This window comes from Patella vulgata, chromosome 9 (genome assembly GCF_932274485.2).
Source record: "Patella vulgata chromosome 9, xgPatVulg1.2, whole genome shotgun sequence".
Lineage (NCBI taxonomy): Eukaryota > Metazoa > Mollusca > Gastropoda > Patellidae > Patella > Patella vulgata.
Genome location: NC_065887.2, coordinates 8454558 through 9004682, shown reverse-complemented (window position 1 = coordinate 9004682; position 550125 = coordinate 8454558). Strand labels below are relative to the sequence as shown.

General features: G+C 37.6%; 3 protein-coding genes and 1 long non-coding RNA gene across 14 annotated transcripts; 3 read left to right on the top strand and 1 right to left on the bottom strand.

Annotated features, from left to right (window-relative positions):
* Positions 1-114034: 114034 nt before the first annotated feature.
* Positions 114035-499928, top strand: LOC126831685 (dipeptidyl peptidase 4). Of its 11 annotated transcripts, none has more exons than XM_050562328.2 (23): positions 114035-114725; positions 477650-477764; positions 478376-478471; positions 479666-479763; positions 480701-480775; positions 482053-482105; positions 482761-482839; positions 484198-484318; positions 485527-485687; positions 486512-486606; positions 487219-487339; positions 488151-488189; positions 488547-488654; positions 489350-489483; positions 490968-491128; positions 491812-491910; positions 492339-492414; positions 493016-493210; positions 493743-493797; positions 494262-494361; positions 494659-494796; positions 495098-495171; positions 495452-499928. In XM_050562328.2, the coding sequence occupies exons 1-23, from the start codon at positions 114420-114422 to the stop codon at positions 495605-495607; spliced, it is 2655 nt and encodes an 884-aa protein (XP_050418285.1). In that variant the 5' UTR covers positions 114035-114419; the 3' UTR covers positions 495608-499928. The 11 variants fall into 11 exon arrangements, with proteins under 11 accessions (XP_050418285.1, XP_050418286.1, XP_050418291.1 ...); XM_050562329.2 differs by lacking the exon at positions 114035-114725 and adding an exon at positions 147939-148198; XM_050562334.2 differs by lacking the exon at positions 114035-114725 and adding an exon at positions 201821-202101.
* Positions 499929-515261: 15333 nt separating this feature from the next.
* LOC126831692 (uncharacterized) lies at positions 515262-521736 on the top strand. The gene is made up of 2 exons (XM_056103245.1): positions 515262-515896; positions 521727-521736. Exons 1-2 carry the CDS (start codon positions 515262-515264, stop codon positions 521734-521736), a joined length of 645 nt encoding a protein of 214 aa, XP_055959220.1.
* A 4361-nt stretch (positions 521737-526097) lies between these two features.
* On the bottom strand, positions 526098-528491 carry LOC126831709 (uncharacterized). Its single transcript, XR_007684270.2, has 4 exons — positions 528294-528491; positions 527622-527684; positions 526965-527028; positions 526098-526451 (listed from the first exon to the last, which is right to left on the bottom strand). It is a non-coding gene; the product is annotated as an uncharacterized LOC126831709 (long non-coding RNA).
* An 8621-nt stretch (positions 528492-537112) lies between these two features.
* LOC126831696 (uncharacterized) lies at positions 537113-541119 on the top strand. Its single transcript, XM_050562357.2, has 2 exons — positions 537113-540124; positions 540931-541119. Exon 1 carries the CDS (start codon positions 537113-537115, stop codon positions 538310-538312), a length of 1200 nt encoding a protein of 399 aa, XP_050418314.1. The 3' UTR covers positions 538313-540124; positions 540931-541119.
* Positions 541120-550125: the final 9006 nt, after the last annotated feature.

The window sequence follows — 550125 nt, the reverse complement described above, 5'->3', positions numbered from 1 at the left end:
TACTTTCAAGTAATCATACTAAAAAGTGAACAATTTGTCGAAATATTTTATGACTTGACAACTGTTTCTATTTTGGAAACATTGGTTTCTACTGTTGGCATTTGCTACGAGTAGACGGTGGATCGGGAGTATTGAAAATATTATAGCTGTGGGGATTTCTAGAAATTTAGATGTTGCAAAGATTAGCAGCCTTCGAGTTTAACTTTAAATCTATGAATACTCTAAGTGTGAAGTCAGTGGGACCCTGGAGGGCGCCCTCTGATAATTGTGTACACGTCATAGGACGGCAGTTAGAATTTAAGGTAAGATATGTTTATTTTGTGACCGAACAATGTGCATTTTATGCCCGAACACACCTTTTAAAATCCACATTTTAAATACACACAAAGAAAAGGTTCACTATAACAACGTGCATACACATAAATTAATCTCACAGCATAGCAGACCCATCTTAAAAACAAATCCAATATTTATTTATGTACAAAGGAGGGATTAAGACTTAATCTTTTTCACGTCTGTAGATTTCCCCAAGACCACAAGATGTAAACAGGGTTAGGGCACGTGATTGTTGCCGAGGTTTGTGGGTTAGTTTTAAGAATTTGGGAGAGAGGTCAAGTCTCCAAATAAGCACTGACCTAGGATGATGTAAATTTGGTTGATCGTGACATTTCCTAATTTTATTAAAAAATACATGCAATACAGGTGTGTGTATGTGAAATGGATCGAAGCGAGGGATTAACTAAAGAGACCAAAAACGTAACTGATACTCTTATTAAAGATGCATTATGTAAAAATTAGATAAAGAGCTAGCCGTTCTTGCTGTAATAGTTAAACCAAATAGATAATGAAGAGGGAATATGTAGAAAATTTCAGCCAAATTACTTCATTCTGAGCCGAGTTATTGCCCTTAGAAGAACAGTGTAGCTTGGGTTGTCATTGCTACCGTTGTTACGACAATAAACAAAGTCTCGATTATTCAATTAAATCATTAACTAAGAATCAAAAGCATCCAATCGTCTAGAGCGTTGATTACGGGCTTGGCATGAGAATTGATGTATAATTAACAATACATAGAACATTTGAGGCCAAACAAAAATCTGCCTTAGGCAGATTTAGCTCTTACATAATGCATCTTTAACGCCGTGGGCCTATTAACAATCTAGAAGCAAACGGGATCAACACACACTAGTTCACAATAACCCATGAAGCAGCAGCATCCATCGTATACAGCGACAAAATACAACATATCACAACACATAAACAGCAAAAACAACAAATAGCAGAGCGACAGCAGCGTCACGCAAATAGCATAATGACAGCAGTATCACACATATAGCATTTTCCTTCATATATGTAAATAATATCATGTATTGGACAGAATAGCGACAGAAGCATCGATCACACAAACAGCATAGCGATAGCATAGCGACAGAAGCATCAGACCAACAGCATAGCGACAGAAGCGTCACACAAACAGTATAGCGACAAAAGCATCCCACAAACAAGTAACAACATAGCGATAGAAGCGTCACACAAACAGCATAGCGACAGAAGCATCAGACCAACAGTATAGCGACAGAAGCGTCACACAAACAGTATAGCGACAAAAGCATCGCACAAACAGCATAGGGGCAGAAGCGTTAAACTAACAGCAAGATATAACAGAACCACAACACACCACAGCACAGCACAATTAGCGCAGCAGCAGCAACAAGAAAGCAGCAACACAATAATAGCCACACTACACAAAAACCTAGTACATTAGCAGCAACTTACAGCACAACAATCTCACACCGACAACAGCATGCAGTCACTATACAGAACACAACCGTTTGCAGCCATTGTACAGAACACAACCGTGTGCAACCACTGTACAGACCACGACAACAGCATATACAGCTACTGTACAGAACACAACCGTGTGCAACCACTGTACAGAACACAACAACAGTATGCAATCTCTGCACAGAAAAAACCAACCACTTCATCGCCTCAACACATTATTGAAGCTGTAGTCCGGTAAATTTGGGGTTAGACCCGAAAGAAATTGCAACAGAATTAATTTCACTGAGATCCATTTCAGTATAGTCCCCAAAAATGTTCCAAAATGTTGAGGGCGTGACAGCTTGTCCGAATCTGAACTAATAAATTTATTCTTATATAAATAAAATCAAAGTGTGAATGTGTGCGTGTGTGTGTGTGTGTGGGGGGGGGGGGTCTTTTCGCCCACCACGCTCCGTCGCCGCGCACCACCCCTCACATATGTGGTATCAAATTACCCAGCATGACCACGTGAATGTTTTAGGCCATCGAATTTGGGCCCCCCGGACGTGTGATAAATAATGATAATTCATCACAATCTATTATCATTTTAGGCGATCGCATTTTCTAAAATCGTCATTTGGAAACTTCTAGAAACAATGTAAATTTCTGGAAACAGGGTTTAGAAATCATCGGAAGGTTCTGGAGAGATTTAGAAAAAAAGTTGGAAAGTTCGGGATAATTTTGGAAAATTTGAGAATGCTTCAGAAAGTTCTAAAAATTTCCCAAAACTACATAAGCTGGATCTGCAGGACGGAGTGCCTGGCAAGGACAGCTGTCTAGTCGTTCGGATGGGACGAAAAACCGAGGTCCCGTGTACAAATTGGCGTGCACATAAAAGATCCCTTGGCAGTTGGAATTCGAGATAAGAGTAGGCCGTAGCGTCGCTGCCCGGGCAAAATTTCCCTTATAGCACACTGTATGGCGTATGCCCGTCTTCTTTAGCCCAGTTTAGGAGAGAGAGAGAGAAATGGGGTTTAACGTCCACTCGACACAAACTAGATCATTTCGGGACTAACATGTTTTGATTTTATTTACATAATTCGCTTGCGCGTAGGGGTCTTTAGCAGTGGGAGGAAACCGGAGCCCCGGAGAAAACCCACGAGGTTGGACAGGCGACCCTACTACTTGCCACGTACAACCGGGGATTCGAAACCACGCCAGTCGACTCAATGACAGACTTTATGATACAGCGCGCGCACGCTAACCATTCAGCCATCCAACCCCCCGCCCAGTTTAGGAGCAGAACAGTAGGACGTTAAACCCCATTTCATTTCATTTCACATAAGCCGGATCAGACCAGTCCAAGGGCAGAACTTTCTAACTTTCTTAGCACTTCGTACAGCACTAAACGTTTGGTACAGCACTAAACGTTTGTCGTAAGTTTCTATTTACCCACGTGGTCTATGGTATCGATGTATTGACACCTCGTGCTGTTGTTCTTATTGTGCTGTTTTGAGGGGAATTATCTCTTGTAATACAAGTTAAGGATTATTGTTGTGGATTAAAACCACGTCGAATTATACCGATTCATCCTGTCAGATTTGTATATATTATTAAATTGGTTGTTGTGTAAATTTGTCGGATCGAAGTATTGGATGAATCTTGAATCTCTAAACTGCAACCGATAATCGGATTTGGGCAGCTGAATTTGGGCCCCTGACTCGCTATCAGTGAATGAATTAAACATGCTTGACATAATATGATCTCCATTAGAATAAATATACACTGTACCACAATTTGAACAACAGATAACCAACACAAGTGTGGACTACGCGTACAATGACTACAGACAGGGGACATCCAATCACAGAGTGAAATTATAATAAGCTTTTATAAATTTGAAATTATCGCTGTTAACGTTGTTGTTCTTACCTAATTTGAATAAGCAGTTTATTTCCACATATTTAAAATGTTCTCCTTTCTAAGCACTAGGCTCTCTACGGGGGGGGGGGGGGGGGCATGCAACACAGGGACATAACCAAACCTCTACCTGTACATTATATATAATAATAAGTCGTATACAATTAAATCGAAAGGTGAATTAAATCTAGAACAGGGGAGATAAATCGTCTATTCGTGTCACTGCACAGTCCAACAGAAAGAGAAACCATGCACGCGAGTTACAACGACGTAGGTTAGATTTTAATGTGAACAAGGACCATAACTCGTATTGCCTTGATCATGGAAGCCAATAAGCTTTTATACGCCCACATTTTCATCCGATTTTAAAAACCGTACCAATATATCACCGTTACACCGTAATGGCGGTTGAGTTCTAGTTTCGTGAAAATCGGACCAAAACTGCCGCACAGAATGGCCACCCCTGGTACGCAAATAGTGTAAAAGTAGAGGTCACAATTATTATCCGATTTAAAAAAGTGCGAATTTCGTGAAAATCGGACCAAAACTGCCGGACTAAGAGGCCGATCCTTGGAACGATAAATAGTGAAAAAATATGGTATATCAAGGTTGTGGACCCTCTAGGGATCACAATTTTGATCCGATGTTGATGAAACTTGAAATATATGTTTATAACCCACAGATCTTGACTCAGATATTCGCGCATATCGGATCGTAACTTCCTGAATTATGGCCCATGTTTGTACGAAAAATCGCGTTTTTTTTAGCTTGTTCTCTATCCATCTCTTGTAAAATGTGGTCGTATCTTGCCTGGCAGCCGCTGGTTGAGCAATTTAAAAAAAAAATCCCAAATGGTTATATCCTCAAAAATTGTTGATGAATGAAGTTTTTAGGGAAGCCTTATATAATATTAAAATAACTCACAAATATTGTTTGCTTGTTTGATTATTTTTAGCATGAACCACTTTGCAGTCTGTTGTACCAAAATTCCACATTTGTTGAACAAAGATAATATATGAAAGGAAATGTAAAAATATTTTCAAAACATGACAGGGATATCCTTTATGTTTATACATAGAAATATATACTCTTGGTTTATATGTATAAACTAGCAGGATACCCGGCTTCGCTCGGGGGTCATAACTCCGAAACCGGAAGTGGTAGACTAACGCCACCTGGCCTATGTTTCGCCCCGGTCCGAGCTACCCCTATACCCCAAATTTCAGACTCGGGGCAGACCTAGTGTAGCCGCCAACCCCGAACAGACAGACAGACAGACAAACGACAGTCACAAATATATATATATATATATATATATATATATATATATATATATAGATGATCAGCCGACCGAAGTGATGTGAATTTTTGAAAATAGTAATTACATTTTTAACCTTCAGACCAGTGTCGGATTTACCCGGGACCTCAAGATATAGGGGGGTCTCGGACCTATGTGTTAAATATTTTTTTCAAAAAATTGCACAACCTTTTCTTACAGGCACAATATTCTTAAAGACCCGTCATCATGATTGACTTTGCTCAAACACACTTTCATTTTCCTCTAGTCGTGAGGAAGGGGTCACATAAGCAGATTAGCCTATGGCATCATCTCTCCATCTGAATCCACACGAAGCTATAATCGCAGTTATAGAGAGACAGAAATGGTGCTTAACGTAAACTCGACACAAACCGGGTCATTTCGGGACTAACATATGGTTAATTTTATTTCAATAATTCGTCTGTGCGTAGGGTTCTTTAGCAGTGAGAGGAAACCTGAGAACCCGGAGAAACCCCACAAGTTGGACAGGCCATCGTACTCCTTGTTACGTACAACCGGGGAATGACAGTCCTTATACCGGGGAATCGAAACCACGCCAGTTGACGCAATGACAGTCTTTATGATACAACGCGCAACCGCTAACCATTCGGCCACATCAACCCGCTAAAATCTCACTTATAATCGTGGGAACGTGTAATGTTATGCGAACCCTAAAGGCGAAAAAGTAAATAAAAAATATTGCAAGTTAATACAAACTTTACAAATAATGATTATGTCGCCTGTTAAAGATGCATTTATTCAAGAGTTTGGCCTCAAATGTTATAAAAATTATTCATTAGACATTTATTTACATTCCAAGTCCATAATCAACTCTCTGGAACTTCGGGAGATTTCGATTTGCAACAGATTTAAATACGATTTGCAGGTAATGATTTAATTTAAAAACGGGTAAACGTGACAACGGTAGCAATGACAATCGAATCTACAAACTACGATAACTCCGCTCAGAATATCTTGACAATCGAGACTACATTGTTCTGCAAACTACGATAACTCCGCTCAGAATGTCTTGACAATCGAGACTACATTGTTCTGCAAACTACGATAACTCCGCTCAGAATGATGTAATTTCATTAAAATTGTCAACATCAATGTTGATTTAAATCGACAAATAATTCGTGTTTTCAATGTCGAAGACTTTGGATGATATTGTGTTAGAGCTACTTTATATTACTACTTTGTCGTCCACATACATTCCTGGTGAATGTACTATAAGGGGCTTATAATCTTGCCCTGAAACAGAACTGAATTACATTTGAATTAAATTTTCAAATTATCATTTTACATTATCTATTTTCGAACTATTATAGAAAGAATGGCTAGCTTTATCTAAATTTTACATAATGTATCTTTAAGATATCACATTATTTTATCGTGAAGGTCACTCGTTCGATCGAACAGACTGGCATTGGACAACGTAAGGTTGGAATGAAAAATCTACGTCCCGTGCACGTAAAAGAACCCTTGATAGTGGGAATTCGATATATATGTAGGCCATGCCGCTGCTGCCCGGGCAAAATTGCCCTCATTGCTCACTGTATGGATTTCAACGTCTTCATTAGCCTAGTCGGATCAGAACAGTAGGAAGTCAAACCTCATTCCATTTTCTTGCATTAAATAAAGAATATAGTTTACTTGACAAATGGACAACAATGGAATTTATAAGAATGTTTAATAATTTTGTTTCAATCCCGAATAACAAAACAAGTTCTGTCTCGTTATTCAAAATTCGAAATCGATTTAACCTCACATTGCCAACGGTAGATTGTTTATTGTATTGTTGTTGGCATTTGAATATAAAGAGGGAGCGAGAGAAATGGGGTTTAACGTCCACTCGACACAAACTAGGTCATTTTGGGACTAAAATATGGTTCAATTTAATTTCAATAATTCGCTTGCGTGTAGGGGTCTTTAGCAGTGAGAGGAAACCGGAGGACCGGGAGAAAACCCACTAGGTTGGACAGGCGACCCTACTCCTTGTCACGTACAATAGAAACCTCGCCAGTTGACTCAATGACAGACCGTATGGTGCCACCCAACCCCTTGGATATAAAGAGCAATACATAAGAAAGTGTTCAATATCTTTAAATTGATGACTAAATTTACAGGTAGGGTTGTCAGAAATATGAGCCTACCGGTTAAAGATACATTATGGGAAATTAAATAAAGAGCTGGCAGTTCTCGCTATAATAGTTAAAAACCGAGAATTTAGCGATTGAATTTTAGGCCTAGCCTCGATCATCATTACTAAAGTCGGTACGATAAAAAACATAGTCTCGATTATCCACTTTTTGATTTAACCACCCGTGAGCGTTGAGTAGCAGATCGGATTCTAATCCAGTAAATTTCACAGGCTAGCGATGATTATGTTCTGGATGAATTAATTAATGTCTAATTAATAATTTAGACAGCATTTCAGGCCTAAAGAAAGGTCTGCAATAGGCAGATTTAGCGCTTGCATAATGTATGTTTAAGAATTAAGAGTGTTAAACTCAATAAAGTTAGAGGTCGATTAAACATTATTTGATTGACGTAAACATAAGGACAACATGCCTGCAGCAATATAATATAATAGTCAAATAGTATTATCATTATATCTAATATTTATATATTTCTTATTTATATAACAACAATTTTTCCTAGAAACTTTCCTTCAAACGAGACAATAATCACCTTGGGATGTTGCTTTTTATGATAACAATGTTTCACTACCATTCTCCCGTCAAAAGGCAAAACCTAGTAATTCACTTTTTGATCAAACTTGAGTTAGGACCAAATTTGTAGTTACTAGGGTATGTGCTTCCTGTTGTTGTACTAGATATTCCAATCTTTTGATTTTGTAAGCAGTTACACCCATGCCACAACCTAGCAACTTCCTTCATTTGCCTAGTATACCACAGCAAAACCTAGTAACTCAATAGTCAAACCAGTGGATGAGCTGGGGTTTAATTTTCATTCATTACGTTTTCCTTTGTTTTCTCAAAATAGGAAAAAAGTGAGTTACTAGGTTTTGCCTTTTGACGGGAGGTTCTGGTGTACGACCTACAGACGCTAGAAAACGAATAAATAACAGTACGAACAGTGGAATGTCTAGACCCACCGATAAACTTAAGGGACAATATTGGTGCCAGTCATTATCATAATAATAATTTTATTTTCAATGCATGTTAGGCCAAAGACCCATAGTACACTCAATATATGTTAGTTCATGAATATTCATATTGTTAATCGACAATTTTAACATCTATTAATAAATACAATTCATTTTCAATATACATGTACAGTCCATTAGATATATTTGTACAGTTTCATTTTTCAGTTGATCAGACATACTTTCAATATACAATGTTATAAGTAATTATGATTATTCACATTGTACTCTGTGATTGTCCTTTATGTTTAGATTTTGATTTTATGTAATTGTCTCTTTTCAAGAATGCATGATATACAAATTTGCATATATTATTCATTACATCATCACATTTACTTTGTAAATAGTTGAAGGTTGATTCTCTATAATCAAAGTATGTGTTCACTTTATACAAAACTCTTAAATCGGTTTAATTTTCACAAATTCTCAGAAAGTGTAATTCGTCCTCGACCAGTTTTTCATTTAGTTAGACAGCAAAATTGACAATATCTCTCATAGCTATTTACACTGTTCGCTCGACCTTTCAATTGTCCCCCAACAACGGCATAGCCCGCTGCTGACATACCGAGTGAAGCTCAATTACCTATATTCTATTACAGGCTTAAAAGGGGAATTTGGGGTGCTGGATTAACTTAAATAAAAGTGTTTCCAACAACAGTGTATGGTTTCTCTTTAAGTTGGACAGTGCAATCACATGGATAGACGATTTATCCCCCCCTGTTATGGATTTAATTCACCTTTTCGTTTTTAGTGTATACGATAAATTATTACATTTAATGTACAGGGTAAGTGACGTGTAGAGGTTTGGTTGTGTCCGGGGGAGGGAGAGAGACAAAATGGGGTTAACGTCCACTCGACTTAAACTAGGTCATTTCAGGACTAACATATGGTTCAATTTTATTTCAACAATTCGCTTTCGCTTGAGGGGTCTTTAGCAGTGGGAGAAAACCCACGTGGTTGGACAGGCGACCCTACTTCTTGTCACGTACAACCTGGAAATCGAACCCACGACAGTTGACTCAACGACAGACTTTATGTTACAACACACGCGCGCTAACCATTCGGCCATCCAATCCTCTGTATTGTCCGGGACCAAATCATATGTCGTATGCCCCCAAGACTCACATATAGAGCCTAGTGCTTAGTGTAGCACCGTGTTTTTTTTGTCAGACGTGGAAAGCGGCCCACGTACTAATACCGGTCGCCACATCCTACGTATGACCCATGCATCTTTTCTTACTACATATCTAAGTAGCCTTGTGATCGTGTAGTATTTTCACTTGTAACATGGACGGGAAATCTTCCTTTGTTCTTTTCGTTGAATAATCAGATTGTTTTCCCTCTAGTAGATTGGGCGAAGCTTAACCTTGCAATAACTAGACATGTTCAATTTTATTGCACCCTTTTGCTGGTTTACCCTAGTGTTAGTAGAAATCATATAGAGAAGTGGGGTGGGTTTTCTGTGCAATAACAACAAGCATGTTGAGCAGGTGTCAATGTTACAAGTCATTTATAGCTTTTTTCATTCGTTAACAGGTTGTGTATTTACTTCTTACTGTTTTCCCAGTTAGTTAAGACGTTTGTCTTAAAAGGAATAACAATGCCACAGTTCGTTTTTACATTTTATATATCATAGCCGGATACATAGATACAAGCTTTATACAATAACAGTAAACTCATTCTCTCAAACCCCATCCAGCCGGACTCGTTGGGGCGAGTCTGCTGACAAAAATTGCTACATCTTTTCTCTTCCGGAATCAAGCTGCTGTCTGGCGAATTCTAACAAATATGGTAGTTTTGTAGCTTTGAGTTTTGGACCTTCTATAGAGATTGGTTACTCAAGCCAAATGGTGCAATAGGTAAATTTCCAATCACGTGTTAAACATGTTTCCCAAATTATAACTCTTTTTTATATTCTAATCTGTTATTCATTTGCTCATTCTGATCTAAGTGCATATATGTGAATCTAATAATTTGCCAAAAATATTAATTAATTCAATGCTACTAAGGTAAAGAGCAAAAAGTCTTACATTATAGAAAGGAGGACATTTTAAATATGTCGAATTAAACTTTTTTTTTCAAATTAAAGTTACAATTTCATATTTTTAAGTTATATTTTTAAAATGTATTAAAAAAAAGCCCTAAAATAGATGGCATCTCTAAACAGTCCTACCTTGTTAAGGAATAATCCTATTAATCCTATAATTCACTATTGCCAGTTGAGAAATTGGCAAAAATATCATTTCATCGTTTGAAGATAGCTATTCCATGGTGGGGAATAGGAAAACAAGGGAGGTAATTGTGTTATTATTTCCGGTGTGAAGATGCTTAAGTGTGAGAAAGATAACCTATGATCGTATAATAGTGAGTTGACAACCTATTGAGCAAAAGACATAGAAATAATTATGTTTTGACTTTCTTAGAAAGCATGAAATTGTAACTTTAAGTAAAGACAAAGATAACAGCTATAATTAAAATGTGGGCGTATAACAAAACAACCGTTTAGATTTTGCGTGTACATTGGTCAGGCAAATATCTGCCATCTTGGATTTTACCGCTATAAGGGACCAGTTAACAACACGGGATATATCTTCAAATGAATGAATGGCCCCAAAAACATTAATTTACACGTTCATATTACATGTAAAGGGTCTTATACCAAACGTTTAAGATTTTCTTGTACATTGATTGTCGGTAATTTTTGATTTTACCTATTTTTAAAGTAGCTAAGTCTCTAAATCAATATCATCCAAAATCTTCAACTTTGAAAACACGATTTATTTGTCAAATTAAATCAACATTCATGTTGTGATCTTACCGGAAAAAGATGGGGTTTTGATATCCAGTATTTAAGACAAAATAAACATTTTACCATTGGTACACGAATCGTGTACCATAATGCGCTTCAGCCCCAGTTGTATCAAGAGACTCGAGGGACGAGGCTAGACACATTGCACCAAATCAAACGTCGTATGTAGACAGGAATAACCAGACACTAGAAATTTGCACTCGCTTGAGACTGCTGGCTTATTTCGCCGAACATAACTGTTTGAAATTGGAGTAAAAACGGAAACCATTGAATGTAAATCAGTTTATATACATTCATACTACATTATTATATGCGTTGCGACCCACTTTTGTCAATTTCTAGGTCCCAAATGTTAGCGATTTAGCTCCTTTAACGCTTAAAGGGACCGTTTAACACTACTAAATATATCCTCAAATGACAGAATGATCCAAAAACATTAATTTATATGTTCATAATACATTTAAAGGGTCTTAACCAACAGTTTAGGATTTTTTGTACAATGATTGCGCAAATGTCGAAGCGCAAAATTTGGTAAACTTTGGGGATTTTATAAAGTACACCCAAGTAAACACAAAAAATGTATAAAAAACGTATTCTTGCAATTTTTGGTGGGTAAAATTGACTGGACTAGTGATAGAATGGGCTAAATGGGACATAGAAGCTAGGTAAATTCATGATATATGCACCACGAATGCTACCTTATTAATTATATACACACTAAACCAGTTGATTGATATGGTTCTACATATTAAACCAGTTTAAAGGCTCAATACCACTCTTGTTGTAACTGAATAATATGTCCCAATCTTTATTCTGGTCAACAAATTGTACTATTTTACAATATTCCAATTAATTGATGATACAAATTTCATCTTAACACACCTAATTTAAAAAATTGGGAAAATTCAGCTAAATGATTTGAAAAGCCTAACGTAAACTTTTTCAAATGTGACTTGGATTTAAAAATATTTTCGAACCCTCTGGACAAGTAAAATAGGATGTAATGGAAAATTTACACAACAGGTAGGACACTTAAACGTCTAATACTTAGAATAAGGCTATTGTTTATTTTCTGGAGCTGTCAAGCCAGCAAGAGTGTTATTGTCCCTTTCACGATGGGTCCACATACCAAACCAGTTGAACGATGGGCCCACAAATCAAAACAGTTGATGGGTGGGTTCACATATCAAACGGGTCGATCAATGGGTTTACATATATCAAACGAGTCGATCGATGGGTCCACATATCAAACCAGTTAATTGATGGGTCCAGATATCAAACGAGTCGATCATTGGGTTTACATATTATATAAGTTTATCGGTGGGCTTACAATGGCCCGTATTATTTTTGTTATTTATTCGTTTTGCAGCGTCTGTAGGTCGTACACCAGAACAATGGTAGTGAAACATTGTTATCACTTTACATGGGTTCAGTACTTTATATTTTAAAATATTCTTGAAAGTCCACACAAGCACATTATCGATCCCCATAGCTGACGAACGATGGTTCAATTCGTTCCATGCTGCTGGGGGTAATTTACCTTGGGGTACGAAGATGTATGTATCGTGGGAACCTTGGTATCCTTTATCAGTACATTGGTTTTTGGGTCTCATATCACACTTCCGTTCCAGACGGCCTTGTCGGGTTAAAGCATACATCAAACTATTAGAAACCATGACATCTTTAGTAATTAAATCCAAACCATGTCCCATATAAATATCGGCATGATTGACCATCACAAGTCGTCCGCTTAGATTAGAAAAAACGAATTCGTAAGTGGTGCTTGATAATGTTGAGTCAGTTACTTTATGGAATAATAGCTTGTTTTGGTTGGTTGTTACATGTGTTTGAATATATCTGATGATCTGTGGTTGGTCGTACAGAAAGTGTACATTAGAAACGTATGGATGAGTTAAAGTTATTTCTAAACATTTAATATATTCAGCTAAGCGCTCTTCCATCTTTTCCCGTGGATATTTAGAGTAACTTGAAGAATTCATTATGACCGGATCTGTTAACAGAGGAAACGTTATAACAACGTCCAGCGACGTAAGAACGTTCCCTCCCACTGTACTGATGGCTAATGTTTGAAACTTGGATATTGCTTGTGAAAAAGGTTGTAGGTGAAAATAAAGGCAACAAAACACTAGAACTGTTATGAATAGAAGAACGGACCGATTAGAATTTACCTTAAAAAAAAAGAACATTGTATTAGAAATATATCTTCTTTCATCGAGCTCTTATGTTATGTATCTTACATATAATATATTTTACCCGATGTTCAGCTTACGTTTCAAATACTGTACTCGCATGAAAATTACATATTACAGCATATCTGAAAAGAATCGTGGACTGTGGTCCAATTTAGTAGGTATTCCTTAAAGAAATCGGATCTCTAACACATTTACAAGTTTCTTTGTATTCACGTGTTTCATTACAGTCGACAAAATAATGTAATGTGAACGACGAGTACAGGGTCATTCGTGCCTTGGGACAAGCCGGGTTTAAAATCTTTGAAATATATATGGTCTCTAGGGTCATTTGGCGCATATCTGTTTTTTTAATACAACACTGGCGCGCTCACCATCATTGTAACGTTATACAGACCCGAACTTGCGCCCCGATTACCCGCCGTGGTCCGGAAACTCTGACGGTTACCAGACCTTCGAACAGAACGAAAACGCTCAGTGGTCTTTGTAAATCTGAGAAGAGTGAATGGTGGAAACTGAGCCATCGGTGTGATCATCGATCACATTAGTATTTTGTTTGATAAGTTTTGTATTGTTGAGATATTCTCTCCTCCACCTAAAACACGACGATAACATGGCAGAACATCGTCAGGTACAGTGAAGGCTCGTTTGCCTTTGGATCGACTTTGGATGTTTGTTTAGACTGTTAATGAAACAATGCGAGAAAATAACACTTACCTTGTAAGACATACTTGTTCAATATGCGACAGAAAGACCCGTATTGATATTCTGTTGATATAAATACAGTCAATTAGATTTTATATAATCCTTTAGTGGCATTTAGCAATTGGAAACATAACAAAACTATACAGTTATATGGGACAACAATCACTGGTTTATTATACACAAGCACGACGTTTCGATAAGTATAATTAACCAGTGATTGTTGTCCCATATAACTGTTTAAAATACAGATGTGACGTCACCCTTTGATGTTGGCGTACCATTATTTCAAATAATCGTACGGGCAACTTGCCAATAGTACTTTATTCAAACCAGTGAGATATTGGACTAATGTGGCGTAAAAGCTCGTGCTGAGTGTCAGTATTTTAAGATGTTTAATGGTCTCGAGCTTACGACATTGCGTAATATATTGTAAAAACATTCGGGCCTACGGCCCTCATGTTGTTACAATATATTACTTAATGTCTCGCTCTCGACCATTAAACAATACATAGTTTTGTTAGATTTTATATCCCGTTACGCTTCGGTGGTATCTCCAATATTCCGTATGTAACCTTTGGCAAATCTTACATATCCACATGGGTTGTAGGTCACAATAGCCAAAACTCTTAAGGCCATGTTTGAAAGAATCAAATCCAATTGTATATTTTCATCCTAGTCTTATTTGAAATACACCTAGGGCGTGGTTTCTATGGTATACGAATGACGTATGAAATACCAAGATGAACAACACCAGGTATATACTGAATATAGATACGGAAGGTCAGATTCAGACAACTAGGTATCACTCCCTCAAGTTATGTTATTTACAAACAAAGGAGAAATACATGGGAAAAGCATTCAAGAATAAATGAAAAGTAACGGGTTTTAACGTCCTACTTGCCAGCACCGACTGGGCTTATGAACAATGTCATACGCCATTCAGTGTGCTATGAGGGAGAGAATTGGGGTTTAACGTCCACTCGACACAAACTAGGTCATTTCGGTCCTCCGGTTTCCTCCCACTGCTAAAGACCCTACGCGGAAGCGAATTATTGAAATTAAATTAAACCATATGTTAGTCCCGAAATGACCTAGTTTGTGTCGAGTGGACGTTAAACCCCATTTCTCTCCCTCTCTCTCCCTCATAGCACACTGAATGGCGTATGACATTGTTCATAAGCCCAGTCGGTGCTGCCAAGTAGAAATTAAAACCCGTTACTTTTCATTTTGATATATGTAAACCCATTGATCGACCCGTTTGATCTGTGAACCCACCCATCAACTGGTTTGATTTGTGGGCCCATCGTTCAACTGGTTTGGTATGTGGACCCATCGTGAAAGGGACAATAACACTCTTGCTGGCTTGACCGCTCCAGAAAATAAATAATAGCCTTATTCTAAGTATTAGACGTTTAAGTGTCCTACCTGTTGTGTAAATTTTCCATTACATCCTATTTTACTTGTCCAGAGGGTTCGAAAATATTTTTAAATCCAAGTCACATTTGAAAAAGTTTACGTTAGGCTTTTCAAATCATTTAGCTGAATTTTCCCAATTTTTTAAATTAGGTGTGTTAAGATGAAATTTGTATCATCAATTAATTGGAATATTGTAAAATAGTACAATTTGTTGACCAGAATAAAGATTGGGACATATTATTCAGTTACAACAAGAGTGGTATTGAGCCTTTAAACTGGTTTAATATGTAGAACCATATCAATCAACTGGTTTAGTGTGTATATAATTAATAAGGTAGCATTCGTGGTGCATATATCATGAATTTACCTAGCTTCTATGTCCCATTCAGCCCATTCTATCACTAGTCCAGTCAATTTTACCCACCAAAAATTGCAAGAATACGTTTTTTATACATTTTTTGTGTTTACTTGGGTGTACTTTATAAAATCCCCAAAGTTTACCAAATTTTGCGCTTCGACATTTGCGCAATCATTGTACAAAAAATCCTAAACTGTTGGTTAAGACCCTTTAAATGTATTATGAACATATAAATTAATGTTTTTGGCTCATTCTGTCATTTGAGGATATATTTAGTAGTGTTAAACGGTCCCTTTAAGCGTTAAAGGAGCTAAATCGCTAACATTTGGGACCTAGAAATTGACAAAAGTGGGTCGCAACGCATATAATAATGTAGTATGAATGTATATAAACTGATTTACATTCAATGGTTTCCGTTTTTACTCCAATTTCAAATCAGTTATGTTCGGAGAAATAAGCCAGCAGTCTCAAGCGAGTGCAAATTTCTAGTGTCTGGTTATTCCTGTCTACATACGACGTTTGATTTGGTGCAATGTGTCTAGCCTCGTCCCTCGAGTCTCTTGATACAACTGGGACTGAAGCGCATTATGGTACACGATTCGTGTACCAATGGTAAAATGTTTATTTTGTCTTAAATACTGGATATCAAAACCCCATCTTTTTCCGGTAAGATCACAACATGAATGTTGATTTAATTTGACAAATAAATCGTGTTTTCAAAGTTGAAGATTTTGGATCATATTGAGTTAGAGACTTAGCTACTTTAAAAATAGGTAAAATCAAAAATTACCGACAATCAATGTACAAGAAAATCTTAAACGTTTGGTATAAGACCCTTTACATGTAATATGAACGTGTAAATTAATGTTTTTGGGGCCATTCATTCATTTGAAGATATATCCCGTGTTGTTAACTGGTCCCTTATAGCGGTAAAATCCAAGATGGCAGATATTTGCCTGACCAATGTACACGCAAAATCTAAACGGTTGTTTTGTTATACGCCCACATTTTAATTATAGCTGTTATCTTTGTCTTTACTTAAAGTTACAATTTCATACTTTCTAAGAAAGTCAAAACATAATTATTTCTATGTCTTTTGCTCAATAGGTTGTCAACTCACTATTATACGATCATAGGTTATCTTTCTCACACTTAAGCATCTTCACACCGGAAATAATAACACAATTACCTCCCTTGTTTTCCTATTCCCCACCATGGAATAGCTATCTTCAAACGATGAAAATGATATTTTTGCCAATTTCTCAACTGGCAATAGTGAATTATAGGATTAATAGGATTATTCCTTAACAAGGTAGGACTGTTTAGAGATGCCATCTATTTTAGGGCTTTATTTTAATACATTTTAAAAATATAACTTAAAAATATGAAATTGTAACTTTAATTTGAAAAAAAAAGTTTAATTCGACATATTTAAAATGTCTTCCTTTCTATAATGTAAGACTTTTATAGAATTTTTGCTCTTTACCTTAGTAGCATTGAATTAATTAATATTTTTGGCAAATTATTAGATTCACATATATGCACTTAGATCAGAATGAGCAAATGAATAACAGATTAGAATATAAAAAAGAGTTATAATTTGGGAAACATGTTTAACACGTGATTGGAAATTTACCTATTGCACCATTTGGCTTGAGTAACCAATCTCTATAGAAGGTCCAAAACTCAAAGCTACAAAACTACCATATTTGTTAGAATTCGCCAGACAGCAGCTTGATTCCGGAAGAGAAAAGATGTAGCAATTTTTGTCAGCAGACTCGCCCCAACGAGTCCGGCTGGATGGGGTTTGAGAGAATGAGTTTACTGTTATTGTATAAAGCTTGTATCTATGTATCCGGCTATGATATATAAAATGTAAAAACGAACTGTGGCATTGTTATTCCTTTTAAGACAAACGTCTTAACTAACTGGGAAAACAGTAAGAAGTAAATACACAACCTGTTAACGAATGAAAAAAGCTATAAATGACTTGTAACATTGACACCTGCTCAACATGCTTGTTGTTATTGCACAGAAAACCCACCCCACTTCTCTATATGATTTCTACTAACACTAGGGTAAACCAGCAAAAGGGTGCAATAAAATTGAACATGTCTAGTTATTGCAAGGTTAAGCTCCGCCCAATCTACTAGAGGGAAAACAATCTGATTATTCAACGAAAAGAACAAAGGAAGATTTCCCGTCCATGTTACAAGTGAAAATACTACACGATCACAAGGCTACTTAGATATGTAGTAAGAAAAGATGCATGGGTCATACGTAGGATGTGGCGACCGGTATTAGTACGTGGGCCGCTTTCCACGTCTGACAAAAAAACATGGTGCTACACTAAGCACTAGGCTCTATATGTGAGTCTTGGGGGCATACGACATATGATTTGGTCCCGGACAATACAGGGGATTGGATGGCCGAATGGTTAGCGCGCGTGTGTTGTAACATAAAGTCTGTCGTTGAGTCAACTGTCGTGGGTTCGATTTCCAGGTTGTACGTGACAAGAAGTAGGGTCGCCTGTCCAACCACGTGGGTTTTCTCCCACTGCTAAAGACCCCTAAAGCGAAAGCGAATTGTTGAAATAAAATTGAACCATATGTTAGTCCTGAAATGACCTAGTTTAAGTCGAGTGGACGTTAACCCCATTTTGTCTCTCTCCCTCCCCCGGACACAACCAAACCTCTACACGTCACTTACCCTGTACATTAAATGTAATAATTTATCGTATACACTAAAAACGAAAGGTGAATTAAATCCATAACAGGGGGGGATAAATCGTCTATCCATGTGATTGCACTGTCCAACTTAAAGAGAAACCATACACTGTTGTTGGAAACACTTTTATTTAAGTTAATCCAGCACCCCAAATTCCCCTTTTAAGCCTGTAATAGAAGATAGATAATTGAGCTTCACTCGGTATGTCAGCAGCGGGCTATGCCGTTGTTGGGGGACAATTGAAATTGGAAAAAAAATATTAGTAGTTCTCGATAGAAAAATCAAATACTTATTCTATAACTTGTCCAAGAAAACGGTCGATAAATATTATAGAATAATGTCAAACTAGGAAAAATAAGAAATGCAATGCATTCTAATAACTTAATAAAATGTATTTTTAAAAAAAAAACCTATGGGCTGATGGGTATGAATAATTCATATAGAGCCATCAAGGATCCCTGATTGTGTTAGTCACACCAAATTCATATCACAATATTATTATAGTCCCGTGCTCTATTACATACTTTCAATATACAATGTTATAAGTAATTATGATTATTCACATTGTACTCTGTGATTGTCCTTTATGTTTAGATTTTGATTTTATGTAATTGTCTCTTTTCAAGAATGCATGATATACAAATTTGCATATATTATTCATTACATCATCACATTTACTTTGTAAATAGTTTAAGGTTGATTCTCTATAATCAAAGTATGTGTTCACTTTATACAAAACTCTTAAATCGGTTTAATTTTCACAAATTCTCAGAAAGTGTAATTCGTCCTCGACCACAGTTTTGCATTTAGTTAGACAGCAAAATTGACAATATCTCTCATAGCTATTTACACTGTTCGCTCGACCTTTCTCTATCTCTAAATTATGACTACTTAATCTGAGTCGACTGTAAGCGACTCTATACAATTTATTTTCAACACATGACAGGTATTTCTCTGGTTCTAACAGAGATTTTATCTCACAATAGAATTTAAGTTTACTACAGCTTTCTATGTTTTCATGCCATTTCTGGGTACTACAATCTTTCACTCTTTGTTTGAATGTATACATAAAATTGTTTGAATTTCCTACTTGTTGACAGAACCAAACATATTGCAAGCCATAGATATCCTACCAGCATTATGTAATTTTAGTAACATTTCATAACATCTTTTTGGGTATCTTTCATCACCCATTTCTAATATTTTTAGCCAATACTTAAAGCACTTAGAGTTATATATGACATATAGCGGTGATATGTGATAGAGCTGGTTAAACACATTCCAAATATAATTTTAACACAGAGATCATTGCTACGATAGCTGAGTAATACAGGTTTCCTGAATCGGAAGTGACGAACGCCAAAGGAAACACGAGTCATCCCTCTATATAACTGACTGATGTGACGAGAGTTAACAGATACACGGCCAATTTCTGCTCACTAATAATTCCTTCGAAGACCAAAGGTTGTTATATGGGACCGTAAGAGGATACCTGACAATTCAATAAAATAATTGAATGTCATTAGATAAGAGAACACGAGAAAAATTGAAATAGTCCGTACATTCCATAGTTTATAGTCATTCTATAACTTATAAAAACCTGGTAATGCACGGACTTTTTCTGTTTTTCTTTCGTGTTCTCTTATCTAGTGGCAGTCATTTCTTTTTATGAATTGTCAGATATCCTCGCACAGTCTCACACAACTTTTGGTCTTTAAAGGAATTATTTATGGGCAGAAATTCGCCTATGTACCTGTTATCACCCGTCACTTCAGTCAGTTATATAGAGGGATGACTCTCTCTCTCTCTCCCCTCTCCCTTATACATTATCATTGATTATCATATACAATAACCCTACTAAAGTTTACTTGGTAATGTGTGTCGCCATTAATAAACCCATAACCACACCTATTAATTTAGAAACTCTCACAATTTAAATTCCGTTACCTACAACCCCATAGAATGCTATCGCTTGTTTAGATCTCGGTTACTGTGCATACGAACCCGTATGGTAGTTGTCGGGCAACGTAGCTAGCCGATGGAAGGTAGACGTCAACCAAAGGTAGCTGCCCGGGCACAGTTTCCCTCATAGCACACTGAATGGCGTATGACATTGTTCATAAGCCCAGTCGGTGCTGGCAAGTAGGACGTTAAAACCCGTTACTTTTCATTTATTCTTGAATGCTTTTCCCATGTATTTCTCCTTTGTTTCTAAATAACATAACTTGAGGGAGTGATACCTAGTTGTCTGAATCTGACCTTCCGTATCTATATTCAGTATATACCTTGTATTGTTCATCTTGGTACTTCTGTGATAGAATACATAACTCTTATTTATTAAAAAGATATTTTAATACTGGATGAATGTGAACTTCATTTCATTTTGTCATTTGTTTCTTCGTCAGTTTCATTAGGTGACTTTAATAACACTTAAAAATCAAATATCCCCTACTTTTTTTGAATAGTATATAAAATCTGCCAAAGGCTATATGCAGAATATTGGAGATTTTGTTTTTAAGCTATCACCGAAGCGTAACGGGATATAAAATCTAATTGACTGTATTTATATCAGCAGAATATCAATACGGCTCTTTCTGTCGCATATTGAACAAGTATGTCTCACAGGGTAAGTGTTATTTTCTCGCATTGTTTCATTAACAGTCTAAACAAACATCCAAAGTCGATCCAAAGGCAAACGAACCTTCAATGTACCTGACGATGTTCTTTTGATGCTTTAGGTGGTATCGGGAATACGTCAACTATACAAAACTTTTGAAACAGAATACCAAGGTGATTGATGATCATAATAATAGCTCAGTTTCCCCCATACAATCTTCTCAGATTTTTTATCCAGAGGCACGTCCGCTGATAGTAGGCATCTTGATGAAAGACGATAATTATATCTCTAATACAATGTTCTTTTTTTAGGCAAATTCTGTTCGGTTCGTTCTTCTATTCATAACAGTTCTAGTGGTCTGTTGCCTTCATTTTCACCTACAACCTTGTTCGCAAACAATATCCAAGTTTCAAACATTAGCCATCAGTACAGTGGGAGGGAACGTTCTCATGTCGCTGGACGTTGTTATAACGTTACCTCTGTTAACAGATCCGGTCATAATGAATTCTTCAAGTTACTCTAAATATCCACGGGAAAAGATGGAAGAGCGCTTAGCTGAATATATAACATGTTTAGAAAGAACTTTAAGTCATCCATACGTTTCTAATGTACACTTTCTGTACGACCAGCCACAGATCATCAGATATATTCAAACTCATGTAACAACCAACCAAAACAAGCTATTATTCCATAAAGTAACTGACTCAACATTATCAAGCACCACTTACGAATTCGTTTTTTCTAATCTAAGCGGACGACTTGTAATGGTCAATCAAGCCGATGTTTATCCGGGACATGGTTTGGATTTAATTATTAAAGAGGTCATGGTTTCTAATAAGTTGATGTATGCTTTAACCCGACACGGTCGTGTGGAAAGGAAATGTGATATGAGACCAAGAACCACCTGTAGTGATGAAGGATACCAAGGTTCCCACGATACATACATCTTCGTACCACAGGGGAAATTACCCTCAGCAGCGTGGAACTCTTTGAACCATCTCTCTTTTGTTCCTGGAATCGATAATGTGCTTATATGGACTTTCAAGAATATTTTAAAATATAAAGTACTGAACCCATGTAAAGTGATAACAATGTTTCACTACCATTGTTCTGGTGTACGACCTACAGACGCTGCAAAACGAGTAAATAACAAACATAACACCGGACTGTCTAGACCCACCGATAAACTTAAATAATATTATAGTTTACAATTTGTTGAATCCGATTCAGTCAATTACTTAAAGTAGCTAAGTCTCTAACTCAGTATCATCCAAAGTCTTCGACATTGAAAACATGAATTATGTGTCAATTTAAATCAACATTGATGTTGTGATGATCTTACCGGGAAAAGATGGGCTTCTGATATCCAATGTTTAAGACAAAATAAACATGTTACTATTGGTGAACGAATCGTGTACCATAATGCGTTTCAGCGCCATGTGTAACAAGGGACTCGAAGAACGAGCCTAGACATATTTCACAATCATGTCAAACGGTGACCGCTTATTCTTATCTCGAGATAAATAATATCAGTATTGACTGTGATAACCAGACGCTAGAGATTGTCATTCGATTGAGATTTCACCGAACATAACTGATTTGAAATTAAGAGTAAAAACGAAACGATTGAATGTAAATCAGTTTATATACATTCATAAAACATTATTATATGAGTTAATAATAATAATAATAATATCGTCATTTATAAAGCGCGCTAATAGTGAAGAAAACAGTTTCTATATTTTTATATTCACTGATTATTTACAGATCAGGGTTTTGAAATAAGAATGTTTTGAGTTGAGATTTAAAATGGCCCACAGGCGGTAATTGTTTCATTGATTGGGGTAGTCTATTTCATAGAAAAGGACCAGCATAAGAAAAAAGCACGTTTTCTAAGTTTTAAGTTAATGTCTGGAGATTTTAGAAAATGTTTTTTCTGAGAACGGAGATTTCTGCTGGTAGTATAGGGTTCTACAAGACTTTTTATATAAGTAGGGGTTGGCCGTTTGACGCTTTGAACACGAAGAGGAGTAACTTGAACTTAATTCTTTGCTGAATTGGGAGCCAATGTTTTCTAGTTTTAGTGAGGAGTCGTGCTGCTGAATTTTGGACATGTTGTAGTTTGTTAATTTAATAGTCTGGTAAGCCGTATAGTAAACCACTGTGGTAATAGTTTAGTTGAGATGATTGCGTGAACGAGTTTATATTTATTTTCATAATTGAGATAGCGTTTGATCTTTCCAATTATATGTATATGATAGAAGGCAGTGGAGCAAATACTTTGTATGTGATCTCTAAACGATATGTTCGAGTCTGATATAGCACCAATATTTCGAGCTTTATGGGTACATGAAATTATATCTTTATCAAAATTAACTAATGTTTGATCAATTTTTCGGAGTTTTTGCTTGGTTCCAGTTACTAACAGGTCTGTTTTATATGGAATTAATTTCAAGAAATGTTCTGTCATCCACGCAAGAATTTCTGTGAGACAAAGTTCTATATTTTGTATCGTAGAATATTTAGAGTCTGTGTCAAATTCAATATAAAGTTGAGTGTCGTCTGTAAACAAATGAATATTTAGCCCATAGCCTTCAGCAATCTTAGTGATAGGCTTTGTGAAGATAATAAAAAGTACAGGTCCGAGTACAGAACCTTGCGGTACCCCACAAAGCATTGTATTATAGTCGGATGTTGAATCTCTAATTCTGACAGATTGGGTGCGATTGGTTAGATATGAATTAAACCAGTTACAGACAGAAACACGCAAGCCAATTTCACACCAAATGCGAACCATTTGTTTCAATTTCTAGATCCCAAAATATTAGCGATTTAGCTCCTTTAAAGCGTCGTTCGTGTTCTTGTCTACATTTTATATCAGATAAATTAAACAATGAAATGGGGTTTAACGTTCTACTTTTCTGCTCCTACCTTGCTAAACCATATTCGTATCTGGAAAGCATGCGCAATACATACTATCGGCGTAGACTGGAATAACCTGATGCTAGATATTGCGATTCGATTGAGACTTTTGTTGTATTTCGCCGAACATATCTGATTTAAAATTACAGTAAAAACGGAAACGATCGAATGTAAATCAGTTTATATACATTCATATTACATTATTATTTGTTTTGCGACCCATTTCTAGGTCCCAAATATTAGAGATGTAGTTCCTTTAAAACCAACAATAATATTGTCCTTACATAGTCTGATGATTTAATTGAAGAAACGAATCCAAACTAATCAATATTGTGGTGCTATGCTAAAAGATCCCCTCAGATAAAATTCAAACAGATTTGTACCTAGGTATGGTTTAACGTTATTAGATATCGCATATTGGTCAATTATTGTTAATTATTGACTGATTGATTCTTGTTATGTGGGAATTCTGTTCAACTTTAATACATATTTAATACATTACCATTGATTTTCATATACAATAACCCTACTAAAGTTTACTTAATAATGTGTGTCGCCATTAATAAACCCATAACCACACCTATTAATTAAGAAACTCTCACAATTTAAACTCCGTTACCTACAACCCCATAGAATGCTATCGCTTGTTTAGATCTCGGTTACTTTGCATACGAACCCGTATGGTAGTTGTCGGGTAACGTAGCTATTGGATGGCTGAATGGTTAGCACGTGCGCGCTGTATCATAAAGCCTGTCATTGAGTCAACTGGCGTGGTTTCGAATCTCCGGTTGTTCGTGACAAGGAGCAGGATCGCCTGTCCAACCTCGTGGGTTTTCTCCGGGTCCTCCGGTTTCCTCCCACTGCTAAAGACCCTACGCGCAAGCGAATTATTGAAATAAAATTAAACCATATGTTAGTCCCGAAATGACCTAGTTTGTGTCGAGTGGACGTTAAACCCCATTTCTCTCCCTCTCTCTCCCTCATAGCACACTGAATGGCGTATGACATTGTTCATAAGCCCAGTCGGTGCTGCCAAGTAGAAATTAAAACCCGTTACTTTTCATTTATTCTTGAATGCTTTTCGCATGTATTTCTCCTTTGTTTGTAAATAACCTAACCTGAGGGAGTGATACCTAGTTGTCTGAATCTGACCTTCCGTATCTATATTCAGTATATACCTGGTATTGTTCATCTTGGTACTTCATACGTCATTCGTATACCATAGAAACCACGCCCTAGGTGTATTTCAAATAAGACTAGAATGAAAATATACAATGGATTTGATTCTTTCAAACATGGCCTTAAGAGTTTTGGCTATTGTGACCTACAACCCATGTGGATATGTAAGATTTGCCAAAGGTTACATACGGAATATTGGAGATACCACCGAAGCGTAACGGGATATAAAATCTAACTGACTGTATTTATATCAACAGAATATCAATACGGGTCTTTCTGTCGCATATTGAACAAATATGTCTTACAAGGTAAGTGTTATTTTCTCGCATTGTTTCATTAACAGTCTAAACAAACATCCAAAGTCGATCCAAAGGCAAACGAGCCTTCACTGTACCTGACGATGTTCTGCCATGTTATCGTCGTGTTTTAGGTGGAGGAGAGAATATCTCGACAATACAAAACTTATCAAACAAAATACTAATGTGATCGATGATCACACCGATAGCTCAGTTTCCACCATACACTCTTCTCAGATTTACAAAGACTCCTGAGCGTTTTCGTTCTGTTCGAAGGTCTTGTAACCGTCAGAGTTTCCGGACCACGGCGGGTAATCGGGGCGCAAGTTCGGGTCTGTATAACGTTACAATGATGGTGAGCGCGCTAGTGTTGTATTAAAAAAACAGCTTCTTTGATTTAGCAGGGTGAACCCCAGTTAACCAAGATATGCGCCAAATGACCCTACAGTGGGAGGGAACGTTCTCATGTCGCTGGACGTTGTTATAACGTTTCCTCTGTTAACAGATACGGTCATAATGAATTCTTCAAGTTACTCTAAATATCCACGGGAAAAGATGGAAGAGCGCTTAGCTGAATATATTAAATGTTTAGAAATAACTTTAACTCATCCATACGTTTCTAATGTACACTTTCTGTACGACCAACCACAGATCATCAGATATATTCAAACACATGTAACAACCAACCAAAACAAGCTATTATTCCATAAAGTAACTGACTCAACATTATCATGCACCACTTACGAATTCGTTTTTTCTAATCTAAGCGGACGACTTGTGATGGTCAATCATGCCGATATTTATATGGGACATGGTTTGGATTTAATTACTAAAGATGTCATGGTTTCTAATAGTTTGATGTATGCTTTAACCCGACAAGGCCGTCTGGAACGGAAGTGTGATATGAGACCCAATAACCAATGTACTGATAAAGGATACCAAGGTTCCCACGATACATACATCTTCGTACCCCAAGGTAAATTACCCCCAGCAGCATGGAACGAATTGAACCATCGTTCGTCAGCTATGGGGATCGATAATGTGCTTGTGTGGACTTTCAAGAATATTTTAAAATATAAAGTACTGAACCCATGTAAAGTGATAACAATGTTTCACTACCATTGTTCTGGTGTACGAACTACAGACGCTGCAAAACGAATAAATAACAAAAATAATACGGGCCATTGTAAGCCCACCGATAAACTTATATAATATTTAAACCCAATGATCGACTCGTTTGATATCTGGACCCATCAATTAACTGGTTTGATATGTGGACCCATCGATCGACTCGTTTGATATATGTAAACCCATTGATCGACCCGTTTGATATGTGAACCCACCCATCAACTGTTTTGATTTGTGGGCCCATCGTTCAACTGGTTTGGTATGTGGACCCATCGTGAAAGGGACAATAACACTCTTGCTGGCTTGACAGCTCCAGAAAATAAATAATAGCCTTATTCTAAGTATTAGACGTTTAAGTGTCCTACCTGTTGTGTAAATTTTCCATTACATCCTATTTTACTTGTCCAGAGGGTTCGAAAATATTTTTAAATCCAAGTCACATTTGAAAAAGTTTACGTTAGGCTTTTCAAATCATTTAGCTGAATTTTCCCAATTTTTTAAATTAGGTGTGTTAAGATGAAATTTGTATCATCAATTAATTGGAATATTGTAAAATAGTACAATTTGTTGACCAGAATAAAGATTGGGACATATTATTCAGTTACAACAAGAGTGGTATTGAGCCTTTAAACTGGTTTAATATGTAGAACCATATCAATCAACTGGTTTAGTGTGTGTATAATTAATAAGGTAGCATTCGTGGTGCATATATCATGAATTTACCTAGCTTCTATGTCCCATTTAGCCCATTCTATCACTAGTCCAGTCAATTTTACCCACCAAAAATTGCAAGAATACGTTTTTTATACATTTTTTGTGTTTACTTGGGTGTACTTTATAAAATCCCCAAAGTTTACCAAATTTTGCGCTTCGACATTTGCGCAATCATTGTACAAAAAATCCTAAACTCTTGGTTAAGACCCTTTAAATGTATTATGAACATATAAATTAATGTTTTTGGATCATTCTGTCATTTGAGGATATATTTAGTAGTGTTAAACGGTCCCTTTAAGCGTTAAAGGAGCTAAATCGCTAACATTTGGGACCTAGAAATTGACAAAAGTGGGTCGCAACGCATATAATAATGTAGAATGAATGTATATAAACTGATTTACATTCAATGGTTTCCGTTTTTACTCCAATTTCAAATCAGTTATGTTCGGCGAAATAAGCCAGCAGTCTCAAGCGAGTGCAAATTTCTAGTGTCTGGTTATTCCTGTCTACATACGACGTTTGATTTGGTGCAATGTGTCTAGCCTCGTCCCTCGAGTCTCCTGATACAACTGGGGCTGAAGCGCATTATGGTACACGATTCGTGTACCAATGGTAAAATGTTTATTTTGTCTTAAATACTGGATATCAAAACCCCATCTTTTTCCGGTAAGATCACAACATGAATGTTGATTTAATTTGACAAATAAATCGTGTTTTCAAAGTTGAAGATTTTGGATGATATTGAGTTAGAGACTTAGCTACTTTAAAAATAGGTAAAATCAAAAATTACCGACAATCAATGTACAAGAAAATCTTAAACGTTTGGTATAAGACTCTTTACATGTAATATGAACGTGTAAATTAATGTTTTTGGGGCCATTCATTCATTTGAAGATATATCCCGTGTTTTTAACTGGTCCCTTATAGCGGTAAAATCCAAGATGGCAGATATTTGCCTGACCAATGTACACGCAAAATCTAAACGGTTGTTTTGTTATACGCCCACATTTTAATTATAGCTGTTATCTTTGTCTTTACTTAAAGTTACAATTTCATACTTTCTAAGAAAGTCAAAACATAATTATTTCTATGTCTTTTGCTCAATAGGTTGTCAACTCACTATTATACGATCATAGGTTATCTTTCTCACACTTAAGCATCTTCACACCGGAAATAATAACACAATTACCTCCTTGTTTTCCTATTCCCCACCATGGAATAGCTATCTTCAAACGATGAAAATGATATTTTTGCCAATTTCTCAACTGGCAATAGTGAATTATAGGATTAATAGGATTATTCCTTAACAAGGTAGGGCTGTTTAGAGATGCCATCTATTTTAGGGCTTTATTTTAATACATTTTAAAAATATAACTTAAAAATATGAAATTGTAATTTTAATTTGAAAAAAAAAGTTTAATTCGACATATTTAAAATGTCATCCTTTCTATAATGTAAGACTTTTATAGAATTTTTGCTCTTTACCTTAGTAGCATTGAATTAATTAATATTTTTGGCAAATTATTAGATTCACATATATGCACTTAGATCAGAATGAGCAAATGAATAACAGATTAGAATATAAAAAAGAGTTATAATTTGGGAAACATGTTTAACACGTGATTGGAAATTTACCTATTGCACCATTTGGCTTGAGTAACCAATCTCTATAGAAGGTCCAAAACTCAAAGCTACAAAACTACCATATTTGTTAGAATTCGCCAGACAGCAGCTTGATTCCGGAAGAGAAAAGATGTAGCAATTTTTGTCAGCAGACTCGCCCCAACGAGTCCGGCTGGATGGGGTTTGAGAGAATGAGTTTACTGTTATTGTATAAAGCTTGTATCTATGTATCCGGCTATGATATATAAAATGTAAAAACGAACTGTGGCATTGTTATTCCTTTTAAGACAAACGTCTTAACTAACTGGGAAAACAGTAAGAAGTAAATACACAACCTGTTAACGAATGAAAAAAGCTATAAATGACTTGTAACATTGACACCTGCTCAACATGTTTGTTGTTATTGCACAGAAAACCCACCCCACTTCTCTATATGATTTCTACTAACACTAGGGTAAACCAGCAAAAGGGTGCAATAAAATTGAACATGTCTAGTTATTGCAAGGTTAAGCTCCGCCCAATCTACTAGAGGGAAAACAATCTGATTATTCAACGAAAAGAACAAAGGAAGATTTCCCGTCCATGTTACAAGTGAAAATACTACACGATCACAAGGCTACTTAGATATGTAGTAAGAAAAGATGCATGGGTCATACGTAGGATGTGGCGACCGGTATTAGTACGTGGGCCGCTTTCCACGTCTGACAAAAAAAACATGGTGCTACACTAAGCACTAGGCTCTATATGTGAGTCTTGGGGGCATACGACATATGATTTGGTCCCGGACAATACAGGGGATTGGATGGCCGAATGGTTAGCGCGCGTGTGTTGTAACATAAAGTCTGTCGTTGAGTCAACTGTCGTGGGTTCGATTTCCAGGTTGTACGTGACAAGAAGTAGGGTCGCCTGTCCAACCACGTGGGTTTTCTCCCACTGCTAAAGACCCCTAAAGCGAAAGCGAATTGTTGAAATAAAATTGAACCATATGTTAGTCCTGAAATGACCTAGTTTAAGTCGAGTGGACGTTAACCCCATTTTGTCTCTCTCCCTCCCCCGGACACAACCAAACCTCTACACGTCACTTACCCTGTACATTAAATGTAATAATTTATCGTATACACTAAAAACGAAAGGTGAATTAAATCCATAACAGGGGGGGATAAATCGTCTATCCATGTGATTGCACTGTCCAACTTAAAGAGAAACCATACACTGTTGTTGGAAACACTTTTATTTAAGTTAATCCAGCACCCCAAATTCCCCTTTTAAGCCTGTAATAGAAGATAGATAATTGAGCTTCACTCGGTATGTCAGCAGCGGGCTATGCCGTTGTTGGGGGACAATTGAAATTGGAAAAAAAATATTAGTAGTTCTCGATAGAAAAATCAAATACTTATTCTATAACTTGTCCAAGAAAACGGTCGATAAATATTATAGAATAATGTCAAACTAGGAAAAATAAGAAATGCAATGCATTCTAATAACTTAATAAAATGTATTTTTAAAAAAAAAACCTATGGGCTGATGGGTATGAATAATTCATATAGAGCTATCAAGGATCCCTGATTGTGTTAGTCACACCAAATTCATATCACAATATTATTATAGTCCCGTGCTCTATTACAACAATGCATTTTATTCGCAAGTAGAAATCATACTGTACTTCAAACGATGCAGATCGATCTGTTCTGGGTTTATACCGTGCATCGTTACGTAATCATTAAGACTTTTTTCAATATATCGTTACAATATTTTGTTTGTAAATAATAACGATTTTGTCAGTAAATCGTTACGATGTTTTGTTCAGTATATCGTTTCGATAGTTTTGTCAGAAAATCAGTATATCTTTACAATATTTTGTCAATATATCATCACATTATTTTGTCAGTAAATAGTTACGACTTTGTCAGTAAATAGTTACGACTTTGTCAGTAACTAGTTACGACTTTGTCAGTAAATATTTACGACTTTGTCGTAGTTACGACTTTGTCAGTAACTAGTTACTAATTTGTCAGTAACTAGTTACGACTTTGTCAGTAAATAGTTACGATTTTGTTAGTATATCGTAGATTTTTTTGTTAACAAATCGACACAATCGTAACGATATTTTGTGAGGAAATCCTTTGACTGTTAATTAGTTGATAATAATGTCCGCTGATCTGTAAATCTCTCGTTAATAGTGAAGTGGTATACTGTTGAACAATTTGATAGGATTGCTAATTAGTTGATAAAACATCAGAGTAGTTCTAAGTATGTGTCGTTATACGTCGAGGGTTCGATCGCTGTGCTGGCCGAGACTGTTCCTCGGGATTTCGCAGCCAGATTCCCGATTGTCAGCGCACGGACGGGTGGCATGGCAAGGAAAATCGTCTTGTCTTTCGGATGGGATGAACATCCAAGGTCCCGTGTGCTTGTTGGTGTGCATACTTGACACTTAATATCCGTCCTGTATGTCCGACTCGTTATCATTATCCGTGTTGTTGGGACAGAACGGTGGAAAGTCAAAATTCATTTCCATTATCATTTCAGTGATAACAGCCTGATGTTTCTATTCGAGAACTGTAAAAAGTCCGTACTGTAAAACCAGAGAGAGAGAGAGAGAGAGAGAGAGAGAAATGGGGTTTAACGTCCACTCGACACAAACTAGGTCATTTCGGGACTAACATATGGTTCAATTTTATTTTAATAATTCGCTTGCGCGTAGGGGTCTTTAGCAGTGGGAGAAAACCCACGAGGTTGGACAGGCGACCATACTCCTTGTCACGTACAACCGGGGAATCGAAACCACGCTAGTTGACTCAATGACAGTCCTTATGATACAGCGCGCTCGCGCTAACCATTCGGCCATCCATCCCCCTTGTAAAACCAGAGAGATGCAAGGCTGTAAAGGACTTAATAGATGTAATGGTTCAATGGTTCTATGCGTCCTAATTCCATTCCCACGAAACTAATTTTAGGTAGAAAATGATTAAAAACGTCCAAACCTCCCGGGAAAAATGTTCGCCGCGTTTAAAACTAATTCATTTACTTTCCCAAAAATAACCAATAAAAACCAGAACAGAATTATCCTGGGTTTTGACCCGAAACAAAAGTTTATTTTGACCTGCACTGGAAGACGACGAATGTCTGTCTGTAACGAGCTGTCGAGATGTCGGCACCAATTCTTTTAATTTGGCTAAATGTAGGAATGTGTTTTAGTTTTAGTGTGCTGGATTGACATGATTCTGGATCGAGATACTTCCAGATTCAAGTAGATGGGTGGCGGGGGGGGGGGGTTCTAACGCATGCGCCTTAGATCATAAGTTCTATCAATGAGGCAGGTGCCGTAGTTTCAATCAGTAAATTTGCCTACCCAACCTGAAGGGGTTTGTCGAGGTTCTCCGTCCCCCCCCCCCAGTGCTAATGAACCCTGCGCGCAATCCAATTATGGAAATAAACATGTAGCATATGGTATTCCTAACATGAACTATCATGTGTAGAGTGGATGTTGACCCCCCACCCCCACCCCCCACCCACCCCCTCCTCTCTCTCTCTAACTGATTTAGTAATTGATTTACATACCTTTTTCTTAATCTAAAATATATATTTTTATTTTGGAAAGCGAAAGTAATTGTTGCCCCGCCTTTTCATTAATTCGCACTCAATGTCTTGTGACGCATCGTGTTTGGCCGCCATTTTTCATGGGGTTGGCCATTTTCTAATAAAATCCAACCAAACAAATCCTTTGAGAATTCAAGGACTAATAATTTAAAGAAAATCTAGGAAGAAAATCAGGCCAAAAAGCACCGGCCATTTGTACCACGAAAGGCGATGTACTTATTTGGCAAAAAATAAAGATAAAATAAATTATCTGTAACTTTATTATATAAAGTGTTTTGGTGAATGATTAAACCATGCTATTTCAAGTCCTGCTATTGACTTTTAAAATTGAATTTTCCAAGGTTTCTTATAATTCATGATTCGGGATTGACGATTTCCATATAAATTATATCCAAACAATCCCTTGGGGGTAAACAGATGCATATGAACAGTTAAAGCGATTGGAGATATGAAAAAAATAAGCAGTCCAAAAACTTATAAAAAAAAGAAATAACTCTTTAAAATATGACATCTAAAAAACAACAACTTTTCCTTGTACCCCAGTTGGTGAAAAGTGTTTTAGCAGCACCAAAGGCAGGACAAAGTTACTATATCTAGAGCGGGGTTGGGTGACCGAATGGTTAGCACGCGCGCGCTGTATCATACGGTCTATCATTGAGTCAACTGGCGGGGTTTCGATTCCCGGGTTGTACGTGACAAGGAGTGGGGTCGCCTGTCCAACCTCGTGGGTTTTCTCCGGGTCCTCCGGTTTCCTCCCACTGCTAAAGACCCCTACGCGCAAGCGAATGATTGAAATAAAATTGAACCATGTGTTAGTCCCGAAATAACCTAGTTTGTGTCGAGTGGACGTTAAACCCACATTATCTCTCTCTACTATATCTAGAACACCTGATACCGTTTATCTGGGGTTGTAACTAAAGATTTTTTATCGAGCAGTAATGTCCAGGGAAAGGTTAGAACAAGCCACAATATTGTATTGTAGTAGAATGGTGATAACATTGAGTCTTTGGTGTAACTGATGAAGAACGGTAGATGGTGACTTCTCCCCCACCTGTCATACATATACAATATTGATAATACATCTATATTAGGAACGTGCAGTTAGAATGACAAACGACACACTATAAATAACCTTGAAGCAACTTCAGCCCCCCCCCCATGGTCACATACATTACCGAATTCGTCCGTTAGAGATAAGAGAGGGCGTTGTTTAGTAGCTCAAATATTACCATCGACCAGCTTTCGCTATAGTCCGAATATTACCATCGGTCGGCTACCGCTATAGTCCGAATATTACCATCGGCCAGCTACCGTTAAAGCCAGAATATTATCGTCAGCTGCCTACCATTTTCCCCGACTGTTACTATCGACCAGCTACCGTTGTGTGACGGCTACCATCGGCCAGGTATCGTTATCTGACGGCTACCATCGGCAAGCTGCTCTTCTCTGACGACTACCATCGGTCTGTTACCGTTGCCTGACGAATACCATCTGTCAGCTGTCGTTGTCTGATCGGTCAGCTTCCGTTGCCTGGCGACTATACATCGGTCAGTTACCATTGCCTGACGAATACCATCTGTCAGCTACCGTTGCCTGGCGACTACCACCGGCCATCTACCAAGGCCTAACGATTACCATTGGTCAGTTACCTTGCCTTGACGACTACCACCCGTCAGTAACCTTTGCCTGATCGTTCAGCTTCGGTTAATTCACGACTACCATCGGTCATCTTTCGTTATCTGACGTATGCCATTCGGTCAGCTACAGCTATAACACGGGTTGACTCAGGATTACCATCGGCCAGCTTTCGTTATCTGACGTATGCCATTCGGTCAGCTACAAAACGAGTTCGTATGCGAAGTAACCGAGATCTGAACAAGCCATAGCATTCTATATATGGAGTTGTAGGTATAAGTTTAAATTGTTAGAGTTTATAAATTAACAGGTATGGTAAGATTTATTACTAACTACAAGGGTATTGTATATGAAAATCAATGATAATGTATTAAATATGTATTTTAACTGAACAGAACTCTCACATAACAAGAATCAATCAGTCAATAATTAACGGTAATTGACCAATATCCGATATCTAATCAAGTTAAACCAAGTTACTGGTACAAATATGTTTATTGTTAGCCCTAGGTCTTTTAGCACAACACCACAATATTGATTCGTTTGGATTTGTTTCTTCAATAGAAACATCAGACTACGCGAAGGCAATATTATTGTTGGTTCTAACAAGTCATTTTGCAATTAAGATTTCCTTTTTTATCATTTTTTTTTTCGTTTTTTCATACTCCCTTTTACTATTTGTTCTGTTCATGAAAAAAATAAACTGTTTTTGATCTTACTTACTTTAAGCACGCGTCCTTAATGCCCAATTTGAAAAGTCACTTCCCATTATTAGTCTGAATTCTTTCCATGATGTTTTCTTTGCTTTTCACGAAAACAAATACATAATTGCTTTGGAATTATCATCTGTTTTCAAATGATCAATTAGACCTACATCAAATTCATTCAATTAATTTTTGTAGAGAAATAATCTATAAAGATTAGGTTTTGTTGATATGTACACAAGTAATTTAAACTGTCATGGTCTAATTTAACTGGTCTGAATCAATCACCAACAAGAGCGTTTACGAATTATTTTTTATATATTTTGACTAATTCAGGGGTAGTAAATTTGATAGAAAACAGCTTCTGTCCACTTTGAAGGGCCATTCTCGTTATTAGTCTCGATGTTTTCTTTGCTTTTCACGAAAACTCAAAATGCGTTATAGGTATATCAGTATTTAACAGGGACATTTCTAACTATTCCTTTAAGATGATCAAACAGGTTATCAATCGATATCGATGTCTTAGGTTGTGTTTCTCTCCTCTCCTGATGAGTATACAACTATAGAAACGTTTAGGGGACAGATTGCAAAATACGAATCATGCAGTAATGCCACTGTCCGCGCAAAAATTTCCCCCATAGCACACTGTTGTTCGTGTGCCCGTTTTCATTTGCCCAGTCGCTGCAGAAAAGTAAGACTTTAAACCCCATTTCCTTTCATTTCTGCAAATTTATTCCAGGTCATAGTGGATTTGATTCATAGATTTATTGGTCTACCAGTCGGAGCAGAGCAGTACGACGTTAAACTCCATTTCATTTCTAAGGTGTACCTTCGTATTACGATCATAATATAAATATTGTCTCCGAATCTGCAATTCTCTGCTTGTATACGGTTGCTTATGCTCACTTTTCATATAATAAATACATATATACAAAACTTGTTTGTCTTTTTATGTAAAGCAACTAACATGCCCATCGTTGATCTTGTACGATGTTTTAAATGGCTATATTATTATTGAATCAACCATATTATCTTTTCTGATCTAAAAAGATCAGAGGATCATTACAGGAGCGTGGCGACCGCTGATTTGACACGAGGGAACAGACCCCGCGAGGTTACCTAAGCACAATATATTTATCTTTTGGGGGTCAGGGCAATAGTCACCCTCTATTAAATAAAATCACGAAACCCAATGATTCACGGGGGTTGCGTGGTCGTGGTTATTATTGACTCAACTGGCGTGGTGTTGATCCAACACGTGTAGGTGACAAGGAGTGCGTTTGCCTAACTAATTTAAAAATGTCGTGCTTGAGTTGGGTTAATCGTTATTACTGGGGTGGTATATTATGAACAAACGATTAAATTGTTTCCTTGTTGTGTCATAAATATGGTAAAATCACTGAAAAGGGGAAAGCCCCGCAGAACGACAGTGGGGGTGGGGGGGGGGGGAAAGCTAATTCTAGATCGATCGACCATTAGTGAGTATGGACGCGATCCCAGTAGTAGACGATCAAGTTCTTCCAGTCTGATTTCTCCTTGTGAGTGGTGAAAGACATGTCAATTATCCTCATGCCTGACAGTGTGTTATACCAACCCCTCTCATCACGCCGTGTAATCGCTGTTTTGAAATCAAATTTAAAGCTGAGCTGGCAGAACGAGATAACAGGATGATCGCGACTAAATGGGATTCGAACTTCATCATGTAACTGTAATTAGACCATAACAGTGCGATGCACTTTATACGAAACGAACTGAACAAAATGTTTTTTTCTCCGTTTTTCTAACCCTGTCAATGTTGCCAATTCAGACCCTTTTATCTTGAGAAAGAACAGATTCGATATAATTCTAGTCGTCGTGACTATATGACTATAGACCTGCGTTCCGTAGCAGACATATTGTAATTTGCAAATTTCAGCCCGTCAAAACATTGGAGATCACTATTTTTACGTGAATTGTAATAAGTTATTTTCTATAATGGAAACATCTTGGATAAATCCACTTTAAGTTGAGTTTACATATAACGCCAGTCTGTAGGCTAGGCGTAAGTGCTGGCGATGACTCTTGAGTATGACACTGGCCCTGTGACCATGAGATCCTAAGTTTAATCCAGGGGCCTGTTTCACGAAATTTTAACTAAGATAAAATCCAAATTTTAGTAATTTGATTGGATAATATTAGGCTGATTGTAGTGCTTAGCCAATCAAAATTGAAATATCTACTATAATTTGGATTTTATCTTAGTTAAAATTTCGTGAAACAGGACCCAGGATTAGAAATTTCCTCAGCGTTAACCGGCTCGGTTTTCGGATGATGGGCGACGGGCATAGCATGATAAGAAAAATCAAGGTACCCGGTGTACTCGCTGTACAAGAACCCGTAACATTTCCAATTCAATGAAAGCTAGGAGCCACGGTGGCTAGATGGGTAAGGCGCTGGCTCGCTAGCCTGGATGTCGGGTGTTCCATCCCTGCATTGGCCGAGAAAGTTCATCAGTGATGCAGGGCGGAGGGCGGATGAGACGAAAAACCGAGGTCCCGTGTAAACATTGGAATGCACGTAAAAGATCCCTTGGCAGTTGGAATTCGATATAAGAGTAGGCGATAGTGCCGCTGCCCGGGCAAAATATCCCTCATAGCACACTGTATGGCGTATGCCTGTCTTCATTAGCCCAGTATAGGAGCAGAACAGTAGGACGTTAAACCCCATTTCATTTCATTTCATTTCATTTCAATGAAAACTGTCCGGGCAAAATATCCCCCATGGTACACTGCATACTAAATGTAGATCGTATTTGATATTTTACTCTTTCAAGTTAAAAGTAACTAGTACCCTTACATTAAATTGATCAAAATCTCAGATCTGAATCTTTATTATCTTGAGTTGTTCTTATATCTATTGTACAAGCCATTATGTGGGCTAGCTTCCACATAAAAACACTATAACCGGAGGGTTTTTATAAAAAATTAGACTGGATATACGGGTCAGTGACGCAGGCGCGAAAACGTATTAGAGCATTTTATCCAGTCTATAACAAATTCAGATCGCCATGTACCCTTACATTACAAGATACCAAGCTATTGGTTGATCGGTAATCTCCGAGGTAATGCGATCTCGATACTACGATGTATGATTTAGCAATAACCTTAAAATAAAGAGAGCCAGATAAAACAGTAATGTTATAGATCAGTGGTCCAAGATTAAAGAGTGATATTAGTGCTCCAGGTCAATGAGTAATAATGTTATTGTCTCAGATGAATGAGAACGGATGGTAGTGTCCCAGATTAATGGGTAATGATATCGGTGCCCCAGATGAATGGGGAATGACACCAACGTCCCAGATTTATGAGTAATGATAGCAGTGCCCCAGATGAATGAGTAATGACCCCAGTACCCCAGATATATGAGTAATGATAAAAGTGCCCCAGATATATGAGTAATGATATCAGTGCCCCAGATGAATGAGTAATGACACAAGTACCCCAGATAATGATGTTATTGGCCAATATGAATGAGTAATGCTATGAACGGACAAGATGAACGATTATTTATATCAATACCCCAGAAATAGTAATTATATTATGTATAGTATACGATATGAATGAGTAATAATGTTAGTGCCCCATACGAATTGAGTAATGATACTCCCAGGTGGATAGGTAAGGGTGTTATAGTGGCCCATATGAATTAGTAATATCAGTGGGGGGATCACGTGGCTAAGTGGGTAAGACGCTAGCTCGCTAGCCTGGAGGTCGGGTGTTCGATCCGTGCATTGGCCGAGATTTTCCGGCGTGGTTTCCCCTTGTCAGTGATGCAGGACGGAGGGCCTGACAAGGAAAGCTGTCTAGTCGTTCGGATGGGACAAAAAACCGAGGTCCCGTGTACACATTGGCGTGCACGTAAAAGATCCCTTGGCAGTTGGAATTTGATATAAGAGTAGGCCGTAGTGCCGCTGTCCGGGCAAAATTTCCCTCATAGCACACTGTATGGCGTATGCCCGTCTTCATTAGCCCAGGTAAGGAGCAGAACAGTAGGACGTTAAACTCCATTTCATTTCATTTCAGTAATATCAGTGCCCAGATGAATGACTATTGCTATCAGTGCCCCAGGTGAATGAGCAATGATGTTAGTGGCCCACATGAATGAGTGATGATCATGGGGCGTACTTAAATATTTTGTTTGGGGGGGGAGGGGGCAAAAATGCGACTGATTAATGCACATGTCCCTAATATGTGTGACGCAGTCAGGGACCGAGCACCACAGATGATAGTTTTCTAGGGGCCAGTAGCTGATCTGGAAGCTGGAAATAGGGGTTGTGGTTACAAATCTAGGGCGCCATCCACAATCACACCCGACAATGAATGTCAACAAAATACTGGCTATAACACTGGCTCTCTTTATTTTAAGGTTATTGCTAAATCTTACATCGTAGCATCGAGATCGTATTGCCTATATAGTTGTTCGCCGATCGTTATCTCGTCGGAAAGCAGCCTAATTCAAGTTGACATAACAATTTATGTCATTATATGATGATTGGTATTGATTTTGTTATTAAATTTATGTGAACCTTAGGGGCAATAGCTATAACACTGAGCAACCTGAGAAAATTTTGAAAAATTGAATCAACATCTTGACATTTGAGGTCATTGCTAGGCGCCAATTCTTGTGAACAAGAGAACCAGAAATAGGAGTCAACGGGACAGAATCTCGAAATCTGCCCCTGTCGATTCTGTCTGTTTTGCAAGAGTTGTCAGAACATTTGTACAGCCTGACGCCCCACGCACTAGTGGTACTACTAACTGGGCAGTTCACTATAACCGTGAATATGATAGTGCTGACGCAGTATAAGACCACAGAGTGAAATAATGATGTCATGATGGAATCTAGCGGGGGCAGCGCGAAAAAATTTCTGATATGTAACTGACCTTTTAATTTTGGGGGACCTGGGCCTGACAAGTTTTAGTCAATGTCATGACAAATGGGATCAAATTCTCCTTAACGAGAGGATAAGAAATGGGACAGAATCTTGAGGCCCGTCAATCAATTTCGCCTGTTTTGTGAGAGTAGAAATAACAATTACTCTATAGTCTGTCACCCCACTCACTATAGGTACTGGGCGATTCAGTGTAACTGTGAATATGATCGTGATGAGATTGTATAAGACAGAGGGGTTGAAGAATAATGACATGATAGATTTAAGCGCCGTAGGCGCGAAAAAAAATTAGATTATGTAACTGAGCTTTTAATTTTTTGGCACTGGGCCTGAAACTGACTTATTTTGAGACGTAAGAAATTTAGGTGCACGTATATTAAGTATTTGAGATTTTTTCCTTCTATTCTGGCATTGTTTGTTTACCTTATTAATTCATTTCGTCAGTCGCCGATGCATAATTTCGAGACCGACTGCAGTGACTGCACTTATTTAGAAACCGACTATTTTCTCCCTTTTCTTAGACCAACTCACAACAGAATAAGGGTAAAAAACGTTTTTTTTTTTTCAAACATGATAAGTTGACAAGGTTATTTTATACTAAAGTTTTGGGTGAGTAGCGTGACGTATGAAATTTAAGTGCACGGAAACACGCAAATACATAAACCTTGGAATTTTTCCTTCTATTTTGGCATTGTTTGCTTACCTCATTAATTCAGTGAGCACTTATTTTGCAACCGACTGCATTTATTTTGCGACCGACTGCATTTATTTTGCGACCGACTATTTATTTCGCTAGGGACCCCCCCCCCACACACACACACACATTTACGTCCCTGGTGATGATATCAACGCCCCAGGTGAATGAGTAATGATATCAGTACCCCAGAAATAGTAATTATATTCTGGCTAGTACACGGTATCTGTCACTACTTATAGCTACCCGTCGACGCGGGACATTGGCGATAAAAAAAAATCAGATATTATGCTTATTGATATATTTCAGAAAACAAGAAGTGCGTTGTTCGCGACGGGAATTCCAGCATTTAACGTGTCTGAATGTGTGGTACACACAAGGCCAATCTGAAACATTATGCTTTGTAGTAACATGTGTTAGACGGGAAACACAATGTCGATAAAAATCAGCCTATGGCTATATACGATAAGAATTATCAGTGAAGCGAGAAGTGTTCGAGTTTTATAACTCTGAGGTGACAATAATAAACACGGAAAAACTGTGGTATATAATTTAACCCGAACATGGTTAGCGTTGTGTTTAAACTAACTAAATGTGTGGTAGTCTTATTGATACCATAATAAAGTCAGTTAAGACCATTTTGAATATAGGGAGGCAGAGAGAAATGAGATTTAACGTCCACGCGACACAAACCAAGTCAGTCGGGAACCCGGGGAAAACACATTGTGTGTGATAGAATACATAACTCTTATTTATTAAAAAGATATTTTAATACTGGATAACAGGTACAATTCTACATATGAACGTCATTTGGTTGGGTATAGTAACGTCTATCTATAGCTGCTCCCCCTAGGCCTCACAGGACCTCTCTCCCGGTCTCTCTACCCATTCCTAATGATGTTAGTTAGTTGTATTTTACGTCCGCTTCCACCGAGGTGATATCGCAGACAATCCCCATTCCTAATTCTCAACTAGGCTTTTTATAATTGTGGAGCAATATCTGTCGCGTCAGCAAGGGCACGCCATAGTTAATAGCATTGGTAATCAGAACAATGAAAACTAAATATTAAGAGTCACACATCTTAGCTCAAGACAAAATGTGTCGATCATGTTAAACCTAAATCTTATATAATATAGACACTCCGAGTATACAAGTTTGTACAACCCATTACATCTTACATAATATTATGTCAACACCCCACACCTGATGCAGATTAAATTTTACAATTAATCTGCCACATGTCCAAAATGAGTTACAAATGAAAAATATAAATTAAAATATGAATTCAAAATACAATATTAAATTTAAGATCCCGAATGATATTGTATTACATGTGTTAGGCAGGCGACCATAATCCTTGTCGCGTACAAGTGTGGTATCTAAACCACGCCACGCCACTTGACTCAATGACAATGGAGACGCACCGCGTAGCCGAACAGTAAGGGAAATGGCGTCTTGAACAGATTGTCGCGGTTTAGAATTCCTGCGTGGGCCGCGGGAAATTCTGGGATGGTTCAGTTAGTTTATAAACTGTGTTATATAATTTCAGGAGGACTGTACCATACATAAACAAAATCCATGAGACAAAATGGCGGACAATATACACAGACATACGATATTGATTTTCTCACTCTCGCTGTAAAACCACGGAATACCAAGTCACATTGTACAACCACTAAACCCCCATTACATTCACGTTGTAAAACCACCGGACACTCAGTTACACTGTAAAACCACTGGACACCCAGTGTCACTGTAAAATAATTGAACACACATTTGTACTGTAACACCACTGGACAACCAGTTACACTGTAAAACCATCAAATATCCATTTACACCCAGTTACACTGTAAAACCACTGGACACCCAGTTACACTGCAAAACCACTAAATACCCATTTACACTGTAACACCACTGGACAACCAGTTACACTGCAAAACCACTAAATACCCATTTACACTGTAACACCACTGGACAACCAGTTACACTGTAAAACCATTAAATATCCATTTACACTGTAAAACCACTAGACACCTAGTTGCACTGTTAACCAATAAGCACCCAGTTACACTGTAAAACCACTGGACACCCAGTTACAATGGAAAACCAATAAGTACCAAGTTACCACTGAAAAACCACTGTTAACCACTAAGCACCCAGTTAAAGCTATTGGTGGTTAGCTGTACGAACTTGGTGTCATTATATCTACAAATGGTTGGATCGACGTTGTTGTCTCAGCACTTTCGGCTACACAAGTTTTGGTCGTAGAGGTGTCAGCCACGCTGGTTGATATCACAGATGTGTCGACAACAAAGGTTAATACCACATAGGTGTCGAACACCGGGCTTAATAACATATGGGTTAAGATCACGGTTGTTTCGACCAGACCCGGTAATAACACAGAGGTTACGACCACAGGGGTTATGGTCAAAGGTGTTTCGATCACAGGGCCATAGAGGTTAATAATAATAAGTACATTTGCATCGCGAAAATTCAACAAAGAGTCGTGCTCATTGGGCTACACGAATAAAAAGACCGCGGATGTTAATACCACCGGGTTTCAGGTCACAGATGTTTGAGGCTCCGCGGTTATGGCCACTTGGGTTAATACCACCGGTGTTTCGGCCACCGACGTTTAATCGGCGACAGGGTTTCAGGTTCACTGGGTACAGGTGCCAGCTGACGATAATAGAATACATCTTGTCAGGGTTAAACACTTCTGTGGGCTAAGCGTCGGTAGCCAAAATGTCCAAAATTCATGGAAATGGTAACCATATCGTGCATGTACGAAACGCTTTTTATTATATGATTCGAGTTTGTCGTGGGCTTTGTCAGAAGTTGGAAGGTATTGATCATTTATCTAAAACGATACAAAAATAATAAAGCAAAATGTTTCTCCAGGGTATGACTACCGTCAAATACAAAAAAAATCAATTCTATTTCCGAGACTTTCATCAATACAGAAATTATCTTTTAGAAAACAGACTTTCCATTATATATGACAGGTTTATTTAGAGTAGGATGTACTGCTGTTTATTGTACTTAATAGTATACATCATTATCTCATTAACTAATTAATAGGATAAACAATATACATAATACACAATCAATATTATATATACAAAATATTACTATACATACATATGTATTGTATACCCAAAATCTGTACGCTGTCATATATTACTTACATGGGTTATATAAACTAAAATATATAGTCTAGATTTTATATATTATGTATTGATTACCAGTTTTATATCAAATGAAATATCTTTACTCTTCTTTGATTTAATTGTATTTGATTGTTATTTTTGTTGCATAGTCTGTATATATTTGTCTACTTTATTCACATATCTGTATCATTTGCTTGATAAAGGCAACATTATCCTCGTTGAAATGTCGCTTAGTATTAAACTCAGTAACTGTGTATCCATAAAATGAAATGAAATGGGGTTTAACGTCCTACTGTTCTGCTCCGAACTGGGCTAATGAAGATGGGCATACGCCATACAGTGTGCTATGAGGGCAATTTTGCCCGGACAGCGGCACTACGGCCTACTCTTATATCGAATTCCAACTGTCAAGGGATCTTTTACAAATACTCCTTGTATTTTAAATGCTTTGATTAGCCGCATTTTAAAGCCGAGAAACGTTTTTATTGTTGTTTTCTTGACAAGGACTTAATTACAATAGCACATCTATTGTATAATTAATTCAGAGGGGATGGGGTATTAAAATGTATACGATCAGGAAATATGCAGCGTTAAACTAGACGGCGATTTGTTGAATTTATTCAAAAGTAATTCAGGTCTGTTTCAGGGCGATAATTTACGTGCTTTATTATTCTCACATCATATTAATGATATCGAAAACGATCTGTACTCTGATAATGTTCCATACATTCACCGCGAATGTATGCGGATGACAAGCCTGTATTTTTTTTAGAAACGCCCGAGGGTTTACAGCAGTTATTATTGTTGGAGTTATTTATCACATATTAACTTTATGACATCAAGTGGCAAACTACAACCTTTACCTAACGACATTCTTGATCAACAGACGACCGCCGCCAGAACTAGTTGCATTTTTACAGATTGTTTCCTTGTATTCAGTACTTAGTTTTCTCTGTTTTGTAGAAATCAGGACTTTTGCCCTAATAGTTAATACACTTGAGTTTCTTTTCACACGCTTACAATGTTTTAGTTCCCGATTTTTGACTACTTCATACATTATAATATTTAAATACTGGACTAATGAGATCTGGAAATGTTGTTTACGGGACGATGATGAGTACCGTTATGTAGTATAATAAGTGCAAGTGGACCTCACTACGCGCAAACCTGCGAATAAGAAATGAAAATGAAATGAAATGGGGCTTAACGTCCGACTGGACTAAAGAAGACGGGCATACGCTATACAGTGTGCTACGTGGGAAATTCTGCCCGGACAGCGGCTCTAAGGCCGAATCTTATATCGCGTTCTAACTGCCAAGGGATCTGTTATGTGCACGCCAATGGCGTACACGGGACTTCGGTGCCTCGACCCATTCGAACGACTAGACAGCTGTCTTTGTCAGGACGTCCGTCCTGCACCACTGACAAGGGAAAACCACCGTACCCCCCCCCCCCTGCGAATAAGATATTCATGTTAAGCATATCATACATATTATATAACTGATCCAAGTGTTGTTTCTATATTACCTTAGTCTCGAAATGACCTACTTTGTGTCGAGTAGACCTTAAACTCCCTCTCTCTCTCTCTCTCTCTCTCTCTTTCTCTCTCTCAACGTTTAATTTAACAGTACTCAAAATGACTGTTAAAAGGCCCCTCCTCCCGCACCCCCTCTATCTCTCTCTCTCTAAACGTTTAATTTAACGAAGATGTGGCTGACATTGCCTAATCCGCTGTATATCGTAGCCATCCGATGTTCTAGAGAGTTGGTTATGGGCATGTCGTGTGAATGTATGACTGAATGATACATTATATAAACGAAACTTATTAATATCAACATATTTATTCTACTCCTGTGGAATTGCATCGTCTCAAGAGCGGTTTAACCATCATTTATACATAAACGGGACCTAGATTGTCACTCAATCGGACGGTAAAATTAGCTTCACACAAAAACATATTGCTTTCGATAAAGCCTCATATTGATCCCTCATGTTAAAGAATCCTAAATATCGGTTGAATCAAATATAAGTTCAGACAAAGTAGACATGAAATAGGACACATTACATTTCGATGAGCAATTGTTGATGGTGGATGAGATGAAAATATGTCGACAGGTTAGAAAACTCAGCGAGAAGAGCTTGTAGACATTTACAGGCCACAAGGTCAGGACTATTATATAACAGTAAATATAGTAAATAGTTTAGGCCAGGGCTGTCCATTGACACGAAACTTCATTGTATGATGGTATGGACAATCCACTTAATCTGATTAAAATACAGATCTATATACTCGAAGATCTGACCGGTTGTAGTGGGAGGTCGCGTTAGGGGTCATACGAACGGCTTTTGACCATATTACGTCAGACATTTGATTAACCAACCAGTGTTGATGTTTCAAGTGTGTATTTGGAAATATAGCTTTTGCCTTGCTTTGTCTGTGTAGGATAAAGCACGAGACAGGGGTTTTGCTGGGGGAAAAAAAGATTAAGGAAAATAACCCGAGAAAAAGAAAACCGAGGTCGACATGCCGAGGTTTTTCTGTCGAGTTTTTTTTTCTCTAAGTCTTTCTTCCCCAGCATAACCGAAGTCGAGGACTTTATTTTGTCTATAAACCGTCTATGTTTACATGTACGTAAAATGAGAATATCCCAGAATTCCAGTAAGAAAAACCATATATCATGTTTTCTTATGAAAAAAAACCTATCCTGGAAGAATAACCCGTTACAGGTTTAAAGAAAAACTTTAAGAAGAATAACCCCAAATTCCCCTGTATATATCTAAAGCCGCCCCCGACTTTCAGACCGTAAGTTTTTTCGGGCATAGAATATACCCCATGTGACCGCAACCTCTGTTACCTTAACTTCTGTGACCGTTAATAACCAAAACCTACGTGATCGAAACATATTATGTGGCCTTACCCCATATGGCCGCAACCTCTTGGCCCGAAACATATGTAACCTTAACCTCACGTGGCCGTAATCACTGCTGCCGAAACATCTGTGACTTTAAACCCCTGTGGCCTAAAAGTCGGTGGCCGTAACCTCTTTCCCCGAAACATCTATGACCTCCACTCCTAAGATCTTAATCCCTATCATTATTCATATTTTATTAGCTATATGAACTCACCAGATGAGAATATGCGTTTGGTGTCCCAGAGAGAGTAGGTACACCGTACACAGCACACGCCTTATCCTGTCCAGTGCACCAGCAATTCACAGTTACAAGTGAAAGTGGTATATGGTGGTCGGGAATGGGTAATCGTACTCATCTCAACTTTCATCGCCTGCGGCCTAATCTCCACGTTCAATTAATTAAACAGTGTTACGTTCTTTGAGTAAAGAAAACCCCAAAACAAACATTTACGGATGTTTCCATTATAGAAATTCCATGTAGAAATAGTGAAGTTATAAAATCTCCATTTTGATTTAACTATGGCGAAATTTTCTTCCAAATTACAATCGTCTGCTACGGAAGGCTGCCCTCTAGTCACTTGACTTGACCTATTATATAGTCCACAAATTGTTGACTTTGGGTTCCGAATTGTATTCAAATTGTGACTAGCATCCGCCACATCATGTTAAGAAATGGCGTAGTTTAAAATTGGTTACAACATGTCTGGTATTTTTTACAGCTGTCCATTTAAAGACGCCATATTGATTAAAGTGGGCGTATATATATATATGTATTTTTTACATTGTATATAGCAAACAAACTACATTCTTTTAAAACACAATCAAACGACGACTTTCTTTTAGAATTATATCGATTTTGTTGTTTCTCAAGATAAAATGGTCTGCATGAATTGGCCACTTTGACAAATTTAGAAAAACTGAGAAAAAACTGGGTTTTTTTTTGTTTCTTATTAAGTGACTTGAGCAATTACAGTTACACGGTATATCAAATTAGTCTCGATAATCCAGCTATCTCGTTCTTCCAGTGACGGTCTGGAATCGCTCAGGTTTAAATTTGATTTCAAAACAACGACGAGATGAGAGGCTTGTCTGCAGACATGAATTGAGATGTCGCACTGTTTCTCTTGGTTTAATTGGCCGAGAAAGTTCATTGGGATTTTCCGACGTGGTTTCGCGTTGTCAGTGGTGCAGAACCGAGGACCTAACAAGGACAGCTGTCTAGTCCTTCGGAGGTCCCGTGTATACATTGGAATGCACTTAAAAGATCCCTTGGCAGTTGGAATTCGATATAAGAGTAGACGATAGTGCCCGGCAAAATTTCCCTCATAGTACACTGTATGGCGTATGCCCGTCTTCATTAGCCCAGTATAGGAACAGAACAGTAGGACGTTAAACCCCATTTCATTTCATTTCATTTGTAATGAAGTGGGGCATACGCCATACGGTGCCTAGGAGGCCAGTTTATATCAAACCGTGGCGATTCCGCTTATTCGTTATCGAAGTCCATCCGCCAAGAGTTCTTTCACGTCCACGCCAACGACTACACGTGTGCGAACCTGCTAGATATCTACCTTTCCTTTCACCACTCAGAGTGTGCAAGTAGACTGGAAAACCTCGCATGTGTAGATATACGTAATTAAGGGGTTTAACGTCCACTCGATACAAACTAGGTCATTTCGGGACTTACATGTGGTTCAATTTTATTTCCATAATTCGCTTGCGCGTAGGGGTCTTTAGCAGTGGAGGGGAAACCGGAGGACCCGGAGAAAACCCACGAGGTTGGACAGGCGACCCTACTCCTTGTCACGTACAACCGGGGATTCGAAACCACGCCAGTTGACTCAATGACGGGCCTTATGATACAGCGCACATTCGGCCATTCGGATATTAGTTCTCATTTGTATAAAACAGAGAATAACTTATACTGAATACAAGGAAGCTATAGCAACAAATATAGACGACTGGTTCTAACGGCGGTCGTCTACTGAATAACATTACGTAAAGGTGGTAGTCTGCCAATTGACTTTAAAACGCCAATAGCGCTAACATTAATAAGGGCGATAATCGAGACAAAAAAACGCTAAAATGGTTAAACTTAACAACTTAGAAACAAATAGGTATTATTTAAGTATATCATGTTACGCATATTATGATAAGCTAGCTAAGTCCTTGTAAGAAATGTCAAACTGGGTATGTTGACGAAATGGATACCCAGACATCTATAAACGGTTTTGACTAAAAAATATCCGCCCGCCTCTGTAACAGAATGTGACACAATCATTTTAAATTAAATATCTCAATTTTCTGGCGAGAATCCAGATAAAACTAAAACGAAGACTACAGAAGACAACACGATAGAATTCTTCAGTTTTATTTATATTCACAGTTCAGTGTATAGAGGATTTTAACCCCACGGTACGAGGAAAAACGATCAATTCGATTTATCCGTTTGAAAAGAAAGTTTATAAATAACCTAACTTGTTTTCAAAATCAAAGAAAGTCAGATTCAAATTCAATTTAATATTTTGATATCGGATTCCGTGATCGATAAAATGTTATTTAAAAACCAAGAATACACATTTGTTAAAATGTCGGGATGTGAAACTTGTTGTTGTGCCACAGAGAGAGAGAGAGAGGGAGAGAGAGAGAGAGAGAGAGAGAGAGAGAAATGGGGTTTAACGTACACTCGACGTGATTTCGGGACTAACACATGGTTCAATTTTTATTTTTCTATAATTCGCATGCTCGTAGGGGTTTTTAACAGTGGGAGGAAACCGGAGGACCCGGTAAAAATCACGAGGTTGGACAGGCGACCCTACTCCTTGTCACGTACAACCAGGGATGCGAAACCACGCCAGTTGACTCAATGACAGACCTTATGATACAACACGCACGTGCTAACCATTCGGCCATCCAACCCCCTTATGCCACACAGCGATATATTTATTGGGTAATGTCTACCTAAAGCGGCATTAGGTAAGATTAGATAAAGAGCTGACAGTTCTCGCTCTAATAGTTTTAAAAAATAATGAAAACAGAATATGCTGAAAATTTGAGTCAATTTACTTCACTCTGAGCCAAGCTCTCGGTGATACAATTTTTGTCTAGCCTCGATTGTCATTACTACCGTTGCTACGATAATAAACAAAGTCTCCATTATCCATTTTTACGGTTAATTCATCAACCACAAAACATATTTAAATCTACTAAATATCGGAGCCATCCGATGGCATCGGGAGTTGATTATGGCCTTGGCAAATTAATTAATAATGTATATAACATTTCAGGTCTAAAGAAAGACCTGCAATAACAAACATATTTGTTTCTGGATTATTTGCCCTTCTTCACCTTGGTCTAAAGACTTTCGATGCATCATGTATGGAAAATCGAGATTACGTTCATTATAGTTGCAGTGGTGCTGGAAAATCGAGATTATTGTGCTAATTATTGTCAAAACCTCAGCTCAGAATAAAGGAATATATTAATTTTTCATTATCGATTTTGAGAGAGAGAGAGAGAGAGAGAGAGAGAAACATATGGTTTAATTTTATTTCAATAATTCGCTTGTGCGTAGGGGTCTTTAGCAGTGGGAGGAAACCGGAACACCCGGAGAAAACCCACGAGGTTGGACAGGCGACCCAACTCGTTGTCACGTACAACCGGGGATTCGAAACCATGCCAGTTGACTCAATGACAGGCTTTATGATACAGCGCGCACTTGCTAACCATTCGGCCATCCAACCCCCCTTCTGCCTTTGTTACCCAGCGTATGCATTACCTATACTTATAAGGCCATCCCGTCCATTCATCATTGTACATGTGATATAGTATACATCTGATCAAGACTGTACTCTGATAATGTTCCATACATTCACCGCGAATGTATGCGGATGACAAGCCTGTATTTTTTTTAGAAACGCCCGAGGGTTTACAGCAGTTATTATTGTTGGAGTTATTTATCACATATTAACTTTATGACATCAAGTGGCAAACTACAACCTTTACCTAACGACATTCTTGATCAACAGACGACCGCCGTCAGAACTAGTTGCATTTTTTACAGATTGTTTCCTTGTATTCAGTACTTAGTTTTCTCTGTTTTGTAGAAATCAGGACTTTTGCCCTAACAGTTAATACACTTGAGTTTCTTTTCACACGCTTACAATGTTTTTGTTCCCGATTTTTGACTACTTCATACATTATAATATTTAAATACTGGACTAATGAGATCTGAAATTGTTCTTTACGGGACGATGATGAGTACCGTTATGTAGTATAATAAGTGCAAGTGGACCTCACTACGCGCAAACCTGCGAATAAGAAATGAAAATGAAATGAAATGGGGTTTAACGTCCGACTGGACTAAAGAAGACGGGCATACGCTATACAGTGTGCTACGTGGGAAATTCTGCCCGGACAGCGGCTCTAAGGCCGAATCTTATATCGCGTTCTAACTGCCAAGGGATCTGTTATGTGCACGCCAATGGCGTACACGGGACTTCGGTGCCTTGACCCATTCGAACGACTAGACAGCTGTCTTTGTCAGGTCGTCCGTCCTGCACCACTGACAAGGGAAAACCACCGTACCCCCCCCCCCCCCGCCTGTGAATAAGATATTCATGTTAAGCATATCATACATATTATATAACTGATCCAAGTGTTGTTTCTATATTACCTTAGTCTCGAAATGACCTACTTTGTGTCGAGTAGACCTTAAACTCTCTCTCTCTCTCTCTCTCTCTCTCTCAACGTTTAATTTAACAGTACTCAAAATGACTGTTAAAATGCCCCTCCTCCCGCACCCCCCCTCTCTCTCTCTCTCTCTCTCTCTAAACGTTTAATTTAACAGTACTCAAAATGACTGTTAAAAGGCCCCTCCTCCCGCACCCCCCTCTCTCTCTCTCTCTCTCTCTCTCTAAACGTTTAATTTAACGAAGATGTGGCTGACATTGCCTAATCCGCTGTATATCGTAGCCATCCGATGTTCTAGAGAGTTGGTTATGGGCATGTCGTGTGAATGTATGACTGAATGATACATTATATAAACGAAACTTATTAATATCAACATATGTATTCTACTCCTGTGGACTTGCATCGTCTCAAGAGCGGTTTAACCATCATTTATACATAAACGGGACCTAGATTGTCACTCAATCGGACGGTAAAATTAGCTTTACACAAAAACATATTGCTTTCGATAAAGCCTCATATTGATCCCTCATGTTAAAGAATCCTAAATATCGGTTGAATCAAATATAAGTTCAGACAAAGTAGACATGAAATAGGACACATTACATTTCGATGAGCAATTGTTGATGGTGGATGAGATGAAAATATGTCGACAGGTTAGAAAACTCAGCGAGAAGAGCTTGTAGACATTTATAGGCCACAAGGTCAGGACTATTATATAACAGTAAATATAGTAAATAGTTTAGGCCAGGGCTGTCCATTGACACGAAACTTCATTGTATGATGGTATGGACACTCCACTTAATCTGATTAAAATACAGATCTATATACTCGAAGATCTGACCGGTTGTAGTGGGAGGTCGCGTAAGGGGGTCATACGAACGGCTTTTGACCATATTACGTCAGACATTTGATTAACCAACCAGCGTTGATGTTTCAAGTGTGTATTTGGAAATATAACTTTTGCCTTGCTTTGTCTGTGCGAGCGTGCTTCTTTTGTGTTAGCTTGACGTATTTTAAGATTTCTTATGTTGGGGGGTGCGTAGCTCTAATACGTCGAAGCACACAGCGCTCTCACAATAATTGTTATTCAAGAAGCTTTAATCTATAAGAAACATAAGTACTAATTATTTGACGTCGTTCTGGGTTTATTAACGAATGAACATAAATAACACAAACAAAGATATATGAAATCATAATTAAAACATCATTTACAAATTATCTAGTAATGAATAGTTGAATATATAAAGTAAGCATATATTATGTGATCAAGTGCAATTGTAAGCTATTTCACATTATCATATTATGCATAAAAGAAACATACATTTATCAATAGCAAATATAAAGTATTATCATATTATGTGAATAAGTATAGTAAACTATTACACATTATAATATTAGGAATAACATAAACATATATACTAAATGAATTATTAGGCGACACAATTATAAACTAACTCACCTATAAGAAACATAAGTACTAATTATTTGACGTCGATCTGGGTTTATTAACGAATGAACATAATTGTTCGTATTTCGTCTCTTATATTTATACCCAGTCGCTATCGCCAACTTAATATCTTAATAATAATTACACTAGAATTATTTGAACATATACATGATAAGGGTTAACCATATAATACAAAATGTGATATAAATTAACATATTTACATTACTGAGACGTAACTCAAATATAGGTACATACTAAATCAATGACTAGGATGCATGTTAAGTAATATTAAATTATTTTAAGATTGTTGTGTAGAAAAGGTAATTAGATAAGACAGTGCGTCCAGATTAGAACGATCAGGGTTCGGAGTAAAGATTAACTTATCCACTTTAAAGCAATTAATCAATTAAGATAAGTAAATACATGTATATCAAAATATGTACTATAACAACACCCCGTCGCCCCGAAAAACGCTTTTCTCCGTAAAAGCAAACAATAATTCACACACAGTAGGTGTTTAAAATGATTATATACTAATTCAATTAATGAAATAAACTTACAAAATATATCAAGACTAAGCATAACACTAAGTAATGGGCAATTTAAATATTGCAGGCAACAATTAACAACCCATTAGTTTTAAAATATAAAATACTGAACTTAATAGGTACATATAAATGAAACATTAATGCAACACTTCATATAATCCATGGTGAGACACTAAAATATTAGTAGCAAATGGTTGTGACAGTATTGTGCGAATACGTCGTGCCGAAAAAAGAGTCAGTTGAATCGAACTTGGGATATTTAGCGATTGACCGGTGAACTTATTAGCAATTTTGAAATTTGTCCAAGTTATATGAAGTGAAGGTCTAATCATGTTTTGTACATACAATTCAGTAATGGTCTCTGGTAGCATAAAATTCCAATAGGAAGGACATAATGACAGGGACATAACAGGGACAATTTCACACAATGAACCTGTTGTTAATTATAATAACAATATAGTACGAGAAATGGAACTATCTAGCACTTATACACATGGCTGTGTAGAGGAGAGACCAATCATATCCTATTAACAATTTCAAACATCGTATTTCCCTAATATGTGAAAGTTAACTTTTAGTGAAATATTTCTTCTTTCTTTGTCGTCTTAAGCCATTTGGTTTGTAATTATTATCGAAATTTGTGCGGTGGATTTCGTCAATATTTTCTTCTGGTTCCCAAGTTTTAGATTTGTCATCCCATAGTATTTGGTATTGAACTTTATCACTATACTTTCGTTTTCTTAGAATTCTAATGAAGTTATATGCCCTGTCTGTCTCTACGGTATGTTCTTTATCTGTCCTTTCCGTTTGATATTCGTCATTGGCTACGGGTAGTGGTCCATCAACTTGAGATTCCTCAGCTGTCGAATTGTCAGCATTGTCCACTTGATTTGGTATTACTGTATCATCTGGTTCTTCGATAGGTAGTCGAATGTTGTACGATTTTAGACGGTTATGGTTGACTAAGGATTTATGCTTGACTTGAGTTTCGCTATCGGATAATTGGTAGGTGTGGTTCGGACCCATTCCTATGATGGTATATGGTCCTTTATATTTGATAGTTAATTTGGAAGCCTTACCCTTTGGAACAGCGGGGTTGTATAAAAGTAACATATCGCCAATTGCGAATTTCGGTTCTTTAGCAGTTTTATCGTACCGTTCCTTAGAAGATTGCTGACTTTTCTCTATATTTACCTTGGCGATCTCTTTCGTGACTTTAAGATTATCCAAGAGATTGGTGATGTAAGACTTTGCGTCTGCGTTCAGAGATTCCTTTGGAATTAAAGTTATATCTATTGGTAAGGTCATTTCTCTTCCAAACAGGAGATAATGAGGCGTGTAACCCGAAGACTGACAAGGAGAGCTTCTTAATGCCATCATTACAAAAGGTATATAAGTATCCCAATTATTCTGTTCATCACTGGTATATGCTCGTAAAATCTGTGCGATATCTTTGTTCTTTCTTTCGCAAACACCATTTGTTTGTGGGTGATATGCTGAAGTAAGGTAATGTTTGATATCGTAAAGCTCACAAATAGCATCTACAAGTTTAGAAGTAAATTGTCTTCCCCTGTCAGTTACTAACTTTACAGGAGCACCATACCTTGAAAATACTTCCTTGACGAGAAAATTTGCAACTTCTGTAGCATCTTGTGACTTCATGGCAAATGCTTCCGTCCACCTGGTGAAGGAATCCACGGCAAGTAGTACATATTTATTTCCTGACTGCGTCACAGGTAATGGACCTAAAATGTCTACATGTAGACGTTGAAATGTTCCCTCGATTGGCATAGGAACCATCGGAGCGACTGCATTATGCTGTACTTTACATCTCTGACAGACATCACATGATTTGATATAGTCTTCGATATCTTGGTACATACCTGGCCAATAATATTTCTGCATGAGTGATTGTCTGGTAGCATCCCTTCCAAGATGACAACCACCTATTTTAGAGTCATGGTATGCGTACATCAAATTCTGTCGATCCGGAATAGGTACTGCTATTTGTTTAATTATTCGCGGTCTATTTATCTTTGCGCCACGATGCTTTGGATGATGAAAGTGATATAGCGTATTATTAACTATGTCATATTCTCCTGCTCGTCCCGTAAGACCATTGATTTGCGATTGGTTATAATTTTCAGGTATCTCCTTCTTCTCCTTGTACTCAATGATTGCTTTAAAATCAGGACATTCTCGTTGTCGTTTACTTATTTCAGAGATTTCAGTAGTATCGTCCCTATGAATCGGTGCTACTAATGGCATTTGATTCGTGTAAGTAAATTCGATTTCAAGATACTCACTTGATTGTTCTGTTTGGTCATTCTTAGTAGAGTCATCCGTATTAGTTGTGGCAGTTAGACAGGGAAATTCTTCTGTATCTTCTAAATTCGGTACAGGAGGGTATTCTCTTCTTGAAAGTGCATCGGCGTTTTGATTACAAGAGCCAGGGCGGTAGAATATTTCGTAATCATAGTTTTGAAGAAACATGGCCCATCTTGCTAGTCTTCCGGTTCCAGTATGTTTTGCGGATTGAAGATAAATTAACGCTTTGTGATCTGTGTATACTTTAAATTTACTAGTAGCCAGGTAAACATGAAAGGTTTTTATGCCTTGAACAACTCCTAATAATTCCTTATCTGTAACAGAAAACTTTCTTTCGTTTGGACTTAAAGATCTTCCTCCATATGCTATGACTCTTTCACGTTTTGCGTCATCTAGCTGCGATAGTACGTATCCTATACTTTCACCACTTGCATCAGTTGATAGCAGGAATTGTTTTGAAAAATTCGGATAACAGAGGATAGGTGCTGTAATAAGGGCTTTCTTTAATTGTTGAAACGCTATCTCGCACTCTTCTGTCCAAATGAAGGGAGTATCTTTTTGTAAAAGTTTGGTAATTGGTGTTATAATCTTAGAATAATTCTTAACAAACTTACGGTAGTAGTTCGCTAATCCGAGGAACTGTCTAACTTTCTGCTGGGAAGTTGGTTTTGGGAAAGACTCTACTGCTTCTATTTTGGCTGGATCGACTTCGATTCCCTCTTTAGTGAAAATATGACCCAAGTAGTGTACTCTCTTAGCAGCAAATTTGCATTTAATTGGTTTCAAGGTTAGTCCAGCTTCCCGGAGTTTGTCAAACACAGCTGTCAGATGTTTTAAGTGTTCCTCAAAATTACGTGAATATATAATTATATCGTCAATATAAACAAGTACATACTTCCAATTCATCTGGCGGAGAGCTGTCGAGAGAGTGGATTGAAATGCCATAGGCGAGTTTTTCAATCCGAATGGAAGCCTATTGAACTCAAACACTCCATCCTGGGTTATGAAAGCTGATTTGTGTTTAGTTTCTGGATCTAGCGGTATTTGCCAAAAACCACTTGCGCAATCTAACACAGAAAAAAGTTGAGCTTCAGCCTGTCCTACCGAATCAATAACATCTTCGAATCTAGGTATAGGATAGTAAATAGGTTTAGTGATTTTATTCAACTTACGATAGTCGACAGCAAATCTGTAAGTTCCATCCTTCTTCTTTACCATCACGACAGGGGATCTCCAATCAGAATTACTGGGTTGAATAATATTACCCTACAACATCTGTTGTATCTGTTTGGTACACTCCTGTCTAATTGGTACAGATTGCCTATAGAATGGCATCCTCACAGGTGGGTTATCTCCCGTTTCTATCCTATGTTTGTGAAGATGGGTTTTTCCTAGTTCTGTAAAATCCTTTGCGAAAACGTCTCTTTGACACTTCAAAAACTGTTGTAGTTTATATTTCTGATCATCCGTAAGATCGGAATCACTAAGATCAAATGCGACATCAGATGGTATTGAATCAGTGTCGCTATTTGAACACAGATTAACAGATGGGTTGTTATTAACATTCGGATTATCACTGAATGTACGCACTGAATTAACGTCAATATTGAACGCAGTTCCTAATAAATAATTTTTATGTATATACAAAGGTTCATTGGTATGGTTAATTACCAACATGACAGTCTTATTACCATTTAGTTTGACGAGGCATTTGGCTCCTAACATACGATCTGATTTACGTATAATTGGCTCGACCAGATAAATACCGTCTTTCTTAACGCGCGATATCTTAATTGGTATATCACACTCTTGATTAGGTAATATCTTACAAGGCTTTAACGATCTAGCAAAACCACAATTATAATCAATTAAAGAAACCTGTACTAATCCATCCTTAAGCGAAACAGTTTTATTTGAAAAATCTAATGTAGCTTCATTTTCTTCAATAAAATCGAGACCTAATATAATTGATTGGTGCAAATGTTGGAAAACATGAAATTTTTGTTTGAATACAACGTGCCCTATTCTAACTGGAAGAATAATAGTTCCTAAGACAGGGTGGGTCTCACCTCCTACACCAATAATATTTTGAAATTCTTTAGCACTTAAATTTTCTTTGGAAATACCCGCCTTTTCAATAAACTTTAATGTCGCACATGATATACTTGCTCCTGAGTCTAAAAGTGATTTAGTTTTTGTGCCGTTAATACTCACTAAAATTGTATTCTTATCCATTGGAGCAATTAATTGTACTACTTTATCTTCAGTATGCCTGACCTTACCAGACGTAAGAACAGGCGCCTTATCCTATTGCGAAGACAATCGTGAATTAAAACATGATTCAGTACGATGACCTGTTTTGAAACAATTTTGACATACAAAATGAAAATAAGGACAACTAGATTTAGGTTGACAAATTTTAAAATTACCACAGCCATAACAGGATACATTTGTTTTCCATCTTTGAGATCCATTTTGCCTTGGTTGCTGAAACTGTTGTCTTTGAATACGTTGTCCACCATTTCGTTTCTCTTGCCAAGATCCACCATTATGTTGTCTACCATTCGGTTGCCAATTTCTACCATTATGCCGTCTATCGCTTTGCTGCCAAGATCGGTCATTCTGCTGTCTATCGTTATATTGCCACGATCCACCATTCTGTTGACTTGGTACACCGGTCGGTTGATAGTATCCGTCATATTGTTGATACCAATCAGCACGGCGATTGTCAGAAAACATATCTCCTGAATAAGGTTGGAATTGTTGCGAATTTGATCTATTCGGATGGTTGATACCTTGTTGATCGGTATGCTGTTTTAAAGCTGCAACCAGCATTTCTTGCATATCTTGCGTATCAACCATGCGAACACTTGGAGTTAAACACATCTGTTGTTCTGTTGTTTTAGCAATTTGTCGAACTTCAGCTAATGTCTTAGGGTCTTTATTACGTACCCAAGGTTGTAAGGACGCATTTAGGCCTTTTAATACATACGAAACTAAAATGTTTTCTTGTATTTGATGTCCACTAATGTTACACTGCACTCGGTCGATGTATTCATCCACTGTTTCTGATGGTAACTGTTTCACATCCAAAAGCGAAGTGTCAAATATTTTGGACACAGAAAAACGATCAGATAATGATTTTAAATACGGTTCGATCGATTCAACCGTGAAATCTATGTCTATAGTGTCAAAATATTTCTTTGCGGTACCTTCTAACAAACTGCCTAAAGTAAATAATTGGTGACATATCTGTAAATTACTTACTGTAATGTATGCCCTAAAACGCTTGAGCCATACTTCTATATTTTGTCCAGGGGCACCACTAAATTTTTCTGTGTAAGTTGGTTTACTCACCGACATATCGCTGGTTTCTACACTAAAATTATTTCCAGAGGTATTTCGAGTTTCGGTATTTTCTCTAACACTGGATATTTCTATATTGTCTGCTTCTTTTGCTGTTTCTGTACCTGAAGTACTAGATTCGTTGTTTCTTTCTCCTCTCGTATACCTAAGATCGTATGGAAATATACTTGGTACAGCTCCAGTACTTTTATCTTGTCGGTTGTTCATATCACACAGGATCTTCCGGACTCCACCACTTGCGAGCGTGCTTCTTTTGTGTTAGCTTGACGTATTTTAAGATTTCTTATGTTGGGGGGTGCGTAGCTCTAATACGTCGAAGCACACAGCGCTCTCACAATAATTGTTATTCAAGAAGCTTTAATCTATAAGAAACATAAGTACTAATTATTTGACGTCGTTCTGGGTTTATTAACGAATGAACATAAATAACACAAATAAAGATATATGAAATCATAATTAAAACATCATTTACAAATTATCTAGTAATGAATAGTTGAATATATAAAGTAAGCATATATTATGTGATCAAGTGCAATTGTAAGCTATTTCACATTATCATATTATGCATAAAAGAAACATACATTTATCAATAGCAAATATAAAGTATTATCATATTATGTGAATAAGTATAGTAAACTATTACACATTATAATATTAGGAATAACATAAACATATATACTAAATGAATTATTAGGCGACACAATTATAAACTAACTCACCTATAAGAAACATAAGTACTAATTATTTGACGTCGATCTGGGTTTATTAACGAATGAACATAATTGTTCGTATTTCGTCTCTTATATTTATACCCAGTCGCTATCGCCAACTTAATATCTTAATAATAATTACACTAGAATTATTTGAACATATACATGATAAGGGTTAACCATATAATACAAAATGTGATATAAATTAACATATTTACATTACTGAGACGTAACTCAAATATAGGTACATACTAAATCAATGACTAGGATGCATGTTAAGTAATATTAAATTATTTTAAGATTGTTGTGTAGAAAAGGTAATTAGATAAGACAGTGCGTCCAGATTAGAACGATCAGGGTTCGGAGTAAAGATTAACTTATCCACTTTAAAGCAATTAATCAATTAAGATAAGTAAATACATGTATATCAAAATATGTACTATAACATCTGTATAGGATAAAGCACGAGACAGGGGTTTTGTTAGGGGAAAAAAAGATTAAGGAAAATAACCCGAGAAAAAGAAAACCGAGGCCGACATGCCGAGGTTTTTCTGTCGAGTTTTTTTTCTCTAAGTCTTTCTTCCCCAGCATAACCGAAGTCGAGGACTTTATTTTGTCTATAAACCGTCTATGTTTACATGTACGTAAAATGAGAATATCCCAGAATTCCAGTAAGAAAAACCATATATCATGTTTTCTTATGAAAAAAAAACCTATCCTGGAAGAATAACCCGTTACAGGTTTAAAGAAAAACTTTAAGAAGAATAACCCCAAATACCCCTGTATATATCTAAAGCCGTCCCCGACTTTCAGACCGTAAGTTTTTTCGGGCATAGAATATACCCCATGTGACCGCAACCTCTGTTACCTTAACTTCTGTGACCGTTAATAACCAAAACCTACGTGATCGAAACATATTATGTGGCCTTACCCCATATGGCCGCAACCTCTTGGCCCGAAACATATGTAACCTTAACCCCACGCGGCCGTAATCACTGCTGCCGAAACATCTGTGACTTTAAACCCCTGTGGCCTAAAAGTCGGTGGCCGTAACCTCTTTGCCCGAAACATCTATGACCTCCACTCCTAAGATCTTAATCCCTATCATTATTCATATTTTATTAGCTATATGAACTCACCAGATGAGAATATGCGTTTGGTGTCCTAGAGAGAGTAGGCATACCGTACACCGTACACAGCACACGCCTTATCCTGTCCAGTGCACCAGCAATTCACAGTTACAAGTGAAAGTGGTATATGGTGGTCGGGAATGGGTAATCGTACTCATCTCAACTTACATCGCCTGCGGCCTAATCTCCACGTTCAATTAATTAAACAGTGTTACGTTCTTTGAGTAAAGAAAACCCCAAAACAAACATTTACGGATGTTTCCATTATAGAAATTCCATGTAGAAATAGTGAAGTTATAAAATCTCCATTTTGATTTAACTATGGCGAAATTTTCTTCCAAATTACAATCGTCTGCTACGGAAGGCTGCCCTCTAGTCACTTGACTTGACCTATTATATAGTCCACAAATTGTTGACTTTGGGTTCCGAATTGTATTCAAATTGTGACTAGCATCCGCCACATCATGTTAAGAAATGGCGTAGTTTAAAATTGGTTACAACATGTCTGGTATTTTTTACAGCTGTCCATTTAAAGACGCCATATTGATTAAAGTGGGCGTATATATATATATATGTATTTTTTACATTGTATATAGCAAACAAACTACATTCTTTTAAAACACAATCAAACGACGACTTTCTTTTAGAATTATATCGATTTTGTTGTTTCTCAAGATAAAATGGTCTGCATGAATTGGCCACTTTGACAAATTTAGAAAAACGGAGAAAAAACTGTTGTTTTTTTTTTGTTTCTTATTAAGTGACTTGAGCAATTACAGTTACACGGTATATTAAATTAGTCTCGATAATCCAGCTATCTCGTTCTTCCAGTGACGGTCTGGAATCGCTCAGGTTTAAATTTGATTTCAAAACAACGGCGTGATGAGAGGCTTGTCTGCAGACATGAATTGAGATGTCGCACTGTTTCTCTTGGTTTAATTGGCCGAGACAGTTCATTGGGATTTTCCGACGTGGTTTCGCCTTGTCAGTGATGCATAACCGAGGACCTGACAAGGACAGCTGTCTAGTCCTTCGGATGAGACGAAAAAACCGAGGTCCCGTGTATAGATTGGAATGCACTTAAAAGATCCCTTGGCAGTTGGAATTCGATATAAGAGTAGACGATAGTGCCCGGCAAAATTTCCCTCATAGCACACTGTATGGCGTATGCCGGTCTTCATTAGCCCAGTATAGGAACAGAACAGTAGGACGTTAAACCCCATTTCATTTCATTTCATTTGTAATGAAGTGGGGCATACGCCATACGGTGCCTAGGAGGCCAGTTTATATCAAACCGTGGCGATTCCGCTTATTCGTTATCGAAGTCCATCCGCCAAGAGTTCTTTCACGTCCACGCCAACGACTACACGTGCGAACCTGCTAGATATCTACCTTTCCTTTCACCACTCAGAGTGTGCAAGTAGACTGGAAAACCGCGTATGTGTAGATATACGTACTTATGGGTTACAATAATAACAATATGCGTGGGTACAAAAAGCCTTATTAATCAGCAGCATCTACTAATCCAGGCTGCAGAAACATAGGACATTAAACTCCCATTTCATTTCATTTCAACCACCAGGTAAAGATACCGTTGATATTTGGATTAGTGTTCATTATTACATGATACAGTGAATATTTAGTTTAGCAATCGATTTATCTACATTTCCACGTGGCTCAAGGGAGCTATTCTTTGGCACCTGGGGAGACCGAATGGTTAGCGAGTGCGCACTGCATCATAAGGTCTGTCATTGAGTCAACTAATGTGGTTTTGATTCCCCGCTAGTACGTGACAGGGAGTAGGGTCGCCTGTCCATACTCGTGGGGTTTTTCCGGGTCATCTGGTTTTCTCCCACTGCTAAAGACACCCACGCGCAAGCGAATTATTGAAATAAAATTGAGCAGTATGTTAGTCCCGAAATGACCTAGTTTGTGTCGAGTGGACGTTCAACCCCATTTTTCTCTATCTCTTTGGCACATAGAAATGGACACAAATGGGTCGCACGCATATGATAATAATGTAATCAGAATGTATATAAACTGATTTACATTTAATCGTTTTTGTCTTTACTGTAATTTCTGATCAGTTATGTTCTGCGAAGAGTTCAAACTGAATGACAGTCTTTTGCGTCTAGTTATTCCAGTCTACACCGGTAGTATTCTCCAGTGGGGTATATTTAGCCTAGTTCATTGAGTAGGTTCATTACAAATAGCGCTCGAAAGCATTCTTACACGCAATTCGTGTGCCAATTTTAAAATCTTCATTTTGTCTTGAATATTGGACATTAGAAGCCCATCTTTCCACGGTAAGATAACAACATAAATGTTAGTTTAAATTGACCAATAAATCGTGTTTGCATTGTTGAAGACTGTGGATGATATCGAGTTAGTGACTTGCCTCCTTTAAGCTGTGATACATTAGATATTATACACATAAGGATCCAAGTCGTTAATAGTAAATGTCGGGGGAATGCAACCACAGACAATTACACAAGACAAACTTACGGACATGACACAATATTCATTTTACAACCCCATCTTCATTAGCCCAGGTTAGGAGCAGAACAGTAGGACGTTAAACCCCATTTCATTTCATTTCATTTCACCTCAAACAACCATCGCACATACCATGTGAATGGAGCCGGGGGCTAGTCATGCGCGGCCAATGCGTTGTACAGCACCGGACCGGAAGAGACGCAGGTTTCACTCAAAATGAAAAAAATAAATAATAAAATAATAACAATAGTGGCAAAAATTTAAGGGAAAATGGAATATTTTCCAAACGTTTTATCTTAAAGGCGTGATTTATGATCGGCTATGTGCTACAAGAAGGAAAAAAACTTTATAAATAATCATGTAGAATCTAAACATTATCAAATGTATTAATTACAAAGTTAGGAGAGGGGGGGAGAGAGAAGAGAGAGAGAGAGAGAGAGAGAGGAGGGGTTTAACGTCCACTCGTTACAAACTAGGTCATTTCGGGACTTACATGTGGTTCAATTTTATTTCCATAAATCGCTTGCGCGTAGGGGTCTTTAGCAGTGGAGGGGAAACCGGAGGACCCGGAGAAAACCCACGAGGTTGGACAGGCGACCCTACTCCTTGCCACGTACAACCGGGGATTCGAAACCACGCCAGTTGACTCAATGACGGGCCTTATGATACAGCGCGCACATGCTAACCATTCGGCCATTCGGATATAAGTTCTTATTTGTATAAAACAGAGAATAACTTATACTGAATACAAGGAAGCTATAGCAACAAATATACACGACTGGTTCTGACGGCGGTCGTCTACTGAATAACATTACGTAAAGGTGGTAGTCTGCCAATTGACTTTAAAACGCCAATAGCGCTAACATTAATAGGGGGGATAATCGAGACAAAAAAACGCTAAAATGGTTAAATTTAACAACTTAGAAACAAATAGGTATTATTTAAGTATATCATGTAAGAAAGTCCTTGTAAGAAATGTCAAACTGGGTATGTTGACTAAATGGATACCCAGACATCTATAAACGGTTTTCACTAAAAAATATCCGCCCGCCTCTGTAACAGAATGTGACACAATCATTTTAAATTAAATATCTCAATTTTCTGGCGAGAATCCAGCTAAAAATAAAACGAAGACTACAGAAGACAACACGATAGAATTCTTCAGTTTTATTTATATTCACAGTTCAGTGTATAGAGGATTTTAACCCCACGGTACGAGGAAAAACGATCAATTCGATTTATCCGTTTGAAAAGAAAGTTTATAAATAACCTAACTTGTTTTCAAAATCAAAGAAAGTCAGATTCAAATTCAATTTAATATTTTGACATCGGATTCCGTGATCGATAAAATGTTATTTAAAAACCAAGAATACACATTTGTTAAAATGTCGGGATGTGAAACTTGTTGTTGTGCCACAGAGAGAGAGAGAGAGAGATAGAGAGAGAGAGAGAGAGAAATGGGGTTTAACGTACACTCGACGTGATTTCGGGACTAACACATGGTTCAATTTTTATTTTCTATATTTCGCATGCTCGTAGGGGTTTTTAACAGTGGGAGGAAACCGGAGGACCCGGAAAAACTCACGAGGTTGGACAGGCGACCCTACTCCTTGTCACGTACAACCGGGGATGCGAAACCACGCCAGTTGACTCAATGACAGACCTTATGATACAACACGCACGTGCTAACCATTCGGCCATCCAACCCCCTTATGCCACACAGCGATATATTTATTGGGTAATGTCTACCTAAAGCGGCATTAGGTAAGATTAGATAAAGAGCTGACAGTTCTCGCTATAATAGTTTTAAAAAATAATGAAAACAGAATATGCTGAAAATTTGAGTCAAATTACTTCACTCTGAGCCAAGCTCTCGGTGATACAATTTTTGTCTAGCCTCGATTGCCATTACAACTGTTGCTACGATAATAAACAAAGTCTCCATTATCCATTTTTACGGTTAATTCATCAACCACAAAACGTATTTAAATCTACTAAATATCGGAGCCATCCGATGGCATCGGGAGTTGATTATGGCCTTGGCAAACTAATTAATAATGTATATAACATTTCAGGTCTAAAGAAAGACCTGCAATAACAAACATATTTGTTTCTGGATTATTTGCCCTTCTTCACCTTGGTCTAAAGACTTTCGATGCATCATGTATGGAAAATCGAGATTACGTTCATTATAGTTGCAGTAGTGCTGGAAAATCGAGATTATTGTGCTAATTATTGTCAAAACCTCAGCTCAGAATAAAGAAATATATTAATTTTTCATTATCGATTTTAAGAGAGAGAGAGAGACAAACATATGGTTTAATTTTATTTCAATAATTCGCTTGTGCGTAGGGGTCTTTAGCAGTGGGAGGAAACCGGAACACCCGGAGAAAACCCACGAGGTTGGACAGGCGACCCAACTCGTTGTCACGTACAACCGGGGATTCGAAACCATGCCAGTTGACTCAATGACAGGCTTTATGATACAGCATGCACGTGCTATCCATTCGGCCATCCAACCCCCCTTCTGCCTTTGTTACCCAGCGTATGCATTACCTATACTTATGAGGCCACCCTGTCCATTCATCATTGTACATGTGATATAGTATACATCTGATCAAGACTACCATGTGTCCAGATCATGTTTGCACGGCAATAGTCCGGGAGCAGGTCGACAAATCTGGACATGCAGTCCATCTAATGTGTTGATTAATTATATTTCTTTAATATCAGTAGATTCAGACTCCGGATGATGCCCTCTGAAAGCTTTATGGAAATTTAAATATTCAAGATGGCCGCAACTCCTAAACAGGTGTTTAATAGATATAGGTTTTCAGATATATAAAAGATAAAAGTGTGTTTCGATCAAACGGTATTCCAATATGACCTCTATATTAATAATGGCGAATACGTTTGGCGTGAATTTTCGACGTTAGTCATGTGAGGGCGTAATACGTCAAAATCTAGGATTTAGTGGTCGCCGAATTCGTATCTGAACAGCGAATATGGTGCTCAAATTCGACATTTAAGTAAGGCATATACAGTTACACCAGTGGTTTGCGTGATGGTTTGCACTCGACTGGTTATCATGAGATATGGCCTATAAAAATACAAGTCGAATTTGATAACCATACTGACACTATTAAAATAGTTAAAGGACAATATTGGTGTTAGTCATTATAAAATATGCGATAGAGCTCGTTAAATACATCCCAAATATAATTTTAACACAGAGATCATTGCTACGGGAGACATGTAACAAGCACGTGAAGAAACGGGAAGTGACGTCAAACATGACAAACATAAGTTGTCCTTCTATATAACTGACTGAAGTAACGAGCGGTAACAGACAAACGATCGAATTTCATTTCACTGATAATTCCGTTGGAGATGAAAAGTTGTTATATGAGACGATGAGAGGATATCTGACAATTTGGAATGCATTTAACCACTTCTATCACATATGTAATAATGACTGACACCAATATTGTCCTTTAAGTTTAGGAGACTATGGAAGAAAATAGTAATGTTAAAGTCCATGCATCCATGACAGATTGAACACAGCCAATTCTTCACGGCCAAACACAATCAACCATCGGATCAATTCTAACATACTCGAAATAGTGATAATATACATAAAGATAGCAAGATATTTTAACCCTTTTAAGATTTAAAACTATATTTACACAATGCACTATTTTTTATTTTCATAATCGAAACTGAAAATACCAATACACCACAAGAAATATGTCTATACATATGGCGACCTTTGTTTATTGTAAACATAATATTGAACTATTTTATATGTTTGCAGAGAATTTATATAGGCCTTTGCCTGTTGTTCAATCCAATTCAGTTTCTTGAACAAAATATCGTTTAAAGGTACATTACCGGGTACCAACTGGGTGATTTGATGATATATTTGGACTAAAAATATATTCAAACTAATTTATCATAATTTTGCTTCAAATCCTTCTCAAAACCTTGCAATTGTCGGGGAATACCCTGGCTATAAAAGATCGATCAAAAGAGGTCATGTTTGTGTCACGTGACACAACGGGTGCGATGTCGGAGGAGAATTCATTGCATACAAAAGACGATGTTGCCTTTATCGCTGACTATATATTACAAATATCGAAGCCTAATTAAATTCTCGGATTATCCACTGCCCGCGTCTTTTTCCGTGATTTTTGTCACAGAAAGTGTTGTACGTCTAACCTTTCATAAAGTTTATCAACATGTACATCAAGCGCCCAATCTCCGCGTGCAACCTTCGACTTCACGCGTGCAGACACTCCTAATCGTCGGGCTGTCGATTAGGGAAACCCGTACATTTTTGTCCTGTATGCGCTCCATGAGTGTTTTTCAGGGAATCCAGTATTTTTCTAGTAAGATTGGATATTTTTACTTTCCATATATACCAAAATTGCCATACTTTTATTGGAAATAACCACCCGATAAATACTTTTCTGGGAACGTAGCTTTAAACTAAATTGGATTGTCTTGTTTTCCGGGTGCCTAATTTGTGATATATGGAAATTGATTCTAATTTCAGTTTGCTCAATACATTTGTCAAAACAGCCATTGCACATTATTAGATATACCACATATTCTTTGAATGGCATCTAGTAATTGGAACATAATCCAATACCACCTATTTATGGATATAAATTTATTTCACTGCGACGTTTCAACAAGATTTCACACGTCGTTACCAAGCATATAAAACAAATAAATAAAATGAGAAGAATATGGTTGTACAAAAGCAAAGGGGGACCCTCCAATGGGATGCAAAATCAGAAAGCATGAGCAACTGTCCCGAGCCGTTAGATAAATGTTGTATCTTAAATGATCTGAATTAAATCACCCTCAATTAAATATGAGCACAAATGGCATCGCCAGTTTCCACACTTGGTTACTGAAGGTTTTGAAATATCCCAATCGTCGAATAATATATATAACTAGCGGATCCTGGAAGCGGTGATAGAACGGCAACTTGCTCGTGTTACTCCCCGGTCACTAGGGCTGTGTAGCCGCCAATGAACAGACAGACAGACACACAACAATTAAAACTATTAGTATAAATAATATATATATTTATTAATAAACCTTCAGCAAAATACAAAGATTGGAGAATACTGCCATTTCCTTTTAATTTATCAAGAAACTCAATTTCCCTCTTGCTTTTCAACTGATAGCGTAATTACGCGTTAAAATAAATCAGTGGCATTGAGGCATTTACAGGATATTTTATATTGTTTTGTTCTGGCGTTGATCTATTAAAATTACGAATCGGGCAACAAAATCCTAATGTAACGACAGAGACAAAGCCGTATATAAAGTTGCGACAACTGTGAAACCCGAAATTTTTATGGCGTCATAGTTGGGGCCCAAAATGGCGCCTGTAAATGAGTTGTCGTAACTTTCCCTATACAGGGCTTTGAACAGAAAGGGAGAGTGAGCGGGGGTAGGGGTGTAACGTTGCCGGGTTAAAGGCAAAGTAAAGTGACACCATCTTGCACACTAGTCTCGACACCAAACAGGGCTGAACATATTTTTTTCCGACACAGAATAGTGAACCTTGGATATAAAGTCCAAAATAAACAATATTACTCCCAATACACTATTTCACTGTCAACGCCCCTTTAAATCGTACACCCGCGTGTTATCACTTTTTTTGCCCAATCGCAGTTACACCTACAGATAAAACGATAAAGTTGGGACAGCTATTAACTCTCTATTGGTACTATGATCTATGTAGTACAGTTGTCGAGTCTTGGATTTTCGAGTTGCTTTCCTGTTTCCATGTAGTGTGATATTTCCACTTCCTTGCTACCACGCGGTTGGGGTCCGTCATTTTATTTTTCAATCTTGAAATGACCCTTCATACCCTTAGACGGGTAATGCGAATAATCGTCAAATTGTATCGAAACATTGAATCGATATGTGAAGGTTCCGTTTATATCATCATACATACAATTATGTCGTATACCGTTGTATGAATGTAAACATTGTTTTCGTCTCCGAATGCTAATATCAATGAGGGAAGTGTTCATTTTGAATTTAAACAACTGCGGAATTAGATTAATTCCTATCAAAATACAAATGAGGTGTCATTTATTGGATTTGATAATATTAAAAATAAATCATGTACGAACTCATTGATTCGAGCAACACTTCCGGAAGAATGTAAACCGACGCATAAAGGTAGAAAAGGATGCAGTAAATACTTTTTGACTTATTACTATCACAATTATCGATACAGCGGGTGGTAAATCGTAAATATTATTAACTATTGCGCTTCATTTGCAAGAACCCCCACATCTTTTAATATCAACATTATTTATATGGACCGGTCAAAATCCAAGCTATCATGGCTACCGTTGTCAAGTGTTGGTTAACTGTTAGCAAAGAGGATTGTTTCTAAATTTTAGATAGATTATTATTCATTTATGTTAGAATAATAATCATTTTGGGGGTTTGATATATGTTACCTAGATATAAAATAAAACCAAATACGAACAATCCAAACCATTAGACAAAATTCGAAGTCCTAAAAAAAGCAGTTTCAAGGAAGGAAATTGTAATGCAGTATTTATTATATCCCATACAGACCCGAAACATTTATTCCAAATGATGTTTATGATGGTACTCCATACAAAAAGTCTGAAAGTAGTCCTTTGAGAAAAATGGAGGATATTTGAAAAAAATTTGATTATATGAACATGGTGTGCTAAAACAAAGATAGTTTTCAAAATTTGAAGTCTTGATTGTTGTAGTGTATATATTAAGGTATCCATGGGAGACTTTATGATTTCCCATTTTAAGTAGTTTACCCTGCAACTGCGCAGTGCTGAATGCTTATTTACTTCATATTTTCCATTATTTTTGATATTCATTCATTTTTGATTGTTCAATATCATCTCAAGCATATTTAGATACCAACATAAAAATGAAATAAAATGAAATAAAATGGGGTTTAACGTCCTACTGTTCTGCTCCTAAACGCCATACAGTGTGCTATGAGGGAAATTTTTCCCGGGCAGCGGCGCTACGGCCTACTCTTTTATCGAATTCCAACTGCCAGGGGATATTTTACGTGCACGCCAATGTGTACACGGGACCTCGGTTTTTCGTCCCATTCGAACGACTAGACAGCTGTCCTTGTCAGGCCCTCCGTCCTGCATCACTGACAAGGGGAAATCACGCCGGAAAATCTGGATGAACTTTCTCGGCCAATGCAGGGTTCGAACACCCGACCTCCAGGCTAGCGAGCCAGCGTCTTACCCACTTAGCCACGTGATCCCCAGATACCAACATAAAGGCACTAAAGGTGTTGTGAATGTTGTTTTTGCCCCCCCCCCCCATTTCAGGTGCTGTGACAATTTTTGTCACTTTAACTTGCCCTTAACAAACATAATATTATTATGGCACATTCAAACTTCATTCAAGTCGGGACAACTGACCTAGTCTGTGATTGCTCTTGTTTTTTGTTTTTTTTAAGTCATGAGTACTGATTGTGGATTCTGGATCCGTATTCCGCACATTGACGAGCTGTCTGTATTTGTTAAATAATTGTTGTATTTGAATTTCAGCCAGTAATTGGATGTCTGTCACATGCCGAGCAAGTTAAAATCATGTCTATTGATTTCACAGAATAACTATAACATTGTCTCATGCAAGAAGTAACTCGTCGGAAATGATGGATTTTCGCAGTAATAAAACCGTAAAAATTCATCCTAGGTGAATTTCATGTCCCGAGAATAAAATGCAAGCCGCAGACACATGAACATTTTTCTACGCCCACATTTCATTATGGTCGTGTTATATCCTTTTGCAGAACATCTTTATGTTCGAAATCATTTATACCATCTACGATTAAGGAATGGAACCGACTTTCTGACTTTATAAAATCATCGCCCTCTATCAGTATATTTAAAAGTAAATTGCAACAAGTTGACAAATAAGCGCCATCATACTTTAGTTCAGGAAAAAGAAAAAATCAGATTATACATTGTCGACTTCGCTTTTCCTGTAGTGACTTAAATGGTCATAATTTCTTAAGGCACATCTCAGACAGCCCTGTGTTCGCTTGCGGTCATGATTTTGAAGATGCCGAACATTACCTTTTAACCTGTCCTCTACATTCCGATGCACGTAAACATTCAATTTTTACCTTACCACAAAACGTGATTTCAATACAGACATTATTAAAAGGCACTAACGATATTATTATTTCAAGTATTATCTTTAAACAAGTCCATAGATTTCTAGACATCTCCGGAAGGCTTAATTAAAAACTTTTATCAAATAGCTAAAAATATGAATATGGCAAACCTGAAATTGTAAATATGTACATAGCCCTTTTTTGTTCATTTTATTCTTATACTATTTAGATTGATTTTATTATAACATGGTTATATAGTCTTTTTGTATATATTTTCTGTCATATAGGAGAGAAGTAATATAGGCCTAGTCTGTTCCTTAATCCTTTTCTGTGAATAAAATATTGTTTATACAAAAAATATCCAGTGGCGGATTACCCATGGCGCAATGACACACCCGCACCAGCGTTTCCCAAGGCTTAGAGGTCTCTTACACAAATTGCTCTCATAGCACACTGTATGGCGTATGCCGTCTTCATTAGCCCAGTCGGAGCAGAACAGTAGGACTTTAAACCCCATTTCATTTCATGTAACAAATTAAATGTATTTATTTCATAACTGTTAATTTTATTTTATTTATATTTTGTATTTGCGCTCGTATAATATTTCATCATTGAAACGAATTAAATGAACAATGCGTTCCAGGGACTGATTTGTTATTGTTGAACACCGAAGGCAACTTTCAAGGAATGAGATATCAATGATTCCTTTATTAGTGCAAGTAAATGCAGAATTAATCTGAATGAAGTTTAATGAACAACGATTTTTTATTTGTTATGTATTTCTAACCAAGGAACATTCAGTGATTTCAGATATGGCTTTCCTATATTCAATCTAAATTGTGTATCCAAATAAAACAATAATCAATAATATCCGCGACCATTCGTTCCAGAGTTAACCCCCACCCATTCCCTATTTTATTTGAAAACCTTGTTAGTTCGATAGAGATTTTCTTCAAATTTGGTGTGAAACCTTTAGGTCATTAGATGACGAACCCTATCGATATTAAGCACTCCACGATTGTCGGTTCAGGAGTTACCCACCATGTCCCGTAACCCTTGTTAACTCAATAGAGGCTTTTTTTAATGGATTTGATTTTAATGTGGTGTGATGCATTGAGGTACTGAAAGGACGAACACTGCTAACGTGATGAAGTCTACAGTTTCTAATGGATGTTCTTTATCGAATTTCATTTGATGCATTGAGGGTCAGGAGAGGACGTCCCCTGTCGATATCGTTGCAGGCGTTTTCCTTGGAAGTGTCGGGGGGGGGGGGGGTAACGTCCACTCGACACAAACTAGGTCATTTCGGGAATAACATATGGTTCAATTTTATTTTAATAATCGCTTACGCGTAGAGGTCGTTAGCAGTGGGAGGAAACCGGAGGACCTGGAGAAAACCCACGAGGTTGGACGGGCGTTTGACTCAACGATGGTTTCAAGCACACGCGTTAAACAACTAGACCACGTGGTGATACGCGATGAATCCGATCCCGTGAATTCACAAACTGGGCTAAAGACGACGGGCATATGCCATTGAATGCACCTACCCTTTGTTGAATTCCAATTGTTAAGGGTTCTATTACGTGTACGTCAATGTGTACACGGGTCCTCGGTTTTTACGTAACTAAACTGAACACTCTCTGCCATGTCCCATGAGGTTGGACAGGCGACCCCACACCTAAGAGAGAGAGAGAGAGAGAGAGAGAGAGTGGGTGTTGTCTTAAATTTTGATAGGGAGCTACTTGGATGCAGGTTAAGATACTCAGGGTGACACAACACAAGGCAATGAGTAAACTACCGTCTCCAAGTCTGTGTAACTGGCACCCTGTATACACTCCGATAAGCAATCAATCATATCTGTTTCACTATCCGTCTCTACATATCAACTAAACGGAAATATAAAAACAGTATCACCCATTAGTTGGGATATAATATAGACTACATGATAATAAATTCAGTATAAGACGATATATTAATTATCACTAATAATCGATATGACGAAATATTGCTCATTAATTTGATAATATGAATGATACATAATATGTCTTAATGCAAGTGGGAGACGCCCAATCCTCCAGCTTATTCAAGTCTGGTTGTAGTTTTAATGCGGTTACACACGTAAAGGTCGTCGTATCTCTACCGTAAAACTTTATGGTTTTCTTGTAAATCATTAGAACTGGTCCCACTAATTATAATTACTTTCGTATTGGACTCCTGTCACAGTAGCGGATGGTTCTGATAACCGAATAACCGAGGTCCCGAGTATACATTAGCGTGCACGTTAAAGATCCCTTGGCAGTTGGAAATCGATAAGTGCAGGTCGTAGCGCAGCTGTCCGGGAAATATTTCCCTCATAGCACAATGTATGAAGTACCCCGGATTCATTTACCCAGTCGGAACAGAAAAGACGTTCTCTACACCAACCGCGTTAATAAAGATGGACATGCGCAATGTAGTGTGCTGTGGGGGAAATTTGTTTCCGAGAGAGGTCGTGTATACATTGGCTGGCATTTGGAACTCGAAGAAACGTAGGTGAAACGCCATTGTCAGAGCCAAATACTAGCACCTCGTTTTGTACACGTAACCATAGAAATATATTAATTTATAAATGACAGTAGGTGATGTTTTGATGGGGGGTGGGAGAGGCTGAATGGTCTCAGTTATGCGCTTTATATCCTAAGGTGTGTCATTGGGTCATGTGGTGTGATTTCAATTCCAAGCTTGTACGTAGGAATATATAGTAGACTAAATAACCTCGTGCGTTTTTTATGGGTCTTCCGAGTTCCTCCCACTACTAAAGACCCCTACGCGGAAACGAAATAATAAAATATAATTGAACAATATTATGTTAGTCCCCGAATGACATAGTTTTGTGTTGAGTGAACAGTAAGTCCCATTTCTCTATCTGTTGCGACATAGGAGGGGGGGGGGGGGTAGCTGAATGGTTAGCACGTGCGCGCTGTATCATATAGTCTGTCATGGAGTCAACTGGCGTGGGTTCGAATCCCCGGTTGTACGTAACAAGGAGTAGGGTCGCCTGTCCAACCTCGTGGGTATTCTCCGGGTCCTCCGGTTTGCTCCCACTGCTAAAGACCCCTACGCGCAGGCGAATTATGGAAATAAAATTGAACCACATGTTAGTCCCGAAATGACCTAGTTTGTTTTGAGTGAACAGTAAATACCATTTCTCTGTCTATTGCGACATTAAACCGCTGACAGGCGTAATATATAGGTAAGAGTAGAGTACCGTTGTCAAGTCTTTCTGTATTCACTATCTTATAAAAAGTGTTAAGTTATCACCACCATTCCACACTGTATCAAACGATGCTGAGACATGGGAAGTAGAGGATAGAGTTTTATGTTTTGAAACACAAACGGTGTCTTGAGATAGAATCACCAATTATCACACACATCCTGTCTTTACGACTTGCTCTTTCTTTGATATCGTTAAATAATTCTCATCGGACGATAAACATTGTTTTCCTTTATGTTGGATTGAGCAATACATAGTCTACGAGTTGGTTCAAGGTCCATGTCGTCGTTCCAGGGAGCGAAACACATGATGTTAAACATACATTATACAAGAGCTAAATCTGCATATTGCAGGTCTTTCTTTAGGCCTGACATGTTATAAAAAACTATTAATCAGAAATTAATTAACTTATCCAGGCCATAATCAACTCTCGATGGCATCTGATGGGCACAGATTTTAATCCGATCTGCGATTCAACGGCTGTTCATGATTAACCGTAAAAGTGGATAATCGAGACTTTGTTTATTATCGTAATAACGGTAACCGAGGATACAGTGAGCTCCTTATCTAATCTTCCCTAATGCACCTTTAAAGTGTGTATTGCCTTCTAGCACACCGGATACCATTTTTCGTTAAAGAGAGAGAGAGAGGGGGGGAGGGGGCTTTTTAACAGTCATTTCGGGTACCCAGTCTGAGCAGAACAGTATGAAGTTAAACCCAATTTCATTTAATTTCATTTCGAGTACAATGTCATTGTAATAATTCTGAACCAACCGGGAAAATGAAGGCGGGCTTAGATCATGTAGTAAGTGAAAGACATGATTGACATACGTCACAAGTTTTTTCTTCTTTTTTTGCAGGGGGGGGGGGGGTGTTATTTGATGCATTCTTCCGCCGATTTGTACATAATTATGGATCATGCACGTTGGAAGGAAGACATCTTGGTTATTACTTCCATCCACTCTAATTATTCTTTCAGGGTTTTAAACGCAACTTAGTTATTATGTGAAATCTAATAAATCGCAGCTACGTCCGGTGTTCGAGGGGAAATAAGCGCACAAGTTACTACTTAATGCCAATTAGACGCCAGGAGCTATGTAACCTATGTGTATATGCTTTGTGTCATGAACGTCTAGCATAACTTTTTTTTTATAGGATCCTGCTAGTAATGGCTGATACAAATAATATAATGTAGCTATGATTCACTGGGAATAGTGTGGACGAAACGGAGGGAATAGCGACTCCGTCCTCCCCATCCCCCAATAACCCGCTCCCTACAATTTTTGTTAAAAGTGAAATATTCCATTAATTCTTCCAAAAGTGAAAAACAAAACAATTAAACTCTGATTGTGATACCGTTAGACAATTTCTGTCAGGGATTCTGTTTGGAACAGTGTACTCGTGATTTTCAAGCCTGGCTTCCCATTGTCAGTGGTGCATGACGTAAGATCTGACAGGCAAGGAACAGTGCGTCGCGTCTTTGGGATAGTACAGACCACCGAGAACCCGTGTACACACATAAAAGAACGTATGAGATTAGGAATTTGAAAATGCCGACAATATACTCCTCGAAACGTCAGTACTTGCTTAAAAATGCTGGGAGAAGATTCCCTCAAAACGTCGGCTAGCCTGGAGGTCGGGTGTTCGATCCCTGCATTGGCCGAGAAAGTTCATCCAGATTTTCCGGCGTGGTTTCCTCTTGTCAGTGATGCAGGACGGAGGGCCTGACAAGGACAGCTGTCTAGTCGTTCGGATGGGACGAAAAACCGAAGTCTCGTGTACACATTCGCGTGCACGTAAAAGATCCCTTGGCAGTTGGAATTCGATATAAGAGTAGGGCGTAGCACCGCTGCCCGGGCAAAATTTCCCTCATAGCACACTGTATGGTGTATGCCCGTCTTCATTAGCCCAGGTTAGGAGCAGAACAGTAGGACGTTAAACCACATTTCATTTCATTTCTCAAAACGTCACCAGAATAACTTAGTAATTGTTCTTCCATAAGTATGTGTTATTGTTTATTGCTCTATCCAGTTACTAAAGGAAATGAAATGAAATGGGGTTTAGTGTCCTACTGTTCTGCTCTGACTGGACTAATGAAGACGTCATACGACATGCAGTGTGCAGTCAGGGAAATTTTGCCCGGACAGCGGCACTACAGCATACTCTTATATCGAATTCTATTTGTCAAGGGATCTTTTACGTACACGCCAATGTGCACATGGGACCTCGGTGTTTTGTACCATCAGCACGACAAGACAACTGTCCTTGTCAGGTCCACCGCCCTGCACCACTGACAAGTGGACACCACGCTGGAAAATCCTGATGAACTTTTTCGGCCAATAGCGGAATGGAACCCGAGACGCCCAGTCTAGCGAGCCAGCGGTTTACCCACTGAGCCACCGTTGCTCCAGTGACTATAGGATCATGATTAGTACATTAATGGTATTCAGAACAAGTTTAGAAATTCGATGAAATCCATGAATTGTTTAAGGGATTACATGAAATCCCTGACCACATCTGTGGGACGGGGCACACACGGTAGTAACCAATTTGGACCTAAACATTTTCATTACTTTTAAAGGAGCTAAATCGCCATTCTTCGGCACGTAGGAATGGACACAAATGGGTCGCAACGCATACAATAATGTAATATGAATGTTTAATAACTGATTTACATTCAATCGTTTCTTTTTTTTACCGCAATTTCTAATCGGTTATGTTCGGCGAAATACGCGAAGAGTGCAAATTGAATGGCCGTCTTTGAAGTCTAGTTATTCCAGTCTATACTGGTAGTATTCTCCAGTGGTGTATGTTTAGCCTCGTTTATCGAGTAGCTTCATTACAAATGGCGATCGAAAGCATTCTGGCACGCGATTCGTGTGCCAATTTTAAAATTTTCATTTTGTCTTAAATATTGGATATCAAAAGCCCATTTTTTCACGGTAAGATAACAAAACCAATGTTGGTTTAAATTGACCAATAATTCATGTTTGCAATGTCGAAGACTGTGTATGATATTGAGTTAGCGACTTGCCTCCGTTAATATGATTAGGCAGCCGCGAAAATGCCAAATATATTTTAAAAAAAGAATTTCAGACGTGATTTTCACCTTTTCAGTAGTGACTGACCTCCCGTGTACGCTTTGGTGTACATGTAAAAGAACCCATCACTGTTGGAATTCTAAAGAGTAGCTTGTAGCGTCGCTGTCCGGGCACAACGTCCCACGTAGTGCACTAAATGGCGTACACCATCTTCATTAGCTCGGTATTAAACACCCTTTCATTTCAGTTCAGTTTTATAATGCAATCTGCATTGTCCGAGAAAGTTCATCCAGATTTTCCGGCGTGGTCCCCCCTTGTCAGTGATGCAGGATTGAGGGCCTGACATGAACAGCTGTCTAGTTGTTCGGATGGGACGAAAAACCGATGTCCCGTGTACACATTGGCGTGCACGTAAAATATCCCTTGACAACTGGAATTTGATATAAGAGTAGACCGTAGTGCCGCTGTCCGGGCAATATTTCCCTCATAGCAAATTGTATGGTGTATGTCCGTCTCCATTAGCCCAGTTCGGAACAGACCAGTGGGACGTTAAACCCCATTTCATTTCATTTCTAATATAATCTCTAATCCTATACCACCGTGTATAAAATAACATGTTCACAAATCACGTACAGAGTTAATACCATTACCTTATAACACCCACCACCCCGGTTAGTTCCAGCTAAACATCGTTAAATAGTCGTAGGCGTTATAATCCTTCGCCTAAATCTAATCCAGCAGCCCACGATTTGACAAATCGTAAGCATAATACATTTATAAGGTAAAGGCGGCTAGCTGATCGATCTGTACAGTGTTTTGGGTTTTCTTACCGGTTCCATGCTATATATAACCACGTGATGATTTCACGGTGATATATTTTTATTCAATGTTGATACACAGCTTCTGTCTAATCATCAGTTATTGGACAAACACTTCATGCTTATTATTAACATGAATGATGATTAAATATTTTCATGCCGTGTGTGTGTTGGATACGTTACTAACCTACAGATGAACAGAATGAGTAGATTTATTTCAAGGGGATTTTAAGGTGAGGCGAATGTCGATACCGATTTATGCTCTCATGTGTAAACTTTACGAGGATACTGGATTAAAGTCATTGAATCTTCCATATCCTACCTCGTACACGAAACCCATCACTGCTCGTGGTTAACTGGGGTGTAAATCTGTACTCGGACTCCGATGCTGTTTGTGGTTAAATTTGTCTGGAATTAAATACAGTGGTTATATAGGTTTTTTTAAATAAACATATTCGGACTTGTGTGATCAGATATGTTATGTCCCCAACTTGTAGCGTAGAGCGTACATTAATATAAGCACGTGAAGCGTAGAGTGTACATTAATTCAAGGAGTATTTATCTTCAATCGACAGATGTGGCATTAAGTGTATGAACACATCTTGAAGACTTTCCGGTATCGAAAATAGTGTCGATATATGATGGACCAATTGGTCCAAGTGGTTTATTTATCCACTGGGATATAAGTGTGTTGGATTTAAACTTTTCATTGGAACATGAAATACGTTAACTGCAGCAGTTCTAGGATATTCTGAAAGCTGCATCATTACGTGTCTATGTCTCAACGTTAATTGGATTAATTATTTATTAATTAACTTACAGGTAAACGTGATACTAGCTATAGGTAAGCATTGGTGTAGAATATATATTATTTAAACAACAAATAGGCCATATTATTACCTTTTGGTAAATTGAAATGGGACAGTTGTCCGGACTTTAGGTCTAAAAATTAAGGCCAGCTGCAGATTTGGTAAAGGTCACAAGATGTAACCCCACCCCTAGACCTAGTTCTAACCCTACCGCACAAATCTCGTCAACAATCACGTTCCCTAACCCTATTTACGACCTTCACAAAATCAGCAGTTGATTGTAATATTTTGATCTGACCTTGCCCGGACAGTGGAATTTCCGCCTCCTCGGGACCTGGACTATGTGTCTTGCCACCCCCCCCCCCCCTACATCACCGAGAAGGGGAGACAACGCTTAATAATCTAAGGTGACATTCTCGGCATACACCGGGATCGAACCAGGGAATTTCTGATAGTGAGCCAGCGTCCCAGTGGGAACCTAGCATTATGCAGCAACCTGGCTAAAGCTAGGTTCCTACTATCACGATACGTGCTACGATTGAAATCGTGGTTTTAATCGTGGTTTTAAAGGCTTTAACATATATTGAGGTCAGTCGTAGAAATCGTGTTGATCGATCGAAACGTATCCGAACGTATCTGCACGTAGCGGACGACTCAATCGGAACAATCCTATCGTAACGCATCGCAAGACAGTGGGAACCTAAGATAATGAAGACGGACAACGGCGCTAGGCCAGCTCTTATTTCGATTTCCAACTGTCATGAGATCTTTAAGATCCTGCCAAACGGGGCTAAAAGTATTTCATTGTCTAGTTCTCACTCTTGCACCATTGACAATACGAACCCAGACAGGAAAATACCGAATTCACTTTTAATGTCATCATCTGAAATGTTATATCATACGACCTCGCTGAATGTCCACATTATTATACCTTTTACCCCGACCCCACCCCCTCGTGGTTTTCGCCGTCTTCTTTTAACTACCACTAAGTCCCAGTACTTATTCAAATACAGTATTTCCACGAGTATTTGGGACACCTTTGAGTTCCCATTACTATCAAATTTTGGTTGTACTTTTGTTGTAATAATGAAATCTGGATGGTTAATGTGTTGTGGATATTTCAAAGGTTACTATTGGTAAAGAGAACGAATTTGTATAAACAATAATTTATTCAATATATGTGGGCTGATGTACGTATCGAAATATTAATCATAATTTAGTTTGCAGAATATTGTCTTGCGAGAAATTGTTTTAGTATCATTTGGTAATGAAGCGTTTCGAACAATAAGTTTTTAATGAGTCGATCAGTAATAGGGAATTTGCGTGGCCGAATGGTTAACGTGTGCGCGTTGAATTATAAGGTCTGTCATTGAGTCAAGTGGCGTGGTTTCGATTCCCCGCTTGTACGTGACAAGGAGTACGGTCGCCTGTCCAAACTCGTGGGTTTTCTCCCGGTCCTCCGGTTCCCTCCCACTGCTACAGATATCCAAGGCGCAAGCGAATTAATGAAATAAACTGAACCATGTGTTAGTCCCGCAATGACCTAGTTTGTGTCGAGTGGCCGTTACCCGCCCCCCCCCCCCTCTCTCTGGGCTCTATCTGTGGGCCTTAATTATTTTAATATAGATAAATGTATCAACAGATCATCACATCAAACTTAATTAAGTCGACTAGTCATTTTAAAGATAAATTGTTCTTATAATCATCATCATCATCACAATCATGATATTCGTCATTATCGTCCATCAGCATTGGCATCATCGTCCATTATACATCACCAATTTACTGAATTTACGTCATCTATGAGGACGAAGAAGCGAATTATTTTCTATAAAGAAGCGCTTTCATTGATCAAAAAAAAAAAATTGTAGATTTCATTACTTTTTCAATATTGATTTGTTTCGTTGGATGCCGATCTGTCATCGTTCAAAATTTTATTTTTGGAATGCAATATTTGACAACAAGGGTGTTTTCTCTCGTCTGTTTTGTGACATCGCTAAATTGATTCACTGTTTATTTCCAACACAATCTCTAGTACGGGTGAAGCCATCTTGTCTTGTAATATAAACAGTCGTAACACCCTGGTCTGTAACATTTGACAGTTATGTCAATAACGTCCTAATAAAGTAGACAAATTTTAATAACCACGACATTTACCAGACAACAGCTCTCAAGCCTGCGTCTTTCCACGGTTTTTCACTCGGATCATTTGGGTTTTATTTATCAAAAAAAAAAGCACATTACAATAAATATCGATTCTAAAGAGCAACCAAATTCAGCATTAGCGTTGACTATCCACTGTGTCATTGAGCGTATGGGTATGTTAAATGTAAGGTTAGACGCGACCAAAGATGGCCAGTATGTTTTAAACAGTGTCGCTGTGACATTGGAATCAGACCTATAGATTTAAACCCACATTCTGTATCTGGTATTGACGCGTGATTAAACTCTATTTTATTTTCATCCAATGCAAGGTTTCTATCTCCAGGGAACAGCGACGATAGAGGACGATATTAGGCAGCCATTTGCTTTATTTTACGACACCCGTCATGAGTTATATAATGACTTTATGTTGGCTTAATTGACAACTAAATGTCCGTCTATAAGAGGAATGGGGCAATTTATAACCTAGCCAGTGTCAGATCCAGGAGGGGGACTCTAGGGATCGGGACGTACATAAATATTTGTATTTAAAAAAAAATAACATATTATTAAATGGCATTCCCTATACTGCAATAAAGTTTGGTTGTAGTTGATCAAACTGAATTATATATTCGAGTCTAATTATGCGCCACAAATCACCATCGACCCCCACCCCACCCCCGATCACATATCCTCCTTCAGTCAACGATTGTATTTTGCAAGCATTACAATAAATCAGTAGTCCTGGACTAATATTATAGTACCGGACCTAGGTTCAAGTTCTTTAGAAAATCGCGTGCAAAATTTATATTATGCTAGATGACTGGATAGGGGTGCGGGGGGTGGGTCCAGCAAAACGTCGAAATTTCGAGTTTAATTCGAGTTTTGCGTACAACGATTAACTTTCGTGCAGAAGACGACCAACCTCAGATATCATCAAAACACTGCTCAAGAAGCCCCCCCCCCCCCGCCCCCACCCTTCCCCACCCTTCCTTCATCCCTTAAGAACGACCTCTTTACCCCCCCCCCACTCCCTCAGATAGGAGTTAATTCAACTTCTACGTACAACATTAATTTTTGCGTTATATTAAGGCTCACTATTGGTCCACTAGAACATAGCATTAAATCAATTGAACTCCCGCGTACAACATTGTTTCCTTAAAAGCTGGGAGTTGATTTAAATGATGACCCTGAAAGCTCATGTCGTCCATTCTGTTTCACGGAATACAATCTGTATGGATTAACATGGATTGACATTTCTCCCGTCAAAAGGCAAAACCCAGTAACTCACTTTTTTTTTATCAAAATTGAGTTAGTACCAAATTTGTAGTTACTAGGGTATGTGCTTCCTGTTGTTGTACTAGATATTCCAATCTTTGGATTTTGTAAGCAGTTACACCCATGACACAACCTAGCAACTTCCTTCATTTGCCTAGTATACCACAGCAAAACCTAGTAACTTAATAGTCAAATCAATGGATGAGCTGGGGTTTGTTTTCTCAAAATGAGAAAAGGGTGAGTTACTAGGTTTTGCCTTTTGACGGGAGATTTTTGGTCTAATTTGTTCCTTCAGCTCCCGCAGTTTGTATTTTTTATGGGTCTACCGTCTTATTTTTCTGCACGAAAAGTGCTCACAATTAGAAGCCACGACGGATAAGTGAATAGGACGCTGACTCGCTAACCTCGAGGTCGTGGGTTCGCTCGTTGTGTTGGCCAAGAAAGTTCATCGGGATTTTCCAGCGTGGTTTCCGGCGATCCTGTAATTGGCGTGCATGTACTGATATCTTGCATGTGACATATTTTACTAAATACGGCTTGACATTTCTTAGAGCGTTCACATTGTTGACAGATTTTGTTGAAGCTCATTATAATATCCGCACTTCACATTGCTTTTTTTGGGAGATCAGACGGAAATCGGGATTTAAACGACTTCTATGGGAGATCAGACGAAAATCAGGAATTAAACGACTCACGACTTCCCTGTGGCAATTCCAGATTAAAAGAGACCTTTATAAAAAAAAACAGATTACGATTTATTTCAAGCGTTTCCAGATCACCGAAACAATAATATAGGATAATTCATATTATCAAATAACTGTGATTGCTTATTTAACTCCCAAATCATGTTAGACTTTGGCCAATATCTGAACACAATAATATGATCTAATAGTTGTTTTTGTAAAATGATTATGGCGTGATTACAGAAGTGGAATCAAATATTGTTCTTTATCGACTAACTGACAGAAACACTTGTACCATCATCAAAACTTCCTCCATATTTTATTGAAACTAGACTTTATCTGGTAGATAATTATATCTGAGAATTATGTTTTATACAAGTATGTATATATATAGTAGAGTTTGTTGGACACACCACATTGCAATGGTAGATATGTTACCTAACAACATAGGGGAGGGGGAAGTGGTCTGGTGCGTACGCTTTAGATCATTAGGGTCTGTCATTGAGTCAAGTCAAGTAAAAACATTAATTGTAATCCACAGATAGCGGGGGTGGGGGTGGGGCTATGGCGGGGAGGTGGGGGTGGCTAGTGGTTTCACGTGTGCGCGTGAAATCACAAAGTCCGTCATTGGGTCAAGTGGTGTGGTTTCGATTCCCTGCTTGAACGTGTCAGGAATTTATGATGACGATTATGTTATTAATATTTTTCATGTTAGGGAAGGTTTTGTGCAGTATTCTGAATTAGTAATAACGATTATATTATTTTAGGGAAGACTGTATTCTTCTCAATTTGGGATGACTATTACCATATATGAACATTTTTTTTTATGTTGGGGAAAACTGCAGTTTTCTGAATTTTATGTTAGGCAAGTGATATGCAGTATTCCATGAGTAATTTGAAATTTTTAGAAAAATGCAAATCAGACATCGTTTAAGAAATATCACAGTTAAAAAATAAAACAGATGCGGTAGTATGTTAGAATTTTTACAAACAGACCGGGTAGCATGTTAAAATGATACATATTTTATTAACAGATGGGGTTGTATGTTAAAAATGACACATATTGTATAAACAGACGGGGTGGTATGTTAAAAACGACACGTGTTTTACAAACAGACGGGGTGGTATGTTAAAAATCGCATATATTTTATTAATAGACCGGGTAGTATGTTAAAAATGAAACATATTTTATATACAGACGCGGTATTATTTAAACATGAAACATAATATTTTATAAACAGACGGTACAGTATGTTAAAAATGAAATGTATACGGGACAGTATGTTAAAAATGAAACTTATTTTATACGGAGTAGTTTGTTAAAAGAAGAATGTAAATTTCATAAAAAGATGATGGATAAAACACGCGACATAAAACACCATATAAAAATTCATTTGGTGATTATTTAAATTTGATTTGAAGATCGTTATTTCAAATATTGGCAGCCGCGGTGGCCCAGAGAGTAATACTTTTGCTCGCTAACCTGGATGTTCCGTGTTCGATCCCGTCGTTAGACGATTAAATTCATTAGGATTTTCCGGCGTGGTTCCCCCATGTCAATGGTGCTGGACAGAGGGCCTGCCAAGAGACAATAGTATATATTTCATTTACACCTAATTGTCCATCTTCTTTCAATTTATCAAAATTGCAACTTGAGAACTGTATTAATGAAATTAGAAAATTAGAAAATGGATGTCAAAGAACTTTCTAAAATTGAATGATGATAAAACCGAATATTTGTTATTAGGCTCAAGGCATGAATTAAGCAAATCCGCACAAGATAACCCCCCTGTTGTAATTGGTAATTGTGATATATTTTCATCTTATTCTGCTCGTAATATTGGCGCTATCTTTGATAGTTTTATGCTTATGGGAGCTCAAGTAAATAATATTTGTAAATTGTGCTATTTTAATATTAGAAATATAGGTAAAATACGTAAATGTGTAACTGTAGAGGCCACTAAGTCACTTGTTAATTCTCTGGTCACTTCTCGATTAGATAACTTTAATTCACTTTTAGTTGGTTTACCTTTAAAGCTTATAGATAAATTACAAAAAGTACAGAATACTGCGGCTAGACTTGTTACTTTAACTAAGAAATGTGACCACATAATTCCTGTTTTATATAATTTACACTGGTTACCTGTTAAATATCGAATTGATTTTAAGATTTTATTACTTACTTTTAAATGTTTAAATAATTTAGCTCCTGTTTACCTCTCAGATCTTTTATAACTTTATACACCTGGCCGAACATTACGTACATCAGATAAACTACTTTTAAAGCCCAAAACTGTTCAACTAGTCTCTTATGGTCAGCGCTCTTTTAGTTATCAAGCACCTGTTTTATGGAATAATCTACCATTTAGTTTAAGATGTTGTACATCTCTATATTCTTTTAAAAAACAACTTAAAACACATTTATTTAATCAGGCTTTTAACTGACTCTGTATACAATCGTTAACATGCCCATAATCTTGTTGTTTATGTGTGATTTACATTGTCACTTTGTAAAGTGCCTCTGAACATGTTATATGAAAGGGTGCACTATAAATATGCTGTAATAATAATAATAATAATAATAATAATATAGTCATTCGAATGGGACTGGGGTCCGTGTACACATTGACGTGCCAGTTGCCGCGACAGCACACTGTATGGTGTATCCCCGTCTACATTAGTTGGTGCAGAACAGGACGTTAAACCCCATTGCAATATAGTACGCTTGTACTTGTTCTGATCGACCTAAATGCAAGTACACCGTAATATCTAAATGTGCAATATTTTAGATCTCGGCCAGTGCTTCTTTGAAATCTCATAAAACACTGCTGGAATCTGTTATCAGGCCAGAAATGAAATTAATATCGAGGATAGATTGTCTAACTACATCAAATGTTATCTATAGTAGTATGATTGGTCTGCTGTGTTGTAAAGTGATTTGATTAGGTTAACCATTGTGTAGAGGTGTAAAACGAAGAGTATCCAATTAAAAACGACTAGACATATGAAATGATATCAAATAGGGTTTAACGTCCTACTGTTCTGCTCCGACTGGGCGCATCGGCCAACTTTTATATCGAATTCCAACTGCCAAGGGATTTTTTTACACGGGACCTCGTTTTTTTGTCCCGTCCTAACCACTAGACAGATACCCTTGCCAGGCCCTCTGTCCTGCACTACTGCCAAGGGGGAACCACGCCGGAAAATACCGATGAACTTTCTCGGCCAACACCGGGAGCGAACCCGCGACCTCCAGACTAGCGAGCCACCGTACTAAATATATGCATAGTCAATACAAATCAGTAAATGAAGCATACAACTGATTATCTTTATAGCAATTCGAGGTTGAACGTCCACTCAACACAAACTTGGTCATTTCGGGACTAACATATGGTTGAATTTTATTTCAATAATTCGCTTGCGTGTAAGGGTCTTTAGCAGTGGGAGGAAACCGGAAGACCCGGAGAAAAGCCACGAGGTTGGACAGGCGTTTGACTCAATGACAGACCTCATGGTTTCAAGCACACGCGTTAAACAACTAGACCACGTGATGATACAATCCGATCCCGTGAATTCATAAATTGGGCTAAAGACAACGACCATATGCCATTGAACGCCTACTTATTGTTGAATTCCAATTGTTAAGGGTTCTATTACGTGTACGTCAATGTGTACACGGGATCTACTGAACACCCTCCACTCTGTCCCACTGACAAGGCAAAATCCCGAACCTCCTGGTTATTAGGCATGTTCCTTACCCACGAGCCACCGTGGCTTCCACAATTACCCCAACTGTTGCCCAGGTCAACGAATAGAATCATATTAAACGAACAAAATTATTTTTGACCCAAACTAAAGAGATTTAGTCATTTTAATGACGCAAATTTTGAACGCCTTTTTCAAATTCTGACTAAGGATTACCTAAACGCACCAGGTTGTTTAGTGTACTTTTTAAAAAAAAAGATGTCTGCGTATTAAGTCTACTCTACAGGAAGAATCGATACCGCTTCTTTTGTGGTTGAGAAGCGGGGGTTGGATGGCCGAATGGTTAGCATGTGCGTTGTATATCATAAGGTCTGTCATTGAGTCAACTGGCGTGGTTTTGTTCCCCGGTTGTACGTGACAATGTGTAGGGTCGTCTGTCCAACTGCGTTTGTTTTCTCCGGGTCCTCCGGTTTCCTCCCACTGCTAAAAACCCCTACGCGCAAGCTAATTATTGAAATAAAAACTTCAACCATATGTTAGTCCCGAAATGACCTAGTTTGTGTCGAGTGAACGTTAAACTCTCTCTCTCTCTCTCTTTCTCTCTCTCTCTTTCTCTCTCTCTCTCTCGCTCTCTGTGATTGAGAAGTTTTTGTTTTTCCTTGTACTAATTACAATTAGTTTTATAACTGAATTATATCTAAGTATCTCCGCTACTCGTGATAGTAGAACATATGGGTTTTTTTTCTAGATTGCAATCTGGGAATAATTTGATTTACTCAATGGTTGAAGATGATTCAACTAATAAAAGTGTTTTATTTTGCCACTGATAAAAAAAACCCTCCAGACAGATTTAACACTTACCCGAACACAAAAAAAACATCAATTGTATTACATTAGATGGAGAATGATTACATTATTTTAGTTCAAGGATAATCGGGAGGGGGGGGGGCGGTGTGAGGATCGACGAGAGGGGATTTTATTACGTATTGCGTTAGAAGGAGAATGTTGGGGCTGTGGGGTGAGGCGTTGGGAGAATCGACGAGCAGGAATTTTATTATGCATTACGTTAGATGGAGAATGTTTACTTTATTGAGCATCAGGGGCTATGGGGTGAGGCATTGGGAGAAGCGAGGCGAGGGGGATTTTATTACGCATTGCGTTAGATGGGAAATGTTTACTTTATTAAGAGAGAGAGAGAGAGAGAGAGAGCGAGAGAGAGAGAGAGAGAGAGAAGTGGGGTTTCACGTCCACTCGAAACAAACTAGGTCATTTCGGGACTAAGACATGGATCAATTTTATTTCAATAATTCATTTGCGCGTAGGGGTCTGTAGCAGTGGGAGGAAACCCACGACGTTGGATTACGAGGAGGGAGGGGGGTATTAAGTATTGTGTTAGATGGAGAATGTTTACTTTATTAAACATCGGGTGCTGTGGGTGAGGCGTTGGGATTTTATTACATATTGCGTTACTTAGATGGTGAAAGATTACATCATCTCGGACTCGGGAGAAGGAGGGGAGGCGTTGGGGAATCGAAGAGGGGGGGGGGGGGGGGTGTGGCTTTATTACGCATTGGGTGACGCGTTGGGAGAATCGAGAAGCGGGGGATTTTATTACGCATTTGCGTTAATTAGATGGGGAACGATTTCGTTAGTCAAGACCCGGGACAAGGAGGGAAGGCGTTGTTGGAGATTTATAACGTCAGATAGAAAACTGACATGACTATTACATTATTCTTGTCCAGTGTAGAGATATCATTGAGTCAACTGGCGTGGTTTCGAATCCCCGGTTGTACGTGACAAGGAGTAGGGTCGCCTGTCCAACCTCGTGGGTTTTCTCCGGGTCCCCCGGTTTCCTCCCACTGAAAAAGATCCCTACGCGCAAGCGAATTATTGAAATAAAATTGAACCATATGTTAGTCCCGAAATGATCTAGTTTGTGTCGAGTGGACGTTAAACCCCATTTCTCTCTCTCTCTCTCCAGTGTAAAGAGACGAGGCGTGGGGAGAGTCGTGGATGGACAACAGATATGCCAATTACATTATTCTTTCTCGGGGACAATGGAGGAGGCGTTGGGAGAGCCTCGGAGCGGTTTCGAAATGACCTAGATTATGTTGTGTGGATGTTAAACACCAGTGGACAGGGCTCATACTGGACTTCAATTTTTTTCCGTCCAAATGGATGATAATGTTTATATAAAACAATGTTCATATTTTTTTTCCGCCAACTGGAATATTTTATCTGCCAAAAATGTGTGATAAAAAAGACATCTAACAGGATTATTATAAAACAATTACCGATATATACAATACCATATACAACAACTTTAAAAATCTCTCTTTACATATTAGAGTAGCACAATTTGGATTTAATTAGATCAGATTTTATTTTTGGTGACTTTGGTTGATTAATTTATAGTATTCCGCCTCGTGATTGACACTCAATAATGGTTTATCCAGGATAAATACGAATAGAATTTAAAAAAGACATTTCCGCCAGTTCTCAAAAATAATCGCCAGTACCGCAAAATATTATCGCCAAAATCAAATTTTAATCGCCGCTTTCATATCTTTATCGCAAATTGCGACTTTGGCGACCGACAGTGTGAGCCCTGCCAGTGGCTACCCAATAATGAAATGAAATGGAATGGGGTTGAACGTCTTACTGTTTTGCTCCGAACTGGGCTAATGAAGACGGGCATACGCCATACAGTGTGCTATTAGGGAAATGTTGCCCGGACAGCGGCACTACGGCCTACTCTTATATCGAATTTCAACTGTCCAGGGATCTTGACAGTACGCCAAGGTGTACACGGGACCTCGAATTTTCGTCCCATCAGAACGACTAGACAGCTGTCCTTGTCATTCCCTCCATTCTGCATCACTGACGAGGGGAAACCACGCCGGATAATCTCGATGAACTTTCTCGGCAGGGATCGAACACCCGACCTCCAGACTAGCGAACCAGCGTCTTACCCACATAGCCACCGTGGCTCCTAAATCGTTAGCCCTTTTCGTGTAGAAAAATAAGACGGTACACCCAATTTCATTTCATTTACTAAATGATGAGTGTATAGTTTGATTTTAGAATGTATCCAGTAGGCTCCGATAACGAAGTTTATACAGATATTATGTTAGTCCATAACGATCATAACGCATTGGAGGTTAAACATTTTTATTTTATTTAAACAAATAAGTATTCTATTACGGCCTCTATTTGTGTGTTTGGAAATAATAAAACAGGTTTTAACGTCCTACTATTCTGCACCAGCCGTGAGATAATGAAGACGGACATTCTTGTCATCAAATTCACACTGTCGAAGGTTTTTTTTACGTGCACGCCAATTTTTTCCCCAGACCTCGGTTTGTTCAGGTCCATGCTAGACATTTCACCCCGCACCACTTATAAGAGGAAACCATGCTGGAAAATCCTGGGGAACCTTAGCGGTCAACACCGGTGCCGATCCCCGGATCTCATTGGCTACTCAATTAGCTGGTCTTTCGTCATCATATGTTTCTGGTCATGAAATCCGTTCTCAACGGGAACACCTTCTTATAATTCCAAAATATAAACTCGAATCATCTGAATACAGCCAACAGCTTACTCACTGCTGTATCATAAAGTCTGTCATTGAGTCAACTGGCGTGGTTTCCAATCCCCGTTTGTACGTGACAAGGAGTAGGGTCGCCTGTCCAACCTCGTGAGTTTTCTCCGGGTCCTCCGGTTTCCTCCAACTGCTATGCGTAAGCGAATTATTGAAAATTATAATTCCAAAATATAAACTCGAATCATCTGAATACATTGTGTCTGTTCTCTGGAAGTTATTATCCCTGAACATTAAACTGTCATACTGGCTAGAAACGATCAAAACTAATTTAAAAACGCATCTATTTACGACCTATTATGGCACCTACGAGCCTAGAACTGTGCGCAGTATACATGTACATATTATTATTATTATCTCCTTGTTAGTGGTTCCGTGTGTGGGATAAACTAGGGAGACCATGAACAGATGTGTTACGATGTATCATGAGGTCTGTCATTAAGTCAACTGGCGTGGTTTCCAATCCCCGTTTGTACGTGACAAGGAGTAGGGTCGCCTGTCCAACCTCGTGGGTTTTCTCCGGGTCCTCCGGTTTCCTCCAACTGCTAAAGACCCCTATGCGTAAGCGAATTATTGAAATAAAATTGAATCACCCAAAAATATCTAACACAAAATTATATCAATAAGATGTTTTACAAATGACGAGAATCAATATTTACAAGATCATTTTGGAATATACATGTATTAATAATTGCTACTAGCAACAGCTAGCTAAATCGTTCATGTAAAACTGCTCTAAATTTACATTCAAGCTCCACAAAGTTACTCGTTTATGGAAACAGAGCGGATTAACCGAACCAGACAAAACCGTGAACAATCCATTTAATTCGATTTGATGTGAAAATTTACACCAAGTTTCTGTCAGGCTTTGAACATGTTTCGGGATTTAGACAGACATAACCGGCGGATTTTTTTGACCCGAACCACGGAAATATCAAAGCATCTTGTAGCAGAAGTCAGGGCGGGTAGGATGGCGCTGACGTGGTTTTAAGTGCAGAGAGACTCATTTAATAAGTGTTCCAATCTGTGGTCTCTACAATTAGAAACTATTAATTTCCCCCATCTTCGCAATCCAGGTGCTGAAGTTTCAGTGGTTCGTGATAAAACATAAGAGAAAGAAACAGCGGTAAATAGGGACAAGAGAGAGAGAGAGAGGGAGAGAGAGAGAGAGAGAGAGAGAGAGAGAGAGATTACCCAAGAACACCGAACAAGACCCCTTAACTCTAACTTTCAATATTTAGAACCACAAAATAGTGCGGGAAATAGCTTTACTATCGACCTTGGAGAGAGAGAGAGAAATGGAGTTTAACGTCCACTCGACACAAATAGGTCATTTCGGGACTAACATATGGTTTAATTCTATTTCAATAATTCGCTTGCGCGTAGCGGACTTTAGCAGTGGGAGGAAAACGGAGGACCCCGAGAAAACCCACGAGGTTGGAGAGGCGACCCTACTCCTTGTCACGTACAACCGAAATAGGGACAAGTTAGTGAATAGTTTGTGTATTAAAATAACCTGGAAGAGGGGGGGGGGGGGTGTCTCACCACAAACAAAAAGACAGTTTAAGCCAAAAATGGAACAAAAAATTAGTAAACGACTTTCGTTTAATATAAAGACATGATCATTTAATCGTTTTGAATTTTTCCATTGTCAGTGGTGCAAAACGGAGGATCTGACAAGGAATGGTTAGCGCGTGCCCGCTGTATCATAAGGTCTGTTATTGAGTCAACTGGTGTGGGTTCGATTCCTCGTTCGGATCTGGCAGGAAAAACCGAGGTCCCTTGTAGACATTGACGCACACGTAAAAGAACCATTTTGAAATCAGAAAAGTTGGACGTTAAACCCCATTTCATTTCAGATTAAACCGATTCAAAAATGTCCAGACCCAAAGAAAACATAAAAACTTAGAAATCAAGAGACGTACATGTATACGGCTTTTATCTCCCCGAAATTTCCTATATAAATATTAATAAGGCGTGATGCACATGGAGCAGGACATGGAGCATGCTCTTTGTACAACACCATCTGGCAGTTCTCATTTCAGGAGTTGTTACAACTAATCAAATTATGTTTCAATTTTGTGTCACGCGAAGTAATAATGGATTTAAAACAGCTACACTTGAAACTGACAATTGGTGATAGATTTACAGGATTATGTTGCATGATGGTGTAATTTTTCTATATTTCTGACATAACATCTGGGAGTATATCTGTTAGAACTAATCTGGGTGATTATTAGTGTTGCTGTCACCTCAAGTCAGAACATCACGCACAGTTTATAATCAAATAAAAATTGATTGATTCTACTCAGTTGTCTCCGTCTCCGGGGATTTCATACAATCTGCTTAATACCTGGATTTGTCCGTAAATCTCCGTAAACTTAATTCTGGCAATTTATTGGCCAATCAAATAGCTCCCTGGTGTTTCGAAAGAGCTAAAAAAAAGGTAGCGTGTTTGCTTTGCCATATTTTTCTTGGTAAACCGAGATTGGGCACCAACGTTTCTTGTTATGATGCTGGCGCATAACAAATATTGTGCACGCTGACATATTCTAGTACCGATTATCACTTATACACGTTTATGATCATACAGCTTGCTGACTCTAGATTTGATTGTTTCGAGGAATATGATTGATTGCCGAAAAGTTGGTAAGCCAATCGTAAACAGACACAAGTCAGAGAGCGGGAGAAGGAGAGATGGAGAGGGTTTAACGTCCACACGCCACAAACTAGGTCATTTTGGGACTAACACATGGTTCAATTTTATTTCAACAATACGCTTTGCGCATGGGGGCCTTAAGCAGTGGGAGGAAACCGGAGGACCCGGAGAAAACCCACGAGGTTGGACAGGCGCCCTACTTCTTATCACGTTCAAGTAGGGAACCGAAACCACGCCACCTGACTTAATGACAGACCTTGTGATGTCACACGCACCCGTTAAATCACTAGACCCCATCCCCTTGGTAGGAAAGAGAGAGAGAGAGGGGGGTGGGGGGCTTAATGTCCACTCGACCACGCCACTTGACTCAATGACACGCCCTATAGCCCTATAGGGGTCTTTGGCATTTGGGGGAAACCGGGGAACCGGAAGAAACCTAGAGTTTGGTACAATTTTATTTCAATAATTCGTTTGTGCGTAGGGGTCTTTAGCGGTTGGTGGAAACTGGTGAGCCCGGAGAAAACCCACGAGGTAGGGCAGGCGACCCTACTCCGTGTCACGTAAACGCGGGGAATCAAATCCACTCTACCTGACTCAATGACAGACCTAATGATACAACGGCCACCGAACCCCCGGTGCAAAGTAAGACGCTGTGCGTTTAATATATAAAATGGGTAGTATCAAAATAGCCCAAGTAAGGTGTTGCTACTATCCCGTCAATTCCATTTATAACATTCTTCATCTACTACATGCTTCATTTTAATCTTCAAATGACCCCAGGTAGAGTGTTGCTACAATCCCTGCAATCCCTTCAGTTGCATTTATAACATTCTTCATCTAATAACCCTTTAATTTAATCTTCAAATGAAATCTATTCGGGTCCATTGTTTTCTGCGATCTGGAAGGCTTTATAATCATTCTTTATGTTTTAATTCAAAAGATAAACGACTTTAGCTCGATCTATCGCTACTATACACTGTACTGTCGTTTTCACTGCCAATCTATCGGTGTAGTTAATTCAATATTTAAGCTATCATTGTGGTTTGTAAAGAAAACTCGTGTCGTGGCCTTACAGATAATGTTTTGCTTGTGTGTGAAATTGTTTTATCTAATGCATTATACAAGCGTTATTATATAATACCATGTTTGCATAACACCAGATACTACGATGATGCCATTAATGAAATAAAATAAGAGAGAGAGAGAGAAATGGGGTTTAACGTCCACTCGACACAAACTAGGTCATTTCGGGACTAACACATGGTTTAATTTTATTTCAATAATTCGCTTGCGCGCAGGGGTCTTTAGCTGTGGGAGGAAACCGGAGGACCCGGAGAAAACCCACGAGGTTGGACAGGCGACCCTACTCCTTGTCACGTACAACCGGGGAATCGAAACCCCGCCAATTGACTCAATGACAGACCGTATGATACAGCGCACGCGTGCTAACCATTCGGCCATCCAACCCCTCCGAAATAAAATAAGGGTTTAACGTACTACTTTGCAGGATCAACCGGGAAGCTTGAATTAAAATTAAGAGTAGGTCGTAACGCTTGGTGGTTGGACCAACTTCTCTTATTCTACTCTGCATGGCGCATGAATATCTTCATTAATACTAGAGGTGTGATGGGTCAGATTTAAATATTAAGACCACCTGCAGATTTCGTCAAGGTCAAGGTTAGGCACGTGGTTGTTGCCGAGGATTGTGGGTCAGGGTTAGGCCTGGGTCTTGGGTTAAGATCAGGGTTAACGCTAGCCCTGTTTACATGTCGTGACCTTGACGAAATCTGAGCGAAGGGTGGCCTTAATATTTAGACCTAACCGGATGTGATACCATGGTATCGGCAAGTCATTGTTTCTAAACAAAACCATGTGCTGTCCGTACTTTGCTGTGGCTAAATACAATAAACAAACTACAAACAACTGTCTCGTACGTTGCTTTGTACGTTACAACCGACATAAATTATTAATTTGTAACAAAACTATTTATTTGTACTTCCGATTTAGTATGGTTGAAACTATACCAATTTTAGTTAATGAATAAAATATCAAACCAAACCGGCAACCATAATGCCTTGAACACCCTCTCCCTTTAATTGTTTCTTAAGCTCATCTATAATGTTTTATGACAGATAAATGTCTTATCTGCAGTCAATATAAATGTATAAAATGATGTATTAATATAGGTTTATAAACATAGATATCTTATATCAATAACAGCTACATGATTCTCTAACTAACAATAATACACAGTAATTAATCATTATCGATATAAATTTTCATCCATGATATTGAATGTTATTGAATGATATTGAAAGGTATTGAATGCTATATTGAATGATTTTAAATGTTTTGAATGATATTGAATGTTATTGAATGATTTTAAATGTTTTGAATGATATTGAATGTTATTGAAAGGTATTAAATGTTATTGCATGATAATGATTGTTTTTGAGTGATATTTTATGTTATTGAATGTTAATGTATGATATTGAATGTTATTAAAAGGTATTAATGTATTTGGGTGATATTGAATATTATTGAATGCTAATGCATGCTTTTAAAGTTTAATGATTGTTAATGAATTGAATGATATTGAATGTTAGTCCTTTAATTAAATTGTGATAATTATACCCGATAGTTTACTGTTGGATTCTTGCAAAAAGACCAGATGAGCCTCTTGCTGTTTGCTTAGGCATTTCAGAACAGAGTATAGGTGTCAGATGGTCTATAGTAAGCATGCCACTTTGTATTGCTAAATGTATAGCGAAATGTACCTGAGTTATATTTACCGAATACGCCTGTTCAATCTCGTGGGTTTTTCCGGGTCCTCCGGTTTGCTCTCACTGCTAACGACCCCCCCCCCCCCCTACGCGCAAAGCGAATTATTGAAATAAAATTGAACCATATGTTAGTCCCGAAATAACCTAGTTTGTGTCGAGTGGACGTTAAACCCCCCCCCCCCTCTCTCTCTCTCTCTCTCTATATATATATATATATATATATATATTTACCGAATATATACACTGCAGAAGAGTAGGACATTAAGCCCCTTTTTATTTCATTTATAACTACGTTTTATGTGACTGATTGAGTTAAGCTTGTTAATATTGTGCATAATCTATTAACATTTAAGCATTAGTCGGCACACTTATGAATGACTCGATAATTTGTACGTCTTCCACACCAATGACCGTAGGATCGACTCGCGACAGGAGCCATAGCTGTTGCAATAGGAAAGGTAAAAAAGAAAATTCTAACAACTAAAATGTTTCGAACATTTAACCATTATTGACTGCTAGGTATATTTAACTTTTCTGTCTATAACTAAGGAATGTGTATGTAGTCACCTGTCCATAGGGGTGGGGGGTGTCGCGAAGGGTATTTTGTTTCTCCTACGTTCACCGAAATAACGTCGAACAATCAAACGTTCGAAGTATAGCTGTCGTGCTGGCCTCACTCCACTCAAATCCACCTAAATCAGCAGTAAATTGTCTCTCGTGCCTTCTGATTTTATAAACGTCTTGGGTAATCCCCAAACTTGACGTTTTCTCCACCCCGACCCCTAACCCCCCACCCCCAGTTCAAATTGGTTTAAAGAGATTTTTATTCATGAAAATTGATCATTTTGAAAATATAAGTTCAAATTACTGGACACACTCCTTGTATGTGTGTGAAATTACTATGTTTAACGTCCGCTACAATTAAAAGATATAGAATAACAAACGTACCAATCACCATGCATTTGAAATAACACGGGTAGTTAGTTTTGGTAGGCAAATGAAATGAGATTTAACGTCCTACTGTTCTGCAAAAACCCATATGCCATGCAGTGTGTAACGAGGGACATTTTGCGCTGTTAGATCTAAATATTAAAGCCATCTGCAGATCTCGTCATGGTCACTAGAAGTAAACAGGGCTAGCCCTAATCCACAATCCTCGGCAACAATCACGTGCCCTAACCTTGTTTACATCTCGTGACCTTGACGAAATTTGCAGGTGGCGTTAATATTTAGATCTGACCGGACATTGACGCTACTGCCCAACCTTCACCGAATCGGAACTCCACTACTGACAATGGGACGGCACGCTGGAAATTCTGAAGTCGAACCCGAGATCTCCTGGGTAGTGAGATAGGTCCAACAGTGTCCACGCCCCGGCCTCAGACACCTTAGTATCTCAGCCACCCCCACCCCGACCCCTCCAGCACTTCACTAACCGAGTTACCGTGGTTCCAATGATGATAACACGGGTGGTTATTGTTGCAAGATTTGGGATACATATACACGTAGTTCCTTTAAAAATTGTTCGAGTGGCAACTAATATGACTGTTTTAAAGTGTTCAATCCCATTCCAAGTTTATTGGCGTATAAATGGTCCTGATGGAGAGAGAGAGAGAGAGAGAGAGAGAGATAGATTGACTTTATGATCTGTAAGACACCCAACCTCCCAAATATCATGAGATAAATCGTCTTATTGCTGTTAAATCGATGAATCCGCTTTTAGGCGTATATTAACTTGTTTAGCAACCTTATTTTATACAAAATTAATATCATTTCAGTTTCGTGACATATGATGGATGAATTGAACAACATAATATAATAATTGTGCTATAAGTACTATCTTCATGGAAATTTCAAAAGACAATTTTTCTGATGGGTTTACTTTAGTTGTAAACCGCGGTTATAATGATGGGTTTTCAGCAGTATTAATTCTTTCTGAGAACACGAATATTTGTGATTATGGCTTACTTCACAGAAACATGAAAAGTTATCTGTGCAATGCTAGTGAGGGGGGAGATATCGCTGGGGTAAATTCATTTACATGCACCTTTAATGCCAACCAAAATACCCATGGCAATTTCTATTAGGGAATGAGGAAATAGGTAGATCCGTGAAATTTTGCATGCACCTTAAATGCCAACCAAAACTCTCATGGCAATTTCTATTCGGTAATGAGGAAATAACTGGATCCGTGAAATTTTGGCCGGACAAGGGGGATTGGATGATCGAATGGTAGCATGCGTGTTGTATCCTAAAGTCTGTCACTGAGTCAACTGGCGTGGTTTCGATTCGCCGGTTGTACGTGACAAGGTGTAAGGTCGCCTGTCTAAGCTCGTAGGTCTTCTCTGGGTCTTCCGGTTTCCTCCCACTCCTAAAGACCCTACACGCAAGCGAATTATTGAAATAAAATTGAAGTATGTGTTAGTCCCGAAATGGCCTAGTTTCAATTTATTTCAATAATTCGCTTGCGCGTAGGGTCTTTAGCAGTGGGAGGAAACCGAAGGATCCAACGAAAACCCCTCTCTCTCGCTCTCTCTCTCTTTCTCTCTCTCTCTCTCCGAGACCAACATGTACATGAGACCTCGGCTTTGTCCTATTCTAACGTATACACGCGGTTCCTATCCGGGAACCCACGCCCAAGGAACCCACGGTTAATGAGACATAGTATTACTCGCTGAGTCATCGTGGCTCCCATGGGCTCCCGTGTTATATACGAAGCAAGTGCAAATCACCTGGGTACACTGTTAGAAATAAATGTTAATTTACCGTAAGAATGTGGTAAAATATTTACGTAGTTGTATGTTATTTTACAAATGTATGTTTTATTACACCAAACAGGAGTGATAGTACAAATAGTCGTAAAAAAACATATTATACAGGTGATTTTACCGTGAAATAATTTATTTTTACATACGTAACGTCAAAATACAGTAATGTTCAGTGTATTCAAACTATAGGAAGATGTACCGTAGCCCAAATTGGTTGTCGTAAAATGTTGAAGTCACATAAATGTTTTATTCAATAGTAATGAAAGCAAACCTTGAAATATTTTTGTTAACATTTCTCAACACACAACCAATTAACAGTGACCGTTGAAGTCCACAACCAAATAGCAAATGATGTTACGACAACCACCAGGTAAACTGTCAGAAATGTATGTAAAATTACAGTAGTACAAGGGTTTTTTGTACCTCAATTATCGGTATATTTTACAACATACTACTTTTACCAAGTCTAATGTATTTTTACCGAGTTTCAAGTATGTTTATCGAGTTTCATATCTTTTTGACAATAAGTGGCGATCGAATCAAAGACATATTCAAAATCCTGTAAAAATACATATAATGTAATAAAATTGAACTGAAAGTAACGCAGCAAGCGTGTTACTTTACAGATTTTACGTTTGTTCACATTATTATGTAATTTACTTTTAGGTAAGAAATATAAGGTAAAATTACAGCAGTTAAAGAATTTGTTTTTACCTTAAAATATTGAACGGAAAATAACATAGCCAGCATAGCTCATTCAAAATGCAAAACCAACCACGTGCAGTTTGGATCCGTTACCATCATGCAGAATATAAACTATTGCTTCTAGTATATAAGTGCTTAAATAACCTTGCTCCCCAGTACTTGATAGATTTACTTAAACCCAATTCCAACCGATATTCGACACGATTTTCCAACAGTCAGTCACTATACGTTCCACCCACAAAAAGAAAAACATTTGCGGACAGGGTTTTCAGTGTTGCCGATCCATGGCTATGGAATGATCTTCCCGACAGCTTAAAAAACTCTAACTCTCAGGATAGTTTTAAGAAATCACTTAAAACGTATCTTTTCTAAAGGACCTTCAAGAATTAATTAATTATTAATATACTATATTGTATATTCTTGTACTGTACAAGTTGTTCATACTAAATTATTTATTTTAATTGTACAGTGCCATTGAATGCATGTATTGCAGTAATGAGCGCTATATTAAATGTAATAAACTTAAACTTAAACTTATGTCATTTTACAGACTTAAGTTTATTCACGTTATTTTGTAAATTTACTTATTCGGTAAATTTACTTATTCGGTAAATTTACTATCTCTTATTGTATTTTAGTATTCCATAGAAACGAAACATTCCTAATAATTATCTTCTTATGGTATTCATTTCAATTTATTAACCATAATATGGACAATCACATCTTGTAAATTTAGTATATTGCATGTCATGTATATCTAGTTTCCATTATTTATAAGATCTATAAAGTGTATTGATATTTAGCGTACGTTAATCAGTTTGTAATTATTTTCTTAAATGCATAAAAAAAAAAATGTTTTGATTTTCTGGCCGTAGGTTGTATTATCTCGGTTTCAAGTTCACTTGAAGACGGTAAATTAAACCGATTGGCCAGTGTTAGTTGGGCCGGACTGTCTGTAAAGCAGGATTATAATGCCTGCAAATAGATAGTACCGCGAGCTTACATCTGAAAGCCTGGAACCATGCTCTCGTCTACCAAACAGGATTATCGATATTCAATATATATCGAAGTGATATTAATACGAAATAATTTACACCGGGGCTATTGCTCGAATCTTGCATGTAAAATTACCAATATTAGTATTTTTAACAAAAGTGTGAATTAACAGTGTGATGTATTTTTACAAGAAATGTAAATTAACATTGTGATGTAGTTTTACAAGAAATGTAAATTAACAGATATGTCCTTCTACAGTAAATTGTTAAATAACTAATGGTGTAATTTTACCTATGATTTAGGGGCAACTTTTGCTGCCCGTAATTTTAGGGTAAAATAACCAAAATATTTTTAACAGTGTAGCTGGTACTTGATGTCATATTGGTGTATCTGCTGGTGCACCAACCCTAGTGGGTTAGGTCATTGTTGTTTTCGTGGTTTAAAGCATTGTGCATGTCGTGGTGAATCTGGGGTTCGTCTACCAGACTGCTTCTCCATTTTTCTTCCTTTTGCACTACCAGAGAAGAATGCTTGACACTATACCGAGTAATGGTTTACACAGAAAAGAAATGTGATTTAAAGTCCTTAAACAGTGATTGTATTCTATAGAATTGTATTATGTTTATTTCAGTTACTATTTATTGAGTGGAAGTTACGACGGATTGTATTCCTCTTTTGGTGCCTTCGCATTAGGAAGATGTGGTCCGGGGGAGGAGAAACCTCATTCTGCACACAGAGAACACTCTTCTTCATTCTTCGGGAAGAGATCTCTGCCATACTGTTTTGTAATGCATTTCTACTCCGTTTCACATATGTCCAAGGGCGGATTGGGCCATCGGACCGAAGGGCCGGTCGGACAAGAAACTGAAAAAAATAATTTTGTCCAATTCGTCTAAAAAAACTTTTTTCTACTGAACATTATATGGGGGGGGGGGGGGTATTGGACCGGCCATGGAGCGATGATGATCATGTTGTATGTGACCGGTGGCTTTAACGGACCGCCACGCCATCACTGGAGTCTGGAATGGGCTGGTATAATAGACTTTCTGGGCCGGATGTGCTGGGTGTGGGCCGGAATTCGGAATCCTGCATAATATGACGATATGATGATTTCACAGGTTGATGGTTGTAAATTAATTGCAGGTCGGGGTTTTGGCCTAAATTAATCGATTTATGAGATATACTATTTGACAGAGATTCTAATCAGATATGCTACCAAATCGCATATTTGGGGTTCATTTTTCAAAATTTTCCCGGCGGAAAGCCCCCGGACCCCCCGTCCAGGCTCCGCGGTCAGTAAACAGGGGCCGCTCCGACACGGGAGCCCGGGCCGGTTTCCGGCCCCAATCCGCCCCTGAATATGTCATACACACAAAAGACTAAATAATCTTTTTTCAATTGTATTAAATGGATGCAGAATAAATACTCAACAATATTATCGGAGTATACTTAGTGTTTTCGACTAAAATCGTCGATTTAGGACATAAAATGTCGATCAACTAACTTAGTGTGTAATCTCAAGGGAGCTAACTGTAGTAGACAGCCATTCCAAGTTTAGTATGGAGAAGCCCAAGGGTTGGGACAGGCGATCCTACTCCTTGTCACGTACAATAAGGGAATCGAAACCACGCCACTTGAATCGATGACAGACCTTATATTAAACCCGAAAATTCGGTGTGTAAGATAACATTTCATTTCTAAACCTAATAACACAAACTGAGTTCAGATTATCTGTTGTTTTTATGTCATGGGGGGTTTGCTTTAAACCCACTCGACTAAACTGTAATCAGATAAATTCGACCCGTGGTTCATGATTTTAAAACAGACAGACTTTTAACCTCTCAACTAGATTTACGATGAGCAATTGTCTATATGGAATAGAATGGAATGCATATATGTTTAGGTAATCTCCCCTGAGACGGTACTGTATTCAATAATGTTCGCAGACATCTTTAGACGTGGTAAAAGCTTTCGTTCAATAAAGAATTAAGATGAGTCTCAAATCAACGATTGTTATTCGGGAACAAAGCTGGGGGGTTGATTTGTCTGAAGTTTCGTTGGGTTTATGCTGGGTGTGTGTTTGTTTTAGGGGGTTGGGGTTGTGGGTGTGGTTGGGTGGTCTTATACGTACCTTTTGAATCATAATGTCTGTCATTGAGTCAGGTGGCCTGGTTCCGGGCCTACATTTGTACGTGACATCCTCGTGGCTGATATTATATAGTTATTCATCTCTCAAACCGGCTTTCCGAAATGTATAGTTTATTGCAATACAAACCGCACTGATATGCCGCGGCAACTTATCAAACATCAATATGCATTATTATGGCCCGTTTCCTTCAAAATAATGTGTTCGGGATATCCCTTAAAATTAGGGGGGGGGGGGTGTCACGGTGGCTAAGTGGGTAAGTCGCTGGTTCGCTAGCCTGGAGATCGGGTGTTGGATTCCTGCATTGGCCGAGAAAGTTCATCCAGATTTTCCGGCGTGGTTCCCACCTTGTCAATGATGCAGGCTTGACAAGGACAGCTGTCTAGTCGTTCGGATGGGACGAAATACCGGGGTCCCGTGTACACATTGGCGTGGACGTAAAAGATCCCTTGGCAGTTGGAAATCGATATAAGAGTATGCCGTAGTGTCGCTGTCCGGTTGTACGTGACAAGGAGTAGGGTCGCCTGTCCAACCTCGTGGGTTTTCTCCGGATTCTCCGGTTTCCCCCCACTGCTAAAGACCCCTATGCGCAAGCGAATTATTGAAATAAAATTAAACCATATGTTAGTCCCGAAAAGACCTAGTTGTGTCGAGTGGACGTTAAACCCCATTTCACTCTCTCTCTCACTCTCTCTCTCTCGCCACTACATAGTAAATGTAGCGATGGTCACAGTCGCTTTATGAATGAGGTTCTTTTACGTACACGCAAACGTGTGCCAGGTACCCTAGCCGATCTTCCTACCGGAAAAATAGGGCGTGTTCCTTAGCCATGCCCCCGTCCTGTTCTAATGACAAAGGGGAAACCACACTGCAATCCCAAGAATCGAGCCAGGGACCTCGTCAAGAAGTCAGTCATACTCCTTGATTAAACTGTGTGTCCATGAAATAAATATTATACATTATGATAAATATGTAAATAATCCTTTAATGTTTGTGGCAGTTTGCTGATTTCTAAGCTTTTATTAAACTCTAGTTCATTAAACTGCTTTATGTTTGAAAAGCAACCATATATGGTGATCGATATTTAAAGGTTGTGGTTCCAGTTATTATGTGATTGATTTATAAAAGACCTGCATGCACCAGACGTATTTTATTGCCGTAAAATTGGCATCAATTATGAGAAGTAGAATATGATAGAAATAAATTGGTGGCAATTTTCAATATTAAAAGTTATTTGGTGCAGTTGATATTCCCTCTATGATATTTAACATGCTTAGTCGTTGGAGATAAACATCCAATCATGAATATTTGAATAAAACGGTTTGGTTTTAAACTGAAATCACTTGGTCAAATATATATATAGCGATAACGTAATGCATGTGTGGTTTCATCATCATCATCATCATCCTCATCATCAAAACTATCAACGTTTAAAGGCTGGTATTATCTAATAATTATTTTAATAATTACCATCGTTGTCCTAATCATTGTAGTTGAATGAAGTGTACCTGTCATCATCATCATCATCACTTTCATCAACTTCTTCTTCTTCGTCATGTTCGCCATCATGTGGTAGTAGTAGTTTAATGAAGTGTGCCTGCCGTCGTCATCATCATCATCGCCATCACCATCATCTTCTTCATCATGTGGAAGTAGTAGTTTAATGTAGTATACCATCGTCGTCATAATCTTCGTGGTCATAGTAGTTTGATGGAGTGTGCCTGTCATCATCATCATCATCATCGTCATCATCATCATCATCATCTTCTATTCTTCTTCTTCTTCTTCTTCGTCTTTTTCGCCATCATGTGGTAGTAGTAGTTTAATGAAGTGTACCTGCCATCATCATCATCATCATCATCATCTTCTTCTTCTTCTTCTTCTTCTTCTTCTTCTTCTTCTTCTTCTTCTTCTTCTTCTCCATCATCATCATCATCATCATTTGGTAGTAGTGTTTTGATAATACAGCAGTGATCGCCCTTATCATTGTTATTAACACAAGGTACAATTTTATAGATACACAATTACTAAGTTTAACACTAAGCGACGTTTCGACGAGGGAACTCTCGTCTTTATCAAACAAATAGTTGTGCTGGTGTGCTTCTGCTCGAAGCGCCGCTCTTTAAAAATAGACTAAGGCCCGCTTTCAATGTACGTGTTTCCGTTTTCAGCGATATTTCTGTACTTATGAAATACAAAAAATTACGAAACGCGTCATGGTAAGTGAGTCTAAGGCTGCGGCAATTCTGGTATAATCGACATGAAACTGAGCATGCTTCTTCTTTGGGCAATTGCGCATCAAAGAATTTAGGTTTTTAAAATGTCGTCACAATTCCAAAAGGACTGTAATGACATCATAGTCGGTTCCTGGCTCATATAGTACGGTCATACTGGTTTCTTCTGTCATCAAACGCTATTGAAGAGATCACAATGGGGATACAACTCTTGTTGGTCTTTGAAGAGACGGAGCCACCGCGTCTCAGTGAGTAAGACGCTGGGTCGCTTACGAAGTGTCTCGGGTTCGATTCCGATGTTGGCCGAGGTGCAGGACGGATGGCCTGGCAAGTATAGTGTCTAGTCGTTCGGTTCGGACACAAACAGAGGTCCCGTTAAACATTGACGTGCACATAAAAGCACCCTTGACAACCGAAATTCGAAATAAGAGTAAGCCGTAGCGCCGCTGCCCGGGAAAAAAGTGCCCTACTGACACAATACATGGTGTACGTCTGTCTTCATCAGCCCAGTCGGTGCCGAACAGTAGGACGTCATAGCCCATTTCATTCATTCACACATTCCCAATGAATTGTCGGTAAATCAAATGGAACCACAGCGGCATAGTGCTTAAGTTGCTGGATCCATGACTCGAAGGACCCTAATAATTTACCGGTGTGGTTCCCCTTGTCAGTGGTTTAGGGAGGAGGGCAATGTACACATTGGCGTGCACGTAAAAGACCCCTTTACGCTTGGAATTCGAAAGATGTGGAAGTCGTAGCGCCGCTGCCTGGGCCAAATTTCCATCACAATATAGCACAGTGCATTATGCACACACGGCTCGTTGCTTGGTGTATTTAATCATTTAAAAAGTTTAAAACAATTTCCTTAAATAAAGACTATGAATAATTTATAAGACAATTTGACAAAATCAAATAATTAAGTCGGAAAAATATTTCATATATAAATATGATTTGTAGCGTAAATATAGACAGGATATGTGAGAAAGGAATTCCAGGGGGCGTTACTTGTCCTCCGCACGCGTTACATGTAAATACGGTGCCATGCACAGGTGTGATTCGTGTTTTGATATTCAATTTATTGCGGATATTTTAAAATCTGAATTCTACATCTCAACGGCGAAGTTTTCGATTTAGTACACAAGTTGTGGTACCATGATACTTGACGGAATTCACATGGTTACGGATGTTAGAATTGTACGAATCTTCGAGTCGCTGAGCCAAAGCAGATTCCCCGACTTTCAAGAACTTTTAGGCATTCTGGTGCCGAAGAAATGGAAAGGCTTCATGTTACGATATTTATACGGAGCGATGTACGTCAAGACCTAATCAATTTAAGTGTGTGTGTGTGTACCTACATGTATGGATATGTGTGATGTGATTGGTCTTTGATAATTAAGAGTGACAGGTTATTTACTGAAACGACAGGTATGAAGAAAAGCTACCTTGCGACAGATAGCTTTTTTTTTTAAACATTTCGAGGCCTGATGCATAGCGTATACCTATCTTCATTAGCCCAGTGGGAAGTTAACCCCAATTCATTTCATTTCATTTTGGTACCTGTCTATACATCCTGACATGGGACAACGTATAGTCGTTCGTATGCCGTCTTCATTAGCCCAGAAGGAGCAAAACAGTAGGACGTTAAACCTCATTCCATTTCATTTCTTTATATCCATATATTTATAGTGAGTTATACATGTAGGTGTATCTATATATTATGTCACCGTGTTTTCTACGCTATATTAGTATTTGCATATTACACAAATTGTGTCTGGTAAAGTCATTAAATATTATAGCCACCATAATCTTTCTACTTGTATTGACCTTGTTTGATGGAATGATCATTAGGTAGTAGATAACAACAGCTTTCCAGATTGTTATTCCAATAAAAATCATAAGGGTGGGGCCCGCAGGTTTTATGTCGAATAACAACCGTAGAAATAGGATGGTATCTGCCTTACACACCAACACAAACTATAAAGATTATTAACAGTTTACTCTGGTGTGCGTGAAATGCAAAGCGACGTGCAGGTGTGTAAATGCATATATCATGTATATTGAATAATGGTCATTTCATACATGTGTTGTGGATATTTTGATTCTGTGTGCTAATATGGAATGTTTTTTTCTGTGATTATTGTTTGTGGATTGTGAGCTGGATATAGATTCAGTTTTGTATAAACAGTATGTATGATTATTCAATATTTTCTCAACCAACACCGAGAAACAGGTTAGGCATATAAAATTATCCAGCACAAAAGTTTCGTTTGTCTGGTAAAAATTCAAAATCTCTTAAATAAAATCGGGTTTACAGTTTCTTCTGCATCAATGGAACTAATAAAGACACCATGTAGTGTGTTACGGGGGACATTTTGCAAGGACAGAGGCGATTCCGCCTAAGGAACCCTTGACAGTTGAAATTAGATGATGGGTATCGAAACGCCGCCGTCCGGGGGAAAAAAGTACTCGCATTACGTGTTGCATGGTGTACACCCCGCCGTCTTTAACCCCATAGATACAGAACAGAGAATGTAAAACCAAATTATATTTCATTTGTACATCACACCTGCACATGTCCGGGCAAATAGTATACTCTCATTACATGCTGCATGGCGTATGCCCCACCATCATTAGCCCCTTTGTTACAGAACTGTAGGAGGTAAAACCGAATTCCATTTCATTTCTACCTCGTACATCCAGCAATAGGATCTAATCCACTGAAATCTGTAATGAAAGTTATAGATATCTCGGTGTAGTTTTTCTTTCCCTTATATACGAAGGAAATTATATGAACGACTGGAATTACAGATTACAGTTATGGGGTTTATTGGATATTCCACACTTTTATTCATGTATGAAAGTATAATATATGAACGGCTGGAATTACAGTTTGCAGTATATCATTCGTATTTAGTTTAACGTCATCATTTAGATACTGGTTGATAGGCCTACTTAACGTAGTGTTAATTCTCAAATCAGCGATGTGTCTGTATCACAATACATAGGTTGTTCAATATTGTCAGCAGGAAGGATGGCAGTAAGTATTAGTTTAGTGCATGTAATGAGATTGTGCAATCTTTTTACAACAGTAGGCACGTGTGATAAACGATATGAGAGAGAGAGAGAGATAGAGGCAGGGAGAGAGAGAGAGAGAGAGAGAGATAGATTAAAGTCCACTCAGCCCAGACGGAACTTACGTACATACTTACGAGAGATCGGGCTTAACGTCCAGTAGACAAGTGTGATAAACGATACGTGTATACTTATTTCAGGGGATATTTAATGTGCTACTAATGATATACACGGGACGTCGTTTATCGTCCAATCCAAATGACTAGACACTTTTCTTTGCCAGACAGGGCCTGGCGAGGAAAGCTGTCTAGCCGTTCGGATAGGACAAAAACCGAGGTCCCGTGTACACACTGGCGTGCACATAAAATATCCCTTGGCAGTTGGAATTTAATTTAAGAGTAGGCCGTAGTGCCGCTATCCGTGCAAAATTTCCCTCATAGCACAATGTGTGGCGTATGCCCGTCTTCATTAGCCCAGTTGGATCATAAAAGTAGGACGTTAACCCACATTTCGTTTATTCACCGTGGATTATGTGTAATTATGTAATTAGATCTGTATATGATACAGAAACATATGCTTTCAAATAACCGTAACATAAGTTGGTTTTATATTCATACATAATAAACATAGGAGTGGAAATTTATTGACCAGACAAGTTGTACATACGATATATGTATAATCAAAAGTATTAAATTGGCCGATTCCAGCGTCTATAAGGTGGGTGTTGTTTTCACAGCAGTTGGAAGCTATATAATGTTATTGGCTATACTTACAATTATGTAATCTTTCAATCTGATTAAAGCACAGATCTTATTTCGTTTCGTTTTTTTATATTTCCAAATTTCGCTTTACTTGTCTATACTACACTAGGATCTGGAAGAGTTGTTATCATTGACGTGTTGGCTTGTGGTGCACAGAACCGTGGGTAATCCACTAGAAACATCAATGCGGATTAGTTAATCAAATGCTTGACGTCATAGTTCAAAAGCCGCTCGTCTGACCTCTGACGCGACCTCCCAAAACAACTGGTCAGATCTTCATTTAATGTAGGCCATTGAAAGTATAAAAAACGAAACGAAATATAGATCTGTATTATAATCAGATTGGTAATCTTTATATTGTCATTAGTATATAATGTCTTGGTTTCCTTGACCGTGAAAACACAGTATTAGTGATCTTAATGCTGTTATCAGAATCATTTTTTTTTTACTAGGATGAGCCCCTCCCCCAACCCACCGGGAGTTGACCCCCGAATCAGTTAACGACCGACGTAGATTAATTTGCATGTTTCTTGTTAATAATAATTTCGCTGATTTCTCGGATATTGATTACATAGGATTAGACAGTTTGGCCCGTCTGCTTATTTGAACGATTACGGACGACGTCATGACAAAACTCACTGTTTGCCTTTATTTGGACAATAATTAGAATACATTAATATCTGACACACACACCCACCCTCCACTCCCGCCCATTAAGATGTATTCGAAATTTTAAAATGGTATTTGGGGGGGGGGGGTCATTTCAGAATAAAGGCAGGTTGCCCGTCCCACCTCGCTTTCAAACAAAAAACTTTAACGCGATAGACCCTGGTTTTTAACGGGTTGTTTTCAAATTTGGGGTCATGGGGTGACGAACCCTAACGATATTCAGAACGACCTTCCGCGTGAGCACGAACGACGCAATATATAAACGGATTATTTTCTAATTTGGTGTGAAGCATTGGGGTGATGAGATGACGAACCCTAGCGTATTCAGCATCCCGCGACCTTCCGATTCCGAGTTACGCCCCCTTTTTCCAAATACATTGTTAAACTTTGTTAACATGATAGCGATTTGAGGACGAATGCTGTAGAAAATGTGTCCCGAAAAGTTTGTGATCAGCATCAAAATTTTTCAATTCACAGCTATTAATAAATTCAGACTGACGAGGTATGTTAAATCATTCGAAACAAGTCAGGTTGTTATTATTTGAACGTATCTGAATTCTTTTCAAATGTAAATGTATCAGAGCTCCATGTAACCCTGGCAATTAACGAATTTTTAGTTAATCCTTATAAGACATATAGAAATAGATTATATTAAAATTAACACACTTATATGGATATACTACTTCTGAATTTTATTAACATGCTACGTTTCGATACACATACAGATATCGTTATCAATCATTATTTGCTTGATAACGACTTGATAACAATACATGTATGTGTATTGAAACGTAGCACGTTAATAAAATTCAGAAGTAGTATATCCATATAAATGTGTTAATTTCACTTCTTAGTTATTTCGAAATCCACATAGCCAACGCATTTGTTATCAACACGCATTATTTAATGGTGCTAAACGTCTTTGATCTAAGTCGTGATTCAGTGCTTAGGGCATTGGCTCACCAACAAGGGTGTCAGGAGGTCCATCCCAGTGTTGTCAAAGAAATTTCCTCGAGACTTTCCAGCGTGGGTTCTCCGTAATTGTTGTTACTATGTGATAATCAGCGTGTACCAGTGCACTAATAAACTACCCAAAGAATGCGTGGGCTTGTACAGAAATGATAGCAGAATCACTATTACTTTTATCTGTCACAACGATAACAGTGTGAAATCGTTAGAAACCAGCGTAAAATGCAAATGACCATAGATTAATTGTAAAATAAATAATATGAATACATTTTAGGTCAGATTTTCAAAGCAAAAATACAAGCATTTTTGATAGTGTATGCTTCGTAACTCAATAAATGTTCAATTTCAATAAATCATTTTTAAAAAAAATCCCGTTGTGATGGATGACGGAACGTTCGTCGTTCTCTGTGCCAATTCTTTACAAAATTTGTGTGACCTGCATGTGGCGGTTTTGTTCTTGGTGTTTTGAATGCATCCATCGTCTCCCTTGCATAATGACATTGGTTTCCTCGTTCTGATTTCGTTCATTTGGTGTTTTGTTTATTTTTAGCATTCTATTGTCCTTAACTCCTTTAAATATATTGAAACAAAATCAAATATAGATGGTAATTCTAAAATTTCAGGACTACCCTTAATTCATTGCTATTCTAAAGTCAATTGCCAAACAGTAGCGAAATCGATACGAAGGAATTTATAGTCGTTTTTAAAACAGGAGACGATGGATTAAATTATCGTTAGTGAATAACATAACGTTTCTGTTAAAATTCCAGCACTGTTTTTTACTTTGAGGAGGAGTTATTGTATTGTGTTCAACACGTTCTGCTTACACGAATAACAATTGTGTTTTGTGAGTGTTTATTAGTGAAAGCAGGTAGAAAACACATCAACAAGTTGGCAAAGATTTACATAACAAACATCGAACAGATGCAAATAACTGAAGTTACTAATTGGCTGAAAGGAAGAGCATAACAATATGCTATTATGTGAAATGCATACTTTTTATTTCTATTTTCATCCAAGGCACTGAAAATAAATTTCACCAGAATATATGTAAATATTAAGTGAACCTTTTGGACGGTTAAATTATGGTATAAGAAGAATTTTATGAAGACGGCCGGGATAAATTACACATAGAGAAATTAATAATTTCTGTTTATAGTGACACTTGTATATTCCATTCCGGTTTGCAACGGTTACAGACAACATTACAGAGGTGTTTAGCGATTACCAATTTGTTCAATTTTGTTATAAATTTTACACAGATGTAACACATGCGAGGATATGATGATGCTCTTCCAGTTAACAACCTTGTCATCTTAAGACGAGCACCATAACACGTTGATATAATTTGTGACTATTCGTTAATCTTCGATCAAGACGAATTGTGAAACGGAATGTGACGATTTGACGGAAAGACTAGAAACACGTTAATCTTAACTAATACTCGCATGTAGTGTGTGACACCCAGTGAAATACTTTGTGTTTTTTAACAATTCTCCTGAATCGAAATAAAGTAGAACAGGTTCCAATTAAATGCCGAAAAAAACCGAACTGAATATCTGACAAGTTTATTTTGGGTCTGTTTTGTTGAGAAATTCCGCTCCTATATCTACACGTATTTCAAACATTCGAGACTGACTAATGTGATAAAATGTTATGCCAAGTTCCAGAATGGATTAAACTGCAAACACTACATTAAGAGAATTTATTACACAAGGGTACTTACTAGTTTGAATGACAATTGTGATTGCATTTTGAAATAAAGAGTGGTCGTTTTATGTGATTACGTTAATATAATCTAATTTGATTACGTTTTGAGTTAAAGTGTAGTCTGTGATTGCAACTACATCAATATAATCTAATGTGATTATATTTTGAGTTAAAGTGTAACAGGTAATTATAAACTTCTATATGTGATTACATTGTTATAAATTTAATTAATGCTACTGCATTTAAAGTGATTACACAGTGAAACAACTAAACCGGCAACAGATCCACGTAATTACCAAGTGGGTATATATTAAAGTGGGTGTGTGATGCTATTGTGCGACGTGATAAATCAACGAGTTATGCATCTACTTGTTGGCATCATACTAATGTCTTAATGTATAACCTGAGGATATTATATAAGGAGTAACCCATTCCCGCCAATTATGTTTAGGTTCAATTGCGAGGATAATAATATATAGAGTTTTTTTTAATGTTATTCGCTATGAGATATAACCAACGATTGTTGTTTGTTGTGATTTCACTAAAATAAATGTACGAAATTATAAACACAATAAAACAACAACCTTGTCGATTTATCAAGTAAATAAATATAGCGTATATGATTGATCTGTGATACAAATGGATAGCCGTTATATTATATATAGTCCATTCCATTGATTACATTGTGATACAAATCTACTGTCGGGTGAATTGTTGGATAATAATAATATACTCATTCCGCTGATTACAACTGTGTTACCAATGTACTGAAAAAATTTTCAACTAATGTCAAGATACTTTTTGTGAATTGAGGGATTACATTGTGATATATGTATATGTATAAACATTTTGGAGATATAATCTGCGTTAACCTGTATAGGTTAGGTTCTGATATACACCAATTGGGGCAACAAATGTGTGTAAAACCCGTGTGTTTACATTGTGCTACAAATCGATAAGCACACTGTGACAACAACTCCACTGATTACGTTGTGATACAAACCGATAACCATTAAAATACAACGCCTGATTTCATTGTGAAAAACTGATTACGTTGTGATACAAACTGATAACCATTAAAATATAACGCCAGATTTCATTGTGAAAAACTGATTACGCTACGATAAAAATCGATATCCATTAATATACTACGCCTGATTTTTTTTGTGAAAAATTGGTTACATTGTGATACAAATCTTTAACCATTAAAATACTACGCCTGATTTCATTGTGAAAAACTGATTACGTTGTGATACAAATCGATAACGATTGTAATTTGTCTGATTTCATTGTGAGAAATTGATTACATTGTGATACAAATCGATAACGATTGTAGATGTCTGATTTCATGGTGAAGAACTCTACTGATTACGTTTACAATCCAGATCGGTAGATAAAACGGCCAAATCTTTATCGAATGATCAAATTGTGATATAGATCTGAAGTAGATATACATTGTACATATATAGAAATATCTCGATTGATTGAGAGAGAAATATACATCGATTATATATTGCGAATATCGGGCTATTTGTGTAAATTATATCAATTCTAGTGCTTACAGTTCAAATAAACATAGCATAAACTTGGTTATATCAACTTATTTTTTTGTTACAACAATCACGTGTGTATTTGTCGTTAGTGATTACAATATGATAATAATCATTATACATTTGGCTGTATGTTCTAATTAATGAATAGCTGGTACATCTACTAATATATGGATATAATATAGCCATCTGATGATATCAATTAAATAACAGGACAAAAAGGACTGTTGAATTATCTGTTTTCAGAATCAAATCTTAACCAGAAGATTATTTATACTGGAAAAAAACTTTAAAAAAATGTGATTTGTTTAAAAATAGCAAAAGAACTACACAGATTATAAATGAAAGTGCAAAGCTGAAGATAATATATAATTGACAAATAATGTGAACATTTGGTAATTCCTAGAAGCAAGTAATTGGATTTTTAACTCTTTATTCATCACTCGACTTTCCTGAGTATGTGAGGCTCTTTAGCAAATGGTTGAATTGGGTGCCTTTGTTAGGTTGTGAAGAAAAACAATATATTTTTTAAAAATATATAATCAATCAAAATTCATCTCAAACATTTTCTAAAACGGTTTCCAAATTTGAAAACTCGCAATTTTCCACATAAATGGACTAATCGAATCCATGCGTTTAGTGAATTGACACTCGATTGGATGATTGAAAAGCACGGTTTTGAAACCAGCGATTGTCCATGGACATCCAATGAATTGGGATTTTATAATTTGCATGCTGATACGACAATTAACGACTTTAACTTGAGTAATAGCAGTGCTGATTGGTCTAGTGTTGCACTTACAAATTCCAGCCATCAATCGGATTGGCCGTCCAATGAATTGGGATTTTATAATCCTGAATCTGATAGGACAATGAATGCAGGCGGTGCTGTGGGTGGAGGAGGTGGAGCGGTCGGGGGAGGAAAATGGCGGATTCCAGATGACGAAGTTCTGCAAATAGACTCGGTAAGATGATTAATTTTTAAATAGATTTAAATGTAGATTTATTTTCTTCACCCGGACATCCCACTAAATTTCTATCAAATTGTCATACTGATCTTCATAACAACTGTCATGACAATACCAAACAATTATGCATGCAATACCTACTGTTACACACACTCAGCGATAAACACCCCAATAACAATGATAAACATCACAATTACAATGATAAACATCACAATTACAATGATAAACATATAGATTGAAATGATAAATATATATATTACAACGATAATAATCATAATTACAATGATAATGCTTTCAATGACTATGATAGACATCAAAATTACAATGATAATCATCTCAATTACAATGATAATCATATCAGTTACAGTGATAATCATATCAATTACAAACTGAAATTGTAATAGTTACCATTACAATGATAAACATCTTAATTACAGTGATAAATATCTCGATTACAATGCTAAACATCTCCATTACAATGATAAACACCCCAATTATAATGATAGACTTCTCAATTATAATGATAAACATCCTAATTATAATGATAAACATCTCGATTACAATGATAAACATCCTAATTATAATGATAGACTTCTCAATTACAATGATAAACATACCAATTATAATGATATACTTCTCGATTACAATGATAAACATCTCAATTATAATGTTAAACGCCTCGATTACAATGATAAACATCACAATTAGGTGGTAAACATCTCAATTACACTGGTACACGTCTCAGTAACAATGGTAAACATCTCAATTAGAATGATAAACATCTTCATTACAATGGTAAACATTTCATTTACAATAGTTAATAAATGACCAAAGTAGGTAGAATATACATATGATTTATATGGTATATTTATTATTTATAAATGACAAGCACGTAGAAGAGAAATATGACATAACATGGTTTCCACATAAAACAAATAGGCAGTGTAACATTGACATATAACATAATAACATAGAGATTGTAACATTGACATATAAAATAGTTTGTAACATAATAACACAGACACTATAACATTGACATATAACATAATAACAAAGACACAGTGACATTGACAAATAATACAGTTTATAACATAATAACACAGACATTATAACATTGGCATGTAAAATAGTTTGTAACATAATAACAGAGACACTGTGACATTGACATAAAAATTGACATATAACACAATACCACAGACACTGTGACATTGACATATAATATAATAGCAAAGGTAGTGTAACAGTTTCATTGCCTTCATCTTTAAAACCTACAGAAGACTGAAACATATGCAGTTAACTGAAATAATAAGCTCTGAATAAAAAAGGAAATTAACTGAATAAAAAGGTCTCCTGTATTGGCTGAGATAACAACAATCACATTGACCTGACAACGTGAACTATTTGAAATGATCAACTTATTGCATTTTATTAAATCACTGACTCGAATGAATATAATATCTTTCTTCTTTTTTCGAAAACGGGATATTGCGAAATTCTGTATCATAACTCGATTTTTTATCACTTTATTCACAACACCAAGCAGAAATATCTTCCGGTTGAATACTCCTGTTGATGCCCACTAGAGTTATCTTCCTGGCGTGCTCTTCCAAATAACTATTATATTATATAACAAGAAAGAACCATAAACAACGTGTTTATCTGATCAAGTGGGTAGAGGATATGATTGAAACTGTCTTTCTTCAGTAATACAAGACTCTATTTGTATAGCATTGTCGTAGTTTAAAACACATAAAATCACCCACAACAACTTTTATTATGCATGCCGATCGGCTGCGTGGTATAATGCGCGCGCGCTGTGGACATTTTATCCCAGTCTTATTAATAGCACTCTAACATTTTGTAATGTTTTACCCCATCTTGGTCTAAAGACGTTTCTTTATGGGATCCGTCAACCGGTGTATCGAATGCGATTAGTAGGCGCCAGAGCCTTTTATCAATCTATGTCCTTAATAGAAAGAAACACACAACTGCCATGTTTCGACGACGTAATATTATTCCAACATTGATAGCTCACGTCAGCCATTTTGCCAGTGGCCCACTGCATGTAATATCCGGCAATATCCCTTTAAACATGTTTGACGACGTACTATTGTTCGAACATTGACAGCTCACAACGTCAGCCATTTCGTCAGTGGCCCACTGCATGTAATATCCGGCAATATCCCTTTAAACAGTCAAATTAAACACTAATAGTCGATACACTCGAGATCTTACCGGAAGTCACGCAGCTTAATGTGCGATACTTTAACGTGTTCACTTCCTGTTGGAGAGTTGAATGTCATTGTATTTATTTTTTCCAGTACGACTTCCATTAGTAGCTTTTAATTTTTATGTTCTTTTATTTTATTTTTTGTTTTCCATTAAGTGTCATGTCAAGCAATTCAATGTATTAAGAAATAGTGTATCTTATAGAGCTGTCAAAGCATTAGTTAGAGATGTATTTCACCTCTATCAATATATTTAGATAATATATCTTGATCGTAAAGATATTCAGACTGCAGGAGACCAGATGTGTGGTGACCAGTGATTGGCATGAGTAACAAGATCTCGTCCGGGCTCCAAAAACAATATTTATATGTGTGTGCGGGGGAGGGGGGACTCCCAGTGCCGCCGAGTGATATTGGGTTGTGTTGGATATTGCTAGATTCGATTTATAGAATATCAGACCCACGGTATATGTTTAACACTGGTTGAGCATTATGGTTGTGATTATAATGTTGAAAACCGCATTGAAACCACGGGATTGTTTGCAATTTGCGAGGGGGCGCAAATACTGAAAACCATGACGCAAAGCTCACCATTGCGCCCCTCTCACTTAGCCCCTGTAGGAGACAGGGAAATATAATTTGTCGTTAAACACATATACATTACGATATAATTAAAGTGATGTCCAAACTACGGTTAGGTAAGCGATGGCGCTACCGTGCAACAAGAGATAACTGCTCACACCACAAAAGCAACTACCCAAATAATGGTTTACGCTTAATTATTTTCAACATGTACCATGTTTTCATCTTTTCTCTCGAAAAGAGGGAGGGTTGGGTGGCCGAATGGTTAGAACGTTTGCGCTGTATCATAAGGTCTGCCATTGAGTCAACTGGCGTGGTTTCGATTCCCCGGTTGTACTTGACAAGGAGTAGGGTCGCCTGTCCAACCTCGTGGGTTTTCACCGGGGTCCATCGGTTTCCTCCCACTGCTAAAGACCCCTACGCGCAAGCGCATTATTGAAATTAAATTGAACCATGTGTTAGTCATGAAATGACCTAGTTTGTGTCGAGTGGACGTTAACCCCCCTCTCTCTTTCTCTCTCTCTCTCTCTCTCTCTCTCTCTCTCAATTATCTTATTTAGTTTATTTTGGGCCTTTCTATGTAGTTTGAGTCTATAATTAGATTTCTAAAGGTCGTTACACATCTAATATTTGGTTCGAAAAGATGACCTAAGTATACTCCAAGAAGGGTGTCTTGAAACACAAGAAGGGGAACATGGCTGATATTCTGATAGTGATCTGCATCTCGTGGATGATCCGGAGAAACCCCACGACTTTTGATAGGCGATCCTACTCCTTGTCACATGCAAATTTGGTATCTCAAAACCACACCCCTTGACTTATTGCTAGACTCATGTGTTCAACCATGCCCCCCCCCCCCACACACACACACGAGATTTAACATAAAGGCAACATATCCGATCTTCTGTTCGTGTTTATAATTTACATAACGTAGATTTATATCACGTATGACCGTTGACCTTCACCCCACCTCCACCAGACCACATTCAGTTTTTATTTATTGCCATACATCATTCAAGTTCTCAAAGGAAATTGCTTTAAGTCTACACGGTGAATAAATTGCCGGCGAATTTAAGAGATTTAGGAAATTATTTCCAGTAATCAACGAGAAATTCATTTTCTGGATATCTATAAAAAGACCATCGCGTGAGCCAATCAGAATGCCACCAGCACGCTGTAGGCCATAACGGAAGCAGGTCTTCTTTCATATTTGCGTGTTAGGTTTGATCTAAGCTGAATTATTGAAACAGCCTTCTAACTTCTTAACGACCATACATGATAAATTCAATAATTATTCTTAGATGCAGCATGATGACAAGAGTTGAGAAATGGATATCGTTCAACTCAAGATAAAGTGACATGCATCAAGCAATTAATGAACCGCGCTCACCACCTCAATTTATCTGAGAGTGTACCGAAGTCGGGGGCGTATTGGTTAATGATTTTCAATAAAAGGGGTTAGGTTTTTGGAGTGATTGGTTGGTTGGGTTCAAGAATGGTTTTTTATAACCTTCACCAATGATAAACGAGACCGCGTCTGATAAGCACACTTGACTAACGAAATAATTTCGCGGATACATCAAATTATCAGACGCAATACCCATAAACTCCAACAAACTTTGGGTGTAAATTACCATTTGACAGCGGGAATACGAATGTAAGACTGTTGCAGCTGTCTAACTGTTACTGTAGCCTCTTTCATTTTCCAAGTTAAGCTCTCGTCGTTATGCCAACATCTTCCTAAAATTTAATAGGCAAACACCACATCACCTCCAATCTGTACGAGGAGAAAGTCACGTTTCATGGAACCTTTTTTTACTAACAAAAATTGCGAGTTCATTCGTGTGGGATATGAATTCATTCCTTAGTGACTATTTCTGATCGCTACTCTTTAATCTGAGATTAATTTCCCGCCTTTTCAGTAGCTAAAGCTGTTTTATAATTTGTTCTAATGCCTACACGTGGTATATTACGTGGTATGAATTGAGATATTATGTAATAGATTAGTGGTTATTGGTTTGTATTGAATCAGGTACTAGTGGAACCAACACATCTATACAATATGTCACGTACACCAAAAACGCTGAAGTAGAAGCCGATTGTTAAACATTTATATTCCCTAATTCACTTAATGGACACGATTGACAATACTAATTATTATATGGTTGGAAATGAAATGAAATGAAATGAAATGGGGTTTAACGTCCTACTGTTCTGCTCCTAAACTGGGCTAATGAAGACGCCATACAGCGTGCTATCAGGGAAATTTTGCCCGGGCAGCGGCTCTACGGCCTACTCTTATATCGAATTCCAACTGCCAAGGGATCTTTTACGTACACGCCAATATGTACACGGGACCTCGGTTTTTCGTCCCACCCGAACGACTAGACAGCTGTCCTTGTCAGGCCCTCCGTCTTGCATCACTGACAAGGGGAAACCACGCCGGAAAGTCTGGATGAACTTTCTCGGCCAATGCAGGGATCGAACACCCGACCTCCAGGTATATGGTTGGAGGGAGAGACAGAGAGAGAGAGAGAGAGAGAGAGAGAGAGAAATGAAATGGGGTTTAACGTCCACTCGAAACAAACTAGGTCATTTTGGGACTAACACATGGTTTAGCTTTATTTAATTAATTCGCTTGTGCGTAGGAGTCTTTAGCAGTGAGAGGAAACTATGTCATTTTGGGACTAACACATGGTTCAGTTTTATTATTTCGCTTTCGCGTAGGGGTCTTTAGCAGTGGGAGAAAACCGGAGGACCCGTTGAATACCCACGAGTTTGGACAGGGGACCCTACTCCTTGTCACGTACAACCGGAGAAAAGAAACCACGCCAGTTGACTCAATGAGATACCTTATGATACAGCGCACGTGCTAAACATTCGGCCACCCAACCCCCCTTATTTGGTTGGTAATAAAATACTAATCTGTTTGGATGAAATCATTATTTTGGACCACCGACCACGGTAAATATTAATGTTGAGAAGTCCTTGTACAATCTATTGATGACCCCCCCCCCCTTTGTCTTTGATGCAGGACGGGGGGGGGGGCTGACAAGGACAGCTGTCTAGTCGTTCGGGTGGGACGAAAAACCGAGGTCCCGTGTGAACATTGGCGTGCATGTAAGTAAAAGATCCCGTCTTCATTAGCCCAGTTCGAGGCAGAACATTAGGACGTTAAACCCCATTTCATTTCATTTCACAATCTATTGAGTAGTCATAGTAGATACATTACCCAGGTACAATCTGGTGATAAATACTAGTAGAAAAATAACCTGTTGAGTATACTAGTGGAAATATTATCCACGTACAACTCTGCTGTGCATTAACAAAAAAAAAACCAACGCCCCACGAGCTTCTTTGTCGCCCCTTAAGTTTCCCGACTCTACTATTTAGCAATTTACGAAAGTAAAGTATACCAACTATGTCCCGAAATTACATAATTGTTAGGCTATATGTGGACATCAATGTCCAATTTCTTTGTCATTAGTAAGCACATAGGATGCGCACACTCTCCCGTGTGAACGAGACTCAAAATTGTAGAAATGTGGGGACCTTTTACCAGAATTAGCCATCTAACGCATCAAAGCGCCAAAAGGCTAATTATAATTTTTCTATTTTAAATTTAGCAATATATAAGAATTTATAAAAACGATTAAAGCAAATTTAAAATAAGTTAGATACCATTTTGGCCTCGACGTTACTCGATCAAATTAAATTTTTCTTCCATACTTCATTTTTTTATAACAGGGAAAAATATGTAGGGGGTAAATCAATATAACGTAATGGAACTTCCGCTAGGGTTGTTCGATTTGAATAATTTGTCTGTGTTTTATTTTATTCGACACTGTCTAAATAATCTGTTTTTGTCTTTTAGTCTGAAATATTGTGCCTTTAACCCGCGATGGAATCGAACGCATAAATTAATGAATAGGAGAAAGCTTGAGATGAAGAACAACTGTATGGAAGACCAGAAGAGGTTTTTCACCTTGGTTAATTTGTCGGTGCATTGAATTCCTATTGAGTTGCTGTGTTGGGTTTTCATATGTTTCAGCAGATTGCCTCGTTAGTTTAATCTAATCTACACCATGCAGCCAGGAACGGGGGAGTTCAGCTCTAATTGAAATGAATTGAGTGTATATGGTAGAATGAATAATGCACAAATTACATGCAACTGCAGTTGACTTTTAATCAATTGTACGATGGCGTTAGTTGTTGTCCAATTGCTCTGTTTTCCGCCATGTTGAATTCTTTTTATTATAGACATTAGTATCATAAAAATAGAACTCGGGCTAGACATATTTGTCTAGGAGAATAAAATAATTCAATTTTTGTTTCATTTCGAAGTACAATGGCGGTAAGGCGGAATCTTACATTTAGATGTCCAACTGATCTGTTTTCCACTATGTTGAACCCTTTTTGTTATAGAAATTAGTATAATAAAAATAGAACTCAGGCTACACATAAAGTTGTCTAGGAGAATAAAGTTATTAAATTTTTATTTCGAAGTGCAGTAGGGGTAAGGGGGACCTTACGTTTACTGCTAGCTATTAAAATGTGGCTTAGGATGGCGCTGGCTTACTAAATTAGACATGTCATCTTTTTATTATCTCGGTGTTGGCCGAGAAAGTTTGTCGAGATTTTTGCAGCCTAATATCCCCTGTCCAGTGGTGCAGGAAGCAGAACCTGGAACCGAAAGGGCATCTGGTTGTTCGCGACGGACAGTTTGAACCGAATGAAGGGAAGGTGGACATGACGCTGTCCTGGAAAAATATCCCTGATAATAAACTGCATGACGTATTTAATTAATCCGGTTGGTGTAAATGAGCTTGTATTTTTATTTCTATGTACAACGGGAGGATTTCGCCTGTATTGCGTCTGCTTGGAACGATCCGGTGAGTCGCGCTGGCTCGCTAACCTGGAGGTCGCCTTTTTGATCCAGATGTTGTCCGAGAAAGTTCATAGTGATTTTCCGGCGTGTCAGTGGTGTAGGACAGAGGGCCTCGCAGGGGACAACGCACAGTGGTTCCGTGTCAGTGGTGCAGGACAGAGGGCCTCGCAAGGGACATCGCATAGTCGTTCCGATGGAACCAAAAACGGGGTCCCTTGTACACATTGGCGTATACGTAAAATAACCCTTGACAGTTGAAATTCGATATAAGAGTAGACCGTAGTGCCGTTGTCCGTGCACATGTTCGTTCGTGTCACACCGCAGTCGGAGCAGAACAGTTTAAAAAAAAAAAACATTTCATTTCATCTTTGAAAAGATCCATGTAACTCTACGGTTGATGCTGCGGGAATTACTAACTATTAAAATGAAATATATAATGCTTATACGTATGTTAGTTTGTGCATCACCCACTACAACACTTGGGGAGCCACCTTGGCGAAGTGGGTAAGACGCTGGCTCGCTATTCTGGAGGTCGCGTGTTCGACCCTTGCATTGGCCGAGAAAGTTTATCGGGGTTTTCCGGCGTGGTTTCCCCTTGTCAGTGGTGCAGAACGGAGGGCCTGACAAGAAAAGTTGTCTAGTCGTTAGGATGGAACGAGACACTGAGGACCCCTGTATACATTGGCATGCACGTAAAAGATCCCTTGTCAGTTGGAATTCGATATAAGAGTAGGCCGTAGGTACCGTGCCCGGGCAAAATTCCCCTTTTAGCGCACTTTATGGCGTATGCCCGTCTTCATTAGCCTAGTTGGAGCAGAACAGTAGGACGTTAAATCCCATTTCATTTCTTTTCATTTCTCTAATACCGTATACAATAACGTATAACATACCCGCACGTATAAAACGCCCTCAGAATTCAGGAAAAATAGATAAACCCGTATATATAACACGCAGGTAAATTTAACCGTACAGATTCACGCACTGTGTAGGCTTATACGGACGACAATATTTAAGACCCAAGTTCTATAAATTAGCATTTTTACATCTGAGATATTAAACACTATTCATGTTTATCCCCTTCCATGAATTAAAGGGAGATAACCACTACATTCATCGCGGTTACCAAGTTCAATAGATATCCTTGTAGAGGTACCGCCGTGAAGTTATTCAATTAATCTATACAAAACATTCAGTGGTGCTATTTATTTTGTATTTGAGTCAGTATTTAATGAAAAATGAAATCTAGTTGAATATAAGAAGTGGGAACATATACCATAGTGATTTAGGAAGGGGATTGGGTGGCCGAATGGTTAACGCGTGCGCTTTGTATGAGAAGGTCTGTCAATGAGTCAAGTGGCGTGGTTTCGATTCTCCTCTTGTAAGTGATAAGGGGTGGTGTCGCCTGTCTATCCTCTTGGATTTTCAACGGGTCCTCCTGCAGTGGTGGCGCCAGGGGGGCGCCTTCTGTTTGCCCCCCCCCCCCCAATAATTTAAAAAAATTGTGATACGTTTCGGTAATCAATACCTTCTACGGTGAATAAATCCCACATCCCCAGTCAGTCATAAACTTACATGTTATAGAGCATTTCCGACAGTCTATTTTTCAAAATTTTCTTGGCGAGGTCCCCTATGGACTCCTCGCTACTTTGGCGCTCGTAAGGGGAATTCGTTGAGGTTCGCAAGTCCGTTCGTTTGACATTTTGTTCTCTAGTCGGATAAACTAGTGATCAGGCGACGGACGCTATCTGGTTAGATCTATTTATTTCGGCGATCGGTGCCTGACAGAATACTGTAAGACAGCATTTCCGGCAGTCTATTTTTCAAAATTTTCTCGGGGAGGACTCCCTACTTTGACGCTCTTGAGTGGGCTTCGTCGTGATTCGCAAGTCCGTTCGTTTGACACTTTACCTCACCGATCAGTGCCTGAAATACTGCCAGGCTGCATTTCCAGCAACCTGTTTTTCAAAATTTTCTGGGGGAGGCCCCCTACCCCTAGTTGAAGCTCGTGCCTTTGCCCCCTTAACCTTGGACTTTGCCCCAGACTTTAGAAAGTGATAAAAAAGGTTAGATGAAAAAGAAAAAACAGACTATGGCATCAAAAATGTTAAAGACAAAATAAAACGAAACATTTTCTAAGTCGTGGCTGATTAGTCATTCAAAGTCTTTGAATACTTCCCGCATATGAAGGAAATAAATGAAATGAAATGAAATGAAATGGGGTTCAACGTCCCACTCATCTGCTCAGATTGGGCTAATGAGGGAAATTTTGGAATCCGAAGCGTATGCCCAGTGGTACTAGTCGTTTGGAAGTCTTGTGTATATAAAACTCAAAATAACTGTAGACCGTCGTAATTATCGGCAATCTAAGCACGGAACAAGTTACAGTAGAGTATTTTCCTTCTGCATTCGATAAAATCCTTCAAAATCACTAGAGCTTATGCATACTCGTAAATTAAGTGTTACTATGTATGTCACTGATGGCTCAGTAGTTTGGTCTCATATTTTACATACAATCTAAACTGAACAGTGTACAAATAGCACTCGGAAAAAACCCACGAGGATGGACAGGCGATCCTACTCCTTGTCACGTACAAATGGGGAATTGCATCCAAGGCACTTGACTCATTGACAAACCTTATGATGCAACGCGCACCCCCTAACCACTTGACCATCCAACCCCAGCAGACAGAGAGAGAGAGGGAGAGAGAGAGAGAGAGATGGGTTTAACATCCACTCGACACAAACTAGGTCATTTCGGGACTAGCATATGGTTAAAATTTATTTCAATAATTCGCGTGTGAAATGCAATGGGGTTTAACGTCCTACTCTTCTGCTCCGACTGGCTAATGAAAACGAGCATACGCCATATGATGGAATATTTTGTCCGGGCAGCGGCATTATGTTCTACTCTTATATCGAATTCCAACTGCCATGGGATCTTTTACTTGCATGCCAATGTATACACGCGTCCTCGGTTTTGCGTACCATCCGAGCAACTACACAGCTGTCCACCACGCCCGAAAGTCTCGATGTAGAGAGAGAGAAGGGGGAGTAAATAATGAAGCCACGCCGGAAAATCTCGATGTAGAGAGGGGGGGGCACATAGTAGAGCGGGCGGGCATAATGAAACCACGCCGGAAAATCTCGATGTAGAGAAGGGGGGGGGGCACATAGTAGAGCGGGCGGGCATAATGAAGCCACGCCGGAAAATCTCGATGTAGAGAGGGGGGGGGGGCACATAGTAGAGCGGGCGGGCATAATGAAACCACGCCGGAAAATCAAGATGTAGAGAGAGGGGGGAGGGGGACATAATGAAACCACGCCGGAAAATCCCGATGTAGAGAGAGGGGGGGGGGGAGACATAATGAAACCACGCCGGAAAATCCCGATGTAGAGAGGGGTGGGGGGACATAATGAAACCACCCCGGAAAATCCCGATGTAGAGAGGGGTGGGGGACATAATGAAACCACGCCGGAAAATCCCGATGTAGACAGGGGGTTGGGGTGACATAATGAAACCACGCCGGAAAATCCCGATGTAGAGAGGGGTGGGGGTGACATAATGAAACCACGCCGGAAAATCAAGATGTAGAGAGGGGGGGGGACATAATGAAACCACGCCGGAAAATCAAGATGTAGAGAGAGGGGGGGGGAGACATGATGAAACCACGCCGGAAAATCCCGATGTAGAGGGGGGGGGGGAGACATAATGAAACCACGCCGGAAAATCCCGATGTAGAGAGAGGGGGGGAGGGGGACATAATGAAACCACGCCGGAAAATCAAGATGTAGAGAGGTGTGGGGGGACATAATGAAACCACGCCGGAAAATCAAGATGTAGAGAGGTGTGGTGGGACATAATGAAACCACGCCGGAAAATCAAGATGTAGAGAGGTGTGGGGGGACATAATGAAACCACGCCGGAAAATCAAGATGTAGAGAGGTGTGGGGGGGGGGACATAATGAAACCACGCCGGAAAATCCGGATGTAGAGAGGGGGGGGGGGAGGCGGGGTACATAATGATAAGTTAAGATAAGATAAGATAAGATTTTATTGTATCATTTCATCCAGCAAGGACAGCATACATAGTTTAAACAAAACTTGATTATACAATTATAACATAACATCTGGGCTGATCATTTATGGATGTACAATGTGATATAATAACTCTTTTAGCATCAAAGATGGTCAATATAATGAAAATATGTATAGAGCTATAACGAAAAGTATCTAGACTAGCCTGGAAAGTAAACAAACTATTTCTACCGTAAGTATTAGTATAATAAACGTATTATATTAACAGGTAACTCTGATGCTCTTTCTTGGAGGCAATTTCGTTTGGGGGATTTAAAACATTAATCATATTGCAGGAGATGTTCGGATTGCTTTTGAAAATTGGCGTAAATCCAAGCCCGAAAATCACATGTAGAGAGGGGCTGGGGGCATATAATGAAAGCACGCCAGGACATCCGGATGTAGCGAGGGGGTGGGTGGCACATAATGAAAGCTAGCCAGAAAATCCCGATATAGAGAGAGATAGAGAGAGGGGGAAGGGGGCATATAATATAACATTCCAGGACTAGCGTATGATAGATTTTTATTTCAATAATTCGCTTGTGCGTATTGGTCTTTAGATACACCCTAGTCCTCGTCATGTACAAGCTTGGTATATATATGGCACCACACTTCGATTATTGTCGATAGTTCGTTGCCATTCATTTACAGTTTCTTTAGACGTCAGTTTAATACAAAGACAGGAAATGAATAAAATATAGCTCATCATCGATCTTGATGTCAATAGATACACAGCAACATAGCATTGTAATAGCAGCATGGGAATTGGCGGTTCAATGACAAAGTAGTTTTAAGAAGCGTAAACTGTCTAGAACACAACAGCTCCCACTAGTCTAAAAACAAGAAGCATGTGCGAGAGAGAGAGAGAGAAATGGGGTTTAACGTCCACTCGACACAAACTAGGTCATTTCGGGACTAATACATCGTTCAATTTTGTTTCAATAATTCGCTTGCACGTAGGGGTCTTTAGCAGTGGGAGGAAACCGGGGGACCCGGGGAAAACCCACGAGGATGGACAAGCGACCCTACGCCTTGTCACATACACCCGGGGATTCGAAACCACGCCATTTGACTCGATGACAGACCATATGATACAGCATGTACGTGCTAATCATTCGGCTAGCGATATGGAACTAGATATACAGAAGACAGACATTTTATCTGCGATTTTGTTATGGCGCCCATAGCATTTGATTTCAGTTAGGGACCCACTGGGACTGGCCAACAAAACATTTCGGCTTTGATGTTGGTGTTAACCGGGATTGTTGCTCGAAATTTTTCAGGGTGGTCTTCCCTTGAGACTCAGTGAGTTTGTACTGGCTCATTGACCAAGAGGGAGCCACGGTGGGTAGGTGCGTAAGACACTGGCTCGCTAGTCTGGAGGTTGCGGGCTTCATTCCGGTGTTGTCCGAGAAAGTTCATCGGAATTTTCCGACATGGTTTCCGCTTGTCAGTGGTGCAGGACGGAGGGCCTGGCAAGGGCGGCTGTCTAGTCCTTCGGATGTTAGGACAAACCGAGGTCCCGTGTACATATTGGCGTGTACGTAAAAGATCCCTTGGCAGTTGGAATTCGATGTAAGAGTAGGCCGTAACGCTGCATAAGCCCAGTCGGAGCAGAACCATAGGACGTTAAACCCCATTTCATTTCATTTCATTTCACTAACCAGGAGGACTTATTGTTCGGGATTTTCCCAGGCCGGTTTCCTCCCCTTGACAGAAATTTACAAATTTGGGATCGAAAACAAAACACGCCAGACCTTATGATATAAAGCGCGCGTGTTAGATCCCCCCTCCCCGTCTCATTCGTGTCCAGCAGAGAAGACTCTGACGAATCCACATTTTGTGGTTTCCCAAGATAACTGTGACTGAATTTTTCCGTTGCTTCAATCAGTTCTGTTGTTGATATAGAATGTTCTGAACAAGATCATTTATTTAAAGAGAGAGAGAGAGAGAGAGAGAGAGAGAGAGAGAGAGATGGGGTTTAACGTCCACTCGACACAAACTAGGTCATTTCGGGACTAGCATATGGTTTAATTTTATTTCAATAATTCGCTTGCGCATAGGGGTCTTTAGCAGTGGGAGGAAACCGGAGGACCCGGAGAAAACCCACGAGGTTGGACAGGCGACCCTACTCATTTATTTAAAGGACCGCAACTGTTTATTTTTATTATTATACTCCACCGATTTTAAATACTTAGTGCTGTTTATTTATGTTTTCTGTTTTGCTCAGTATGTTTCGGTCTGCTGTGTATTGTATGATAGTAAGGTGCAAGTGGGCTAACCAAGGTCCGCTCTTGGAGTTGGTCGTGCTAATTCCTCAGGATTTTCCGATGTGGTTTGCCCTTATCAGTGGTGCAGGACGGTGGTACTGGCATAGAACAGCGTCTAGTTGTTCGGGTGGGGGCGAAAACCCGACGTCCCGCGAACATGTTGGCTTACAGGTAAAAGTACTCTCGAATCGGTGTTACCTAAAGCACCGATGTTTGGGCACAATTTACCTCATAGGCACGAGCCGGTGTAGCCTCTACCCTTCTTCATTATCCCAGTTGGTGCAGAAAAGAAAAACAGCTATTACATGTCATACCATCTCTACCATTTTACTTGTCAAACGATGTCGAGGTTTAGACTTCTTACTTAACTAGTCGCCTGTCCAACCTCGTGGGTTTTCTCCGGGTCCTCCGCCACTCCTAAAGACCCCTACGCACAAGCAAATTATTGAAATAAAATTGAACCATATGTTAGTTCCGAAATGACCTAGTTTGTGTCGAGTGAACGCTAAACCCCACTTCTCTCTCTCTATTTTGTAACTAAAAATAAAAGTAAAGGTAGCGAACCAAACCGCCGTAAACCGACATATAAAATTGTTAAAGGTATGAATGCAGGTAATGAATATTTGATTAGAACATTTCTTTTCTCTTAGCAAACATTATCGCTTGACTGACTCTCAAACTACATTCATATACATTGTGTATACCCAGGAATTATTAAACAGCAAATAGACCTCAACGGAAACGTGAATAGATGACGTGGAGTGTTACAGGAGATCTTTGTTAACAAAGAATAGATCTAATTTCATTGCACCGGAAGAAGAATACCACAGTCGTTATATTAGGGTTTTTATAATTGACGAATTTAGAAGCAGTGGAAGAAGAATGCAATTTTGTAAAGAATTTGTAGAAGAATGATAAATTGAGTGACTCTGTGTATGTTTAACGTTTGATACCATGGTTCAATAGTCTAATTTAAACGCCGCGGAAGAAGAATACAATTTTGTAAAGAATTTGAAAAAGAATGTTAAAAGGAATAACTCCGTGTATGTTTAACATTTGGTACCATAGTTCAGTAGTCTAAACGAATGTAGGTGCTTTTGTCATTAAAGAATTTAAACGCAGCGGAAGAAGAATACAATTTTGTAAAGAATTTAGAAGCATGTTGAAATCCATGGCTCGATAGCCTAAAGGAATGTAAATACAAGTCAACCGTACCGTGTTCCAGACAACAATACAGTCATATGGATTACAAAATACCGATTTAGTTCTGGGTAAATTTACATTGTGTCGTTGTTAAGGGTGAATAGATTGGTAGATATGAATATACGTATTGGTTATTACAACACAAATTGTAATCAATATATATAGGCCTGTTCATACCTTAACTAAACCTGTTATTAATATTTGTGGCATCAACGATTCTCCGATTATATATCGTGTTTTCCCACAGCTGGTGTTGGTGATCTACTCATTATTCATGTTTTATTTTGAGTGAATACATATATTATTTGAAATGCACGCATAGGGAAATATTCACATGGCTTGTTTATAAAATGAAATTACGGTTAATTTATGTGTTTGTGTGACAACAGTATCGCTAGTGTTTTTGTAAAAAAAAAGAAAGAGAAAACCTGTCGTTGGTTGGTGATATAACTAACTATATGTTATTTGAAATCCATACATACATATCATGTTGGAGCGAATATTTACATATTCGCAGGGATTATACTTTGAAACGTGGGTAATTCACTGAAATGTGACGTGATCTATTTGTAATGGGAATCGTATATCTTGTCTAAAAAAGTTAACATATCTTCATACAAAAATCATAATTCTGTGACAGGGATTAATAGTATAATAATTATTCAACATGAGGAGTGAAGAGGACACATTTATAAAAGATGATGAAAAGGTTTGTATAACATGAAATCAAAGATGGTCACATCAGAATCATTTAATCCGTTTCTACAGATATGTTTTTAAACACTTGACAATTACAATAGAACATTTCAATACGAGTAAGTTCGTACCCACAGATCACTAATGATTTCCCCATTGACTTTAATGTTAATTCTCGTCTCTTAGACTGACTTTTTCCCAAATTTTCGCCTTCTATCACCGATGGAGCAACATGTGGCAACCTTTTGCTCAAAAGCATGTATGAGGTTCACCATGGACAATTTGAGATACACAAACTGGAAGTAAAGATAAAAAAAACATGCATTTCAACCAAACTCTCAGCTCTCGCATCCTTCTCCCTCAAAACCAAAAAGTCAGCAAAAATCGCCATGCAAAAGGGAGTAAAAGGGAAAGGGGGTGGGCGGAGACTTCAATTAACCTTCGGCGTAGGAATAATTGGTGAGCTGTGTCCATTTAGCTGTTGTATTGATACGTAACATAGAGATACAGCATCATAAACACAGAAACAAGATACAGTTTTACTGGTGCAAGACATAACATCAATACAGTATCCCTTGGGTAACACACAGCATAAATACATCATTAGTACAAGACATAACATCAATACAGCGAGAGAGAGAGGTGGGGTTTAACGTCCACTCGACACAAGCTAGGTCATTTCGGGACTAACACGTGGTCAATTTTATTTCAATAATTTGCTTGCGCGTAGGGATCTTTAGCAGTGGGAGGAAACCGGATAGGCGACCCTACTTCTTGTCACGTACAACCGGGGAATCGATACCACGCCAGTTGACTCAATGACAGATCTTATGATACAGCGCGCACGTGGTAACCATTCTGCCATCCAATCAGCAACAGCTATACAACAGGGTAATACTGAAACCAAACACAGAACGTCAATACAGTATTGTTAGTGTAACACATAACATCAATACAGCATCACTAGTGTAACACATAACCCTTGAACATCATCACTAGTGTAACACATAACATCAATACAGCATCACTAGTGTAACACAAAACCCTTGAACATCATCACTAATGTAACACATGATATCAATACAATTATAACACATAACCCCTGAACATCATCACTAGAGTAACAAATGGTATCAATACAGCATCACCAGTGTAAAACATAATCCCTGAACAACATCACTAGAGTAACACGTGACATCAATACAGCATCACAAGTGTAACACATAACTCTGAACATCATCAATGAAATCAATACAGCAGTGTAACACATAACACCAATACCACATGACTAGTGTACAACGTTAGTATAATACTCCAGCATAAGTACAACAAACAACACTAAAATAACACAAAAGCATCAATATACCACAACAACATTAGTATAACATAACAAACTTAGTATAAAACAACATCATTAATATAAAACAACATCATTAATATAACACAACAGGGGGGTTGGATGGCCGAATGGTTAGTACGCGCGCGATGTATCATACGGTCTGTCATTGAGTCAACTGGCGGGGTTTCGATTCCCCGGTTGTACGTGACAAGGAGTAGGGTTGCCTGTCCAACCTCGTGGGTTTTCTCCGGGTCCTCCGGTTTCCTCCCACAGCTAAAGACCCCTACGCGCAAGCGAATTATGGGAATAAAATTGAACCATATGTTAGTCCCGAAATGACCTAGTTTGTGTCGAGTGGACGTTAAACCCCATCTCTCTCTCTCTATAACACAACAGCATTTTATAACACAGAAGTATTAGCATAACACAGCATCGTTAGTATAACACACGAACATTCGTATAAAACAACAGCATTGGTATAACACAATAGCTTTAGTATATCACAACAGCATCAGCAGAGGAGCACAACAACAGTACTATAACCCAGCATCATTAGAAAAACACATCTGTATTAGTATAATACAGCAGCAGAAGTATAAAACAACAGCATTATTATAACACAACATCAGGAGTATAACACAACATCATAATTATAACACAACATCAGAAGTATAACACAACATACAACATCAGAAGTATAATACAACATCAGAAGTATAACAAAACACCATCAATATAAGCAATAGCATTAATAGCATTAATATACAGTAGAATCTGTATTAAGCAGCCATTTAAGGGAATTTTCATGACGGGCCGCTTAACAGGAGTGACCTCTCAATAAAATCTGAGTGTTTGTTAGTGCTGACATCAAGTAAATTTTATGCTTGGATGCATTAGGAGCAAACATCAATACTTACATCGGTAACACAACTGCATTATAGCGTGGTTGGGAAACTGTAATATAACATGTTAGCGGGAATTAAGTGTGTGTGTGTGGGGGGGGGGGGTCTTAATTTTTTATGATCTATTGGTTCAGTACTAACACTATGGAGTTACCCATCTGTACCCCTTGGGGAAACTTTTTGGCGGCATTTTGAATTTTTGCCTCGACCAATCACGTTCGAGAGCACTACTTCCCAAATAACGTGTGAATATTGACATCTTAACCCCACAAGTATGTTGTCTACCCATAGGAAATCGATACCACAGATTTCAAAAATCCCTTCAATTTTAGACTAAGACGTCACTATGACGAAAAATTCAAAATGGCGTCCAAGGTGGCTGCCATTACATATAAATGACCATAACACCCTTACTATTCATGTTCAGGGAACAAGTTCGGTGTCTATACCTAGGTTTGAGGGGTAAAGCAGTCCTTTACAACCACCCGCTAGATGAAAAACGCATGACGTCATTGCGAAATCCCAGATGGCCACCACCAAACTATAAAAAACTGTCACAATGAGCATCCTAGAACGTTGATTTTAGTGTATATACAAATCCCATTAATTTTGCGTTATGACGTCACTCGATTAGTTGAGTGAAGTCATGTGTGCATTTGTATGTCCCCTCAATTTGGGAGTAAAAAAAAGATCGGTGGTAACTAAGTCATGGGAAGGAAGGGTAAAATTCAAAATGGCGTCAAAGATGGCCACCATTCGTTATACATGACCATAACGCCCTGTGTGATACAAAGACTAGATCTGACATCATTAGTATGGCCTAAAACACGAATCGGTATTAGAAATTTCACAAATTTTAGATCGACCATTCTGGTAGACGAGACAAAAATTGGACGAATGTGGATTACTAGCATGGAATTTATCACTAGCTACTTCTATAATTGTTGGGTAGAGGTCCACGAGGTGGCGAATATTTTTTACCATTTTAGTAAAAAAAAACTGTTTCCTTTTGAAAAGATTCAAAAAGTACTTAACCGAATGCTGTTGTTTATTTATTATTTTAATTTATGGTTGTTTTCTTTATATTTCAGGTAAGTTGAATTTATTATGATTGTCATCTGTTACCTGAGATTAGACAGGTAAATATGCTGATTATATTACACTCTCAAGCAACTCCCCACCTCATTATATACCCGAGATTAGAGAGGTATATATACTGAAAATATTGCATTCCCCCCTCCACCTCATATACCTGAGATTAGACAGGTAAATATACTGAATATATTACACTCTCAGACCCCCGCCCCCGCCCCCCTGCCCCACCATATCATTCTATACCTGAGATTAGAGAGGTGAATATACTGAATATATTACTTTGTCACATCCCCCACCTTATTATATACCTGAGATTAAACAGGTAAATATAGTGAATATATTACACTCCCAAGACGCGCCCACCCCACCTGAGATTAGACAGGGATAGGTTATATTACACTCTCCACCCCCATTCCCCACACGAAGACACACCCACACATCTTATACCCGAGATTAAGACTGATTATACTACCCCCATCCCCAGCCACACTCACTGTCACCCAACAGACAGATATTATATTTCCCATGCCCATCACTTACAACTAACACAGTCCCTGAAACTACAGATTGAATAACCCGTCTCGATCCAAACCACATTCTGCCAAATCCAGATATTTTCAAGTATCATAGTATACCATATTTAAATCACATTTCCTTTTACGGAAAATGCAAAACACATCGATTTGAAAGATCGAAAAAGTAACAGGATTTTTAATCCGTGTATTATTATATATTTTACATTGTTTAAATGCTGATGTGTAATTAAACATTGAGTGCAATACCACACAAAAGATGTGCTCGTTACATGTATACTCTTCAAAAAGAAGTAGGGGATATTGAAATCCAAATACCAATGCAAGTTGTGATATGATAAATAGTCATGGACACTTGACATGCTTTGAGAGTATGTTCACAGATGAAGAACTTGTCGCCCAAACTGCACCACTGAGCTGCACATGCGACACGCAATAGCGCCATACACGTGGGAGGGATTCATTGTCAAATTTGACACTTCAAGGAAGGAATGATGATAACTGCTGCGTGCTGGTTTATCCTACCCATGTTTGCTTTCCTATCGGTTCTTGCATCAGATTTAGTGTTTAGTGTATCTTTGCTTTAGTGTGTTATGTTTAATTTGATTGGGAGGCGTGTTCGTCAACGTCAACCGACAACACTGCAAGAATTGCCCCCAATCGTGATTGGACGGTTGATTAGGAGCATGCCACGACGAATTGCTGAATGTTTTAGGATTGGTGGAGCAATTACTCAAAAATGTCCATTTTCACTATTGACGGTGTATCTCTTTGCGAGTGAAATGGGGCCGTCAGATAAGCCGCCCATATGAACTGTTTATGTTCATGTGTAGGCAATTTGCCTGTTATTAACATACGCTAGTTACCTCTAATAAAAACAGCAGTGCATTTCCGCAGTTTTGTATTGTTTCTGAATATTCCCTACTTTTTTTTAAGAGTATAATTCATAAAAAGAGTTATCTCCCTTCCCTCATATTTTAGTGAGACGATATAATTTAATGACGTTCTATTTAACATATTGATTTTATTTAATAGTCAGGTTATGTTATTACTTTTATCTTAACAAGATAATTCTTGAACCACCATCTTATCTAAGGGAAACTGTAACAAAAATAACTGAAATGTATGGAATCGCGTTCCCCATTTGAACCAAATTTCTTAGTAATTTTGAGACCGACGGAAGCATTAGTTTACCGAGTGCGCAGTTGGACACAGCTCACCAAATATTCCTACGCCGTCACGAAACAAGGATCAAAGATATTTTTAGTCTTTCTCTCCCTTTTCCGTTTCCCCCTTTTGCATGACGATTTCTGGTGACTTTTTGGTGTAGAATCGAAGAAAAGAGTTTGAATTTTTTCCAGGTTTTGGTGAAAATTCATGATTTTAAGGCGGAAGGATACGAGAGTTGAGAGGTTAGTTAGGTTGAAATGTAGGGCGGAAAATTGCATGTTTAATGGTCTTTACTTCCAGTTTGTTTATCTCAAGTTTTCCATGATGAACCTCATACGTGCTTTTGAGCAAGCGATTGCCACATGTTTGCACTATCTGTGGCAGAAAGCGCTGTACTCAACGAAAATTTTGGAGAGAGTCGGTCTAAGAGACGAGAATTAACATTAAAGTCATTGGAGAAATCATTAGTGATCTCGGGACAGTGTCTGCCAAGGCTTCTTGGAATTCAGTCTCTTTTACGGGTTTTCGATTCCGGTGTGGCTTGCCCTTGTCAGTGGTGCAGGACGGATGGCCTGGCAAGGACAGATGTCAAGTCGTTCAGATGGGACGAAAAACCGAGGCTCCCGTGTACACATTGACGTGCACGTAAAAGATCCCTTGACAGTTGGAATTCGATATAAGAGTAGGCCGTAGTGCCGCTGTCCGGGCAAAATTTCCCTTTATAGCACACTGTATGGCGTATGCCCGACTTCATTAGCCCAGCTCGGAGAATAACAGTAGGACGTTAAACTCCATTTAATTTCATATTTACACGGTCAGTATCAGTAACCATATGTACAGATAAATTTGAAAACAAAGCACGCTTCACATTATTGTTGACATCCATATTGACTCGGTAAGGTGTTAGTTCAGGGGAGCCACGGTGGCTCAGTGGATAGGACGTTGGTTCGCTAACACGGAGGTCCTGTGTTCGATCATTGCGTTGGCTGAGAAAGTTCATCGGAATATACCGGCGTGGTTCCCCTTGTTTGTGATGTAGGGTGGAGGGCCTGGCAAGGGACAACTTATAGTCGTTCGGATGGGACGAAAAACCGAGGCCGGTGTACACATTGGCGTGCACGTAAAAGAACCCTTTACGGTTGGAATTCGAAATAAGAGTAGCCGTAGTGCCGTTGCCCGGTCATAATTTCCCTCATAGCACACTACATGGGGTGCTGGACAACAGTCACATGGTTGGGAATATTTGGAAATCGACGACGGTCTGTTAATTCGGACGATTTTTTTTTTGGTAGTGAATGTTGACTGTTAAAATAATTCTCAATGTGAAAGAGCTGTAAGTTAGATGTAAAATATAAAAGATAGTACAGAATAACTACACGACGTAAAATATATTTTAACATCGGTATTAATAATTAATCCAGCCTAATACATGACAGTTTTTAAATTATCCTTTTAGGATTTTCTCCTGTTATGACTGACAAAATGATTGGTCTTTTTAATAATCACGCAACATTATCAGTGTTTCATACACCTGACTGAACATCACGTTGTTAATAATTGATAATCTGCACTAAATATTGCCCACGGTTCTTTAATAAAAAAAAGAATGGCAGTTGATTTTCATGAAAGAAAAGATCACAGTTTAGTCCGATGTTCGGTGGAGCCACAGTGGTTCAGTGAGTAAGACTTTGGGTCGCTTAGCAGGTGGTCCCGGTTTTGATCCTAGTGTTGCTCGAGAAGGTTCCTGGAGATTTTCTTTCTTTACCATATTACCTACCCAAAGGACTGCACTTTGCGTTTTACAGTCCGGATTTGGTCGAAATTTGGCCTTTTCTCTTGACTGTATAACGCTGAGATAGGTCCAACCAAGATTGCTAAATGCACGCCGTTGCTAACGAAAATACCTTTGGTATGCTCGCGGCCTGTCATTAATTCCACCGAATATCTGATCACTAGCTGCTTCTTCCATTTTATTGGAAATTCAGCGATTCGCTTCGTGTAGTCTTGAAAAAGCACATGGCCTGCAAATAACCACAGCCATGTCCGTATTAGGAAATGTCTGATCTTCATTACTTCATATAATCACATTGCTCCACACAACCCAAAATAGGGGGTTGGATGGCTGAATGGTTAGCGTGCGCGCGCTGTATCATAAAGTCTGTCATTGAGCCGACCTCGTGGGTTTTCTCCGGGTCCTCCAGTTTCCTCCGGTTTCCTCTCACTGCTAAAGACCCCTACGCGCAAGCGAATTATTGAAATAAAATTAAACCATATGTTAGTCCCGAAATGACCTAGTTTGTGTCGAGTGGACGTTAAACCCCATCTCTCTCTCTCTCTCTCTTTAATCCCATGGGATCTTGCTCCTCATACAAAATCAGTGCTCACCGCGCCCCTGCCCATTACTAAGTTAAATAATATCTTCACTCTTGTCTAGGATATTGGATATTGAACAATACCAAACTCCATCTTTATGCTAGGTATAGTCCATGTGACAGACCTGGGATTTTGGAACATCATTACCAATTTGATGAATAAATTCAACCATGATATGGAATGTGGCTCACAATGTTCACAAGAAAATGCTTCTTCTGGTGCTATATGATACTTGTTGTTGAATGAATCATAAATTTTTCAAATCAACAGATTATTCTGGAAAAAAGCAACCTTTTGGCATTTTTATTTTCCCAGGTTTTCATGATTTATTTTATAAGTTTACTACCAAATCCTGTTCAGAGTAATTTTAGCCAAATTATGTTTGTGGTCTTCTTAAGTTATTCAATTAGCATAAACAAATACGCCCAGTGGTCCTCCCTATACAGCTGCGGTGGCCGCAAACTCAACAAAAGTCGTAAGTAGACTGTCAAATTTAAAATGTTGAACGTCGGCGAGGCAGGGCACAAACTTAGTGAACTTTTAGCTAGTGTGTCACAATCGAAACGATATTTGGGGACGGGTTGTTTCTATGTCAAAATTTGTCCCTAAAGACAATTTTGAGATTATGTCACTTTTGTGACGTCATTTTCGGTTGGGGTTCTGTCCGATGTCCAAAATGACCGCAAGGGAGCTAAAGATGATCCGAACAATTATAGGCCAATCTCAATTCTCCCCACAATTTCAAAGATATTCGAAAGGCACTTGAGCACTCAAATTCAAACTTATTTGGAAACCTTCAATGTTCTTTATGCTTACCAATCTGGATTTAGATCAAATCATTCATGTGCTACTGCACCGATCCGAATGACAGATAATTGGCTTGATGCTATCGATAATGGTGCGATGAGTGGTATAGTGTATCTTGATTTTAGCAAAGCATTTGATCTCATTGATCATAAGCTTATTATTGAAAAACTACATCTTTATCGATTTGGAAATAATTCACAAATTTTGATTGAATCATATCTTGACTCACGGAAGCAAAAAGTATGTTTAGGATCAATTACCTCCTCAATTACTACAGTCAAATGCGGGGTTCCACAAGGGTCGATCCTGGGTCCTTTCCTATTCCTTATTTTTATAAATGATCTCCCACTCAATATTGAATCAAGTCAGATAGATTTGTGTGCTGATGACAGTACCCGGCATTGTTCACACAAAGATATTTAATCCATCGCCAATAATCTCCAAAATTATCTCTATTTGGTTGCTAAATGGTGTGAAAACAATGGGATGGTAATCAATCCTTCGAAAACAAAATCAATGCCGATTTCATCAAAACACAAAAGAAATCAGAAAAACCTAACTTTATCACTCCATGGTGAGAAAATTGAGACGGTTACTACCGCAAAATTACTTGGAATTCAAATTGACCAAGACCTTAATTGGGAAGCACAGATAGCAGATATGTCTAACAAAACTTGCATCAAAAAAAATATTTCTCCTAAATAAGATAAAAGATCATTTACCTTACGAGACAGGAATTTTGTTTTATAACAGTTATATACTACCAATATTTGATTATTGCTCTATTATTTGGGGAAATGCTACCAAAAGTAGAATAGGCATTCTTTTAAAATTACAAAAGAGGGCAGCAAGAACTATTCTTGATGCACCGATTGAAACTCCGTCCACCTCTTTATTTACTAAACTCGGTTGGCTTACCCTTACACAGAGGATTCTTTACAGTAAAATTGTCTTAGCATTCAAAATTATTACATTTAATACTCCACTTTATCTAAATTTCTATTTTATTGAAAAATCTCTTGTTTCCAAAACGGATATCTTGCTCCGTTCACAGACCAGTAAATCTCTTTTTCTTCAAAATTGCAAAACGGAATCCATGAAACGTACTTTTCATTATTCTGCATGTCTTTTATGGAACAATCTGCCTTTTGATATAAAGATGTATAAAAATGTTGAAAATTTTAAGATTAAACTGAAAAGTCATTTATTTTGCACACTGAAGGAACCATAATATTCAACTGACGACATACTTATTATTTTTAACTTGCAACAGCATTCTATTTTATTTTGTGTGTAATTATAGTGTTCTTCCTATTTTCTACTTGTATAATGTATATGTTTTGAAGTTTGGGAGTGACTTATCAAACTCCCCACTTTAAAATGCTATTGCATTTCTAATGATTTTAAATTTATCCTGATATTACATGTATATATGTCTTTGTAGCTTAGGAGGGACCTATGGAAGATTAGTTTTTTTGCAAACTAAATACGTTGCCTCAATAAATAAAGTTTTTATTATTATTATTATTATTATAGTATCATGCAAGGTAGGGCTTGTGATATATCATGTATAGGGTTTTCGCAGCCACTGAATTTAAAATTGAATTATTTATTGGAATTTTCGATGAAACGGAAAGGTTTGTTCCGCACAGGTATTAGCTTAGAAGGGACAAATACAATTTGTAGAACCAGATATTTGATGTTAGTGAACCCATTTTTTCTAGGACACCTGTTTCACACAAAATCTTATTTTCTATCCAGACGAACCTTCAGTATAATAATCTATATGCATACAAAGTTTATGAAAATACACATACAAGCAGCATTTAATATGGTCTACCACCTGTAGGACACTCCCTTCAACTTACAAATAAATTGTTTATTGGAATTTTCGATTAAACGTAAACTTTCTGTAAAATGTAAAATACTCGACTAATATAGCAGTTGTAACATGTTTAACATCATATCTTTCCACGCGAATTAACAATAAATTGTTCATTCGATAAAACGGAAACATTTTTTATACTTGTAAAATAAATACCTATTGTGTATATGATACGTTGAAGTCTACCATGTAATACGGAAATTTGCAACACGTTTATAAGCACCATATCTTTCTACATGAACTAACAATAAATTGTCCATTGGATAAAAAGGAGACATTTTTTTATACATATAACTGTAAAATAATATATGAATTATCGTTTTAACATCATATCTTTTGCCTCCCTTTTCAGGGATGGACACTCAAAAGGAGTATGGTAGTTTCGGGGGTCCCTAAACTAGTCAATGTTCTCGCGTAGTTATGAATTTATGTCGTTTTTGATGAATTATTAAGATATATGCATAAGCTAAAAACACCAGGATATACTCTAGAAAGTACCATTTAAATTACAGTCAGTTTTTTCAAAAGAAATTTCGAGCCTGGTTGTAGAGAACCCCGTCGTTCACCTCACGGAGCAAAGATAAGCCTGTCCTATCCTAGGTATCATATGTGTAATTTTATGTCAACTTCACAATTGTCAGTATAAATATAACATTTACTTGACAATTTTCATCTGGCCTTAAAACATTTTAATTGGATTTGTGTTCCTGGTGTTATAAGCTTTCCAAATATGTATAGTTTGTTTAATAGGGAGGACCTTGTAGCGGAACTGTGTTTCTAAGCAAGCTAAAAATTTTGGTTGCAGGCCTACTAGACTATACGACAAAAGTTGCCGGCATAGAGGCGTTAATGTAAAAACGGACCACATTACCATTTCTGAACGAATAAGAGATCTTAAATTCTTAACAACTGGATATATCATAAATAATTCTCAATACGGCTTAAAATGGTGCAAAGGCATAGTAGATGAAATTAAAATGACTCACTATTTTGGTGAAATGTCTTGTGATCTGTGAGATACAAAATAATCAATTCCATATTATGCCCCATTGTATTGTTTATGGGGTGTGGGTCGCATAGGATGTGTCATTTTTAGCAGTATCACTAACATCATTTTCAGCATTATTTTTGAGTTTTTATTCATGTTCAGTGACTCTGAAAACCTTATAAAAGAGACATTATAAGCTATATAAAACAGTCATTCATGTTATGGAAATTCTGACCGCCATTTTGAATTTTCCCCATCTTGGATTTTTAAAACTCTTTGTTTAGATTAAACAAACATTGTGCAAGAGCTAAATCTGCCTATTGCAGGTCTTTCTTTAGGCCTGAAATGTTTTCTAAATTATTATTTAGACATTAATTAACTGACCCAGGCCATAATCAACTCTCGATGGCATCGGATTTCTCCGATATTAAATAAATTAGAACGTATCAGTCATATTTTGATTTAATCTAAAAATGGAGGAGCGAGACTTAGCTTCGAGCAACCAGTACAGTGGTTGAAATTATTGCACGTGTCTTGTCAAACCTTCAAAGGTTAATATCTTCGCTCGCAATAGAGTAATTTGAATGAAATTGTCAAATTATTCATTTTACATTATCTATTTTCGAACTATTGTAGCAAGAATGGCTAGCTCTTTATCTAAATCTTACGTAATGAATATTTAATTGTAAGCTCATTGGATAGTACATGTCATATCAAACAATGAAATGACTATTATCTGACATATTGGCCATTTTAGGAAATTTTGTCGCCATTTTGAATTTCCGCCATCTTGGATCTGGGACACTCATATTTGAGATTATTTTTTATGATCAATGTTTCTGATATCTATTCAATCACTTAAGTTGACCAAACAGATAATTTGGCTTATATGGGTCTGAACACGATTTGTTAGTAAACATACGAACAGACATGAAAAAAAAAATCGAAAATGTTGCTTTTTTCAGATTAATCTTTTATTTGAAAACTGATAGTATTGATTAAACAACATATATCATATACCAGCAGATGCAGAATTATATTATGAACATTTTGAGATATATTACATATCCATATAGGTGAAACTGTTGAGGAGTTATGAAGGCTTCCCCGACTCGCACTATTTCAAATAAGAAAAAAAACGGCGGCCATTTTTTTTAAAGATGGCCGCCAAACTGACATTTGGCAAAGTGACCCGGAAGTCCATCAACCAATTTTGGACACTTTAGACCTAAAGCTAACTGTAAATCATAGTTAAACCAATTCATCAAATTGGTAATGAATATCTGCCTGTCACATGGACTAGTATGGGTGAGGTACGTTGTTGATGTGCGGTCCAACAGGTGCGCTTTAGATCATAAGATATGTCATTGAGTAAAATGGTGTGGTTTCGATCCCAAGCTTGTACGTCACTAGGGATATGTTTGCCTGCCCAACGTCATTAATTTTCTTCGGGTATTCCGGTTTCCCCCACTGCTAAAGACTCCCACTTGCATGCAAATTATTGAAATAATACTGTACCATTTGTTCGTGCCGAAATTACCTACTCTCTCTCTCTCTCTCTCTCTCTCTCTCTCTTTCCAAACTCCAATAAAAAAGTAAAAACCAGGTTGTTTAACAATGTCTGTTAATGCTGCAGATTTGTACCATTTGTTGTATGAATGATGATATAGTAATTGTGTACTGGTGACACGCCAATGTAATCATCTATAGATGCAGTATAGTTTAGTCAAGAGTTGGTTCCCGTAGTGTACTGTGTACCTTTGTAGTAGTTTTATTATCACCTGAAAATGTGTTAATGGCAACTCATGTGGAACAATCGACAATTACAAATTCTTCTATGGAATTCAGAGATTATCGGAAGTGTCTTTTGTAGTATTTAATATATTGTGGAAATGTGCTCGGCTTAAACACATTGTGGATAATCCATGGTCATAGGAATTTGTGTGCCCACGTAGGTGTTCATTTGTTTTCATGTTTTCAATTTCTGAGAATAATGGATGGTTTGTAATCGTTCTTTTTTTCAATTTCTGAGAATAATGGATAATTTGTAATCGTGAATCGTATTAAGAATGAATTTTTAAATACGCTGCTTAATCGTTTAAATTGATTACATAAATTAAAGCACCAGTAGGTATATACAATGTAAACAATGTAATATGTCTTTAATCATAACAATTATTGTTGAATATGCATAATTAAAATTGAAAAATTCGCACGCTTGCAATATTCTTTAATAATTCCCGGTATTTTGCAAATTAGTAGCTATAACTAATTTAAGAATTAGAGTTTTAAAACATTGTGTTTGAGAAATGTGGAAGTTTGTAAGGTTCAACAAGTTTGTAGAGAACCAAACTATTGTTTGTTTTAACTCCATGCAAAGATCGGGCATGGTTTGTTTTTTCTGAAATGAAATGAAATGGGGTTTAACGTCCTACTGTTCTGCTCCTATGCTGGGCTAATGAAGACGGTCATACGCCATACAGTGTGCTTTGAGGGAAATTTTGCCCGGGCAGCGGCACTATCGCCTACTCTTATATCGAATTCCAACGGCCAAGGGATATTTTACCTGCATTCCAATGTGTACACGGGTCCTCGGTTTTTCGTCCCATCCGAACGACTAGACAGGGATCGAACACCCGACCTCCAGGCTAGCGAGCCAGCGTCTCACCCACTTAGCCACGTGATCCCCTGGTTTGTTTTTTTGTTTTTCTAAATTAATAACAACATTACTACTTTGCCAAACACTGGACGTGACTTTTTTTTTTAATTAATAATAATATTATACTACTTTACCAAAGGCTGGACGTAGCTGGCGTTTTTATGCATCAATAATAATATTACCACTTTACCAAAGACTGGGTCTGGCTGTTTTTTTTAAAATCAATAATAATATTACCGCTTTACCAAAGACTAGGCGTGGCTGGGTTTTTTTAAAATCAATAATAATATTACCACTTTACCAAAGACTGGGCGTGGCTGTTTTTTTTAAATCAATAATAATATTACTACATAGTTATTAATAACAGTATTGATACTCTGATTTTAATAAAATACAAACAATCTTGCTACTTTAAAAGAGACTGAGTGTGGCTGATTTTTTTTATACTGTACATTATTATTGCTCATGGACGTGGTGATTTTTCAGTAATTAATAACAATAATATTAACAAAGAATGGACGTGGTTTTTTGTTTGGTTTTTTTTCTGTTGTTTTTTTTTTTTTTTTTTTTTAATTAATAACAATAAAAATTCTTTAAGTGAGTGACATTTGATCGGTGTAGGTGTGTGTTTATTTCTGACCCTGAATGTGGAAATCTAAACCATTAAATAATGGCTTTATGACATCGATCAGAAATATCCACGGTATGCCCAAAATCCATTGCTAATTGAATTATGTGATATTTACCAAACGTTGGTGTGGAACATTTTTATAATAGCTGAACATTTGTATCAGATATAAATCTAATTTAATCAGAATCTAAATACAAAGACCACATTTTGTAATGTAACATTTGGAGTTTTAGTTCAATAGTAATTAGTTATTGCTGAATTATCATTGAGACGGACAGCATTAAGACGGCCGATTAAAATTGCGTTAATATAAATAACATGTACGATCCCGGGATAAAAGTAGTGTTTATGCTGCCATTAGAAAATATAAAACAACAATGGACGATTAACGAGTTAATAAATAGATACGTGACGTAAACAAACTACCGCGTGGCGCCATGATTAAACAATATGGCTACATTTAGAAATTATAACAGTTCGGTACTTCAGTACTTGCAACTTTCTCGAATAATACCGATTTGTCTATCTCTCGATAGCGTAAGATTCCAAAAGTTTGTACATACCCCATGTCAGTGCAGCTGCGTGGGGGTTGTGACAAAGAACGGCGCCTAGTCATGTGTGTGTGTGTGTGTGTGTGTGAGAGAGAGAGAGAGTGTGTCTGTGTGTGTAACGTCTACTCGACACAAACTAGGTCATTTCGGGACTAACAATTGGTTCAATTTTATTTCAATGATTTGCTTGCTCGTAGGGGTCTTTAGCAGTGGGAGGAAACATGAGAACGCGGAGAAAACCAACGGGGTTGGACCGGCGACCCTCCTCCTTGTCACGTACAAACGAGGAATCGAAACAACGCCAATGGACCCAATGACAGACCTTATGATGCAAAGCGCACGCGTTAACCATTCGGCCACACAACTATCTCTTGTTTGCTGTTAAACAAGCGACTTTAGTTTTATGTTTTTCCATCACTCGTTATTGGCAAAGGTTTAACAAGATATACTATACAATTATTTGCCAGCGAAAGATAAGATACCTTAACAATAAGTATATGGGCATGTCAATCTAACCTTGTTGAGAATAATGTCTGTGATTCCTGCTAAAAGTATCAGGAATATTTGCTGTAGTCAGAAACTGTTTATGCACGTGTTGAGTACAACATATCTAAATGAATGGATCGTATTTAAAAAGATAATTAATGAGACATATACCGATTATGAAATGTGTTGTAAGTGAGGTAATAGCAATAACATGCACAAAGTACATTTGAAGTTTTTCTTGGGTACACGATATACGGCGTTATAAGCCTGTTGAATCTTGGGGGTTGGGTGGCCAAATGGTTAGCACGTGCGCTTTGAATCGCTATGGCTGTTATTGAGTCAAATGGCGTGGTTTCGATTCCACTCTTGTTAACTTTGTGACAAAGAGTAGGGTCGCCTGTTCGGCCTCTTGGATTTTCTTCCACTGCTAAAGACCCCTACTCACAAGCGAATTATTGAATTAAATTGAACCATAATTTGTTAGTCCGGAAATCTTCTAGTTTTTGTCAAGTGAACGTATCGTCGGTGGGGAGTCTTAAGGTCGCATCTGGCATATTTTACGAAATTCACTTTTTTACTTCTCCAGAATGTAAATTTTCTTACGTATCTTTTCATCTAGTTGTCGTATTTCTACGCCAATAAAAGAATTTTTATATATATTGTTCCAAAATGTCGTATATGTTGTCTTTACATAAAAATGTCAATATTGAGAGCGGAAATGTCGTCTTTCCTTGATACAACCTTTTGACTCTCCACCGACGTAATACTAGATGAAGTATTTGTTTTCTTGTCGCTTATTACTAAGTCACAGCCACAAATATTGCCCAACACCCTATTCACTTACTTTACTTTGTCGAAAAGTTTCAACTTAAAATATACCCAAACTGTCTATTTACTACATCGGAAAATTTCAACTTAAATTGTAACCGAATCGTCTATTAACCGTATCGGAAAATTTCAACTTAAAAAATAACCGAATTGTTTATTTACGTTATTGGAGAGCTTCAACTTAAAATATAACCAAATCGTCTATTTACTTTATCGGAAAATTTTAACTTAAATTATAACCGAATTGTCTATTTACGTTTGATTTAACTAAAGGGTTGCAGTTCGAGGGGTGAATCTATTTAATAAAATATCTTCCACGCGTGTGTATTCTAAATTAACAGCAAATCAGATGCCATGAGCGAGGTCAAACTTTGAAGAATACATGCGTAATCTCGCTGGATTCAGATGCCTACTCGTCTACTCGCCCTCTAGACAAAACGAAACGCAATCAATCTGATTGAAATACAGATCTATATTTCGTTTCGTTTTTTTATATTTTCGATGGCCTACACTACATGAAGATCTGACCAGTTGTGCTGGGAGGTTGCGTCGGGGGTTTACCCACAGTTCCGTGCAGAGCACGCCAAGAACTCGCAGTAACAGACCGTTTTATTGGCTAATTCCTCACATCAACTAGAACACCTGTTATATAACAACTCTTCCAGATTCTAGTGTTGTGAAGACAAGTAAAACGACATTTTGAACTATAAAAACGAAACGAAATAAGATCTGTGTTTTAATCAGATTGAAACGCAATAGAAATTTAACCTTATCATAATATTATTATATTAAATCGAAATAAACAAGAAATCAACAGTTTATGCCCAATAAAGACGTCATACTGAACAGTATTTGGACTATTTTTGAAATAAGATTCAACTTCCACAATATTGTAGTTCTCACAGGATTCGAAATCCGCCAAAATACCCACTAGGGACAGACATTGAAATAATTAAGCGCGGGAAATAGTAAGAATAAATCATTCTGTTGGTGCATCAAAGCTATGAATAACCTGTTGTTTGTTGAATTGTCACTCAGGGTATTGGACGGTGATTTTGTAGTTTTCCTAAAGGAACATTTGAATTCGAACCGCTGATATTGGTATCGAACTGACGGAGACAAAGTCTAAAATGAACTAAATTCGGTGACTTGCAGCTAAGAATGAATACCTTGTATGTTCCAAACTCCATGTTTGATAAATGTATATTAGCGACCATGGCTTATGTGAAAGTTCGTCGATGGCGTGAACCGGAAGATCCAGCCCGTAAACTCAACATACAGGTAGGGACATGTTTTCTTTCTTAAAATGCAGCCCTGGTAAAAGGTTACTCTTACAGATTTTTTGAACCTGAATGAAATCAGCTTCAAGCATTAACGCTTGTTCGGTTAAAACGTCTTTTTATTGCTTGAAAGGGTTATTTCCAACCCAGGGACGGACTGGGGGTAAGAATCCTATGGGTATGGTCCCTTTAATGGAACCCCGCTCATGGGATTACGGGATGCGGGAGAAAAGTTTTGAAACACTAAGTGTAAATGATGCTTTCTGTAATATATCCTGGGCACAGCCCCCCAACCCCAACTATTTGAGAACATAATTTCTTTATTCTCCCCCCCCCCTCCGAGCCTACCATACTAACAGACTCCTTCCCAGTACATCGATATTTCAGGCCTCTCCGAGATTCGAGAGAGAGAGTGAGAGAGAGTGAGAGAGAGAGATGGCGTTTAACGTCCACTCGACACAAACTGGATCATTCCGGGACTAACATATCGTTTAGTTTTATTTCAATAATTCCCTTGCGCGTAGGGGTCTTTATCGGGGGGGGGGGGGGCGGACTACCCAGAGAAAACCCACGAGGTTTATCGTCGCAAGCCAGGAAAACGCATCTAGTCGTTAGGATGGTAAGAAAACCAACGATCGCGTGTACACTTTACAGATGAAATCGAGGAGAATAGCCGTACTCATTTTAATTAAAATTAGCAAGTGGGTGCAAAACAAGTAGAGCGTTAAACTTTATTTCTGTCCTATTCACATGAAATGAATTGGGGTTCAACGTCCAACTGTTCTGCTCCGACTGGGCTAATGAAGATAGGCATACGCCATACAGTGTGCTATGAGGGCAATTCTCCCAGTCAGCGGCGCTACGGTCTATTTTCTTATATCGAATTCCAACTGTCATGGGATCTTTTACGCGCACGCAAATGTTTACACGGAACCTGAATTTTTTGTCCGATCCGAACGACTATACGTGCCAGTTGCCAGGCCCTATACCCTGCACCACTGAATAGGGGGAACCACGCCAGAAATTCCCGATGAACTTTCTCGGTCAAAGCAGGAATCGAAGACAGAACCCACAGGTTACGCAGTTAAAATCTTACTCATTGAGTCATCATGGCTCCCCTTCATTGCTACTGATAACAGGCCTGCTGTGTTGTTTAAATATACATTTTGTAAGATTCGGATAAAGAGCTAGCCATTCTTGCTATAATAGTTCGAAAATAGATAATGTAAAATGAATACTTTGAAAATTTCATTCAAGCGAAGATATTAGCCCTTGAAGGTTTGACAAAACGTGTGCAATAATTTCAACCACCGTGCTGGTTGTTCGAAGCTAAGTCTCGCTCCTCCATTTTTAGCTTAAATCAAAATATGGCCGAACTGATCTAATCTATTTAATATCGGAGAAATCCGATGCCATCGAGGGTTGATTATTGCCTGGATAAGTTAATTAATGTATAATTAATAATTTAGATAACATTTCAGGACTAAAGAAAGACCTGCAATAGGCAGATTTAGCTCTTGCATAATATATGTTTAAATACAGTTTTAACCTTTTGGTACTTGGTACAAATTTACATGTAAATATTGGCCACCGCAGTTCCTTGATTAAAGTAAGAGGCTGTTCCTTAGATTGCTATCACACCGCCCAAGGAACACAATGTATGTTAATGCTTTCCACGTTATAGGGCAATTTACTTGTTCTTGTAGCAGCAACAGCTGTGTATGTGACAGGGTGATCTAAGGAGCCTTAGTCAGGGTCATTTGGGGCAGTCTACATGGGTTAAATAGTCTTGCATAATGTATGTTTAATGGTAGAAAGCTAACATGTCTGTTATTTTAATCTTTGACTGTTTTATATTGAATTATTCCAACTTATTGTTTTTGTCTTCCGTTTTCTTTTATTGAATTCTTCTACATAAACGTTAGTAAATATGGACTCCTAGATGCTAAGTAGTGGCATCCGGTTTTCTAGAAACAGTTAGTATATCAAATGAGATGGGGATTCACGTCCTACTGTTCTGCTCCTATCCTGAGCTAATAAAGACGGGCATCATACAGTGTGCTATGAGGGGAATTCCAACTGCCAGGGGATCTTTTACATGCACGCCAATGTATACATCCGAACGACTTGTCAGGCCCTCCATCTTGCACCACTGACAAGGTGAAACCACGTCGGAAATTCCAGATAAACTTTCTCGGCCTATGCTAGGATTGAAAATGCGACCTCCACCGTAGCTTCGGTTAGCATATCGTTCCCCGTACCAGGCTATAAGAAGCGGGAGACTTTTGAGTAGGAGAAAACCTTGGACCAAAAGGCCACAGCCAAAGAGGTATCAGTTGTTCTCGAATGAGTATTTTCTAATTTAAACATTTCTTATTGATCATAAAATATCAAAGGGGTGGGAGACAAGTGAGAGAGAGAAATGAGATTTAACGTCCACTCGACACAAACTAGGTAGTTTCGGGACTAACATATGGTTTAATTTTATTTCAGTAATTCGCTTGCGCGTAGGGGTCTTGAGCAGTGGGAGGATACCGGAGGACCCGGAGAAAACCCACGAGGTTGGAGGGAGACAAGTGAAGCAACTTTACAACCTTTTGATAACTGAAGCATGATGAAGTCAAGATTACATAGGTCATTTAAACTGGGTAGAAAACAATTTAGGTGACGAAATTTTCTAACTGAAAGAGTCACTATCCATATCTAACCCCCGGGGTCTCCAAAGCGGCATTTTGGAGCTTACTACATCCTCAACCGGTCTGTGCGTCGGGTTGGAGGGTTGGTCACTGGGTCAAGCGGTCTGTGCGTCGGGTTGGAGGGTTGGTCACTGGGTCAAGTGGCGTGGTTTCGATTCCTCTCTCTCTCTCTCTCTCTCTCTCTCTCTCTGGGGGATCACGTGGTTAAGCGGGTAAGACGCTAGCTCGCTAGCCTGGAGGTCGGGTGTTCGATCCCTGCATTGGCCGAGAAAGTTCATCCAGATTTTCCGGCGTGGTTCTCCCTTGTCAGTGATGCAGAACGTAGGGGCTGACACGGAAAGCTGTCTAGTCGTTCGGATGGGACGAAAAACCGAGGTCCCGTGTACACATTGGCGTGCACGTAAAAGATCCCTTGGCAGTTGGAATTCGATATAAGAGTAGGCCGTAGTGCCGCTGTCCAGGCAAAATTTCCCTCATAGCACACTGTATGGCGTATGCCCGTCTTCATTAGCCCAGGTTAGGAGCAAAACAGTAGGAAGATAAACTGTATTTCATTTCATTTCTCTCTCTCTCTCTCTCTTTCTGAATGTTCAAAGCCCGCATCAGTTGTTCGCTGTAAATAAAGATTAGAACAGGGGGAATAACTCCAACAGAATTAAAGTAACGATCTTCTTGTGTCATTGAGACACGACTATTATATGGATTGTTCCTTGAAATCTCAACTCTACAATCAAATGAAATGAAATGGAGTTTAACGTTCTACTGTTCTTCTCCAACTGGAGACAGGCAAACACCTACTCTTATTTCGAATTCAAATTTTCAAATGTTCTTTTCTGTGCACGCCTATGTGAAAACGGAACCTCAATGTTCCGTCCCATCCGAACGACTGGTCGCTGTTCCTTGCCAGGCCCTCCGTTCTGGACCACTGACAAGGGGAAACCACCCCGAATAAATCCGAGGGCCTTTCTCATCAATCACCCGAGGCCTCCTGGTTAGCGAACCAGCGTCTTACTCCCAGAACCACCACGGCCCCCAACTCGACAGTTAAACACCGGAGTCATGCTTTCAAATGTACGGATTGATGGAACAGAATGGATTTTGGTGAAAAGCAGATCGTACGTTTGGTTGTTACTGGCAAGTGGTGTACGGCATTTAGTTAAAGACTTCTTGTATCATTGGGGGGGGGGGGCGAATGGTTAGCACGTGTGCTCTGTATCATAAGGCCTGTCATTGAGTGGTTTCGATTCCCACTGCCGACGACCCCTACGCGCAAGTGACTTATTGAAATAAAATTGAACCATATGTTAGTCCCGAAATCACCTAGTTTGTATCAAACCCAACCCAACGCCTTACCCAGTGAGCCACCATCGCGCCGCAAAAACAGTGTAAGAATATGGTCGATACTAGTCGACCGTTGCAATGTCAAAAACGAATGCCACCGATATTTATAACGACTTTTGATAGAATAAGTAAGGTAAATGGCCGCCACCCAGCCAATATTCTGTCTTCTCTAAACAAACAAAGTTTCAGGTAGGAGAACAATGTTCCGTGTAACCTACTGGGATTTTTTTCAGAAAACATCAGAATCATAATTATATACCTACATTCTATACATTAAGCATTCAGTTTTTGTGGTACTAATTGGGACGGATTCCCGGGGGAGGGGCTTAAGTTCTTAACATAGCGAGTTAACAGTTCTTTACTTTAATCCTTCCGTCGTCAATACCCCCTTTGATAATAAACATTCATGAATAATAAAAATTCGCGCCATTTTTGTAACGTGGCGGGCAATCCCTGGTGACTCTAATGGTCGTGTTTCGTGTTAGTAAATTCGAAAAGAAAAGCAAGGATAGCCAGAGTAGCTTCCCTTGAGAGAACACGCGTAAATAATAAGAATAATTCAATAAGACTGGATGAACGTACAATTGATTTTAAATATATGATACAATAGTCTTGATATACTGCTCCGTGTTATAACATAACATTAATAATGTATCGTCAGAAATTTAAAGGCTAGAATAATTACGTTGAAATCCACTTGGGATCCATTGGTATTTTCTGTGACCTCCACCGTACATTGGGTATCATACCCACAGAGATGTACACACCATGTACGGTCAGTCACAATCTGATTAAAACACAGATCCTATTTCGTTTCGTTTTTTTTTATAGTTCTAAATTTCGTTTTACTTGTCTTTACTACACTAGGATCTGGAAGAGTTGTTATATAACCCGCGTTCTGGATGATGTGAGGGATTAGCCAATGAAACGGTTTGTTACGGCGGATTTTTGGCGTGAGCTGCACGGAACTGTGGGTAATCCACTAGAAACATCAACGCTGATTGGTTAATCAAATATCTGACGTCATAGGTAACAACACCGCTCGCATGACGCCCGACGCGAACTTCCATTCCAACCGGGCAAAATTTCCCTCACATCACACAGTATAGCGTATACCCTTCGTCATTAGCCCAGTATAGGAGCAGAGCAATGGGACGTTAAACCGCATTTCATTTCTTTTATATCGAGCTTGTCACGTAAAAACTATATCGTTACAACACAATAGACTATAAAGAACTATTTGCACGTGCAAGCCGTATTGATGTTTACACAATAATTCCTAGTAAATTATTGAAACCTTTAAGTATTCGTGACATCTTTGATGTATATATCTGACAAACATAACAAACAATACAACAAAACAAAACACACAACAATAGTCTTGTTGCACTATTGTTAAAGTACAACTCAAATGGAATCGCTTTTCATAACTGGACTCTTTGTCTTTTGACGAAGCAAATTATTATTGCTTTATTTGAAATACGTACATGTAAACAAAGAGAGAAAAGATAAAATAACACGTGGATGATAGAAAGGGAACAAAGAAAAAATACAAAAAAGTATGGAACGGAATTCACAACGTAATAAGACAAAATAGTATGTGGATGTTAGCAGGGGAACATACAAAAACTATGGAATGGAATTCACGGTCTAATAGGATAATATGTTATAGTACATTGACATCACCAGGGGAACATAGCAACATAACAAAAGTATATTCACGACATAATTGTTAACTCTGAAAACAATGTAATGCTTGTGCTAATATGTTTACTTCAATCAAATGCATGTAATGTCTGACTTACATATAGTAAATTGATTGTTTACCCCGCATGTATAAATGCTAATTTATAGGACTTGGGTCTTAAATATTGTAGTTTGAATTTGTATTTTGTTCCATTTCTGAACATATTGCCGTCCATATAAGCCTACCAGGGATCGAACACCTGACGCCCAGGCTAGCGAGCCAGCGTCTTACCCACTTAGCCACGCGATCCCCGTTTGGCTACGGCACAACATTTCAGAAACTAGACGTAGCAAAAAATACGGTAAAATAACAAGGATGTTATACGCACCTTTTCCGTATGAAAGCTCTTCGATACGTCCTGCCGTATCCGTGTGCCGTATCACGTGTGAGAAATACACGCAAAATCAATACGGATACGCGATAAGGACCAGGAATTTACGCTTGCCCAAAGTCTCTATTAATTTTAACCTATTGTCGTACAAACTTCATTGAGCCCCATGGCACCATGATAATTCTTAAGAGGGTGCGTGTGATACGTGGGGGAGGGGGCGAATTATACGTTGGTGTGCATGGTATTAATTTTACTCTACTGTCGTACAAACTTGTTTGAGTCCCCTGGTACCATGATGATAGAATATCACCTGAAATCACCTGTCTTTAGATTCTGGTATAATATAATAATGTAATATAATCACCAATAACCAAATATTTATTTAACAGTGTATTGATGTATGATATATGATATTTGTTATAATTATCGATTTGATGTCGGACATGTTTATTGGTTTCACTCATTAATTTACTTGGTGACCCATGTGGAACCCAATAGCTTTGTGAAATGGACACAAAATAGGTCATTTCGGGACTTACATATGGTTCAATTTTATTTCAATAATTTGCTTGCGCGTAGGGGTCTTTAGCAGTGGGAGGAAACCGGGGCCCCTGAGAAACCCCACGAAGTTAAACAGGCGACCCTACTCCTTGTCACGTACAACAGGGGTATCGAAACCACGCCAGGTGACTCAATGACAGGCCTTATGATACAACACGCACGTTCTAACCATTCGGCCATCCAACCCCCACACAGAATAGGTCATTTCGGCACTTAACATATACGATTGCACGTAAATCTATCGACCGAAACCACTAACGTCATTAGAGACTTTTGGCAATCGGAATTTTTACCATCCGTATCACGTATCCGTATATCGTATACGTGATACATTACGTCAATGTAGTTTTAGAGTTTTGGCAGATTTTCGCGTCGCGTAAGTTTGCATATAGCTGAGCTGAACTTAATTCTATTACAGCATGATGGCAGATATCTACCAAGATCACCATCAGTACTAGTCAAGTACCTAGCCTACAATTTCCCGGAGGGGGTGAAGTCACTCGACAGTCGCTGAGCTATTCAAAAAACAAATTAATGTCGAATCTTATTAAAAAAAATCTTCGACTTCAACTCGACAGCAATTTTTGGTTTCACTAATGCACCATTTCAGAAAGTTTATACCCCTTTACCATAGAACAAAATCATTTACAAAGTTCCACCTCCCTGAATTTAGCAAGTAGATCAACCAGCATGCAGACAGACAGACAGACAGGAAAAGTATGAAAATTCCGAGAAAAACCATCAAAAATATATGATTAAATTCCAGTCTTTATCATTGTTAAAATCACATCAAATATACACCTTCGTGTTCTATGATACATATTGGTTCATAAAAACGCTACGATACAACATTTCAGCATCTACAAGTAGCACAAAAGACGGTAAAAAGACGACGATGTTATACGGACCTTTTCCGTATAAAAGCTGTTCGATACGTGCTGCCGTATCCGTGTGCCGTATCACGTATGAGAAATACACACACATTGATGACGTCACACACCAAATCCATACGGATACGCGACACGGACCAGGAATTTACTCTTGCCAAAAGTCTCTATTTAATTCAATAGCCGGCCTTATGATCTAAAGCGTACACATTAAACCACTCGACGACCCAGCTACCCTTCTACATGAGAGTACAGAAAGTTAGATATTCGAGTGATGGAAATCGATCATAAAACATTGTGAAATTACGACGAAACACGAGTTTGTTATTTATAGAAATGACTAGAATGCAATACGCTAGAGAAGTCAGTAATACGAAAAGAGCAAGCGTAACAATAATCTGATTAATGAATGTATATCTATGGCCATCACACGAACACTCATTAATTCACAAGAACTGAATTGGACTCTATTCGATGATTATGTCAATAGAAATCGGGCATCCAAGACGAAATCTAAACCATCGTTTGCTTTGTTGATAGAATTAGGGTTGTTCAAGTCAGGGAGATTGGACTGATAGAAGCGTGATGAACACACGAACACTCCATATTTGGCAGCGTGCATTCGGCCTACTATGAATTTTAAACACGAACATGATGTTCTTGACGATATAATATGAAATGAAACGAGATAGGGTTTAGCGTCCTATTTGTCTGCATTGGCGGGCAATGTGTTATAGATCACAATACTGTTTCCGCCTCATTTGTTTTCGAATTCCAACTGCCAAGGATTCTTTTACGCACACAATTATATGAGCTTTGCCTTGTCAGATCCTCCGCCCCGCACGACTGACAAGGAAAAAGCAGTCCCCGATTTCCCAAAACATTCTCAGACTTAAGTTAAGAATTTACTCAAAATTGTTGGCTTTATGTTAATTAAATTATAGCCCTTTATGAAACTTTTGTTGTTTTAATGTTTCAAATACATCAATAAGAAACTATTGGCACATTTTGTGTGTTTCTGGATCAGTGATTGAAAGTTAATTCTTAACTCAAGTCTGGGAATGCTTTGTGAAACCGGGGCCAGGCTAGTAATTCCGAAGACAAATAATTGGAAAGGGCGCTGCGTGGGCCCAATTCTCCCTCTAGCTTATTATGCACTGTCAAACATAATTTTTAACTGAAGTCTGAGAATGCTTTGTGAAACCGGGTCAAGGCTAGTAATCAGAAAGGGCGCTGCGTGGGCCCAATTCTCTCTCTAGCTTATAGAAATTAAAATAACCACATGTTAGTCTCAACATGAACGTTATACCCATACCATTATCTTTTTGAAATTAAAAACAAGTTTGTCTCAGCACAAAATACAATAATGTTTTAGTGCTCACCAACAAAAGTATTATGATAAATTATCTCATCATGCAGCTGTCATGAAAAGAAACATTTTTGTCATTTTTTTTTATCAATGCGCAATGGCTGCCAATTCTAGTTTAGCTAACTAGATTCCAAACTTCTGATGTTTTGGCTTTCGTTCTCTAATGAGGTGAACAAGTGCTAACCGCATGTCTATTATATATATCGAATAGACATCGTCCCTCATTTCAACATTTGTCTGTAATTGATATTTCGTTTCTGATCCAGAACCCTGGTTCAATTTTATAGATCTCTATATGGAATGGGTAAACGTTTTTGAACTTTTTTCCTTTGGTCCCGTACACCAGTTCACTTGGATGTCAGATAGAAAAACACGTTCAGATGCCACTGACACTCCATTCTTATTGATAAAATATATTTAAGGAACTTCATGTTGTATATAAATATTTACCCGCTATATACAATTCCCTATATAGCAGTTTGAATTCTTGTAGAGTGTTTATTCATTTCCTGGTCATACAGCTTTATATATCCTTAGTACAAATGTTAGAAAACATTAGAAAGTGTCCCTGCATTCGATAGAAATCAATCCTATGAAGTGTGCAAAATTCAATATTATTAGATAACTTGAAAGGCTTTTGAAGAATTTGAGACGATTTTATAGACAGGAGAAGAAACGCAAGAGATAATTATATCGGGGCTAGATCAATCTGTTAGTCGGAAGGATGGAGGTTACCACGTAAACAAGTTCCAAACCTCGTGAGAAGTCTAACCATATTCGTTTTATTTTGCTACAATTGAAAGACCCGTAATATTAATTTTAATTGGAATTTAGTAATTTGTTGGTTTTTATTTGAAGAACATTTCGTATTATGTATAAAGCACTTTATCACCCAATAATACATTCTACAGTAGATATCGCTTGCGTGATAAATTTCATAATCTACTGCGATTTCCCCTTAGGAGATATGGCTTTACATGAATTTGATTGGTCAATTAAAAAGGAACTACTTTTTTTTTTATTTAAAAAAACCCAAAAAAATTCATTTTTTATTAAAAGTATCTTTCTTTTTATTAAAAAGGAACTATTTTGACTTTGATGGAACTCTGGGTCAATATAAAGGACTTTGCAATGGTTGAATTGCTGTCAAAGATGATGTATCACCTCGCCGTAATGTAATCAGGTTTAGTAAAAGTGAAATCGTTAGCAAAGAATTATATTTTTTTATTTGTGCATGTAATAAAGGATTGGGTGATAAATACAATATCCTACTCGTCATTTTTGATATCAAAAAATATCAACGCTCGTCGATAATGTAAAAAACAAACTGGGAGTAGGAGATTTTCTATTTAAAGACGAATTAAAACACGAATTATAATTCAGTATTGGTCAATTTCTATTAATATTACTGTTGTGATATTATCGTAAAAATATGCGATCAGTGAACATTTTAAAATTAGTTTACAGCGTCGTTTCTCTGTACTCTCGAGCGTCATTTGAAATGATGCGCCTTGATGAAAGAGGCAACATGTCACTCCGTAATGAAAATGCAGACCTTGGTGTGCACGTAAAGGAACCCTTCTGGCATAATTTACCTCATAGCACACTGCATTACGCATGCCCCGTCTTCATTAGCCCGGTCGGTGCACAAGCATAAAGCGTTCACCCCATTTTGTTTCATTTGCATTTCAGAAGAATCGATGACATTTAAGTTTAAAGAATTATAAATCATTCGATGTGTTCGGGCTTCCTACATTTCTGGGGTGTATATTTAAAAAGAACCGTCCATCAAGCTGTCATTAATTCCGGGTAATTATAGCACTAGAGGTTATGATTGACGTTAGGCCGTCGTTTCCATGCTTTAGGATCTTGCCGATCGATTGGAGCCGATTCTTGACGACATTCTTGGGTTATTACTATAGGATATAAATAAACCTCTACAGAAAATGTCATATATTCTGATATTAGCTATTACTAATGCAGAGTGTCGTGTACTAGACAGCCTATACTTAATCCTTCTAGAAGACTTGGTACGATTTGGCATTTCAGAAATACTCATAGATAACAAATACCAGTTGTACTTTATCTTCCGTTAGCTTTTAGTATTAAATGGTATCGTGCACGAGAAAGTCTATACTTAATCTTTCTAGAACACTTGATACCATTTCTCATTTGAGAAGAAATTCGCATAGGTAACAAATACCTGTTGTTGTTGTTTTGCATGGGTTATACTGCACCGGTACTGGTGCCGGGTGTCGTGCATGGTGGTAAGATATGCTGACTCTTTCTGGAACACCTATTACAACTTCTCATTTGTGGAGGTCATATATCTAATACATGTTTATTGCGCTGCCTGTAAATGTGATGCAAACTCTTCCAGGCGAACATTCCTTACCGCATCACGCATCAAATATTTAACAATTTGTTTAAATGTTGTGGTTCCTACCAGTGTAACCACGCCAATTAACCCAATGTCAGACCATTTGACCACCAAACCCCCTACTCTGTTGAAGGATAATGGCCTAATTTCCTGTAGCTATCAACTTTATTCACATCCCAACATAAATCAAAAGGCAATGTCTAATACTTGGAAATAATCCACAAATAACTCATGGTGTGGACAGATCGCGATAAAAAGAATTGTCCAATTCACCAGCACCAGAACCGTTTGATAACCAAGAGGTGATTGGATCTGACATCAATCGTTGCAACGGGGTTGTGACATTTATAACTAGATAACTGGTCAATAGGGTATTAACCATCTCGATCGACCAGTGATACATGACAGATGCATCATTACAGATAAGCATGGCCATGGCCGTCACGGGTTGAAGTTGTAATGAAACGAGTACAATTATCACCTTAACAACTTTGATGGTCCTACGATAACAGCAAGGTTTAGTACAATTACCTCGATAGATTACTACTGTAGTGCTGATTTCTGGAGTTTATAGCTTATTCCAACACTTAAGTGTCCATGTCGATTCTACCTGAATTGGAGGGATCCTATGCTAGGTTTCCACTATCACGATTCGCGAAACGATTGAAATCGTGGTTTTAATCGTACAGTAATCGAGATGATCCTTTCAGATCTTATCATGTATTGAGGTCAGTCGTAGCAATCGTGTTGATCGTATCGAAACGTATCCGCATATAGCAGCTCAAGGACACAATAAGGACAACCTTGTCGTAAAGAATCTCACGACAGTGGGAACCTAGCATAGGGCATCTGGACCTAAAGCAGACAAGCGTGTTGAGCAGACCTTTGGGACCCGTTGCTAGTCCAAACAAAATATGAATATACTACCTTGGTATAACTTTTTTTTTAAATATTCTTTTTGAAATAAAAACGCCAATGAACTTTGTTTTCTATTTATTTAACTTGATCAAAGGCGTTCTTCCTGGTTCTATTATCATTTGTATTATACTGATGTGTTGTGCTCTTATAATATCGCGACTTTTTAATTCTTACACCACCCCTAAAACAATGACACACGGCACTGCCCATAGCTAAGTTACGGGAACGTCGTCGGATTTAGATTGAAAACACAAAGGCTATTGGTTTTAAGGTAACATCTGGACATGGATCAAAATAAAATGAAATGGGGTTTATCGTCCTACTTGTCTTGCAAGGAACAGCGCAGTGTCTAATCGTTCATATATGTACGCAAAACCGAGGTACCCCGTACACATTGGCGGATATTTTACATGTATGCCACTGTGTACACGGAACCTCGGTTTTTCTTCCGATTCGAACGACTAGATGTTGGTCGTTGTCAACTTGCCATCCCAATCCGGCCCGCACCCCAAAACCCGCCCGCCACCTAGACCAACTTTATTCATTGGCCCACTTGATTAGCTTCTAGGATCTTCTCAAACTATAGGCTTTTTTGTGAACCGATCAGATTAGACCGATTAGCTATTATACGCATTTGTGAACCAAGTTGATTATGCTAATCGTTACATTTGTGAGACGATTTAACTCAACTGATTAGGCAAATCGACCTAATCGTCCCAGGAGGTGTTTAGGCGATTAGATTTGACGTTTTCAAAATGGCGGAATGTTCGACATCGTAAGTAATTTTTAATGCTTATTGTTGTTTTTCTCCATAAAAAATTTTTTTTTTAAACGCATTTGATGTGTTTAAAGTAGCTAAGTCTCTAACTCAATATCATCCAAAATCTTCAACATTGAAAACACGATTTATTTGTCAAATTATATCAACATTCATGTTGTGATCTTAACGGGAAAAGATGGGCTTTTGATATCCAATATTTAAGACAAAATAAACATTTTACCATTGGTACACGAATCGTGTACCATAATGCGCTTCAGCCCTAGTTGTATCAAGAGACTCGAGGGACGAGGCTAGACACATTGCACCAAATCAAACGGCGTATGTAAACTGGAATAACCAGACGCTAGAAATTTGCACTCGCTTGAGACTGCTGGCTTATTTCGCCGAACATAACGGATTTGAAATTGGAGTAAAAACGGAAACCATTGAATGTAAATAAGTTTATATACATTCATATTACAGTATTATATGCATTGCGACCCACTTTTGTCAATTTCTAGGTCCCAAATGTTAGCGATTTAGCTCCTTTAATGTTAACTTTATAGTCCACAAGAATGTTAGATCACCTCTGGCTCTAAGCAATTTTAGGCCCTCTGGGTGCCAGCAGTGTCACTGTAATCTGTAGGTAACTTGGACTACACGTGAAACACACGCCCCCCTCGTCATGTTAGCAGAGACAATTTTTTTTCTGACCTGTGTCCGTGGTGGCAGCCATCTTACCAAATCGTAATTATCAAATTTCACATTTGTGGACCATAGCTAATCAAATCGAAATCATACCAAATCGTACTAGCAAATCAAAACCTAATCTAATCGACTCACAAAAACGCCTCGTAATTAATATCTAGGAATAGTAACCAATCCCTGAAGGTCGAATGTACTGAGTAAACCGCGAGTGGAGTTTGACTTTCATCTATTGACGCGAAAGATATGTTTAAATTTCTTGTATAGCTGCATCCGATTTTTCAGCTTTTTAAGTAGTCAGAAATATCGAACACGGGAATTGTGTGATTGTACAATGTCGATGGTAAAATAAACGTCTATCAGATATGACTTCAAACCACTTGCGGTTACTTCATCAAGTAGCATTACGCCTTCCACTATCTATTTGACCCGCAGCTAATTGGGATGTTAACAGCCTTTTAAAAGATTTCTGGCCACCAATAGGAATTATATTTTTGTGTAGAATGTCTATCAATGACTATTGATTTGTGCCTCGAGTGTAGTTACTTGTTGAATATAAATTGATTAAGTATGTGAAGTGGTGATTATTGTCCTATAAAATGTTGTTGATCACGATATACGATGTAGAACTAGATCACGTGTACTGGATAGTGTAAAGCTTACGTCATTTAATGATTGTCATCCCGCGGAGTGTCCTGGAGAAGAGTTAGGGGAAAGGGGGTGGATGTAGGACTAGAACTCGTGATCTGGATAGCGTAAACTAGTCGCTTTATCGTATTATGACTGACGTGATGCGTCATAGCCGGGACATAATGCTGGGTCGGGGGGGGGGGGGATATCTCGCGTAGGTAGGGAAGATGGGATTGTGCCGTAGGAAGTTTCATCGAAGATGGGGAAGAGAGGGAGAGTGTCGTAGGATATCTCGTCGTAGGTAGGGAAGATGGGCTGGTGTCGTAGGAAGTTTCATCGAAGCTGGGGAAGATAGGGAGAGGGTCGTAGGATATCTCGTCGTAGGTAGGGAAGATGGGATTGTGTCGAAGGAAGTTTCTTCGAAGTTGGGGGAGAGGGTCATAGGATATCTCGTCGTAGGTCGGGAAGATGTTTATCGAAGCTGGGGAAGAGACGGAGAGGGTCGTAGGATATCTCGTCGTGGGTAGGGAAGATGGGATGGTGTCGTAGGAAGTTTCATCGAAGCTGGGGAAGATAGGGAGAGGGTCGTAGGATATCTCGTCGTAGGTAGGGAAGATGGGCTGGTGTCGTAGGAAGTTTCATCGAAGCTGGGGAAGATAGGGAGAGGGTCGTAGGATATCTCGTAGGTAGGGAAGATGGGATTGTGTCGTAGGATATCTAGTCGTAGGTAGGGAAGATGGGGTGGTGTTGTAGCTGCCGAAGAGGAGGGATGGATATATTCGTAGAATGTTTAGTCGTAGCTGGGGAAGAGTATAATGTTTCGTCGGAAAATCAGCATGACCACCGAAATAAGATCATTCATTTGGACCAGGAGAACAACAACTTCCTGTAAAATTGATAACCTTGTGGTATTCCGTAAAATCCATAAGGTAGTCAAATGATTCATGTTCATTGATAATCAACTTAGGGGTTTATGTTGTCAAATTATTGCGTAAAGATAACCCAGAGGCACTCACACTCTATATCATACAAAACTTAGGCTGTCTATTTACAGTTAGCTCCGCTTTAGAACAGCCACTAAGCTAGTTGACCGACATTTTAAGTCCTAAATCGACGATTTTAGTTGAAAACACTGAGTATACATCGAAAATTTTGTTAAGTATTTATTCTGCTTCCATTTAATAAAACTGGAAAGGTTTATTTAGTCTTTGTGTGTATGACAGATGTGAAGCTGGGTATAACCGCGTTACAAAACAGTATACTAACTTTTATATATGGCGGCCATTTAGAGCAGAGATCTATTCTCGAAGTATGAAGTAGATGGATCTTTGTGCGCAGAATGATTCATTTTAGATCCACCAGATTACAGGAGAAATTGATATTCCCATTGATATCATTGCGCGAATGGGCGGGGAGGGGGGGGGGGCTTTAACAGTAGTGGAGACTGTAGTACCCCGGCGAAATATAAGAAACCACGCCCATTGACTCAACATTTGAACCCTCGACCATTCAACTCCCCAGACTTGGGATGAACTACCCTCTATATTCGTCATATTGAGTCCGGGAAAAAGTAGTCTTATATATATAACATAAATTTTGTTCAACTGGAATATCTCTCTTAAAAAAAAACATGTAGCAGTTTTATATTCTAGCGAATAGGAGTAAAACAGTAGGACGTAAAACCCCATTTTATTTCATTTATATTCCAGCGAAATATCTCTCAATTTTCAATCCAGATCAAGACAGTTCTGTGATTTTGAATAAATGTGAGTGTAATGAGTCTAGATAAAGCGTGATTGCTCTTTGACCAATGTATTTCTATCCAATCGTTTCCTATTGATGCTAGAAGAATCTATCTTTCGTCTATCAAATTGGTCCCGATTTGATTACCTTAACAAGGGTTGTAGAAGGCAAGACACGGGGGCTTTAAAAGCTTGCAGTGAATTTAATTAATTTACTTACATTCTTCTAGACTTATTATTGGTCTAAAACCCTCTCGACTTTTAACACGTAAATCTCTTTAAGTTAAGAAATAAGCCGATAAAGTACGTTTAGTAATAAAATCTAAAAACCGACGAATCGATCGAATTCAAACAGCGTCTATTCTTGCTAAGATGTGTTTTATACGGTTAACGTGGGGCTGGCGAGGCCAAGGAAACTATTTTTAACTCCAGTAAAGAATTACTCAAATTAAGAATTACTCAAATTAAGAATTACTCATAAATTAAGAATTACTCAGATTAAGAGTTACCCATAATACGTTTTACTCAAACTACGTAGAGATTAAAACTTTACAAAACGTTTTGATCCTGAGCCAAGGAGTTTTAAGAGCTGATATTAAGGCACTTTTGATTCCATGGTTTTAAGTTCCGTGACCGCCACCGTATCACGGATGTCATGCATAACCACGCGTAGGGATATACATCAAAGCATGATGGTTGGTCGAAAGTTGTGAAGCGGTTTCAGACTTTATATAACCTTGGTGGTTGTTTGAGACTTGTTCGCCATTATTGTCAATTACAGAAGTAAGAAAATAGATTGATACGTCTGCTTTTTCATAATAAAATATCGGTATATTATTTATCTTTATCCAGCAGACGAATCAATATTGGCAACGTTTGTGAATTTTGTTTCCCGCTTAGTGAACATTAAAAGATATTAAGGACTTAGGTGACCTGAATAAGATCACCTTAACACTATAGTCTCGAACGCTCCGGGTATATTTCGAGTGGTCTAACGCGTGCGGGTTAGACCATGAGGTCAAGGGTGTGGTTTCGATCTCACCCGTGTGCGTGTCTGCCCATCCTCATGGGTTTCACCCGAAATGACCTAGTTTGTGTCAAGCTGCCCCATCTCGCTTTCCCTCATCCGCTCTCTCTCCCTCTCCCTCTTATCGTTATGATGACCGAGTCTATCAATAGTTATCCAGACTCCCTAGTGAGTATTAATAAGAACGTTGTTAATTATGACTGGACAACCATGTCTACAGGGTATGAGTTTTAATAACTGAGATGATTTCTCAGCGGCCATCTTGTTCAATTAATACCGGGCCTGCACGCAATAGGTATATTTCCGTTTGTATTATTTGTTGAATTCTTCTCTATTTTTCTTTGATTTAAAATTTAAAAAAATTGGCAAAATTTTATACATGGCCAAATATTGGTATAGGTCAATAGTTTAAACATACAAAGTGCTCGTACTAGCAGAATCCTACTTGGAGCCGCTGTAGAACAGTGAGTAAGTCGTTGGCCAGGTGGTTTAACGTCCACTCGACACAAACTAAGTCATTTTGGGACTAAGACATGGTTCAATTTTATTTCAATAATTCGCTTGCGCGTAGGGGACTTTAGCATTGGAAGGAAATCGGAGGACCCAGAGAAAATCCACGAGGTTGAACAGGCGACCCTACCCCTTTTCACGTAAAACCGTGGAATCGAAACCACGCCAATTGATTCAATGACAGACTTTATAATACGATGCGCACGCGCAAACCATTCGGACATCGCCCTCCCCCAGCCCGGTTGGTTCAGGAAAGTAGGACGGTATGTCCCATTCTCAGCTATCATTTAACAGTAACTTGAACTGCTTGGTGGCTGAAATTCCCGAATTCACTGCACATAATATCACAAAACAACAACTTTCATCTAAAGGGTAAGACGCGCGCTAGCCTGGTAGTCGTGTGTGCGATCCCTGCATTGGCCGAGAAAGTTCATCCAGATTTTCCGGCGTGGTTACCCCTTGTCAGTGATGCAGGACGGAGGGCCTGACAAGGATAGCTGTCTAGTCATTCGGTTGGGAAGAGAAGTGGAGGTCCCGTGTACACATTGGCGTGCACGTAAACGATCCCTTGACAGTTGGAATTCGATATAAGAGTAGGTCGTAGTGCCGTTGTCCGGTCAAAATTGCACTCATAGCACACTGTATAGCGTATGCCCGTCTTCATTAGCCCAGTTCAGAGTAGAACAGTAGAACGTTAAACCCCATTTCATTTCATTTCATTTAAAATTAAAGATGCATTGTGTAAAATTTGCATAAAGGTAGGTCGTTCTTTTAATAATAGTTCAAAATTAAATAATGAATAATGAATGTATTGGAAAATTTAGCCAAATGAGCGAAGTTATTAATGTTTGTAATTAGCCTAAATTGCCCCCCCCCCCCCCACAATTTCCGATGACCTGATTTTCAGTTCGTCAATAGGCCGTCGCCGTGAGTGCTGCTATATGACAATTTAAAGGAGATTTGGCGGGTATTGTCAAATCCACTCAATATCTAAGCCATTCGATAGTCAAAGAAGTTGATTATGTTCTTGTCATGTGAATAAATGTAACAATAAAAATTTATTATATAACATTTAAAGCTAAATAGGCAGATTTAGCTCTTACATAATGCATCTTTAAGCTACATTGATTTTATATTCAATTTAATTTGCTTCTCGACCTTACAAGTCAGATCCTAGTTCTATCATTGTCAATTATGGAGTCTAAAATATTGTTTTACTCCACTTCATCGTTCACAGCTAACTTGATAAATAATGCAGTTGTAATCCATTACCTGTTATATTTTTAAGTTTATTGATACATTACTATTAAGAGGGAAGAGGATGTAATACGATTACCACTTGTATGTTAGATGACACCAGGTCATATTTTACTTTACTTCTAGGACGTCTCGTCCTGGCTCATTCGTTCGATACTTTAACATGTGTTACCCGCAGTCTGGCTTACGACACTGAAATAAAATGGAGTTTGACGTCAACCGGGCCAATGAAGAAAGGCATACGTCATGCAGTGGGGTATGTCGGATATATGGCCCGGGCAGCGGCGTTACGGAACATTATTCTTCGAATTCAAATTGCCATGCAAATGAGTACAGGGGACCGCGGTTCGGCGTTCCCGAATGACTAACCACTTTTCCTTGCCAGACCGGGTGGGGGGGGGAGAAAGAAAGAGACAGAGAAAGAGAGAGACACACACACACACAAAGAGATTAATGTCCTCTCGACACAAACTAGGTCAGTTCGGGACTAACATATGGTCCACTCGACACAAACTAGGTCAGTTCGGGACTAACACATGGTTCATTTTTATTTCAATAATACGCTTGTGCGTAGGGGTTTTTAGCAGTGGGAGGAAACCGGGGGACCTGGAGAAAACCCACGAGGTTGGACAGGCGACCCAACTCCTTGTCACGTACAAGCGGTAAATCGAAACCACGCCAGTTGACTCAATGACAAACCTTATGATACAGCGCACACGTGCTAACCATTCGGCCATCCAACAACCCTGCATGGCATATATCCGCCGCCATTAACCTGTTTGGTGTAGAAAAGTAGGACGTTAAACCCTATTTCATTTCATTACATTTATTTACAGCTAACATTATATGTCTATACACCCCATTCTAACCGACACGAGCGACCAATGAATTAACACGATGGTCATCGCCAATAGAATAAAAGATATCGATGTTTACCGGATGTTAATTATGGTGTCGGGTATCGAATGATTCATTGTCCATATTCAATTATACGATCTCTAAGTCTAATTAAAGGCATCGTTGATTTCATTACAGAAAACAGGTCAATACTATACTAGTACATAACGGGAATATTTACAGGTTGATGGTTGAACATGTACATATCGTTGTATATAAGGACACGGTTACAAATAATATAGGGGGTTGGATGGCTTAGTGGTTAGCACGTGCGCGCTGTATCATTAAGCCTGTCATTGAGTCAACTGATGTGGTTTCGAATCCCCGGTTGTACGTGACAAGAGTATGGTCGCCTGTCCAACCTCGTGGGTTTTCTCCGGGTCCTCCGGTTTCCTCCCACTGCTAAAGACTCCTATACGCCCAAGCGAATTATGGAAATAAAATCGAACCATATGAAGGTCCCGACATGACCTCCTCTCTCTCTCTCTCTCTCTCGCTCTCTGAATTGCTAATTAAGGTAACTTTTAAAAATTATGGCACCTACAGAAGTTATATTTGATTTATCCGTACCTCTTGATTTTCTAGGGAATCTTGCACTGCTAAAGACCCCTACGCGCAAGCGAATTATGGAAATAAAATTGAACCATATGTTAGTTCCGAAATGACTTAGTTTGTGTCGAGTGGACGTTAAACCCCATTTCTCTCTCCCTCTCTCTTACAAATAATATCGAATAGTCGCGTTTACTAGACTTATAATTACATACTCATATAATCAACTATCGCTGTCATTCCTAAACTGTTCAATGTTTTGATCTGAAACTCTACAAGTCCATTTCCATATATGCGTTTTCGTGAAGTCGGTCGAATTGCAAATGTAATGGGGTCGTTTCCATGTATCCGGCAAACGTAAATATTTTGACCTTTGACTTGCATTTATTCCCGAGATCCGCTGAAAACTACGACCTCTTTCTTTCAGTTCCTGCATTTAATTACAAAGCCCCTGGTTCACCAATATTAGCTTATCAGTGTTTCTTTGGGTTCCTGCATGATATGTAAGAAAATAAACAATCTGGGGCCTGTTTCACGAAATTTTAACTAAGATAAAATCGAAATTTTAGTAATTTGATTGGATAATATTAGACTGATTGTAGTGCTTAGCCAATCAAAATTGAAGTATCTACTAAAATTTGGATTTTATCTTTAGCTAAAATTTCGTGAAACAGGACCCAGATCCCTGATAGACCTTAAATTAAATTAAAAATTATTTTAAATCATTGCTACAATCTGACGCGATATTTTTTATCCAGAATCTGGTTCCATGACTTTCTAATCTTTTTTGTTCTTGTTCGTGAAACCACCTCTTAAAAAAAAGGCTTCGCCAACTGGAGTACGATTGTCAAGAAACTTGCTGTTCTTGCTCTTTGAACAATTGCGCACCGATGACGTCTCGAATCGGAGACCCCCTGGTGGTTGTACTTGTTTAATCGTATAAGTTCATGTCACGTGACCATTACTGGTTGACCTATTTGTTATTTACCTGTTTGTTTTAATCATAGGAACAATGCACGATCATTCTATTCTTGATCGAAATCTTGGTTTGCATCGTGTAGTAATTGCGGTGATCCTATCAGGTCTTATATATTTAGGTCAGTCGTAGCAATTGTGTTGATCTCAGCTTTTTAACTCAATTAAGGTGAGGGGGGGTTGGGGGGGGGGGGTTGTTTTGGTCTTTTTTGTAGCGCCGTTCTCAGGTCAAAATTTCCCTCATAGCAAAATGTATGGCGCTTGTTCCTCATCATTAGCCCAGTGGAAAAGAACAGTTTATGTTTGCTCTTTCTAGAACATCTGATGTCTTTAGATTGAATAGCTAACGAATTTGTGTTGTCACCACCTAATCTGAAATTAAGGATATGGCTCTGGGTGTATGCCCGCTCAGAGGTCTATGATAGTCTAGCCGTGCCATTACGATTCTAGATGCTCACACACTGAGATTCGGGGTAGTCTAGCTATGGGTTTAAGATTCTAGATATTCTAGCTGTGGGTTTAAGATTCTAGATGTTCTAGCTGTGAGTTTAAGATTCTAGATATTCTAGCTGTGAGTTTAAGATTCTAGATATTCTAGCTGTGGGTTTAAGATTCTAGATGTTCTAGCTGTGAGTTTAAGATTCTAGATATTCTAGCTGTGAGTTTAAGATTCTAGATATTCTAGCTGTGTGTTTAAGATTCTAGATATTCTAGCTGTGAGTTTAAGATTCTAGATATTCTAGCCATGGGTTTAAAATTCTAGATATTCTAGCTGTGAGTTTAATGTCACACACTGAGATTCGGAATATTCTAGCTGTGAGTTTAATATTCTAGATATTCTAGCTGTGGGTTTAAGATTCTAGATATTCTAGCTGTGGCTTTAATGTCACACGCCGAGATTCGGGACATTCTAGCATTAGGTATACTGTCACACGCTGAGATTCGGTGCATTCTAGCTGTGGGTTTAAGATTCTATATCTTCTGGCTATGAGTTTAATCTCACACACTGAGATTGTGGACATTCTAGCATTAGGTATACTGTCACATGCTGAGATTCGGGGCATTCTAGCTGTGGGTTCAAGATTCTAGATCTTCTGGCTATGGGTTTAATGTCACACGCCAAGTTTCGGGACATTCTAGCTTTGGGTTTATATATGATGTCACGCGCTGAGATCCGGGATATTCTAGCTGTGGGTTTAAGATTCTAGATGTTCTGTCTGTGGGTATAATGTCCCACGCCGAGATTCGGGACATTCTAGCCGTGGGTTGATTGCAAGGCGCTGCGATTCGGATCATTCTGGGCTTGATGTCAATTTAACACAGCAGAAAGATAAAGAATCCTTACCAACAATTTTAAAATAATTGTTTTGTTTATATTACCATAACGTGTAAGTTTCACACCAGACCAATTTATAAACCCTATAATTATTTAAAACAGTGTACTCCAGACATTTTGGATAATCTCAGTATAAATCAAAATGATGTTTATCAAATTTTTATCAAATTATGACACAGGACTCAATAAACTCTGTATCTGTTCTTCTTGAATAAAGTAATTTAATACATTTTGGAAATTATATGAAATTGGGCTGAACGTCTCACTTTTCTGCACTAATAAAGACGGTCGTATGCCATGCGGAGAGCTATGGGTGAATGTTTGCCCGACCAGCCGAACTTCAGCATTATTTTTATCTGTTCATCTTGAATAAGGTAATTTTTAATACATTTTGGAAATTATATGAAAATGGGCTGAACGTCTCACTTTTCTGCACTAATAAAGACGGTCGTATGCCATGCGGATAGCTATGGGTGAATGTTTGCCCGACCAGCAGAATTTCAGCATTATTTTATCTATTTCCTACTGACCATCTTGTAACTGACTCTGTATACAACTATTACCATGTCCATAATCTTGTTGTTTTTGGGGGGTTATTTTATGATTATATTGTCACTCGATAAAGTGCCTCTTAACACGTTATATGAAAGGGCGCACTATAAATATGCTGTAATAATAATAATAACAATCCAGCGTGTACACCGATGGGCTTCGAAATGTCGTCCCATACAAATGACTAGAGTCGTTTGCTTACAAGGGGACACTAGGCTGGGGAATCAAGTGAGCTGAACTGAAGATTACTTCTACCCGAAATGACGACGGGCTCTAGGAAATGTTGGTCGTACAGTAGCATTTCCGCTTACTCTTCCACCTATGTATTATACACTTAATGGATAATCTATTCCTTTAACTTTTGTAGGGTGTTGGCTGGTCAAATGGTTAACGCGTGCGCGTTGCATCATAAGGTCTGTCATTGAGTCAAGTGGCGTGGTTTCGATTCCCCGCTTGTACGCGTCAAGAAATAGGGTCGACTGTCCATCTTTGTGGGGGGGGGGGGGTCTTCTCACGGATCTCCCGTTTCCTTGCACTGCTAAAGACCCCTACACGCAAGCGAATTAACGAAATAAAAAATTGAACCATATATTTATCCCGAAACGATGTAGTTTACGTCGAGTAGACGTTAACCCCCACCCCTCTCTCTCTCCCACCCTCTCTCTCTCTCTCTCTCTCCCACCCTCTGTCTGTCTCTCTCTCTTTAACTTTTGTAATATTTGGTATCATCTGAAATGGCGTCGTGTAAACAGTGATATGTGAAACACCCTATGCCACTTTTGCTAGTTCACTCACTTGTGTAATATTTGTATAAATTGAAGAACTTGTTATTGATTGAGTCTCGGAAGTGAAACTATCCAGAACCGTTTGTCTGGTTAGTCACAGGACTTAATAGTTTGTATTATAAACGGACAAAACGAACACTGTCAGACGACTAACGTCACGAGAACAAGCAATTCGGCAAACCTCAGCAGATTCCACTACGCTATATCTAGCCTCGGTTTTATGACGAAGTCCGCCATTGAAACTACTCTCAACTTGCCCAGGACGACGCCTTTGATGAATGTTTTATCATACAAATATTTCAAAGCCTGAAACTTTTTTTCTTTCAAGTTTATCCAATTTTCTTCAAACAAGGATAACTTTGCACTGAAAAAATTCTACCCACGCTTCGAACGACGCAATTTTGATAACTTCTTTTTAAAAGCGGCAAGTTTTCCTAATAAGTAAACCGGTGCCGCATCGTAGTTGTATAGGCGTAGGTACATATCACTTACCGTCATACAGCCGAGGCTAGATGTAGAGTAACGGAATCTGCCGAGGTGTGCCGAGTGGAGAACAAGCTACAAATGGTGTAGGTTTATAAATACTGTAATTACGCCAGAATACAGATTTATTAAAAAATACAACATAATCTAATAAAACTGAATCATAACTCTCTTTGGATATGTCATTTGGTTGGCATCGGGCCGAAAATGGCAAAATTGGCAAAAAATGCCCAAGTCGCTCAAACTAATACTCTTAATGTGGGTCAATAGGTTGCCTTCTAATTCTATACCGGGTAGATTAAGGAACGCAATATTTATCTTCTCGAAATCCCCAATTCCCGCGGTGCATGTTGAAGCAACAGTACAGTTCTAAACGGAACGTGTTGACGTTGTAGATGAATTATTTCAAAAGTTAGATGGATCGAATACATTACCATTGTTATAGCTGTTGTTTAGTTCACACAATTCTTCAATTATTCAAATCTGAATAGTTTTTAAGGCTTATCGAACTGAATTTAAAACTAATTCACTCTTACTTGTTTTATATATGTGTAAAATGAATTACTTGTTATTCATCTATCGTGAGATTTGGGTTAGGATTAGGGTTACCTACCATTAATCTTAACTGGTGTGGTATCTAATATGACGTGTGGAAATTTCCAATATCCCCAACGGGTATTAAAATCACCGAATTTTCTATTTTGTGTTGTTTAGCACCATTTCGAAAAAACCCATGTAGCATGTTTACTTGATTAGTACAAATTCTCACAAACCATTGTAGCATATTCTAATATTAAAATTATAATCTCGAGTAATTAATATCTAGAATAAAGATCATTGAGAAATCATGACTACCACTCCGTGAGACGAGCAGACACAGCTAATTAAAGTGACAGGTAATTCGGAGATACCTTAAGGAGACGGTAATCATCAATTATTTATATTGTTCCGGATTTTATTTTCACATGAGGTAACTCGATCTATGTTTGTTGGTATTCTCTAGATTTAAATTAATTAATAATCATGGAATCCCTGAAGGTCTTAAATCGATTTCGCGTGGTTTCATAGTTTGTCCTTAGAATGTCCAGTTGATCCGTTTTGTGTATCGGAATAGTGTTAGGTTTAAATCTCGCTTATACAATACGTCTATTCTTTTTTTATAATTATTGCTATGGTGCAGCTTGAAGGCGGGTTGGACGAGGATTTGCCCGTAGAAACGACATTTCCGCCTTTTCTTCTCCAGATTCCAAATACGTTTATTAACCATGGGGGTGGGGGACCAAACGGTTGATGCGTGCACATTGCATCATAAGGTCTGTCATTGAGTCAAGTGGCGTGGTTTCGATTCCGCACTTGTACGTGACAAGGAGTAGGGTCGCCTTCCACCCCCGTGGGTTTTCTACAGGTCCTCCGGTGTCCTCCCACTGCTAAAGACTCCTATACGCCCAAGCGAATTATTAAAATAAAATCGAACCATATGAAGATCCCGACATGACCTCCTCTCTCTCTCTCTCTCTCTCTCTCTCTCTCTCTCTTTCTCTGACTTGCTAATTAAGGTAACTTTTAAAAATTATGGCACCTACAGAAGTTATATTTGATTTATCCGTATCTCTTGATTTTCTAGGGAATCCTGTTGAATAAAAACATAGATTAAAAAAGAAACTGTAATATGCCTGAGAAATTGATTTATACACGCGAATCCTGTCAAACTGTCGAATCTATGTTTTTATTTCACGGTATTGTTGTTTGATGTTTTGTTTTATTTCTCTAAGGACAACGTTAAATTGATAATATGTCTTCCAGCTTAAATCAGAAACACATATTATTAGTATCAAGGAGACAATCGTACAGTCACGCTAGATTCCTTTACTCCTGGACCCGACTGTCTATTAGCTCCATATCCCTCTAATAATCAGTTATTTAAACATACATTATGAAGTTTAAACATACATTATGCAAGAGCAAAATCTGTTTATTACAAGTCTTTCTTTAGGCCTGAAATGTTATCTAAATTATCAATTAGACGTTAATTAACTTATCCAGACCATAATAAACTCTCGATGTCAAGGCTAGCCTTCGATGTTGGTTGGATTAGATTCCTATATGCCGCTAACGGCTATTGATAATTAAATCAGAAAAAGTGGATAATCGAGACTATGCTGTTTATATTAATGATTTTAGTAATGATGACCGAGACTATTCAAAAATTTCACCCGCTTCTTTCTCGGCTCATAGTGGATCAATTTGACTGAAATTTTCAGCAAATTACTTTTACACTATCTAGTTTTTAACTATTATAGCGAGAACAGCCATCTCTTTATCTTATCTCCCATAATGTACCTTTAATGATTGCTAAAAGTATATACTCTGCAATATTCCCCGCAATTTGTTTGTTTTTGAGGGTTTTTTTTTATACAAAATCGACAAACCGCATACCATTGAGAGTTGGATGTGCTACAAGTCTTTACTTGTTACCTTGCAGGCTCTCTTTTTTTAAACGCTCATATTTCGGTCCGTCCGTCAACAAATGGTAATAGAGAGGTTTCAATTTTGATGTGAAGCATAATAATGGTTATGGGAGGACGAACTCTAGCGATATTCAACGCTCGTACCTTGGTTATGCCCCGTTTTCCGCAAACCTTATGAACACGATAAAGACTATAGTATTGGTGTGAAGCATTGTGATCTTATAGTTTTGTATTATGATGTTTTTCTTCTATTCTCAAAATGTCATTGTTGCTTAGCTAGTTGTAGATATTTCACTAAGGAAGTTTTAACACCCCAAAAAATATGTGCGATTGTGATGGATATTTCCTCCAGATCAGACGACAGCTCCCGACGGCTTTCTTAGTACTTCTTAAGCCATGTTCCCACTATCCCGATTCGCGCTATGACTGCAATCGTGATTTTAATTGTGGAGTAATCGTGGTGATCTTATCAGGTCTTATCGTACATTGACGCCCGTCGTACCAATCGCGGTGATCGTATCGAAACGTATCCGAACGTATCTGTGCGTACCAGATCGTGGACTCAATAGGGACATTCATATATCGGAAACATAGCACGACATAACAACTAAGTAGTTATTACTTATTAAACCTAAATGCGCTCCACTCATCCATCAGATGTATTGTGCAAGAGACCGGGTATTCGTGTGTTTTCTAGACCATCTGATGCCACTTCTTATTTATTTGAGAAGTTCGCTGTACCGGTTTGTATTTGATGTGATAAGTTTGTTTCTCGAACAATTGTTGGCCTTTATTTTTTTAGACAGAAATGGGTCTTGTCATGGAATATATCTTGGTAATTTGGGTATAAATCCGTATTCCGTCATTTGGTCAATCAGGTGGATTGACGCACGTTCGTCTAGTAAACGGATTAATGCGTCAAATGAATATGTTGTCCTTCATTTCGTCAATGAAGCGGATTAATTCGTAGTGCGTCATATTGTCAAGTAAATGGATTTTAACCCCAACACCTTGTACTTTATTTCGTCAGGCAAGCGTTTAAATACGTAGTCCATCTTTCTGTCAAGCAGGCGGATTATTACACTGTAACCCACATATCAGTTAATGTAGTGTATTTAGCACGGATTTCTTTCACATTCGTTTAATATCAAATCTGTGTTTAAAAGTGATCGATAAATTTTATAACACTTGTAAATTGGACACCCATTGTCAAAATTAAACAGTCAGCTTTAAACTGGACACAAGTACAAATTAGATGATTTGGGGTGATTTGAAATGATTTTTACACATTTTTAAACAAAGATTTGTTATTATACGAATGTGAAAGAAATTGGTGCTCGATACACAAGATTAAATGATCCACGTTGCATTACTTCACCACTTTATATAAAATAATGTAGAATATTCACAACCATTAAACTACAAAACCCCATTATACCATGCAGCTTTTCTGAATCCATTTAAATTTATGAGATGTGAAGGATAAAACTAATAATACTGACCTTGATATTCAGCCAGAACAACATGTCTAATAGAAAAATTGATATAAATAATTCATTTTACTTGTAAACTAAATAGAATCTACTCTGAATTACGTTAATGTCCTTATTAGTACAACGGCCATGTTTTTATTGCTGAAATGATGACCCGGATTGTACAACCGGTTGCGTGTAGATGGTTGATGACTCCCGACACACATTCCTTGGATTTATGCCTTCCAAGACTCGAGTATAGGGCCTACTACTGGTAATTTGAGAAACAATGAAATGAAATGGGGTTTAACGTCCTACTGTTCTGCTCTGACTGGGCTAACGAAGACGGACATACGCCATACAGTGTGCCACAAGAAACAGTATAGGGCCTAGTACTGGTAATTTGAGAAACAATGAAATGAAATGTGGGTTTAACGTCCTACTGTTCTGGTCCGAACTGGGCATACGCCATACAGTCTGCAACGAGGAACTTTTTGCCCGGACAGCGGTACTACGGCCTACTCTTATATCGAATTCCAACTTCAAAGGATCCTTTACGTACACGCCAATATCTACGCACACAGGACCTCGGTTTTTCGTCCCATACGAACTACAAGAAGCTGTCCTTGTCAGGCCCCCAGCCCCGTTCCGCACCACTGACAAGAGGAAACTTTCGCTACCAACACTGGGAGCGAACCCTCGACCTTCAGGCTAGCGAGCCAGCTTCTTACTCACTGAGCCACAGATGAAATAAAATTTAAATACACCAGCTTTTACAATAGAGTCTACGGCGGTAATTTTAAATTTTAAGAACATGGTATTGATTTTGATTTCACTGTATGTCCCCCCCCCCCCCCCGCCAACCCCCAAATCGATGCCTGCGGTAATAATATGTAAGTCATCGCACGTCGCTCAGACGTAAGTAAGAATACAGAGAAAGAGAGAGAAATGCGATTAAACGTCAACTCGACACAATCTGGTAGGTCATTTCGGGACTAACATGTGGTTCAATTTTATTTCAATAATTCGCTTGCGCGTAGAGGTCTTTAGCAGTGGGAGGAAACCGGAGGACCCGGAGAAAACCCACGCGGTTGGACAGGCGACCCTACTCCTTGTCACGTACAACTGGGGAAGTAAACATAACAAACATAAAAATTCTCCGCTTATTGTGCTCGTCGCAGAGTATACTTTCACGGATACCATTATTCTTTTCTCGAAAAATGTTAATAAATAAGTTCACCCCACAGCTATGATTCTGCACCACACCATATTGTCTACTTATTAAATTATTAAATTAAGTCTACTTTTGAGGAATCTCTGAAGAATTATATGGAATTGAGCAGATGGCTGTAAATAACCTTGAGATAATCAAATATTCACTGATTAGGTTATTAATTACTTCGTCGTCTCGATCAACTAGTTTCTGGTCGGCCCCTAGAGACCAGTATATTCATTGATAGATAATATCGTATCCACTCAGCTTATTATTTTCTGGCAGGGGGTTAAGTGCCCGAATGGTTAACGCGTGCGCGTTATATCAAAAGGCCTGCAATTGAGTTTAGTGTCATGGTTTTGCCTGTCGAACCTCGTGGGTTTTCTCCGGGTCCTCTGATTTCCTCTCACATATAGTGACCCTTTCGCGCAATCGAATTATTGAAATAAAATTGAACGATATGATTCCCGAAATGACATAGTTTGTGTCGAGTGGACGTTAAACCCCATCTCTCTCAGGGATCGAACACGGGACCTCCAAGTTAGGAAGCTAAAGTTTTACTCACTGAGCGACCGTGGCTACCAACGTACTTTGTCAAAAAAAAAACCCGTACTCATCGACACATTCTATATGGTATTTGTTACGACAACGTGATAACCAATAATTGTTTATTAATATTGAACATGATGGTATGATACGGTATGTTCCTCTGCACCGAGATAACTTAACTGTGTATAAATAGTTTTTTTATTATTAATATTGTACATGATGGTATATGTGTTACGGTATTACCCTTTGCACCGAGATAACTCGTAACTGTGTATAAAATTTTTTTTTTTTTAATTATTAATATTGTACATAATGGTATGTTACGGTATGACCCTCTGCACCGAGATAACTCGTAACTGTGTATAAATATTTTTTTTTATTATTAATATTGTACATGATGGTATATGTGTTACAGTATGGCCCTTTACACCGTGATAACTCGTAACTGTGTATAAATAGTTTTTTTTATTATTAATATTGTACATGATGGTATATGTGTTACAGTATGACCCTTTACACCGTGATAACTCGTAACTGTGTATAAATAGTTTTTTTTATTATTAATATTGTACATGATGGTATATGTGTTACAGTATGACCCTTTACACCGAGATTACTATGTATAAATAGTATTTTATCTGATTAATAACTAGAGATAAAAAGATAGATTTATGCCGAATTAATAACGTGTGTACTGGCACTACGCCTACAACATTACATACTAACGTGGTTATTATTAGTATATTATCACTATATCAATACGGTAACTAGTTGACGACCGCGGTGGCTCAATGTGTAGGATGTTGGGTAGCTAACAAGGAGGAGGTCTCGGATTCGTTCCCTTTGTTGGTCGAGAAAGTTGTTCGGAATTTGCCGGTGTGGTTCCCCCGTGTCAGTGGCAATGACAGTGTCTAGTCGTTCGGATGGGACGAAAATCCGAGCTCCGTGTACATTTGGAGTGTACGTAAAGGAACCCTTGACAGTTAGAATTCGATATAAGAGAAGACTGTAGCGCCATTGTCCGGACAAAACGTCCATCATAGCATAATGTATGTTATTAGCCCATCTTCATTAGCAGAGCAGAAAAGTAGAATGTTAAACACCATTTCATCCCATGTGTTACAGTAATAACTTGTTATAACTGGAACACATAACCTACAGAATAGACTTGATAAGTAGCTAACAGAATTGTCTATTAATTCTGATATAAACCAATGTGACACTTGTTTCATTTACTTTGTACCATTGTCACTCACGGGAGAATGAAGACTGTGGGAGAGGGCGGGTGGGGGATTTAAAGGAAAACTACTCTATAGAGATTATGCGCTAAAAGACATGTGCATGTTATTATGCACAGAGGTTAGTTCCAGGGATCCTAATCCTGAACGGGTTAGTAGAGAGATAAATCTAATATAGGCGAGCTTCGGTGTCCCTAATCCCGACCGGGTTTCAACACTCTAGTTAGTGGAAAGATGCAACTAATAAAGGTGAGCTTTAGGGCCCCTAATCTCGACCGGGCTCCAACTTTCTAGTTAGTGGAGGGATGAAACTAATAAAGGTGAGCTTCAATGTCCCTAATCCTGATGGGGTTCCAACATTCTAGTTGTCGGGAGATCTTGCCGGAATCTCTATAGAATCGTGTCCTGGGTTATTGCTCGATATTATCATTATATCAAAACATTGGGATTGTGTAATGAAATAAAATTATATTTAATGGGGATTGTCGTTCTATGTTTCTGCTCCATCACCGCTAAAGAAAACGGACATACGCCATGCAGTGGGCTATGAGGTAAAATTTTTCCCGGAGAGCGGCGCTGTTGTTTATTTCGAATTCCAAAGCGTTCACGGACTTCGGGTTTTCGTAACATCGGAACGACTAGACCTCAAGATTATCGCCCCAGCTATATTCTAGCCGAACCACATCTGATTCTTGTGGATTATAAACGACAATATAGAAATGATAACTCGACACACTGTCAATGAAATAAATTTATAACGAATAAAATCATAGGAACTGGATGGCTTTGTTAGAATTTCTACATGACATGGATCGCATATAATTCATTAAACGTAATGTACAGACTTGATACTGGCAATGTCATCCTGTTAAAGTAAAATGCGAGACGTTGGAACGTTTCTAGTAAAGTAATACGCAGTCTAGACGACGTGGGGGTTTTATATTAAATATAAATGTCTTAATACGGTGGATCTGTTTCTCTCAAGTCTCAGATAACCCTCTTACAGACCAAATAAACTGGCCAAATATAACTCGATGCCACGACTGTCATTTACACTACGGGTTGGCCGGTAGACAAGAAAGCAATCCACAGATAAATAGCTAGATATGTTACAGTAATGAGAGAGAGAGAGAGAGAGAGAGAGAGAGACTATTTTTAAAATTGTCAATAATAAAGCCCCTGTATATTTAAACGAATTTGTATCGGTGAAACGCCCACTTGTATCAACGTTTACACAAGCGCCGTCTCTAGTTTACCCTCCAAGAAAATCTAAAAACAAAATTTATGGTGATGGAATATTTGGTCAATATGCAACTCTCTACCTCCTGAAATATGTTCTGAAACTAATATTGATGTTTTTAAATCCACAATTAAAACAATCCTTTTTAAACGACATTTTGTTCTTTCATGAATGCACTAATCTATTCTTTATGTTACATTTAATTTTTAAATATCTTTTAAACGTACAATGAAATTTTCATCCATATATTAATTTGTGTTTTTAAAATTTTACGGTTCATTGAATTTAATTTTTAAATTTTTTAAATGTGCAATGTAATTGTTTTTTAATGGAATTTTTTTGTTTTAGTAATTATTTTATTTCTATTATTATTATTTTTATTGTAAAGCGCGTTGAGATTTTATGCCATTTTTATGCTGTTATGTAATGCGCTATATAAGAATAAACTATTATTATTATTATTAGAGAGAGAGAAGTATAACGATTTATCATTTTAACTTGTATATTCTCAATTGTGTGCTTGTTATTAGAGCCCGGAAGAAAATAATTAATGTTTTCTACACACCGTGGAAATGTGAAATGAAATGGGGTTTGAGTTCTTAATGTTCTGCATCAACTGGGCTAATAACAGCGGTATTACGGCAAACGCTTGTTTCGATTTCCGACTACCACTTCATGACCGCGAATTTTCCTCCTATCCGAACGAATAGACGCTGTATCGTGCCAGGATATCTGAATCAGATTGCGGAAAAGGCTTTAGCCATTTAAAATTCTTTTCCATAAATATGTGACCACAACCTCTCTGACCGATACCCCAATCTACCATTTGTAAATCCGCTTCCAACCCAATATTCCTCACAACCCACTTCCAGAAATTGAATTAGACGATGAGACGCGTTGTCGTCTATTTGTTAGATAATGCGATCGATTTCTGGCAGATAGAAAGTTTTTTTAAGGCTTTACATTTCTTGGGAGTTGTTATGCTTTGATTAAAAATGTTTGTTTAAAAAATAGTACAAATGATTCGAGCACTAGATATAGGACCGTGATCAGTCTGGCGTTTTTGAATAATTTTATTTTATCAACCCACGTGAAGACATTCTTGGTATTTTATTTTAAAACAAGAAAACCATTGCAAAAGCTTTCAAAATATTTGTAAAGCGATTTTAGTTCCAGACACGGTGTTCCCAACTGGAATGAGCATAGTATTGCAATGAGCTGAATAGTTAAATTGAACGAGATAGCGTTCATTTACGGGAGCGATTTAAATATAGTTATCCCCGACCGAAAATTACAATCAACAAGAAATGAACAATTTTAGGTTTATTTGTTAAAATAGGAGATGGCTGTTCCCGTTCCTGGGAGTGGTTCCATACACTTGATGTCTTCTTGTTGTTCTCGTTCTTGGGTGTGGTTCCACCCCCATCGGTATCTTCTTGTCGCTCTCGTTTTTGGGAGTGGTTCCATCCCTCTCGGAATATTCTTGTTCTTGGGAGTGGTTCCATCCCCCTCGGTATCTTCTTGTCGCTCTCGTTCTTGGGGGTAGTTCCACCCCCACCCCCCTCGGTATCGTCTTGTTGTTTTCGTTCTTGGGAGTTGTTCCACCTCCCTCGGAATCGTCTTGTTCTTGGGAGTGGTTCCATCCCCCTCGGTATCTTCTTGTCGCTCTCGTTCTTGGGGGTAGTTCCCCCCCCCCCTCGGTATCGTCTTGTTGTTTTCGTTCTTGGGAGTTGTTCCACCTCCCTCGGAATCGTCTTGTTCTTGGGAGTGGTTCCATCCCCCTCGGTATCTTCTTGTCGCTCTCGTTCTTGGGGGTAGTTCCCCCCCCCCCTCGGTATCGTCTTGTTGTTTTCGTTCTTGGGAGTTGTTTCACCCCCCTCGGAATCGTCTTGTTCTTGGGAGTGGTTCCATCCCCCTCGGTATCTTCTTGGGAGTGGTTCCACCCCCTCGGTATCTTCTTGTTGGTAGTGGTTCCACCCCTCGGTATCTTCTTGTTGCTCTCGTTCTAGGGAGTGGTTCCATACACTTCGGTATCTTCTTCTTGTTGTCCACGTTCTTGGGAGCGGTGCTTTTTTAAAACGAGCGATCTGAAGCTCGGCATGCTTTTTATTTGGGACATCATGGTCGGTTCCCTACCCATATTGTACGGTCGTACTTGCTGTATATAAGCAGTGTTGCTGGTTGTATTTCTTCGCAGTTTTATTAAATGATATAATGTTCCTAACACCAGAAAGTTCGCCATGAAACTTGGCATAGTCCGTCGTTGGACATCTGTGTATAGGTTTATTTATATCAGAAAAAATCTCACAGTTGTATATAAGTGATGAACTGTAACTTAATGTCCGTGTATTTTTCAGGTATTTATTCTGGCTTTATTTATACATTTATTCACATGACAAGCCATAAATCAACTCTCTAGACAATCGTATGGCCGACATTTCAAATGGATTGAAACACGCTCGCTATTTATTAATTTGATTTGAAATGGTTAATCGAGATTTAATCTCGATTGCCAAGTGCCGTTGCTACGATAATGAACAATCTGCTATATCTTGTCATAACTTCCAATATATAAGGGGCGGGGGGGGGGCTGAATGGTCTCAGGGGTGCGCATTAGATCATACGGTCTGCCAATGAGTCAAGGTGTAGGGTGGCCCATCCAACCACATGGCGTGTAGTGCACGGAACCGTGGGTAATCCACTAGAAACATCAATGCTGATTGGTTAATCAAATGTCTGACGTCATAGGGCCAAAAGCCGCTCTTTTGACCTCTGACACAACCTCCCACTACAACTTGTCAGATCTTAATGTAGTTTTGGCCATCGAAAGTATAAAAAAACGAAACGAAATATAATCTGTATTTTAACCAGATTGCGCAGACGACCCTACTCCTTGAATTGTCACCTACAATTTAAGTTGGGACCCCGCTTGACAACCCTTATGATCTAAACTAAAACGTACTTGTTAGATAACCCAACCCTCTCCTCCTCCCGCATTTAGCAATAAGGCCAATAAAGACAAGAACAGCGGCCACCTGCTAACACACCTATTTAACAATAAAGTCAATAGAGACAAGAACAGACACCATCTAACACACCCATTTAACAATAAAGTCAATTGATACACAAACAGCGGCCATCTAGTAACACACCCATTTAACAATAAGGTCAACAGAGACAAGAACAACCACTATCTAACACACCGATTTAACAATAAAGTGAATTGAGACAAGAACAGCGACCACCTAACACACTTATTTCACAATAAAGAAAAGAGCATTGGTCGGTATTAATAACTCAACTGTTACTCTAATTCCGTTATTAATGGACTACTAGTCATGGTTGTCGCTAACTGTTATCATCTCTTTTAGAGCACACTAATTGTGGTCTTGCTGTTTTTCTCATGCTTTACCTTTATAGATAATGTTATGACGTCAACATCTCCAAGGTAAAGCAGCTTTTATCTTTTATTATATAAGAAGAATATATTAATGAAAGCGAATCTCGTGATGATTATTAATAACATGTGGAGTCAGTTTATAATATTATCATGTTTTTTTATCAATATAGGCATACTGTATTCACTAGGGAGCCATTATAATATATATTTAACGCCATATTCAACCAATATTCAAGGCCGTATATCCTCTGTTACCACCATGGATGTTGCGGTGGGTCGGTGGCCATTGTGCTGGTTCACGGACCATGTGGTCCCAGGTTTCTCTTCGCTTGTGGTGTTGGACGGAGGAATTATATACAAGGCCCGTATATCCTCTGTTACCACCAGGCATGTTGCGGTGGCTCGGTGGGCATGGTGATGGTTCACGAACCATGTGGTCCCAGGTTTCTCTTTTTCTCTTTTCTTGTGGTGTAGGACGGAGGACCTGAAAAGGAGCAGTTTCTAGTTGTTCGAACGGGACGAACAACTCGTATTCACACCGGTGTGCACGTAAAAGAACCCCTGACAGTTGGAATTCGGTTAAGAGTGGGTCGTAGCGCAGATATCGGTTATAATTTCTCCGATAGCACATTGCATGACGCATGACCGTTTTTAATAGCACGCTTTTAGATCATAAGGTCTGTCACTAAGTTAAGGGGCGTGGTTTCGATTCCCAGCCTGTACGTGACAAGTGGTAGGGTCACCTGTCTAACTTAATGGGTTTTCTTCGGGTCCTCCGATTGACACCCACTGGTAAAGATCCCTGCGCACAAGCGAATCATTGGACTATGATTTAACCCTGAGTTTCTCCCGAAATGACCTCCTCCCCATCTCTCTCTCTCTCTCTCTCTACCTCTCTCTACCTCTCTCAGGATACAGCAGGGACGTGGGATGTTAACCGACATTTTATTTCATTCCTTTGTATATACCACGATTAATGGATGTAACTGATCATTGAAATGTTCTCCATAACACATAGTTCACGCACACGATTATTATACTTTTTGTCTCCAGGGACTCCATAAATCAACAGAAAATTTTTAAACTTCTGACCTGGGTACATTTATAATGAACTAAATATAGATCTATATTGTTTTTGGTTACGTGCCACAGAACATCTAAAACTACAATACAGTAATCATTAATGATATTTTCATGTTAACACTACATTTGTTTTACTTGCAAAAATGCGATATTATAGATAATATTCTATCTTGCACGGCGTTTTGTGCTGCTTGCTTGTGTTGTGTATTTTCATTCTGTGATGCTATAAACATATGTCGTCGAATGGCCGCTCGCGTTTTATCTTCGCCTCTCCTTTTCTTCTCGTCTTGTGGACAGTTCGTTCGCAACCGGACGGGACCAGGGTCAGCCGTTTTGTTTTTATTCCGTGGTGCTATTACCATATACGGGGATTAATCGCCACTTGCGTGCTCATCTTCTGTTCTGGAGAGATCGTTGGTCACCGGGTGCAACCGTTCATGACAGGAACCAGCTGCTAACCACAGTGTTGTTCAAGAAGTTATCTAACTTGGGTCTATTTTATTATTGTAAGCTATAACGTTAGCCATGCACTGTACATGATATGCTTACTATTCAGCCCAGTGGACGCTTACGGCGAACCTTGCGGATCCATTCACTAGATTTGTTATATTATGTTGCTTACCATGCCTGTTCGCTGTGTCTTGTCCACCGGTTTGTCTAGTGGGGAGGGGGCCAAATAGTTAGTGCGTGCACGTTGCATCATCAGGTCTGTCAAACGAGTTATTGAATTAAAATTGAACCATATGCGAGTCCCGAAATGACTTAGTTTGTGTCCAGTGGGCGTTACCCTCCCCCTCCCCCTCTCCCTCTCTCTCCATCTCTCGTCTCTGTGTTTATGTTTGCATCTCCTACACTTACTATTAGAATTCAAACCCTGTCCGCGTTCTATTCTTTTCTGGTCATTTCAATTGGGCGAAGCTCACTGTAAACTACGAGGATGTTCTAAACCATGTTCTTGTATTCGTTCGTTCGCTTGCAGGGCTTTATGTCTACTTCCACCGTAGATGATATCGCAGACATTGAGATGGACTGTCCTTTCGGACCCATGGTGGTATATTTCGTTATCATATAAACGACAGCCCAAAATTGATCGACAATTTCATGAAAGATTGATTTATAATCTATAGGTTCTCATTCATTTTATAAAAGAACGACAGAGAACCTCTTTGCCATAACCAGGTTGTCATTTTGATATGACCACAAATAAATAGATCTACTTAAAAAGGCAATATCACTTTCTCATGAAAATATATCTATTTATTTTATGATCAGTAGTGGAATACCGCGTTTTATTAGTGAAATAAAAGTGTTATTCCACTGGCTAAAGTAGTCCATGCTGTTTTTACCTAAAATAATTGTAAAATCATAAAATAAATAGAACATTTGTCGTTTTGTCGTGAATAACATATTTTATGCATGAGTGAAAATATAAACGTTTTCTTGCTTAGAGATGAAATAAAATATGTTATTCACTCTAAAACGACAAATATCCTCTATATAATTTGATTCAATTTCCTCTTAATACTCCCACATAAACTGGAAACTTTCGGGACTGAATCATTTTCATATAATGCAGCAACTTTATAGAACTGATATGAAATGAAATGAAATTGGTTTTAACGCCCTACTGTTCTGCTCCTATACTGGCATGGGCTAATATTAGTAATATTATTTAGTATGTTTAGATGTTGCGTCATTAGGTGAGAGTTAGATGTGTGGTCGGTGTTAAGAACACGTCCCTACGTGACGTGAATTATTTCGTAATAAGAATTTCCATATTATTATTTTTTCTATTCCAAAACATATCTAAATATCGAAATCGAAGGCCTAACCTACTTTAAATAAAGTATTTTTAAAAAGCGTTTACCAATCTTCAGTACCACGCGCAGATTCAACATCAAGAATCTATATCTCAATGGTGGATTGACGTCTCAAATTTTTCACAAAGTGAAGAACTCAAACGCGTTAATAATCCTTACAGCTGACAGTATATTTGATTATTTAAGATGAATTGACAATTCACCATGCTTTATATTCTCTGCAGCCACGTAAAGATTCCTTAAAAGGAGAACAGTAATAGTTCGAATGATACTTAGATTGCAAATAAAGAGCGACTCTTTGGATCTTTTTATACCACATATTTTCTAAATAAGGGACCCACGGTGGCCCAGTGAGTAAGACGCTGACACTTTTTCCGTCGATCCAGGTGTTGACCGATAAAGTTCATGGTGATTTTCCGGTGTGGTTTCCCCTTGTCAGTGGTGCAGGACGGGTGGGCACGACAAGGAACTAACGTCTAGTGATTGATGGGGACGACAAATCGTGATCACTTGTACATGTCGGGTGCACGTAAGAGAACCATTGGCAGTCGTAATTCGAAATTGGAGTAGGACGTATTACCGGTGTCAAAGCATGACATGGCTCGTGCTCATCTTTCGTTAGCTCGCAAGGTGCTGAACAGAAGGAAGTTAAACCCCATGTCATTTGAAATTGGAAGCGTACATTCTTTTTATACGCCCACATTTTCATGTGGACGTATTATGCCGTCGCCCCTGTCCGTCCGTCCGTCCACAATTGTTTGTGGACACTCTACAGGTCACAATTCTTATCCGATTTTGACGAAACTTGAAATATAGGTTTATCTCCAAAAGATCTCGGCTGCTTTCGATATTGGCATGTATCGGATCGAAACTTCATGGATTATGGCCCCTGTTTGTACGAAAAATCACGTTTTTAGCTTGTGGACACTATAGAGGTCACAATTTTTATCCGATTTTTTGAAACTTGAAATGTAAGTTGATAACTCAAAGATCTCGTTTCCTTTCGATATTCGCGCATATCGGACAGTAACTTCCTGAATTATGGCCCCTGATTGTACGAAAAATCACGTTTTTAGCTTGTGGACCCTATAGAGGTCATAATTTTTATCCGATTTAAAAAACCGTATTAATATATCACCGTTACACCCTAAGGATGGCTGAGTTCGAATTTCGTGAAAATCGGCCCAAAATTGACAGACAAAATGGCCGCCGTTCGTTCTCAAATAGCGTAAAAATATGGTATATCAAGGTTGTGGACCCTATAGAGGTCACAATTTTTATCCGATTTTGTTGAAACTTGAAATGTAAGTTTATAACCCAAAGATCTCGGTTTCTTTCGATATTCGCGCATATTGGATCGTAATTTCTTCCTGAATTATGGTCCCTGATTGTACGAAAAATCGTGTTTTTCAGCTTGTGGACCCTATAGAGGTAATAATTTTTATCCGATTTAAAAAAACGTATTATTATATCACCGTTACACCCTAAGGACGGCTGAGTTCGAATTTCGTGAAAATCGGCCCAAAATTGACAGACAAAATGGCCGCCGTTCGTTCTCAAATAGCATAAAAATATGGTATATCAAGGTTGTGGACCCTATAGAGGTCACAATTTTTATCCGATTTTGTTGAAACTTGAAATGTAAGTTTATAACCAAAGGATCTCGGTTCTGTCCGTTCGATATTTGCGCATATCGGACCGTAACTTCCTGAATTATGGCCCCTGATTGTACGAAAAATCGCGTTTTTAGCTTGTGGACTCTATAGAGGTCATAATTTTTATCTGATTTAAAAAAATGTATTATTATATCACCGTTACACCCTAAGGGCGAATGAGTTCGAATTTCATGAAAATCGGCCCAAAATTGACAGACAAAATGGCCGCCATTCGTTCTCAAATAGCGTAAAAATATGGTATATCAAGGTTGTGGACCCTATAGAGGTCAAAATTTTTATCCGATTTTGTTGAAACTTTAAATGTAAGTTTATACCTCAAAGATCTCGGTTCCTTTCGATATTCGCCCATATCGGACCGTAACTTCCTGAATTATGGCCCCTGATTGTACGACAAATCGTGTTTTTAGCTTGTGGACCCATTAGAGGTCATAATTTTTATCTGATTTAAAAAAACGTATTATTATATTACCGTTCCACCCTAACGACAGTTGAGTTTGAATTTTGTGAAAATCGCCCCAAAATTGAAAGACAAAATGGCCGCCGTTCGTTCTCAATTAGCGTAAAAATATGGTATATCAAGGTTGTGGACCCTATAGAGGTCACAATTTTTATCTGATTTTGTTGAAACTTGAAATGTAAGTTTATAATCCAAAGGTCTCGGTTCCTTTCGATATTCGTGCATATCGGACCGTAACTTCCTGAATTTGTACGAAAAATCACTTTCTTTTTAGCTTGTTCTCTATCCATCTCTCGAAAATGTGGGCGTATCCTGCCTGGCAGCCGCTGGTTTCATTTGAAATCGGAAGCGTACATTCATTTTTCATTTGAAATTGGATGCGTACATTCATTTTCATTTGAAATTGGAAGCGTACATTCATTTTTCATTTGAAATCGGAAGCGTACATTCATTTTTCATTTGAAATTGGAGGCGCACATTCTTTTTTCTGTGAATATGAGGATTGTGAAGAGATTGAAATGTTTATAAACAGAGAGAGAATTAAACATCCTAGGAGATTTGTATTCATCTGTTCAACAGCAAAAAGGAGTTTCTACATCTGTACTATAGGGACATTGATGAATATCATTTACTTTTCAGTATGTCCCTGGAGATTTCACACAAAATGCATCGTTTACTAAGTTTCGGCAATTAATGTCTTCGGTGAGATCTACCAGACCTAAAAAAAACATTTTCTTCTCCTGTATTGTTCGACATTTTCCATTGCAGAACAGATCGGTTAAAGAGCCGGTTTCCATAGCAAAATGTATTTAAAAAAGAAAATGACAAACAAATATGTCATCAATTGTTGAAAAACTTTAGTGTTTCTCACCCTCTCCCCCCACCCCCACCCCACTACTCTCATGTTATTCTTATGGCAATCAGATACACTATCGATCCTAAAGAGCAATCAATTTCAATATCCATAAATACAAAATATGGCAAGCCCCCTACAATAACAACCCGGAACTTCAGATTAATGACATTGTCGGTGCCATGATTGTGACATTATATCGAAGGCGGTCGATCGATGCTCAATTGAGAAAGAACATTCATGCCAAGTTTCCGACGTGGTTTGCCTGACAAGGGTAGCTGCCTGGTCTTTCGGATGGGATGAAAACCAGAGGTTTGCACGTAAAATCCCTTGACAGTTGGAATTCGATATTAGAGTAGGTCATAGCGCCGCTGTCAGGGCAAAATATCCCACATTGCATTCTGTATTTCGTATGTCAGTCATTAGTCCAGCCGGAGCATACCAGTAGGACGTTAAACCCCATTTCATTTCATTTCATTTTCATGCCAAGTTTCATGCCAGTCGTAAACGAATTGGCGGACCCTTGGGCATTTTGTGATGAGCGCCTCTCCACCCCTTCCCCACAACTAGAACAACAACAACAAGAACAAAAAACAATATGGAACCAGTTCCTGCGCCTAAAGATATCGAAGAAAGTAAACAATTCACTACTGGCATTTCATCCGTAAAACTAAGATATTTGCGGTTAATTTTAAATACGATGTAGAATCAAGAAATTGTGATATTTATGGATATAAAGGATTTGACGACATTTTAAATAATCTTTTAGAATAATCTCATCTGGCATTAAGTGGATTCCACAAATAAAAAGAATTTTCTATTCTTCTAGTAGAAGTGTTTGGGTAATCGTATCATGACAATTTATAGCTAAAGTTAAAGCATTGCGCATTTTCAAGCTCTTGAGATCTGGGGGTAATATTTTAAAAGCTTTTCTTTAGAGCTCAGCCCGCCATATTGGCTTATAGTTATTTATTGTGCTGACGACTCTTAGGCGAGATAAATTCATATCTAGGAACACATCTATTATTGTTTATTCTATTTTCATTTTAGTTTTAAAGGTCTTGTCCAGTTCTTTGCATCATTCTTTGCATTATTTATAACATGCTAAAATGTTCTATTTTCGCTAAGTGGGTAAGACGCTGGCTCGCTTGCCTGGAGGTCGGGTGTTCGATCCCTGCATTGGCCGAGAAAGTTCATCCCGATCTTCCGGCGTGGTTTCCCCTTGTCAGTGATGCAGGACGGAGGGCCTGACAAGGACAGCTGTCTAGTCCTTCGGATGAGACGAAAAACCGAGATCCCGTGTATACATTGGAATGCACGTGAAAGATCCCTTGGCAGTTGGAATTCAATATAAGAGTAGGCGATAGTGCCGCTGCTCGGGCAAAATTTCCCTCATAGCACACTGTATGGCGTATGCCCGTCTACATTAGCCCAGTATAGGAGCAGAACAGTAGGACGTTAAACCCCATTTCATTTCATTTCATTTCTATTTTCGCGATGTTTATGGTTGGTCGAATAAGGCCCGATGTGAGTTTGTCTGTAAGATATCTTTATATTTATACTACAGTAAGATCTAATAACATCTTTATATTTACACTACAGTAACAATATCTTTATATTAACACTACAGTAACAATATCTTTATATTAACACTACAGTTAGATCTAACAACAACAAAAAAAAAAAAAAGATCTAACAACATCTATTTATATTTTGAAATCTAATAACATATTGATATATAGACTACAGGGCGGTCTAACAATATCTTAAAGTAGTATACAGGGCGGCGTTACAACATTTTTAAGAAGTTTATGTCCAGCTAACCTCACATAACTTCTCATATAGCCTACGACAAATCGTTTGCAATAATAATTTTAGCCAAGTAGTTAGAACAACACTATATTATATCTATGCCCGAAACCTAACGAAATAAAGAAGATTTGCACTACGCCCCCCCCCCCCCCCGCACCCCACATAATGGGTAGCTAAAGCAAAATTGACCAGAGTTTATAAATGAAGGCAGCGGTGGAATACGTAGTAAGAAAGATGTATAAAACGAAATAAATAATACATGTTATTATTATATTCTACCTATTTGACCGTCTTAGATGATGTCAATGTCTCTATCTAAAGTAGGACTAAGTGGTACTAGTGTTTTAACATGTAAACTAGTGTATACGTGATACTCGTATGAGTATGTATTATTATCGCATCAATTAACGTCAGCCCAATGAATAGACAACTTGTATAGTATGAGCTACGCCTGCTACTAACTATAGTAGGATGATGAAGTGGACGCCATTGATCCTATTACTCTAGTGTTTAGAATCACTGACTTAACGAGTCAATATGGCATGTGTCAGTTTCTAACTGTTTTGGAACCAGGGGCCTGTTTCACGAAATTTTAACTAAAGATAAAATCCAAATTTTAGTAGATACTTCAATTTTGATTGGCTAAGCTCTAAAATCAATCTAATATTATCCAATCAAATTCCTAAACTTTGGATTTTATCTTAATTAAAATTTCGTGAAACAGGGCCCAGGGTTGTCCAGTATCGTCTAGCTACCGTGGCCTACAGTATCTAGCTACCCTGCCCTGCATTGTCTAGTTACCTTGCAGTCTAGCATTGTCTAGTTACCTTGCCCTACAGTATCTGCATTGTCTAGTTACCATGTCCTGCATTGTTTAGTTACCATTCAGTCCTGGATTGCCCAGTTACCATACCCTACGTTGTCTAGTTACCATGCCCTATATTGTCTAGTTACCTTGCCCTCATTGTCTAGTTACCATGTCCTGTATTGTCTAGTGACCATGCCCTGCATTGTCCATTTACCATGTCCAGCATTGTCTAGTTATTTTTTCAAATTGTTGTGGAAGAAATCGCCAACAAGAGGTATTGCTGGACATAATAGATTGCTCGAAGTCCGCATTCTTTCTTATAGCGATGGTTAGACATAGAATATTGGTTCAAGGAATCGAAATGATTAATTGAGTCGGGAACATAGTGTAACCGATGAAGACAGCCTTCTCTAACAGCTGCATTATGAAGTTTAGAATTCCCATCTCTAACCATGCATGTTTATTTAGAAAATTATGTAAGGAAATTTCGTCAGACCTACCTTTACCTTATTTCCGAATACAATGTGTGTGAATAGCTTTATTTAACATACACGCCGACCTTACGTGATATCGCAGACAATGTCATGGATGGTCAATAATTATATAAACGCTGATACAGCAAAACATAAAGTCATTTAGTCATCTCGGGTAGTTTCCTCGGTTCAAAGGTCGTTTCGTTGGTTGAATCTGTTTATGACTTTTCGGCAAGTGTGGAATTGCTGTTATCTATAAAAGTGAAAGTTTGTTTGTTTATTTGTTATGTCTATAAGAAACCAAACCTTTTTTTATTCCTTATAGAAACAAAACTCTTTTTCTTTATTCCTTATATGAAACCATCAAACGTTTTTTTTTTATTATTTTGTTCCTTATAAGAAAGTAAGCGTTTACTATTTGTTCTTTTGGTGAAATTGACAGTTAATGATTATTTGTGTTATTGCGGACGTTTCACTTCTTTTTTCTTCTTCTTCTTCTTCTTCTTCTTCTATTTAACGTTTACTTCCACAGATGGCGATATCGAAGACAGGCCTAATTTTATTATGCTTAGCGCACACGCTGTGTGTGTGTGGGGGGGGGGGGTCCTTCTGGATGAAACCGGAGTATCCGGAGTAATCCAATGCCACGAATTCGCCCAATTTACGACACAGGCTCACACCAGGGATCAAATCCAAGACTCCAAGCCAGAGGTGGCTAGTCAGCTAGAGCCCGAAGCGCGACACTCGAGACCACCTAGCCATCCCAACGCCAGATGTTTTCCTCGAGCAACATAGGTTTATATAAGTATTGAACCGATCTCTTATCATATTCCCAACTTGCAACAACAAGTTTTGAGTCCAGATGTTATCAATTGGGTTGTTATCTATGTACATATGTTATTGTTTAATATCATATCTATAATATACAGACAATATGTATATAATTAACGTATAGAAGAATGCACGTGTTTCTGTGTGTATATATATATATATATCTCCCTGTCATGTGTAGTTAATGTAAGTAGAAACCGTTATAAATAGATTTAGATCACATCCGAATATTCTTTAACAAATCTTCTATTATTATTCTAGTTAATTATAAACCCATAATTATAAACTCTTTGATCTTTGGGGTGTATTCTATGCCCGAAATAACTTGCGGTCTGAAAGTCAAGGGTGGCTTTGGATATATGCAGTGGAATTTGGGGTTATTCTTCTGAAAGTTTTTCTTTAAACCTGTAACGGGTTATTCTTCTAGGGTAGGTTCTTTTTCCATAAGAAAACATAATAAAAGGGTTTTCTTACGGGAATTCTTGAATATTCTTATTTTGAGTACATGTAAACTTAGACGGTTTATAAGCCAGATAAAGTCCTTGACTTCGGTTATGCTGGGGGAAAAAAGACTTCAGAAACAAACCCTTGACAGAAAAACCTCGGCCTGTCGAGTTATTTTCTTCAGCCTTTCTTTCCCAGCATGGCCTGTCTCGTGATTTATCCTACACAGAGTACCCTCACGTAGTCCCTTGTTTTCATTACACTCGCCTTATATCGGAATGAATTCATTACTCTGTAAACAAAACATTTGCCAAGAAATAAAAATATTTGCCAATATTAATTTTTGTTAATTAGCGCGGGTCGTTAGTGCACGAGGTAACATTTTGGATATTACAATCAGAGTCGATATTTTAGATGTTCAGATACCGAGGTTAAAATTTATATAAATAACAAAATGAATTCTATTTGATTACAATACGTGATAATTAGTTATCCATATGAGTTAATTAGCAGAATAATGTTTTTAATAGACCCTTTATCACCTAGTAACACATTCCACGGGTGATATTTAGCGATATCTACAGTTTTCAACTCGCGTTTTAAAAGTCATCAGGGTTCTCATTTTTTATTTATTTGCTTTTAGTTTTAGCGTAACAGATCGTGTTATACACGTATATTATACATGCAATGTATGATTTATATCCGTCGCTTTGAGGAGGTTTGAGTTGTCTAAAGCGTGGTCATAAAGTCTGTCATTGAGTCAAGTGGTGTGATTTCGATCCCAGACTCTTACAACGTGACAAGGATGGTTTTCACCCGGTGACCCAGACAACAGATGGATAGACTGTCCTACTAGTACCCAGACAACTGTTGTGTAGACTGTCCTACCAGTAACCAGACCACAGCAGGGTAAACTGTCCTGTCGTTACCCAGACAACAGCTGGGTAGACTACCCTACCTGTACCCAGACAAAAGCTGGGTAGACTGTTATACCGTTCCCAAAACCACAGCTGGGTAAACTGTCCTACCGGTTCCTAGACTGCAGCTGCGTAAGTAGACTGTCTTACACGTATCTAGACCACAGCTGGGTAGACTGTCCTATCGGTACCCGGATCATACTGGGTAGACAGTAATACTGGTACCCAAATCATAGCTGGGTACACATCAGCCCTACCGGTACCCAAATCACAGCTGGGTAGAGTGTCCTATTATATCTGGGTAGAGAGTCCTATCACAGCTGGGTAGACCGAATAGAGAAAAAGTGTGTTACCGAAACACATACGAATTCAAAACGCAGCTAGAGTTCTGAACGAACCTGCTAATCGCTGTGCCATTTATCGATCGTGTTATTTACCATTAATATTAAAATTTAGTTTATAGCGTATTGATCAAAGTGTTTATCTTAGATATATATATTTATGCAACTATTCAAGCATAACTTATTGATCAATAATACAGCTATTGTAATGTATATATCACGCACGTGAGCTTTAAAGAAACCAAATCGATCCTGTATTGTTTGATATATATCAACTTTTTAAAAGAAGTCACAAAATGAAATGTGGAGCTGGAAATTCTCATGTATTTATATACAATTACATGATATGGAATTTGACGCCCTACTTTTTTGCTACATGACGGTGGACAGTGTACTGTAAGGGAAATTTCGCCTGGTCAGCGGCGCTACGGTCTACTCTTTTTTCAAACTGTTAAGGGTTCTTTAACGTGCTCGCCGATGGGTACACGGGATCTCGGTTTTTCTTCCCATCTGAATGGATATAGGCTGGCTCTTGTATACACATAACAGAGAGAAAAATTCCAAAATAGTTTTTCACCCGGGGATCAAAGCAATATGGGATTCATTATTTCGAGATGGAAGAAAGGTGGGGGAGGATGCCCGAGAAGGCCGACGATACAGGGAAAGAGATCTTATTCCCTTTCGTATAGATTCGTAATGATTTTAGCATAGCTCAGCATCGTTTGAATACGGTATTTTGAAATTTCACGAACACTGTAAATAAAACGAAATGGGGTTTAACATCGTACTATTCTACCCCAACTGGGCTGTCCAGCCAGGATTCACCTTGTCATTAGTGGAGGACGGAGTTTATGACAAGGAATGGTATCTAGTCGGTCGGATGAGACGAAAAAGCAAGGTTCACCAGTTTACTCATCGGTGTGCACGTAAAAGAACCTCTGAAAGATAGAATTAATGGAGGAACACACAGCTGTTCGGGCGAATATCCTCTCATGGCGAATATCCGGTTGCAGCAGAAAAGGACGTTAAACCAGTTCAAATTTATTTCATGTTCTGTAAAAGCTATATGATATTATGGGGAGGGGGGCGAATGGTTAGGGTGTGCCCGTTGTATCATAAGCTCTGTCATTGAGTTAAGCGGCACGGTTTCGATTCCTTGGTTGTTCGTGACAAGTAGTTGGGTCGCCCGTCCAACTTCGTGGGTTTTTTTCCGGGTCCTCGTGGTTTCCTCCCACTGCTAAAGACCCCTATGCGCAACCCCCCCTCTCTCTCTCTCTCTCTCTCTCTCTCTCTCTCTCTCTCTCTCTATCCCTCTCTCTCAGTCTATCATTTATATATATTATAATATTTATCAGGTATTGTGCTTTGTGAATAATGTAGTTGGTGGTTTTTTTCTATGTCATCTTGTTATGAAACAAATTATATCAATAATTGTTTTCTCGGGTTTTTATCAGATAAGAATTATTCTCTTTGGTTTATCTTTATGGCTGGTTCGTCAACGCTATCATTTGTAAAGACTATTGTGTCAACTTGCATGATATGCATTAGAGTGTGAAGAATAAAATAAATAAGTTATAATAAATTAATAGGGTCGAAGTCTAGGTCAATGTTTGTAAGAGTTATAAATAAATAATTAAAATACGTATTTAATTATCCAGATAATTTTGTGTTATTTCATTAGCAATGTCGTGCGCGTGCACTTTAGGTCATAAGTTCGTCGGTCACTGAATCATGTGACTTGATTTCGATCCTAAGCTTGTACGTGACAAGGAGCAGGTCAAACACGTGAACTTTATCCGGGTCTTCCAGGTTCCTTCCACTGTTAAAGGACAATATTGGTGTCAGTCATTATCACATAGAACTGGTTAAACATGTTCCAAATCTAAATTCAACACAGTGATCATTGCTACGATAGATGAGTTATGAAGATTTCAAGAAACGGAAGTCACGAACGCAAAAGGAAAACATGAGTTATCCTTGTATATATCTGACTGAAGAGACGATTGATAACAGATACACGGTCGAATTTATGCTCAATAGTAATTCCTTCGATGACCAAAAGTTTTTACTAGAGGCTGTGAGGGATATTGAATGTCACTCGAAATAGTAAACGAATTGTTGAAATGACTTCCCGATATGTTAGTCCCGAAATGACATAGGTTATGTAGATATGACGTTAAGCCTCTCTCCCTCCCTCTATCCCTCCCTCTCTCCCTCGCTCATTTTCTCTCCCGCAATAAAATTCTACCCCATATATTAGCAATGAAATGACCTAGTTTGAGTGTAGAGCGGACATTAAGCCTCCCTCTCTCTCTCTCTCTCTCTCTCTCACTCTCTTACATACACAAACACGCACACACACACACACACCAGAATCCACCATTCACCACTATACACAATATATATAAGAGACTTTTAAATTATTTATTGATTTTAAGCTTTCAACTTGCGTGTAATATATCTCTAACGAGGATCTAATATGTGATGGGTGTAGTCAACATGTCATTAATATATAAAAAAAAACATGTCGGATCGTACTTCGTTGCAGGTTGATAGGCCTATATATAATGCTGATGATATAAGAAAATAACAATTGCCATAATATACATGTATGGTTATCATCAATATCTTGCCTAGGTTGCTTTGAGACTAACATGGTTACTTTTTTATCTGGTTAATGTGAGGGGAGGATAATTTTGCCTGGGCAGTAGCATTTTCCGTCTTTGAATTCTACATGTATAATGTTAATTTACGTGCACGGAGCGCTAGTAATGCATCTCGTCTGAATAGCTCGAAGCACTTTCTCGGGATATACTGACGTGGCTTCCCCTCATCAGGGGGGTTTGGATGGCTGAATGGTTAGCGTGCGCGCGATGTATCATAAAGCCTGTCATTGAGTCGACTGGCGTGGTTTCGAATCCCCGGTTGTACGTGACAAGGAGTAGGGTCGCCTGTCCAACCTCGTGGGTTTTCTCCAGGTCATCCGGTTTCCTCCCACTGCTAAAGACCCCTATGCGCCAGCGAATTATTGAAATAAAATTAAACCGAAATGACCTAGTTTGTGTCGAGTAGACGTTAAACCCCATTTCCCTCTCTCTCTCCCCTCATCAGTGTTGTAGAACCGAGGGTCTGGTGAGGAATTTCCAATTCAGCCCAGCAGTTGCCACTGTCACAAATCAGCCCAGCCACCCTAGGCGCCCCCTCAGTCAAGTCAGCCAGCGGACCACACCTTCGTCAAGTCAGACCCCAGCTTGAACATTCTCGCTGATTTTTACCGAACTACGAAAGGTAGTCTTAAGGTAGCTAAGTCTCTAACTCAATATCATCCAAGTGTAATAACTATTTCTCTTACCACGATCACATTTTATTGATCGAGACTATAAAGCCACTTGTAGCTTTATCCTCACACCTACTCGTGAAACATTGTCACACATTTAAAATACCTTTAAACTCTAGAGGGATCAAATCATTGAAGTCTAAGAATTAAAAAAAAAAATACCATAGCACTTAAAATGAAGATGGATTAAAGATACTTTATGGGAGATTACATAAAGAGTAGTCAGTTCTCACTATAATAGTTAAAAACTAGGTAATGTAAAGGGAATTTGCTGAAAATTTCAGTCAAATTGGTCCTCTCTAAAGCGAGAATTTAGCTATGGAATTTTCGGCAAAGCCTCGATCTTCATTACTAAAGGCGGTACGATAAAAACACAGTCTCGATTATTCATTTTATGATCAAATCATGAATGAAAGTTGAGCAGCAAATCGGATGACACCGAGAGTTGATTATGGTCTGTACAAGTTCATTAATATCTAATTAATAATTAGACCTAGCTCTAAATTAGATTTAGCTCTCCTGCTTAATGTATGTTTCAATAAGATTTAAATAATGAGTTGACAGTTCTCGCTATAACTAGATAATTAAAAGGGAATATTCTGAAAATTGCAGTCGAATTACTTCATTCTGAGCGACGTTAGGGCTGTTTGGAGAATAGCGGAGTCTCGATTGCCATTGCTACCGTTGTTACAATAGTAAACAAAGTCTCGATTATCCATTTTTTAAATTAAACTATTAACCACCAATCATGTTTAAATAAGTTGAAAATCTCGAACACCCGATGGCATCGAGAGTTGATTATGGCCTTGTCAAGTTAATAAATGTCTAATTAATAATTTACAAAACCCTTAATTCCTAAAGAAATACCAACAATAGGCAGATTTAGCTCTTGCATAATGTATCTTTAATATGACTGTTGATTTCATAGCGAGCTGGATTTGTTTATATTGGCGACATTGTAGTTTCGACCAGTGTTATGCTTTCTCACCAGATATTATCGATTCCTGTTAGTAACTGTTGAACCGTGTCCAATAATATATGTTTGTCTATGATTGTTTGAAATACTGGGGGTACATTATATATTATATGGGTAAGTGAATCAACGCGTGGTTCATTCCACTGATGATACTGGTGGTTATCACGATTAGTTAGAGAACTTGTGTTAACAGTGTGACAGTTAGTGTGATATATATATATATGTATAGATATAGCACAGCTTGTAATAACTAGGGGTACGGTAGATATATATTGTTTTCCGATAGAGTTTAGAACTGAACGATTTATCATTTGAAAAAATCTAGCATAGAAAGTTACAGTTATATATTTTATGTGTTCTTTAAGAATGGATCCTGTCTTATTCAGATAAATTTAGACATTAAAATATAAAACGTGGAATGTTTATAGCTAAAATTGGTTATTTGTTTATTGTGTTCATTTATAATTAAACGTTTTTGTTTAAATAACATTAAGTGTAGTGAACGTGGACTATTTACCCTGGATATTTTGTTAAATTTAGACACAGAATATTGGACTCGCTATTGTTGAGTGCGTACCAATTAAATAATTTTATTTTCAACACACGCTAGAATTGATTTTATTCAGCGTGTTCGTTGAGCAATAATTTAATAAGTTAAATATTTCAATAACATTGGACGCATAAAACGTGAAATATGTACAGGTGTGTCTTGTGTTCTTGGTGATTAGTGTAGTTAGTATCTAGCGTATATTGCTTGTCACAATTTCAACCCAATCTTATGCTGATCAGTGTATATAATTCGGAATAACCTTAACCACAGCGTTTAGGCATGTGACATGCGGCTAGTTAGTCTTTTATAACCATAGGTGCAGTTAACGTAGAATCCCTGTGGCTAGAACTAAACACGTTGCGTTCGTATCTTCTCCCGAGCACGTGGAGGTCTAAAATTGGATTTTGTCTCATTCTCTTACTGTCGTTGTGAATTGAAGATATAGTTTTTAGAAGATGGTGTAGACCTATTCCGTTTAGTGCTCAACGACACACACTGAGGGAATAACTAAACTCTGTGATATCATAGATATATAACACACGTTCGTATATCTTCTCTACCGTTAGAATTGAATATTTGGATCGTGTATTTGTTAATAAGGATTTAGATGTTCTTGAATCATATATACATCAGTTCTTATAGGGATTCCATGGTGCCTTTACTATCAGGAATCATAAAAATTGGATTGACTTGTGACGTGTTTGACTTCCTATAGCAAGTCAAGTCAAATTTTATGTTTTATTTAGAAGTTTTGGAATCAAGAAATCAGCTTCGTTTCTTTCTGGAATTGTTTTTGCATACTTAACGTAATTACATTGTGTTATTTTTTTTACTATCGTCATCGTGTTTAAAAATATCCTGGCTTATTGTGTCAGTCTCGTTTTATATACTGCTTAACTCCAGTATCTGGAATTCTGTATTCCATCCTTTGCTTGTCATTCTGTTATTTCATATCTCATGTTGATGATCGGTGTCTAATTCCCTGTCTCCTATATACTCATATACACAGTGTATATTTCTGTTTATGTTCAATTCATAATATTAAAGTACCGTTAATGCTCTTCTATATTTATTTTGCATATTTCGGAATTGATATTGCTTGTGGTTTTCTGTTTCATAATTCCATTTTTAATTTCTGACATTTAATAATTGGGTGGCTGGTGTACCTCATCAATCTTAGTGGAATTCTGTGATCTGGATAATTGGATATCTGTTAATTGCGTGGAGGAATTCTCATATTCGTCTAATTTGTGAGACGGAAATTTTGAATTCTGTGATTTTTGTGTAAAATATTTTAACTTGGATATTTCTGGAATTTTATGAATGTGCCTATAGAATATAAAGAATTCTAAGTTTTATAAATTAAGAATTCTATATAGAGATTGTATTTCATTACGGAAGTGCCTTGGTCGGATTAAAAATAATTCAAAATGAATTCAGGCGCGACATCTGTGAATATTAAAACTTCTGGTGGCGATGGAAAAAGGAAACATGCCGTAGATTTAGAGGTAGGTATATAACTTTCTTCAATTTTTTCTTTTCGGAATCATGGATCATCTTATTGATACCAAAACTCGCCACTGAAAAGCTTGCATAATTAACAATATGACAAAACATTTACTATGAGATATGGGAAGTAGAAAAAAAAGGCTTAAATGCACGAGATATTTTCTTATTGGTAAAACTATCAGATCAGATAAAACGATGCCATATTGTGTGATAAACACTCAGATTACGGTTGGCTCTAATTGATAAAGCCAACTTCAAGTTTGGTCAAAGGTCACTCACACCCACCCCCATCCCAATTATGATGGGTGATAGCGACGTTGACGAAAATTGAGCTGGCCTTAACAAATATATTTATTAAACGAAACGATACAGTGAGGTCTTCGTTAACGGGCCATTATCAAAATGGATGCAGACCACCATTAATCCCCCCACCCCACCCCACCCCATTGACTTAAATGTTAATTCTGGTCTCTTTACCGCGACTCCATCTCTTTTCCCAAATTTTCGTTCGGCTAAAAGTTCTCCACCTCACACTGAGCAACAACTGACCATGAACTTGCTCCAAAGTTTGTATGAGGTTGACTACTGAAATTTTGAGGTGCACAAACTGGAAGTAACATACCATAAACATACTTAGGTTAATGTGAGGTATAGTTATACCGCTTGCCATACATGGTATAACGGGCCAACTGAGAAATATATAACCAATAAGTTGTTCCTTTCCGTATAATGTTTCAGATAATAAATAGATCATATTTACAATAATCACAGTACTTACTATAATTAAATAGACATCTGCTTTTAGTTATAAGAACGAAACACACTTGAGAGACGACAAATTTGTACGTTTCTGGGATAAAAATCCACGTAGTATTTCACTAATTTGTCACTTCCGAATATAAATCGCGATGAGAGAGAGTGAGAGAGTGAAAGAGAGTGAGAGAGAGAGAGGGGGGTTTAACGGTCCACTTGGCACAAACTAGCTATGGTTCAATTTTATTTCAAGAATTCGCTAGCGCGTAGGGATCTTTAGCAGTGGGAGGAAATCGGAGGACTCGGAGAAAGCCCACCAGGCTGGACAGGCGACCCTACACCTTGTCACGTACTAATAAGGAATCGAAACCACGCCGCTTGGCTCAATGACAGACCTTCTTATCCAACGCACGCGTTAACCATCCGGCCACTCACACCACCCCATCCCAATTTTGACGGGTGATAATGATGTGAGAGAGAGAGGTTTAACGTCCACTCGACACAGACTAGGTCATTTCGGGACTAACATATGGTTTAATTTTATTTCAATAATTTGCTTGCGCGTAGGGGTCTTTAGCAGTGGAGAAAATCGGAGAAAACCCAGGAGGTTGGACAGGCGACCCTTTTCCTTGTCACGTACAACCGGGGATTCGAAACCACGACAGTTGACTCAATGACAGGCCTTATGATACAGCGCGCACGTGCTAACCATTCAGCCATCCAGCCCCCGATAATAATGTATAACTGTTATTACTAATAGTCTCTTAAAAAATATAGCCTCGCTAACCCGGGGATTCCGGTTCGATTCCTATGTTGGACGAGTAAGTTCCTCAGGATTTTCCAACGTGGGTCCCTCATTTGTCAGTTGTGCAGGACAGAATGCCTGGCAAGGGGACAACGTATAGTCATTCGGTTGGACGAAAAACCGAGGTCCCGGGTACACGTTACCTTGCACGTACAATTACGTCATTCGTCACGCGAATGGAATGAAATAGGGTTTAACGTCTTACTGTTTTTCACAAACCAGGCTAATGAAAACTGAAATACCCTATGCGGGTGCTATGGCGGAATTCTGCCCGGGTAGAGGCACTACGGCCTAGTCTTATTGCCATATCAAACATATGTTCTGGTACACACGGGGTCCAGTTGAATTGCATTTGTCATTGCACTCAGGGCCCCTGTCTTGCGCCAAGAAGAACCATCGAATCAGATGAACATCGTGTGAATGACCCTTTAGTCTAGTATTAATAGACTGTCAGAGTTTCAAATGGCTGAGTTTCAAATTGATATAAAATATGCCGTGTGACCGCTAGGTTACCCATAGATAATCATGTTGTTGTAGAAACCGAATAAAGGATCAATTGACATTGACTGTAATATATCGATAAGATTCGTGTCCATTTTACTAACCTCATCTCAATATAGTGGACGTGTCTTACTGCATGACATTACAGCTTAATCTTTTAACATTCCTTCACTTCACTCGTGTTATTTATAACTCTGGTTTGTCCCTGAAACATTAAAGATACATTCTGTGAAATAAAGATAAAGAGCTGACCATTCTTGCTATAATAGCTCAAAATAGATAACGTAAAATGAAAAAATTGAAAATTTTATTCAAATTACTTCATTCTGAGCCAAGTTATCACTGTTTATAGTTTTGGAAAGATATATATGTGCATATGGTAAAAAGGGCACTGGTATATTCGAGACTTAGCCTCCCTTTGCCACTTTAATTTTTAAATAGCGTTCTAATCTAGTAAAAATCTCGAATATCCGATGCCATCAAGAGTTGATTAAGGTTTGGATCAGTTAATTAATTTCTAATTAATAATTTAGATAACATTTGGGGCCTAAAGAAAGACCTACAATAGGCAGATGTAGCTCTTGTATAATGTATGTTTAAGCCTTGAAGCTTATGAATTAAATTGTGTTTCGTGGCAGCTATATTTCTCGTGGCATCAGGGCTCACACTGGCTTTCAATTTTTTTTCCCGCCAAAATGGATAATAATGTTTATATAAAAAAAATTGTTCATATTTTTTTTTCGCCAACTGGAATATTGTATCTGCCAAAATGTATGATAAAAAGACAACATGTGACAATTTTATTTCCCAAGTAGGCCTATTATAAAATAATTACCGGTACATACAATATACAACAAATATATGTCTTCACATAACACATTAGCACAGATTTGAGATGATTTTAGTTTTGGTGACTTTTGCCATTTCGCACACCGTATTGCACAATATATTTTCAGTATTTACACGTCAAATCTCATCCCATTTCTATAAATTTATGTATTAGGCGTATAATAGATCTATTGTTATTTTTAGGTACCGTAACGGTATCAAAATCTGAATCCCTGATAAAAATTTCAATTTCATTTATAAGAGATCCTTTACAATCAAGCTAGTCGTTCACTTTAGAGCATTATGGCGGATGTGATGAAACAAATGGTGGACCCTGTTTTCACTCGCGAATCCTCGCCACGGTGGCATAGTATGTTGACCCGTTCTATCCCTTTGACTAACTGTTAATGTCAACTGGACCTGACTGGAAACAATTTCTAAATTACAATATCCTTGAGAAGAAATCTGCCATAAGTGTACCCCGCTGTACCTTCGTGGTTTTTTTTTTCTCCAGGTCCAACGATTTCCGGTTTCCTCTTACTACTAAAGAGCACTATGCTCAAGCCAAAAATTGAAATATTATAATTGTCCGAAAATCTCTCTCTCTCTCTCTCTCTCTCTCGCTCTCTCTCTCTCCCGGTATTTGCGTGGGGACTTTATTACAAGGTTGAATGATGGTCTGAATGATATTAATGTACCAAGGTTCATTGTTATTCATTGGACTGGTAAAACTTCCTCTAGAGTATTCCTTATCTTATAGCTATATACACGGCTGTATACCATATACTCATAGTTAAAGAGACCCGAGTTGTTTGGAGATATTCGTCGATCCATGAACTGTTTTCTTTTGTGTTGAATGAACGAATGAATGAATGAATGAATGGGGTTTAACGTCCTACATTTCTGCACGAATTGGGTAAACGTCATACAGTGTAGTATGAGGGGCATTGTGCCTGGGTAGCAATTGAATTCCAACTGTCAGGGGTTCAGTCCTGCACCGCTGGGAAACCACGCTTGAAAATCCCGGGGAACTTTCTCGACTAACGTCGCGAGCTAACCCCATACGTCCTGGGATAAGCCAGCCCATTATTCATTTCTATTAGACTCGACTGGAGTCTCACATAATGCAAATGATGTCAGTTGAAATAGCGCCTAGACAAAGGTGATATTTCACAGAAATATGTGTTTGTAGAAGGGGGAGGTGGCTGTAGTACGGGTGATAATGTATGGTAATTTAAAAACCTATATTTTTAACTTTTATTCTAGCGTGTATTTGGGGTTTCACACTGCTAGTGACATCGGTTAAAAGGGCACCGGCGAAACCCGCCAAAACTGTGTCACATTTTCGTTTCTAGTTTCTGATTAGTACGCCCCGTGTTTACACTTCCGTTATTCAACTCTGATATTAATTTTTGTTACAATGCTGCTTGTTCAGATAATTCTAACAACAATTGTAAGAAGTCTACAATGGAAATGCTATGGAATGAGTTTTAACGTTACACTTTCTGTTCCTACCAGGTTAATGAAGGCGGATTTTCCAATACAGATGCTCAACTCATTTTGACCTGGAGCGCTGATCTCAGAAGGGAGACGTCATATATTATGAACGACATTTGCTTGAATTCGTCTGATATAAGCGGCGCTACAAAGCTTGAATTCGTCTGATATAAGCGGCGTTACAAAGGTTGGAATCGTGACAAGAATTCTCTCTCATTGATTAATAGTAGAGAGTCGGTTTATAAACCGGTTACACCGCTAAAAGATTGTTACATAATCTTCTCCATAATGGATGAAAATCACGTGGGGGGGTATTAATCTAAGGAGTAACCTGGCCATTTCCAGCTGATTCGATATGTCACGGCGGAAAGTGCATCTTAAAGTCATAGTCGTAGTTCTGACTGGAAAATTAAAAGAAAGAAATGGGGTTAAACGTCCACTCGACACAAACTAGGTCATTTCGGGACTGACTAACATATGGTACAATTTTAATTCAAAATTTTCTTCCGCGTAGGGGGTCTTTGGCAATTTGATTAAAATACAGATCTACATTTGATTTCATTTTTTTATACTGTAGATGGCCTTCACAACATGAAGATCTGATAAGTTGTAGTGGGAGGTCGTGTCAGGTCATACGAGCGGGTTATGAACTATTGATGTCAGACATGTGTTTAACAAAGAGGGTATTTTAAAATACAACTTTTGCTCTATCTTCGCTGTGAATATCTACCCACAGATCCGTGCACCTCACGCCAAAAACTCGCCGCAACAGACAATGTCATTGGCTAATCCCAAACATCAACCAGAACGTGGGTAATGTAACAACTCTTCCAGATCCTATTGTAGTAATGGCAAGTAAAACGAAATTGTGAACAATAAAAATCGAAACGAAATTGGATCTGTGTCGTAATCAGATTGGGGCCTTTAGCAATAGGACCCTACTCCTCGTCACATTCCAGTGTGGGATGATGGAAACAGCGTCACTTAACTCAATTCCAGACTTTATGATATAAAGCTCACAAGATTGACCATTCTTCCTCCAACCACCTCCTGGAAAATATAATGTATCATAATTTGGTCGATACCAAATAGGTATTCTAATTACAAAAACTTTGATTTATGAAACAGGTGTATATTATGTTAATCTAAGCTCCCAGAAAATATATGTACAATACGTCAATCTACGATCCCAGAGAATACATGTACAATACGGCAATCTGAGCTCCTGTAATTATGAGAATGTAAGTTCATAGAAAATACATGTACGCTATGTAAACCTATCTACAGAATACATGTACATTATGTCAATCTAAGCTCCTAGCAAATACATCTACAATACGTCAATCTACGCTCCTGTAATTATGTGAATGTATGTTCATAGAAAATACATGTACGCTATGTAAACCTAAGCTCCTACAAAATGCATTATATCAATCAAAGTCCCCTAGCAAATATATACTATTCAAAAAAGTAGGGGATATTTGATTTTTAAGTGTTATTAAAGTCACCTAATGAAACTGACGAAGAAACAAATGATAAAATGAAATGAAGTTCACATTCATCGATTTATTCCAAATGATCGTTAGACTAAGTAAGGCACAGACTGACCATTATAAGGGTAAAATGATACCCGGGGTCAAACAGCAAAGTTACCACAGCATCACAACCAAGTCAGTAACGGGTAAATCCTCCTCTGTTTGCCAAACAAGCATTGATCCGACGTGGCATACTCCTAATGAGACGTCTAAGGTCATTTTGGTCCAGATTGTCCCATTCCTGTTGCAACGCAGCAGCAAGTTCTTGGACATTGGCAGGACGTTGTTGACGTTGACGTAACCGCTGTCCAAGCATGTCCCAGACATGCTCGATGGGGGAGAGGTCGGGACTCAGTGCTGGCCAAGGTAATGTGGTGATGTTCTGTTGTTGGAGGTAACCTGTAACGATCCTGGCCCTGTGACATCTTGCGTTGTCATCCTGGAAGATGAAACGGCGGCCATGACGTCGTGCGAACGGCACAACATGGACTGCCAAGATGTTGTCCCGGTAGTACTGGCCTGTAACACGCCCTGCAACAACATGTAAAGCCGTTCTTCCAGCAACAGTGATGCCTCCCCACACCATAACAGAATCACCCCCAAATCGATCATGTCTGATGACGTTAACGTCTTGGAAGCGCTCGTTTCGACGACGCCACACCCTTCTACGTCTGTCCAAAAAATCAACAGTGAACCTTGACTCATCTGAAAACATCACATTGCTCCAGCGTCGATTATCCGAGTGTTGACGATCCCTACACCAACGACGTCTTGCCTGAATGTGATGATCTCTCAAACAAGGGATCACGCGAGGACGTCGGGCGCGAAGGTGACCCCTATGCAGTCGATTCCGAATCGTCTGGCCACTCACTCTCACACCAGTGTCTGTTTGAAGACGAGCGCTGATCTGATTTGCTGTGATGACACGATTTCTCAAGGCCAAGGTACGGATAAATCGATCCTGGGCTTGAGTTGTCACCCTTGGTCGACCTGAGCGTGGTCTGTCCTGTACAGATTGTGTATCACGGTATCTGGACCATAGCCTGCTTATGACAGACTGAGAAACATTCATCGTCCGCGCCACAACCGCCTGTGTTGTGCCGATCTGTAGCATGCCAAGGGCACGTAACCTTTCATTTTGGGTAAGCCGACGCATATTAAAATTTGTTTTCTGGTCACTAAAACAATTAAACTGATGTTTCCACCCTGGAATTCAATGCCACAATGACTGTAACATTCAAAGTCAGAGTCGTGCAAATCTTGGGTTGGACCCCCATGATGATCCCAAGCATCACCTGCATTCCATGCGGTAGCTATTGGTGCGTTTGGGCGTCACATGTAACTGGAAATGTTTCTTCTGTTAGGTTCTATAGTGACTTTTTTCGTAGTCATTTGCATATTTTAGTATTATGCCCCCAAAATCAAATATCCCCTACTTTTTTTGAATAAGTACAATACGTCAATCGAGCCTACTGGCCTGTGTAAAGCTACGCTGCTAGAGAATACAAGTACACATGCCAATCTCAGTTTTCTGAAACCGTCTTCACTTAAAGTACATGTGACCCAGGTCACAAGGATGTGTTAATTTTAAGTCACTGTTGGTGAATAACTTGTCAAGTTCTTGTTTCCTAGGGAAACTAGATATTGATTTAGAAAAAGTCTGTTCTTGGCAATCTTCTTCTAAACTGTTCCTTGAATGAGAAATCTAATAAGGAAATTTTGTGACACAAAACGCTCCATGGGGAACTGATGTGTTATGGAAGTAAAGTTTATCGACAGATCTGAATAACTGTTTTAGTACACCAAGTAGCAACCTTCTCTCTAAGGGCAAGGTCCCACTGGGCATTTTTTGGCCTCGGCGATTTACTGCCGATGAAAATTGGTGAGCCTCGGGAGGCGTCGGGAAGGAAGGCATGGGCTACTGAAGACGTGGCGTTATATAAAGAGCACACAAAGGACATTAATGTGCAGGGTGTGGGGTAACCATTTAAATGTGAAGCCGAATCGTTGTCATATTAATGTGAAAGTGAGGGGTAACCATTTAAATATGGAGCCGAATCGTTGTCATATTAATGTGAAAGTGGGGGGGGGGGGGTAACCAGTATGGAGCCGAATCGTAGTCATATTAATGTGCAAGTGAGGGGTAACTATTTAAGTATGGAACCGAAACGTTGTCATATTAATGTGCAAGTGAGGGGTAACCATTTAAATACGGAGCCGTATCGTTGTCATATTAATGTGCAAGTAAGGGTTAACCATTTAAGAACTAACTCTTTATACATGTAGTACATTTCAGAATTCCAGTAAAAAGACATTTTGTTTGGCTATACAAAACCGGTCGCATAACCCGTTTTGATTTTCCAGTACAATTTAATTTGGTTATGCAAGAATTGAAATAATTTCAAATTCACATTTGTACGAATATCTTATTACTTTTTATACATGGGTCGAATTTGCATTCCAAATTAGAGGGAACATACTAAAGCACAAAATACCACAGTACCAAAAATATGTGTTGACTGTGAACGCATCAATTGAGAATTCTCCGATGTTCATGTGGTGAATAGAACGGAGATATCATTTATCTTTTTGTTACGGGTTTGAAAACAAAACAATCCGTCTGGACAGTCTGATGGGGTTGGATGGCCGAATGGTTAGCACGTGCGCGCTGTATCATAGGGTCTGCCATTGAGTCAACTGGCGTGGTTTCGATTCCCCGGTTGTACGCGACAAAGAGTAGGGTCGCCTGTCCAACCTCGTGGGTTTTCACTGCTAAAGATCCCTACGCGCAAGCGAATTATTGAAATAAAATTGAGCCATTTTACCGAACAATTTGTATTAACTAACAAATAGCAGGAAGAGAGAAACTAACATATGGTACAATTTTATTTCAATAATTCGCTTGCTCGTAGGGGTCTTTTAGCAGTGGGAGGAAACCGTGGGACCCGGGACTAAACACACAAGATTGGGCAGGCGACTCTACTCCTTGGCATCTACAGGCTCGAGATCGAAACCACGACAATTAGCTAACAGGTTTTTAGTGATATTTACTACAAGGGTAATTCGTATTGACAACATTATATGATGATCCTCATGGTTATTTAAATGCTTTTAATATAAATTCTAAACAATAATAAAAATTCCACTTTGAATAAAATGAATACGTGATTGTAATTCAGGATTCTAACCGTTTACTGATTCAATATTCTGATTTTAAATTGTCGCCAAACTGTCGTCTTTTTCTTTTTTTAAAGTGAATTAAATACAACTTTACTGCTGTGAAAATGAATTGTGTAGGAAATGTATTTTGTTAATATAATTTTCAATAATTGTAGAGTGGAATAAATGTTCAAGGTAGAAAAAATAACCCAAAAAACCGACGCAAGACCAAAAGAAACGATAGCTTCGTATGCAAGATTTCTGAAAGGTCACGACCGCAACTTTTTGGACTACTTAAGTTGATATTATCGAGTGTACCTCTAAAATAGCATTATTTTGATCTATTAAATCAACGTTATTGGGCTTTCGAGAAAATAGAAGTCAATGCTTTACTTTTTTGAAAGAATCTTTTGACACAATTGGTACGTGTTACGTGATGGTCGAATGGTGGAGCGCGTGTGCGTTGTATGATAAGGTCTGTCATTGAGTCAACTGGCGTGGTTTCGATTCCACGGTTGTGCGTGACGAGGAGGAGGGTCGCCTGTCCACCATCGTGGGTTTCTCCCGGTCCTCCGGTTACCTCCCACTGCTAAAGACAAAGGCGAGCAAGCGAATTATTGAAATAAAATTGAATCATATGTTAGTCCCGAAATGACCTAGTTTGTGTAGAGTGGACGTTAAGATCGCTCTCTCTCTCTCTCTCTCTCTCTCTCTCTCTCTCTCTCTCTCTCCATTGTTGATAAGCGCACAAATACCAGCGAACCATCGACACTGACTACATAGTGAAACACACAAACAACACATGAACATCACAGACATGATACATAATCATGGATTTATCCAGATGTTATTTAATGGTAGATGTAGAGATATATAATGAATTCTAGTGTAAAGAGAATAAATGAATATGGACGGTATATTGTAAATTGACCAGCGAGATAGTAAGATATAATTATAAGATAAAACTAGAACCAGGAATACATGAATATATAAAACAATTAATGCAGCTTTAGATCGATAAATAACAGTCTCTTGTTTACAATTACTCTCATAAAGATGTTGGTTCATCTGGATTTTTCAGCGCGGTTTTCCCTTGCCAGTGGTGCAGGGCGGGGAGTCTGGCATGGACAGCTGTCTGGTCGTTCTGATGGGACGAAAAATCGAGCACTTGAGAGATCCCTTGGCAGTTGGAATTCGATATAAGAGTCTGGGCCAAATTGCCCTCGTGGCACACTGTACGGCGTATTGCTCGTCTTGATTAGCCCAGTCGGAGTAGAACAGTAGGACCTTAAACCCCATTTCATTTCAATTTATTTCATAAAAATATTGCCCAGTTTTCAATATGTGACGAATACTTGTCTGACTGACTTTGACCAATTGGCTATTTTACTCTTTTTTTCATTAAAGTTATATCATTTTTTTTAAGTTGTCAGGAGTGAGTGGTCAGATAACCTATGTTTGACACTTGAATATAGTCTTAGAAATGCAATGATGCTTCTCATTTGGCGAATCCACTTGCAGTCCGTTGTAATTTGTAATTGGCCATTGATGGTCGATTTTATTCTGGAAAACAAACTCAACGGATTAATATGGCCCCATTGTACAAAGATGTCTGATCCTATTTGGCATAATGAAAGCCAGAGAGAGAGAGAGAGAGAGAGAGAGAGAGAGAGAGAGAGGGGGGGAACTAGGTCATTTCAATAATTCGCTTGCGCGTAGGGGTCTTTAGCAGTGGGAGGAAACCGGAGGACCCAGAGAAAACCCATGAGGTTGGAGAGGCGACCCTACTCCTTGTCACGTACAACCCGGGAATCGAAACCACGCCGGTTGAATTAATGACAGACCTTATGATACAGCGCGCACGCGCGAACCATTCGGCTATTCAACCACCCTTATTCTGGAAAACAAAGTCAATGGATTATACAAAAAACTTTGATCCCATTTGACATAATGTAAGCGCTTCAACATGATGTCCTTCCTATTATATCTAAGAACATTAGGTGCCATAGCCATTATTTATTAAAATGTTTCATACCTTTTCAACCGGCAAATGAATGACAATAAACTGGAGTTTAATATCTTACTTTTGTGTAACTACTTGAGATAATGGAAATGGGTATAAGCCAATGAATGGCATGTTACCCGGACAGCGATGCTACCCGTGACCTCGGTTTTGTCGATCCATCCGAATGATTAGACACTTTACCTTGCCACGAAACCAGATTGGAAATATCCGACAGACGAGTCTGTTTCCATTCCCAATTAGACACCACAGTGGTTATGGATAGGGGTAGGGAATTCTCACCCACAATTCACGATGGATAAAAGTTCCGCATGGAAAATGAACCACGCAACTTGACTCAGTGACAGACCTTATGATCTAAAGCGCATATGTTCGACCGCTCGACCACACACACCCTAAAAATAAAAAAAAGGTGAATGATTATAGAAGACCTAGAAAACGAGTGCCGGGTATTACGAGTATCGATAATTGAATCGCTCATTAGCAAGTCATCTAGTCTTGACACTAGTAACTCACTGATTGGTTTCAAGTGTTGTCCATCAAATGTGAGTTACTCGAGCGTAATTATAAATAATAGACAAGGCAATTTAACATGCTTAATAAATGGTACATAAATATTAGATAAGTGGATCTTAAACATCTAAAACATTAACCATTCCGCTACTAATTTCCGAAACTTGGCCCACAACCAGTACTATCAGTGGCTCTTAATCTGTCTAATACGTGAACCTGTATTTCCTGATTCTTGGACCACGGTTAAATTATAACTCAACAATATTTCTCAAACGTGATCCAGCGATTCCTGATACCAGGCATACGGTTACATCACAACCAGTACTATCAGTGACTCTTAATCTTTCTGAAACTTGAACCAGACAGCTACAGCTATTAATTCCTGATACTTGGCTCAAGATTACAATACAACCAGTACAGGTTAATAACATAAAATTTTCATGATATAACTAAATATTTGTCGAGGACGTAAGTGTTTTTATCCTTTTAAAATCTCAAAAAAGCTATTTCGACATCTTGCTGATTTCATCCTACTACCATTATATATTTTTAGTCGAGAATGGGAAAATCTATTGGCTTTAAATCAACACCAACGATTATAATAATTCCCCGCACATGGAAATCTTAAAACCAGCTTTCCGTTTCATCTTCAGCCTACATGTAGCTCACAACCCGCCGCAAGTGTTTTGACATCCACGGGTCGTAGCGTTTGGTAGCTCGCAGACCAGCCGCAAGAAACCGGTTAAAATTTATTGTGTGCAGGAATAAAAATCTATACGGCCAGTTTGCGATCTTCCACGGTGCCGAACACACAAAAGTGACGCATAAGATGTACGCAGTGAAAATAGAGACTTTTGGCAAGCGTAAATTTCTGGTCCGTATCGCGTATCCGTATGGATTTTGCGTGTGACGTCATCAATGTGTGTGTATTTCTCATACGTGATACGGCACACGGATACGGCAGCACGTATCGAACAGCTTTCACACGGAAAAGGGCCGTATAACATTGTCGTGTCCTTTTACCGTCTTTTTTGCTTCTTTTAGACGCTGAAATGTTGTTCGAGTGGACGTTAAACCCCATTTCTCCCTCTCTCTCTCTGAAATGTTGTATCATGGCGTTTTTATGAATCTTTGTGTATTCTAGAACACGAACGTGTATATTTGATGTGATTTTAACCATGATGGTTGATCTACGTGCTAAATTTAGGGAGGCGGGACCTTGGAAATCTGTAAATGATTTTATTCTGTGGTATGGGGGTATAAACTTTCTGAAATGATACCTTAGTGAAACCAAAAATTGCAATCGAGTCGAAGTCGAAGATTTTTAATAAGATTTGACATTAAATTTTTTTAATAGCTCAGCGACTAGTACTGATGGTGATCTTGGTAGATATCTGCCATCATGCTGTAATAGAACTAAGCTCAGCTGATCGACGTACACGTACGCGACGCGAAAATCTGCCAAAACTCTAAAACTACATTGACGCAACGTATCACGTGATGATACGGATACGCGATACGGATGGGAAAAATTCCACTTGCCAAAAGTCTCTAATTTCTCCCGTAGTAGCACGTATGGCGGTTTGTGGGCTAGTGAGCTAGGCTTTAACAGAACAACTATAATTCCGTTCGTTGTCTCTGCCACTCATATGTTGTGTTCTAATGTTGATCCCTGGCACGGTAGCTAAGTGGGCAAGATCCTGGCTAGCTAGCCTAGAGGTCGCGGGTTCGCTCCCGGTATCGACCCAGAAAATTGACCTGGATCTTCCGGATTTGGATCTTCCGGCGTGGTTTTTGCTTGTCAGTGGTGCAGAATGGATGGCCTAACAAGGACAGCTGTCTAGTCACTCGGATTGAACGAAAAACCCGAGGTCCTGTGTACAGATTGCACGTAAATGATCCCCTGGTTTTTGGAATTCAAAAAAGAGTAGACCACAGCGCCGCTGTCCGGACAAAATTTCCCTCATAGCACACTGCATGGCGCATGCCCGTCTTCATTATCCCAGTCGGAGCAGAACAGTAGGACGTTAAACCCAATTTCATTTCATGTCTTATCTTGATATATCAAACCCCTGTACATCCTCGTGGGTTTTCGCCGGGTCCTCCGGTTTCCTCCCACTGCTAAAGACCCCTACGCGCAAGCGAATTATTGACATAAAGTTGAAGCATGTGTTAGTCTCGAAATGACCTAGCTTGTGTCGAGTGGACGTCAAACCCCATTTCTCTTTCTATATATATATCAAACTTATAGATTGGGTAACATAATGGCACCCTATGATCAGACTCTTTTAGAAATGATTCTGGACAGATACCTCTTACTCTTTCTGAACCGTATTCTGTCTGCTTATTGATCAGATTATATTCCCTCCATGATTTCACTTGGAATATGATACATTTATATAAACATATGATATACCCGAGTTTACAACATTAAAATAATTCATCAATTCTTTGGATCTAAGAAATACGGGCTTCATGTTATAACATGCTGTATATGTATACGTTGTACGTGAGTGGGTTAATGTTTTGCATGCTCTACCGGTATTTGGCCAATAAGGCGATGTACAGTACAAACAAGTCACTATTAAGTTTTAAAGAACTAGTAATGTGATTTACGTACCATACATCATGTCAAAATAAGTCCATAAATGCACAAATGTCCAAAGAAAACAAATGGGGTTTAACGTTCCAATTTTTGGCCCCGACTGGGGTAATAAAGACGGGTTTGTGCATTACAGTGTGCTATGAAGGAAATTTTGCCCGGACAGCGGCGGTACGACCTACTATTATTTCGAATTCCAGCTGTCTGGGGTATCGGTTTTTCGTCCAACCGAACTAGTAGAGACTGCTCTTGCCAGGCACACTGTCCTGCACTACTGTCAGCGGCGCCCTGTTAAGTTTCGTGTCGGTCATACTCGAATTGATGGGATCTTAGCTCTTTTAAGAGAGAGAGAGGGAGAGAGAGAGAAAGAAGACAGATCCTGATTAACTCTCTTGGTCAACATCGATATCAAACTCGAGACCAACTTGCTAGAGAGAGAGAAATGGGGTTTAACGTCCACTCGACACAAACTTGGTCTTTTCGGGTTTAACATATGGTTCAATTTTTGTTTCAATAATTCGCTAGCACGCAGGGGTCTTTAGCAGTGGGAGAAAACCGGGGGATACCCACGAGGTAGGACAGGCGACCCCACTCCTTGTCATGTACAAGTGGGGAATCGAAACCACGCCGCTTGACTCAATGACAGAGCTTGAGATTCACGCGCGCGCTTTAAGCCACTAAACCACGCAACCCCTCAGGTCCTTTTATATGTGAACAAGAAATATATATAATCAGTTCAAAAAGCATCGTGTTCCTCAATATACTGTCGGAATAATAAAGGCGAAACGATGTTTAAAGTGTCGCATATATACAACCAATCTATCCGACTACCGAAAGCCGTTTCAGTTGATTGCTTGGTGTTTAGTCAATAGTCTCTTAAAGTCTTGGTTGAGCTTCTGTAGGGTGCCAGTATATATATATAGATAATATTAACCCTGCTGGAGATCGTTAAGTATCATTTGACCCTGTATGATGGTATGCCATTGCATTGCATTATAATACACGCCATCTTTTTATGATATTGTATGTATAATCCACATTAGTTAATTAAACCATTTTATAATAATGGGAATAATATAATATATATACATTCGTTAATTCTCATGAGGACCAATATTCCTGGCTTTCTGTGCAACACCACAATTACGGAAACAGTCATTTTCTCAAGGGAGATAATTCAAATTACAGCACGATGAAACTAAAGTAATTAAGTTTTACAATGAAACAAAAAATGATAAAACTTTATGCGTGTATAAGGATTATGTTCAATACGTAGCCATTAAACTTGTACCAACATATCTATAAAAAAAACATTTACTTATTAAAAGCACCGATCTCCATCTTATCTTGGGGTTCACGTGGCTAGCCTGTAGGTGGGGTGTTCGACCCCTGCATTGGCCGAGAAGGTTAATCCAGATTTTCCGGTGTGGTTTCCCCTTGTCAGTGATGCAGGACGGAGGTCCTGACAAGGACAGCTGGCTAGTCGTTCGGATGGGACAGAAAAAACCCGAGGTCCCGTGTACATATTGGCGTGCACGTAAAAGATCCCTTGGCAGTTGGAATTCGATATAAGAGTAGGCCGTAGCGCCGCTGCCCGGGCAAAATTTCCCTCATAGCACACTGTATGGCGTATGCCCGTCTTCATTAGCTCAGTTTAGGAGCAGAACAGTAGGACGTTAAACCCCATTTCATTTCATTTCATTTCCATCTTATCTTTCACGGTTTAATTGGCTGTAACTTGAATTGAGTTTGACAATTTAATATTTAATACTGAACAGTAGATAATTCCCTGGCTTGGATTCATTCAGATTAGAAAGAGAACCCTAATAAGAATTTCAGACGTTACGAAATTATCATTTAATCATATCGAACCGTCCTTGGGCGACGGTAACGGGTATGCAGGGTCGCATCCAATAAAAGGGTTGTTTGAAATTATCGCTGCCCTTCTTTGCAAATAAAGCTTATTCCATCGGGTTTTACATATTTAAAATATCTTTCTTTCTGACATTTCTCAGACCTAGGCCCTATACTCGAGTCTTCGGGGCATACAATCAAAGAAATGGTCCCGGGAATCACCAAACCGCTGCACTGATTCCCGGACTCATTTAGATACGACAGTCTTTATTCTCTGTCAAAACAGAAGGACGATTATTTTGTATTTATTCTGATTTTAAACAGTATTTACAAAAAAAATTATAAAATATAATGATATGATGCAAAATAAATTAAGCTGAATTAAACAAAACTTCCAGCACTACTTTTCTCCGATCCTCCGGTTTCCTCCCACTGCTAAAGACCCCTACGCGCAAGCGAATTATTGAAATAAAATTGAACCATATGTTAGTCCCGAAATGACCTAGTTTGTGTGTCTCTTAATGTCCACTCGACACAAACTTGGTCATTTTGTGACTAACATACGGTTCAATTTTAATACAATATTCTGTTTGCGGTGTGGGTAGGGGTCTTTAGCAGTCAAATCTCTCTCTCTCTCTCTCTATCTATCTCTCTCTCTCTCTCAAGCAGTACTTTATAACACTTGATATAATTAATATCATAGTCCACACAGTTAACTCATCAGTGAAATGACAAACAAAAAATCGATCTGATAAAACAGACTATACAGATGAAAACTTTGAGTAATGTCCCTAAAGGGACACTATATAGTTTGGAGTCTGAACTGTAATTAATGCCAATATAATCGCAGTGTAGATGGTATTGATGTTAGTATATTAGAGTGTGCACCAAGGGGGATATAACATGTAAACTAAGGGATTATTGTAATAAGTAAGAGAATTATATACAGATATATAAATAGTGGCCATTGTTATATGTTGCAAAGACGTTAAGTTTGGATATAATATTATATACGTCGATGGCATTGATGTTGATATATTAGAGTAGGCTTCAAGGGAGATATAGAGTGTGAACTAGGGGATTATTGTAATGCATACGAGTGTAATAATAATAATAATAATAATAATAAAAACTTTATTTAATGAGGCAACTTATTTAGTTTGCAAAAAACAAAAAAAAAACTAATCTTCCATAAGTCCCTCCTAAGCTACAAAGACATATATACTGTACATGTAATATCAGGATAAATTCAAAATTATTTGAATTGCAATAGCATTTTAAAGTGGGAAATTTGGGAAGTCACTCCTAAACTACAAAACATATACGTTATACAAGTAGAATATATAGGAATAACACTATAATTACACACAAAATAAGATAGAATGCAGTTGCAAGTTAAAAATAATAAGTATGTCATCAGTTGAATATTATGGTTTCTTCAGTGCTCAGTATAAATGAATTTTCAGTTTAATCTTAAAATTTTCAACGTTTTTACACATCTTTATATCAAAGGGTCATTGTTATAGGTTGTAACAGTTTTATGCTTTGATCTATTAGATATATCTTATATTTATCTCATCTAAAGCTTCATATTACTCTGAAATTCCAGAGAGTCAGAGGAATGCAATAGGCTTTGAAGACCTAATTTCCTGTACAAAAAGTGCTAATGAATGCAACCTAATGAAGGCGCACATACGTCATGTAGTGAGCTTTGAGCGACACTTTATTCCCGTCCTACTTCAGTTTCAATTTCTATGGGAAGGTACAAACAACCGAGGTTTGGTGTATACATACCATGCAAGCACGTTTATAATGGAAATAGTTCATATTACTGTTACCTAATTTACAATAATCTTAATTGTATCCAGTCCATACCAAATTACGCCTGGGTTCATAGGATACTGAAAATAAAAGTAGGGTTAAGAATGTAAATATAAGGTTTAAAGGTAACCACATAATTTATATACCTTATAGGAAAGAATATTAAATCATTCTCCGTTTGCATGAGTGACTTGATAGTCGCGGCGATTACTTGACACTGTAACTTCGGCGGCAAGTATAGACATGATTATCTAGGCACTTACACGGCGTGGAATTTAGGGATCTATTGACAATCATACATGGAAATCAAGAATTTGCATTTCTTTAATGAAATATATCTGGAACTTGGCCACGTTAAGGAACCGTGGTGGCTCAGTGAGTAAGACTTTGGCTCCCGGTGTTGGTCTAGAGTGTTCATCAGATTTTCCGGTGTGGTTCAACCTTGACAGTGCTGCAGGACAGTGGGCCTGATAGGGCACATCATACAATAGTTCGGATGGGACGAAAACGAAAAAACGAGTTCCCGTGTAAACAATTGGCGTGAAGGTAAAGATCCCTTTTCAGATGAAATTCGATATAAGAGTAGGCCATAGCGCTGCTGTCCGGGCCAAATTTTCCTCATAGCACACAGTATGGCGTATGTCTTCATTATCCCAATCGGAGCAGAACAGTAGGACGTTAAACCTCATTTCATTTCATTTTATAATGTAGTGTTACAATAGATCCGAGCCATTCCGAGGATGTATTAATGTTCGGGGGGGGGGGGGGTGCGGGGGCGGATGGCCGAATGGTTAGCACGTGCGCGCTGTATCATGAGGTCTGTCATTGAGTCAACTGGCGTGGTTTCGAATCCCCGGTTGTACGTGACAAGGAGTAGGAATGGGGGGGATGGCCGAATGGTTAGCACGTGCGCGCGTTGTATCATAAGCTCTGTCATTGAGTAAACTAACGCGGTTTCGATTCACCGGAGGTATGTGAAAAGTATTAGGGTCGCCTGTCCAACATCGTGGATTTTCTCCGGGTCCTCCGGTTACCTCCCACTGCTAAAGACCCCTACGCGCAAGCGAATTATTGAAATAAAATTAAACCATATGTTAGTCCCGAAATGACCTAGTTTGTGTCGAGTGGGCGTTAAACCACATTTTTCTCTCTCTGTATTCATGTTCTATGAGAGTATTGAGACTGGATGTTATCAGGTAAGCACTGGATAAACAGGACAGTAACAGTCGGCATTAATAACACAGTAATGAACAGGCTTTAGAGATTTGATGAGGATTATCTAAGATTTCTCTTATACAGTTATACTCTTTATAATGGTGTTAATACTTCCGGGGGGATCACTCTATTTATAAATATTATTACTGTCTCAAAGATACGTAGGATGTTTTGCCTGAAGTGTAATACTAAAAATGTATTTTGAAACAGAACACCGTTATGCGAATTTAAAAGCAAAACGTGACATACAAGATGGAGAGACTTGTTTCTTCCTCTCGCTGGCGGGTTGGGTGGTCCAATGGTTTAACACTTGCGCTTGAAATCATAAGGTATGTTACTGGTGTCGATTCCCCGCTTCTACGTGACAAGGTTTAGGATCGCCTGTCCACCCTCGTGGGTTTTCTCCGGGTCGTCCCGTTTCCTCCCGCTGCTAAAGACCCCTACGCGCAGCAAGCGAGTTCTTGAAATAAAACTGAACCATATGTTAGTCCCGAAATGACCTAGTTTGTGTCAAGTGGACCTTAAACCCCATTTCTCTCTCTCTTTGAATGGCTCAGAACAGGTCAAATACCCAGCATGTTTTATTTTTAAAGTTGCAAAAACTCTTACTCTCTAAAGTGTGCTTACATTTGAAAACGATTGTGTTTAAATATGTTTGAACATAGACACGGAACTTTGTCAACATAATGGTGATGTTTACTGTCAGTTTACTGATACAATGAAGTTATTATCATATCATTGTCTGCTACAGACTGGCAATGTCAACAGTTAGATCAGTGGTTCTCAACCCTTTTTTCGCCAACGGTACACCTTAGAACACATGAAAAAAATAGCGGCACAACTGGCTAAATAAATATGAAAAATATTTGAATTTTGCAAAATAAAAACATGGCAAGTCATAGACGGCATAACAACCGTAGACACAGACTAGTCATTGGCACATAAAGTGACTCAAACTAAATAAAGAAAAACACTCGAATAAGTGAAATATGGGAGTTTTTACATGATTGCATTATGATGTCGTTCTTGGCCATGTGCTGTGACTGGCCTTGCTTAAAGCTACAATTTCATATTTTCTAAGAAATTCAAAACATAATTATTTCTATGTATTTTGCTCAATAGGTTATCAACTCACTATTATACGATTATAGGTTATCTTTCTCACACTTAAAAATCTTCACACCGGAAATAATAACACAATTACCTCCCTTGTTTTCCTATTCCCCACCATGGAATAGCTATTTTCAAACGTTTGAATTTGAAGTTGAAAATGATATTTTTACCAATTTCTCTACTGGCAATAGTGAATTATAGGATTAATAGGATTATTCTTTAACAAGGTAGGACTGTTTATAGATACCATCTATTTTAGGGCTTTATTTTAATACATTTTAAAAATATAACCTAAAAATATGAAATTGTAACTTTAACAATATGCTGGCCCCTCCCCCCCTCTCTCTCTCTCTCTCTCTCTCTGTCTCTCTCTCTCGCATTGCACAGCATGCAAATGACATGTTAGTCTCTCAAGATGATCCATCGGTTTCTATTCTTTCAGTGTCAATCGGCTTTTTGTATAAATATAATGAAGTGTTTATAAACTGGTGTATATACCGGGGAGTAATTCGGCAATTTCCGGATATAACCGACAGGCCATCAATAACATGGCTTACACTTTAAATACTAATCGGATTTATGGTCTAAATATAGACCGGAGAAACTCGTATCCAGGGTAAAATAACAAATTACAGGCCAGGAGTTGATTGGGTTTACAAAGTAGCCCCATGTAAAGGACTTGGCTGAGCGAATCAGTAATTTCCTTCATGTCAACAACATAATCGTCAGACTTGCTGATTTCATATCAATAATTTCTGAATAGCTTTTTCTTCTTTTCATCAAAATGGTTCTATCCATGGAAGCTACATAATATTATAACAAAGCACCGAATTCCCGATAACATGAACAAGGCTCATAACTAACCAGCGCAACGATATCGAGTAACCCGCCCAATTCCAATAGCAGGAAATGGGCTCATAACTATCCATCGGAGCGGTATGGAGTAAACCGCCCAATTCCGACAACATGAAAAAGGCTAATCGAACTAAGTTTTCTACATAGCTATGGATTGAATATTTAGCTGATCGATTTCACGAAACGAAACACTGAATTGGTTTATATATATAGACTTGGGAATTTTGTTTATGGAGTTAATGATTTTTTTTATTTTAATTAACGAGTTAATGACTTCTCCATTTAATTAACGAGTTAATGAATTCTGATTTGCATTAACGCAGTGATTCTCAACTAATATGACGCAAGATCTTCCTAAGTGTGCCGCGAAATTTTAAACGGCACACTAAGAAAATGCGAAAAACCACGTGATCCCAATTGACTATTCACTGGTGTCTACTGATCAGCTCACAGCTGTGTTTTTTCTTTATTTAGTTTGAGTCATTGTATGTGTCTGTAACTAGTCTCTGCCATGTTTTTATTTTGAAAATTTAAAATATTTTTCATATATATATATTTAGCCAGGTTTGCTGCTATTTTTTCATGTGTTCCAAGGTGTGCTGTTGGCCAAAAAAAGTTTGAGAACCACTGAATTAACGATTTAATGAATATTAAATTTAATTTACGAGTTAAGGGTCACAATATTGATAGATATCGTTAGGTGATGGGCAGACATTTCGGCCAGTACATGTCACATAGGAACCGTATGTTGTCTTCGGCTGTTCCCATCATATGGAATTGTTTACAGTTCTTTAAACGGAATTCAAAAACAGAATACTAGCTTGAAATTCCATCCTCGTTATAATAAAACGAGTATAAGTTATCATATCATTATTAACATATAATTTTGAAAAATAACTTTAAATTTCCTAAAAGTACAAGATGTAGAAAAGTTACAAGAAGGTGTACACAAACATATGTCCTCGCTTTAAATATATGAAATGAAATGAAATGAAATGAAATGGGGTTTAACGTCCTACTGTTCTGCTCCTAAACTTGGCTAATGAAGACGGGCATACGTCATACATTGTGCCATGAGGGCAATTTTGCTCGGGCAGCGTCGCTACGGACTACTCTTATATCAAATTCCAACTACCAAGGGATTTTTTACGTGCACACTAATGTGTACACTGACCTCGGTTTTTTGTCCCATCCGCATTAATTATAATGGGCAGCAGTGACTCAATTGGAAAGATACTGGCTTCCTAACCATGAGGTCTCGGCTTTGCTCCTGGTGTTGGGTTTAACGTCCACTCGACACAAACTAGGTCTTTTCGGGACAAACATATTGTTCAATTTTTTTCTATAATTCTCTTGCGCGTAGGGGTCTTTTGCAGTGGGAGGAAACCGAAGGACCGGGAGAAAATCCATGAGGTTGGACAGGCGACCCTACTCCTTGTCGCGTACAACCGGGGAATCGAAACCACGCCACTGGACTCAAAGACAGACTGTATAATACAACGCGCACGCGTTAACCATTCGGCCACCCAACCCCGGATAACTAGTCCATGTTTTACTAATTATTTGGGGGGGGGGGGTTGGATGGCCGAATGGTTAACGCGTGCGCGTTGTATTATACAGTCTGCCTTTGAGTCAACTGGCGGAGTTTCGATTCCCCGGTTGTACGTGACAAGGAGTAGGGTCGCCTGTCCAACCTCGTGGGTTTTCTCCGGGTCCTCCGGTTTCCTCCCACTGCTAAAGACCCCTACGCGCAAGCGAATTATTGAAATAAAATTGAACCAAGTGTTAGTCCCGAAATGACCTAGTTTGTGTCGAGTGGACGTTAAACCCCATTTCTCTCTCTCTCTCTCTCTCTCTCTCTCTCTCTCTCTCTCACACACTAATTATTTGAGTAGATTTATATGTGAATATATTGATAGATTTATATATGAATCTAATGTAGAATTCGTTTACCTAAACTAATTGTTTCGTGTAAAGTGAGAGAACAACATTAATTGAACAAATAGACTTATTTTATTATATGACACACGTGCATGTGTTTGTTCAATTAAACTATATTATAGTAGCGTGTGTAGATGTAATTAATAACGGGTCGATAAAACCAGGATGTTAAATGAACGGATATACAACTAAACTATATACTTGCATTCCTTTTAAATATATCTCTGTTGTTCTCAATAATTTGTTCGTCTGTTTTATTTCAAACTTAATAATTATCTAGCAGAATATTTGTATCGGAGACGGTCCTGCACATATGACGTCATATGCAGATTGTGCGTTAGGTTTAAGAATTTGGGGGAGAGGTTAAGTCTCCACATAAGCACTGACCTAGGATGATGAAAAATTAGTTCGTGATATTTCCTAGTTTTATTAAAAATACATAAAATACATTAGATTTATATACAAAGGCGATTTCACTGGGTTTTGTTGGTGTTGGTGGCGCTGATGGTCTTCCTTGGGTGGTGCTTCTGGTATTCTGTTATTTTTGTTTCTAAAGAAAAAAGAAAATAAATTTGAGGCTCTCGGGGGAGAGCCACATTAGTGTGTTTCCTACTACGGATTGGATTTTCTAAAAAAAATCGTGTTTGTTCCACATCACCGTGTTAGGGCTAGGGATTCTTATATCTAGTTGATTTTATTTACTAACGGTTAGGGATAGGATTTGATATATGGTTTGTTTTGGGTTAGGGTGGAGACTGGTCTTATTTAATCTAATTTACTGTGCACTAGGATGTCGTTCAGATTTTTATTTTTAGAATATGCAATTACATGTATAAGTTTCTGTGTGAATATTTTCGGGCGATTTTCTTGGAGATCAGTATAGTGCTTTCTGATGATTTTGGATGCACTTGCTGCTGTTGCGCTAAATGGAACTACAAAAGGGGCTGTAGTTTTAAAGTCGCTCTTGGTCCAGGGTTAGCCCTGTTTACATCTCGAGACTTTGACGAAATCTGCAGGTCCTAACCCAATTTCTTAAACCTAACCCGCAATCCACATATGACGTCATATGTGCTAAAATGTGCAGGACCGTCTCCGATCTAGGTTTTCCCATTTGTATCTGGATGTATATGGACATCAATCCAAAAACGCTTTCATTAATCTGATTGAAATTTAAATACTATTTCGTTTCGTTTTTATGCGCCAACGGGTACTTTTACCATATATAGTCGTAGCCCCTTTGTCGTAATGGATAAGCCAATCAAATGGCCCCTTTAGTCACCCCTTAAATGTGCGCAATGAATTCTGAAAGGAAATGTTTAGGGCAAAAATTCTCCCCATAGCACAATGTACGGTGTATGTCTGTCTTTATTAGCCCCGTCATAGCAGAACAGTAGGACGTTAAAACGCATTTCGTTTCATTTCCATCAATGTGTTGGCCGAGAAACTTCCTCGGATTTTAGAGAGTATAGTTTCCCATTGGTAGTGTTGCAGGGTGTGAGGTCTGCCAAGGATTAGCGTTTAGTCGTTCTCATGAAACGAAAACCCTAAGCCGGCTGAGACTCTCTCATAGAACACTGTATGGCCCATGCTCGTGCCCGATGGCCCGGTTGGTGCAGAACAGTAGGACGTTAAACCATAATTGCTTTCATGTCTTGACATTTAAATCTGTGGGCGATAGGACTTGGGCTAGACCTGGTACAGGTGACTTGAGAGCTGGTGGAGTATTAATACCCCTACCTTATGCCCAGTACTAATTTGTGTTGATAAGACTTGAGCTAGAGTAGGCACAGATGGCTTGAAAACTGGTGGAATATTTATGCCACTGCCAATTGTTTTAAGAGTCCCCAGTATTAATTTGTGTTGATAGGATTTGGGCTAGAGCTGACACGGATGAGTTGTGTGTGTGAAGTAGCTTTATTTAACGTCCGCTTCCGCCGAGGTGATATCGCAGAAAAATGATTTGTAGCTGGTGGAGTATTTATACCTCTACCATATGTTTTACGTGTCCAGTACTAATTTGTGTTGATAGGAAATGAGCTAGACCTGGCACAGGTGACTTGGAAACTTATGGAGTATTTATGCCCCTACCATATGTTTTAAGTGTCCAATATTAATTTGTGTTGAAGTCTGTTACCTACCGTTTATTTATTTGTTTATTTTCTGCCTGATTTAATTACAAAGTCCCGTATTACTTCCGGTTGTTGCCATGTCGGCTCTTCTGTGTGTGGTGATATCAAACTGGTAACAATGAAAACATCCAATTCTTGTAAAGGCTAAAATATTTATTGTGTTAATCAGATTCGCTTGTCTGAGGGTTTTTTATGGCTTGACGTGTTTTATGTAATGGATTCGTTGTGACTACTGAATTTTCACTACATTTGTATTTTAATTAAATATATTTCGATTACAGTCTCCATTTCTTTACTTTCTTAATTCATCTTTTAAACAACATCCCGGTCTGTAGAAAGATTTCATCCTTTATTATTTAAATGCCAAGGTTACGTTCATAGAGGTGTTATTAAGTTAGAACCTACCAAACGACATTTTCTGCGTATTTTCGTTCTCTCATTATCACGCCATAGTCACAGAGGATTAAATATATTAGATAGACGAAGACCTATAATTAGGAAAACTAAGTTTCGCAAGAAAGCTAGAAATGAGGTTAACTAAAAAAGGATAGAACAATGGCATCAAAGGTTGATATATTGCAAGAGGATTGGTCCAAAATTAATATCGGGTATTAATATCGCGATTTTACAAAGGTCAACCTCATTCCACGAGATTATAGGATCCATTTTCTGTTGATGTTGACTATTGTGTGACCGGCTGGTGTTTTCTATTATCCGGTCGGTTGATGTCTTCTATTGTCCGTTCATCTATTGGGAATATTAGATTATAATTACTATTTTATGGGGTAATTCCGTCTCGATTCCTCGGATATGTGTGACAAGAAGTAGGGTCGCCTGTCCAATCTCGTGGGTTCTCGTGGTCCTCTGGTTTCCTACCACTGCTAAAGACCCCTACCGGCACGTGAATTATTGAAATAAAAATTGAACATTATGTTAGTCCCGAAACAACCTAGTTTGTGTCGAGTGGACGTTAAACCCCCACCCCCCCTCTCTCTATACACCCGTGTTTTAAAACAAAATAGCCTCCAATTAAATACGTATTCTAGAATATGTCTCTTTGGTTATCTATTCGTAATATGTATATCGCAAGCATCGATCATCCAATGTGTTGCATTGCTCTCTCTCTCTCTCTCTCTCTCTCTCTCTCTAAAGTAGTATAACTCCGAAACCAGAAGCGTAGTACAACGCCACCGAGCCCATGTTACTCCGCGGCCCGAGCTTCCCCAATACACCAAATTTCAGCCTCGGGACAACCCTAGTGTAGCCCCCAACCCTGAACAGACACACAAACGACAGCCAGAAATATTAGTACAGAATGAACGCATGCCGAATAATTTGAATTGTTCTTGAACAGCGCCTATAGTTTATCTCTCTGGAACGTCACTTCCTATAAACAAAGTTTGCTTTGATTGACAACTAATTTAAGAGTTTTCAAGGTTATTTTTGAAACGCCACTTCCTATAAACAAAGGTAGTTTTGGTTGCCAAACTTATTCTTGAGAATTGTTCAGTTTTGTTAGATTCAACAAGTTTGTACATATGAAATTAGATAGGGTTTTACGTCCTATTTTTCTACATCGCCTGCCATGAACGTGGTTTGCTTGTATAAATCAACAAAACTATTATTGTGTCAAGTACCGTGTAGCTTTTATTTTTTTTTTTAGATTTCATTTGCGTATACTAACGATAATACCTGAGAGTTCCAGGAACTCCATTGATGACACGGTACGTGTAGGTAAATATCGTATAATCACGCGCCATTCACACCCTAGCGTTAGTCTTTCATTTACAAATGGAATCCACGCTAGAAACTCTGCAATCACACAGAAATATTTATCATGGAAACTATGTCCAGAAAGACATGTTTCCTAATTCTTGTGTCAATATGTTCATTCATTCTATTTCAGTTCTGTATGATCCTTGACGTATCTTTAAATCTCGTGTTTGGCACGAGCCATAGGCTTTTACTTCATTCTATTTGTTTGCCGCCAGATGAGACTCGCAGACAGACGGTCTAATCGTCTAAATTGGCGGGAAAATAATTGTTGGCGGGAATAGGTGTAGACGCGATCAATAGGAAAGTGGTTGCAAATATACAGTTGTAGAAATGATAGCCTCGATCAATAAGTTGTCAATATAATTACAAGAAAATGTAACACGTAAATTGATTGGTCGATCAATGAGTTTAAAATGATTGACACGAATTGAACAAATTAGATTATAACATACTGAACAATATTCGCTGATTGTTAAAAGGTCAAATAGTAGTGAAGGGGTCAGGGAATACGTTGTTTTGACCTGTTGTCGGGACAGAATGTGGATTATGTTAACTGAGCTTTCGTTTACGTCTAACATCGATTTATTAAGTATGTTTCTTGTTCATAAGCTTCGGGTATATAAACTATGCCTATTATACTGTAGAGGTTACTGACCCCAGGGGTTTTTTTTTGGTGTGGGATTTTCACACAATAGCAGTTAAGCAATGCCAGTCACAGCGCATGGCCAAGAACGACGTCATAAGGGAATCATGTAAAAGCTCCCATATTTCACTTATTCGAGAAACAGAAAATTGGCGATGAAATGCACTAATTTATGTTTTTCTTAAATTTTAAATAGTTTTTCTCTAAAGCCTTTAAAATATGTAGCCCTAACTGAATAGGCATAAACAAAGACAAAAACACATTTGTAAAAATCGTTTGTACTGGCAAATTTCAGTTCAACAACTGAGCCCAACAAAGGTCGCAGATGTATTAGGTTGTTGTTCTAGTCCACGTGTGAGATAAGGCTTGACATTATAAGCATTAGGTATACCCGGAACGACTGGACGACTTTCCTTACCGGACACTACGCCCTTCACAAAGGAGCAACCAGTAAGATCGGGAATTTTATTAGATAGACATAAATCGTAAAGCATTCTTTTTCGTTGGACTTCGATTTTCGATATGTCACAATTCCAAAATGGCTCCGATGACGTCATGGTATTTCCCTGTTTCATATGGTCATCGGCAACATTCACGTGCCCTAGCCCTGTTTATATCTCATGGTCTTAATATTTAGATCTGACCCGTTTCATATAGCACTCTCGTGTTTTAAGACAAAATAGCCTCCAACAAAATACTTTTTCTAGAATATATGTTTCTTTGGGTATCTCTTCGTAATATTTATATCCCGAGCATCGATCATTCAGTTAGTATCGGTTACATAAAATTGCCTCCAATAAAATACGTATTCGAGAATAAATGTTTCTTTGGGTATCTATTCATAATATTTATATCCCGAGCATCGATCATTCAGTTAATATCGGTTACATAAAATAGCCTCCAATAAAATACGCATTCTAGAATAAATGTTTCTTTGGGTATCTATTCGTAATATTTATATCCCGAGCATCGATCATTCAGTTAATATCGGTTACATAAAATAGCCTCCAATAAAATACGTATTCTAGAATATATGTTTTTTGGTGTGTCTATTCCTAATATTTATATCCCGAGCATCGATCATTCAGTTAGTATCGGTTACATTAATGGTGTTGGCTTCTGATCGCGGCTTCCACGGGGCATCTTAGTCGTTAACGAAATGTGTTTTATTCGCCATTTGTACAATTATAACGACTATCAAGCTATAAACCTATTTAATAAGGACACCATCATGGATACTTACCATAGCCTTTCGACTCTTTCTCGAATATAAACCTAATTAAACTTACCCATTACTCTACTCTCACGTGGATATTCTACTCAAAATGGGTCACCATTAATGTCTTCAGAAACAGATATTAAATTTTCTTGAAGAAAAGAACGATGCGCTTTGTAAAGCCCCTTTTTTTTTATTTGTGTGTGTGAGTTTTATTTTACTTTGGAATATCATTTACAACTTGTTTACTTTACGAAAGTTGGTTGTGAGACTGAACTCTGACGTAGTGATTGTGGTACGGTGCAGCCCATAAACGGAAAACTTACGAAGGGTTGCTATTAAAGAAACGTGTAAGACTACCAGTCCGGCAGTTATTACTCAACTTGTGCATGTTGCAGCTTATCAAAGGAAAACGTATGAGGGCCGACGGGTTGTTATTAAAGAAACGGGTACGACTCCTAGTCAGACTATATTGAAAACAATTACTGTTGAATATCCTACTGAGTGACGTTTTCTCTAGGATGCTCTGCCTTTTATAGAGCAAGTGCTACAATACACAATATGACGTGACATTATATATGTGAACAAACCTGTTTGATATAGACTAGAAAATAAAACACCGCTTATAAAATAAACAGTCAATATATTCCATAGAATTGTGCCCTGTGTTTTTCCAGTTCAATTACTCATTGCCATTAAGTGTGGTTTAATGGTCAGGGGCGAGATATTAAGTAAAATACTGAAACAACACGAGGGACGTTAGTCCCGAGCAGTTGTTTCAATATTTATATATTTGGGAGATAAACATTTCCTGTGTCGCATTTAGAGGGGGTTTATTGTGCAATAGACATGCGTTAGGGTCGCGGGTTCTAATGTAAAATCTCAGGACATGTCTATTGCACAATAACACCCCTCTAAATGCAAACAAGAAGTGTTTATCGACATGGTATCATGCTATTTTAGGATTTTAAAAGAAATTACTAAAACAGAGGGGTGTTATTGCCCAATAGACAGTGTCTAATTGACCAATCAAAACGCCAGATTCACCTTTAAGCGTGTTACAATATGCAATGTCTTAAGCTCGTGCTTTCCAATGAAATATGCCAAGCGGGTCCACAATTTCAACGAGTATAAATAATGTACGCTTGGCACATGGCCCGTACCATTATTTGAAATAATGTCACGCCAACATCAAAGGATGACGTCACATCTGTAGTTTTAAACCAATTTAATGATTTTGTTGTCTTTCTTTTAGGTAAGTGGTAGTTTACAGTCCAAATCGTAAGTTAATCTACTTTCAATTTTTCTTCCAAAATTCTAATATTTCACAATAAAAATAAAGCCATCTTCAATAAGCTGTTTACATCACGCGAAATGACACTGGCGGGATTGTCTTCATATACCGAGGACAATCAAGACAACAGCACACAGCAGGGCTCTTAAAACAGGTTCGTCCGTTTGGCACACTTTTTGGGACGCCGTAACCCTACTTCTAATTGATCTAGAATTGTATATTAGTTGAATGCCTCGACAGGGTCGATGATAAGTATTTTCTGCTTTATAGGCTAAGCGAGGATTAGCATTTCAATTGATCGATGGGTTGAATGATCATGGCGTATGAGAGTCTTGCGCATGAAGCATAAGCCGCCTGAATGTCGTTATTAACTGACGTGTTTGACACAACGGTTGTAGAAACAATAATCAGATTATGAATCTCATCTGGATTTCAAGAATTGGAGAATAAAACTGATTGAAGATGGCTTTATGGACGGACTATTTATCTTTCATGTACAATGATGCCCAAACATATATTGGAATTATTCCACGGCCACGGCATATTCACATAACACAGCCAATTAACACAGGGATAAACGACAAATGAAACGAACTTTTTTGTTGGGGGGGGGGGGGGAGATCGAAGTACGTTGTACAATATTACATACCCAAACATATACTAGAATTATTCCACAATCACGGCATATTCAAATAACACAACAATTAACACAGGGCTACACGACAATTTTTTTTGGAAGGGGGGGGGGGGCGGGATCGAAGTACGTTGTACAGTATTACATATACATATATACATACATATACATGTAATATACACAATGTTCGGCAATATGGTCAAGAACCCGTAAATTACAATACCAAGGCACACTACCCCAAACCCACTCCAAAACACACAACCACCCAACACTAAGAAAGATATTGTGGGAAAAATAACAAAATCACCTCACCCACACCCCAAGGAGTACGTAATTACTACATGTAAATATACAAGAAAGGGGGTCACTTCTCCTACTTGTATATCTGCAAGAAAGGGGTCACATCTACAAGAAACGGAAATAGGTTATATATACAGCTTGTTTATACACAAGAAAGGGGGCACATCTACTGCTTGTATATCTACAAGACGGGGGTGGGGGTAACATCTACTGTTTGTACATTGTATATATACAAGAAACGGAAAGGGGTCACATATACCAACACATATTCTTTTGAGCATCCAAATGCAAACACGTCAAGCGAAAATCTATTAATGGAGTTAACATCACAAATATAAATCCATATCTATTATATTCGAATTATTAACTTGACATTGTTAGATATTTTAATATCTAACAATGTCAAGTTACTTTAAAAAGTTGGAAAAATCAACAAATCACTTCTATGACCAATATATCATACACGCGAATTCTATCTTATAATAATATATTAATAAGTCTATATACATGTTAGCGCACACAGTTCACCTGTTGGGTCGTTAGACCAATATTAGATATGACAAGGGTCTATCAGGGAGCAAATAGGGCAACACTTCGTAATGGTTGAAAGTGTGATTCCTTGCGTTTATCCGTAAAACAAACTAATCTCGAGTCAAACTCACAAAACCGGTAACTGTTAATTAAAGGTATCGTTAATAAAAGCAAATCATTATGGCCCTTTTAAATCATCAACCTAAAACAAAGGTAAGTATGCCTATTATCTTTCTATTTTTTGTAAACTCGGGAGATTCAGAGGTTTTTGCATCTTTTTTTACCTATAGATAGATTCTCTCTACCTTTACACCTTTAACTCGATTCATAAAATATAAACATAAACAATCGTGTTTAGAATACGACGACTTATGGACAAATTCTACACACCGTGACTTCATACAATAATGTAAAGTGATATCAGGTGTTCGTATAAAATCATTTACTCATCACGAAGAATACTGATAAGATACGGAGTATTACGAGAAGTTGGTGTAGACGGAATTTACTAAATTACAATTCCTATTATATTAATTATTTTAATACTAAATTACCCTTACTATTAATATTAATATTAATACTAAATCACTATTACTGTTACTACTAAATTATTGTTACTATTAATACTAAATTACTGTTACTATTAATACTAAATTACAATTCCTATTATATTAATATTAATACTAAATTACCCTTACTATTAATATTAATACTAAATCACTATTACTGTTACTACTAAATTATTGTTACTATTAATACTAAATTACAATTCCTATTATATTAATATTAATACTAAATTACCCTTACTATTAATATTAATACTAAATCACTATTACTGTTACTACTAAATTATTGTTACTATTAATACTAAATTACAATTCCTATTATATTAATATTAATACTAAATTACCCTTACTATTAATATTAATACTAAATCACTATTACTGTTACTACTAAATTATTGTTACTATTAATACTAAATTATTGTTACTATTAATACTAAATTACCCTTACTATTAATATTAATACTAAATCACTATTACTGTTACTACTAAATTATTGTTACTATTAATACTAAATTACTGTTACTATTAATACTAAATTACTGTTGTGATTTAGATAACATTTCAGGCCTAAAGAAAGACCTGTAATAAGCTCTTGCATAATGTATGTTTAATAATGCTAAATTTCTTTTGATACTAAATTGAACATATTTTCCGGGAACCCGGTTGACGGAAAGCAAACAGTAATACAAGTAGAAATAGTGGTCGGAAACGTAGCAATGAAGAGAAAATATTGCGTGGTGAAATCAAACCATGAAATTGAAATAAGAAGTGCTGAAATTTATTGATATTGTATCTTGTGTTGTAATACATTTTACAACAAGTTTGTAAAACCAATTCTTATCCCATACGATCTAATCAAAACAACTATCCTATTTCCTTTCGCTGTTTTTTATAGTTCAAATTTCTCTTGCACAATAAAGGTCAGTAGAACGCTAGATCGGAGACGGTCTTGCACATATGACGTCCTGTGCGGATTGTGCGTTATGGTAAGGGTAGAGACTGGTCCAGGGTTAGGATAAGGGTTAGCGCTAGCCCTGTCTACATCTCGAGACCTTGATGAAAACTGCAGGTCCTAACCTTTACCCTAACCCACAATCCACATATGGCATCATATGTGCTAGAATATACAGGACCGTCTCCAATCTAGCGTTCTCTTAAAGGTCATGGGTATTACAAAAACACGCGAAACGAAACTCAGATTCCCTTTTTAATGATATCAATTTGTATATAGTGTCATTCTTTTAACATCACCGCTCGATTCCTTCCATTTAAGAAAAACTTATTTGACATTTGATTTCTACAACTAATTTATTCTAATGATTTTCACAAAACATTGCTTTAATATCGATTTTTATTCCATTTTGCAAATCAAATTACGTTTTCTTTTTTCAAATCATTTTGTTTTTTCGCGATACCATAAATTTGAGTCGCCATATTGATTAGCAACAATTGTGGTATTTTCTACTATACTGATGTCCAAAAGAAAGTATACACACTAAAAGTATGACTAAGTTTTGTTTAGATTAAAAATATTTGATAAAGTATTACTGAGTTTGTCTCTTGCGTCCAAACTCAACATTTCTAAGCAAAATAAAAATGTGAAACAAATTGACATTCTACCCAAATACCGTATACCATGGAAAAACGACTTTGGTTGATGCAGCACAAAATGCACAGTGTATACTTTCTTTTGGACATTAGTACATTAATAATGAGATTATTACTGCAGCTATTATTGTGAATGGTAACTTTGTGACGTACTTCAGTTTTTTGTATGTCTAATTATTCAAATTTCCGCGCTACACTGCATATTTTGTTTACAACCAATGAAATAAGATTGTACCATATGTTAGTCCCAAAATATCCTAGATGTCCTGAACAGACAGACAAACGACACTCAGGAATATTAGTCCAGATTGAATGTATGCCGAATAATTTAGAACTTGAATTGTTCTCGAATATAGTTAATCTCTCTGGAACGTCACTCCCTATAAACAAAGCGTCGAGTGGACGCTAAGTCCCCCCCCCCTCTCTCTCTCTCTATCTCTCTCTCAACTTTTGTAATATTTATAACATATGAGTTAGCGTCGTGTAGACAGTGATATGTGCAACACCCTGTCACTTTAGGTAGTTCACTCATACAGTAGGAAATCTCTCTCTCTCTCTCTCTCTCTCAATGTCGCTACGTACATAACTCAATCCGGATGTAGGGCACCGACTTGAATATCAGGATTTACCGGCACTAAACAGATTAAAAGTCATAAATCCTAATTCTAGAAATAAATGGAACTAAACTCAAACCTAACTTTCTGTTATTAAAACGATTGTTTTTATCGTCCGCTTTTTTATGGAATTACTTCTGCATCTATTGGTTGTTAGAACAATGTTCGTCTGGAATAAATGTTATCTCTAGTTTTTTTTATATGGCCTTTTATTTCTTTACTATCAGTCGGTTCGTGATGAATTTTGTTCTTGAAAACAAATGAAAGAAATTCGAACAGAAATGTTGCACTTCTGCATTGATTTTTCCCGCTATATATGCTGACGATGTCAATATGTTCCGTGAGATATCATCCGTCAGTCTAAAGGAATTTCATTTCTCTAAGTGACGTACAAAAAATGGAGATTGGTAAAGCGGTTCTGTTTCTTATATAGCTAGTCGTATTTCAACAAATATTCACTTAGACATGTCTGCCATAATAACCACTATGGGATTTTTCTTATGCTTTGGGGGTTGATTTAAAATTTTGAGGTTAAAGAAATTGCTATCCTGATTCAATAAATCTTATTAATTTTAATGGGGTTAGAAAAGTTGTCAATGGCGAACTATTGTTATTCTTGCTATCGAGAACTCTAGTATACATAGAAAGATTCCGTTTGACAAATTTCCAGTAGACATTTTGTTTATCCAAATATTTACACCAGTGCCTCTCCATCCGTTACTACAAATTCTCGAAATGTCCATCTAAGTCAGTGATTCTCAACCAGTGTGCCGCGAAACCTTCTTAAGTGTGACACGGAATTTTGAACAGTACACTAAGAAAATGGGTAAAATAACGTAACCCCAGTTGAGTATTCACTCGTGTCTACTGTGTTTTTCTTTATTTAGTTTGAGTCACGTTATGTGCCAATGACTAGTCTGTGTTTACGGTTGTATGCCGTCTATGACTTGCCATGTTTGTATTTTGCAAAATTCAAATATTTTTCATATATATATTTAGCCAGGTGTGCCGCTATTTTTTCATGTGTTCCAAGGTGTGCCGTTGGCAAAAAAAAAGGTTGAGAACCACTGATCTAACTGTTGACATGGCCAGTCTGTAGCAGACAATGGTATGATAATAACTTCATCGTATCAGTAAACTGACAGTAAACATCACCATTATGTTGGCACCGTTCAGTGAATATTTAAACACAACCTTTTTCAAATGTAAGCACACTTTAGAGAGTAAGAGTTTTTGCAACTTTAAAAATAAAAACATGCTGGGTATTTGACCTGTTCCTAAGAAATATGTTCTGAGCCATTCAAAGAAAGAGAGAGAGAGGGGGGGGGGGAGGGAGAGATGGGGTTTAACGTCCACTCGACACAAACTAACTAACACATGGTTTAATTTTATTTCAATAATTCGCTTGCGCGTAGGGGTCTTTAGCAGTGAAAGGAAACCGGAGTACCCGGAGAAAACCCACGAAGTTGGAAAGGCGACCCTACTCCTTGTCACGTACAACCGGGTAATCGAAACCACGCCAGTTGACTGCCATTCAAAGTCGTTGCTTCCGTCAGTAAATCTTACTAAAGAATAAATGACAAGGGATTATATCTGAAGTAAATCGAGCCCGTCCAGAGTGGACAAGGAACTTTTCTGGAACTGGGTTGAGTTGTTTCTCGAATTTAAATCATTTGATATAACTAACAGCCACCAACTCGTAAATGTTCTATGAATGAAATGTGGTAATTGTGACATAATCAAATAACACACTATTCATGGAGAACAATTGTATTACTCTCCACGTTTTAACAAGATTTCACAAGCATATAAACATAAATAAATAGATAAAACATATGGTGATATGCTTCGCCAATATTGCTGGAGTAGCTGATGTTTACAGATAAACCATCGTTGATATAATTCACGAAGAAAATATTTCATACAAATTCGATAATCCTGCCGTGTATTTTAATATAAATTTGAATTTAGTAATGTACTTTATGACATGACAGTCATTATAACCTATGTGATAATCTGTCACCAAACAGATTATTATTAAAGGAAATGGAAGCAATGGAGGTTGACAACTTGTTAATATACACTGTATAATGTAATAATTACTTTATATAGCGCCGACAATTCAACTCAGTGAGCTGCTCTCGGGCGCTTTATATAAGTACAACTTTATAAAAAAAATTACAACAATGAACAAAACACAATTATTTAATTCGAGACTAACATAGGATTGTTTTGATATTCTATGTGCAATGCTATAGTATTAGGGGGGTTGGATGGCTGAATGGTTAGCGTGCGCGCGCTGTATCATAAAGTCTGTCATTGAGTCGACTGGTGTGGTGTCGAGTCCCCGGTTGTACGTGACAAGGAGTAGGGTCGCCTGTCTAACCTCGTGGGTTTTCTCCGGGTCCTCCCACTGCTAAAGACCCCTATGCGCAAGCGAATTATTGAAATAAAATTATACCATATGTTAGTCCCGAAATGACCTAGTTTGTGTCGAGTGAACGTTAAACCCCATTTCTCTCTCTCTCTCTCGCTATAGTATTATATTGTACATCTTCAATGCTATAGTATTATATTGTATATTTTCAATGCTATAATATTGAATTGTAAATGTTCAATGCTATAGTATTAAATTGTATATTTTCGATATAAGCCAGCAGGGAATCTTTATTGTGAAAAAAGAGACCTTTGTTTTGTCCCAGCCGAACAACTAGACACCTATGCTTGTCAAACCCTTCATCCTGGACAACTAGAAAGGTGAAGACAGATCCCGATTAACTCTCTCGGCCAACATCGATATGAAACTCGAGACCTCCTTGCTAGTTTTTATGTATGCATATACAACATAAATTGTTATTAATGGGGGATTTCTACATCACGTGTAATAGATCTGTACATTGTATGAAATCTATTACCAATAATTTGTATCGAATGAATAAATAAAAATTATCGATCCTTTGTTGTTAACGATTGACTGATTCTATTGACGGACTGCATTATCCACCCTATACAGTATTCAATATATCAGTCGGTTATTATTTCTATCAAATACGAGAGATTCTATAAAAAAAAAATTGTTTGATTTGCTTTTAATTGAATTACTTAATAAAATATATTTCCAGTTAAGAGAAACTCAATAACGTAGTTATTTTTAGCTAAGAATCAAACGATATACACTTTATATTTAATGGTGTGGTGATAAAAACATATCTCTTGTTAAAACAAACATAAAAATAAATTTACGACCTCCCAATGACGTGTACAGAGGGGAGAAGGGAAGCCAGTGGCTCCCTTTCTTCAGGTCACAATTTTTATCCAATTTTGACGAAACTTGAAATATAGGTTTATATCCAATCGATTCCTATCGATATTGGCATGTATCGGAGTGTAACTTCATGGATTATGGCCCCTGATTGTATGAAACATCACGTGTATAGCTTGGTCAGTCTAGAGGAGACACGTACGTAACTAACGTACGAAAATTAATTGGTGGCTAGCTTTTTTTTCGCACGTATACAGTGAATGGCCATTTTGCTCAGTAATCCCAGCCAGAATTTGGCTATTTTCTAAATTTGCGTTAAAGTTTAAAATATTTATTTTAGAACTGAAACACATTAACTATTAGTCAATCCCAACGCTAAAAACATCAACAGAATTGATTGTGTATATCTGAAATAGACCCGACCGACGCACAAAATAGTGCAATATGGCGGCCTCTATGAACAACCCTCGCAGACGCTGTCATTGAAGACAACGTCAATTCTATGAGTTGTAGATGTTATTTTTGTTAAAAAATCATTGGAAGAAGAGAGAACATGTTGGGACTGTACGAATTATATAGTCTTTATGGGTGCAACGGACACAATGCTGAAGATAAACCTATTGTTTACAATGTTGACCTCATGACCCATTGACGCCAATGTCATGACCTGTGATGTGTAGATCACGTGATATGGATATCATGGCTACTGACTGTGTCTGAGATACTTCTCCGCAGGTAGCGTGTCTCAGATGTTCAGAATGGAGGAGACAATGTTTATCCGATATTGATGAAACTTGAAATGTATGTTTATAACCCAATAAAAAGTTTTTTTCGTCGAGGGGTTCGTCCGGGTCATCACCAAACTTCTACACGCCATAGCTATCACTGATACTTTACACCAACCGGGCAAAGGCATAAAGGGATCAAGGCCACGAAAGATTTCCCCTTAATATATTTAATTCCATTTACTCTTTCTTCGCCAATGTGATTTGTGGAGGCGTTAGTGTGAAGAATAGAAGAAAGGGGTTTTGCAATCTGGTTAAAACACAGATCCTATTTCGTTTCGTTTTTATACTTCACAATTTCGTTTTACTCGTCTTTACTACACTTGGATCTGGAAGAGTTGTTATTTAACTGTGTTCTGAATGGTGTCAGGGATAAGCCAATGAAATCGTCTGTTACGGCGAGCTTTAGGCGTGTTTTTCACGAACTGTGGGTAATCCACTAGTAACATCAATGCTGATTGGTTAATCAATTGTCTGACGTCATAGAGTCATAAGTCGGTCTTTTGACCCCTGACGTGACCTATCGCTATAACTTGTCAGATCTTCATGTAGTGTAAGCCATCGAAAGTATAAAAAAATGAAACGAAATATAGATCTGTATTTTAATCAGATTGGGGTTTTTGAAATTACATTTTCTGCTGTTCTACTGTTCTAGTCATGGTCTTTAGGCGGACGGGTAAGAGGGTTTAGACTTAGAGGTTGGTTATTTTAAGGTGTAGGGCGGTTAGTTGCATATTTGAAGATGCATTATGAGAGATTAGATAAAGAGTTGACAGTTAAAATATAGATAACGCAAATATAATTGCTCCACTCTGAACCGAGATGTTAGCGATTTAATTTTAGACCTTGCCTCGATCATCATTACTTAAGTCGGTACGATAAAAATAACATAGTGTCGATTATCAATTTTGACGTAAAAATCATCTCAAAATGTATTCAAATCCAATACATATCGCTGACTAGCGATGGCATCGAGAGTTGCTTATGGTTTGAATAAGTTAATTAATGTCTAATTAATAATTTAGATAACATTTCAGGCCTAAAAAAAAGATCGGCAATAGACAGATTTAGCTCTTGCGTAATGTATGTTTAATAGTATTCTACTTCCAGTTTGTGTATCTCAAGATTTATTTGGTCAACCCAATATATGATTTTGAGCAAGAGATTGCCTCGTGTTGCTCAATCTGATGTAGAAAGCGTTCAACCCCAAGAAAAATTTGGGAAAAAGTTAGAGCCGAGCCAACAGCCGAGAATTAAAAATGGCCAAACTAACTGGAATAGACAGTTTATAATATAAACTTATCAGCAGTAAATATTCGCTTGGCTGCTACTTACATTGAGGGTATATAAAAAGTACGCGAATGAGATAAGGCCCAATTCTGCCCGGACCAGTTTATGTCACTACCTCCGATGTAAACAATGCACGCATTATAGACTGAACGTGTCAGTGATCTTGTGCAGATTTGGGGGATAAAAGGCTTTCGAAATACCGTTGTAAAACAGATTGTTTATAATCCACATAAGAATATTACCATTCAAGGGGAGATAACTACGGAATATTGGGAAAGCTCTGGCGTTTAGGGACACATTATAACACTTAAAACGTCGCCGTTTTTTGTGTTATGTCATGTTATGGAATCACTATAGAATAATTGATGTGTGTACCAAAGTATGATAACCGATTGTTTCGCTCAATGAATTTAAACGTATAAAATGGGAGATAACTCGTTATGGCATTCATACGATACAGACCACTTCATCGATCTATATTAGGCTATTGTTATTAAAGGGCGTAAAGCACTATTCTTTGGAAGTTTAAAATAGACGAAATATTTTATTACTTCCGAATTGTTTTGTCGGGTATGGACAAATGGACAAATATTGAATTCTATTTCTTGTTTTTAATTTACTATGTTATGGATGATATTGAGTTAATGTTTTTTGCTCAGTGAATAAAGCGCTCGGGATTTTTCGATGGGTTTCTCCTTGTCAGTGGTGCAGGACGGAGGGCATGGAAAGATCAGCTGTCTAGTCATTCGGATGGGACAGAAACCGAGGTCCCATGTACACATTTCCGTGCACGTAAAAGAACCAGTAGGCCGTAGTGCCGCTGTCCGGGAAAAATTTCCCTCATAGCAAACTGTATGGCGTATGCCCGTCATCATTAGCCCAGTCGGTGTCAAAAAGTATGATTTAAACCCCATTTCATTTCATTTATTTTAATAGAGTGATTTCAGAGTCTCAATGGCCGTAATAAACAGCTTATGAACGCGGTGTAAAATATTGATATCCAATCAATGTTCCGTCCTAATTTAAAACTAGAGCCCAACAAAACGTGGTATGCGGAATTAAATTAGACTAACGATTCGTTATGCATCTAATTTTACTGGCAAACGACTGAAGGAGGGGGAGATAAAACTAGAGACCAGAAAAACGAGGTATGTGGAATGAAATTAGACTAACGATTCGTTATGCATCTAATTTTACAGGCAAACGACTGAAGGAAGGGGGGGGGGGTAAAACTAGAGACCAGGAAAACGAGGTATGCCGAATGAAATTAGACTAACGATTCGTCATGCATCTAATTTTACTGGCAAACGACTGAGTGAGGGGAGATAATCTATAAGTAGAGATCTTATAGCAAAAACTTCAGGAAATTAACATCGTATTCAGTTTCGGAATTACCCAAATTACTCAAAAACTAAATAAATAGAACACTATGGCGTAATTGAATTGTTCCGGTATGAGCTAATTATCAACGTTTGGTTTACATGTTGAGGATGTCGTTAATGAAATGGGGTTTAAAGTCCGACTTTCTCCACCGACTGAAATAATGAAGACGGTTCCAGTCATGAGTATTCAAATGAAATGAGGTTTAACGTCCTGCTGTTCTGCTCCAATTGGGCTAATGAAGACGGGCATACGACATGCAGTGTGTCATGAGGGAAATTTCGGCCGGACAGTCGCGCTACCACCTACTTTTATATCGAATTTCGACTGCCAAAGGATGTTTAACGTGTACGCCAATGTGTACATGGGACCTCGGTTTTTCGTCTCATCCGAACCACTAGACAGCTATCCTTGCCAGGCCCTCCGTCCTGCACCACTGACAAGGAAAAGCGACGCCGCAAAATCCCGATGAACTTTCTCGGTTAACATCGGGATCGAACCCGCGACGTCCAGGCTAGAAATGTCCACTCAAACAATTCGATCCCTGCATTGGCCGAGAAAGTTCATCCAGATTTTCCGGCGTGGTTCCCCCTTGTCAGTGATGCAGGACGGAGGGCCTGACAAGGAAAGCTGTCTAGTCGTTCGGATGGGACGAAAAACCCAGGTCCTGTGTACACATTTGGGTGCACGTAAAAGATCCCTTGTCAGTTGGAATTCGATATAAGAGTAGGCCGTAGTGCCGCTGTCCGGGCAAAATTGCCCTCATAGCACACTGTATGGCGTATGCCCGTCTTCATTAGCCCAGTTCGAAGCAAAACAGTAGGACGTTAAACCCCATTTCATTTCCACCCAAACAAACAGTCTCTTTATATTAAGTACACATCAAACGTCCAATAAAACTGGTTATTCAAATCCAAGATAGAGAAAACCTTTATAAACCTTAGCTAAGTGAATAATTTCTTGTCTAAGTTCAGGTTTTCAAGTATTTATTTATCAAAGAAAAAAGTTTACTTTCGACTGATAATTTCACTTTCAATCGTGCCAAATAAAATAATTAAGGAAGTTATATTTTTTGCTAAACTTATTTTCTGCCGACCTCTTGTTCCCCTCTTAAGTAAATAAAAGGCTTGAAGTATTTGTGTAATTATGGGGAGTGTTGTTGCTATGATATAGCGTGCAGTTTAGAATGATACCGTGGATATGTTATTAATTTTGGATAGAATAAAGCTGCTTAATGGGGGACTCTACTCACCCGAACTTTAATCATGCCAATTAGTGACTTTATTATAAAATGGATTCAAAGACAAGGTCGACTTGAACTCCGTTGAATCTAGGTGATCGCAACACGGACGGAAAACTGTAATTATTTTTCGCACGAAACAAAAGACAATCACGCAACCTAATAACCTGTTCTAAAAGTAGTTGGCTGATTGTTTCCCCAGCTTTTGCAAAATGAGGAAACTGGTTTTAAGATTAAGTTTTGAAATTTATAATCTATATTAAAGCTGTATTCCATATCATTCAAGAGACGTAATTATGTAATTTTATTTTGAGGCTAAAAATTCGATGGGCGTGGCCTTACGTTCTAACGCATGAGCTTTAGATTATAACATAAGGTCTGTCATTGAGTCATCTGTCGTGGCTCCATCCCTCGGATGGGACGAAAATCCGAGTTCCAGGTGTGTAATTGTGTGATCGATGGATCCAACGCGTGTGCTTTAGAAAACAAGGTCTGTCAATGAGTCAAGTAGGGTGGTTTCGATCCCTCGGGTGGGATTAATGTGTTGCCCCCAAAGGCTGACTGAATAACTTAAATATTCACCACAGAGAATATCACGGGCTCTGATGGCGGCGGCAGATGTCTCAATTTCAAAATCTTCTCTGATACGTATAATGTCAAACTAGACATTAGAGACTTTTGGCAAGCGTAAATTCTTGGTCCGTATCGCGTATCCGTATGGATTTTGCGTGTAACGTCATCAATGTGCGTGTATTTCTCATACGTGATACGGCACACGGATACGGCAGCACGTATCGAACAGCTTTCATACGGAAACGATCCGTATAACATTGTCGTCTTTTTACTGTCCTTGTTTTGCTACTTTTAGACGCTGAAATGTTGTATCATGGCGTTTTTATGAATCTCTGTGTATCCTAGAACACGAAGGTGTATAGTTGATGTGATTTAACCATGATAAAGACTGGAATTTAATCATTATTTTTGATGGGTTTTTTTCGTGATTTTCATACTTTTCCCGTCTGTCTGCATGCTGGTTGATCTACGTGCTAAATTTAGGGAGGTGGGACCTTACAAATCTAAACTTTCTGAAATGATACATAAGTGAAACCAAAGTCGACATTATTTTTTTTTTAATATCGAGCGACTTCACTCGCAGCGAGAAATTGTAGGCTAGGCACTTGAGTAGTACTGATGGTGACCTTGGTAGATATCTGCCATAATGCTGTAATAGAACTAAGCTCGGCTCAGAGATGCAAACGTACGCGACGCGAAAATCTGCCAAAACTCAAAAACTGCATTAACGCAACGTATCACGTATACCTGATACGGATGGTAAAAATTTCGCTTGCCAAAAGTCTCTATTTCCATTCTTTATATTTCGTTTGGGAATAATAGGCTAATACTGCACTTGTTCCATTTTCTGATAACCTTTAATAACTTTAAAAGATAACGTTTGCCGCAGGCTACACATCAAGTATAACGCAGTCTACGCATCAAGTATAACGCAGGCTACCTATCAAGTATAATGCAGTCTACACATCAAGTATAACACACCCTACACATCAAGTATAACGCACGCTATACATCAAGTATAACGCATTCTACACGTCAAGTATAACACACCCTACACATCAAGTATAACGCATTCTATACGTCAAGTATAGCACACCCTACACATCAAGTATAACGCACTCTACACGTCAAGTATAACACATCCTACACATCAAGTATAACGCATTCTACACGTCAAGTAGAACACACCCTACACATCAAGTATAACACACCCTACACATAAAGGATAACGCACTCTACACATCAAGTATAACGCACCCTATACATCAAGTATAACACACCCTACACATCAAGTATAACGCACTTTACATATCATAACACACCCTACACATCAAGTATAACGCACTTTACACACCAAGTATAACACACCCTACACATAATCAAGATTCACCATGGTGATTCTCATTGGAACTGTTTTCCTTCTGAAAGCTGGATAATAACTAGAGAAACCTAGTCGAAACGTCGCTCAGTAATAAGCAGTAATTGTATTCTATAGAATTGTGACCTGTTTACTCCAGTTCAATTACTAAATGTCAGTGAAACACTGTCTTTAACCCAGTCATTTCGAAACTGTTTACTATAGTGAATTCACGGCTGTCGGAAGCATGTTGGTTCCATCTGAGCCAACAGACAAGAGAGGGGCGCGAACAGGGTGTGAATATTTCCCGAAGCTTGTCACCCGTTGGCGGGGAGAGGGGGCGCTATTTTATTCGAAATCCAGTGGGCCGGACGATCAATCTCTGTAGTAATATCGGACTTCTTTGTTGTGTTTCCTTTGTGATCATAAATAAAACTACAGGTTAGTTCGTGTCTACAACTTTATTGTTAAACTGTTTGGTCTCGAAGGTCCTCGTTCTCAATAAAGCATAGATGATAGATTCTCGGAATATCTGGGTGAGCTCTGATGAATTTCGCTCAACGCCCTCTTTAATAACCCACTAATTTCTTTACGTCATAGACTGACCTTGACGAGAACATTACCTTATTTGGTCTACCAAACACATGTCATAAACAAGATAGAATTTGATGGATATTTTGACAATGGTAAGGATTTTACCAATCATTGTTTGTGATATATATATATATATATATATATATATATATATATATCATCCAATTCATTAAGTACATGTAGTTTGACTCTATAGAAAGTATGAACCAAAACGAATATGGTCGCAAGGACCATAGTATACATAACAACAGTCGTGAATCTTGAGAGACGGTAATTCATGTTGGCAATTACATAGACAAGGACATCGTGTCATAGTGCCACGATAATCCCAGGGTATAAATGTGGTAATTGAAATGGCGATATGCAATATGAAATAATAATGAAAGATAAATATATTAGCTCGACATGGGAGAATATTCCATACTACATAAACAAACACAACTTAACAAACTAGATTTATATCACGCCAGGGCGTCACTATACAAGCAAATTATTGCAGTCTGTCGCCAGAATTGTTTAGTGCAACCGCGTGTTTTTTATGACACCTTACGACTGTGTTCAATTGTTAGGCCAAAATAAAAGCAAACATTGGAAAAATAATAAAAACAAGGGCTCGGAATAGTGTGAAGAATGCCTTATATGGAGATAGCTATATGGAAAGTGTGTTATGTCATGGGTGCCACCAAACCATTCAATATGGCGCCGGAAAGCTGGCGAGGTTTTGTGTACATTGATATCACAGACAACGTTTTCTGATTGGTATTGAAGACGCTCCTAATTATTTTTAGGTCGGTTAGAAATGTCGGGAATACCCAAGGTTAGGGAAAGTTTAGAGTTGGGTAATCCTAAGCTTATGCCTATAAGCAAAGACCGTGTGTCCGTATGAAAGGTTAACGCGTGCGCGTTGCATAATAAGGTCTGTCATTGTGTCAAGTGGCATGGTTTCGATTCCCCGTTTTTACGTGACAAGGAGTAGGGTCGCCTGTCCAATCTCGTGGGTTTTCTCCTGGTCCTCTACCCCTAAAGATCCCTATGCGCAAGCGTATTATTGAAAATAACCTAGTTTGTGTGGAGTGAGCGTTAAAGCCTCATGTTTCCTCCTGCCTCTAAAGACCCCTACGCGCATTATTGAAGCAAAATTGTACCATATGTTTGTCCTGAAATGACCTAGTTTGTGGGCGTTACCCTCTAATAAATTAAGCCGTTCGTTCTAGGACTATCTAAACTTTGTAATGAGATCAGTCTTAAAATACAGACGATCGTTCAATCATTGTTTTTTTTAAAGGACAGCCTGTTGTTTTATTTAGACAATCCAATCCATTTTATCAACTTAAGGTACATTAAAGTAACGACATTTGAAATAAAAAAAAACAATCATATCTTATTTGAAATAACTAGACGCTATTCGTTGGCAGGCCCTCCGCCTTGCACCACTCAGAAGGGGACACCACTCCGTAAAATCCCAAGGTACTTTCTCGACCAACACCGGAGACCTCCTGGTTAGTGAACCCAGCGCCTTACTCAATGGCCCCTCTCGACCCATAAACCCAGCCACTTCCAGCCCCCCTCCCGTGTAAATATTTGTTTATTTGGTGCAATCTCTATTTTCTGTCTTGTCCGCAGGTTTATCGTGTGGATTTTTGTGTTACGTGTAGTGTGGTCCTCCTGCACTTACTAGTAAAGTTTAAAAATCAAATTGTATAAGTGAGTAAAAAGTGTAAAAGAAACTATATGCATTAAAGATTATTCAAGAGTTTAATCTGTCTGATGAAGATCTTTCGTTTGGCCTTAGATGTTAAATAAATCATTAATTAGACATTAATTTACATGTCAGGCCCATAATTAACACCCTAGAGCTTTGATTTAAACATATTTAAATACGACTGGCAGTTTATTATTTAATTTAAAAATGGATAATCGAGGTATCGGTGGCAATGAGAATCGAGACTTCACTGTTCTGCAAACGACGATAACTCTACTCAGAATGGAGTAATTTAACTGAACTTTTGAAATATTCCCTTTTCATTATCTATTTGTTTAACTATTATAGCGAGAACTGTCAGCTCTTGATGTAACCCTTACTTAATGCATCTTTAATGAGAGAGAGAGAGGAGAGAGAGAGAGAGAGAGAGAGAGAAATGGGGTTTAACGTCCACTCGACACAAACTAGGTCATTTCGGGACTAACATATGGTTTTATTTTATTTACATAATTTGCGCGTAGGGGTCTTTAGCAGTGGTAGGAAACCGGAGGCCCCAGAGAAAACCCACGAGGTTGGACAGGCGACCCTACTCCTTAAATTGCCACGTACAACCGGGGATTTGAAACCACGCCAGTCGACTCAATGACAGACTTTATGATACAGTGCGCGCACGCTAACCATTCAGCCATCCACCCACCCCCCCCCCCTTATTGAATCAGAGGTCACAGGAAATATTTTCTTAACGATAGGCTTTTAAGAGCGGGGTTTAAAAGAGTTCAAATTGTCAATTAATGTCATTTAAGATAGCGTGCTATTTCATTTAGGTGTACATACACTAAATGTAAATTTTACAATGTTAAGATACTTGAAACAAAAACAAACAATGTCATTACATGAAGGGCTTTCAGAGTTTGACATTTAGTTGATATTGCATTTCTTTTCAATCTGTTTCTAAACTTGATACTACTTGACGTTCAACATTTCCAATCAAATACAATCTCACTTAAAGGTTGCGAAGCGCTCACGGTCCATAGAACGGTTAGATTTAATAATTGAAGAATTGTGATATTTATCTATTGTTACAAATAGCCCCTTCGGTATTTGATACGTGCGGAATTTTTGACTATTTTCTTTCAGGATATACACGGAGGAATAGTTGGTCTACTTTCGGTTTCACCTTGGGTAGGCTAATACACTTATCTCCATTCATGTTCTCGGGCTTTAGTGGCTCGGTTTATAGACGGAGATAACTTTTTGTAAGCTCTACAACCAAGAGATATCCCATGGGATAACCCAGTAAGAGAACCTATCTAACTGACTATTCGTGTCAGTATTTAAACTGTGTCTTTGGTTAAAGGGACGGTGTCATATAGTTCACATTCTACGATAATCTTCTTCTTTTGCCTTTAGTGTTTAACGTTCGTTTCTCTATCAAATTGTCAATGCAGTCACATCATGTGTAAGCAGCTTAGCAAACGGGGGGGGGGGTGGCCGAATGATTAGCACGTGCGCGCTGTATCATAAGGCCTGTCATTGAGTCAACTGGCGTGGTGTCGAATCCCCTGTTGTACGTGACAAGGAGTAGGGTCGCCCGTCCATCCTCGTGGTTTTTCTCCGGGTCCTCCGGTTCCTCCCACTGCTAAAGACCCCTAAGCACAAGCGAATTATTGAAATAAAAAATTTAAACCATGTTAGTCCCAAAATGACCTAGTTTGTGTCGAGTGGACGTTAAACCCCCTAATATAATGAAAGGGGGTTTAGGGTCTTACTTTTCCGATCCATCGGTGCTAATAAATATTGTGCTATTAACGACATTTTGTACAGACACATTTTTGAGATCCAACTGATGACACGGGTTCTTTTTACATGCACACCAATGGATACGTGGGGTTTTGGTTTATCATCCCATCCAAACGACTAGACGGTGTAAGAGAAATGTAGCGTCGATAAAAACAACCTAGACTGTGAATATAGTCGCTGACATAAACCCACTTTACAATTCATAAATCGCTGCCGTCCGTGTGTTCGGTGAAAGTATGTAGCTGTATGGCCCAGATCTCTCCGGAAACGTCCGATATGTCGACTGTAATTTCGTGATGCAAGTATATCATTTATTTTTAAATTCTAGGGCTTGGGTGGCCGAATGGCTAGCGCGTGCGCTCTGCACCAAAAGGTCTGCCATTGAGTCAACTGGCGTGGGTTCGATTCCTTGGTTGTACGTGACAAGGAATAGGGTCGCCTGTCAAACCTCCTGGGTTTTCTCCGGGTACTCCGGTTTTCTCTCACTCTTAAAGATTCCTACCCGCATGCGAATTATGGAAAAAAACTGAACCGTATGTTAGTCCCGAAATGATCTAGTTTGTGTCGAGTGGACGTTAAACTCTCACTCTCTCGTATTGTTAAATTGGTAGGAAACGATCTGACTTTACTTTAACCATGGCTTATTCCTCGACGTTTGGGTGTAATCACGAAGATATTTTTTTCTTTATCTAATAAACAGTTATTGTCACGTATTGAGGGCAACTGATTTTCTACTTTCATTTTTGTTATTGATTATTACGTCTTCGTTTTTGCGCTGGGGAATGGGGTTTAACATCCACTCGACTCAGACTATGTTACGTCATTTTGGGACTAGCATAATACATGCTTGCACGTACATGTACGGGTCTTCAGAAGCGGGTGAAAACCATTGAACCCGGAGAAAACCCATGAGGTTGGACATGCGACTCTACTCCTCGCCACGCACATGCTTGAGGCCGTAACCACGCCAGTTGACTCAATGCCAGACCATGACATATTCTAAAGCGCACGGGTTAGACCGATCGCCTCCATCCACCCTCAGCTCCCACCCCATTTATTGCGGAGTAAACCCAAGTTAATAAAATGAGATTTTGAGCTACATGGTCATTGCCGTTATGTCTTGTAGATATTTGGTCGATATACTATGGGAATTCATCGGGTTATTTAGACTATGATCTGAATGGATTGTAGCCGCATAATGGTCATAAAGCCTCTTTCACTCAAATCTCTGCCTAAACATTATGTACGGATTTATGACTTAATGATGGACCTTAATCTGGATGATGGAGTCGGAAAGCATATCGATTTATAGTTTTAAGTGCAATTAACAACCTTAGAGAATTAACAAATGGCCAACTTTGGCTTGACGGTAAAATCTACCTTTCCCTGTCTGCTCGAATGTGACATGTTTGAAATAATACGAAACTAAACTAAAATGTAATACTGTTTAATGTTCTATTTTTCTGCATCCACCGGATTAACGTCTATGTGAGAAGTCAGCGCGTTCCTGGCGAACCCACCAATCTGATATGTTTAAAGGAGCTAATGCTCTAACTCAATATCATCAAAAATCTTCGACATTAAAAACACGAATTATTTGTCAATTTAAATCAACATTGATATTGTGATCTTACCGGGAAAAGATGGACTTCTGATAACCAATATTTAAGATAAAATAAACATTTTACCATTGGTACAAGAATCGTGTACCATAATGTGTTTCAGCGCCATTTGGAATAAGGGACTCAAAGAACGGGGCTAAACATATTCCACAAGTCATGTCAAATGGTGACGCAATATTCTTATCTGGAGAGCATGCGCAATAAATACCATCGATGTAGACTGGAAAAACCAGACGCTAAAGATTGCCATTCACATGATACTTCTGGCGTATTTCGCCGAACATAACTGATTAGAAATTACAGTAAAACAGAAATGATTGAATGTAAATCAGTTTATATACATTCATATTACATTATTATATAGGTTGCAACTCATTTTTAGCTCCTTTAAGTATTGAGAATTATGTGTTTGAAGTTTGAGTTCTGTTGTTATCTCTGTAGCCATCAAATAATAACATTTATGTAAATGGCGTTCGGTGTCCTGATGTATATGTATGAAATATTAAATGACAAATGAATGTTATTATTTGATGTCCACAGATATAACAACAGAACGCAAATTTCAAACACATAATTCTCAATACTTAAATATATCAGATTCGTCGGTTCGCCAGAAGAGTTAGTGTGGACCGGACAGTGGTCTCCTCTTATTTCAATTCGCAACTGTCAATGTAACTTTATCATACTGCCAATGGTAAACACTGTTTCTGACTGTTTAGGCCTAAAGCCCATCAGAAACCTCTTCCCTAGTGCAACACAGCGCCACAGTAAACGTTCAGTTTCATGTCTTTAAAAACCAATGATATTCCTTGAGATATTGTCAAAGGTTACTAGACGTATGCGTCTGAGGTTTACGATTGAATACAGAGTATTATTTCTAGACGCTTGAGATCGAACCTGTTCTAATCGATATTATATCGATCTATGGACAAACATTCTGTTGCTCACTTGACTTGCTGATAACAACTTGTATTAATTAGTTATGTCTCAACTATCTCTATATCAGTAATGATTGTTATTAAAGCCATGTTATTGTTGAACTCGACAAGTTTGTACGGACTTCCAACGAATAAAGAGCTGGGTCATTCCATCACTGGTACGGTTCGACATTTTTTTACGACATAGTACATAGTACATAGTTCACATTACCTTCAGTGTGTAACATCATATATTAGAATCACATTAAAGTCATACAAAACATTGATTTATTATTAAAAGCTATACTATATTTTACATGTTATTGTTAGAAACGACCAGATTGTACGGACTCCTACTCAGCACAGAATAGATCATTTCGGGACTAAGATATGATACAATTTTATTCCAATAATTCGCTTCCGCATATATGTCTTTACTACTGGGAGAAACCCGGTTAGGCAGGCGTCCGTCCCCTACTCCTTGTTAGATACAAGTGTTGGATCAAAACCACCTCACTTGATTCATTAACAGACCCTATGATCTAAAGCGTACACATTAGATCAATGCCCCTCCCCCATTGCAGCATAACTGCATTAGTGTACTTAATGTTTAAGCCAATTAGGCTCATTGAGCACCGGGCAGAAATTCATTCCCTAGATAACAGGAGCTGGCATAAGTAGGTTTAACGAACCCAGACAACCCCTCAAACATTTAATATCAATTTAAGTAATTTAAACAATGTGTGCACTAAGCGCACCTTGCATGGGTTACTGATTAGTACATATATATATATATATCAGTTTGTATTTCGAACTTAACTTTAACGGAAAAATTCAAGGAAGCCCGATAGTAACCCCAATTGATCTAACAGTAACCGGGTTAGTTTGTTTATAACTGGGAATTATTGTGTTAAAATACCTTCACCAATCTTATACAAATCACACCACGTCTGGGATATACCTGATACCTCGTGGTTACAATATTACTAGTTTAGAATACACCTGTTACCTCGTGGTTACAATGTTACTAGTCTAGAATATACCGGATACCTCGTGGTTACAATACTACTAGTCTCGAATATACCTGATACCTCGTGGTTACAATACTACTAGTCTAGAATATACCGGATACCTCGTGGTTACAATACTACTAGTCTAGAATATACCGGATACCTCGTGGTTACAATACTACTAGTCTAGAATATACCGGATACCTCGTGGTTACAATGTTACTAGTATAAAATATATCTGATACCTCGTGGTTACAATGTTACTAGTCTAGAATATACCGGATACCTCGTGGTTACAATACTACTAGTCTAGAATATACTAGTCTGGTATATACCATACAAATGATACCACGTGCAGTTATAATACTACTATCCTAGTGTATAATATACACCTATTACCACGTGGTTATAATACTACGTGGTAATAGGTGTTATAGTATCACTAGCCAGCTTTCACTTGGAGTATATCTTTAACAATCTATGCAATGGCTGGTGTTTATAACAAAAAACAGGGAACACGTTAATCAAATCACAAACAGATCATGATGCATCAATCTTGGCATACCGTGCACTTAATAAAATAATCATAAGCATGATTTATAGTTAACGTCTGTAGTCTGAACTCACTGGGGGGATTTGTTTAATTAAAGCGATTCCAGATAAATACGCATCTGGTTTCATTTAAACAATATCGATTAGGCCTAGAAGAGTGATTCACAAACCGTGGTCCACGTGGACCCCCATGGGTGAATAGAGATTGTCAAGGGTCCACGGCGGGATGGGGGCGATTTGAGGTGGGTTTTGTTTGGGGTTTTTTTAGGGGTGAATAGAGTTTCCTAGGGATGCTTGCTTTTTCGGTGACGTAAAAGGCTCCACGACGACCCAAACGTGATATGTGGGTATAGTCGGCTTACACACTAGCACTAGCACTTGCATCCGTCACTATAGGTGACGTTAGTCAGGTGACGTTTATGACCTCGAGGGGGTGAGTGAGAAGTATGGTTTTCGAAAGGGGGCGAACGAGTGAATAGGGTGGGTAAATACGGGTCTGGGAATAGGCCTTGTCTTATTTCGGTCATGAACGATTGATTCCGGTGACAAACCAACTGTCCACAAGACGAGAATACGAGATCCCACATTGTTCTAGCACCATGAGCTAAACAATTAAATTAGATGGGGTTTAACTTCCACTCGACACAAACTGGGTCATTTCGGGACTAACACATGGTTCAATTTTATTCAAATAATTCGCTTGCGCGTAGGAGTCTCTAGCAATGGGAGGAAACAGGAGGACCCTGAGAAAACCCGCGAGGTAGGACAGGCGACCCTCTTCCTTGTCACGTGCAACCGGATAATCGAAACCACGCCAGTTGAATCAATGACAGACCTTATGATACTGCGCGCACGTGCTAACCATGCGGCCATGTGATCCAACGCCCCGAATTTACATTTTTGTGTTATGAAATTAAAGTTTGACGGACTCGTTTGGTAATTATACATTCTTTTAAGGGAAAGTTATTTGCCACAAACACATACACAAATACAATACTGTAGACATGTGTACGGACAAATTATATAAACACAATGTACATTCTTCCCATTCTCATTAATTTCGTCATGTTGCTCAGATGCATTACTCCTCAATGATGTGTGGATAATACCTCCTTATATGTCAGGCCCGGCGGAGTGGGGGGGGGGGCTGGGGGGCTGGGGGCTGCCGCAAGTACTCTTTTCTCCAGGTTATTGCGACCCCTGGACCCTTGCCTGTAAGGACCTAGGATGGAAGCCCCCCCCCCCCCAATCAAGAATCGCTTCCGCCGGCCCTGTATTTACCCCACTTATGGTACCTCTTTGACAGGTTATCCCTGTGACTCGATCACCTGATATATGTTTGGTCACGTGATCGGTTACTATGGTCAAGCGGGATTCCCCCACGCCCTTTTGATGAGATTTGTAGACACGGTTTTGTTGGAATAAAATGCCGTATGACAGATTATATAAGATGAGATCCCAAACTCCCATACGTGTGTTGAGATACCAACACACGCTACACATGGTGGAGATGTCTCGGTTCGTATTCCTAAGACTTTATGATGTGTTTTAAGGGGTCATTTGAATGAATGGGCGTATTTTTAATGTGGACAATACATAACTTAAAGTAAAAGATAAATTTAAATAATTTCTGTTTTAGAATACAAGAATAATAGAAAACTTACTTTTTCTCTTTTTCTCAACGAGTATTGGGCCGAATCGTTTAGATTTTGAATATTATACAAAACTAGGTATAGCCAGATTAAATTGAATTAAACAAATAAATTAATCATCTTATACAATTGTTTTACACATTGTATAAGTTCAAATATGGCACATCCCGATCTAATGGTGTTGACCTAGACAGTGTTTGTCGTTGAAAATAGACTATAAATGATTGCCTATTTACCGGAGTATAATTGGAAAAGAGTGAAAAATGTCTGGTCGTTCAGGTGGAACAAATTATGTCTGTAAACAATTGATTACATAAATACACAAAAAAAATTTTAAGAGAGCAAGGAATTTGCAATTATATATACTCTTCAAAAAAAGTACGGGATATTGAAATGCAAATACCTATTCAGGTTGTGATGTGATAAATAGTCATGGACACTTGACATGCTTTGAGAGAATATTCAAGGATGAAGAACTTATCGCCCCAACATAACCACTGAGCTGCATGTGCGACACGCAATAGCGCCATACACGTGGGATGGGTTCATTGTCAAATTTTACACTTCAAGGAAGGGTTGGTGAAAACTGCTGCTTGCCGGTTTATCCTATCCATGTTTGCTTCCCTATGATTTGGCCGTGGCACTGCAAGAGGGGTGGGTCAGATTGACCCTAATCGTGATTGGACGGTTGATTAGGAGCATGCCACGACGAATTGCTGAATGTCTGAGGATTGGTGGAGCAAATACTCATTATTAAGACCAAAATCAAAAACGTCTATTTTCACTTTTGACAGTATATCTCTTTGCGAGTGACATGGGGACGTCAGATAAGCCGGTCATATGAACTGTTTATGTTCATGTGTAGGCAATTGGCCTGTTATTAACATACACTGGTTACCCCTAATAAAAACAGCAGTGCATTTCCGCAGTTTTTTTTTGGGGGGGGGGGGCTGAATATCCCCTACTTTTTTGAAGAGTATATATCATACACATTTCCAATTTCTCATGTGCCGAAATACACGAAAACATTCATCTATACATACAACTGAAATACAAACTAGCGTTTGCAAACGGATAGGTTGTAAGACTTAGTTTGTTGAATACACTAGTTCAGAACGGGTGAGTTGGGCGTAAATAATTTTACTTGCGGGATATGCTACTATTGTTTCAAAATGTTTCAACTGATTTTTCAAAGTGACGAAGAAATACAGGTGTTGTGCACGAAAAGTGGTATAGTATGCGCAATCATTCAGGAACATCTCATACCTCTTTTCATTTAAAAGTTTCTAAACATTTTGTGTTTTGGTTAAATACGTCTCTACGTCTCGGCATTATACAACTAAGGTTTGACATAGATTAATCAAACTGGTTCCGATGTTAGACAATCCGGTTTGCTGGGAACATATTTATCTCAAATGTTCGGCACAAGTGATTTCACCGTATTTATGATGACATTTGTTTTTGTTTATAACAATAATAGACATTATCTTAAGGTTCTTTAAATTAGCAGATGTACACTGTTATATAAGTACATGGCACGTGTTTTAAACTAAACAATAACAAACAACACCTGTAAATTATCAACCACGTTCTCTTTCTTATGTGTTTAAAATTCCTGAGTACAATAACAATGTATTTAAATAATTTCTCTCGATGATGTACATACTGGCCTGGTTCAGGTACACGCAATAACTGACAATCCATCTCCGCCTACCATATTATTTAAAGACACAATATTCATTTAAAGTCGCAATATATACTTAAAGACACAATATTTATTTGAAGACATAATATTTATTTAAATATACAATTTACATTTAACGGCACAATATTAACATTTAAATGCGCATACATTTAAATACACATTATTCATTTAACGATACAATATGCATTTAAATATACAATATGTATTTCGATATACAATATACATTTAAATATACAATATACATTTACATATACAATATACATTTAAATATTGTAATATACAATATTCCATTCCAATAAACACAAATATATACTTTTATTAAGATGGGGTTTTGTATAGAGACTTTCCGGTGGTGCACCAACAAAAACAGTCTTGTTAAATATAGACTTTCAATAAAATAAGAATTCTTGTTAAATGTAGACTCTCCAACGATACACAATTAAAACAGAAATCTTGCCAAATACAGATTTTTTTAGATGATTCTAAACATTATTGATATGTGTTCATCTTTTAATTTGATCGTAACGGTTCTATAGATTTTTAGATGATACAAAAAGCGTATTGTTTTAAACATTATTTAAATGAGGTCATCATTTAATTTGATCGTAACGGTTCAAAGTAAGTTATCTTTATATAAACTTATTCGTGATTCATCTTACTTTGACCAGCAGATGACCTATGCTAGATCTATAATAAGAAGTTTTTATTACATGAACTCTGTGGTACTGTCATAAACTAAACTTAGTTATCGCAGACTTCATTGAAACATCAATTATTGATATGTTATTGCATTCACTGAAAACAATCCGCAATGTGTGCTTAGATAATCTCAATTATTGGTACTATGTAAGACATACAAGCTACTGTAACCCCACAGCTCTTTGATTTCTGCCTGTCCAACCTCGTGGGTTTTCTCCGGGTCCTCCGGTTTCCTCCCACTGCTAAACACCCCTACGCGCAAGCGAAGTATTGCAATAAAATTAAACCATATGTTAGTCCCGAAATGACCTAGTTTGTGTCGAGTGGACGTTAAACCCCATTTTTCTCTCTCTCTCTCTCTCTCTCTCTCTCTCTCTTTGATTTCTGTTCTTCGGGAACACCTGGTCCCGATTTCACAAAGCATTCTCAGAATTAAGTTAAGAATTTACTCAAAATTGTTTTATTTTAACTAAAATATAACCCTTTATAAAACTTTTGTTGTTTTAATGTATCAGATACATCAATAAGAAACTATGTGCAAATTTTTGTGTTTCTGGATCAAAGATATTTCTCATAAACAGTGATTGAAGGCTGAGCAAATTCTCAACTTAAGTCTGAGAATGCATTGTGAACTCGGGGCCAGATAAAATGTTCCTTCCTATTTCTTGGGGAATAAGGCTTCTTGAGTGGTGCTTTTCATCAGCCTTTAGTTTCAAAAATATCAAACAACACATCTGTCACGTGATTTAAGTGGTCATTTATTTATCAAGGCCCCAAAGTACAGAAAGGTCAAATTGGTGGGAATGTGGCCTAAACGCCGATTTCTCTATTCATCATACTCGGTCGTGAAAATTTCTAGAGATTTTCCACCCGGTATATGCAGGAAGAATGCTCTGAGAATAAAAAAAAACGCCTAGTTATTCGGATTGGACGTAAAATCGAGACCCCGTGTTTGTCGTGAGCAGCACGTTTAAGACTACCCAGAGATTTGGCCGTAACACAAGTGTCGGGGCAAAAGTTACCGCACGGCACACGGCATGGCGTAGGCCTGTCTTTCATAGCCTGGTATGTACATAAAGTCACAGTAGGCCTTCGTACCGTGATCAGTTCTAATGTAAAATGACCGGAGTATTGTCATCCCATTATTAATCCCGTGTGACCTTTCATATCTATAAAACAGAACCTACTGAACGTGCTAGCCTCGTTTTAATTCCGAACCGGAAGTAGTAATTATGTTGGCAATTTGAATGCCGGAAAAGGTCTGCGTGTAAACTAGAAGGCTTAATTTGAATTACATTAACCCACACGCGGGCAATCTATTTAAGGACAGGACACACGGAAGAGTTAGAACTCGGCCATTGTCTTGGTTTTTTTTACGAAACCAGAATTTACTTTATTAGGTGAGATATCGCTCGGATTTGGACACGATGCTTATAACCCCGTGTTTTTATTCTGTGTTTCAATCGTTATGTTATTCGTATAACATGTGCCACACTGGATTTAATACGTTCAGTGTGCGCTGTAGATCATAAGGCTTGTCATTGAGTCAAATGGTTTCGATTCCCAGCTTGTACGTGGCAAGGGGTAGGGTCGCCTGTCCAAGTCTCCGGGCTTCTCTCTCTCTCTCTCTCTCTCTCTAACAGATATATTAAGGAACTCGGGTAACCATTCCTACAAAACCTAATATCCGATCTCATTTCAGAATTAATATGTTGTCTGAATAGTGTGACCTGTCCGTAGGTGTGTTTTGTGTAATTGAGTGTGTGTATGTGGTACGGTCGCCCCTGTACTTACTATTACTACACTCCTTGTGAACTTTCGTTGTACTTTATACAAGGTATATTATTCATAAAGATCTTGAGTTGGAGAGCAAATCAGAAACTGTTCACATTTATTGTCCCCAGGCTTCACGATTACAAATGAAATTAACGTGTGCTAGTTCATGTCAGTTGTCGGATGTGACCCAGAAAAAGGCCATTTAATACATGTTATTTGACTATAAGTATTGGCCATTAATATTAAAGTGGTCAATACTTTTTATTGTGTACAATACACGATTTCTCCAATCAATAATGTGGGTCAATACTTCCACAAATGTACCCTAATTAACGGAATTTGGTAATATTACATAAATAACTCTTTACCGTGGATGCGGATAAGTACCGTTTCGTTCCTTCTTGCCTTCGCGTTAACCAAGTCCGAAGGATCCGCCAAGAAGCCGTGACAAATGGTTACTGCTCTCGCTCCGTTACTGCTTCGTTTCGCCATGAGTTAACGGCAAGAAGGCAAGATATAACAACTACAAAGCCAAGTAGCCGAGTCCATGGTTAGCTTTGCGTTATTCACATCTTGCTCACGTCGCTTCTATAACCTGAAGCGAAGGCAAGAAGTCGCCTCACTATTTCGTTCCTGAGGCTTAACGTCCGCTGCGAGTGAGGAAAATTGAATCTCAAGAAAATATCCCAAATGTCAACGGACTAATATGCAGATAAGGACGTAACGTTTCGTTCGTGTAAACATGCCTCACTTCGTATACAGCACCAGCAATAATATGAATAGCAAGCTCTGAGATTTATAACAAAGCTTATATGAGGGGTATAGCCCTGATCCCCGGATACAGTTTGGGAAATGGTGAGTGGTCATTGTGTGAAGAGTGGTGACGAGCTAACCAGCAGTGAATCTGGAGGCACTGTCGCCCTCTGGTTGAACTTAGATCCATTTTGGTAATGCATTCATTTGAGTATCTCTGAATATGATATTAACAGGAGCAGTTGAAGCCAAGCCCAGTGGTGCTTTCCCTGCAGGACACAAATACAGTGCTTGTTACATGGACAATCTCGTCCAAAAAACAATCTGATTAAAACACAGATCCTATTTAGTTTCCTTTTTTATAGTTCAAAATGTCGATTTACTTGTCTTTACTACACTAGGATCTGGAATAGTTGTTATCATTGACGTGTTCTGGATGATGTGGGGGGTGGATTAGCCAATGAAAATGTCTGTTACGGCGATTTTTTTCGCGTGAGGTGCACAGAACTGTGAGTAATCCACTAGAAACATCAATGTTGGTGGGTTAATCAAATGTCTGACTCATAGGGTCAAAACCCACTCGTATAACCTCTGGCGCGAACTGCCAAAACAACTGGTCAGATCTTCGGGTAGTGTAAGGCCATCTAATGTATAAAAAAAAACGAAACGAAATATAGATCTGTATTTTAACCAGATTGGTCCAAAAATAACATTAAGCTAAGGCTAACTATTATGCATCTAAAAGTTATAATTCACTCTTTCAAAGGGGTGCTCCTTCCTTGCAAGACATAAATACAGTGTCTACTACCACAGGTGGTTGTAACATGTATATAATCTCGTCCAAAAATAACATTAAGCTGGGGCTAAGTATTATGTCTAAAGTCTATTAAGTTCATGTTCATCCTCATCTGATACCGATCTCAAACAGTAGGTATTATATCATATCGTAAAAACAAACATAATTATACAGGCGCTTGGATTTACTACACGTAATTACTAATTTCATACTAAATTGTTTCAAGCCGTATTGATTTAAACACTATTTTATTCAAATAAGATAGATATTGTATACATACACTGTTAAAAGGTAAGGATTCAAAAACAAAAACAAAGGTTTATATTAATTCGTCTCCTTATTTAATGAATATACTACAAATACAATTATAATATGTACACTTCACATACAAATACATTTAGCAGTACGGTATTTTCTATTTACTATTAATCGTGCATGCAAGTAATTTAATAGTTTGTGTCACTTACAGTGCCTTACCATTTCATAATACGCTTGCTTCGTATGATGTTTGGGCCTGACAAGGACAGCTGTCTAGTCATTCGGATGAGACGAAAAACCGAGGTCCCGTGTACACATTGGCGTGCACGTAAAAGATCCCTCGGCAGTTGGAATTTGATATAAGAGTAGGCGGTAGTGCCGCTGTCCGGGCAAAATGTCCCTCATAGCATGTATGGCGTATGCCCGTCTTCGTGAGCCCAGTTCGGAGCAAAACAGTAGGACTTTAAACCCCATTTCATTTCATTTTATTTCGTATGATGTTTCAAGCCGCATTCGTTCTTATAATATTGTAAAATATCATGGCGAAAGGATGCTTCAACAAATTTTACTTCTGATAAAGAACACTAGACGTGGTGTTTTATTTTTAATGATGGGTTCGCTTTATTCCTGACAATAGTCAATTATACTGTGTGAACCTTTGACTGCTGTTTCAATCGATAGCATGATACAATTCTTTCATTGACTGAAAACACATTTCCTCGCGAGGATAAGATTTGAATAATGTTAATTACTTGATCAAATACCTATCAGTAATGAAATTCTTCAGATGCCGACTAGAACAACAGAATATTTTAGTAATATTTACTGTTATAGCCATATAATTAGACTAGCCTATTACTAAAATAAATACCTAACCCCACCATTTCTAAAGTCCACTAATTCGTTTCAAACTTTCTCTACAAGAAAAACACACACAGTTTTTAACCTTTATCTGTCAGTCTCTCTTTGATGACGAGATGATTAGCCGACAGTAATATATATTATTAATGTACGAGTACACATATAGATAACTTTATATATCACATAAGATACACATAGACTCAAACTTATGATTATAACTGGTTAAAAGGCAAATTATATGTCAAGACTCTTTTCTAAAATACATACATCGTATCAAATTGCAATTTCATTAAACATACATTATGACGTCACATTAATAATGATGTCATAGTATTAATCATACATTATGTAAGAGCTAAATCTGCCTATCGCAGGTCTATCTATAGGCCCGAAATGTTGTATAAACTATTAATTAGACATTAATTAACTTATCCAGACCATAATCAACTCTCGATGACATCGGAGACTCGAGATTTTAACTAGATTAGAATGGTTCGCCATTTAAAAATGAGAAAGCGAGGTTAAGTCTCGAATATACCAGTGTCCTGGTTATCACCATGCACGCATCTTATCAAAACTACAAACAGTGATACCTTGGCTCAGAATGAAATAATTCGAATGAAATTTTCATTTTACATTATCTATTTTTGAGCAAGAATGGTCAGTTCTTTATCTAAATTTTACATAATGTGCCGTGCCGTAAATAAAACCATATCTAGGTTCCGATTGAAATGGAATTGGGTTTACTATCTCGTAAACACAATACCTCGGTCATTTCGAGACTAACATATGGTAATTTCCATTTGAATCCGAGGAGAATCATTTCCTCGGACAGCCAGGGCTGGGAACATTTCGTTGCCAATGTATTTACACTTTTCAGATGTAATCATTACAATTTCTTTCTAATTTTTAGCAATGTAGTTATTAAACATTACTCATTACATTAAAAGTAATGAACTACCCATTCCCACTATAGATACCTTTTTACCGACATTAAAAAAAAACACTTTTGTTTGGGTTTTTTTTAAGCAAAATTCATCTTCAAAAGCTGACTCAAAATAGTCTTTAATTAATTTACGGTATTAGTTTTTCTTCCATATGAATGGACATATAAATAACATTATGGCGGCGGGGACTAAAACTAGAAATGAACTGTCATTACGTCAAATGGCGTCGTATCGATCACAACACAATTGTTTGCCTGTCCAACCTCGTGGGGTTTTCTCCGTGTTTCTTTATCAAAGAAATTATTCATATTTTAGCATTGGACGTAACATATAGAAGGAATACAAATTTTCATCCCACTACAGAAATCAACATATAAAATCGTTTATTTTATATTTGGACCTGATCATAAACGTCTAGGCATTTTAAATAATATAGATTGACGCCATAACATCCCGTGTACTGGGTTGGCCCAACATATCGAATGCATCAATACGAGTATTCAAAATTACATAAGCGTCTTAAGGGCAAGGATTGAAATTTGAGTACAACTTAAGTTGAAGTAATAATGTTGTACATTGGTTACGACAACAAGATAAATATGGCGGGTGGCTCGTCTGCTTCCCGAGTTTGTAAATCAATCCGTCGTTTAGGATTCATTTAGTGTTTTTTGTTACGGATGATATTTTCGTTTTGTGTTTGAACCTGTTGTCAATAACAAAGATATTTCACTGTTTTAATTATGATACATAGTACAATGAATACCACGTGCTTCTTCAAACACTAAACAGATATGTTACTAGCTCACAGCTGTGTTCAAACTATTAGAACTATTGGAATAAAGCGAGTTTACGCTAACAGTAATCTAGAACTATTACCATCAAGCAAATCTACATTATCACCGATCCAGATATGTTACTATATTTTACCATCATACAAATTTACACTATCAGTAATTCAGATATGTTACCATCAAACAAATTTACACTACCAGCAATCCATGTATTTTACCATCAAACAAATTTACACTATGTTACCAGCAAGCATATCTACAGCATCGGCAATTCAGATATGTTACCATCATGCATATCTACAGCATCAGAAATTCAGATATGTTACCATCATGCATATCTACACTATCAGCAATTCAGATATGTTACCACCATGCAATTCTACAGCATCAGCAATTCAGATATGTTACTATCAAGCAATCCAGACCTACTAGCATCAATTCCCGTTAATCGCCAATCTAGAATCATTGTCATAAAACAAGAACAGATATTGGTTGCGGAATTGCTGTGTTGATAACGCCATTTCATTCAAAACAAAAAAAATCTTGGTTTTCAGTGTTCTATCAACAAGTGTAAACCAGACTTGCTTGATCTCGATGTTTCTTTTTTCAACAACTATCACTGCTGTTAATGTTTGCCAAATAAAACCTAGACCCGCCCCTTTCTGCTTTAAATTACCCTCTACAGATCTATCGTATAAACACACTTTATTGAATCAAGATGGCGAGGGCGAAACTGTTGAGTAATTATTTTTATTATATTTTTTGTCTTATTCACCCCGGTGAGGTTTATTTTTTCGGTGAATAACTTCGGATTCATTCACTTTATTTGATATATACGGTTGCTGTTTAATTCTTTGTAATTTGTGTGTCCGCAGGTTTGTTTAATGCACTGTGTTTGTGTACAGTGCGGTACCCCCCCCCCCCCTGCATTTACTAAAAAAATATTTACCACTCCGAATAGGAAGTAAGTTAATTACTGAAGTTAACGATGTAAAATCACTAAGTGTTGTTTTTGTGTTATCCCAATGTATTTCTGGGGTGACACAATATAACCGATCAGCATAAAATATTTGCTTGGCCGCTATAAGTGTCACTGGAGGTGATGACATCAAGTGAGTTAATTAGCTCTTAATATTAACTTCTTTTTTTCTTCTGAAAATGAAACTCTGTTGAGAAAATAATAAAGGTGTTGGAAGTATATCGTCTCTATGTAAATGGGTACATAAAATAGTTCGCGACCAGTTTGTGTTACTACGTCTTATGTAAACAACGCACGTGGTATAGACACCGAAGTGGGGGGGGGTCGAATGTTTAGCCCGTGCGCGTTGTATCATAAGGTCTTTGATGCCAAAATTTGAGGCTTATCATAGTTGGAAATTATAATATGTGCCATACATTTAATGCGTAATTGAAAAAGTAATTGAAATGTAATTGACCATTGCATGATTTTGGTAATGTAATTAATTGCATTTCCATAACTCACTACCTTTGAAATCTTGCATTACTCATTACATGACCATTCCATTATCATTACCCCACCCCGGCATGCAGTCATGCGGCGTTACGTCATACTCGTAATTTGAACAGCTGAGTCAACTGGCGTGGTTTCGATTCCCCGGTTGTACGTGACAAGGAGTAGGGTCGCCTGTCCAACCTCGAGGGTTTTCTCCGGGTCCCCCGGTTTCTTCCCACTGCTATATAGACCCCTAGGCGCAAGCGAGTTATTGAAATTAAATTGAACTAAATGTTAGTCCCGAAATGGTCTAGTTTGTGTCGAGTGGACGTTAACCCCCCCCTCTCTCTCTCTCTCTATCTCTCTCGCTCTCTATCTCTCTATCTCTCTCTCACTCACTCTCTCCCCTTGCTTGGTACAGAATAGCAGGGCGTTAAAGCCCCATTTTATTTCATTTCCATATCTCAAAATATAATTGAATGACATTCCAGAATGTCATTCATTGCTCGGTCATATCTCAATGGGGTCTTTGTCTGACGTTTAAACGTGTGCTGATTCGACGATGACGGATCAGACATGTACTGTTCACTGTTTGTCGTTTAATCTGCCTTTAGTGATAGACGATACCATGTTTAATTATTGAACAGGTTGTTTAAATGTTCGAGACTAAGGATATCCGGAAGGCTGGTTCCCATATTACACTTTTCAATGTTTGTCCGCTTAGTTGGAAATCTACATAGCCGATAGCCGTGTTTATAAGAACACCATACCTACATTTCTAGTTGATGTAAATCAAAAGCCTTATACTGCCATATACCGTCGGTTGTGAACAAGGGATTTATGCATTTGCATTGCATAAAGGGCCGATGATATATCCCGTTTTACCTCAGCCGGTGTATTTCGATTGCCGTAGAATAACCCCGTTATATTCAGAGATCTATGAACGACCTATCCTGGTCATGAATGGTTGGTCTTTAGCAGTGGGAGGACCGGGAGAAAACCCACGAGGGTGGACAGGCGACCCTACTCCTTGTCACGTACAACCGCGGATTCGAAACCACGCCAGTTGACTCAATGACAGGCTTTATGATACAGCGCGCACGTGCTAACCATTCGGCCATCCACCCCCCCTCCACAGAGAGAGAGAGAGAGAGAGAGAGAGAGAGAGGGGTGTTTAATGTCGACTCAACACAAACTAGGCCATTTCGGGACTAACACAAGGTTCAATTTTATTTATATTATTCGCTTGCGCGTAGAGTTCTTTAGCAGTGAGAGGAAACCGGAGGACCCGGAGAAAAGCCACGAGGTTGGACAGGCGATCCTACTCCTTGTCACGTACTACCGGGGAATCGAAACCACCCCAGCTGACTCAATGACAAACTTTATGCGCTAACCATTCGGCCATCTAATCCCCCTTGCAAGGGAATCAGCCTTTACTATGGCGTGTTTATCGTCTGTATATCTGTTGTTGATTCTGCGGTCTTCCCGGTCACCCAATATTAATTAAATCTTATATTGGCCTATCTGTTTATCTAATCAGCTATCTATTTAGTAAAGAAATAAGGTTAGACAGCTATATATGTCTATTATTGGACCATGTGTATGTAATTTAATAATTAACCAATCCCCGACGGCAACCAATTTGACGTATAAACTCGGCGTCAACCAATCAGATTACTTGGTCGATGTCACGTTATATATAAAAGTGACGCCATTTTCACTGACACTCTAAATATTCAATAAATTGTCAAATTTAAACCCTTGTTTTCTAACAAAAGCGTAACTTTTCTTCAGAATGAAAATAATGGCAGTAATGTTACAACCTATGCGTGATGCATTTTCGATGTTACAAACTGCAATTGGCAATGACCTGGCAGCAGATTTTAAAAAGTAAATATTGTCTCCACGTGAATATGTGGATTGTTAAATCTCGAAAAACGTAGCTTGTCGGGAGAAACGTGTACCTTCTTGTTTAGTTGTTGTCAAGAAGGCGTGGCTATCTTTGTTCTAGATTTATTATCAACGCATGGTAGGGTATGTTATGTGTAGCTTAGCTAGACCATATGATAGATTTTCTCATTGGACATGATAGATTTTCCCTTTTTAAAGGGACAATAACACTCTTGCTGGCTTGAAAGCTCCAGAAAATAAATAATATCTCTATCTAAGTACTAGATGATTAAGTGTCCTACCTGTTGTGTATATTATCCATTACATCCTATTTTACTTGTCCAGAGGGTTCGAAAATATTTTTAAATCGAAGTTTCATTTGAAAAGATTTACGTTAGACGTTTCAAACCATTATGTTGAATTTTTCAAAATTTTTAAATAAGATGTGTTAAGATAAAAGTTGTATCATCAATTAATTGAAATATTCTAAAATAGTACAATTTGTTGACCAGAATAAAGATTGGGACATATTATTCAGTTACAACAAGAGTGGTATTGAGCCTTTAAGACACCCTCGAAACTGGGTGATTGGATATGTACTGGATATGTCAATGACACGTGTCGCGCACGAGAAGGGTATTATTACACTTTTCGAAACAACTTATTCTATTTTATCGTGGATACGCTTGTACGTGACAAGGAGTAGGGTCGCCTGTCCAACCTCGTGGGTTTCCTCCGGGTCCCCCGGTTTCCCCTAGCGAATTATTGAAATAAAATTGAACCATATATTTGTCCCGAGATGTCCCAGTTTGTGTCGAGTGGACGTTAAACCCCCGGTTTACTCCCACTGCTAAAGATCCCTACGTGCAAACGAATTATTGAAATAAAATGTGTTAGTCCAGAAATGACCTAGTTTATGTCGAGTGGACGTTAACCCCCACCCTCTCTCTCTCTCTCTATTTAAATCTTTATAAAGTGGTTAGTATGCACCTTTAATTACATATCAGTTTATTCCTGTCTGTGCATCCCGTCTCTCTCTGATCATGAATTACATCAGAAGCCTCTAAAGTTCTACAGTTTATACCTTTTGAGATATTTGGAGATAATACTGTAAAACGTAACAATTATGATGTATTAAATGTCTGGTACGATCAAACATTAATAGGATACCAGTCTCTATTTAATTGGTGATATACGTGTAATTTACCTTTATTCATACCAATAGACGTTCACCCTGTAATCAAAGGTACTGGGGACATTTTAAATGGTGTGTTGATATATCGTGGGTGATAGGTTGATGTTAAACGTGTCTGGTATGAAAAGAGCAATAGAATAATTGACCAGTCTCTATTTATCTCGCTGTGCTGTAGACGTGTTTCAGAGAGTACCTCGTGTTATAAACCGATTGCATGCGATAACTTTAGCTGATGTGACTTTCTAACATACAGGATAATTTGTCAGAACGAATCGCGTTCTATTCATGCGAAACCAATGGATGTACATCTTGCGATTCAACAATTCATTGGGGCGAATTTTGTGGCACAAATACATTTAAAATACATCGTTCTTTAAGTTTTATTGGAGTTTCTTTGTGGATAAGAAAACATTGACACGTCCAGATTTAATTTGATATAGATTGTAACATTCTAGGTCGGATAATATTATTCACTGATACCGAAAAACATCAGAAAGTCAAATATTGGATTGTAAATATTCGATGGGTGTTGCATAAAGAAAACCGTGACGGTGAATTTTGATGGGTAGATATCGAGTTGTTCGTTATTTGGATTTTACTGCCAACTGTTACTGATCGAGATGAGTTGTTGTATAGGAACATCGTAAGTTGTGTTTGAGAAAGGATTAAAAATCGTCGTATGGGAGTATCGTCAGTTGTGGATTATAGTTGAGAAAGGATAACAGTTGTGCTTGGAACATCAAGAGGTATGGTTTATGGTACGAACCTCTTTGAGTTGTGGTTTATGATTGTAAAACAATAAAAAATGGTCATATTGGAAGATCGTAAGTTGTGGATTATAGTTGATAAAGGATACCAATTGCGCTTGGAACATCGAAAGGTATGGTTTAAGGTTGCGAAACAATAGCAACTTGTTGTTCGAACTTCTTTGAGTTGTGTTTTATAATGGGGAATGGTCATATTGGAAGATAGTTAGTTTTTGTTAATGTTTATACAACGATATCTAACTGTTAATCACTTCATTGGTATATGAAATAATATATAAATTTATAATTGTGTGAGTATTGTAAACAGATCGGATTTCCTTTATAAACAATATTTTATATTCAATACAATCACCGTCTGAATTCTGGTAATCGAATTGAACCTTGGTGGAACACGTTTCCCCCTCGTTCTTACCCGCACATATACAGTAATTAAAACAGTTGTATACTGTCTCAGTGGGTAGCGTGTCTCTGGATTCAGAATAGAACAGACTGTTACTGCTTGTTAATGCTGAAAAATTGGATTATTCAAATTGGCGATACATATTTTATTGGATATTATATTGACAATGTAGGATGATGTGTCTCGTTGATAGGGATATAATTGGTAGCTAGTCTACGTTTGTTTGTGGTTGGAACAACTTGTCCTAAACAAAAACAACCAAAACGCAAGGAGTAGCGTCACCTTCTAACTGGGAGAAAAATCGCATTTTGAAAAGTGATACGAGGTCTCCTTGAAAGTTTTATCTCATTGATAGGGATATATCCGTAACGTAACTAACTTACGGGTGCCTTTTGTGGATATAAATATACCTATAACTGACTCTAAACGGAAAGAAACAAAATTCAGGAAGTGAGGAATAGTAAGTAAATATTCCAAATGGAATGAAAATCGTATTTTGAAAAGTGGTGCGAGGTGTTCATAAAAGTTGTAATGGAGGTATTGAAATACAACATGTGAAATCTGCAGTGTTTTACATCAAAATTCGATGTATTTGTTTTAAAATCAATGCATTTTTTAAAATTATGAATTTTCGTCCGATTGGAGTTGAACGTGACAGAATTGTACGGCTGTTTGTGGAATATGAATAAAAGGGTTTATTGACAGGGTGAGTGATGGGTTGCTCTTGTCAGTAATATAAAATAATATACTGGGTGAGTTGTCAGAAATATAAAATAATGTACTGGACAAGTCGTGGGTTCTTCTTGTCAGTAGTATAACATGATGCACTGGGTGAGTCGTGGGTTGTTCTTGTCAGTAGTATAACATGATGTACTGGGTGAGTCGTGAGTTACTCTTGTCAGTAGTATAACATAATGCACTGGGTGAGTCGCGAGTTACCCTTGTCAGTAGTATAAAATGTTGCACTGGGTGAGTCGTGGATTGTTCTTGTCAGTAACATAAAATGTTGCACTGGGTGAGTCGTGGATTGTTCTTGTCAGTAACATAAAATGTTGCACTGGGTGAGTCGTGGATCGTTCTTGTCAGTAATATAAAATGTTGCACTGGGTGAGTCGTGGATTGTTCTTGTCAGTAACATAAAATGTTGCACTGGGTGAGTCGTGGATTGTTCTTGTCAGTAATATAAAATGTTGCACTGGGTGAGTCGTGGATTGTTCTTGTCAGTAATATAAAATGTTGCACTGGGTGAGTCGTGGATTGTCCTTGTCAGTAATATAAAATGTTGCACTGGGTGAGTCGTGAGTTACTCTTGTCAGTAATATAAAGTGATACTTTGAAATGGTTTTAAAACAAGATTCGGTGGTAACTTAGGTAGTAATCTTAGGCTACAGCAATTTGAATTGTAGCTTGGCGGGAATACTGATTACATTTTTGCTCCCTATTTATTAAATTTATTAAATTCTTTTTAAAAAGTTTCTTTTCTCAAAAAAGATCTTGACAAAAAGACATAGTTTACGTGATACCTCCTTGAATTGTAGTTTTGTGGGAATACCGATTACGTTTTTGCTCCCTATCTATTAAATTATTTTTCAAAAAGTTTCTCTTCTCAAAAGGGTCTTGACAAAAAACATAGTTTACGTGATGCCTCCTCGTACCGTGGTTTCACCTCTCCTAGCCTAGCAAGGACAAGGTATAGTCCTTCGGGTGGCACAAAAAACACGACGCTGTGTACACGGTGACATGCACGTAAAACAACACTTGATAGTTGGACTTCAATTGCTTTCCAGCATACTGTATGACGTATGCCCCTTTTTATTATCCCGGTTGGAGCAGAACAGACGTAGGATGTTAAACCCCATTTCATTTCATCCATGTCTACATGCACTGCTTCATATTCACAAGCTTGGTAATATATACCAGGATTTCGATGGTTCTTAGACACGCTGAACGATGCAATAAAACTATTGTTAAATATTTAATGTACAGAAATTAAGGTGTGTCGTGGGGTTTTTTGTACCTATATATATATATATATATATATATATATTGAATCGATATTATCACCTGAGGGGAAATTAGTTTCAACATTCTTCAACTGGTGCTTAATTTGTTGACGATGTTTTCAGGCCAGTTCGTGGCTATGGTTCTCTCTATTCCCGAGGAAGTGTCCCGAGAATAATTAAACTCCTCGAGACTATATCATAAAACCAAGTAGAATTTGAGAGAAAGAAATGGTGTTTAATGTCAACACAAACGAGAGAGAGAGGGGGGGGGTACGTCCACTCGACACAAACTAGGTCATTTTGGGACTAACGTATGATTCAATTGTATTTTATTAATTAGCTTGCGCGGTGGGGTCTTTAGCAGTTGGATTAAGCCGGCGGACCCAGAGAAGACCCACGAGGCTGGACAGGCGATCCTGCTCCTTGTCAAAACCACGCCAATTGATTCAATGACAGACCTTATGATACAGCGCGCAGGCGCTAACCGTTCGGTCATCCAATCCCCATGTATGTATCTGTCTACCCAGAAGGTCCTGTTCAAGGGATCAAATATAAAAACTTTTGAAACTGTTTAATAAAAAACTTGTTCAAGCTTTAAAAGAAAAACTTTGTATACATCAGGGGAGCCATATAATTAAAAAGTTTGGATGGCCGAATGGTTAGAGCATGCGCCTTTGTATCATAAGGTCTGTCATTGTGTCAGCTGGCGTGGTTTCTATTCCCCGGTTGTACGTGACAAACAAAGAGTAGGTTTTCTCCGGGTCCTCCGATTTCCTCCCACTGCTAAAGACCCCTACGCGCAAGCGAATTTTTGAAATAAAATTGAACCATATGTTAGTCCCGAAATTACCTAGTTTGTGTCAAGTGGAGTTCCCCCCCCCCATCTCTCTCTCTCTCCCCTATCTGTCTGTTTCTCTCTCTCCCTCTCTCTCTATCTCTCTCTTACATAATACAACATTAATAATTCATTCAGTATACATAAAAATGTACCGTGTGTTAGTATATTCAATTACAAAATGGAATGTTTTCTAGTATCAAAAATACGTATGGCATCAACTGTCATATCAATTGCTTTTAATTCATATTTATTTATTAAAATAGAATTTATGTGAAACGTTCGCGTAGCTTAGATTTTTTTGTTATAATTATACTTTATGATCTCTAAGATTGTTTGCGTAAATAAATGACAATAATACAAGTGGGGTTGACCTGACATTCTGATCAATTTATTATCACTTTCATTCATCGAATACCTATCTACTAATGAGCGATAAAGATTGTAGTATTTTTGTTGTGTCATTTTGAGAGAGCCAGAGAGAGATATATGGGGAGGGGGTGGGGAAGAGGAGGGGGTTTAACGACCACTCGGCACAAACTGGGTCATTTCGGGACTAACATGGTTCAATCTTTTTTCAATAATTCGTTTGCGCGTTGTTGGCAGTAGAAGGGAACCGGAGGAACCACAGAAAACCCCCCGGATTTTTCTGCGTCGTGTGCCTTTCTGATTTGACAATAAACAATTTGAGGATTTGACAATAAACAGTGTCGGATAGGACGATAAAAAAACATGGTTTTGTGAACACACTCTACTGAACGCAAAAGAACCATTGGCAGATCGAATTCGATGAAATGTAGATGGAAACACCGCTAAATTCAAAATCTGAATTGGTTAAAAAACGACAATAATTGTTCGTGATAAGGAGCAGGGTCGCCTGTAAAACTTCGTGGGTTTTCTCTGGGTCCTCCGGCTTCCTCCCACTGCTAAAAACCTTAAAATTGAACCATATGTTAGTCCCGAGTGTATCCAGTGGACGTTAAACCTCTCTCTCTCTCTCCCTCTCTGTCTCTCTCTGTCTGTCTCTCTCTCTCGGGGGGTTGAATGGCTGAATGGTTAGCGTGCGCGCGCTGTATCATACAGTCTGTCATTGAGTCGACTGACGTGGTTTCGAATCCCCGGTTGTACGTGACAAGGAGTAGGGTCGCCTGTCCAACCTCGTGGGTTTTATTGAAATAAAATTAAGGCTAATTTCCCCTGTGCACAATCCCCGTCACTTGACTGTTGCTGCATGTACAACACCCGTCAAAAGTCAAACTAAAAGTAATCCAATTTGACCTCTATGAAACAACCAGTACAGCTAGCTGTTCTATTGTAGGTCTGTGAAAGTGAGATTATAGTAATGCCAAGCTTCCAACATTAAGTCCTGTGTCGGTAAATACACATAAAGGACTAATCTAACTATTCATGGCTAAAATCGCTAGACCTCCATCGAACCATTGTTGACTAAAGCCCGTTTTAACATGCCGATAGAATTCCATCGATCTCCGATCATCTGTACTATTCAAATTGACCTATAGACAACGTGATGTTAAAATCACCGTCTTCCTTTGATCTGTAGGCCATGACAGGTTACAAATGGCGTCGTCTGAGCTGCGGATTATAACCCAATCTATGGCTTTCATACAGACGAGCCATGTTTTATAGTTCCATACACGTAACAAGGTCTATTTACCCTCTCTCCTAGGCGTGCACGTTAGATCATAAGGTCAGTCATTGAGTCAGGTTTCGTGGTTTCGATTTCGCACTTGCACGTGACAAGAGCCCCCCCCCCACCTCCCCCCAAGCGCGCATTATTGAAATAAAATTGAACCATATGTTTATGTTGGGTGGACATAACTCTCTCTCTCTCTCTCTCTCTCTCTCTCAGGGAAATTGTACCTGGTCTATCGTCGAAAATGACAAAACCAATGAACAACGCCCGTGGTCCCGTTACTGTGCACGTGAAATATCCCTCTCCGTAGCACACTGCACGGCGTAAGCCCGACTTCATTAGAGAGTGGGACAGAATATTAGAAGGTGAAATCCCACTTCATTTGATTGTTCCTGTAGTTAAAGATCTTTTTACTGACAGTTCGAGAGGTTTTATTATAATGTAACCGTTGCCGTAAAAGCACCATACCTAAAGGTTTGCAGTTGCAGCGCAAAGAATTGATCAAATGAGTCTCTCTCTCATATTCCTTATATGGAATAGAAACAATTCATTAGTCTGAGATTTCTAAGTTTTTGGATATAGTGAGAGAACGTCGATCATCCTCCCAAAGTAGGTGGTCAAGGTGACTAAGTGGGTAAGACACTGGCTCGCTAGCCTGTTGGTCGGGTGTTCGATCCCTGCATTGGCCGAGAAAGTTCATCCAGATTTTGCGGTGTGGTCCCCCCTTGTCAGTGATGCAGGACGCAGGGCCTGACATGGGTAGCTGTCTAGTCGTTCGGATGGGACGAAAAACCGAGGTCCCGTGTACACATTGGCGTACACGTAAAAGATCCCTTGACAGTTGGAATTCGATATAAGAGTAGGCCGTAGTGCCGCTGTCCGGGCAAAATTGCCCTCATAACACACTGTATGGCGTATGCCCGCCTTCGTTAGCCCAGTTCGGAGCAGAACAGTAGGACGTTAAACCCCATTTCATTTCATTTCGCTTTGTAATGATTTATACTGTCAGTAACACTCAGTGCTTTTGACGTTCACGACACAAGTGAGCTTTTAGTTCATCCCCATCAAGTGTTGACGATGCATTAAAACATCTGTTTTAAATATTAACTGAATTGTAAAAATGGTGATTCTTATATGAAAGCAGACCGTGAGTTACTGGTCGTGAAGCCAATTACCGCCATTACAATCCAGTGACACGAGAATTTACTTTCTATTACTTGCCTCCATGATTGATGCTTGCCGACATTTTATTCCTCATCAAAAGGTCACACAGCACATCCCTTCAATGTATTCGTCAATTAATCAGTTATTCATTGACAGTACAAGTGTTAGACTGGGTTCGTCGGCAGACCTCCATTTTGATTTGTATCGGACATTCAAATCATAGGAGAGTTCAGTTGTCGTGCAGCGCCATTGGTGCTCTTTAAAGAAATTTCAATGTTGATTTATCGGTCTAGATATATTCCTGTTGTTGTTGAACTGGTGCCATGCATTGTTTACTAGAGGTTCATAGTGAAGCCCTGGAGGTCGGGTGTTCGATTCCTGTATTGGCCGAGAAAGTTCATCCAGATTTTCCGGCGTGGTTCCCCCTTGTCAGTGATGCAGGACGGAGGGGCTGACAAGGAAAGCTGTCTAGTCGTTCGGATTGGTCGAAAAACCGAGATCCCGTGTACACATTGGCGTACACGTAAAAGATCCCTTGACAGTTGGAATTCTATATACATGTAAGAGTAGGCCGTAGTGCCGCTGTCCGGGCAAAATGTCCCTCATAGCACACTGTATGGCGTATGCCCGTCCTCATTAGCCCAATTTATGAGCAGAACAGTAGGATGTTAAACCCTATTTCATTTCATTTTTCATTTCAGTTGAATCTTTAAAGCAATCTGTTCGTAGTTGACGAGACGTTAAATCATACGCCATTGTAATTTCTGTGTACCGCTTTTTAATCCTCATATTATAATTGGTTAGTTTTCAAATCAACCAATTAGAATTTTGACCAGGAATTTATATACACCTTTCATTCCATATCGGGGAGGGGTGGGCGAATGCGTTGTATCAAAAGGTCTGTCATCCAGTCAAGTGGTCTAGCTTCGATTCTCCGCTTGTACGTGACAAGGAGTAGGGTCGCTTGCCCAACCTCGTGGGATTTCTCTGGGTCGTCCGGTTTCCTCCCACCACTGGTAAAGACCACTACGCACAAGCGAATTATTGAAATAAAATTGAACTATATGTTAGTCTCGAAATTACCAGTTTGTGCCTAGTGGACGTTAAACCCTGTCTCTGTCTCTCTCTCTCTCTCTCTCTCTCTCTCTCTCTCTCTATCTATCTTTATAAAGACATTAAGGTGGTAAGTATACACATTTTATTACATATCAGTTTATTTCTGTCTATGCATCCCATCGAATAGCCGCAGCTGTGAAAATAAATCATAAAATATCAAAAAGATTTTCGTTAAAATAACAAATCTGATATGAACATGCTACATGAATGTTGATAATATGATAGACGTGTCGTCATAATTCTTACCTTGATGAACTTATATATAACACGTACAGGTATTCTAACATCAATAAACACTTATATCACTATTCATCCGGTTTTAATATACCTGGAGTATATAGTCTATATTTAGTAACAGTACCAAATTTGACTTGAACAATATTTATTCAAATAAGATAGATATTGTATACATACACTGTCAAAAGGTAAGGATTCAAAAACAAGCCAAAGGCTTTTATTAATTCGTCTCCTTATTTAATAAATATACTACAAATACAATTATGTACAGTCTATATACAAATACATTTAGCAGTACGTATTTTATATTATAGTAAGAGTACCAAAAAGCCTCTGAGAGATATAGGGAGGGTGGGGAAAAGGGGGTTAACGTTCACTCGACACAAATTATGTCATTTCGGGACTAACATATGATGTATTTTATTTTTATAATTTGCTTCTGGGTAGGAATCTTTAGCACTGGGTAGGAATCTTTAGCACTGGGTAGTAATCTTTAGCACTGGGTAGGAATCTTTAGCACTGGGTAGTAATCTTTAGCACTGGGTAGTAATCTTTAGCACTGGGTAGTAATCTTTAGAACTGGGATGAAACCACAGCAACCGGAGAAAAGCCACAAGGTTGGGCCGGAGAGACCCTACACTTTGTCACGTACAAACTTTGGATCCAAACCACGCCTCTTGACAAAGTGACAAACCTTGGCATCTAACGCGCACATGTTAAACCACTCGACCACCCGATCTTATTAACCTTGAAGTTCAACGACAGTACAACAAAGAGAGAGAGAGAGAGAGAGAGAGAGTTTAATGTCCACTCGACACAAACTAGGTCATTTCGGGACTAACACACGGCTCAATTTTACTTCTATAATTCGCTTGCGTGTAGGGAGGAAACCGGAGGAGTCCAGGGCTGTCGGTAATTTTTCACAGATGATTAGCAGCACTGCTAATCAAAAAGTCCAATTTTGCCAAATTTGATTAGCAAATTTAAAAATTGATTAGCAGTTTTCAGTTTCAACATAAAACACCTAAATAACAAGATTTTAATTGATAACAAATGATTAGATTTCATTCTTAAGATTTTTTAGAATTTTAGAACTTCTACAGGTAGCTGTGAACATTTCTGAATGAATGTAGACTTTTGGTTAGGCCTTTAGTTATGTCTGAAGCAAATTCTTGGCAGTGGCTTCTTATTTCTTCGTTAAAAAACAATTTCGTCTGCTTTTTATCGTGTGTTATTACTTTTGTTCAATCGGAAGCACGCTGTATTTTACGAATAATCTCGATTAACTAGACGCACGCGATATAAACAATAATAGTTTACGGGAATTCTTACTTTGATTTCTCATTTTACAATACGGTTACACGTATTTATTTTTTATATTTTATTTACAATACGTGGGGGATACACTGAATTTATTTTTTTTCAAATTGAATACTGATATAATTACTCGAAATTGGCATGTCTCGCAACGTGAGTGGTACTACTTGATTCCCTATTTCCGGTTTAATCGTCCCGATTCATAGAGTTATGTCCCTGTATTATATAGTATAATGAATTGAATCTGGGTAGTTCGAGAAGAAAATGTCACACGGAGAATTCCGTTTTGTTTATAAAATTTATTTGATATTTTATACACGTTGAAAGCGTTGAGAAATGTGGATAAATCTTTGTGTCAATATCCAAAATGACAGGCATATTAATGATTCGCAGTTACTGCGAATCAAAAACGTTAGATTTTAATTTTTGATTAGCAACGGACAAAATATGTATCGCACATTGCGCTACGATACTGGTTGTCGGCAGCCCTGCGGAGGACCCGGAGAAAACCCACGAGGTTGGACAGCAGTACAACAAGGGTTTGTTAGATATGTAAATCCCTTCAATAAGAAGTGTTATATGCAGCTGCGTGGCTAGGTTAAGGCCAATCAGCCTCGGGTGGCATTTGTTTTAAAGACGGCACCGCATTGTTAAAATGGGTGTATTTCTGTCAGGACAGCAGTAGAAGGAGAATGCGCATGATACAATTATATGTTTACAACGAAAACACTTCTTACTGTTCTAATCCGGAGAACCGATAGAAAACCCACGAGTTTTGATATGGACCCTACTCTACTCAATGACAAAACTTGTGATGTAAATCACACGCGATAGACCACCCATACCCCACGGAATAGTATGAAGTAAGATATCAAAAAGATTTCGGTTGAATGAAAATAAATCGTTTTATTATCTCCTTTGATACGGAGATGAGAATATCAACAAATATAGGATTTCTACCTGTATCAAGGTAACAAGGGTACATTGGTTAGATATTTCATGTTACTATTTCTTGTGATACCCTATCTACTACATCTGTTTCATTCATTCTTTGGGGGGTTGGATGGGCGAATGGTTAGCACGTGCACCTGGTATCATAAGGTTGGTCGTCGAGTCAACTGGCGTGGTTTTGATTCTCCGGTTGTACGTGACAAGGAGTAGGGTCGCCTGTTCAACCTCATGGGTTTTCTCCGGGTCCTCCGCTTTACTCCCAATGCTAAAGACCCCTACGCGCAAACGAATTATTGAAATAAAATGTGTTAGTCCCGAAATGACCTAGTTTATGTCGCGTGGACGTTAAACCCCATATCTCTCACTCTCTCGCTCTCTCTCTCTCTGATCTTTCTCATATTCATTCTTCGTTCACTCCACCTCACACGTTGTATATCATACCTCTGATAATCTTCAGTAATAAGGAAGCAACGGTGGATCAGTGAGTAAAGCGATGGCTAACTAACATGGAGGTCCTGGGTTCGAGCCTGGTGTTGACCGAGCAAGTACAGCAAGGTTTCCTCTTGACAACGAGGTCTCGTGTACATGTTGGTGTGTACGTTAAAGACCCTTGGCGGTTGGAATTCGACGAAGAGTAGGCGAAAATGTCGCTGCCCGGGCAAAATATCCTGCATAGTCCACTGCATGGTGTGTACCCGTCTTCGTTAGCCCGTTTGGTACAAGAACATCAAGACGTTAAATCCCATTTCATTTCAAGTGGGCGTAACAGTTCATTTTTATAGATTTAAACATACATTATGGAAGAGCTAAATTTGCCTATTGCAGGTCATTCTTAAGGCCTGAAATGTTATCTAAATCATTAATGAGACATTAATTAACTTATCCAGACCATAATCAACGCTAGCCTGTGATATTTACTGGATTACGATCAGATTTGCTGATCAACTTTCATTCATGGTTTAATCATGAAATGAATAATCGAGACTATGTTTTTTATCGTGCCGACTTTAGTAATGAAGATCGAGGCTATGCCGAAAATTCAATCGCTAAAATCTCGGTTCAGAGTGGATCAATTTGACTGAAATTTTCAGCAAATTGCCTTTACATTATCTAGTTTCTAACTATTATAGTGAGAACTGTCAGCTCTTCATCTAATGTCCCATAATGTATCTTTATGCATCTCGTTGATTGATTGATTGGTTAATAGCCACAGACGAAAGGTTACAAGTTTAACGTCATTAGAATTATATATATATGACAATGTCATTTCCCTGACAGATTTAAATTAATTGTCTGTTTTTCTAACAGTGGGGTCGATTAATGACATAATTAATTTTTTTTACAAGGACAGGTAATAATCAGTCAAGTTACTTTCTATTAACATTTATTATAGATTTTAGTAGAGTTTAAGCCATGATGGCTCGGTTAGTACGATTAGACCGGCGGTGGCTTAGTGAATAAAGCGCTGACTCAACAACCAGGAGATCTGTTGTTCGGCTCCGCTGTTGGCCTAACAAGTTTCCCCAGGAATTTCCAGCGCGGTTCCCCTTGTCAGTGAGTGTATGACCCGGACGGAACGGTAGTCTCGGTCACCCAGAACCCCCTAGTCTTCAACATACGGGGGGTTTGGGACCGTTGTCAATATTTGACGAAAAGTTCCATTGCCCATGCGTAACCGGGAGTTTATTTTTTATGTGGCTGATTATCCAGTATCTTCGGCCAAGTCAAGTAATAGTTGCGCCCCTTCGCGCAATGTATCCCATAATTCTTGCATTAATATAAACAAACATAAATCGTAACGACGAATTAGGATTAATTTTAAAAAAACAAAATACATAGATATGACCCATGAAGAGATAAATTTTACAATAAAAAGAATTAAGAGTGTTTTATATTGAACTGACAATGCAATCAAAAGGATTTACTGAAATGGCATTCTTAAATTAATGTCATCGTGTTTTAAGACTAGTTACCCCCTTACACTTCGTTTATGATACTGTAAAAGACCGGATATTCTAGCCAATGACCTATTATTCTCAACTGTTGACAGCGCATCCAGACTAAAATTCGTGAAATATATACTTCTTTAGATGATAGAGACTAATGGAACGGCAAAAGTAAACACCGTGTACATATTCTTAACACAAAAACACTGTCCATGAGGACAAGAGCGGCGAGTAGACCCTGTAAAACCCTCATATTTCTTGTCGGTATTGATAGTGCTACAACTATATAATAAATACCTTAGTATTGACAGTGCTATCATTTATATAGTAAACAGAACAGGGAATTATTGAAGTAAATTTGCACTATGTTAGTCCCGAAATCATCTTGTTTGTAGTTTATGTTAAAATAGACGATAAACTCTCTCTCTCTCTCTCTCTGTCTCTCTGATCGAAAGTGATGATTAACGGTTGATTGTCTACTTCATATAGCGTCAACAACATAAAGCATCAATCATTTTTATGTCATTGTCAGTCTGGATAATCAGGTATAGAATATTGTATACGAATGCCATCTAGTAGTCCCTTGATAATCAAGTACACATATTGTGTAGGGGGACTCAATTATGTAACATTATTGAAACTATTACAATATTAGCGCGCCAATACCCACGTGCCATATAGCGATTCCCAATACTCATCGTCTCTTCATTGTTATATTAATGGTGTGTTTTATGAGAAGGGGACCAGAAAATAATGTCAATGATTTCTAGGTGAGAGCCATGTTGGCGGACAATTTGTTTATTAGGTTAATAAATCTTTGATCGATGTACCGTGTGATATTTTGCGTGATTGTGCAGTTGGAATTTGGTTATGTTAATTTGGTTATGTGAATTTTGGTACACTGTAATGGTAGTGTTTGGATGTAATTTGCGTACACTGTAATGGTAGTGTTTGACTGTAATTTGGGTACACTGTAATGGTAGTGTTTGGCTGTAATTTGCGAACACTGTAGTGGTAGTGTTTATATGTAATTTGGGCACACTGTAATGGTAGTGTTTGGATGTAATTTGTTTACACTGTAATGGTAGTGTATGGATGTAATTTGGGTACACTGTAGTGGCAGTGGTTGTATGTAATTTGGGTACACTGAAATGGAAGTGGTTGGATGTAATTTGGGCACACTCTTATGGTAGTGTTTCGTTGTAATTTGGGTACACTGTAATGGTTAACTGCCATTTGGGTAGACTGTAATGGTAGTGGTTGGGTGTATTTTAGGTACACTGTAATTGTTAACTGTCATTTGGGTAGACTGTAATGGTGGTGGTTGAGTGTATTTTGGGTACACTGTAATGGTTAACTGTCATTTGGGTAGGCTGTAATTTGGGTACACTGTATGGTGGTGGTTAGCTCTAATGTAATTTTGTTTTGGTCATGGTTCTTGTAATCTGCTAGAGGTTTGGTGTATCTCGGTAGTGTTTTTGGGGTACTGTGTTGCTCTTTTGCAACTTTTTGTTGCTGTAATCTGGTAGTGATGGCGTGTAATTTTATGCTTCTTGCCTAGTGAATGGATGTAAATTGGTTGTAATTTGGTGTCGTACTGGTGGTGGTTGTTATTAGATGCAATTTGGTTAGGTTTGGGTGTAATTTAGTACTGGTCGAGTTTTAGTGTACTCGGCTAGTGTTTGTATGTAATTTAGTACTGGTAGTGTTTGGGTGCAATTTAGTATTGGTCGAGTTTTGGTGTAGTGTTTAATTGTAATTGTGTAGTATTGTCGTAGTGGTAGGGTATTCTTGTGGTATTGAGTTGGTGTAAAAGTCAATACTAGAAACTAAATAGATAAATTGCTTAGAATTTGATTTAAACTCAATTCATCAATTATGGATTTTTTTTACGTATAGAAGTTTGACAGAGGTAATTCATCTTGGCTTCTTGTTTTCATTTTTCTTGCTGTTGCAAAAGGCTGAATAAATATTCTACATCTAAATATAGTTTAAAATAAACCAAACTATTTAAAGTCTCCGTTTGGCTGCCGAAGAACACCAAAAAAAAATCGTGTTTTCTAATCTCATTTCTCTTGTGTGGTTTATTGTGTTATACAGTGATTGATGGTGAGTCCTGAAACCGTTAGTTAAACCTTATCTTCTATTGACTAAAACATTAACTTAACATGTTACAAGAGTTTATTGAGCATCTGGTTACAATTAAGATCATTAAAGAGGTTTTTACGTGTGAATAGTAAACAGGTAGGTGTTTTGGGGGTCTTTATTCAGTTTCACTTTGATGAATGTGTATAGGTGTTTTATGTAACGTCAGAAAATGTTTGGAGATCCGTGTAGTTTGATACTGGTTTTGTTCATTTTAATTGATAGATTGGATTTTATTCATTGTACGGTATTGTTAATATTAATTGATATTGGATTTTATTCATAGTACGGTTTTGTTAATATTGACCGATACTAGAGTTTATTCATAATATAGTTTTGTTTTTATTGATATTGGCCGAGAAAGTTCATCCAGATTTTCCGACGTGGGTTCCCCTTTTCAGTTGTGCAGAACGGAGGCCCTGGCAAGGACAGCTTTCTAGTCCTTCGGATGAGACGAAAAATCGAGGTCCCGTGTATATATTGGAATGCACGTAAAAGATACCTGGCAGTTGGAATTCGATATAAGAGTAGGCGATAGTGCCGCTGCCCGGGCAAATTTCCCTCATGGCACACTGTATGGCGTATGCCCGTCTTCATTAGCCCAGTATAGGAGCAGAACAGTAGGACGTTAAACCCCATTCCATTTAATTTCATTTCGTTTTTATTGATTGATATTGGATTTCATTCATAGTACGGTTTTGTTTTTATTGATTGATATTGGATTTCATTCATAGTATGGTTTTGTTATTATTAATTGATATAGGATTTTGTTCATAGTACGGTTTTGTTAATATTAATTGATATTGGATTTTGTTCATAGTACGGTTTTGTTAATATTAATTGATATTGGATTTTGTTCATAGTACGTTTTTGTTAATATTAATTGATATTGGATTTTGTTCATAGATATTAATTGATACTGGATTTTGATCATAGTATAGTTTTGTTAATATTAATTGATACTGGATTTTGTTCATAGTATGGTTTTGGTAATATTAATTGATATTGGTTCGTATTCATGATATGGCTTTGTGAATATTAATATATTATCTCCGGTCCATAATACCACTCTTCCAGCTAGTTATCTTGCTGTTCTTGTAGATCCCAATTAGGTTGATATTGGTTTGTATTCACGGCAAGTTTTGTTCATAGTTATGCCATGTGACAGGGTAGGATTGGCTTAGAGTCGATGCCAAAGTCCCTTTGCCTACTGTTCAAAACAGGACTGGGAAATCGTGATTGAAGTATTTATATGTCATGGTTAGGGTCATCAGGTTTTTCCCTGTTACTATAGTTGTCCTGAGACAATTAAACGATCTATTAAACTGTGTCGTCTGTCATTTTTCAGGTGTACGTCTGTGCAAATGTTTTAAATAGCGTTGCTAAGCAACAATTCACAAAACAATGTCTTCTATGGTGAATCTTGTATCGTGGTCTTCTTGACACTTCTCAAAACAAAGGGCAAGATAACTCTAAGATTATCATCCGGCACTCCCACGAGCCAATCCTTGTGGATTATTTACACTGTGCTTGTCCAGGACATTCTGATTTGCATCATTCAATTATTCTACGACTTATGAATATTCTGAATATTTTTATATTGCTGCGCAGAATATTTTATTGCTTTAAAGTAGATTATCTATACGATCGTTTGTGCGTGATGAATGTCAGATAGACGTAACATGCTGTAAAACTATTAAAATATGTACTAATGACGTTTAAAATATAATATTCCGTGGATTATTTCCCCATGGTGCTATGGATTTTATACTGTCACCGTTTAGATATTATGAATTTTTCCGTTTCCACTACATTTTAAAACATTTGAAGACGAGCTTTTGAACAGGTCAAGTGGGTGCTATGAACACTGTGAATTCTGTGTCGATATTGATTAAAAATTTACAAGAGATGTATAGATTAAAACTACTTTGTTATGTTTTGAACATGTTGGAATTATTTGTTCCTGTCATTTTCCAAAAAATTTGGAATGTGAGAATTTGAAATATTCAAACATCAGACTGTCTTGTTGTGTTATCGCCATCATCATTTTGTCAAATAAACAAATGATGTTCATACATATATATAGATGTTTACAAATATATTGTGATTCTGTGTGAAAAAGAACAAAATCTAACACCATGTTTTCGAACTCGACAGCACCAAAACCTGACAAAGATTCGTCGACTGGAACAAAGAAAAAGGGATTTTCAAAAACTGGGGTTGTGGACGGTGCTTTTAATGCTTTTGAGGTAAGGTTATTTTATTATATTATTTTAAAGGACATATAACTCTTTTTGTTTAGGGTTATGTGCCCTTTAAATGATGCATTTACCGCACTTTGCATTTGTTTTTAAAACAAATCAGGTGGCAACATTTGGATATCTACAATCCAAATGGCTCAAACCTATACAATAAACAATACAGACCCGGAGTTCACAAAGCATTCTCAGACTTAAGTTAAGAATTCATTCAACTTTCAATCACTATTTATGAGAAATATCTTTGATCCAGAAACACAAAACTTTGCACATAGTTTCTTATTGATGTATTTGATACACTAAAACAAAAGTTGTATAAAGGGCTATATTAATTTCTTAACGTAAGTCTGAGAATGCTTTGTGAACTCGGGGCCTGATAATTGATTTAACTTATAAAGTGGCAAACTGCAGTTTATAAATCTACTCTGTGAAACTTGTACAAAAGATAAATACATGATTATAAACACAAAGTGTAACAAATATACGGTAAGATATAATTTAACAATAACACATTACAGGAATAAAAAAAGACTTATATAGCACAATACAGAAAGAACAAGGCTTATATAGCACATTACTGGAAGAACAATACTTATATAGCACAATACAGGACGAACAGGACTTATATAGCACAATACAGGAAGAACAAGACTTATATAGCACAATACAAGAATAACACGACTTATATACCACAATACAGGAAGAACAGGACTTATATACCACAATACAGGAAAAACAAGACTTACATAGCACAATACAGGAATTACAAGACTTATATAGCACAATACAGGAATAATAAGACGTATCTTATATAGCACAATACTGAAGGAACAAGACTTATATAGCACAATACTGGAAGAACAAGACTTATATAGCACAATACAGGAAGTAAAACCCATGAAGAATACCATAAAATTTAGTGAAAGAGTTGATTTAAGTTGATACAAATACAATAAACAGTACAATAGAAACCTTTAGTGCAAATACATCGACACTAATTTATTAATGAAACTGTGTTACGTCACCACAAAGTTACGAGCATTATTTACTAATTTTTGTACAAACATATTTCTGGAATAATTAGGTTTAAACTTATCACGAAATATCCGAATCCCTCCAAATCCATTGGCTACTGTCCTGACATAATAGATATGTGTTGTCGAAGGTTTTCGAGGTTTGATTCAGGTTTTAGTGGAGATTCGTGATTTTGAGATTGGGGAATAGTAGGTTAATAGACGGAGGACATCACCTCAGAGAAACGACCTCTTTTCCTAGTATATACATGTAGGTTCATTTGACATCGCGTTATAAAATATTCATATGGTCATCCCCTTCGCGATATTTTTATCAGATAATATTGGCATATTGGCCTGGGTGAGGATTAATCTCGTCGGAAATTGGTAAAAATAACAGGCCGAAAATTGTCACGAAATTCAGATGGAAATTAATGAACCAAGCTTGAGAGAAGCTACGAATTATTTTCAAACTATATCTATGCGTTTACCGGGCGAAGTATCCTGTATCTCCCGCTTAGGAATCAATAATATTCACACAAACCTGGAAGAAAATTTGAACTTGTTTTATGATTTTTTTTACCAAGAAAACAGACATACAATAAGGAATGAAAAGAAGGAGAAAGATATTATCTAAATAAACCCGGCTCTACATTCGTCTGTACTTAGTAGTGGGAGTCCAGATTTCGTTAAAGTAACACAAGTTATCTCCCCTTAATTGAAGTTATTATTGCTAACACGGTGATTCTATTGGCATGCTATGTATGAAACTACGTACAAAAAGTGCTAAATATTATTGATTAATTTACAAGAAAGTAGAATCACCGCTGATTAATATAAATTGGATCACCAAGTGTGTCCGGGCGCAACGTACGAGGGGAGATAACTCCATTTTCCGTAGCACTTTAAGTTTATGAAGATTTAATCAATTTCGACTAGTTTATATTATATAATGCTTGGTATTGATCAAACGAATGGTAAATAAGATACTGGATGCCTCCGTTTTAGACTCCGATAACTATTTGACGGTTGCATAGTAGGGGACACAACTGTACATTTAAAAATGTGGAATCAGACCACAATATAATAAAAGGTAAGCTTATTATTAAATTAAATCAATCGAAAGCATTGGTGGCGTTATTTGTCATTTAGCATATTCATACGAACCTGCCGCCCCCCCACTTTCACATAAAAATATTAAACCATGCATCCAACCAGATTAGTCAGCATAAGGGAAACCAAAATAGTTGACACTTGGGAAATGAGTTAATTGGGTATTTCCCGTGTTAATAAATAGAAATGTAGACATTTTTAATATATTTTTTATACTTACACACTTTGTATATAAGAGTAAGAGGCCTATTATATACGATGTGAATGGTGTGTGATTTACACAGTAAAGGGTGCGTTATATTCTAGGCGAATAGTGTGATTTACACAGTAAAGGATGCGTTATATTCTAGGCGAATGGTGTGATTTACGCAGTAAAGGGTGCATTATATTTCAGGAATGGTGTGATTTACACAGTAAAGGGTGCGTTCTATTCCAGGCGAATGGTGTGATTTACGCAGTAAAGGGTGCGTTATATTCCAGGGGAATGGTGTGATTTACACAGTAAAGGGTGCGCTATATTCCAGGGGAATGGTGTGACTTACACCGCAAAGTCATAAGCCACATCGTACATCCAGAAGACAAGCTTAAAAATGTGCGGACTTTTTTTTTAAAAAAAAAACAAAGCTTCTTGATATTTACATATGTATGTATTAAACACTGTTTTTCGCGTTCATTAAGATGTGGGGTGCTAAATGGTCTACAGTGAACGATTTATATCATATAGTCTGTCAATGAGTCAAGTGAGAGAGAGAGAATGGGGTTTAACGTCCACTCGACACAAACTAGGTCATTTCGGGACTAACATGGTTTAATTTTATTTCAATAATTCGCTTGCGCGTAGGTGTCTTTAGCAGTGGGAGGAAACCTGAGGACCCGGAGAAAACCCACGAGGTTGGACAGGCGACCCTTCTCCTTGTTACGCACAACCCGGGATTCGAAACCACGCCAGTTGACTCATTGACAGGCTTTATGATACAGTGCGCACCTGCTAACCATTCGCCCCCCCCCCCCATGAGTCAAGTGGCATGGTTTCTATCCTAAGCTCATTGCTAGCCTGCGATATTTACTGGGTTTGAATCCGATTTGCTGTTCAACGCTCATTAATAATTTAATCCAAAAATGGATAATCGATAATATGTTGGGGTTTTTTTTAATCTTACCGACTTCAGTAATGATGATCGAGGCTAGGCCTAAAATTCCAAAGCAAACATCGCGGTTTAGAGTGGAACAATTTGACTGAAATATTTAGCAAATTCCCTTTACATTATCTATTATTTAACTATTTTAGTGAGAACTGCCAGCTCTTTATTTAATCCCCCATAATGTATCTTTAACAAACGTGGTTGCACAAACTGTCTAAATGTCAGAATATTGATCTATTTCAAGTTAATTTTAAACCAATTACCACGATCATGTTTTCAAATATATAAAATATTATGTCGGAAAATCAATGAAAGCCTTGCAATATCTTTTTTTTTTCAATTAAGTCAAATGTTGATGAAATATCCGCATAGTTGATGAGAGGGTCCATGATTGCTATATCGCTGGTGTTATAGTTTCATGCATACTTTATGAACAATATCTAAATGTGTTACTGCTCTTCAATTATTTATTGGGAAAGTGAATAGTTTTTGGATGGAAATAGATATTAAGGTAACCGACAAAACTTATGATGAAAATCGAACGTTGAAAGTTGGCTAACAGCTCTTGATCGATTTCATCCACATGTCTAAAGAAACGCTAGGGGTGGAGCGTGGGGTGGGGTGGATGGGGGTGGGGGTTAGTATCCCCCCTACCTAAGTGTGCCGAGCATGCTGATTAGCTGTGCCCAGGACTCATTTTATCAGCACATGAAATGTTCTGCTAGCTTCTAAACTGTAGGGTCGGGCAGCGGTATGGGGAGGGGGGTCTAATGTGTACACTTTAGATCATAAAGTCTGTCATTGAGTGAACTGGTGTGATTTTGATTCCCACCTTGTACGTGAATAAGGAGTATGGTCGCATTTCCAACCTTGTGGGTTTTCTCCTGGTTCTCAACCCCACCCCACCCCACCCCACCCCTAATTTGTTATTCGAATTTTTGGTCTGCATACAGCGTGCTAGGTGACTATCGGAGAAAATAGAGTGGCCACAGAAACCCCACGAAATTAAGGTGGCGAATCACACACCCATGATTCGTGGCTGGATCTAATTGTTAAGGCCAACCCAATTTTCGTCAAGGTCGCTAAGATGTAAATAAGATTAGGGCACGTGATTGTTGGCGAGATTGTATGTTAGGGTTAGGTTAAGCTTTAGGACTAGGTCCAGGGTTAGGGTTGGGATTAGAGCTAGCCCTGTTTACATCTCGTGACCTTGACCAAACTTTGAAGCTGACCTTATAAAATAGATTTAACCCGTGATCCGTAATGCTGTATGATGCCATGTCACAGTTGATGATTATCGTTTATCCCGGTTCGCCCAGCATGCATAGAATTCGCTTTACTTATAAACGGAAAAAAACCGACAGTGAAACAACTTTCCTGGTACCAGATAGATCACATTCATTATTTTAATGGCAACATTTTTCGTTACCAATTTACAGACATACACCTACGTTTCACGCCAATTAATTTGGCTTCGTGGTGTTTGGTGTTAGTCGAAAGTGTGAAAGCTTTTAACTTATCCCCCAAAGATTCGAAACGACCGTTTCCAATTGGCTGTAATATTTCTCTTCGAACTGTTCATGCAATATAGATGAAATTTGGCGTTAATAAGACGCGGATTTCTTTATGCGGTTATTAAGCTGTCATCATTTAAAAATACCCCCAACAATATAACTATTATCGTTAATGTCTTTCTCTGAGATTATATAACATTTTTTCACATAGATGTTTATAAATCATTTATTAATTATTCTTGACCATTTAGAATACTAGATTATTCCTGACTTTCAACTTGTGATAATTCTCCGATTGTTTACTAATATTTTCGATGGTTGTATTGTGTTTGTATCAATGTTTAAAGAATCAATGTTGTTATTATTTCATAAAACGTATTTAAGAGTTTTTAATAAATCTAATTTTAGAACATTTTCTGAAGTGAGACAATAGTATATTTTCTAGATGCCATGACAGTGTATTTTTTTTTTTTTTTTTTAAATATAAAGTCTTTGTTTCGTTTCTTTTCCGTGGTTCTGATTTTTCACATTACCTAAAATCTTAGATGTCTTCAAAACGGTTGTCGTTTAGTTTAGTTAGCAGATGGTGGCTGTGTTATGCACGAGGCGTCGCCGTCGGTGAGTTCATATACAGATGAGTGGACTATGTCTTGGCCTTATTGAAAGAGCTAGCTATTTATCGGTAAAACATAACATACGGAATATAAAACGAGAAAAAAAACGAAATAAGAAACCCTCTAATATTAATAAGATTGATTAATTACCTAAATATGTATCTTCAAAAATGTTTCCTTCTGACATAAATTGTTCTTAAGACGAACAGTAATGTGAGATGTTGTGAGAACGTGCAGTAAGCTTCCTGTAGACGTTCTGCTGTCAGCCGCGCTTACAGAAACGTGTGTAACTTTATCAATCTAATTTTAAAAGGCATTATCTTGAAAGAAAAAGATAAAAGTTTAAATGTGAGAGAGAGAGAGAAATGGGGTTTAACGTCCACTCGACACAAACTAGGTCATTTCGGGACTAACATATGGTTTAATTTTATTTACATAATTCGCTTGCGCGTAGGGGTCTTTAGCAGTGGGAGGAAACCGGAGGACCCGGAGAAAACCCATGAGGTTGGACAGGCGACCCTACTCCTTGCCACGTACAACCGGGGATTCGAAACCACGCCAGTCGACTCAATGACAGACTGTATAATACAGCGCTCGCACGCTAACCATTCAGCCATCCAAACCCCCGTTTAAATGTGAATCGATCTTGTTTGTCTGGGGTTCGTGTAACTTTCCTTTAATTCATCTTATTTACCTAATGCCGCTTTAATATCTGGGGGTGGATGAACGAATGGTTAGCGCGTGCGCGTTGAAACATAAAGTCTGTAATTGAGTCAACGGGCTTGGTTTCGATTCTCTGGTTGTACGTGACAAGGAGTGGGGTCCAACCTCGTGGGTTTTCTCTGGGTCCTCCGGTTTCCTTCCACTGCTTAAAGACCCCTACGCGCAAGCGAATAATTGAAATAAAATTGAACCATATGTTAGTCCCGAGTGTCGAGTTTAAACCCCATTTCTCTCTCTTTCTCTCTTCCATTGGCCCGCTTGGTGCAAAAAAGTAGGACGTTAAACCCCATTTCATTCAGATACAAAAGTACAACAAACAATTCACTCTTCGAACTCTTCCGATGAGAAGTGATATCAAGCTTTCTGGAAAGATTCAAATTTCCCAGCTGAATAATACATAAACGTAGTGAGTGCATATATGTTTAACGCCATTTATAGGATATTTTTTAATTTAAAATAATCTATACTTTCCATGCTCCAGCCTCTTGAAATTCCTCTAACATTGTTTCCGGCCTTCGCTGTTCTTCTCATGTACTAAGATATTTTTTCAATGTATTGAACATTGCTTCACAAGTGTGTAATGATGTCGGTTTGAATAGAGAGTTTGACGGTGATTGATTTCTTCATATTATTAGAACCAGACTTTATAAAGGAGAAAATAATTCTAGGAAGTTAACTACTTATTTACTTAACATTTCACTTTGTCTGTTGCGATATTCCATGTTCTGTTCTTACACATTCTGTTCTTAGGTTTGTTTTTTGCATTGTCCTCCATTTCATCGAACAACATTTCTTCTTGCCACGGACAAGCATAAACGGGGTTGGTTACTTAAACATACATTATGCAAGAGCTAAATCTGCCAATTGCAGGTCTTTCTGTAGGCTTGAAATGTTATCTAAATTATTAATTAGACATTAGTTAACTTATCCAGACCATAATAAACTTTCGATGGCATCACAAGCCTGTGATATTTATTGGATTATGATCCCATTTGCTGCTCGACTTCCATTCGTAATTTAATCATGAAATAGATGATCGAGACTATGTTTTTTATTGTACAGACTTTAGTAATGATGATCGAGGCTAGGCCGAAATTTCAATCGCTTAATTCTCGATTCATAGTGGATCAATTTGACTGAAATTTTCAGCCAATTGCCTTTACATTATCTAGCTTTTAACTATTGTAGTGAGAACTGCCAGGTCTATATCTAATCTCTCATAATGTATCTCTAACATTTAACTTTGTTGCGCTATTCCACATTCTGTTTTTACGTGTGGTTTTGGCATTTTCACCCATTTCATCGAACGATTCTTGCCACGGACAAGCAATAACGGGTTGAGCGGCCTTCTATTTAAATCAATCGTTGCCGGTGTTGGCCGAGAAAGTTCACTGGGATTTGTCAGACCCTCCGCCCTGCGGAGAACGCTAGATCGGAGACAGTCCTGCTCATTTTATGACGTCATATGTGGATTATGGGTTAGGGTAAGGGTTAGGCTTGGCCCAGGGTTAGGGCTAGCCCTGTCTACATCTCGAGACTGACGAAAGCTGCAGGTCCTAGCACTTACCCTAACCCTTATCCTAACTCACAATCCACATATGTCGTCATAAAATGCGCAGGACCGTCTCCGATCTATCGATTGAGTTCTGTGAGCTTGTCATGTATTAGATGTCGAATAAAAGTGACTTTGGAAAAATATAAAATACGGAATATAAAACAAAATAAAACGGAAAACGAAATATAAAAACGTTTGATAATAATCATATAGCTTGAGGATATGATATAATAATGTACATGTACATACAAGGTTTCAAGCATAATCCCCAGTGTTGGTAAAAAAGGAGAGTGATCCAAATGTTGTGATTCCTCTTAAACATACATTATGCAAGAGCTAAATCTGCCTATTGTAGGTCTTTCTTTAGGCCTGAAATGTAATATAAACTATTAATTATTAGACATTTATTAAATAAAACAAGACCATAATTAACTCTCGTTGGCATCGGATACTCGAGATTTTAACCAGATTAGAACGGTTCGCCATTAAAAAAATTAATTTAAAACTAGGAAAGCGAGGCTAAGTCTTGAATATATCAATTCGCTGGTTACCACTATGCACACATCTTGTCAAAACTACAAACAGTGATAACTTGGCTCAGGATGAAGTAATGTGAATGAAATTTGCAATATTTTCATTTTACATTATTTTTTTTCTAGCTATTATAGCACGAATGGTCAGCTCTTTGTCGAATTCTTACATAATGTATCTTTAGCGAAACGCTACATTAAGTTATATTCAGTCCGATATTATTTCATCAGACAGTTTTAAGCTTTTTAGACCGTGTGTAAAATTGCATTTCACAGAGGTCGCATAAAGTTTGACTTTTCTTGTACTCCTTCTCCCGGGCCAGTCAGGGTTTCTTTAAAGACAGCTTAATCGTCTGGTGGAGATTACATAATTTAATTTTACAAGTTCTTTGAAATGTCTGTCTGAACGCTACACAGCCACTCGTTCGTCAATTTTAAACTAATAACTTAAAAGTTACGACCTTTGACATTAGGATCTGTACGAGGTATTATTTGTTCCTGCTGGGTGAAATTACTTCACAATTCTAGCAATACCCTTAACTCTTCGCTTTTTTTTCGGGTTGGTCGATTGCTTAACGGGTTAGTTCGCCAATGCTAGTTGGACAGTGACTTACGTAAAGATACATTACGTAAGATTTACATAAAGAGCTGTTCGTTTTGGCTATAATAGTTAAAGGGACCATACCGATTTTTACAGTCTCCGAAATAAAAGTCTGTGTACGTATGAAATTTAAGCGCCAAAATATAGAGGAATGGTGTATTTACTTTGTCTCAAAATTTCAGCTAAAAATATTGAGTTGTTCGGACGTGAACGTCAAAACCGCTTATCCGGACACGTAACCGTTTTAATATTTCGGGTCAATTGTTTCATTGGGTGATGTGATAATCTATTGCCGCTCTTTTCGAGGTCTATACGCGTGCTGTACTTAATAACGAAAGGTACATTTCACCTACACGTTATTTTTAAAAATTAATAGTCTGGTTTTATCCAGACACCGATCTCCATTTCCTGATGAAGACTGACGGGTTTAAGTTGTTTGGAAACGTATCACTTTAGTTGATTGGCCCTAAGGTGGGACATTTTAAGGGCTTTTAACACAAAATTCAGAAGTTTTATTCTCCAAGATATAACCGAGATTGGCTCTTTAAAGAAGATTAGGTAATAAACAATGAATATATTGAAAATTTCAATCAAGTTCTATAGTCTAGTTAGTCTCAGTTGTCAAGTACCATTTAATTTTCCATTTTAATTTTAATCCATTCAATCTGAGCGTCTAAGTGGTTGATTATAAAAGTGACATTTGACGACAAAAACGTTACTGGCCTATAACTCCCTTAATTTCCAATTACACTGACCCCCAAACTGTACTGTACATATAACCAATTCCCATTGAAATAAAGGTGAAACCTTACCGCATAACTGTATGATTTGATTAAACGCAACTGCAATGCGAAATGTCTTTTCATTTTAAAATGGCCGCCGAACCAGAATCACGTGATTTCACGTCACTCGAAAATACAGTAAACGTGTTCGGTAAGATAAGATTAAGATTTCAGTGTTCCGCTCTTTACTATTTGTAACATAATTACTTATTTCCACGCAAACTGTGATGATATGTGTTGCAAATTTGCAACTGAACCAAATTTTACTTGCGCAAAACCTCGAATAGTGTATCAATTGTAGCTTCGCATAAGACAGGACGCGGGTACAATATTGTAGCTAGTTGCTTATGGGCTTGCCATGTGAATAAATGTCGAAATAATAATGCATATAACATTTAGCTAGGAGATAACATTTTATGAACGCCTCTCAAAACATACATTCATTCAGCAGGAGATAACCGATAACTTTAATCATAAAAATAAAGAACCAGCATGATCATCTTGGGAAGAACGTTCACCGGAATAATTTGGCTAACCTATATATCGCTTCAGCGCGTTGGATTTTCGAAAGCAATAATACAATCACAAGGGAAATCATTACGTTTTTTTTTTATAAAATCCTCGCAACCAAACTCCGATTGTCGAGGAAATCCCTAAATATTTTAATATAGTCTCGGAATCATTTTAAATCAAAGACATATATTCTTTGGTGCGAATCCGGGTTAATCAGAGACGATTACTTAAACGTTGTTTAATCTTAATTACCACTGTCGAATACGACCCTTGTTCGGATATTAGCTCTATTTTAAAAGGAAGCGGAGCCCGTGGCGTATCTATGTTATGTCGGTATAACTTTATATAAAATGGTTCGATAAAGTCGCATGTTTGAAGCCAAGAAGCAAGTTAAGGTCTTGAATATTGATGTGTGAGTGAGTGTTCTATGGTGATTACAGTAACTTAGATCCACGAGTCATTCCATCTTACGTAAGCTATTCATACACACGTGTTTCTCAATCCCGGAGATCTTTGGAGAGATTTGATTCAGTGAATGATCCATCTTGCGGGGATTTTTTTTCTGCGTGTATTTGACGTTAAGTTAGTGTGGTGTTTGAAAGTGAATGATTTCAATTCATCAAAGTGTGTTTTATAAAACCTAGTGGTGTTGTATCAGACAGTAATACAGTGTAATAACATGCCCAGATCCTCTACTAGTCTAACAGAACAAGTTCTTCATTCAGTAACCCTGATATTCCATCACAGGAAAACGAAAAAAAGGTATATTTGTTTTTAAATTTGTATATTCAGTTTGTTTTTTTTAAAAATAACAATTTATTGATTTTTAAAAATATTACATCAAAGGCCAAAATTATATAAAATTAAAAAGACATATATTTTAGTAGACGCGTTTTGTTTTTCAATTTTTGGATGGGGTAAATTATGATTTATTAAAGTTTAAACCTTATAAAGTCAATAATTTTGTTTATATAAATATAAATTACTAGTATTTAAATTATTTAGTTTATATTAACATACTTAACATTGTCATGGTGTTTATATTAACGCCATTAACGTTGGTGATGTTTATATAAACACAATTAACATTGTTATGTTGTTTATTTGAATAAATTAACATAGTTATATTGGTTATATTAAAATTTGTTATTATGTTAATATATACAAGCTAACAACAATGTTATATCGTTGTCTATATTAATATTATTAACATTGGTATTATGTTGTTTATATTAGGATAATTAACATTGTTATAAACAACTTACCAACATTTTTATTAACGCTGTTTATATATTAACATAGTTAACATTACCATTGTCTTATCTATATTAACATTGTTATTATGATGTTGTTTATAATATTAACTCCGTTATTACGATGTTAATATTAACATAATTAACATTATATTGTTATTATGATGTTACTAAATTATTAACATAATTAACATGGTTATTTTTTTGTGTATATTAACATTGTTATTATGATGTTTATAAACACCATTGACATTGTTATTATGCTTGTTATATTAACATAATTAACATTGTTGTTATCCCGTTTATAGTAACATAATTAACATTGTTGTTATCCCGTTTATAGTAACATAATTTACATTGTCATTATGTCCGGTATAATTTGTGTTATTTTCATGTTTTTAACTTACACATTCTTGCCAATTGAAATTGAAATGAAATGGTTTCCGTGCCGATAATATAAAGACTACTGGAGCTTAGTTATTCATAAAAGTTGAATGGGTGTCTTCCGACGACAATCCACTCAGCAGATGAATTGTGGTTATTATGGCCTGAAGTGGAATAAATAGTTACATTTGAATAGTCTGAAGGGTTCCATAGAAAGTATTCTGCTTTTCTTTCAGGGTGTATTATCTCGTCATTATTTGTAATTTCGGGTAGAATAAGATAAATACCACAGCTCCATACTAACGAGGGAGGAAATAAATGAAGTGTAAGAAATATAATACAGTTTTTGTGATTCGATCATGTTTGACTCAAATGTCCTAGTTCTGTTGGGACATACATCTGAGGTCCCATGTACACATTGGCGTGCACGTAAAAGGGCTATTGATAGTTGAAATTGACACAGGTGGCGGAAACGTCCTGGCAAAATTTTCTTCATAGCAAGAGAGAGAGAGAGAGAGAGAAGAGAGAGAGACACACAAACTAGGTCATTTCGGGACTAACAGATAGATCAATTTTTATTTCAATAATTCGCTTGCGCATAGAGGTCTTTAGCAGTGGGAGAAAACCGGAGGACACAAAGAAAACCAACGACGTTGGACAGACGACCCTACTACCTGTCACGTACAACCGGGGATTCGAAACCACGCCAGTTGACCCATTAACAGACCTTATGATACAGCGCACACGTGCTAACCATTCGGCCACCAGTCCCCCTTTCTTCATAGAACACTGGCGTATGCGCGTCTTCGTTAGCCCGGTCGTATGCCCCAGAAAAGTCGTTTACCGTTAATTGCGACATAAAGTAAACACATGTCTGTATATATGTAAAACTCTGTTCAGATTTTGGATAGTGAATTTAGGGTTGTAAGTGGTAGACCACGAGATGGACATGAATTGAAATGAACCTGCTGGGCTAACGACGACAGTACTTTGTAATAGGGTTAGGGAGCATGTACTCCTGCAGTTAGAGCTGTGGCTAATACAAGAGTACGACACACATATCAGAAGTGGCGTTCCAATACGAATGCGCATATATTTCTCTTGTTAGACAAACCCGCGAGAGAGAGAGAGAGGGAGAGAGAGTTTAACGTCTATTCAACACAAACAAGTTCATTTCGGGACTAAATATAGTGCAATTTTACTTGAATAATTCGCTAGCTTGTAGTCGTCTTTAGCAATGGGAGGAAGCCAGAAGACTCTGTTCTGTTTACTATACTAGAGGGTGTGTTTAAGCTCTGATCGACACAGGTAATTTCTGGACTAACATATGTTTCCATCTTATTTTCTCGCTATAGTGTCGACTATAGTTACAAGAACTGTGTTGAATAAATCTGTTGTCATCGATTTTTAAAATAATCACAGGAAATGCTTTCTACGAAATGATAACAGTTTTTAATGAAGCACACAAAGTATAATTTGGGAGTTTATCTGAGCTGACATCGACTGGAACAAAATCTGAAAAAAATATTAGTATCTGATTGATAAAAGTAACCAATTTATATTAGCAAAGATTTGGGCATGCCACTTAATCTTGGCTGAGTCATCAGTATGATTTCAAATTGAACTTCTTACGAGACTGATATTATCACAAGTTGTAGAATCTAGTTCAACTACCGGAAATAGAAATATATAAATCAATGTGGAAAAAAGAAACTTGGTCTAGTCGACGTATAGATCAAATATTGAGATAAATAATGTCTGGTTATGGTTGACATATAAATCTTTATCTTCAGGGGAAATGACATTATACAAGCTATATCCTGATGTCCATGACCTTACATCGACTGTCCAGTTGTGACCGTATGCAATCCATCCGTCTTAACGAACCTGCATATTCCCGAAGCAATGGCCCGAGACATCCCTATCTGACCATTGCAGGATTGGCTTCTGATACTTGAGCTTTTGAGGAAGTGTGTCTATTCTTCCTGTTCAATCAAATCTATCCCAAGTACAGCTTTGGACAGTGATTTAAGGTATTAAAAACGGTGAAAGTATTGTTCGTCTCCAAACAGTATTGTTTACATTGTAGCCGTTTGATAGCCTCGTTTGTCACGCAATTAGTTTTTCTGCAATATTCTGCTATGCACTGGTTAATTGGGTGGAATACATTTCGTGAGTCATGACGTAACGTTATGTAAACAAATTTGGTCCAATTTGAAGCCCTGTTTAAAACCGAATGATATTAGTACACAGTTAGCTATTGGTTGTTAATCGGACTATTGACCAGTCATAATTTGGAACCGAAATGTTAAGTGGGATAAGGTATAATCAAACGAAACTCTGCGAGGAGTGTGATCAACCTGCTGATCAAATAATGTCTTATACAAGTTATACCGCTGTAAACTGTCCACCTTGCCAAATACAACCTGTTCTGCTGATTAGTTACCATCCCCCACATTAATGGGAATTGGGAAATGATCTCATGCAATCCATTCTGCTGAGAGAGAGAGAGAGAGAGAGAGAGAGAAACGGGGTTTAACGTCCACTCGACACAAACTGGCCACCAGGTATGACCTAATATTGTCTTTTACAACCCATCCGGCCGACCCCAAAAAAATCCTTATATAATCCATCCAGTCGACCACATATGGCCTTTTACAATCTATCCAGCTGCCAAATATGATCTTATACAAGCTATCCAGCTGACCAAATATGATCTTATACAATCTATCCAGCTGACCAAATATGATCTTATACAAGCTATCCAGCTGACCAAATATGACCTTATACAATCTATCCAGCTGACCAAATATGATCTTATACAAACTATCCAGCTGACCAATTATGATCTTATACAATCTATCCAGCTGACCAATTATGATCTTATACAATCTATCCAGCTGACCAAATATGATCTTATACAAGCTATCCAGTTATGTGTAGCATAATAAAATCTGCCCGTCTATCTAGATACGATCAACGATTATAAAATTTTAAACATGCGTCCAGAAATCTTTATCATGATAAATTGCAAACATTGGATATTTTCTTTAATTCAAAATACTTATGTAAGCAGGAAGTGACGTAACTCTGTAATGCAGTTTTGATTTTCCAGCCACCGAAGTAAGTACGTGAGTCTCTCAATCTTGATTATTTTATATTAAGATGTTTGCCTAAATGTGGTATTTATATCAGGATACGCAACAACAGAAAAACTCCTCTTCTCCTGCTTCAAATTGTGTAATGACGTTCCCAGCTAATTCAAGTGAGAGAAAAAGAGAGAGAGAAACAATTTTCTTTCCGGTTTCTAGAACGACTGGTTTGCGTGACGATGAGAACCGCTTGATTAATATTTAAACCATTCGACATGTTTAAATGTACAGAGAGAAAGTTAAATAATATATCAATTCCACTGACATAGCGTGATGTATGGATTGTTTCATTATATTTTTTTCTGGCCTCATGACGTTCTTCTCTTCTGGTGCTTGGATAAGGAATTCTTTTTAAGTAGCATGCAATGTTGTCTACAGTCATTAAATATTTAGACCGAGTCTACACGTCTTGAGGAGTCAAAGCTGTGAAATGAAACTAGCTTGAATAATAGGTTTATATTTGACGTTTCCATTTGTGTATCTGACCTTTCACAATGGCAACCGGAAACACGTCATTCCAAAGGAATCGAATGTAACGTTGTCTTAAACCGTAGACGATTAAATCGTTGGTGGTGAGGGGGGGGGGGGGTATTGAATGGGACGAAAAACCAACATTGTAATCGCTGGTGTGCACGTTAAACAATCTTTGATAGTTGGAATTCGAAGAAGTGACGTTGTCGGGCAATATTACCCCCATGGCGTATGGTAGTCACTATTATCCCGGTTGGTGCAGGGGGTTTGGATGGCCGAATGCTTAGCACGTGCGCGCTGTATCATACGGTATGTCATTGTGTCAACTGGCGGGGTTTCGATTCCCAGCCTCGTGGGTTTTCTCCGGGTCCTCCGGTTTCCCCCACTGCTAAAGACCCCTACGCGCAAGCGAATTATTGAAATAAAAAACTGAACCATGTGTTAGTCCCGAAGTGACCTAGTTTGTGTCGAGTGAAAGTTAAACCCCCATATTACCGTTATTCTCCATTATAATCGATGTTAGGGCACGTATATATGTGTGCCTCTACTATTCTGTCTCTTTACAGGTGGTTGTCTCGAGTGCTGTCATCCTATAATCATTAGAATCGGTGGTACTGTCTGTTATGTCTCTATTGTCTGTTTACAGAATGTTGTGTTGGGTGCGGTCATCCTATATTCATTAGAGTCGATGGTACAGTCTGTCAAGGTTCTATTATTTCGTCTCGTTATTGTCTGTTTACAGAATGTTGTGATGGGTGTGGTCATCCTATATTCATTAGAGTCGATGGATCTGTCTGTCATGGCTCTATTATTTCGTCTCGTTTACAGAATATTGTCCGGGGTGTGGTTATCCGGTATCAAGTATGATATGCCGTCATCCAGTGCTCCATTGATCTACAGTCTCATGGATTGTGGAGATAAGGGCGTGTCGTGGGATATAAACTACTCAGACCAACCCTGATAAGATCATGGTTTCTAACACCGTGTCAAGTGTAACTAATGAAGCCGTATAAATCTCCTTTACCATTGATGTAGACGACCTCATTAGTACATTGATCAATTACGACAGTCAGCTAGAATACGGGACTCGGCAAGATAGTTTCAAACGCGTTTAGTTGATTAGGACTAACAGGGGAGTGGATGTGGACTCGGCGAGTATGGCCCGAACTCACTAACCAAGAGGCCCCGGGTTCGATCCTGGTGTTGGCCAAGAGTGTTCTTTGGGATTTTCCAGCAAAGTCTTCCCCCTTCTTAGCTTGTCTTGTGGGTGGCAGCACGGTAAAGACCCCTTGTCGGTTTCAAATAGAAATATGGGTAGGTCATTGCACTTTCGTCGGGCAAAGTTTCCTCCAAAGGACACTGTTATGATGCAAATTTCCATCTTCATTCACCCGGTTGGTGATGAACCGGAGATGTTAAACCGCATTTAATTCCAATATTGTGGTCAAATTGGCCCTTTCCGAACGTCTCCTGTTGTTATTTGAGATTTAACTAAGTTAAATATAGCTCTATCGTCATATTTTGATATTTGATTTAGTTAAACCCATCTTTATTTACGATGGCTTGTTAAATCTGGGATTGTCGCTTTGGGATAAATTTCAGTACCGTTATTAAACCGTTCTTGTCATTATATATACGATCTTCCGTCAATCATCAAGTACAAGACTCAATTAATATAGTTATACAGTTTAGGATAACTTTCAAATTCTTATCTTATAATTGCACGATAATACTCATTCAATACCCATTAAAGATATGTTTCGGAGACCTTCAACAATCTTTATTCGGGATCTATGTGTGGTCCTGTGGGACGCGTGGTAGAAATCCATTTGGTTCCCAATCATGTCGTAGTAATTAAGAATAACGAATTGAGTACCGCTATAGAAACATTATCGGCTCTTCAGTACATTTCCTTGATAATATTTTCTGGAGAGGTTTGGAAAGTACAGTTGTGAAAAACATCCTTCACGTTTTAAGAACCTACTCTAGCTACGTGGAGATGTTTGGAAAGCACAATTCTTGAAAACAACCTGCTCGTTTAAATGCAATGAAATGAAATGAAATGGGGTTTAACGTCCTACTGTTCTGCTCCGAACTGGGCTAATGAAGACGGGCATACGTCATACAGTGTGCTATGAGGGAAATTTTTCCCGAACAGCGGCACTACGGCGTACTCTTTTATCAGATTCCAACTGTCAAGGAATCTTTTACGTGCACGCCAATGTGTACACGGAATCTCGGTTTTTCGTCCCATCCGAATAACTAGACAGCTGTTCTTGTCAGGTCCTCCGTCCTGCATCACTGACAAGGGGGAACCACTGCTCGTTTAAAGAACCTACTCCATAAACAACGTGGAGAGGTTGGAAAGTACGTGTACTCTTGAGAGCCACCGTGGCTCAGTAAGTCGGGCTCTGGCTAACTCATCTGGAGGGACCTTGGTTTAATCCTCTAGATTTTCTAGCCAGTGTTCGCCATGTCAGTAGTGCAGGATAGTGGTCTGGCAATACACACCGTCTAGTCGTTCGGGTGGGATGAAAAACCGAGCTCCCGTGTCCACGTTGCCATGCACATAAAAGAACCCTTGGCAGTTGGGATTCGACAACCTATAGCGAAAGCGCTTCTTTAGCTCAGTTGGTTCTAAAAAGTATACACATTGGCGTGCACGTAAACAAACCTTTGGCTGATGGAATTCGAAATGATAATAATAATAATAATAATAACAGATTTATATAGCGCAAGATTATACTAAAGTTTCTAATGCGCTTCCAATTAACCAACACTATGAAAGAACTAAATGTTGAATAGGTGTGTTTTTAACTCGCGTTTGAATTGGTCAACAGATTTAATCATTCGTAATTCTTTGGGAAGATTATTCCACCTCCTTAACCGGCCTTAAACCTTCTATAACCCGATCTCTTCGACTAATTTGTTATTTTATATGTAGGCATTTTGAATTTGACGCAGAAGTTAAAGTAATGGCACTTAGACGTTAAGACAATTGAATCTGTAAATCAATGGCCTACAGGAAGCTGGTTAGAATGGAAAACAAAGTCCTTGTTAAGACTAACAGTTGTAGAAACGTAAATTATGCCCAAGAGACGGGGGATGAATACAGCAAGGCAGCTGACAGTGATATATTTGTCTAGTCACCACGGTAGATTTACTCGAACTTACATCACGTCAATAAATCATTCCGCTTGTTAGTCCCGTCCAGTACACGCACGGTTTAGGCCAAAGGCTTCGTGGGGATGTGTTGACCCTTTGGTATTGACCTCTAATCTATGGATAATGTTAGTTAGATCTGCACGTGATAATATGCTAACCTTCGAGATTTCTTTTTATTTTCGTTTGGGGAAAGATTGGACAGAATTAGCAGAAATCATTCTGCCATCATGATTGACAACTGCGCAAGTCACCTATATCTGTGGCCTACCATTTAAGGAATACATTCTGTTAGCAGTCAGGGTTGCCCTGGCTTTCGACAATTATTCTGTGTGGTAAGATTTTGAATCTGAACAAAACATCGAAATAAGGAATTCTGGCAATCAAGCTTGGGTTGAATATTAATTTACAGCTGATGTGATTTCAATGTTATGCGCCATGCTGTTAGAACGATACAGGGGATAATCGTTGTCCGCATTCTTCTCCTCTCGTGGTCAGTTAGTTTGTCACCGGGGTTCTGTTGTGGGTAGTCTAGTCGAACTTGTTAAATTAAAGCCCCTGGAATCTAAACTAAACCAGGAAGAGATGATAAGGTCCCAGCTATTGTACACCAAATGCAATAAGATGGCCTGATTGTCCTAGAGTCTCAAGGGACATAATCAGTGTCAATCACCACGAGGATATTCAAATATAAGATTGTCCGGGGACGAGATAAATGTGAGCTTCTCTCTCCTTAATTACCTTGATTGGCCGTGAAGCGAACCATTGAAATAGTTATAAAAGTTTGCTTTTCTCCTAATGTACTTGGTCGATTAAAAGTGTGGAGAATTTAATTAATTTTTTTTATATACAACTCAGAGTTTAGCGTCCACTCATCGCAAATTGTATTATATCGGGACCAACATATTATTACAGGCTCGGGACTGCACAGCGCAGCACTGTGGACGCTTACAATTAGCACACTTTTGTTGTTTGTGGTGTCTGTGTATATTTTGTACCGTCCGTAGGTTTGTCTTATGCAATTGCTTATGTGTGGTGAGATCCTCCTGCACTAACATTAATTATGACTGATACGCACTGAGAGGGACCCTGGACTATGGGAAACCCTACCAGGGTATATCCAGGAGGTGGATAAGGAATAGCATCTAGTTCTTCGTATGGAACGCAATACTGGGGCCCCGTTTACACATTGGCGTGCTCATAAAAGACAGCTGGAATCCAAATAAGAGTAGGCCACGGGCAGCAGCCCTGATAAACACTGCAAGACATATATCCGCCTTCATTAGCCCGGCTGATAAGGACAGTTGTTTAGTCGTTGAGGTGTATACACGGGACCTTGGTTTTTCGTCCCATCCGAACGACTAGACAGCTGCCCTCGCAGGCTCTCCGTCCTGCACCACTGACAACTGGAAACCAGGTCGAAAATTCCCGGCCAAGGCAGGGATCGAACACACGATCTCCAGGCTAGTGAGCCAGCGTCTTACCCACCTCGTGGCTGGACAGCTCAGAAAAATAGAACGTTAAACCACCTTTTATTTTATTTATTTAATAGAAATACGTATATATCGATATAAAAATACAAACTGTATATAAACAAATTAGAAATATTCTCCCTGAAGCCTCGTCACCTTTTTGATATTTAACACAATTTACGTCTAGGTCACGTCACTCCACAGACCTAATCTTCTTCACAAACATGAGTTTTGTATAGAAAAATTATTCACACATGAAGAAGACCTCTCAGTAAATATTTTATAAAGACAATTTAATTTATAATAGATCCCGGAAGCCCTAGATGAGTTGAACAAAGGGCTAACAGGTTAGAGTATGCAGCTAGACAGGTCTTGAACTTCTCTATAAATGTAAGAGAGCCATGTTAGCTCAGTGAGTAAGCGAGAGAGAGAGAGAGAAATGGGGTTTAACGTCCACTCGACACAAACTAGGTCATTTCGGGACTAACATATGGTTTAATTTTATTTACATAATTCGCTTGCGCGTAGGGGTCTTTAGCAGTGGGAGGAAACCGGAGGACCCGGAGAAAACCCACGAGGTTGGACAGGCGACCCTACTCCTTGTCACGTACAACCGGGGATTCGAAACCACGCCAGTCGACTCAATGGCAGACTTTATGATACAGCAGTGAGTAAGCTGTTGGCTCGCTAACTTGGAGGTCCTGTGTTCGATCCCTGTGTTCACCCAGAAGGTTCATCAGGATTATAAGACCTGGTGCCCTTTTGTTAACGTATAGTCCTTCGGATGGAATAAAAAAATCGAAGTCCCGTGTACACATTGGTGTGCGCGTAAGAGAACCTTTGACCGATGGAATTCGATATAAGAAGAGTAGACTGTTGTGCCGCTGCCCGGGCAAAATTTCCCTTATAGCACATTTGCATCCTACCTCTTTGCACCAACTAGGCTAATGAAGGCGGACTTACACCATACCATGACAGCTTTCCATCCGCTTGTAAAAGATTCTGGCAACTACACGGCTAGACCTCGGGTTTTCGGTCTTGCCACGCCTTCCGTTTTGCACCACTGACAAATAGAAACCTCCGACGAACATTTTTGGCCAACGCCAGGATCGAACCCAGAACCTACTGGTTAGTGTGTCAGTGTCATGCAAACGTATAAGTGTAGTATCGCATGGCTACATTAACCATTAAGCAAACTATGCACATGCTAAGGGCATCATGGGGCACACTCTGCACACAGAGATCCATCTACACAATACCTCGAGAATAGATCTCTGCCCTAAATCTCCACCACATCAAAAAATTAGTATACTGTTTTTATATTGCGGTTCTGCTCCGTTTACATCCTGTCATATACACAAAAACTTCTTTCATTTTATTAAATGGAAGCAGATTAATGCATAACAAAATTCTCGAAGCACACTTAGTGTTTCCGACAAAAATCGTCGAATTAGGATTTGAAAGGTCAGTTAACTAGCTTATAGTGTCTGTTCTCAAACGGGCTAACTGTATGTAGACAGACAGCCTAAGTTTAGTATACATGGGACAGGGGGTACCACATGTTTTCTGCTTTGTTAGATGACAAATTCAAAATATTTAATTCAAAATTAATTAAGAACTAACTTAGCATCATTTCACTCCACGCCTCTGTAAGATTGTTAAATTGGCGAACTGGTACTGCGAGTTCCCTTAGGTCTGAATAAAATGAATTGAAATGGGGTTTAACGTCCTACTATTCTGCTCCCACTGGGCTAATTTGTACACGGGGCCTCGGGTTTTTTGTCCAATCCGAACGACTAGACAACTGTTCTTGTCAGGCCCTCCGTCTTGCACCACTGGCAAGGGGAAACCACGCCGGAAAATCCCCTTAGCTACAAGCAATTGCTGTTGTACTATTGGATCACTGTACAATCTACAGCCTAGCTCACCCCTCGCCGTACGTGTTTTGGCATCCACGGATCGTAGAGTTTGGTATCTCGAAGACCAGCCGCAAGAAACCGGGTGAAAATTTTGTATGTGCTGGGGAGAAAGAGAGAAAGAGAAATGGGGATTAACGTCCACTCGACACAAACTAGGTCATTTCGGGACTAACACATGGTTCAATTCTACTTCAATAATTCGCTTGAACCGGTGAAAACCCACGAGGTTGGACCAAAAGTCTCTAGTCTACGGCAAGTCAATCTGATTAAAACACAGATCTATATTTCGTTTCGTTTTTTTATACTTTCGATGGCCTACACTACATGAAGATCTGACAAGTTATAGCGATAGGTCACGTCAGGGGTCAAAATACCGACTTATGACCCTATGATGTCAGCCATTTGATTAACCAATCAGCATTGATGTTACTAGTGGATTACCCACAGTTCCGTGAAAAACAAGCCTAGAGCTCGCCGTAACAGACCGTTTCATTGGCTTATCCCTGACACCATTCAAAACACGAGTTAAATAACAACTCTTCCAGATCCATGTGTAGTAAAGACAAGTAAAACAAAATTTTGAACTATAAAAACGAAACGAAATAGGATCTGTGTTTTAACCAGATTGACGGCAAGTCTGCGATCTTCTGCGGTGCCGAACACACGTAAGTGAGGCGTACTTCTCACACACGGGTTTACTAAAAGTTATCCCGTAGACTGTCTGTAGTAGCACATACGACGGGTTGTCAGCTAGGCTTAACAATGTTTCATAAGTTTGTGTTGACCTGACATAACTTGACCTCTCATCCAACCAATGAAAACATACTATGACTTTGGCAAATGTGGTTTTAGCCAATCACAATGACAAGTGAACAGGATAACCGCAAAGCGCCACATATAATATCTAAAAATTAGTTTGCGGAATTCATTCTGTGGATAATCAATTTTGGTTCTTTTATATAATATAGAAAAAAATGGGAGCATTCAGATAGGAATGTTGACATTGTTTGAACGACTTGTTGACGTTTCTTTTTATTAATATATCCAGTCGATCTTTCTTCTGAAATATCAACATGTTAAAAAGATCTCAAACAAGTCTGCTACAATTTACTTCTACACGAGCTACATGTAAAATATAAAAACTGTGTCTTTATTCTTTTGACTAACATTAAGTGTCCCTGACGTTGTCTGTTTGCATTGAATGGAAAATGGAGAAGTTTTATTCTTACATCACGTTTCTGTCTCGAAGTGATCTCCTCTCACAAACCATGTTTCCTACTCAGCCATTTCAAGAAGTTTGAAGGCTTGTTTGTTCAGGATTGTAAAACATCACGAATATTTTAAAGGCATGTGGTCCATGTAGATCGTCAGAAAGTAATGGAGTCTGGGAAGGCGGTCGCGATTGTGGACAAGACTGGCGCGCCGGGGGTGGGAATGGCGGGGGGATTGTATGAAAGTAAAGAATATAAATATGTCTTGACATGAAATGAAAGTCCCACCAGACTAATGGAGATGGGTACGCCATGCGGTGTGCTATAAGAGACATTTTACTCGAACAGCCACACAGCAACCTATACCCTCATTTCGAAGTCTATTTGCCATGGGTTTCTGTACATGGGACTTCGGTTATACACACTGTTCCCAGCCTGGTCCGTCGTCCTGCACCAGGGGGTTGGGTGGCCGAATGTTTAGCGCTTGATCGTTGAACCATAAGGTCTGTCATTGAGTCAACTGGCGTGGTTTCGATTCCCCGGTTCTACGTGACAAGGAGTAGGGTCGCCTGTCCAACCTCGTGGGTTTTCTCCGAGTCCTCCGCGTTCGTCGGTTTCCTCCCACTGCCAAAAGACCCCTACGCGCAAGCAAATTAATGAAGTAAAATTGAACCATATATTAGTCCCGAAATTGTGCCGAATGGACGTTAAACCCCCATTTCTCTCTCTATCTCGTCCTGCACCACTGACGAGAGAAACACTCTCGGTCAACGCCGGGATCTCTGATTTACTCGCTGAACCATCGCGGCTCCTTAACGTAGACGGGAATTATAGGTTCTAATTTTCGCTGTATTAATCACCACCGTTATGTGTTCAAAATTTAATCTCTAATCATGAAATGGTTGGGTTGTTTGTGATTAGAATATTGTATTACCTGTCTTTGGATTGGGTTTCATTGTAATCGAATTTGTCAAGTCAGTTTAAAATGATTCCAAGAGTGTTTAAAAATGAAGATTAGTTAGTGCTGAAAGTTGATCTTATTCAGTGGAAACTGGATCAATTTTATATAAAACAAGGGACAGCTGTAATCAACGTTGCCTTCATACGTGTAATATTTCAGATGATCAAATGCTGGTTTTAAATTTGACGTAGTTTGACTAAACATTTACGTCGGGAATGTTGAAAGTCTCCGTGCTTTATTCGTATTTTTCGGAAAATTTCCGAAAGTTACATATGATGAATTGAAATGTTTTTAACATTCGGCATTATGTGCATACTAAACTTACGCTGTCTTTCTACAATTAGTGGGGTTGGATAGCCGAATGGTTAGCACGTGCGCGCGCGCTCTATCATACGGTCTGTCATTGAGTCAACTGGCGGGGTTTTGATTCCCCGGTTGTACGTAACAAGGAGTTGGGTCGCCTGTCCAACCCCCATGGGGTTTCTCCGGGTCCCCTGGTTTCCTCCCACTGCTAAAAAGACCCCTACGCGCAAGCGAATTATTTAAATAAAATTGAACCATGTGTTAGTCCCGAAATGACCTAGTTTGTGTCGAGTGGACGTTAAACCCCATATCTCTCTCTCTCTCTCTCTCTCTTTCTTTCTCTCCAATTAGCTCCCTTGATAACATAACAGACACCAAGCTAGTTAACCGACATTTTAAGTCCTAAATCGACAATTTTGGTCGAAAACACTAAGTATACTTCGAAAACACTAAGTATACTTCGAAAACACTAAGTATACTTCGAAAACACTAAGTATACTTCGAAAATTTGGTTAAGTATTTATTCTGCTTCCATTTAATGGAATTGAATAGATTTATTTAGTCTTTGTGTGTATGCCAGGTTTGAAACGTAGTAGAACCGCATTACAAAACAATATTATATTTTGGAAATGGCGGCCATTTAGGGGCAGAGATCTATTCTCGAAGTATGAAGTAGACGGAGCTCTGTGTACTGAATGCATCCTGTGCAGACAATATCAAGAAACTATAACGCTGCCAATGATTTTCGTTGAACCTTTTTGATGGGTCTCCTTTTTAATCGCAATGAATCCAATATCGTTGATATTTTTATTTCGCTTTCTTAGTTAAATGTTAAATTATTAATCAGAATACAATTTAACGTGGATTAATTCAATATCTTCCGAAAGATGCAAATAAAGTACAAAGACATTAATGATATTGTTGTAGCCATCAGAGACAATAAAGCCTGTGAATCATCCGTTAAAATCTATTTCTCTACGGAGCTGTTGAAGAAATTACTCCCCAGTTTAATCTTCGTCTCCACATTCTTCTGTCTTTTAAGGTCACTTTCAATGACAGTACTCCAAAGGTTAAATCTAAAGGCGAGGGAATTCTGTTCAAGTGTAACATTTTGAAATGTTCGTGGTCGCCCGTCACACTCAGTTTTTGCTTACTCTTTCAATTTCAGAAATATTTCTCTGACTCACGCAACGCTATCCCCCTGTTTATTTCCTTTTTTTTTTTTTTTTTACAAGAAACCTTCTAGATGTGACATATGACTGTCTTAATTTTAGTTCTGATGGTTGTGAATATATAAGCTGCTTACAAGCCCCAACTCTTAGCTATACTGTAGAACGTTTTCTCCTTATCTTACAATGACATTGACATTGGAATTGCATAATCCATGTTTTCTTAGCCAATATATACTATAACATTCCTCTTCAATGTGTCTCATATAAGTTAAAATCGATCTCATTGAATTTTTTATGCGGATTTGTTCCGAAGGGTTTTAATCTAGAGTTTTCTGAAATAGAGGTTACCTGAAATAGAGGTATTGTGGAATAGAGGTTACCTAAAATAGAGGTATTGTGGAATAGAGGTTACCTAAAATAAAAGTCATCTGAAATAGAGGTAATCTAAAATAGAAGTTATCTAAAAATAGAGGTACTTTGAAATAGAGATGTGTTCTTAGGGGTTATAGACATAACGGCCCTAAACCTTAACAGGAAAAAATTTGGTCATAACGGTCAAAACATTTGGTGGTAATGGCCAAAATATTTAGCCGTAACGGCCACAAAATTTAGTCGCAATGGCCAAAACATTTAGTCGTAACGGCCTAACATTTTTAATTTAATGACAAGCAATATCTTTAAACAAATATTACTTACCTTTGATAAAAATAAAAACTGACTATTAATCATTTGACAAAAAAACAATTCTTAACACAAATACGATAATGTTTTAGAGTCATTGATATATAAGTCAGTCATTATGACTTTGGTATTTTTTTAAAAGAAAACCATTTTTTTTTTTGTTATTACGTTGGGGTCGGTATCTCTGTATATTGTATCTGAAGTTACATATTGACGACATATCCCCTTTAAATCTGTAGTTACACTATGCTCTTTCTAGCTATCTTATGGACTATGAAGAATATCCCCTTTAAATCTGTAGTTACACTATGCTCATTCTAGCTATCTTATGGACTATGAAGAATATCTCCTTTAAATCTGTAGTTACACTATGCTCATTCTAGCTATCTTATGGACTATGAAGTATACCCCCTTTAAATCTGTAGTTACACTATGCTCATTCTAGCTATCTTATGGACTATGACGAATATCCCCTTTAAATCTGTAGTTACACTATGCTCTTTCTAGCTATCTTATGGACTATGAAGAATATCCCCTTTAAATCTATCTATCTTATGGATTATATGTAGGATAAAGCACGAGATATACTGGATAAAGAAAGGCCGAAAGAAATAACCCGAGGTTTTTCTGTCGAGGGTTTGTTTCTGAAGTCTTTCTTCCCCAGCATAACCGAAGTCGAGGACTTTATCTTGCCTATAAACCGTCGATGTTTACATGTACGCAAAATGAGAATATCCCAGAATTCCCGTAAGAAAACCCTACCCTAGAAGAATAACCCGTTACAGAATTAAAGAAAAAAAAAATTCCATTGCATATATTCAAAGCCGCCCGACTTTCAGATCGCAAATTATTCCGGGCATAGAATATACGCCAAAGATCAAAGAGATTTACCGTTATAGATTTATAATAACGAAGAATATCCCCTTTAAATCTGTGTTTCTTGTAATCAAAATGTCGTCAGTTATTAAATATTAATCAACCTTATATCGTTAATATCGCCCGACTTGTGTATATTTAATTAGCTCATCCTCTTCTAGACACATAACAGTCTTACAGCAGCTGTTTCGGCTTAGATTTATCATTGATTGGGACACTGGGGTGGCGCTACCCATCCTTCACAACGGAAGGGCTTGATTTTGTCAAAAGAAGTAAATCTAATCTGGTTGATGGCTCTCAAAGGAGGATTGTGTGAAGTATGAATGGAAGTACCGTTCTCTTTGGATCACATTCTGTCTTGATTACATGATTTGTAACATCCTGTTTCTTTCTCTGATTGTTTTGTATTACAGAACGGAAGTTCGTGTGTCGTAGTAGAAGATGTTGTGGGGTTGGAGGGTTTTTTAACGTTTTTCTTCGTCTATATCAAAAAAGGAAATTTGATTTTTATTAAACTGTTTTTTTTTAAAACATTTTTTTTATATATATATTAGAAAGGGAAATTCAATTTTTATTAAACTTGTTTTCGTTTTTTTCTTCTCGGTATTTCATTCTCTATGAAATGCGTCTTATTATTGAAGATATTATGGGGTTTTAAACTTTTTTCCTTTTGATTAGAAAGGGAATTGAATTTCCAATATTTTTTTTTTCGTTGTTTTTCGATCGAAGAATTTTATTTTCTCTATGTAACATCTTATGGTACTTTCCTTTCTGTAGCCAGTTACTGTTAAATTCTAAATTAAAATATCCTTGAGAACAAATCTTCCATAAGTGTACCCTGCTGTACCTTCATGTTTTTTCTCCGGGTTCAGCTGTTTCCGGTTTGCTCTTAATGCTAAAGAGCACTATGCTCAAGCCAATAATTGAAATATAATTGTCCCAAAATATCTCTCTCTCTCTCTTTCTCTCTCTCTCTCTCTCTCTCTCTAGGCGGAGTTTACCCAAGCTTGCCGTTTCTAGAACATCTTTTATCATATCTCATTTAACAACATTAATGAATATTTTGGTTGTTGTGTATTGATACTCGACTCGTAAAATTATTGATTTAGTTTTGTTTTTGGTTGTTTTTTGTAAATGTTTGATAAAATCTGTTTTCCCGTCTTACGCAAATACAAAACGAAACTAATCAAACGACGCTGTTTTTGTTTTCTTGCTAAACTTATTTCCTTCATTAATCCAACAACACAGTCCTTGCCTAGAAATTACGACCCAGTACTGACAAGTTAGAGGTAACGTTTTTTACGAGGAAAATGGATTGAACAGACATGGTTCTGGCGATATGAGTCGGTGATTAAAACGACATGTAAGCTGATGGCTTGATGTAAGAATACGTCAAGGACAAGACTATAAGTCTCCTTCACTTACAGTTTTAACGTCATTGTGTCCTATCAGCGGCATCGTCTTGGTCCACTTTCTGTCTCATTTGATTATTTAAGATAACTTAATTGAGTTTATGCTGCCTCCGACACATGCTCATTCCTTATTAGCTTTCAGTGACCAGTTCAGTTCAGTTTACTAACAGAAAGTACAAGAGACATTGGTTATTACTAATAATTTATTTCAGTTACATACAGACAATACTAAAATATTTCAGTGTAAGTAACTAGTACAAACAAATCATTTCACTTCATTGATAGACATTGATAGCTGTTCAAAAGAGAGAGAGAGAGAGAGAGAGAGAGAGAGAGAGAGGGGGGGGGGACAGAGAGAGAGCGCGTTTCTCTCATCAGTGGTGCAAGACGAGAAAGAGAGACAGAAACAGAGAAATGGGGGTTTAACGTCCACTCGACACAAACTATGTCATTTCGGAACTAACACATGGTTCAATTTTATTTTAATAATTCGCTTGCTCGTAGGGGTCTTTAGCAGTGGGAGGAAACCGGAGGACTCGGAGAAATCCCACGAGGTTGGACAGGCGAGCTAACTCCTTGTCACGTTCAACCGGGGAATCGAAACCACTCCAGTTGACTCAACTGTTCAAAATAAGAGCAAGACGTAGCGCCACATGACTGCATGCCGGGATGGAGTAATGAGAATGGAATAGTCATATAATGCGTAATTCAAGATTTCAAAGGTAATGAGTTATGGAAATGTAATTAATTACATTACCAAAATCATGTAATAGTCGATTACATTTCAATTACTTTGCAATTACTTACTAAAAGTATGGCACATGTCATAATTTATAACTATGACAAGCCTCAAATTTTGACATCAAAGAAATAAATTAGGTATATCTGCCACACATCCAATTCATAGGAATTTTAAAAAAGAAAAGGTTTATATAATATACATCTGTTTAAACATAAAAAGAAAATATTACTATTTAATTTTATTACTTTTTATTTAGGACACTTTCATGTAAGCTTAAACTTAGTGGATTTGCTAATATATCATGCAGATTGCAATCAAATACAAGTGCTAATTAGTATTGAATAATCTGCATGACATATGCCCATCTCCATTCTAGTCGGTGCAGAAAGCTAGGAGGCTAAACCCCATGTCTATTTTCAGATATTACATCAGTCAATATCCAACCTTTATCATTGTACTTTTCATCTCAGTTTGTGATATTATCCACAGTTCGATCAAAGTTTAATCTGCAACCACAAAAGGTCAATAAAATTGTAATTATATTTAAGATGAAGGTTTTGGTTGATTCTCTAGTGGTAGTGGTATCATATTGTAGATTATAAATGTGACAGTATTGGTTCTTTATATCAATGTTCGGATGACAAGACTAGTTTCAGCTTCTATTAATACTTTTATTCTGCTTCTAACATATTATGTACAAACATCGTAATGTTAAAGACACCCAGGACTAAATTACATTAGTTGGCCGTTGTCCGGTCTTAACTCCATGACCTGCGTGGCCTGGAGTTAACTACCAGACGTCGCCTAGCCTCCGCCTGCTCTCCTGTCCGGTCTGGACCTCTCTGCCCTATGCCGTTTCATTCCGGGGTTTTAAACCTTTTATACACAAAGGAATCTCAATAGACCTCTGGCTATAATGTATCATGTTTCATATCAGTTAACGTTCAGTATAGTTTATCAGACAAAGAAGTAAGATAAGACATGCCATCAACAAGTTAAAATTACAAAATGACATAAGAAATTCTACCAAGATCTACAGGGGTCGGCAGGTGGATTTGATATTCAAATTACTTTCACATGTCAACTGGCAGGGACATAACATGTCATTTTGTAACATACCTTCCCTTTTTTTTCAATAAAGTTATGAATTATATGAAATAACTTATTTTAAGACAGTTACAAACTTAAATATAAATGGAGTCGAGAATAACTACCCTAATTAAAATATAAACAAAAATACGAAAAATTACAATATACTGATTAAAAGTTAAATAAACAAAAATAAAAATTTAAATGGCAAAGAATAAAACACTGGTTGAAAATATACTAGAATGTTCATACATTATGTCGCAGATAATTTTAATGTTCACACACACGAGTTCTTGGAATCGCATATAACGCACACTATTCTGTTTTGCACACACGCGAGTTATTTGAATTTTGAATCACTAATAATTATAACAAAAAAAAAACACTGTAAAACTATAATATTCTAATGTTCGCACACAATCACTAATAATTATAAAAAAAACAAAAAAACACTGTAACTATTCTAATGTTCGCACACACTCGAGAAGCGCGAAATACAATCCTTGAAGCCAACTGTAGGGAGATACAAATTCATTTTTTTCTTCTTCCTTCATTCCGTCGTCTTCTTGTATAAGTTTCCGTAATGGCAAGGAGTCGCTGTCTTCCGGTAGTCTTATCTTTTCCATACCGCCTGGCCGGAACGGTGCGTTATGACATGTGCTATGAGGAGTATTATAACTGTCACCCGCCCAAGTTTTATCATCTGTTTATCATATCATGGAGTGCACTTAATTAATAGTTAATCAAATTAGCAAGTGGAACAGACTTAAATTAGCTATCTAACGATATTTAATTTTATTATTTACATGGATAGAATTGAAATTAGGGTGTCATATTGTTTTGTTTTTTTCTGAACACATTTTACCAATCTTCAATAAGATATTTTGAAAGAACTTATCAACATTAATAACGGTTTATCTCTATAATTTTTGAAACACAACACAAAACAAGACAATACGTTCGCTCCTAATTCTGAGCACGACCCTCTCCTGGGGTTAAACCAATCCCACCTGACTGGGGTTTCACATAAACCTTTTCCCGTAACATATCGGGACCTCCCAATCTATATTATTGGGGTATCACAAAATAAAAATAATAAAAAAATCCCTCCCGTACATATCGGGTCATCCCATTAACATTTGGGGTACTACGTTAAACACGAATAAAATCTTTCCCGTAAATATCGGGCCATCCCATTAACACTTGGGGTAATATACACGTGTAGACAAAACAAATAAAAAACCTTAGAGATAAACGCGGTAATACTGTGTGAATGTTATTGGGTTAAATTTCAAATTACGATACTGTTAACCCAATTCTAGTTAAACAATCACAAAACATTTTACTTTTCGATATTAACCTATTAATACTAATTTTAAATGCCAAAATATGTGTTCAAAACAAACAATTATAATTTATAATCTTTTAAAAACAACATGACCCATTGTAAAACAAACAATATATATACAATTTTGTTTTAGTCATTTTCCTACAATTAGTTAAGGACTGTTCCACTACTAGCTTGAACGTTATATTAAATTAAGTAACTACACCATGATATTTAATAAAGCGTGATGATAAACTGCTGATTTCCCAGTTAAATTATAATACATTATAGCACAATGTCATTATTAACCGGCCATGGTAGGATTAGAAAAAGACTTACCCGTGTAGACTAATATCTGTGGCCTGTGGTCTTCTAGTGGTGGACTTCAAACGTTGCTCTGGTCAGCGGCGCCAATTAATATGTGACAGTATTGGTTCTTTATATCAATGTTCGGATGACAAGACTAGTTTCAGCTTCTATTAATACTTTTATTCTGCTTCTAACATATTATGTACAAACATCGTAATGTTAAAGACACCCAGGACTAAATTACATTAGTTGGCCGTTGTCCGGTCTTAACTCCATGACCTGCGTGGCCTGGAGTTAACTACCAGACGTCGCCTAGCCTCCGCCTGCTCTCCTGTCCGGTCTGGACCTCTCTGCCCTATGCCGTTTCATTCCGGGGTTTTAAACCTTTTATACACAAAGGAATCTCAATAGACCTCTGGCTATAATGTATCATGTTTCATATCAGTTAACGTTCAGTATAGTTTATCAGACAAAGAAGTAAGATAAGACATGCCATCAACAAGTTAAAATTACAAAATGACATAAGAAATTCTACCAAGATCTACAGGGGTCGGCAGGTGGATTTGATATTCAAATTACTTTCACATGTCAACTGGCAGGGACATAACATGTCATTTTGTAACATAAAACTCAAGAGAGAGAGAGAGAGAGAGAGAGAGAGAAATAGGGTTTAACGTCAACTCGACACAAACTAGGTCATTTCAGGACTAACACATCGTTTAATTTTATTTCAATAATTCGCTTGCGCATAGGGGTCTTTAGCAGTGGGAGGAAACCGGAGGACCTGGAGAAAACCCACGAGGTTGGACGGGCGACCCTACTCCTTGTCACGTACAACCGGGGATTCGAAACCACGCCAGTCGACTCAATGACAGACTTTATGATACAGCGCGCGCACGCTAACCATTCGGCCATCCAACACCCCTGTCGATATTGAAGTTATTGGCTGTTATTGAATAATGGAAATGAAATGAAATGGGGTTTAACTTCCTTATGTTCTGCTCCTACCGGGATAATGAAGACGGGCTTACGCCACACAGTGTTATGAGGGAAAGTTTGTCCGCACAGTGGCGCTACCGCTTATTTTTATATCGAATTCCAAGTGCCAAGGGATCGTTTCCGTGCACGCCAATGCATAAAATCCGTTAAATTTCATTTCTAACCCTGGAATCTTCTGTGTTTACCGCCCTTAAAATGAGTGGGTGCCACTTATCGTGTATCCAAATTTCTCTGAAACTTGGAGATAGATATTATCGAGCTACAGTAGACGGGACGTTTTGGTTATGCCAGCAACGATTTTCACTGATCTCCGACATGTTTTCAAGGCTTATCTTTGATGCTGGTTTGATGTCGTGCGCATCGAAATTCTTCATAGAGGTTAACCTTGAAACGCGGTACCGTATCAATCTGTGTTTACTACCGCTGTTCATTTGTGTGCCTGAGAATTTCTGAATTGACAAAATTGCAATTTAGAGACAACGAATTCGGTCAACACGTTTTCTGGGGCCTGAGATGACTTATTTCCTCGCTGTAATGATGCTATTTGTGTTAAATTAGAGAATCCAATGGCGTATCCCCCAAATGTCACAGACAGGTTCAACCACCAAGATTCATTCACCGATGTTTCACCCCTTTCAATTACAATACAGGCATTCGAAACCATTAGTCGGAGTGGGTGTTCGGGTCAAGATCAGACCATTTAAACTTATTTCTGCCATTAAACGAATTATTTGTTGATCTTCCATTGCGATTTTTGTTTACCTCCTGTAATCAGTCGTAGCTGAGTCTCTATTAACTCAATCCGTCATTGTCATCGACACTTCAAATCGTAAACTCCATATCGCCGTCTAGCTTAAAACCAAAATGGCAGCCCCCACTGGAATTCGTGACCGTTGCTAAGTAGATGTGCGCGACATTCGTGTTTAAGGTGTATAGATTTTCTGCCACGAGCTGGGGACGAGTTATTTACGGTTCGCTGATTTTAATTTTGTCCAATTAATATGAGTCTTCAGCATTTTCAATTCAGTGAGATTGTTTTTCACGTGGGTCGTAAAAAAATGTGTTCGAGAAATCATTCCCTACTTTTATTAGATTTGAGGCGTCTGGGCCGTGTCAGACCTAAAAAGAAAGATGGCCACTAGGAATAAGTTTGGGTTGAAGATACAGTTGATAAATTTAATTAACTAAAGAGATAAATGACATGTTTACAAGAAAAAGATTAAAATTTGGCTTCGTTTCTCGACAAAGTTCTAATCTATTTTAAGTCATTCTCCCATCTTGTCTGGCATGTTTTTCTTGTATATGCGAATTTGAATATTACAAATGGTATTGACATTGCACGAAAGTGCAAAAGGTTCGAAATAATTATTTCAATGTGATTTCCGTTCGCCTTGTTCGTGATTTGTGGACAGAAGAATGGGAAATATTGAACGTGGGTTGTGCAAGTTCTGATTCGGCCTTTGGCATCGAGGTCTTACTCGGGACATTGATATATTAGAAATAACATATCTGACATTTAATTAATTTTCAATCATTTCAAAGTAAAAAATGGAGTTATATTAAAAATTAATTAAATACAAACTTAGCTCTGTTAAGAATGGGGGTGGGGTGGTCTAGTGGTTTAATGCGAGCGCGTGAAACCATGATGTCTGTCATAGAGTCAAGTGTAAATTGAACCATATGTAAGTCCCGAAATAACCTAGTTTGTGCCGAGTAGACGTTACCCCACCACCCTCCTCGCTCTCTCTCTCTCTCTCTCTCTCTCTCTTTCTCTCTCTCTCTCTCTCTCAATGTCTATTAAAGTAGACCAAAGGGTCAATGGGTCTCTCTCTCTCTCTCTCTCTCTCTCTCTCTCTCTGGGCGGAGTTTACCTAAGCTTTCCGTTTCTAGAACATCTTTTATCATATCTCATTTCACAACATTAATGAATATTTTGGTAGTTGTGTATTGATACTCGACTCGTAAAATTATTGGGTTTATTTTAACTGTTTGATAAAATCTACGTTTCGTATTCTATTACTGTGTTATGGTTTATCTATACGAAGATTTTATTGATTTATCAACACTAGAAATGTGACTATCCTTGTTCTGTACAATATACTAAAGTAAATAGGCCATGCCGCAGCCGCTGGCAAAGATCAGTGTCTAGTCGTTCGGATGGAGCGAAAAACGTGCACGTTAAGAAACCCTTGACCGTTACTCCGTCCTGAACTGGGGGTTGGATGGTCGAATGGTTAGCGCGTGCGCGTTGTATGGCGTATGCCCGTCATCATTAGCCCAGTCGGTGCAGAAAAGAAGGACGTTAAACCCCATTTTACTGAATTTCATTTTTCGGGAATATGGGACGTTCTTATATCATTACAATAACATAAAAAACTTACTCCAAGTAGACTTATATATAAAAACATTAAAGGCTCAATACCACTCTTGTTGTAACTGAATAATATGTCCCAATCTTTATTCTGGTCAACAAATTGTACTATTTTAGAATATTTCAATTAATTGATGATACAAATTTCATCTTGACACACCTTATTTAAAAAATTTGAAAAATTCAACATAATGGTTTGAAACGTCTAACGTAAACCTTTTTAAATAAAACTTCGATTTAAAAATATTTTCGAACCCTCTGGACAAGTAAAATAGGATGTAATGGATAATTTACACAACAGATAGGACACTTAAACATCTAGTACTTAGATAGAGATATTATTTATTTTCTGGAGCTTTCAAGCCAGCAAGAGTGTTATTGTCCCTTTAAAGTTATATTTGTCATCATTCTGTCTATATAGCTCATTAATTACTGATATTGTTGATTTATATATATATTTCACTCATGATATGTCGTATTTGTACATTAGGTATTTGCTTGAAAACGACTTGTGAAATCTAGTTGAAACGTTGCAGTACAATAAACCAAGTGATTGTATCCATAATAAGTGTTCTAGTATTATATAATATGGGAACTATATAGTATAAATATCGCTTTATGTTGATTTGTATCTCATGACGTTGTTTATAATTGTAATTTTTCCATCCTATGTACATAGCGTAGAGCCGTTAAACGTGTTGTTAAGTCTTAAATATTATTCACTTTATTATCAGCATGTCAAAACCATTCGCTGTGATATTTATTATCAGCCATATCGGTGGGAATTAATGGCGCTTGTCAATTTCTGGTTGCAAATTCATTTAAATATGCTCTCGTATTCTACTAGATGATGTCTCTGATTCTAACGTAAGACGGATGACCCATTGTTCTACCTTATAGATCTGGCTAACCAATCAACAATCATTATGAATTTAAAGCTCCAATACCTTAATAGCATCGATAACACCTACTATTAATTCACATGTCGTGGATATTGTCGTCAGTTATATAGACACTGGTATCTAACACTAAAACATTATAAGGATTGGGGATTTTCATTGGCTGAGACGTAAAATCCTTGCACAGATTCTACTTATCAACCAATGGAGAGTGGGTTTATAGACTGCTGCCTGTTCTCCAGTCCAGTTTCTGTGAATAAATATTGTTTAGTAAAAAAAAAGTCAATGGAAAGGCTGCCGTTTTTATAATATTTTAGTTCAAGTTTCGGAATTCTGATAAGACGACGAACAATATTTAAACTTAAAGATTCTGAAATGTGATGGAGGGGATATTCTAGGTTGCGATTAGGGTTGTAAAAGTTGTCATTCACACCCTATATGTTGATTTGTAGACTTAACCTAAATCATATCCGCTGTTGTTGTTTATTGTGTATGTGATCCTTAGCGTGCACTGTCTTAATATTTCGTATAGTTAACAGTATGATAGGTTTGTATTGAGTAGATTTCGTTATGTCTTTATGGCATGTTAGGGATTCATTTCTTTGCTTCTAATATGAAAAAAGGGCGATCTAGTCGTATGAAGGTCCCTTTGTCAGGGATTCGATTCCCTGCCTACATAACCGTCTATAGTGTCAAACGGAACGGATCTAGACCTAGGAAGGGGCCTTTATGACATGTTAAGTATTCGATTGTTTTCCCCCAGTGTTCAGGGAGGTCGATCCAGACCAGAAAGGCACCTTTATGGCACTCGATTCGTTGCTCCGAGCGTATAAGTAAATCGATCTAGATCTAGGAAGGTGCCTTTATAACAGAACAGCTGCGATGATTTATTATGAATGAGTAGAGTTTAACAGATTGTCTTACTGCTGCATAATTTGTATTTAAAGAGGTAAATCTCTCTCTCTCTGAAATATGAGTTATAAGAGAGAGAGAGAGTGGGAGAGAGAGAGTGGGAGAGAGAGAGAGAGTGGGAGAGAAAGAGTGTGAGAGACAGAGAGAGAGAGAGAGAGTGGGAGAGAGAGGGAGAGAGAGAGTGGGAGAGAGAGAGTGGGAGAGAGAGTGAGAGAGAGTGGGAGAGAGAGAGTGGGAGAGAGAGGGAGAGAGAGAGTGGGAGAGAGGGGGAGAGAGAGAGTGGGAGAGAGAGAGTGGGAGAGAGAGGGAGAGAGAGAGTGAGAGAGAGAGAGAGGGAGAGAGAGAGTGGGAGAGAGGGGGAGAGAGAGAGTGGGAGAGAGAGGGAGAGAGAGAGTGGGAGAGAGAGAGGGAGAGAGAGAGTGGGAGAGAGAGGGAGAGAGAGTGGTGTCTAAGTGAGTAAAACACTGACTCGCTAGCCTAGAAATCGCGGGTTCGATCCCGGTGTTGGCCGAGAAGGTTCATCTAGTGTGCTTCCCCTTGTCAGTGGTGCAGGACGGGGAGCCTGACAATGACAGCTGTTTAGTCATTCGGATGGGACGAAAAACCGAGGTCCCGTTTACACATCGGCGTACGCGTAAAAGATCCCTTGGCAGTTGGAATTCGATATAAGAGTAGGCCGTAGCCCCGCTGTCCGGGCAAAATTTCCCTCATAGCACACTGTAGGGCGGATGCCCGTCTTCATTAGCCCAGTCGGAACAGAACAGTAGAACGTTAAACCCCATAAACCCTATTTAATTTATGTTGTTTGAATTAGACGAATCATCTATTAGGTGGATACCTTTGATCTATGACTAACACATTATAAAATTTGACAAACATACTGGATATTTTTAAAATGATTTTGTAGTTTTTGTTTGGGTGTGAAATTGATGTCAATATGTTGCCTTGTGTTTTATGGAGAGGTTTTATGTGCGCGTGTTGTGTTTGTTGTAAACAGTAGTGGGGAATAAACACAACACATTATCTATGTTAAGATTATTACACGCCCATGTTTTTATGTTAGGGTGCCAAAACGTGTTGTTTGTTATTCATCCGCAGATTGTTTGTCACTCGTGTCGAATAAAAATAGGTTTTTGTTTTGATAATTCTGAAATCACTTAACTAAATTTTCCTTTCTCTTAAGTTACTGGGGAAAACAACAAATAAATCTCTTGACGATCGAATGAAAATAACAATAGCAATCTGCACACAGAGAACTAACTACTTCGAGAATAGATCTCTACCCTGAAGGGGGGCGGGGTGGATAGCCGAATGGTTAGCACATGCGCGCTATATCATGAGTCAACTGGCGTGGTTTCGAATCCCCGGTTGTACGTGACAAGGAGTAGGGTCGCCTGTCCAACCTTGTGGTTTCCTCCCACTGTTAAAGACCCCTACGCGCAAGCGAATTATTGAAATAAAATTAAACCATATGTTAGTCCCGAAATGACCTAGTTTGTGTCGAGTGGACGTTAAACCCCATTTCTCTCTCTCTCTCTCTCTCTCTCTCTCTCTCTCTCTCTCTCTCTCTCTACCCTGAATGGTCGCCATATCTACAAATTATTATACTATTTTGTACCGCGGTCCTACTCACATCTATCATACACACAAAGACCAAATAAGACTTTTCTATTGTATTAAATGGAAGCGAAATAAATACTTCTCACAATTCGCGACGTTTATTTAGTGTTGTCGACTAAAATCGTCGATTTGGGACTTTAAATGTCGATCAGCTAGCTTAGTGTCTATTCTCAAGCGGATCTATCGGTAGACAGACAGCGTTAGTTTAGTATGCAACAATAGGTGTTGATTGGAGATATACAGGTATATACTTACAAGTTTTCATTCTCGATCTATTGTTCATAATTCAACCATGTTGTGTGTTATCAGGGATTTTCCCCGGACAGTGGTGCTACGAGCATACATCATGCAGTGTGCTATGGGGGGACATTTTGTCGGGCAGCGGCGCTACGATCTACTCTTTTATCGAATACCAACTGTTCTTTTACGTGCAGGCCCTCCATCATGTTTCTAAGTCAATTACGGTTCGTGTGTGTGTGTGTGTGAGAGAGAGAGAGAGGGGGGGGGGGTGTTAACGTCCCTCAATACTAGGTCATGCTTGCCGGTAGGGGTCTTTAGTTGTAGTAGGAAACCGGAGGACCCAGAGAGCCGACCTTACTCTTTGTCACGTACAAGCGGGGGATCGAAACCACGCCACTTGACTCATTGACAGACCTTATATACAGTTTAGCTCTGGGTATATATTGGCTTGGGTGAAGCCGTGAAAAATTAGACACGGTCAGAAAGTGCAAAAGACGATTGGCGGTTTTAATTTGTAGCCATTGACATTTTGTTTACTATGTAGACAGATACAATTCACCAGATTCTACTCAGATCAAATCGACAAATTAGATCAGGTTTAGATATGGACATGTTCTCACCTTAAGTTGTTTTTCGTACACATCAAAGGATCTAACACGTTGAAACAGATCAATATCATAAATCTATCAGCGCTCCAAATATCCAGATACTAGAATTGTTTTCTGTTTATAGTCAAACTGTGAAATCGCTTGTACGGTCAATATAATCCCCTCTATATATTAACAGCTCTGTCATTTAGATGTGTATCGTATATTGTGGTGTGAAAGGGAAAATATTTTCTTACATTCTTAACAGTTGGGCAGGCATTGAAAACAAAGACGTTTCGGGTCAAATGACGTTATTGCAGATGTATAATCTGGATACAGACCGCCAATTACTATATCGAAGGTAGTAGTTGCGTGCGCTTTAAATCATTATCATTCTGCCAAATGGCTTGGACCACGCGTGGTGTAGATCCCTTAATGGTACGTGACAATGAGTGGGGTTGCCTGTCCAAGCTCGTGGGTTTCCTCCCACTGCTAAAGACTTCTAGGCGCTACTGAAATCAAACTGAACCGTGAGAAATTGGCAAAAATATCATTTTCATCTTCAAATTCAAACGTTTGAAGATAATTACTCCATGGTGGAGAATAGAAAACAAGGGAGGTAATTGGGAGGTAATTGTGTTATTATTTCCGGTGTAAATGAGTTTTAAATGTGAGAATGACACCTATGATCGTATAATAGTGAGTTGACAACCTATTGAGCAAAAGACATAGAAATAATTATGTTTTGACTTTCTTAGAAAATATGAAATTGTAACTTTAAACATACATTATGCAAGAGCTAAATCTTCCTATTCCAGGTCTTTCTTTAGGCCTGGAATCTTATCTAAATTATTAATTAGACAATAATTAACTTATCCTTCGATATTTACTGGATTATGATTTAATCATTTAATGGATAATCGAGACTATGTTTTTATCGTACAGACTTTAGTAATGATGATCGAGGCTAGGCCGAAAATTCAATCGCTAAAATCCCGGTTCAGGGTGGATCAATTTGACTGAAATTTTAAGCAAATTGCCTTTATATTATCTAGTTTTTAACTATTATAGTGATAACTGACTACCCTTTATCTGATCTCCCATAATGTATCTTTCAGTACTTTTATCAATATTATCAGTTCGCCATATGTTTCAATCATGTCGTCATCTATGACGAGTTGGCGACAATAAACCGCGATGTTTTGGTTTCGTATATTCTCAATACGTGTAAATTAGTGGTAAGTTGAGATATTTTGGTCTACTGTATCAGACTGATGGTCTATCTAGTGACGAGATAGATTCCAGATTAAAGGCAAGTACCTATTGACCTTTTGGTCTACTTTAAGAGACATTGAGAGAGAGAGAGAGAGAGAGAGAGAGAGAGAGAGGGAGATGGGGATTAACGTCCACTTGATACAAATTAAGTCTTTAGCAGTGGGAGGAAACCGGAGGACCCGGAGAAAAACGAGATTGGACAGGCGACCCAACGCCTTGTCACGTACAACCGGGAAATCGAAACCACGACAGTTGACTCAATGACAGACCTTATGATACAGCCCGCACATGCTAACCATTCGCCCCCCCCCCCCCTAAATAGACATTGTCCCTTTGCTCAGTGGTATTGCAGGAGTGGGGGTTGATTATGTTTTTTCCATTATTGACCATCTCTATTTTCGGGACCCCTTTTTCAATATATGTGTGTAATTTGAAGTGTTCTATATTAAATATATTTAATTAGAAGTGTGGTATATTAAATATATTTAATTAGAAGTGTGGTATATTAAAGGAACTAAATCGCTAATATTTCATGGGACCTAGAAATTGACACAAATGGGTAGCAACGCATATAATATAATATAATATGAATGTATATAAACTGATTTACATTCAATCGTTTCAGTTTTTACTCTAATTTCAAATCAGTTATGTTCGGCGAAATACGTCAGAAGTCTCAATCGAATGGCAGTCTCTAGTGTCTAGCTATTCCAGTCTACACCGAAAGTATTTATTGCGCATGCTCTCCAGATAAGAATATGGCGTCAACGTTTGACTTGACTTGTGGAAAATGTCTCTTCCCGTTCTTCGAGTCTCTTGTTACAAATGGCGCTGAAACGAATTATAGTACACGATTCGTGTACCAGTGGTAAAATGTTTATTTTGTCTTAAATATTGGATATCAGAAGCCCATCATTTCCAGGTAAGACCACAACATCAATGTTGATTTAAATTGACAAATAATTCGTGTTTTCAATGTCGAAGACTTTGAATGGTATTGAGTTAGAGACTTAGCTACTTCAAGTATATATTAGTTGTATATTTGAATATATTATCTCTTTACTTATTACCATAAATATTCAGTTCCAGTCGGCTACCAGACAATATTATTAATATACAATATATAAGTAATCTGAGAACTCCGGGTCATGTTTCATAGCTGATGCTTGGAACGTTCGAACATGTTGGAGGCAGATCACCAATGAGGCGTTCGGTTAATAGAGCTAAGAGGGTGGTGATATGGACAGCATTTTGTTGTTACATTTTTACTAGAAAGATACTTCTGATTTGTGTATCTCATGATTTCCAAGGTCAGCCTTATACAAGTTTTGGAGTAAGATATTTATCGGATCTTGGTGAAATGAAATGAAATGGGGTTTAACGTCCTACTGTTCTGCTCTGAACTGGGCTAATGAAGACGGGCATACGCCATACAGTGTGCTATGACGGAAATTTTGCCCGGACAGCGGCACGACGGCCTACTCTTATATCAAATTCCAACTGTCAAGGGATCTTTTACGTGCACGCCAATGTATACACGGGACCTCGGTTTTTCGTCCCATCCGAACGACTAGACAGCTGCCCTTGTCAGGCTCTCCGTCCTGCACTACTGACAAGGGGTCGGATCTTGGAGAGCGTTCAGTCCAATGAAAAGGGATAAGAATTAGCATTAAAGTCAATTCGAGATCATATCGTGGTCTGCACCTAGATACGAGGAGTATAGAGTTATCGTGACTTCCGGTATGCTGTTGCAATAAAATGAGCAATCTCGAGCTTAAATTCTTCCAGTCTTGTGACCAACAGTCATTACAAACTCCAGATTAAACGTATCAATTAATCGTTGATCAGTTATCTACCCGCGTTGCCGGGTATTAATTATACTTATCTAAATATCATGGCGGTTTATAATTACTGTTAATATTGTAAAGATGATTTGTTTTGGTGACTATATAATCATAATGCCCGAGTTCAATTGTACTTGTCTCATTTTCATTAGTTTTTATTCTGTTGGGAATTTATATTTGAGATGTTGTCTTGTCATGCGTAATGATTACGATAAAAATAATCAGAAATTTTTTTTTTTTAATTCCTCGGCAAATAAAAAAAAACACGCAGCAACACATATTGTGCCCGGATAGCAGCGCCACGCCCTACTCTTATTTCGAATTCCAGCTATCAAGTTCTGCTTACGTGCACTCCAACATGTACATGGGATATCGATTTTTCGTCCCATCTGAACGATTAGTGACTGTTTCTTGCCAGGCCCTCTGTCCACCACCACAGACAAGACGGGGGGAGGAAGCGGCGCCGGAAGTCTCGCGGCACTAGAGACCTCTAGGTTAGCAAGCCGACGCCTTACTAAGTCATCATGGCCTCCAAGATAGGACGAAGATGACTGATACTATAATTAAATATGGATCTGTTCTGTATGACCAGTAATGCTGTAATTTATGGGTGTAATATTAATCACCATTAAATTAACCCGATATATCTATACACCCACCCACCCATGGTCTCGCATCCTATATGGTTCTATTATAATCAACATTTATCAACTTTAATAATTAAACTGCCAATATCCAGTACCAGCCCCCTGGCCTTTTAACCCGATCACCATCTTTATAGTTGTCAAATTGTCAACACGAGAATTCCAGGCGCCTCCCAATCATCGAGTCCAAGTTAAACATACATTATGCAAGAGCTAAATCTGCCTATTGCAGGTCTTTCTTTAGGCCTGAAATGTTTTCTAATTTATTAATTAGACATCAATTAACTTATCCAGGCCATAATCAACTCTCGATGACATCGGATTTATCCGATATTAAATAGATTAGAACAGTTCAGCCATATTTTTTGATTTAAGCTAAATATGGAGGATCGAGACTTAGCTTGGTTGAAATTAATGCACACGTCTTGTCAAAACTTCAAAGGCTAATATATATATCTTCGCCTGCAATATAGTAATTTGAATGAAATTTTCAAATTATTCAGTTAATTATCTATTTTCGAACTATTTTAGCAAGAATGGCTAGTAGCTCTTTATATAAATCTTACATACTGTATCTTTAACTTTCGCTATAATTGTCTGAATACCAGGAATGGGTTTTCTTTGGTATATGGCGATGAAGAAGAGTTGCCTCATATATGTTTGTACAGGTTGACCAGAAACTTATAAACCTCAGCAGACACACACGACAGATCCTGATCTTTTATCGGGCCACGGTGGTTAAGTGGGTAAGACGCTGGCTCGCTAGCCTGGAGGTCGGGTGTTCGATCCCTGCATTGGCCGAGAAAGTTCATCCAGATTTTCTGACGTGGTTTCCCCTTGTCAGTGATGCAGGACGGAGGGCCTGACAAGGACAGCTGTCTAGTCCTTCGGATGAGACGAAAAACCGAGGTCCTGTGTATACATTGGAATGCACGTAAAAGATCCCTTGGCAGTTGGAATTCGATATAAGAGTAGGCGATAGTGCCGCTGCCCCAGCAAAAATTCCCTCATAGCACACTGTATGGCGTATGCCCGTCTTCATTAGCCCAGTATAGGAGCAGTACAGTAGGACGTTAAACCCCATTTCGTTTCATTATTTGTGATCTTTTAGAGGCATTTAGTAACTGGACAGAGCAATAAACTATAACACATGCTTATGGAAGAACAATTACTGATTTATTTAGGTTACTGTACTTGCTTGAAAACATTGAGACAATACTCTTCGAAACGTTGTCTAAATGAATCAGTAATTGTTCTTCCATAAGTATGTGTTATAGTTTATTACGACAGACACTCTGCTAGACCGCGGTTTGTTCCTTAAAAGAAAGATAACAGTCTGTAGCCGCCATCCTTGACAGGTAAATGCTAGACTTAAACAATCCCAACGGGTTTTCCCGAATCACGCCATTTTTCGAACTCGTGGCATTATAGTCGAGATATCAGTTCCATAACAGCTCGACCACCACAACTTATGATTGGGGTGCACCTGGGCGTTAAGAGAATATGGTTTAAATGTCATCGAGTAAATTGAAAAACAATATGTTTGTGTGTACTAAAAAACACAATCTTGTTGTGCAGTAAAGAGTACGGTTCGTTATGCAATGAACAAATGTTGTGTACAACGCATCATCTTGGTATCTTGGTGTGTATTGAAGATCACGACGTTGTAATGCACCGAAGAGCACAATTTGCTATGCAATGAACAAATGTTGTGCACTAAAGAAAACAATCTGGTTGTGCACTAAAGAAAACAATCAGGTTGTGCACTAAAGAAAACAGTCTTGTTGTGCATTAATAAACAAGTCTTTTGTGCACAAAAGAAAGTCTGGTGGTGTGCACAAAGGAACACACATTAGTTTTACGTTAAAGCAACACACGCTTCGTTATAACGGCGATGAGTGAAGAGGAGCAATTTAATTTTCCTTTATTACAAAAGAAATATATAGTTCAGTGGTCGGGTTATGTCCCTTGGCGAGACACGAGACACAATAGGAGATAAACAGGAGATAAACGAATCGATAGAAGTGAATTGTAAACTGGCTTAAGAGACAACGCTTTATAATGATTATCAACTGAAAGATATGGGGATATTGTGTTTTGGTATAGTAGGACGGGACCCAGGGGGATTCTAACTCGTATTTCTATAAGATGGATTCGATACATAAATTCCTGACCGCCAACAACAGCAGACTAAGTGTTATCTACAGCGTCGTTGTCTTCATCTCAATAAATTGTTTCTGAGTTCAGCGTTCTGTCTGTGTTTTTTTTGTTTTAATACAGATTGGTTTTCTGATGTTTCTGGAATATAGAGGAAGATAAAAGATAAGATAGTATTTTAAACATACATTATGCAAGAACTAAATCTGTCTATTGCAGGGGATGAACACACGCATGTAAGGCGTACGTCTCACACACGGGTTTACTAAAAAGTTACCCTGTAGACTGTCTGTAGTAGCACATACGACGGGTTGTGAAATGAAATGAAATGAAATGGGGTTTAACGTCCTACTGTTCTGCTCCTATACTGAGCTAATGAAGACGGTCATACGCCATACAGTGTGCTATGAGGGAAATTTTGCCCGGACAGCGGCAGTACGGCCTACTCTTATATCGAATTCCAACTGTCAAGCGATCTTTTACGTGCACGCCAATGTGTACACGGGACCTCGGTTTTTCGTCCCATACGAACGACTAGATAGCTGTCCTTGTTAGGCCCTCCGTCCTGTAACACTGACAAGGGGGAACTAAGCCGGAACCCCTGCTAGACACGACCCTCCTTTTTGCACAACTGGCAAAGAGAGACCACACTGCAAAATCCAGAGGAACTGCCACAGCCAGTATTGGGATCGAACCCGTATCACTCGGTTTATGAACCAGTGTCACTTTAAATTACTTACTAAGCCACCTGTGTCACTTTAAATAACTAGAATACAATTTATATGTTATCTTGTTTTATAGTTATCGTATTGTACTAACTACTGAATATAGATAATAGAAACTACTAATAATATCAGAATATACATAATACAATAAAAACTCATATTAACTTAGTATTTAAACGTGATGTATTGATTTTAGTTATAATACCAACTGATAACGTGGAATAATTCTACTTCTTCTAATAGTGTTTAACGTCCGCATCCACCAATGGTGATATCGCAGACAAATTGACTTATTTTATAATGCTTAGCACACGAGGTTTAGAAGGCATACCCAATCTCCAAACCACGCATGTTCACGTCAAGGATCGAAACCACAACCGCAGGCCGGGGGTGAACGGCCAGCTAAAGCTGGAAGCACGACACTCAAGACCACTAGGCCACCCCAACCCCTTTTTTTATACCAACTGATAGTCGTTGTATCTGTGATATTTGACCACAGCACAACATTGGTTTCTTTATTGACTCTAAATTTTCGTCTCTTGACCGGTTCTAACGTGCTCTCATATTTTCGTTGTGTTGAATGTTTTCTACCACAGATGGAGCAAGATGTGGCAACGCCCTTCTCAAAAGCATCCCCGAGTTTCATCCCGGTAATCTTGAGACACAAACTAAAAGTAGCATACTAATAAACATGCAACAACCCGCCCTATATTTCAACATACCTCTGCTAGCCCAACGCCTCAAGTTCGTGAATATTCGCCAAAACCTGGCAGAAAACTAAAATCTTTTTTTTTTGTTTCAATTTAACGCCAAAAAATGAATAAATGAATAATGACCTTTTGAGGCTCCACCGTTTCTGTTTCAATTTGCATTAAAGTATTGCAACGCGGTGGTCGAGCAATAGTGTACCGACCTCTTGCATTTCATCTTCAATAGTCCTGATGAGTTGGCGCAGAAAACCCAGGGCATTTTATTTAATTTACCATGTATCTGTCTCAACCTTTTCCATGTATTAGTCTTAACATTTACCATCAGTCTAAACATTTACCATCAGTCTAAACATTTACCATATATCAGTATCAACATTTACAGAAGTATGGCGTGTTCTCTACCATATTTAATTTACATTTTTTTTTAAATCCAGTATGACATTTTATGGTGTCGTTAAAGTTTATTGTAACCCAGGATTTAAACTAGAAAATGATTTGAAAATGAGGTTGTTAACTTTTCGCTTTTTTCCGTTCTCATTGACTTTTCCCCATGAACAATTTAATGACTTGTCGTGTGTAATATTGATTGGATAAAACTATTTAATTCGTCTTCACCGGTAGCGTGTTCAATCTATACACACAAAAAAACCCACACACTCACGAAAACTTATCTCATTTAGATGTTCACTAACCGCATGGTGATCGCCGACAGAACCCAAAAAAAAATTCCATGTTACCATATTCTAGGTTTCAATAATAAGCTGTTTTCAACATCAAAAGGGATCTCGTTTTAGATTATCCATTTGCAATTCTTAAAAATATGTTCTTGGTTAATGCCTCCCTTTCAACATCAACTGGATTAAAGTGTTTTACTTTCGGATAATAATGGTGTAAATTTAAATTTCCGGATAAAACAAGGCTTTTAAATCAGTTCAAATGGGAAATGAAAGCTTTCAACCCTAAATTGATTAAAATGATTCTGTTTTGGATACAGATCCGTTGTTTAAGTTTACCTAGTTGTAGTGTAGGATGACACTGAACTTCCGTGGGGTGTGGGCGGTCGAATCAATCTAATTAAAATATAGATCTGTATTTCGTTTCGTTTTTTTATGCTTTCGATGGCCTACACTACATGTAGATCTAACAAATTGTAGTGGGAGTTCACGTTCTATGACGTCAGGTACCAAGCAAGCGACATTTGACCCGATTACGTCAGTCGTTCGATTAACCAATTAGCGACCGCCATGTATTTTTTATCTACTTTTGCTTTGTTTTGATTTATATTGCCGCTAATGTCTACCCACAGTTCCACGCAAAAAAGGCCAAACGCTCGATTCGACAGACCATTTGATTGGCTGACCCCTCGTTTCAAGCAGAACACGAGTTAAATAACAACGCTTCCAGATCCAAGTGTAGTAAAGAAATTTTGAACTATAAAAACGAAACGAAATTGGATCTGTGTTTTATTCAGATTGCGGTCGAATGGTATAACTCGTGCGCTTTAGACAACACGGTTTGTGATTTAGTGGTGTGGTGTCGCCTGCCTAACCCCGTGGGTTTTCTCTGGGTCTTCCGACTTCCTCCTACTGCTGACGATTTTTTTTTTATGTGCAAGGAAATTATTGAAGAAAGAGTGGACCATATGTTAGTTCCAAAATGACCAAGATTGTATTGAATAAACGTTAAACGTTCTCTCTCAGTCGTTCACGTTCTGTTGTGTGTTATGTGGTCCGCGTGTACTTATTGCTCTGGAAATACATTAATTGTAATGACACCACTTCTAAAAATAACTAGTGGATGACTCGGCTCCGAAACCAGAAGAGGTAGTGCACCGCCACCAGGCCTATGTTACTCCTCTGTCCGAGCTAACTCTATACACCTAATTTCAGCCTCGGGACAGCCCTAGTTTAGCCGCCAACCCTGATCAAACAGACAGACAAAAAAACGACAATCACAAATATTAGTAAGCATATAGATAACAACTGCCAGGTCTAAGGTAAATGTTGGGTTGGATGGCAGAATGGTTAGCACGTGCGCGCTGTATCACAAGGTCTTTCATTGAGAAAACTGGCGTGCTTTCGATTCGCCGGTTGTACGTGACAAGGAGTGGGGTCGCCTGTCCTACCTCGTGGGTTTTCTCCAGGTCCTCCGGTTTCCTCCGCTGCTAAAGATCCCTACGCGCAAGCGAATTATTGAAATAGAACTGAACCATGTGTTAGTCTCGATCTCCCTCTCTCTCCTCCCTCTCTCTCTCTCTCTCTCTCTCTCTCCCTCAGATAGGTTTTTGAGCTTGTTTTAACGTTACCTTAGTACATCCAGTTCATCAAACGAGGTTTTTTTCCTACTGTCCTATTGTACAATGTTATTTGAAGAAAGAGATAAAGGATTGCATGTAGAGAGAGGAGTAGAACATGATAATGTTAGTTGTAATAATACAGTTTAACATGCAATATTAGTCGGGTTAGTTCGTACAAAATATATTTATCACTTGACATTCATTAATTATACATTATGGGAGATTAGATCAAGAGCTGGCAGTTCTCACTATAGTAGTTAAAAACTAGATACTGTAATGGCAATTTGCTGAAAATCGATCCACTCCGAACCGAGAATTTAGCGATTGAATTTTCGGTCTAGCCTCGAGCATCATTACTAAAGTCGGTACACTAAAAAGTATAGTCTCGATTATCCAGTTCATGATTAAATCGTTAATGAAAGTTGAGCAGCAAATCGGATCCTAGCCCAGTAAATATCGCAGGCTGGCGATGACATCGACAGTTGATTATGGTCTGGATAAGTTAATTAATGTCTAATTAATAATTTAGATAACATGTTAGGCCTAAAGAAAAATTTAGCTCTTGCATAATGCATGTTTAATTATACGGTGACTATTTATTTAACAAATCTGGTCTGCGTTCAATAGGGTTATATAATTCCAGTAATACGAACTGGCTGTGATTTTTCTAAATAAATGAAATGGAAATGGGGTTTAACGTCCTACTGTTCTGTCCCGACTGGTCTAATGAAGAAATGAAATGAAATGAAATGAAATGGAGTTTAACGTCCTACTGTTCTGCTCCTAACCTGGGCTAATGAAGACGGGCATACGCCATACAGTGTGCTATGAGGGAAATTTTGCCCGGGCAGCGGCACTACGGCCTACTCTTATATCGAATTCCAACTGCCAAGGGATCTTTTACGTGCACGCCAATGTGTACACGGGACCTCGGTTTTTCGTCCCATCCGAACGACTAGACAGCTTTCCTTGTCAGCCCCTCCGTCCTGCATCACTGCCAAGGGAGAACCACGCCGGAAAATCTGGATGAACTTTCTCGGCCAATGCAGGGATCGAACACCCGACCTCCAGGCTAGCGAGCTAGCGTCTTACCCACTTAGCCACGTGATCCCCGGTCTAATGAAGAGGCATACGCCATGCAATGTGTTGTGGGGAAAATTTGACCTGGACAGCGGCGCTACAACTTACTCTTATTTCGAGTTCCAACTGCCAGGCGATCTTTTACGAGCACGCCAATGTGTGTGTACACGGGAGGGACCTCGGTGTTACGTCCCATCCGAAGGACTAGACAGCTGTTCTTGCCAAGCCCTCCGTCCTGCACCACTGACAAGGGGAAACCACGTCGGAAAATCTCGATGAACTTTCTCGGCCAATGCAGGTATCAAAAATAAACTTTGATAATACAGAAATCGACATGTGTTTTAGATCGATTCAACCTCGTCATTAATTCAATTGAACAATGACACGCATCTTTAAACTTCTTTGTTTACCTTGTAGATAATGCAGGAAAATTGTACAATAAAACAGACACAGAACAAACAATAAAGTAGTACAGCATGTATGCACAGCACATATTTTAAATATAAACAAGTGAAAGTGGATCTATGCCTTGTGGCAAGGTTAACATACTACAAGGTAACACCAAACATGGAAAGTGAGTTGGGGAGGGGTATAAAAGTGCAGTAGACAATTGATGATTGATTCCTGATTCCTCGTGTAAATACCCCTTTAATAGCCCACGATTACTCGTTTACCCCCTCGTTTACCCTCACGATTCCTCCTTTAAACACCAATTTAATAGCCCAGCATTCCTCGTGTAAAGTCCAATTTAATATCCCACCCTCGTGTAAACTTCCCTTTAATAGCCCACCATTCCTCATGTAGTGTAACGTCCCCTTTAATATTTGACCATTCCTCGTGTAAAATCCTCTTTAATATTCAACGCCATTATTTCTGTGTTAATGTGTTATGACGTATAGCGTGTTGAAATCAGTAATTATAAAGTTTGAGTAGTATGTGGGTCATTAATTAACCTTGTTAACGGTAGTCACAGATAAGATTGGACCGGGTGAAACAATCGATTACTTTCCTTTAAAATCTTCAATAATTCTAACACGCTGTCTCTTAACTTATTCCATCATATTAAGACGAGACTTAAAACCGTATGTGTCTTTTACATTGAGGCGAACTTCGGTGGTCACTCGGCAAACCTCAGCAGATTCAGTACCCTACAAGTATGACGAAGTCCGCCATTGAAACTACTTTCAAGTTTCCGGATTACCAACGGCGTTGCCCATGACGACGCCCTTGACGACGCCCTTGAAGAATGTTTTAACATACAAAGCTTTCGAAGTCTGAAACTGTTTTTCTCTCAAGTTTATCCGATTTTCTGTAGACAATGACAACTTTGCACTGAAAATTCTACACACATTTGAGTTGCCCAGTGGTCTAACGTGTGTGTCTTTTACACGGTGGTGAAATTCTGGAAATCTATATACTCCAGACACCCCTATAACCTATACTAATTTGCGTGGCCGAGTGGTATATCATAGCGTTGGCCATCAATGTACGAGTCAAGAAATGTAACCCAGGCAACCAGTGACATTCTTTTGCATGGGTCGCACCGCATAATTATAATATGAATGCATATAAATTGATTTACATCCGATCGTTTTTGTTTTTAATTTCTAATCAGTTATGTTCGGCGAAATACACGAAGAGTCCAAACTGATTGGGATATGTTTAGCCTCGTAGATCGAGTCGCTTCATTACAAATAGCGCTTAAAAGCATTATGGCACTTGATTCGTGTGCAAATTTTAAAATGTTCATTTTGTCTTAAATATGGGACATCAGTAACACACCTTTTCACGGTAAGATAACAACATCAATGTTGATTTAAATTGACCAATAAGTCGTGTTTGCAATGTTGAAGACTGTGGGTGATATCGAGTTTGCGACTTGCCTCCTTTAAGTGAAAACAAACCCTCTCTCTATCTCTCTTCCCATGGCTATTAGCGAAATATTGTAGTAAAGGATGGGTAGGGTTTAACGTCCGCTCAACACAAAATATGTCATTTCGGGACTAACACATGATACACCTTTATTTCAGTAACTTGCTTGTGCGTAGGAACCGTCAGCAGTGGGTTGGGGGTATATTTGTGAGAGAGGAAGACTCAGGGAAAACCCACGAGGTTAGGCATGCGACCTTACTCCTTGTAGGATCGACACCACACCAGTAAATCACAGACCGTGTGGCCTAAAGCGCACGACCACCCACACCGTCTTTAGTAGTGGGAGGATATTTGTGAGAGAGGAGTAAGCGACTACATTTTTCTGGAAGCTTAAAGCGTGGGTGAATTGTAAGGAACTCTCTTAACTCTCTTGTAATAATCCGATAGAAACGGAAATCCGGAGAATAGAATGGAACAAAGGATATTGACCAGGGGGGGATAATCCATGTTTTGTTATATTAAGTGGAGTAATATGTATCGATAAAGTGTGTGTATTATACTGTAAGATAAATCTAAGGATTGTCGGGTGCTATAAGAAAGATCTGATGTTATTGTATGTTTGTTAATTAGTCTATTGTTGTGTTAGTGGCCTGTGGCCTTCTACATATTCTATAGCAGGATTCCGTGAGATATTAATGTTAAAGATACGTTCTGGTAAGCGGATTAAACTGTAAACTGTGTATTAGTTACCAATATAGCTATGTATCTAGATTAAGAATTAACCTACTTACTTCTTCCAGATGGCCCAGCAGACAAAATGTCCTTAAATCTCATTTCATGTCATTTCGAGTCCTACAAGGCGCAAGGCCGTCTGCAATTGGGTTGTATGTTAAAATCATTTCATGCCATTGCTTGCTCTCTAAGGCCCAAGGCCGCCTGCATTAGTCCGGTTGGTACTTTCACGTAGGGCGGGAAACTCATTTCATTTCTTGCCCTACAAGGCCTAAGGCCGTCTGCATTAGTCCGATTAGTACAGTCAAGTAGGGCGTTAAACTCATTTCATTTCTTGCCCTGCAAGGCCTAAGGCCGTCTGCATTTATCCGGTTAGTAGTCACGTAGGGCGTTAAACTCATTTCATTTCTTACCATAGAAGGCGCAATGCCCTCTGCATTAGTCCGGTTAGTACAGTCAAGTAGGGCGTTAAACTCATTTCATTTCTTGCCCTGCAAGGCCTAAGGCCGTCTGCATTAGTCCGATTAGTACAGCCACATAGGCCGTTAAACCCATTTCTTGCCTTACAAGGCGCAAGGCCCTCTGCGTTAGCCCAGTTGGTCCTGTAGGATATATTTCGTCTATATTTGGTATAAACAAGGCTGTTATTCAATCTTATCGTGTCCATAGATCATAATTCACTAGTGCCAAGAAGTACCAACATCTATTACCCATTGATTATTATGATGTGATTGTCCACATCGTGTCAAATGACAAAACAGCAAAATCTATTAGAACAGTCGTCAAGACATCGTGAAAATGCACAATGACTACCATTCACTACTTCCGGTGTAGATGAGCCTGCGCACTTTGATGTTGTAGACATAAAGAATCCTGGGAGAGATCACAATCTTACTTTGAAGTTAGGCAAACAGTTTTGATGGACGTATGATATATTGTTTTGGTGAAGACGAAATGAAATGATATGGGGTTTAACGTCCTACTGTTCTGCTCCGAACTAAGCAAATGAAGGCGGACATACGCCATGCAGTGTGCTACGAGGCACCATGACCTCCTCTTGTCAAGGATTTTTTACGTGCACCCCAATGTGTACACACGATCTATATGCTTCCCTTGTCAACACTGACAAGTGGGAACCGCGCAGCAAAATCCCGATGAACTTGTTCGGCCAACACCGGGGTCGAACCTGCGACCCCCCCCCCCCCACACTGTCAGCGAGTCAACGTCTAACTGACTGAGATGTAAAGAGAACGCCACTTGAATCTAGAGAGAAGAGGTTATTATATGTGTGCTATTGTGCCGGGAGTAAGAAACGGCCATTGCTATATATACATGTTTACAATGTACTTTACTGCTAGCTGGAAACCGACTTTGTGAATTAGCAAATGAAATCGGGTTTAATGTCCTCCTTTCTTTTCTGCTACATCCTGGCTAATGAAGAGGGGGGTGCGTCATGCGGTGTGGTATGAGACACATTTTGCCCGGAGAGAGACAAATCTGACCAGTGTAGCACAGCCGGTCAAATATGGAAGCGAAACCACAAGCTTACAAAATCCAACTTGTGACACCGTCCCTGCTTCATACCCATTATTTTGACCACTGATCGTCTAGGTATGACTGGTGTGTATAATGTGGCAGTTTGTTGTTGGTAGTGTTTAACGTCCGCTTCCACCGAGGGGTATGTCGCAGCCAAGCCTTATTTTTTTTATCTTAGCGCATGCGCAGGGGTCTTTCCTGTGTTAGGAAACCGGGGTAACCCCACGAGGTTGAGAATGCGCCCCTATCTCCAAACCACATACGCTAACACCAAGGTGACCGCCCAGCTAGAGCTCAAAGCGCGATACATTAGACAACTAGGCCAAATAAAGGTCTGATTAATAGAGTCTATAACATCTGAAGCCGAAAGAAAGACTTGCAATAGGCAGTGACGCCAACGAATTGACCAAATATGGATTATGTTGCCAATATCGATAACAGACCTTGACTCTAAATGGCATTTTATTTACAATATGTGTGGGTGACAGATTTCTCTTCAAAACATCATGGGGGTCACGGTGGCCTCGCTAGCCAGGAGGTCGGGTGTTCGATCCGTGCATTGACCGAGAAAGTTCATCCAGATTTTTCGGCGTGGTTCCCCCTTGTCAGTGATGCAGGAAGGAGGGTCTGACAAGGACACATTGGCGTGCACTTTAAAGATCCCTTGGCAGTTGGAATTCGATATAAGAGTAAGCCGTAGTGCCGCTGTGCGGGCAAAATTTCCCTCATAGCACACTGTATGGCGTATGCCCGTCTTCATTAGCTCAGTTTGCAACAGAACAGTAGGACGTTAAACCCCATTTCATTTAATTTCAAAACATCCTGATGTAATCATACTTTGTAAACAAATTAATTACGTTTTAAATAATCATGTAGCTAACAAAGACTATCGACAAACTAATCATAATCAAATCTATCCGTTCTTACAAGAATAGACTCATAAAACATGTCGAGCAAACCATGGCCTTCACCTGACGTCCACAGAGGTTCGAGAAGGAATGGAAACGGTTGCAAACAAATAGACAGGAGGCTCAATGCGGGGGGGGGGGGGGGGCATCAAATGGGCACAAAACCAGATCCCACTTTTCTAGAGTAAAAGGGGGTTGGATGGCCGAATGGTTAGCAGTGGACGTTAAACCCCATTTCTCTCTCTTTCTCTAGAGTAAAATTTTGCGTAGAATACGATGTCGTGTGGCAATCAGTCCGTCGTTGGGGCATTTTCGAGATATTCGGGGTCAAATGTCAAATGAGGTCATTTGCACTGAAAGCGAATGCGCAGTCATGCTTGTATCATGAAAACATGCTGAAAATGATCGAAAGTAATCATACTTTCAATAAAAAGGTTAACTTGTGTCTGGTTTTGTGACCATTTGTTGGACTAAATTTCCTAATAGTCTTTCGTTTGTGACGTAAAATCGACGTCCCTTGTATATCATTGGAAGCACGTTAAAGATCTCCTGATGGCTGGAAATCTCCGATGTCCGGGGCACCATTTCCCTCGAAGCACACTGCGTTAGTCCCGGTGGAGCAAAAAAAGCAGGACGTTAACGTTAAACCCATTTCATTTACGTCATTTCTTAACGTTCGAGGTAGACAATCGAGCACCCTTTCGGACGTATGATCCTCTTCATTACTACTAGGTTACCACTATCACGATTCGAGCAACGATTAAAATCGTGGTTTTAATCGTGGAGTAATCGTGGTGATCCTATCAGGACTTAATTATATTATATTGCGCTCAGTCGTATGGACACACATCCGAACGTATCTGCACGTACCAGATCCTGGACTCTATAGCGATAATCCTATTGTAACTAATCGCACGACAGTGGAAACCTCGCATAACCCGTTGGTGCAGTAAAGTAAGACTTTAAGCCAGATTTCACCTCACTTCATTTCTGCGAAAGCAAACGCTCGATTACCCGGTATTATTTCGATGAGATTGTAAAATTGACTATCGATATCTGTATGTAAATTGGTGTAAGGCGTGACGTAGAAGGCAATGGCGATCTCTTAACGACAAGAAGTAATTTGTATTATGTCGATTATGCATTCTGATATGAAGTAATTTTGTTAAATGTTGCTGGTTGTACAATATTTGTACAATAATCAATATGTGTGTAAAATATATATCATATAACCTAGTTAGCTAAAGTGTATTACTAAATAATTCATGATATTTTGTATAAGTTGCAACTCACTGGTTAAAGATGTAATGAGAGAGGGAGACAGGGAGAGAGGAGAGAGGGTCAAGCTAGCTAAATATAATTCATGATATTTTGTATAAGTTGCAACTCACTGGTTAAAGATGTAATGAGAGAGGGAGACAGGGGGGGGGGGGGGGGGGTCAGAGGAGGTCAAGCTAGCTAAATATAATTCATGATATTTTGTATAAGTTGCAACTCACTGGTTAAAGATGTAATGAGAGAGGGAGACAGGGGGAGAGGAGAGGGGGGGGGGGGGTTAGAGGAGGTCAAGCTAGCTAAATATAATTCATGATATTTTGTATAAGTTGCAACTCACTGGTTAAAGATGTTATGAGAGAGGGTGGCAGAGGGGGGGGGGGGGGGCAGAGGAGGTCTAGCTAGTTAACGTGTATTACTCAATAATTCATGGTATTTTGTAAATTTGCAACCCACTGGTTACGGATATTATGAGTGAGAGAGAGAGAGAGAGAGTACTTAGCTAAAGTGTATTAATCAATAATTCATGATAGCGAAATGGGGTTTAACGTCCACGCGACAAAAACTAGGTCATTTCGGGACTAACACATGGTTCAATTTTATTTTAATAATTCGCTTGCGCATAGAGATATTTAGCAGTGGGAGGAAACCAGAGGACCCTGAGAAAACCCACGAGGTTGGACAGGCGACCCTACTCTTTGTCACATACAACCGGCGAATAGAAACCACGCTAGATGACTCAATGACAGACCTTATGATACAGCGCGCACATGCCAACGATTCAGCCATCCAACCCCCGGGAGAGAGCGAGAGGAGGGGAGGGGGTGTAAGGGGGTGTAGTCAGCTAAGTGTGTCACTCACTAATTGATGATTATTTTTAAGTTAATGGTTAATGATGTTATGGTTCAACAGTTGTTTCTGTGTTGATCGAGTATATAGGCGGAAATTCTGCTGTCCGGTCAGAGTTGCCCCTCTTGGCACACTGCATAATCATACTGCACACAGAGAGATCCATCTACTACATTCTTTGAGAATAAATCTCTGTCCTAAGTGGTCGCCATATCCAAAAATTAATATATTGTTTTGTAACACGGTTCTTCTCCGCTTCACATATGTCATACACACAAAGACCAAATAAACTTTTTCAATTTGATTAAATGGAAGCAGAATAAATACTTAACAAAATTCTCGAAGTATGCTTAATGTTTTCTACTAAAATCCTCAATTTAGGACTTAAAATGTCGGTCAACCATCTTAGTGTTTGCAAGCGGAGCTATCTGTAGATAGTTTAGTATGTGTATAATATGCCATTTTTCATTTAGTGGTGAAAAGAAGCAGGCTAAACCCCATTTCAGGTAGATAACTTAAAACTAATATCTAAATTAGGAAATGACCTCGGGTGGGTTCTTCATGGTTAGATCTATTTGATAAGGCCAACTTCAAGTTTGGTCATAGGTCGCGCGATGTAAACAGGGTTAGCGCTAATCCCAACCCTGGACCTATCCCTAATGCTTACCCTAACCTAGCTCTAACCCTGGACCTAGCCCTAAAGCTTACCCTAAAACAAACCTACAATCCCGCCAAAAATCACATGCCCTAACTAACCTTATTTACATCTCAACGACCTTGACGAAAATTGAACTGCCCTTAACAAATAGATTTAGCCGTTCTTCATTCTATCTGAAATAAACACACACGTCCTTTTATTGACACGTTGTTGGCATTTAGATGAAGATGTTGGTTCCTGTATCATATTGGGTATCCATTAATGGGATGGTCTGTAGTTGGTAATCAACAGAATGGGATATTAATTATGAAGACAATTTTATCATTTACCAGAGGCATGTCTGTTCTCAGACGCACCCGGGGCGCATCCATCTTTGTTTACTAGAATATGAACCTTTTCTTTCTTTCCTTGATGATAATGTTATTACGTCGCCCATTCCAGGTCGGTGAGGCTTAAAGATACATTATGGGAGATCGGATAAAGTGCTGACAATTCTCACTATAATAGTTAAAAACTAGATAATGTAAATGGAATTTGCTTAAAATTTTAGTCCAAATTGATCCACTCTGAACCGAGAATTTAGCGATTGAATTTTGGGTCTAGCCTCGATCATCATTACTAAAGTCGGGAACGATAAAAAAAAAAACATAGTCTCGATTATCCATTTTTTGATTTAATCATGAATGAGCGTTGAGAAGCAGATCGGGTGATAATCCAGAAAATATCGCAGGCTGTCGATGCCATTTAGAGTTGTTTATGGTCTGGATAATTAATGTCTAATTAATAATTTAGATAACATTTCAGGCCTAAAGAAAGACCTGCAATTGGCATATTTAGTTCTTGGATAATGTATGTTTAACTTTCTGTGTTATTTTGCGGATAATTTTCTATCTTGTTGAGAATGTTCTTATGTCGCCCATGCCAGCTCGGCAGAATTTTAGCTTATTATTATTCATTGAACACAATCTATGTCATTTCGGACCATACATTTCGGGATGAAGAGAGCAGTCTCGGAGAAAACCCACGAACCTGGCTATAAGACTGGGGTTGAGTTCGTTACACTCGGCTAGATGACACCTGTGTGATCTATGGCGTACATACATCCAATCTCCACCAACTCGATAAAACCTATCCCGGTCTTCGACGCTGTCCGATTGTTTGACCGGGACGTTCCGATTTGACGGAAGCGCTATCTTATCACAATTCAACCACTCACAGATGAGGTGTAAGCAGGATAGTGACGTAATAAAACGTTTAAGCTATGATGAATGATTGAGATAGTATCCTATTCAATTGTGGCCTGAAATACTCTTGATATTGCCACCATTTGCAATCCCCGCAATAGTCTAATACCTATCCCAGTCTTCGACGGTGTCCAAATGTTTGACCGGAACTTACCGATTTGACGGAAGCGCTATCTTACCACAATTCAACCACTCCCAGATGAGGTGTTAGCAGGATAGTGACGTAATCAAACATTTCAGCTATAATGAATGATTGAGATTATATCCTATTCAATTGTGGCCTGAAATTCTCATGGTTGCCACCATTTGCAATCCCCGCTATAGTCTAATTTTCTAAATTGATGGATCCCGTGATTCCGATGGGATGATTTTGACGATACAAGCTATTTCAAACGGCATAAATATTGTACACACATGACCGTGTACCATAATCTAAGCTATATTAAAGCACATTTATATGACAGTCCAAGAATGTCATGGTTGTCCACATATAAAGTTTAGAATTTTAATTAACATTTCCGTTGTTGAACCGATACAACAACATTACTGGTTATTCAGACATTTTTTAATTAAATTGGTAAAAAAGCTTTCCTGTGTTGGCGTTTCACACTGGGTAAGTTACTACCGAGTACTCACGGAAATGTAGAAACTTTGCTAACTTTTAGGTAAACCCTTAAAATGAAATGGGGTTTAACGACATACTGCTCGGCTCCGACGCGGTTAATGGAGACGGGGCACCCCTTTAAAACTTTCGTGTTTAATTAGAAATTAATATCCTCAACTAACAATAATTGTGTTCACGAAAGCGCTTCGAACCAGATTTCACTTTTATATTTACTACTTAAGCTATTTGATTTTCGGACCGGATTTTACCATCTGTTTGAGAAAGGGAGGGGTGGGGTCTCTCTTCAGCGTCGCCCCGCAAATCATCATTGCGATGTTTGTTAAAATATATTGTCTAAACAAAGACTCGATCGTATAGTCGGAATTTCATGCACTAAAATATATCTCGGCGTTACTTTTAATCAATGTCCCGCGTACACGTTGGCGTGCACGTAAAAGAACCCTTGGCCGTTGAAATTCGAAATAAGAATAGACTGTAGCGCCGCTGTCTGGGCAGAATTTCTCTTATAGCACACTGCATGGCGTATGTCCGTCTTCATTAGCCCAGTAAGAGCAGAATAGCAGGACGTTAAACCCCTTTTCATTTCTTTTAATCAAATTTCGTTGGGGAAAATGGCTTTATAAAACATAATTACATCATGTGTTGGTTATAAACAAGATTTCAGGGCGTTCCGCGCTCAATTCAATAATAAACGCAATGCCATGCTGACATTTATTTTAAATCAATCCAAATGAAAAATACGATACAGAGGTTGTGATTTGTGCCAGGCAATACCAGGAGAGTGTATAGCGGACCTGTGAGGAAGCACCATAATGTAAGTTTGCTCGTGTATTGATTGATGTTGAGATGGTTGTATTGGTCTGGTAGTGGTGGTAATAGTAGTGTATATCTGTATTAATCCCCAACTAGTTTATATTGTATCATTTTAATACCCACAGTACGACAGATTATACATCAGTTGGTAGCGCATACTTTTAATCCCATGTCATGGTTTATTGTTACGGTTTCAACAGATGATCGAGTCTACTAGAAGACCATTCAAATTGTCTTAAGGATTGTGTCTAATGTATTACAATGATATAATAGGAATTATTTTTAAAAGTAAGTATTGTGTTTCTTACTATTATTGTTTACTATTTCCTTCTCGTTTGAAATGGGGGAGGGGGGAGATCACGGTGGGTAAGTGGGTACGACGCTGGCTCGCTAGCCTGGAGGTCGGGTGTTCGATCCAGGCATTGGCCGAGAAAGTACATCCAGATTTTCCGGCGAGGTTCCCTTCTTGTCAGTGACGCAGGACGGAGGGCTGACAAGGACAGCTGTCTAGTCGTTCGGATGGGATGAAAAAAACCGAGGTCCCGTGTACACATTGGCGTGCACGTAAAAGATCCCTTGATAGTTGGAATTTGATATAAGAGTAGGCCGTAGTGCCGCTGTTCGGCAGGTATTTAACTCAATATCTTCCAGTCTTCGACATTGCAAACACGGCGTATTGGTCAGTTTAAATCAACATTGATGTGGGCTTCTGATATCCAAAATTTAAGACAAAATGCACATTTTAAAATGGTCATTCGAATCGCGTGCAAGAATGTTTTCGAGCGCCATTTGTGATGAAGCGACTCAATGAACAAGGCTAAACATATCCTACAGGAGAATACTACCTATTTAGCCTGAAATAACCAGACGCCAAAAACTGCCATGTCATTCAATTTGGTCTCTTCCCGTATTTGTCTGAACATAACTGATTAGAAATTACAGTAAAACAGAAACGATTGAATGTAAATCAGTTTATATACATTCATATTACATTATTATATGCAGCAGTGGCAGGGTATGATATTGTGGTTGTCGTGTAAAGTGCATGTTATGGTATTGTGGTTGTCGTGTAAAGGGCAGGGTATGGTTTTGTGGTTGTCGTGTAAGGAGAAGGGTATTGTATTGTGGTTGTCGTGTAATGAGTAGGGTATGGTTTTGTGGTTGTTGTGATTAGAGCAGGGTATGGTTTTGTGGTTGTCGTGTAAAGAGCAGGGTATGGTATTTTGGTTGTCGTGTAAAAAGCAGGATATGTAAATAGCAGAGTGTGGTATTGTGGTTCAAACTATTGTGGTTGTCGTGTAAAGAGCAGTGCATGATATTATGGTTGTCGTGTAAAAAGCAGAGTGTGGTATTGTAGTTGTCGTGAAAAGAGCAGGATATGTAAATAGCAGGGTGTGGTATTGTGGTTCACACTATTGTACACAAAGCAGTATTGATATTGTCGGACGTATTGTGAAAGTGTGATACCAAGGGCGCATGTACGTGCTGTCGAATTGTTGTAATGCTCTGACCGGGTCAATCTGTTTCACAGAATATGACGAAAGTCTTCTAATATCTCTGTAATAGATGACTGCATTCAACACATGACGTGATATCACGCGGCGTCAATCATTGGCTCAATGGCGCGTGTATTGTTTACATATGACGTTACTGATTCGAGTAGAATGGGACCTTTTAATCATTTAATACCCATTTACACTAAAATAGGAAATAATCATTACCTACAAATACTTCAAACGTCTTTATTTATTTTTCTAATACATAAAAAAAATGTTTTAGAATTTAATTTGTCGGATGAAAAAAGTTAATATTTGTTGCTCATTAAGTCGCATCGATGTCATCCTTATCAGTGGTTGTCGCGGCCTAGCGAATATTCACTGCGGATCAGTGTGTGACCTGGAAGCGCCGTTTCCTCAAGGGTTCTTCTATATGCACGCTATTACTTGTCGGGCCCTGGGTCCTACACTACTGACAATGGAAAACTAAGCTGATAATTCCTGGTTGCCATGAATATCATGAATTAGTAAAGATGTATTATGTAAGAGCTAAATCGGCCTATTACAGGTCTTTGTTTTGGCTTCAAACGTAATATAACCTACATGTTATATTATTTAGACGTTTATTATTTATACCTTGTATACCTTTTCTTCGGTCTACCATTAAGCCTCTATGGCTTGTTGACCACCTTGATTGCTTCTAGCATTGATAGGTTTGCGCATGTTTGAGCTGGATCTAAAAAAAAATTCTCAATGTGTTTGGTCTAAATATTATCTAAAGTTGTGCTAATAGCAACTTTATTTCTTCATTTTTCCAAAATTGATTCAGGTGTGACTTGAACTGGTTCAGGGTTTAATGTTGTGCTAATAGCAACTTGGGTTAGACTTTATTTCTTCATTTTTCCAAAATTGATGCAGGTGTGACTTGAACTAGTTCAGAGTTACAGCATTGATAACGTGGTATGGTAATGCGTTCCAATTGTTTGTGACTCTGATTGAGAAATTGTTTTTCCGTACGTCTAATTTAGAATGGCGCTTTTCTAGTTTAAAGGTGCTAAATCGCTAACATTTGGGACCTAGAAATTGGCACAAGTGGGTCGCAACTCATATAATACTGTAATATGAATGTATATAAACTGATATACATTCAATGGTTTCGGTTTTTACTCAGTTATGTTCCGCGAAATAAGCCCGCAGTCTCAATCGAATGCAAATTTCTAGCGCCTGGTTATTCCAGTCTACATACGCCGTTTGGTTTGGTGCAATGTGTCTAGCCTCGTCCCTCGAGTCTCTTGATACAACTGGGGCTGAAGCTCATTATGGTACACGATTCGTGTACCAATGGCAAAATGTTTATTTTGTCTTAAATATTGGATATCAGAAGCCCATCTTAGCATCAATGTTGATTTAAATTGACAAATAATTTGTGTTTTCAATGTTGAAGATTTTGGATGATATTGAGTTAGAGACTTAGCTACTTTAAAGTTGTGACCTCTTGTTCTCTTCTCTGTAGTTACTTTGATGGCTGAGATTTAAACCGATTAAAACACGGTAGTAATTTAATGATTTACTTTAAAAATGGCGAAGCGAGATTAAGTCTCGAATAACAAGTACCGTTGTTACGACATACGATAATAAACAATTTATGCCACATCTTGTCAAAACCCCCAAACGGTGATAACTTCGCTAAGAATTTAGTATTTTGAACGACGTGCATTATTTATTTTTGAAATATTATAGTAAGAACGACCAGGGGCCTGTTTCACGAAATTTTAACTAAGATAAAATCCAAGTTTTAGTAATTTGATTGGATAATATTAGATTCATTTTAGTGCTTAGCCAATCAAAATTCAAAATATCTACATGTACTAAAATTTGGATTTTATCTTTAGTTAAGATTTCGAGAAACAGGCCCCAGCTCCTTATCTAAATCTTACATAATGCACCTTTAAGTAACTCTCTCTCTCTCTCTCTCTCTCTCTCTCTCTCTCTCTCTCTCTCTCTCTCTCTCGGCACGGTTGCTAAGTGGGTAAGACACTTGCTCCCTTGTCTGGAGGTCGGGTGTTCGATCCCTACATTGGCCTAGAAGGTTCATCGAGATTTTCCGACGTGGTTTCCGCTTGTCAGTGGTGCAGGGCGGAGGGCCTGACAAGGACAGCTGTCCAGTCGTTCGGATGGGACGAAAAACCGAGGTGGCGTTTTTACATTGCCATGCACGTAAAAGATCCGGACAAAATTTCCCTCATATGGCGTATGCCCGTCTTCATTGGCCTAGTCGGAGCAAGGGGGGTGGGGGGTGGCTGAATGGTTAGCACGTGCGTGCTGTATTATAAAGTTTGTCATTGAGTCAACTGGCGTGGTTTCGAATCCCCGGTTGTACGTGACAAGGAGTAGGGCCGCCTGTCCAACTTCGTGGGTTTTCTACGGGTCCTCCGGTTTCCCCCCACTGCTAATGACCCCTACACGCAAGCGAATTAGGCAAATAAAATTGAACCATATGTTGGTCCTGAAATGACCTAGTTTGTGTCGAGTGGACGTTAAACCCCATTTCTCTCTCTCTCTCTCTAGTCGGAACAGGACAGTAGGACGTTGAACCCTATTTCATTTCATTTTCTCTGACGAATTCTTTTTACAAGACATTTAATCCCATTCTGTATACCAATCTTCATGTTTATCGCCAAATTGATCTCCGAGAAAAAAAAAACCCAAAAAATAAATCAATGAGAACCTCACTGTTTGTTGTTTTTACATATTTCCATGTCAACAGTTATTTTAGCTTTTACTGTTTAAAATGTCAAACATGACACGCTGCCGTGTCAGGGTGTCAAATTATCAATTTTATACCTCAGATGAACTCACATTGGGATAACGATAGATAGAACTCATGCTGGCATGTGGGAGGAAAGATTACATGCTTAATGATACGGGAATTGAATTCTCTTTTTATTTTATTTTATTTTTTTTTAAATTAATGTTGAATTTATAAATGATGACATTTAAGACAATCCTGAATTGAGCGTTCAATATGATGTCACGTACAAGTAGAGTAATTTTGTTTAATGATCAAGTAAATTAACTCTCTTCTCTTTTTTTTACCCTAGCTTCAAATTGAAAGTTCCATGATATTTTTATTTTTGTATTTTCCTGAGATGTTAATGAGGTTTCGAGCCAAGTTGTTCGGCAGTGAATTGTTTTCATTTTCAACATATCTTTGTGGGTTGATTTTATAACGGAAAATATTGTTATGGTGATATTTTACATTGTCCCCAGATGATGACGCTTAGGGTTTATTTTGCCACGGCAGCAAACTAAGAGAGTATTTCATCAATTCTTAATTTCCTTTTCAATAGTCCACCCAGTCATGTATCATTTCTCCAAATACGCCGGTCAAAAATGTCGTTTTTACCCCAGACTCGCCATTACAATTAAAATGTCGTTTTTAAACCATGGTCTATACAACCACACCACTTGATTTATCAGTGACAGACCTTATGGTCTAAAACGTGGAGAACGCTAGATCGGAGACGGTCATACACATATGAAGTCATATGTGGACTGTGCGTTAGGGTTGGGGTTAGTGTTAGGCTTCGTCCAGGGTTAGGGTTTGACGAAATCTGCATGTCCTAACCCCTATCCCAACCCTAACCCACAATCCATATATGACGTCATATGTGCTAAAACGTGCAGGACCGTCGCCGGTCTAGCGTTCTCCCTGAAACGTACACGTTAGAACGTTAGACCCCGTCCAACTCCTCCGACTCCTCCCAGATCCACTCGACACAAACTAGGTAATACGGCCAGTCTACGATCTTCCACGGTGTCCAACGGGGGTGTGATCTGCTGTTTAACGTTCTGATTATGACGTCCCTCTGATTGTCTGATTCCAACTCATTCAGAAGCCTACCTCGAGATTTTATTCATTGTATTCCATATCCATTTCTTAAAGAGAGATCTGAAATACCAGACAGCTCCCTTGATCATCACATATAAACTGTTATTTATCTACCGACAGAAGAACCGCCGACATTTAATAATGTTATAGTCACATTATTTATTTTCGTATTTTACCGATAGTCAAGTGAACATCAAAGCTCGATTAGAAATATGTTGGAGTGTAATGTCGGGTCGTCAGGCGACGTGTCTTCAGGGGATATGTATATTCCAACTAGATCTGTGTACACATGGAGTTAGTTTGCATCGGCTTTTGACGTAAAGGCGGATTTGAGTCTGAATGAATGAATACATGACTGAATGAATGAAATGGGGTTTAAAGTCCTACTTTTCTTCTCTAAGCGGGCTAATGAAGTCGACATACGCCACTACATATATGTGGGGGAATTTTGCCCGGACAGCAATTAAATTCCAACTGTGAAGGCTTTTATACGTGCACGCAAAGGAATAGATGCCATCCGTCCTGCATGGCTTGATTTCAAGGGGAACGTTTTTGTTCAACACCGATAACGAACACCTGTCCCCCTGGTTATTAAGAGAGGGGTGGGTCATTGGGCGAGATCTAGTCCTTGTCAGCCGTCCAACACTTGAAACCTCAACCAGACTTCATTAAACAACAAAATAAGGAAGTATTAAAGTCGACAAAAATGTAATAAAGGTGGTATAACAGGGGCGGACAACCCTGTATATGTTCCATATACCAAACAATCTGATTGAAATACAGATCTATATTTCGTTTCGTTTTTTTATACTTTCGATGGCCTACACTACATGAAGATCTTACAAGTTATGGTGGGAGTTCACGTCAGGGATCAAACGAGATGGGCTTTTGACCCTATGACGTCAGACATTGATTAGTTCGGCAAAGGGTGAGAACAGGTGCATGGGAGGTAGGAGAAGTCACTCCCATTAACATGCCTCGTGAAATACATGTGCAGTGTCTAATGGGCGCATGTAGGGGAAAGTTCGTTCGTTCTTGGTGCTGAAGATCCGCTTCTACCTAGGGTGAAATCGCAGGTATTTCAGGGGGAATTTTGTTCTTAGTGGTGATGTTTTATATTTTTATGATTTGGCGCCCGCGCAGGGGCCTTTTCTGTAGAAGGAAACCGGAGTATCCGGAGTGAACCCACGAGGTTGAGAAGGCGCCCCTATCTGCAAGCCACATACGCTCACACCAGGGATCGGAACCACAACCGCAAACCAGAGGTGATCGGGCAGCTAGAGGTGAAAGCGCGGCACTCTACACTGCACTAGGCCATCCCAACCACCTTTGCAGAGTAAAGTCATGCGGCTATTTTTATATTGGATACTTATAACCATGGTGTCCAACATGTGCCTGTTGGACCAGTCCAGTGTACGTGTTGTACCATAGGTTGACAACTCGTGTGTATTCCACTTACCCTGAATCTGTACCTTTAAATTGTAAATTGTTTTGCGGTTTTTAATTGTTTGTTACACAATCGTCGTGGTCTATTAATGATTTATAAATGTCAATTAGTTGGAAACAGTTAATGGTTGTATAAGATCAACAATTTCAATTATCTGATAACTGATGGACATACTATATTACATACATACATCTACATCTAACAGTGTGCGTGGGTATTCAGGTATTCAGAGGAGGGCGAGCTGGAGAGAGGGGGGACGAGTGTGGAGACCGAGAAGCAGACAGACGTGGGTATTGAGGTATTCAGAGGAGAGAGAGAGACGGGGAGAGAGAGAGGGGGAAGACGAGGGTAGAGGCAGGCAGGTTTAGCGGTTTCTAACCAAGCTACATTTTGACTGGGGTTAAAATGGTGCTTGATGATTTAGGTATCCAGGAGAGAGAGAGAGGGAGAGAGGGAGAGAGAGACGGGGGAGAGAGAGAGAGGGAGAGAGAGAGAGAGTGGGGAGAGAGAGAGAGACGGGGGGGGGGGGTATAGCTAACCAAGCTATATTTTGACTGGAATTAAAATGGTGCTTGTTGATGTATTGATTTTAGGGCTAGGATTAGGTCGACCAATAAACCATATATAACGTCCACTCGACACAAACTAGGTAATTTCGGGACTAACATATGGTTTAATTAATTTTATTTGAATAATTCGCTTGCGCGTAGGGGCCTTTAGCAGTGGGAGGAAACCGGAGAACCCGGAGAAAATCCACGAGGTTTGACAGGCGAACCTACTCCTTGTCACGTACAACCGGGGAATCGAAACCACGCCAGTTGATTCAATGACAGACTTTATGATACAGCGCGCACACGCTAACCATTTAGCCCCACCCCCTAAATTCAATTGACTAGGGCTGTTTGACTGAAGTAAAAATAAAAGTGTCAATTGATTAAGGTTGATGGGTTGATCTGCTTTGTGAAATGAAGGGTATCAGTCTACACTTAAAATTTTAGGTAATTTGGTGTTCCCTTTTCCAGGGCTTTAGGCAAAATACCGCTTCATTGTTCGAAACTAAATTCAGATAACACTATATTAGTTCACGGTGTTCTGTGTGTTAATTAGTTCGGGGATGGTGTGCTGCGATGTTAATTAGTTCGGGGATGGTGTGTTGTGTGTTAATTAGTAAAGAGATGGTGTTCTGTATGCTATAAATAGTTAGGATGTGGTGTTCTGTCTGTTACATATGGTGTGCTGTGTGTTGCGATGTTGATTAGTTAAGAGATGGTGTTCTGTGTGTTAATTAGTAAAGAGTTGATGTGCTGTGTGTTAATTAGTAAAGAGATGGTGTGCTGGGTGCTATGATGTTAATTAATTATCAGATGGTTGGCTGTGTGTTATGATGTTGATTAGCTAGGAGGTGGTGTGCTGTATGTTACAGATGGTGTGCGGTGTGTTATGATGTTTATCAGTTATCAGATGGTGTGCTGTGTGTTATGACGTTAATTAGTTAAGAGGTGGTGTGCTGTGTTGCAGATGACTTGCTGGGTGTCATGGTGTGTTGTGTGTTACAGATGGTGTGCTGTATGTTATGGTGTTATGGTAATCAATAATTATAACACATTCTGTAAAAGTCATAGAGGAAATGCTTTATTCAAATATTGATCTGTTCTCCCTTGTAGGTTAGGATGTCTATTAAACAATGAACACAGTTGATTATCATGAATAGTTGAATTACGTTGTTTCGGGCAATGGCCTATATATATAGTCGGTTGGTTTCCTATATTGGGTTAACGCGTGTGTGTCAAATCACAAGGTCTGCCATGTAGTCAAGTGGTGTGGTTTCGATTCCCCGCTTGAACGTGGCCAGGAGTAGGGTCGCCTGACCAACCTCTTTGTTTTTCTTTGGGTCCTCAGATTTCCTCCCACTGCTAAAGACCCCTACGCGCAAACGAATTATTGAAATAAAATTGAACCATATGTGTGTCCCGAAATGGCCTGGTTTGTTTCGAGTGGATGTTAAACGCTCTCCCTCTCCCCCCCCCCTCTCTCTCTCTCCCTCTCTCTCTCTCCCTCTTATCACGGTCGGTTAGTGTATTGAGCCCGGTTAAACCCAATTCATTTCATTTCTATCGAGTTCAGTTGTACTAATGGCGGGTTAGTGCATTGAGCCCGGTTAACCCCCATTTCATTTCATTTATATCGATTTCATTTGTACTGATGGCGGCTTTCTTTGAAGTATGCTATTTTAAAATTTAAACTATATATTTTTACAGTCACAGTCATTAAATATTACTGAATGTTAGTCTTGAACAATGGGTACTCAATTATGGTTAACTGGTTTTTGTAGTGGGATGGGTAGGTTGTTGGTATGGTAGTCAGGTTAAAATGATTCTATACAATTATCCGGGAAGTTATTTTAGGTGTCAACAAGATCCATACTAATCTTGTGGAGAAAATCGATCGCTTGGATCAATCAAGAATTGGCAAGAATGACGTAAGGTAAAAACAAAACAAACACACATGCTATATATTTTTTTTTATTAATTAAAAATCAATTTTTCAGAGTGATCTACAAGTGGTATTGTTGAAGACGACGGGTTATTTCTGGAAGGCGTTTTATAATCATGTAACTTGAAGAAGAAAATTGACATTCAGTTCAGTTCAGTTCAGTTTACTTCGCGGGTGAGAAAAGGACATATTGTTCGAAAGAAGTTATTTATAAACATCGTCCAGACACCCAAGTGATTGGAACTTTAAAGTATTGCGTAAGTTAGTCACGATATAGGAGAGAAAAAGACAAGTACGATATTAAAAAATATCCAAATTAACAATGGATTTTTGAACTTGGTGCTTTTCAGGTGAATCTATATATCTTGGACGACAATAATTCAAATTGTCACAAGCTTACAGTATCATTACAAAATTTGTGAATTTTGTTTAAACTATATACGAATCTTATCACTGAACATTGCCAGTGATTACTTCCACGTTTCAAGAAAATGCATTAATCGTACGGTGTAGAGAGAGTACAACATCATTACAAAAGGTGTGAATTTTGTTTTAACAACGAATTCTATCACTCCTCGTTTCAGAAAAAACGCATTAACCGTACAGTGTAGATAGAGTATGTATGTAAATGAGAAGAAAATTGCCTGTGAATAAGCAAGAACGTCTATTTCTTCCTCTAATGAATACCAATTTCGTTTGACGCCATCTTTAAATTTAACCGCGGCGCTGCAACCCCCACTTTGCTGGTCGTTACTCCGCCATTCTAGAAAGTAATTTGGCTTTCGACTTTTTTTTCTAAAAGATCTTTGAGTGGTTTTTAAATCATCGGGGGTTTATTTTAAGTTGAAATGTTCTGTGACAGTTTCTGAAACACAAAGAAAGCCGTCAACGCTATTGATATCCTAAGCAGTCATATATAGATACGTGGGGACCATCAACCTAATGCTTTGTCAATTTACAACAAAACAGTAGAGAAGCTTTGAACGATGGTTGTAAAGAATGGACGTTTCTTATTTTGACAAAGAGATTTCACTTAACTTAATTAAAATGTAAGCTACCCCCGATTGAAAGCAACAGACTCGTCTCATAGCAATCGAACAAAGAGGTGTGGGTTGTTTCTTTTCTTTTACTAAACAATTAACACAAAGCTGATTCCAGGCAACATTTCAAAGATTCGAGTGAATATTTCCATATTTCTTTCGTGAGGAACACATCAACTGTAACAGTTACAAGCCGTATTTAAACATTCTTTATTTTGACATTTAAAGGGATTTCTGGTCAACAAGTAGACTTCCCGTCGATGGGTTCTTGCTATATTTTTGAGCAACTATAACTCTTTTACATGAAAACATAAATAATTATTGATGGCTGATCCAAAGCTAAACGTTTGTGTAAAAAAGTAACTCGCCAAACAGGAAGTAATTGACTAATAATTGCCTTAAGTAAGAAAGAAGAATATACAGTATAACATATATTTAAAAGGTTTTCGCCTTCGTGTTTAGATTAGGTTGAGACGTGGTCTTACTTTCAGTTTCAGTGCCATTGTCAGAGGAACCACTGTGTAATTATAAACATAATTCAAAAACACCTCGTCACATAAACCATAACTAAGTTAATTTATGTAAAGACATCCATTGGAGTATACAATATACGGTGTTCATTTATAACTAAGTTAATTTATCTAAAAGACATCACCTGGAGTACAATATACGGTGTTTATTTATACCCACGTTGGTTTTTCGAAAATAATTCTAGAAAATTCATATATTGGAAACATTTATATTTAACCTACCAACTCAAATTCCATATTGCAATATACCGATATTTTCAAATATACCTGGGTTTTTTTAAAATGATCAACTTTTGCATGAATGTTTTAAAACTGTTGAACCCTTAGAATATATTGATGTTGTGTGTACGGTCGTGTTCGTGATCCGTAGTGTTGATTTTCTGCCAAAAAACACAAAGAAAAAAAAACAGACCTGGCTGTGTTTTGAAAATAATTAAATGAAAATATTGTCAGCGAGATCATTTCAAGCGGTAGACATTTATTTTACCATCCAAGAACTCGTGCGGTACCAACATATTTTATATTAATCACCTTTTGTGCCGACGCTAAGAGTTACAGATCATTCTGCACTCGAGCAAGTTCATCGTTTATGGCGCAAGGTACTCACAGAGAAAAAGAATTTGCCTATTAACCCGCGAAAATTAGAGAAGTGATGGCAAAGTCGTCATGTTCTATTTTCTACTTGGTTGTATGTTAACATATGGTACGCGGTTAAATGATACTAATCCTGCCCTGCTACACTAATTACAGGAACCATGGTGTAACAGTTAATATACCACACTAAGATCCGTAGTAGTATAACAGTTATAACATAGTTATGTATATATAAGATACATCACAGGTTAAAAACTAATACACCATAGGGGAATATTAAGAACTATTGTTTTGACTTTGTGTTACTTACAGATTCTAATGAAAATATGGAAAATGGAACAAACGATTGCGTATGAACATTGTATATACCCATGGTGAATATTATATATGAATTACCCTACCGTACTTCTTAAGGGATTTATTAAAAAACTGAACAGTTGCTCCACCGAGAACATCAACTAGAAATATTAGTAACTATAGTTTTTCTAGGTAATTCTAAAGGGAATAATGAAACATTAACCAACCGCTCCTCGGAGAACATCATCTTTATCGTGAATAGAACAGTGGGAATATTAATAAATGTTTTTTTACTGAAGGGAATATTTTGATACGTAAAGTAGAACAGTAATTCTCAGTATCAGTTGGTATGTTTATAGATATTGGAGCATAAATCCATCTCATTGTTAAATCGACAGCACGCGTTCTATAGTGTGTTCAAGTTGGTATTAATAAATAATTATTTGAATATCTCTTGTCTATATACAGTGAGAGCGAACATTACGTTATCCTGTGGGTAGTTTTGAAGTACGAATAGGCAGAAGTGACAATAATTAACGTGTGAAATGCCATAATACTTGAACTCTTGCATAATTGGATGTGTCATGCAAATATCAACAGAATCGAATTTTAATCGAATGTCTTATTTTCTCCAATTATTTCAATTTGTATGAAGGAGATAATACTGCTTTGTGTATTTTTTTTTAATAGTGTGAAGATTTCGTAGCAATTAGTAGAGGTATTAAGAAGATGGCCCAGCAAACAATATAGACACAATTTCGTATTATTCTGGATCTAGTGTCACATATGGAGTTCTCATTATATTTATTTTAGATACAAAACAAAAACACGATCAATACAAACAAAACCAAGTGGAAATACTACAATATTCATCAATTAGATAGAAGCTCTTTTTATCGGCATTTTTCAATTCATTTATCTTCAGTATTAGCCGAGTAAATTCGCTCGTAGTCTGCGAATGGCTTTAAACTTTATGTTGTGAATAAAGCGGTATTGACGTAGTGGATGTTTAAATTTATTAAAATTGAATCGACTGCGGCGAATTGATGAGAGTATCACATTGGGTATATAGTCTATATGGAATATGTACAGTGATAGCGGGATCATTTATTTATATATAATATAGAGACATATGTGTTTAATCTAGTTGTTATATAATATATGACAAGACAGTGGACATATAGGCTGTTAATTATACTAATTTACACAGATTACCAGCTACCAGTATTATATACATTTAACTAACTGAAATTCAGCCCATTGTGAGAAGATATATTACTACTGGTAGTCATCTCTTGTAGGAACAAGCTATTCGTTTGAAATCATCTGTATATATTGTGGATATACTGGTGAATATAACCGGGATTGTGCGTCAATAATAGTTTGGTATTTTAAGGTCATTGCTATTTTACGTGGTTGACAATTTTACGTCATTGACATTTTACATCAGTGTAAATTTTACGTCATTGACATTTTACGTTTGTGTAATCTTTACGTCATTGACAATTTACGTGGTTGACAATTTTACGTCACCAGCATTTTACGTCATTGACATTTTACATCAGTGTAAATTTTACGGCATTTTACGTTTTTGTAATCTTTACGTCGTTTGGCATTTTAAGTCAGAAGAATTTTTACGTCTTTGACATTTTACGTCAGTGTCAAGTTTACGTCATTTGACATTTTACACCAGTTTAATGGTTCGCCTACGTCAGAGACATTTGCTTGGATTATATGTGCACGTTCAGTTCTTTGTTTCGTTCCATAAACATCGAGAAACGTCATAATTTGAAAACTAATACAAACGAACTGGAGAGCACCACTTTATGATATAATATTACGTTGCGAAATGCCGTATTAATGAAACTAGTGGTTTAATTCAAATTGTCAAGAGGAATATTCAATTTATTCCGTTTTATTGTTTAGTTTGTGACAGGTTTGCTCATTAGAATATTACCAATATCAGTATTCTATTATTAACTATAATGGTATAAGATTGGAGTTAATTTATTGAAAAAACTGGATTAATGTATACTTCGCCCGCATTTTATTGAGATAAGCATTGGAATATTTATAACTGTGTGTTACTAATTCAATAGATAATGACAAAAAAAACGACCCGATTAGCTACGTTTATTCACGTTTTGTTGAGAAATAGGAATTATTGTATGTCCCCCATCAGTGTGTATCCATTCCATCATTATTGATTTTATCCTGGTGTATATTATAAACTTACTCTTATATTGCATAGAGTTGAATACCTCGAGACCTATATACTCTAGTTAATATACCATAGTGTACAGGGGGTATCGACATTTAACAACGATAAATATTCGATAAATATCAAATATACCATCGTCGTACAAATATATCACACATCTCTAACAAGAAATAACAGTATACAGTATCCGGGTCGGGGAAATAATTCAATATTACCGAATTCTATATTAGCCTCGTGTATATCCGATATTAATGATTTTATTAAAGGCTGTATGATGTGGGATGTTTAGCTTACATGGTTTAGAGTCAGTAATAGCAGTAGTAGTCGTGTATCATCACTGAAACCATAGTTTTCTATTGAATGAAATTGAAAATGTTTATTTAGTCTATGTGTGTATGTATGAAAAGATGTTAAACGGTCTAAATCCGCATTACTAAATAGTACATTAATTAATGTATAGACTAAACCCGCATTACGAAATAGTGCATTAACGTGTAGACAGTAGAAGTATATGTATGTGAACAAGTGGTGTAACTCAGAAAAAATGTTTTATAACGTAAATGAACTGTAAAAAAATCACAGCTTTCGTCATTAAAAAATACGTGCAATCACACAGTGTGACATTATACAAACACCACAACGCGTGACATCATACAAACACACACAGTGTGATATTATACATAGTGTGACATCATACATAGAGTGACGTCATACATAGCCTGACATCGTACATAGTGTGACAAAGTGTGACAGAATACACAGTGTGACAAAGTGTGACATCATACACACATCATACACAGTGTGACATCATACACAGTGTGACATCATACAAACATAGTGGTAAACCAATAGATGGTAGACAATTCTAGAACATACAAAGTCAACGTTTATTATTCAAATTAACTTTATAAAATGGCAGAAGACGGCAAAGCAAATCTTACATCTGAACAAGAACTGTTATATTCTGGCTTCGTGCCACTAAAACGACCGTCCCTGGTCCAGGGGGCAATTCCAGGGAAAGTAAGCAAGGTACTGTATCTATCTTTTTTTTTCTTTTTTTTTTTTTACCTTTAGCACGCTTCACTTCACGTCGCCATAGTCACCGTGGTCAAGTATGAAGAGTATTTCGACGCATACACCCGTGACCTCGACCTAATTGTCAAAACCTGCACACCATTCATACGAAACTTGCGATGTCTGTCTACAATTAGCTAATCACTATGTAAATATTTTTTTTTATATACAACATGTAAGTGTTGGCGATATCACTTCGGTGGAGACGAACGGTAAATTAAGCTATTTCAGACACACACATACACACACTACAATTAGCTCTGCTTGGGAACAGCCACGAAACTGGTTGACCGACATTTTAATTCTGCTTCCATATTTTTCTATTGAATGAAATTGAAAATGTTTATTTAGTCCTTGTATGTATGAAAAGATGTCAAACGGCTCTAGAACCGCATTTCTAAACTGTACACTAATTTTTCAATATGGCGGTCTTTCTCGACAGAGCTCTATTCTCAAGGTATATAGTTCCCAGTGTGCCGAATGGGGCACCGTTGACATCAGTTGAACGAACTATATCATCAGACCGATCAATTTGATCATTCAATTTAAACCATGGTATCGTAACACTGAATGGAATCGTCGTTTGATAGAATTAAAATTTATGCACTGATTTGGACAAATTCAAACGTTTGTTGTTCCACGAGTTTCTTTGACACGGTTACGTAGAAAAATCAAGATAAGAAATGAAATTGGGTTTAATGTCCTATTGTTCTGCACCACATAGAACTATGAAATGTGCTATGATGGGAAGTTTTCCCAGACAGCTGCGTTTTCGCCTATACTCTTGCAGTTCATTCGGCAAACCTCGGCTGACTTCAGTTCCCTACATCTAACCTCGGCTGTATGACGGTAAGTGATATGTACCTACACCCATACAATTATTTACTTATTAGGAAAATGGCGGAGGTTAGATGTAGGGTACCGGAGTCCTCCGAGGTTTGCCGAATGCGCTTGGTTAAATTCCAACTGCCAAGGGTTCTTTTATCCCAACACATTTCGTTTTCATCCCCGTCTACTTCCAGCTATGCATACCATACACGATAGCCACTTATTATCGACGATGGTTATACGAAGATGATATTATTGTCGACTAAGATAGTGTTTAATGTCCGTTAGAACTGCAGACAACGAAGAATGTGAATATTCGGCTGTATGGCAGCTCTGTCCCGAAAAACATACATCACGGTCAATAAAGAATGGCTCTATTCTAACGGTGCCGACATCTCTTTAGTAAAGATGTATAAGATATATCTTTTTTTATTAATCAAACTGGATTTTTTACATTATGTTGCAATATTTATTACATAGTCAACACGCGACTTGCATCATTTGTCAATAAGCACCGCAAGGAAGTATTTATTGGGAAGTGTTTAAACCGAATTATCTCCCCTTACACACGTTCTTACACTGTTTGAAATATACCTTTATTGGTAATAAAGGGATTTACGTCGACTTCCAATTATGTTGATATCGCAGACACTGTATGCAATTACTCGGGTGAAGGGTGGGGTATGTTTGGGTTATATTTGCGGTGTGGGTTTTTTTTTTTTTGGTTTTTATTTTGGTATTATTGTTGGAAAAGGGGATAGAGCAAGGGGGCAAATTAAGCGTTTTGAAACTACGGTATGTTTGTCATATATGTCTATAATATAAGGTTTATGTTGTAGTATATTAAAGTGTATAATCGCCATTTGCAATGTACTCAGATTAATTATTTAACATTTGATAAAGAAATCAAATTCTAAATATGAAGGGTATCTCAACTTATGCCACCCAGGGCCACCCTGGCAATTGCACGATTGTCGTCCCCGCAATGGCGCGAACTTCGGGATGTCAATTATTAAAGTCTTCGTGAACGAGCGTGAGGGGTGTATGAAGGGTGTGGGCGTGCGTGCAATGTCGTTGAGAGAATTTTGAAATTTTCGTGAACCATGCGCGAATTGTGCGAACTCACGTGAACACTGCCGAGGTGCGTATCAGCGCGTGAACAACACTTAACATATGCGTAAACAAGTAGTGCCATTGCGTCTCAATATGCTGACCATTTTCCGTCGGGCATTGCGTAGACAGTGTGTAACTTGTGTACAATGCGCGAGGGACATAATTGATTAAAATTGTCTTAAACTCCAGCATACGTTGCAGTTTGTCTGTTGATCTACATAGATTGGGTGGCCGAATGGCTTAGATTATATGGTCTGCCATTGATTCAAATGGCATCACTTAAAAATTCGATTCACTTCGTGTCCGTGACAAGGTGTTTTATAGGGTCACGCGTCCAACCTCGTGGGTTTTCTCTCGGCCCTCCCACTGCTAAAGTAAGTTGTTTCAAACCTAACTTAAACTTGATAAAAAAAACTATATGAGTATTTTAAAGCAGACTTAAACCAGTTAAAACAACTATAGATGCCATTCGTAAACTAGACCTAAACTTGTTGAAATGAAATGGGGTTTAACGTCCTATTGTTCTGCTCCTAACCTGGACTAATGAAGACGGACATACGCCATACATGTGCCATGAGGGAAATTTTGCCCGGGCAGCGGCGCTACGGCCTACACTTATATCGAATTCCAACTGCCAAGGGATCTTTTACGCGCAAGCCAATGTGTACACGGCACCTCGGTTTTTCGTCCCACCCGAACGACTAGACAGCTTTCCTTGTCAGCCCCTCCGTCCTGCATCACTGACAAGGGAGAACCACGCCGGAAAATCTGGATGAACTTTCTCGGTCAATGCAGGGATCGAACACCCGACCTCCAGGCTAGCGAGCCAGCGTCTTACCCCCTTAGCCACGTGATCCCGGCATTTAGTAATTGAACTGGAATATATAGGTCACAATTCAGTATTAAGCTGTAATTGTATTCCATAGAATTGATGTTAGACACATTATTTGATTCATTCATTCGATCATCCATTCATTCATTATAGATATTGTAATAAATTGTCCTATTGCAGGTGTCCATTTCAAAATTTGATAGAGATATATTTCAAGTCAGCAGCCGACAACACAAACAGTGTAATGATAGGTATAGATAGCTCAATGGGGGGTTGGATGGCTATGAATGGTTAGTACGTGCGCGCTGTACCATAAAGTCTGTCATTGAGTCAACTGGCGTGGTTTCGATTCCCCGGTCTTCCGGTTTCCTCCCACAGCTAAAGACCCCTACGCGCAAACGAATTATTGAAAGCTCAATGTCGATTTTTCGCGATTTATTTTCTTCTTGAAAACAACAAAGCCCCTTTAATTACAGACATTTATTTTGTTTTGAAAGTGATGGCGTCCCTTTAAAGGTGACCACGTGTTCTTGGGAATTAAAGGTAAATATTTGGTAAACATGACCAATTATTGATCTTTGATTTCTTTCTAGGGGATGCGGTGATTCAGTGGGTAGGATGCTGGCTCGCTAACCAGGAGGTCCCATGATCGATATCAGTGTTGGACATGATAAGTTTCTAGGGAATTTCAGGCGTAATTTTCACTTGGCAGTGGTGCAGACAGAACCTGGCCAAAAAGCAGCGTCTAGTCGTTCGGATGGGACAAAAACCAAAGTCCCGTGTACACACTGTCGTGGTAGTTTGAATTCGATGACGAGTAGTTGGAAATACCGCTGCCCGACCAAAATTCCCCTCGTAGCATACTGCAAGGCCTATGTCTGTCTTCATTAGCCCGGTCGGATCAAAAAAAACGTATAACAGCCTACGACGTCAATCTACAATTTTATTGAATCTTACACATCTCCATATTTCTCGAATATATCGTTTGAAAACTATAATTCTTGAGTTAGTTGGTACTAAAACTAATGTTTATTTACAGTATTATAAGTTCTACACGGGCGTCACGTAACTGACAAGATAGCGATTCAAGTGACTGACATGTTAGGTCTTGCGTAACGAGTTGTTTGAAACATCTACGTCTGCGCTAACCAGGCTAATGAACACCGGCATAGTTCGCCACGCAGTGTGCTATGAGGGAAACTTTTGCTCGGAGTGGCGCTACGGCTGCGACATAGGCTACTCTTAGTCTTATGTCGAATTCCAAATGTCAAGAGTTCTTTTACGAGAATTCCAACGTTTGCACTGGAACTCGGTTTTACGCACCACGCGAATGACTAGAAATTGTTTCTTCTCAAATACTTGCAAGTTGCAAATGTCACTCGGTTTTACGCACCACGCGAATGACTAGAAATTGTTTCTTCTCAAATACTTGCAAGTTGCAAATGTCAATCGCACTATAAATAGAAATGCCGAAATTTTTGGAAAAACCCTTGTAGGACCAGTCTATTAATAAGCACTTGAGAGCAGGTTAAAACTACTGCAAGTTTATAATGAATTAATATTGATTTCTGGCTTTTAAATGTGACACATTGCCTTATCTTTCATATTCTTGTTATAAATAATCGTCGGCTTTTATCGACGGAACACTACATTCTTTGTACAAAAAAAATCAATCATATGTCGTTAAACTAGCTTACCTGTACGCAGAGTGTATTTACCCCGCGGTTAATATAGACTAGTCGCTGACAGACCAATCAAAAATGCCGTTATTGGTGACACGGAAAATCTCTGTCACACACTTTTATTCATGAGCGAAAACAATACGAGAAAATGTGAAAAGTTATTGTCGTGTGAATGTAACATATGGGGTTATGATATGAAATGGTGAAACCAAGAAAAGTTGAATTAGATTTATCCTATCGATATGAGAAGTTAGAAATGGAGGAAAGCAACGAATCAGATCGTCGTCTCGTGAATGAAACGGTAAGATCCTCAGACTAGCCAATAACATTGTGCAGCAGGTCGAACGCGGAAGGATTAAACTAATTTGCATATATCCCCAAACATTGGCACGTGCTTTGGCCCGCGTGTAAAAGATCGAAACAGACTATCGAAACCCTAAGTAGACCACTGTAATTTATATATTTTGCAGCCATTACAGCATTGATTTTATATGTAATAGAACTAGGTCTACAGTACTATTACTATAGCATAGGCTACTTAATAATTGATAATTAGTAACATTAGGTTTCTTTGTATTTACGCCTACGTAATTACATGTAATTTTATTTCAATTCTATAGTTTTTATTCTGATAAGTCTGATTAGAAAGAATAAAATGAAATGGGGTTTACGGTCCTACTGTTACGGCTCTGACTGAGCTAATGAAGACAGGGACTTAGAAAACAAACATGGGGCCGGGCTATACATATAAGAGCAGATCTAGGGGTTAGCGTGACAAAAGTTAGCAAATATTGACTAATTATTTGTCATTTATAACAGGTAGCCTGCTCAATCTTACTTAAAAAATACTTGATTTCCTGAAAAATATACGCATTGGGCGCCCACAGGGTAAATATGTGTAAGGGTGTCACTAACTGACAGGGTGTCTCCTTCAGTGACATAATTTGAAGTGCTTCTAATGTGTTGTCAGAACATTGAGAGACTGATAGACTCTACAACTAAACAGCCGAACAAAAAAAGTTGGTAGAGGATATTTCAGAATTTACTAGAGCTTGAATATTTATATGTTATGGTAAACGGACAGCGTATAACGACAAGTACTAGCTCAAAAAGAATCTCCCTCAATCAAGTCAACTGTCAAAAAAGTTGGTAGAGGATAATCGAAGAATTTACTAGGGCTTGAATATTTACATGTACATGCTCAGTAAACGGACAGCGCATAATGACAAGTACAAGCTCAAAATGAGCTCGAGATCTCCCTCAATCAAGTCAAGTGTCAAAAAAAGACTTCTTATGATAGATTAATATTGCGTCATGGAGGAGTTTTCTTGAGTTTAAAACATTTTGAGAAGTCGCTCTATGACCTCTGATGCATCCTCCCACTACAACTGGTCAGACCTTCATGTAGTGTAGGCCATCGAAAACGTAAAAAAAACAAAACGAAATATAGATCTGTATTTTAATCAGATTGGGCATATTTAAATGTTCTAAGAAGATTGGATACCAAAATATTTTTGCATAGGAAATGTGTCTTTTTTTTTTACTTTAACCACTCCATCACCCCACTCCTCCAAAGATCCAGCATTTTTGTATAAAATTAAATTTTTTACATGATCAATACCACACCACATTAGAGAGTAGTTTGATTTTAGAAATAAGTAAAGAAATCAATATTAAAGTGTTCCTTTAAAGATAATGTTGTTCTACTTGTTATGATATATTGGACTAAAAACATATTCAAGCTACATGTAATTAATCTATCAAAAATTTGCTTCAAATGAAATGAAATGGGGTTTAACGTCCTACTGTTTTGCTCCGAACTGGGCTAATGAAGACGGAATTTGCTTCAAATCCTTGTCAAAACGTTGTATTTGCCTGGAGATACAATGTACATGTACCTAAAGCTATAGATAAACTGTTGTTAGAGCAGTACTTCTTTTTGGGAGGCTCCATTTTTCAGAATGTATTTTTCATTACTTACTGTCCATACATACACTGTATTGAAGCCTAAGTAAATTCTTAATTATTTTCTGTCAACTTCTTTTTCCGTTGTCTAATTGCTGAGTCTTTTGTACGTTGACAACCCTCAATGTTCCCCAAACTGCCTAACCATTTGATCAAGACATAACAACCACCCACTCAGTCAAGCTAGCTCACAATAAGCTGGCAGACAACAGTCGGGTTGCCAGTTAGTGATACCCTGACATTTTTGCCCAGTGACATGTTCCATCTGTTTGTTTTGGGTAGTCCAGTATTTTTTTCTAATATTTTTCATTTCATTTAGCTGTAGAGAGAGAGAGAGAAATGGGGTTTAACGTCCACTCGACACACACTAGGTCATTTCGGGACTAACACATGGTTCAATTTTATTTCAATAATTCGCTTGTGCGTAGGGGTCTTTAGCAGTGGGAGGAAACCCGAGGACCCGGAGAAAACCCACGAGGTAGGACAGGCGACCCTACTCCTTGTCACGTACAACCGGGGAATCGAAACCCCGCCAGTTGACTCAATGATAGACCGTGTGCGTTACATCATTGAGTCAAGTGGCGGGGTTTCGATTCCCCGGTTGTACTTGACAAGAAGTAGGGTCGCCTGGGTTTTCTCCGGGTCCTGTACCATACCTGTCAGTCAGGTTCTGCATGCCAAGAAATTGAAATACTTTGCTTAATTAGACTTAAAAAAACAAAACACACAATCTAATTTGCATGGGTGTTTTTCATTTAAATACCGGTAGAGTTTTTATTTCTAAAAAGGAAAGAAATAAATGGAAGAAACAGTCAAATATCTGGCGTGATTTCGATTCCCTGGTTGTACTTGACAAGGAGTAGGGTTGCCTGTCCAACCTCTTGGGTTTTCTCCGGGTCCTCCGGTTTCCTCCCACTGCTAAAGACCCCTACGCACAAGCAAATTATTGAAACAAAATTGAACCATATGTTAGTCTTGAAATGACCTAGTTTGTGTTGAATGGACGTTAAACCCTATTTCTCTCTCTCTTTCATTTCGTTTTATTTGATTTGGTATATTCCTTTAAATTGACTATTCACAACACAATATTGACATAGGGCCATGATGACATTTCGTTGTATCATGTTTTCATAAATTATTTCTCTGGGGTATATGATATCCGATATGCACAATTTACATTCAGGATATAAATTTTATATGTCATCAAATATATCAAAAATAACTTTATCATATTTAATACTTTCATGGTTTATTTCTGATTTTTTTTTTTTTACTTCATCCATACTCTAAAGACACTTAATAATAACACAGTTCATCATTGTCTTTGTCTTGAGCTGTCGACTGGCGTGGTTTCGAATCCCGGGTTGTACGTGGCAAGGAGTAGGGTCGCCTGTCCATCCTCGTGGGTTTTCTCCGGGTCCTCCGGTTTCCTCCCACTGCTAAAGACCCCTACGCGCAAGCGAATTATGTAAATAAAAAATTAAACCATACGTTAGTCCCGAAATGACCTAGTTTGTGTCGAGTGGACGTTAAACCCCATTTCTCTCTCTCTCTCTTTGTCTTGAGCTAGACCTGAAATCATACAGTTTATGTCCAGTGGATGATACACCCCATCTCTCTCTCTCTCTCTCTCTCTCTCTCTCTCATTTCATTTATCAACCCAATATTTCAGTCATTTTAAGGCTAACATTGAATCTTTAGTTTGTATTAAATAGAGTTAATTTCATGCTAAAGACCCCTACGCGCAAGCGAATTATGTAAATAAAAAATTAAACCATACGTTAGTCCCGAAATGACCTAGTTTGTGTCGAGTGGACGTTAAACCCCATTTCTCTCTCTCTCTCTTTGTCTTGAGCTAGACCTGAAATCATACAGTTTATGTCCAGTGGATGATACACCCCATCTCTCTCTCTCTCTCTCTCTCTCTCTCTCATTTCATTTATCAACCCAATATTTCAGTCATTTTAAGGCTAACATTGAATCTTTAGTTTGTATTAAATAGAGTTAATTTCATGCTTATATTTGAATTGTGAATGTAATGGGGTGTGTAATGCCCAATCAACACATTTAGAGTTAATTTGGAGCTATAATTGGATTTCCTTGATCCGTTACAAAACACAGCATGATGTTTCATCATTTTGTTAGTTTTATTATGGTCCAAAACTAACACACTAACATAGCTAGTCAGTTGACTATTCATCAGTAAGCTAAGTATCTAGAGCTGATGATCGTCTTGAGAGATTCTAATCTAATTAAAATATAGATCTATATTTCGTTTCGTTTTTTATACTTTCGATGGCCTACACTACATGTAGATCTAACAAGTCATAGTGGGAGTTCACGTTCTATGACGTCAGGTACCAAGCAAGCGACATTTGACCCGATTAAGTCAGTCAATCGATTAACCAATTAGCGACCGACATGTATTCTTTATCTACTTTTGCTTTAATTGTTTTGATTTCTATTGCCGCTAATGTCTACCCACAGTTCCGCGCAAAAAAGGTCAAACGCTCGATTCGACAGACCATTTGATTGGCTGACCCATCATTTCCAGCAGAACACGAGTTAAATAACAACGCTTCCAGATCCAAGTGTAGTAAAGACAAGTAAAATCAAAATTTTGAACTATAAAAACGAAATTGGATCTGTGTTTTAATCAGATTGGAGAGATTCTAAGTCCCTTGCCAATTATTTATTTATTTATTTATTCTTCCAAGAGGCATATCATACATGACAATATAGATGATCATATGAAGTTACATGATAATAAGATGAGAAAGTTTTGATGAGAGAAAAAGTAATGATGTCATGAATGACCAGCCTCTTGAGGATAACCCATAAAAACCTGCTTAAAATAAAACTAGGTTTATTTCCAATGGGGTCCTTGGAGGAGGATCAGGTTATGTCATCATAGAGGGGCAGATTCATTTATGAAAGATGAAGGATGGAATATGACAATAAATAGTGAAATGTGTGTGTACCATAAGGGATGTGAAGTACAAAGAGGTATGAAAGATATCGGGGTATACATACATAAACTAAAACATTTGTATTTGTTGTGAAAGTAGAATCACTAAAACAAATATCAGTCCAAAAATGTTTCATTTCCATTCAGTATTTACAAAGTTATGATAAATTGAAATTTTGTAGCATACATGTACATGTTCACCATACTCTGAAGACGAGATACACCAGTAAACACTTGGTGAAATCTTTTCATGAGCTTCTTTCTACTAGTACTGGGTATTGCCACGTCAGTCACGATATGTTATATATTGCGATTCAGGTGTTATGATATGATTCATATCAGAATTCATAACCAGGTCAATATTTACCAAGAAAACAACAGGATAGATGAATAATTGATATTTGATATTTTTAGACCTGCTGATATTGTAAAAATAAAACTGTTTTATATCACGATATTAATGTGGATCAAAATAAGGACCAGAACAATTTAATAGTGTATGTGTATTGATAATGTGTGCCGTGGATAATAAAAAGGGACATGTTACTTACTGAATTGACAAAAAAAAACATAAAAAAAGAATCGCGATACATCGATTCAGTGTCTCACGATTCAATATGTGAATCCTGAGAAAGTGAATCGCAATTCGTAGGAAGGTGAATCGGGATACATTGATTCAACATTATATCATGCCAGCACTACTACAGTGTATCTACTCGGCCATTTAATGATTTAATTTAAAAATGGAGGAGCGAGTCTTAGTCTCAAATATACCAGTACCGTGATTACAATAATGAACAATCAATGCACGCATCTTGTCAAAACTACAAACAGTGATAACTTTGCTCAGAATAATGTACTTTAAATGAAATTATCAATACATTCATTTTGTATTATCTATTTTTCAACTATTATAGCAAGAACGGCCAGCTCTTTATCTAAATCTTACATAATGTGTCTTTAATTAAATGTAAACAATTTGGGTAAATTCTGAAAGCGTATTATGGATTAAGTTGCAAAAATTCGATGTTGTCTGAAAATTGCATATAACAATCAGTGGTTTTAAGATGCACATTGACGTAAAGCCAACGTGACATTTTATTGCAATTTTAATCGATTGAATGCAAGCAGGGAAATTGTCTTCTTTTGATTGTTTTAGTTTCTTATTTAAAAGTAAAATACAATCAATTATTGTAACTTTAAGCGTACATGTAGATTTTAAGCTATCAATAATTAGATATCTTTTTAAAAATATACGATCAGGACATCTTTAATATTATTATTTATGAATAAAAAATAAACAAACGGCCACCAATGGAGGTAGAGAATTTAACTTAAACATTTTTTCCATATATAAAGAAATCTGTTATGTTTGGGTTTTTTTTTATCTGGCATGTGATTCAATTTGAAAACCTGTCATATTGATTTTATTTCAAGGATTTTGTAACAAACTTAGTTTTATATGTGTATAAGTAAGTGAATTAGGATATGAGGTTATATTTTGTTAATTTTTTGTGTGTATATGTGGTCTAGAAGGATGGGATTAAAGATTAATATTAAGTTTAGTGGTTAGTGTGGTAGGTGTGACCTGTGAAAAAAATGATAAAAATGCATTTGTACTTCACAGGAGGTATGAAATGAAATGGTGTGTAATATCCTACCTTTCTGCTCCAACTAAGCTATGGGGGAGAATTTTGCCTGGACACTAGCATATCTGCCTATTCTACTTTCTGCTCCAACCAGGCTATGAGGTGAATTTTGCCTGGGCAGCAGCATTTCTGCCTATTCTTCATTGTATCTAAGGTTCTTTTACATGTAAGGTAACATGTTCACTGGAGCTTGGTTTTTGGTCCCATCTGAATGACTAGACACTGTTCCTTGTGAAGACCTTTATCCTGTGGCACTGACCTAGGGAAGTAGTACTGAGCCTTAGACCTCTTGGTTGTTTCATTGAGTCAACTGGCGTGGTTTCGCTTCCCCAGTTGTACGTGACAAGGAGTAGGGTCGCCTGTCCAAGCTCGTGGGTTTTCTCCGGGTCCTCCTACTGATAAAGACCTCTACGGGCAAGCGAATTATTGAAATAAAATTGAACCATATGTTAGTCCCGAAATGACCTAGTTTTTGTGTCAAGTGGATGTTAAACCCAATTTCTCTTTCTATTTCTTTTGGGATATTAAGTAGATAGATACATTGTACTACAAAATTGATTTAAAGGAGCTAAATCCCTATTTTATTGATTTTATTGGGGGGTGGGGGGGTGGATGGCCGAATGGTTAGCACGCGCACGCTGTATCATACGATCTGTCATTGAGTCAACTGGCGGGGTTTCAATTCCCCAGTTGTACGTGACAAAGAGTAGGGTTTTCTCCGGGTTCTCTGGTTTCCTCCCACTGCTAAAGACCCCTACATGCCAGCAAATTATTGAAATAAAAATTAAACCATATGTTAGTCCCAAAATGACCTAGTTTGTGTCGAGTGGATGTTAAACCCCATTTCTCTATCTCTCCCCCTATTTTATTGGCACTTAGAAAACTTAGAAATTGACACAAATGGGTCGCAACGCATATAATAATGTAATATGAATGTATATAAACTGATTTACATTCAATCGTTTCTAATCATTTATGTTCGGCGAAATATGCAAAGAGTCCAAATTGAATGGTAGTCTTTAGCGTCTGGTTATTCCAGTCTACACCAGTTGTATTCTCCTGTGGGATATGTCTAGCCTCATTCATTACAAATGGCATTCTGACATGCGATTCGTGTGCCAATTTTAAAATTTTCATTTTATCTTAAATATTGGATATCAGAAGCCCATCTTTTCACGGTAAGATAACAACATCAATGTTGATTTAAACTGACCAACAAGTCATGTTTGCAATGTCAAAGACTGTGAATGGTATTGACTTAGAGGCTTGCCACATTTTAATAGACCAAAGATTCTCTGTATGTTCACCTAATAATTTGCAGAAAGCTACATGTATGACAGTTTTGGCTCCAGGCAGTCATCTGAAATATTGACTTTATACAAATGATATTGTCAGATAATAACGATTTTTGATTTTAGATTGTTTGTGTGGAACTAACATATGGTTCAATTTTATTTCAATAATTCATTCACGCATAGGGGCCTTAATTAGATGTGGGAAAACTGAAAACCCGTAAAAAACCCACAAAGGTTGGACAGGTGACCCTACTCGTCTCATATAAGCAGGGAATCGAAACCACGCTACTTGACTCAATGACGGACCTTGTGATTTACAGTGTACATGTACATGTTATAAAATCATTAGGCCACCCCCCATTTGTTGAGATACATGTATGATAAATTGTTTAAGTGGCATTTAGTAACTGGACGAGAAAAAAAACACGTGACACAATTATATGGAATGATGATGATAGTTGATGATTAGTTGAGGTATGACAGTTGATGATCAGTTAAAATATGATAGTTGATGATTAGGTGAGATATGATAGTTGATGATTAGGTGAGATATGATAGTTGATGATCAGTTGAGATATGATAGTTGATGATTAGGTGAGATATGATAGTTGATGATTAGGTGAGATATGATAGTTGATGATCAGTTGAGGTATGATAGTTGATGATCAGTTGAGATATGATAGTTGATGTTGATGATTAGATGAGATATGATAGTTGATGATTAGGTGAGATATGATAGTTGATGATCAGTTGAGATATGATAGTTGATGATCAGTTGAGATATGATAGATTATAATTATTTCAGATATATGATTACATGTACATGTAGTTGATGTTAAAATAACGCAAAGAAACCAAGATATACTGAACTTGTTTACAAGTTATTTTATAAAAAAAGATCTGTAAACTTAGATATTGTATAATAAAGCCAAACTGATATTTAATATACATGTATTCAAGAAGAAGATGTTTTATTGTACTAGATGCAGATGTAGGTACAATGTAGACATAAACCTTATATAACACCTGTCATGTAAAGACATATAATTTGATTGATGATAAAATAACCACAGGTACAAGTTACAGGTAGGTACATGTATATAACAAAACACCTCAGATTTTGTACATAATAAAAACAACGCATTACAATGTACATACTTAGAATTAAGGGAATGAATGAATGAAATAAGTCTACTGCCCTGCTCCAACCGGGCCATGTTCTATGGTGAAATTTTGCCTAGACAGACATTGAATTGCAACTATCAAGGGTTCTTTTATTGTTCCATTCGAACAACTAGTCCCTGTTCCTTCTCAGGCCCTCCATCTTGCACCGCTGACAATGGGACACTGCCAACTCTGGGATCAAACCCTGGACCTCCTGGTTTGCGAGCTACATATGAAGTGATTTACTTACTGACCCCCTTCTTTATAATTTAGGGGCATTGTATAATATAATAGTATATCAAATTTGTTAACTATGTGAATTCCCCAAAGGAGATGAGGGGGGTTGGATGGCCGAATTGTTAGCACGTGCGCGCTGCGCTGTATCATAGGGTCTGTCATTGAGTCAACTGGCGGGGGTTTCGATTCCCCGGTTGTACGTGACAAGGAGTAAGGTCGCCTGTCCAACCTCGTGGGTTTTCTCCAGGTCCTCCGGTTTCCTCCCACTGCTAAAGACCCCTACGCACAAGCGAATTATTGAAATAAAATTGAACCATGTGTTAGTCCCGAAATGACCTAGTTTGTGTTGAGTGGACGTTAAACCCAATTTCTCTCTCTTTCCAAAGGAGATGTGGTACATTTGTATTAGAGACCCATAAAACATACTGGAGGTCTACATGTACATACATATACAATTTACAAAGTTAGAAATGATATATTGTGAGTTAAAATAAGCTTTTATTAGAGATATGTAATGGTATATATATAAAACATGCGATATACAATAGTATATATAGCGCTAGCGGGTCACTGGATTAATTCTCTTGATTGAATAGTTCTTGTATTGTTTACTTATCATCCAATACAAATAAATCAGTAAATTATACGGTCAATATATATGTAGAAATCAAGAGGTTCCTGGCAATTTGTCTTTTATAGTTCTGTTATATATACAGATGACTAGTGATGGTGGGGGGGGAGGAGTTATTTTACCTTAAGCCTCAGTAGAATAGGTGAACCTGTGCCCCACCGACCCGCTCTCCCAATAATTTTCCCAAAAATTAAAATTTTGGAAAAACGTAATTTTCGATAGACATACAAAACATAAGAATACCCTTTGTTGAATTTTGGGGGGTTGGATGGCTGAATGGTTAGCGTGCGTGCGCTGTATCATAAAGTCTGTCATTGAGTCGACTGCATTGTTTCGAATCCCCGGTTGTACGTAGCAAGGAGTAGGGTCGCTTGTCCAACCTCGTGGCTTTTCTCCGGGTCCTCCGGTTTCCTCCCACTGCTAAAGACCCCTACGCGCAAGCGAATTATGTAAATAAAATTAAACCATATGTTAGTCCCGAAATGACCTAGTTTGTGTCGAGTGGACGTTAAACCCCATTTCTCTCTCTCTTTCCACTCGACGCAAACTACATGTAGGTCATTTCGAGACTAACATATGGTTCTATTTTATTTCAATAATTCCTTTCCTCCAGTTTCCTCCCACTGCTAAAGCGAATTATTGAAATAAAATTAAACCATATGTTAGTCCCGAAATGACCTAGTTTGTGTCAAGTGGACGTTAAACCCCATTTCTCTCTCTCTCTTTAGGAGTGGGAGGAAACCGGAAGACCAGGAGAAAAACCAATGAGGTTGGACAGGCAACCCTACTGCTTGTCACATACAACCGGGGAATCTTGTTAGATAAAAGACTTCAAGTATAGAGCAGACATTTTTAACATGCCTTTGATAAATGATTTTTGAATAAGATTGTAATATTGATCCGTATTGTACAGTAATATAAAATCTCTGTACATGTATTAGAAATACATATAATATTCTGTAATGCTCAATACTGTATGGAGACAAAGAATACTTTCACCATTTTTAATACCTTAAATCACTGTCCAAAGTTTTAGGGGAGACCCCAGATTAAACGAAGGGCTGTCATGTTGCTGTACTTGGGATAGATTTGATTGAATGGGAAGAATAGACACACTCCCTCAAAAGCTCAAGTATCAGAAGCCAATCCAGCAATGGGCAGAGAGGGATTTCCCAGGTCATTGCTTCTGGAATGTACAATTTAATGGCCATTGCCAATGTTTAAGGTCGAATTAAATTGTAAGGGGCTGGAAAATCCTGTCTGGGCTGCATGTTGTCTTAAATTGTTGATTAATTTGATAGGATAATTAAATATTATTTATTGTGATAAGCACAAATTAACTTGATTAATTTGAGTTAATTAACTTGGGTGGAGTTGATTATTTTAATATTAACTGTTTGATGAACTATATTTATTTTAATACCAGACCATGAACTGGTTTATTATGTGGTCAATATTGGTTTACTGATTACTGGAACCATCCCCACCCTGAATCACAGGTGGAACCAGCCCCACCCTGAATCACAGGTGCTTTTACTTCTTCTATTATAGTAAATTGTTTTATTTTCATTTAGTAATTGAATTGGAAATACACAGGTCACACAATTCTATGACTACTTATTACTGAGTGATGTTTCTACTAGACTTAATTAGACTTTATCAATCAGTGATTCCTTCAGAATATTATTTATGTTCTCTAGAAATCTTTAAAATACAGATGTGACATCATCCTTTGATTTGGCGTACCGTTATTTCCAATAATGTACGGGCAACTTGCCAATCGTACACTATACTAGATGAAATATTGGACTCGTGTGATGTATTTCATTGAAAAGCATGTGCAGGATAGTGTCTTTATTTTAAGTTGTTTAATGGTCTCGAGCTAAAAACATTGCGTAATAATATATTACTTAATGTTTCGCAGGAGACCATTAAACCATACTACATGTATTGTAATCACTACAGGTACATGTATGATAAGAGTGTGGTTAATTGTACTGTCTGGCAGTAGTTGTAAATACATATACAGGTATGAATTGGTAATTAAAAATTTGTGGTTTTGTGTGTGTGTGAAATAGCTTTTTTTAAAGATACATTATGGGAGATTCGGTAACGAGTTGGCAGTTCTCACTATAATAGTTAAAAACTAGATAATGTAAAGGCAATTTGGTGAAAATTTCATTCAAATTTATCCACTATGAACCGAGAACTAAGCGACTGAAATTCCCATAAGCCTCGGTCATCATTACTAAAGTCAGTACGATAAACAGCATAGTCTCGATTATCCATTTAATCGTTTAATCGAGTAGGAAAGTTATGCAGTAAATCGGCTTACAATCCACTAAAGATCGCAGGCTAGCGCTGCCATCTAGAGTTGATTATGGCCTGGATAGGTTAATTAATGTCTAATTAATAATTTAGATAACATTTCAGGCCTAAAGAAAGACCTGAAATAGGCAGATTTAGCTCTTGCATAATGTATGTTTAACATCTGCTTCCAATGCAGTAATATGCGACTTTGTCACATACATGTGTATGTAAAAGCTAATTTGCTTGTCACACCTACATGTAGCTCAAGTTGCTATTTTGTCTCCCCAAAACCACATTTGTTTTATCATACCCAAACTACATGTAGATTTGAAGTGTGTAACATCTGAGGCCCTAGTTGTTATTTTGTCACACCAAGCCCAATTTGCTATTTTATGTTTTGGCATGCCTAAAAGAGATCCATTTGCAGCTTTAGCACACCAAGCCCAAATTTCTAGGTGTCCAATTTTATGTGTGTTTCTTGTCTGAGCAACTTTGTTCTTTTGTGGCACACAAGCCAGACTGTTGTTCTAGCACACAGAATCCAGGCTGCTGTTGTTCTAGCACAGAAAACAGGCTGTTGTTCTAGCACACAGAAAACAGGCTGTTGTTCTAGCACACAGAACCCAGGCTGTTGTTCTAGCACACACAACCTAGCATCGTACCTTAGAAAAACTTAATATGCATACGGCCAGGCTACTGATTTATCTTATTCCCAAAATAACCTAGTTTGTGTTTAGTGAACTTTTTAGTGGACTTTAAACCCCATTTCTCTATGCTGTTCTATCACACTCAGCCTAGAAGAAGTAAAAATTTGCACGTCCAATGAGATCACATGACAATAAACAGATACGAATTGTCACTTATTTTGTTTAAGACTCTAATCTTTTTTTTTTGATACTTATATCTGTCATATTTATAATACATGGGTCTTTTTAATAGTTGACAGTATAATGGATGTCGACATTTAAAAAAGCAACAGAGCGTGCTGTACTCTAAATAGACGTGACAGCCATTACGATTGTTGTCATGACAATGCTTTTAACTTCTATCTCAGATATGGCTATGTGACAAGTAATCATAATAAATCTGAATAATGGTTTGTAAAAGAAAATTAAAAAAGTTCTAATAAAAGGAAATGTAGTGTAAGTTCGGAATGATTAAATTTCTATATTGTCTTCCGTATTGGAATTAAAAGGTTTTAAAAATAGTTGTTAATAACTCCTACATACATGTATAGAAAACTAAATGGCTGGCTTTCGATGTAAGATATATTAATTTGAAGGGTTCATGGAGTAATTTGGAAAGAGAGACAAAATATTGATTTGAAGAGAGAAAGCGAGAGAGAGTGAGTACAGCAAATACATTTGTGGGTACCAATAAAGTAATTGGTGGTTGTGTCTCCATATGTTCTGTTGTTCGATCCCTGCATTGGCCGAGAAAGTTCGTCGGAATTTTCCGTCGTGTTTTCCCCTTGTCAGTGGTTGCAGAACAGAGGGCCTGACAAGGACAGCTGTCTAGTCCTTCAGATGGGATGGAAACCTGAGGTCCCGAGTTTACATTGGCGTGCTTGTAAAATATCCCTCGTCAGTTGGAATAAAAGTAGGCCATAGTGCTGCTGCCCGGGCAAAATTTCCCTCATAGCACACTGTATGGCGCGCGTATGCCTGTCTTTATTAGCCCAGTCTGAGCAGAATAGTAGGATGTTAAACCCCATTTCATTTGTTTGTACTTCGGTAATACGACAATCGACCCAGGGGTTGATCGAGAAAGTTTCTCTAGATTGTTGTGTAGTGGTCTCCCCTTGTTTTAGTGGTGTGGGATGGAGGCCATGACAAGTTTCTTACCCATTCAATACAATCGAAAAAACAAGGTTCCATCCAATTAGACGTTGGTGTGCACATTAAGGGACACTACCGCTTGACAATTGGAATTCGATGAAGAGTCATGCCGATAGGCAGAAGCAAAGCTCTCTCGGGGCACAATTAACTTCATACATTTAGCATGTGTATACTCCATGCTGTGTGCAACTCTTCATTTAACCTGTTTGGTGCAAAAATGTAAGAAGCTAAATTTCATTTTAGTCCTTTTCGATTTTGCTTAACCGGGAGACATAATAGCCGAATCATTTGCCGCCAAATTCATTTGCTGCCGAATGTGTGGACGTGAAATCTTTGTCCGATTCACCAGTCGATTACATCACCTTTCACATGATAAGTAAAGATGGCAGCAACCAAGCAAAAGACACAAATAGCTGCAGTAGTGGGAACTTTTTAAATTTTATGCTGTATTTGTTTCTGATTCTTTCTCGGAATTCCACTTTTCAATGATAAATCGCCATTTTGTCTTTAAAAAATCATGTGACTTTCATGACATCAGTGGTGATTGGCTAATGAATTCTACAATCGGGCGAATGCTTCGGTCGAATGAAAATTTGGGTGAATAGAAATTCAGCCAAATGACACTTTTGCATGGTTTGTGTATAAAAAGTAGGACGCTAAACCCCATTTTAGTCATTTTTATTTTTGCTTACATATACAAAAAAAATATATGGGTTAGAAGACTGCATCAAATTATTCCATTGGGTTTTTTTTCGTTCATTGTCGATAGTGCTGCATGTATCTACTGCCATTAGATATGAAATGAAATGAAATGAGGTTTAACTTCCCACTGTTCTGCTCCTAACCTGGGCTAATGAAGATGGGCATACGCCATACAGTGTGCTATTAGGGAAATTTTGCCAGAGCAGCGGCACTATGGCCTACTCTTATATCGAATTCCAACTGCCAAGGGATCTTTTACGTGCATGTCAGTGTATACACGGTACCTCAGATTTTCGTCCCATCCGAACGACTAGACAGCTTTCCTTGTCAGGCCCTCCGTCCAGCACCACTGACAAGGGGAAACCACACTGGAACATACCTGCCATTAGATAAATTTATTGACATAATTCTGTAGTCAACTCTAGTTGAATAATTTCTTTGATTCTGTTTCATTATGATGTTTTTATGGCTATAATTGTGGACAATGATTATTATATTGATTCGTGAAAACAAGCACAGAATGCTAACTATGCAGAATGATATTGAACGACAGCCGTAAAGTCGTATTACTGTCACATGACTAGCTTTATATTCATGCGGCAGCCTACGTCTCGTGAAATTATATTTGATTTTTTCTGTGTCTAAAGGGGAATTGGTTGACATTTATCTTTAATCAATCTGAATGATAATAAAAAATAAAATAATGATAAAAACCGATCCATGAGACTGGAATTAAAGAAAGTCCTAAAACTATTATATACTTATACCATAAAATCACAGTTTGACCAGAATAATTTAATTTGTAGTTCCTTCTGGATCAGTATCATAAGGTCTGTCATTGAGTCAAGTGGCATGGTTTCGATCCCAAGTTTGTTCGTGACAAGGAATAGGGTTGTCTGCCCAACCTTGTGGGGTTTTCTCCACAGGTCTTCCTGTATTCCGTCACTGCCAAAGATCAATACGTGCAAGTGAATTATTGAAATAAAATTCTTACATCCCTGTATGTTAGTCCCGAAATGCCCTAGTTTGTGTGTGTATCTCTCTCAGACCACCTTATATCAGTACCCCCCCACAAATGTAGTTACTGCACTCTCTTTCTTTCTCCAGAGCCACGGTGGCTAGGTGGGTAAGGCGCTGGCTCGCTAGCCTGGTGGTCGGGTGTTCGATCCCTGCATTGGCCGAGAAAGTTCATCCAGATTTTCCGACGTGGTTTCCCCTTGTCAGTGATGCAGGACGGAGGGCCCGACAAGGACAGCTGTCTAGTCCTTCGGATGAGACGAAAAACCAAGGTCCCGTGTAAACATTGGAATGCACGTAAAAGATCCCTTGGCAGTTGGAATTCGATATAAGAGTAGGCGATAGTGCCGCTGCCCGGGCAAATTTTCCCTCATATCACACTGTATGGCGTATTCCCGTCTTCATTAGCCCAGTATAGGAGCAGAACAGTAGGACGTTAAACCCCATTTCATTTCATATCATTTCCTTTCTCTCTCCCTCTCTCTAATATCCCCCCTCTCTCTCTCTCGGTGAAATATGAGTTATAAGAATCCCCCCCATACTCTCTCTCTCTCTCTCTCTCTCTCTCTCTCTCTCTCTCTCTATCTCTGTGCAGTAGTATTATACATGTATATTGTTTGTAAGGTATCTATATAGTGGTAGGAAAACATTGAAATTATACAAATACAACTTTATGGATAACAATCATTAGACACTTTAATAATGTATAACCACTGAACAAGTAATCTCTTGTGATTATCAAGCACAAGGTAAACAATAATATTATATAATTTATTCACAAAATCTGTTATGGTTGAGGAGCTACACATATAAAATGAATATTAATTTTTTTATGGGGCCCACATTACTGTATATACATGTATATAGTATATCATGTATCCAGTCAATGTATATGATATTAACATCTTTTTATTACTCTATATTTTTATTGATTTCTTCTCAGTTTCACTCAAAGCAGCGCAAATATAGGAAATAAATTGTACATGTATAAGTCAGACGAAAATCATGATCGTGTGTGTGTGAGATATGTTTGTATTTCTGTGAATTGAATCTGTGTTTATTGATCAGGAGGGGAGAATTGGATGGCCGAATGGTTAACGCATGCACGCTGTATCATAAGGTCTGTCATTGAGTCAAGTGGCATGGTTTCAATTCCCCGGTTGTATGTGACAAGGAGTAGGGTCGCTTGTCCAACCTCATGGGTTTTCTCTGGGTCCACCAGGTTTCCTCCCACTTCTAAAGACCCCTATGCGTAAGCGAATTATTGAAATGGCCGCCATATCCAAAAATTAGTATATGGTTTTGCAATGCATTTCTACTTTTTTTCACATGTGTCATACACAAAGAATAAATAAACTTTTTAAATTTTATTATAAATACTCAACAAAATTCTCAAAGTGTTTTCGCCTAAAATCGTCGATGTTGGACTTAAAATGTCAATCAACTAGCTTAGTGTCTGTTTTCAAGTGGTGCTAACTGTAGAGAGTCAGCGTAAGTTTAGTATGTACAAAATGCACATTTCAATTTGTCATATTTAAGTTTAGTATCAGATTACCCATGTCTGACCACGGTGTCTAAGTGGGTAAGACACTGGCTCACTAGCCTGGAGGTCAGGTGTTCGATCCCTGCATTGTCCAAGAAGGTTCATCCAGATTTTCTGGCGTTTTTCCCCCTTGTCAGTGATGCAGGATGGAGGGCCTGACAAGGACAGCTGTCTAGTCATTCGGATGATACGAAAAACCGAGGTCCCGTGTACACATTGGCATGCACGTAAAAAGATCCCTTGACAGTTGGAATTTGATATACATGTAAGAGTAGGCTGTAGTGCCGCTGTCCGAGCAAAATTTCCCCTCATAGCACACTGTATGGCATATGCCCGTCTTCATTAGCACAGTTTGGAGCAGAACAGTAGGACGTTAAACCCCATTTCATTTCATTTCATGTCTGACCACCCTGTATGCATCAGTGCTTTTGTTCTGATAAAACGTGGGGATTGGGTAGCCGAATGCGAGTTGGATCAAATGGTCTATTATTGAGTCAAGTGGCGTGGTTTTGATTCCCCGGTTGTACGTGACAAGGAGTAGGGTTGCCTGTCCAACCTCGTGGGTTTTCTCCAGTTTCTCCGGATTCCTCCCACTGAAGTATTGAAATAAAATTAAACCATATGTTAGTCCCAGAATGGCATAGTTTGAGTTGAGTGGAGGTTAAACACCATCTCTCTCTCTATCTCTCTCTCTCTGATAAAATGAAACATGATGAGTTGGTCTTTAGGTAATGAGATTTGCATATTTTGTAAGAATTTACATTTTGTTGTAATTGAGGTGTCAGGGGGGTTAATGGCGGCAACGTTTTGATAAATTAGAACAAAATCTCACAGGAATAGGAACCAAGTCACCACGACTGATTTGATTTTAGATTCCTGAATTTAATCTAAAAGCTGTGGTGGATTTCATTAACAATCAGTCTGCAGATAACAAACACGACGGAATCATCCATTATTTGGTTTTCCATGGGCTTCTCAGAAGATTATAGAATTCAAAAACACAAGAAATATCCATGATTAAATATTGGCCCGTTTTCAAATCGTAAGGAATCGCTTGATGTAGCTGTCTGCAAGAATCCTTTGAATAGAAAGATATTTCGCTTTATTATAAAGCAATGAGTTTAAAGATCAGTGGTGTACCAAGGTTTGAAGATTGTAGCACTTTGGTCCTTAAGACAAAATTGGTTCTTTGAAAAATTTGTTGCTTCACTCTGTCTATAGAGTCAAGTCATACGTACTTAATGAACGTGAATATATATTTATACATAAAAAAGCAGTAATATTTTGGTAAAATCATACCATTGTCAAATTATCCATCAAATTCTATCTGTTTATTGACCTATGATTGGTAGACCAAATAAGGTAATGTTTCCTCCTCTGGTCTTGTGAAATAAAAAGGTTTATTCCATATTTGGGATGGAAATTAACGTGAAGCCTATCTAAGATGTGCAGAAATTAAGGGGTTATAAAAGAGGGTGTTGAGCGTGACTGGGCAGAGCTCACCCAGACATTCCAAGCAGCTACTAGCTATTATTGAGAATGAGGAACCTTCAAAGCCATTACAGCTTAGCAATAAAGTTGTAAGAACCATTTATTCTGTAGTGTTATTACGATAACAAAGAAAACAAACACAACAAGGAAATAAGTCTGATAGTACTACAAGATGCCAGGAGATTGTATTTCACCAAGACTCAAGCGTACTGAGGCTTGTGAGAATGTTTAAAAACTGAAGCAATACTTTTTTAAAAACGATCATTTCTTATTTAAAAATGGGTGGTCTAGTGGTTTAATGCATGCACATGAAATCACAAGGTCTGTTATTGAGTCAAGTGGTGTGGTTTCGATTCTCTGCTTTAAAGTGATTAGGAGTAAATGTAGGGTCGACTGTCCAACCGGGTCCTCCGGTTTCCTCCCACTACAAAAGACCCTTACGCGCAAGCGAATTATTGAAATAAAATTAAACCATATGTTAGTCCCAAGTGGATGTTGAACCCCATTTCTCTCTCTCTCTCTCTCTCTCTCTTATGAGTAAGAAATATTCTACTGTATATATCTGTCTCAGAAATAACCATGTGTTGAAGATACACACAATCCCGTTCCATTCCATTATTTGATTCTGATTGCATGCTATAATCACACCATGGACAATAATCACACATATTGTCAGCTGATCTACACATTATTTTACAATAAGACACCTGCGATTATCGCTATATTTATTAATTATTTTATTGATATATATTTCTTCGTACAATATGTAGATTGAATATTTATGTATTCAGAAATCACAAGCTGTTGATTGATATTTGATGGATTTGAATGGTCAGCTTTAAACTGGACACAAGTACAAATTTTATTATTTTTGGTGATTTTAAACGATTTTTACGAATTTGTAAACAAAAATTTGATATTAAACGAATGTGAAAGAAATTAGTGCTAGATACACAAGATTAAATGATACCTGGGTTACAGGGTAGTATTGTGGAAGTTAAAAGTTTTTAAAAGGAATATCAGCCCCAAATGATTCAATTCCTTTCCTATTTACAAAGACATGACGAATTGAAAATTTCCCAATATGTTGATTGATATTTGATGGATTTGGAATTCCTGCAAATTACATTATTGTGGATTTAAAAGGAATATTAGCCCCAAAATGATCCAATTCTTTTCCTATTTAGAAAGATATGATAAATTGAAAATTTCCCAAGCAAACGATATAAACAATCCAGCGCTACATGTACCTATAATTATTGTGTAGGGAGAGGGGTTTTACATAGGCTAAGCCTGTTCTCCAATCCCATTCATACATCCTGAATAAAAATATTGTTTATTAAAAAAAAAAAAACTCTTGTGTAAAATATTTTAATTGGCTTCTTTTTAACCTGATTAAATCCAAGTTAGCAGTTTATCTGCTGATGTTATTTTGGGTTTGATTCCTTAAACATGCAACAACTAAATCTGCCTATTGTAGGTCTTTATTTAGACCTTAAATGTCATCTAAATTATTAATTAGACATTAACACGATAATAAGACCTTAATTAACTCTCGATGTCATTGTTAGCCTGTGATATTTAGTGGATTTTAATATGTTTTGTGATGGGTGATTTAACGTAAAAATGGATATCGAGACTTTGTTTATTATAGAACCAATGTTAGTAATGATGAATTGTTAATATCTTGGTTCAGAGTGAAGCAATTTGACTGAAATTTTCAGCATATTCTGTTTTCATTATCTATTATAGCAAGAACTGTCAGCTCTTTATCTAATCTTACCTAATGCCTTTTTAATCAATTTAGAGTGAATTAAGCCGAAAAAATATAATATTGTCGCCATGGAAACTGCAAATAGCATTCAGCAACATAAAGTTGCATATTTATGTAAAGTCACAGTGCCATTAGGTTTCATTTTTTGATATGAAAATCTGCAATTAATAATCTATAGAGGTAATCTGATGCTGATATCATTTTATCTGTGTTCATGTGGACCCCAGGGAAACTGGTGCGGTTTCGATGATTTTCAATCTTGAAATTTATCATCACTTCATTAAGATCAATGCGTGGATACTGAACGTTTTACTGATACACATGTTGATTCTCATACTGATGCACATTTCTATAATTTTGGTTATCACAGAATCCCATGAATATATTTACCAATTTAAAAAACAAATATCACAGACTACTATTAAACAATTAAACATGTTAATATCGTCTATAATACAAATATCACAATATCACAGACTACTACTAAACAATTAAACATGTAATTATCGTCTATAATACAAATATCACAATATCACAGACTACTACTAAACAATTAAACACAGAATACATATACATGTACATGTACTACCAAACAATTAAACATGTAATTATTGTCTATAATACAAATATCAGTACAGACTATGTATATAATAGCCTTGTGAATCTGGCAAGATTGTATGGGGAAATTTAGCTGTCATTATGATCATCGATCACCTTCGATTTCTGTTTCAAAAGTTTGGTATTGTTGACGTATTCACCACCTAAAGCATGAAAATTACATAGCAAAACATCATTACGTGCATGTGAATGAAGGTTTGTTCCTTGGATCAAGTTTGGATGTTTCTTTGGACTGTTAATGATACCGACACACGGTTATAAATATGTTAATTCGGTTATATTCTGGTTATAAAAGTGTAAGTGTGATATTGGAAGTCAAATTCTGGAAATTTTGACGGAACCCCAAATTAAAAAAAAACGTGCTTTGCCAATAAAACCTTAAAAGAAGACCCTGCAGACTACTACTAAAATTTTGTCCACCATCCCTCATAGTACACTGCATGGCATATGCCTGTCTCCAGTAGCCCAGTTGTTATCAACAAGCAGGATGTTAAACCCCATTTCATTTCATACAATTCATAAAGTCTGTCACTAAGTCGACTGGCGTGGTTTCGAATCCCCGGTTGTACGTGACAAGGAGTAGGGTCGCCTGTCCAACCTCGTGGGTTTTCTCCGGGTCCTCCGGTTTCCTCCCACTGCTAAAGACCCCTATGCGCATGCGAATTATCTAAATAAAATTAAACCATATGTTAGTCCCGAAATGACCTAGTTTGTGTGGAGTGGACGTTAAACCCCATTTCTCTCTCTCTCTTTCATACAATTCTCCTTGATTGTATTGATGATCTTTTACACTACACAAATACACAGCTCTGTTGAATAATGTTCAGTACTGTCTATTCAGGGGAAATAACTCTGTTCAACCTGTGCTTACAGTCCTATAGTTAAACAATACAATAAAATGTGGTCCGTGGTACATGTAGGAAGAAATATATATTTACAATAATATTGGTACAAACAGGAACCATTTGCCACTATTTCCCATTTTCAGCGTTATTTAAGAAAAACTTCCTGTAATGAAAACAAATTTAGATCATACCTGTAGATTAATTTGTTTATAAATTGTGTATATTTTGTTTTTATATTTTGTTTATATTTTGTATTTTTCAGGTAAGTGAAATCAAGAAATGGTTTATTTTTTTAGTGTGTAAGTAAAAGTAAGTCAAGTACTTTTTATTTTTTTTACTCAACAGACTACAAACACAGGTACATTTACCGGTACATGTAGCCTACTGATGGATGACTTTAAAACACAGGTACAATTAGCTGTACCCGTGAAAACACAGGTACAATTAGCTGTATCAATGAATGACTTTAAAACACAGGTACAAATCAGCAGTACCAATGAATGACTTTAAATCACAGGTACAATTATCTGTACCAATGAATGACTTTAAGACACAGGTACGGAGGAATGACTCTCAAGTTGCTGTTTGTAGTACCATTCCACGATAATAAACTCAAGAACAAATTTACAAAGGGAGGTAACCCACATGTTTTACAATATTACTTACTGTGTATGTAAGCCAGATACAATACCTACAGCATGATATATTTAAGTCTTAGTGAAATTAGCCTAACTTCATGCACCGGCATAGGCTACACATACTGTAAACATCAATAAGAGAGAGAGAAGGAGAGAGAGAGAGAGAGAGAGGGTTTAATGTCCACTTAACACAAACTAGGTCATTTCGGGACTAACATATGGTTCAATTTTATTTCAATAATTCACTTGCTCGTAGGGGTCTTTAGCAATCGGAGGAAACCGGAGAGAGAGAGGGAAATGGGGTTTAACATCCACTTAACACAAACTAGGTCATTTTGGGATTAACATATGGTTCAATTTTTTTTTAATGATTCACATGCTCGTAGGGGTCTTTAGCAATCGAAGTAAACCGGAGGACCGGGAGACAGAGAGAGAGAAATGGGGTTTAACGTCCACATAACACAAACTAGGTCAGTTCGGGACTAACATATGGTTCAATTTTTTTTTAATAATTCACATGCTCGTAGGGGTCTTTAGCAATCAGAGGAAACTGGAGGACCCAGAGAAAACCCATGAGGTTGGACAGGTGACCATACTCCCTGTACATCAATAAGAGAATAAGAGTAAAATATTTCTGCATTTCTTTTTTGTATTGAAACATGTAATATTTAGCCACAAGATATCTTTTCACTTTACAAGTACTAGGATACACAGAGAACACCATTGTCAGAAATCTGTCTGACAGTCCCAGTGATGCATCTATCTTCCCAACATTACACCTATCTCACCCACCCATCTTTACATCTATCTAACCCACCCAACCTTTCATCTGTCTCACCCACCCAACCTTTTATCTATCTAACCCACCCAACCCCACAGCTATCTAACCCACCCAACCTTTCAGCTATCTAACCCACCCAAAATTTCAGCTATCTAACCCACCCAACCTTTTAGCTATCTATCCCACCCAACTTTTCAGCTATCTAACCCACCCAACCTTTCATCTATCTAACCTACCCAACCTCTCAGCTATCTAACCCACCCAACCTTTTATCTATCTAACCCTCCCGACCCCACAGCTATCTAACCCGCCCAACCTTTCAGCTATCTAACCCACCCAACTTTTTAGCTATCTAACCCACCCGACCCCACAGCTATCTAACCCGCCCAACCTTTCAGCTATCTAACCCACCCAACTTTTCAGCTATCTAACCCACCCTACCCTTCGCCTATCTAACCCACCCAACTTTTCAGCTATCTAACCCACCCAACCTTTTATCTATCTAACCCACCCAACCCCACAGCTATCTAACCCGCCCAACCTTTCAGCTATCTAACCCACCCAACCCAACAACTATCTAACCCACCCAGCCTTTCAGCTTTCTACCTCACCCAACCTTTCATTTGTTTAACTTTGTACTTGTCTAATGCACCCATCTTTAAAAAAATTTGCCCAAACAATTTTCCAACAATATTTTTATAATTGAATGACATTCACCACGTGTCTGGTTCCTATATCTTTGTTTCTGCGCCTTGTATCCTGCTTATATCCCAACAGAAAAACATTTGACCAAAAGAGGAGCCCAAACCCCCATTCCTTCACTCATTCTAGCTATGCATGTGTGTATTCGAGAATTAGAAAAGAAGGTGGTCCTAGTTGGAGACAATATCAAGTTTGTTATGAGGTCAGGGGGATTACCCAAGAATCTTATAGATTCAGGTGCAGTGAGACATCATTTCTGCTCAATTAAGTGCATAAATGTTTAAGATTAGAGAGTGGTGTGTCAAGAGAAAGAGAGAGAAATGGGGTTTAACGTCCACTCGACACAAACTAGGTCATTTCGGGACTAACATATGGTTTTAATTTTATTTCAATAATTCGCTTGCGCGTAGGGGTCTTTAGCAGTGGGAGAAAACCGGAGGACCCAAAGAAAACCCATGAGGTTGGACAGGCGACCCTACTCCTTGTCACGTACAACCAGGGATTCGAAACCACGCCAGTTGACACAATGACAGGCTTTTTGATGCATCGCGCACGTGCTAACCATCGGCCATCCAACCCCCCCGGTGTGCGTCAAAACGGCAGCAATGCTTCCCATGTTTGTTTGACAAACAAAATATTCTCTATGGAAGCTTTTTTTATCAGCTAGGTCTCATGATTATCTAGGATATAATTTACATGAAATAAATTACAGCTCAAGCTTGCCCACTTGACCCCCCCCCCCATCCCCTCAACCCCTCAACCCCCTATCCCCTCAACCCCCTATGCGATATGATAAAGTAATATATCAAAGGGTGTTGTTACATGTATATATATACCATTGTAAAGTGGTTCAACTTAACAGTGTTATATATGAGACTCCCTACCGAGTCCCTATTAATGACAACAAGCTCCCCTGGTTCGACAGTTTCATATACCGGTATCAATTGGTGGTTTATGCGGTTGTGTATTGTTTGGAGTCACATTTTATAGAAATCCTGTAAAAAACCCACAGGTTGTAGGTTCTTTTTATGTTGATACATGTTGTCACAGTGTTTTACTGGATTTTAAACACACTCCATGAATTAAACTTTTTTTTATATATCTTGTGACTGAGAAACTTAAAACGAGATTTTATTTGTGTTGATCAATTTAAACATTTATAAAGTGAACGTGTCTCTATATTTCACATTTTTTTAAAAACTTAAACAAAATTTATTTTTGCGGAGAAGTGAAACATTTTGAAAGCTGTGTCTTTTTAAGTTTTCTTTGTGCAGTTGAACAGTTTTAATATTATTCATGCTATTTTCATTCAACAACTTTGGGCTAATAATGTATGACAAGTTGAATATATTCTGAGATAAATTTGGGAAGTTTGGTGTTTAAGACGTTTTGTGAAGGAAATAAGTTGTTTTGAGAAAAATTTATATAATGTCAAGTGGGAAATATTCAGTGGAAAAGAGACCAAACAGCTCAGCACAGGTAAGTTTTGTTACATATACACCTATATACAACTGGGTGGGGTGGAGTTTTGTAAGCTTGTGCGCTAGAGACCCCTACCCACACATAAATTATTGAAATAAAATTGAACCATATGTTAGTCCCAAAATAACCTAATTTGTGCCGAGTGGACTTTAAACTTCATTATTTTTTTGATAATTAGCTGCTTGATTTTCGTGAACTATTTTGTTTTTAAACTTAAAAAATTTGAATTTAAAGGTTTTGAGAAGAGCAACCACCTATTAAGTTTTTAAACTATTTTTGTTCCCCAATAAATGGCAAGTAAAATGTAAATAAGGCTTCCCAAGGATTTCAAAAATTCAAAATTGGTTTGGCCTATGGACAAGAGAACGGCACCACACCAAGTCAATTTGTTACCCTTAGGGGAACCACAGTGACTCAATGAGTAAAGAGAGAGACAGATGGGTTTGGGGTTTAACGTCCACTCGACACGAACTAGCTCATGTCGGGACTAACATATACAATTTTATTTCAATAATTCACTTGCGCGTAAGGGTCTTTAGCAGTTGGAGGAAACCGGAGGACCCGGAGAAAACCCACGAGGATGGACAGGCAACCCTACTCCTTGTCACATACATCTGGGGAATCGAAACCACGCAGTTGACTCAATGACCGACTTTATGATACAGCACGCATGTGCTAACCATTCAGCCATCCAACCCCCCTCAATGAGTAAAAGCTTGGCTTGCTAACCTGGAAGTTTTCTGTTTGATCCTTGTGTTGACCGAGAGAGTTCATCAGGATTTGGTCGCCTGTTTCCTCCCACTGCTAAAGACCCAAACGCGCAAGCGAATTATTGAAATAAAATTAAACCATATGTTAGTCCCGAAATGACCTAGTTCGTGTCGAGTGGACGTTAAACCCCATTTCTCTCTCTCATCAGGATTTTCCACCTTGTCATTGGTGTGCAGGATGGAGGCACTGGCAAGGGACCAAGGTATAGTTGTTCGGACAGGATGAAAAAACGATGTCCCGTATACACATAGGCATGCACGTAAGAGAATGCTTGGCAGTTGGAATTCTACATGTATATAAGAGAAGTCTGTAGCGCCACTGCCTGGGTAAAATTTTCCCCATACCACACTTTTGGCGTGTGTCTATCTTCATTAGCCCAGTTGGGCTTAAATAAAATGAAATGAAATGGGGTTTAATGTCCTACTGTTTTGCTCCTAAACTGGGCTAATGAAGACGGGCATACGCCATACAGTGTGCTATGAGGGATATTTTTCCCGGGCAGCGGCAACTGCCAAGGGATCTTTTACGTGCACGCCAATTTGTACACGGGACCTCGGTTTTTCGTCCCATCCAAATGACTAGACAGCTGTCCTTGTCAGGCCCTCCTTCCTGCATCACTTACAAGGGGAAACCACGCCGGAAAATCTGGATGAACTTTCTTGGCCAATGCAGGGATCGAACACCCGACCTCCAATTTCATTTAAAGATACTGTACATTATGTAAGATTTAGATAAAGGGCTGACCATTCTTGCTATAATAGCTCAAAAATAGATAATGTAAAATGAAAATAATGAAAGTTTTATTCAAATTACTTCATTCTGAGCCAAATTATCATGGTTTGTAGTTTTGACTAGATGTGTGCATTGTGGTAACCAGGTCACTGGTATATTCGAGACTTAGCCTCGCTTTCCCATTTTTAAATTAAATTTTTAGATGGCGAACCGTTCTAATCTAGTTAAAATCTCGAGTATCCAATGCGATCGTGAGTTGATTATGGTCATTTTTTGTTAATTAATGTCTAATTAATAGTTTAAATAACATTTCAGGCCTAAAGAAAAGACTTACAATAGGCAGATTTAGCTCTTGCATAATGTATGTTTAATATATAATACTACTGTCCATTTGTAGTGCCTAATCCACAAAAAGTGTGAAGAAAAAAACTATTGTATTATATGTTTAATATTATGTACCACATGTATGTTTAATGTAAACTTCAAGACAAACACGGGTAGGGGGGGGCTGAATGGTTAGCGTGCGCGCGCTGTATCATATAGTCTGTCATTGAGTCGACTGGTGTGGTTTCGAATCCCTGGTTGTACGTGGCAAGGAGTAGGGTCGCCTGTCCAACCTCGTGGGTTTTCTCCGGGGCCTCCAGTTTCCTCCCACTGCTAAAGACCCCTACGCGCAAGTGAATTATGTAAATAAAATTAAACCATATGTGTCGAGTGGACGTTAAACCCCATTTATCTCTCTCTCTCTCTCTCTCTCTCTCTCTCTCAAGACAAACACACAGACAACTGTGACACAAAAACATGAAGTCAAAAAAGTACAATAAAAAAATTTTAGCTTATAAAATGCTGTAATATTTTTAAAATAATATCTTTGCTTACTAAGATTTCACAGTAACTTACGTATTTGCAAAGTCTGTCTACTAGCTGTTTACTTTGCGAGCCACATTTCCCCTTGTCAGTGGTGCAGTATGGAGGGCCTGACAAGGACAGCTGTCTAGTTGTTTGAAAGGGATGAAAAACTGAGTTCCTGTGTACACATTAGTGTGCATGTAAAAGAAGCCTTGGCATTTGGAATTCGATAAAAGAGCAGGCCGTAGTGTCGCTGTCCAGGCAAAATTTCCCTCATAGCACACTGTATAGCGTATACCCATCTTCATTAGCCAGTTCGGAGCTGTCTTGTCGTTTGAAAGGGACGAAAAACTGAGTTCCTGTGTACACATTAGTGTGCATGTAAAAGAAGCCTTGGCATTTGGAATTCGATAAAAGAGCAGGCCTTAGTGCAGCTGTCTGGACAAAATTTCCCTTATAGGGAATGGGTATTGATTAAACCATTTGCTACAACTTTTATAATGATAACAACCAGTTAATTAATTGATGCTGTTTTCTCTTTATTTTAACATGGCATCAAACGAAAAATAAATAATCTCATTGTGTAAACAGTATTTTATTTCAAATGGATCAAAAAGGATCCGGGAGAGAGAGAACCTACATGTATATCACCCCTCTCCTTCTGTTTATTACTAATACATACAGAGATAAGTTGTACCAGAATTATCTTAAAACCGTTTTAAGTTTATAATATACAATGTACATATATGTAAATATCTTGTTCTTATGTACACTATCATGTTCTACTATATACCCTTCAGGCCTCTCAGGTTTACATTGCATAAATATTGACTATACAAACACTTCAACTTTAAAGAAGAAAAGGTATCCACTACTTGGGTACGGGACAATTAGTCCCCTGACAACTCATCCCCAGACAATTCATCCCCTAAGACTATTCGTCTCCTAGGACTATTCAACCCCAGATGATTCATCCCACAGAGGACAATTTATAACCAGATAATTCGTCACCTAGGTCTAATCTTCCTGTATGAAGGCCAAATGGAGGAAGAAATTAGTAGTTCCCCTCCCCCACTCACATTGAATCCTGAGAGTATAAAGTGAATTATATGAATATTATAACCAGATGGTTTAGATTATTAGATTTCCCAAACTTGGACTATTATCTACTTACATATATATATAGGGGGTTGAATGGCCGAAAGGTTAGCGCATGCGCATTGTATCATAAGGTCTGTCATTGAGTCAGTTGGCGTAGTTTCGATTCCCCGCTTGTATGTGACAAGGAGTCAGTTGGCGTAGTTTCGATTCCCCGCTTGTATGTGACAAGGAGTCAGTTGGCGTAGTTTCGATTCCCGGCTTGTATGTGACAAGGAGTCAGTTGGCGTAGTTTCGATTCCCCGCTTGTATGTGACAAGGAGTAGGGTCGCCTGTCCAACCTCATGGGTTTTCTCCAGGTTCTCCGGTTTCGTCCCACTGCTAAAGACCCCTACACGCAAAGGAATTATTGAAATAAAATTGCACCATGTGTTGGTCCCAAAATGACTTAGTTTGTTTCGAGTGGACGTTAAACCCCATCTCTCTCCCTCTCTCTCTCTCTCTCTCTCTCTCTCTCTCTCCACATATATACCTGAACTTTAAATACATATAGACACCTTGAATAATGGATCACTGACACCCTTGTATGAGGGGATATTGTCACAGGAATAGAATTTACAATACTTTTGCCCACATCGTAAGTACCCGGTATTGCTAGCACCATACGTGGGACTGGGTTTCTCGTCACTGCTTGCTTTTTTTCCCCACTTTTTATTCAGAGTTTGTTTTTTTATGACTGCAATTTAAAAAGAAAGTTTGCTGGAAAGGTACTATGGTGTTGTTCCAAACGTAGTCAATGAAGGAAGCAGTGGTAACTATACTATTCAAAAAAAGTAGGGGATATTTGATTTTTAAGTGTTATTAAAGTTACCTAATGAAACTGACGAAGAAACAAATGACAAAATGAAATGAAGTTCACATTCATCGATTTATTCCAAATGATCGTTAGACTAAGTAAGGCACAGACTGACCATTATAAGGGTAAAATGATACCCGGGGTCAAACAGCAAAGTTACCACAGCATCACAACCAAGTCAGTAATGGGTAAATCCTCCTCTGTTTGCCAAACAAGCATTGATCCGACGTGGCATACTCCTAATGAGACGTCTAAGGTCATTTGGGTCCAGATTGTCCCATTCCTGTTGCAACGCAGCAGCAAGTTCTTGGACATTGGCAGGACGTTGTTGACGTTGACGTAACCTCTGTCCAAGCATGTCCCAGACATGCTCGATGGGGGAGAGGTCGGGAGTCAGTGCTGGCCAAGGTAATGTGGTGATGTTCTGTTGTTGGAGGTAACCTGTAACGATCCTGGCCCTGTGACATCTTGCGTTGTCATCCTGGAAGATGAAACGGCGGCCATGACGTCGTGCGAACGGCACAACATGGACTGCCAAGATGTTGTCCCGGTAGTACTGGCCTGTAACATGCCCTGCAACAACATGTAAAGCCGTTCTTCCAGCAACAGTGATGCCTCCCCACACCATAACAGAACCACCCCCAAATCGATCATGTCTGATGACGTTAACGTCTTGGAAACGCTCGTTTCGACGACGCCACACCCTCCTACGTCTGTCCAAAAAATCAACAGTGAACCTTGACTCATCTGAAATCATCACATTGCTCCAGCATCGATTATCCCAGTGTTGACGATCCCTACACCAACGACGTCTTGCCTGAATGTGATGATCTCTCAAACAAGGGATCACGCTAGGACGTCAGGCGCGAAGGTGACCCCTATGCAGTTGATTCCGAATCGTCTGGCCACTCACTCTCACACCAGTGTCTGTTTGAAGACGAGCGCTGATCTGATTTGCTGTGATGACACGATTTCTCAAGGCCAAGGTACGGATAAATCGATCCTGGGCTTGAGTTGTCGCCCTTGGTCGACCTGAGCGTGGTCTGTCCTGTACAGATTGTGTATCACGGTATCTGGACCATAGCCTGCTTATGACAGACTGAGAAACATTCATCGTCCGCGCCACAACCGCCTGTGTTGTGCCGATCTGTAGCATGCCAAGGGCACGTAACCTTTCATTTTGGGTAAGCCGACACATATCAAAATTTGTTTTCTGGTCACTAAAACAATTAAACTGATGTTTCCACCCTGGAATTCAATGCCACAATGACTGTAACATTCAAAGTAAGAGTCGTGCAAATCTTGGGTTGGACCCCCATGATGATCCCAAGCATCACCTGCATTCCATGCGGTAGCTATTGGTGCGTTTGGGCGTCACATGTAACTGGAAATGTTTCTTCTGTTAGGTTCTATAGTGACTTTTTTCGTAGTCATTTGCATATTTTAGTATTATGCCCCCAAAATCAAATATCCCCTACTTTTTTTGAATAGTATATGTTAAACCAGTTAATAGATTTTGTTTAAGTAATGCTTATTGAATTTCATCTTCTAAAATGTCATTTCATCGTTTTCTTATGTTGGCAGACATATATTAAATTTTAATCTAATTATAAAAATGCTTTATTGTGTGTCTAATATTCCGGTTACCATGACAACAAGATATATTTGTAAGGAATTGTAGTCTTGAAAGGAGCATAATTTTGCACCTTTTTTTTACCTTATTTCTTTTGTGGGTGATATTGAATTATCAGTACATACATGTACATGTAGCTGAGTTATTGAAATAAAATAGCACAATATGTTGGTCCCGAAAATAACCTTACTTGTGTCGAGTGGTTGTTATACACCACTCCTGTAATCTGGAAAAACCTAGTAAGTCAAATTTTGGTGAAAATTGAGCAAGACCCATATTTGGACTTACTAGTCATTTGTACTAGATTTTTCTCCTTCAGTTAAAAATGTTAAAGTGTGTGAAACCCTTCCCAGTTGACAGTTTGTTCCATCCAAATGACTAGACAGCTGTCCTTGTCAGGCCTTCTCATCCTGGGTCCTTATTCACGAAAACTTAAACTAAGTTACAACCGAAATTGCAACTTCATTGGATATATGCAAATTGATTTTAATGGTCAGCCAATCGAATTGCAGTATTTCTTCAAATTTTGATTGTATCTTAGTTTAAGTTTTCATGAATAAGGGCCTAGCACTGCTGAAAAGGGGAAACCATGTCGGAAAATCGTGATGAGCTTTCTCGGCCAACATACGACCACGAGGCTAGTGAGCCAGCGTCTAACCCACTAAGCCACCGTAGCTCCCTGTTAGCACTGGAACATCTAGCCGTTGGTGCACAAAGGTAGGACGTTTAACCCCAATTCATTTCATTTGTTAACGCTGGAATTGAGTCAAGTCTTACCAGAACACAATGGTACTGGGAACACACTGACATATTGCCAATACTTACATAACCTGATTATCGTACAAGTCTTGTTATTACCTCATTGGCCGTCTGAACCAGACCACTAGAGAGAACAACTTAGCCAAGATTTACCGATTTTCTCTTAGATAAAAAAACATGATTTGTTTCAAATTCGACATGTGTTTATGTGAACTCCATACTCAACAACATCACATTCCTGACTGCGTCTGAGTTCTGTTTTCTGCTAGTGTGTTATAATTTTATCAACCATGCTGGATTATTTGGATGCCATATGTGTTTAAAGATTTAGTAATATAGGTTAATTCGTACTACATGATGTTTATTTATAAAATTGAATTAATAGATACGGGTATTATTTGTGAAAAGTGATTTGTGCGAGAATATTTAAAGTTATAAACCGCATTCCCTGCAGGTTATATATGTAACTGGTGAAGTACAGCGCAGTGGACGCTTACAGCTAGCCCCCGGATCCATTTATTTTATTTGAATTGTGTGTTTGTTTGTGATTTCTGCGTTATCTGTATATTTGTTTTTGTGTAAATTATGTGTGGTGCAGTCCCCCTGCACTTACTATTAGGCAGCAAAATTTTTATTCACTTTTTCTAATTGTACAATTATAAAGACAACTGGAATTGTTATGTGTATGAACTGTCCAGAGAAGTAAGAAATGAAATGAAATGAAATGGGGTTTAACGTCCTACTGTTCTGCTCCTATACTGGGCTAATTAAGAAGGGCATACGCCATACAGTGTGCTATGAGGGACATTTTGCCCGGGCAGCGGCACTATCGCCTACTCTTATATCGAATTCCAACTGCCAAGTGATCTTTTACGTGCATTCCAATGTATACACGGGACCTCGGTTTTTCGTCTCATCTGAAGGACTAGACAGCTGTCCTTGCCAGAGAAGTAAGAAGTGATAACAAGTGTTCTTACACACTGTATCCTGTCTACATCACAGTATTTGTTACATGTATAAAAGTTGAATCATGTCTTTGGAGACTAATTATTTGTATGATGTGAACAGAGAAATAAGTTGTATGCATCTCTTGCATATTGAGGGGTTGGATGGCTGAATGGTTAAGGCGTGCAAGCTGTGTTTAAAGAATGTCATTGAGTCAACTGGAGTGGTTTCGATTCTCCTGTTGTACATGACAAGGAGTAGGGTCGTCTGTCCAAACTTGTGGGTTTTCTCCGGGTCCTCCGGTTTCCTCCCACTGCTAAAGACCCCTACGCGCAAGTTGAATTATTGAAATAAAATTAAAATCATATGTTAGTCCCGAAATGACCTAGTTTGTGTCGAGTGGACGTTAAACCCCATTTCTCTCTCTTTCTCTCTTGCATATAATGCCTGTTTAAATATGGTGGAGGTGGGGTGGGGGTAGGTAGTGGGGTAGGTATTTCTAACACATGATCTTTAAATTATGCGGATCAAGAGTTTGTTATACGCATGAGATAATGATGTCTTTGACTTGCACGCACTCAACGTCAGTAAAGGGACAAATATATAGTATATATATATATATGTACAGACAAATTTTCCATCATCGACAGCGAATACAGCCATTATCATTATTCATAGCAGTCGCCTCAAATGTCAGCCAGTCTATCATCAACGACCGTTGATATTTCATATAGAAATTATTGTTATCGCGTGGGTTCTCGGATTCCTGAATATTCTCATATAAGCATTATGAACAATTACTACACAGATTCTAACGTCTGTATATCAGATTTATTTTTGTGCCGGTAAAATTGTTGTTAGTGTCTTGCAGTTGTTGTGATTAGTCATTGTGTGTTTTCAGTTGATATTCATTATTGAATATTGCGATGAAAATATTTAGAACAACATAAATCGAGATTATGTCAGATCTAAATTTGTACACAAATAAAATTCTCTTATTACATAAGGACAGGTGAATTATCGTGGACATCGCTAAATTAATGCATAACTTCCAAAAGGAGCTTCACCTTCTCGTGGAGGGGGGGGGGAGTTGTTGTAAGGACGAATGGGTAGCATGTGTGCGCTGTATCATAAGTTTTGTCATTATTGAGTCTACTGGCGTGGTTTTGATTCCCCGGTTGTACGTGACAAGGAGTAGGATCGCTTGTCCAACCCCGTGGGTTTTCTCTGGGTCCTCCGGTTTCCTCCAACTGCTATAGACCCCTACACGCAAGCAATTTATTGAAATAGAATAGAACCATATCCCAAAATGACCTAGTTTGTGTCAAGTGGACGTTATACCCCATTTCTCTCTCTCTCTCTCTCTCTCTCTCTCTCTCTCTCTCTCTTTTTTTTTTGCTTCACCTTTTCAGTAAAGGAGAAGTGATTTGTTGTGTACAAGGCCAATATTATGATATCATTAATTATACCCAATTAGTTTATTTGTCTTGTAATTGGTTTGTTTTTGATTTAGGTTCAAATCTCTGCCTAAGGGCTGAGAAGGATCTTTGGAATTATTCAGACCTTATTCCCAGGTGTCAGGGGTGGGGCCTGTAGAGCTAAATTTGCCTAGTGCCATTTGGCCTCAAATGTTTTATAATTCATAAATTAGACATTTATTTACATGACCTTTATTTACATCTCTAGATCATCAGATGGATTCGATTTTCAACGGAGTTAAACATGATTGGCAGTTAATAATTTAAATAAAAAATGGATAATCAAGACTTTGTTTATTGTCCCAACAATGGTAGCCAACAATGGTAGCAATGATAATCGAGACTACACCGTTCTTCTAACACTGATATCTTAGCACAGAATGAAGGAATTTGACTGAAATTTTAAACATATCTATTTTTGAACTGTTTTAGCAAGAACTACCAGCTCTTTTATCAAAATCATACATAATGCATCTTGAATTCTTCTCTCGTTCCGATATCTCACCATACAACCATGTATAAATCAGCCATCTACACTGTAATATGATTTAATTTGCTCTTTTCTCAGTTTGAAATTAAATTTGAATCCTTTCTGTTATAAAAAGTTGCTATGGTAACATGTTCTTGTTAGTTCCTATAGTGATTAGGATGTTTTGTGTGAAGTGTACATATATTTTATAGCGTCAAGCAAGTTAGTAAAATGACAACAGGACTTCTGCGACTCAAGGAGATTATTTGGGTCTGCTTTTTTAGCTTGCAGCTGCCACAGGGGAGACAGAAATACCAAGCTTGAAATGCAATCCTAGCAGACATTTCTGAATAAATTAACATTTAGCGACAGACACAGAATATATTCTTTTTTGTATAAATTGATTGTATTTGCTACTAATCGGAGTTTAAAACTATATGATTGAAACCAACAATATTTATGTGATATACCTGTTTACTTAACAGCCTTTAATAGATGGGTTTAAATTTGTTTTATATATTCTTATAACTCGGCTAATTTGTTCTCCTAAATCTGTTAAGTGATAGATTTGTGGACAGAAAGACTTTTGGTGGATGAATAATTTGTTGAATTGAATTAATCCGTATACAGTTTTAGGTAAATAATTCTTATACAAATTACATATACAAATAAATTGATAAATATCCCAAAGGGCGTGCTACTAAAAAAATACAACTTTAATTATGGATCTGCGTGAATTCCAAAAATTGTGTGGCTGTCAAAAATGACTATCTCTTCAGGCAAGTTTTCACAAACAAAGTGAAAACGGATTGATTAAAAATCTCACCATTTTTTGGATAATTTAAAGTTTTCTCAGGAATGCTTTCAGTCTAATCGTCAACATGCAACAGGTAGGTGTTTGAATTTTATTTTAAACTTGGGAGTAATTTAATATTTGTAAGGTCTATTTTGACATTGAATTGTTGTCATTATTTATATAGTACATGGGTGGGCTGCCGTGTGCTTGGCATCATAAGGTCTGTCATTGAGTCGACTGGCGTGGTTTAGATTCCCCAGTTGTATGTGACAAGGAGTAGGGTCCTCCGGTTTACTCCCACTGCTAAATACCCCTACGCGCTTGTGAATTATTGAAATAAAATTGAACCATATGCTAGTTCCAAAATGTCCTAGTGTGTGTCGAGTGCATGTTAAACCCCATTTCTCTCTCTCTCTGCCTTTCTGTCGACAGACTCAATATTTACAATCTACAAGGCCAAACTATTAATAGATAGAGAAGGTGGCATATGAACTGAACATACTCTTATTTCAGTCATTGAATGGCTGGAGAACTTAGAAATTAGAATTTCAAAGAATTTAACCTTACAACACATACAGTTAGAGTCAAATATATAGTTTTTATGTGTAAAAACACTTACAAATATATTAACAAATTAGGAAAATAGCAGTAGAAGAAGATGACAACTCTTGTAAAGTGAGGTCTGAGGTAGCTGAAGATCAATTGTCAGAGGACATATGTACAGATCTATATTTCGTTTCGTTTTTTTATACTTCCGATGGCCTAAACTACACGAAGGTCCGGCCGGTTTTAGCGATAGGTCGCGTCAGGCGTCATACGAGCAGCTTTTGACCCTATGACGCCAGACATTTGATTAACCAATCAGCATTGATGTTACTAATGGATTACCCACAGTTTCATGCAAAACACGCCTAATAGCTCACAAAATTCAGAACTCGATAATGATAACAACTCTTCCAGATCCTAATGTAGTAAAGACGAGTAAAACGAAATTTTGAACTATAAAAACAAAGCGAAATAGAATCTGTGTTTTGTACTGGGATCTCAGCGATACATGGGGGGTTCAAAGAGAAGACGATGTATGAGGAGACACAATCCCCCGTAACTAACAAAAGTCAGACGAACTCCATAAGTGTGATCATGTCCGAAATAATCCTCTTGATCACTCTTGGGGGAGCCATGGTGGCTAAGTGGGTAAGATGCTGGCTCGCTAGCCTGGAGGTCATGTGTTCGATCCCTGCATTTGCCGAGAACGTTCATCCAGATTTTCCGGCGTGGTTTCCCCTTCTCAGTGGTGCAGGACAGAGGACCTGACAAGGACAGCTGTCTAGTCATTCGTATGGGTCAAAAAACCAAGGACCCGTGTATACATTGGCGTGCATGTAAAAGATCCCTTGGTGGCTGGAATTCAATATAAGAGTAAGCCATAGTGCCACTGAAGGAAGAATGGGCAGAAACATTCTGCCATCCTGGCAAAATTTCTCTTACAGCACACTGCATGACTAGTTGTTCGGATGGTATGAAAAAACGAGGTCCAGTGTACACATTGGCATGTATCTAAAAGATCACTTGGCAGTTGGAATTTGATATAAGAGTAGGCCGTAGCACAGTTGTCCAGGTAAAATTTCCCTCGTAGTAGGCTACACTGTATGGCATATGCCCATCTTCAATAGCCCAGTTGAAGCAGAACAGTAGGAAGTTAAACCCTCATTTCATTTCATTTCACCTCATGGCTTATGACTGTTTTCAGTAGCTCAGGTGGTGATGAAATGTAGGATATTAAATTTCATTTCATTTCGTTTCATATTTTGTATTATGTTGCTGTTATTGTATCGTAAAATCTACCAGGAGTAGAAAGTATTAAGTCTGAGGTGTAATATTTCAGCGTGTATCTTGCAAAGTGAGTTATGTTAACGCAGTGGAACGGAAGTTACGACACCTTGTATATTGATCTTCTAGCGGAAGATATTGGAACGTGAATCCCTTCAGAATTCATCTTGCACAATACAGCACAATCAAGCTCTTAAATGCTAACTTGCAATACGTGCTGTGAATCTGAAGATATTAATGAAAAAGGAATTCCATCGTCCGTCCGTTATAGATTTCTTCCCACATGTGAGAAACATATGTCGTGGAAATAAACATAAACACACAGATTAAAAGACGTCTTTCTGTAAGTTATTCTGTGCTCGTATTTTGACGATGTTAATTAAGAGAGAGTAGATTGCGTGTTGGAGAAATCTCACTAATTAACTGATGAAATGAAATATGAACATCAATCCAGTCCCAAAGATAACATCTGAAAACACATCGGATTTCAGTGAAAATGGTTGACATTTCATTTGTTACAACCCACTCCAGCAAAATGTCCTGTCCCTGAACACTGTAGCTTGATTAAATCTGTCACCAAGCTCCAGAGAAATCATAGATACGCGATTAATCCAAGGACATTTCTGTGTCCTCCTTTAACAACCAGGAGGGTGGATGGCTGAATGGTTAGCGTGTGCGCACTATATCATAAAGTCTGTTCATGAGTCAACGTGTTTTCAATTCCCCAGTTGTACGTGACACGGAGTAGGGTCGCCTGTCCAACCTAGTGGATTTTCTCCGGATCCCCCGGTTTCCTCCCACTGCTAAAGACCCCTACGCGCAAGTGAATTATAGAAATAAAATTAAACCTTATGTTAGTCCCAAAATGACCTAGTTTTCTCTCTCTCCCTTTGACAACCAAATAGATTTACTAACATCCTACTTTTCTGCACCGGGCTTAGTAATAATACATGGGAGTCGGATAAACCTGTACATCCATATGTTAGTCTCAGAATGACCTAGTTAGAATGAATGGAAATTGGCCCTGAACATATACCATGTGTTCGTCTCACTTGACACAAACTAGGTCATTTTGGGGCTAAAATATAGTTCAATATTATTTCAATGATTGGCTTGTGTGTAGTGGTGTTTAACTGTGGGAGGAAACCTGAAGACCTGGACAGATGACCCTATGTACTCCTTGTCATGTAAAAGTGGGGAATCAAAACCATGCCACTTGACACAATGACAGACCTTAAAATCATTCGGCCACTCTATCCACATATTCTCAAAAGGACTAAATAGAGATATAATGCATGGAAGTTAAACATTCTTATCTATATAGAGAATCTCCTACGAGTCTTTTTTTGATATCAAAAAACATAACACTCGTCGATAAAGTAAAAAAAAAACATGGCTCTTTTTTTTTACTTTACCGTCGAGTGTTGATATTTTTTGATATCAAAAAAGACTCGTAGGAGATTTTATTTATCACCCAATCCTTTCTTACATGCACAAAAAGAGAATCTCCTACGAGTCTTTTTTTGATATCAAAAAACATAACATTCGTCGATAAAGTAAAAAAAATACATGGCTCTTTTTTTTTTACTTTACCGTCGAGTGTTGATATTTTTTGATATCAAAAAAGACTCGTAGGAGATTTTATTTATCACCCAATCCTTTCTTACATGCACAAATGAATAAATGTAATTTTTTGCTATAGATTTCACTTCTACTGAACCTGATTACATTACATAACGTAGTGATACATCAGTTTTTGACAGCAATTCAACCATTGCAAAGTCCTTTTATATTGACCCAGTGTTTTCATCAAGGTCAATTAAATAAAAAAGAAATTACTTTTAATAAAAAATGAACTGTTCTTTGAAAATAAAAAAAAGTAGTTCCTTTGAACTGACCAATCAAATTCATGTAAGTCGAGATATCGCAGTAGATTATGAAATTTATCACACAAGCGATATCTACTGTAGAATGTATTATTGGGTGATAAATATATATATACAGTATATATATATATTACATTGTATGTATAGATGAACGGATTATGAGCTGTTTCCAGAAAAGCCATTAAAACTTGGACATCATTAACAACAGCAGACTTTTGTAATTATCGCATTTCGTTGTCAGGGTGATGTCTAATTAAACCAAGTCGGCCACAAAATGACCACTTTGCTTTAAATTAGACAATGACACGGTTAATTTCCGATGGTAAAATGACCACGATCTCTTCCAATCTGAACCAATCAATACTAGATAATCATTACTGAAATTAGTCTCAGATGGTCCATTATAATCTCTTCAGATTAACCCTTTCTAGTAATAGAGAGAGAAAGAAATGGGGTTTAACATCCACTCGACCTAACTTGGTCATTTCAGGACTAACACATAGTTCAATTCTATTTCAATAATTTGCTTGCACGTAGGGGTCTTTAGCAGTGGAAGGAAACCAGACAACCTGGGGAAAACCCACGAGGTTGGACAGGCGACCCTACTCCTTGTCACGTACATGTACAACCAGGGGTTTCTAGTAATACATGTATATATATCTAAACACATCAGTTGTTGGAATGGTTAAAGTTTGCAATAAAGCAAATAATGCAAAAAGTACTCGCAAAAACCTAGTTTTCTTTTCTGAAACAACTTGATTTCTAATATCTAACACCTGAGAGTAGCGTTAACTATAACCTTTTACTATATATATAGATTAAGGTAGATAAAGTACAGCTACTTCTATGTTTACAGTAGATAAATACATAAAACATATAACAATATATCCAATTTAAAAATTCAACCACTTTTACTTCTTCATTCTGATATACATGTGCAAAAAATCATAAGTTAGCTGTCTTCTATAAAATCAGCATCTTCAGATGTTATAAATAATTAAACATTATCCATACAGTTGTATACATGTACATGCATAGAATAATAGATACCTTGTAAAAATACAACAAAATGCTTAAAGTATCACTGTAACCTCAGGTATCATTTAATCTTGTGTATGTAGCAGTAATTTCTTGAATTTGTTTTAATATCAAATCTTTGTTTAATAGTTTGTAAAAATCATTTAAAATCACCCCAGATCATCTAATTTGTACTTGTGTCCAGTACAAGCTGACAGATTAATTTTGATAATGAGTATTTAATTTCCTGACCACAGTTCAAAAATTAATCATTATACATCAGTAATCAATTGGGTTTTTTGGGTTTTTTTTTTTTTACAATGATCGAGAAATTAATCGCTTGTAAATTGACACTCGTCATCAAAATTGAATGGTCAGCTTTAAACTAGACACATGTATATATATAAATTGTATGATTTTTGGTGATTTTAAACAATTTTTACGAATTTTTAAACAAAGATTTATTATTAAACGAATGTGAAAGAATTAATGCTAGATACACAAAATTAAATGATACTCAGGTTACATTGTCATACATGAAACAACATTACTTACTCCGACTTATTGGAGTAATTTTACAATGATACAATACCAATGTATAGATGTATAATAAGATGAAATGAATGTCAATCGATGACATTATTTTGAAAAGCTCCCCAGATGAGCGAAAAGTACTTTAAAATGTTAAAATGTTATTAAACCAGTGTTGAAATCAGTTTGTGTCGGCATATCTTTTATGTTTTTATCGTTTAACGTGAAACAAAGTAATACAGCTTTACGGTTGTGCCAATACTTTTCAATATAAAGACAATCAGAGTTAACACAGTGTAGACAGTCATTCTTTGTCATCTTCAATGTATAGAAATATACCATATGTCAGACACTGAACTTTTGAAGCAAACCCGAGACCTCCTGGTTAGCAAGTAGGCGTCCTACTCATTAATATAAAAGGGGGGTTGGATGGCCAATTGGTTAGCATGTGTGCGCTGTATCATAAGGCCTGTCATTGAGTCAACTGGCGTGGTTTCGAATCCCCTGTTGTACGTGACAAGGATTAGGGTCACCTGTCCAACCTCGTAGGTTTTCTCTGGTTTCCTCCCTCTGCTAAAGACCCTTATGCGCAAGCGAATTATGTTAATAAAATTAAACCATATGTTAGTCCCGAAATGACCTAGTTTGTGTTGAGTGAACTTAACCCCCTCTCTCTCTCTCTCTCTCTCTCTCTCTATCTCTCTGTATTTTTCGCAATTAGTACAAAAACCGAACATGAAAACAAAACCATTCTTGTATGTTCTGTTCTGACTATCATTTGTTGTGTAATTCTTCTTTTTCTCTCGCTAATATTTGGTTTAGTTTTATTTTAAGACACGTTCAGATGTATACAGACCTACTGATACAAATAAACATGAAAGTAAAGCCGAGTTTTCTAGGAAGCGAGCCAACTCTAGTTGGCTATATTTGCTGTAATAATATTCTCTCTGGGATATTTATTATGAAATATAGCCAAATTTATTTTTCTATATGATTATAGATATGATTATGATTGATATCCAGACAGTGGTAGCCGAAATGTTATTATAAATTGGCCTTCCTTGAAGTTTATAGTAATCAACTGGGTTATTGTTTACGGGCAGTTGGGGAGAAAAAAGACAATTGAATGGCAGATACAAATGATATAGATTTTCATCTCATCCAATGGTTGCCATTTCTTGGTTACTAGGCAACAGAGGTATTGAGCGAAAGTTTAGCGGGAATGACTGTATAGTTTAATCCATATTTTGGCATCCATTACCAGTTGCCGTAGCGATTAACTGTGAGGTCTTGACAGTATTAAGGAAAACTGGGTGAAATTTGTGACAATCTGTATGTGAAGTTATTGATGCGCAAGAAATGTGAGACATTAAATTATTGGATTGGAGATTAGTTCACATGGATTTAGTTGTCAAGTGACTTGTGAACGATGGATGGGGTTAGTGTCCGTTAAATATGCACGCAGGCTTCGTCAAATTTGCTTTTTTGCAGTTTTACTATAATAATAAGCTTACTGTTAAATAGTTTATGCTAATTATCATACAATGCTTATGGCTGCATATTTAACTGTTTCGTGTTTTTAATTCAATAATTTGAATAATAGATTTGAATCCCTTGCATGTGATTTGTATGGCTGCTTATTTTAGTTTTTGTGTTTATATTTGAATTTGAATGATCAGGACAATCAATATGTTTTGAAGCAGTTCATTATTGGATTTATTATTTGGCTATGTTAAAGATATGTTATTTTGCTGTAAGCAATGGTTGAATCATGTCATTTTGTTATGTTGGCGATATGGTTGGTTGAATCATGTTGTTTTGTTATGCTAGCAATATTGCTGTTTGTTATGTTAAATTTCAGACATTGTTGGTTGGATCATGTTGTTTTGTTATGTTAAAGTTAAGACATTGTTGGTTGAATCATGTTGTTTTGTTATGTTAAATTTAAGATTGTTGGTTGAATCATGTTATTTTGTTATGTTATAAAGATATGGTTGATTGGGTCATGTTGTTTTGTTATGTTATAAAGATATGGTTGATTGGGTCATGTTATTTGAGTATCGTAATCTGATTAGGATCTATTGTTTTGAATAATTATTATTGATATTTTGTCATTTTGAAGATATTTTATGATTTGAGTAATATTATGGTAGATATATCATAAAATGATTTTTGTGATGGAATTGAATCAATTCCATCTAACTTGAAACAAAGTTTATGGAGTACGATATTGAAATATGTACGTTCTGTCAGTCAGTCCATTCGTTTTTCTATTACGATTTTATTTTTTTGAGCATGTCTCATGAACCTGATACATTTGCAAAACTTTGTACATGTAAATATTTCACAATATTATAATAGATTTTGCTAATTATAAATTCATCGTATTTTGATCCCATTCTGAATGGGGGGAGGTGTACATGTATATTGAAATTGGCTCCAAATGCCCGTCTGTCGATCCCGATTTTGTTTTCAAATTTTCTTGGGGGTTGAAGTTTTTTGTGTTTCCATGGAAACAAGTTTCGGTATACAATTTTTACTCCAGAAAATATCTCCTAAACCTTTCAAGATATGAAACAATGAACACAATGCATGTCAGCATATTGTAGTAGTTTGTGCCTTTTGCTACATGTAATTAGAAATTTCTGGGAGTTAAAGGTTTTTTGTGTTTCCGTGGGAAAATATTTGACCAGACAATGGGGAACCAGGCATGAAAAATTTTGAGGTTCCTGTCAACCATGTCCGTGACTTTTCCAAGAATACAGTGCCCAACCGCCTCAATTATTATCTTCTCAATTCATCAACCTTGACTTATAAAATATAAATCATTTGATTCCATATGTTATTCAATCTGTTTAAAACACAGATGCTACTTCGTTTCGTTTTACTCGTCTTTACTACACTAGAATCTGGAAGAGTTGTTATCATTGACGTGTTCTGAATGATGTGAAGGATTAGCCAATGAAACGGTCTGTTACGGCGAGCTTTAGACGTGTTTTGTACGGAACTGTGGGTAATCCACTAGTAACATCAGTACTGATTGGTTAATCAAATGTCTGACGTCATGGGGTCTAAAGCCGCTCGTATGACCTCTGACACGACTTATCGCTACAACCGGTCAGATCTTCAATGTAATGTAGGCCATCGAAAGCATAAAAAAACAAAATGAAATATAGATCTGTATTTTAATCAGATTGTTTGGTTTTGAAACGGTTGATAAATTTTGCGTATTTATGAAGAATGTCCGTTCTCTGTCATATAGTTGCTGTTGTCAGTTATGCCGGGAACCGCCATGTTCCAGTGTCAGCTTGATATAGTGGCTCACTGACCAGGAGGTTCGTTCATCAGGATTTTCCGACGTGGTTTCTCCTTGTCAGTGGTGCAGGAGGGAAGACCTGACAAGGACAGATGTCTGTCGTTCGGATGATACAAAAAAACGAGGTCCAGTGTATACATTGGCATGCACGGAAAAATCCCTTGGTAGTTGGAATTTGATATAACTGTAGGCCATAGTGCCGCTGCCCGGGCAAAATTTCCCTCATAGCACACTGTATGGCATATGCCTATCTTCATTGGCCCAGTCAGAGCAGAACAGTAAGACGTTAAACCCCATTTCATTTCATTTACCAGGAGGTTCAGTGTTTAATCTTGCTGTTGCCCAAGAAATTTGCTAAAGATTTTCTAGCCAGGTTTCCTGTAAGGATCTGGTAAGAAAAAGCGTCCAGACATGTCCTCATTGGTGTGCGCATAAAAAAGCTCTTGACAGTAAGAATTATATAAAAAATAGGAATAAATACTAATAGCTGATCAAGCTTAAAGGAGGCAAATCTCTAACTCAGTATCATCCACAGTCATGGACATTGCAAGACTTGTTCGTCAATTTAAATCAACATTGATGTTGTTACATGTATCTTACCTTGCCAGAATGCCTTTGATTGCCATTTGTAATGTAGACAGAAATAACCAGAAGCCAAAGACTGCTATTCAATTTGGACTCTTTGTATATTTTGCCAAACATAACTGATTAGAAATTACAGTAAAAACTAGACACGATTGAATGTTAATCAATTTATATACATTCATATTACATTATTATATGTGCTGCTACTCATTTGTTTCCATTTCTAGGTGCCAAAGAATAGCGATTTATCTCCTTTAATTATCCTATTCGTTGTAGACACGTAGGACGTTTCACTTCATTTCTATCAGTTTTGTTTTTATGACTTTATGAATAATATTATATTTTATTATTAGGATAAAGTTGTCGATTACCAATAAACATTATCATCTGTTGATCAGATATATATATTGTATCATGTATTGCAGGTTTGATAATTATTTATACGAGGTTCTGTTATTTGATTATATAATGATAAGAGACCAATATTGTAATCTGTTTGATTTATATTGGAATTGATTCAAGTTAGGCCGAACTAATTTCATTTTTAGTTCTTCAGTTGTCTTGATAAATAAAAGCCACTTGAGTCTCGTGCAAATTGTTTTATATTTAGAATTTCAATAAGTTATAAGAAGAGCAACCTAAGTTTTTCTGGTTTATCAGTATTTTTCCCCAAGAAACAGAACACACAATTTTAATATGTTTTGCTGAAGAACAAACACTCAACTTGCATGTAATGTGGCCCAATGTCAAAAGTTGTTTTAACTGGTTGAGGTCAGGTTTAAAATACAACATCTACAGTTGTTTTATCAAGTCTAAGTCTAGTTTACGAATTGCATCTATAGTTGTTTTAACTGGTTGAAGTCTGCTTTAAATTAGGTTTAAAATGCAAATCTACATCAACATTTGTTAACATATTTAAGTTAGGTTTAGAACTGTATAGTAGAAGCAGTTAAGCAATGATTAGAATTACTCAAACAGGGATAGGATTGGGTGAGCAGGGTTAATATTAGGGGATTGATGAAGCTGGACAGGATTATGGATGAGTGGGCTAGAGTTGGGGGAGACATAGCTCTAGGTTGTGGAGGCAAGTCTAGGGTAGGGGCGGGGTGTAGCTCTGGTTGATGGACGTGGGTGTAGGGTAGGGGGAGGGATGTAGCTCTGATTGGTGGAGGCAGGTCTAGGGTAGGGGTGACAGAGATCTAGTGGGAGGGGGTGGGTGGTGGGAAAACAGGACTAGGGTTAAGTCAGACATGGCACAAGTTGTGGTCATGAGGCAGACAGGACTAGAGTTGAGAGCGATTAGGGAGACCGGGCTAGAGTTGTGGGACAGACAGGACTAAAGTTGGGGGGAGATAGGGGAGACAGAGCTAGAGTTGAGGCGAAGGGGGTGACAGGACTGGAGTTGAAGAGACAGGATTAGAGATGAAGGAGATGAGGAAGACAGGGCTAGAGTTGAGGGAGATGACGGGGAGTCAGGACTAACGTTAGGGGAGTCAGGACTACTACAGTTGAGGGAGATATGGGAGACTGGACTAAAGTTGGGGGTGACATGACTAGAGTTGAGGGTGACAAGATTAGAGTTGAGGGGAGACAGGACTAGAGTTGAGGGGAGAGAGGGCTAGAGTTGAGGGAGATAGGGGAGACAGAGCTAGAGTTGAGGACATGAAGGGGCGACAGGACTAATGTTGGGGGAGTCAGGACTACTATAGTTGAGGGAGAAGTGGGAGACTGGACTAAAGTTGGGGGGTGACAGGAGTAGAGTTGTTGGTGACAAGATTAGAGTTGAGGGGAGACAGGACTAGGGTTGAGGGGAGAGAGGGCTAGAGTTGAGGGAGAAAGGGGAGACAGAGCTAGAGTTGAGGACATGAAGGGGCGACAGGACTAATGTTGGGGGAGTCAGGACTACAATAGTTGAGTGAGATGTGGGAGACTGGACTAAAGTTGGGGGGTGACAGGAGTAGAGTTGAGGGTGACAAGATTAGCGTTGAGGGGAGACAGGACTAGGGTTGAGGGAGATAGGGGAGAGATGGCTAGAGTTGAGGGAGATAGGGGAGAGAGTTGAGGGAGATAGGGGTGAGAGGGCTAGAGTTGAGGGAGATAGGGGAGAAAGGGCTAGAATTGAGGGAGAGAAGGCTAGAGTTGAGGGAGGTAGGGGAGGGAGACAGGACTAGAGTTGGGGGAGACAGGGTTAAAGTTGGGTAGATAGGGTTAGTTTCAGCGACACTGGAAGCATGGAATCATCATGCTCGATGAATTTAAATACGAGCAAATATAATTGATTGATATAATAATTTTTTTCTGTGTTAAGTCTGAGTTTTATGATCTCTTACTTCATGAATATGGATATTTTCTTCAGGATATGTATTGTTTTATATTGATTATAGAAAACCTCAGAGGTCTCCAGCTCCATCATGCATGACTAATTGTTTGATTTGTGGGCTTTTTTTGTTTCTACTATACAATGTATTATAAATTAAATATCTTCTATAACAAAGAGATTGACACTTGTGGGTAATAGATTATTTACAATTTAACTTTCCTGGGTCAGGAATTGTGTTAGAACTGTGTGAGAAATATACTGTATTAAACACAATGAATAATCACAACAGTGCTGTAGAAAACAATTACTGTATTTGAATCGAAGCCAAGTTGTTTTTACACGTGGTACTCATACACAGAGAGAGAGAGAGAGAGAGAGAGAGAGAGTTCAATGTCCAATCAAATGGTTCAATTTTATTTCAACAATTCGCTTACCTGTAGGGGTCTTTAGCAGTGGGAGGAAACCGTAGGCCTCAGAGAAAACCCACAATGTTGGAAAGATGACCCTACTCCTTATCACGTACAAGCGGGGAATCATAACCACGCTACTTGACTCAATGATACAACCTTATATGATCCAAAGCGCAAACGTCAAACCATTCGGCCACCCAGCCCCGTTCGTACTCATACAGTCAGACAGAACGAAATATATACTTATGAAAGACAATACACTGTAACCAGGGTGTCATTTAATCTCGTGTATCTAACACTTATTCTTTAACATTCATTTAATATCAAATCTTTGTTTAAAAATTCGTAAAAATCGTTTAAAATCACCAAAAATCATCTTATTTGTACTTGTGTCCACTTTAAAGCTGACCATTCAAATTTGATAATGAGTGTCCAATTTACAAGCATTCACTTTCTCGATCACTGTTAAAAAACAAACTACCCAATTGATTATTGATGTATAATGATTAATGTTTGAACAGTGGTTAGGACATTAAATGCATGTAAATTGGTCACTCATTATCAAAATTAATCGGTCAGCTTTAAACTGGACACAAGTACAAATTAGATGATTTGGGGTGATTTTAAATGATTTTTACAAATTTTTGAATAAAGATTTGATCTTAAACGAATGTGAAAGAATTAGTGCTAGATACACAAGATTAAATGACACCCTGGTTACAGTGATAATCGGAAACTCAGTTTCTACAACGATATTGTTACAATCAGAATGAACGAAATACATACCAGTGTACAGTCAAAACATTAGTGAAACTACTTAATTAATGAGAATCATTGCGGGAACGTATAACTCCGATTAAAGTGCATTTATCGTTTTCCAGAGATTAGGTTTAATCAGCGAGATCTCTATTTTAATAGACAGTATAACAAATGACCCAAGAACGTACAAAATTAGATCATATTCCCAGGAAAGATGAAAAACAAATTTAACAATTTGATATTTTAACCCCCACTTGACACAAAGTAGGTCATTTCTGATATGTAATGATTACATGTTTTGATGGAATGGTCATGTACCCATCATGAGTATTGGAAATGTGCATAGTTGTTTGGATGGTAATATGGAACCACCATGGCTAAGTGAGTAAGATGCTGGCTCACTAGCCTGGAGATTGTGTGTTCGATCCCTGCATTGCCCAAGAAAGTTCGTCAGGATTTTCCAATGTTTGCCCTTGTCAGTGGTGCAGAATGAAAAGCCTGACAAGGACACTGATGTCTTCTCATTCGGATGGGACGGAAAACCGAGGCCCCATGTATACATAGGCATGCATGTACAAGATTCCTTGGCAGTTGGAATTCGTTATAAGAGTAGGCCATAGTGCCGCTGCCCAGGCAAAATTTCCTTCACAGAACACTGTATGGTGTATACCTGGCTTAATTAGCCAGAGCAAAACAGTAGGACGTTAAACCCCATTTCATTTTGTTTAGATACATGTAGTACAAAAAAAATAAGGTCCACTTTGGTGTGCACATAATTTAAAAAAATTGAAGATTTGGTGAAAATGCTTCTGTCTAAAAATCAACACAGCTTTGTATAAAAATGACGAAAAGTATTTAGTCTTAACAAGATGTTGAACCTCCTTCCATTCACTGGACAATCTATTAAGATAGGATAAATGATTGACCATCTTTTCGAGGTGTTATGAATAATACTACTGTCAATTTATGCTGATGTTCCGATTGAACTACTCTAACGCCATAAATAATCATTATTCAGCTAATTACAATTACCCTAGATATTAGCTTAATCAGTATAATACATGTATATAGATTAACATATTACATTAGCTAATGATTCGTATAATCAGATTTATTGGGAAAATCTGTGATAAAATTGTGTTTGTATTTGATAGTAAATGAAATGGTGTTTAATGTCCACGCGACACAAACTACGTCATTTCGGGACTAACATATGGTTCAATTTTATTTCACTAATTCGCTTGCATTTACAACCCTGGAATCGAAACCACTCCAGTTGACTGACAGACGTTATGATGCAACGCGCACACACTAACCATTCGGCCATCCACCCCACCCCCACCCCCACCCCCACCTCATAGCATACTGTATGCCCATCTTCTCTAGCCCAGTTGGAGCAGAACAGTAGGACGTTAAACCCCATTTCATTTCATTTTTTTTTTATGTGTATGCCATCATGTGTACAGGGCCCTTATTCACGAAAACACAAACTAAGATACAATCGAAATTTTAAGAAATACTGCAATTCGATTGGCTGACCAATATGCAAATTGGATATATGCAAATTGATTTTACTGGTCAGCCAATCGAATTGCAGTATTTCTTAAAATTTCGATTGTATATTAGTTTAAGTTTTCGTGAATAAGGGCCCTGAACCTTGGTTGAACACATCATCCCACCAAAACGACTTGACACAGGACCCTGGTTGAACATATCATCCCACCAAAACAACTTGACACTTGGTTGAACATATCATCCCACCAAAACAAGTTGATACAGGACCCTGGTTGAACATATCCCACCAAAACAAGTTGACACAGGACCCTGGTTGAACATATCATCCCACCAAAATGACTTGACACAGGACCTTGGTTGAACATATCATCCACCAAAACGACTTGACACAGGACCTTGGTTGAACATATCATCCCACCAAAACGACTTGACACAGGACCTTGGTTGAACATATCATCCCACCGAAATGACTCGACACAGTTTCTTGCTATTCACAGACGAGAGGAAATCACACTTGAAGCAAGCTGTGAAAATCAAAGTCTAAAAAATAATAGCTGCTATATATCTGAGAATTGAAATCGTTAACACACCAGAACAGAGAATAACAGGTTACTCATGGCCCCAATATGCATTACAAATCTGTCAGAAACAGTCAAATATCGGAAACTATAATTTCATCAAGATATCCTGAGGGAGAAGTCAGTTTATGATTGGGTCTGTAGGTGACATCAATATAATTACCATGAACCTGTGACATTTTGCTTTTGACTTTAGAAGACTGCTGGTATGGACAATTTACTGGATGAAGACTAGACAATGGTTGATTAGGTTCTAATTGTAGAACCTGGCTGTAAGTGATATATGACATAGAGAAGAGGAGAATAAAGTGAATGGATGATATGATATATTCCTAGCCAGTGAATATCATCTTATTTCCCTGGTGTGTTCAGAGATACAGTTTCAGATGATCATTTCTTCTTTAAAATGCAGATTAGACTTGTGGGGAGAGACGGTTATCTGTCTTATTTCTGCTGTTCATTTCATCTTTCGGAGGGCCTGACAGATGTCTAGTCCTTCGGATGAGACGAAAAACCGAGGTCCCGTGTATACATTGGAGTGCACGTAAAAGATCCCTTGGCAGTTGGAATTCGATATAAGAGTAGGTGATAGTGCCGCTGCCCGGGCAAAATTTCCCTCATAGCACACTGTATGGCGTATGCCCGTCTTCATTAGCCCAGTATAGAAGCAGAACAGTAGGACGTTAAACCCCATTTCATTTCATCTTTGCGATGAAACTGCAGGAGGTGAGACTAGTGATGGGATTTTAAAAACTTTCTATTCGGACATTTTTACCAAAAAAAAGGGACATAACTCTTATCGTTATTTGAGCAGGTGGTTTCAGACCACAATTAAAAATCTGTTGTTATCCCTTGTTTCTGATGTATGGAGTGATGGTTATCTCTTATTTCTGAAGTTCATTTCAAAATGAAATGAAATGACTTGGGTTTTAACGTCCTACTGTTCTGCTCCGACTGGGCTAATGATGGCAGGCATAATAATGCCATACAGTGTGCTATGAGGGAAATTTTACCCAGACAGCGGGCTACGGCCTACTCTTATATCGAATTCCAACTGCCAAGGGATCTATTACGTGCACGCCAATGTATACACACAACCTTGTTTTTCCTTCCATGCGAACAACTAGACAGCTGTCCTCGTCAGGCCCTCTGTCCTGCAACACTGACAAGGGGAAACCACACTTCATCTTTAAAATGAAAATGCAAGAGGTTGGACTAGTGTTCTCCTTGTAGCACACTACATGGCATTAGCCCAGTTTGTGCGGAAAAGTTAGACGTTAAAACCATTATAATTTAATTTAAAGATAAGATGATTTGAAATCCTCATTTATGAAATATAAATATATCTGTCACCACTATAGGTATATGAGAATCTCCGTCAAATGGTCGTCTGTATACAGGATTAGTGTAGTAAATATATCAACCAATCAGCGGTGGAGGAATTAAAGAGTTGTTTTAGTCGCATCGTAGTCATGGTAGCTCAGTGAGTAAGGCATTAGCTCGCTAGCCAGGAGGTTTCAGTTTCGCTGTCAGGATTTCCAGTGGGATTTCCCCTTGTCAGTAGTGCAGGACGGAGGGCCTGACAAGGAACAGTGTTGTTGAGCTGTTCAGATTGAATAAGAAACCGAGGTCCATGACAGTTGGAATTGGAAATAAGAGTAGGTTGTAGCGCTGCTGTCAGGGCAAAATTTCCCTCATAATAGCACACTTTATGGTGTATGCCCGTCTTCATTAGCCCAGTCAGTGCAGAACACTAGGATGTTAAACCCCATTTCATTTCATTTCATTTCATTATTATCGTAGTTGACCATATTCTAGGTTAGGTTTGTTTACAACACAGAATCTTTATTATCATAGTTGACCATATTCTAGGTTCGTTAACAACATAGAATCATTATTAACGTGGACTTCACTGGTACTGTAGAAAAAAAAATCCATACTGGTTAATGTAAATAAATCACGAATTATATAACCAGAAATACGAACATAAATGTCAAACTGGTATATAGGTCTTCCTACCAAACCTACTGTTGTATATTACTACAGTCTTCCTACTAGCAGAAGGTTGTATATTATAGGGTTTCCATCAGGATTTACTATAAAGCTGTAATGACCTGGAAGCAGACTTAAGTTGATACTGAGATACTGGGATGTTTTTAGTCTACTAAGTACTACAATGTAGAGAACTGAGGCCAGCGAGTTTGTCTTTGATTACAGATACAGATGTACTCTATATAGGAATTGTTAGTTATTTAGTGTAATTGTGTATTTTGAAGAGATGAGTTTCTGTGCTAATTAATAAAGTGTAGAGGCTGGCCTTTGATTAGGGATACTACAGATTTCCTATGAATTTATATAGGAATTGTTAGTTATTTAGTTTGTGTATTCTGAAGAAAAATGTTTCTATGCTAAGTAATAAAGCTGGCCTTTGATTAGGAAATACTACAGATTTCCTCTGAATTCAGTTAGTTAATAATGATCTATAATGTGTATTGTATGTTTTCAAGGAATGTTGTTTAATATTAGTATAAAGGAATACTATATGGTTTTAAACTAAATATTTTAAATGTGTATTGTATGTTTTCAAGGAATGTTGTTTAATATTAGTATAAAGGAATACTAAATGGTTTTAAAGTAAATATTTTAAATGTGTAGTAAAGTACAGAGCTTGTCTTTGAATAGGAATACTACCGTTCATTATCAAAGTTTACTTAGTACGTATTAATTAATTTTCGGTGATATGCTGTTTATTTTTAAAGAAATGTGTTTTGATGTTACCAAGGAATGTTGTTTTATGCTAGTGTAAAGGAATATCAAAGTCATTTTAAGTGTGCTAAAATTTTGATGGATTTCAGAGTTCAGAGTATAAAAGTTGTTTTAATTTGACGTAGAATTGAGTTTGTACCAAAGAAGGCTCTCTGGGTTCCGGTTTAATAATGGACAATCAGTAGTTTATGTCCTCCATTATAATTCCCTCTATTGATTTTTTGTAGATGTAACTTGGAGCTGGATATAAAATATTATACTATATATAATATGGGTCGAAATCATGTAATGCAATCGGATGAATAGCAAACATATGGATAATTAGCCAAAATTAGACTGTGCCAAAAAATAAAAAGTATTTTTACACGAAAAGTCAGCCAGATATTTACCTCGGTTTACAAGATACACAATTGTAAATCTAATCTCGTAACCAAATGATCAAAGATAAAAAGATAGACAGTCAATTTAATTTGGCAGATGATATGCAGACGTAGGTCCGTGAGATGCGATTCATAGATTCCGTGTTGATCACTGGCCTCGTTAACAGACTATTTGTGATTTCTCCATTACGCCAATCTCTAAAAAATCTATGTTAATTTTAGCCGCATTATTTCCCCATCACTTTTGAGTAAATGGAGTAACTAAGCCCGTGTGTGTGTGTGTAACTAAGGAGAATAGTTCCAGTGATTAGCACTAGAAGCAGATGCTGTGTATACTAATATATATATGTACTGATTGCCTGCAATAGTGCCAAGTTCTGTGAGGATATGTACTGTATGTTGCTATTTATAAACCGAGTGCCAGGAATTGGTAAAGTGTGAGTAGCAGAAACTATTAGCACATCAGGTACAAAACGTATATAAAAAACATAAAATGGATAAAAAAGGAGCTGCTCGGGACAATTTAGATCAAGTAGGGTTTTTATATATTTTTTTTTTACTTTTATGTCTTTTTGTATGTCGATGTACGCAATGCACTGTATAATATACTAATGACCTTGTAAAAAAGAAAGAGAAAGAGAGAGAGAAATGGGGTTTAACGTCCACTAAACACAAACTAGGTCATTTTGGGAATAACATATGGTTTAATTTTATTTCAATAATTTGCTTGTGCATAGGGGTCTTTAGCAGTGGGAGAAAACCGGAGGACCCGGTGAAAACCCACGAGGTTGGACAGGTGACTCTACTCCTTGTCACGTACATGTACAACCGGGGATTCGAAACAACGCCAGTTGACTCGATGACAGACTTTATGATACAGCGCGCACACGCTAACCATTCAGCCATCCAACCCCCCACCTTGTATAAAAACATTGGGAAATCTTTGTAAGCACTGTGTAATATTTATATATTAACACCAAAACATGGGAAAGGGGGACTTGTGGGGTTGGGATGGCCTATAGTAGTCTAGAGTGTCACGCGTCGAGCTCTAGCTAGCCGGTCACCTAGCTTGCCCGTTTTCATTAGTCCAGTCGGAACAAAACAGTAGGACGTTTAACCCCATATCATTTCATTTTACCCCTGGCTTGCAGTCATGGTTTCTATACCTGGTATATGTGACTTGGAGACAGGGGCACTTTATCAACCTAGTGGGTTTACTACGCGAACTCTGGTCCACAGGAAAGACCACTCACGTGTGCTAAAATAAGACATCTTGTCCCTGATATCAACATCAGTTAAACACTACTGCTCTTGGGCGGGGGGGATGGCTGAATGGTTAGCGTGTGCGCGCTGTATCATAAAGTCTGTCATTGAGTCAACTGGCGTGGTTTCGATTCCCCGGCCACTGTTAAAGACCCCTATGCGCAAGCGAATTATTGAAATAAAATTAAAACCATTTAGTCCAGAAATGACCTAGTTTGTGTCGAGTGGACGTTAAACCCCATTTCTCTATCTCTCTCTCTCTAATACTCTTTTCGACCTTTCAGCTCTGTCCAATTCACCCAGCAAAAACTACTAGCAAAGGTTTTTGAAGGTCTTAAAAACGCACTAGAAAACACGAAATGTGACACAACAATCAAATGATTTCTAGATTACCACGATTAACACAAACATTTCTCTAACATTAAAGGGACATTATGGGAGATTAGATAAAGACATAATAACAACAATCGTTAAATGTTAATTCACCATTTGTTTTATTCACCAATGCTATAATTCAGTCCACACTTCACCGAAAGTTCTACTAAACAGATCATTTCATTCTATCACTGAGTGGAAAAGATGCTGACTCGCTAGCCTGGTGGTCGCGTGTTCGTTCCCTGGCCAAGATAGTTCATCAGGATTTTCCGACATGGTCTCCCCTTGTCAATGGTGCAGGACGGAGGGCCGGACAAGGACAGCTGTCTAGTCATTTGGATAGGATGAAAAACTTGAGGCCCTGTGTATACATTGGCGTACACGTAAAAGATCCGATATAAGAGTAGATCATAGCACATGGAACACGATTCATGAACATGTACCAATGGTAAAATGTTTTTGTCTTGAATATTGGATATCAGAAGATCATCTTTTCCCGGCAAGATCACATTGTCAGTGTTGATTTAAATTGACAAATAATTCCTGTTTTCAATGTCAAAGACTTTGGATGATATTGAGTTAAAGACTTAGCTACTTTAACGTTAAGAATTGATTATTAACAAGATCGATTATTAAGTGATTATTGATTGATATTGACATGGCATTGTTTACAGATAATCAATTTTTTTTATAACTATGTCGATCCTCGACCCAAAACACAACATGATTACTGGATAGTAATCATTCATAACTTGAAAATTGATTTTTGCAACTGTAACAGTATGCCCCTGTCAAGAAAAGGATCCATGGCTTGGAATTTATAAATGGCTTGGACCCATGGCATACATGTAGAATTTATACATTTCTCCTGATTGGTACCAAGGGGAATTCCACTGGATCAAGTCACTAGATAGTATGTTTAAACTCGAACAATCTGGGTGTCATGAGAGGTACGAACAATCACTCACACAGCATACCACTGACCCATTTGAAATGTTAGATTAAAATCCAAGTAAAGGACGATAAAACCCCCACACTCGAAAAAAAGGAGGGCGGAAGATTCCCTAATACAGTGCAGGCAAGTCTGGATCTCAGTGATACATCCGGGGATAAGCAGGAACCGATCCGTGAAAAATATCAAAAATAGAGGATCCCCGGCAACAAACTTCACAACACTGTGTAGATGGTTTAAAAAATTATAATCTAGGTCTGGAACATGTTTCAGGCTGTCCGCCCTTCATCAGCCAGAGTTGTGTACATATAAATGGCTGATGAAGGGCGGACAGCCCGAAACATGTTCCAGACCTAGATTATAATTTTTTAAACCATCTACACAGTGTTGTGAAGTTTGTTGCCGGGGATCCTCTATTTTTGATATGTTAGATTAAAGATACATTATGTAAGCTTTAGATAAAGAACTAGCCATTCTTGCTATTAATAGTTCGAAAATAGATAATGTAAAATGTATAATTTGAAATTTTCATACAAATTACTCTATTGCGAGCGAAGATATATGTATTAGCCTTTGAAGGTTTGACAAGACGTGTGCAATAATTTTAACTTTCGTACTGGTTCTTTCGAAGCTAAGTGTCACTTCTCCATTTTTAGCCTAAATCAAAATTTAATATTGGAGAAATCCGATGCCATCGAGGGTTGATTATGGCCTGGATAAGTTAATTAATGTCTAATTAATAGTTTATATAACATTTCAGGCCTAAAGAAAGACCTGCAATAGACAGATTTAGCTCTTGCATCATGTATCTTTAATAAACATGTGTCTAATCTTTTGAATAATAATGATCAGAATAATTCATAGAAGGAGACAGCTTGACCTGATTTTAGATGTATATAAATAAAAATATATAAAAACAACATTATAGACTACCTACATATAAACTTCTTGCGATTGAAATCAGAAGTTAAGCATAGACTCAGTTATCATGTAATGGCTTTATATAAAAGGGGCTGTTGGTTGAACTGGGTATAAATCGACTCAGTTACCATGTAATGGCTTTATCTAAAGGGGCTGTTGGTTGAACTGGATGTAAATCAATCTCAACACTATCCTTTTAGGGGGTTGGGGGTGGGGCTGGATGGCCGAATGGTTAGCATGTGTGCGCTGCATCATAAGGTCTGTCATTAAATCAACCGGCGTGGTTTCGATTGCCCGGTTGTAAGTTACAAGGAGTAGGGTTGCCTGTCCAACCCCGTGTTTTTCCGAGTCCTCTAGTTTCCTCCCGCTGTTAAAGACATCTACGCGCAAGCGAATTATTGAAATAAAATTGAACCATATGTTTGTCCCGAAGTGACCTGGTAATGTGTCGAGTGGACGTTAAACCCCATTTCTCTCTCTCTATCCTTTTAGGATTATAGGCTTTTGTCCGCAGGTGGCCTTGTGTGGTTGAGATGTTCAATGGGTATCCTTGAGATAATAAAGTCTGTCATTGAGTCCTGTCCCCAAGCTGGTATGTTTAGAAAGGTTAAAGTTGCCTGTCCAACCACTTGGGTTTTTTTCTGGATACTTAAGCAAATTATTGAAATAAAATTTAAAGATGTTAGTCCAATAATGACATAGTTTGTGTCGACTGAATCTCTCTCTCTCTCTCTCTCTGTCTCTCTCTCTCTCTTTCTCTCTTTCGTGTTTCCCCAGGTCCCTCACACTGCCAAAGACCCCCACATGTATGTGCAAGAAAATGAATGAAATAAAATTGAACCATATGTTTGTTCCAAAATGACTTAGTTTGAGTTAAGTGGATGTGAACACCTCCCTCTCTCTCTCTCTCTCTCTCTCTCTCTTCTGTAATATCTGTATGATATTTAGATACTGTAATAAAAGTAACAGGTGTTCTTCATGTTGTATTAATTGGTTTAGCAGGTGTATAAACACCTATATATATATATATATTATTATATTATTTAAATCACAAGCTGATGTTCATCTACACAAATCTCTTCAATTATTTACTCTTAATAGAAAATCAAATAAAAACTTTTTTATACATTTATCTTACATATTTTATATCTGAGTCAAAGAATTTTCGTTCCATACAAGTCAGGGCTAACAAACACTGACAATTCCCTTGAGTGACTGCTTAATACAGATTCTACTGTACATGAAATGAATAGTAATGTGTTCATAATAACACAACTTTATAGATTTATTACTTCTTGGTTTATTACATACAACGTTTCAATACTCTTACAGGTATGTTTATCAAGCACTGATCAATAATCTTACAGGTATCTTTATCAAACAATAGTCAATAGTAAAGTTGTAAATCCATAAAGTTGTGTTATTATGAATATTATGACTACCGGTACTTCTAAACGTCATTCAGGGGATCACGGTGGCTATGTTGGTAAGACACTGGCACGCTAGCCTGGATGTAGGGTGTTCGATCCCTTCAATAGCTGAGAAAGTTCATCCAGATTTCCTGGCGTGGTTTCCCATTGTCAGTGATGCAGGAAGGAGGGCCTGACAAGGACAGCTGTCTAGTCTTTCGGATGGGATGAAAAAACGATGTCCTTGTACACATTTGTGTGCACATAAAAGATCCCTTGACAGTTAATAGAATTCGATATAAGAGTAGGCCATAGTACCGCTGTCCGGGCAAAACTTCCCTCATACCACACTGTATGGCATATGCCTGTCTTCATTAGCACAGTTCGGAGCAGAACAGTAGGATGTCAAACACCATTTCATTTCATTTCTAAATGTCATGCAAGGATATTAACAGTAATATACATGTAATAAATAAATATAAGTACATATATATTAAATAATATTATATAATAATTACTTAGCATTTATTATAGCCACATTTCAACTAGGCTTCGCATCAGACAATAAACATTAAATATACAAATAAAAGGGATGAGGTGGAGTTAAATGTCAAAACTTATTTCCAAATTATAAGTAGCAAACCCTAAACAAGTAAACAAAATAAACATTTCATCAAACTATTCCACCCTCGTACATTATTTGGTGATTTGCCGTAGGGTGGACCTCATCACACAACAATTATCCAGTTCCTAATCTTAACATAGAACAAGTTTTCCTACTTTCTGTAGTCACCTTTCTGTCTGCATTATGTCTGAGAATAAATTCAAATTCGTTAGAATTTATCAATGAATGCAGATTGCAGGACATGCAGAAAGCGAAATTTTTAGAATATTGAATTTCACCGTTTCATCTACATGATTTTTTATGAAATGTTTTTTCTTTATTTTTCAGGTAAGTGTAGCAAGAATTAGAGTTTTTAATATGAATCTGTCTGTATATACATGTATGTAAGTTAATTTTAATTCGATTGTTTTGACAGAGTTGTGTTTGCCAGCACTTAATATGAATTAGAAGATGTTGATGTGAAAATATGCCAATATAAAGATTGTTTTTAGGAATTATTTTTTTCAGATTTTGCGGAAAGTTTGAATTTTGTTGAATTTGATATCTGTCTACAATAAACCCTTTGCTATGGTCATCTATGCAAGTCGTGGGTTTGATACTAGGTAGTCATAAAGGTCTCCTGTGTAACATCATGAAGTTACATGTATGCTAGGTTCCCATTATCACGATTCGCGCTACGATTGAAATCATGGTTTTAATCGTGGAGTAATCGTGGGGATTCTATCAGGTCTTGTCATATATTGTGGTCAGTCGTAGCAATCGTGTTGATCGTATCAAAACATATCCTAACGTATCTGTGCGCACCGGATCGTGGACTCAATAGGGACCATTTCTTTCTGTCCCTTTCCCAATGAATGATTCGTAGCCTCCCTCAAACAGTGAAAGTTTTTCTTCCAGGTACTGGATACAGATTTTGTTTTAGACCTTAAGGACATACGGTTGTGTGTGTGTGTGTGGCCAAATGTGCGCATTGTATCATATGGTCCGTCATTGAGTCAAGTGTCGTAATTTCGATTCTCCTCTTGTTACGTGACAAGGAGTGATTCGCCCGTCCAATCTCGTTGGTTTTCTCCAGGTCCCCCAGTTTCCCTCCCACTTCTAAAGACTCCTACGCATGAGCGATTTAATAGAAATAAAATTGAACCATATGTTAGTCCCGAAATGAGCTAATTTTATGCTGAGTGGATGTTAAACCCCATTTCTCTCTCTGCCTTTCACGGACATAAAGAATTAAAAGTTAAGTCCACTATTTGTCCTTGAAAAACCCATTATTTTTGTAAACATGCTACTCATGAAATAACAAGTCACATGATCTCATCTGTCGTATCGTCTCATGTGTCACATGATCTCATCAGCTAATGACTTTCACCTGTAAAAGCTCGTTAGTGCTAGTCTGAAATGTTCATCTCCATGATTGATAAATTGAGTGGTTAGTGACACGGGTTGGATGTTGACCTTTTCTCCTGACAAAACCAATATGTGTAATCAGCTTGCTTTTGGTTTCTCCAGACGTATACACAGTAGCAAGAAAAATTATCCAGACATTTTAATCTCAGACTTACATAAATAATTTAGATAATTTAGATGAGATGGTCATCTATGTGATGTTTAAAAGCCCAAAAACTGGGTATATAAATGGGTACATAATCTCACCTATCAGGGGTTTAACGTCCGATCGACATAACTAGGTCATTTTGGTCCTAAATTATATTTCAATTTTTTTTCCATAATTCGCTTGCGCGTAGGGGTCTTTAGCAGTGGGAGGAAGCCGGAGGACCTGGAGAAAACCCACGAGGTTGGACAGGCGACCCTACTCCTTGTCACATACAACCGGGGGATCGAAACCACGCCAGTTGATTCAATCACAGACTTTATGATACAGCGCGCACGCGCTAACCATTCGGCCATCCAACCCCCCAGAAGAGATAGAGAAAAGAGATTTAACATTCTCTCAAGACAGACTAGGTCATTTCTGGACTAACATATGGTTCACTTACATTACATTCAGCTAGCATGGAGAGTGAGGAAACCGAATGCATGTAAAAGAACCAATGACACTTGGAATTCTAAATAAGGGTAGGTCGTAGCACACTGCGTAACGTATTCCCGTCTTTATTAGCTCAAGCAGAACGGAGGGCCTGACAAGGACAGCTGTCTAGTCCTTCGGATGAGACGAAAAACCGAGGTCCCGTGTATACATAAGAATGCAAGTAAAAGATCCCTTGACAGTTGGAATTCGTTATAAGAGTAGGCCGTAGTGCCGCTGTCCGGGCAAAATTTCCCTCATAGCACACTGTATGGCATATGTCCGTCTGCATTAGCTCAGTATAGGAGCAGAACAGTAGGACGTTAAACCCCATTTCATTTCATTTCATTTCATTAGCTCAAAGAAAAAAAAAGAATGTTAAACACTGTTTCCTTTCTTTTACTTGACAAAAGATGTACCAATATATTAAAATGGTCAAATATCTTTGATTTCATTGAATTGTAAATGTTGAATTTTTTAATGTGGATTTGTTATGACTTTCTTGAGCGTAGGTATCTTGAGCAATGGGAGGAAACCAGAGGGACCAGAGAAAACCAATGAGATTGGACAGGCGACTCCACTCCTTGTCATGTACAAGTGGGGAATTGAAACCACATCACTTTACTCAATGACAGACCTTACGATAAAACATGCACACATTAAACCATACCCCCTTCCCCTCTCCATATAACAATCCCCACCCCTGCTTTATAGGTCTATGTCGTTAGAAATAGCCAGTTTTAAAATGTAACCGATATCATGTTCCACTGTCAATATAGTAAGCCAAAAATGAAACTAAAATTAATAAACAAGCTGTCCTGTCTTTCAGAACAAAAATTTTAATGGTTTGGATCTTGCCTGGACACTAACATATATCACTACTTAAACATACATTATGCAAGAACTAAATCTGCCTATTGCAGGTCTTTCTGTTTCCTATATTATTAATTAGGCTTATATTAACATGACCATAATCAACTCTCGAGGCCATCAGATGGCTCTGATTTTAAGTAGAGTAGAATTTTTTGGCCATTTGATGATTTAATTTAAAAATGGGAAGCGAGGCTAAGACTTGAATGACCAGTACGATGGTTATGATCAATACACAGATCCTGTCAAAACTACAACCATAAAGTAATTTGAATGAAATTTTCAATATATTCATTTTGCATTATCTATTTTCTAAATATTATAGCGAGAAGGGCCAGCTCTTTATCTAAATCTTACACAAAGGCTCTTTAAAATAATATATCAGATTAGATCAACTCAAATCAACACTAAAATTTACTGTAAATCAAAGAGGTTTAATTGCTTTAATACACAACAATTATTATCCATATCCCACACTCTTGTATATACCACCCAAAAAGTCAAATTTGTTTCTATGGAAACGCACAAAATTAAACAAAATTTCTAACTAGCAACAAGTAAACTAATATACTAGGTTAATGTGTGTACATTTTTCACAAATACATCTTGCAGGGTTTATGAGATATGCTCCAGGAAGAAAACTGGGATGGATGAAGCCTATTTCAGTATTCCTCCCTGGAGGTTCTTTAACTCAGTATAATGAGAAAATGAAATGAAATGAAATGGGGTTTAACGTCCTACTTTTTTGCTCCCATCTGGGCTAATGAAGACGGGCATGCGCCATACAGTGTGCTATGAGGGAAATTTTGCCCAGACAGCGGCACTATGGCCTACTCTTATATCGAATTCCAACTGTCAAGGGATCTTTTACGTGCACGCCAATGTGTACACGGGACCTCGTTTTTCGTGCCATCCAAACGACTAAACAATTTTCCTTGTCAGCCCCTCCGTCCTGCATCACTGACAAGGGAGAACCACGCCAGAAAATCTGGATGAACTTTCTCGGCCAATGCAGGGATCAAACACCCGACCTCCAGGCTAGCGAGCCAGCGTCTTACCCACTTAGCCACCGTGATCCCTCCAGTATAATGAGAAATGATATCGGATATTAAACATATGTTATGCGCTACCTATAACTGTTGTGTAAAATATTTTTAACCTGATTAAATCCAAGTTAGCAGTTTATCCACTGATGTTATTTTGGGTTTGATTCCTTAAACATGCTTTATGCAAGAGTTAAATCTGCCTATTGCAGATCTTTATTTAGACCTGAAATGTTATCTAAACTATTAATTAGACATTTATTAGCATGATAAGACCTTAATAAACTCTTGATGTCATTGCGAGCCTGCGATGTTTAGTGGATTGGAATACATTTTTTTTTTAAAAATAATTAAATTGATAAACGGATAATCAAGACTTTGTTTTTTATCGTACAGACTTTAGTAATGATGATTGAGGCTAGTCTAAAATTCAAAAGCTAATATCTCGGTTCAGAGTGGAGCAATTTGACTGACATTTTCAGCATATTCTATTTACGTTATCTGTTTTTTAACTATTATAACAACAACAGTCAATTATTTATATAATCTCCAATAATTCCCCTTTAAAAAAGTGTATACTGTTAAAATCTGTTATCAGGACCTTTCCCTTTTTCATAAGCTATGCTTCAGAACAATATTTATTTTCATATATTTTTTTTACATCCTTGCTGATACTATTAGACTCTAATATGAAGTAAAAAATGAGCTTTTCATATCACATAAACCAGACGTAATGCCAAATGTTCAAATTATTGATAACTTATTTTCTCCTTTAGAAGAAAATGAGTCGTGGAGTGAAAATGATTGTATGTGATTGGAGAATAGATGAGAAGATAATGTAGCAGTTTTCTCGTAACACGCGAATCGTTGGAGAAATAATGGTTGTAAGATTTGAACTAGGATAAAATAACTAACGATCGTAATATTCGCTAGTCAAACAGATTCTCCCGATAGGAAATGATCAGTTTTTATTGACTATTCCTTGGCTGGTTAGTCGACAGGGATACCATGTATGATTAAATGAAATGATAATATAGCGTCGTCTGCAAAAGGGGGGGGGGGTGACCGAATAGTTAACGTGTTCGTGTTGCATTATAAGGTCTTGGCGTGGTTTTGATTCCCTGCTTGTATGTGATAAGGTCACCTGTCTAACCTGGTTGGTTTTCTCAGAGTTCTCCAGCTTCCTCCCATTGCAAGTAAATTAATGAAATAAAATTGAACCATATCTTAGTCCCGAAATGAACGAGTGTGTGTTGAGTGAGCGTTAAACCCCATTTCTCTCTCACTCTCTCTCTCTCCCACTGTAAAAGTGCAAGCGTTTTATTGAAGTAAAATTGTACCATATGTTAGTCACAGTATGAACTTGTTTGTGTTGAGTGAACTTTAAACCTCTCTCTCTCTCTCTCTCTCTCTCTCTCTCATGAGAGGGGGTTGGGTAGGTGTTAGGTACATATAAAATTATTAAAATTATTATTTCTAGGCGGTCAATGGATTTATGATCAACAGGAAGTTGTTTTACTTCTGATCTAGTCATCATTTAATTTTATTTCAGTTCAAAATTTTATAAACATTTAAAACATGTTGATATCCATCTATGACTCCATATAATAGCTCCATTAACCTGGTTTTCCATTGATCTTTGAAATAAAATAACCAACATAAAAGACAATAATGGCTATCATCATGTTCAGTATAAATACCTAAATATCAAAATGATCTTTTTGATATTTCCATGAATTAAATATCATCATGATGTAATTATGTAAAGGAAAATACAAAAATGATGACACAACAATAGTGGTATTATTATTGGCATGGTTTCGTTATATAGAGTGGAGCTCTGTTAACTTCTGAACTCAATATTTTCTGGTGGTGGTAAACCAAGGGTTCGGACTGAAAACTTGTAACTGTTTTGTCATCCAGACACTTCTTATTAACTCCAGATTTACCAGACAAAATGTACCAAGCGAAAGTAAATATAACAATTTTTATCATTTTTTGACAGTTATTGCCAAAGTTTTCAGGTTTGTTTTTTTTTTCAGAGAAACTAATATAACATTAGAAGTTTTTGTGCTATTTTAAGATTTTTTTTCTTTGATCGTAAATGAACCGACGTGCAAATTTATTAGGTAGTCAATGTCTGTTGCTTATCAGTCTAGACTGGCAAATTTGTCTGAAATGTGACCCTTGTGGTAGGCTAAACCCTTTGGTGGAATAAGCTTGGTTGTCTCTAGAAGTTAAATCAAGCCTTCTTCCACCACGAAACCACGATTGAGGACCAAGTTTGCTTCCTGTAAGTGCCCTTAAGGATCAAAAAGAACCATGTACTCTAGTGCACTGATGGAGTCCAGGTCCACTATTGAAGACCAAGCTCCATGCAGTGCCAATATAGAGCCAATCACCAATCTCCTTTGCCATCCAGTGGCCAGATGTATATATTCTATTGTCTGATTCTGTTTGTAATATAGGCAGCATTATCAACGTTATCAAGCTAATACAGCAGTAGAGACATGATTCAAAAATATATATAGACAAATTATAACATGACCGAAATCATACATGCCAACAACTAGTTTATAGATCTTGTTAAACTTTGCATTTACAAGGGGTGAGGCTACCCGAAAAATGCTTTCTGAAATTCTAAAGCTAGTGAATTGAAGATGGCACAAGTAGTTAAGAAATGTAATAAACAAGGGAAAACTAACATTAAAAATAAAGAAAAAAATGTTGTTGCCAACGTAACAATATTTTTGTAAAAAGTATGAAAAATGTAGGTACACCACCATAACTCTGGCACTAATAAAGATAAATGTCTCATTTTCGGACTGCTTAAGCAATTATTCGTTAATGATAACTCCAAAAGCAGACAAAGAGTTTTTATCTATAATTTTTATAGTTTCTTGGAAAATGGTGTTTAAAACATTTGCCTCACCACAATATTTTGTCTTTGGAAAAATATTTTGATAACTTTTGAAATATTAATGATAATTCAAATTGCTTTCTGTCTGATTCTGTGGAAGATATTAGTTTATATATCTGGCAAATTTGGTGAAGATATCTTAATTATTTACAGAGATACACTTCAAAATATGTTACCCTGGCAACAACTTTTTTTTTAATGCAAGTTTTCCCTTGTTTATTACATTTCCTAACTACTTGTACTATTTTCAATTCAATAGCTTTAACATTTCAGAATAAAAATTTTCGGATAGCCTCCCCCCTTAAAATCTACAGTATGATCAATGGCTATATATAGAGTACAACCAATGGTGTCATTGCAGGGCTTATAAATGTCTTCCCTTTTTTTTTCTTTTATTGTTTCTTTATGATTTCGTGAGGTTTTCTAAATGTCAATGGTGGAATTAGTTTTCAGCAAGAACAGCTGCGTAACGTAAACAAGTCAACTTAATTAACGGTATGATTGGTAAACGAAAATGACTTTTGGTACTCGTAAAAACAAGTTGTCAAAGTAGCGGAAAAAAACTGCATTCCTCGGAGGCGAGATAGAATCGACTAAATGGCTAATACAATTTATTTTGCGCTATCATACATCGAAACTGGAAATTCTGCTGACATTTTGCGAACTTGTTTTTTTCACACCGTTTGGCTTCTAAACCTGGCAGTGCTTTTTCCCTTGTTCTCAAGAATTAATCCCCGTAATGAGGTTCCGTGTAACAAAACGAGGGAGAGAGGAAGGGGGTGGGGGGAGAGGGGTCACAAACATCATTTTGTGATTAACATACGGTCCAATTTTATTTCAATAATTCAATTGCATGTACGAGTCTTTAGCATGTACGAGTCCAGAAAGTTGAACAGGCGACCTACTCAATGACACGTACAAACTTTGTATGATATTGAGTTAGAGAGAGACTTAGCTACTGTAAATAAAAAGAATACAGTGAAAATTAAACCAGTAACAACACCGTAATAAGGTAAAACCTGATATTTCAATTTCCGTTACTAGTTTTTCTTCCTTTATCTGAATTTTCGATATTGCAAATATTTATTCAAGGCGACATCTTCTCATGGGGTTTAAAATGAATTCTTTTCTCCATCAAAGAATCTTTTTCCTTAACTCAGTCTTGCTTGAAAGCAGACATTTATTTTCTTGGGGATGATGAAAGATTCCAAATATAGAAAAGTCTTCCTAGAAAAAATGAAACGAAAATTGTTTGAATCCATTAGCAGATTGCGTTTTATTACAGAGATTTATCATGTTTACATTCCCTTCAGGTTGCCATATTTAAAACCATTTGCGGAAAAATAGAAAAAAACAAAAAACTTTTATCCATGTTGATTAATATAATGCACATGCTTTTTATTTTTTATTTTATTGAATAATCGCAAAGAAAAGATATTTTTGTAACCAGTCGAGCGTTTGGCTTGGTAAATATCGTATTTTAAAAGCTTTTTAAGTGTGTAAATATTGTGAAGTTGTCACATGCACATCACAGGTTACAAAAACACCAGTGAAATAAATTGGTTTAACATCCTAATTTACTGCCATGACGACTGGGCTAATGAGAGAGAGAGAGAGAGAGAGAGAGAGAGAAATGGGGTTGAACATCCACGTGACACAAACTAGGTCATTTTGGGACTAACATATGGTTCTATTTTTTTTCCATACTGGTCTTTAGCAGTGGGAGGAAACGGAGGACCCTGAGAAAACTCACGAGAAACCCCGCCAGTTGACTCAATGACAAACCGTATGATACCAATGGACATTGAAATAAAATTTATTCGAATAAAAATTTACCATATTCGGTAGTGTGAAAGTCGAATCCAGTTTAACGTCCATTCGACACAAACTAGGTCATTTCAGGACTAACATATGGTTTAATTTTATTTCTATAATTTGCTTGCTCCTAGGGGCCTTTATAAATAGTGGGAGGAAAAAGGAAGACCCGAAGAAAACCCACAATCTAAAGAGCCCACGTCAGACCTTTCAACCTCCCACCGCACAAAAGGAGGCAGGGATGCGATGTTACAAATCATAATTGTCAGCTGCCTTGAATCAATGTTAGGAGATTTATGAGTTTTCACTGACAAATTAAGATAGTCCCATACTAGATTAATTTTTCCCCTGACCATTCTCGGAGATTGAATATTATCATAACCTAGCTATAAACATTTTACAAGTTTGACATTTATTGCTACAGAGCGTTATCACACAAAAACACACAGTACCATCCAAATTACAAATGATTCTTGTCTTTTTACGAGACCTCTGCTTCCTTTTAAAATGATCAAAATATCTACGGACATGAAAATGTTTAGTGCAACCATTCTCAATAAAATGAAATGGGGTTTAGTGTTCCTGTGTAAAGATTGGCATGCACATAAAGACACTTTGACAGCTTGAATTTGAATAAGAGTAGGCCGTAGCATAAGCCCCTCTTTATTAGCCTTATAGGAGCAGACAAGTAGAACTTTAAACCCAATTTCATTCGGGTAAACTGTGCAGTGGAATGGTTAATGCATGCGCACTGCATCATAAGGTCTGTCATTGAGTCAAGAGGCATGGTTTTCGATTCCCCGGGTTGTACGTGGCAAGGAGTAGGGTTGCCTATCCAACCTTGTGGGTTTTCTCTGGGTCTTCCAGTCCCCTCCCACTGCTAAAGACCCCTACGCGCAAGCAAATTAATGAAATAAAATTGAACCATGTGTTAGTCCCGAAATGACCTCGTGGGGTTCCCACAGGTCCTTCCCACTGCTAAAGACCCCTATGAATAAGAATAATAATGAAATAAAGTTGAACCATATAGTTAGTTTCCAAATGACTTAGTTTGTGTTGAATGGATGTGAAACCCCATTTCTCTCCCTCTGCTGATGACCCCTATGTGCAAGAAAAAGATTGAAATAAAATGTACCATATGTTAGTCCAGAAATGACTTAGTTGAGTGGATGTGAATCTCTCTCTCTCTCTATCTCTCTCTCTCTGGGGATCACGGTGGCTTAGTGGGTAAGGCGCTGGCTCGCTAGCCTGGAGGTCGGGTGTTCGATCCCTGCATTGGCCGAGAAAGTTCATCCCGATTTTCCGGCGTGGTTCCCCCTTGTCAGGGATTCAGGACGGAGGGCCTGACAAAGACAGCTGTCTAGTCATTCGGATGAGACGAAAAACCGAGGTCCCGTGTACACATTGGCGTGCACGTAAAAGATCCCTTGACAGTTGGAATTCGATATAAGAGTAGGCCGTAGTGCCGCTGTCCGGGCAAAATTTCCCTCATAGCACACTGTATGGCGTATGCCCGTCTTCATTAGCCCAGTTCGGAGCAAAACAGTAGGATGTTAAACCCCATTTCATATCATTTCATTTCATTTCTCTCTCTATCTCTCTCTTATCTGATGATTCACAATACTGTCGTGATACAAATTGTATACATTTTTTATCAATAATTGACGTCATTCAGTATTCCCCCGTCTTTATTTGATTTTATCTCTGATGCCAAACTGAGAGGTTGCCGAATGAAATTGGTTCTCCTGTGAGACTTATCTCGTTCCTCTAATGTTTGTATCTGTCTCATTATCTTCATTAGACCATTTAATATTGGACAATTTTCTACTGCATAAATCAATTGCTAGTATGTTATGGGTTTTTTTCTGGGACATATCTTCTGTATCAATTTTTAGTACACTATGGTTTTTTTATAGGCTATTTTTTTCGCTGTTATAAAGACTTGTTCTATGAGTTGTTGATTATCTTTTTTGAATTTGAATTGTGTTCAGGATGAAGATTTCGCTCCCGGATTATGAAGGTGCTTTGGCCATTTTAGTTTTACTAGGGCAGGCATCAATATATTGTGGTTTCAAATCCCCGGTTGTACGTGACAAGGAGTAGGGTCGCCTGTCCAACCTCATGGGTTTTCTCTGGGTCCTCCGGTTTCCTCCCACTGCAAAAGACCCCTACGCGCAAGCGAATTATTGAAATAAAATTAAACCATATGTTAGTCCCGAAATGACCTAGTTTGTGTCGAGTGGACGTTAAACCCCATTTCTCTATCTCTCTCTTTCTCTATCAATATATTGTGGTTTCAAATCCCCAGTTGTACGTGACAAGGAGTAGGGTCGCCTGTCCAACCTCATGGGTTTTCTCTCGGTTCTCTGGTTTCCTCCCACTGCAAAAGACCCCTACGCGCAAGCGAATTATTGAAATAAAATTAAACCATATGTTAGTCCCGAAATGACCTAGTTTGTGTCGAGTGGACGTTAAACCCCATTTCTCTATCTCTCTCTTTCTCTATCTATATATTGGAAAGAGTTCTCAGTACATAATTTGACGCATATGATGGACATTAATTTGTGTTTTATTCAAGATATTGTCTTGAGAGTGATATTGGAATCTGTCCGTATAGCCTGGAATTAAGTCCCCTGCCTCAAACATTGTCCGGTACAAATTCAAATCTGGTTAAAACACAGATCCTGTTTTGTTTCGTTTTTTATACATGTACCTGTAGTTCAAAATTTTGTTTTACTTGTCTTTACTGCACTAGGATCTGGAAGAGTTGTTATATAGCCCGCATTCTGGTTGATGTGAGATATTAGCCAATGAAACAGTCTGTTATTGCGAGTTCTTGGAGCAGGGAACTGTGGGCATCCCACTAGAAATATTAACGCCGATTGGTTAATCAAATGTCTGACATCATAGGGCCAAAAGCTGTTTGTATGACCCCTGACACAACCTTCCACTACAACAGGTCGGATCTTCATGTAGTGGAGGCCATCAAAAATATAAAAAAAATGAAACGAAATATAGATCCGTATTTTAATCAGACTGGCACAAATTCAGGCCTCGTTAGACACAATCCATCAGGTGGCGTTATTTTGTCTGGCACAGGTTTGTCTTGATATTTCTGTATTTTTATTGATGTATCTACTACATGTCCAGCACAGAGTTATAAATAAAGTAGTGTCTGACATTAGATATCCATGAGTGGCGAGTAGCCGTCCCAGATTTCTCTTGTGAAGCGACTAGTTTCGTTCATTTCCAATTCATCAGGGTTAAATGAGATAGTGCGGATGTTCCCTTTATACAGTCATCGGGGACTGGAGCACAAAATGTGAGGATGTTCCCTTTATATAGTCATCGGGGACCGGAGCACAAAATAGGTCTCAATAAATGGACCGGCACAGTGATGTATCACCGGAAGAACGGCTTCCGTTTTATGGATGAACAGAGAGACGGCTAAAAAGCTGCCGTTATAAAATGCTTATTTACATATACTCTTAAGACTCCCAATCCATTTGATTGTGTCGTTTAATGCTGTATCACCGGAGCATGTTATTGTCAGGTAGATGTAAAACTAAAATATAGCCCTTTATAAAACTTTTGTTGTTTTAATGTATCGAATACATCAATAACAAACTATGTGCAAATTTTTGTGTTTCTGGATCATTTCATTTCATTCGATGTGTAGAACATGTAATGTACAGTTCAATGGTCTCCTGTATACTCTGGTCACTCATATTCTAGGCTAATTTTGGCCCAATGTAGGGGGTTGGATGGCCAAATGGTTGTCGTGTGCACGTTTTATCATAAGGTCTATTATTGAGTCAACTGCTGTGCTTTCGATTCCCCGGTTGTCAGTGGCAGCGCCAGCCGTTGGTGATTGGTGGGGGCAAAGCTGGGGCAAAGTCCAAGGTTAAGGGGGCAAAAGCACAAGCTTCAACTAGGGGTAGGGGGCCTCCCCCAGAAAATTTTGAAAAACAGGTTGCGGGAAATGCAGCCTGGCAGTATTTCAGGCACGGACCGATGAGGTAAAGTGTCAAACGAACAGACTTGCAAATCACGACGAATCCCACTCACAAGCGTCAAAGTAGGGAGTCCTCCCCCAGAAAATTTTGATAAATAGACTGCCGGAAATGCTGTCTTACAGTATTCTGTCAGTCACCGATCGTCGAGATAAATAGATCTGCCCAGATACCGTTCGTCGCCTGATCACTAGTATATCCGACTAGGGAACAAAATGTCAAACGAACGGACTTGCAAACCTCAACAAATTCCCCTTGTGAGCACCAAAGTAGCTTGGGGATCTCACCAAGAAAATTTTGAAAAATAGACTGTCGGAAATGCTGTACAACATGCAAGTTTATGACTGAGTGGGAATGTGGGATTTATTCACTGTAGAAGGTATTGATTACCGAAACGTATCACAAATACTTTTTTTTTATTTTCTAAAATTATTGGGGAGGGGGGGGCAAACAGAGGGCACACCAGATTAATGGGGGGGCAAATTCCCCCCCTTGCCCCCCCCCCCCCCTGGCGCCGCCACTGCCGGTTGTACATGACAGGAGTAAAGTCGTCTGTCCAACCTCGTGGGTTTTCTCTGGGTCCTCTGGTTTCCTCCTACTGCTAAAGCCCCATTGAATTATTGAAATAAAATTGAACCATATATTAGTCCTGAAATGACCTAGTTTGTGTCGAATGGATGTTAAGCCCCATCTCTCTCTCTCTCTCTCTCTCTCTCTCTCTCTCTCTCTCCCTATCTCTCTCTCTGGCCCAATGCAGACCCCACTGAAAGGTCACAGACACAGAAAATTTGTTGAGCTTGTGACGACCCAGTGACTAGACCCCACTTAAATGGCAAGGTTAACATGGCTCACATTTCAGGGTTATTTAGTTTCACGATATATCACCCACGCCTCTATCACTTCCTGTTTGAATTCTTCAATATAACGCTATCTTTTATATCTGAAAGTTCGGAGCCATTGTAATTCTCAGGGCATTAAGAGTCAAACCACCTCAAGTTTATAAAATAAAGGCAGCAATGACGTGATCATGTCATCTTACCAGACTCCATCAGAGAAAAATGACAAATGGACGTTGAGATTTATTGATATTCAAGTACAGCAATCTCTCTCGTGCTTTACACTTGATTTCTACTTCATCAACATCTCCGTCAAGTTCTTCAATATCATTAAAATGGAGGTAATTAAAGCAAGTCACTTGAACATAACAAGTATGTCTCTATGTCTCGTCCAAATACTTGTAGCAACAAATCTCATATTTGAATGTTGTGGTTAATTAAGGGGAAAGCTGAACTTAGTTGGTTTTTTTTAAATGTTCAGATTTTTTAGATAAAATGTTTAACTTGTTAAAAGGCCAAACTAACCGGTCTGTTGACAAATATCTGAGAGGCAGGGCTGTCGGTAATTTTTCACAGTTGATTAGCAGCACTGCTAATCAAAAAGTCCAATTTTGCCAAATTTGATTAGCAAATTTAAAAATTGATTAGCAGTTTTTCAGTTTCAATGTAAATACCTAGATATTGCTTTAATTCATAACAAATATGATTAGATTCCATTCTGACTATTCTTAGATTTTTTTAGCACTGCCACAAGTACTTGTGACAGTTTATAAATGTGATGTAGACATTTAGTTAGGTCTTATGTCTGAAGCCAATTCTTGACAGTGACTTCCGAAGCCCCACTCATTTTAATTGTTATTTTTTTGTTACGTTAGAAATCTTCGTTAGAAAACGATCTCGTCTGCTTTTTATCGTGTATTACTATTTTTGTTCAATCGGGCGCACCTCGATTAACTAGACACACGCGATATAAACAATAATAATTTACGGGAATTTTTACTTTGATTTATCATTTTACAATACGTTAACATGTATTTATTTTTTTTATATTTTATTTACAATACGTGCGATACACTGGAGTTATTTATTTCAAAATGAATATGATATAATTACTTGATGTCTCGCAACGTGAGTGCGACTACTTGATTCCCTATTTCCGGTTTAATAGTCCCTATTCATAGAGTTATGTCCCTGTGTTATATAGTATTGTGTCTGGGTAGTTCGAGAAGAAAATGTCACACGGAGAATTCAGTTTTGTTTATAAAATTGTATTCAACATTTTATACACGTTGAAAGTGTTGAGTAAGCCTTCTAGTCTTCAAAATGTGGATTATTCTTGTGACAATATCCAAAATGACAGGCACATTAATGATTCGCAGTAACTGCGAATCAAAAACGTCAGATTTTAATTTTTGGTTAGCAACGGACGAAATATGTATCGCAAATTGCGCTGCGATACTGGTTGTCGGCAGCCCTGCTGAGAGGTCAAAGATATACTAGTTTAATATAAGGTCTGATGAGGGAGAGAGAGAGAGAGAGAGAGAGAGAGAGTGTGAGGGGGGCAGGCAATGAACCTTGTCATTCAAATTGTATGGCCAAACTAAGGTCCTGTGTCAACGTTGACCTGTCTATAAGGGTAGAGATCGTTGACCTGCCTATATAATTGTAGAGAGTGTAGTGCCTCATAGCACACTGTTTATTGTCTTTATTGGGGGGTTGGGGGTTCGAATGGTTAACGTGTGCTTGTTGCATCATTAGGTCTGTCATTGAGTCAATTGGCGTGGTTTCGATTCTCCGCTTGTACTTGACAAGGAGTAGGGTCATCTGTCCAACCTCGTGAGTTTTCTCCGAGTTCTCCAGTTTCCTCCCACTGCTAAAGAACCCTACACGCAAGCGATTTATAGAAATTAAAAAAAATTGAACCATTTGTTAGTCCCAAAATGACCTAGTTTGTGTCGAGTGGACGTTAAATCCCATTTCTCTCTCTTTTTTATGGTCTTTATTAGCCTGTTAGGTGCAGAAAAGTAAGCGGTTAAATCTGGGCCAATTCACTTTCAAATCCAAATTACGCCAAATCATTGGTGCATAATTGGAATGTTTCAGTAGTGTCGAGGATTATGTTGTAAAAGATTATGTTGCTCGTCAAATGACATATCTGTGTAAAATATACTGAAATCCTGAAATTTGATATGATCGCGTTAAAATCTCTTGAGTAGTTGCCCGTTCTACACAGGCAAATACAATCAATCAACCATCTTCAAGGATGCGGTGAGCCCGAGAGAAAGAGAGAGATTGTATTGATTTCTTGGTATTTTTGTTGGAAGTTGATTGCTACTTGCCATGGGGTCCGTTGAGACAAGGAAAACCTAACGTGTAGAGAATTAGTAATTACAGGGAATGAGACCAAACCAAAGTTAATCTACACAAGTTTTACCTATGGACCATGTTTTTATTAAACTTGTAAAGATTTGGCCTGGGGTTATGCGAAGACCAGTTTATTTATAGCACAGATTGTACTGGTAGTAAACAAACTGGCAGCTCTTTGGCATCAAGTCATAAAGATATCTGATAATAAGTGATAGAGAGAAATGAGGTTTAACTTCCACTCATCACAAACTAGGTCATTGTGGGACTGAAATACATGTATGTTATAGTCTTTTTTTTTTCAATAAATCGCTTGCGTGTAGGAGTGGAGGAAAATGGAGAAAACCCACACTGTTAGGTGGGCAACCCTACTCATTGTCACGTACAAGTGTGGAGTCAGAACTATTACACTTGACTCAATGACAGACCATATGATCTAAAGTTTATTTTTCGATAACTTTGCTATCAGTGCACACGTGCCATTTTGAATTCAATGTCATGCGTTTGAGGAAATAAAGCCAATTGTATTTTGGTATACTACGCTGAGAGCCGAAGGTGACATTACAACTTTGTGCGTAACATGGTGCTGGTGAACATGCATTACAACTTTGTGCGTAACATGGTGCTGGTGAACATGCATTGTAAATGTCCCATGGTATCTTATTTTGGTGGCCTGTCGAGAAATAGGTTTTTCACACTATTTTTTTGAGAAATGTGTGGGATTTATATCATAAGTCAACGGGCATGGTTTCGATTCCCTGGTAGTACTTGACAAGCAGTAGGGTCGCCTGTCGCCTGTCCAAGCAAATTATTGAAATAAAGTTGAACCATATGTTAGTCCCAAAATGACCTAGTTTGTGTCAAGTTCATGTTAAACCCCATTTCTCTCTCTCTCTATAAGTAAAATTTAATTCTTTTGTTTATTTTTTTTTAATCTAAAATTTGAGGGTAAGGAGATAATGTTATTATTATTGGACTGTGTAACATCTCCAGGTTGCCTCGAGATTTAAGTCAAGAATGAAACTTCACGTTTTATTTTCCTCGTGGGTTTCTTCTAGGTCTCTCCCACTGCTAAAGACCCCTATGTGTAAGAAAATTAATGAAATGAAGTTGAACCATATGTTAGTCTCCAAATGACTTAGTTTGTGTTGAGTGAATGTGTCGCCCTATCTCTCTCTCTCTCTCTCTTTCTCCTCCCCCCCCCCCACCGCCCCCAGCCCCCAGCCATAAAATATGTATTTTTGTGAAAGTTGGAATTCAGCTATATTCAGATGACTATAAATTAATATTATCCATGGATATTTACGTCCCATTATTCAACCATAGACATCGCAAAATGAGATTGTTGAGACAATTTGATATTCAGAATTGTCCGATATTCCATTGAAGATGAACAAATTTTCACAATTGAATTAGAAAGGGGAGAAAATTGGATTTCGATAATTCTTGTGAAATAATATATTTGATGACGGTAGCCGTTCGAGTGTACACATGCTAATTTCGTAAGTTATTTGTTTATAATTCAAATCATGTTCTCTGATGTCTAGACAAGATACAGACAAACATTTTGCAGACGGTTACAGTCACGATTGTACGAATGTTGTCAATTCTGTAACGATTCCAAAATCTTGGATCGTATTTGTGTTTTTATGTGGATAAATACAAGTCTGCTTTTACAATTAGTGAGTGTGAATATTATATCCTGGGGGTTGGGTGGCTGAATGATTATCATATGCAGTTTAGACCATAAGGTCAGTCATTGACTCAAGTAGCCTTAACTATATATTAGTCCTGAAATTACATAGTTTGTATCGAGTGCATGTTAAACCCCATTTCTCTCTGTACAAAAATGTCTAGGGACATCTCGCTTTCCATAAAACTAGCTGGAATAAAATTCTTAAAGATGCATCTAGATCAGTCAGCTTTTTATCTAAATATTTAACATACACAATCAAAAGTACTCTAACCAAAAACAAGACTGACATGAATTTAAATTCATATTCCTCATATTCCAACTATCATATACAAAGGACTTCAGTTTTTCGGTTTCTTTCCAACCGGTTGGCTGGATGACCGAATGGTTAACACATGTGCATTGTATCATAACGTCTATAATTGAGTCAACTGGTGTGGTTTCGATTCCCCGCTTGTATGTGACAAGGGGTAGGATCACCTGTCGAATCTCATGGGTTTTCTCCAGGTTCTTTGGTTTCCTCCTACAGCTAAAGACCCCTACGCGCAAGCAAATAAATGAAATAAAATTGAACCATATGTTACTCCCAAAATAACCTAGGTTTTTTTTTACGAGTGGGCAATAAACCCCATTTCTTTCTCCCTCCCATTTTCATTAGCCCAGTCAGGAGCAGTAAGACGTTAAACCCCATTTCATTTCATTCCTCTCTCCCTCTCATTTCCAACGACTAAACTCTTTTCCTTGTCAGACTCTTGGGTAGCTGACATCATTATCCATCTATTGTTGGAATATAGAGATAGGTATTCATCCGAATCTAAACTGATTGGGGAAATGAATCTATCTTAAAATAATGTGCAACTGGCATCTGACGAACCCGGCATCACATCTCATTAGACGATACTTATCGATTTACCAATGGTTCATTACGTAGTTGATTGACAACCTAGACAGCCCATAGAAAATTACGGATTTGTTTTGTCGTGAAAACTCTTGCTGTATATAAGATAATATTGGTAATCGTGTCCGATGGTGTGGTGGGTCAGATATTAATCACCACTATAGAAGACGAGGTGTATTATGATTTATATGAAATGAGTAAAGTAAGGTCATTGGTTCTCTGTGCCAAACAATTTAAGAACCCTCATCATTGACCAAACTTTGTTCCCACTTTCATTGGCTTTTAACCGTCCATTCAGCACCCCTGACAAGGGCTGCTAACCATCCATTCAGCACCCCTGACAAAGATTGCTTTCCGCCTGTCCAGCACCACTGACAAGAACGCTAACCCTGCACCAGAGACGAGGGCTGCTAACTGTCCATCCTGCACCACTGACAAGGGCTGTTAACCAACCATCCTCCACCACTGACAAGGGGCTGCTAATCGTCCATCCAGCACCACTGACAAGGGGCTGCTTACTGTCCATGCAGCACCACTCACAAGGGACTCTCCTGCGCCACTGACAAGGGGCTGCTAACCATCCATGCTGCACCACTGACAACGAACGCTAACCCTACACCACTGACAAGGGATGCTAACTATCCATGCAGCACCACTGACAAGGGAAAAAAAGAACTCTGCACACAGAGAACTATCTACTTCAAGAACAGATCTCTGCCCTAAATGGCCACCATATCCAAACAGTTAGTATACTGTTCTTCAGTGTTGTTCTACACTGTATCACATCTGTCATACACACAAAGACTAAATAAACCATGTCAATTTTATTCAATGGAAGCAGAATAAATACTGAAAAAATTTCTTGAAATATATTAATAGGTCTACAAAATTTGAGGCCTGTCCAACCTTGTGGGTTTTCTTCGGGTCCTCCGGTTTCCTCCCACTGCTAATGACCCCTTCGCACAAGCGAATTATTGAAATAAAATTGAACCATATGTTAGTCCCGAAACAACCTAGTTTGTGTCGAGTTGATGCTAAACCCCATCTCTCTCTCTCTCTCTCTCTCTCTCTACAACATTTGAGATCTTCACCAAATCTTTAAGAATTTCACCCAGAGATTGTTTATATCAAGAATTGTCTACATAGATTTATCACTCATTCAATAAGACTTCTATCAACAAAAGCATCTTGTAGACTTAATTCAAATTAGAAATCGTCTACTTTTCTCTAAGTCTGTTCTTAACAATGTAGAATCCTTGACATTGCTTTATAAGAGGATTGTCTTTAATTCAGCAAAATGTCTGAGCTGTAATCAGATCAGATCTGTACATTCGCAAAGACAAGACGGTAATCTATATTTATTAAACATTTTATAAAAATAAGACGGTAATGTATATTTATAAAACATTTTATAAAAATAAGACACTTTCATTTGTTTTGTTTTTTTTTCTTTTTTCTGGTCCATTTGTCTGCTTAGATATTAAAGAGTGAATTATGGATTTTAACATCCTGGATAAAAACATGATATATTTTCTTTTTCAATAACTCTCTGGCGTTCAGGGTTATTTATTATTTGTTAAGATACATTATGGGAGATTCGATAACAAGTTGGCAGTTCTCACTATAATAGTTAAAAACTACATAATGTAAAGGCAATTTGCTGAAAATTTCATTCAAATTGATCCACTATGAACCGAGAACAAAGCGATTGAATTCCCGCCTAGCCTTGATCATCATTACTAAAGTCAGTACGATAAACAGCATAGTCTCAATTATGCACTATGAACCGAGATTGAATTTCCACCTAGCCTTGATCATCATTACTAAAGTCAGTACGATAAACAGCATAGTCTCAATTATGCATTTAATCGTTAAATCATGAAGGAAAGTTATGCAGTAAATCGACTCACAATCTACTAAAGATCGCAGGCTAGCGATGCCATCTAGAGTTGATTATGGTCTGGATAAATTAATTAATGTCTAATTAATAATTTATATAACATGTTAGGCCTAAAGAAAGAACTGCAATAGACAGATTTAGCTCTTGCATAATGTATGTTTATTTATATTGTTATACAGCTTTTATTAGAGAGCACCATCTAGAAACTGTGCTCTGATGCACTGTACAATATAATCTCATTTCATACCAAGTTAAAAGTATCAGATAGATAATTAAAACTATGAAATTCAATAATAAATCATATAAGATAAAGCCGGGGGTTGGATGGCCGAATGCGCAAAGTATCATAAGGTCTGTCTTTGTGTCAACTGGCGTGGTTTCGATTTCCTGGTTGTACATGTACGTGACAAAGAGTAGGGTCGCCTGTCCAATCATATAAGATAAAGCCGGGGGTTGGATGGCCGAATGCGCATTGTATCATAAGGTCTGTCTTTGTGTCAACTGGCGTGGTTTCGATTCCTCGGTTGTACATGTACGTGACAAGGTCGTCTGTCCAATCTCATGGATTTGCTCTGGGCCTTCCGATTTCCTCCCACTGCTAAACCCCCTACGCGCAAGTAAATTATTGAATTAGGATTGAACCATATGTTAGTCCCAAAATGACCTAGTTTGTGTCGGGTGGGTGTTAAACCCCATTTCTCTCTCTCTCTCTCTCTCTGTAAGATAAAGCAGATGAAACATCAATAAACAGTGGAATGATATCACGGTTCAGAGTGGATAACTTTGACTGAAATTTTCAACAGATTCTCTTTACATTATCTGTTTTTAACTATTATTTCAAAAACTGTCCACTCGTTATCTAATCTCCCATAATGTCCCTTTAATTTGGTTCGGTTTTACAAAGATAGTTTATTATGTCTGGAGCTTACAGAGGTTTCCTTTCTTTTAATTCTAAAAATACCGCTTCTATCCGCATGGAACAAACAGGATAAAGCTGAAAGTCTGGAGGAGTTTTGATATATAGGTTTAGTTACTGATCCTTTCTTAAACAATCGAACATCATTGTCTCTTTAGGGGATTGTCAGGCATAAATCACTAGTGTCTGGAATCGTTATTTAGTTTAGCAAAATTTCTGCTCAGATGTGAAGTCGTGTTCAATTGTGTCTCGCACGCTTACAGTCATCTCAATTATTTGATGTTTCAAATCTTTCTCTCCTGTTAGTTCTAGATTTTATCCACGTCATTAAGGGATTATATTGTTAGTTTTAAATGGGGAGAGAGAGAAATGGGGTTTAACATCCACTTGGCACAAACTTGGTAATCTTCAATCTGGAGACCCTGAACACCATGTATTTATCACTTTATCACCAGCTTCCCCTGTTTCAAATCTTTCTCTCTGCTGTTAGATCAAGATTTTGTTGGCGTCATTAAGAGATTGTCTTGTTAGTTTTAAATAGTTTTGATAATCTTCTTCAATCTGGATACCCTGAACACCATGTATTTATCTCTTCATCACCAGCTTCCTTGTGTAAACGTTACAATATCCATTAAACGATATGAAGTCCTGTGTTTACAGTGATTATACACATTGACACTATCATGGCTTCATTCCTACAAGCCATCAAATCAGCGATATTTTAACACTAGAAAGCTGTAGCATTAAGCAGGCTTTCTGTTTCGTTGTGGTTGTTGTTTATTACAAATTTAACGTCCAATACATAATGCATGATATTATGGACAGGTTGATTTAATTAAGTTATTTACATCTGAATGAGTAAAATATAGAAGATAGGGAAAAATACTAAATAATAAAAAGTTCTTGTATATCTAATATTATCTCCAACATTCCACCTTGTGGTGCCAGTCGTACCAACAGGTTGTGTTTTGTATGTGGACGGTTCAGACCAAAAATGAGCAACGCTCGTATTGTGTTCACTACTACGTCACATTCGGTTGTAGGGTGTTCAGAGGGTTAATCGTATTGTGTTCACTACTACATAAAAGCCAGTTGCTCAGTGTTCAGAGGGTTAAAGTCATACTTCTAAATCTTTTTGATTGAAGTAGTCTGTGTGATCAGAGAGAGAGAGAGAGAAATGGTGTTTAACGTCCACTCGACACAAACTAGGTCATTTCGGGACTAACATATGGTTTAATTTTATTTCAATAATTCGCTTGCACGTCGGGGTCTTTAGCAGTGGGAGGAAACCGGAGGACCCGGAGAAAACCCACGAGGTTGGACAGGCGACCCTACTCCTTGTCACGTACAACCCGGGATTCAAAACCACGCCAGTTGACTCAATGACAGACTTTATGATACAGCGCGCGCACGCTAACCATTCAGCCATCCAACCCCCTCTGTTTGATCAGTCTAAATGGATGAGAATGTAATCCACTCTTAGTACCAGTTCTTTGATTTGGGTCAAACTAATTAGGTTGAGCTGATTAGTGATTATATTTTTGTTTTGATAGGTTAATCAGCTAACCCAATTTTATCTAGGGTGAGAGGGAGAGAGAGAAATGACGTTTAACGTCCACTTGACACAAACTAGGTCATTTCGGGACTAACATATGGTTCAGTTTTATTTCAGTAATGCTCTTGTGCGTAGGGGTTATTAGCAGTGGCAGGAAACCAGAGGGCCTGGAGAAAACCCACGAGTTTGTCGCGTACAACCAGGGAATAATTTGATTTAGGTCAAATTCAAAAAAAGTAGGGGATATTTGATTTTGGGGGCATAATACTAAAATATGCAAATGACTACGAAAAAAGTCACTATAGAACCTAACAGAAGAAACATTTCCAGTTACATGTGACGCCCAAACGCACCAATAGCTACCGCATGGAATGCAGGTGATGCTTGGGATCATCATGGGGGTCCAACCCAAGATTTGCACGACTCTGACTTTGAATGTTACCATCATTGTGGCATTGAATTCCAGGGTGGAAACATCAGTTTAATTGTTTTAGTGACCAGAAAACAAATTTTGATATGCGTCGGCTTACCCAAAATGAAAGGTTACGTGCCCTTGGCATGCTACAGATCGGCACAGCACAGGCGGTTGTGGCGCGGACGATGAATGTTTCTCAGTCTGTCATAAGCAGGCTATGGTCCAGATACCGTGATACACAATCTGTACAGGACAGACCACGCTCAGGTCGACCAAGGGCGACAACTCAAGCCCAGGATCGATTTATCCGTACCTTGGCCTTGAGAAATCGTGTCATCACAGCAAATCAGATCCGCCTTCGTCTTCAAACAGACACTGGTGTGAGAGTGAGTGGCCAGACGATTCGGAATCGACTGCATAGGGGTCACCTTTGCGCCCGACGTCCTCGCGTGATCCCTTGTTTGAGAGATCATCACATTCAGGCAAGACGTCGTTGGTGTAGGGATCGTCAACACTGGGATAATCGACGCTGGAGCAATGTGATGTTTTCAGATGAGTCAAGGTTCACTGTTGATTTTTTGGACAGACGTAGGAGGGTGTGGCGTCGTCGAAACGAGCGCTTCCAAGACGTTAACGTCATCAGACATGATCGATTTGGGGGTGGTTCTGTTATGGAGTGGGGAGGCATCACTGTTGCTGGAAGAACGGCTTTACATGTTGTTGCAGGGCGTGTTACAGGCCAGTACTACCGGGACAACATCTTGGCAGTCCATGTTGTGCCGTTCGCACGACGTCATGGCCGCCGTTTCATCTTCCAGGATGACAACGCAAGATGTCACAGGGCCAGGATCGTTACAGGTTACCTCCAACAACAGAACATCACCACATTACCTTGGCCAGCACTGAGTCCCGACCTCTCCCCCATCAAGCATGTCTGGGACATGCTTGGACAGAGGTTACGTCAACGTCAACAACGTCCTGCCAATGTCCAAGAACTTGCTGCTGCGTTGCAACAGGAATGGGACAATCTGGACCAAAATGACCTTAGACGTCTCATTAGGAGTATGCCACGTCGGATCAATGCTTGTTTGGCAAACAGAGGAGGATTTACCCGTTACTGACTTGGTTGTGATGCTGTGGTAACTTTGCTGTTTGACCCCGGGTATCATTTTACCCTTATAATGGTCAGTCTGTGCCTTACTTAGTCTAACGATCATTTGGAATAAATCGATGAATGTGAACTTCATTTCATTTTGTCATTTGTTTCTTCGTCAGTTTCATTAGGTGACTTTAATAACACTTAAAAATCAAATATCCCCTACTTTTTTTGAATAGTATATATTTTTTAAAGATGCAATATGTAAGAGCTAAATCTGCCTATTGTGGATCTTTATTTGTGTGTTTTCTTCAGCTTCTCAGTATTCCTCCTACAGCAAATATTTGAAATATTAGTCCCAAAATGACTCATTAAACCCCATTTCTCTCTCCCTGTCACTCCAAATAAAAGCCAAATATGGAGATTATGCAATATGGAGATGTGGTGTAGTTTTTGTAAATACACTTCCCATACATACATGTATCTTGAAATAAAAAATGTTGTGAACTTGATTTAAAGACACTGTTAAATTACCCAAAGTCTTTGACACTGAAAACACGAATTATTTGTCAATTTAAATCAACATTGATGCTGTGATCTTACAGGGAAAATATGGGCTTCTGATACCCAATATTTTAAGACAAAATAAACATGTTACCATAATTGGTACACCTATCGCGTACCATAATGCGTTTTAGCGCCATTTGTAACAAGGGACTCAAAGAACGAGGCTAGACATATTTCACAAGTCATGTCAAACGGTGATGCTTTATTCTTATCTTGGAGAGCATGCACAATAAATACTATCAGTGTAGACTGGAATAACAGATGCTAGTGGTTGCCATTCAATTGAGACTTCTGGCGTATTTCACCGAATATAACTGATTTGAAATTAGTTTAAAATCGAAAACAATTGAATGTAAATCAGTTTATATACATTCATATTACATTATTGTATGCGTTGCGACCAATTTGTGTCAATTTCTAGGTGCCAAAGAATAGCAATTTAACTCATTTAAAGACAACAAGTTTCAAGGATATATGACTATACCCCGGGAATAGTGACACATAAAGAATCACTGTAACCCAGGTATCATTTAATCTTGTGTATCTAGCACTAATTTCTTTCACATTCATTTAAAGATACATTCCCGCGTACAAATTAACTTTGTGATTTGATGATATATTTTGACTAAAAACATATTCAAAGTAACCAATCTATCAAAAATTTGTAAAACTTTGTATTCGCTGGGGATACCTGTTGTTAGACGCAATGTCTATCAACTTGGCTTCATTGTGGGAGAGTCCATTTTTCAGAATGCAGGCCTCGACATAAGAGGAGATCGAACCGGTCGATCGCCTGCCAATCACCAAAATCTAAATAAGGGGGATCAAAATTTCGATCACGATATGAACAGCAGGCGAACGGATAGTGACGAATAGTTCACCTTATTTTACATCAATTCCTGTGTTATTCAAAACAAAATTCAGCATTCAATTTTCGTGTACGTAAGATTGAAAGTAATTAGCGAATCGTGTTCGATCCATAGATATCTATAGTATCAAAATTCATGGTTCGGTCTCAATCGGGTTTTTCCGCAAGAACTACGAGCTTCGCGGAGCCGAAGTCAGAGTGACCTGTAAGTTATAAAGCGTTTGATTGGCCAGCTGGAATACACATGGCCAATGAAATATCACGTTTTTTACACTTTGCGAAGTCCGCCAAATATGGCTACGAAAAAGCCTTAAACTGTGCATCTGAAAACTTTCAATAAGTTGCCTTTCAAAGACGAATTCACAATTTTACAACTGGATAATGACGGTAATATAACCAAACTTCAGAGCAAAATATGTTCAAGTCATCTGTCAGTGATACGTGTTGAAGCCGGTCGGAGATATGTCAAAGGTATCGCCTTCAAGGGAATTGTTAACCTTGCAGACGGTGTCGAGTGTTTGCATCGTGGAAATTTATTCCGTCATATCAAGGCAGGTGGACTGCACGATTGGTGATCATTTTAGGAGATCAATTGATCTCCTTGTGTCTTGAGGCGATCATAAAACTGATCACCTCATTGAAAAACCATTGATCCCCTTATTTAACCTTATGTCAAGGCCTGGAATGTATTTAATATTACTTACTGTACATTAACCATTCATATTGAGGCCTAAGTAAATTCTTAATTATTTCTGTCAACTTCTTTTTCCGCCGATTAATTGCAGAGTCTTTTGTACGTTGACACCCCTCAATGTTCCCAAAACCGCCTAACCATTTGATCAAGAAATAACAACCGCTCCCTCACTTAAGCTGGCACACAATAAGGTGGCAGATAACAGTCGGGTTGCCAGTTAGTGATACCCTGACAATTTTGTCCAGTGCTTGCCCCATGGGCGTTTTTCGGGTAATCCAGTATCTTTTTAGTAAGATTGTGTGTCTATACTTTCCATATGTATCAAATGTGACATACTTTTATTGGAAATAACCACCCAATAAATATTTTCTGGGAAAGTATCATTAATACAAATGATCTTTAAAAAATTTTAAACAAAGATTTGATCTTAAACGATCAGTGTGAAAGAAATTAGTGCTAAATACACAAGATTAATTAAATGATACCAAGGTTACAGTGAATTCTCTCTACAAATTCATAATTTATTAAAATAATAAATTCTAGGTACTTCAATTCCCCAGTGTTAACTGTTGTGTATCAATAATCAGAGAACAAACAAAACCCTTTTGTGATCCCATTTACATCATTTCCTGTCGTACTTCCTTGATATAAATCTATAACAACTTGTACATATCGTACATATTGATGTTCCCGGGGACGAAGAGCAATCGGTGATCAGTGAAATAAATGAGTGAACACACTAATAGATGTCTTTTTAATGAATATTGGATGTTCAGTTATAGCTATTATAAAAACCAATACAACAGTCAGTCAATCAGAGTCAGTTATCACGCACACGATGTCTTTAATATCACATGATCATTTGACGTTTGGTTGTTTTTTTTACTCGGAAGATCGATTGTGTTAAATCAGTTTCCAGCCTCTAACTGTATTTATACATAAGTATATTTTCATAGAACATGCCATGTATACAACGCGAGGAGGTGGCGGCAATATGTTGATGCAGTGACTCCATACAATGTTAATATTTAGATATCACAAGTTAGCTGATCTCGGTGCTCTTGGTTAACGAACGGGAAGGATACAAATTAAATCCCATCTAGCTGCAGGCATCTCGGATGTTCGTGTTTTAAATTAGGTATTTGAGCTGTGCATGGGAGTTATGTGTGGCAAGAAAAATCAACGCAGTGTTCTGGTTAAACCATGAAATCCTTTAATGTATTATGTTATGGTGATCGTTTAATGGCCACATGCTATTCTCGGATGTACATGTATGCAGCGTCATATGTCGGCTCTTTAGTTTGCATATGAATTTGGAAAATGTCATCTTTGTTTGTTTTTTTTATTCGTACATGTAGCATTAGGAGAGGTGTGGTCATATCTTTATTAAGTGCTGTTAAGTGTTTTGAAAAACTACAATGTATAAACTCATCAGTCATCAGTTTTGATCTGATCCGATAAAGGGATGAAATGAAACATGTTTTGTAGCATTGGGGGTGTGTTAATATCTTCATTAAGTGCTGTTAAGGGTTTTGAAAAACCACAATGTATAATAAACTCATAAATCATGATTTTCGATCTGATCTGATGAAGGAATGTAACATGTTTTAACTGACATGACAGTAATAGACTGTAATATATATATATAACTTGCTGCTGCACTGGTTTGTTATTCAATTTTTTTCGATAGATTAACTACTTGATACATTTCCTGTTGGATTACAAATTGTTTTTTGAAGATGTATAAAGTAAGATTTAAAGATATGTTATGTAAGATTTAGATAGAGAGTTGACAGTTCTCAGTATAATAGTTAAGATTTAAAGATACATTATGTAAGATTTAGACTGAGAGGTGGTAGTTCTCACTATAATAGTTAAAAACTAGTTAATGTAAAGGGAATATGCTGAAAATTTCAGTCAAATTGTTCCACGCTGTACCAAGACATTAGCGTTTGTATTTTAGGCCTAGCCTCATTCATGATTACTAAAGTTAGTACAATAAAACAAATAGTCTTGATTATCCATTTTTGGATTAAATCATCAATGAACGTTGAGAAGGAAATCTGATTCAAACCCAGAGAAAATCTGACACATATGATGGCTTCGAGAGATGATTATGGTCTTTTCATGTTAATAAATGTCTAATTAATATTTTATATAACATTTCAGACATAAAGAAAGACATGCAATAGGCAGATTTAGCTCTTGAATAATGTATGTTTAAATAAAGATGAAAAATGAATATATTGAAAATTTCAGTAAAATTACTTTATTCTGAGCAAAGTTTTTAATTTTTGAAGTTTTAACAAGATAGTCTTGATTGTTGAGGACCATTTCTATGAAAATAAACAAAGGGTTGATTAACCAATTTATTAATAAGTTTTAAATGGCCAGTATGTTCTATTCCATTAAATATCCATACCATGCTGCGGCCAGAGCGTTGATTATGGACTTTTCATGTGATTAATAATTTATGTAACATTTGAAGCTAGAAAAAATACATGTAATACACCTTTAAAAGGAGAACTTTCAATAACTTCTAATTTATACTGTCTGTAAAATCATAAATTTATCCCTTAAACATACATTATGCAAGAGCTAAATCTGCCTAATGCAGGTCTTTCTTTGGGCCTTAAATGTTATATAAATTATTAATTAGGCATTTATTAACAAAACAATAATCAACTCTCAATTGAACTAGATTAGAAAGGTTCACCATTTAAAAATTTGATTTAAAAATGGGAAAGCAAGGCTAAGTTTCAAATATACCCGTGCCCTGGTTACCACAATGCACACATCTTGTCAAAACTAGAAACAGTGATTGCTTGGCTCAGAATGAAGTAATTTGAATGAAATTTTCAATATTTTCATTTTACATTATCTATTTTTGAGCTATTATAGCAAGAATGGTCAGCTCTTTATCTAAATCTTACATAATGTATCTTTAATTTGGCAAAGTGAGGATGATAAATTGATAGGACTTATGTTGTGAACGATGCTGTGATTTCTTTTGAATCAAGGGGCTGCTGCGATTGCAACTCAAATGTCCTGGGTTCAAATACTTAAATTCAGGGTGGGACGGGAAAAGCCATCAACATTTTTGAAGCTCAATTCTCATTTATCAATCATTTGTTAATTTAGATTGGAACGAATCCCCAAAGTGATCAATAATTGTTGTGTTAGAGATATGACAATTATTGTATGAGTGATAATAGGATTATATGGTTTCATTAGACAGAGATTTATAATTGTTTATGGTGGGATATAATCTGTTTAGAAGTTAAGATAACAACCAATGATTCTGTATGCACCCCCTACCTTCCAGCCCCCTACCCCAATGATTGATTGAATGATTAGTAACAAGTGTAGTGGTACTGATAATTGTAATCTGTTCCCGCTGGGAAGTAATCTGTTTACCCTGGGATGTTATCTGTTCATGAGCATGCACAGCTTGATTTGTCAACCACTCATGACCACAGCTTCACTTGTTAACCATTCATGACCACAGCTTCACTTGTTAACCATTCATGACCACAGTTTGTTGGAAATTTGTTGGAAACCACAAGGTTGTTTTTGAAAAGCGTCCAGTCGTGTGTTTACCATTTGCAGCATGTTAAAAATCCCCAGATTGCTGATAATATTGACTAAACAACAAATAACTTTTATAAATGAATATTGACACTAGCAGATCAAAGTCGTCATTTTATATACATAATGTGTATTAGTTAGTTAAAATTGTTAGTTATCACACAAAAGTCATTAACTAGGTGTTATGTCACTAAGGTGTTAAAATCCTGACCATTGAATGATATACACCACTATTGTCCAGGTTTGTGTATTCAATAATGATGGGTGTTATAAATAGTCACGCTTTAACACCAGTAGTGACATCCTTTACAGCTAGTTACACACCTGCTAATTAATGACAGCTGTATATTTCTTACCACTTTCTATACATACTAAACATAAGTTTAGAATAATGATCACTTGTATAATTTAATGGCAAAAATTGTAATTACTAAAAGGCCTAGCTTCATTAGTCAACGGTATCAGCTTACCAGTGCAAGTTTGTGCCAAGAAGTACATGTAGGAGGTTAATTAGACACACGTTTTATTTCATTTCATTTTATTTTATTGTAATTTGAGAGGTGAACAGTTTCACAGTATCAATTTAAAAGATATTATATTTTAACTATTAGTAAAATTACTGATGGGTAAAGATTGCTCATTGATTCTGTCGTCAGCCAGTCAGTTGATTAAATATTATATTGGGAAGGTCAGTAATAGTAATTGGAGTTATTTATAATTGATAATGTTTACACACGCAAGTGAAATGTTGTTATTGTAAATTAATATTATTACAGCAAGCCGAGGTGACATGGTTAAATAATAATTTAAAGGGGCATTATGGGAGATTAGATAACGAGCTGACAGTTCTCGCTATAATAGTTTAAGAATACATAACGTAAAGAGAATATGCTGAAAATTTCAGTCAAATTGCTCCACTCTGAACCAAGATATTAGCTTTTGAATTTTAGTCCTAGCCTCGATCATCCATACTAAAGTCAGTATGATAAAAACCAATGTCTCGATATCTATTTTTACTATTAATTATCCTTCACAAAATGTATTCCAATCTGCTACATATCGCAGGCTAGCGATGCCACCGAGAGTTGATTATTGTCTGGATAGGTTAATTAATGTCTAATTAATAATTTACATAACATTTCAGACCTAAAGAAAGACCTGCAATAGGATGAAATGGCTGTAGACAAGGACAAAAAGGCACAATTGTTGTTTTTTTTGGCAGTATACGTTCTTTTCTTCTCAACATGAATTATTTCAGATTATCAGTTGTTTACGGTTAGTTTTCTCCGGGTCTTCCGCTTTCCTCCCACTGCTAAAGACCCGTACATGCATACAAATTATTGAAATGAAATTGAACCATATGTTAGTCCCAAAATGACCTGGTTTGTGTCGAGTGGATGTTAATGTAGCTAAGTCTCTAACTCAATATCATCCAAAATCTTCGACATTGAAAACACGAATTAATTGTCAATTTAAATCAACATTGATGTTGTGATCATACGGGGAAAAGATGGGCTTCTGATATCCAATGATTAAGACAAAGTAAACATTTTACCGTTGGTACACGAATCGTGTACCATGGTGCATTTCAGCGCCATTTTTAACAAGGAACTCGCAGAAAGAGACTAGATATATTCCACAAGTCATGTCAAACGGTGACGTCATATTCTTATCTGGAGAGCATGCGCAATAAATACTATCGGTATAGAGAGGAATAACCAGACGCTAGAGATTGCCATTCGATTGAGACTTCTGGCGTATTTCGCCGAACATAACTGATTTGAAATTATGGTAAAAACAGAAACGATTGAATGTAAATCAGTTTATATACATTCACTTTACATTATTATATGCATTGCGACCCATTTGTGTCAATTTCTAGATCCAAAATATTAGCGATTTAGCTCCTTTAAACCCCATTTCTCTCTCTCTCTCTCTCTCTCTCTCTCTCTCTTGTTTAGGAGTAGTGAACAAAATTTAAATAATAAAAGTGAACAAATGAAATAAAAACAAATCATTGTGATATTTTTTATTTATTAATATTGTGTCATTCCTTCTCTGGGCCATTTTGTCTTGTGATATTACTGTTCTGTGCCATTTTGAACTGTGTCATTATAATGCCATGTGACATGTCATCATCAGGATCCTGTATTGAGTAGGCTAGACTGATGAGCTTAATGTAACACTTTAGGCCAAGACAATTAAAGCCTTAAAATAATGTTTGAAATCAAAAATTAAAAAAAGAGTCTCAATAACCTAAAATTTAATTTTTACTTGTGTCCACGTACAAATTTTGTTTAGAATTGAATCCTAGCTGTTTGTTCTTCAGAATCTAAAGCTTTTTTGATACAAGGGGGACAACTCTTTTATCATTGAAAGAAAAATCCAGGTTAGAATCAACATTAAGCATTCTTGCATGTAGATTGATAATTTTCATATAATGAGGTTTCAGGAATCTTCAATTTTTTCTAAATAATTTTGAGACTTGAAATGCTTGAGGCATCAAGATGTTTCGATTTAAGATTTACAAGTAGGCTATTTGAAATAATGAGAATGAATGTAATTAAAAGCCGTGTTCATGTCTGAAGATTGGGTTTTTACCGGAAAGATATTAAATTACATGTCCATATAATGACATCTCTAACAAGAACTAGACCTAAAAGATGTTGTAGATTTTAGGTCATCTTACCTTCTGTTGGTCTTTATAAAACCAGATTATCTTAACAAGAATGGGAGAGAGGAATAGAAATGTGGTTTAACATTCATTCAATGCAAACTATGTCATTTTGGGTCTAGCATATGATGCAATTTTATTTCAATAATTTGTGTGCACATAGGGATCTTAAGCTTTGGGATGAAACCGAAGGTCCGTGAGAAAACCCACAAGGATTGGCAGATTCTTCCCATTGCTGAAGACAAGGAAAGCTGTCTAGTCGTTCGGATGGGACGAAAAACCGAGGTCCCGTGTACACATTGGCGTGCACGTAAAAGATCCCTTGGCAGTTGGAATTCGATACAAGAGTAGGCCGTAGTGCCGCTGTCCGGGCAAAATTTCCCTCATAGCACACTGTATGGCGTATGCCCGTCTTCATTAGCCCAGGTTAGGAGCAGAAAAGTAGGACGTTAAACTCCATTTCATTTCATTTCATTTCCCATTGCTGAAGACCCTTATATGCAAGCAAATTATTGAAATAAAACTTAATCTTTAAGTGGCATTTAGCGATTGGGAAACACATTAACAGAACACAGTTTTTATGGGAAACAATCACTGGTTTTATTCTAAAAGCACGACGTTTCGACAAGTATCCATTGTGCTTGATAACGTTAAGAGGATACTTGTCGAAACGTCATGCTATTAGAATAAAACCAGTGATTGTTTCCCATAAAAACTGTGTTCTGTTGAAATAAAACTTGTACGATATGTTAGTCCAGAAATGAAAGCTTGATAACGGATGTACGGTATATGGACCACAGGAATATATACTATTCAAAAAAAGTAGGGGATATTTGATTTTTAAGTGTTATTAAAGTCACCTAATGAAACTGACGAAGAAACAAATGACAAAATGAAATGAAGTTCACATTCATCGATTTATTCCAAATGATCGTTAGACTAAGTAAGGCACAGACTGACCATTATAAGGGTAAAATGATACCCGGGGTCAAACAGCAAAGTTACCACAGCATCACAACCAAGTCAGTAACGGGTAAATCCTCCTCTGTTTGCCAAACAAGCATTGATCCGACGTGGCATACTCCTAATGAGACGTCTAAGGTCATTTTGGTCCAGATTGTCCCATTCCTGTTGCAACGCAGCAGCAAGTTCTTGGACATTGGCAGGACGTTGTTGACGTTGACGTAACCTCTGTCCAAGCATGTCCCAGACATGCTCGATGGGGGAGAGGTCGGGACTCAGTGCTGGCCAAGGTAATGTGGTGATGTTCTGTTGTTGGAGGTAACCTGTAACGATCCTGGCCCTGTGACATCTTGCGTTGTCAACCTGGAAGATGAAACGGCGGCCATGACGTCGTGCGAACGGCACAACATGGACTGCCAAGATGTTGTCCCGGTAGTACTGGCCTGTAACACGCCCTGCAACAACATGTAAAGCCGTTCTTCCAGCAACAGTGATGCCTCCCCACACCATAACAGAACCACCCCCAAATCGATCATGTCTGATGACGTTAACGTCTTGGAAGCGCTCGTTTCGACGACGCCACACCCTCCTACGTCTGTCCAAAAAATCAACAGTGAACCTTGACTCATCTGAAAACATCAAATTGCTCCAGCGTCGATTATCCCAGTGTTGACGATCCCTACACCAACGACGTCTTGCCTGAATGTGATGATCTCTCAAACAAGGGATCACGCGAGGACGTCGGGCGCGAAGGTGACCCCTATGCAGTCGATTCCGAATCGTCTGGCCACTCACTCTCACACCAGTGTCTGTTTGAAGACGAGCGCTGATCTGATTTGCTGTGATGACACGATTTCTCAAGGCCAAGTTACGGATAAATCGATCCTGGGCTTGAGTTGTCGCCCTTGGTCGACCTGAGCGTGGTCTGTCCTGTACAGATTGTGTATCACGGTATCTGGACCATAGCCTGCTTATGACAGACTGAGAAACATTCATCGTCCGCGCCACAACCGCCTGTGTTGTGCCGATCTGTAGCATGCCAAGGGCACGTAACCTTTCATTTTGGGTAAGCCGACGCATATCAAAATTTGTTTTCTGGTCACTAAAACAATTAAACTGATGTTTCCACCCTGGAATTCAATGCCACAATGACTGTAACATTCAAAGTCAGAGTCGTGCAAATCTTGGGTTGGACCCCCATGATGATCCCAAGCATCACCTGCATTCCATGCGGTAGCTATTGGTGCGTTTGGGCGTCACATGTAACTGGAAATGTTTCTTCTGTTAGGTTCTATAGTGACTTTTTTCGTAGTCATTTGCATATTTTAGTATTATGCCCCCAAAATCAAATATCCCCTACTTTTTTTGAATAGTATATTTCATCTGCCAGTTATTATATCAAGAAATGCTTCAAAGACGCCTTCCGATATATTTATTTGATTCTTTTTTATTAAAAAGATCAGAATTAGAATATTTGGAAAGTACTAAAACACCTTGATGCCTCATGACAGTGGATTAACCCATACCAGAATTGTCACATATAGGAGAGTTGGATGGCCGAATGGTTCGCATAAGGTCTGTCATTGAGTCAACTGTCGTGGATTCGATTTCCAACCTCGTGACTGAATAGTTAGCATAAGGTCTTTCATTGAGTCAACTGTCGGGAATTTGATTTCAAACCTCATGACTGAATAGTTAGCATAAGGTCTTTCATTGAGTCAACTGTCGTGGATTCGATTTCCAACCTCGTGACTGAATGGTTAGCATAAGGTCTGTCATTGAGTCAACTGTCGTGGATTCGATTTCCAACCTCGTGACTGAATGGTTAGCATAAGGTCTGTCATTGAGTCAACTGTCGTGGATTCGATTTCCAACCTCGTGACTGAATGGTTAGCATAAGGTCTGTCATTGAGTCAACTGTCGTGGATTCGATTTCCAACCTCGTGACTGAATGGTTAGCATAAGGTCTGTCATTGAGTCAACTGTCGTGGATTCGATTTCCAACCTCGTGACTGAATGGTTAGCATAAGGTCTTTCATTGAGTCAGCTGGTGTAGTTTCAATTCCCTGGTTGTACACGACAATTAAGGAGTAGGGTCGCCTGTCCAACTTCGTGGGTTTTCTCCGGGTCCTCCAGTTTCCTCCCACTGCTAAAGCCCCTACATGCAAGCGAATTATAGAAATAAAATTAAACCATATGTTAGCCCCGAAATGAACTAGTTTGTGTCATATGGACATTAAACACTGTACGAAACCTATTTTCTAGGCTTATCATTATTGGATTTATTTCAAAGATGAAAGTTTTGATGTTTCTATAAAACAGGGTTATATAATATAGTTATACACAGTACGGTGGAAGAATACATCTCAATTGATTGGTATAACTTTTACACGGCAGACATACGTGACAGTGTGCGATGTTTTGAACGGCTTTTTGCGATGCAGCAGAATTAAATGGATTCTCCCTCTGATCAATCAATTTTGTTCTTATTGACTCTGTTTTCCTACATGGGTTTTAGGCTTACAGTAGCCGGCTTCTGTATTGCTATGTGTTATGGAATAAAACAGACTTAATTCAGTTCCGTTGTGTGCTGACTGAGGCGGTATTCAACATGCAAGTCTTGATGTCGATTTTTAAAGCCAGTGCATTCTGTGTTATTCTCGCAGATAGACAGACTCCTATCTATTGTTATATAATATGTGCCTTGTAGCTGATTTTTGAAGCCATTGCATTCTGTGTTATACCAGTACTTGCCGATAGACAGATTCATATCAAAGGATGTTTTTTGTCTCGTTAAATACGTGTTTTGTAACGATTTCAATCAGGATGCATCGATTAAAAGCAACATAAACATTTTAATTATAGTGAACAGAACTTTCAGGATCAATGGCGATATTTCATGGCTGGTAAAAAAACAATATGATATAGCTAGCTGTTTAATTTTAATTTTCTTTATATTCTTGTTTTTGGATGTGTTGGGAAATGTTACAGTGATCAATGGCTATAATTCATGGCTAGAAGACAACCATATATGGATGTTTCGTTTTAATTTTCTCCAGCCTTCAGGGAGATACACGTGACTCTAATTCTTTGTGTAGTATTGCGTGTACAGTGTGTGTTCTTAAAAAATGGCTGTATTACACGACTGGTAAAAAAAACCGGCACATTAAAAGGATGCTTATTTTTAATCTTCTTCAGCTTTGACGGAGATATACACGTGACTTATAATTGCTGTGTAAAATGCCTATATGTCATGGCTGGTAAAAAGCACATCACATAATATCTTCTCTAGCTTTAAGGGAGTTATACACGTGACTTTTGTCGTGTATAGTATACCATCATGAAAAATACCTATATGACATGGCTGGAAAAAAGCACATCACATAATATGGCCGCTTAGTTTTAATCTTCTCCAGCTTTGAGGGAGTTATACACATGACTATTGCAGTGTATAGTACACAGTCATGAAAAATGGTTATATTCTATGGCTGGGAAAAAAACCCACCCACGTAATATGGATGCTTTAGTTTAAATCTTCTCCAGCCTTGATGGAGATATACACGTGACTATTGCAGTACATAGTACACAGTCATGAAAAATGCCTATAGGACATGGCTGGAAAAAAATAGAACACTGATATATACCTGCTTAGGTTTAATCTTCTCCAGGTTTGCGGGAGATATACACGTGACTATTGTGTGTATAAGTATTCTGGGTAAAAAAAACACGCACATAATATGGATGTTTTAATCTTGTCCAGCATTGCGGGAGATATACACGTGACTATTAAGTGTATAAGTATTCTGTCGTGAAAAATGGATATATTCCATGGCTGGGAAAAAAAACCACCCACGTCATATGGATGTTTAGTTTGATTTTTCTCGATGTGCTTGTTATTCTCTTGTTTAGAAAAGTTCCTGAAGACAACAACAAGACGTTGTTCTAATTTCCGGGGATTAATGTGGTCTAACCTATAGTGTAGCTAGCTAATTCTATAAAACGTAGTTTGGTCTGTACGCCTCATGTCTAAGTCTGTTGTTTTCAGTTTCTTTGTGGAACTATTTTTATCTTTAAAATGTTTTATCTATAACTCCAAGCTCATGGCTATAGTTGTATCTGTCTAGGATTCGAGCACTGGAAAAAAATCGTTTATATCCAGATCCTCAGACTTTCTCACAAAGCGGAAATCTACTTCAACATGTTACATGTCAGATTTTGTCTGGGTTTAGTAGACTCTACCGGGTATTCATTGTTTTCATTTTAAAGCTGTTTAAGAATCTGGAATTCATTTTTTAGTTTAACACAAAAAGCTAGCTGCTATAAATTTTTATTGTCCTCTGAGTTTTGATTTTGATTTTGATTTTATTCATGAATTAATCGTTGATTAGATTTAGCATTGGTTTGGTTGACCCAATTTTTAAAATGGCATTCTCCAGGTACAAATTTTGGGATTTTAAAGAGAAGGTTGCACAATGAAAATTACAATAAATTGGAACCAGTTATAGGGAGATCGTTATACTCTTCTGGTTGATGATATTATATTGTATGTATTTATAGGATTAGAGGGAGGCTGTTATACTCTTCTGGTTGATGATATTATATTGTATGTATTTATAGGATTAGAGGGAGGCTGTTATACTCTTCTGGTTGATGATATTATATTGTATGTATTTATAGGATTAGAGGGAGGCTGTTATACTCTTCTGGTTGATGATATTATATTGTATGTATTTATAGGATTAGAGGGAGGCTGTTATACTCTTCTGGTTGATGATATTATATTGTATGTATTTATAGGATTAGAGGGAGGCTGTTATACTCTTCTGGTTGATGATATTATATTGTATGTATTTATAGGATTAGAGGGAGGCTGTTATACTCTTCTGGTTGATGATATTATATTGTATGTATTTATAGGATTAGAGGGAGGCTGTTATACTCTTCTGGTTGATGATATTATATTGTATGTATTTATAGGATTAGAGGGAGGCTGTTATACTCTTCTGGTTGATGATATTATATTGTATGTATTTATAGGATTAGAGGGAGGCTGTTATACTCTTCTGGTTAATGCAGTTACATTGTTTGTATTTAGTGACAGTCAAATTAGAGGGAGATCGTTATAATCTTCGAGTGGATGCAGTTATATTGTTTGTAGTTAGTGAACACAATAAATAGCGTTAAATTTATATTTTTTACAGTCAAATAACACATTCAAAGACTGATAATGATTGAGATAATGCAAAGATATTTATTTTGTTTTAAAAATTGCTTGACTAAGTTGAAATAAACAAACTACACGAAAAATTGGCTTCCATGACTGATAAACATTGCCATCCATGATTGGTGAAATTTTTCCCATGACTGATAAAAATTGGCATCCATGAAAAATAAAATGGCTTACATGACTAATAAAAATTGACTTCCATGACTAGTAAAAATTGACTTCTTCGACCGTTAAAAATTGACATCCATGATCGGTAAAAATTGACTTCCATGACTGGTAAAATTTGACTTCCATGACTGGTAAAATTGACTTCCATGACTAGTAAAATGACAGCTTCTGTGACTGGTAAAAATTGGCTGGTGAGAAACCTTGTCCTGTTTAACCAATGTTTATTATTTCTGTATATGGATATTATTTTGACTTTGTCTGCTGGTAGTTTTGCATATAACTAATTAGATGGAATAAATTGACTGACATGCACTGAAAGTTTTAAAGTGAGAAACCATGTTCTGTTAAACCTTGTTTATATTTTCTGTGTTAGGATATTATAGTCAACAGATAATTCTGCTAATTAGCTGCTATAAATGTCAGCTTTCTGAATAACTGAATAATTAATAACATTCAACATATATATTAGTATTACGTTAACATGCTGTTGTTGTTTAAGAGGTATTGTGCGAGAGCTCAATGTTCTTATTGCAGGGTGTTTTTCTGGCTTAGAATGTTAAAAACATAATAATTGGGCAATTATTCACATGACACTTTAATACCATAATCAACCCTCTAGGCCATATGATGGTTTGTTCTCTCTCTCTTTTTCTATATTTAATTTATAAATGTGAATAATAAAAAAAAACCATAAAAAAAAAACAAATATGTAATGTAATCAAAAATATCAGATATTTTTTTATTTTTTTATTTATTTTTTTTAATATTGTATGTGCTAAAAGCAATTTGAAAGTTTAATAGTAACTGGCTGTATTGATTAAAAGATGGGAGAGATTGGCTAGACTAGTCGGAAGTCTGAATCCTGTTGATTTGATATCAGACTTAGTATGCAGTATGGATTACTTCAAGTTTTTAAAAGGACATTTGTTAGCTTTATATTCATTAGTGCAAGATAGTTTTACAAAGGAGAAAACACGCTTGGAATATGATTTTGAAATGGTATTAACTCTTGACAATTTGTATTAATTGTGAGAACGATTTTTAGAATTGATGAGTTAGATCATAGCTAGTCGCAATTTACGTTCTGTACGTATTAATTTTATTTAAAAAAATACGGTTCTACATTTATTTTGTGTTATTAAATATTTTTTTTCAAAACGGTTGATGTATGATTTTTAAAAAGTTTTTTGCACATAATTGAGATACTGTAATAATGTTGAAATAGAGAAATGGATTTTTAAATTGATGTGTTTGCTCATAAACTATATGAATTCAAATTGCACACATTGAATTTCCTGTAAAAAAATTCAACATTTATTTTAGATAATTAACTTCATAAAAGATCGTAGCTACAGATCAGATATTAAATGGTGTTGTTGACTTGTAAAATGAATGAGATAAGACAATAGATGTGTTTAGATTATTAGATCAATTAAGGATTTTACTGCGTTTTATTTTACTTCATCTTAACTAACAATATGCTATCAGAGCTGAAGACATTCGTGCGATTGTCAGCGCCCCCTGCTTTACTTTTTATTCAACTGGTGTGTTTTCTGTTCTTGTGGAATTTATTGACTTTCTGTGAGCAGACGCTTCTGAAACTGAAAACGGCTATTCGAAAGATTGGTGGGAATATACTCACTTCGTTGTTTAATTGCTGACTAGACGAAGATTTGAAGGATTTTTTATCATGTTGGGTGAAAAAGAGGTATGTAAATTAAATAAACGATTATTATTCATTTTTCATCCATTGTATCAAAAAAATGCTTAATATTTATTGTAAAGGGTCGTATGGCTCTATTATTTGGAACCTTAAAGTAGATGAAAATCGGTCTAAATGCACATATTAAAGATGCATTATGTAAGATTTAGATAAAGAGCTGGTCGTTCTTGCTATAATAGTTCAAAAATAGATCATATAAAATGAAAATATGGAAAATTTCATTCAAATTACTTCATTCTGAGCCAAGTTATCACTGTTTGTAGTTTTGACAAGATGTAAAATAAATTTCTAGATGGCGAATCGTTCTAATCTAGTTAAAAATCTAGAGTATCTGATGCCATCAAGAGTTGATTATGGTCTTGTTTTGTTAATTAATGTCTCATTAATAATTTAGATAACATTTCAGGCCTAAAGAAAAATATGCAATAGGCAGATTTAGCTCTTGAATAATGTATGTTTAATGTAGTATGGATGTATTGATTCATATTCAATTGTTAAAAAGATTATTGTAATTTCTAATCAATTATGTTCAGTAAAACATGCGTACAGTCCAAATTGAACGATAGTCGTTTACGCCTGCTTTTTTTTTAGTCAATCCGTTTGTGAATCAGCCATTACTAATTACTTTCTTGTGTTGTCTTGTATGTTTTTCTTTGTTCATTACAAATGGCACCCAAAACCATTGAATACACAACTTGTGTACTGCTTATGAAATGTCTATTATGTCTTAAATATTGGATGTTAGGGTCTCATATTTTCTTGGCAAGATAACAGCATTAATATTAATTGAAATGGACCAATAATTGGATTATAATTTGTGTTTTTAATTTCTGATATTATGAGAACTATTATTAAGGGTTTAGCTCCTTTAAGGACACTTGGTCTGCTATCACTTTAAAGATATTCATCATAGTTCTATCAAATGTTAAATTTTGAATAAGACTTCCAGAATTTATCAAAAACATTTCCAAAGTATATTTTGTGTTTTTTTAAAAACAAATTGTGGGAAATAGGCTTTGAAGGCATAAATTTTCAAAAATTTGTATAAAGTTTGAAAAAATTTGTATAAAATTTAAAAAAGAATGATAAGAATTTGAAAAAATTTGTATAAAATTTTGAAAACAATTGTATAAATTGTATAGAAATTTGAAAAAAATTGAATATAATTTGAAAAAAATTGAATATAATTTGAAAAAAATTGAAAAAAATTGAATATAATTTGAAAAAAATTGCATATACATGTAATATGAAAAGAATGTTTGAAATATGCTTTGAAAGCCATTAGCTCATAGAATCAATGTGTTTAATCATACCTATATCAAATTCCATACATTAATCTGTTCTATGTGGTGTTATTTGTCACTAACAAATTTATATAAATCTCATCATGATGTGATAATGGTAAAATTGATTTTAGATTCAATATGTTTTATCATAATTACCTTAGATCAATTTGAGTTTTATACATCAAGTTTGTCCAGATCGAGTTTTATACATCTAGTTTGTTCAGATCGAGTTTTATACATCTACATGTAGTTTGTCCAGATCGAGTTTTATTCATCGAGTTTGTTCAGATCCCTGTCTACATTTAGTTAAAACAATTAACATTTAAATATCATATATGAAGAATAAGTCCATAAATGTTAAAATTTAAATAAAATTTTCGGAATTTGAACAAAATTTGAAAAAGAAATAAAAAAAAATTCAAAATTTGAATAAAATTTTCAAAAATTTGTATAGAAATTTGAATTTTTTCTTATATAATTTGAAAAAATTGAATAACATTTAAAAAACTGAATAATATTTTGTAGTTATGCCTGAAAGAAATGTAAGAGTAACAGACTATTGGCATCAATAATTTTATACAGTGTAGTTTATTTGAATTGTTTTCAATATCCCAGCTGAATGTAGAAACCAAACATTAAGCACTACATCATGTCTGCAGAGAGAGAAAGAGAGAGAGAAAAATGGGGTTTAAGGCCCACTGGACACAAACTAGGTCATTTCGGGACTAACCCAAGGATTCAATTTTATTTAATTAATTTGCTTGCGCGTAGGGGTCTTTAGCAGTGGGAGGAAACCGGAAGACCTGGCGAAAACCCACAAGGTTGGACAGGCGACCCTACTTCTTGTAACGTACAACCGGGGAATCGAAAACACGATGTCTGCAGAGACTCGCTGGGTTGAAAATCCAAACCATTTTGTAGTGTTTAATTTAAATGAATTAATATAAACACTGATGACTTTTATTTTTTTCTGTGAATTTTTCAAGACAATATAATTTGATAACTGAAGAAATCTATTTCTTTAAAAAAAAAAATGATAATACATATTTTTTTTTTTTTTTTGATGGATAAATTAATTTTTAACTCTGGATTTAATTCTTGTTTAACAAATATTTGGGTATTTTATTATTTTGTTTTGCGTTATTCTATTTGATATATTTACTGTAAATACTACAATCACATACTTGCATAAATAGATTTGTCTCCCTTGACTGATTAAACTAGGGGATTGGATGGCCGAATGGTTAGCGCGTAATTCAGCTGGCGTGGTTTTGATTCCCGGGTTGTACGTGACAAGCTAGGGTTGCCTGTCCAACCTCATAGGTTTTCTACGGGTCCTCTGGTTTTCTCCCACTGCTAAAGACCACTACACGCAAGCAAATTAATGAAATAAAATTGAACCATATGTTAGTCCCGAAATAACCTGGTTTGTGTTGAGTGGATGTTGGACCCTTCCTCTCTCTCTCTCTGATTAAACTATCAATAATGAAATGGATCACTAATCAAGGATCTCTCAGCAGTCTTTGGGTTCACCGTAAATCTAGTTTCAGTATACTATAGGCTACCACAAACAATGATAATATCTCTCTCGGTGATGGCCTACAAACAATCTGATTAAAACACATATCCTTTTTCGTATTTTTTTTTATTATAGTTCAAAATTTCATTTTACCGGTACTTAAATTGTCTTTACTACACTAGGATCCGAAAGAGTTGTTATATAACCCGTGTTCTAGTTGATGTGAGGGATTAGCCAATGAAACAGCCTGTTGTGGCATCCCACAAGAAACATCAGTGCTGATTGGTTAATCAAATGTCTGACGTCATACAATGTAGGATCAAAAGCCGCTCGCATGATCCCGACACGACCTTCCACTACAATCGGTCAGATCTTCATGTAGTGGTGGCCATCGAAATTATAGAAAAACAAAACGAAATATAAATCTGTCTTCATTAGCCCAGTTGATGCTTAAAAGTAGAACATTAAACCCCATTTCATTTCCTGAGGGGGCTTGGATGGCCGAGTGGTTAGCACATGCGCGCTGTATCATGAAGCCTATCATTGAGTCAACTGGCGTGGTTTCGAATCCCCGGTTGTACCTGACAAGGAGTATGGCCGCAGGTCCAGCCTCACGGGGTTTCTCTGGGTCCTCCGGTTTCCTCACACTGCTAAAGATCCCTACGCGCAAGCGAATTATTGAAATAAAATTAAACCATATGTTAGTCTCGAAATGACCTAGTTTGTGTCGAGTGGACGTTAAACCCCATTTGATTTTCTGAAGGAAAGGGACACAACTAGAGTCTACATTCCAATTAGATCTGAGTGTCTACTGGATCATCAATTGATGCAGACGGACTATACTATCTTAAGGTTGGTGCAACTGTTACCCAGGCTTTCCCAAATCTGGTCTTCACTTGGCAGTGGTAGCGTAATTTAAGTGAGGCTGAATAGGTGCCTACTCCCTCGGATATGGTGAAAATCATGTGCACACTTAAAAGAAACAATGCTGTCTAGGCAGAATTCTCTTGCAATGTTTTCCACACGTACCTATAGAAACGACCATGTGTTTATCTCGAAATGACCGAAGTATTGCGTTTACAAGATGTTAAACCTGACCTTCCATTGTTACCTTTACAGCTGTGTGTTTGCTTCTGACAGTGACAGGGACTTCAAATGGCAACATGCCCAAACTTTTGACATCACAGTGACATTTTACTGCAAGTATTGGTATGTATAGTTCAGATGATCTGATAGGTTTCGGTCTCATGATTGTCACTTCTGCCACAATAGGTGAAAAGTTATCACTCCCTAATGAAAATTAATGAAATCTTCACACTTACTTCACAATGTCAAGAAATTGAGGATATATTGAAATAAAGAATACAGCTATTCTTTAATTAGGGATCACCGTTGGTTGACGTCTGACCCCTTTTTTACACTTTGGCATAATTTAATGAAATCTTCGCACCTTCTAGTTCTACCACCACAGCATGATTGGCCGTATTTTGGTTTGGAGAGTAGTTTTCCACCCGTTACGAGCTGATCGCATTCTATTTGGTAATTAATTCTATGATTAAGTACAGTGGAAAGTAGTTGCCTCGACAGCCGAAATGACTTTATTGCCATTTGATCATTCTACTCGTTTGTCTGTGAAAATATAGTCCAGTTTACTGGATTTCATAAAACGTTGCAGTTGCATTAAGATATATGATGAAAAGAAATAGCACAACAAAAATATTTAGATACGACAAATGGTATAGGACGTTCTAGAGTGAATAGAATATGGATGTATTTTTGATGTTTAGAACAGCGTTTGCACCCGTGCGCGTGTGTGCGTGCGTGTGTTCTACTACGGTATATTCCAAACAATATTCATTGTACAATATATGAAAATGAGCAGTGTTTAATTTCTTATTACTGATAAAATTTAATGTGTGACGAAATGAAAGGACGTTATGGGATTCATAGAAACTTTGGATGTCCATTCTCATTGTTTTGTGTTCTTGGAATTTATGTATGTCAGAAGTTCGTAATTTGGATGTGATCACAAATGAATTAACTGTTGACATTTAAACAGGGCATTATAGAGTTAATTAATGGCCTTTTCATTGTTTGATAATAAATTGCACTGAAACTTGTTTAGAGCTTCAAATATATCAAAATAATGAATTCCCGTCAATAACTTTGATGCAATTACAATAAAATGTTAACTGATGGAATAGTTTTTCATCTTCTAAATGTTCAATTGTTTTCTGGAATTGTGTAATTTTATCCGATTAAAAAGACTTGTACGATGATTTAAACGTACAGTATTAAAGCTATGTGTATGATTGATTTCTTGGCAATTGTAATTATTATTTTCCTGAAGTGACCTTTTCCACAAGAATCTTAAAATGCCAATTTCTGCGACGAGGCATAATTAAAACATAAATGATTAATAAATTCCTTTTTTTATGTCGTCGGATATTTTTGTCCTAAAAAGGTTGACTATGTGATACAATGTAGACATGTGATGGTTCTGTTTTTTTATTCGGGATTTCTGTATAAAAAGATGGAGGAGGAGGATGATTCTACTTTCTCCGTTGGCTCTCAGGTTGGTATTAAAACTGGGAATAACAATGACAAAAACAAGTGGATTGTCTCTCATAGTTAAATGTTTTTCATTTTTAAGGGAAGCCTTTGGCTCGAAGGTTCGTATTTCTATGACAAACAGGGGTCTATTGTTTTTTTCATAATTGAAATGTTTTTGATTTTCAAAAGTGAGCTACTAATTGTGGTTTTATTATTTTTGTAAGGTTGGTATTTCTATTGTTTTTTCATAATTGAAATGTTTTTGATTTTCAAAAGTGAGCTACTAATTGTGGTTTTATTATTTTTATAAGGTTGGTATTTCTATTGTTTTTTCAAAATTAAAATGTTTTTGATTTTCAAAGGTGAGCTATTAAATATGGTTTTAATATTTTTGTAAAGTCAGTTTAGAGAAAACTCAAAATTCTTCCTTGTTCCATTGAAAATTTGAATTTCCATTACAAAAAGAATTATTTGGTCTCCCATATGAAATGTTTTTAATTTTCAAAGGAACCCTTCTAAATGTGTTGTAGATTTTCATTATTTTTATGTTTAGCAAATCATGTTATATTCAATTTTGAAAAAAAACCCCTCAGATTCTTCATTTTTCATTGCTAAGGTTATGGATTTCTATGACAAAAAAAAGTATATTTTCTTTCATAAATAAATAGATAGGCTACTAATTGTATTTTTATGTGAAGAAAGTCATGTTATAAAGTCAGTTTCGATCTGTTGTACTGGCTCTGAGGTTGTGTTAATTTCTATGAATTAATTCTGTTTTTCATATTTGGAACATTTTTAATTTTCATGTGAAATTTAATGATATGAAATGAGGTTTAATTTCCAATTTTTTTGCACGAAACGGGCTAATGAAGACAGACATCCGCCATACAGTGTGCAGTGGTGGAAATCAATACAGTGTTTTTGATATACAAGTGGTAGGCTACATGAGAGATTCTTGTTTTGATCATATTTGACTGTCCTGACTAACTGCCCAGAAATCCAGGGACAGGTTAGATCTAAATATTAAGGGCACCTGCAGATTTCGTCAAGGTCAAAAAATATAAACCTACCCTGAACCCATAATCCTCGGCAACAATCACATGCCCCAACCCTGTTTACATCTCGTGACCGTGACGAAATCTGCAGGTGGCCTTAGTATTTTGATCTAACCGTGAAATCACAGGCTTTAAAACTTATTGATTCTATGTAAGAGGTGTGTTAGATAAATTTAAACTTTGACCTCCCTGTAACAAAACACTTTAAGTTGAATTAAGATTATTGGTGTTGTGTACAAGTCTGAATATGTGTAAATGAAATGAAATGAAATGGGGTTTAACATCCCACTGTTCTACTCCTATACTGGGCTAATGAAGACGGGCATATGCCGTACAGTGTGCTATGAGGGAAATTTTGCCCGTGCAGCGGCACTATCGCCTACTCTTATATCGAATTCCAACTGCCAAGGGATCTTTTATGTGCATTCCAATGTATACACGGAACCTCGGTTTTTCGTGTCATCCGAAGGACTAGACAGCTGTCCTTGTCAAATATGTGTAAGCTTCTAGAAAACTTTATTCCTGTTCTCATTTATTTGATTAGCGCGTGTCATTGAGTTATCAGGCGTGGTTTCTCTGGGTCCTCCAGTTTCCTCCCACTGCTAAAGACTCCTACGCACATGCAAATTACTGAGAAAAAAAAATTGAACCATATGTTAGTTTGTGTCGAGTGGATGTTACTCCCCATTTCTCTCTCTCGCTCCTTTATTTGGAAAGTGCATAGACTATTGTGCATTTTATCTTTTAAAGGCCCAATACCACTCTTGTTGTAACTGAAAATAATGTCCCAATCTTTATTCTGGTCAACAAATTGTACTATTTTACAATATTCCAATTAATTGATGATACAAATTTCATCTTAAAAAATTGGAAAAATTCAACTAATTGATTTGAAAAGCCTAACGTAAACCTTATCAAATGTGACTTGGATTTAAAAATATTTTCGAACCCTCTGGACAAGTAAAATAGGATGTAATGGATAATTTACACAACAGGTAGGACACTTAAACATCTAATACTTAGAATAAGGCTAATATTTATTTACTGGAGCTGTCAAGCCAGCAAGAGTGTTATTGTCCCTTTAAGATACAGAAATACAAAATAAATATTCAACGTTCAGCATACATGTATATAGAAGTCAGGACATTTTTTTAAAAATCATCCTTATTACAATCAGTTTTAACAACTATATTAGACTTCTTGTTTTGTTCGAGCTAAAATCAATATTTCTATTATAAACTGTGTATTATAGCCATGACAATAGAATGTTGTTTGTCGTTAAAAACTAGCTTAAAAGATAATCAACTATTTTTATATCTGTTCTATTTACTATCCTCGGCCAAAGCTTTTCATCATCTAATAACAATGTCATCCGGCTGAAAAGCAATTTGCCAAGTGTCGTAGAATTATCACAAGCTTTCAGGAAGAATCTAGGGTTATTCTATTTATTTACTTGGTTTCTAAGCAAGAGATTTACTTTAATGACGAGATTTTTTATAATCTGGGCACAAACGAGAAATTGACAATGAAAGTCATGTTAAAATTGTCAGTTGATTAAGGATCACATGTCGCGTTATAATTGACATTAAAGTTCAGTCTAGGATTTCGGCATGATGGTATAGCTTGCTTCGGTTGTCAAGGCAGACTTCTTTCTTTTTGTGCTTTCTTACTTGACTTTTGGTTCAAAACAACATTGTAGTTACTGGTATATTGCTCAAGACCGGATACGCATAATCCTTTCGGTGAAGTCAACTTGCTGTTACTCAATTCTGTTGAGCTCTTCCATTGGATTCTGTATTTTGACAACTAGTTGGAACTGATGGTACTGGAGATTTATATTCAAATTTAAAAAGCATTATTTGGATTCACCTGCTACTGCTTTACATTACTGTAAAACATTTAGATAACATGTTGAAGAAACAAATTTGGATTTACATGCTTTTGTTTTAATTGCTGTAAAACATTTAGATAACATGTTAAAGAAACAAATTTAAAATACTGTGCTAAAAAGTCGCATACTCCTGTGCATTTGAAGATCACTTTACAAGATTAATGAAATATATCATATTTATTACTTTTTTTGTTGGATTCTGGATACAAAATTATCATAAAGTTATTTGTGTGAAATACACTTCTGATACATTATATCTAATAAACTGAGCAGAACAATAGAGTTAATGGTTATTAAAAATTATTCTAATCGGTTCATCATCAGCTATGAATATTGATCATACTTTTATACATCTAGTGAAATATCTCGTTTCAATTTTTGAAATTTAACCCATTCGGATAGACATGGGTGTGTTCACTACTCTCTGCTATGTTAAAGATGTAAAATTGTGTGTATTTGAAATTTGAAATTATGTGAATTTAATGTTTCAAAATGAAGAGAGCTCAGTATAAAAAGGTATGAACTAGATCATTGTAATCTTTTATTTTCTAGAAGTGGAACACATCAATATTATTTCAGAGAATCATCTGCAACTAAGTAGTTCCATAGTTTGCTTAAAAAAAACATTATCTCCATTAGTCATTAAAATGTTGTTGGGGCATTTGCAATGCCAATTGGAACTTGTTTTTTGTATTTTAACATTACTCATCCAGGTCTGGCATGCGGCATATTTCTGTAATTGGTCTTGGTAAATGAAAGCTATTTCACTATGACAGTCAGAGTTTGATATAGAATCTGTTGTCGAATTTCAAGGTTTCATTAATGTCAATGTTAACTGGCCTGTTTAGACTGAAATACAATGTCAAAATCTTACTGATACTTTACAAAATGTAATATATAAATAATGCATTTGTAGGGTAAATGGAAACCCAGGGCAATGTGTTAACTATTTTGTTTAACATATACACTAACTCTACTAGCACACTTTCAAACAAAATACTAAACTTCAAGGGCAATGTAAATCATAAGTCTATCATTGAGTCAAATGTTATGGTTTCCATGGTTTCCATTCCAGGCTTGTATATGACAAGGACTAGGGTTTCCTGCTTAACCTTTTTTATCCCACTGCAAAAAGACCCCTACCACATGCAACTTTTTGAAAAAAGTGCATATGTCACAAAACTACATTACCCCCCCTCTCTCTCTCTCTCTCTCTCTCTCTCTCTCTCTCTCTTATAACATGGCTCTTCATCAAGAGACATTTAGAAACATGCTCTAAATGTCATCTAGTCTGTGTTAATGCATGAATCATCCATATACATTCATAAAATATATATTCATAAACTATTAATTATGACTTTTATGATGCATTAAATAGATTAACATTATATTTAACCTATTTTCTCTGTAAAGATAATTATTTTATTTGGAATAATTTTTTAAAAATATATATTTAACCTATTTTCTCTGTAAAGATAATTATTTTATTTGGAATAATTTTTTAAAAATATATAGGTAATTGATAAATGTTGGAAATACACACACTTATGGCTGATTTTTTCTCTTGTCTAAATAGACTCCAATCAACACAAAAAATAGATCATTTCAGGACTAGCATGGTATGTTTAAATTCCATGACAACCATGTACGAATCTGGAGTCGAATCAACAAATCAAACCAGCAATAAATGGATCGATGACAAACCATATGATCTATGTACTGCACATACATGTACCCCTGGGGGGTTGGATGACCGATTGGTTAGCACATGCGCTTTGTATCATAAGGTCTGTCTTTCAATTCCCCGGTTGTACGTGACAAGGAGTAGGGTCGCTTGTCCAACCTCATTGTTTTTCTCCGGGTCCTTCGGTTTCCTCCCAATACTAAAGTCCCCTATGCGCAGGCAAATTATTTAAATAAAAATGAACCATGTATTAGTCCTGAAATGACCTAGTTTGTGTCGAGTGGATGTTAAACCCCATTTCTCTCTCTCTTTCTCCCCCTTCCCCACTCCCATTATTATTAGAGGTACATTGAGTTTTATATATCCCACTTAATGCTGCTATGACCAAAACTGATATTTTATTTCCTTTTATTCCAGATATAAAATAATTCATAAATATTTTCTTTAGATCACCCATTGATATTTACTGGAAAATACATAGTTTTATTTCCTTTCTACCCATCTATTATGCAGTTCTTGTCGTTTTAACCAAAAATTTGTTTCTTGTTTTAAAAGAGACAAATTTTGATGGAAAATTTTAATTTGTATATATTTTTGATTTTCATGATTTATATTTTAACTATTAATATACGTTAAATTTTATGTTATTTAATTTAAATATATTGACTGTGATATATGTTTTTATTGATGTATATTAATATATTAATGTGATATTATTTAATTTGTCTCCTATATACATCATCATATGTTTGGTGCAGGGTAGCCCGGATGGAGCTGACATGCCATAAAACCACATTTCATTCATTTATTCGCTTTTTGTTTTTGTCCATTTAGTTGCGATTATTATTTATTATTTTATCTATTACAGGAGTTGGTTGGTAACACTGCTGAACAGCGTAACTGGCGTGGAATAGCAATAGCTTTACTTGTAATAGTTGTAGTCTGTGCTCTTATTGTTACTGCTGTTGTTCTCGTCACTCCAAGTAAGTCTAACGATTTTTGCATCAAAGATTTTAATTTCTTAGTGCTCTTTTAAACAAGGCTATTGTCTTATTCTTTGAGATTTTTCATTGGTTATCTAACAAAATACATGTCTTTTAAAAAAAAAAGATAGGTGACTTCAATAGACTGTTCTCTTAGTCTAGTGTGTTGCCTGCCCTTTTAAAAAAGGAAATTAATATTGGATTTTACGCACAAATAGGGTTTATGGAGATGGGTCACTTTAAAGAAATTAGATCAATAATGATATTTAATACTTGATTGACTTTAACCATAACTCCAAAACTGTAGTGGCAGAAAATCTACGGTTCAGACAAGGTCTTTTACTGCAATATTTTGCCTGATTTTGATCGATTTTGTTTACTTCGTATTAGCAAGATTTAAAAAAAAATTATCCCAGTTTGATTATGAGTAGAAGTTTAACAGTATTTTTTACTTTAGCTCATGAATAGACAGACAAATAAGTTCTGTAGTCAATCAGGACTGGCAAATTTGTCTGAAACAAGAGACCTGGCTGTGATTGCTTACCATGGGTAGATCCTCTTATTGAAGGTTAAATTAATGGTCAAGTCATTTTAATTATTTTAAATTTCAGAAACTGTAGATGAAGATTTGGGCGAGAAGTTTACATTAGAGGATTATTTTGACAGCAGCTATAAACCTAAACCATTCACTCCTACTTGGATACCTGGTACGTACGGTTATTTGTCACATCAATTTTATGAGAATATCATTTTCATTCACAACTTCATGGTTGATGGTGTGTTCCATCTCCATTAATTAAAGATACATTATGGGAGATTAGATAAAGAGCTGACAGTTCCCACTATAATAGTTAAAAACTAGATAATGTAAAGGGAATTTGCTGAAAATTTCAGTCAAATTGATCCACTCCGAACCGAGATTTTAGCAATTGAATTTTGGCCTACCCTCGATCATCATTACTTATGTCGGTACAACATAGTCTCGATTATCCATTTCATCATTAAATTATGAATGGAAGTCAAACAGCAAATTGGAACCTGATCCAAAAAACATCGCAGGCTAGCGATGTCATGGAGAGTTGATTATGGTCTGGATAAGTTAATTAATGTCTAATTAATAATTTAGATAGAATTTCAGGCCTAAAGAAAGACCTGCAATAGGCAGATTTAGCTCTTGCATAATGTATGTTAAAGTTGATTCCCTTTATACATGTGCTTCAATACTCCAGGCTATTCTACATGTATAGTAGTGAAAATATTGTAGGGTGTGTGTTAAAAGATTCTAATGTGCTGGTCATTTAAAAGTTAGATCCATCATGACCAGTGTCGCCATAATGACTTCATCACTATGGCATGCATGATGATTTTCAGTAGTGTAACTCTATAAATGAAATCAAATGAAATGAGAGAAATTTTGACCGAACAGTGACACTACACCCTAATCTTTAATGTGCAAGCCAATGTGTACATTGGACCTTGTTTATTTGTCCCATCCGAATGACTATTCCTTGTCCACAAAAACTATAAGTTTTGCATTATTTCTACATTCTCATAACATCTGACTAGAAGTGACGATAAATATGAATGTTTTTATTTATCTTTAAAAAACATTTCAAAGGAAATAAGTCTTTCATACTTATCGTCACTTCTGGTCAGATGTTATGGGTTAAAAATCTTAAAGTACAAATAATTATTAACCTCAGCCAAATCTTTCAACATGGCATAATATGAAAATATGAAATATGAAAGCTTTATTTAATTTAAAGTACAAATAATTATTAACCTCAGCCAAATCTTTCAACATGGCATAATATGAAAATATGAAATATGAAAGCTTTATTTAATTTAATTTCCATGTTTTCATTATAGATACTGTGATTTTTGTATGTATTGTTTTACAGGAGAAGAAAAGTTTTTATATCGGAATGAAGATGGGGCGTTGGTGGAGTTTAACTGTGCCACCAATTCTACCACCATTATCATGGACAACACAACTTTTGTAAGTATTTTCCGGTGTGGTTTCCACTTGTCAGTGGTGAAGGATGGAGGGTCTGACAAGGACAGCTGTCTAGTCATTCGTATGGGTCGAAAAAACTGAGGACCCGTGTATACATTGGCGTGCATGTAAAAGATCCCTTGGCAGTTGGAATTCGATATAAGAATAGGCCATAGTGCCACTACCTGGGTAAAATTTCCCTCATAGCACACTGTAATTTCCCTCATAGCACACTTTATGGTGCGAGCCCATCTTTATTAGCCCAGTAAGAGCAGAACAGTTGGAGGTTAAATGAAATGGACTAATAAAGACGGGTGTACATCATACATTGTGCTGTAGGGGAAGACAGGGGGCGAGTGCTGAATAGTCTAAGGTGTTTGCTGTCATTGACTCAAGTGGTGTGGTTTCGATTCCCGGATTGTACATGACAAGTAGTAGGGTCGACTGTCCACCCAAATCCTCTGCTTTCCTCCCACTGCTTAAGAACCATTGAAATAGAATTGAACAATGCGTTAGTCCTGAAATAAACTAGTTTGTGTCAATTGGAAGTTACACCTCTCTCTCTCTCTCTCTCTCTCTCTCTCACACACACTCCCAGGAGTTTTGCTTAACAACAGCGCTAGGGCCAAGCCTTATTTCGAATTCCAACTATCCAGGGTTCATTTACGTGCATGCCAATGTGTATACAGGTCCTCGGTTTTTCATACCATACGAACAACTACTCCTAAAAAATAAAATATGGATATTAACACAGTATACGACGAGTTCAGTTTTCGTACTGCAGAATAATTTTACCAAAGTTGAACTCATAAGATTTAAATTAAATATTAAGCTTTTGTACTTTATTGAAAAGTTTATTTGATGTAAGTTGAACTATTAGGTTGAAATTAATTATTAAACTATTTTACTTGATTGAGAATTTTCATATTTATAATTACAGAGACAGTTGGATACAAGCCATTTTGCTTTATCAGCAGATAGACAATATGTTCTCCTTAAATATAACGTAGCACATGTAAGTATTTATTAATTCACAAATTTCTCAAAACATTTTCTAGTGTACAAGTCCTCATCTAATGTAGTGACAATACATACACACAATTGGAAATATTATTATTCGATTGAATCCGTCGACTGTATGAGTTCCACATCATCAGTCTATCTAAATCACGTATTCTGTTTCCAATTTCAAAACAAAAAAAATATCTGCTTAATTACTGTTAATCTGCTGCGATTGATACATTGTATGAGATCATTTTTAACTGTCAGGTAGGATTATATACTTAATTGTCATTGGGTATAATGGAAATCAATAAATGACAATGGTCAAACATTGTTTTAACAATCTGGTTAAAACACACATCTCATTTCGTTTTGTTTTTTATAGATCAAAATTTTGTTTTACTTGTCTATTCTACACTACACTACATTGTAACCCAGATATCCTTTAATCTTGTGTATTTAGCACTAATTTCTTTCACATTCAGTCAATATCAAATCTTTGTTTAAAAATTTGTAAAAATCGTTTAAAATCACCAAAATATCATCTAATTTGTACTTGTGCCCAGTTTTAAGCTGACCATTCAATTTTGATAATGAGTGTCCCATTTACAAGAGTTTATTTTCTTGATCACTGTTAAAAAATAAACAACCCAACAGATTATTGATGTATACTGATTAATTTTTGGAATAGTGGGCTGGAAATTAAATACTTGTAAATAGGACACTTATTATCAAAATTAATCAGTCAGCTTTAAATTAGACACAAGTACAATTAGATGATTTGGGGTGATTTTAAAATATATTTACAAAATTTTAAACAACGATTTGATATTAAACGATTGTGAAAGAAATTAGTGCTAAATACACAAAATTAAATGATACCCAGGTTACAGTGCTAGGATCTGGAAGAGTTGTTATATAACCCTCGTTCTGGTTGATTTGAGGGATTAGCTAATGAAACGGTCTGTTATGGCAAGTTTTTTGCGTGAGGTGCACATAACTGTGGGGGTAACCCACTAGAAACATCGGTGCTGATTGGTCAAAAGCCACTCGTATGACCCCATCGAAAGTATAATAACACAAAACGAAATATAGATGTGTACTTTAATCAGTCATTAGAAAACAGGACAGTTTTAGTTCAGTTAATGCTGGTGTTATCCGTGATAGCACTTGTCAGATTGAACTATGTATCCTCAGGTACCTTTTCATCATTGACCCATTTTTAAACAAACATTTTAAAACATATCATTTTGATCAATATTGTGACATGTTTTTTGATCTTATTTGTAGGTATTCCGACGGACAACAATAGCTTCGTATGTTGTATATGATATCAACACAAGGTAAGATTGAACAATATTCAGTACAATTGTTGTGGGGGTTGGGTGGCGAAATGGTTAAATGCATGCACATTGGATCATGAGGTGTCATTGAGTCAAGTAGCGTGGTTTTTAATCCCCGCTTGTACGTGACAAGGAGTAGGATCGCCTGTAGGGTTTTCTCCAGTTTCCTCCCACTGGTAAAGAATTATTGAAATAACATTGAACCATATTTTAGTCCCAAAATGACCTGTTTGTGTTGAGTGGATGTTAAACCCCATTTCTCTCACTCTCTCAGTACAATTATTCTTCCATCAGTTTAATTTTGTATCAGGACATTATTTAGATTTATATTTCAATGTTAGAATTGATGGTTTTGATTAAATTTGGGAGCAGTACTGGTATGTTTTTCAGTATAAATCTTTACTTTCTAATATGGGTATAATGATCAATCAATTTGAGTATAATGTTCAACCAATTTGAGTATAATGATCAACCAATTTGAGTATAATGATCAACCAATTTGGGTATAATGATCAACCAATTTGAGTATAATCACCATATAATGACCAACTATTGTGAGTTTAATGACTAACTTAGTAACTATTATTGACCAAACAAGTTGAGTATAATTACCTACTAATTTGAGTATGATCACCATATAATTTAACAATTTCAGGGGTTCAACTGTGATAAAGGGACCACACGGAGAGGAGAGGATACAGTATGTAGTCTGGGCACCTAGAGGACACGGATTGGTAAGAGATGGAATTAATATAATGAAATGAAATGAAATGGAGTTTAACGTCCTACTTTTCTGCTCCTAACCTGGGCTAATGAAGACGGGCATACGCCATACAGTGTGCTATGAGGGAAATTTTGCCCGGACAGCGGCACTACGGCCTACTCTTATATCGAATTCCAACTGCCAAGGGATCTTTTACGTGCACCCCAATGTGTACACGGGACCTCGGTTTTTCGTCCCATCCGAACGACTAGACAGCTTTCCTTGTCAGCCCCTCCGTCCTGCATCACTGACAAGGGAGAACCACGCCGGAAAATCTGGATGAACTTTCTCGGCCAATGCAGGGATCGAATTAATATAATGCTATCACTGAATTACTTGAACTACTTGAAAACAACTATAGATCAAGACACGAGCTATCTCAGCAACAGACTGAAGAAATTTGTCTGAATTGTGAAAACATTCCCCCTCCAATGTTACTGAAACAGCAAATTTAGCTCTATCTGTGAACCTAAAATTTTAAATGTAGACAGATACTCACTTTAGGATATCAAACTGAATTAAATCGACACTTTCATCTAATACCAAAATCAAAGAGGTTTCGTCACAGTAAAAGACAAATCAGTGAGTAAGGCACTGACTCGCTAATCAGGATGTGTCCGGGGTTGAGAAAGATTATCAGAATTTTCCAACAGGATTCCTCCTTTTCATTGGTAAAGGATGGAGACCTGCCAAGTTTCAGTGACTAGTCATTTAGATTGGTAAGAACAAAACCAAGGCTCTGTTTACACATTCATATGCATGGTAAAGAACCCATGACAGTTGGAATTCAAAATATATAGGCCATAGCGCCGGTATCCCGAAAGTTATCCTCGTTCCACACCGCATGGCATGTGCCCATCTTCATTAACCTGATCCCATTTTATTTGTAACAGTAATGAAATAAAATGAAATGAAATGAAACGTCCTACTGTTCTGCTCCTAACTGGGCTAATGAAGATGGGCATATGCCATACACTGTGCTATGAGGGAAATTTTGCCCAGGCAGCGGCACTATGGGCTGCTCTTATATTGAATTCAAACTGCCAAGAGATCTTTTACGTGCTGGCCAATGTATACACAGGTCCTTGGTTTTCCGTCCCATACGAATGACTAGTCAGCTGTCCTTGACAGGCGTTCGGCACCACTGACAAGGGAAAACCACACCCCCAAATCCTGATGAACTTTCTCGGCTAATGCAGGGATCAAGCACCCAACTTCCAGGCTAATGAGCCAGCGTCTTGCCGACTAAGCAACGATGGTTCCCCATTTGTAAAAAAGAAAACAATCAGCCCAAACTTATTATAACAAAACTGTTTGTCTTTATTACAGATATTTGTTCTAAATAATAATATATATTATAAAAAAGATATTGATGCCTCACCTGTACCACTAACAGACACAGGTATTCCAGGTGAAATATATAACGGTATACCAGACTGGGTCTATGAAGGTAAATATTTAGTTATATTGGAGTTATGTCCCTTTAAAAAATACTTTAATTTTTATTAAAGATGCATTATGTGAGTGCTAAATCTGCTTATTGCAGATCTGTCATTTGGCCTCAAATGTTATATAAATTATTTTTGAGACATTTTTTTATACTCATGACAATCCCATTATCAACTCTCTAGATCATTGTAAGGTTGTGATTTTGAACGGATATAAACATGATCACCATTCAATAATTTGATTTAAAAATGGATATTCAAGACTTAACAATGGTAGCAATGAAAATCCAGACTACGCTATTCTTCAAATATTATTAACTTTACTCAGAATGCAGTAATTTAACTGTAATTTCCAATAATATATTTCTTTTTCATTATCAATTTTTCAAGTGTTATAGCGAGAACTGTCAGCTCTTTATCTAATAAATCTTACATAATGCATCTTTAATAATATAGCTTTAATCGGTATTCAGTGAATTATGATATTTCTACATCAAAGCTTTGAATGAAGCATTTGCTTGAAAACATACTTGGATTTTATCTCTGATCAGAATATACACATGTGAACACCTTCAATAATTGATTTGGGATCAAGTGAAAAATATTAAATAAAAACAGTTAAGCTGAATCCAAAGGTGTCTAAAAAAAAACAAATCTTTTATACCTGTTTCAAATTTCCTCCAAATGAAGAATGTTTAAGAAGACCAAAGCTAATGTCACATGATTGACACAAAAATCACATGGTCAAACAATGGCGAAGTCCACATGGGCGCACCAATTAGCGAAACACTGATTGGATGTACGTACAAATCGTTATATTCAATGAAAATTTCAACGCAAACGAGACCAACGCGAACATTAGTTGGTCCATTGATGTTTTTGATCTCGCGAACTTTGTATTCGGCCAACAAATGTTCATGTTGGTCTCATTTGTGCACTGGCTAACTTTTGTCCCAACACACACCAGCTAACTTCTGTCCCAATGCACACCAGCTAACTTTTGTCTCAATGCACACTAACTAACATTTATCCCTATGCACACCAGCTAACCTTTGTCCCAATGCACACCGACTAACGTTTGTCCCAACGCACACCAGCTAACCTTTGTCAGAAAATATTGCTCACCCAACAAACAAACATCTGCATTGGGCTTTAGTAGTATCCAATTGAATAAAAGTTAGCTAAATAAGTGACTTATTTATTTTTACAGAAGAGATAATAGCATCAGATAACGCTGTGTGGTGGTCACAGAATGGTTCGTACCTGGCGTATGGTGTGTTTAATGATACACGTGTACCCAAATATTATTACCCTATATACGGTGAATTAAATAACGCTTATGGTGAACTAGCCAGTATACCATATCCTAAGGTATTTTATAAATATTAATTTATTACCCTATATACAGTGAATTAAATAAGACTTAATGTGATCTAACCAATATACATTATGTACCATATCACTGTAACGTTGATATTGTTGACGAAGCAACAAATAACTGTTATAAATGAAAATATACGAGACTAATAGATCAAAGTCATCAGTTTATATACATAATGTGTATTAGTTAGTTAAAATTGTTAGTAATCAGGCAGTAGTCATTAAGTAGGTGTTTCGTCACTATGGTGTTAAAACTGTGACTATTGGTTAGGTTTGTGTATTCAATAGTGATGGGTGTTATAAAAAGTCACATTTCTACAGCTAGTTACACACCTGCTAATTAATGACAACTGTATAATTTCTAACCACTTTCTATACATACTAAACATTAGTTTAGAATACTGACTACTTATATGATTTAATGATAAAAATGTGCATTACTAAAACATCTAGCTTCATTAGTCAACGGTGTCAGCTTACAGTGTATCCTAAGATATTTTATAAATATAATTTTATTACCCTATATACGGCAAAGTGAATAATGCTTGTTAGCCCTAGGCAGTTAAAAAAATGAGCTTCACAATCTAGTATGAAAGTCATCAATTTTCTCATATTTTTTTGAGGAATTGGGATAATCAGTATTTACATGAAGCAGGTGCTAGATAATTTAGGAATATGGTTTCTTTGGTGGGTATGAGGAAGTTTCAAATTATAGTTACTATGGCGACTGTAGTACATGTTGCTGTGGAGATCATTAGTTATTTATTTATGTTCAAATGGTACTTTGTTGACATGCGATTATTTCTATATTTTAGCCAGGATACCCCAATCCTACAATCAAGATTAAAGTGGTTTCTATAGCAACGAAACAAACCATAGAGATTCAACCACCAGCTAATTTGAGAAACAAGTAAGTTTTACATAGTTTAATACTATGCGACATTTCATTCAGGGTACTCATGTCTTTATCAAGCAAATATATACAGAATATGCAAAGTATACAACAGAATTAACAACTTGGTAATTGTGTATCCATTGAATTGTACCTTGTGTTAATATGTTCAATTACTAAATGCCTGTCAAAGAAGTTTATCTTTTATATTTTTGTAATCAATTAGTTTTGTATTTGGATATAATTTTTTTCAGGGAATATTATTGGGATATAATTGTTTTTCAGGGAATATTATTGGATTATAGTTGTTTTCTAAGGGATAATATTGAGATGGCGGAATGGTTAGCATGTGCGCGCTGTATAATAAAGCTTGTTGTTGGATCAACTGCCGTGGTTTCGATTCCCCGATTGTATGTGACAAAGAGTGGGGTCGCCTGTCCAACCTTGTGTGTTTTCTCCGGGTCCTCTGGTTTCCTTCCAATGCTAAAGACACCACTACGCGCAAGTAAATAATTGAAATGAAATTGAACCATATGTTAGTCCCGAAATGACCTAGTTTGTGTCGAGTGAACATTAAAACCCATTTCTCTCTCTCTCGCTCTATTATATTGAGATATAATTTTTTTGCAGGGAATATTATTTTACTACAGTGGTGTGGAAAGATGATACCTCGTTCCTAGTTAGTTGGTTAAATCGACCCCAGAATTACTCCATAGTAACTGTTTGTAATGTTCAAGGCAACTGTGATGAGGTACAGAAACTGTTTTACTTTCTTTTTCAAATTCACCTTTGACGGGGAGGTCAAGTAATTGAACTTGTATGTTTTAAGTTCTATCATTGATGGAAGTATCATGGTTTCATACCTTTGCTTATATATCACTTGGTTTCGATCCCTGGTTGTACTTGACAAGAAGTTGGGTCGCCTGTCTAACCTCGTGTGTTTTCTCTGGGTCCTCGGTTTTCTCCCACTGCTGAAGACCCCTACACGGAAGCGAATTATTGAACCATATGTTAGTCCTGAAATGACCTATTTTGTGTCGAGTGGATGTTAAACCCCATTTCTCTCTCTCCCCCTATTATATTTATTAGAGTAGACCAATCTGACTGATACTCCTTCCATAACATATTTATATGGCCACTCTGAAACAGTGACCCATCTTCTTGATAATCCTTCCTGGTCGTCAAATGATCCATAATGTATTATGAATACATTGAAAAGTGTAGACATTTATAAATACCGATTACATATAGAATATTGAAGATTTAGAATATAGAATACTGAAGATTTTGTATATAGAATATTGACATCAGAAAAAGGTGGATTTCTTCAGAGTTGTTGGCCAAAACATTCAAGGGGTGTATTCTTGCCTGCACAGGACAGACTTTAGTTTGAAATGTTGCGCTCTAGAAATCCTACAATTATTATTATTATTATTGAATACTCTTGGGTATTTGTCAATTATTGACAGTTACTCTTCTTAACTTACCGATAATAAATCTTGTGTACAGGCTAGAGTTTTTGATGTAATTTGTTGATGTGTGGATTTTTTCATATTTTACAGAGTTTACATGAAGAGGGACATGGAGGATGGGTAGATATGGTAGGAATATTTTAAACTTTACAATACATAGATACATACATAAATACATACATACATACATAGCAAAAAAATGTTGGGTAAATTGTGTATGAAATTGGTTGACGCTTTTGCTTCAGCTTTTAAATCAGAATCTAGAAAATAAAAACACAAAAACCATTTACATTTATAAGTAATACAATCACTGGTTTATTACATTTTAAATGTAATACAATCACCGGTTTATTATACATATAAAATGATAAAAGAACACGTGTAAAAACATGATACTATACAAGTGATTTAATTCCATGTAAATGGTTGTTGTGTTTATAGTTAATGCTACTCAAGTTATTATTATTGCTGTCATTTTATTTCCAGTTCCATGCACCATTAATATCCAAAAATGGAATGACATATTTTTGGATTTTGCCCCAGAAAGATGCGGATGCAGGCTATTTTAATCATATAGCCATGGTGGAAATAAAGGTGAGAATAGGGGCCACATAACTGGGATCCAGAAAGGTCCATTTATCAAAAGGGAAATCACTGAATATATTAGTCATAGGATTTAGGGGCAAGACCACATTCCTCACACCATCTGTGCGAGATGACTCACACCATTAGTGCGAAATGACTCACGCCATTAGTGCAAAATGACTCACACCATTAGTGCGAAATGACTCTCGCTATTTGTGTGAAATGACTCACGGCATTAGTGTGAAATGACCATGTTATCCTTTTGTTTATAAAACCTGAAGCAATGTATTATTTTGTAGAAAAGAGCTTACTATTAGAAAGATGTATTTGTCATAAACATTATTTTCTTACTTAGTTTAGCAGATTTTTCTCAAATGTTGCATACACCATGTTCGATGTAACTGTATATTCAAATCTGGTCAATTAATTGTTTGGGGGGGGGGGGTCTAAAGCCTGTCATTGAGTCAAGATTCGTGGTTTCAATTCCCAGGGTCACCTGTCCAACCACATGGGTTCTCTCCTGGTCCTCAGGTTACCCCCTACAGCTAAAGACCCCTAAACACATTCAAATTATTGAAATAAAATTGAAACATTTTGTCCAGTGGACAATTAGCTCCATTGCCTTTCTCGAAAAATAATATTTTACTGTTCGGCAAAGACTGTCAGATATTTGTTGAAGTGTTGATTATATTTTATATTTGTAGAGTGGTGATGATCGTAAGATATTTTTGACGATCGATAGATGGGAGATAACTAAGCTGGTATCATATGATGATAATTTAAAACTGGTTTATTATATAGGAACTGGTGGGGATCCACGACGTAGACATCTTTACAGGTACAAATACATTTCCTTGTGTGCATTTTGTTTTCAAACTTTGATCACATCGATCATTTTTGGAGTAAAAAAAAAAAATAAAAAAAACGTTTCAGGAATAGTGTCTAGACATTTGGATGGGATAAAAAATCAAGGTTCTTTGTACACATTTTCTTCTTTGCATTTTTATACGCTCACATTTTCATGTGGACGTATATTGTCATCGCCCCTGTCTGTCCGTATGTCTGGACGTCCGACAGTCCGTCCGTCCTTCCACAATTGTTTGTGGACTCTCTACAGGTCACAATTCTTATCCGATTTTGACGAAACTTGAAATATAGGTTTATCCTCAAAAGATCTCAGCTGCTTTCGATATTGGCATGTATCAGATCGAAACTTCATGGATTATGGCCCCTGTTTGTACGAAAAATTACGTTTTTAGCTTGTGGACCCTATAGTGGTCACAATTTTTATCCAATTTTGTTGAAACTTGAAATGTAAGTTTATAACCCAAAGATCTCGGTTCCTTTCGATATTTGCGCATTTCGGACCGTAACTTCCTGAATTATGGCCCCTGATTGTACGAAAAATTGCGTTTTTAGCTTTTGGACCCTATAGAGGTCATAATTTTTATCCGATTTAAAAAATGTATTATTATATCACCGTAACACCCTAAGGACGACTGAGTTCGAATTTCGTGAAAATCGGCCCAAAATTGACAGACAAAATGGCCACCGTTCGTTCTCAAATAGCGTAAAAATATGGTATATCAAGGTTGTGGACCCTATAGAGGTCACAATTTTTATCCGATTTTGTTGAAACTTGAAATGTAAGTTTATAACACAAAGATCTCGGTTCCTGTCGATATTTGCGCATATCGAATTGTAATTTCCTGAATTATGGCCCTTGTTTGTAGAAAAAATTACTTTCTTTGTAGCTTGTTCTCTATCCATCTCTCGAAAATGTGGGCGTATCCTGCCTGGCAGCCGCTGGTTTATTAATTAGATCACATCAATTTTATTTTTATGATGGAAGCTTTTTAAAAACATATGGAGGACAGAGGGCCTGGCAAAACAGAGTGTCTAGTCATTCAGATGGGATGGAAAATCAAGGTCCTCTGTACATGTTGGCTTGCTCATAAACAAACCCTTGGCAGTTGGAATTTGAATAGGTTGAAAACCTGCTGTCTAAGCAAAACTTCCCCCATACCCCAGTTTGTGCAGCAAATCCCCCCCTCCCCCATATCCCAGTTAGTACAGCAAACAGCAAATCCCCCCCCCCCATACCCCAGTTGGTGCAGCAAATCCCCCCCCCCCTCATAACCCAGTTGGTGCAGCAAATCCCCCCCATACCCCAGTTAGTGCAGAAAATTCCCCAATACACCAGTTGGTGCAGAAAATCCATACCCCAGTTGGTGCAGAAAATCCCCCCATACCCCAGTTGGTGCAGCAAATTGATTAAAATCATAGTATTGGATTTAGATTAATGTTTTACTTACTTTTCAGTGTTGGTTTGAATCGGGAATCGACTTGTTTGACATGTGACCTGGATGAACAATGTCAGTACCTATCGGCTACATTTAGTTCAAATTCACGTTATTATATGCTGAACTGTGAAGGTCCTGGTGTACCTTACACTGCATTACGTACCGTTGCCGGAGCTCAAGGTAAATATCTTTAGTTACATCTCCTCCATATTTATACTAATATTCATATGTGCTGCACATGTAACAGAGTAGGGTCATCAGCTTAACCTTTGTGGGTTTTTAACTGGTCCTCCGGGTTCCACCCACTGCTAAAGATCCCTACAAGGTAGAGGTGTATAGACTCCATTTCTGGTATCAGGGTTTGATTCTCGGTGTGGGATATTTCTTTTTCTCCACAAAAAATCTCCTCTAGATGCAACCTGCTATAGGTCACAGCTGTGTCTCGAGGACAGGCCATCTGTTGTCTAAAATTTAAATACACTTCCTACGAACTTGGTCATAGCGTTGGCGTGCACATAAAAGATCCCTTGGCAGTTGGAATTCGATATAAGAGTAGACCGTAGCGCCACTGTATACCATATGCCCAGTCAGGAGTAAAACAGTAAAACGTCAAACCCCGTTTCATTTATTGGTCAAAGGGGATTTGCTTTCGCTTACTCGGTAGAGATCTATGGATTACATTGTCAGCACTATTTCTGTCTTGATTAAGATATTAAATACCATTTTCAATGTAGTCGAATGGTTAGGAGGGCACTGTAGAATCGCATTATTAAGGTTCGAAGGTGTGCTCAGTACAGGTTATGGAGAATAATGAAGCTTTATTAGAGTAAGGCTTGTGACAGTATTTTATTATTATATTACAGTTCGAGTTATGGAGAATAATACAGCTTTACGAGAGAAATTATCTAAAAAAGCTTTACCACGGGTTGAATATGTTCAGATAGAAGTAGAAGATGGTTATAGTAAGTATATTTATCATCATGATTATGCAATACACTTACGGAATTAAGTGGACTCTGTCAAATCCGACATCGTACGAGATCGTTACAATATGTCGGATTACGCAGAGTGTCGGAATACTCAGGAATTATATTGTTCAATGGTATGAAGGGCTCGATATAATCGCTATACATTTTACAGGTATATAGACATGTATATATTTTGTGGGGGCGCAACAGCTATTCGCGTGACCCGGTTTTTTGGGGCGCTCTAATTAAGGAGTACTATTTATCATGATCCATAAATCTCCAGTTCTGTGTGACGAAATGATTAAAGGTATGCCTTACCATTTCTAGAACATGTATGCCACTTCTTTGTATTCTGGAAGATCACACATAGCTTTAAATCTTTGTAGAAGTTGTTTATCAAATTTTGTTTTTATTTTATTCAGAAATCTGGGGTAAACTTTTACTACCACCCGTTTTAAAGAAAGAAGAAATCCTCACTTATCCTTTGTTATTGCATGTGTAAGTGGTTTTATTTTTATTTTTAAATACAATATTAAAGACTATATTAGTCACTAAATTCTAACTAGCTGCCATTTGAACAAATGGTAACTATAGCAACTAGCGTGGAAAAAAAAATGTTGCTATGTTTTAATCTTTTCATCAAACCATCTTACTTTATGTCACGTGTATAGTAGTGGGGGTTGGGTGGCCGAATGGTTAACAGGTGCGCGTTGTATCTGACGGTCTGTCATTGAGTTAAGTGGCTTGGTTTCGATTACCCGCTTGTACGTGACAAGGAGTAGTGTTTCCTCCCACTGCTAAAGAACCTACGCGCAAAGGAATTATTGAAATAAAATTGAACCTTATGTTAGTCCCGAAATGACTTAGTTTGTGTCGAGACGATGTTAAACCCCATTTCTCTCTCCCTGTGTATAGTATTGGCAGCAAGTTAAAGATCCTTTGGAATTTGAAATTGAAGTTGTAGCCATCACTGTTAGTTGAAAATTTCCCTCACTGCACACTGTTTGATAGTTTGAGCAGAAAATTAGGACATTAAACCCCATTTCATTTCAATTTTGCTTTGGTTTAATTTTCAAAACTTTGTTTGATGTTATCTCAGATATGGTGGACCAGGGAGGCAGAAAGTCACAGAAAAGTTTAACATTGGATGGGAGACGTATCTAACCAGTTCCCGTGATATGGTCTATGCATATGCTGATGGGCGCGGTTCAGGCGGTCGTGGCCAGAAGTTCTTACACCAGATCTATAAACGCCTCGGAACTGTTGAAGTCGATGACTCAATCACAGCAGGAAAGTATGTACATGCTGGTAATTTTTATTATGTACCTTTTCAAAATTTGTATTGAATACACTGTAAAATTGATATGACAAAATAAACAGATCTAAGTAGTAGCCGCAATGGCTAAGGGAGTAAGAGGGTCCATCTTCAATCCAGGTGTTGGCCGCGAAAGTTCATCTTGAGGCGTGATTTCCCCTTGTCCGTGGTGCAGGATTGAGGGCCTGACAAGGAACAATTTCTAGACATTCAGATTGGATAAAAAACTGAAGTCCCATGTACACATTTACGTGCACGTGAAAGAACCCTTATCCATTTTAATTTAAAGTAAGAGAAGGTCATAGCACTGCTGTCCAGTCAAAATTTCCCTCATAGCACAATGCAAGGCGTATGCATGTCTTCATTAGCCAAGTCGGTGCAGAAAAGTAGGATGTTAAACCCCATTTCATTTGTATTGAATACACTGTAAATTTGATATCACTAATGAAACTGGTAGTCATAATGATTATCATCATCTGTATCCCCAGTGGTAATATTTTTTTTTTTGCAGACATTATTCCAAGTTACATTATGTTGATGATAAAAAAGTTGCAATATGGGGTTGGGTAAGTATAGAAATATCTTCTGTGTTTAAACTATGATATATTAATTGAAAGGGAATATTAAATGGGGTGACTATTAAAATATCGACAAGCTAAAGTAAGTCATTTTTGACACATTTTACAATTGTCTTGGTAAAGAACTTGGCTACTTCAACTGTCAGAATATCGCCATTCAGTAGTTGACCACCGGTGTCATTATTTCAATTAAGTCTTTCTTGTAAATCATTGTATTGATTTAGTTGAGGCTTGGGACGGTTACGGCTAGTCCATAGATCCATTTGATATCTGTTGTTTATTTCTTGCAATGTCTGTGTAGTTTGTCTTGAACGCAGACTTGTCTTATTGTGTGGTCCTCCTGCACTTACTATTAAGGGTTATCAGGATTGACCTTTTAGATACTTATAAACATACATTAATATGCTTTGATTTATTTCTTGAGTGATATAAACATTTGTTTACTACTTTAGTCCTATGGAGGTTTTGTAACATCTTCTGTCTTGGGTAAAGATAAAGGAACCTTCCAATGTGGAATAGCAGTTGCTCCGGTTACAGATTGGATTTTTTATGGTAAGTTATTAAGTATTTGTACAGAAGCGTTTTATTGGACCAATGCATACACTGCTGTTGATTTGGATATATTTTAGAACTTGAATGAATCCAGTGCTTTATAAATTCTGTTTTAATTATTTTCCATCATTAATTGAAATGTTATTGGAGCATTTGTTAATCCAAAAGGGTGGGTGTGACATTATTGCTTATTAAAACTTAATTTGTGATTAATATCTGTTTGATTATCATTTAATCACAGTCTCTATTCCATATTCTTATATGGAAATTATTAATTTTTGTTTATTATTATTACAGATTCGGTATATACTGAAAGGTACATGGGAATGCCCAGACCTGATGATAATTTACAAGCTTATAAAGATTCAAATGTATCCCGATATGCTGAGAATTTTAAAAATAGTAATTACCTATTAATACATGGAACTGGAGATGGTAAGAATATCTTTTTGTACATTTTTTCAATTTAAATCACCAGAGCATAAATATCTACATTAATTATCATATTACTGATTTATTATTATTATAATTTCATTTTTAAAGTGCCACATTATAATAATAATTGGTTATTTCTAAGCACTGTACAGGTATATTTACACAATGGTACAGCATAATTTTATTCAGATGACTCTGTAATTCATTAGCACTTTATTACCAGAGCCTATTATCAGCTGTTTAGCTTCTTGTTATTGGAAGTTGAAGTCTAGTATTTAGTTTTCACATCTTTTTGTTTCAGACAATGTACATTTCCAGAATACTGCTCAGTTGATCAAAGCTTTAAATGAAGCAAACATATATTATAGAACACAAGTAAGTAAAATTTAATTTCTTTTACAGTATTATTGGCTTCTGAAAGCCAAGTATTCTATAAAGAGAACAAATTACTTTTTTTTTTTTTCTGTCTTTGTTTTAAAATAAATCATTTACAGCTATGAATGACGGTACTTCCTTGGTGACATTATCCAGACCTGAATATATTTATGTGACATAGCAAATGTCAGGCTATTCTTATTATTGAAACACAACGAAAAAATACCAAATATGTTTAAATCAATTTAAATAACATGGAAATATTTATGTATTTTTTCAGATCTACACAGATAAACACCATGGACTAGAGGGCGGTAACACACGAAATCATCTTTATGAAACTATGGAAGATTTCCTCATCGAATGTTTTAAAGGGTATTCAGAAAAACTTGGCAAGGAACCAGAACCTGAGACTGAAAAAGACCAATCAGCATAGAGATAGTAGTAGATAGCATTACAAGATGTGCGTGGGCAGAATGTTGAATTAATATGTGATATTTGGACACAGACAAAATATGTCAATGCTACGCAACGATTATGTGTGTGAAATGGAAATGTGCGTCTGCATTCTTTATTTCATTGGGTGATTTATTCATGAACAATTGTGATTTCATTTACATGTAACGAATTAATCAACATGACTGGTGCGACATTATCAACCGCTTAACTCGCTAAGAATGAACGCTTAAATCAGCATATTTAGAAAAATATATAGCTTATGTGTCTGGATAAATATTACAACAAGCGTTGAATCCATACGATGTGTGAGGCATTAGAAATTATCTCTGATCAAGTCAGTAGTAATCATATTTGAACTTGTGGCACCCAACAAAGGACTGGGAGATAACGATAAAAACTGTAAGATACTGTTTACATCCTTCATAAATTTGATTGGTGATATCCGTTACAAATGTCACAGATGGTGATCGGTCTGACTCGAACCTGCATATCAGAGGGTGATTGGCTTGAATCTAACCTGTGTCACAGATCATGCTTGGTTTGATTCTAACCTGTTTAACGGATGGTGATGGGCTTTACTTTATTACTTTTTGCCAGATAACCTAAATCAACCTCATTGATAGAAAACTTAGTGTTGAGAGGGTTAGAACTGTGGAATGTTTAATGCTGAAGTCATTGAGGAAATTAACTGTGGTCTGATTCCAGAAAGATTAAATATTACCGTAGATTATCTCCCTTTAGTCTTCAGTCTTTACATCATGATTAGAGAAAGTTTAACAAAACAGTGGTTAGAGAAAGTTTAACAAACTAATTAACTCACTTTTGTTTCAACAATATAGTCTCCAGATGAGTTTTGAATAACCATTATGTCATTATTATTCATTTACCTTGTATTTGTCAAGAGTCGTTTCCATTTTTTTTATCAGTAATAATTAATTTACTCAATTATAAGGTACACTAGCTCGATCAGTGATTTGTTTGTTGTGATTTTGATTAGCATAGATGTAGTATGAAAATTGGTATATTTTATTCTGATGCCACTAGTCCTTTTTGCTTTAATTATTGCTGTTTGATGTGAGAAAGACAATAACCTATTATAGGGTTTTTAATATGTCTGAATTACTGTTGTTATTAAAGGACCACAAATAGATCAGCAATGAAAACTATCAACATAGCTAATATGATTGAAATAGAAGCCCTGTTTGCAAAATCTCTGCACATACGGTCCTTTAAATTCAAAAACTTTATCCTATATAGCTTTTAATTAATAATGTTATGTTGAATGCAGTGTTTCATCAAATTATTAATGATGTTTGATATTTAATTGAATATTAAGAATTTTTATTACATATTTGTTATTAGATTAGTGATGGTATACCATTGTTGATAATAAATGTTATGTTGAATGCAGTGTTTCATTGAATTATTAATGATAGTATATCATTGTTGATATTTAATTAAATATTAAGAATTTTTATTAGATATTTGTTCTTGGAGAACACAAGAACATTACTGTACTTACGAACACATTTTTGAATACTCTTATTAAGATAGTAATCTTTATTATATCCAGCCATAATTTGATTGGTTTTTTTTCACTATTGGTGGAAACTTCATTGTTAAATTTAATTGAATATTTCAATTAAGAATTTTGTTAGATATTTGTTATTTGTGAATACTAGAACTTTATTAGGAACAAATTTTAGAATTTATTAAGATAATAGATTTTATTATATTGATTCATAATTTGATTTGCTCACTCTATGTATTGGTGGAAGCTTATTTCTAGCTGGTTATCACATTTTAAATTGCTTACCTACTGCATGTACATATACGGTCAGTTAACTAATGTAGCATTTTAGCACCAAATGCATATGTCCAAAAGTTGATGTTTTAAAAGGAAAGACCAAACTCCTTGTATAAGAAACCTTACTATCAAAAACATTTGTTGTAGAAACTGGTATATTTTGTTTTCTGAAGAATCGGACAGATTTTTATTTCTGTATTATTAAATATTTGATTGTAAATAGTGTTAATGTTTTATTTTTTGTAAATATTCACCCATTTTAAGTGTGATAGTGATGTTAATTTGTATAAAGAGTTTATTAAAAAAAAATCCATTTTACAATATTCATGCACTGTTTGCCATATTACACCCCCTAGCACTGTATGAAGATTGAATGGGATGAAGTTATGAATAAATGAATGAATGAATGAAAAAGTGAATGAATCAACAAAAGGAGAAATAAAGGAATGTTTTGCAGTACAAAAGAAGTAAATATTATTATATAAAATAATTACCATTTCAATAGGGGAAATCAGTTAAGTAGGTTTTGTAAGTTACTGCAATTTAGAGCCACTGGGTTGTCAGATCTGATGTTACACAAGTCGTCACTGCTATGTACAACCATTTAAGGTTGACTGACCTAACCCTGCACTGGAAACATTATAATTTTAAATAGACTTAAAAATTAGGAGGAAAAGGGTGAAAATGCAATCCGATTACAACTGGATCTTTCTGATTTACATGTAAATATTAACAGAAGAACATGTCATTTTAAAATAGATTCCATGTTTAAAATAAAATTATGTTTAGATTTCATGAAACGAATATATTACTAGGGTATATTGAAATAAAACAACAATATCAATATACTAAACACTATATTATATGTTACAGTCATTCTGTACAGACGTCCAATGTGGTCAGCAATTTGCTCAGATACCTGAATTCGTTAGTCAGTTTATCAAAAGACTAAAAAAAAAAGAGAAATGGGGTTTAACGCCCACTCAACACAAACTAGGTCATTTCGGGACTAACACATGGTTTAATTTTATTTTAATAATTGGCGTGCGTTTAGGGATAATTCAGATGCGCGTAGGGGTCTTTAGCAGTGGGAGGAAACCGGAGGACCCGGAGAAAACCCAGAAGGTTGGACGGAAAACCCTACTCCTTGTCACGTACAACCGGGAATCAAAACCATGCCAGTTGACTCAATGACAGACCTTATGATACAGCGCACACATGCTAACCATTCGGCCATCCAACTTCCCTTTAAAATACTAAAGCAAATTGGTTAGGCATTTGATGCCTAAAGTGTTGAGAACATGACATACACATAGACATGCTAACCATTCGCCCCCCCCCCCCCCTTCAAAAGATTAAAACAAATTGGTCAGGCATTTGATGCCTAATGAGTTAAGAACATGACATACACATGATTCCTAAGAGTTTAGCAAATGCCTGGTCTGACAGATTGACTGTAAATAGATGTAAATATTCTAATAATTATTATGGTATACCTAACTTAATAATGTATAAATGAGTTAAACTTTTATCAATTTTTAAAATAATCTTTTGCTTTCTTTTATTGAATTTAATTCATTAATAAACTGTATTAGGTGTAGTATAATAATATGTTTTTATTAATCTATCTTATACCTTATTCTAAATTTACAGTTGATCTAATTCTTAGATTCATTAAGGTCTTTTATTCCCACTGTGGGTGCAAACTGGAAATGTTAAAGGAGTTACACCTCTATTCTTTGGAAATTAAAATGGATCAAAAAGCACACATTATTACTATAATTTCAATGTATGTAAAATATTTTAAATTTGTATAGTAATTTTAAACAATTATGTATGGCGGAATATGTGAGCAGTCCAAATTGAATTGTAGTCGCTTTTGTCTGATTGGTGGTTTTTCACAATGAAAATAGTATTTCTGAATTCCCACAGATACGTTTCATGGCCATGTGCAAATATTCTTGTCTTACCAAAATTTGTCAAATAAGTTGTGAAACCAATTAATTTGCTATTGAATGTGAAATCTACCCGACATCCATGTGCTCTCCAAATTCCTTTAACACCTAAGTTTTCATAATCGTGCAGGTGAGTGACTTTGAAATATCTTTTGTCAGTTTGCATTCAATGTACTAATACACCAATTAAAATCGTATTTAAAAGTACATGGGTTGTAGGCTACTTTTCTATTAATCTCTCAACCATGGAATTATTGAAAACAAAAGTCAACTTTTATCCCTCTTCAGGAAACTTTAAATCTGTTCAATTGACTGAATTAAAATCAAGATATTAAAACGAACTATCAGATATATGTATTTAATTACTATAATACTACGATTTTTAAAATTTTTACTTTCAGCACATTTTACATTAACTTTATACCATAGGTGGTTTTAATTAAATAAAAAAAATTCTCTATGTATTTGAAACTGTTTTAAGAATTTCCATCTCCTTCTTGTAATCTAAAACAGAATAAAAGATTTTGAAAAAAGCATTTTTGGTTTTGTCTTATTGTATTTCAAGAAAAGTGTTGTGCATTGGAATCTTGGATTTGTATTTGACAAGGAGTATGGTCATCTGACAGTGCTTGGTTTTCTCTGGGTTCAGGGGATTTGGACGGACAATTAATTCCCTGGTGTGAGGCTCGGGCCTTATGTTGTGGAATCTGACCTCAAGGCATTCCTAAGGTCTGTCAATTCCAGCCTTGTACATTACAAGGAGTATGGTTTCCTTGGTTCCCCATACTAAGGCACACTTGCCCTTCTCTTATACCTATGTATAAGATGACTAACTTCATAAGTTCAAGTATGCCATGTACATGTGACGTACTATACATGTATATGTGTTGTTTTTTTTTGTAAAACAACACTTTTAGGACAAAAGTGTCACGATAGTATGCATTATCCTTTATGATCAGATAGTGGGATGAGATGGGCATTTAAAGCGTGAGATAATGATATAGACATGTGTGATATCACAATTAATGCTTTGCATCAATGCAAAAATTCCCAGATCGGACCCTGCGTGTACACGGAAGCGCTTACGTTGAAACTGTCTCATTATATTTACATTAGACTAACTTTTTCGCCGGTGGAAACAAGGTCCGCGTTTGTTTAAAAGCCCGATTAAATAAATATGTTTTAAGTTGTTTTTTTAAAAGAATATAGAGATGTACAACAACTTAAGCTAAATGGTAGATTATTCCATAAAACAGGTGCTTTAAAAGAGCGCTGACCATAAGAGTCTAGTTGAACAGTTGTGGGCTTTAAAAGTAGTTTATCTGATGTACGTAATGTTCGGCCAGGTGTATAAAGTTCTAAAAGATCTGAGAGGTAAAGGAGCCACATTATTTAAACATTTTAAACTAAGTAATAAAATCTTAAAATCAATTTGATATTTAACAGGTAACCAGTGTAAATTATATAAAACAGGAGTTATGTGGTTGAATTTCTTAGTTAAAGTAACACGTCTAGCTGCAGTATTCTGTACTTTTTGTACTTTTTATCTATAAGCTTTAAAGGTAAACAATCTAAAAGTGAATTAAAGTTATCAAATCGAGAAAGTGACCACAGAATTAACAAGTGACTTTGTGGTCTCTGCAGTTACAAATTTACGTATTTTAGCTATCCGACATTTGAATACTACAACATTCTGTGAAATCCGACATCATTTTCATGTCCCGATTTATTTCCTTATTACTTCAGCCAAAAAAGCTTTGAGTAATCTGTATTCTGAATATATTCCGAATTACGACTAGGGCTATGAATGCTGTGACGTCATCGTGGCTAATTTTCATCGATGGCGTCAAAAATCAAGACACGCATTACAAAAAATGCTAATTTGTAAACAGATATCTGCTCTTAAAATTATAATGATTTATAATATGTTATGAATCAGCATTGCATTAGCCTTTCAGTGGTGTTATTTATATGTATGCCGAGAAATCGTCCGTTGAAAAGCGTATACGGCTTATCGAGAGACTTTCCCGTCACGAAATTTCTTTGCAAACAGATTTTTACGATTTTACATTTTTGTATGCTATTTTTTGTCCTTTCGTAGCTAATGGCAGAACCAAATGTCCTGTAAAATCAAAAAGAGGAAATCCTAAAATTTATTATACCGCTTGCGCTGGATTTCTAACCGGATTAGAAGCCAAGATATGAAAATTGAAGGAAAAGTTTGCTTTTTAATAATATTTAGAAAACAAAATTTTAACAAGCGCACGCCGATTTGTGAAGAAGAATGTGTTTTCTACAAACTGCTAAAAAATTATCCTAAAATATGTATAAATAAATAGCTACTATACGACCGTAATATGTAAGGGGTCACGCGTCAGTTCTCTTCACAAAATCCAGGGGGCGTGGCCCGGCTATGTTATCTTCGCGGGAGGTTTCTATTGCGTTGACTTGTATACATCATAACAATGACTGGCGTGGTTATTTGCGCTTATAAACCTGTAACGGTAAATCTCTTTGATCTTTGGGGTATATTTTATGCCCGGAATAACTTGCGGTCTGAAAGCTTTGGATATATACAGGGCAATTTGGGGTTATTTTTCTGAATGTTTTTCTTTAAACCTGTAACGGGTTATTCTTCCAGGGTAGGGTTTTTTCCATAAGAAAACATGATATAAGGTTTTTCTTACGGGAATTCTGTGATATTCTCATCTTGCGTACATGTAAATGTTGAGCGCAGATTACACTCCTCAGACAGATTAACCCCGCGCGAGGGGTGAAGATTGCGCCTAACATAAACATAGACGGTTTATAAGCAAGATAAAGTCCTCGACTTCGGTCATGCAGGGGAAGAAAGACTTCAGAAAAAAACCTCGACAGTATAACCTCGGCCCGCCGCCTTCGGTTTTTCTTTTTCTCGGGTTATTTTCTTCAGCCTTACTTTCCCCAGCCAAACCTCAGTCTCGTGCTTTATCCTACACGTAAAATCCACTCGCCGGTTATAAGTAGTAGATCACGTGACCATATCAGCTGTTTTTGTTTGTCAAAGCTAATTCAAGACTCGTATATGCAGAGTATATTAACCTGGGATTGTGTGTGGCATACATACATATATATTCATACGATATCCATTGAATCAACATTGTATAGCCCGATCTTCAATCGGTGGGTGTGAAGCCACAAAAGATTAACAGGCAATCACCAACCAATTACCGTTGAGATTAAAACTAAAGCCCCTTGTAATCGGTAAAAGCGGAGAATTCTCGAAAGGCGTGGCCAAGAAAAAACTGCCAGTCAATTGGTCGACCAATCCTAAAGCTTGGATGACAAGCGGTATTTATTCTGCCAGTCAATTGGTCGACCAATCGTAAGGCTTGGATGACAAGTGGTATTTATTCTGATTGGCTCAAACACCTCAACCGTCAAATAAGGCGTCAACGACGCCACATTCTTTTATTTATGGATAATGCACCATCGCATATCTGCGATACATACAGCAATGTAAATATTAAATTTTTGCCACACAATATAACATCTATTTTACAGCCACTATGCCAAGGAATAATGCTAGAGGATTGCGCCCAAGAGTCGTCGTTACGGTATGCACCCGAAAAAACAAAAGCAAACAACTTTAAATGATTATATGAATATAAAATAAATTGTAAATATGCATTGTTATTATTAGATATTTTAATGTATTAAAATTTTGAAAGGGAATAACGTTCTGGGGATTCGAAGCTACATTATAGTAATACTTCCAATTTTCGAAGTTACAATAATGCTTCCGGTTTTGAGAAAACTGTGTATTCCGACATTCTGTGTATTCCGACATATAGTAACGATAATGTACGATGTCTGATTTGACAGAATCCACTGTACATCAAATCACAAGCTAGCTGCCTGCTTGTTTTTGAGCGTCATCAATGTAAATAAATAATTAAACGTTATATATATATATTCATAATAACACAACTTTATGGATTTACTACTTCTTGGTTTATTACATGCAACGTTTCAATACTCTTACAGGTATCTTTATCAAGCAATGATCAATAATGAATAATAACCTTACATTTATAGTATATCCATGAGTAAAAACAATTTAACAATCAAAACATAACATTAATAAGACTTAACAACAACCATTTCCCTTTGAATATGACTTCACTATCTATCTTTAATATAACAGATTAAATTGGGGACTGAAGCCACCAACTAGACTAACATATAATCCTACAATCAATACCCCTTATCTACACAATTGAATAGGTTAGTGTTTTAAGGTTACTTCTTAATAATTCGGTAATCTTTAATATATTAGGCATAATTAATTAGGTTGATTCCACTCCCCTCCTCCCTTATGCTCAAAATATAAACTATCATATCACATTCTTAACCATATCACCTTTTACAATAAATAAAATTATAGTTCCACTGCTAATTCATAACTAGTTAATGAATTTACCTTCAATGTTTTTTTTCTTTTAATGACATCATCAATTTTGATTTTATAAAAAGGGAAAAATACTAAATTTGATATTTAAATTTTAGGCACAAGTTTTTAAATGTTTAGGAACTTTCAAAACAGGACAGCATATTCGCCTACACACAAGAACATATTCTAAATATTTGTACCATCATAGATGTTACTATAAATTCTAAAAGTATAATTAATATTAGAAAAGATCATTTTAGTATCAATAATCATATGTTGGCAACATTTACAAAGTGGGCTGTGACATTAATAGAAACTTGAATTTTTTTAAGACTGAGTGGTTGGCGTTTACATGTGTATATGAAAAGTTAAAGATAACTACTCTTAGGTATTAAATATACAAAAATATAAAAGGTTTTGAAAAAAAGCGCTACATTATTTGTTGATTACTAGCACTTTCAATTACTTTATTAAACTCTTCAGGTAAACAACATTTAGATAATACAACAATGACTTAGATATATATATATATATATAGATGTCCAAAAATAATAGCCAACCGTGTGTAAAGCTAATATATTTGTGTAATAATTGTAATAGATATAAATATGACATCATATGTCAATAATAAAAATAATTATAAATATATATAAATTTAACAATTCTGAATCACTAAAATGTGATGAAAAATATGTTTTGAGATTCCTTCTTGTTATAGAAAATGATGTAAGCATATTTCAAGAGATCTGAACAATAACTGGTAAATTATTTGTTCCTCACATTCGATATAAACATGAACTGTTATATAGGCACCAGGAGAAATATCAGATAACCTCTCATTGGAAAATGGCGTTATGATCAAAAATACACTTGTAGCGCGAGAGTAACAGATGGCGTGACGTAGGGAAATGGTATATGTACAGAAGAACATCCTGGAGCACATTCCATATCACAGTGGGTTGTCTTTTATAAGACTGTAATCTTCCGCTGGTAAATATAATGTCTTGTTTGGACCTGGTTTCACTCATTTTCCGCCTCTATTTTGTAACTCGATAGAATCGCATTAAATCGGCTACTTAAGTTTCAGTATATGTCCTTCGTTGCTGCTTCAATGCCTCCTAAAGAAGTCCATGAAGATTGAATAACTTCCCGAATGTAAAATACCTAATCTGTCTGATCAAACACTAGCACTATATTCAAAATGGAGTGTTGCGATACCTCTTTTCTCTGTGTAAAAGATATGCAGTATTTATACATAGGATACAACAAAAAATAATATAAATACATTTTTTTTAAATATTTAAAATGACGGAATGTATAAAGAATGTATCACAGATGTATGTATCACAAACAATAACACTACCTTGTGGCACAAATGTTCGATCCCTGCATTGGCCGAGAAAGTTCATCTCGATTTTCCGGCGTGGTTTCCCCTTGTCAGTGATGCAGGATGGAGGGCCTGACAAGGACAGCTGTCTAGTCGTTCGGATGGGACGAAAAACTGAGGCCCCGTGTACACATTGGCGTGCACGTAAAATATCCCTTGGCAGTTGGATTTCGATATAAGAGTAGGCCGTAGCGCCGCTGCCCGGGCAAAATTCCCCTCATAGCACACTGTATGGCGTATGCCCGTCTTCATTAGCCCAGGTTAGGAGCAGAACAGTAGGACGTTAAACCCCATTTCATTTCATTTCATTTTGTGGCACAAATGGAATATGTTAAACATAACACAACACTCAAATTTGTATAGCGCAATAATTACTTGTATTAGGAGTTCCAAATGTACTTGCAAAGTTCTACATTGTGCTTCCATTTCATCCATAGTGTTGTATGAACAGGTGAGTTTTCAGTTTTGTTTTGAAAACGGACAGACTTTAAACAGAAGAGTTTTCAGACTTGTTTTGAATATGAAGACAGATTTTGATTCTTTATACGAAGAGTACTGAACAGAGCGTTTGGTCATTTCTAATGTCGTCGATGGTACTAATAAGAGTTGTTTTAAAGAAAATCGTAGACATTTTGCTGCAATGAGATGCTTGATGTAGTAATAGCTGTAGAGGTCAACAAGAGTATTTTAAATAGTCTTTGGTGTACAGGAAGCCAGTGAAGGGTTTTCGGTATGTTGGTGATATGGACCATTTTCCGACTTCCAGTAAGTAGACATTAAAACAAAATGGATGTTAAAATTATTGCCATAGTTAAACGTTGCCAGAATCTGAAATTAAAGTTAAATGGAATGTTATATAAATTTTCTGCTTCTTACCCATAGTTTATTTTCTTACAACAAATGAGTGGACAGTCGGTATTAAAACATATGCTGACATTGTTTAACATTAGAGATTGCACGTCAACACTTACCTTATATAACATATTATACTATACAACACTTACCTTATATAACATATTATACTATACAACACTTACCTTATATAACATATTATACTATACAACACTTACCTTATATAACATATTATACTATACAACACTTACCTTATATAACATATTATTCTGTACAACTCTATATAACAAGCTGCCATAAACATCCATAGTAAATCTATAAGAAAACAAATAAATTTTAAATTTATTACTTGTTCCCCAAAACGTTGTAAGGTGATAGCCTCTATCATCCAGATGGGTTGTGAACATTCGAGGATAATAGGTCATTGGGTAGATTATCCGGTCGTTTACATTATCATGAACAAAGTCAAAGGGGGGTAACAACAACAAATCCCTAGTCCAAAGAGTCAGTCAAAAAGACACAATGGGGGAATCAATGGTTTAGATACTTCCGGGGATGTGAAATGAAATAGGGTTCCACTTTTCTGCACCGAGTGGGCATATGTTTGAAGACGAAAAACCGAGGTCCTTTGACAGTTTGAATTTCATATAAGAATATTCCAGATTGTGTAGAAACGTTGGGCATTTTATTTCCTTTGCATTTCTTTTATACAAGAGAAGTAACAGCACTTAATGAAAATTGTCTTTCATCATCTCTCCTCTCTCCCTCTCATTTGTTATTTACCTGCGACTTGTTGCCTTAAATTATACTATTCAAAAAAAGTAGGGGATATTTGATTTTTAAGTGTTATTAAAGTCACCTAATGAAACTGACGAAGAAACAAATGACAAAATGAAATGAACTTCACATTCATCGATTAGTCGTTAGACTACGTAAGGCACAGACTGACCATTATAAGGGTAAAATGATACCCGGGGTCAAACAGCAAAGTTACCACAGCATCAAAACCAAGTCAGTAACGGGTAAATCCTCCTCTGTTTGCCAAACAAGCATTGATCCGACGTGGCATACTCCTAATGAGACGTCTAAGGTCATTTTGGTCCAGATTGTCCCATTCCTGTTGCAACGCAGCAGCAAGTTCTTAGACATTGGCAGGACGTTGTTGACGTTGACGTAACCTCTGTCCAAGCATGTCCCAGACATGCTCGATGGGGGAGAGGTCGAGACTCAGTGCTGGCCAAGGTAATGTGGTGATGTTCTGTTGTTGGAGGTAACCTGTAACGATCCTGGCCCTGTGACATCTTGCGTTGTCATCCTGGAAGATGAAACGGCGGCCATGACGTCGTGCGAACGGCACAACATGGACTGCCAAGATGTTGTCCCGGTAGTACTGGCCTGTAACACACCCTGCAACAACATGTAAAGCCGTTCTTCCAGCAACAGTGATGCCTCCCCACACCATAACAGAACCACCCCCAAATCGATCATGTCTGATGACGTTAACGTCTTGGAAGCGCTCGTTTCGACGACGCCACACCCTCCTACGTCTGTCCAAAAAATCAACAGTGAACCTTGACTCATCTGAAAACATCACATTGCTCCAGCGTCGATTATCCCAGTGTTGACGATCCCTACACCAACGACGTCTTGCCTGAATGTGATGATCTCTCAAACAAGGGATCACGCGAGGACGTCGGGCGCGAAGGTGACCCCTATGCAGTCGATTCCGAATCGTCTGGCCACTCACTCTCACACCAGTGTCTGTTTGAAGACGAGCGCTGATCTGATTTGCTGTGATGACACGATTTCTCAAGGCCAAGGTACGGATAAATCGATCCTGGGCTTGAGTTGTCGCCCTTGGTCGACCTGAGCGTGGTCTGTCCTGTACAGATTGTGTATCACGGTATCTGGACCATAGCCTGCTTATGACAGACTGAGAAACATTCATCGTCCGCGCCACAACCGCCTGTGTTGTGCCGATCTGTAGCATGCCAAGGGCACGTAACCTTTCATTTTGGGTAAGCCGACGCATATCAAAATTTGTTTTCTGGTCACTAAAACAATTAAACTGATGTTTCCACCCTGGAATTCAATGCCACAAATTTGGGTGGTACTAAACTCTATTGCTATGATTATGGAGGGGGGGGGGGGTGGTCAATGTAAAAATACGGGTCTTATACGAAATTCCAGTCATGGTGTTATATATCACTGAAAAGCTTGTTCGTTGCTCTCTTTAAATATGTAAATAAATTTCTGGCACATTCATATTTACTGATCTTAAAAAACGATCAAAATTGGGTGGTGCAAACTCTATTAAATGACGAGGGTAGGGGTATTTAAAGTAAAAATACGGGTATTAATGCGAAATTACAGCAATCATTTAAAAGTACGTTCCTTGATCTTTTGAAATATGTAAATAATTTTACGCTTATTTTGTACATACCTTGAAAAAAGATTAAAATTGGAGGTGGGGGAGGGGGTATTTGAAGTAAAAATGCGGGACTTAAATCCAAAATAATTATATCTATACTGAAAAATTATAATTATATCTATACTGAAAATTAAAGTTAATTCTCTTTTGTTCATACCTAATTTTTTCTTTAGGCACAATGCATGCTTACTTCTTTTTTTCTTTTTTTTAATTGATCAAAGTTAATTGGCCTGCACTAACTGAATACGAGTGGTGGGGTGGGGCGATTGTTTAATGTCAAAATAAAAAAGGTCTTAATACGGAATTCCAGTTATCGTGTCATACATCACCAGAAAGTAAGTTTCAATGGCTCTTTGAATATACTTGTTATTTTCTGGCACATTCATAATAACACACTTTAGAAGAGATAAAACCCTATTTATTTAGAGCACAATTTGTCGCCATCAGAGAATAACCTAATTACTAAAATAGACTACTTTCAATTTATTTAATCAACGAAGGCTCGGATTAGCCTATACGGAGCACGTGATTTCACTGAAGTCTTGGTCATCCAGCGAATTCCTTATTGTATGCTAATTTGATTGTCCCTTATTGTATGGTGAGTGGTCTTATTGTATGGTAGCTTATTGTATGCCAGCTTGATCTCGGCATACAGCATGATATAAAACTTTACAATCGATGTTGCTAATATAATGTCCAACAAGTTCAGAACCATTTCCATTCGCAGATATGAAACGACAGAATTCTTTCAAGGCCTCTATCTACACAAACTACCTCCTTCCTTCCGCTTCTCATAACACCATCTTTACACTTATGAAGTGATTTGCCAAATGAAGGAAGGTTATTTAAGGGCTATTGAGATCTACCAATCGACAACTCCATCAGAACACTATAAAATACTATATTAAATCACCCGGTCTGCTAGATAAGCGACCGTGATATCCATAAAATCCATTGGTCTGCCAGACAGGCGACCATTTCTAATCTGCAGTAAAACACACCCCACTTCAGCTAATCAACCCTCTTATATAGGCCAACAGCACGTGCACCCCAAGATTATACAAGAGTTTGGGCGATCCATATAGGTAGTCGAGTTTAGGCAACCCATCAATGTGGTGAGTTTGGGAGAGCCAAACCTACTCTGAAAGTTGAAAACCTGTCAAGTTACGAAATCACTACACTTAGTTTATTCTTAGCTATTTACTTCTTTTCGATCGAAGCCCCACCACGCGCGTCTTTCTTCTCACCTTTCTTTTTCGATCGAAGCCCGACCACGATCGAATCCTCTTTTAAATCAGCAGACTCTTCATAAGAATCATCCACGACACCTTTTGTGCACTCCGGGTTCTCTTTTTGCCGCTTTCTACTTGTCCGTGGAATCCCCCCACGTCGCGCCAAATTTCGACTCCTTCTTCTTTTCGCCCCAATCAGCCCCAAACCCGGCTTTTTTCGACGCTGTTTTTTTCCGATCGAATCCTCTTCTTCTACTACCGTCTCCTCAGAATAATCAGAATAGTAAACTTCCCTAGGATCTATCGACTCTTCATAAGATTCACCCACATCATTTGTCGAATCCTGCCTTTTGGTCTTTAAATTCTTTTGTTTCGGTGGTGGTTCATCCCTCTCAATTACACGTTTGTTTCCGGTAGGCCTATCCATTTAAAATCGGTACTTCTTTTCTATATACCTTTTAAGATGGTAGATGGAATCATAGAAATATATAGACCGTTTTACCGTACTTGGGGAATCCCTCTGGAATGTATCCCATAATGCTTTTCGCGTGCGCATGCGTGAGCCGCGCAGGTCAAGAAAAAGATTTGACCTACATTGCCACTTCCTTCGATACGCGTCAACAAATCCCAATGCCGGCTACTTGTTGTTGTTTTGGGTAAGGCTGGGAATCGATATGAAATTTCAATATCTATTATCGGCAAGAATTTGTCAGCGATTATCGATAATAATCGATTATCATTCTTCCGAAAAACCCGAACTTTACCGACCTGTTATTTGTGTTGATCGAGTTACAGTAGTGTTATTATCCTAGTCTAATACTGCGCCAATGTACGTAAAAAAATCAATTAATGTAAAATAATTAGTTGCTAAATGTAGGATTAACTTGAGTATTATTCTAAGTTTTGTTCTTGATTCATTTGAACCTTTTTTTTATTCCAATATCTCCGATAAATACAAAGACAATACATGGTTTCTCTTTGCAAGTTACTGGCGATCACACAGTGTTACTAATAATAGAATAAAATATAATAGAAGAACCGGCTTTCAAAGTAGAAATTTTATGATTGGTTAATTTTGACGAAAACCAAAGTAGATTCTTCCAAGAAATTACGAGAGATATAGATATTTTCCCGGGAAGTCCAAAACGTGTTTTGTATGGGCTGTATCTGACATGATTTAGTAATAAAAGCTGAGTTGATCATTAATAATACAATTAGTTTTATCGTGAAAGCAGACAATTTCTCTACAAATCAATCAAGAGCAAAGAAGGGAGATAATTCTAATTTTACTATATCACGTGCGATCGTCATTGTTCACAAAGTGCGTGACCTATTTTAGTTTCAACTAGTAATAACAACAACAAAAACAACGAAAATATTAAAATAATGTATTTAATCTTAAAGTTTAGTTTTTTTACAATAATATGTATTTAAAATGTGCCAGTTTGTAAGCAGAGGGGGAAAATAGTTGTTGTGTTGACGTTGTGTATTCGTTCATTCGTCTGCATGCCAGACTACGGCAAGTTCAGTCATGTGAAAGTGACCGTAACTTGCCGTCAGAAGGTAAATATACCGATAATCGATATTTGGATTTCAATATCGATTATCGTATCGCTAAATAACTTCTACCGATTATCGATTATATCAATATTTTTGCACAGCCTTAGTTTTGGGTGTAAAAATAGACACTCTTTCGTAGTAACGACAGATCTACACACCAGAGCAGAATGATTGACAGCTGTCAGCCTTCACCTTGGAAATATCAAGGGAAATAATTTGAACAACTGGAGGCAGACCACATTATCTAGTACATAAACGTTAAAACCCGTTTACCTGCTATTCAAGGCCATGAGTTTAAAGTAGAACAATAAACTAATATAGCCTTATTTATATCGCTAACTTTGACAATCTGTGTTTCATCCATAACGGCATTACCCCCCACACACACACACACACACACACACACACACACACACACACACCCACCCACACACCCGCCGCCCAGGAATTTGTGCAATAGGTAATAAAGAAATTAATAGGGATGACCCTTGGGGAATAAGGAATGTCTATGTAAAGTTTTGAGACAATACATTAAGATTTGCAGCCTATAAGCGACACACAGGCATACGTATAAGGAATAAGTATGCAAAGCTTCAAGCCGATCCTGTATACCCACACCACACACAGAGGCGGGAGCGACGGCATAATGTGGACCATACTCCTCGCAGTGTTTGATTAGAGTTAATCCCACTAAACACTGCCTTAGTGGAAGCAAATTTCTGTTGCAAATTATGACTGGTCAATAGCTAACTGTGTAACAAAATTGTTAAATTTTAAACAAAGCTCCAAAGTGGACCAAATATAGCGTTACGTCATGACTCACGATTTTATTATGGCCAATTAACCAGTGCATAGCAGAATATGGAAGAAAAACTAATTGCGTAACAAATGAGGCTATCAACACGAATACAATGTAAACAACTGTGTGGAGACGAATAATGCTTTCGCCGTTTTTAATAACTTAAATGACTGTCCAAAGCTTTAGGGAAGACCCCAAATTAAACGAAGGGCTGTCAATTTGCTGTACTTGGGTACTTACGAGTCGCACTCGGGGGTTGGGTGGCCGAATAGTTTAGCAGGTGCGCTGTATCATAATGTCTGTCATTGAGTCAACTGGCGTGGATTCGATTCCCTGGTTGTACGTGACAAGGAGTAGGGTCGCCTGTCCAACTGCGTGGGTTTTCTCCGGGTCCTCCCACTGCTAACGACCCTACGCGCAAGCGAATTATTGAAATAAAACTGAAACATGTGTTAGTTCCGAAAAGACCTAGTTTGTGTCGAGTGGACGTTAAACCCCCTCTCTCTCTCCCTCTTTCTCTCTCTCTCTCTCTCTCTCTCTCACACACACACACACACACGAGTCGGACTCGCTATCAATCTTCGGATTCAGTTGCGCACCACTCTACCTGCCTGGAAACGGTTGACCAATGAGAGGCAATGGCTTTGTGTGTTGGGGTCGTAGCGAAGCTTTAGTATTTAGGATATATGCACTTCGAGCACACGTACAGCCATTAACTACTTCTACAGCCTTTATACTATGGAAGTTATAGGGGGTTATTTGATGTGGCGGCCGTCTTGGACGCAATCTTGAATTTCTCAAAACGCTCAAGGGTGACCGATGTTCACCCGGAAGATTCTGAAAGAGGACACCCTAGGCTACTAAAATCGATCATAAAAAAACCTTTGTACACAATTTCCAGGTTCAACCATAGTTCTACCGGACTAGAACCAGGGTTATTGTGTTCCACGCATAAACCAATCAAATTGCTCATCTCTGTTTAACCTAAGCATAAAATGCTCATCTTCGAACTTCCGGATGCGAATAACTGTCATAATATCTGTCAATAACGATTCATGAAAAGAGCATGACCGCTTGAAAATTTGTCCCGCGCTCTTTGGAAAATCCTTAATCCGCAAACAAATCTCAGAGGATGATGCAGTGTATACGGACAACGTTGTTACTCACTTTAAAGGTAAGACTATTTACTAATAACACAGATAATAGAATTGTCAGTATAATAGTAAACAACAATATTATTAATATTATTATTAGTCTATTAATGTTATAAACACCAAGTACAAACAATCCGAACCGTTGAACAAAATACATAAAATCGATTTATGCATTAGTCTAACGGATCGGATCGTTTGTAAATTTGTACTGGTAATTATCATGAATCGACACGACGATCTGAGAATAGCACGTGATTTGACAATCGTAATTACGTTACAGTAGCGGGAATAACCGAGTAGCTACGATTGGTGACTTGATAGAGGCTGGAAACGTCATACTCACTGATCTATTAATAGATAGATCAGTGGTCATACTAGACTAGACTAGTCTTGATCATTCAGACTCTTTACTGTTTATGTTCTGTAAAGTAAAGAATCTGGGTGATCGAGACTAGGGTGCAGGCTGTTTCGTAACCTGGCTGTTTCGTACTTAGTTCTTTCGTACCTCAGATTGATTCGTAACCTTTTCCTACGTGTTGTTGAAATAAAGTTGAAACATGATTCGTACCTTTTTCTACGTGTTGTTGAAATAAAGTTTGAACATGATTCGTATCTCAGATTTATTCATATCTTTTCCTACGTGTTGTTGAAATAATGTTGAAACACGACGACTTAATAATATCCAACCACTACTACAAAAATTTTATAAAAATGGCTGCAACGCGAACTTTATAAAACAAAGATGGCTGCTTGTTGCGCGAATTTTATAAAAATTGCTGCTGAACCAGAATTAGAACCCCAAATAGCTTTGTACTTTTTTAAAGTGATTATTGACTATGAGTTGTGATTTTTGTCAATATTGACCGGCGATTGTTAACTTCAAAGGGTCAGGCGGCGCAAGCAGTTATTGCCAATCCTCCATTTTACCTGCTCTATTGCTGCATAAAGAAGCATCGATATTGCCGTTACAGATAAAGCTTGTGTCAGAGGGGAAGTTAAAAAGATATCAACGTATTGACACTCTAGACCAGGATCGTATTTTTAGCCTGCGGGGGGAATACGCACAGAACCAGATATCAGCCAGCTCCCTGTTAAGAAGATGCGCGTTTGTTTACGGCCCAACTGCCGCTAGTGTTGCACAATGGCGGTCCCAAGCCCGGGTGCAAAAGGAGGAGGGTTAAGCTTAAGTACATTGTAAAAGTTTAAATTAACGAAGGTACGAAACAGCTCATGTGAGGAAGCTTAAATTTAAGTACGTGTAAAACTTGAAATTTCCGAAGGTACGAAACAGCTCGCGTGAGGTACGAATGAACTAAGTACGAAACAGCCAGGTTACGAAACAGCTGACATCCCGAGACTACATACTAGACTAGTTCATTTAGCTCTTAATTGTTCTGGTTCAAACTTTAACATTGCGCTGGGTGATGGAGTCTTGTAACCTCGTGGGGGAGAACGCTAGATCGAAGCCGGTCCTTAGCATTTTATGACGTCATATGTGGATTATGGGTTAGGGTAAGGGTTAGGCTTGGCCCAGGGTTAGGGTGAGGGCTAGCCCTGTCTACATCTCGAGACTCTGACGAAATCTGCAGGTCCTAGCCCTTACCATAACCCTTATCTTAACCCACAATCCTCACATGACGTCATAAAATGCTAAGGACCGGCTTCGATCTAGCGTTCTCCCCTCGTGGAACTCACTAAAGGATTCTGGGAAAAGACGACATTTTGCTGGCGCCATTAAAACGAATACCGGTACTGAAATAGTTGAATGGAACGTTTATTGAATGAAAAATTCATTGATTGAAGTAAGTTTTACCCAGTGTAAGTTCATGAACTATATGTGTCACACTGTACGCTAATGCTTAAAAAATGTACGAATGTCACGTTTGTAAACACAAATGTACGTCAATAAAGTCTTATTGTCGGCATTATGCATTTCACAGAAATGCTGCAAACGTCAAATTTCCATGTGCTCTAACTTCTTGTGGTAAATTTTGCAAGACATACAATGCATTGCACACTCATATGTCTAGATATCACACCAAACACCAAAAAAGTATCAGATTATCAAGGTTGCCAGCATTGTCTTCTCCAAATTCGTCACAATATAAATGCTCCGTGGCTGGCTGTCAAGAGGCTTCTGATAGCCCACCATCTTTGATTGCCCATTTAAAAACACATTTGGTTAAAGGAGATCAAATATGCTGTCCAATATCTCCGTGTAAAAGTTTGTTCAAAATAAAGTCCTCATTTTCTTCTCATTTGACACGAAAACATCACAATTGGACAAAAGACAGCTTCAATCGACAAAGTGTTGATGACAATATTACTTCTGATTCAGAGTATTCTGCAGTTGACAATTATCAGTTAGATGATGTTGACCAGGAGGGGTCTGTTGACAATATCGATATCGATGAATACGATACCATAGCAGATGAAAATGATGAAGATATTAGTGTAGAAGATTATGAAAGTAATTTCATGACCAGCTTTGCTTTATTTTACTTAAAATTACAAGCTAAGCAATTAATCCCTCAGTCCACAATTCAGTTCATAGTCGAAGAAATTGGCAATCTGTATTCTTTAGGTTGGAAATATATGAGAAAAATGTTAAAAAGGAAACTGGTCGATCAAGGACTCTCCAATGATGTGGCAGAACAGTTGCTGGAGGAAATTCAAGATTATAATCTGTTTTTGCACGCAACCAACCTTGAGGACTGTCCCTTTCGTTCAACTTACAGAAGAAATATTTATTACAAATCAAAATTTAGACATGTTCCTCCAGTAAAGTGCAAAATTGGTCAAAATATTGAAGGCACCGTGCATAGTTACTATGTGCCTTTGGAAAAAACCATTGCCTCTCTCTTTCAAGACAGTTCGGTTTTAGATCAGTACAATAATCCAATTATAAATTTTAATAGCAATGAGTTGCATGATATTCATGACGGCACACATTTCAAAAACAATGCCTTTTTTCAGGATAATTCTCGTATACAAATTCTGCTCTATCAAGATGCGTTTGAAATAGTGAATCCAATAGGTGCAGCAAAAACAAAACATAAGATGATTGGTATTTATTTCACCTTAGGTAACTTTCATCCATGGAATAGATCTAAAATTGATACAATTCAGCTTGTTGCACTGTGTCGTGACAAGGATTTATCTGAATTTGGTGCTGAAGTGGTTTTCAAAAATTTCATTACTGATTGTAAACGGTTTGAGAATGTAGGGTTCCTAAACATCAATGGAATAACTGGTCCTTTATTTGGTACAGTAATATCTTGTTTGGGGGATAATTTAGGTTCACATTACTTGGGTGGATTTGTGGAAAACTTTTCAGGTGAATATTGGTGTCGATTTTGTCTGCATGCAAAGAGTGATAAAGATAATTTACCTAAAGAACCAAGAACTGTACAAAATTACAAGGATTGCCTGAAACATCTGAAAGATCATCCTGATATAAAAACTTATAAAGGGATTAAAAAAGATTCTGTCTTGAATAAATTATCTCACTTTCATGTATGTTCTGGCTTTCCTCCTTGTATTGCACATGACCTATTTGAAGGAGTGGTTGCTTATGACTTGCAGCTTATAATTGATTATTTTGTCAAAGTTAAATGGTTGACATATGATTACATGAATAGTCTTATTAAAAAATTTCCATTTAAATTGAATGATGCAGTTGATAAGCCTTGTATATTGAAACCTAACAAGACCAAATTGCCCGGAAATGCAATGCAAATTTGGTGTCTGTTGAGACTTTTCCCTATGCTATTTGGAACAAATATCCGTGACAGAACAGACAGTGTGTGGAATCTATTACTATCACTCCAGGAAATGGTTCTTTATCTTTGCTCTCCATCTATCAGTTTGGGACAAATCAGTTATATGGAGGAATTGATTGTAATTTATATGAGTGAACGTAAACGTTTGTTTCCAGCAGTAACCTTAAAGCCAAAACATCATTATGTTCAACATTACCCGTTGCTGACCTTGCAATATGGTCCTCTGATTAGAGTTTGGACAATGCGAATGGAATCAAAACATTCTTATTTCAAGCGTTGTGTAAGAAGGTTTCAAAATTTCAAAAATATAGGATACACCCTATCTGAACAACAGCAATATTTGCAAGCATATTATTCTAGTGGTTGTCTATTTGACAGTGAACTTTTTATACATAATTCAATCCCGTTTAAGTTAGAGAACTTTAATAGTACTGTACAAGATAGTATTAAAAACAGCGAAATGAATATAGAAAGATCTCTAGTCTGTGACAGCATTGTTTACAGGGGTATTACCTACTCCAAGAATGACCATCTTATACTATTAGATACTTCTGACCGTTTCCAAATTGGGAAAATAGTTCTTCATTTAGTGAAAGACAATGAACCGTATTGCATTGTTGAAATGTTTGAGGCCATTCGCCTTCCTAAGTTTGGAGTTCATAAATTGGAACCAATAAACGTCAACTGCTTTAAACTGCTAAAATTTACTCATTAAATAATTTGATTATTATCCATTACCTACTTATTTGGCATTTGGGGTCACTTGCATAGTATTAAAACACACTGTACCAATAAGATCATAAACAGGTGTATGTGGTTTTCGCCTTCCTAAGTTTGGAGTTCATAAATTGGAACCAATAAACGTCAACTGCTTTAAACTGCTAAAATTTACTCATGAAATATTTGATTATTATCCATTACCTACTTATTTGGCATTTGGGGTCACTTGCATAGTATTAAAACACACTGTACCAATAAGATCATAAACAGGTGTATGTGGTTAATTTCTAGTGTTTCAGCATGGATATTTCACACTTCATTAAAGTGACCTGTAACGGTCGCAAGGTGGCAGTGCATTGTGATGGGAACACTTATGATGAATTTTTGAAGAATGGTAAGTTGAAAAAACTGTTTCCACCAAAATTACAAAACGTCAATTCAATTTGCCAGAAACACTTCATTATTTCAAATGCAAATGAATGTTTTGGCTAAATGAAATATGGCATGGGCAATAAGGGTGAATATGCTTACTACTGATTTTCAACTGTTGAGATCTCTTAACATGCTGTGCATAATGAAACGCTAGTCTCGGGTTGTTGTCTTGTGTGCGAGTTAATTTGTCGTGTCAAGTTAATATCTCAGATGGGCCTTTTTTTGCCAATGAGGGTGAATTTGCCAATGAACACAATCCCAATTTTTGTCCCCTCCGATGGACTAGAACAATTTTTCTTGTCAACACTCACCTGAAAAAATTCACAAGGTCAACTTATGATATGCTAACCCTGGCACCACCACTGTGAGCGGCAAGTCTATATCGGTTTGTTTGAATCCAGTACAGTCATCTATATTTCGTCCTAAAACTCCTAATGTGTACAATTGTTAGAATACCGTGTACAAGAGTATTCAGAAGACGAGGAGTAACATGACATCTGTCCTTATAAACCTGCTGAATTTGCAAACTCGATGTCCTCGTTCAAATTGCTGAATTATTTGTGGTTCTAGTCCTGCTTTACAGTTGACGCTCGGTTCAGTAATGATGAAATACATTCCATTTCATATTTGTATACACACTAACAACATATTTTCTATTTATATTTGTATTTTCAGTGAGTGAAAAGTTTAACATCCCTGAAAATAACATAGAGATCACTACCAGTGATAATACAGAGGTCGATAATGTGTACTTCAACGCAATTGTTAAATCTGTAGACCAACTTAATGCAAGGGATCGTACTGCATGTAAGTAGTTTTTAGTCCCCTACCGGTGAATCCGAGGGGACTATAGGTTTTGTGCCCGTCTGTCAGTCAGTGCATTGGTTAAAGTTTTGTGATGGCTTACCATTTGCTTAAGAATGATGTTAGGATTCTGATTCTTTGCATAGAAGTTCTTTATGGGTCTAACGTGAATGCTGTGGAGTAAAATTGCAAAAAAGATTATGATTTTCTTACGTGTTCATGGACACAATAACGCTTATCTCATTTGCTTCTGTCAAATTCATAAGATTGTTTTATTTCAGGTGAATCTAAAGCATCAACTGAATTTAGTCTACAATCACCTCTACAATCGCCAACGTCGTCAATAAGTTCCAGGAGCTGTACCTCTCCGTTGGAGACTGGGACTCAAGCCACCATACAAATTCCATGGAATAAGATTCCGTCGAGTCTTAATCAGGCATTTGAAGAGGAAGAGCTAATAACGCGAAAACAACGATGTTTGTTAATAAAAATATTGTGGGATGAGATAAAACAAACCAATCAAAGAATCTCGAGGAAAATCCTGAGAGAAGTGGCGGCAAAAGTTGTACGAAGACATCCAAGATGTTTCGAAAAACGGATGGACGGAACGATTTTGACTGACGGTATCGAAGAACTGATGTTGGCTTTAGAAGCGAAAAAAGACAACGAAAACCGACCAGAATCTTGTGAAAAATCCAAGAAACCACGCTTAGACATTGAAGTCATAAATTCAGAGTCATTTAATCAAAATGAACTTAAGGATTTGTTTTTAAAAGATAAACTGACTGATGTGGAAAAACAGAAAGTTCGTGAAACAATGATATCCACATATCAGGCACAAAGAATAGATTTCATCGACAAAGATACAACCATATGCATGGTTAAAGAAAGTTGGCCATTTATATTTCAAAGTGATTACTTTTTTAAACACTTCGAAATGTTAACCAGTGTTAATTTACTGAAGTTGTTCAATGGAATCGGAGAAATACAAAGTGTGCGAATCTATAATTATCTTGTTGCCCAGAAGACCTGTAATCTTTCAGAAATACAAAATCTGCAGGAACAGCCAAATATAACCTGGACATATCAGATGTTGACCCAGGTTTTTAAAGAGGATCTTAAGGAATTGATAGTATGTCAGGTATGTTATACTATACAGCTTTTTCAAATCGGTATGTATTGGCATACATTTATAAACTTCCAACTTCTACTTGGTGTATAAGTTTATATCCAGATGATCCAGTTGGTCACATTTCAAAAGTAACTTGCAGAGTTATTGTCCTTATCCCAAAATTATTATGGGTTTCTGTAAACATGCTAACACCTAGGGCATTTAACTGATTTTGTTCATAAATAGGTGTGTATAAGATCTAATGTACAACTGTTGATTATTTTTTTGTTTTATTAAAGCGACTATGTTGAAGACTTATATCCCTATATACACGCTAACATGATGATAAGGCCGTGTTGAATTGATTCCTTGTTTCTCCTCGCCCGCGCGCTTAGGTCGAGGACCCCGAAAATCGTGCGCTTACGTTTTTAACACAAAAAAAAATATTCAAAAAATTACGTTAATAACATCTAAATAAAATTCTACCAAACATCAGAAGTCAATTCTCGTTGTTTATTCCTCGTTACGAACTAAATAAGTAAGTGCAGGGGGCCGCACTACACGCAAAACAAAAATCTACAAGATAAACCTGCGGACAAGACAGAAAATAGGCATTGCACCGAATAAACAAATATCAAATCAAGTGAATGGATCCGGTTGATAATACACATGTAGGGGCCCGCATAGTATGGAATAAGTTACACTGTATATGATTGGATGAATTCCGCAAAATGGCGCGTGTAGCAGTCATTTCGGCTAATGAGAAAGCATATTATAAACTGTAAGACAATCGCTAATTTTCAACCGCGAACCTGAATAATCAATTTTTTCATTGGCTAAAATTATAACTCATGTCATTATTATTCAAGTATTACCCAATCATATCTTGTGTAATAAATTTAATAACGCACGCCTTACAAAATGGTGAGCTATGCCGGGACATAGGTAAATTCGCGTACCGGTCGGCCTAATTTATTGATGTTCAAGGAAATAATAGTGGCCCCGTTCGCTCGTTTCTGGAGTTTAACAAACGAACGAACAAACGGGACCACTATTATTTCCTTGAACATCAATAAATAAATTAGGCCGACCGAATTTACTTATCTCGACTCGACTTTGGTGGTTATTCCCAGCACTTTCACGTTCGATGATATTATCGAAACCATCTATAACTCAACAAGCGAATCAAATATCGTCTAACTGGAATGTTTCCATTGTATTTTAACACAAGAATACGGAAAATTTATATCAAAATATGGTTATTTCATTTTTTAAAAAGTTAAACAAAGAAGCCACTTTGTTACCAAATTTTAGTTTATTATATTTATTTAATTAAATATTATCTGTGTTTTTATTCTAACCAATAATATAACTAGATTATTTATAATATTATTAAAAATGGTACACAACCCTCAGACTATATAGGTATTATGCCAGACCACTTTGTGTTTTGAAACCCACTTTGTGTTGTGTTTACCGCACTACCGCACATGATTGCCAGAGTGGTGGCAGGAGAAACAAGGAATCAATTCAACACGGCCTAACATGAAGAAGTAATATATAATTAATAGATTCGTGCAATTATAATTTAGTATATTCAGTATTTTTCTGTCTAAAATTTAACTTCGTTTTATTTAGGATTCATTGAAGACAGATAAACTTCCGTGCACACCATGCATAGTTGGTATTGGTAAGTATTGATATTGTCATAAAATATGTTGCGTCTTATCTCAGCAGAATATTTCTCGAAGTAATTATCAAATTTGTCATGGGCTTCGCTGGCTCAGTATGGTCCTTGCTCGCTAACCAGGAGGTCATCCGGATTTTCCAAACCGGCTTGCCCTTGTCAGTGGCACAGACCCTAGGGGCTGGCAAGGAATAGCATATGTCATTCGGATGAAGCGAAAAACCAAGTTCCTGTCGACTGCATCAGGACGCACGTTAAAGAAATGAAATGGAGTTTTGACGTCCCATTTTTATGTACTGTTAAGGCTAATTAGAGATGCTCAGACAGTTTGAAAATGGCGAGGAGTTGTCACCGACTGAAATAAGTGCATAAAAGTAGAACGTTAAACCCCATATTTCATTTGCTGGTTCATTTGAAATTACATGAAATTTTGACTTTATGAGCCCATGAACTCAAAACATTTTTGATCAACTCTTCCACTACACTTTCACTCACCAGATTTCTGCCATGACGTGATGTCATATTTGTCATTGTTGGGTCTAGTATGTCCGAGTGAAGAGTCCTATCTAAGTTTTACATCTTCTTGTAGCACCAATATACAGACTGTAAATGCCTATGTATGCTTTTAAATTTGGATGGGGAGATTTTGATTAGCATTTAAAACATATGGTCAGCTCTACACATTCAAACTTCATGCTCACAGTATGTGATAGATTGAAATGAAATGAAATAGAGTTTAACGTCCCATTTTTGTGCACTGTAAGGCTAATTAGAGACGGGTATATGCCAAGTGTGTGCAATGAGGTTGAATTTTGCCAAGGCAGCGGCACATGGCCTACTCTTACAACCGATTTTAACTGCTGAGGTGTCTCCTACGTGATCTATCAAATGAACACGGGACTCAGTTTATCGTCGTCTCCGATGGACTATAACGCTTCTCCATGTCAGCCCTCACCTGGCAAGAGGGAACCCAGTCTGAAAAATTCACAAGGTTGACCCCGACCTCGTCGGGATGCAAACCCGTGACCTTCAGCAAGAGGGGGAAGCGTCCTAACCTTTCGACCACACCGAGCCCCATGTGATAGATTGAACAAATGCTAGGATTTTTCTACATTGTATTTTCTAGGGCCATCTATATTTCATACTTCTAAATATGTGCTAGTTGTGGATAAAGAACCCGTCACTACAGATATTACATCACTTTCAGTGGCAATGGCCATGCAATTTGCAGCCTTTTTTATTTTCAATATTTGCTTTCCGAAAAAAGTTATCAATACTATGGATGCTTTCCAAAGGTATGTAAAGTTATGGTACTTGAGTGAATCTCATGGTGGCTGATTTCGACCACTTAGCGTCTTCGCTTCCAATCAGACGACTTTGTATCTTGACTTTCCATTTTAGTATTATTGAAAAAAACGAAGAACCAAAGACACGAAGTGGAAATCAGCCACCATAGAATCATTTTAGCTTTCACATTTGAAAAAAAAAAATATAGTGACTTGCAGGATTTTTTAAAGTTGAAAAAGGAAATGGTGCTATTTGAAGTGTGTGACTGTGAACCCCATTCTTTGCATCGTTTGGTATCCATTTGTTACTTTATTTCTCAATATATTTCACTGGGAAATCTTCAGAAAACTCGATATCAAACTCTGGCATTTGACAGATTTTTGCATATTTGTCCAACGAACAGCTTTCAAAACATTCCTATCAAATAGGGTGATGTTTTACCAGTCATTTGATTTGAGACCATCCATCAGTATTTACAAACTGGTGTTCTGTTGATGTTCGTTGCGATTCCAATTGGATACATATCCTCTCCAAAACCTACTTCAACAGTCCACTAATAAATTTATACATTTGGTTAAATCACCCCTGTAATTGACAGTGTTTAAAGGGAATATTGTTTATGAAAATATGCCACAATTGGCTACAGAAATCTACAAAATATGAAAATCCCCATTATCTGCACTGAATATACTAGGTTACTTGATCTCTCCGGTATATGGAGGTCTACAATGTATATCTATTTTGAACCCTATTCATAATTGATGGATCGTAGATCACATGCACAATTCTCTTTAGTCCTACACCAAGAGCCTATTTGTCCAAGCATAAGTATGAATATGTCAAAGGGTTCTGAATAGATACAAAAACGTTTGGGTTCTTTGTCTGCCACAACTTTAATTTACATGTAGACTAGATTATTACAGTGCTCTATGAACTGTGCCAGTACATAATCATTGTGAAAGGTACTTATAATTTATAGTTGTCTATTACAGGTTCATATTGAAGTTTAAAAATGAGAACACTCCCAAAAAGTTGAAGAAAAAGACCTGTGTCAATGATCAAGTTCTTAAATTTGCGTCCGATGTAGCGAGGTATGAGGCCTTCCTTGAATGTGGAGAGGTATCCGATTAAAGAAATTTTTACAATTTTTGCAATTAACATTTTTAGTGCCGTTACACCCCTCCATATCATTATCGTGGCCTAAAGTGATAAACATTTTTGTGAAATCATTAGTTACAAGTATGTTTATGATGTCTTAGTGATGAGTAATGATGATGTCATTAGTGATAAGCATTTGTTCATGTTATAAGTATGTTTTTTATATCATTAATGATGAGTATATTGATGTCAATAGTGATGTGTATGTTTTTGATTGTCATTCTAAGTATGGTTGTGATGGCTATTAATGAGGAGTATGTTTCATGTTCACATTTGTTTTAATGTGAGATATTGTTTTTAATGTGTGTAAAGTTTTATTTCATTATACTTTATCAAGGTATGATAACTTTTAAAATGATTTTCTATAACAATTATATACACATGGAAAAAAGTTAAATCGACACCTATATTTTTCAAAATGTCTTGTCTTACGAGGTTAGCCTGATAACGTAACCTCAGAAAAACAAATGTGGTTTACAAGAACACTTCTTTGACCATAAGAAAACCGGAAAAGTTTATCCAGCTTTGATATTTAATCATGATTCTGAGAAAAAATCCAAGATGCTGTATTTGTCAAAAAAAAAGAGTCAAAATAAGTATGAAGGTACAGAGTCAGAAACACAATCCAACATCATGATTGTTGATGAAAAATGTCATTTTGAGTCCAAAGATGACATTCATGACACAAATCATCAATATAGCCGGTAAACCCGGCACGTGTCTGGATGACAGCTTTTATCCTTCGTCTCATTCCTTCTGTTCAGGTGGGTTCAGTGCATTTACTCGACACCCAAAAATGTCCCAATAATGCTCAAGTGGGTTTAGGTCTCGACTCATAGCTGGCCAGAATTACTGGAGGAATGAGAGGAAGGGTAAAAGCTATCATCATGGCACGTGCCGGGTTTATTCGCTATTGATGATTTGTGTCATGAATGTCATCTTTGGACACAAAATTACATTTTTCATCAACAATCATGATGTTGAATTGTGTTTCTGACTCTGCACCTCCATACTTATTTTGACTCATTTTTTTGGCCAAATACAGCATCTTGGAATTCTCCTCAGAATCATCATTAAAATCTCGAAGCTGGATAAACTTTTCCGGTTTTCTTATTGTCAATGATGTATTCTTGCAAACCACATTTGTTTATCCGATGTTACGTTATCAGGCGTTCAACACCAAACCTCGTAAGATAAGTCATTTTTAAAAAGTTTTATTTCATTATACTTTATCAAGGTATGATAATTTTTAAAGTTGTTTTTCTATTGAAATTGTTTTTCCATCAAATATCTGTATCTGAACATTAATTATATGTATATTTAAAACTTAAGTTCACATCATTTTCTGTAGTTCACATCATTTTCTGTAGTTAAATGCACAAATAAGATCCAATAAACAGATAAACTAAATCAGTTTTGTTATTTCACAGAAAAATGAGAATAATTTCTGACAGTTATAAAAATTATGTTTTTCGACATAACTGGAAGAAAAAATTCCGGCAGCTGATTTACCAGAATTTCCATTTGTCGTAAAATATTTCTGTTATTCAAAGCAAATATTTTACGAGAAATTCTGTTATATAACTGAAGGCAACATTTTAATTCTGGTAAATCAGCTGCTGGAAATTTTCTGTTAATTAATGGAAATTTTTTTTAAAATTCCGGCAGCTGATTTACCAGAATTTCCATTCTATTTTCTGTTAATAGAAGGAAATATTGTTAGTCATTCTGTAATTTAACAGATTTTGTCGTAAAATATTTCTGTTATTCAAAGCAAATATTTTACGAGAAATTCTGTTATATAACTGAAGGCAACATTTTAATTCTGGTAAATCAGCTGCCGGAAATTTTCTGTTAATTAATGGAAATTTTTTTTACAGTGTATGAAGAAGTAATATATATAACAAGACAAGAAGTAATATATATATATAACAAGACAACAAGTAATAGATTTAACAAGTCGTCAAGTAATAGATATAAAAAGTCGACAAGTAATATATATATAACAAGTCGACAAGTAATAGGTATAACAAGTCAACAACAACACTCCCCGCACCCGAGCGTTTAGAATAGAGGACATATTGTTGTCTTATACTATGTATAACTATTCAAATATGTCTTATGTTTTACACATAATTAGTAAATAATACACAAATTTCATAAATATAACAAATGGGTGTTGTTCCAAAATGGACGAAGAAATTGTTGCCATGGTCAAATGTTGGCGAAATCTGAAATTGAAGTCAATTGGCATGTTATATAAATGTTCTGCTTCTTACCCATAATTCATTGTCTTTCAACAAATATCACAGCTATTAGTTAGGCCTATATGTATATAGTTGATTGTCTTTTAACAAATATTAAATCTATTACTATATGTATATAGGTTAGATAGAATGGAATGGGGTGGGTAAATTAATGCAGTTGGACCGTCATTTTAGATTTAGGGTTTAGTTGATTATCATTGTTTTGTGGATTAAGGAATTCAATTCCAGAACTTTCAGTAGATGATATCGTTAAAGTATGTCAGGGACAGACGGTATTAAAACAATATTTCATCATGCTGACCTTGTTTAACATTACTGCACGCACATAAACACCTACCCTGTATTATACTGTACAATTCATTATACACTTACCTTATATAACATATTATACTATATAACTCTATATACAACACTTACCTTATATAACATATTATACTATATAACTGTATATAACATATTATACTATACAACACTTACCTTATATAACATATTATACTATATAACTGTATATAACAAACATCAATAAACATCCATAGGAAATCTACAAGAATACAAATAATGTAAGTAAGTTATAACTTAATGACTTGTTTCAAACATTTGGTAAGCATAGTCCTCACACTTTGAATGCTAGTCTTGAACATCCAGAAAATATAAGATGTGGTGGGGCTTACTATTTGGACACAACAACAATTTCAATAGTGTAGCCTACCGTGGCCATTTGAATATATACTTTAAGGGATGTGAAATGAAATGAATATAAGCGTAGGCTGAAACGCCAATGTCTCGGCAAAAGTTCCCTCACAGCACACTGTATGCCGTTTACCTGTCTTTAAAATACAGATATGACGTCACCCTTTGATGTTGGCGTACCATTATTTCAAATAATCGCATTATTTATACTAGTGAATATTGGACTAGTGTGATGTATTTCACTGTAAAAGCACGTGCAGAGTGTCTGTATTTTAAGTCGTTTATAAGGCCCTCTTGTTGTTACAATATTTTACTTAATGTCTCGCTCTCGACCATTAAACAATACTTATTAGTCTAGTCCTTGCAGAAACGTAGAGCATTATTTCATTGCATTTCTTTTATGCAAGGGAAGTAACTCCACTTAATGAAAGGTTTATTATTTACCTGAGGCCTGTTGCCTTAAATTCTGTTGTTGAATTGACACTTCACTACCATCATTGGCGGAAACTGAAACAATTAACAAGATTTTAATATAAATCAGAAGACAAAGTTATAATTTTGTTTTTATTCTGAACTGGGATAACTTTTTTTGGAATTAGACATACATTATGCTAATGCTAAATCTGTCTATTGCAGGTCTTTCTTTAGGCCTGAAATGTTATCTAAATTATTAATTAGACAATAATTAACTTATCCAGACCATAATCAACTCTAGATGGCATCGCTAGCCTGCGATCTTAAGTGGATTGTGAGCCGATTTACTGCATAACTTTCCTTCTCGATTAAACGATTAAATGGATAATCGAGACCGTGCTGTTTATCGTACTGACTTTAGCAATGATGTCCGAGGCTAGGCAGAAATTTCATTCGCTTAGTTCTCGGTTCATAGTGGGTCAATTTGAATGAAATTTTCAGCAAATTGCCTTTACGTTATCTAGTTTTTAATTATTATAGTGAGAACTGCCAACTCGTTACCGAATCTCCCATAATGTATCTTTAATATTTTTACCGGTACTAATACAAAACATATTTGCATGATTCACAAATCTCAGATTATCCATGATATACTACATGTATAGCCAAATTACAAATTTGGCGGCTTAAAAGTTACATTACCTTCCGCATGTCCCGCAATGCTGACATCTTCGCTCTCACTTTCTTGAATCGGCAATTCTATCATAAAAAAATAAATAAGTAAACATATAGTTGAATTGGGTATATGAAAGAATATTATTTGAAAAGAATGAAATATTTGTAAGATATGACAAGTTGTATCTAAATAAAAAGATACAGATGGAAAAAATTACCACCCCCACCATGAATTTGTACAATGCCTAATAACGAAATTAGTAACACGTGGTAAGATGAATTTTAACATTACAGTAACTCACAAATGATCAGTCATGTGTATGGAAGATCAGTAATTGTTTATATCATCATTAATATAAAACTCAAAAGTATTTGAAACATAATTTGGTTTATTTTGGTCGTTTTGTCAGGGGGTGCTTAGAAAGGGGAATTATGTAACATTTAGATAAAGCTGGCCATTCTTGTTATAAAAGTTCCAAATTAGCTCATAAAAATGAATCTATTGAAAATATCATTCAAATTACTTTATTATGGGTGAAGTAAGGACTATTTGAAGACGTAGGGTAGATCGTTTATTTTATTATCGTAGCAACATTATTTGACATCCAAGACTAAGTCTCGGTAATCCATTGTATCGTTAAGTTTTACAATTTCGACCACCCAAAGACTAAAGAGTTGATTATAGGCTTGTAATGTGAACAAATGACTAATTTTCTGATTTTAAAGCAGAAAAAAGACCTGCAATAGGCAGATTTAGATCTTACATGATGCATCTTTAACTTTTTTCTAGGTATATATAATCACAGTTAATAGGACAGCACGGTAAACAAGAGCAACGCCATATCATATTTCCATTTTGATTGAAATGGCAGAGAATGAAATAATATGTAATGGCTGCAATGACTGTAATATGGCAAGTCAAAATTAAAATTCAACCATGGATAGCGCTTCTATCACCTGCTGTGAGATATGTTATTATCAGCGGAAAGTCTAATATACGAGTTAATATCATTTACAATATCATTGATATACAAAAGAAATAAAAGAGGCCCGAGGAGCCATGTCATGTAGGACACCAACAGACATAATTTAAGGCTCAGGGAAGGCACATTTTACAACTACTAATTTTTCATTGCTTAAATAATCGATAAACCAATCAAACAGTCCCCCCCCCACTTGATAGCATATATATACCTTTACCTATATAAATTATCGACAAAAACATACCCTGCATTACAAGGAAATCATTAAAATTTAGCTGTTCAATATGATGTTACATATTTTTAACAATATCTATTTAAGGGAAAAAAAAAATTCGGAAACTCCTCTAATTAAAAAGTGACACAATGTTAATAATATACAAAAATAAGAAATTTCATTGAAACCCTCTTATACATTCGAGAGGAGTGGGGGGGGGGGGGGGTTAACGTGTGTGTGTTAGATCAAAAGCGCGATAGGGAGAGTGTGGGAGGGTTACCCTCCTACTGAGGGCGGGGGGCACCCCCATAATTTTTTTTAAAAGTTTCAGTCTTCTGTAAACACTGTTTTGGCATATTTTACGGGCTTTAACTAAAACATATTTGGATATGTACAGGTTTTATACAGATAGAATCTTAACTAATCCTAATAATTGTTGTAAATAAATAGGAGTTAGAGCCTACTATGTATACTATGTATATTCAGACCCCCCCCCCACCCATGTGTGACGCCCATGGAACAAGGCATCTTCATTGACCCATGCGTTTATTTAGTGTGTTTACGATACATATACATGTAGTTGATCACAATGATTTCCCAGGTTTGTGTACTCATGACACACATGTAGATTCTGGTATCTAGCCATCAACATTTGACAACTATTTTCCTTGTAATGCAGGGTGTATGGTTGTCGATAATTTATATAGGTAACATGACTTGATGTATTTATTGTCATTAACTTGACCAAGTGACCTGTATGTGGTACGAAACGTAGGTGTTAAATATCAGAGAAGTAGTTTAAAACCCATATACATGTTTACTCAACTCGGCTGTTTATAAATATCCATTCACACATAAAATGAAATGAGTCAGTGCGTGTGAATGTTGTGAAATATCAATAAATTTACAAACTTGAAGACAACAATGTCACTGATAGTTATCACAAGATTTACCTATTAATTAAAATTTACACCATACATAGATGAGGTGTAGATCGTTTATGACGGTAGCAACATTACATGTATTTACATGTCTTGGACAGTGGCGGCGCCAGCCGTCGGTGATGAGGGGCAAAGCTAGGGCAAAATCCAAGGTTAAGGGGGCAAAGGCACAAGCTTCAACCAGGGGTAGGGGGCCTCCCCAAGAAAATTTTGAAAAACAGGTTGGCGGAAATGCAGCCTGGCAGTATTGCAGGCACTGATCGATGAAGCAACGTGTCAAACGAACGAACTTGCGAATCACGACGAAGCCCACTCACGAGCGTCAAATTAGGGAGTCCTCCCCCAGAAAATTTTAAAAATAGACTGCCGGAAATACTGTCACAGTATTCTCAGGGGCGGATCCAGGGGGGGGGGGGTTGGGGGTCGACCCCCCCCCCCCCCTCGCTCAGCTACATATTTTTTTTTTGTAAATCAACAATTTTTTATGAGAAAAATTTCTCGGCTTTATCGTCAGATGTGGGACAGGATGGGCACTCAAAGCACAAGATAATGATATAGACATTATGTGATATCACTATTAATGCTTTGCATCAATAATTAAATTGAATCACAATGTCATTATATTAATTCATAATAAAAATTGACGTCAAACGAGGTGTTGAATGTCTCTGTTTAAAAAGCTCAACGTGTATGTATATACGCCAAAATGACGTTAGAGACCATGCGGGAGGGGGGGGGGAGATACATTGTCTCAGGAACCTAGCAAACCCCCTCCTGCAAAAATTCCAGGATCCGGCACCGATCGTCGAGATGAATAGATCTGACCAGATACCGTTCGTCGTTTGATCACTAGTTTATCCGACTAGAGAACAAAATGTCAAACGAACGGACTTACGAACCTCAAAGAATTCCCCTTGTGAGCGCCAAAGTAGCGAGTCTGGGGATCTCGCCAAGAAAATTTTGAAAAATAGACTTCTCGGAAATGCTCTAATGAGTACAACATGCAAGTTTATGACTGAGTGGGGATGTGGGATTTATTCACCGTAGAAGGTATTGATTACCGAAACGTATCACAAATACTTTTTTTTATTTTCTAAAATTATTGGGGGGGGGGGGGGCAAACAGAGGGCAAACCAGATTAATGAGGGGGGCAAATGCCCCCCCCCCCCTCCTGGCGCCTCCACTGGTCCTGGAGCGTTGATTGTGGGCTTGCAATGTAAACAAATATCGAAATAATATTTTTTATAGGGGGACACTGTCATTATAGGCGAAAACAAATATGATATATATGTGGTGAAGAGCAAGATAGCATATTTTTTATGCTTTCGAAATAAGTTTAATAAGCATTGCATTTTTATGTCCATTTGAAGGTAATATTTTGATAATTAGAAATGTTCTTACATTATTAAACAATATCTAGTGAAGAAAATAAGCTTACCCAATATTTCATCTCTTCTTATGGAATTAGACTCAACAGTCAAACTCATTTTCTCACTATATAGGCCTAAATTAAAATGATCGCTCGAGCGTTTTAAATGGAGTTCTATGGTGGCTGATAGTGGCCATGTTAAATCTCGCCCTTTTCATAACGCGACAACACGACATCACGACAGTATTGGCGCAATCATACGACACTTAACTCTGTCGTATCATCGGGTTATTTTTATCCTAACGTCGAGATGTCGACTTATTGGCATAGTCTCTTTCTACAAGTCACAAAAATACAGCTGTACTCATTACACTCATTACATCAGATTAGATACAATAAGACTCGTCAAAAGAGATAATAGGAAAGTGTTGATTAATTATTCGTTTTCTCAAAATAATGAAACATTTTGCGCCCAAAATTGAATTATTGGTATTATATTCAAAAAATCTAGAATTATAATAGCAGGACAAAAGTGAGTCAGCTATGTTAATTCCTTGAATAAAAAGTGGTGTCGGTAGGTATCGAACAAGCATGCATTGCCTCGTGTACGACACCCACCAATACTTATAGATTACTGAAGCGATAGTTTAGAAGCGATTTCAGAAGATTTCCAATATATTTTATTAGAGTGGGAAGGGGATTATATAAAACCTCAAATCAGATCACAGGAAATCACTGCATTGGTGTAGGGGAGGTTTTTTTATGAGGTGAAGAAAGCGATTTGCAGCTGTTATTGACCTTATCGCGTATTCATCCGTTTGGCATCACTAATGGGATCGGGGCCTAGATGATTAAAAATAGGCCCAGTATTGCCTTCAGCTATGAACACACTCCGAAAGTCCCCTACGCACCCCCCCCCCCCTCTTATTTTGTTTAACAAATAATTTCGGAATCAATAAAATGGCAGGTCCCTATCAATGATGTTTGATACGACTGGAAATTAATGTGTCTAAAATTGATTAAACAACATAGGGTAGTAAATATTACATTTCGAATCCGTATCAATGATACATTTACTCAAAATGTTCCTTCTAATGGATCACCATTTAACTTGAAAACAAGGGAAGCAGCCGATCGAAGAAAAAAAGATTTTAAAAAACAAGTTTCAATATGACAGTCGTGGTTCGGTCATGCATTTACATCCGTGGGTGTCATCCTTTCTTTGAAAGTAATGATTGTGCCAAATTTGAACAAAGTCCATCTAGATTCGCGGCCTGTAGGTAAAGTGTTGACAGATAAAACGTAAAAAAAAAAAACAGACCTATAAAAATATATTTTCTAAAACTATTTTAATTTTGAAATTATATTATTTTCACATTTGCCAAGTGTTTTAGCGAATAGTTATAGAAAGGGTCTTGTCGATTAAGACTCTAGCGCATGTGCAATGTGCAGTTTTAAACTTCCGAGACGACAAGTCGACAAGTCGATGATACGACAGTTTCGCTTTTTGTCGTGCCGTCGTATCATCGACTTGTTGTGGCGATAAGTCGATGATACGACGGCACGACAAAATTGGGTCGTCTGATTTTGTCGTATCATCGACCTTATTTTGTCGTGCTGTCGAATTTACCGATGTTGATTATGCACTAGTAGAAATTACAACAGTTGAAAGATCAGATGTAGAAAATACAAACGTTACAAGGCGCATTTGTACATGTGTTTTTTCGTAGTGGACAATACTTTTCTATTTTGTAAAATCGAACATGGAAAAATCATCAAAACAACACTTTCATATGCTGACATAGTAACTTCTACTCGTGTTTACATGTCTTTTAATGTGGCGTCGATCCCCTTCCATAGACGTGGGGGGGGGGGGGGGTAACCGATTCATAAATCGGGTCAGTTTGCACGTTGGAACAGCCTTAAGTTAATATGATAGAAGAGCTTTTAGTTTAAGGGATAGGTTATTGTTATTTTCTCATAATATGAACTCTCTGAACTGTTGTAATATTTTTTTTGATGTATGTTTTTTATGTATATTAATTTATTACGTTATAAACTTCCAGGCTGCGCTACGCTTCGTAAAATAGTAACCTAAAGCATTGATTGTTAAATTGTTTAATATCCCTGCGTAATTAATGCTCCCTGTGTCAGTCTTGCAAATGGCTTTACTAGAAACCATGTTTTTTCGTTTTTGCGTGTGGTCAAGTTAACAGGCTCATGGAGGTAAATAATTCTGTAATATTGCATTTGTATGTCATATTTCGTTTAATGTAGTATTCATTTATTTGTCCTGCTAGGTTTTGCGTTGTGTTAAACTGTATTAATTTGTATTTTTCAGTTTTCACGTCTGTGTTACCGGCATGTCTTTTAATTCAAGTCTGGAAGTTCGAGTCTAAGTTGTTTGCGTTCATCATGATTGTATGATATTCTACGTTAGGCTATTTCCAATGTTTATACGTCATACGATGATATCCTCGTCCGATGTCATGAAGCATTAAAGAGACAATGAATAAAGATATGTATATGGTGTATTACAGTTAGTCGAGTCTCCTTTTCAATCTATGGTGTTATACTCCTGTTATCATGATCACAGGCTGGGTGCGTTCGTCTAGGTCTCCAGCTGCCTCTACAGTGAAAACTCCTCTGCACGGAGTTCGAACACCTTTCGAATGGAATGAAAGGAACTTTATGCGGTAAATATGTAAGTGAACTTTGAAGTTTTCTGACATTAGTGCGTCCTTAGTATTATTTGAACTGTTATAAAAATTGCGGCAGTATTGATGAAGAGGACATTATATTTTTTCGTTTGCGCATTGTTTACAATGGCTTCGTCTGCGAGTGATCCAGTTGATCCTACTGATCAGAGTGCATACGGTTCTGTTAAATCAAGATCAGCGAAAAACTCTGAACGTTCATCAAAAAGATCGTCTGTTATTTCATTGAAGTTAATTCAAGCAGCCGAGGAAGCAGCTGTTATTGAACAGAAATTAAAGTATCATTCCATAGAAGCCGAAAAGAAATTAGAACTTGAAAATATTCAGCTACGTAAAGATTTGGATATTGCGAATGCAAAGGTGAATGCTCTTCGAAGATTTGAAAATGAAGATTTTAAAGTTGAATCCATGGTACCAGTATGTGAACAAAATAAGTCAGAACTTGTCGCAACCTTTGTGAATAGTCATAATTTTTCTACAGATTATGGTGATCCGCCTCACTTGTCACCTGCAGTTAACCCTATTAACCCTGTGAGTTCGATAAGTAAACCTGTCATTCCTGCCAGTTCACCTTTGGTGTCTTTACCGCCACCCCAAATTCCAGTTAGTGATGTATATAATAATACCCCACATGCATCACAGTCCGCTCCTGCCCAAGTTTCTTCTGCTGTACATGTACCTGCCAGTGACTTGGTTCGTATTTTGACAGATCAGGCTAACTTTAATAGATTACCCCCTCCAGAACCAGGTGTGTTTTCCGGTGACCCTTTGAAATATCCAAACTGGAAGTGTGCCTTTAAAACACTGATCGAACATAAGAACATTCCGAAAGAACAATGTATGCATTATCTGCATCGATATATCAGTGGTCCAGCTAAGGAAGCCATTGAAAGTTACTGTCTTCTTGACACTCCGACAGCATTTGAAGATGCAAAGTCATTGCTTGAAAAGCGATATGGAGATCCATTTATTGTGGCTAATGCATTTAGGGACAAATTAGAGGCTTGGCCAAAAGTACCTAACCGAGATGGTCCTGCACTGCGTCATTTTGCGGATTTTCTTAAACAGTGTTACACTGCGATGCGAACAATTAATTTGCCTTAATGTACTGAATGATATGCGTGAAAATAGAAAACTGTTAAATAAACTCCCTGATTGGTTGGTGATGCGTTGGGGAAGAACTGTTAGTGATTATAGAAAAAAGAGACAAGAGTTCCCTCCCTTTAGTGAATTTGTTGGCTTTGTGACTGATGAAGCAGACATTGCATGTGACCCTTTAACTTCCATTACATGTGCGCCTAATAAGAAAGAACATGTTCCTTCAACATATCAACGTAGAACTGCATTTTCAACTGAAATAAAGGAATATTCGAGTTATGTTCCAGAAAATTGTGCCTTTTGTCATAGATCAAGTCATTCCATTAATGATTGTACTTTATTCGCTAAAAAATCAATGTCTGACCGTAAAGACTTTCTGAGGTCAAACAGATTATGTTTTGCTTGCTTATGTCTTGGGCATGTGTCACGTGCTTGTAAATCAAGACTCAGGTGTAGAATTTGTAATCATTTGCATCCTTCATTACTTCATGGAGATACTGGTCAACCAAGTAGGCCAATGCGTAATGAAAATACTGAAGTCAAGTCTGCTGTTTCGCATACTTTAAGAACTGGGACTGATAAGTGCGCTATGATCGTACCGGTGTGGTTGTCTCACAAAGATAATCCAAGTAAAGAAATTTTGACGTATGCTCTTTTGGATTCTCAGTCCGACACAACATTTGTTTTAGACAAAACATGTGATGCTCTTGACATAGAAGGACTTCCTGTTAAATTGTCTTTGTCTACTATGTTTGCTAAAGACACTCTTATCGACAGTCGTAAACTTAATGGTCTTGTTGTGCGTGGCTATAATTTTGACGTTAGAATTCCGCTGCCTGATACCTATACAAGAGATATTATGCCAGCTAATCGTACTAGTATACCGACACCTGATGTGGCGAAGCGTTGGTCATATTTAGAACCCGTTGCAAATAAACTTCAACCTTTGATGAGTTGCGACGTTGGATTGCTCATTGGTTACGATTGTGCAAGAGCTCTAGTTCCACGCGATGTCATACCCCCGAGAGTAATGGTCCATACGCTGAACGGACAGACTTGGGTTGGGGCATCATTGGTATTGTAGATTTTAATTCGACTCATGAAGTAGATCATATTGGCTTGAGTCATCGCATTATAACTTGTGAAGTGCCTAATTTGAACACTGCGGACATTGATGGTCGACAGGATGTTGTCGATCGCTGCGATCAAGGTCAAGTTCATATTTCGTTTCGCAACAAGATAAAGGAAGTCATCAGTCCAGATTGTATTCTTAAGCTCATGGAAATGGATTTCAATGAACACTTGGATGACTCTTCAATTATGTCTAGTGACGACCGGAGATTTTTGGACATAATGTCGCGAGAGATTCATATTGCACCAAATGGACATTACGAAATGCCATTACCGTTTCGGAGTTCTGAACCAGTTATGCAGAATAATAAAACTTGAGCACTTCGTCGTTTGTATCATTTAGAGTCACGTCTTCGTAGGGATAAACATTTGCGCTCAGATTACGTAAGTTTTATGGAAGACATTATTGATAAAGGATATGCCGAAAGGGTTAGTGATGATTCGTACATATCTGAACATGTTAATTATATTCCGCATCACGCCATTAACAACCCAAAGAAACCTGGAAAAATCCGTGTGGTATTCGATTGTCAAGCTAAGTTCCGAGATAAATCTTTGAATGACTACCTGTTGAAAGGACCGGACTTAACAAACGCCTTAGTTGGTGTACTTTGTCGATTTCGGAAAGAACGAGTTGCCTTTATTTGCGATATCGAAAAGATGTTTTACCAGTTTCACGTTAATGTTGAACACCGAGACTACCTTCGATTTCTCTGGTGGAGAAATGGTAATTGTGACTCTAAACCTCAAGAATTCCGTATGACCGTTCATTTGTTTGGGACTGGGTCATCTCCGGGATGCTCAAACTTCGCTTTAAAACAAGCCGCGAAAGATCACGAGAAAGATTTCGGCACAGTTGTCTCAAATTTCATTCAGAAGGATTTCTATGTTGACAATGGTTTAACGTCAGTTTCGTCTGTGAGTGAAGCTATCGACCTAATCAGTAAGAGTAAGGAACTTTTATTGTGTTGTGGAATACGTTTGCATAAATTTCTATCTAATTCAGCAGAAGTTATTGAATCTATACCGTGTCATGATCGTGCGGAAGGAGTAAAGAATCTCGATTTGACTATCGATGATCTCCCAACAGAACGTGCACTAGGGATTGAGTGGTGCATTGAGTCGGATGCGTTCCGATTTCGAATCAAACTTTCGGATAAACCTTTAACGAGAAGAGGTATACTTTCTATTATAAGTTCGATATACGATCCGCTTGGCTTCATATCTCCTTTACAAGAAATATGTAGGCTTAACACTGGTTGGGATGATGTGATTCCTGAAGATTTGCTACCACGTTGGCAACGGTGGAGAGATGAACTGTTTAAAATTGAGACTCTTAAGATTGATAGATGTTTCAAGCCTGATGGTTTTGGAACTGTGGTTTCCGTAGGGATTCATAATTTTTCGGATGCGAGTACATTCGGCTATGGAGAATGCTCTTATTTGCGACTAGTGGATGCTAATCAACGTGTTCATGTTTCATTAGTCATGTCGAAGTCCAGAGTGACTCCGTTGCGAGCTATAACTATTCCACGTCTTGAACTGACTGCAGCTGTCGTTGCTGTCAATGTGAACTTATTAAAAAAGAATTAGGATACCCTACAGTTGCTCAATATTTTTGGACTGATAGTCGTGTCGTATTAGGGTATATAAACAACGATGTTCGTCGCTTTCAAACATTTGTTGCAAATCGCGTCCAGAAAATCCGAGATCATTCACAACCGAGAGAATAGCATCATGTTACAACGGTAGCAAATCCTGCGGACATAGCGTCTAGGGGCGCATCTGCTAATGACTTAGTTGAAAATTTAATGTGGTTTAAAGGACCAGAGTTTCTGTGGAAATCTGTAATACCGGATGACAAGGAAGATTATTCGAGTATCGCCTTTGAGGCAGATGATCCTAACATTCGTAAAATTAACTCTTTCGCTCTGAAAACCGAGAACAGTTTTGATGTGACGAGACTGAGTTTTTGTTCTAGTTGGTTTCAACTTAAAAAGGTTATTGCCTACTGTTTACGTTACATGTCTATTCTTAGAAATCGAATTGCTAAGGACACTAATATTGAAAATCCTGTTGGACCTTTAAGGGTTAACGAACTTAATAAAGCAGAAATTGTGTTATTGAAGCTAGTTCAATCAGAAGTTTTTAGTAAGGAGTTGGAAACTTTGCGATCCGTGAAACAGCTTCAAAATGAGTCTAATAGAAATGACATTCGTTTGCGTCGGAAGTATATACAAAAGAATTCAACTTTGAGTAAGTTAGATCCATTTTTGGATGATCATAACCTTTTACGAGTTGGTGGACGACTTGGTAACTCAAGACTAAGTTGTGCTGAGAAATACCCAATTATTATGCCGCGTAAGTCTTTCGTGACAGAACTTTTAATTGCTCATCATCATGAATTGTGTGAACACCAAGGTCGTGGACTTACTGTGAATGAACTTCGTTTAAACGGTTATTGGATTCTGGGATGTACCAGTGCGGTTTCGGAATACATTCATAAATGTGTTAAATGTAGGAAATTGCGTGGTCGATGTCAAGACCAGAAGATGTCAAATCTTCCCGAAGACAGATTGGAATCCACGGCGCCCTTTACGTATTGCGGAGTTGATTGTTTTGGCCCTTGGTTGATCAAAGAGGGGCGTAAAGAACTCAAGAGATATGGTGTTCTGTTTACCTGTTTAAATTGTCGCGCGATTCATGTAGAGACTGTCAATACCATGACTACTGATTCTTTTATCAATGCGTTGCGTAGGTTTTTAACATTTCGTGGTCCAATACGAGTGCTTCGGTGTGACAACGGAACTAACTTTGTTGGAGCTAAGCGAGAGCTTAAGGATGCTTTCAAAGAGATGAATCATCAACACATCCGACAGTTCCTGCTTAAACGTAGTTGCGATTATTTCGAGTTCAAGATGAACGTCCCTTCTGCCAGTCACATGGGAGGCATTTGGGAACGGCAAATTAATGGACCAATCCGGTACTCAACTAGATGACGAGTCACTTCGGACATTTATGTGCGAGGCAGCTGCAATCGTAAACAGCCGACCCTTAACGACTGATACTTAAAATGATATCAATTCTTTAGAACCTCTCACGCCTAACAATCTATTAACTATGAAATCAAAAATTCTGTTACCACCACCTGGTAATTTTCAACAACCTGACGTTTACTCTAGAAAACGTTGGAGACGAGTACAGTATTTGGCTAATGTTTTTTGGTCCCGTTGGCGAGTAGAATATTTACAGAATCTACAAACTCGACAGAAGTGGACTCAACCCATTCGAAATGTTCAAGTTGGTGACGTTGTTTTGATTAAGGATGCTGAATCTCCCCGAAATAGTTGGAACTTAGGAAGGGTTGTTGTTGCGGACCCAGACTCAGATGGACATGTGCGAAAGGTGAAGATTATGATTGGTGATCGTGCGTTGGATGATAACGGAAAGCGAGTTAATCCTATATCATACCTGGATCGTCCAATTCATAAACTAGTTGTTTTATTGGAAAACTAGACCGGGGTGTTCCCCATCAAGGAGCCTTCGTTTTTGCGATTACGATTACGTCAGTGCGTTGCGGGACATTTTGTTGTTCTATCTTGCCATACATATAGATGTAGGCCTACATGTATGTACATTTTCGTTGCGATTTGGTTAGTGCGATACGAATATGGGAATTCGAACATTCTGTAATAATTGTCAATTTTAGTCTTGGTAATGTGCGTATATTTATGTACATGTAACATGTAATATCTTTCTGCGCAGATTGCAGAGTGTCTTGTCATGCTTCATTTTATGAAAATTAAATGTCTTTAATTTTGAGGAGCCATCTAACTGATTCATAAATCTAATAATATGAACTCTCTGAACTGTTGTAATGTTTTTTTTGATGTATGTTTTTTATGTATATTAATTTATTACGTTATAAACTTCCAGGCTGCGCTACGCTTCGTAAAATAGTAACCTAAAGCATTGATTGTTAAATTGTTTAATATCCCTTCGTAATTAATGCTCCCTGTGTCAGTCTTGCAAATGGCTTTCCTAGAAACAATGTTTTTTCGTTTTTGCGTGTGGTCAAGTTAACAGGCTCTTGGAGGTAAATAATTCTGTAATATTGCATTTGTATGTCATATTTCGTTTAATGTAGTATTCATTTATTTGTCCTGCTAGGTTTTGCGTTGTGTTAAACTGTATTAATTTGTATTTTTCAGTTTTGACGTCTGTGTTACCGGCATGTCTTTTAATTCAAGTCTGGAAGTTCGAGTCTAAGTTGTTTGCGTTCATCATGATTGTATGATATTCTACGTTAGGCTATTTCCAATGTTTATACGATGATATCCTCGTCCGATGTCATGAAGCATTAAAGAGACAATGAATAAAGATATGTATATGGTGTATTACAGTTAGTCGAGTCTCCTTTTCAATCTATGGTGTTATACTCCTGTTATCATGATCACAGGCTGGGTGCGTTCGTCTAGGTCTCCAGCTGCCTCTACAGGGGGGGTATGAGGCTTTTAGAGTGTGTTCATAGTTGAAGATATTACTGGGCCTATTTTTACTCATCTAGGCCTCAATCCCATTAGTGATGTCAAATGGGAGAGAGAGAGAGGGGGTTTAACGCCCACTCGACACAAATTAGGTCATTTCGGGACTAACATATGGTTTAATTTTATTTCAATAAATCGTTTGCGCGTAGGGGTCTTTAGCAGTGGGAGGAAACCGGAGGACCCGGAGAAAACCCACGAGGTTTGACAGGCGACCCTACACCTTGTCGCGTACAACCGGGGATTCAAACTACGCCAGTTGACTCAATGACAGGCTGCGAATCGTTTTCTCCACCTCATTCAAAAAAACTCCTGCAACTATTGGGGTGACGTGCTGCACTATGATAATGCTGTGATTTTAAAGAATGTGACCCGATTTGGTTTTTTTACAATCCCCTTCCCACCCTGTCTTCTGAAATCATTTTTAACCTATCGCTCCAGTCATCTATAAATATTGGTGGGTGTCGTACACATGTCAATGAATGCTTACTTGTTCGATACCTCCCGACACCACTTTTTCTTCAAGGAATTAACTTAGCTAACTCACTTTGGTCCTGCTATTGTAATTCTAGATTTTTTAAATATAATACCAAATATAATTCACTTGTGGACACAAAATGTTTCATTATTTTGAGAAAACAAATAATTAATCAACGTTTTCCTACTATCTTTTATATTTATCAAATCTACTACTTAGGCCTATATATGATGTAATGAGTACAGCTGTATTTTTGTGACTTGTAGAAAGAGACTAGGACAATAAGTCGACATCTCGACGTTATGATAAAAATAACACGATGATACGACAGAATAAAGTGTCGTATGATTGCGTCAATACTGTCGTGATGTCGTGTTGTCGAGTTATGAAAAGGGCGAGATTTAACATGGCCACTATCAGCCACCATAGAGTTTAACGAGGGCAGTGATCAAGATCTGGAAGTATGACGTAGATGGATCGCCGCGTGCAGATTGATTTATAGTGCGCCCTTTCATATACATGTTCATTTGGGGGCACTTTACAAAGTGACAATATAATCATAAATAAACAACAAGATTATGGACATGTTAACGATTGTATACAGTCAGTTAAAGCCTGATTTAAGTAGCTAAGTCTCTAACTCAATATCATCCAAAGTCTTACACGTTGAAAACACGAATTATTTGTCAATTCAAATCAGCATTGGTGTTGTGATCCTACCGGGAAAAGGTGGGCTTCTGATATTCAATATTTAAGATAAAATAAACATTTTACCATCGGTACACGAATCGTGTACCATAGTGCTTTTCAGCGTCATTTGTAACAAGTGACCAGAAAGAACGAGGCTAGACATATTCCACAACTCATGTCAAACGGTGACGCCATGAGAGCATGCGCAATATACTGGAATAACCAGACGCTAGAAATAGCGATTCGGTTGAGACTCATGCCATATTTCGCTGGAGATAACTGATTTGAAATTAAGAGTCAAAACGGAAACAATTGAATGTAAATCAGTTTATATACAATCAGATTACATTATTATATGCGTTGCGACCCATTTGGGTCAATTTCTAGGTCAAAAGTATTAGCGATTTAGCCCCCTTTTAAATAAATGGATATAAATCGGTCCATAACGTAAAAGCTGACGGATGTGGACATTTTTTATTTATTTATTTAATAAAGGTTACAACATGACAATTAGAAGAGACTTTTACTTAGGATAGCCCATAAAGCCGAACGTTTATACATTTCCCGACAGGTTTTGGTGAATATTCTTGATTTTGACGCGGAGACATTCAACTGTATAAGTTGAAATGTAGAGCGGGTCGGTTGTAGAAAATGGGTTAGGTCTATTTCATAAGGCCATCTGCGGATTTGGCCAAAGGTCACGTGATGTAAACAGCTCTTGAATGTCAACGCCCTTTTTTAACTCGGTAGCTCGATTTACCAAAATCCCCCCAAATCTACCAAAATCCACCATTATTTCAACTCATACACAGAGTAAGTATCCATAAAACGACTCACTTTTCGTTGACTAACATGGGACTAACTTGGGACATACATGGGACTCAAATGATAAATCCAAAGACTCAGTTTTGTGACATCCAAAAATCCATAAAACGACTCGTTTACTGAGTCAAGTTACTCATCTGGTAAATTGGGTTCTTTGACTCCTTTATTGGGTCATGTGACACAAGATTGAGTAACGCTACTCTGTGGTAACGCGACTTTATTTCAGTAGATTTTGTGAGCTTTCTGTCCAATTAAAAAACATGTCTTGGTGTAACAATATCATGGCTAGCAATATTGTTATCTTTACAATTCATTGATCCTAAATTCATAATCAAGAAATTTATCAAGTAATGTAGATTATTTTAATAGTTAACTGGGCTATAGATTAATGAACATATTGGTCATTTATGTGTTCCTTTCTTTTAAAAATGTATGTCATATTTGTTGACCAAATTAGGTAATAATCCCAGTATATCTATTCCATATTTTGAATTTAGCTGTGCAGCCTATGCCATAAATCAATTAGGGGCAGGAATCTATAAAAGAGGGAGCGGGACTAGAATAGTTTTACACACGCATTGGATTCTTTAGAGATCAGACATCATTGGGTTCTGTAGAAGTCAGATTGATTCTCGTGATGTAGTGTATTCCTGAGTCTATCCACGCTGGTTAAACTTTTACAGGAGTTGGGGTTGAGAGAAAGAGATGTTAATTTTAACTATTGTAAGGTAGACTATTGTGTAACTGTTGTGACATAAAAACGTATAGAAAAAAAAACTATCGTTGTTCCTGTAACATATTTGATTTCGGTATCGTGAGAAAAGACAACGGTGAAGTCATTTTAAGAAGAGAGATACAACAGTAGCCAGTGTCCAGAGTCATTATACCAACCTCAAGACGATCAGGCGAAAACAAAGATATGTGGTAGCGGTAGTGCTACAGTGGTGAAATGCATTAAAGTAAACAGTGCATCACTATAACCGCTTTGTATCTTTGATGGAAAAATATGTGGCTTGGAACTATGGTGTGTAGAATTTTTGGTGGTGCCCTGGACAAACCCATTGATTGATACACCCACAAGACTCAAGTAAAGGGCCTAGTACTCAAATTATTTAAATTAAAGAAGACAGTTTATACACCAAAGATAACATCAATAATTTCAAATTTCAAACATAATTTAATTTCACTCTTTGATGGGACCTCTTCTTTCCGAGGAAATGGTTGACCGTATCTGTCGCCTGGTCTTTTGCCTTGGAAATATTTTGTCTGTACTTATGGATTCGTGTAAGGTGAAGTTCGACTAAGAAGTGAAACAGTCCTGAATTTTATTATTTTTAGATATCTAGAGATGTTTGTCACGTTCCCTACAGTTACGACTTTCTTCAAACCATTCAAGCAGTTTGTTGAACTTTATAATGATTAATTTTAACCATAGAAATAAATATATATATCATTTGCATTATTCCTAGAACATTATGGCACTAACCGATGTTCCTTGTCCGTCCTGCACTCACAAGAAAAAACCAAGGTGAAATGAAATGGGGTTTAACGTCCTACTGTTCTGCTCCTATGCTGGGCTAATGAAAACGGGCATACGCCATACAGTGTGCTATGAGGGAAATTTTGCCCGGGCAGTGGCACTATCGCCTACTCTTATATCAGTTCCAACTGCCAAGGGATCTTTTACGTGTATTCCAATGTATACACGGGACCTCAGTTTTTCGTATCATCCGAAGGACTAGACAGCTGTCCTTGTCAGGCCCTCCATCCTGCATCACTGACAAGGGGGAACCACACCGGAAAATCTAAATGAACTTTCTCGGCCAATGCAGGGAGATCGATCACCCGATCTCCAGGCTAGCGAGCCAGCGCCTTAGCCACGTATCCCCGGGCCAACAGAGACATTTTATTGTGTTAAAATTAATGAACTCCTTATATTCACCATGGCTCCCAGTTTTGAAACAAAATGGGCGAAATATAATTAATAAACACTTTCATATTTTATTTAAAACCCACACAAGAATAAATAAATACACATGAAATAAATATACCTTTATTCAAATAAATGAATAACATCAGTCTAATAACATTTCATCTAACAAACTTAAAGATGCATCATGTAAGATTTATATAAATAGCTGGCCCTTCTTTCTATAATAGTTGAAAATTTCAGTCAAAGGTGTTCCAATACATTTAATATCTTGGTCATCTGATGACCCAAAGAGTTGATTATGGGCTTCTCTGATGACCCAAAGAGTTGATTATGGGCTTCTCATGTAAATAAATGTTTAAATAATAATTGATATAACGCTTGAAGCCAGAAAAAATGAAATGAATTAATGTGGTTTAATGTCCTAATGAAGCCAGAACAGAAAAAAGAAAATGAAATAGGCTGATTTAAGCTCTTAATGCATCGTTAAACTTTCTATTTTCATGTGTATATATATATATATATATATATAACAAACAATTAAACTTCTACATAATGCTGGTATGATATTTAACACTTTTATCAAAAAATAAATAAAACAATTTAAAGTTGATTGCAATTAATGCTTGTTTAAATACTGTAAAAATAATGAAGTTACTGCCCTCTATCCTATCTGTTACTACTTGTTTTAATACTGTAAAAAGAACATGAAGTTACTTTGCTCTATCCTATGACATCTGTTACTACTTTCAGTTTCAGTGCCGTTTAGTTATTGAGCGCGACATACACACACGTCACAATTCTATGGAATACAATTTATTACTGAGTGCAGTTTCCACTAAAAAAGAGAGAAATGGGGTTTAACATCCACTCAACACAAACTAGGTCATTTCGCGACTAACCCATGGTTCAATTTTATTTCAATAATTCGCTTGAGTGTAAGGGTCATTAGCCGTGGGAGAACATCCACTCGACATAAACTAGGTCATTTTACGACTAACCCATGGTTCAACTTTATTTCAATAATTTGCTTCAACGTAAGGGTCATTTGCCGTAGGAGAGCCTCCACTCGACACAAACTAGGTCATTTTACGACTAACCCATGGTTCAGTTTTATTTCAATAATTGCTTGAGTGTAAGGGTCATTAGCCGTGGGAGAACATATGGTTTAATTTTATTTCAATAATTCGCTTGCGCGTAGGGGTCTTTAGCAGTGGGAGGAAACCAGAGGACCCGGAGAAAACCCACGAGGTTGGACAGGCAATCCTTCTCCTTGTCACGTACAACCAGGGATTCGAAACCACGCCAGTTGACTCAATGACAGGCCTCGTGATACAGCGCGCGCGTGCTAACCATTCTGCCATCCAACCCCCCTCAAACAGTAATTGTATTCCATAGAAATGTATTTTGTGTATTTATAGTTATCTACAGGAATTTATATTTCTATGAGAAATAAATGGCATATAAAAGTATTATGAATTAAAAGTTACTAATGCTTTCTTCTTTTAAAAATCGACATAAAACTGAAATTTTGAAGCTGCCATCATCAAGATATCTGTGACCTTATTTACAAAAACACGACGACTCTTTTCTTTAAAAAACATAAAATACACAGATTATAAAATACACAGGTTTTAACACATATTTTGTATCAAAAATACACACTTGTTTAAACAAATAAAATACACTGGTTTCACCAGAATATGTTGTACCTCAAATAACACATTTTTATGGAATAACAATTACTATGGTTTATTACACTGTGATGTTTCAACAAGATTTCACAAGTCGTTATCAAGCATATTATAGACGAATCCTGTGTTATTTGATTATATTCCAATTACTAAATGCCATTTAAAGAATAGATGTTGTACCTCTATGGACATCTAAACACTGAAAATAACACACTAAACACTGAGTTTATTTATAAGCTGAATATATGAACAATGGCTTCCATGTTTACCAGGAGTGGTATATAATGTAGGTGTACCAGTGAGGATGTGATTTACAGCAGTATATAATAGCACTCAATAATAAAACAATAGTTTAATTAATAACACTGATAGGTTTACCAATTATAGGCTGATGGCTGTCAACACGAGCTTCTACATTCTTAAATCTAAAAATAAATCAAAACAAAACACATTATAAAATTACTTTCAAAAATATGTTTGACTGTCTCTAGCTAAATGAGATTCAGAAAGGGGGGTAACCCTGCAACAGAAGGTCATGAAACACTTAATATCGATAAGGTTTGTCCAAGCAAGGCTTCACACTAATGTAAGGCTTGAACAATGTAAAATCCATTAAAAGCTGTAGACCCCATTGTTTTACAAGGCCTGCAACTCGTAAGACATGATCGTAAATACATTGCAATTGATTACAAAATATATATCATTTAAATTCTTGAAAAAAAAAACTTGTTAAAAAATAATACTGGTATATTTATGTTACAAGATGTCTGACACCAAGTATATATTTGATCTGGACACAGATTCCATTTGTGAATGAACTGGCAATTTAACGTCTTTTAGGCACCACCTTAGTTCATTAAGAAAATTGTGCATGGTCATATACACAGAAACTTGGTTTTTCATCCCATCTCAATGACTACACGCCTTTCTTGCAAGGTCCAGTGACCAGTACTCATTGTTGTCAACAACTGCACATAAAAAAGCCTTGACAGTTAGAATTCAATGAAGCACAGACGGATGCAAAAATTTCCTCGTAGTATCAAGTTGGAAGTTAAACCCCATTTTATTTCATTTCCAACAATTTCTTCCCTTTCTATAATTCATCTATTTACTTGTTCCAAGATAAGCTTACATAAAATAAAAATCTGAAACATACTACAAAGGTCTGATGAAACAATTTGCAATTTAATTGGGCATCCCAAATATAACTTTCCCTTTTATATTTTTAATCCCGTTTTCAATATTAGATCAATACCTGATGAGTAATCTCCAGGTTCATGCAATACACAAACCTAAAACAATCACAACACAACTATATCTAGCTACAATACCCTGAATATTGTATTGTATTGGTTGAATCAAGGGGAGATAATTTGAATATAAGGGGAGATAATTATAACATACCTTGTCAGTTTGAAGGGTGATTTATCCCCATCTACTTGCGTATTACCGGTTGTGGATTTGTTTGTGTTAGTAGCTCTACGGCTTGTTGGACTAGGTGACGATCTATAATCAAAACAAAACATTTATAGTGGAATTTAGAACAAAATCAAAATAGTAGAATTTATAATATACTCAAAACAAGAAAACATTTATAGTTGTACTACAGTGGAATTTATAACAAAATCAAAACAAGAAACATTTAGAGTGGAATTTATAATATAATCAAAACTAGAAAACATTTGTATAGTGGAATTTATAACCAAACTAGAAAACATTGGTATAATGGAATTTATAACAAAAATAGAAAACATAAATAGTGGAATTTATAACAAAATCCAAACAAGAAAGCAATTATAGTGGAATTTATAATATAAAATCAAAGCAAGAAAACAATTATAGAAATTGTAACAAAATCTAAACAAGAAAACATTTATATAGTAGAATTTATAATATAATCAAAACAAGAAAACATTTATAGTAGAATTTATAACAAATGCCTATTTATAAATATCCAAATGAATAAGACAGTTCACGAAGTTGAAATTCCAGTAAACAAAAGCAGAGGAAATGCTATCAAATTACCAAAGTCTCATTGCATCATTTTAGCACAATAGGAAGTTCTTTCAAACTACAATATTGTGAAAGATCAATCTCTAATAAGAAAATCGGTCCAAAAATGATTCATTTCCTTTTTGGTATTCACGAAGACATGTTGAATTGATATAGGGGGGTTGGATGGCTGAATGGTTAGCGTGCGCGCGCTGTATCATAAAGTCTGTCATTGAGTCGACTGGCGTGGTTTCGAATCCCCGGTTGTACGTGACAAGGAGTAGGGTCGCCTGTCCAACCTTGTGGGTTTTCTCCGGGTCCTCCGGTTTCCTCCCACTGCTAAAGACCCCTACGCGCAAGCGAATTATGGAAATAAAATTGAACCATATGTTAGTCCCGAAATGACCTAGTTTGTGTCGAGTAGACGTTAAACCCCATTTCTCTCTCTCTCTCTCTCTGAATTGATTGATAGACCTATTTTAAATCCGAATGAATCCCAGCTATGAGGTTATTTAGCGTTGTTATTTTGATTTCTTAATTAAATGTTAAATAATCAACCTGAGCACATATTAATGTAGATTCAGTAATGAGACATTGGATATTTTAGCGACAAATGCAAACGATACATCGTTATTTTCTGATTGTTTCCAGTAACTCTTTATAACAGTTACAATTAACACTAGATAATCCTTATTTCAAATAACTCTTTACGACAGTAACAATTAACAATGGATAATCCTTATTTCCAGTAACTCTTTATGACAGTAACAATTAACACTATTTAATCCTTATTTCCAGTAACTCTTTACGACAATAACAATTAACAGTATTTAATCCTTATTTCCAGTAACTCTTTACGACAATAACAATTAGCAATACATAATCCTTATTTGGCTGAATTTTGACAAAATCTGGGTTAAAATGCATCAATGTTCTTCAGTTTACAATCAATTCTATATAAATTTCAACTCACTTGGTAGTTTTATTCGTTGTGACAGTTTTTCCATATTTATCATCGTATTCTGATGGAATAGGGGGTTCCCCTTTAGGTTTAGCCGGCGGTGACTTAGCGTTCTGTCTGTTCATCTGTTCATGCCATTGTCTCTCATAATCGTAGGATAATATTTTGTTCATCTGACCATATCGATCTCCCTTAGTTACGCTGGAATATAAAATATAGATATTATTATATGGTTCATCTGACTATATACCAATCTCCCTTCGTTACGGGGGGGGTGGGGGTGGTGGTGGAT

Bases quoted from the DNA above. Each gene is read 5' to 3' on its own strand.
- LOC126831692 (XM_056103245.1), top strand. From the start codon at position 515,262: ATGTCTAGATATCACACCAAACACCAAAAAAGTATCAGATTATCAAGG.
- LOC126831685 (XM_050562328.2), top strand. From the start codon at position 114,420: ATGATTGAAAAGCACGGTTTTGAAACCAGCGATTGTCCATGGACATCC. The intron at 477,765-478,375 runs GTAAGTCTAACG...TTTAAATTTCAG, and splicing joins TGTTGTTCTCGTCACTCCAA to AAACTGTAGATGAAGATTTG. The intron at 495,172-495,451 runs GTAAGTAAAATT...GTATTTTTTCAG, and splicing joins ACATATATTATAGAACACAA to ATCTACACAGATAAACACCA.
- LOC126831696 (XM_050562357.2), top strand. From the start codon at position 537,113: ATGGAAGACATTATTGATAAAGGATATGCCGAAAGGGTTAGTGATGAT.